The sequence below is a fragment of the Danaus plexippus genome, chromosome Z (assembly GCF_018135715.1).
Source record: "Danaus plexippus chromosome Z, MEX_DaPlex, whole genome shotgun sequence".
NCBI lineage: Eukaryota > Metazoa > Arthropoda > Insecta > Lepidoptera > Nymphalidae > Danaus > Danaus plexippus.
In genome coordinates, this window is record NC_083559.1 from 5,152,982 (window position 1) to 5,689,913 (window position 536,932).

The window sequence follows — 536,932 nt, forward strand, 5'->3', positions numbered from 1 at the left end:
GCCCTTATATAGGGTTTTCCAATAGGGACGCTTGAACTTTGACAGCTGATTGCGGCCATGTTGTTTGAGTGACAGCTGTCAAATGCAGTGTGTTATATTCATTCCGTCCTCCCAAACCACCATGGCAGGTTACAGTGTCGAGCAGCACGTGCAAATCATAAAATTGTTTTATGAAAATGGGTCTTCAGTTCGAGCAACGTTCCGCGCACTTCGCCCGTTTTACGGTCGCGATGATCGTCCTGCCGAGTCGACTATCCGTCGATTGGTGGACAAATTCGAGTCAACCGGGTCAGTTAACAATCAGCCGGTTCCCGTGCGTCAACGTAACGCGAGATCTGCCGAGAATATCGCCGCTGTGCGCGACAGTGTCCTCGAAAACCCGCGGCAGTCAATTCCGCGTCGCGCACAGGAACTCGGCCTTTCGCAGACGACAACTTGGCGAATTTTGCGTTGTGACTTGAGCCTGCACCCGTACAAGATCCAGCTGACCCAAGAGCTCAAGGTTAATGACCATAGACAGCGCCGTGTGTTCGCTGACTGGGCATTAGAGCAGTTGGAAGTTGACGCCGATTTTGGCAAAAAAATCATCTTCAGCGACGAGGCGCATTTTTGGATGAATGGCTATGTCAACAAGCAAAATTGCCGTATTTGGGACGAGACCAATCCACACGAGGTTCACCAAGTGGCAATGCACCCGCAGAAAGTGACTGTTTGGTGCGGATTTTGGGCCGGAGGCGTGATTGGTCCGTATTTTTTCGAAAACGATAATGGTGTGGCCGTCACCGTCAATGGTGAGCGATACCGGTCGATGATAACCAACTTCTTTTGGCCTGAAATCGAGAATATGGATCTGGACAACATGTGGTTTCAACAGGACGGCGCTACGTGCCACACAGCACACGCTACGATGGAAGTTCTGCACGAGCAATTTCTGGACATGGTCATCTCGCGCGGAGGCGACGTGAACTGGCCACCGAGATCGTGCGATTTGACCCCGCTGGACTTTTTCTTGTGGGGTTTTCTTAAGTCGCAGGTCTATGCCAACAAGCCGCAAACCACCGATGTCCTCAAAGTCAACATACGCCACGCCATCGATCAAATACAGCCCGATTTGTGCGCCAGAGTCATCGAAAATTGGACCTTTCGTGTGCGCGCCACCAACCGAAGCCGTGGCGGTCATTTGAATGATGTCATATTCCATACATAATGGGGTCGATAGACCTTCCAAATAAAAAAAAAATTCGCAAATATCTTTCCTACATGTATTTTTTTTTGCATTTCAAAGATCAAGCGCCCTTAATGGAAAACCCTATATATACGCAAATTGTTTTTCAGAAGATGAATTGAACAGTAGCTCGCATTCAGTAACCTGAATAAAGAGAAAATGAAAAGAATGAAGAGACAACAGCAACTGGTCACCACAAGACAAGGCTTCTTCTACGGATGGAATATCAGACTAAGTATTTTAGGTATAATCATTAAAATATTTAAAGTTACTATTAATTTATATACTGCATATTTCAAATTACACTTGCTTTGATAATTGATATCATTTATCCCTCATTAAATGAATTGTTTGAATTCAGGGTTTCTTTCATAGCATTGCATTTAAGACAGTTAATCTGCATATTCCTAATGAAACCTTTGTTGACCTTTTTCTAGATGTCAATAGCATTGCAACATCTGGCTATACAATGAGCTAGCGTAAGTTTACAGTTTTTTCACCCTCACATAATATTTTTATTTTAAAATTAGTTATGATGCGAAAATTTAATTATGTATGTTTATCCAATTTCAATAAGTTTTCAAACAGTTATTTAAAAAACAAAATATTTTCTAAAAGTAAATGATAGTGTATTTCCAGTATATACAGGTTAAAAAAAGTTGTGTATGTCCATCAACATCCATACTTTGTTTGTTTGTTTGTTTCCTATTAATGATAAGTGTTTAACACCGCACCTTATTTTAGTGATCTATGAACGAAATATAAATATTCATGTACATAAGAGAATCTGGTTTAGGGGTTTTTACTATTCTTTATTGTTAAAACTTCTGAAGGGATTACATAGTAATATTAGCTACATAATAATCTTTAACGTGAATGGAGTCCGGACAAAAGAGTATATACACTGCCGGCCAAAAGTTTGAGACCACCTACATAAAAGTTGGAAATTGATGTAAAACCCAAAATAAAAAGCTGAACATGAAAGGATTTGTTGAAATATTTATTAGGTATGGCAAATGCGATGAAATATATACAAAAAATATTAAACACTTCGACAATTTAACTTAAAATATATGTTGACAAGCTAAACAGATTTTTCATCAAAAAACCCTCCCTTGCATTGAATCACTTTGTTGACAAGTCTTGGCATGCGGGCAATCAATTTGTCGATTGTTTCTTGTGAAATATTGTGAATGATGACTTCAGCGCGCGGTCCGCACGCGGCGCCCATTGATGTTTCTAGACAAAAGACCTTTGTACGATGATAACATAAAAATAAATAGAAATGATGGCTTCGAAAAGTAGTTAAAGTCCATTGTATACGCAGGTGGTAACTTAATTGTTTATCATACTATGTATTTATAACACATTTTATAAAGAAATAATATTTTAACTTGTGGTCTCAAACTTTTGGCATTTCTTAATAAATCAGATTGTTGTGATATAAGCCACTATAAAATCTTATTAATATTATAAATCGAAAAAAGTATTTCGGATGTCAGAATATTTTTATTTGTTAATTATTGATACAAAAACTACTGAACTGTTGACTGAAATTTCGTATTCAGTTTATTTTATATATATATTTCGTATTCAAGTCGCGCTAAAGGATATATGCACGCCCCAAAAACAACTGATCGGTACGTAGCAGAAAAATGATTATTTGCAAATTATACATAATTCTGACATTCTTGACTATTAATATATATAACTAGCTTAGTTGTGAAGTTTTATTGAGATTGGATATAACAATTCTTTTAATTTGGTTAATAGTACAAGCTATTAAAATTTTGGTTTTATAAAATACAGCTTTTTTGCAAAAATACAGCTTTTTTGCAAAAGTGCTATGCGAATGTCATTTAGAATGTTCAATGCGAATGTCATTTATAATGTGCAAACCGAATTTCAACTGGAATGTGCATTGCGACTGTCATTAACAATGTGCAATGCGAATGTCATTTAAAATGTGCTATGCGAATATTATTCCCAATGTGCGTTGCGAAAGTTATTTCAAACGTGCGTTGCGAATATTATTTTCAATGTGCAATGCGAATGTGATTTTATTGTGCAATTGTGTTTGACACTACAATTTTTGAAATTAATGTAATTTCGAACGCGAATATTAAAAGTATAATGTAACGAGAAAACAATTTTTACATAAGTTATATGTAATAAATTTTAGTGACAAACATTTATTTTCTGCAATTGTATTTTTGTTAAAATAATATAATGCAAAGCGATTAACATATTTTATTGAGATCTAGTTAACCGCTGTGTCGGCCTGGAAAATGCTTAGCGAAAGTACAGCAATAGAAAAGCGAATGTGAAAAATTTACGAGCGGTAAGTAAAGCTATGTTAGCTTTTAATGAATTTAATTTATTTTTTTCACCAATGCTTGTCTAAAAGAACTTCTGTTTTGGTTCTATGTTACATAGAAGTATATTATAATATATTGTAATCTTTCATTCTACTATGTGGTAAAATACAGGATTGAGACATAAAAATGACAAAAAGGGATTGTATCATTAAATATTATATAGTATTACTATATTATAACTAATCGAGAAATGGCATAGCTAGCCGGTGATAATGGTATTATTATATCAGTTATAATGTCGCAGCTCCGGAATAAGCTTTCGAATTTCGATGCCATCGGATGTTTCTTTTGTTCATTTTTTATTATACACTCATTGCGAACAGAAACTGAGGTATGCGAAGAATAAGCAGATAGAGGACGACGCTGACTTGACACGCAAACTAGATATTTGGTGACATATATATCTCTAGATTACGGAGTTTGAATACTTCTAAATTAATAATTAATTAACGGACTTTCTACGACATTTTAAACGATAAAAAAGATGCAGTGCTTCTCGAATACAACACATGCATAGGTTTTTGCACACACACATGCAAACATTTTCTCTTACATCACGAGATTTATAGATCGTCCTTGAGAATTTTTCTATGGAAAATAAGCACCGAGTAGTTGTGCCTACCGCCGCTCTAGCTGCATAGCGGCGCTAGCAGTTAGCAGGGGCCGATCGAAAATGTTTCGTTTTTACATTGTTTGATGGCTCTTAACAAATCGTGAATCAAATGTCATTTTAAATGTCTGTAAACATTTGTATTTCGTATTGTATGATTAAACAATTTAGGTTTAGTTGTTATATGTGTTATATGGGATATGCAGTGCTTATTTCCATCTGTGGTGTGCACGCCACTGAAGAGACCATATAGCGTTATTCTGAAGCTGTATAAATAAACCGAGGCATTATAATTCACAAAGTCAAATATTGCAAGTTTTCTGTCACTCAATTCACAAACACACAAATATGCTGTCCTATTTCTTAAAAAATAGATATTTGAGTATAATAAATAATCTAAGTCTAAACAATGTCACGACAAAAGACGTTCCTCTGACGTTACAGGATGATGGTTCACATTGACCTACCTGCTGCTCCAACTATGAAAAGGTCATTCATGTACCGGGGGTACTTTCTGGTCTTAAATCGCTTACAAAACGTCGATGGTTCTAGTGGATCTCTCGAGTCGATATTTCTAAAACTTGTAAAAACTCGAAAAAAACTATGGGGAAATTTGATCTAACCATGGAAATATATTTTTGTTTAGTGAAAAAAGAAATTGTAAGTTATTAAAGGTAAAACTCGCTGAGCTACTTAAGACAAATTTTGCCGTTGTTAGTATGTAAAGCGAAGCCAACATTCTATATCTAGAGTGCCCTTTTTACACTTGCATATTTTTAGTTTAGGTATTAAATATCAGTTACTTTATATATTAAATATCAGTTAAATTACTTTAGGTATTAAATAAAATCTAGGTGACAAAGATGTATTCGCACCCACTTACGGCCTTTGAGATTGTTGACATCTTATTAATTGTCATAGCTAACAAAAGTTGTTGAAAACATTATTTATAAAAAAATTTGATGTTTGACTCTGAAAAGCGATATTTAAACACTATTTTGTATGTAGGGTGGTTCGTAATGTAGTCAGATGTGAGTGGGTTAATTTATTGTAGTATCGTCTAATCCACTTGCAGATCACAGCAGATATATTATATACTATTTATTTCTTCTAGGTTCCGTGGAATAGTAATTATTATTTTTGCAAACCCAATTACGGAAAAAACTGCCACTGTCGTAAGTCTTTCGTTCAAGTCAAAAAGTGATAACACTGAAAAGCACATTTTTCATTTATCGTGCTTACTTTGTCGGACTCGACACACGACATATCGTCTGCATTTGAAACAAACAAACAACAACAAACTAACACATACCCTAAGATCACATAATAAACTCGTCCGGAACAACGAATGATGTAGGTCATGCCAAAAGTCTTGGGCAATAGGCTCGTTTTATTTATATCCTGACTATTAAAAATTTATGTATAAATGCCTTACTTATCGCCATCTCTAGCCGCTGCCGCTCCATCTTAAATCATTCAACATCTACAATATATACAAACTATTTTATTTTTGTGATATTGTTTTTACTGATAAAATCATTTTTTTAACTTAATATTTTAATTATTTCGCAAGTTGCTCAATATACTTATATCTCATTATTGACCGTTTCCTCATTGTCATATAAATGTCTCAAACCTGTATAATCCTTCTAAACAGGAGTGCTTAGGTTATTATTATGAACAAGAAGTATGGTGTGCTTTTATAAAACCACAATACAAGGGGAATGTTATTTCTTATATTATAAAAAGAAACGTATGTGTGGATGTATGTTACTCTTTCATATAAAACTACTGAAAGATTTCTAAGGAAAGTTTATTATAATATATGTATATGACTTATATAATAGAATAACACTAGTAGTTCCAGCGTGAGAGCAGCATAATCTTTGAATCGTCTTAAATCACGTGACTCAAATTGTCCGTCTAAATAGAAAAAAAAAATTGATGCTCATTTTTCTTATCTTTCAAACATTGCTATGAAGTCCGTTAGGATGAAGGCGTGTGGGAAACTAGAACATAATATATGTAAATAGTTCAGAAAAGTAAAAACTGAGCAAAAAATTCATTTAAATTACTGAAACATAAGTAACACGGGTCTTACTTTAGACGGTCAGCTGGTGCAAGTTATTGGCGCTGCGATAAATTATTGGGTACTCAAACATTTAATTTCATTTTACTGTCGCTTCGCAGCCTGCTTTGGTACGACATGCGAAATTTGAACGAAAATTTATAGCGAAGTAATAAAAAAATCATTTTAAATATAAATGCAAATACTGAAACTAGTGATATGATTCAAGCACTATATCTAATATTCGCGATACGTTACGTTGAACAGTTCCGTGTGGACAAGATCGACTCCAGCTGGGACGGTAGTCTGGCCATCGGTGGTGCAGGGTGCCTCCCCGACGGCGTGCCCGGGAGCGCCGTGAAATTCGACCCGCCCGTCTGGTTGCTGTCCAGCGATTTACGCTACGATGGAAATAATGTCAGTGCTATATGATTTTATATGGGGTGTAACTTTGTTTTTAGTATTTATAATACATATACTTATGTCTCATCTATATTTTTTTTACATTTCCAGAGTAATTAACAAAACTTTCAAGTCAAACGATACACTTGAAGAGTAGGTGCTAACGACGGAATACCTTGTTTTGCTGCCACCACTTTATAGGTAAATATTTATAACATAAATACTTATGAATTATTATGCAATAATTTGCTTTCTATGTAATACAAAATTAGTTGTTTGAAGTTCGTGATTTCCTATGTAGGTGGTATATTCATAGTAACATAATGTTTAAATATTTTATTTTTTAATTTTCAGGTATCTGTGAAACACTGGGGATTAAATGATTTAAGACCTGCCAATGGAGACAAGAGAGGACCTTAACTTCAAAGTTATTCTATCTACTGATATGCTTATCTTAACTGTGCCTTAATGAAAAGCTGAATAAGAATTTCAATAATATATGAACCAGGTATGTTGGAAAATCATTAACTCTCAAGAAATGAGTACATTATGTCTCCTATATTTTTATGACAAGCATATAGTTACGGATACGTAAAAATGAAAAAAAAAGAGCTATAACAACACAACTAAAATTACAAATAATAATTATGTAAATGTCATAGAATATATCTAATTAGTCATGGTGGCCTGGAGGTTATAGGCTTCTCATGCATGAGGGTGTGAGTTGGAAACCTGGCTATTAAAAATGTAATTATTACCAGTTATATGTACATTATAAGAGTATTTAGTCTGAGAGGCGGTGAAGGAAAACATCGTGAGGAAACCTGGAATTATAATTTCAATTTATTAGTTTGAAATCGCCAATCCGCTTCGAGCAAGTGTTGTGATTAACGCTCTAACCCTCTCCATGTGAAAAGAGACCTTTGCTCAGCAGTGGGCACCAATAGGCCTGATGATGGATATCTCATAAATATGAAAATGAGGATTGATATGTTAAATCAAAATGATCTTAAATAATGTGGAAAACGCAGTCAATCCAATAACCATCGGGAAAAACCTTTTGAATTCAATTTTCGTCCTTGTCAAGACATAATCTACATAAAATATTAAACAATAACATCAGATAATCCAGGCATTTCCAAATACGACGAGGAACTTACGTGGGAACATTATATTAAATTGAAAAGTGGTAAATTGAGTGACACTCTAGAAGTAATATAAAAGTAATCGTCATGCTGTTTCTTATTATTTAAACATTTCAAGAAGATCTGTTCGGAATTCTGACCTAGGATGTAAAATCAAAAAATGGAATACTCACCTACACAACGGGGACTTTGAACTTTTAAACTCAATATAAGTTTTTTAGTAAGACAAACATATTTAATATTTAAACAGAAAACTGCTTGTGATAAAAATAATTCAATAATAAGAGTGACTTACACAGTTAAATATCTTTATAATAAAATTTTGTATCACAGTTCTATGTTAAATAATTTTCATTACATTTATATATTCAATCAAATTTTATTCTGTAAGCATTATAGCATTAGATTTTGTATGAATTTGTTTAAATGTCAAAATTAATAAGTCACAGAAGTCATTAAAGGGTAATTATTATGTGAATGAGACACTGCCTTAATTTGTGTTTAGATGTGATATAACTGAAACTTGTACATTAGATCTTATATGATTGTATAACACTAGTTAACATAGAGTTTTTAGTCGTGAGTGAGTGAAATTTTTGTTTTGATAGCTAACTAAAGAAGGAAAAAATATTTTTATCTGATAAAGTTTGCTTTTGTAGGTACCGGGACAAAATTTAAAATTTTATAGAATAAGTACTATTGTTTAGTTTCAGAAATATTTAAAAGAAACAAATTTTGAATTATACATTTGTTTGTATAATTCAAAATTTGTGGTCGAGGCGGAGAAAAGATACAAAGCTAGGTTTTTGAGAGGTCGAGCTACGATTAAAAGATTCCAGAAGGAAGATATTGTAATAATAAAAATATAACCCCAGAAATCGGATATCCCTATATTTAAAATTTTGTGAACCATACAAAATCCAGAAAATAATTGAGAATGATAAATATCTTGTAAAGTGATTTTAGACCGTGGATGACTTCGAAATGTGGCTCATGACCAGCTACGAAAAGTCTCACAGCATCTGAGGGACGACACAGAATTACTAAGCAAGCAGTGAGGTGGACTGTTCGCCTACCTAATAGTTATGAAGAAAATGAACAAAATGAAATACGGTGAGCGTATTTCATTTTGTTCAAATTACTTCATTCAAACGCATTCCATAATTCGTAGCTAGTAATGTGATTGTCTAACACTTAGTTTGAGATATATTACTATAAAAGATGCATTTGACGTGCGGATCCGAACCATAACAAAAAAATATATATATTATAATAAAAAATAATGTTGTAGACGGGTGGGGACGTCCTATGACATATGTTATGAATGTTCAATGAAATAACTCAAGGCCGTCATCAATTATTATAACAACTTATTGGGCGTCGTTACTATTGTTAAAAGTAAAACGAAATCCAAGAGAATAGAACTATGTTTGAATTCTGGTATAAATATGACGTCTGGACGCACGACAGCGAACTGAAGAGTTCAGAGAGTGCGGATCATAAAGAATGTGATTATGAGGAACCTTCGAGAAATACAAGAACATTTAGAAGAATTGAAATTTCATTTTAAAATATCTGGAACGTACTGAAACAAGTGACTCAAAAAATTCTCCAAAATTTATTTTTCATATAAAAGTACAAAAGCAAACTTTATTTATAAGTAACGGAAAATCTGTTTAATTTAAGATGTATCCAATCAGAAAATATTAATTATATACAGTGAAACCTGGTTAAGTGGGACCTACAAGTTTGTTCACTTATAGATTTGTTCCACTCACCCAGTGTCCCAGATAATTAATATTTTTGCCTGGATATCTGCTTTGATTTATTTATGTTTTATAAAATGCACACCTCCGTTTCGTATCGCTTTTGTGTTGCAAAGTAACTGGAAGGCGATACTCCGGAGATGGAAGATTATAAACCTGTGCGGGTTCATGACTTTGCATTCTGTTTTTTCTAGGTTTAATATAAGCTCAACATTTCTTTAATGGTAAAAACAATAACACATGTCTTTTTGTATGAACAAAAGAAAATATGTGATATTGTACCATGAGGCATTAAAGATCTGTTCTTTCATTGTTATGGCAAGGTTTTCAGTTTCAGGGAATAAAATACCTACTTCGAGTCATTTCATATGTGGTTGTTCGTGTCAATGTGGTTGTTGTTCAAGTCATGGGTGTCGTCACTCTTGTCAAGGTCTTTCATCAAGGTTTGTAGTGGTATTGTGTTCCGAGTCATGTTGTTCGTGAAGGTTGCGTGGGGTGCGGTTGTAAACGATCGTATATGGGGTCTCATTCCTTTTAGAGGTTTGATGGTGAATATTTCTGTTGTTAATCTTAGGTGTTGATTGTTTTCTTTGGTAAACATGCTGTGTCTGGTTCGTTTAATTTGTTCTTTGTCTGGTATATAGGTCGGGTATAATTGATAGGTATTTTAAGCGTTGGTAAGGTACTTTGCGACTATTTGTGTTTTACATATTGCGGTAATTCTCTGTTTCTATTCTGTAATAAATAAAAATAATAAAATTCAGTGTGGGTAATATTTTTTGGATTTATTTTATACTTGGATCACGAATGAACTCCATCAAAAGCATTTTGTGATCTATGGGGTTACATTGTAAATTCTATCTATATTAGGATTTAGTCTATTATGAGAAGCCAAGTAATAGCATCTGTTCTGGGAAGGTTGTTAAGCATAATGAGACTTCGGTATATCCACCTTGGCAATTGTGGGGAAGACTAGATATGGGATTCAGTGTGGTAATTATATGTTTATTTTATATTTGGATCACGAATGGACGAAGGATTGTATCAAAGTTTTTTATTATCTATGTGGGTAGATTATACATTCTATAGATGTTAGGGGGCTAGTATATTGTGTAAGGCAAATAATTGGGAATATATTGGGAAAGATGTGAACATTTATTAATTTATTACTACTAGAATAACTTCTAGTAGTAATAAATTAATAAATGTTTTGATGGAAAGCGTAGGAATGTATTTGGTAATGTTGTAGTAATTATTTTGTGTTAGATGTATAATAAATTGTTCCAGTACTTGTATAATATATCAATTTCAGGTGATTTCCAATTATGTGTTGTTTGTGTAATTTTGTGAAGTTTTTGCGGTTTCTTTTGTGAATTTTTCCTTCTTGTAACACCTCAGCCTATGAATTTTTAATGCGAGCTTCTGATTTGAATTGTGTGGGAATTCTTCTTGGTTTCTGTCGTCCTTTTCATGGTGAACCTGCAGCCTTGATCTTTAATATTGTTTTGAATCTTTTAACTACTGTTAAATCTTTTGTTGAAATGTTATGTGTATTTAGCCGTAAGGTCACAGTTTTAATTTATATTTTTCGTGTGCTTTGACATTCTGGTTTAAATTCTATGGTACTATTTTCGATGTGTTCCTAACATCGAAAATAGTACCATAGTGTGTGTGTGATATTATATTATAAGGAGCTTATTATTATATTATATTACTTTATTATAATACACCTTAAAATAAGAAAAACATAATTAACAATTTTGTTTAAGTGTATGTTTGTGTTAGGCCTTGGTTTGTTGATATGTACATATTGGATCTATGTGACGATAAAAAAAATTCAATTGATGTGAAATTAAATTAAATTTCTCATCAACTGAATTTTTTTAATCGTATAATAAGAAATTCCCATATAACTGACTTCAGAATAATTATGTTTGTCTGCGACCTTCTCAATTGATGCATTGATGATAGGTTTTTTATTTTAAATAATCTCGTTCACTTCGGCTCTAGTATAATACATAAAGCTTTTATAAAGGTAAATCAATTTATAGTAAAATCACAAAATATATATTGTAATTTTATTTTCGTTTTATTAATAAATCTACTCCCTATATATCCCTATAATCCAGTGGCATGCACACCATAGATGCAAATAAGCACCTTCTTACCCTACTCATATAACAACTAAAAGTACATTGTTTAATTCTTACTACATACTTTTAATCGTACATTACGGAATATGAATGTTTAAGGTCAGTTTATGTCATTTGATTCACGATTTGGTAATATTGTTAAAAGTGCCATCTATCAACTTGAAAACTAACATTTTCGAGCGGCCGCTGCTAGCGGCTAGCGCCGCTTCCCGCACAAAGCGGCCGTATGCAGAACTACTCGGTGCATATATTCCATACAAATAAACTCAAGGACGATCAACAAATTTCATGTTGCATGCAGGAAATAGTTGCATGTGTGTGTGCAAAAACTATGTATGTGTTAGTGTTCGAGAGGCACTGCTTCCTTAATCCTACTCGTTTAAAACGCCATAGAAACTGAGTTGATTGTCAAATGAAATTTTATAAGGGACCTGTTTAATGGAAAAGTATTATGATAGTTATAATTAACTAGCAGGTTGTGTACAAACAAATAAGTTATTTTGTTATTCTTGTTTGTTGTTTTCAAATAATAATAATAAGAATGTTTGGATCTCCACTGGATATTCCGATTTCAATAACTTTCATAAAGCGATGATGAACAGATCGTAATCGTACTTTCGTGTCTCAGAGGAAGTTGATAGATTTATAAAATATATAGATGTTAGTTCTGATTGGACTGCTGTTAACTTATGCGTGAATATTATTAATGTTTTAAAGGAGGAAACTATGATGAGAAATTGTTTTTTTTTTTACACATATTCTGCTTAACCTAAAAAATTCTCTGTGCACGCTGTTGGGCCAATCATATCACCGCCGCTATAATTGCTACTTTGATCATTTAAAAATTCAATATGAAAAAATAAATACTTATATTAATATTTGTTAAATGTTACTATTAAACATAAATGAAAATTAAAAAAAACGTTCTTCGGAAATTTTGGTTTCTTTTCGGAATCTTATATTCGAAAACCAAAAAAGACCACGTTGGGCAACGTTTACCAAAGGTAAATTAAGGAAATACAATAAAATGTTTATTTTCCTGTTGGTATGGGAATGATCCGGCGTTCTTAATATTCCAGTTAATACAAGGTTTTGAATAAAACAATGATTACGATAAAAATCGTTTTATAATTGGTGTTTTCTTTTTACAACAATAAGATTGTATCCAAAAGTGTTACTTAACTAAAAACTTAATCTAAAATAAGATTATCACTATTTCCTTTTAAAAATAGATGTAGGCTCTACGGATTTATGACATTGAAATTGAAGTTCTAAAACACGATTTACTTCGGCTTTGACCCTTACCAGATGTGATAATATGGAGGGTGATATTACAGAGTAAAATCTCGTTCTATAAAATTACATTTACATTGTTACCATCATTTTATTAAGTTAACTAAGTATTTCCCATAGAATCCTTTAATCCGTTTTTAAAACGAAACAGCAAGAATTTTTCATTATAGCATTAGATCTATACACAAACTATATCTAATTCACGTCTAATTAACTATAAATAAATTCGAGCTCTTAGATTAATAACATTTAAATAAAAACTTGTACTTGTATAATATACAAGCTCTACTAATTGCCAAGCAAAATTTGTTTTGAGACATCATTTTAACAGTCAATATTCTCACTAATGCAGAATAATAATAAAAATTGATTGAGATATAAAATGCATCTAAAACACAGTGAGTTATATACAACATCAAAAATGACAAATATCCTACTTCCATCAATGCACTATTAGTGCCGGACCCGTATTCATTCTGAACCAACTTAGAGTTGTGATATTAAAGAAATTCAATTCAGTGCGCGGTGGTAGTTTTGTGGAGTCCGATTTCATCTATCGATGGGCAGAGAGGTCTTTCTTTATCGAGCTAATTTACCACACTTTGCACTTTTTGACTGGGTTCATCGGTGAACCGGCCGGGCACTTGAAGTCTGCCGCAAATTCTTCCATATTGGACATGGGGCCTATAACACGGAAGCGACCGGGCGCGTGGAAACCAGTAGTTATACGAAGTTTGATAGCCTCATTGCGGTAAACTGAACACCAAGTATTGGCTGCGCTCATCCAGAACAACTAGAAACAAAAAATCAATTCATACATATTTAATATAATAAAACAAAACAGAACCACATTTTTTATAAACATTGAATGGAAATAAATTTTAATTACATCATTTATAAAATTTTAATTTTGTTAAAAAAAAAAGAAAATATAATTTAATATTAAAATTAAAAAAGGTTTGCATTATTTGATACTGACACATAATTAAAAAATTTTAAGAATCTTGTCTTTTAGTCTCGTAGTTAATCCCACTTACAAACATCTATACAACTCGTCTATTGTCTACAATTCACTTACAGTTAACAGAAATAATTCGATAAAATAAATGCACCGAATAATGATATCCGAAGTTTTAAGCAAAAGACGGTAATATTGAGAATGGGCGTTATACTCTTTCAGATGCAAGACCTGCCTCTTGTCAATTGTAAGTACAGTAATGTCACGATGACGGTAAGGTTTCCGAGGTGTAAATAATATATTTTTTTTATAATAATTACTAGCCTTGCCCTGCCACGCTTCGCTGTGAACATCAAAAAACTATGTTTTATTGAAGTTTAGTTTTTCAATACTCGTGGGTATACAATATTTTTTTGTTTTCTCATTGTTTGTGTAGATATAGAGGCTAAGTGGGTTCCAACAGATATTATAGCTATAAATTTAATCAGATACATTGGTAATCAAATGAATATTTAATTGAGTTTTAAACAAAGAATTTTATATAATAAAGTTAAGGTTAAGAATCATTAATATTTTCATTTTGTATGAATGTATTTTGTATGTATTCTTTATCTTTTATTAAAAGATTATTTTTAGTTGTATTCTTTGTCAAGGAAAAGGGGATTATTGATAGTAATTTATTAAATCTTTGGTAGTCGTAAAACTTTGGTATAACTAAATCTTATTTGCCACACATCCATAGCTCAATTCACACCCTCACGGGTTATTTTAATATATATATAATAACTTTGTAATCTTAAAATCTCTAACATATTTATATCGTGTCAATAAAAAAAGAATAATGTAAGGTTATAAAGTCAGCATCTAAATTTACTATAGAGAGGATATAGAAACCATCGGTGTTATTGTGAAGGAGTCACAGGAGAAGAGACATACGAAGAAATAACTAACAAAACTTAGTGTGGAAACAATAAAAAAATACGCTATCCTACCCTAGACCTTTGTTTATGGAAGACAATTATATATTACACGTTTTATAATATATAATTTGACTGTAGACTGTGAAAACCAAAAGGTTTTAGAACAGTCGAGTCGCAAAGATAATAATAATCGCTTCTATAATTCATAATACCTATATAATTATTATTGATCTTATCTAAGTGTTTGTGTATATATTTTTTTAATAATGTAAGTAGCAGTCATACCTGGCGCGCACTATACTTTTCTAGACCTGGTAAACGCGCTTCTTCTCCGTGTCTTTGTGTCCAAGCTTGGTACGCATAATAGGCTTCTTTAATGCCCCCGTTATCAGCAATGTTTTCTCCTTGTGTGTTCACTCCGTTCAGCTGGTGATATTTTGACAATTTATAACACATTCTTTTGAAACATGAGGATTAGAAGAATTCGTGTCCTTACCTTCATATTCACTTCCTTTACAGTATAGTTGAAATACTGGTCTATAATACATTTTGCTTTTTCCAAATATTTTTGTTTGGTAGTTTCTTGCCACCAGTCTACCAAGTTGCCATTTTTGTCAAATTGACGGCCCTGAAAAAGTTTTCAGTATGTAACTAGAAAAAGTATATGTTATCCTATCTTTGATACGACTTTTCCATAAATATTTGGTATGCTGTTATGATTGTTGACAGTAAGTTAACAAAATGGTAATACCTGGTCATCAAATCCATGGGTTATTTCGTGTCCAATAACGAATCCAATAGCACCGTAATTCATATAAGCGGGACGGTTTGCAGAAAAGAACGCCCCTTGGAGAATACCGGCCGGGAACTCTGTTTATTACAAAAATACAATGATATGGGGAATATGCAAGGGGAGATAATCTTTATTGTGTACTTTTCAAAAACAAACTTACGAATACTGTTTTCTATAGAAGAATAGAAAGCATTAACGATGGCGGGTCGGCCGTGCGTCACCCAGTCGGTCTTGTTGACAGGCTCCCGAAGTTTACCAAACAAATATTCAGTTCCGAAGAGCGTGAGATTCAGAACCGACTCCATCAGCTTGTCGGACGACATCTCCAGCTGTGAATGAAATTATTATAAAATACTTGTCTTTTCGATTCTAAGAAATATCAATAAATTATTAAAAATTTTATTATCTTTCATTATCTACAAATATTTTAAGAATATTTTCTTGATTTAGATAGTTAATTTTAGACGCCTTATTTAAACTAGGCGTTCTTTATTTGGTAATAATTATTTGAAATATATAAGTTTAAATGACATACCCCAGAGTAGAATTCGGTGAGTTTATCGTTGTCAAGCATCTCACTGGGATAGGCGATGTGTGAAGCCATAGCGTCTGCTTTCTCTAAAGCTTCACGACGAGTCTTTTCATCCATCCAATCAACAGTCTCCAAAGTCTTTCGGAATTGTTGTCTGTATTACAAATTAAAAAATGTAAAATGTGTTGCATCTAAATGATTATATTTTTAATTGTTATAAAAAAATTCAGGACAAATGAGCTGGCCAGCATATAATACAGGTATGCAAGTGCAATCTTTGCCCTTTACAGAACCTTATGATAGTTTAGATTTTAGAATACGCATTATATTTATAGTTTTTAATATTTTCAGCAATGTAATATTCTCACCTGATGTCATTCACCATTTCTAAAGCGTTGGACTTGGAGTTTTCGTTGAAATATTTTCTTATGTACAAAGCTCCTACAGCGATGGACATACTGTAAATGAAATTAATAATCAATCTATGCGTTATATGTTATACATAATGGGTTGCTGTTTAAAATATTGCGATTATCTAACATATTATGCATCAATGAGTTAATAAAACATCATCTAACAATGAAATTAAAATCTAAATCCAATTTTAAAAATAAAACTTTAAATTAATTGCAATACATCCAATAACAGTATTTAGAGCCTCTATAATAGATTTGGATAGTTGTTACAATGTAATATAAACCATAAATATATATGTACCATATTTCAAAATATGTTTGTAAGGTGAAGTTCTTCCTTTATCAATGTACATTTATCATATTCGCCTTACCCCTTGTGTTACAAATGTCTATATTATGAGTATTTTTTGTGAATAAAGAAAAAACCGGCCCAAGTATTTCATCACATGTATTACGCATCTACATTCGACGTTAGATCTAAGAACCTAGAGCACCGTAATCTTTGTACCTTCTATGTATATTTTGTATTGTTTTAATTTTTAAAAGACACATATCTGCTACCTAACACTGGTCGTATCAGCACACTCCTTCCAACGGCTCTCTCTCTCAGTCTTCCCGGACAGCGCAGTGACGTAAGCTAGCTGCCTTCGACGCAGATCCTCCGTCAAGTAGGAGACCGATGCCCCGGCTACTCGCCACATCACGTAGTTCGCTTGCACACGCTTCGGAGTCTTCTCTAATAAGTCCTGTGAAACGTTAATGAATTATTTCACTTAAATTCATTTCAAAACATAACAATGCTTGCAATAGTTTTAAGTATTCAAGATTGTCTCCTTTAATAAAGATTTGTTTATATTAAAGATATATAACATAGTTTATTTCAACAACTGCCATATTAACCACGGTAAACAATAATCATATAACAAGCTGTGTTATATTTCACACGCTTCATTTGTTTATTAAAAATTATAAACGTATGATAAAGACCATAATATTTATATTTCACGGCGTTGTATGTATAGTCTAGGTAATATTACTTATTACAGTAACGCATTTAGTTACAAACGTATTTATAGTCCTATAATATATTAGGTATTGATCTAGATTATTTTTGGTAGGTAAATTAAATATCAACACACTTCCAGAAAATAGTATGGGTACATAATATTAAAGTTAATATAATAAGTACCTCAAGATCAGTTATATATTTAGGTACGTTCACGATGGTTACTTCATCTAAGCCCACTTGTACGTGTGGAGACAGGAGTCGGTTGATGTATGCCAGCCATGGGATCCTTGAAAAAACAGATTTTTACTTCATAACTTACTTCGTAGTACAGTAATTTGTCCATTTCCTTTATACGATCTAAGCATCTATTTTATGCTTGACTGCAACAGGAATAGTAATATATTTATGTTAATAGTCGTTCGTGGTATGATCACTCTGGGAAACATAGCCATACAAATATGTATAAAGAAATATTATTTATCGTTTGTGAATATTTTCGTAACTGTTTTAAATACTTTATTTTATAACGTTGATTGAATGAGTCAATACGTTTTTGAAATTCCCACTGATATCAATATTGAGACCACCATATCCGTAATCAATAATATAAATTTAATTCTGACTCCTTTTTATTGAGTGTACCTCGGAAACTTTTGCTGCAGCTCAGCAATAGTCATCGGATTGTAAAGACTGGTGGCGTTACGTCTCTTTTCCAATGGCAAGGATATCTGAAATAATTGATCAAGTAATAAAAATCCGTACACGTTCTTTAATGAAAATTTTTATATCGCTTTGTTTGACGGGCATTTGATGGGCTTCAAATTTAGATGTACTTATTACACATGTTATCTATTAAATTTAATTTGTGCGACATATAAATTGTTAATATTATTTAATGTTTTAAATTTAATTTTCTCCTAACGTTATAAATTATTTAAGAAAACCGGAACAAATATAAATTGACACACAACTAACACGGTTTGTAAATTTAATTATAGCTACTAACTTTTAAATAAATAAATTATGTATTATTTTTTTTTCTTAGTATTAAGATTCTTATTTTGAATTTCTACATCATAAGCAACTTAAAATTGCGGTTATTAAATTCTAATAAAATGGAGATTCTTAATTAAATTCAAATGCACATTGATTTGTTAAGGTTCAGAAACGATTAAACTAATCCTGGTTTTCATAAATAAGAACGGACGGTGTTCAGCATGTCTTTTATCTCGTAACAGTTATACTAAAAAAATGATACTTTTTTTCGCAATGCCAGAGACCGTAATAGTTTTACAACTAAGAGGTGTCATAAATTTATTTTTTGTGGGCCTATTAATACTGTAACTGTTACTGGGGCCCCTTTAGGTGTAGTCCAACTACTACATTTTTAGAAATACACTCCCGTTCAACTCCTCCCGCATGCGTAATACTTATCAGGCAGAAATAAATAGCCTACAGACATAAATACATATTGATGATAATGTGATATTGATAGTAATGATAGTAATTATTCGCATACATTAGCAAGTTTCATTTCAAACTGGAGAGATTCTTTAAGTTCAACTTCGGCCTTGGCTCGTTCAGCTCCTAATAGAGTGGCGATATCAACCATATATTCATAGTAGGCCTGCACTAGCTTATCGCTAAAACCGCGATTTAAGTATTCCCGGCTTAAGCCCAATGATGCTTGATCCAGCTGTAAGAAAATATTGAGTTCATAAAGTTAAACCGATTACATATTGAAGTTTAATGATTATATAACAAATAACAATGTTATTACAAAATTACATTGTTAAGTTACGAAAAAAATAAGTAAAATAATTCATAAGAGTTATTTTTAAAATAAGATTAGAATATAATATTTCTCAATATTTAAGGTAAGCATTGAAGTTGCATAGAAACCACTTGCATCAATGATTCGCTTGGTTGAGTTCTTCACATCAACGCTGATAGAGAAATCGAGAAAGTAGTCCACAGAGTAACCAGCTTCCCTGAAGCGGTATACGGATTCCTCCCAGGAGAATGAGCGCTCATTCCAGGTGTCACCTTGTAGAACTGGCCATCCTCCGAGTCGAAGAAGCATTTCGAGTAAAGGCTGGACTCCTCTGGCCTCAATAGCAGCTATGGATACATACAAAATTGAAAATGTTAATGTGAACATTATTACGATCAAATGCTTTAATTATAATCTTATTTATTTCTCACAGTGAAATTCATCAGCGTTAATCTAGCAGTGAATATTTAAACAATTATATACTAACAAGATCTTAGTATGAAATATAACTACTCTTTTCGATCTGCGATGCAGTCATGTCGAAAATAATTTGATACTTAACAAAAATATTTACAATTTTATATTTAGCATATTCTATTTTTGTAAAACCAACAATGTAAATGAGTTTTTTCATTCATCGTTAACGATTGATTAATTTTTTTATGTGGCGAATGTAACAAGTGGCTCTAGTAACATTGCTAACTTACATCACAAGTTGTGTAAACAACGGAAGTCAGGTTACTGGCTTACTTTCACCAGTGCAAAATTGATATGTTTAATAAAATGTTGGATTATATATATTATTATGAGACTATCAATGTCCACAGATTTAGTTTAATGTTTTCAGAAACTTAAAACCGACGGTTATTTGAAAAATTGTAAAGTAAAAATTGTCATGTACCTTTGATGGTAATGAGGTAGAAATTGTGAACAAGTTTTATTAATGAGAACTAAAATCAATATAGTTTTTAGTCATAATGTATTGGAAGTTGAATTAACTATTTCATTACTTTCAATAAAAAATAGTGTAGTGAAACTAAATCTTAAATTGGGCAGAATTTTGGTAAAATTCTACGTTCTTCATAACGTGGAATGATAATATATTTTTATATTCCTTTCAAATTTGAATTTTTTTCTGTGATCAATTTGCATGAATAAAATTTTGGTAATATAACAAATCCTACTTACTTCTGTTCATGCAAGCCTGGTACAAAGTTTTTGCTAGAACGAATGGCCGTGGTTCATTTTCAGAGATCGGTTCATCTAGTAAGGCCCGTATTTGTTCCTGAAGCTGATCTGTGATGATGGAGAAGGTATTCACCGAAGTCTTGTCGTCAGGAATCCTCGTATTCTTTACGAATGAACCGCAGGCAAAGTCGTAGAAATCGTCGCAAGGATCCGTTTTGTCGTCCATATTGATTAGTAGCTTAGATGCTGTGTGCAAAATTGTGCATCATAATTTTGTCCCATAGGAAATATACAATATTTTTTTTACCTAACTATTGTGAATTCCCCCGCTCCAATACCCCTCAATAATTTATTATAGAAGCCAGTGATCACCTTCGTTTGGAAACGAAATGATCCATTATAACAATAAGGTTTAACAATTTTTTGTACACTTAGTTCAACTATTTAAGAATAGCTTCATATTTCGTTTTCTTGTTTATTAATCATAAGGATTATTGTGTAAAATGCGATTGGTAACCACAATTACATTTACGTCTGTTAGATGGCTACAATTGCATATAAACAAAGAACATTTAAAACACACAATAGCTGTTAGAATTGCCGTGTTTAACGAGTTTAAGACTAATATGTGATGAAGTTGACGTTTGGTTAAATAATGAGTCATTGTTTTCTTGGGAGTTAAATTTTAACAAGAGCTCTTTCGATGTATTTTTTTTTGTATTATATGTTAATAATTAATTAACAATTAAAGTCAGTATCAAGGATTAAGATAAGATTCGCACACTTATCAAAGTAACAAATTTTTTTTCAAAGTATAATTGCTGTATTTTTGGATATAAATTGCCGTGACTATTACTAAAATATATTCAAAACATTTAAATGGAGCTGATTAATTTATGCGAACAATCATGCACATGTAGAAGAAGCATATTTCGCTTTGTTTAAAGCGAGGTCAAATATCTCACCTGTATGGATGCAGCCAGGAGAAGTACATAAATTGTAGTCCTTTGAGATGACTGCGGGTGGCATGGACGGTGAAAGTCGCAATTCGCTAGTCTGTGGCATGTCTAAAAGCGGACAAGCGGGTAAGAGCGACGAAAACAGGACAAAACACGGCTATAAAGTGACGTGTACCCAATGAACCTAAATTATATCTTTAACTATTTTTTAACACTCCTACACAATTTTCTTATCCAGATAAACTAATGTATGTATATACATATATATATATTTTTAATCAAATCTGTAATTAAAATGAAACCTGTTATATGTTAACAATAAATATTATTTATTATTTCGAAATATTTGTTATGTAACCCGAGTTGTAATCAATAGCACAGCTTCAGTGTCCCCATTTAATAGTTAACCGGGAGTTTTCTGATGAGAACCTTCTTTTTATGTAACTTTTTATATTTATATGAAATATTATTTTGCAACAGATAAAAGATGAGACACACAACATATCAATAAACGTAATGTTCCAAGATCTGCAACGGCGTAACCTAAAATAAAGGAAGAGAAAGCACATGCATGGAACACAGTAAGCAATGTCTCGATAAAATCCAACTTTATGTTATGAATAAAGACGACGAAGACTATAAAGTATTATATAAATCATACTGTTACTTAATTCTCACCATTAACTACGTTAGATTTTGTATACGGGCAAATTAAGTACCACAACATAAACAAATAGTTATGAAATTCACATTGATATTGTATATGATAATAATTAATTAGCATAATTGAAGGATTATTTATTGGTAACTTGTTTACAAATATCAAATTACAGCGTTGGGTTTACCTTAGCTGAATATATTTATAAATGTGTTATAAAAATTATTAACATTTAAACTTATATGGCGTTCAGTGTAATCTAATATATAATTCTCCTTTTTAAATTAAGAGTATCTGTGTAGGTCATATGAACGTACAAAAATTTTATTCAATCGGTGTATATTATGTTCCATTAAGAGTTACCAAGTCTTGTTAAAAATATTTAGTAAAGGTTGAATTCAAAATTGGTAAAAAACTCCGTAAAAATATTATACAGACCGAGTTTGTTTTATGTGGTTAAAGAAAATAAACAATTTTTTTTAAACAACAATCAACATTTTTTTTATTGGAATTTAAAATCATAGATGGTTTACTAAGTAATAACAGTCTCGCTCGTATTGTTTTTTATTTACTTTAAAAGTTTCAGACTGATAGGTAGATTAGATTTTTATTGTCGGTATAATTACTTTTCCATAAAATATTCATATGTGATACCTATTAGATTTCACACAGAAAATATTAAAAAATACACCTAAGTAATCTAATACACGAGTTAAACGAGAGCAATATATATGTTTTTGTGAATTATTTTTGTTATTTTTTTATTAAGCTATCATAATCATTCGTAGTTATTATAAACCAAATCGTTCGTTGTTAAAAATATGCAAATTAAATCCTTTTCGCAAACAAAACGACGATCGGTTGGTATTGATATTGACCTCATTTTACATTGTGAACTTGGTAATATTTTTAAAAGTTTTCCTGATAAAACAAATGTTGACATCGTCCCCAATGACTTTTATCGTCTTGACATATTTACATACAATAAGCTGAATGATTTATATAAAGTTTATTTCGACCGGATCATATTCAACTTATGTAAGATGTTTCTGTATAATATACAGACAAAATTTTAGATTGCAACTAACAATGAATCCCCACAGCCCAAAGTAGGACGTCTGTCTGTCATTCTAATGAATATGAGCAACTTTATACGTATGTTTACTAAAATTTTAATTGAATTGAGCACATAACTTTTAATTGAACTAAGGTTCGTTAAAAGTTTTACTCGTGAAATAAGCATATTTAAAATGTATGTATGATTCTATATATCTGACATAACCAGCGCAAGTAAACATTTTGCAAAATGAACCGTAGTTTATAGAAACATATCACGAGTAAAAGTTACAAAATATGACCATGCATAACAATAGATTTACTCAACGCTGTTATTGTGAGTGAAAATGAAAATAGACCGTGTTGCAGACTATTTGTAAGCATAATTTGTCACCATGAATCGTGCCTGAAATTTGTAAATTGTACGTGATCTAATATTCGGTGGTATTAATTTAAACTGGAACATAGTTACTAAAATATTTGCGTCATGCAACAATAGTGATTCATTACCGATACAGTGGGGAAACACCTTAACAATTTCGATGATAGATTTCTTGAAGAAACGATTGTTACGGCAGTGTCGTAATTAAATACTCGTTCGTCTTGTTATTCGTGAGTTTAAGATTAAGTCTCACAAAGATTATGAAAACAATCTTTAAGTGTTTTATTTATTATTGTGTTTTGATTTTTGTCACATATATTTATTTTTTTATAAGATCACAAACGCTTGAAGTGTTATTCATAAGATATTATTTAGAAATAGATCCTATTAATACAATAAATACAAATTACTAAAATATAATTTTATTATAAGATAAAACTATTTTTGTTTTGATTATTCGGGTTATAATTTTGCTGTATGCAGCATGGACAAATATTGTTCTCTTTGTCATTGTTTGTAGGTTCACACGTATGCAGAGTTGGCAATTCGGTTAGTTGATATAAATTGTGCGAAAGTATCATTTTATACATATGTACATATACATATGTAAACAAAACCTCCTCTGAAATATATTGTCAGTTTTTCAACCACTAATTGACACAAATACATATGCATGCACTCGTGTGAATCATTGAAATTTTCTCCTTCTTTGTATTCAGTCCATGTTTTGAACAATTGAATTATACTTGGCCTAACCACATACAATTTGAGGCTTCGGAAATATAAAGAAAATATAAGTGTGAGAGTCGGTCTTCAATAGCTATTTCTTAATTTAAAAATAGAAACATTTATTTATTAAGTCGATAGTAATATTAAACTGCGTCGTTATTAGATAGCTTTTTGTTTATTTTTGCAAATAAATTTGTCCAAATAATAATGTTTTTGTTTTAATTTACAACTTAATGCCATGTAACTTATGTTATGTTAAAACTCACCATTAACATCAGTCGATGTCTTCATTAGGGCGGTGGCGAGGAATGCTGCGAGAAAAGCTACAGCTAGGACAGATATCACGCCCAGACATAGTAAAAGCCTCTTCTCGAGCCTACTTCTCTGCGCCCAAAATGATGGCCTGTTGACAAGCATAAAATCATAAAATATATTCGTGGCCCCATTTTTGAGGAGGTTTTTCATTATTTATTTGGGTAAATTGATATTGATTTTAACTATATTTACAAGTACCAATTACAACACGGATAAATTAAAACTTAAAGCAAAGCCAACCGAATCATAGATTTAAGTAGCACAATGCTTTTGTAAAAAGTGAAAAAATGGTAAACGGTTTTTGAAGGAGAATATTGCCACGAAATTTTCAATTTGTTTGGCTTACACAATTTACTTGGCCGCAATTTTCCTTGGTGTCAAACGAAGGGATCGGGGGAAAGCAGATCCCTTTTTATAACTTATTAAAAGGAAACTTATTGAGGCATCTCTGAATAAGCGGCTTAGAAAATCTAAATAATATGAAAAGGAGTCTTGCTTAGACATTGAGATGTAAAATCAAAAATGAATTGTTTTTAATATAGCCTTCATTTTATTTCACATCGTAAACTTTAAAAAATACATTATCATATCCGAAAAAAAAAATACAAACACTTCATAAATGTTGCTAAATATAACACAACACTAAAAATAATTTCTATAAAAACAATGATATAAGGCTCAATTTTTTTTAAATAATTCGGTTTACAGTAAATATCTTTAAATTTAAGGACAATTATTTGTGATCCTTAAACGAATATAATTCTCATTTCGAATTAGCTTAGTTTAGTTCTTGTATCTTGATGTTATTATGTATTAGATTACGCTAAACTAACATTTCATAATAAGAGATAGTTAACAAATTCTTAGAGCAATTCGCTTTGCTTGTTCACTTGTTATACGTTCTTTATTGTATGTGATAACTTTTATCAACGGTACGTTATAGTCACGTGCTTTTAATTAAACGATTTAATAGTGTGACAGTTTCATTTACAGATACCTTTTTAATTGTATCACGAGACACACTATATTGGGATTAAATTAGAAAACAACAAAACTGTTTTTATTGAGAAATTATATTTTTTAGAACCTCTTTTCACAGCAAGACAACGTGAAAAGGCTGATGGTGGATGACAAATTGAAATTATGAATATTTTATGTTAATAATAATATTAATATAATAAATAACTACAAATAAAAAATTTAGAGTGTCAAAATCGACACATGCCCAGCTAGACCTGGTCTTAGTTATCTTAATAGTCCTTTTATACTTTTACTTTTTCTAGAATTTAGTTAATTAAGTTGAATATTTTCTTGATTTTATGGTCTAATTATTGGCTACCATGTGTTAAATTTTTTATTTATTTGTATAAGGGAATTTTAAAAGAGACTTGAAGGGTGACAAAGATTATCAAAACCAAATCTTTTAGATAATGACACATGGAAGGTCAGAGAATATAAGGCTCAAATAGCACATAAAATTGAGATTGTAAGATTGATACAGCATTTAAAATAACTACATGTCGTTTTCCTTGATGAATAAAACAGTTGTGTCCAAAATGTTTGGAATAGGTTCGATTAATTACATTTTAAGCCTTAAAAGTTTGCATGCCTTTGCGGGAAGAATTAATTTTTTAAATAAAAACTTACATTTGTCAAAGTATGATCTTTCATTTATGATAGATTTAATAATCACAAGTTATTAGCATTTATCATCATACTTGAAAGTGAAATCTTTTGTATACCTTTCTGCTTATTTTACGTTGATATAAATGTTGGTACCTGTATTGAAAAAATATAGGTTGCACTGACTAAAGAAATGTTATGTAAGTAATAATAATTAATGCTTGAGAAACGAAATTTCCAAAGTAAAATTGCCAGCATTATGAAAATGTGAGAAAATCTATTGTCTGTTTGTTTTCGATTTAATTTTCTTTCCGGTATTGAAGTTCAAGATCTGAAAGTCATTACAAAAGATGAGCCTCATAGAGCCTCATATTTATACAACTTACTACTACTAATTCATATAAGTATATTCAGTAATAATTTTACAAAAAGTCTTTTATAAATACTCAACCTCCAAAGTAAAAAATAATTTTCCCGGATTATTCGACTGTATCTTTAATTGCTGATACAATATCGTAACATGTAAGACAATGTGTAAACTATATAAAATATTAAATAAAACATTATATTTTCTCTTCATAATTTTTTTTTGGAAATGATATAAAAATAAATTATATAAATTAAAATAACTTTTAATAAAATTAGAAAGATTTCTTGTTATTAATGGTTTTCTATTTAAACACTCCCTGTTTCTCATAATAAAGCAGTGACATATCTAGTCATTCATTGTTCAGTGCTTCTAGCCGGGTTAATCTGCGTATACAATATAGGCTAACTTCAAAATGTACTATGATAATATTAAAAACCCACCATATTAAATGAAATGATAAATGTTATTAAAATCTATAAAAAATTATGCAACGTCTCTATTATAATAGTGACAGATTTTAAATGCGGACCGGCGTGACCTAAGTTCAATGTCTTTGAGGTCAACGAACTTTTTTGACCAACTAAGTTTCCAAACAACTCTCATGCATTTAACTTTTAAATTTTATAGTGCCTATTAAACTAAACCAGTATCCAATCTATAATAATAATTTTATATATCAGTCTCTATAAAACTGATAGTCCTGTATTCAAAGATATCTTCAGTGTTAAAGGCTAACTGTAAATTCAAATAACGGTTACTTTTAAATAACATAAAAATGTTATCTAAGAATCGCTGTATTATAATAATATAATAGATAACATATAGCTAATAGAAATGATGTTAAATAAACATTAAATATTTACGTGAAGCCTTTAATAGTTTGAGGACTACGACTGGTTGTGAGTGCGCCGGCGCAGGATTTGCACTTGTTATCTGGTTCTACCGTTACTATGCACTTATGTGTTGAAGTTTAATAACCTCATATCGTATATACTACAACCTATACAATGATATCAATACGGTTACAGAATAAATGTATTGTTATTTAAAATATTTAAACTAACAGCTCATATTTTACATCTACAAATAGTTTTTACCGTGACTCTTACGTAATACTTTTGATAAATAACCGTTTCCGAATTTTTTTTAAGGTGATCCCATCTGTAATTAAAATTGAAAATATACTAACAAGAAGAACTTTTGCAAATAACGTGTTTGTATGAATTCACATTAAAATGGCATGACGTAAGAAAATAATCATCAAACTAAAATTTATCCAATTTATAAAGTATTAAAACAAGTCTCAGTTTTGTACGTAATAATAACTTGAGCTCATAACTTTAGCTACAGATGTTAAAGGAAAACAACTCCAACGTTGTATTATGACGTAATATTTGGATTTCTTATAAAATCTGTTAACATGCCACGAAGTATAAGAGACTTAGGTTTCTTGGATACTTTACAATTATTTGGTTTCTTTTTAAAGGTTTTTTTTTTAATATCAACATAATATGTATGTGTTATTGTTACGTATTTATGCAACTATAAGTTAATCAAATGTTACATGTTTTGAATTTAAAAAATACTAGATATAAGTTATTGATTTTTTTATAAACTGTACACTTTTAATTGCCACTTAAAGGAAAATTTTATATATTGATTTTAAAATTAATAACTTGAGAAAAATCACCTTTGCCGGCAGAGCGTTCAGATCAAAATATATCGTTAATGTATTTAGAAGAAATAAATATGTCGCTAAAGCATGACCGAACACATTATTCTAATCCGAGTAATATTAAATAAGAACATAAAACGACATCAAACGCTGTGTCAGATGAAAAAATGTAAATGGGTTTAAATTTTAAATTTGAAGAAGGCAGTTTTTGGGTTTTCAAATGCAATTCGTATTTTCTTAAAGGAAACTTTTAAGTTAATAATTTACTGAAGAGTATTGTTTTGGAATGATATAATAATATTTAGGTTTTCTTATTGTATAATTCAGAATATATAATATATAAGTAATGTTAATTGATACATATTTTCTATGGAACTTTACGTGGACGTGCTCTGACGTTATCAGTGTAGAACACGTAGCATCGCAAAACTTCAATCTCAGATATCGATAACGCTTGATTAAAATATTTAATGGTTACAAGTTATAGATTCATTAAACATTTTTTTGGTTCATAGTCATTTGAAGAGATCAAATAATTTATATTTAATAAATAAAAATATATGCAGTTTTATAAAATATCTGTGTTGCTTGTTCCTAATAATCTCGAAAATTGTTTGTCTAAATGGTAGTGCTGTTGTGAAGGAAAATCTTATGTTTCAATAATAAAATTTCTGTAGCAGAATCGCTATAAACATTGCAAACGCTGTATGACGTGTAAAAGGAGGCCGCATGGTATAATTGTAAAGTTACTCACTTGGAATTATTCCTCATGTTGTAGTTACTCGTGATGTACTCAGCGTCTCCACTGAAAATAAATTCATGTATTAATTTCAATAAAAAAAATCTTAAAATTAATATATGTCAATAAAAAGAACGTAAATCATGAATTACACTTTTTATGTTGATGAATAAGTTTTTATATAACATAATGAAAAAAAGACTTCATGCAGCATCTCATTTGTTTTCATTATTAAAACAAAAAGGATTCTAGTCTTATTTATATAAAAATTATAAAACTAAACTAGTTTGTATGAAATAAAAAAAAACGAGACGAGTTTTTGTGTTTCGTTTATTGGCTATAAATTGGTATCTTTCAAGAATAAAATCTCTTATTTTACATAAAAAAATTCTTCACAGTTAGCAACAAATAAATTCAAATAGCGACTTATAAGTTATTTTACTTCGATGTTTTTAACGAGCGACGAAATACGATTGATATTTCGTTTTTATTATTATATGTTTATTTAAAAAACTTTTTGAATATTCGTTATATTTGAGTTTAGTTAGTACTTTAAGTTATTTGGAGTTCGAACGAATTCTGTGAATGGAGTCTCTAGGCTTTAGGGGGCCGTGGTCTGTAAGTGTGTGTTCAATCTATTATGTCGGAAATAGAATTCATGTCTTCCACCAGCTATTCCAGCCACTATATTGACGTTCCGCGTGACCCGTCTATAGCTTCCGTATCAGCTGTCAGTTAGGTTTAAAGTTCGCTGTTAAAGTTTTCAACTTATATGTCTGCTTCTCATATTGAATTTGTACTCTAGAATTGTTTATTTAGTTTTATTTACCCATTTCTTGGGGGCACGTCACGTTTTATAAACATAACTATCGTAATAATACCAACTTTAGGTATGGGTGAACCGCTTTCAATAAGGGCGATGTTCGTTGCTTGTGAGAGATACTTATACTGCATCTTATAATATTAAAATCTGTATTACGATGAAGTGCTTTACTTTAATCATATATTCAATACTGAAAATTCACTATTAAAAATTATAAATTAGCATTCTATTCATATTTTTAACAACCGCAACTTGACGTATACGTATATTTATATTTAATTTTCTTGTGTCCAAGAACAATGAACAGCCGTTTACCGTTAAAGTAAAAGATAAACATTTTATTAATGTTTAAGCAATAAAATCATTATTCATGACCCAAATTAAGGTAGCTATGAACGCTGCTACGATTACAGAGCGGTGTTGCAAAAAATCACATACATCACATGTTTATAACTATATGTAGATGTACATTGATTATAAAAATAATATTTTATAAATATATTAAAAAGGTGATTCATATTAATTATCTTGACAGTTTCGTGATTCCAACATCTGGCTATTACGTACCGTACTGGTGACATGGCTTAATCTCATCATTTGCGATGTAATAAGTATTTCCTGCTTAACAGCCGTCGCAATATTCACGGAAATCTTGTTAAATGCAGCTATGTGTGTTAAAATATGCGCTAGGTACATACATCTGGTGTATAGAAATACGTTGTAAGAAACTAGAGATTTCATTATACGTTCTTGATGCAGTAAATGGCATTTTAACAACACGGTACGTGTTTAAGAAAGTTCATCTGGATTTATAAATGGTCCTGGTTGAGACATACCGGTTGTGCCGGCTAGAGCGAGCTACTTTCTATTGATAAATGTGTTGAATTATCCGATATTACGCCCTGTACTATCAGAAACTCACGCATTTTACCACATTCACTTACAATATAGAATATAATTCTATACGACTTTCTAACATTAACAAATAAATGGTTTTATTATACGATCTTTGATAATAATTATTAATTTATTATTAGAGGTAATCTGTTTGATGAATTGTATGATTAAGCTGATTTTATCAAATCGAGTGTGCGTGGATGACTCAGCATGAAATTAATCAATGAACTTGACAAATGAAATATAAAACCGTTAAACGGATGTCGTTTTCCCGCCGTTCAAATAGCTGTAACTTACATATGCATAGTAAATCTTACCTTCTCTATAATTGTGAGATCTTTTTTTGATTTAATAGTAGTTTCTTGAAAGTACTCTTGACCTCATCCCTTTAAACTTTTCGTATAGTTTTTGTATTATTTCTTTTGTGTACAAATATATTAATATATGGCTGATCAGCCGAATAAGTTACACTTGCGTTAACTAGTTGTTAACTAAGTTTATTTTGTTCAGAAACAAATTAAAATCGATACAATTTTAAATTATAATATGTATATTTATTTCTATTAAACATTATTTTTAAATTATATTATACATATAAATATTATATTATACATTTCTAAACTGGAACTCATTATCTTACTTATTTCTTAATAAGTGATATGTTTTAATTTTTTGGTTTCAAAGGAACCAACGTTTGTACATGTCATTAATTGTATATATAAAAATAAAAAATAATATTTTCAAAACCGGAATCAGTTATTATATTCTGTTACTATACAGTCATGTTATATAGTTCATTTGAAACGTATGTATATGTTTTTATTTAACATTTTGGTAATTATATCCAAAAACAAAATTTACATTTCTAAGTATATGCAAAGTAAAATTAGATTTTTTTTTACAAAAACTGCATAATTGCAGGCCACATACAAGCATGCAATTATATTTCATCGCATTAAAATTTACACATGTAACCGATATATTTTCTTGAAGGCTATGGTATGTAAAATACCTAACCAACTCATCGTATATGATAGTACCAACGTACACATACGAATGATAATCAGGCAACTACAAGAGCACCGACATCTTAAAACTCATTAAACACATTCTTCGATGCTTTTTGATTTAAAATTATAAATAGTTAATATCAATATAAATTATGTAGACGTTAAACGCTTTGTGATACGATTATCCATAAGATAAGCATTCAAAATATAGTTGAGCGTATTAAGAAGGAATTTTGACAAAGTAATTTCATAAAGAAGCTCTAAAGCATACTCATCTTGGCTACTGAAACTAGGTATAAAATACGAAGAAAATAGTCTTAGAAGCATTTGTTATTTATTCAAATTGTTACGACTGAAATCAATCGGAATTGCGACCTTAATAGCGCCTGACATGCTACGGAGAGTTAGCTGCTTAGTAAGATAAAGCATGTTTTGTGAGAATTTATGCCTCAGGTTATCTATTATGTTTGAAATTACCTACAGATAATGATGCCTTTCAACATAAAAACAATTCATTCTCTATAATGTTGCTAATTTGATTCTTATCTCTTAAATAAGATGACGGATTATAAAAGTGAATAATATGTTTAAAAAATCTTCTTAATCGCCCATTTTTATACTTCCACTGTAATGATGTATGTATGAATACATTTATATTAGTTTTGCTACCGACTTTTAAAAAACAATAAAAATTATAGACAAAATATCATGAATCACGTCCCAGTAAAAGAAAGCTTTTCCACCAATAGATCATGTCTAAAATCCTTTGATAGAGCATTGATGAATAACTTATTAATAGTTCCAAACAGAATTGTATATTATAAATTTATTATTAAAGCTTTTCTCAGCAATCGGGTTAGAATACGAATTTCCTATATAAATATGGATATTTGTCACCAAAACGACAACCATCTCATGCGTATACATGAGGGTTAAAAATTATATCCAAATGGAAAAATCATCCGTGAACATATTGATAACCTTTATTCGTATTAAGATTGTTGAAATACCTGAGCATAAGAAATTGATGAATACATTAAGTGCCCACTGTTATTAAAGAAAGGGTTTAAACCCCAGTTTTAAGTTTTCAAAAATAATTCAACAGGGAAATATAAAAGGGCAATGTTTTCGATATCTTTATTTTTGAGACTCATGTGTTCCTCACAGAATAAGATTTACTCGTTTTGGCAATAATAAAAAATCTAGAACTTGTACATAAACATTGATATGTTATTAGAGCGTACCTCAGTATCTCCAACTTACATACATTGAATAACCGAATTTCCAACAACTTAAATCCCCCTAACGCGAAATTCGGCACGTATTGTACAACGGCAGGAGTGATACGATATTTAGCGGGTAATAGAAAAATATGTATACAACATAAAACGTGATCGAATTTTACATAAGATAAGGTTTTTCTAACATGAAATACGTTAGAATTTTAGTAATATTATTAAGATCGTTGTAAGGCATTGTCATCGAGTTTTTAAATATCATGTTGTTCTAAGGTAAACCATGTTACGTAGGAGTTCTGCGGATCGAAAAACCCCAGAATAACCTGTTTTAGTTACACATGGAAATTGTTGACGTAGATAGAGACGAATAAAAAAAAGCCTTAATATAACAATGGCAGTAGACCATCATTGCGGTTACACTGAAGACTTGTTTGTCCACATTTATATATTTCTTATTTTTAATATTATTTCAATTGTCACAATAAATTTTTCTTTATTATTGGAAATTATTTACACATATGAACGACACTGTACAATATGTTACAAAGTTCAAATTGCTTCATATAAGTATCGTTACCAAAATAACCGAAAAGATAAAAAGCTTTTTGGCAGACATATTTAGCACAAGAGTACTATACCGATGTTTGATCATCGTAGCTGTGGATCCAGTCTCAATAAATCAATAAAATCGAACACTGATCGTTATAGTGTAATTGTGTGTGTCTGTGTTATAAATGAATGACGCAGATCTGTTACCAATTGACTGCTTATTAAAAATGCTAACAATAAATACGAAATTTTTGTTTTTTTTTTTTAGTACACACGAGCGTCAATGCTCTTGGCATATTCAAACACAACCCATTCGGAAAATTTACTATAGAAAATATAATAATTATAAAAATATAAATAATTATAATTATTATGTTCAATTAAGTAGAAACGCAATATTTATTAATACGATTATAATAAAAACTTTGCATTTCATTTTCTCTCTAACCGTGCGCAATTATGTCCAACTTGTTTGCACATTTGCGTTAAAAACTGCGACACAAAAATTCCAGTGCTATGATCAATCCTCGTGGCTTTAATAAGCATCCATTAATGAAATTAGCTCTACCATTTATTATTCATTAATTAACATTAAATGAATATATAGCTTAAAGTCAGACACAAAGAATTATTAGAAATTAAAATTACACCGAAAATTTCCGATAGAAATATTCTAAAATTTTATACATATTGTAGACAAATTAAAAGGAAAAGGTATAAGTGTACAGGACTACTCGACTTCAAACACGCTTTAAAGGTATTTGTATAATAAATTAATTTATTCACATTAGACCTCATCCTTATTTTAACAACATATGCTGTATAAATAATTATCTTTTTATGTAAAACATAATCCAACGCTCGTATTATAATCGATTAAAATGCTTTTAAGTATCAAGTGAAGCTTAGAATTTTGTAAGATGTTCTTAAAGTTGGGTTTAAGTTTAGGTGAACGCGGAAAAAACCTACTATTCTATACAAATATCAAAAAAATCTAAATGGCATCTGTCCTTGTATCTTTTCGAGTTATATGAGAGAATTCTGTTATACATTTTTCTAAGTAATATTTATATAATAATAACCTCGATCAAATCGATTAAGCGAGTTTTATATAATAAAATAATTAAGGTGTTCGAAATACGAAGAAAGACTATTTACTCGTAGCTTAACTTTATTTTTTATGTGCTTCTAAAAAGCTTCACTTAAAATAAAACAAAGTGCGATATGAAAACTTTAAACGATAACATAACGCGAAAGTAATTCTATGAATATTTATACACGTAAAAAATAACAGTGGTTTGTTTTGAGTAGGTATGTATTCAAAAATAAAGCTGCGATTTTCTGTATGTAGTCCAATTCCATTGTAAGTAATTTAAACAAATGATATCTTTAATTATATCGCTCACCGCAGTGTCAAATTGATAAAAATGAGCGTAATGCACTGATGGTGTACCGATGTTTTTACTACCGCTCTCATTTTACGATAATGGAATGGATCGTTCTCTGAAAATATAGACATTTTTATGATCAAATAATGTTATAAGACAGCAGATGACGCAGTCGACGCAACGTACTCGAAATAAATAGATTTTAAAGTTGTGCGTTGATAAGTGAATAGAAACCTTTACAGTAAAAGTTCTGTTATAAATAGTTCTGTGAACGCCAAAATCTCAAGAGGTTTGGTAGGATTTTGTTCGGAATACTATTGGGAAACAACGACGAGATATATTATGACGATTAAGTAAATTTTAACAGAAATCATCAGACACATATACATTAAAACCCGCGCGTGAGGATTTTTGTCAACTAGTTTTATAGTGTTTTTTATTTATACTTGCGTTGACTTCGACAGTCTTATTTAAACATTTGTCAAAAGTCTATTATATGCGTGGGATGAACGAGTATTTTTATTATTTTGGATGGAAGTAAAAGTTTTATTATCATGATAGAAAATGTAGCCAACAACATCAAATACTTTTGAAAACAATTTAAAAGTCGAAATAAATCAGGTGACATCTGCAATTATTGTATTTAGAAAAAGTTTATCAACGAATCGTATATGTTAGAATTGTATGTAATTACGAAAGTATTGATATACATAAAATAAAATTGGATTACAAATAAAACAAGGTAACCTTGAAGGACAGAAGAAAAATAAAACGATCTAAATTTCAATTGTACACTCATTTTGCTTGTTTCCTCAAATACGAGGCCTCTATGTATCCCCGGAGATAAGAATATGGAACATAATTTTTTTTCATTTCTTAGAAATTCTTAATGCAAGAAATGTAAAAAAAAATACTTTATAACATCCTTTTGCAGGTTTCCTATCTACATATAATTTGGTCGAGAATTATTTAACTTGTGGTATAACCGCTGATTACTCAGTTTTTATTGATCCTATAAGGATATTCCACTTATTGATTGATGTTAAGCACCAACAGTTAAAAGAAGTGGGTTTCATAATATTTCTCGAATGAATTTCATAATATTTTTTGTCTTTGTTTGTTTTAAACTAACTAACGCTTTCTAAGAGATTTTTTAATGAAAATGTATTATGAAGTTTAACTACTATATAAACTGTGACGATGATTGAATTAAACAATTTAAAATATATTATGTAATTATTGTAAATAACTTATAAAGAGTATTACTCCAACATGGTGTTTTTTTAAGCAATGGCGTTTTATGCGTAACAATGTTTAACGAGTTCGTATTGATGCAAGTTCTCTTCGTGATAATTAATTTGAATAAAACGTATCATATTAAACATTACATGCGAATAATACGTATAAAGTTACTTTGCGATAAAAATTGTTAGATCACTTAGTTCCTTGGGATGGAATCGTGACCAGCATGTTAGGGACCGACGGATAAATAAACTTCGTTGGTCGTATGTCCTGAATAATGAATATATAAACAATAAAAAATTCGGCCGAAAGGGTCGATATATTAAAAAAATGACTTTGCAATTTTTACATTTAAAACTTCTTGTGACTGATGAGAGTTATTTTTTTTTGTTACAATCAAAATATAATTTATTCAAAGTGACATAGCATTTGAATCGTCATGACATTGTGGCATCGAAGGAAGTTAGCCCCAGCTTGGAATGCAGTTTAGTTGAGAAGAGCTGCCGATAAAAAGTAACAGGGGTATCCATAGATACATACTTAGTAATTGAAGATTCATTATCTCAAAGAATATTATAAATTCAAGAAAAATTGGTGTAGGTAATTTTTTCATGCAAGTTCTTGGATACATTTAGAAGTTAAAGTTTTCGACACTACCAGAACTGTAACGGAGAGCTCTATAAAAAATTTATCTTACTTAAAAAATACTATTATTATATTATATAGGATGAGGGTTAATTATGTTTTTCTTTTCGGTAGATAGAAGGAACTAAATAATTATGATTAAAATAAACTTAACGTCAGAGCAGTCATGAACCACCGAAGATAAACGTTGAAATTTTATAAGATTTGGTAAAATTACCAATGCAACTGATTAAGTGATTTTTTGATACATTGTATTCTTGATAATTGAAAATTGAAAATATATATAACAATTTCTTGTTTTATTTAAATATTTAAAGTGTCGTTAAGTGAATGTTGGACATCTGCAATTTGAATAAATGTACTCAATTCAGTTCAAATGTTTCGTTAGAAGAATACTTATATCAATGGAACAAAAACAACTTGTGATTTGTATGAAATATTAAAGACTTTTGAAGCCATCACGCCACTATAATAACCACAGCTAAGTGTTTCAAATGTCAGAAGTCGAGATGTACTGAATCATCTTCAATATTTCCATATGTTATGTTAGTCTATCTTTAGTACTGCAACACAAACAAAAAACTCTTTCGCCTAACATAATTATATCATTTATTAGCAGCTTCATTTACTGATAAATGTAATATTTAAACCATCAATTCCTGGGTACATTTAATTTAAATGCATAACAAACGCCGACATACATTTACTTATATAAAATTGAAAAGCAAATAAATTAGTATTGCTCTTTGGTTGATTATTAATATATTTAATGTTATTACAATAATCTTCAACGGTAGAAGATTGTTACAATTTTATTATTAGCATAGCTTGTTCGTTATTTGTACAAAAGGTAATTTCTATCGGTTTTTCAATTACGTATCTAGATGTTATATTCAATGTGATGTAGCAATCAAAGGTAAATACCTTTGATTTCCGAGATTCACATATTGTATCCTGCAGTGAATATAGTTCGTATTTTCATTTATTGTTCTCAATTATAGAACCTTCAGTATTTTATAAAAGAAATATACCCAATCAAATCTTATTAGGAGCTTCCTCCGTCGTAAATAATTTGTTTACATAAATAAATGATGAATATTTTACATCTAAGAAATATTCTTTTTAAAGATAATTGATAAGATTGTATTTATTTTTATAATTGAAATCAATCTTTTCGAGTAAGAGTTTTGTTTTTGAATAAAATTTAAAAGATAATTATTATTTGATAAAATGTCTAGTTCTTTCTAGAATAATTTTATTTCTAATATCACGTCCGTATGTTATTTTCTATGAATTTCTTGAGTTTTGTTTTATCAACAGAAATAAAATATTTACTGGCTAAACAATATTGAAGAATTTGCACTAAGAACAATTTTAAATCTAATTTGCTTTTATTGAAAATTAAGTTAACCTTGAAGTATTTGTTACACAAGTTATAATTTACTTATGAATTTGTAAATCGGTTTTGCATATGAGTTGAATAGCATATTCAATTAAAGATATTTTTATTATAATCATGGAAGATTTACGTGCGTATTGCATAAATTAAGTCCTAAAAAGCCCTTATTTATAAAAAAATACCAAGATTGTCTCAAACAAACAGAAATTATATTTATAATGAATCCAGAAATCTTTTCAATGGGTCTTAAAATAAGTTAAAATTAAAATTTTATGTATAATATGAAGGAACCTTTTACGCTTTTGAACTTACTTAAAAAAGGTTCTGCTAATCGTTAATGTTAGCGAAGCGGAAAAAAATCTTGAACGTTAGAAGTAGCTAAACATTATATTAGAAACTTATATTTGAAATGTTGTTTGTATGTTTAACATATATTGTATTCAAAAGTAATAACAATAACGGAAATTGACATAATTGAATAATGAATAACATATTATACTGAAATAAATACAATATATTGTGTTATCATTAAAGAATATCTTTCGCATTGTATTCTGTATTTGTTATTAAAAAACTCGTTACAAGGGTCAAAGTTTCAAAGAGACTTGTTGCATCACGAAATAAAAGTTTGCTTTCACATACTACAAGTACACAAAGTACGAATCACAGATTACACAGTCCAAAGCCTTATACGATACATAAATATTTAGAACTACCAAACTTCTGAAAACATATATGCGTTACATACATAAATATAAATAAATTAAGTAATTAAAAAATCAATCGCGTGGCGGGGAAATAAACGTCTTACCTCATGGAGACGGGACTCGTTCTTCCGGATAAAGCAACGGAGGCTGTAGGGCTGTGCCTAATTTGTGCTCGTGTTTTCTCGGCACCTCACCTTGCGTCGCGTGACTTGTGACTGCCGTTCGTCAGCCGCGGTGCGACTGACTGTGTACTGAGCCCGGCGCTCGCCTCGCATTCACTTTTATACATTCCCCCTTCTCACTGTTTTTCTTGTATAACAACCCTATATATTTTACGACTCAAAAACGGAATATTTTCTATTACGATTTACTCTTGGTTAAAATGTTTGTATCCATATGATATCGCACCGGCGCGGCGTGGATTTTATTAATAGGACTTGTAATACTTATTGGGAAATCTGATTTGCTGTCCCGTAATGGAATATGTTAAAGATTGTTTTTATGGAGTCAATTGAGAAATATTTTAATATCTCGAAGTAATAAATGTCTAAAAATAATAAATTAAAATAATAGACAGTTTGTACATGTTCGGTTATAGTTCATTTTTGTATGTGGTATCCTTGCCGTTGAAAGTAAATTGTTTTTTAAGATATATAGATTGTATATAACGTTCAGGATTATGGTATCATTGATTTCACAGATACAAACTTGGAAGGGGATGCTAGAGTGACTTTACATTCTGAACCGCGTATCTGTCAAATGTTTTCGAGAAAAGGTAATTTATATCTACAGATCAATTCCAATTTTAGAGTAATTCCTCTATTGTAGTTGTTTTAGAGTTATTTATCCTTATATATGGTACGTCTGTCTGTAAATTTGTTTTTAAAATGTTTTTAATTTACCAACAAGTATAGTTGTATAAAAAATGTTTTGTGTTACGCTTATACGGCCTTGTTTTAATCCGAATATGTTGTTTGTTCTTAGTCACAGGTGACATCGATATGAAACGAGGAATAGGTTACGTTTAAAGAATATTACTTGTGTCACCTCATTTTAACAAGTGTTCAAATAAACAACATTACAATACAAGCCATCTCAATAATTTTGTGATGTGAAAATATAATTAATTATAAATGAGGTTAACGCATTTATTACGCGTGATCAAATTAAAATAATCAGACATTAGATTTGTTTCTAATTGTAGAACTTGTAACAAAATATGTCTACTTATTTAACTTATATATTCAAGTCTCGACTGCAAACCTAGCACACACGGAAATTATCTACTGGCCTCATTCCAGGACTGTCAGGCTTTGTGTCGTCTTAAAAAATAACAAAAGATATAATTTAGTACAGGATTTTTTCTTTATATAAATAAAAATGTAACGATACTTACTTAAAAATATGTATTCACAGTTCTGGTTTAAGAAATATTGTTAATTTAGATACATGTCTAATGTGCTTAATTTATGTTGGGAAATTAAAGAAACTGTATAAGTAAATTTTTTATTATTTCTTTTCACCTTGTCGCTCGAAGTATGTTTGGTGTCGCAAATTGAAATATGAGAAAAATTGTTATTAATTATCGGAATCTGTGAATTGTTTTGAAAGTTGAATAAGTTATTTTAATACTACAATTGGGGAAATGTAACTGAAATTCTACGAAATGTCATAATTTGTTTCGTTTCGTGAGAGTTGAAAAATGTTGAAGAGTCCCAAACAGTCGAATATTTTTAAATTTTTACTAAAACTAAAAAATTCTTTAAATAATTGATTGTTATTCTAACTGAATAGGAGTAAGGAAATATTTCATTAAAAAAAGGGGTTCCCTCTGTTAAATAAAATCAAATATTTTCAACACAGTAAGGCAAAAACAAACAATGTAGGTAATCAACAAATGTATTGATTATAACCTAAAGTACCATTATAGTTTATATTACATAAAAAGTTCATTCCAAATTCTGAAAGTGAGGTTTATATTCTGACATGATGTGTTAATAACTTAAATTAAAAAATAACTATTATTAAACGGAACAGAAAATTGTCAAAATGATTATATTTTGTATAATTTTATGAACGACTGCTTATTTCTAAGAAAAATTTAAGTTAAGAAAAAATATAATAATATTTATTAGTAAATGTCCTTCCATTTCTAAGGGACACATGAAACAGGAAATTTAAATACCCATTTTTATAAAGCCATAAAGCATTCTCACAACTGTTAACAATTTAATTTTAAAGCCATGACCCTTCAAGAGGTTTATTGTCGCTGTATCTAAGGGCTCGTATAAAACGAGATTGTTTGCAAAGTTTACGACTAAATTTAAATATAGATCGAAGTGGCCACCTGTGATTGTCACTGAGAAACCCAAATAGTTCTCATAAGTAGAAGAAGGTAGACAGATTAGATGGTGTTCAGAAAATAAGAAGGTTATTGTAAATATTTTTTAGGGAAACAGATAGATATCTCTTCATTTTGTTTTGGAGTTTTAAAATATCATATGGACATAATGCATGTATTAATATATGAACATTGTGTTTAAATTTATTCACACTTCTCTAAAATCGGTATGGGTATATAATTTAGATTAAGCAATTAAAAATTATGATAAGGGAGACAAATATTTGACTGTCTCTAAATCTTCTTCGGATATTTTGTTTCACAAAGATATGAAGGATGAACCTGAGATTAAATAATATGACTAAATATCAAAATTAATATAGTCTAAATAATGCTGGATTCTCATTCCAGAATACTAGGAGTTTAAATAGAAATTTTGTTGACATCTTACCAACTAAGTAACAGTAAAGCAGCCAAATATTTAATGACATATTTGAAGAGAACATTATAATAGAAATATAAAAGTACGGTATTGAAGTATTTGCAAGACTCGGACAATGTCAACACTAAAATGTTTTTTCTTATAACTAGAAAGCTGTTTGAACTTGTAAATTTGGTGTACGTGTTACTCGGCTCCTGATTATGGATATTTTCAGAAAGAATATTATTCTAATTTCCGATAGATAAGACATGTCTTGTCCACACAATATTCGTTGTAGTATTGTTTAAATTGGTTTATTTTTGGTTTTGTAAATTATATATAGGATTTAATGAAATGATAGTGGGAGAAAAATTGCAGGAAATTAAACATTGTCCTTCTATTGTTGTGGATTTAAAAAGTATTATATATTTGTATATATATATAGTTAAGTTACAAGACATATACGAATCCACTTATATATAAATTTTAAATATTTTTTATTGGGAAATAGTTTTGAGAACTCGCTTAAAGGCAAGAATAAATAATATATAGGATATATAACTTAAAATTCGGTTTAATATTTCCATAAAAAAAAATTAAGAATGTTTAGTAGAATAAGAAAAAATTTAAACGTCAGAAAGGTTTTGTTTTCGGTTAGGACTTTGTGGTCATTTTGTATAAAGTACTAGTTTTAGGGTAAATGAACTTTTATTAAATATCTTAAATAATTTATGTACAACATAAAGGTCAAAAACCTTTGCATGGAGCTGTCATTCGAGTATTAAAGCTCAATTTGAATGGTGCACCGTTATTAATGCTAATCTTTAGCGGTGTAAATATGCGTGTAACGGAGCCATTGTCAACCTCTCCAGGCCAAACACTCGATTGCGAAACAAAAAACAGCCAAACTATATTACATAAAACAAAATTATCGCTCTCTATATGTGGATGACAATATAGAGAATGGTATCAAATAAAACTTTGTTTCTGTAACTCTTTAAACCGACTTTCACCACAAACGCACGCAACACACTATACCTACACTACAATACTTAACCTATATTATAATTTTAATTTATTAATAAATTTTTTGCTATGTTAGTAATCATATTATTGACCTTGATTTTAACCTAAACTGGAAGTGTTTTTATAATGTATTCGTGTAAATAACTGAATAAGGTAAAAATAATCTTGGAAAAAGACTAATTATAAGTTTACAATTTTCTATTCTAGAAATTCCTGTTTTGTTTTTCCACTATTAATAAAAATTTGCGAAACTGAGTTTAATTGGAGTCTTTTATTATATACACCACCAGTTGCGGACCAAAATATATTTATTAACTTACAAAGACGGTGATTTGGATTTAATTGATTATGGCCTGTTCTTCCATAACATATTTTATTTCTGTGATCTTTTCTGAGTCATATGTACTTTCTCAGAGTATTTAAGACAGCAATGACAGACGGTGAAGAAAAACATCGTGAGGAAACCTGGTCTTATAATTTCAAATTATAAGATTGTAATCGCCAACCCGCCTTGAGCAAGCGCGGTGATTAATGCTCTAACCTTCTCCATGTGAGAAGAGGCCTTTGCTCATCAGTGGGCTCTGATAGGCTGATGATGATGATTTTATTTTATACCGCCAAGTAGTTATTTAATACTGAGTATAATATAAATACTTAGAATGGAATATATATTATAAACATGTTTCAAGACGTTACTTATCACATGTAAATACACAATGGATGTCTTACTTTCAATAGTCTTTTGAAAAATAAAAACAAAAGATCTCTTAAGTTTTATCAATTGAAATGTTTATAACAGAAATACGTGTGAGTCTGTTTCTATATCTGTTGTTGGCCGTTTCGTTATAATATAAGATAAATATAAATAAAAAAATAAGACGAACACACTAATATTACATATATTCTCAAATTCGATTAAAAAGGATAATGTTTTATGATACAATAAACCGTATATATTTATTAATAAGCATAAATAGAAATATTAATTCAAAACAAATATAATATATAATTCTATAGAACATTGCAATTTCATATTGTAATGAACGGTCGTAAAGTAATTTATTGTGCAACGTTTTTATTGAAAACCGTATCTGAAGGTAACACGTTTTAAGGCAACGAATAAAAAGTTTTTCTTTAAAATTGATACAGGCTAAAAGATTGGTATGATACTTGCTTGAACTTTGTCTCGGTTATGAAGGAAGAGAAAGAAGATTTAAAAGACCGGATTTTGATCTTGTCATTTTTACGAAACCAGTAGGTTTATGTATATGTGTACCTACAATTACCTTAATTCCTTTTTAGATTTTTCTAACTAAAATATTTTAAATAAAGTTTTACCTTAGCTCTACGAGGAATGCATAAACAAAAGACAATTATTACTACACTTGTTTCTCTCGATATAAAAATAGACACCTTAGGGACATGGGTGAGGTCTTAGAAAACCACCATAGCATCTTAATGAATCCATGCTTCCGTAAAAGCCTTCCAAGTTTACCTTATTGACGTGCAGCATATTTTATTGAGCGCGGAATTACTTTCATTGTACACTTTGACGGATCTGTTGTTTATTCATGTACAATCTTAGAGTGTAGGTTATAGATTCGAATATGAAGAATAGTTTTTTTAAATACGTTCTTAGTATTCGAGTAATGTCCCAAATCATATTTTAAATTATATTTAAACAAATGAACTGATTAGTTCATTTAAATTTTTTCATTATCCATTGTGTACTATTTTTTCTTTAACATTATTTTTATATAATTATGTTATAGTTGTACTTATATCCTTATTTATCATGCAATAAATCAATAGGCTACATGTAGTTAATACGAAGAAAACTATAAAAAGTACAAAGTGAAAAACAGAAGTAACAGCTAAACACTGTTATTAGAGGCGTGTACTAAACGCCAAACGTCGTTTTATAATTGAAGAGTTAGCGAAACGTAATAATGACATAGATAAGCTTCGGTTGATGACGTCAAAGGAGTTCATTACATACGCTCACAAAATACTACCGTATGCTTCATCTAAGTTTGCTTCAAAAATTGCCCGTTTCACATCCAATAATCTACGTTAATTCTTTAATATGCGAAAATTTATGAATGTTATACTAACAACGCTCCGTGTGCAGAGTAATGAAGCTGAGAGTGGTACTCTTTGGATGATATAAGTTTAATTTTATTAATCACATTTATCTAACATAATGTTTATGCATTGATCTTATTTTGCGTTTTACGGTTAGGTCAAGTACTAATTTTTTAAATGTTTTCCGGATGTTTCGCAATAGCGGATGCGGCCATTGTCTAATTGACACCGAAATGGTTTTGTAGAAACATCCTCTGTCTATGCACAACAAATAAACTTCCGTCCTCGTACTACTAAGTTATACCAAACGGCAAAGGTCTATTCTCAAGGTTAGTGATCAATAATCTTTTTATGATATACCAATTTCTTAAAACACTCGTAGGTATGTGAAATAGAATAGGAAAGACCCTTATTTTGCAACGTCAAATTTTTGCTATTACTTATAAATTTTCATATTATTTATGGTTTATTGTTTGTCAATATGACCTCAGTCACTATTTTTCTATTAAAAATATCGTTACTGTTTTGTGATAATATGCTAATATTACTCTTATAGTACTTCTTCGTTTTAATAATCATACAGCTACATGAAAATAAATTATGTAGTATTTATGCAGTTAAGAAAGAATATTTTCAAACACTGCCACCTGCTTTATATAAATACTATCTTTTTCCTCGAGCAACATTGCTTAGCTGTTACAGTAGATTTAAATAGATGTCGTTTCACAGATGTACAGTTTAGCTCAAAATATTAGTTCGACTCACTAGATGGCGCTTTCTTTTAGAGATCTATATAATAGATGTCGCTAGAAGTAAATTTCAATGCGCAGAAATCACAGGACATTATACCCATTTCCGCCTACACAAGTTTAGCTATACTCCGAGTACAGTGACTCCAAAGAGTACCACCTCCGCAGTTGAAGAATAGTCGACAATCGAGTTGCGTTTCGTGTGTTATGCCGTCAAACGAAATGAGCATCGGCAAATATTATAAGCAGCGTATCAATTAGTGAATAAAAAACTGCATCCGGGCAGCCGTTTATTTGTTTGTGTCAAAAGACTGTTACGGAGTCGTAAGTCGTATTATTATCTGGGACAAAGTGCCGGCGTTGTTTTGTAAGTGTTTAATTATTTCTGACAATATCACGAATTTAATATGATTTAAAATTTATATATAGCATTCCGCTCGTATGCCGCGTCTGTAATGTCAATGTTAATTAATGAAGACTGTTTGTCTTTCCACACTCTTTGAGTTCTCGAGCCTATTAAGCTTGGTATTGTATATTACGAATTGATTATTTATTATTGCACAGCTTTTAAGTATTAATTTAATTTAATATTTAAAAGTATATTGAATAGTATATAAGCTTTCATTTTAGTTAAGAATATTTTAAAGTAAATATTAAAATTGTACTTAAAACCAAATTGTAATACAGAATCGACCCCAACACACAATAAGGTATAAATTAATAGCAGCATCTCCAGATGTCTCTATTATATTATAATATTAATAAATTTGTAATAAATTCTAAAGAATTTAGCTGAGATAACGCTTGAACCATTAGGTTGTTTAAATATTACTATCGCATATATGAAAGTGCGTACACAGATATAGTTTTGAGGCATAACAGAAGTAAGGCGCAAACCGTTATCACATGTGAAGATTCTAGACCTTTAATATAATTGTTGGTACAGATAAAAACATAAACGTATTAAGAAATCTGTCTTGTTTTTTTGGTTTTGTTTAATCAATAAAAGGCCTTTTTATCATCTTCAGAAAGAGAGGTGCCGTTATAAACCACTGCCTGTTGGTTCAAGTAGTTTTATCTATTCGAAAATTTATTTAAAACTACTGGTCTAAATTGGATAGTTTAAAATGTTGAACTCTATCGTTCGGATTTTTTCAACATGTATGAACAACGAAGCATAAATTTTTTTCTTCATGCAGAAAATGCTTTTGCGTTTGCTATCAAACGTGTTTTACAAAACAATTCCTCTGCTATTTGTTCCTCGCTAGCTGTCTGAAACATACGTTTGCTTAATAAACAACTGTCACAGGAGAGATTGAAATATTTGAACATTTTGAAATAATTGATAATCCGTTTATTATAAAGCCGGGGGCACATGAAGTATTTAAAATGGAAATTATATTACATATTTTATTCATGTCTTAATGTTCTAAAGAATTATATGCTATTTTCAATGTGCCTAAGTATGTATATTTTTTTGGACTAAAGATTCTTTTATTACGTATTTAAGTTTTCTATTAACAATTTTTCTCCTACGCAGTTCATATATATTAATAATGGTTTTGGCATACAAAATTTATTTATTATCTACTTTAATTTATGCAAGCACAAACAAGTAGAATGAAAATAATCATCAAATGAGTACAAACTGGGTTTAGAATGGAGTTTTGTAAATATAACACAAGCTCTATTAGCTAATTTCCACGGTAAACCTCTATTAGACAAAATTTCAAAAACCTAAACATAGCAACTGTAATTTATCTATCGTGATCTCTGTGATCTGAATGGCCTTGTTTAAACCATCTACACTTCGAAGGCATTGTTCTCATTGTGATAATTAAAAAATTAATTTATCAATATTATCTGAAAGTTGAATTATAGTAAATTCTTGTTATGTTATTGTACTATTATTTTATCAGGTACTGGAGTTTTAGAGCCTTCGGCTGAAAATCTTGCATTTTCAATATCTCAATAGTATAATATACTGTAAATTGTTAATTATACTATGAGATTTAAATGAAACTAGTATTATTCGGATTTACTACGCGGATTTTATTATTTAAAAACTACATAATCCCGACGTTTCGGTTACTTTGCAGCAACCGTGATCACGGGCAGACGAGGTGTTTGATCACGGTTGCTGCAAAGTAACCGAAACGTCGGGATTATGTAGTTTTTAAATAATAAAATCCGCGTAGTAAATCCGAATAATACTAGTTTCATTTAAATGAATACTCGCGAACATCTTAGATCTCATTATACTATGAGATGTTTTGAAATTCAAATGAAATTTTTCCATAAATTATTCTAAATTTTCAACATTTTATGACAATAACTTCAATAAGGTGCATGCTTAAAAAAACTAACGTATACTTTCTAGTTTGACTTCTGTGATACCTAAAGAAATTAATTCATATTTTTAAAATATTTACTATAAATCGGGTGCGAGATATGAAGTATCAGATCTGAAGGGAGTTGCCTTGATTTGACGCTTGTTCCATTTTAGGTCGTTATTATTACTATAGACACTGAATCATTAAGTGGCATTTACCATGATAAGTACATAATGTTATTGCCTCGTTTTCGCTCTAACTAATAAGGAACCCAGTTCTTTATTCTAAAAACTAAACATTATAAACAAATACGAATACATCCACCCATTTCAAAGCACACATACATGGTCACATGAAAATGATTATTGTAACTATAGCTTCAGTGTGATATCCGTTTATAAAAAATGGATACAATGCCGTTGTATGGCTTCTAATAGTGCAGAAGAAATTTGATCTAAGAAACTCTGCTTATTGAAATTGCTCTTTGTATAGTTTGAGTTAACATTCGAAGCAAATCGAATGAAAACTTGACTTGACTATTCAAATAATACATTAATTTGAAAGGTAAGGCATATTATTATAACATATGCTACACGCTGTTCTGGGTCCTCATTATAAAGTATCCTACCTTATTTATTATCAAAAGATCTCACATAAATTGTGAAGATACTATAAAACCTTCAACAATAAAATAAGATGTTTCTCGACTGAATAAAATGAAATAGAATACGGAAAAATTGAGAAAGGCTTATAGAATCTGAGCCTTTAAAGACTTGAAGATATCGATACAGGAAAATGAATGGAAAAAATTTCTATGAAACGTTATCCTGGTATATCTTTACCAGGTTAAAAATTTTTGTTACAGTGTACTCTTTTCTAACTACGATTAAAATACAGAATTTATTCTTAGTTTGTCAAATAGAATATATGGATTCAGGAAATCGTTTTTGAGGGTTTCAAGTTTCAATATTCTAGTTTGCATAACAAAAAAATGGATATATAACGACGCCACCTAATATCTGTATATAAAATACTGTTAAAAATATTTAAAGCACATAAAGAATTTAATTGCGTTTTTTTTTACCAGGAGAGCTACATAGGCTACTTTGAATTAGCTCGATTGGGCGTGATGTGATCTTTTTCGTGTTTCATGATATCGTGTTTTTTTTATTGTTTAATTTCTGAATGAAACATTAAATTCTAAGTACAAAATATATATTCCGAAGATACATTGTTCTACGTTAAACAAGCCACAAAATTAAATGGTACCAATATTTAAAAAAAAATCATTAAGGAAACAAATAGAAGTAAGAAGAAAAAATAAAATCGCTTGAATAATTTGTTGATAGAAATAGTAACACAGAACTAGAGTACCCTATTGGAACTTTCCTATATCATGTACATATGTTAAGGATATTCACTTTTTCGCCTCATTCATGGAAGGAGTGTAAGCAAACTTGCAGCTTAATTTCAGGGGTGTTACCCTAAGTCGAAAACAAAGAAAGGATTAGTAAGACTGGAAGCGTAAAGTAGATTACAAAGAACACATAAAAATCATAACAGCAGAAACGCAGCAACGTTCTTAAATAAAATAATAAAATATTTTTTTCAATAGACTATTATCGAGTACCGAAAACCTAATCGAATTGTAAACAAATGATAGGAAACAAATTTAACAGAATAACAAGTATTGTGATGGGGTCAGTTGAGTACACACAGTGTGACGGTTTATGCAGATTTATTGTAGCGAAAATTAAACTTTGTCGACTAAAGCACTACAAAGCTTATCCGATTGAACTTGCATAGTTCCGTTCACAATTGTTTATGTTTACGCACGATATACGTACCAAACATTGTTTTAGTTGGTTATATTTTTATTATTTTAATGAACCAAATGAATTTTTAAGCCGTACTCCACTCATACATCTTACTTTTTCTGTTGCGTATTTTTCCGTCCTCAAAGTAGGTCTGATGTTACAAAGGAGACATTTCACGCCGCAAAGATTCACAAAAGAGCCGTTTTGTTGTGCTCATTTCGGTAAGGTTTAGGGTTTCGCCTTTCTTTTTTTGATGACTTTTTCAAATTTTTTTAATTGACATAATCTCCCATGGCCTTAAATCTCATAGAATTTTATGAATTTTTTTTAATTAAATTGAATAATCCATATAAATTATATAAAAGTATTTATTCTAAATTAACTAAATTAATAAATGTGTATGTATATTAAAAGGAATGCCTTTTAATATCTGAAACGATATATTAGTATAGAATATTTATAAAATGGGTTACATGAAAGGAGTTATACACATTAGTTTCGCCAATTTTAAACCTCGATTAGTCAGTGGTGCAAAAGTGAATCGCGTGTGTAATTCCCCTTACAATATATCATTTGGCAGTGTCTAGGTATACAGACACCCTTAGCATGTCAGCTGGTATGGATGAGTCACGAAGGAGGGTCAACCCTCGGTAACTGAATTTTTAGCACACAAAATTGACCCTTACGACTAGAAAATACAATTCATATTAACTTAACCAAAAAACTTCACCAAAAAATAAAGGATACAAATACAAATTACAAGTCGAAAATATAATTTTAAATAATGATGGAGGATATATTTTCTTAGTAAAGGGATTACTTTAAAAACAAACTCTTACACAAACATTACGCTTTATATTTTAAAGAAACTTTTGCATGTTTCTATATAAACGTAAAAGATTAATTTAGAAAAAGCTAAGCTGAAATCTCACAATAATCACACACAACTAACCTCGCGGTGTGTTTCAAGTTATTGTACATGCAAAATGTTACAGCTCTCAAAGCAATGTTGAATGTTATCACATTTTGTTTTAACGCGCGAAACGTTACATATTGTTGCATTTATTAAATTAGTTATTAATATTCATTTCTTGTTGTCAAATTCACTGAATTAAATCTTAAAGATCCCGTCTGTACGAATACTTATTAAAAATATTAAGCATAAACGTATATTAAATTACTGGCTAAAGTTTTTTTCTAAATCCGTATAACATCTTTTTCTGAGAAGTTACTCTTCACTACCCTCTACAATTTTCCAAACATTTACAATATTAAAGCAATACTAAGAATCTTCTAGATATTTTTTAAATTATAAATTTTCAATAAACTATTTGAAATATCTCTAATATGAATTTATGTACTTATGCTATATTTGTTTCCGTATAGCTTATGTTGGTCCTATTAAGAGTAAAGCCACGCCGCTGCTAAGCCTGTATATACACTCGCTTCATCATTTTCCGGTTACTAGTTACACAAGGCTACATTTCCATCCCTTGCCTTTATAATTTAAATTTGAATATGCCTGAATTAAATTCTCAATTAAATTTCATGTATGCACGTATTTGGTGCTTGCCATTTTATAATTACAGGATAAGGTTACAGGAAAGTTTATTAAATAATGCATCAAAGCTAGGTCAATCTAAAATCAATTGGATTGAACAGTGTGCGTACCAATACTTACCTTTGAAGATAGGAGTAATAGTAAAAGTTGAAGATACTATTTGTCAAGCTGCATAAATCTGTGAAAATAAATAATTATTATGATAATTTTACATAAAAAACCATAAGCAAGAGCAATTCACATTCATTTAAGAGTGCATTCTTAGGATTTATACCAGTATTCTAAATGTGCATATTGTTTTAAATTAGATAAAGTTAAAGTACCCGACAAAAAATTATAATAATTAAACAAATTGCAGTTTTTACTCTTAATATTATTCGTATCTTTACTTATAATGGTAAAATGGATGTCTTTAAAAGATCCGAACATATTTTAATATTACCTCGGGTAAAATGTCAGGAAGAGTTTTTAATTTGCAACATCTCTGCAGATGACAATCGTGTTGTACAACTTCATTTATACATAAAAGAAGGGAAATAGTTAATTTGTCTAAGCATGTAGGAGAGACATATTTTTTCCTCGTGAAATTATTTAACATTAGTTGCTTATATAGTAATAAAATATATTCCGGGGACATATTAATTTTAAATATATATGGTCTGATATAGTTATGGTGACATCGATCCTGTTGGAAACAATTAGAATTATTTTGATAACTAAATTAACATTTGAAAATTCATGCACAACAAAAATTATGTTTAAAACGATCTGCTTGTATATTTTCATATAAAATGAGAAAGGAACTGAGGGAACTGAAGTAGTAATTACAAAACACTATTGGTTCCGTATGATCTATATATTCTATTCGTTTTAATTATGGGGTATATAGGAATTCAAAAGAGAGGTAATATCATATCTCGCATCGGCTAGACGATGTAAACTACTTGTAAATTTAGGAGGTTCTGGTAGTGAAGTGATCGCTTACACTAAATCCTATTTTCTCACAGAGTTTCTGCTAACACCAGCTTTGGCAAAATGATACCCAACCAATTACACCTAGAACGTATACAGTGCGGTAACTTGAGGGATATTGTTTCTAGGAGCTGTGCAAATCATTTGATATGTTCGAAACGCTTACCGATAATTTTACAGTGGGGATTTTCGAACCTCCAGATTTTTTCCTTATACCTAGTATATATTTTTTGAAATAGCAAACTCTATTTTATTATCAGCAAATGACATTAAAAATCAACCTATATCATCATTTTACTTTCCTGTTCAATACATGTGATTGTTAGGTAGACATTCAAATAGAATATTCAACAATGTTAAACTAGCGCCACTTAATCCGACTTTTTGAATATTTTATTAGGAATAAATAATAAGCAAAAGAATATTATTTATATTATTTTTATTTTTTCTCCACACTCTTTATCTGTAATTTTTTATACAATAAAACCTACAATGTGACTAGCATAATTTAAACGATGATTATACATCAGGAATAGATAAATTAAATGTACTTTATATTCATTGTCACAAGTATCAAACAAATTAAGACCCAACTGTTTCACGACCATCGTAACATAACATTACTCTGATTTAACCTAAGAATATTAAACAATATTCAGTTATTTCAAGTAAAAGAGTGCTTTGAAAACGAAGCGGAATAGTATCGTGTTGATTTTAAATTACGTCATCATAGGCGTTATACCAATCAAAACGTGATCTTGATAAATAGAATGCATCATAGCGTACTTCGTGCTCTCAAGTAACTCAAGGAAATATCAATATAGCCTTATTTATATATAAATTTGCTTTTGACCCCGTAAGAGTTAATAGAGGCTAACTGTGCACTAGGTTCTTGCTTGAATCACTTTATATAATAAAATCAATAACTCCCTCGTATGCAAAATGTGTTCTTCTAATTTAAGAATATATTGTTCCACGACTTTATTATGCATGGTTGAACTTTACTATCATTCTTTATTATTTAAAATAATTTTGGTACCGAAATATTTTATGATTATACCGATTGACAATCACTATGATAAATAAAGAACATGAGAAAAACTATTTCAATATAGTTTTAATATTGAAAGAACTTTGTTCTCGTTGATATCATACTGAAATAAACAATCTGTAATTAGTAAATACTCATAATAAGTGTCTGTTGCTTTTCAAATTATATCAACACCTATTTTAATGAAGAATCGAGAGCGAATATAATATTTACAATCCAATTTCGGATGCTCGTTCATGTACGTTTGATGTTTATTGCAATGCGCAGCAATCATATGTAAGGCTGATATAAAAAAACTGATACGATATAATCTAGAAACAAAAAACAATCCAAAACTGAAACAACTTTAATAATACACTATTAATTAACAACCCATAAGGCATAATCTTAATGGTAATACAGAAGACTCTAAGGACGAAAGCTTATCAGGAAATTGTAAATATTTGGAACGCCTCTTTTGGGCTAGAATTGAAGCCATTTTCAAAATTATTTTGAATTGATCTTTACGAGTAGTGAAGTGGGCACTCCTGTCATTGAATGAGAACGAGAACGCGAACCAAGCAAAGAAATGAGAACAGTCGAGAGCGGAAATCACAAAGAATATTATTAGTCTAAAGCAAGTGTCACTTAGTAATTTACATACTTACATTCTTAGATATAATCTTTTTAGATCTATGGCTATAAAATATTCTAATATTGTTTAATTAAACGCGACGACGCCTTATAATAATGTTTTTAGAATACCTACATATAAAAAATATTATTAAGCAATAACGTTGTTATAGATTCAAGTCTGATTGTTTAAAGTTTTAACAGATGCAAATAGTAACTACAACTTAAAAATAAAAATCGTATGATATTTATTTTCTGTGTCTTTTTTTTGCTATATGTAAGTCATCTCATGATTTAGTTTTAAAAGTTCCATGCTACTAATCAACTTTACTGTAATATTCTTCTTCTCTCTGTCTAAACTGTTGCGATGTGAAGCACATTTTAGTTCAAAAATGGCTTTTTAATATATTTTTAATATGTATGTAATTTTTTGGGTCACGTTGTTTGTCTTTTGATTAACAAATAATATATAATTTAATTGACTGATTTGCAGTCATATAAATATTATAAACATGGGAAAGTTTCTTGTAATCTTTGAGATTTCTAAGTACATTATATTGAATCTTTTCTGTATAAAATATATGTATAGTAGCTTAGACGTCAGAATCTCGAAAATGGTAAATTTTATTCAACCCAAAATTCCGTGTAGTTCCCTTAAGGAAATGTCCTCACAATTGACTTTTGCATGTGACGTGACACAGACTAAAGATGGCGTTAAGAGAGGGTTGCCACATCTATTTTTAAGCGTTATTAGTTTATTTCTCATTTCGATTCCGAAGTCCACGCGGGCAACGTCGCGGGAAAAACTAGTTTAATATAAATACTTATATATTCACGTTTCTTTATAATAACTACAAATAGATTGAGTTCTGAAGTTTTTTCTAACTCTGACTAGCCTCTAGGACGGAAAAACTGGAAATAGCGCTATTCCTATTAAAAGTCATTCAACAAAATAATTTCTTTGCCTGCCTCTGAGCTGTACTTCTATTTAAAGTCGGTTATTTATTTAACTTTGCGTAATTGAGTAAAAATTTTCTTTCTCATTTTGTCCTCTTGCTCATTTCGTAAACATACCTACTACATTGAAATAAACATATTTTGTAACTAAAGTGTAGTGTTGTGTCTTCGCTTGGCAAAATAACCAACTACACATGGACAAATTTCCAAAATAATTATTTAATTCCTTCAAATTTCCAACGGCTCGTCACAAGCACGAGCAATATAGCAAATATGCAAAAAATGTGAACCCCAATGAAACAAATGTTCTAAGAAATAACTCTATTTATAAAACTGGCTATTTTTAAACAACGCGATCGTTTTCTTCGTCATTTGGAAGCTTTATTATAAATAACTCAGTGTGTCATAATACTTAAATTCGTGAAATATTTCAATAAAACGTATTAATAAACATGATAAAACGGCTAAACCACGCGCGGCAAAGCCGTATAAGGTAATTTTAATAATATCATATAATTACGAAACATCAATCTTACGTTTTGAACGTATTTTAATCCGCAATTTTCTAATTTTGACTTCGTATTTATGATGCTGTTGAAATTTTATTTATTAAAATTTAAAATTAGAGAACTTTTCTGCATTATTTTAAACTAGATATGAAAGAAGATTTAATTTTAATAGTACGTAAAAATACATTTTTTCTCCCTAAATATTAAGTTAAATACTAAAACGCCATTGTTTTATTATATATAATTATATGCTAACAGAATTAATTAGACTTAATAATATATAATATAAAAAGGAATATCGTCATAATTCTTTCAGTGGTAAAGTTGTTAGGAAGAGCTGTTTGATTACTTTGATACAGTTCCAATATTATTATGAACAAGAATTTATTAACGAATTACTAGTATGAGTTGTCGTGGTAATACACTGCGGTTCCTTTAAGCCTATGAAATTCTGACCCCACAAGTCCACTTTCACTTGTGATCACATAAGTAACTATGCTTAATGCCTGACACAATTTACGATGATCACGAATCAATTTTAATGGTACTATAGAAACATTGAAATAAAAGATGTCTTCTAAGGATTTCTACTATTTAGATATGAATCAAGTAAATAATTAGTTTACTGAATAGAAATCAAAAGACAAGAAATTACAGAACAGAACTTACACATTCATTCATAATTAATTTCTTTAACAAATTAACTTTAGCCATTAACCTATCAATGGGAAAAATCATCATTGGAATAAGTGAATTTCATTTATACAAATGAAAAATCGTTACGAACTCAATTTGCAAGTTTCAGCGAAGTAGACCGGGACCGGCAACGTTTTTCACTTTTGCTTCTCCGACGATATAGCGATACTGTCTATCCGAGCACGTATTCAGACAATGGAAATGAAAACTTTTTGCTGTCTGTTCAGAAACTAGACTGAAACGTGTACGTATTTAACATAAACCAAGCTACACTTCGCCTTCAATCAAATATTATATTACCAAGTACTGAAATGTCGATAAACATATCAAAATTTCTATACTTGGTGTATCCAAAAATCTAAAAAAAAATATTGAAGACAATATTCTACCGTTAGACACAAACTGATAGGTTCACCAGGTTCTTTAATAGGTTTGTAGTAGAGTATAAAGCTGGAATAACGGAACTCGAACGCTATTAAAAACTTTACTAATTTTGGAGGGTGATTGGGAACATGTTTATACGAAATGGGTCATCAAACTGCATCAGGCGAGTTCAAATCCCGACCAGGTCCGCCCACGTTCTGCCCACCGTACGACATAGCAGCACGTTTACGATTGTGCCTTATTTGACTACCTTTCATACACTTACTTAATTATTATTATTTTTTAAATTTATCGTGGCTGTGGAGTTTATATCATTAAAGATGAATAGAATGGCCATTCTAATATTAGAATAACCACACTGTTTGATTCTTAAATATATGTAAGCGTCAGTATTCATTACCATAAATGCCAATTAAATTAATTTTATTTCAAGCACTAATAATGGTATATAAATTTACATATTGAACGTCTGCATTTTCATGCAAATAATATGTTTTATGTACAAATGGAACAGCGGATGTGCTCCGCTTTTATATTTTAAACAGCTAAGGGCGCAGAGAATATTTAAACTTATTTTAATTGTCCTGACTTAAATAGGGAAACAAGATTTTCATATGTAACGAATGATTTACATATATTAAAATAAGCATCTCAGGTTGACATTGATGTTTGTAGCACATCCTCTCTTTTCATTAGCTTTGCGATATTTGAAAATGTGGCTCACCGTTTTAAGTTTAAATAAAAACTCAAGTACATTTTTTTTTCAATAGCATTTTAATTTCTTTCAGGATAAGTTTTGACTAAAAAAAACTGAACGTGTCACACCTCCCCGTAATACACGTAGGTAGTACAAGTTTACCACTTGAGACTTGTTCGAAGCGTGCCTTATCATATTATCTGGTAACTGAGACGTAATCTCCAGGGACAATCTAATAAGCTATAATGTATAGTAAAACATCGACATACTCATAGAAATTTCCTAACCCAGAAACCATGATAATATTGTATATATTACGGCTTTATGCTAAGTAAACTTACCATTAGATACAAGGATATGAGTAAATAATAGTAATATTCTATGGTTGAAAGTGAAATAATATATCACGACGAGATTACTCAACTGAAAAGTGCCGTAATCGTTGGTATAGTCACGATTATACAGAGTACGCTGAATAACTAAGATTATAAACAGATAATTGTGACAGCATTACGTAATAGTCTCAATATGATTATGTAACGAAATCTGTCCTGAACGAAATTGCAAATGTTAGTTTCTATATAAATTAACTGAACCGAGTAAAATTTTCAATGTCAAATATCCGAAACCATGTTAGTTTAAAGGATTAAAAAATAACACAAAGCTTATGCAGGAGAACATCAATAAAATTGTTGTTTTCGTACGTTTTTTTCGTTCTACCGGGCGAAGAGTAAAGTGATTGTAAATAAATTCATCGTAGCTTCACTCTTACACAAATAACGCCGGTGAATACACCGTTTAAAATTCTTTTCTATAAATAATACACTGTTAAGTAAACAATACAACAGTTTCAGACATACAGTTATTCTTGAACATGTTATTATATTTTTTCAACTCTTTGCGCCTCATCTTAGGCATAAAATAAACTTATAAAGACAAATTGATATTGAAAACATAGTCTTGCTTAGTGTAATTTCTTTTTTTCGTGTAAGTAATTTTAATATGAAACCAAAATTAAATTATTCAAATTCATTTTAAACCAATTGGCTTCAGCTGTTCTTAAGGGTCTCGACTATAAATGAAGATCTTTATAAAGCACTTACCGAAATTAAAATACAAAACTATAGGTGATACTAACCATCCAACAGTAGATATGCTTAATCCAAGTTTCCATCGGCAAACTACGTTAACATACGTCAACATTACAACGTGCGAAGATTTAAGGATGAAAAGCTGTTAATTCCACGTATGATGCCAATTTGAACTAAGAATTATAGATTTCATTTGTTAGTGCACTGAAAACAATTAAAAAATGTAATATGCAATGTTGTGTTCTGTATCAATACGTGCAAAAAATCTGATCTTTTTGTTTTCCTCGTACTTGGAGGCAGTGTGGAAGCTGTATCGAATTATCCGCTGCGAAATTTTTAACAGCAAATAACCAAATTACGTCCATAGTTCTGAGCTCAGACAGTAAAGTCGGATTTTTATTTTCAATATTGAATAACTTAGTAAAATATTCCTTTGACGCTTCTCTTTAAAAGAAATAAATATGGAAGATTTTATATTTTAACTACATCGCAAAATTATAACATATAATAAAAAAATTTTTTATTAAGAAAGGGGAGGAAATAATATTTTTTTTTTTTTGAGTAATTTATACATATACATGAAAATCATAAAACATATTGCCAACATTGGCAGCAAATTGTAATAAAATGCGGTAACGTAGATATTTAATTTCATTGCACAATGCACACAGATGACCTTTCGTATCAGTAATAAGACATGTTATTGCCATTCGCCTGTGACATTGAAATAAATATACGTAATTTATTAAAACAGATAGACATCGACTCAAATATAATTTATGCAGTTCGGCTATTTAGAAAGGCTTACATTGTTTTAATGAATATAAACGCCGTAACGATCTAAGGCTTATTGCTTTCTAATTGCTATTGAAATATAAACATTGATTTTTATACTTTATTAAAATAATGAGATCTAAGATTTTCGCGAGTATTCATTTAAATGAAACTAGTATTATTCGGATTTACTACGCGGATTTTTATTATTTAAAAACTACATAATCCCGACGTTTCGGTTACTTTGCAGCAACCGTGATCACGGGCAGACGAGGTGTGAATGTCTGTCAGTTGGTCCTTGTTATTGTTAGACAAATATATACCGAGATTAATTCGCGAGGCTATTGAAATTAAAAAACATCCTAATTTCAATAGAGAAGATGGCTGGAATCTATCAAACACCTGGGACCCCGTTCTTAAAAATATAAAATCCCATGTCCGTAACCACACCGCAGGACCTCAAGACACCGTGAGCGCATTCTGCCGGCATCCAGAGCGGTACGCCAGAAAATTAAGAAATCGATGGCGGTAGATGATAAATAACAAGGACCAACTGACAGACATTCACACCTCGTCTGCCCGTGATCACGGTTGCTGCAAAGTAACCGAAACGTCGGGATTATGTAGTTTTTAAATAATAAAAATCCGCGTAGTAAATCCGAATAATACTAGCTTTATTAAAATTTTTAACAGCTAGAACTTTCTATGTTTATTTTATTATCTGTAACGCAAATCCTATCCAGTATAAAATAATCGACTTGTTAGTGTCGAACGTGAGTCAAAGAGGATGTGCGTCAAAGTACAAGTATGATTACATAACATCTGTATCGTGTGGAATGATTGTAACAAAGAGTTGTGCAATTTGTATGCGATGATTAAATAAATAAGGTAAAAGTTATTACATTCCCAACAGCTTATTAATTACAAAATCAAACATTTGCTTTCCTTTAAGATATACTCATTATTCATTGATAGAAGAAGTGTAATTTTCAGTTGCCGTTTATTTCATAATCATATCTGTTCCATATTTTTATGTGTTGGATATGTAGTCGACTAAGGATGTGCTTTACAGCTTTTTATTTTTCTTATGTACAAATATTATCAATAAAAAAAAACATAAAACAAAAATAGTGATTAAATATTAACGTTAAATCTTTACCCGTAAGTTAATATTTAAAATCAAACGACAACGTTATTTTTTTTATTTATTTTAGAGGTGTCGCAACCCTAAGATAGTTCTTAGTGGTAATTTGATAAGTCGACTGTTTATAGGTCAAGCTTAGTGATAAGTGAAATAAACATGGTTCCTGTAAGAGTGTACCTGAAAAATTATATCATAGTTGCAGTGCAAATAACATTTATACTGGTTCAAATTTGTCTTTTTGTTATCAAAATAAACAAAGAATTGACTTAATAATCCTAAATAAAACAAAACTTGTGTTTAATTTTTTGCTTTTGCTTATATAAAAATTATTACTCTCCTTGAGAGACGCTGGTGTGAGATTTTTAGAAATATTGATTCTTGTGATACATTATTCATTCCCAATAACCATTAATAATTTTCAAATTTTTAATAGAAATATAGTCATAGGTACACGAACATTTATTTCATTTTCTTCATACAGAAGCTTCACGTAATAAGACTAAGCATGTTACCAGTTTGTTGGAGCATAAACGGCATGCTTCTTAGGAAAATGTCATATTAAATAAATAAGAAATTCAATCTTGCGACTTCGCTTTGCTTATTAGAAAATGCGGAAGAAAACATTAAATTTATATTTTGAAATATCATAATACTGTTCAGTTTGTATACAACGCAAAAATAAATCTAAGTCGAAAATAACTTAGAACAGAAAATTAGGACCACAGCTGGAACGACTGCATAAGATCTTTGAGGTTTGACGCCATGAGTATTGTATTTGATTAATCTGACGCATTAATTACGTTACACGAAACAGCACTTGCATTGACAGGCCTACAGGGTGGTAAAAGTATTTCTGATAGATTTTGACTTAAATTTTAACTGATGGATACGTATAAAATTAAAATATCATAACTATATTGCGAATGAATATACAGTGTGTCATTGATAATTCCTTAGAAAAATTGTCACACAACTGATAAGTAGTTTAGGAAATTCAGTGACTCGCGATTAGACTAAAATGTTTGCAAGATAAGGAATAAGTTAACGGAATTATTTTTGAATAAATATTCATGTATCTTTTTTAATATTATTAAGCGAATAAATATTGAAAAGGCTACTTTCATCCTTGGATACATTTATCTCCTTAAGTTTTTAATTAGTATCTAATAAAATCATTTGTGATGTTTTCAAAAGAACACTTTTAATGATAACAAATAACAGACTTCCATTGAGCAAATGAAAGAAGAAACTAACGTCTTATGTTTGAAACAATTTCAACAAAACGTAAAAGTGTCGTCTTGAAATATTATTAGGGGAATGTTTTTTAAGTAATAAGTATTAATAAGATTCTTAATAAAATTAAATGAAAGTCATCTACATCATATACTTATAACTGTCTTGTTATATTATAATACTTATCAAAAGACAGTAAGGAGTTATCTATCCCATATAAGCGTTAATAATTTGAAATTTTAAAAGAGACACTGTTATATTTCTATCTCTTTCGAAGATTTCTACGTATAACTTTAAAACATTCATATTAAAATCTGAGAAACAGTAAGTACTTTTACGTTTAAATTAACACATATTACAACTAATATTGTTATGTAAGAAAAATATGCATAAATTATTTTTATCTTTAGGTAAGTTTTTAAACGCGGATGAGGAAGTCACCTCAGCTATCCGTCGCCCATCGTGGTGCAACAATATAATATTCGAATCAGAGACTGTACATCCTTCCGCCGCTTTCGGTTGAATCGGTTGTGACGTGCTTCGGTTTTAATAGAGCGCATTAACAGACCATGGCTTTGGAAGCAAATATTGCTGTTTGCGAAAAATGTTTGCAATGGTCAATGACCCCCGGCTCTCACGAAAATATCCTTGATATAAATCTTAAATGTATCATTTTTAGGGACCTAAAAAATTCCATCGTTTTTAAATATGATATCATAATTTATTTCATAGTTAAACTTAACTACTTTACTTTGATATTCTTTGAAAATTGCTGTTCTTCGAATAACAAAGAGGCAATTTATTTTATACATCATTCTGATATAATAATATAATATTACCTTTTTGATTATTCCCGATTAACTAAGATATATCTCACATTAAGGAATTTCTTATAGGCACTATCTTTCTATCAAGTTTGTAATGAATGATTAAAAAGATATTAGTTTGTTTTTTAAAAATATATACATACGTATACTCACATTGACTACATTACTGACATACCCGAATTCTTTAAGTAATCCATTCGTACAGCCAAAGCGTCGTTAACTTCATATAATATAATAAATTAAAGTCAACGTAGATATAACATATATTTAACATTTCTGATAAAGATGCCATAAGGCATTGTAGGCGCATCTCATAGTGGGTGGCAATACCGTGTAGGCGACAGCGTCCACGGATTATGAACGGTCATGACCTATTCAACTGCACACCACTTGCCACCACCAGATACAGAACTTTATTTACAGTAATTTTTAATAATCCTTTTCAACAAGTATGTTATAGTTGTACAAAAATTTTATAGCATTTTACCTCAACATCGTTCTGATGTAGTAATAAATATGTAAACTGAATAAGTATTTTAATAAAAATAGTTTTAATGACAAATCAGTTTCACATTTAAAGTTCATAGCTAAATTTCCTGTCCAAAAAGTCCCAAACTTCATCCTTCTAGAGCGTTCCGAAGTTGTAACAACTTATGAATGTTGAAGATTCCTTTTGTCCTTCAACGAGAAAATTTCCAAATACTCAAGTTAGTTTTCATAGTTTTACGACGTTATGACAAGTTCTCCAGACATAGCACCGCTAGATTCATTTCGTTCTTAGAATTCTTTAAATAAACTTCATATATCTGAATTATATAACGTCATTTACATTTGATTTTTTTTTTACTTTTTATAGTCACACTACCTTTGTTTTTATATGCAGTATTAATAAACAGTAAGGAAAATATAGCGTCAATATAATAAAAAAAAATTAATCTTGAGTAAATGAAAAAAAGCACTACATCTTTTCTGTTAAATAAGGTACACCAAATTTTTTATAGTTATAAAAAAGTGAACATATATTTTCAAATGTGTTTGATATAAAACAGTTTCTAAATCGTGCCGGTGTTGTAACAATAGCTTTATTTATGATCTGAATGTCAGTGTTTTACGCCTTTAACGCGCGGGCGCAGGTGTGGGACCGGCATTTCCGTTTTGAATAGTAACTCCTTTAAACCTTTGCCTGTCCAAAAACGCCTTCATATTTAAATTATTTAATGGAATTTTATTAAAGAATTAATAGGAATTTTGATAGCATTAGATTAAATGAATAAAAGTTTGCTTTTTGTTCGTGCTAGTTAAATTGCCTGTTATAGACAATTTTATTCCAACTTACGTAAAGTCCTTACAAGATCTAATAGCGCTCGCTCGAACCTTTTAGTCATGCAAAATGTCTCCAGGCTTTTAAAATTTTCATAAATATTAAACACAAGTTTAGTGCAAACTAACGAGTATAAAGTAGGTACTTCAAATTACAAGTCTTTCAGCCTTGGTATGCATTTATATTATAAATCTTCCATATAATCGTAACAGGTAATCTACTAATAAACTACCAATACAATTTTGTAAATCTTAAAACAGTCTTTTATTTTCAAAACACAAATAAATAATCTGACGACAATGTCTAACTCCTATTAATAGGTATAAAACCTGATATAGCTTCCATGAGGAATGATTAAGGTGGCAAGATGTAACAGGACTATATACAACGTTTAGAACGCGTTAGTATAAATTATGTTTTGAAAAATAAGAATATGATATATTTAAAAGTATTTGTCGAGTTATATAAATGTATACTTGAACTGACAATGCGCGGCGCTATGAGACAAGAATGGCAAGTGGTCTTACCATAACAAGACGATGTACAATGATAATGTAATGGTTTACTATATATAGTATACGTCTGATTGATTCCAGACGCATTCCCATCGATGTTTTATCCGAGCACTATCATAACATCGATACTAACAACTCGATTCGATGAGAATCGTTGTGTTTAACAATCATATTTATCTAAACTTTCTTTTGTTTCAGTTATTTTGTGATGTCTGAATAAACATCGCCGGGGTAAGTTCAACAACTTCATTTTAAATTAATGTTTTGTTTGTAATATCTTCTGTCTTGTTTTACATGTTATAGTTATTATTGGGTATTTCTGATATGACAATGATTATTATACACGAGATAATTCACAAAGAACACATAACCAAACGTTTTCAAACGTTTAGATAGGAAAGTGTTCTATTTATTGCAAACTACGCTCTTAAAACATCGTTAGCAACTAGCAAAAGTGAAAAGGTCGTGTAAAGATTACTCCAGACTTCTTCTAAAGCTGTAAGTACGTTACGTTAAGAGTCCCCAAAGGGCTGGCAATTACATAACTCAGTACAAAGACATTTCCTTAGCAACAAAAATGTAATTAAAATTACATTTTTTTTTAATTAATTATTATAATTATAGATTGTAGTTTAGACTTTCATTTAACATCCTACGCTTAGTACTTTATCAATCAAGTCACACGTGCTCATGGAAAAAAATAATTTTTTCTATTAAACATAATAGTTAAGGGCGATAACAATAAAGGGTATTGATTCAAATAATAGTTCTAAGCTTTGTTTGAATATTCTCCCGTCTCCATCGTGTGAAAAAAAAAAACCTTTTAAAATCTAAACCTTTAAGAACAAAAAGCTCCAACAGGAATATTATATATTAAAAAAATAAACTGCTTTTATTCGTGATATGATGTTTTCCCATGTAGTAAATCTGATCTCATAATGCTTTCTTTTAAATTCAACATATAAAATATCTTAGTATAGAACGGAAATAATAAGACATTTTCTTGAAGACATCGTTATCTAGGTTGCGTTTTGTTGAAAAAGGTAATTAGTCGCATTGTCGTTCCTGTTACGGATTATTGGATTAATGATATCGAAGCTTCGAGGAAATTTAATTAAGAGCAAGGAAAATAAGAAAATATTTCTATTGAAATATCTTTAGAGAGGAAATCAGAAGGCTAAGAAGATTACATTCCATTTTAATTTTACATTTCAAACCATAAAGTTTAATCTATATTTTTATGGACATATTTTGAATATAAATACAAGAGCCGATTTTAAGATCACGCAAGGCAAAATATTATATACTCTAAGCATTTCAGCTTCAGGTTTCCACTCGTACTATAAAAGGAAGAATGCGAGTACTTTGGAAATCTTTTATAGAAATAGCGCAAAGTCTAGAATATCCCTTGAAGATATTTAACAAAGATAAACTTTATATGGCACGGTATTATCGATACAGTTTGTTTAGCTTAAAAGTTTTAATAAATTTTAACAATTCGATATAAATTCAAGAAATTCACGTGAGGATTAGAAAACAATATTTTTCTTTAAATTAATATTTATTCTAATGCGCGGAGAATATATTAAGATAAGATGAATATCTCGCAACTTTTTTTTATCATGATAATTAAGGTCTAAGTAAATATATTACAATATTTAAATACTACTATATATTATTTCAGATGACATATCATATAGAAAACCTTACAAAAAAAATACGGCACCCAAAAAAGTGAATCACGTATGTTATGAACATAGCTTATTAAAGCTGTTTATTAATAAAAATATGATTTAAATTCAGTTGTTCGCAAAAAGTCATAAAGACCCCAGAAGATTTACAGCAATCTTGCAATTTATTTTATTCTAATTGTCAGCTCTATTAATCCTGGGACTTTACCGAGTCTTTTTAAATCATAATATACGTACGACATACTAGATAAAAGCTAAGATGCAAGTGAATATCTCCGAACGGGTTTACGGAGACGCCGTAGGAAGGAATCCTTTTACTTTCTGCCTGACGCCGTCGTTTACTTGTAGTCTAAACGGTGAAATTACGATGCATGGATGTGTTTTAATGTGCTTTCATTCCTACAGATCCGTGATGATGCTACTTATAATTTATATGGTAAATTGGTTCAAGAGCGTTAATAGCTAGTAGTATAGTTACAAAGTACTTTCTGGAAATAACGTACAATCCGTGCTGGCAAAATACATGAGAGAGATTCTTTGAAAGGCTGGAGAGAAATTTATAGTGATTACAAAATTTGTCTGTTATTAAAACAACTCTTAAGAAAAGGACTAGAAAAATTCAAATTAATAAAATTTCACTTATTTCATTTAAATTTCAAAACATTATATCTCCAACAATTATGCATTCCATTTGAAACATCGCCGTCTGAAAGCTACGTTTTAAACGTGCCACAGCGAATAATGTTACATTAAATAAAAACACAATAAGTTTTTATACACAACTTTATTCGAGAAATGTTATTATACAAACATTTATAAAGTAACATATCATTCTACATAACATATTAAAATAAATATTAAATACAAGGCTCAATGTCCTTTTTTAACGATAACTCCAAATATTTCATGAAAATTAATCATTAATACACAACAATACATGTATGTGGTCAGATAATATTCAGTATTTAATATTGTCAAAGGGCTACTCTATAGACAGGTATTTCCAAATTAAATACCTATTAGATATTTGTTCAATTTCAACGTCCAATGTAAGGCTCTCTACTGTTGATGACGTTATAATAACGTTCTGAATAAAACATAATACGCTTAGGCTTTGCAAACATTTCTAGATTTCACATAACAAATTACATATCACTAAAAGATATATTTATTAATAAATAAACATATTTTAAAAGATTCTCTTTAGCTCTTATATAATAAAACGTACATTAGGTTTTAATTAATGTAAATATAAAATAACAATATTACTTTAAAAATGGTAACTATGGATTTTATAAGGTGAGAACTAAACAAAGTCTTCGAGGAGCCTTAGAAGTTCACTGGCTCTTGTTAACTGAACAAATGACTCGTTTGCATTTTACTACACTTGTATAACGGCATTTCATCCTTTTTTGGAATGAAACGACGACTGTTTGATTTATGATCACTATAGTTAACTACCATAGTGTACCAGTGTACCATTTAAGTGCTGTTCGAGATTAGTGGTTTAAAATTAGTGCAATGGGAATGATTATTTTACATTGTTCCATACAGAACTACATTAGAAAAATTTTATAATAGAAGTTATACACTTATGTCAAAATAAAACTGACAAGAGTTCGTACAAATTAATTATATTTGAATATTAAGCAAATGAAGTGACAGCGTTTACAATAAAACATTTCCGAAAAGAATGTTTGTATTTTAAGCATTATTAAGTCAGCAGCAGTAATTAAAATGCGACAAAATTTAATTTATAAACTTTGACAATCATAAATATATAATTGAGACCAACACAGCATATTGTTCAACAACTGATTCAAAAGCCATTAAATTATTCCCATATTAAGCTTCAATCGAACAAACACAGGATCAAGATAATATCGTTTCATGAAAAATATACACCACGTGTGGACGAAATAGAGTATAAAATAAAAGAAATTATAAGTATCTTCGTTCATAAGAAATTTTCATTTCCGCAGTTATATTTATATTTACTTTGATATACACATCAAATATTTTACATAATATGGAACTTCGGTATGTTGACTTTATCGGGATTTGTTTTATTTTGCCGTCTGATACTTGCCTAAACTATATCTCACAGCCAAATAAAATGTGGCAGTTCGAATACTTCCATCTCGTATCATTCCACTTGTTTTTATTTACTCACAAATAATATCATAGAGTCACAAGTCTAGCATTAAATTATATAAATACAGGTGTGAAAGATAACTTTAAACGTAATTATTTTATTTTACTATTGTTTCAAGTGTATTGATGCAACTTTGGTTAAAAAATGAATTCGTTTCAAAAAATATATTATTTAATATGAAAATGTCTATCCAATCGTACATACATACAACCTGAAAGGCTGTAAATAGCATCGCGTTATCAAAACAACTACGTGACGGAAGGGATTGTATGCATTATCTGTACATTTGACGTTAATGCAGCATTTACGTTATTAAATTATCCATGCCTTATTTATCTGTGATCGGTTCCAGAAAAACTAGTTAATACCTAGCGCTAGACAGCACTAGGAATTCGATGCATAAACTCTATCGGCACTGGTCCATATATAACTCATCGGCGCCGACGAGGCGACACTTTTATTATTTATTTACTATATTGTAAGCAGACTTTCATTTGCATACATTTGATCGATATTCTCTCTTACAGTTAACCAAACTATTATAGTTAGGACTTTCAACGCTTGTTAAAATGTAATCAAACACGATTCTCCAATATATTCTCAATATCATAAATTCGAACTTTTAAAGCCTTTATAATTAATATTTTGTAGTTTAATATAAACGATTTTTTTACAGTCAATTTTCGGCATCACTGACGTTTTTCGCCTCGGTCATATTCAGCATACCAAACACGAAATTTTCACTTATTGAATTAAATAAATTGATTGTGATTTTATATGCTTTTTTTTTTGTTTGACATGATAAATTACGAATATTTTAGTGATATCCCATATATAATACGTGTTTATTTTGAAACGGGTAAGTTAGAACGACAAACGATGGGCTAGTAGGGTTCATTATACAATTTGGGCTTGCAAAAGGGACATCATCCTACCCGCCTTTCGATCTAAATATAACCTGCATTAGAAAGAGACGGCAATGAGTACAACGACCCGACCCAGACCTTGCACGGCCGGAAGGAAAAGCTAATTTTGCGAAATATTAACGGATTAATCAAATAGTTGTATATTATTTCTTATAAAATATAAAAAGAAAACTTTACTACGTTTATTGTAACCAAATATTTATTAGAAGTTTCAATGTAATATATATTTATTAGGATAAAAAAAAATTACATAAATTATTATTTAATGAGTTTTGCAAGGGAAAAAGTTATGAAGTAATTATTAACTATTAATGAAAAGGTAAACATTATATAATGTGACTGTTATATATTAATTGCAAATGTATCTAAGGGAAGAACATTTAATTATAATAGCCAAACATATTGTTTTTATATGTATGTATGGGCAGTGTCTTGTTTGAAATGCATGAAACTCTAAAAGATGATTATAGATAAGCTTAAGAATGTTTTGTTATAAACACGATTAAACTTACTCTAATTTGTTGACGGTAAAGTTTATACTAATTAAAAACCATCAATTCTACATATTTATAAGCTGTCTGTACTTTCAAACAGCTCCAGCTGTAATCGGAACTACCTACTCCAATTTTAATAGTCTAGACGATCTCCGATGTTTTTTAATTTTTAAAGGCTTGAGCACATTTGCTTTTTTTTTTTTAAATATAAAACATCTTGTTTATTGTAGACGACATTTCTAATTTAATTATGTTGTATTTTAGAAATTGGTCTCCAGCCATAACTCGTTGACTTTTATAACTAAAAATAATGTGGCGCCTAGAAGATGAATAAAAATTAAATTTACATTTTCTCTTTTATAACAAGAGAATATTAAAATCTCTCTTAATAAATCAATAAAATACTAACGTAACTTTCAGACCAGTAACTATAATAAATATTACTAGATAGCTTTTACCATATGATTAAGGTTTATGTAGTGAAATACTATTTACTATATCAAATGACTTTCCCGTCAATTGAAAATTAGTGAATTAGCATGTTATTGTTAAATTATATAAGCAATATGTTTATTATTTTTATGTTATTCTGATAAATCAAAAGACATAAAAGAATAAATATTTAGGTCTAACATCTACAAAGTTCTTTTCTATGAATCTTTCAAATTTATGACAAAAAAGGGCATAATTATAATTCGTTATAATTTGCCAAACCATAAACTATTATAATAATTGATATTATTTTAAGTGATATCATTTATTGAAATTTTATCTAGTATTTTGAATAATCATTCAGACTTTTTATTAAATTGCGAACTGTCCTCAACTTTGTCAGTGGAGTGTTCAAGCAGGAAATTACTCTATCCAGCCACTCTTATCTTTTGAAAGCTTTCATGATATATTAAATCATTCTGAGCACAGACAGACTAAGTGCACCACAGTGTCAACCTATTTTAGGGGACTGCAATCACACTGCCATGCTCTATCACCCTCACACTGCATGCATAAAAATAAGACGTGATCGTCAATGAATTTAAGTCAAACTAACGTTAGTACATCGAACAACAGAGCAGAATGTTTGAGCGAATTCAAAAATAAAACATGAACTTCATTTAAATATTAACAATGAAATCTGGAAACGTTATAAATGTATGGTTTGATAAAACCTCGATATTTGTTAATTTATAGTGTGTTTGTGAGTGAATTTAACATCAATGGTTTTTTAAATTATCATAACGGATTATTTTGATGGTGAAATTGTTTTACTCAGATAACATTGATCCAGTGAACTCAATACGTTGTTAAGGGTGAGTTCAATAACGTCGGGTTCTCGGCCTCCAAGCTTCCCCCTTTTAGCGTTAAGTCTGTACGACAATTATGGAAAGTTCAGAAAATTTCACTTAATAGGAGGATCTGTTACGATAAGCTTTTCAACATTAATGAAGGTAAATTAAAATTTATATTTAAAAAAGTCAAATATACATTCCTATACTATTTTTAATGATTTTAAATGTGATATGTGTGTCTTACGTGACGTAAGAAAACTGCATTTAGTACACTCACTGCATCAACTAATATCATGATATTGTATAAGCATAATAGATTATCAACAACCTTATATATAATTTATATTTTTACTGGAACAAGTAAACGAGATCAATATCGAAGACGTCAATTGTGTTTGACTTACTTCGTTTGGAATTCATAGCTTGAAATATCTGCGCTCGGAGTTAGTCGGGCTATTGAAGTGATCATCTCGTTTATTTTGATTAGCATCGTTATACTACAAAAATATAGGAAAATAACATTTTCTTATAATAATTTAAGTATTACATATGAGACATATTCTATGTTAGATTAGTGATCATATTGTTATATAATTTATTTTAAAGAATCCCTTGCAGAGAAAATTTCGTTAAAAAAGAAAATACAGACAAAAGGTAGATACTTACTGTTCTTGTCTAAAAATTGTTTTCTACCATTTATAGGAAAAACAACTTTTAAACAATATAGTACATTGCAAGAATAATGAATAACAAAAAGAAAGAAATTCAAAATATATTACTTATAAGTTTTGTGAAGATGTAGAAACATCTCTACATAAAACTCTCCGGATTTTGCTTTCGCTTTAAATATTACATGATAAAACGTTTCAATTACATTCTCAGAACGCGTCATCAAATTACTGCCTTTGCAATAAATAATAATAAAAGTTTCATTTTTCAGAGATGAAGAACTTGAAACGCGAAAGTACCTACAAGTTAAAAGTTCATGTAAGCTACAGAGTAATATAAAAACAGTTAAGTTTCTTACTGGATGAAATGAAATTACGCGTGACGTCACTCTAAGTCTAAAGCCGATATTGTAGTTTTCAATTTCCTAGTCTTAACAGTATGGCCTATATAACTGCTTCGTTATTAATTGCAAAGAGTAACGACAAAAATAGTATACTTCTACCTTCCACATACAGCAGTTACAAGTATCATGGCGTTTAAACGTCGGACTTTATGGGAGAGGGGAAAATTGTCTCAAATATTTTACATCGTTTATTTATTCCTTAAATTATCACATGTGAGAAAGATACTTATCTTTATATGATAAATAAATAAAAAAAATGTTTAACAGCAGTATAGAGTAGTACGTTTTAAAACATCTTTTACGAACTTTTTTTCGTAATATGAGATACCAAGAATGAAAAAATCCGACAGTGAATAAACTTAATGGTGACATTCATTTATTTTGCATTACAGAGGAAGAACATGATATTTCTATTCTGTGATCTATTTTCCAACTAGCACTTCCTTTCTCCTATTTCGTACTTCAATGGAAGCTGATATTCGAAATACAAACATTGGTCGAATAAAGCTGCTTTTTGGATAATTATAAGTTGAAATTGTGCAGCAATACATTTCAAGATCGTCTATATTATAGATATATTCATATTAATTTTGATAAATTATCGCAGACAAACGGTTGCAGTCTTGCAACCAATGATAGCAATGCGAGAGCAGATTGCAATAATTTATGGTAATAATTATAATATCCGGCTGACATTATTGAAGATTATAAAATTTATAAATAAGCTTGCGATATCACAACCTACGTTGTGAGAGTGACTGAATAAATCATATTGCTAAACGGACGCTTTTCACTCATTCTTATTAAAATCTTGTCCTAATGTAAATTATTCTAAAAAAGTTGTAAAATTTTTATAACACTGTTGTTTTTTTTATTTCATATCAAAAATAAGGATACATTTAATTTCTGCTTTTAATCTGAAGGAAGTACCGCTGGAACGTAGAAACCATTTAAATTATTTTTATTACAAATTTAATAACGCTTTTAGCTCTGTCTATAATGTTTATTGTTTCGGTCATAGAATTCTTATTTAGTATTACTTCGTACACCGAATTGAATAGGGTAATGCGTGTCCAATTCTGTAAAAAAATTCCATATCGATTATGGCTGTGAGTAAAATAGACGAGTCATTTCAGTATTGTCTGGCAATTCAGCTGGTTAATACGAAATACTAAAAATATTGTTATGTTTCATTTCATTCACACAAAAAGTTTCTAATGTTTTAAGTACGAGATAGTTTTGAACGAACGAAATATTGCTGAACTGTTAAAGTACTTCAGAATTTTCGGGAATCACTACTTCTTCACTTTATTTTGTTGTAAAAACGATATGATACATCTACTCTGTATTCGTTCTCTAGATGAAATAAGGAGCGCTTACCTAAATGATACTTATAGAAATAAAAAAATACAGACGAACGGAACAAAATATGAATTTCAGGATTAGAAAAGCTGACAAAAGATTTAATTTTATTTTAACTTTGTGATATTACTGTTTTAATAATGTTTTCACAATAATATTAGCAACTTTTTTGGTCTTCTGATTGACATTGTTAATGTCGAAATTGCTAAACAGATTTTGATTTGACTATCACGCTGTTGGAAAACAATATAAGTCACGAAGAACCGTTGCATTAAATAACGGAATCCGCAAAAAGATATTTACAGGTTGTCATAGCGACATCATGATAAGCCTAAGAATGATATAATTAACGTGCCTCGCATGTTTCATTGAAAATTAATTTCGAATATGAAATGATATAAGACGCGCACTTTCTAGGTTTTAATAATATTAGCAAGGAAATCTCCTAGCCAAGTATTAAGGGGGAGTCTAATTTAGTAGACTTCAAGATAATTAATGACGTGTAATGTATACATTTTGCTTAAAGAAAATGCTACACAAATATTGACATTGTCTGACAAATTAATGCCATTATTGAGGCAATGAACCAGTGTAGTTTTACTTAAGTACTTAAATGTAGTTTCGCTTTTTGAATTCAAATCAATTAATATTGAGGAATTTGTACCACGACGGTCAAACTTACTCATAACGGGAATAGTTTCAGTCAAAATAATGGACGTTGTGATGGGCGATAAAGGCCCACGTAACTATTACCTACTAACTCCCCACCTCCTTTGCCAATTGATATTGGGCAAAAAAAACAAGGTTTCTGACACAAGAATAAATAATTCTTCAAATTTGTTGATTATAAATCAAAAATTAGAATGATATGACGATCAGGTACAGCGATCAGTTTCGATCATTACAAAAGAATTATACAATAATAATATCATAAAGGATATCATAAAACGAGATGCCTTCGACCGAATTTAAACTGTATCTGTGCATGCATGCATGCTTAATAGGCATCATAGCGATCACGACGGCGCGGCGTGTCAGGATAAACCAGTTATACCTAAACTATAAAGGGATATTTTGGAAACATACCGACAAGGTACATTTAGGCATTTTTCATGAAAGACAAATTTTAAGAATTGAAATAATAAAATATATTTATTTGACGTTTTCTAAACTATTATTACAGTAATTTTCTGAAATCATTGTACTAATATTGAAGCCAAATAAACTGTGTAGTGGTATTAAAAAGTTTGGAAACCTCTGTGGTTTCTATGATGTTCCCCGTAGGATAATCAAATGTAACGAGAGAGCAACAATGGTATGTAACAGAATATTCCATACCAAGTCGTTCATAATTTCGTTGAATCAATTATTCAATATGCCTGCACATTCGCACGGATTTAACTCAAACATACTCGTACGTTTAAACTAATTTAGAAAGCTGTAAGATTTTCATTAAGATAACTATAATTCTCTTATAATACTTTGAAATAATTTCAATACTGATTTTCGAATTACTAAAAAGAATAAGCTTTTGAAAGAGGTTTTTACGCTTTTTAATAAAAAAACCTTTAATTTGAAGAGCTTTTTTTCTATTTAGAATTATAGTACAGTTACATAAAGAGATGAACCAAAAAGAAATGTGTGATTCCATTTAAAATATTATATATTTTTATATTACGACCAATACTTATTTTTATTTTAAAAACTTTATCCGCAGATAAAATTATTCTTCGTATTTATATTGAATTCACACTATGCGTTATCGGAAATTTAAAATGAAATAAACGGTGTCCCTGCACCCCTTTAATCCGATTAAGGTATGTTATATTAACAAAAAATATGATAAAAATATTCGACATTGCCTCGTAGTAGTGAAATGAACTTTCGTTAATACTATTTTAGATTAACATAGGAAATGGAATAAGTGAACACGGAAGGAAACTATTAATATTCAAATCTAATCTAAGATAAAACTAAATTACTAACTGGATGTTTCTTAAATTTAAATATGATTGAAATAAAAGTACAACTAGTCCCTTTTAATAATCACAAGTCAGTAAGTATATCCATTCAATGAACTCGGAAAGAGAGTCGAACAAATTGCTGCTTTGCATGTTACAAAGCTCTTTTACACAGAAATGAAGTAAACATTTTTCATTTGAGATTTAGTCGTTATGTCAAAAATATATATTTTTTATTCGCCACAAGCAGCGCCATCTTGCAGTAGTTTATGGCACCGATTTTTTTAATACATTAAACTTAATAATAGACCTTCAAAAAGCAATTTACCACTTCTTCAAACATAACACCTATGTAAAGTAAATTTCTGTTTAAACATATTATTTGAAAAATAAACATATATATTTTTTTTATTATCAAAAAATGTAGTTATGAAATAATGAATTGGAAATGTCTTGTTGAAACTACGATACTATCGTAACACGTTGTGGCGGTACTGGAAAGCACAAAGGTTCCAATATTCGAATTTCGGATAGAAGCTGCACCGTCAGGTAGTGCAGGCGTGCCGATCAATACCCTCCCTCCCTGCCCTGACTACCCCTCCCTACCCCCGACTACCCTACACCCCCACAGCCCCACAACCGCCCCATACCCGTCACCGAACGAATAAAATACCACGATAACGCTCTCTGCTTTTCATTTCTAGGGTTCCGTGGTCAACAATGGTGGCAGCCTTTTTTGCCTTTTCGTACTGTCTGACTGTCAAACAAATATATTTAAAAATTAAAGAGATTTAAATTAATTAATTCCAATTAGTAATAAATGGTAATCATACTTTATCTCATGAGGTTTTTTATTCAAAATATCACCAATTATGAAGTCCTTTCTGTTATATAATATAATGATCATCGTCAGTAGTTGACAATGTATCTTTAATTTTCTTCTTGCTCAGAGAGTGTCGCCTGCAATACGATACACTACGGGAGGACTTAAGGGAGAGCTATGGGATCATAATATTTAAAGAATTGTTCATGCGTATAATGTTGTTTTATACAAGAATTCATGACAATGAGGTTATTACTCGTAGGTTTTAAATTACAAATGTTCAATATTATTTATTTATAAAGACGTTTCCTCTTTTCATTTATTTCATATGGAGATTGATATATGCAGAGAACGTGTGGATAATCCAAATAACTTAGTATTTTTAAATAAAGTTACATTTATTAAATGAAAGAAACAGATCTTCCATTGTACCAAAATAAGCCTTGCGATTGGGAAAATAGGTGTTTCCCAAATCACGAACAGGTTGGCCTCATGATTGCGGAAATGTACAAAGAAACGTTATGCGGGCCCGGCAAATAAACAGTCAACCATAACATTTTATTCATGATCGTATTCATAACTCCTACTTTAAAATCAAAGAGACTCCAAATGGGTTAAGTTCAAACCATTTTGATAGACTAACTAGACAATTAGCATTCTCAATATATTCTGAATTGCCACTTCCTAAGTTAGTTTTTGGATAGGAGTTCCTAACTTGCTTTGTTAGCGACTCATCAAAAGTCAGAGGAGTCAAGCGATAAACTAATATTTGTTATTGTGCCGAGCATAACTTAAGATTTATACTGTCAACACAAACATATATAACCCTAAATAAATTAAATCATTTATGTATGCAAAATATTATGTTATATAATATAAGTAGCCAATTTACCTAAGAATGATTAGGTTTTAGGTGACCGAGTATTAAAGCAGCCATATCTATTTTATTCATTACAATCAATTTCCAAAGACAGTAAGAAAGTCAAACAATTAATTTCGCCAATTATGTTTCATTTTTAATGAGTGAATTTCTTTGCTCCTTTGAAGTAAATATTGTCTTACTGAAATTATTTATATTTTTTATTAAAAGAATTATCTATACGTAATACTAAACTAAAATTTTAGAAACATTAATTAGTTTAGAAATTTAACAAAAAAAATGTATAAGATCAATAGGTTAAGTCCGAAGCTAATCCAAAATTTATTAGCTTCGGACCTATTTAACTCAACCTCCAAACAACATATATTTGCACAATATTCAAAGAACAATAGGCAAGGTCCTTATTATATTGCGATTATAAATTTAATCCTTCAAAATTTCGAATTCAATTGTTTCTCTTTAAAAATTTTGACTCTTAAATAATTCCGTCAAAATTTATAACTAAATTTATTTTTTCTGGTGTTTATAATAGAGGATACTCTCAATTTACCCTAACACAGCGTTAAGATGGAAAAATTGAATTTAAAAAAGTTTGTCTTAATTTAATTTAATTATATAATGTATTTTATATGTATACATAATAGATTTAAAATGCAATAATTTCGTAATGTAATATATTAATTAATTTTACATCACAAAATTATCTTTAAGATATCCGGTATATGTGAAGAAACCAAACAAAGGTTTCTCTTTATGCTGAAAATTAAGTGGGGAATAATTATTACGTAGTCAGAGACGCTGCAATGAATGCTCAACCGCATGCCTGGTTCAATCTGGAGTATTATGCAATGTGTATACACCTGAGGAAGACAGATTTGTACTGAATACATATCGTCTTGTTACCGAGTATTGAAACATACTTACTTTGGTTAATTAGTAACGTATACGTGATACGCTTAAATCGTTCAGATTTTACATACCTGCATAAACATTGCCCTAAATATTTTTATAAGTATATCACACACGTGGGAATAAAATACAAGAAATAAAAATCTTCTTAGAATTGTTCTGGTTTTATTTCATACACGCATCATAGAGGCTTTGGCGGCATTAAAATATGCGACGACACGCATCGCTGCCTCCGCCGCGTGACGCCGCTGCGTGCAAACACGTCACGTGGCTCTCTTATGTATTTGCGTGACAAATATTTTACAAGTAAACTAAGTGTACATATATGGATATGACATAGTCAAATATTCAAAATAATCAATTTGAAATGTGAAACATACAGTTTACAAAACACATAAAACATGGAACGGTTCGTGCATTTATTTAGTATTTTCAAATCCAGACGATGTTTGTTGTCACGTTGTAAAACGATATGCAATAAATGTTCAATTTCTTTGATATATCCGTGTTCACAAAGAAAGATAATAATGCCTTTGACATCCTATCCAATGTCGGAAAATATAACGATGATCTAGCTTTTAAAACTTTTATAAAGGAATGCTTATTAATTTTTGCAGTAAATAAAATAAGTCAAAAAAACACATAGAAGTTTCTCTGAGTGATTTTACTTATGTTAATATAATTTAAGCAAATTCATTATCAAGTTGTTAAAATTATTTTTTTTAAGCTAAGAATGAAATGGTATGAGTATACAACTTATTCAATTATCGATTTTGATATTGTTTAATGCATAAAACGCAAATAGTATATTCATGAAAAGATTTCAAATTAATGGAATTCACGTCATTGTATAGTGCTTTATAATGTCGTTTGATATTAGAATAGCTCCCTATGACATAGAATATAAGTGATTCTGGTTTGTCAAAACACGCTGTACAGCTCTCTCTATACAGCTCAAGAGCTATTTTTTATTGCGAAAGGTATTAAATAATGTTATTATATTTATAATATAAGCTAAAAAAATCCAACTAAATGTTTATCGTGTCGAAGTGTCTAAGAAACATACCTTGGTTATGCAAGCCATTTACATCATTAAAAAAACAATGCCGGATACACTGCATAAATTAATAACTTGATAAAGCTTTTATAAATTAAAGATAACGGTTCGCCAGATTGAATTTTTATAAGGTAAATATTTACGGACGGTTTTCTCTAAAACAGTTATTATAGCTATGCATTGTGACATGTGATACACTTTTCTGGAATCATTTTTCATTGTAAATTGCATATTTATGCGGGACCTTTAAAACGTTTTGATATTGTTACAGGAGGCTAATACGTGTCTGAAAATATATTGTTTCCCCTTACCATTTCATAAAAGGTGTACTAATTTTGTATTTATTTTTAGAGAAAGGTTTTGCACCTGAGGGTTTTCTCCGACTAAATTCCTTTTTTATGGCAGACCCTTGCTGTTTTTTTTTTAATTCTATTCATAGTTTATAAATAAATTACATTCGTAACAGTTCTCAAAAGACTTTGGTTTCCCAAATCAGTATATAACTCGATTGTCTGTGGTGTCAGTGTCAGCTTTTGCAATTAAATGATCTGGTTAAGAGAATGCTTAATCAAATGACAAAATATATTCTTAAAACGCCAATATTTCTTTAAAAAATTACATGAATATTTTAATTATGTGAGCGTTTTCTTGTACCTATAAATAAATAACAATTAGGTACATATAATAAATATCTACTACAAACAAAAATATGTTTGATGGGCGTTATAATAACTAATATTTTATTAATACACCTCATCGCTTGAAATAGAAACATGTTCATGTAAATAGGAAAAGAGAGGATGAACTGAAATCACTGTATTGAGTGATGTCGATGACATTGCACCTGTAATACGTGTAGCCTCTTCATATAAACCTACATATTGAGTTAAGGTAATAACTTATAGAACTAAATTACTTAAGTAAAACCAAATTAGCGAAATTATTAGACACAAGAATATAATAGTACTGTTGTTTCGTATATTTCCTATACTAACATACCTAATAATATAAATTTATAAGATGAGTTCCCATAATGACGGGGACTAATGAAACTTAAAAAATAATACGTATATTTGAGCTTTAAACACTCCAGCTCATTACAGTTTATTGCCGCAAGGCTAACTATAATTACTACTTACATAATCTCTGAAATAACACATACAAAAGTGAAAGTTTCAAAGTTTAGTTCCTAGCATCCGTCTCCGTAACAACCAATTTAAATAAAACACCATTGACATTGACATATGTATAGTATAATAGATTGAAATTCACAATAAAAGGAATGAAGCTTACGAGCTCAAAACTTCCGTCGGTAATAATGAATCTACACGAAAATAACTTCATATTGGTATTGCAATTTCATCTGGACGTTATACTAGCGACAGGTTTACCATTTATATCGCCCGGATTAACGGATTTACTTCCAAATATTAATTGAATTTCCTAATACATACTGTAAACATAAATTGTATTGTACTCACTTAATTGAATTTAAGACGAACTTTTAATCATTTAGAGTTTTAAATGTTTTTTTCCATAGACTCGGATGGAATTACTAATTTTGACTATATTGATGTTTTAATACGCAAATAGCATTTTTATTCTCATGAAGTTCATTCTACATAATTGATATTAATGGATAATGTTTGTTTAAATGATTAGAACCTCTGTTGATAATTGAAACCTCGGTACAATAATTGGAATTTAATTACATACGTTCGTTGTTAAGATCAAGCAAAATGTAATATATTCGTATTTATCATGCTTTATTTAAATTCTCGGCTTAGAATTAAATTTGAATATCTGAGGGTATCAATAAAATACATACACGAAAATTTTCATATCATCAAATCAACTAAAATAAAAATAACTGGTCTTTCTACTTTATTAAGGCTAGGTACAGTAACAACTTTTAGGAGCCCTGGCTGTAAAACAAATAATTTGATGTCGTTCAGTAAACTTTACTAGTGCATGTTAGGAAAATACTTTAATACGAATTCGTTACCGGATATAACTTTTAATTTAAAGCTGTTTCCCAGTGATCCTTACATTATGTGATGCAATGTTAAAAAAACATTAAAGTAGACACATAAGTTAAAAACGTAAAAATTTCTGCTATATTAGATTAATTTATTTCTCTAATTAAACGGTAAAATTTTAGTGCTAACCAAGTATTGGTTTTGTATAATACTCTAAACATATCATTTTCGAGTTAAATTAGCTGATTTTGTATATAAAAGCTCTTCTATTTCTACCAAAACAGTTCTCATAAGCTACTCGTTAAAATTTATATTATACTATGCAATGAATGTGGTATCATTTGAATAAATCACTATTATCATGTCATACTTTGCTATTTATAAATAATCCGTACACTTAAGCTCAATTTACAGATTTTTTCCATTCAGACGATGAGCAGCAAAAATAATTTTACAGTACAATTGTAAAGAAATGTATTAATAATTTTCTTTTCTTAAGTTACATGTTTATGACACTACACAAGACGTCTCCGGCGGACCCTTATCCTAAGTCAGGTACTCTAGAACTGCGCTACGTTAGACGGAAACACCACAGATAATAGCACTGATTGCGTTCATCAATATCTATTGTCTATTTCCAAGTTGCTTCCACACCTAGAGAGAATCCCCAACTAGACATTAATAGTTAATCAATATTGTGCAATTCAATGCAGAGATGTAACGTGAAACCTCCACTCTAATTGCGTGATACATGAATAGAATAATTGGCATGCAATATTCATACAACATTTGCTTTAGAGTTTGTAACACTTACTAGAGATTTTATGCGCAGAAACATTTATTATAAATGGGGAGATTAAATTGTAAAGTATAAGGACATTATGAAAATTTTTAAAACATTAAATAAACTAGGCTTATCCTCATTGGTAGCCACGCAAACCAGACGTAATCCCCAACCGGTGTTGTTCCTGATATCCGCTGTGGCGTTAACCTGATTATCAGAATATTTGCGCTGTCTTATTATAAACACGCTTATTTACGCTTACACGCGCGATTAACGATATTTATAAGCTTATAAAAACCGTGTTATATAAAATAGTCACGTTTCTATAGACTATATTTACGCACTATAATTGAAATCGTATTTTGAATTTAACTGTATCTCGATTTGAAATTCATTGGATACTTATTCGAATGGAAATCAGAAAACAAAGTTGAATAAAGTAATTGCTGGCAATAGAAAAAATAAAAAAATATATATTTTTTTAAAAACTAAACCTCTTTCGGTACGTATATAACCATTCAGACTAGGCACCCACAATTAACAACTATCTCGCGTATCAGTCGCGAGTTAACCGGCGAATAGCGTTCATCCGTCATTCATAGTCGCATCGCAGTCGCTCGCTAACGTTCCGTGCACTTGGTATTGCATGCAGTGATTGATGAAGCAAGGACTTGTAATTTAAATTTATATACTTGCTGCCGTACAATCCTCAATGCATATAGTGTCGTGGGATGTGAAGTGGCTGGCATTGTCGCGTTAAAATGTTGATAGCTGCAGAATTATGGTGTTAAACGCTTTGTTGGTGATTCTATTATGTGAATGACAACTTTTTGATAAATAGGAACTGAACTTGCAATTTTCTCGGTAAGATTTTAATATGTGAAATTATTCATCGTGAAAAACATTTAAAAATAATAAACTTATTAATATTTAAATGACTACAATTACAATATTTTTATAAGTTCTTCTGTCGATGTCTTTACTTTTTATATATATATTCATTTAGTTCATTAAATATATAATGTTGGAATATGCAGCAGCAGAATTAAAGTTTGAATAAAAAAATAATCATATTTTTATTAAAATAGTCAATTATTTTGAAATCTATTTAATTATACATACTCGTAGCTTCCGCATGTCGTTTTAAGATTATTCATAATTTGTCGATGAGTCAATCTAACGACGATGACAGCATTATTCTAAGAGAAACTGGTTGATATATATTTTGATGTTAGCAATAATAAAAACATTCGTTTTTATGACAACAGACATGTAAAGTCTAGTTTCATCACGCATTTTATGTATCTACATGAGAAAATGATTTCTGTATATACATCTTGAACCCAACTTAAAAATGTTAAATACAAAAAACATTAGTAACATATTATTTTTAAAGTATAAAATAATAAAACGCTTTTTCTAAGTTAGAATCTCAACCATCCTGAAAATGCAACAAATATTAAAAAAATATATATTCATTTTCGAATACTTTTTAGAGTTATTTCACTTTATTCATAGCAAATTAACATTGAATTTTCTACATTCTATTACTGAAAAATTTGTTTACGAAGTTGGATTTTTTTTCTTTTAATGTTTAATTTCAATGTACATTTAAATATATTTTATTCCATGAAATGACGAACTTGGTCTCATCGAGATTTTTTCAATTGTTTAAATCTTATTGAAATAGTCGTAATTTATTACGTGGCGCTTCAAAGCAGTGATTCTATTGTATATTTAGCTTCTCATTTGAATGTATTTATGTCATGTAATACATTTCTTAGATGAAATTATATGTATCTTATTGTTAGTCGTTCCTTGAAACGTTTGTCGGTCGGATGTGTCATACTATAAGATTACCTGTATAGTAAGCTGACGAATGTTGCTTACACATTAAAATGATAAAAAAAATAGGTATTCAGATGATTTGCTGCACAGTAAATTATGTAGGCAAAAAAACTAATATTGTTTCCTAATTAACCTTAAGAAAGTGGAAGCTAGATTGCTTTGAAACATTCCTTTAAGATTTTCTTAAATGTTTCTCACTATGGTCTGATTCAATAAAATCTATAATCGTTATGATGAAATAAAAAATAAAATTCATTGAAGATGTAGGTATGCATTTATATCATAAATAAAACATATGCCATTGGAATTGCCGGCTGATTACTAACTAAAGTTGTTATCAAAGGAATTATGTTCTACCACTTGTTTGTACATCCTGCTACATATATTTATTTTCATGATGTAAATATTCCTTTATATCAGAGCTGTTTTAAATTTTTTTTATAACGTAAATCTTCTGCAGTGTTTGAAATCTAGACGAGAGATAAAACAGGTAACCCAAATCACGAACTAATTCTAGATCTCCTTGTTAAAATATACACAACAATAAATCTCAATGCTGCCTTGTTATGTCAGATTAATTTTAAGTAACGGAAATATATTTTTGAGTGGATTTCTATAATACACGAAACATTTGCTTGTTAAAGGAAGCTCAAATTTTGTGACCTAAGCGCGTTCCTCAGTCCGCAGCTGATAATAAACTCTGAAATATATTCAAATTTATTCCATATCCCTTCGATGATAAACCGAGTACAAATACTGTGAACACCAATATGAGACGATGAACGTATAAGAAGCGCTATCTCAGACAGCCGTGTATATATATACAAAATTTAAAGTCTTAAATACTCGCTAGTACATACTTAAATAAACTATTTTTGCGAAACCATTGGTAAAAGGCAGAGTAATGAAATACGCTAAGTAATCCGATTAACAAGGTTTTAATCTGCAAAATACGGAATTATAAAATGTGACTGAAGATGACTTTGTAGAGAAAAAAAATAATGTGATGGTTTAAATATAGAACACAAGTACAGATTTATAGTTTTAAAATTAATCTTATAAGAGTGTTAAACACAAATGTTTTGATAACATTAAAATTAGGTTTACTATTTAAAGCTCATTGTCCTATACAAATTGGTTGTTTTTTTAACAATTCATATGTAGCTAACACCAAACAATTAGCCTCCAAATTTATTTAAAATTTCATCAAAACATTATTTTGCTTTAATACAAATCAATAATGTTACAAAACTAAATAGATTCATCTGTCCGTTTATAATGTTTAAAAGATTGCTAAATTTGAAAACGAATGTTCAACAACCACATTAGCAAGGCACCGAACATTAATTCTCACTGATCTAATAACACCGATTCAATGTGATTGTTTCTTTATTTAATACATAATTAACTTTTTTAACATTAAATCGTCAGTTTAGTCTTCAAGCGTTCTCCAAATCAAGTCGAGTCAGCATATCGAGAAAATGTTATTACAATTAATTATCATATTCATTAACATTGGTCAAGGATATTTCGTTTCAATAGAAATGAAAGCACTGTGGATTAATTATTTTCGTCAAAATTGCAACATTTCGAAAAGCCATATAAAACGAGATTAATTTTAATCCCCGTCTTACTTATTTTGCCTTCATAATGATATTTTTGTTGTGTAAATGAAAACTTGTCATTATAACTATGTTTAAAACTTTAATATTAATATGCGTTTTACATTTCGCGTATATACAATAAAAAGGGTAAATAACTTTTGCTCTTAGAGTACGTGTAATAAAAAATAATTATAAAATAAGAATTTAGCCATAAATAATTTGGTAGGTACTCGCTATTCCAGAATGTTATCTCACAATAGTAACTCGCCCGCATCAGTATCTTTTTTAATTAAACGAAGTAGTTTGTAGTCATTGATTATATTCAGTTTATTGCGTAACAAAACAAACCAAGACCTCAAATTAACTTAGAAAAAATTAATAGCTTCAATGATATTTAAAAAATATGTATGAAAAAATCTTATTAGATAAATGACATTCATTACCAACGAACAACAAATAGGAAGAAATAAATAGTGTTCGACTCAAAATTAAAACAATTACTAGCTGTTTAGAATTTAGAAATAAAAAAGTGAATATGAAGTCCTAGAAAACTAATGGATACAAAGAAAATCTAATTCATTTGATTCCAACAGAAAGCGGATTGATCCGGAGTCGGTGGCCACAATATTATACGTCGAGAGCCCGCATACTATTCAATGTAGCGAGTAGTCTTCGCCAATAGTTTCCCATATCAATTGTATAAAATCTATTTAGCGTTTCAGTGTTATGTACTATACATTATTTAAGTCTTTACTGCAAAAACGTGCTCGTCATGACATTCTAACTTCTACATGCAAAGCTTTTGTTACGGAAACGTTGGTCACAATCTATTTTTTATTTGTAGTTTTCAACATGTTCTCTACATAAAAGTAACGTTTTTTTTTTAATTATATTTTTTATTAAATTTCGGAGAAATAGGTATTGTTCAACAATTGAGATTATGTTTTTGTTCAATTGCTTGTTGAACGCAATTCTCTGGTGTTATTTAACAATAATTGCGACGTTAACTGGAAATATTCTTCTTTTTGTAACAGCTTCGGTTGTTGTGGTGATAACCACAATTGCACATAAAAAAATAGGGATATATCATATTAACTATTCAACAGCAAGACTAAAATAGTTACACTGTTACTTCACCGTAAAAACCATACAATATATAATGATCTTCTCTTGTATGAATCTAAGACACTTATAATGTAATATGAAGAGCTAAATAATAAAATTTACTTGTTAAATTATGATAATAATAATCAAAAACTACATACAACACATAAAGTGTTAAAGTCTCTTAATAACTCGTCTGTGCCGGATAAAGTGTTTTATTGCCACCGCTTAACGGCAATGGAATGTCACATTTAAAGCTGCTTTGACAATAACATTTCGTTCAGGTCTCAATACGCATCTAACGAAAATTTGGAAACGGCTTAGGAATTAAATTTTATTTATAATTTTTTTAAACCTTTACCACTGTTTTTATTTGCTTTATGAAATGTTATGATACGTATATTTCTTCAGTACACTAAAATAATAAGTTTTATAACAAATCCTCCTATTTTTATTACGGTTTTATCCACGAAAACGTGTAAGAGTAATTGTTTTATACTGTCTCTATCTCTGTTAAATGCGGTCAAGAGCCAGCTACATATTTAACAACCTCGCCTGTTTCAATTGCATTTTCCCAACTTATAATTGTACCATGCAAGTATTCTCATGGTTGTAGTAACATATGAAAGTGAAAGCATAGTAAAATATTCCTATTAATGTTAACATTGACCTCATCAAATAGTGATATGATATAAATATATGTAATAGATAGGAATATTTTAATTTTATACAAGTTTTTCCCTTTAAAAACGCATTGTAATGATTACTATAATAGCTTTCTACATTTTTAAAATTTCCACAATCTCTATAAATTTGCTTCTAAGGAACCTACCTAGTACCTGTATATTGAAATACGTTTTAGCTGTATCCAAATATTCAATTAGAATTATTTCGTATGCTTATGTTTAAGTTACATACGTCATACATGGTTCATCCCATGTTTGTTTTGTCAGGTGTATTTTGCATGCAAACTTACATCACTTGTGTTACTAACATTTTAATTAATTTAAAATTATTTAAATATTCACGACAACGTTAACATAGCTGATAAAATTTATATTCGATTGAGCAATACGAATATAAAAAAAACCGTTCAAAAATACACAAGCTGATGCGAGATATTTGAATTTATACTTAAATCTTAAGTAGAAGCACGCATTATCGCTCCGTTTTAATTCTTTCTATTGACAGAAAAGCCAGCTGCAACTTTTTTTGGCACGAGGATTCAAGCCGTCTTTTTTTTTCAATGAACCCACAAACCATTATGGTAGTACTGTAGACTAAAAATAACATATAATTTGAACCGTTCCGTATGTCCGCACGTGTTATATAATGTCGGCGTCACAAATAGTATGACCATTTCATTAGCTTTTTTTTTCAAACAATGATTTGCCAATCCATTATTATTTAATGCACAAAAAAATAATTGAATCAATAAGGAAAAATTAAGTACCTAATTTTAATGACTTATACTTTTCATAGTTAATGCGTGTTCTCTTATATTTATAACAGTCTTTGAACTTACATTGTTCTATTTTTGGCTCACAGATGGCGCTGGTGGAAGAAACTGGCGCTGGGGCCGGCGCTGACGACCCCGAAGCACTTCTGAACGAGTGGCTCGGAGAATTAACTGTGCTTACTGCGGTATGTATTAAAACACAATGTAACATACAAATTAATATCATTTACACATAAAGTAATATAAACTAAGGCTTGTCTTAATAAATAACGGATAAACGAAGAATAAAAGATTTCAGAAATAATGTCTTCAAATAGCATCAGATTAAAATTAAGTTATTATATCGAGGTAAACACGACCTCAAAAAAAAGCATTCTGTTAAAGCATCGTAGAAAAACCGTGAATCGTAAATATATAGCAATTAATAAAACAAATGTTATGTATCGCAAAGATTGATGAGTGCACGTGTGTCTGTTCGGACGCAGCCGTCGCGACAGGTGCGCGAGCATATGTCTCACTAGCCGAATGCATCTTGGCATTATAAAAAAGGCTCCACAAACGGTTTGCTTGGCAATATATTTATGAATCCAAGCCTGCTTCCTTTTTTCGTGCCAGTCACTATTATCGAAATACTTCAACCGTAATGGAGAGATTAAAATATATTGTAACAACTCGAAATAAACACAAAAGCGATTAAAACAATTTAGGTTTAATGATATTTAACAAAAACAATTCCCGTTCCGTAGCAACCTCTTTGTGAATCTCATGAACTTCGATGATCAAGGCAGCACATTAAGCCGAAGACAAAGGATATTCATCTAAATGAGAGAATGAACGCCCATGGAATCTACAATATTCTTAGCTATTATTATTGCTTACGTTATTGTTAAGTAATATGAATGCACGTACAATTTATTTCACACCATACATAAAAGTGTCCCTATATTCTGACTTATTGTATTTGTTTATGCGAAATACAAAGTAATTTCGAATAACATTAGATAATGGACAATCTATTTTTTATTTAGTTTTAAGTTGGTTTCTAAAAATTCATATAAAATATTTAATGTAAAAGAACGCTTAGAACGCTTTAAACTATAATAGAAAATTTATTCCAGATAGAAAATTGTAAATATTTAAATAATTCGTACCAAAAAATACTTTATAGACGGATAAACTTTGGAACTGAAACCAATAAAGTTTGCTTTGGGCGTGCATCTCCATGTACAAAGAAGATGCAGATTTTGTTACGCCTTAGACTAAGCGTAGTCATGGATTATATGCTAATCCGATTCCGGTCCATCCTGTTTCGTTAATATTCGGAGTGAATAACAAACCTTCTTTGTTATTTTTACCAGACGTCGTTAAACCAAAAAAGGAAGGGTGGTGGTTTTTAGCATGTCACAATAACAGTGTGATGAAATATTTCCGCCTATCAACACTTAGTGTTTAGCGCCCATTATATTTAAATATTATCTAAACATTATTTTTAAATGCTGATAGCTGAAGTTTTTCATAATCCGTAACCCAATTGCGATAAATAAAATTGAAAATTATTCTTATTCCTAGCATCTTTAACTATATTAAATTATATTAAAAATAAAAATAAAATCCCGAGTTTTACACTTTTATTTATTCTCATATATTAGTTAGATATCAAAGTAAGATTTTTTCAATTTATCGATATATATATGGAATGGACAAATATTATGATTGACTGCTAATTCTGTTTAATTTTACATTACACATGTAAATATAATAGGTGCTTCCCAATAAAAGGTTTTTTGAAAGTTTTCTTACTTTTGATCTCATAATTTATAATCATACTTTTTTTTATATGTCCATTAATTAATTTAAGGGTAAATACAATTGTATATTCTATTCATATGAAAACTTTAAAATTTGTCACGTGGCAATACCATTTCATTCCCCACGGCTTTATAATAAAACCTTTTTAATTAGGTTAATATCTAATTCGCAAATACAATTACAAATAACATAACAATGACCTACTTTTTACCTCCATAGAGGCTAGGCAGCCACAGCCATTTTAGTTCAACAATAAAAACAGACAACAGCAACGTAAATCTAAGGATACCAGAAAAATAACTTATTGTGTACATTTACATATATCAGTGTGAATATTTTTATGATAATTTTAAACTGACGGCAGCGGAATTATATCGAAAAAAAATAATTAAATGAATCATTATTTAAATTAAATAAACAATATTCGTTTCTTGTTTTATTCAGTTACCGTGGGGAATGTATTACATTTTCTGTAACTATGCTAATTATATAACTATGCCTTTCAGAATAGTGTTCAGAATTTTAGGCCTTCTTATAATTCTATAATTGTTTTAGGTGCTATTGGATAGACATGAACGTTGCATTAAGAGCATATCTATATTTGCGGGTGTAAGCTAAAAATGATTAGATAAATTTTTTATATTTATCAAATTATAAGTTACATATGAATCTCTACATTTTGAGTATTGTCTAGACTCTACTGCAACAACAGCACGATATTTATGTTAACTGCTACAAACGCAAATAAAGGACAATTTAAAATAAATTACGAAAACTCCGACTAACTAAAAACGTTCGTTATCACTGACAAGGAAGTAAAGAATTATGATTTAATATAAATGTCCCGGATGTTTGCTAATACAGACTTATCAATAACCAAATATAAAACAGAATTTGTTAAATATATTCCATATCAAAGATGATGAATAGCAAATATGAAGTGGAAATATATATTTTTTTATTAATAATAGCAAAGCAAGTTGCGTATAATAGCAACAATTGTTAAGGTTTATGCTCGAGATTGGGTTATTAAAAAATATGAAAATAATTCCTTACATTTAAATAATGTTGAAAACGAGATTCCAGATTGATAATGCAGGCTTAGCTGAGGAAACTTTTAAAATTTCAGAGTGGAATTGTTTTCTTCAAGAGTTTGACCCAGTTAAAAAATAAAAATATATTGAGTTATTTAAGTTTTTATTTCCTAAACTTTTCCATTAATTTTTGTTTTATATACGTGTATAGTAAAATTTAATATGATTTTTTTCAAATCATCATCATTAATCAGGATCATTATGTATTTTATATAAAAATGCGTACAATAGGATTATTATTAAATAAAGGGACCCAAAGATACCACGTGCGGAACGCATTAAGGCGTAAACAGTGTAATTGTGAGCGCGATTGGCTTGTTTCGTGACTCGCCGCTTTTGTTAAACATCTGCAAGTGATATTAATCTTAACTAAATCTTTTCAAAGCATGCTTAGAAAGTTACGCTTAGGCAGTCGTTTCTGCTTGTAACGATTCTTGGGAATTGATGTCGTAGTTATTCAATAATAGCAAATTTCTGATTAATACTTCATTAATATATTAAAGAAATTACGCGAGTTGTATAAAATATATTTTAACTACACTCGACATGATGTTTCTATAACAATAACAGTATCTCGTGGTACCTACCGAAGTCACATTTAATGTCCCCGTTTATGACTACCGACTATATTTGTTGTTTTACCTGATCTTCTTAAGATTTAAACCGTAGTCTTTGTTTTTTTTTTTGTTTGTTGAAATCGCAATTTTTATAAAAACATGTTTTGACGGACTCAAAATTTTTTGGCACGCTTTCAAAATATCAAAAATAGTATTCACCAAACGATACAAACGCATTTAAAATATTTAATGTAAGTTTTTATACTATTATTGAACTATTTGAACAAAGGTTTTTCAATTCGTCTATTAGGAACAAACTGACAAATTGAAAAAGTTACGTTAAAAAAATTGTGTGATAGGGATATCTAAAATTTCGGTGACGTTACTACCTAAAACCGTTAAGTTGTTAACTAAATGCAATTTGAGTACGCGAAGGGGCCATTGTAAAAAGGCCAATTGGCAGTCGTACTGATAATGTGTGACATAACCCTTCACGTCAGAATTGATTTGTTTCCATCGCAGCCAGAACTCGACGTGAAATAACCCTTAAATGTAGCCTTTATATCTTTGTTTTAAATAAGTATTAAGCGCAATAATCCTGTTTATAATATATTTTAAATGGATGCAAATAATAGACAGATTTTTACTGTTTAAATGTAAAAAGCCATTGAACAAATAATACACCCGAGTCATTTAAGAAAAATATTTGTATCAAAAGTACTGTTATGATGATGCCTCATTAATATAATAAATCAGTGTTAAGTGTACTAAATTGTAAAACGATAATTACTATTATTTAAATAGTGTCAATTTATAGGCCTGGGTCTGAACCATCTGTCAGCTCTGGCAGGTGCATGCACTAGCCACCTGTCTACCATTTTTTGCTCATTTTCTTATTCGAAGCCCGTAGTATAACAACGGAAGTACTCTCGAATATAAGATAACCAGTTTGCATAAATATAATCACACTTTATTTTTATTATGAATATATAAAATATTACGATGACAGGAACTGCTTGTTTTTAAAGATTATAAAAATAACTACAGATAATAATAATTCAATTCAAAACAAGTCTATTAAATTAAATACAAAAACAACTAAATTACATAAAGTTTACTGTTAAGAACTTCATTTAAAAATTTTAATTACCATTTAATACCTTTAGCAATTTTTTTTGACCGACATGGTACCTTATGTAACAGGAGTCCAAACGCCAACGTGGAAAAGAGGTTGAGATCGGAAACCCGCAATTTCATTGAGTAAAATATTTAAACCATGGAACTTACTTTATTACATTACTTTTCGACTTAAAGTGTATAGATAGGTATGGAATATGCATTATTGTAGGTGATATATTAATAGAAGTTGGTTTTTTAGATGGTAAGTTTTTCAGATTGTAATGAGTGTGATATCGTAATAAATGACAGAAACTTACGGGAATATAAAATAAGAAAAAAATGTCTAAAAGGCTGATTTTAGACATTTTTTTTCCGATAATAATGGTACGGGCACATTTTAATTTGTAATCACTATTTATATTTATATGAGGAAGTTGAGAAAGTAAAATAAGTATGTATTTTTTCCTTTAATAATTACTTAGCTGGTCTTAAAATAAGTAATATTTTTAAGTCTTACCTCAATTCCTCTTTAACTTTAATATTTTATACGACATCAAAAATATACTCAGAGCCTTCCAAAGGTTATTAATCTTTATACGTCTGTTCTTAATAAAACCCACAGAAAATTAATTAAATTAAGTTTAAATCATCAATACTTTTAAAGAATGCTAGTGAATTATTAGTATGAAGTAATTAAGATTACGTAAAAGTATACGTAAATGACATTGACTCAGAATACCACTGAAAAGTTCGAACGCGCTTTAAGTGAGCTCAAAAACTTGTTTTGCAACAGTTTAGCACAAAAATAAGTGTTTCAAGGTTAATCATTAATAAACTTTAAGACATGGGAACTCAGACGAAATAATAAAGTTGATAAGGTTGAGATGAAGTACATTAAAAATATTTATTTCTTTATATATAAATTTCCATATTTAACATTTTTTTGCATAGTATTTGTGGTGCAAATATGGGTTAGTTGACTGGCCTTTTTGTATGTCTTCGATCACACCGGTTACCTATAGTATCCGATTAAACTAACATGCTTTCTATGTCACATATCCGTATCAGAGCATGGTGTACGATTACAATGCCCATCCCAACTAGATGAATATATATATATATATACATATATCTCTGAAGTTACTTAATGATTTACTTTATAACATATTTACTAGGTTGACAGGAGTTAAAAATAATAACGTACCAAATCTTAATAAAACTTATAAAATTTTAATATGCAGTCAAAGATAAATGTTTTATGCTCTTAACATGAAATTATAAAAATGTATATTATTTAATTATTTAAATGATTTCAAAATGCGTAATTATTACTAGCCATTTTGAAACGCAATGCGTAACTCATCGCTTCTTCCGAATCCCGATTTCCACCCTAAATTGTTTAAGTGTCATTTGGGTGCGCCAAACGCGGGGGCGAGAGATCCCGGGAAGGGCCGCGGCACACGCACACTGCCTTGTCATTCTTATCAATCAAAAAACGTAGCGGGCCGCGACTCACACGTGCACCAAAACGAGTTCCGCAGTTTCCCCATACTGGCTCGACAGCGGCACAGTAGCAAACGCTCGCCCGCAGCCCGCCGACAACGAGTCGCCAACTTCCCTCACTTCATACTTACCGCACCGTCCCCCCTCTACTAACCCGTCCCGCCGCTTAGCGCTCGTTTTGTAATGCAACTTTACTCTAGTAGTGTTTGAGACTGCGCTCGACGCATGTGTGTTAATATACTAACGTGTACTCTTTGTTCTGTTATATTTAAATTATAATGTGAACAAAAGTTTTGAAGTTATATATTTAGACATATTGTGAATGGGCGAGGTCATCAGGACTGTTTTTACGATTTACGGGAAAGCTAAACGCGCAGACTCCAACTTCATTGGGGGAGTTGGAATCAAATAAATCGCGTGGATAACAAACTCAAGATTACGTTGCCAAGCTGCGAACGCTAACTTGTAAATTGACTTCCTTCCGTTGATTGTGATTGTATGCTAAGAAGAATGATTATGTGTGGATTTTAATATACTTTATGCAAAGCCGGCTTTTGCTTAACTTTACTAGTGAGTGCGTGGTTATTCGGTGAGTCACTTTGGTGAGATGTAAGCGGGCGAGGAATGATGGACGTGCAACTAAGCGAGCCGACCAAGTGGCACCGTGGAGGCTTCCTCTCCACTCTCAACAGAAGTTTCCGTCTGGCCACCAAATCAAAAAGCGCTAACAATTCACCAATTGAAAACAAATCTTTTGAACAAAGTTTAAAAATGACTGACACGGTATGTTCTAAAGAAATATTAAAATTTATTGAAAGTATGGTATAAAACATAGAAATTTATTTTAATCTCAATTAGATCACTCAACAACTACATCCTAATATCTAAAAATATTATTAGAACAGGGAACTAATTAAACATGTGGCAATGTTAGGATACTTCTATATTTACGCCATAAAGTATGAGTACAAGCTTCGTTAAAAATATATATTCTTTAAACTTGTTCTTTTATAAGTCATGCTTTATGCATAATTAAACAGAACTACCGAGTTCATTGTTCCAAAGACAATACTATCCCAGCCCATGTTTTGGGATGTTGACTTTTACGTTCGTGGGTATGTAATTAATTCATCACGAAGGACTTTGTGACAATCATCTTTAGACGTTATATTGCTATCCGTCTTAGGTTCCCTGAGGCCCGTCAGAGGGTATCTAACGATGCCATTTGTTTATTATATGTAAGTAGCACGCTTGATTCTACACTGTCAGTCATATGGATACTAAACTTAGATGCGCGGTACTTCCGCAGCGGACTGACTGGTATTCCAGTAATTGTAATGTACGGGAATTATAAATCGCCACCGAAAAAATAAAAAAAAACTTCTATTTTGAAACCCGCGAAGTGTTTATTTGTTAACTAGCAACTTGTTTTTACCCAAAACATTCACTTAAAATTATGTAAATAAGTAAAAAATATATATTTTAATAAATAATTTAATAACGTTGGATGCGCACTCGACACGCAAGTTTTTTTTAAATAAAAATATTATAATTGGTTTCTAGAAATATATTTGTTTTATTGGTCTTATCAAAACATCGTGACAATTTAAAACTTTTGTATCGACCATACATTTAAAATCAGATGTGTTATCATTTCGTTACAAAATATGTTGACTTTTTATATCTTTTATATTAACTTAAATTTGAATACCTAAATAAAAATAAACAGTTTTACTGTTGCCTCAAATTTATGTACATATTATTATGCACTATTTATACTTAATAGTAATTTTGAAAAACAACAGGGTTTGATTACTAAATTAAATGCTTATAAAAACTCACTCTTATTGTTAGCGTTTAATATTAACTTAACTCGCTCTTAAGATCCAATACATATGTGTCAATGGTAATACATATGTACATATTACACAAATTTTAACATATTATCTTCGTATCATTTATAATTTTCTCTGCGTGGCTATTATCCATAAAGAAGTACCTTTAAGAGGTTGCTTTAATTTATTTTGTAGTGGCCATTATTATTCATTATAATTATACACAGAACAGAATGGTTTGTTTTATTTATATAATATGTAAAACGATTTAGAGCTCATTACGAAAGAGTATAGACTAAAACAAATTGTTATTAGAAGTTTAAAATATATATAAATTGCAGGGTTTAAATTCATCAAGCGATGCTACAGCAGCGCTGAGGCCGCTGGAAATTGTGGCGCCCCGCATCGATTCCTACAGATTTTCTATGGCAAATCTAGAAGAAACACAAGACGCTGATTTAGACGCGATATTAGGGGAGTTGTGTGCGCTCGATTCTGAATACGATGAAGAAATTTCCCGAGTATCCACTGGTAACTTATATAAAAAAAAGCTACTACTATATTCGTGTTGTAGTGAGGCGTTATTATGAACTAAATTAATTTTCTAGATTATTCTCAATCCAAAGAAAGAGAAGAGGGCGAGAGTTCTCAGCGACAAGAGAACAAGGAGGGCGATGGTGCACCAACCATCGCAAGAACTGATTCACCTGACAATGACTCTGCCTTTAGTGACACGGTTAGTTTTCATTTTATATTTTTTTCTTTACAACTAATTTGTACTGAACAATAAACTAATTTATATTTTTACAGGTATCGATGCTCTCTAGCGAGTCGTCAGCCTCGAGTAGTGCAAGTTCTAAATGTAAACCGATGAAACTCAGTCTGCATCCAAATCAAAAGGTATTTTTTTAGATTGCAATTTATATTATTTGCCTTTTTATTTAACAATCGGCTCAAATTTAATATTTTCCTTTAAATGCGTTATGCAAACAAACTATATAAATTTTTAATCAAAAAAAGCAAACATCTCAAATGGGTTTATAATTAAATTTCCGTGGTATAATATACTTATGCTTTTAGTTTAAGCTTGTTTTCTATTTTGTTTTCTTAGAAACTAAAAATACGTTCACAGGATGCAATTTTTCAACAGAAAGCAGATAAAATTAAACTGGCATTGGAACGTATGAGAGAGGCGAATGTAAAGAAGCTCTTTATTAAAGCTTTCTCTATGGACGGATCATCAAAGAGTCTCCTAGTCGACGAAAAGATGACGTGTGGCTACGTCACACGGTTACTGGCTGACAAAAATCATGTCACTATGGAACCTAAATGGGCCATAGTTGAACACTTACCAGATTTGCATATGGGTAAGTAAAATTTTATCCTATACAGCTGTTATTGATTTGCTACCAGACTGCAAGTATTTATCACATATATAAAAAATTTGAATTCTATCAGTCTTAGAAAATCCTAAATCAAAAAACTGCTGAATTTCGTGAAATATTCTTTGATTTGTCGGTTATGTCAGTTTAATACTAATTGTAATTTTAATTTTAGAACGAGTGTACGAAGATCACGAGATGTTGGTGGACAACCTCATGTTGTGGACGCGAGAATCCAAAAACAAAATACTGTTTGCCGAAAGGCCAGACAAGATATCGCTCTTCCAAACACCCGAGAAATTTCTCCTAACTGAAGATGAAAGAGGTATATACAAAGACAATGTTGAAGTGAAGATTTTTTATTATTTATAATGTTTCATTGACCCCAATTACAAACCTTATTGAAATGATATAAAATAACATTTGTATTTAAATTTTTTGTAAAATATTTGCACTAATTAACTATTTGTTATACATTTTATGTCCTTAACAATATATATTTTAAAATAAACTTAGATAAGAATTTTGAGAAAAAAAATAATATTAACTTAAATAAAGAATGTCCATAACATTTGAATTCAAGGACAAGTTATGGAATTTCATCGTTTGCATAACCAGATCATCACTTCCTCCTGATTGTCTATGACCTAACCACTTGCTCTGACGGCCTCAATTACATTAACTAGTCAACCTAAACAATATATGACCTAATAAACCGCTTCTTGAAGTTCTTTCTTATCTTGAATATTCCAAGGAAAGAAATTTAATCATCATATAGAAGTCCTACAATTTTGATTAGAAAAATAAACTACCACGCGGCGAAAACAAACCGACGCTTCTATTTTTAAAATATCTCTAATAACAACATGCAATGATAAGTGATGTGTAAATTAAATATGATATATAATCGAACCATATTTAAAATATCAAACTACGAACCATCGGATGTGATCTGAACTTATTAGGTCACAAGGATGATGTTTCGTCAATAGCTCTACTCTGTATTATAATAAAAGACTTGGAATTTTTATTTTTCCTTAATATTTTAAAATGTTATTTCTTTATAAATATATGATTTTGATTTTATGTAATTTTTAATAGGAATTAGTGAATACGACGAGCATTTACGTCAGGTGGTCATAGAAGAATTCTTCGGTCAAAGCGGAGCCTCTACAATTCCCTCCGTCTCCGGTCATCAAGTCCCAGCCATGGAAGGACCTCTCTATCTTAAAAGTGACGCTAAAAAGGGCTGGAAGAAATACTACTTCGTCCTGAGACCTTCCGGTTAGTAAAACGTTTATTTATAAAAGCGACGCGAATGTGTGGCCACACTATGAATGTTACTATTGCGAATTTATACACATTATACAATTGACACTTATGTTAGATGTAGCAATTAAATTTATTGGGTTTTTCTATTAGGACTGTACTATTTACCGAAAGATAAAGTGAAGACCTTAAAGGAGCTGGTGTGTTTGGCGACTTTCGACACTAACGAAGTATATTTAGGAGTCAATTGGAAGAAAAAGTACAAGTCTCCAACTGACTTTTGCTTTGCTATCAAGCATCCACGGCTTCAACAGCCGAAGAGCGTCAAGTTTATTAAATTTCTATGCGCCGATGATCAAAGGACTCTCGAGAGATGGGTCACCGCCATGCGTATAGCGAAGGTAAAGAAAAATAATAATGATTAATATATGAATGACATGATTTCTTACGACTATGTAAATTACTAATTTAGTATATTATTACTGATTATTTTAACTAATTATATTTAAAATTATTATTACGTCATACAGCACGGCAAACAATTACTAGAAAATCACCGCACCCTCGTCGAAGAGCTGACCCAGGAAGATTTGGACCATTTGGCCCACGCCCGCTCATGCTCCGTAAGTATATATAACCTATCGAGATAATACGATCACTTTTAATAACTAAAAAGTGTCCTAATCTGTAACGACACATAGTGTTCTTAGTTGAAACAACAAAGAAAGTTATTGATGTGTATAAGTACCTAGAATTGATCATAAAATAAATTCATGATAACCTTGCAGATAACATCGATCCCTACAAAGACTAATGGCACGGCGCCAGGCCTGCCCGCGCCCGTTTCCAGCAACGTCAGTGTTGCCAACTCTGACATCAGCAGCGGCAGGTTGGTATTGCAATATTCTAACCATAATTAAAATATTCATTGTCCTTTACGTGATTGCGAAAATATTGTTTGTTATGTGCCGTTATTATTTGCGAATGTTTTTTACATGCAAGCATGTTTATATTTGTATGTTGAACGTAAAGTAAATTTATTTATTTTTTAATGATATATGCTATGTATATATATATTTAAGCTATTATTTAAAATTTAATATTTTGTAGGTATATTATACGTGTGTAAATTTTCTACCAAACGCCTTGCATCAAAACACAAATGAATGACTACGATTGTACTTAGAATTTGTAGAAAAACGACCTGTTTTTATTGTTATATAAATATGATTGCATAATGTTGAATCTTGTTTTATTCAGACATTCTCGAGCATCATCTTCAAGTTCAAGCGGTTGTCTCTCAGATGGCGGTACCGCCTCGGAAAGTGCGTTCGATTGCGAATTTCCTATGGGTTAGTATCATTATTATTGTAATTCAAACATTAAAATTTTCAAAAATTAAACAATAAAACTTTTGTTTATTTGATATAGGTACAATAAAACGAAAACCATCCATGAAGCCAAATATACCTTTGACCTGGATGACGCGGCAACTTAAAGAAATGGTAGAAAATGAAGGTGACGCAGAAGTAGGTGATTCTGGAACGCTCACAAGACGACCGCGCACTCGAGACGATTCAACTCTCAAACGCCACCACTCAACTGCTACAGGTTAAATGTCTTTATGAACTTTAAGAAGAACTCTATACATAATATTTTCTAGTTGCCTTCGTCACAATAAGGAATAATTTTAAATCAGTTCTTAAATTTTCAGAATCTTCGGAGCCCACTATTTACAGTACCAGCAGCATTACATCTAGCAGTCCAGTGAGAGATCCGTCATCTCCAACCTATGGCCACTATGAAACTATTACTCACGAACCATATAGAGCAAGCGTAGACACGGCATCCTCGCTATACGGGTACACGATTTATGACAGTTCACAATCACAATCAGAACCTACTGTTGAGGATCTTCCTCTTCCACCACCTCCAACTGATATTCCAGATGGCATGTTTAGTTCAACTCTCAGCCTAGATTCATTGCCACCGCCGCCACCACCTGTGGCCTATCCTATAGAGGATTTGAATGGATCCCAGCTGAGTCTACCACCACCTCCGCCTGAACACACTATTGAAACTCACACTGGACGAGTTCAAGATATAGTTAGCCAGCTAACCGCTCAGCAAATAGAGCAAACATCGAGAGCCGGCCAGAGAAGCAGTTTGAGAAGCTCTGAGAGCAACCGATCATTCCCCCGACAACCCTCGCTCGATAGTGTCAATTCGGAAGCTTCGAAGACGTCTTCTTTACAATCCGACAAAAGTATTTACGCTCATACGCAACAAAATGTTGCATATGGTGCTTGTCTTGTAGAGCTACAGAACAAAAAAATAAGCAACGGCAGTCCAGCCATACAGAAGAAGACAATGGAACCTGTAAAAGAAAGAGCTGGTTCCATTAAGAAAGTTAACTTTGCAGATGACCTTCCAAGTAATACTGACAAGAAAGCCAAAAAAATTTCTTTTAATTTGACGGACGCTCCACTTTCACCAAGAAAGCCTCCTCCGCCGAAACGCAATGAGAGCACTCGTCTCTCGTCCCCTAAAAAGCTAGCTGATTCAAACAGCAATCCTCCAAAAGACTTTCTAAAAGATCTTCAAAGAGTTATGAGGAAGAAATGGCAGGTCGCTCAAAAATGCAAACTTGAACCGGCAACTACGCCACATGAGGTACTTGGTTTCAGAGAATACCCTTTGTCAGATGACTACAAAGAGACTAGCGTGTCCATGTGGGTGCAAGAACATTATGGAGGAGGTTCAGGCGTAGAGGATCCCTTCTACGAGAATGTGTTCGGAAGAGAAGCTCAGCCACGGCGAGAAGAGCCCAAACCAATAAAGAAGCGTCCACCGCCTGCCCCTCCTCGCCGTAGCGACTCGACGCACTTGAGCACACTCCCTGGCATCCCCCCGCCCTCGCATCCATCGCCCGTTCAACCGACCGCTTGAAACCGTCTCAACATATCGCTCGCTTTCTGCGGACTCACGTGTCGTTCCTGCTCACGTGACTCCCACTAAGTTTCTCGGACCTTCGGGCACTTGAAACTTTGCGGGCGATAGTTGCATGAACTTTGATATTTAATCATATAGCGGGAATTTAAGTAGTTGCAGTCCACGTAGTCCATGATTTCGTACTTAGTGTTCTCATGTAGCAGTGGCTTACATATAATAATTCATAATCATTGACCATCAAAGTGACTTTATGGGTGTGACCACGTAGTTTAATATGTGTCTAAAGTTATTGGACCCTTTGCTCTTAGTATGTGCTAAAATGTGACCAATGGTAATGTTGAAGGTTTATGGAAGTTTGGAGCAAGTATAAATTGTATGGCGGTGCTATTATGAAATGGTAAAATAAGGTATGATAGGTTGACTCTCGCGAGTACATTTGAAACTTCATCTTATTTTCTGAATTAAAATAATTTTTAAGGAAAGATAACGGATTTCAAAAACAGTTTTTAAATATAATATGACGACATTTATGGATAAAACTTTAATGGTGCTAAGATAACGTTGTTTCAAATGAATTGAGCGAGATCGTATTTATTAAACGATTTGGAATTATTTCAATTTTAATATATGTTCCTGATTTTAATGGCCAGCTTTCGGACGCCAAATTGTTTGAGTTATAACGATCTAACAATATTACTACGTCTTAACAATTGCATGGAAAACGTTACATCTCGTGTAACGATTAATCAAACTTGTCTGGGCACAATGGCTTGTGTACCGTGATTTTTATATTATTTATAGATTTGAAATCATTTTTTTCGTCTGCATTCACCACAGACGTTCTCATCAATTCCTATTTTGTGCCATAGAAATACTTTAACAAGTATAATATAAAATACCAAGTTTTTTAAGGAACATTTAGGATAAGTCTAAATACGCACTGCGATAATGTTTGTACGAAGCTGATGGGAATACCTGAAACAAAAAACAAATATGTAATCACAATGACGAGTTACTAGCTCCAATTGAATGATTGTGTTTTACAAACGCGTAATTTTTAGTATTCTAACCCATTTTGGGCCGTAAAAGATATAAATTTTATCGTTTGTGCGTATGAAAAACATTTAACTTGTATTAACGTATTCGCGGTGGTTTCGCAGGTCGACGCCGAAGGATATGTTAGAATTAAAAACTTCTCTTTCAAGACCAATCCAAAATGTATCTGATCTCAATTCTTACTTTATAGTTAATTTGTCGTCTGTGATCTTTCGACTTACCAGAACCATAAAACGCTGATAAAACACCTAACTCGGATTTAAAAAACAATATCCCGTAATTCTGCCGTTATAATATATCAAAAATCCTTTTATTAAACATTTACACAAAATGAACCCGACCGTCCCTTATTATAGGTAGGTTTTAAAAAAAATGTTTTTTATACCGTGTCATCATCACGCCGGATCGAAGACTACGCGCAAATTTATAAAACAAATATGAGGCTAAATTTACATATATCTTGTATTTAGTAAGTTTGTATGAATTTTTTTTAGTTGAACATCGTACGTAGATCGACTTTATGCCAAATATTGAAAATAAATTATTAGTTTAATGGAATTTTACAAATTTACAAAAGAATCTTTAATTGTTTAACACAATAAATTCTCTTTTCAATGGTTATTATAAGTTAACATTCCTAAAATTATAAAAGTAACCTAATGTGATACTTTAATGTATTTGCTTTTTTACGTATATTCTATAGCAATTTTCAGACAATAGGTTTAATAACGGACTGATTAACTTTAGCAAAATTTATCATAATTGTGGAATTTGAAACGAATTCTGATCGCTTCTATTACAAACCATCGGTTTAAATATGTATTGAAAAAAAAAATTGTATAACTTCCACCCAATAATATTTCGAAATCAATCAGGAATAATTATCAGTTTTTTAAGACTGAAAAGATTATCTGATTCTGACAATAAAGTTGCGTCCAAATGTATGTTCCGTATAAATATTTAGTCAACAATTTTTAACGGTTATATATAGATTACAATTTTATGTTGAACCACTTCATACCTAAATAGTTATAATACAACTACCAACTGTACACGACCAGTTTCTGTAATTTGACTAATAAAAATTGGTTAAGACAACTTTCAAGGTCTGGATTCATTGCTCTAAAGATGACAAGGACTAAATAGTTGAAATAACTGTACAGACGAACACTTGAAGGTTAACAAATAAGTTTTCATTAAAAAAATCAATGTTCAAGTCATTGATGAGTACGTTATTTCTTTCAATACGAGATCAACAAACATGTCATATGTTTAAACCCATACCTGTTACGGCGGCTACTGCACTTTCGACAGCTCGAATTTATTCTGAAAATTTACCATAAACATACTTAGCTTTTTTGTATAGTTTAAGTTCTTATAGCTTTAGATTTCTGTATTCTTGTATACATGGTATTGTCGTTCGTGCACCGCCTTGGAGTGTTATAAATGTAATCGTCTCAAGGATGTTGTATTTGTATTCTATCTTGTAGTTGGTATCGACAGCTTACTTATTACATATTTCATGACGTACATTTTATTAGAGAAAATACAATTGTTAATTCAATTTATATAGACCCTTTAACCATGCTAGTTTAACCAGTAATAAGGGAAATTTTTAGATAATATGTATGAATATATTTAATTAAGACAGGTTTCAAATTATAGATGTTGTGTCCCAGGGATTGATGACTCAAAAGTCACTTAAACCTGCATGAAGGTATACTATGTATGTTAGTTAATAATTAATATTGTAAATATTAATAACTGTCTTAGAGAATAAACGATTAAAATTGAGTTACACGTTTGATACGGGTTAAATTATCTCAATCAATCGGCAACTATTCTGTTTATGTTTGAGAATATTATGTTTAACCACTTTTATGTAACGCATTTATTAGTATTTCTAATTGTTTAATTGTACAGATAATAAAAATAATTAATTATTCTTTGTATATTTTCAAATATAACAATATGCCAAGTAACTTATTTACTATTTTTATTTCATATCCTCACTTCTCGTTGCTAGAAAATATATATTATTGTTCAAAATTTTTTTGTCCAAGTAATCAACTTTAATATGTGTAAATAAAAAATAAAAGTATTTTAATTATTTGGATGGCTACGGTGTTTGATGTTTCCAGTGGTTTCCTTTTACCAAAAACAATATTATACGATTGGAAAATTTTATTAATTTTAATCTGTTGATATTTCATATATCGAGTAACAATTTGTCAGTTTCTAAACTACCTATTTCTTGTTTATTTGTCACTTGTGATTTGTGTTTTGTATGAATTTTAAATTTCGTAAAAATTTATTTTATTTTTTAAACACTTTATTGTTGTAATAGTGATTTATTTATAATGAAAGACGAATGTAAGTACGTGTATTAAATATCTACTTGACTAAGCACAAATGTTTACTAAAATAATTATTTAAAACCTTTTATTTTAGAAGAGTAAGGACATAAAATTGAGATTTCTATGATAAAGTGTATGTAGCATTTACATTTTTATTTTTATTTTGCCTCCAGATGATTGCAAATGCATTAAAATTGTGGGACACCTCGAAGCGGTGAAATGGCTTCTATCGCCTAGAATATACAAACCTAGCACTGGGCCGCTTGCATTAGAAGATTGGAAAGAAAATCCTCATATTTGGTTGTATTATGTTGAGAGCGCAGATGGTTTACTGTTGGAAGATGACGTGCTTAGGTAAAATCACCAGGAATAAGCTGCCGTTCTTCGCAATTATGAATTTTATTGAAAGAGCTTATTAAAGTACAGGTCTAACAAGAAAGTTAATTAAGTGTCTCGACTGACGGGTTAAAATAGCCATTCTGATTTTTTTTTTCCGCATATGTGCTATTTTTTCGGTAAATTTAACATACGGCCTTGGGTTAGAATGAGATTTTGTTTGATATTCGCATCTGGGTTAACACGGGTTAGGGGCAGCGTCTCGTTTATAAGTTCCGTGAAAAATGATTCAAATCGGGGTCTTTGCATAATTGTTGGTTAAATTACTGCTGTGTACTATTAAATGCTGTTACACAACTTACAGCCTTCTGATGAACCGCTCTTATAGTTAAAAGTATGACATAGTATCGTCAACTTCTACACAGACGAAGTCATGGGTAATATATTATTATGATATGAATTCATTAGCTAGGACTCCAGATCCACAGATACCCGTTATTGGTCCATTCATGATGTGCAGCGTTACTTCCTCGGCGAATTGCACTGTGATCAAGTCCTGTTCACATATCAGTATCCAAGTCTAAAATTACCCACTCACCTTGGTACTTACTTGTGGAAAGCAAATACAGCTCTTAAAATACCACCAAAACTGTTTATGAAGGAATTGCATATGTCCATAGAAGAAACATTAAAGGTGAATTTTAATATTCGCTATGCATTATAATATGTACTTATCTAATGCACATATTATTACAGAAGTAAGATAAAGTTAATACCAAAGAGCGACTTACCATATTTAGTCTTAAAGCTTTGAGTTATATTACAGCTGTATGTTTGCTCCTATGAATGTACATATATATTTATAATCACATCACTTAAACCCTATAATCTCCAAAACAAATCATTGTGACATGCGACCAAATCATCTTATATCATCGTTTTAACAGAAAATGGAAATAAAAAAACTTCAAATGGATAGACTTCTTGTATCGGATCAGTTAATTAGACTTCATCGACTGGACTACTTTAAACGGAAGACTTTTTTTAGAATCCTGCAGAATATTATTGGGTAATATCGTCTTTTTAGACATTAAAATTGATATTCTTTCACATAATGACATTCATTGCCCGAATAATAGTAATTTTAATTGTGATACATAAAAAAATGTCAACACTAGTCTTTTATTTCGTTAGGTTTACGAATCCGTTGTTAATAGTAAACGTTTAAATTTGTATAGAAATATTTTTAGACAGCCCATACATTTGACGAATGCTAAAGCATTGCTAATCCTATTTATCAAAACAGCCACAATTTACCGGATTGCATCATTCAAAACAACTTTAAGTAACTAACATGTTCCTGTAGCTTCCAGGACAACTTACAATTAGTTTCGTTTGAAAACCTATGTTGTACACGTCTAGAGGGCGTGCGACTTATCCAACAACTGGCCTGCTTCGCAGCAAAAACGCTCAAATATCTTTTCCTCTGGCGTTTTGTTTTACCAAATGAAAATCCTTTGCTGATCAACTACAGCTACATATCGGGTTAGTATATAACAGTGTTTAAGTTATATAAGTTATTTAAAATGTATTACAGATATTGTAAAATAAATACTTAGTTATAATACCACAACCGTTTCATCATAGTCTGTGGTGATGCTTGTTTCAACCAATTTTTCAAGTGTTCATATTTCCGAGGCTCTCATATTAATTTAAAACTATATACTAGAATTTAACTCACATATATGGAATCAATGAAGTTTCTATTGTTAATAAAATCAAAAATATAATTTGACTAGTTTTTACCTGCAAGTTCACCCGCGTGGTATTAATTACACTCAGAGAGAGAGTAGAGTTAAAACAATTGATATGCTAGCCAACACAGGGTCATTTAGTCTGCATAAAGTGACGTCATAAATAATACAACTGGTATGCCCTAATTGTGGGGTAGCGACACTGAGTATTGAAATTAGTTATAAATGAGGTCCTATACTGATTTTAATCTATATTACTGTACAGTGTCATCATCATCAAAATCTGTTAAGTTGTTGTTGCACGAACGAGTTTTGTTTATTAACTTGCATTATCATTTTATTAGTAAAATTAAAATTAATTATATAGTACCTTCTTAAACGTGCTAAATTTTAATATTTTATGCAAAACTCACTCCTTCCAACCTCCTTTAAGAATATGAGATAAATAAAAAAAACAGAAAATGACGTTTGAATTTTATTATTTTTTATTTAATCTTTCAAAATAATTTACAAAAAATTTAAATAATAAAAGTCATAAAAATTGCAAAATCTTGATTATAATTAAATAAAAGAACCAGGAACTTCAAAAAAATGCTTATTCCTTGTGCTCCCGGATTACTTGTGTTATATCCAAGTATAAAGTTGGTGTGTTTCCTTCTGCCATGTGCTGCGTTTCTCACCATGATGGGTGTTTATCTTGGAGGATTATCGACGTATTACATTAATGTAGCATCTATTAAGCTGAACGCTTTAGTGAACAGTACATCAATTTGATCTATTGTCTCACAATATCTGAAATGGTCAAGTAAGCTCGGTATATATATATAAGGTTGTGAGAATAAAAAACAAATATGTATTAAATGTGGAATTTACCTCGCAAAGTTTTTTTTAAACATCTGTCGTCGACCTTGGTGACGTCGAAGTTGCTATGACAATAACAATAGCTGCATTGAAAATGACTACCGACGAAGAGAAATGCAAAATAGCAAAATTATTACAAGGAATTGAGGTTCCAGAAATTAAAACATCGGAAAGGAGTCTCGGGCTGGTCAAGGAGTTTCAAGAGAAATATAGTAAAGAAATAGAGGAAGAGGTTTTGGAAAGCGAAACATATGACAATCCGTACATCCCCGATAAACAGCTATTAGAAGAAAATGAAAGAAAACTGAAGGCACTATTAGCAGAGAGCAAACGGTTGTAGAAAAATCCATGTCAATACACAACACTTCCTTTATCTACACAGACTATTTATTTCTATGTAAAATTATTATATGTATGGTAAATTTAACGAGCACTAATTTTATTTTAGCGCAAAAAAGGAAATGAAGTTAGAGAATATTATATCCACGGTCGCGGACCCTAAGAGACCCTGGCGGATCCATACAAATAAAGAGAAGCTGTTGCGTATTGATAACGAATTGAAACAACACAAAGAGAAGTCCACAATTGCTATCACACCATTGGAAGAGAATGTCATGAGGGACTTAATCAAGAAATGTCAGGAAGAATCACTTACCGCACCTTGCGTGGGTCCAGATAAGTTGAGAGAAACTGTTGACGAAGCACGAAGATGTTTACCGAATTTTCAATATAAAAAGATTGAAAATTCCACAGCGACCGCCATTCTACCCGAAGCACATTCAAGTGTAACAACACCAATCAATGCCGTGGAATATTAACGTTTACTAAATTTATTTTCTTTTTCACATTCCTTATTAAAATATAATTTTTAATTGTGTAGTTTGTTTTTAATATTCAATTCACATAATTACTTCATTTACTTCAACAATCGTCTTTTCGAGGGTGAACTCAAAAATACATTACTTGCTTTAAATTAAATTTGTATTGTACCTAAATAGCAAAAACATTTCGTAAAATTTATGGTACATGTAGGAATGAATAGGGTGCATACTTTATATGAAGACGTGTGTTTAAATATTTGCTTCGAATTCCCGGACCGATTCGTAAAACACACAGATTTTGATTGAAAATGTCTCATGTGATGTAGTTATTCCAAAGGTATAATAAAAATTGTGTTATGATTGTTTAAAACTCTCGAGAACATTCTGAATTTATTTTTTCCTTCTACCTTTTTTCGTAGCTCATAGTCAATTTATATTTTATATTAAGGTTACGTTCGGATCGATGCAACCTTTGGTAAATAAATATACTATGTTTAACTTTTATAATTTAACTATAGGTTACATATTACACAGGTAATTTAATCCATTCAATAACTCATTGAAAAGAAAATTATCAAAAAGTTTTTTTTTTATTAACTCATTTAAAACAAAAGAATTCTTTAAGTAAAATGGAAATCCGTTTTGCAAATAAAAGATCTGTTAAAAACTTGTTAATTGTGGTATTCCAAAAATTAGAATTAGATATTTATTTTTTGCAATAACAGAAACCCATTATTAGTGCCATTGGTGTAGGTAGTGGCCAATATATACCGCGTCCAGAGACTAGAAAGTGCTTTTTGAGGAGTTTGGGAGAACTTCGAAATCTTCGTGTTTTGGCCCTGGAGTACTCTCACATAGCTGACGGAACCGGAAATGCTCTTCTATCACTTCTGCCAGTGATGAGACGACCACACTTCCGGCTACAGGTTTTTTTCATATTGAAACCTAAAATCGAATTTATTTGTTAAATTTTAAACATTCTGATTTTAGAACCATTTGATTACTTTAAACTTCAGTATCTATAAATTTTAAGGTAAAGAATTACAAAAAAAATTTTTTCTTTGTATTTTAATTTCCAACTAAAAGTTTTGCTTATTTATTTTGTGTTATTTACTGTAATATTTCCAAAAGTACTAGATAATTCCCCAGTGCTTTGAATCTTATAAAAAAGTTAATTATCATTTTATTCTACAGATAATCTGTCGCGAAAATCAAACCCCAGGGAAAAGAGATGCATCTCGCGGTTGCGGAGGCTACGACGTCCCTGATACTGCTTGGCGACGTGTGACTATATCTTGCCCCGATCTGTACCTTTTTATGGCTTTCTGTTAGTTAATAATAATACACTTAACACTAAACATCATCATAAAACAGACCAATAACATTTAACAAAGATCTTATAGTTAAAAACGATCTCTGACAGACAAACCAAATGTTATGGAAACAGGCTTACACAGAAATGAAAATGATTTTTAATAAGGTTAATGTAATACATTTATATTTTGGTTAGTTCGAATCCGTGACTATGATAATGTGAGAAGATTTTTGACACCAAGTCTGCCCCTGCGTGAAGTGCATCTGCAACTCGGTATCGACTTGAAGGTCACTCAACGTCAGGACTCTGATCTCAGTTGTTTTATGCGCCTCCTTGGTTTTTATTACGCAAATTCATTGGGTGAGATAAATTAACTATTTGTTAGAAAGTAGATGCTTTATTGTATTATCGATAAATTTTCCACCTTTAACAAAGGTTCTGGGCCAAATGTCCGTTAAAATTCCTTGACATTTTATTTAGTTACTTAGTCAATAGCTTTTGAATTTTGTAACTACTGATTATTACTACATAGTTTATTCTATAGTGACGCTAAGTATCCATCAGTGGCGGTCTCCGGAACTTCCTCTGCGGTGCGTTCTGGAGTTCATTCCGTCACTGACTCGTTTGCTGTATACGGGTCGCTGTCGCGAAAAAGATCTGCGAGATGCCCTTCATATTATATCGTGCGGAGTATGCCACAGTATGCCTTCAAATTCCATTTTATGATTTATTTGAATGCACAATAGACGTGCACACATTATTTATTTCTATGTAAATTGATTTTAAAATAACTTCCGCGAGATTCCTTTCCTTGATTTGGTTCCTATATTTATCCGGTGTCATATGAGGTTATATCACTTACTTACTTCAGAAAATTATAATGATCCAAATGTTAAAATCAAAAAAAGAATAAAAATGAAGGAAAGAATTTAAATGATAAAATAAAAACATCCATATGAACAGTACATATTGTGGTAGTGTTTTCAGTGCCCGAAGTTTTTAAGCTTTAGCCACCAGACGGACAAAAACATTAAATATACAGTTCGCAGACTGAGACAATGTTGGTACCTAAATGAACCAGAACGTCTAAAAATTAACACATTTTAAAGCGGCATCTGATTTGATGTTCTTGTTTTTTTTTTTTGCCTCTCACATTAACACATATATAAAAAACATACCATTAACAAGTTCAATTTGGTACGAAATAAATAAATTTAAGAAATAATATAGTATATTAATCTAACAAAATCTATTAAGCATATAACATTCCATACAGAACCTTCAAGCAGAGTTCTTTAAAGTGTTACAGGAATAACAGGAAAATTAAAAATAAAGTCATATCTTATGTGCAGAACTAAAGCAAGTCCAGATACAGATACAAGATGAAGAATCCAAAAGAAATTACTGGAGCAAGACTGTAGAAGTTCTCAGAGATCAATTTAAAGACATAATGCAGCTCTTTGATATAAATTTTAGTCTTGAAATTTACAAATGCTAACAAAAATAATTACATTTTCGTTTTCCAAATACAAATGTGTGATATTTCAATTTAAAAAAATATGGAGTTACTTACTATTACTAATAACTCGTTACAATATATTTTACAAGAACATCAAAATGTTGTTACACATTGTAAACTCGCCTTATAGCCCTTCATAAATAAAAATGTATTCTTTATATAAAGTTTATTTACATAACATACATTAACTTGACAAGATAATCCATAATAATAAACTCAGTAGTGAAAAGTAAAAAGTAGAAACGGGGCTTGCAGTTTCATCACCACGGATTTTTGAGACATTGGGTTCAGCTAACTGAGACATTATAATAAAATAATTATATTTAAATTTAAAAACATAAAAATAAAAATAATTAAAAAGAATGATCTACGACACTACTTGCGTGCAGTCGGAGGCTTAGTGACAGGGAATAATCAAATATCTAAAAGAAAGCAAAATAATTATAATAATAATAATATATATTAAAAGAAAAAAAAAATGACCTCACGACAGGACCGGGCCCACGGCTCGCCGCCGGCCGCGCGGCCGTATCCTGAATAACGTTATATCATTTCTATTTCTTATATATTATACCTGTGGATGTTTGCGATTACTTTTTAATTTACCTACATGTGAACTTCATTCAGTAGTACACAGGTCGATGGGCTATCGACTACATGATTTGGTGTTATAATTTTCAGTTCAAAACGGTACATAATTGTATCATAACGACGTGAATATCCATCTAAAAAAACTGAAAACACCACGTAACTGAAAATATTCACTATGTTTTGTATACGCAAAATCTCTATTTTTTTTTTTATACATTAAACATACTATATCAGTTCAAAAAGTAGCTGTCTATATCTATATAATTGAAAACAAAATAATATACAAACATTAAATATAATATTATAATCTGTAAACACCTCTCATTGAACCTACGTTGGAGCAGTATCCTACTAGCCGATGCGACGGAGCGTTCAGCAATACGCCATTTCCACCCCCTATATGAATTCCTCACTTATTTTAATTATATAAGACTATTTGTTTATATAAGGATTAATATTAATTAGCTATTTCGTTTCATAAATCTATACGGTTTATTAATATGGGTCCGTTATAGTCATCATTGGTGTCTGATTTACGGCCAGTCCGATCGAAAGATTGGTTTTTTTGTATATATTTTTAACAATAATTAATGTGTTAATCGATATCAAAATAAATTATAACTTAATTATTTATGTCCTTATTTAATATTATTTCAAACGGATGCAGCGCACGGCGGTTTTCGCGTATCCGTTAATGAGCAAAAATGTACAGAGCTCTTTATGATAAAGACATAACTATGTAAATATTATAAAACTATAAATTATTTTACATTTGCATGTATAAAATCGTTATAGCTGAATATATAAATATATATCATATATATAATGTAATACAAACAACCTATTATTTCGAATAAAGTCGGCAATATTAGTTCAGACAGTATCATAAATTTTCATGCGGACTCAAATCGCTGGCTTGGCGACAGAGCTACGCTCTCGACCTTCGCTCAATATCTTGAACCCGAGTTGAAATGTTGATTGTCAAACAGGAATGGGCACATACAGAATACTTCACCTCGAAGTAAAATCATTGGAGATTATAACCTTTCAAAATAATAGAACTTTACTCGTACACTTATTATAACGTGTACAATTACTTGAATGTAACCTCAATCCGTAGTGGTGCCCATTCCTGTTTATAATAAATCACTATATTTAATATATTACCATAAAACTACACGAATAATGGGCCTTAGTATTTTCACCTGGAATCAAGATATTGCACGGCCACATCGTAATCATCATTCACAAAATTTTACCTTAAATCAACATTCTAGCGACCAATTACATACTTTGAAGTTTAATTTAAGTCCTCTTTATAAATAATCTACGAATAACAAATATACAACTTTTTCTAGCATCGGTTAAGTAAAGCATTAAAATATAAATATATCTATGAGTGTTGGAACCATGGGCACCTAAGTCTAATATATAAAAATATAGAAGACGCTGGGTCGGGGGGGTGTAGTTTGGGGATCCAGTGCGGTAGGGGAGTTGGGAGTACCGGAAGTGTCGGGTGTATAGGTGGTGTCAGTGGTGTCAGGGGTGTCAGTAGTGTCTGTAGTATCAGAAGTATCAGTTGTATCGGGGGTGTTGGTCGCGGCGGCACGCAAGGCGCGCGCTGCCAGGGCGGTGCGTCATTCCTCGCTACCAGATTCCTCGTTGTCGGCCTCCGCCTCCTTAATATTAGTGAAGAATGACGTGAGTGCCTTAAGCATCACCGCTGTGAATAAAAAGTAATCGTGAATTAAAATTATACATATATTCCTTATAGCACAGTGTGTCTAATAGGTCATATTAATACACACCCTTGCCTTCCGGCTCCATCTCAGATTCTTCCCATGCAATAAACCCTTCTACAGATATTATATATTGTTCGTGTAAATATTGGAATATATCTAAAGTTAGCCCTGAAAAAGACAAAGATTAATTATTAAACAATGTTCGTAAAACAATAAAACAGTTTTTTCATATGTGTCGAGTTCTTACCTTGAGGGTGTTCCAGTCTATGTATAAATTGCTGTATTCCGAATAAACAGTAAAGTTCACGTTGATCACGCGATTCACCGAACTCGCTTATGAGCGGAACGTATTTATTCATACGTTCATGGCTAAAGTGCGGTACATCACGTCCTTCAGTTCCGTATAATGCGTACTCGCAAATTGGTTGTATTAAAGCACGCATAAACCAGTCTTCATTAGCTGACGCACCCAGATTATCCTGTTTAAAAATATAAATTAGCCTAATTTCAAATTTTTGTCATTATGACGTATAATCGTTGGGTAGTATTACAAACCTGAACCCATCCTCGTATGCAATCACAGTTCTCGTCGTTATTTATGAGCTGCAGTAATTTGCTTTGCGTTTCTTGTGGCGTAAGAATCTTTTTCGTCTCTTCACTGGACTTACCACCCTCCAAGAATTCAAATTTATTATCTTCTAGCCATTTTGGTATCTAAAAATATAGTTATTATTTAATGAGGGATAATTTATTACTTTTAAAAATAAAACACAATATTCCGGATTATGGATAATAGAATATTAAGTATTAACCTGATCTTCACTCATCCATTGCTTCAGTTCAAGACCAGATTCTTGCCATTTCGTTTTTACGAAAGAAGGTCCCATGCTATCCTTTAAGTCTTTTATTATTGCTTTTAAGAACAAGTGGCCGTGCTTGGATTGTATTATGTTTTCAGATAATCTAAATGTTTGTACAAATGTGATATGCTGTAAAATAATAAATAAATTAACATTAAATTATTTTGTCAACCAGAGGATTATATATTTCTGTACTAGCATATGAAAATAAAGTTCAAGCTTCGAATGTCTCAAACGATTAGTCAATCTAACATGTCATGGATATTATACCTTCTTTTCAATTTGTGGTACTATAATCTTCCCTAAGTACTCGTATAACATCGGTATATCAATGTAAAGATCGGATGCGAATTCCATAATCTCGCTGATTCCAGTCACGAAGTTCTCAGCTGATATAAATCCAGTCGAAACCAAATGGAGTAGTGTTTTAGAAATAATCTGAATCTCCTTTGCTGATCTGTCGGGGAAAGGCCATAGCATTATGAAACAGAAAACCCAAGTAAAACCAAAAACTACATGTGTCTAGTTAGTTTTAGTCTTTAAACTAGGGAGGAGTGTTATTTACTTTTCTAGTGCAATATTCAGGGTCTCCGTGACCAAAGCGGCGTGATACTGCGGCGCGACGGTTTGTTTGATCTCCGACACCAAATCATCGTCGTTGGGATTGACAAATCTGTCCATGATGAGCATTTTGAATGCCTTCTTTTTAGCTTCGGGTAGAGGTTCCTGTGGGACAGGAGCTGCTGGTGTATTCTCTTGTGGCGGCGCAGGCGTGGCCGGGCCTCGGCTGCTAGAGTTAGATCTTGTGACTCCAACTGATCCGGAACGACTGTTACTGCCATTTCCTGAAAAATTTCCAGTCCATTTTTATTGTAAGCTGCCGCTGTCTCTTGATTGGGTGTTAATAAAGAATTAAAATTTTGTGGATTTAATAGACAAAGTTTTACTACGATTTTGAATGTAATTGTGTAGATTTATATAAGCAAGTTTCAGTTTTGACAACTAGTGCAAAATGCTAAGAGAATGTTACTTACCTTGTCCGATAATGGTTAAGTCTGGGCAATATTGCAATAAAAAAGTACGAGTAAATATATATTTAATGAATCATAATATCTGATAAAGATACTATTTCATTCTTACAAATTACACTACAAAAAGCACAGTAACACATAGTATTCAAAGACAAAACACTTAATTTCTAATGACTTAAAGTAATTTTAGCACAAGGTTAGTATTTATAGATTATTATTAGCTCATAAATTCACCTCTGGAATTGAAGGTTGATCGCTCGATGGACTTTGAATGTTGATAACCAGGAGAGAGATCTTTTGCTAGAGAAACAATAGTTTTGATTATAAGATGCCCAAAAAGTGATTTAAAATCATATAGGATTTTGAATATAACAAATTTTACAATCTTACTTCTGAGTGATGTAGGATCTGCTTGCACATTTTCAAGCATGCTGTACATATTTTTGGACAGACTAATCATAGAGTTACTACTAGCTTGAGCTGTATTCTTTGTTCCAGATCCATGGTTCCAAGCAGAGTTATGTGGAGCCAGTTTAATATCAGTAAGATTCTATTAAATATAAAAAGTAAATTAGTTCTGTACACAGGTTTTACTAGAAAATTATTCTTAGCTATTATTTAAATACTGTATATCACCTTTTGTGTTACCGCCTTAAATTTAGAGGTATCAACAGTGTAGTTGGTGCGATTGTAGTTGGTTGAGGCTTTCCACTGGTTATCCAGGAATGAATTGGAGCCTTGACGACCGCCACGTTTATTGCGGCCTCCGTCCTCACGACGGAATCCACCGCCCATTGGAGCAGCGTTCATTAACTGAAGAAATAATATTCATTGAATATGATTTAATAACTGAAATCTTTGGATTTGATTGAAGTAGTAACAGAGAGAGGCGAAAAGTTTATATAAATATAATAATGAATGAAACAGAATATATTCATAAAATTATTTTGTTACATTATTAGGCTTTTCAATAATTAAAATTTATACAAACATAAAAAAACATTAATGTAAGTTATTTAATCATTTGTATGATAAAATTTTGTTGATGCCATCAGGTATATAAAAGAAAAAAACAAGAAAATCTAGAATAAGCATTTTAAACTTTTAGTTGCCCCACAATTGGCATTAAAAATTATAGCAAAATAATGATAGTTCACATAATCATATGTACCTCAATATGCCGTTGTTGCTGTTCAGCTTCCTTCTGAATCTGATCCATCATCTTGGGCTGCAAGTCTACAACATTCTTAGCAAACCATCTTCGTTTTCTAAGCTCAATCACATCTTGAATCATGAATCGCACTCTGCTGCTTATTTTATTTGATTTACGATCAACAATATCCTGCATCTTCTTGAAGACACTTTCTAGTTGCTCTTTTACTTCACTTTCTACTTGTTCACCAATGGTAGTGAGGAGTTTGCAAAGACATTCCAATTTCTCTTCTTCCAGTTTGTCAATTAAGTAAGTCATGCAGTAGACCATAATCTTGGATGTAAGCATTTTTAGTTTATACAGTTCACCTGTAACAAAAAGAAAGCTTTGGATATTTTCTATTCTCTTTGTAATATGTATCACTTTATAAATTAATAAAAATAAATATTCGCATTGTCATATATATTTATGTGTTCCAAAAATATAAAAATAAAACAAAACATAAGGCACTGAAATTAAAAATAGAGAACATTATTCTTAGAATAAGAAATAAGTACATGCAAAAATAACTTCCACATTAGTCCCTCATTTTTTTAATAATCAAAAAGAAAAATAAATAAAAACTTGTTATGCAAAGACTAGAAATAAATTTAACCTTGTTTCAGAAGAAAACTAAATTTATAGTGTATATTTAATACAACACAAACAAACTAACTTCGTTGAAGTATGACATTAACCAAATATCTCTGAATAAGTGAAGAGTGAGGGACTTAAACGAAAACATTTTTTAAAACAAATGGCATATCAAATATATGCAAACATATTGCATGCATTGCTTTTGTGGCAAAAACAATATAATAAATTTACAGAAAATATAGTTATACAAAGCATGTTTAATACGCGCTTGCATGATATCACCACTTCAGGTCGCCATGTTAAGGCCATAAAATCAGAATAAAACAATTGTACAACTGCTAAACTGCATAATAATTCGCTCTGCTTTGATACACTTAAGTCTATGAATTAATTAAAAAAAGGGTATTTATATAAAAAAGCATTTGTTTTGTTAAATAAATTTTAGGTATTTAAATACTTGGAAAAAGAATATTGTTGAAAATCTCGCTAAGCAGTTTTTGATTTTTAGCAAAGAGGTACAAAGATTTAGCAGTTAATGAGAACTTTTTTGTTTCGCAAGAAGCTAGAGTGTAATGAAAAATATTATGAGTCAATCAATATTAAATCATTAAAATATTTATAAATATATTTTTTTCAATAGGTAATTAATGTTATAATTATAGTAATTGTTTAACTAACCTATAAATCTGACATTTCCCACTGATCTCATTCTGACACGCCTGTTTTCTTCTTCAAGTTGAAGTTGCAATTCTTTTTTCTTGGTCTGTAACATAAGAAATTAACATTAATGGCATGAAATATGTTTTAACTTCCTATAATCTCGTAATGTTCTGCTACTTACAGGGTCAGTGCATTCACTGATCTCTTTCTCTATTTTGAGTACTTGTTCATCCACTTTATCCGTAACAAATTGGTTCTGACATCTTGTGACAATCAGTGCTCGGAAGTTGACACATTGCTCAGGAGCATTGTTGGAAGGTACCTGGAGAAATCATAAAATACTTGGAACCCATATTTTTATGTTAATATAGTTTAATTAACTATTTGTATACCTTTAACATGGAAAGTTTACTGCACATAGCAGCATAAGCTTCAGAGAAATTCGGTTCATCAATGGCTTTTTCGAAAACCAAATCAATAACACCTTCGAGACGAGCTTGTGTATTGATTTCAAGGGACTTGACTCTGTCCAGCAATGTATCAAATTTTTGTGGAGTGAGTTTGTTAAGAATACCACGGAACTTCTTGTATAGGTCCTAGAACACATTTAGAGATTATAAATTATGAAAAAAAAGTAATTTTTAGTGTCTTATACAATTATGAGATTGTACAAACTTAATTTTGTTTTTATTTTATAAGTCTTTGTTTAGGATGAAATATTTGGTTTGTTGTAAATAAAATTATTAGTTTTTTATTACTGTACCTGTGTCTTGGCCTCCTCCTCAGAAAGATTTTCTTTCTTGAACCTTGTAGGTCTCCAGGCATCCTTAGTTTGGTTAAGCTTCACCTCCTCACGCAGCGAGAGTGACACATGTATAACAGGTTTGTGACCACTGCTTCCACTACCTGATGGTGTCAATTTAACGCTGCTCTTACCTTTGTGTAGATTAAAATCCAATTTGCATTGTATTGAAAATAAAATCAAAGTAAAACAATAAAATAACAAAAGTAAAAGAATAAAAAAATTAAAATAAAAAAAATGTAAATCTTAACAAAACTTTCCCAAAATGTTTTAGGATATCTACAAAAACCAAATATTGAAAACAGAACTGTTTAAACATATTAGGGCTTCTTCAACATTTAGTACATTAATCAAATTTACCACTCTGAGGCAAGTTTCGGCCATCTTTTTTGTGTTCCCTCGGAGCGTTGTTTCTGTTACCAACACTAGAATTCTTAAGGAAGTTGGGGAATAACACTGCATCGTTCATTGGTCTTGAAATTGCATTAAATGACATTGGCTCTTGAATTGGCGCAGTCTGAAAAAAGTTTTAATGTAAACTAATGAATAAAAATTAATATCATTATCATTAAGGTGTCAAATAGCTTACCCGCATCACATTGCATGCCTCTAACAAGGGAGCATTGGGTTTGTTCTTGCATAGAGGATCATCTTTTATTTGCATAAGTAAACCTATGTCATAAGTCTTTTTACCAGACTTGTTTAGGGGAGACCATTGATCTAAAAACAAAGAAATTTATGAATTTTGTGTCAAAAATTATTTATCAAGAAATTAAATATTCATTGATAACTTTTTACCATCAGAGTATTTATATTTAGGAACAAAAACAGCTGGTGCAGGTGCTGAAACTGGTGCAGGTGTTGGAGCTTCTGGAACTGCAGTTGGTGCAGAGTTTTCAGCCATTTCAGTTGATTCTTCTTCCGGAGTTACAACTTTCTCTTGTTTGCTTGTAATTTTTTCAATCTCTTCTTTACCATTTTCATATGCTTCTGTTTCTTTTGGAGCAACTTCAGAATTTGAATTTTTATTAGACTTTTTGTTATTATTTTTAGAATTCTTTACAGCTTTTTCATTTTTGTTTCCTTCATCTTTCACTGCTTCCATCTTAGTAGCTTCAGTGGAATTTCCATTAGCAGTATCAGGATCTAAAACAATTGTATTGTTATTATTACCATCCTTATTACACACAATACATTTTAAAATATATTATTTTATAAAATTATAATTAAACAAACCTGTCTTATTATTCAGATTAATATCTTTCATTTTAGATTCAGTTTGATTCCGTGCAGCACTTGCTATACTTTGAGTTAGTTTGGCTTGGGCTTGGATTGTAATGGATTCTTCTTTTTTAGGTGACACTTCAGGCACTACTTGTGGTTGCTCTTTGGCAACCTTTTCAATACTAGCAGACAACAATTCAGTGGCAGTGGGGGTAGGTTTGACGGGGAATGTAGGCTCTCTGTTAATCACAACCTCAGGTTTCTTATCGCTTGTTTTCTCAGTCTCTAATTCTGGTTGCTTTTTTGGTATATCTGCTTCCAGGTTTTGATTTACTTGACTAGTTAGAGGTTTGATAGTATTTCGTATACTATCAACTGAACTAATCTCTGAAAAATTTTATAAATTTCTTTTAAAATAAGCTTGTAGGTTAATAAACGACTTATAATTCATTCTACCATATGATCTTAGTAAATTTTAATCATAGAACAGGTTACTTTCACTTTCATTATATATCTTCACACTTTTATACAATACCTAAAAATATACACTACACTATCCTTTGTACTAAATGTCTAATCACTGTCCTGCATCCTAAAGACGTAACTGTATTAATGTAGGTATGTAGTATATCACCATGTCCTAATACACGCGAAAGTAATTGCCAATGACCAAAAGTAACATAACGACGACATTAAGGAGTGACACTTATTTAGAAATCTACACTGAATTTATTTAAATAATAAATAATTAGATAACAAGACGGTTGTCACCTAGAAAAGCTATCAGAGCTTTACAAAATGGCAGGGCTCTCGTTAACTAAATTCCAGATTTGACGATAGTAACAGCGCTCGTAAAATAGAACAAAATTAGTAATGGCACATTTTAATTGCACACAATATCAGTTTTCAGTGCAGTAATGATATCGCCTATTGCTTTTTGTGAACCAAGTTCGAAGTCTATAAATAGAGACGTAAGGTATTTCCACGTGGGAGTTCTATCTTGTACTATACCTGAGAAATTTATTTCATATAGTATAAAGTGGCACTGATTGCTTTAATATATCACAGTTAGCGAATCCTTTTATTCTGGAGTATCCTTCAGGAGGTGCAATTTTTGAATTACCGTAGCAATATGGTAAAAGAAAGTCTATTCAAAAGGTCACTCAAGGATTTAGAATGACTTTTAGCACTCGTTTCACTTTAATCACTTTACTTATTTTTTAACTTAGGTAAAAATTTACTAAACTAAAAATGCTGAATTATAATCATCAACTTGTAAAAAAGATTAAAATTAATAAAGTTTAAAAATATTTAAAACGCAGCCAAACTCCAAGTGACTATGAAGTAAAAGCCGCCATATTGAATCGTTCCATGCGGACAGTCGACCGAGTAGAACTAGTGTTGTGCGCAAGTACGAAATCGATCGACGCTAGGTTCTCAGGTTTTAGCGATTATTTAAAAACCGATTTAGAATATAGGAGTCCTTGATATCTATGTTGTCTATATAAATATGACAGTCACCAAATGGTTTTTATAATTTAATTACATAATATTTAAAGGTAGAAAAATAAAATTTTCTTTAGTAATTTGTGTAGCTCTTAAATCAAAACACACAATTTTTATATTTCGTGTTTCGTGTACGAAGTTTAATCTTAGCTAAAAAACAAATGTTGAGTATGTTAATTTATTTTCATGAACTATTATTCTATCATGTTTTATAGTGCATATTAATAGAATAAATAATAAAAATATTCAATGATAAAGAACAACCCTACTTATTACGTCACACAGATATGATTATCTGTGACATTTGCTATGTTGCCATTGTAAAAAATAGATACGGAATTTTTACCAGCTGATACTGAAGGTAATGTTTACTGTTAAAAATATAATTCTAATGACATAACAGAAAAGCAGAATGATTTAGTTATGTTAGAGGTTAAATATTCCAGAATAAAAATTAATGAATTACACTTCACCGTACGATAAACGTCATTGTTACTGTAGCTATAGAAATAAAATTTTCATAATCAGGAAAATCGGTATTCGCATTATTTTTTTAAAACACTGGATCGAAAGACGGAATGAGCATATTGTACATTTTCTCGTATTCAATGTTTTACAGACATCCATGAAAATTTAACAATAGTTAGAAGCTTACGAGACTTCTTATTCTAACAATAATGAACACTGTTATTATTATAAAATATAAGATTTGATTTTTTGGTTGTTTTACCTGTTAAAATTTTTGTCACATTAAATAACTTAAAAAGTATAGTTTGCTATTTAGGCGATTAGTATAGAACAATGTAGTGTCTTGTTATAAGTCTAGTCCAAATTATTATTGTAAAACAGTGTAAAACATTAAGTTAATGTAAAAAAAAAAAAATGGGTGTAAAACAGTGTAAAAATTTAATAGTGTAGTTTTAGGCTTGAAATAAATTATGGAAAATCCATCTATATCAAACTTGAAATGTCTTTTTTGTATTAATTAAAAAATACTTACCAACCGAAACAGGACCGTTTGCTTTGGATGTATCTTTATCTTGCTCCTTAGATTTAGTTGTCTGTTTTTCTTTATCTTCTGATCTGTTTCGATCTCGGGGCTCTCTTATTCTCTGTGGCTGTGGTGGTGCAGGCGTCAGAGAAGAGAGAGCTGACCCCATTGACGGCACCGGCACCGGCACCGGCACTGATTGCGCTACTTCTGGCACTGGTGCAGGCACCGCCGGCGACACCGGAGTGTCGCTCGGAGGAGAAACGGAATTAACCGCTTCAGAAGGCGCTTGTATAATAATACCTTGAACGCTTTGAGGAACTATAGAATTCACTATTTCTGATTGCTTTTCTATTTCATCTTGAGGCACAACTGGTTTGATCTTGTTTTGTTTTTGTGGCTTACTATTCGGTATAATCTTACTATTATCTATGGTTAAAGGCAGATTCTGTTCACTATTCTTTTGGAGTTGTTTAGTATTCACAGTCATTTTAGGCACTACAACGGGACTATCCGATATTGCCGATACAACCGGCGTTTCGTTGGACTCTATAATTTCAGATCCTACATTTTTACTTTCATTAACAATTAATATTTCAGACTTTATATTATTACTATTAATAGTACTTATTGCGTTTGTATGAGGTTGATTGGAGCTTGCGTTTGTGGCAGGCACTTCGACATTCTTAGAAACAAAGTTCGATTTACTAGCACTTTCACTAGCTGATGGCTGATTCGCTACTTCATTAACCATTCTTAGAAACTCCTCAGCGGCACTATGTGTTGGTTGCTGTTCCTGTTGTATAAGAATGTTTCATTAATTTTAACAAAATATTTTATGTATCGATTATTTATTTCAAAAACTTACTGGTTGAGGAGTTTGCCGATCACTTGAATCACCACTAATAAATTGGCTATCATTATTACATTGTTCCGAAAATATATCTTGTTCTGCAAATATAAAAATCATTTTATAATATTGTTTTATACTTAAATAATAAAGGTATATAAATATCTCTTAATAATATTATTATTCCAAGAAAATCTTTAGTTAATCGTGTATATGTAAAACATATATTAACACATATATATAATATGTAACATATGTATTCAGAACATTCTTTGCCTGATGTTGATTGAGTATAATAATATTTATTTAGTTTGACTATTTTCATTCTGGTCTTCAGAAATATTTTTTTTGTCTAATATTGCACAATAGTTATTTTCGATTATGCAAAATTTTTTTTTGTTCTGAAACCTTGATCTTTATCTCCAATATTACGAAATATAACCAACGTGATGCGTATTAATAAATATGCAAACTCTATATTATATTATGTTAAAAATATTGCCAACTCACTCGTTAAGGGATTAATAATTGCAAGTCTATGGGATGTACGTTTTGGAGGGACCGTACGTATACCTGAAACCAAACAACAATTACCCGGTAACAATCATTATTCCGTTAAACAAAAGCATACCAGTTCCTTTTCAAAAACAAAATTCACGTAAAGTCTTTTTAAATATTAAGCAAGACACTCAATAGAACAATAAAATATTTCAAATAGTACAAGACTACTTTAGTTACAGGAATCGTATAAATGGAAAGACGGCAATGAATACAATGGCGCTATTTTCTTAAAAGTTAAAACTATTGCTTTTGTTAAAATTAGTGATAACTAAACAAAAAATATTAAAGGAATATAATTTTTGTGTATTAGTGAAGGCGTAAGTGGATCTCGTTTGTACATTTAAATGTAGCAATGTAACCCAAACATGTCCAATAAACCATGTATTAACTACACATTCATCGGTATCAATATATAATTCTACTAAATGTTAAACGAAAGTGCAAAATATAACTTTGAAATGGATCGCAGACAAATATTTCAGAGAATTTCAATTACATACACGGTCCTTGCTTTTGATTGAATAAATATTAATATCTTATAATATTTTTTAAATCAGAGTAAAGTTAAATAGTTTACATGTGGTGTTTATAATAATACAAAGGTAATATTTTACCAAATTGATATTATTTTGAGGATTTTTTAAATGTAATATTACTTTTTTAATGATTTTTCTTTTATTTTATATCCATACCATTTGAGCGCACAAACAAAGGATATTGTATTTGTTAGTAGGAAATTATGATATACATTGCACTGAAAGCCAAAGTAAGAAGTATGCAAAATTGCAATTCAATTGTTAGAAGTTATAGAAGCAAATGTCAAACTTTGTAGTAGCCATATACATATTATAGAAACAGCACAAGTAAAATAAAAGCCTATCAAACAAATGACTGTTACGGAATGATGTTTTCAATATCGTCTAATAGAAAATCACTAACTGTTGTATATGTTTGTTTGTGTACCGGGAATGGTGGCGTGTAAGAGGGGTTGCTGCTGTGGGTGCTGCAGCGAGGGAGCAGCCGGCGCGGCGCCCTGCGGCGGTACCAACGAGCCAGGGTTAGTACGACCACCGTTACCACCGACACTGCCCGCCGCCAACTGCTGCCCGTTGGTTGGATAATAATCTGGCAATGAAAAATACACATTTTAGTTTAAACTATACTTTTAAAATCAAACGCTCCATATGGTCTTAAAATTATATTGTATAAATGAATGATTTAAAAATAGTTTTCAGTATAGTTAACAGCCAACAATGGAGCTAATGAAACTTTTTATTTAATTATCTACAATAGTTTTGTCTATTAAAATCTTATAATAATAAGTGAGCAAGACACCTCATAGATGTGTTCTGATACATAAAATTATAACCTTACGGTTGTTATTGTGAACTATTACGGCATAGTACAAGTATGGATTAGCTTTAACTGATAGAGGTATATAATGTTATGTAATTATACTCACAGGGTGGAGTGTGACCGGCGGGAGTGGTATAACTTATATAAGGCGCCACATATTGATAGTACCTGGAAACGTATTACATAAACAATGCGCGTACATAGAAAAAAATATTATATACAACAGTAATTTAATAGAATTATTACATATAACCTGTTTTAAAAATGACCATGCACGTCTAAAACAAAAGTATTACCCGTGATCCATATATTGTGACTTTCTGTAGACAGCATCAAATTGCGGCATGAAAGAATTGTGGTACAAAGTTGAATTAGAGTTTCGTAATTAATGTATCAAAATTCTACGATTGCTAGAACAGTACGATTGTCAATACGAAAATGACGTGGTTTGTTAAGCTCGGATTACGTAACGACATTGACAATATATCAATACAATGTATGCTCACCGTATCTTTTAAAGAATGAACCTGTATGTACCCTTAGCAGTAATTCACAACGTCAAACGATACTATCCTGTTCAAGACAAGTGAATCAAAATCTTCTGGCGTTACACATTCATAGTCAGAGGGTATTGATAATAGTAAATAATTAGAAATTTTATAAATATACGTATTATATTTTTTATTACGCTCTGTTATTTATATTCATTTTACGGAATAAATTCAATGTTCACAAAAAAAAACAACATGGCGAATGTTAACTTTTAAGGACTCGAGACAATCTACAAATTTATACCTACAATGATTTTTATTTATGAGGAAGTAAATGATAAAATAACATTTTAATGTACACAATAATTTATATATATATATATCGGAACGTTCAGGGCGACGACGTGGTCGTTGCCAATAGTACAAGGTCAAAAGAATATTTACACGGATCGGATTGTCATGTGAATTAACAATTATATAGCTATTATGAATCTTTTATATGCGAGTTTTCTGTAATTCATTTTGTTCTGTAATAATAATAGTCATAGTAAAAGACGTTTCTAACGTTTTCTGTTTGCTGGGTGTGCTTCATACATTCGTTTCAATGACAAAGCTTTGACGTCACCGAGGGAATAATTGGAGTACATAAAATTCGTAAGTCGCTTTTAATATTGTTATATACCGAAATAACTTGAGTTTTTGTTTCTTTTTAAATTTAAATAATGTTTTGTTTTTTGGGCACCAACAGAAAGACAAACAAACAAAAAATAATACAAAATAAATCTGGTACAGTGTGAAAGTGATCTCGTATTTAAAAATATTTTAAATGAAAAACAGCTTGCCCAAAATTCCTGTGTATTATTGTGTGTGGCAATACTAACCCAGGTGTACTCGAGCGCGGCTGCGGGTAGCTTTGTGGGATGCCCATGTGTGTTGGCGGGAACACTAAGGCATGGTGATACATAACGGGACCAGCCGTTGTTGCACCCGCGCTTCCCATGTACTGCTGTTGTTGTCTACATATAGAAAATACGATACATACATTAATCGATAATATTAAAGGATCTTTACATACACACTTATGCAAAAAATACAGTGTGCTATTCACGATTCTCCTAAATGCATATATATTTGTAAAAGGTGTTCATGTCGGCCTAAATTAGTAAGAATGACTAAAATATGCAAAGGGTTGACAACCCTCAGAGTAAAGTATATGACAATATAAGTGTGCCACTATAGAAATGGAGCTTATTATAATATGTGAAAACAAAATATATAATAACACCACACTGTTACATTTAATAATAATAAAATATGTAAATGTAAGAATAGACACTAGGTTGTTTATCAGATTTACATAACTATTAGTGTTAGTATTGATTGTTGATACAAAAAAAAAAGGAATCGTAAATTTTCAATGATTTCAATTAATGTTAATATTCAAAAGTTTATCAACTAGAGTATATGGTTCAGTTTATTAGTTAAATTTAACATGAGATGAACTTGTTGCACAGAATCGATGTAAACAATCGATTACTGTACGAGTTTCCAAACCAATGACTTGTCGCGACGGCACCCCACACATCTTACTAGGGTTCATTAACAACGGGTCTATTAAAAGTATAACACTGACCTAGACGTAACTTTACATCTCGTGCTGTAGTTAAGCAGACTTATTATTCATGATTACTGTTTCTAAGGCTATTCGCTGCCTATTATATGTTTTTTTTTTATCAACTTCTAAGAATTATTAACGGACTAGATTTCGTTCTGTTCATTTCGTTTCGCAGATTACAATTACTTAGGATTTTATAAATTTAAATCGAATATCAGATATATAATCATGAGAAAATGTATTATGGTTATGGTTGTTATCTTTACCTAGGGTGCGAATTAGGCCTGTTGGCGTGTTGGGAAGCTCTGTAGGGGAAGTTTGGATACTGGGGCCGCGACGGCGGAGTTTGGGTTTGAGGTGACACGTACGTGGAACCAGCCTGTAAATAATTAATATTTTCATTATAATACAATTTATTATTAACATTTACATTACAAACACTTACATTTTGTTATTTGTTACTTAAAACCAAAACATAATCTACTCCGTTGTATTGGACATGCTATCAAAATTACAGGTGTTAAGAAAGCCATGATATAAGATTAGAATGTATGCAATCGTAACTAAAATACCATGTTACGACCATGTGTCGATAATCCCTTTAGTGAGTACTTAAATTAATTCTATTAGGAGAATACAACGCCAGTGGCTACTGGCTACACGATATAGTAGATATTTCAATAATAATGAAGGCTTTATATTAACTACATATGTTTTAATGAGTATAACCGTGATAAAGGTTTTTGAATGAGATTTTACTTATAATGTCTTATTACCATGGTTGTCTTGGACATGTCCTGCTGAGGCGCCGGCGGTGCTGACGGCTGTGAGGGCTGACCTCGCATGTTTTGAGTCTGGGTGGACATATATGCTCCGTTACCCGTCGACGGATGGTAACATTCCGGTCCTGAAGCGGGCACTTGCGTTATGTTGTTGTAATGATCTAATAACACTATCGAACGAAAAATATTCATCAGTATACAGTCGTTATTTGGTGATTTCTTTAGAAATTTCTGTTTTGCTATATATTAAATGGAAACTAGGAGAAAGCGATAAGTATAAAAAGTCGATCTTCACTATTAAAGCATAATCAGACGTAATGTCATAATTTTTCTAGTATTGACGAAAATCCTTGTTTTAAACATTTTTTTCTAAACAATATTTAAACCATTAATGGGGCATATGTATGGGTGTTATTCATATAAATATTGCTAATATTTGGTAAGTAGCTTCGTGGCTGACTTCAAACTCACTGTGTGGTGTTGACGCCCGAGGATAACTGAAAATAATGCTAAGGAAATTTACTGCAAAACAATTACGATAAGCGTATAGCATACAATCGTCAATTCACGGTGCATTACCCATATTACAACGAGCATAATAATTTGAAGTACGTACATTTTATGGTATTATTATTTTTTTATTATTGCAGTAACAATGGCACATCGAAATAATACACGGAATTATACCAAGAATCAAACAAGCGCCCGTATGCCGTGAGCGTGTAGTGACATAGGCCACTTACTAGATTGCGTCAACCGTCTGTAGTGGTGCGATTGCAGCATGCAGTTGGAACTAGAATAGCGCGTATTCTGCTCGTGCTTGAGCGAGGCTGCATTCTGTTGCGGCATCAGCACCGACACGTTACTCAGCGATGGTATGTTCAACTGGTTTCCGTGGCCGTGGTTCGTATGGCTGCCGTGGTTCGAGTGATTGCCATGGCTGGCGTGATTTAAATGGCTAGTGTGATGGCCAACCGCATGCGACGCAGTCCCGAGTTGCATTCCAAGCGATGTTTGTAAACGATGTGTCAAATCCAGGGCATTTTGTTGTCCACCGTGAATCCCGCAGCCGTGCGTCACAGTGCTCAATGAACTGTTACCACCTCTCAGAGCGACCATCTTAATTTCATAATATAAATTCTTCAAAAATTGTATTAGCCAGATATTGAACCATTCCCAGAACAATGGAGACACGGTCACCGGCATGTGGCGATCTCTACATTATATTCTCATACTATTATAAATATAACATGTATATAATTATTATTGCTTCAGGTTGACATTTCAAAAAGTGCTATAAAATGTTTCTTGTGTATTTCGAGGTGAGGAAATAAGCACCATAAAATATTAAAAACACTAAACTATAATCGTGGTTTTCTCTGACACCCGTAAATGTAAGGCATAATGTTAAAATACTTCTAATCCGCATTCACAATTTAAATAGTAATTTAATGCAGCATAGCGAAAATCGATAAGGAAACGGCGCGGCACATGGCTAACCGTTCGCGCTGAAATTATTACAACCAAAACACTTTCACGTTTTTAACTCTTATTATAACTAACTTGTGCGCACTGATATACTACTATTTACTTATTAAAAATTATATTTTATTCGTGATATAGACTAAGGAATGGAAAATGGCGTGATCAGTATAGAGCCCGTTGAACATCTCATTTCGTGACATGCGAAGGGCTGAGAGCGCATGAAAGAGACAAAGGTATATAGTAATCCGTAGTTTCGAATTGGGGGCGTTACCGAAAGCAGACTTGCCACCCTCATGCGAGTCTGTCGTGAAAATAATCGAATGAAAGCTACTGTGATATCGATACACAATGCAGCAAGCTTTCCTCTAACCATTGAAATTATTGAGTTCTAAATCAGTTTTTAATATGTGTAGCATCAAAATTAAAAAAACTCGAACTATTGTTTATGACCAAAGTAAATCTTCTTTTAAACTGACATCGAAATGTCGATTCGATAACTCGTTACTAGAGACGTGTTCCAACTCTAGCTGGAAAGGCTTAGTTGTTTATTATCATTTATTATTTTTATTGCAACATAAATTTAATACATTTAACTATGAAAAAAGCTATAATTCTAAAATCTCCCTAATGACATTTGCATAAAAAGTGTAAGGGTAGTGGTACGAGTACGTACGAGTTTGCCACAATTAAAGGAAAGCTCTAGAAGCGAATTGGGACATTGATTGACGATCAAGGAATATTTATATTGAATCGGACAACAACACTCAATATGAATTTATTCAAATATATTGGGCTTAAGCATGAGCATCGAAACCAAAAAGGTAACAGTTCTAAATTTCCTCGCGCCAGACTTAGATAATATGTAATTATTCAATTTATCTTTGAAAATATCATTATGATAATATGTCGGTTTTAAGAATTTATATTTTTTTTTTGTGCTAGTAACTAATAAGAGAACATTATTTTTTGTTTTTAAATATTTTCACTGCCCTAAACAAGTTGTGATTCAAGTGCTCAACAGGGCATGCCAAATGGATAGTCATAAGTGTATATTTTATACCAGGCCAGCCTAAGCAAATTATATAATCTCGTGTTTTCATATCTAACAATGAATACATTTATTCCAAATGTGACAATATCAGGATGTCTTAGAAGTCAAATGAAATGTTACTGTAACTCATAAGACTTTTACTAATGCATGATATGTTTATTGTTTGAAACATTAACCTGTGAAATATTATGTCTAATTTGGTGGATACTTATGACTTTTCATTTGGAATGCTGTCAACTTATGCTGCCTCAGAAATAAATGTGAATTAATGAGGAATTCTTTATAAATTTTTTTTAGTTCGACCAATATAACTTGATACAAACATTTTAAATTATTAAAATAGCCAATTCGATAACTTCTTTCAATTTATGTCCGTCATCCATGTTATGAAAAAAGTTTCCATTTAATAATTCATTCAAATTGTATTCCAATTATTTTGTTAAGTTTCACTATTGCTATATGTTTAAAAAAAATTAACAGGATGTGGGGGCAATAACTAAAAAAAAATTATTAAGTAAATACAAAATGCATACTACTAGACTTCAGTACTTGTAATTATTTTTTTAATGTATTTCTGCCAATATACATTTGTACTGTTGTTTAGTTTCGTAAATATTGTTTATTTAAAATGAAATTATAAAAACTCAAACATAAAAAAATAAATTCTGAGGCAGAAAAATCAATTAGCAATCTGCATTTTCATTTTGTATATTTAATAACTTAGTACATTGGCTTAATGACTTTGTTTTCTTTTTTGTCACATTCCTTAACATTTGACATTTGTAAACATACCATTAAATACAATAAATATTATTTAGTTTACATAAATTTCACAGAACAACAGATATCTTATCTGACGGTGTTTGAAAGCATTGGAAAATAACATTTTTTATTATTATTCACGACTTTGAACAAAGATGGCTTTAATGTTCAATATTGGATACTTCCAATCAATATCTAACAAGACAAATTTAAGGTGTCCATAAAATAAGTCTAGTATACAATATAACAAACACATTCAGCACCATACACTAAAAAATTGTATAGACTATCATCATGTACAAGAAAATAACCGATGTTGTTTATTATAGCTGACAATGGTTCATACAGTTATTACTGTATCATTAAAATACAAGTTGTGTCGACAATTTACCACAGAGCACAGAACTCCTACAATGAAGTTTTCTTATTATGAAATTGATACATATCATTAATTTCAATAGTATTAGGCAATCTTGTAAACAAAGCAATTGACCACAATTACTTCATTCTTATGTACAACTCTGAACTTAATCCTATTGAACTTGTTTGGGAATAAGTAAAATCATATGTAGGAAAAAACAAAACAAATCATTCAAACTACCAAAAACGAAAAATTTGGTTACAGAAGGGTCGGCAAGGATTGGAGCAGAACAATGGATGAAATACGTTAGCCACGTCTTAAAGGAAGAAAAGTTGGATGGCATCTTAAAAAGTGCTCACATCAGTAGTGGCATAGACAAGTCTCTGTCATTATCAGCTGATCATGTTTGTTTACAAGATTGTTCATTTCTATGGAAATGAACTATATACATATTATGTTTCACTACCATAAATAGATAACTTTAAGTGTAGTATCATACATTTGAACATACTGTTACCAATTACTCAAAAGTAACTTCTGTAGTTAACAGTTACTGTTTTTAGTTAAACAAAGACATCATTTTGAATGAAGAAAGTTATTATATATTTTGATATAATTATTTTAAACAATACTTATATGTCTGCATAAAAAATAACAATTTTTTTTACTTTGTAACCAGAGACAAGAAAAGTTTGCAATAGACAAAGTTGACATTATAGAAAGCAATTAGCTTTTGATGTATACTGTACTTGTTTCTGATTACCCTATTAATGAAATTATTTCACTAACTATGTCAATTAATAATCACATCTGAACAAAGATAAGGAATCCATTTACATATTTCTTTATAATCAGGGGTCAACACATTATGTAAAGACTAAATAAGTACTCCTATGAAACTACTAGTATATTTGACATATAACTTGTATTAAAATAATAAGTAAGAAAAGAAAATATTGAAAAACTTATGTTCATTTTAAATATATCATGTTCATAAAGTAATCATGAAATAATAGAAAAATGATTATCAATAATTGTTTTAGTCACTATAAAGGCTCAACCACTAAACTATTAGCAAATATAATCCATCGCAATCAGTAATAAAAATAACATCGCTTTAGCTTCTTTATTCTAAGTTGACATGAATGTCTTAACTACAATGAATAAAAATGGACATTCAACAAAAGTACCTACAACTCAAAAAGTAAATTTTTTTTTTTATTTCATTGTACTTACCAATTAGATAGATGTTTATAATTGCAGGGGACTTACCTGGATTAACATAAGCAGCTTGAACTGCACGCTGAAAGAAGCACACAGGTATAAAAGAGAAGCAATAGTAACACATTATGAACTACAATGTAATGAAGCACACTTCTGGCGAACAGATACCTTAATGCAAGCTATATACAAATCTACCTTCAAAATGTTTTTACATTTTGTAACTTCAAAATATTATGTTCGTGAAATAGGGTGACGGTTAATAAAGTTTGCAACTTTGCAAATTGATTACACTAAATAACATAACGTTATAAATTCGCTAATGCGGCACGATCAGAAGCTGAAATAGATAATATTACGTAAATAATAATACTTTTAAATTAGTATAAACAAAATTTGAAAAAGGATACGATCCAGGCCCGCGCTGACTTGGCGCCAGCGGCACCTGATTGCCGTTGCCACTCATATTCTCGGCAGCATAGGTCTCGCAACACGTACACCACTCTAGGTGGCACGTTAAATAGCCCTAACCGATTGTAGGACACATCCGGCAATACGTAAAGTTAAACCGACGTCAGTTTGACAACTAGCACGAGATCAAATTAAAACACTGAAAAGCAACGTTTCTAGCAAAAACATTGTACACCACATGCAAAGTCACAATATGTTTGGAGAAATGTATAGCATCACTAGGAAAGAGAGCCAGTCACTAAACAAACGACAGTACAAAATGGCGGATGTTAACCAATAAACAAACGGAATTGTCACTATTAGACTCTGGAATACTCTTTTCAACACTTAATTTATCAGTATTTATAATAAATTGTTACTATGTAATATTAATAAAAATTTGTAAAAATATTTAATCTGCAACAACAATATGTGTATGAGAATATATTTTTTAAATCTTTAAAAGTGTCATTCGATTGTTCACGTCTACTACTCACGTCACGCATGCAATGCTTCGCATGTCAATTTTTTTTCGTTGGACATAGCCAAGAGACTATGACTAGATGCATAGAGCTCGAAAACAAGTAATTATCTATGGTTCTGAAAATTAAAAATGAGATATTACACTCTCTATAAAATCATATTTTCTTTAAATAAAGTTTTCGTTTTTCCTTTTAAAATGAGTAAATACTAAATTAATAATATATCGATCCTTGCAGCTTTATGTTAATATGGCAATAATGCTTTAGAAATACGTGTGATTTCTCGTCACCTGATAATAGCGATTGATAATTTACAAAATTTATCAAGTCATCTGGTATTATTATTTTCAAATAAAAAAATATTTTTCTTTTTATGGGACTAATATGGTAAAATTAAGATATAATAATTTTTTTTATAAATTATGAATTTGAGACTTTTATTACAACCCTTTAAATAATTTCGCTCATCTGTAACATATCGCATTGCAGAATTAATAATAAAGGGGGCATACCTAAAAAACTTTTAAAGGGTAACAATTTATTATAGCTTGGTATTCTGTATCTTTCGTGTTTTGCGATATTAAAGCTTGCCATAATCATATAAGTTTTGTACGCAACTATCACTATCGTTTATCAAATTGATAATTCAATAAAGAAGTGTATTGTTATCTTAAAAATATTGTTTTATTTCAATTTCCTATGATAACTCTTAGGAATTTTTTTTATTACTGCTGGGTGCTCAATAATTTTGCACATGGCGATGTTGCTGTAGAGTTAATAAAGATTTAATTTGTATATACAGAATAAACTTATTTCTCTTAAAACTAGAAAATATCTCTTATTATTCTTAATTTATAAGCTTTATATAAAAGTATGTATGCTTGTGGATTCCATATATTACATTATAAATTCAACGCAAGACTACGTTTTATACTAAGTTTCGGTACAAATTTCATATTAAATTAATTTATGTCAAATAACAATTAGTTAAAAATTTAATGTTTTAAACATATACCTTTTAAATTTAGAAGTTCTAAATACTATTTTTTATTTGGTTTTAATACCTTTTAGATAATACAACAGTACAAATAAATTGTTATTTTATTTAAATCTATCCAGGTTTTTGCGTGAAAGTGTCAGATCCATTCACACGTACATATAAACACCATCATTCATCCGTCTATCTTGAAATGTTTACCCTGTATGTGATATATTTGTAGGGCGCCTTTTTATATGTACAGTTTAAATATAAAACATATATTAAAAATAAATTAGAAACCTCACCATGCAATGGGAGGACCTGTTGCAATAGATATTCAGAAGAATTGCCAGCACAATGGTGACCTTCGAGGAAATATGTTCATATTATTTTATTTTATGTTTGTTATGGTTCATTATAATTTCGGGAATATGTTTTTTTTATTGAAGCTGTAAAAGATTATCAGTCTATTGGTATTTGCTTCCGTCGTCTTTGGATGGGATTGATATATAAGGAATTAAATACGCATAGTCAGAATTGATTCTGGTAGAGTTAATAGATATAGTTGTACAGACAACCATATAAAACTATTCCACATTGTAAACTTGTATAAAACAACGACTTTTCTTCTTCATCCAAAAATAAAACTAGTTTACCAATTACACAATACTTCGTGTCATTCCTATATAATACCATAAATAAAAGTACGCCATGTCAACCTCATTATAAATAAAAATAAAAATAAAGATAATGGGAAGATAAACGTCATCAAAATAAAAAACCTTTTTTTTGCATAAAAGTATTTTATAGTTATTATCAATTGAAACACAAGTTTTTAATACAACAGCATCACATGTTAAATATAAAATCGTATTAACTATATTTATAATATAACAATAAATAGAATAGTAATATTAACATCTTTTTTTACATCACAGTCAGTCGTGTCACAACGTCATAGAAAATAATATTTGTAAGTAAGTCATGTCATCAATGTTATAATAGTTTTAAAAAATACTTTCATAATCACAATATTATATCTATTTTGCTAGGTTTATTTCATTTTGGAGCGTTGGAGGCAATAATAGGTTTATGTTTTAAAACCTTCATTTTCTAATATATGGTAACTGACAATGAATTTACTAAATTTATATTTATTCTAAAATAATTAGTTAATAATAAGGGCTTTAAAATACAAGGTTAATCTCATATTAAAAGTTAAATAAAATTTCACTTTTATACAAAGATTTCTGTTTTCCTGTGAGTCATTTTTAAAAATTATAGTTAGTTGGTTCAATAACATCTTGGACACCAAATGTTTTGTATAGTTTAAAGGAAACAAAATTTATTAAATTAAAGTGTATGAGAAAATTATTGATAATATCCAATTATTTTCTGTTATAAATATCATGAAAGTAAATTCGCTATTCACGAAAAAATCATTATTTTAATATATTACTCGTAGTCACTGGCGAATCGTAATGTTGTCTCCTTCGAATGTAGGATTTGTATTACCTTGTAAGTCCCGTAACTTTGATGACTCTTTATTTATATTCTTCTGTAAAATAAATTAATTAATTAATTCATATGTTACGCTTATAATGTTTTGTTGATATTATAACAATGAATACATATGCACCTTTGAGCGATAGACTTCATTTGTCAATTTTTTTATTCCAGCAAAGTGATTCTCAATATCATATAACTTTTTGCCCTCCGTCTCCGGTAATATAAAGTAAAACACAACGCATCCAGTGAGACTGTAAAAAATAAAACATATAACATGATTTTTTCAAATAAAACGATAATTTTTTAATGTCGCGTAATTAATCCATTTTTTTTGTATATTTACCAAATAATGCCATAGAAGCCGTATGTCCCCCAAAAAGATAAAACATCCACCATGCTTATATACGTCTTGTTAGTTAGGAAACCAAATATATATCCCACAGCACTTGCAATTCCTGCTGCACCAGACCTCGTCTTGGCGCTGAATACCTTGTAGAAAAATAAATATAGTTTATGCTATATCAGTAATAATATATGTCTGTTACTGTGTTTTCAGCTAGCAAATAAAGTTCAAAGTCTATTAAAATACATATATACTTAAAAGTTAGGCAACCATAAATATGAACGATAACAGAAGTAAAAATTATCGTTAAAACTTCGTATTTTTTATTACCTACGGTAGCTATAAACGCGAATTATAGGACGATTCTCGTTCAAGAGAAATACCTATATTGTTCATCAATTTATGAGTTTTTTATATTCTCACTTAAGTTGACTTGATAAAGGCTTTTCTGCTATTAGCTATAACATGTTTCTCAAAACAATTATTAAAATCTTAATACTGAGTGTTAGTAACGTCTAATGAACGCTTTCCTTATCGATTTAGGTTGAATATAAAAGCAGTAAAATGTTATGTCAATCGATGTCTTTCATTCACAAATAATCAATTATATTCGTAACACAGACAATCTTTGAACAATAAGATTGTTAGTATTAACTTAAGTATGCAAATTTGTACTAAAATACATGTTGATATAACTCATATGTTCATAAATCTTTTCCCCTAATGTTTTTTTTTTCCAATGTACTAGGTACAATCATCATACTCGCTCAATTCATATTTAAATTTTCCTTAAAATATATATATTTTTTTATTTTTTACCTCGCCAATAAGAATCCATGGCAAAAGCCTTATTCCTGTGTGCGTTAATAGAGCCAGCAACATCAGAAGTGTTGTTGGTATCCACGAATACCCATTTTGCTGGAAAACAAAAACAAACATGATACAGGAAAAATTCTTAAATATGTACATAATATGTGATAAATTATTTTTTAATAAACATACCAAATCACCATTTATGATTCCAGATGTAGTGTTGCTAGTATTCATCGGAAGTGACGAGTTGCCAAATACATCTTGCTGTAAAAATATATTACAAAATTTATTCGACGTTTTGTTCTTTAATAAAACTTGTTTTTAGTGATAGGAGTGTTGGTTTAACTTAAAATAAAGTAAGACTTACAGTTTTGATATAGCCTTCATAGCCAGCAACTAGCAAGCAACATATACCAGCACTGAAGGTGGAGAAGAAAGTCAAGATCCTCTTTCCGGTATAGTGAACCAGCATCACACAGGTACCACAGCCGATGATTTGTAGTAGACCAAGTATAAGCGTCGCGTAATATTTATCAATGGGCGCCTCTAACGTCTGAAATATTGACACCGCATACGTCTGCAGTGCGAGTTGTGTTAGTTTAATACTTGCCCACCGGAATTTAGGTTAACCATATTCAAGAGTATGAAATTTAATTTATAAGATCAAATTATTCCATAGTTTTTTACTAAAAACTTTAAAATTAAAATAATTTATAAACGGTCAAACCTGCAAGGTGGTCATGCCGCTAAAATGACCAACGAAGAATGCGTAAGACACTAAGAAGAATGGCACCAGAAAGCTCTTGTCAAGATAATATGACAACTTTTCCATAAAAGTTTCTTCTTGACCCGTTTCAGCTAAATGACGAATAAGAAGCAAGGTAAATAACATGCAATTTAACAAAAATGTATAATATCTCCTACTATTTAAGAAGCTTTTTTCACATTTGATTTTGTTGTGCACTTGAGTGTGTTTTGTGTATTACTCAACAATCACAAACAAAAACAATTAAATATATAACTACTCGTATGGTAAAAACATATAACTGTAAATTTTATTTCTACAAGGTATTTAACGCCAAGACGAGGTCTGTTGCAGATGGATGATCAGGTGAGATACACCTTTGGTTTCCTAAACCTACAAAACTAATTTTATTGTATTACGACAGCTCTAGTACTGGATTTCTTTTGTTTAATAAAACTTAAAAATTGAATAATATTAGAAAGGAGCCAGAGAAATCAATATTAAAGTCTTGATTTAGAAAGAATTCTACACTATAAATTAGATATTTGTGTAAAAAGAACTTTGGTATCAATGTTTTGGTTTGTTCAATTAAATTATTTGAACGTTTAAAAGCTACAATCGCTGAGAAGTGGTCCTCTTCGTTATTTAAATATTTGATATGCAGATTGTCTTTAAATTAGGCGAATTTTTGTATGATTTTAGAGGAATACTTTAAAAATAGCGGTTATTCTCTTAAAAATCAAATATTTCTTTTTTGCATTACTTTCTGGTTCTTCAGGATTGATATGTAGTGTGTATTATTTACGAGAGCATATATTTTATGAACTTAGTTTTACTATTTATATTTTGGACTAATTCATTTACTGTTTCTATCAGTATAATATTTTTATAAGGTTACCTTTTTTTCGTTTAAACAAAGCTTGAATATCCTTTAGTTCTAGTTCAACGTCCTGTGCTGTCGTCCAACCTCTCAGCCACTGTAAGCTCTGTTTATCATATTAAAAATAGATGTACTAAGTTATTAAGTCACTTTGAAAAGATAATTTTCTATTAAAAATCTCACCTTTCTAGCGTCATCGTGCCTTTTTTTCATCACAAGCCAATGAGGAGATTCTGGTATAAAGAACAACGCCAGTATAGCGATGAGCTGAAATTTAAAATATGAAATAGTTATATATATATTATTTACAAATCAAATTATATACCATATTCATGAATGCATATATTATTTTCAACTTCATGTATGAAAAGAGGTTTTTTTTTGCTTGCATTGTTATATAAGTTATATGATATAACTCAGACAAAACCGTACCAATAACGAACAATTTTATTATATCCATATTATTTTCTTCAAATGTTATGAAACAGTGAGCTGCTAAGAATGTGTTTTCATTCAACGGTATTTTGTATACATATCCCACATTATTCAGTTAAACTTCACGACTTTATTCAAACGACGTAATTTTTAAACAAAGTCACTTCAAAGGTGTTATTGCGTAATAGAATCTCAGCTACCAACATCTTTTTGATTTCTGTTTTTGCTTAGTTGGGTCCTTTTCTCAGTATTATATGGAATATTGATATTGAAATAAGTCTTGGAAATATATAAAATAAAAAGAAGTATTTTTTTTAACTAACCGCAAAGAAAATATTGACCAAGGCTACGGTCCTCCAATACATCAAGAGTCCGAACAGAAATTGAGTGAAGACCCCAATAATGATGCACATTGAGCTAGTTGCAGTCAAGGCCCCGCGCAGATGGGGCTGGGTGATTTCCGCTACATATGTTAGTACCTTTAAAGACATGCAGAGGATTAGTGTTTGTATGTCAGTAAAACTGTTCTAGAACTAAGTTTGTTGGTTATAAATGAGAAATGAAAACCATAAATAACATTCGTAAATAACCAATCATTAAACAATTATCCAACAATTATCCTATTGAATTTTTGTGTTGAATACGAAAACAGCATCAGAGAAGTAAGTTCCAATAAGGAGGCAAACAAGAAAGATTCGATCTGGTGTCATACTTATGATTCAATTGTGATTAAAATTCAATGACATTTCCGAAAGCTGCAACGAAATATTTTTTACTAAAACATAGATTGCAACGGAATTGAACAAAAACTAATATACAATTTTTTATAATATTGACATATTCGTTGTGTTTAACTATCCACTGATCTTAAAATAACGATAATATAAAAATAATAAGGTATTGGTTGTAAATGAAACTAGTATTATTCGGATTTACTACGCGGATTTTATTATTTAAAAACTACATAATCCCGACGTTTCGGTTACTTTGCAGCAACCGTGATCACGGGCAGACGAGATGTGTCTCACATAAGTAAATCCGAATAATACTAGTTTCATTTAAATGAATACTCGCGAAAATCTTAGATCTCATTAGGTATTGGTTGTATTGCTTAGTAGCATTTAATACAAAATTATTAAGGGAGAATATTTTTTTTCTTATTTATCGAGTAGCCTTTGAAAAAGTTTACATCTGAGTTGTGGAATATTTTGCCAATGTCACCGGCATGATTTCTATGTGACTATCAGAAAGTTATCTGCGTTGAGCAATATATTGGTTATGCTTTGAGAAGTGACGAAATCAAATGATGTATTTTCCGTTTAAAGGAATCAAAGCTAATATGAGGCTTACTGTTTATATGGAAACACAAAATTTTGCAGTATGTGATGGTCTCATATAATGATCTCACACTTTTTGCGGTTTGGTAAATAACCGTCGTCCTCTTTGATACTTAGGGACTACACCTTTCCTTTGATATATTAGTTAACTGAAAATATTTTTTTTATTTTAATTTGTTCATCAGTATCCGTATTCTAAACTTTCATAGTTATGAGATATACTACCATTGCTCGTTTTTTATTCTATGTATAGCCCACGTTAATACTATAATGCGCAAAATTTAAGTATGAAAAACTATTAACACTTAGGATATAATGGGACGATGGCACCTGATAAGCATACAGATAAAAATAATATTACAATCTAAAAACATCCTAAATAATAACTAACGTTTAATTTCTATTTAATCATATTGATAATTCATGGAAGCATTGCCAGTCAGCCTTGAAAACCCGAAGTAGGTATCCAATATGATCTGGATAAAAATCATTAAAACGCTTATATCGACGTTACCGTTCCAGCATAGTAATTATATTTATTTCTGACCCCTGACCCCGAAAGTAGGCCAAAAGGTAATTTAAAAATGATGTAAAAAAATATGTTCTTTAAAACGGGTTAACAAAAATTTATGTGTGCCGCTAACACCGCAAAAGAATTATAAAAGTCTTCAAAATCTTATTAAAAACTTACAGTATAGTCTATAGGTATTTTAAAATATGAGAATGAAATAATAAAGGAAAATTTATAGTTGATTTTTTTACACCACTACGGAAAGATACAATTAAAGCTGTATAAATAGAACCTTTATGAGAATAGTATAAAATGTGTATTTAATCTGTTACTAGCGACTTTTATCAGTCTCAAGATAATTATTATATTAACCCGCTAACAAATATTACTAATGTACTTGTTAAAACCGCACATGTTATGTCATATAAGTTTTTGCCATCTAACATCTATGGATGAAATCGTTTTAAACAAAAACAATAGAAATCAGACAGAAAACTAAAAAGTAAAAGATAAATTTACCTACCACAAAACAATAGGTAGTTTGGTTTAATTAATGAGATTTTTTTTTAATTTTTTAATAACGTAATTAGTATAACTTAATTTGATTTATCTAATTTTATAAAGATAAGGCTGTATTGCCATTTACTTGGCACAGACTTTAAAATTATAAAAAATTAATCATTTAATAATTTCTGATTAAGCAAAGTAAAATACTAATGACTTTTGCAGTAAGTTAATTTATTTTTCATATTTTAGTTCCCTGTCAATTATGTTTTAGAAAAAAAATAATTATAAGTGACGGGTTACTGCGAGGATCATTTTCGAATTACGAGAAAACGGCTACTTAACACGAAATAGCTAATAATCTACTAGACCGATTTGGATAATATTTGATATGGATATAGTTTTTTTCAGGAATTGATATAGGATAGTTATTTTGTGTAAATTCTACGTGAACACGAATTACACAATTACCTACAATAACGTATTATAATGAGATCTAAGATTTTCGCGAGTATTCATTTAAATGAAATTAGTATTATTCGGATTTACTACGCGGATTTTATTATTTAAAAACTACATAATCCCGACGTTTCGGTTACTTTGCAGCAACCGTGATCACGGGCAGACGAGGTGTGAATTCACGTGCCCGTGATCACGGTTGCTGCAAAGTAACCGAAACGTCGGGATTATGTAGTTTTTAAATAATAAAATCCGCGTAGTAAATCCGAATAATACTAATTTCATTTAAATAACGTATTATTTCCAAATTATCTAATATTTTCTAACGTTCCCAACACTTTATTTTGGGTGGCGTCGTCAAATCCAAAATAAAAAACAGTGACCAAAAATGGTTCATAAAGGACAGCGTCCCCTTGAACAAAAATAATATACTATCGAATTGAGAAGCCTCTCTTTTCGAATTCATTCAAAGGAGGTAACAGGTATTACATATGTCTTCATATATTATTCAATATTTCTTGACAGTTCATGACTCACTTAAGTTTCCGCAAGCAATGTATTCTCAGAGCCAAATTTAAAATATAAGCAAATTTTTTTGTGTAAGAAAATATCTCATTACAATGTTATAATTAATATTAGTATCAAATCTTCCACTTGGATGAATGTGTGCAAAAGTAATCGATACTATTCTGCAATAATAATATAAAATATATTTGCTCTCGTTTGTAAACATATCTATCGGTAAATCTATAACCTTGATATTTGAACCGTTTCCCCTAAACATATACATTAATAGATTTCGGTGTGACTTCGGTAACTTGATGGATATCATTACAGATCATCATCAGTATTAAATTGAACTTACTTACAGGTGCCTCAAGTAGACCTCCAGCCAGGCCAGTGAGAAACAATGCTCCGTATAAATGGTTAGCGGTGGAAGAGTAATGGAAAATCAACCAGGCTATGAAAAACGGTATGTTAACCATCTGCATAGCTCGTCGGCGACCCATCGGAGTTGTGACTATTCCGGACAGCGCACAACCAAGTGGTACTATAATCAAATTTATTGAACCTGGAACAATTTTTTTCGTTACTTTTATTCATTACTTATAAAAAAGGTCTTTTATATCACATCTTACAATCAAATCAATAATATAATCAATCTTGTTTATTTTTTCCGAAATTGTGCTTATAACATTCATGAGTTATTTTAAATATGTTTACTTGGTCAAAACCAATTACAATAGCTTTTATCTGTGAAATTAATAATAATTGTCATCATCTATCTATACTATTAACTAATTATTAATTAATTATCACTATATCCAGAGCATTACTTAAAGTGCTGGTAACAATGTCGTCTTAAGTACATTTCTTATGCTTTTATCTGTGACTAATTCGCTGTGATTATAATTTCTTAGAAACGTTTTATAATGGTATTAATGGGTAATAATATTTTTGCCTTAATTAAATAATATTACCTAATAAGAAATATTTATAAGTATTTTGAAAAATAATTACTGATCCATGATATCTCGGAGTTATTGAGTTTCAATACTTCTACATCAATGGGATCTTTCACGGCAGGAATAAGGATCGTGGGGAATCCGAGTGTCATTCCATAACCTGTAAAAAAATATACATTACAATCAGGAAAACACGGAACTGAAAAAAAAAATTACCACTTAATAGAAAGTAAAATCGAATTTATTGTCAACAATAGTGAACCGACGAGTAAAAATTATAATATAATACCAAAAAAAGTGTAGGAATTGAATCGAACCGTCAAAATAAGTTCTCATAGAAATGTATGGTTTAAAACTCCTCGCAGCTTTTGAAGTAGAATTTCTTGTTATTGATATCATGTGAGTCATATAACGTGAATAATTTTATAACTGGATCTGTGTTAATCAAATCCTACACAAATTAGGAATATATCGATATACATACTAGAATTTCACTAATAATAATATAAAATACTTTTATGTAGCATTGTTCTAATTTTACTTATAAATTAATTTGAAGAGTTTTATGGGGGAAACAAAGAAAAGGTCACGTCTGTTTGTAATAGTAGTACCTACGTAAGTAGGTACTAATTAGTAATTTACTAATGTGGCGAAAAAAATATTCTAATTTAAATCGTATAAAGTCTTGTATCAGTACTTCAACCGCTTTACAGTACTTCAACAATCCTATAGTTCTGAACAACTTAAAAAGCAATGTCTCATGAGATTTACATACGTCCTATATGTAATATTTTTCTAGGTCTACATACTATTTTAAGTCTCTGTAATTAACACATTAATTAAAGTTATACTTTGACCCGTGAGAAAAAATATATATTTTTTGTTTTTCTAAAATAATTTGTCGGGGGAACAATTCCACACATTATTTAAAATTATAATATTTTAAGCAGCAAGAGAAAAAAATATTACGAAGTTACGTCATTCATAATGAATTAACATTGCCGTCTACCTTACATTTGAATAAACATTGCCGTCTGTATTATCACCAAGAGGGTGAAATTCATGCAATATTAATTTACAAGCAATAAAAGTGGCTATTACAAACATAAAATTTGTCATGCATATATTAAAAAGTCATTTAATTTATCAAATAGTCGTTCGCCTCTATTTTAAATATGCTGATAAAGAACCGGACTTCGCATTTTGCTTTCTGTCGTAAAGACGCAAATTCATTATCAAAGTACATACATTTTATAACAGTTTTGTGATGAAAAATTAATTCTATAACAATAACAAACATTTTACAAAATAGAGCCCGTTTTTAAAATATCTGTAAAATGGTGGCGATTAAAAAAACAATCCAAAATCAAAAAGAATCATTTTGAAAGAATCCAAAACATTACTTTCAGTTACAATTATTATTAAAATTTGCTCATTTCTCTTCTGGGAAAAGTTAGTTTTTAGCTATATCAACGGTTAGATTTTAATCAAATCTAAATTTAATGGAAGTGGTATCATTAATAAAGAATTGACGTGGTATTTGCAGTCTTTAACTCTTTAAAAAAATATATTAAAATATTATCAGAAGATAAATAAGAAATTACTTTAAATTACCTTTGAATTTAATGTGGGAAAAATGAGTATAGTACATTACATCTAAACCGTTACTTTGATTGAAATTTAAATGACGTTAAGACAACCCACATAAAAAAATATGGTAAATATATTATTTTTATTTTTATGCAATGATAATGGCAAACAGACGTACGGCGCACCCGATGATGAGCAGACATCGTAGCCTAAGGACGCCTGCAAGACCATGGGTGTTATTTGCGCATTGCTGACCATTACCTATTCACTCCTCTAAATTTATAAAACAATGCTTTCCTTGACATACATGCACAGTGGTCTATTATTCACACAATTTAATTACTTACTTAAAAGTACAAGATTCTTCACACTGACTGCCAGGAACTGGGGTAGGGCGACACGAAAATTTTTCCTGTAGCCGTAATGATGAGCGTCGTCTTTTACTGTGGGATCCTTCATATTTGCCGTCTGTAAATGTAGGATGACTTAACTATATGGACAATAATATGCTTTCGGAACACTGACATAAGCAAAAAAATCTCGTCAAATTTTAATGTCCATGACGTGCTGTAAGTATGCAACGAAGATTACAACTGTTTATTAATATGAAGGTAAAGGTTTTACGCAATCCCCTTCACTATAGCGTTTGCGAAACCACCCGTGATCGTTTATTAATGTTGTTGATATTTAAAATAAGTGTATTTGAATGACATTATATTATAATTGTAGTACTATAAAATAAATATACTTAGATTTTTTCTTCAATTAAAAAGGGTGAAATTAATTAAAAATCGTCATGGCTTTCTTTTCTATATTTGTGTTAAAAAGACTTAAGATGTAAAATGAAACATGAGTTACGTAAAATAAATTTGTTGACATAACATCCAACCCTTTTTATTTATGTAGCTTTTATTTTTACATATATAATAAATATTTCATATATTTTCATGTATACTCTATTGACATCAAGGTATGACAAAAAACTTACAGTATAAAATTTAGTAGCAGTATTTGAATTAGTATTTGTGACCCGTAGCTTCATAGATTATGTACTATCGAACCAAGGTAAAAGATATAAAGTGAGTTTATTTCTTTTATTGAGAAATGACATTTTTAATTTTAGTGTTATTGTTGAGTGTTCCCAGTATTTCTTGCGGAAGTGGCTTATTGTTTCTGTACCAACCAAAGGACATCACCAGCGAATGCGCTTTTTCGAGGCACCTACGCTTTGATATATCTTTTGGCATGGGCATGTCAGATACAATTACATTGGTAAAGTTTGTTTATTTTGGTGTATAAGAAACCACTTTACTTCAAAAATCGACGTGAATGGAACTTGACGTGACTTTTTAGGAAAATCTAATTATTTGAAACCTTAATTATTTGCTGAATTCACAAATAAAAGACAGCCTATTGTACTTAAAAAATGTGCAAAAATACATAGCCTTTTTTTAGTATTTTATCGTTTCTTTGATGCGAAACTTGTTTTTATTGACCTTAATGTTTCACAAGCGTAATCTGAGAAATCCGCTTCCCTATGTTTCTCAAACAGTTACAATGCAAGCCAAAGGCATTTATAGGCTCGTTTATGGACTTACAATCTGAGACAATTTTATGATCGGTTTTGTAAGGGCAGCCATCTTATATCCTTTTATTGTAAAAATCAATTCTTTCCAAAACAACATTACTCTTTATATAAACAGGTTTATTTATTCTAAATGAAAGTGTTAATACATTTTAAGGAAATCCTTCTGTGCTGTCTCTTAAGATAGCAGTTAGACAGTTGTCGTACTTATTGGTAAAACCAGTTTTCGTGTAGTTTTCACCTCATAAAAGACGCTTTGTGATTGGTATTTTTAATAATTTTCTGGGTTTCATTATTTGTAACATAAGGTCACGAAACTCGGAAGTTGTTTTAAATTTTATGATGTTCCAGATATTTCGTACCCTTAGAGATATAGAGTACGAGTGTCTAGTTGAAGTTGTAACATCGGGTCAGCAGTTCATGTTAGTTGTAGTACGGTACCCTAATGCACTCAGCGCCAATTGCGAAGTGAATAGAGACGCATTTACGGTACTTAAACGTAGGCGATGCGTAAGGCTTTGCGATCTATTATACAGAGAGGTCTATTCGAATTACTTTATATTCTCAGTCAAGGACCGTCTCAGATTCCTTTTCAAAAGCAACAGCAGTATTAACACAGATATAAATGTGAGTAAAAATTTGTATAACGTTTCTTATTTAAGTAGTGTGTTGCGAAAAAAAGTAAGTGAAAGTAGATTAAAACCTGTATTGGTCTGTGGATGCGATATACTTTTCAACTAATACTAAGGATTAATATAAATTCAATAAGCCGAGGCGTTGAAGCGACATTTCACAAATGTTGTGCGTGAGGCGTAAGCTGAGTTTTGCATTTGCGTGAGTGCACACAGATAGTGTAGGTGTGATGTCAAATTTTTACATGTCACGTGTTTTTCTAGGTTTGAACTGGTTTATACTGCTTTTACTCCGCTCAGCACCTTCCGCACTTCACGCTTTGTACTGATAGCAGCGTTACGTTATTTAGTACTTAATATTTACTTTATGTTTTTGTATCTACTAATTCCTGAAATGTAAATTTAAATAAGCAAGTAAAATAAATTTTATGTAATTTAAATAGTTATTTTAAAGGAATTAATGACAAAAAAATATAAAGTGAGGAAGAATTCGTATATTTTTTTTAACAATTCTAATTCATAAACTTTAACAAGCTTGGCTTATTTTATTTTATTTTATTTTAAATCTAGAATAGCTCTCCCACTTATGTTATGTCTCTAATTAAAAAAATAATAAAATTTAATTCTTAAAGTTTTTTGTCTGACTCTACTTTTACTTTCACTCACACAAATGCAAAGCTAAGCTTAAACTTCTCGGTCTAAACCAGTACTAAGTTACTGAGGATCATATGCTTGTTCTTGTATATTTATACATCTGGTTTTTTACAAAAGAATGAATATAAATACATACGTTGTATAAAGTAGCTATACATATGTTACGTTTAGAGATCGAAAACGCTCAATGAGTGAAATATGTTATGGTTCTAATGAAAATGCACGACGACGACGCCGCTTTTGGCGCAATCACAGAAAGACAAAAAAACGATATCCGTGTGTGAAAAATAAATATTTGATTGCTATTTATTTTTACAGGAACTATTGCTGCGGCATTGTGATTTGCATTTTCGTCAGCATTTTAGTCAGATACGAATATCGCTATGTGGTCTTCCTGTGATTGCCCCAACGCGTCGCCTGCATTTTCATTCGATCCATAAGACGAATTTAGCCGTATGGATGTTGTACTGTGACCACAACGCGTTGTGAGCTATTTTTCCGCTCACTGAGAGTTTTCGATCTTTGAGCGTCACATATACACAATAGACGAGCCGATGTTTTAATTTTAATAATTAAAATTATGATAATCACATTTGTTGTTAAGTGTGGTTTTATATATTTAAATATAATATGGGCAGACAAAATTATAGCTTTGAATATATTTTATGTCTATTAAAGGCAAATTTCTATCAAGTAACCATAACATCGGCCCGGATGGCACCGGTTACTGGATGCAATAAAAGAAACGAGACAATTTGCAATGTAGAGGATGAAAACTTTTGTTTTACCACCGGAGTTGTTTGCGATGGCATCAAAAATTGCGGAGTGGATGACTGGTAATGTAATTTTTTTCAAAATCACTAATATATATATGTGTGTGTGTGTATAGTCTATATATAGAAATTAGAACGAGCTAAACCATTTTTCTTTATAACTACTGTCAGATAAATAAATATTATCATCTATTCGATATTACCTTTGTGTCGTGTGTGCTTGGAACTAGACATATTATGTTTAGAGTGTTAAAAGTCTTGATATAAGACTGAAAAAGACTTATGATCCTGTATTGTTCCATTTTTTATATTAACTTCTCACAATAGACAAACTTTTGAGCATATAGCAAAATATCTCAAAAAACCAGAGATTAATGGAAAAAAATTACTTTGTAAGACCATCTGCGTTTGACCTCAACAATTTAATGATGTCGTTTATAGCCTCTTGGTTCTCTTATTTATACATTTATTTACAACATTTTTGCCTTTTCAACAAAACAAATATAAAAATTTTGTGGTGGATATAAAATTAAGCACGATGTATAACGGTCATGGCTACACGGTAATGATCGCATATCAAGGTAAAAGGATACAGTGTGGAATTACAATACGTACGAACGAGTTGAAACTATTTTGAGACTATTAAAATTTAATCAAATTGTATTAATTTTATTAATTTTCTTCATTTACGAAATAAAGCACATACCTCAGAAAGTATTTTATCTAAATAAAAAATCTCGGTATCCACAGTTCAGTCTAGTTCAGTATATACAAAAAATCGATAATCTCATTGACAGGACCTGAAGAACTACAGACAATGAAAGCCACTTACTTATTTATAACATTAATAATGAACTTATGTATTCGTGGCAATGGTTTGTCAATCATAAGTTTAGAATTTTTTAAGAAGTATGTACCTACCTTGAAATTACCGTCACCAAGTACTATCACATTATTGATTATATTACACAATTTTAGAAAAGACGACACGAGAAATTTATTTAAAAATACATACCCTTTTCTTTCGTAATGATTTTCTGTAGTTTAAAGTGTGTATCAAATTCCACAAAGTCAACGTTTGAAGCGCGAAGTTGTTATAAACTAACGATCACGTAACAAACTTTTTAAAGTTTAGTTAGCATTAGTCCACTTGAAATACGAGATAAAAGCGGCTCACATTTTCGAACTAGATATAATAGAAGATTATATTCATAATAAAACCATTCCTGATAAATATAATTTTAGCTGTTGCGAAACAAGAAACTAAGAGCATATTCTATCGGTATCAGAAAAACTTGATCTAAATCTGATAAGTTATTTTCTTGATTGATATTATAATATTACGTTGACACTCTTTTTCTATATTTAGAGATCGAGAATGCCATATGACAAATAATAGATATTTATTTAAATATATAAAATTGAGATTTACAAAATATTGCGAGTTTTTAAAGAGAACAGAGGTCGAAAAATTCATTATGTAAAGATGTCTCCCGTTATTGAATTATATCATAATATTCAGCTTATATTCATCTAAATCTAATAAAAATCTTAGGATATCAATGATAAATAGATCTTTAGAGCGTTAAAACAAGCTGATCAAGGTCCAAAAACCCCATGACAGTTTACCCTCAAAACAAGACTTCTCTTATACTGTATTATTTATCAATTAGACCTGTTTATGTGTGCTTGTTATATTTTTGTTATCTACTAGTTGAATCACATTTATTATTAAAAACGAGCTGTCAATGATCTTGATAAAACCCTTATTTTACAATTTAATAGATCTGATCCCATGATGTAAAAATAAGTATAGCCGTTATATAATAAATTTAAAAAAAAGTTACATATAAATTTTTTTTTTTAATTAAATAAATTTGCGTAATATCGGTATAATAAATAATATTAACCATTTATTTTCGTCAGTGTTTATTTGGATAAAAGCAGAAGTAGGTACACACTACATATAATAGTACAATATATGTATGCATACTATTTACCCTTTAAACGTCCGTGATTCGGTTCATAGCTGTACCCAATAGCCGTTGTGTATCAATTTGTTACCATGAATAGACCCAATGAACCATCGCAATAACAAAGCAGGTCATGGATTTTGCTCGTAAGAATAGCCATTTAATAATTAATTCAATCTGATGGTGTTGCCGGTTGTTATTAAAATTATTTTAACTTACGTATTGATTCTTTATATTGTAATAAGTAAAAAAATCTATATTCTAATATTAGAAGTTTGTAAACATCAAAATTAAGTGAGTAACCAGCGATTTTGTGAGTGATCTGGTTTAATATAAAATGTACCTTTAAAGCCAAAAACATCTTTTGATTCTTTCAATGACTTTGCAGTCACGCGCATGCAACGATCTAAACACTCGTAATTAAAAAACATCAGATGTATACATTGTTATTTACATAACAATAACACAAAATACCATAAACAGAACATAGCACAAACAATTAACAAACATAATTCTAGTCATGAACACACGATTAAAGTGAATACTTGTTCTAGTTTTTAGATAATCTCGTAATTAACCATTGATAGAAATGAAAGCAAAAATATTATAATTTTAAATGATAATTTCTTAATTGAACTTAATACGTTTAAGGTTCGACGAGAGAAAGTCTCTGTGTTCCTTACCAGTAGACAGGCTGGGTTATGCACCGGTGATAGCTGTAATGGCAGCATTGATTTGTGGTATAGTAGCCGGTGGACATGTCCTATTACGCTGTCTCCCAAGTTACGAAAAATCTTACTTCATATTCAATGAAAATGAAGACAACCGACTCTGTATAGATCCGCTTTTAATACCGCATGGAATCGGGGTCGATATCGAATGTGTGAAACGCTCCTCGATCATACCGGTAGCTTTTTTATCTTGTTTTGCTATTGTTAAAGTCCCTTTTTTGTATTAGCCATTAAGCATCGTATAGGTACTTATCTTACTTTTTGCCAATAAGTTCATTATTACCAACAAAACTTAAAGTTGCTTCTCATTCTGTAATCTTGCAGACCGAGCTGACCAAATAAAAGAATTATAGTCAAAATCGGGTTACACATAATAATAAAAAAGATATTAGAATGAGATCGGTATAAAACAATATTGTATGATAAGAATTGAGCCTTGGTAATAATGAAGTTGAATCCTATCCGTATCTATTAGATACCTTCCATCGAGGCAAGCAGGAATTTTCATATTATTAAAAAAAATTAATATGTATATACAGATGTGCTACCATCTGTCGTTTCATCATAGATAACAAATACTTTTTTAATGTCAATGAGATTAAAGGTATTTTTTATTTTTAGGTATCAAGCTCATCCACGCAGAATGACAGTATAACTAATGACGAGATTATAAAGTCTAGTGAAGGTCAAGATAAGACTCGTGGAAAGGGAATAAATTTTGAGAAAGACACTTCATCACAAAGTCCCCTGGTAAAATAATTAAAAATTAATTCTGGTCAGCTTTCTAAGTTTAACAGTTGGTTATCGGACAAAACTCCTATATGGTCAAAAGACATTTCAAGATTTCTATGCGCTTTAATGATTTAATTTGAGTATCAATAATTTTTTTTTTAATATAGAAAGATATATAAAAGTAATATAACAAATGACTGACAACTGAAAAGTATCATAATTATGTTTTTCCAACATTTATTTAAAGAGCAATCATTAGTAACATATTGAGCCTCTATTATCTTACTATCTGAGGAATGTGAAATTTCTTTTGTAGTTCTGTTTTAATTCATAAAAAAAATTGGACAGAAATAAAACAAGACGCGGAAAAAATAAATGATTAAAAATTTATCAATATTTACCAAAGTTGTACCGTTTTAGGGCAGTCCTGTGAGAAAACCAAAGAATAAAAAAAGTGCGACTCAAAGGTTCCATGATAAAATAAGATCCGTAACGAAGTATGCATTAAATGCTGGAGGCAAGAAACGTGGTGGTAGTGAAACAAATGTATAAATTCAGTTAATGTTATAACATACATCAGACATTCGAGGCAAAGCAAATTATTATAAAAAGACAATAAATTTGGTATGAAAAAACTGTGACTGAATTTATTTAAATTTAATATCATGAAACATTAGTACGGATTTACACTGCTTGTTCTTATTGCCTATTAGGTTCTTTAAATGTTAAAATATACCAATCCAATGAGATAAACAAATGTATATCGTACGTTTAATGTTATAAGGATGTATTTGAATATATAAAAAATATCTCTTATCATCAATAAACATTGTCAGCACATGGTAATTGTTCTACAAGTAAATCTTTTTATTCCTTTAGTACATACTAAGCACATGTTTGGTTTGTTTTAAATTATGTACATATTTACATGCGTTCTTACATTTATTATCAAATATAATTGTGTGAATTTGGATGAACCAGATGGATATCCATAATAATTATTAAAAATAATTAAATTAACGTTAATTATTTGCATATTTAGACGAATGTGTGAGGTTTTAATAACTATCCTACAATAAACATTAAATAAATGGCAAGTTGACTTGATCATTTATTATTACTACTATTAATACTACTTATTTATAATCTATACGGATATGATACTTGTTAAACGGAATGTTAAGGAAGTGAAGAAAAAACACATTGGCACAGCTAAGGCCAGAATGAACGAATCAAGGAGTTTTTCTTTCTGCTTTGCTTTAACTTACTTTACTATTCGTAGGATTTACAGCAAAGTATTGCTTGAGGGATATTGAACAGATTTTATTTAAAATACAGCAATTCTAACATATAGGAACCGTAAAAATATATACTTAGACAAATAAATAAATAATAAAATATATGTATATAATACCATGACTAAAGTTTTTAGAATAAATTGAAATTAATTTATAAATATATCATAAATGAATATTAATAATATATATGTACTTGTATTTATATTGAATATATATTTTTATAGGATTATTTATTAACAAGTGAGAGGTTCAAAGAAGAAAGAAAGAAATAAGCTCAAAGAAAAAAATATAAATTTTAAAATATTCTGATAGTAAAAATATAAGTATTAGGATGGAAAACTTTTTATATTTCAAAACATGAGAAAAGGTCTGTTAAAAACACCAATCAATTATTTTCAACGACGTAAAACGTTTAACTAATAAAAATGTACTCACTGCGGTTTACAGCAATTTTACAATAGAAGAACGAAGTAACTTTGTCTGAATACTGTGTTCGCCAAGCGTAATTTCTGTAGCAATGTTCGCACACGACTGACATCCACACTAAATGAAATGCATACGAAATATAACAGTTGACACGAGCAATGGATTTCACTTTAGTAAGGTGACAAAATATTTTTTAAACCAAGTCTACACTTGATAAAAATGTCCAGATTAAATAATAATATACCTTTCTTCCTTAATATAATGAATATAAATGTTACTCAATTGTTAACAGCAATCTTAAGTAGAAATTTATAAATAATATTTTAAACAGGACAAAAGAGACGACACGCGGTTATAAATGATTATGCAACTGAATCTTACCAAAACAAAACTTTCCAATTTTTGTTGCTGTTCTGAGAGTGTACGTATTAAATTAATGAATTTTTCAATATTCAGGATATTGTCTGTCTGTTTATCAAAGTAATTTTCCCAGAACATTCATTTGATAAAAGTATTTGGTATATAAAAATGCTTCTATCGTATAGGTAGTCTATTTAGTTTCACGTTCATAAAATTATTTTCAAAGGGTAATTAGTCGAACTAGCAAGGGAGAATTGAAAGTGTGATATAATCTATTTTTCTACATTACGGTAATGCTTTGGCATGAAATAATTTCCAATCAGATTGAAAAATGTACTACTTGTTTGAGTCCTTTAGATTCCTAACGTGTACAACTACTTTCTTGCTAGAGTTTTAAGAAATCCTAAATATAATTTAAAACCCGACAAAGGAATTTTAAATCACCGTTTATAAAGAAATAAATTTAAAACCTAAGACCTTTTATTTTGTAAGTATAATTTACAAATTTTATATTAAAAAAAATATTAGAACAAGCAACAAAAAAAAAGAATTAAGTCAAACTTTCTTATTGTTATAAGAAGTATAAAAAGTGTCTTATATTATAATCGAAATTACGACCACCTATTTACAACCATCAAACTGAAGAGGTGTTGAAATAAAAAAAATATATAAAATTATATGAGACGTATTTCTCAAATCCGATTAATTTCAAAGTAATTTGTAAAAATATTATTTATACCAATCGAGGGACGTTACATTCCGAACTGAACATACGGTTAAAAATGATAGTAAATATGATAATACTAGAATAAAAGAAGTCTCCTTAGTCCATGTTGGCATCATTACTCTAATCAGAACCTTCAACAGTTGAACATTCATAACTCTTCCTAATTCATAGTATTAACGAGGGTTATTGAATGAAAAACGGGAAACCATTCGTATGTAGTAGGACGATGTAAAATTGGACATTGCGTAGCAACTAACAATCACTAGCGGTTTTAACTCATAATGAAAATGAAACCATTTCGCATATCAAAACAAGATGTGTTCTAGCGTATTTAAATAAGAAATTACAAATGAAGAGCTATTGCAAAGCAGAGCAGCACCAGATTGTCAGAGGAAAGTCAAACCAAAATTGACTACGTCGATGACAAGAAAGAAAAATCAAAAACTTCAAAATAGACAAAGAATTGTGAAAGAATTACATAAGTATGTATTAATAAGTATTAAAATTAAAGATTTTGGAATGTTTTCCACAAAAAAAAAAAAGAATTTTTGCAATACTGTGTATTGCACAAAAAAAAACGACCTCAAGCAGTGAACTAAAAAGCAAGAAATAAATTTCCTTCGTACAAAGTAATACGTATTTTCATTTAGTTAAATAGAAAATAATATTAAATATAAATTTTATAATTTTGAAGTCGGTGCGAAGTAAATGCTAGAACAACCTTACTACAATATCAAATTAATAAGTACCTACAAACAATAATAATTGAATATATTAATTTAAGCAATTACAAAACAACAACAGTAAAGAAAAAATATATTAATCGCTACCTACTAATTATTATTAAACTAACTTTTAAATATTATCTAACTAAATACTGCCTTACTAACTACTAGTAATGAATTATAAAAGAACACTATTTACATAACAAATGTAAATACTCATAATGGAATGTGTATAACAAAAGAAGTGATCTTGAGTAAGCGACCCGAACGCGGACAGACGCCCAACTGACGTCATTGATGGTTGTGTCAAAATATATGTCGCTATAACGTTGTTTTTTCAGGTTTTCGTAAAATTAGGTTTCATTGGCAAGTTTAGATCAGATATTCGTATTACTTATATTGATTCCAAGTGATTTTGGTATCATACTTATTACTTATTTATTTTAATTTATCCATTCCATTGTTAGTATGACAACGGCTACTTGAGACGGAAAATAATAGAAGGACACGATTAGACAAAATTAAAGAAAAAGCTAATAAGAAGAGAAAAAATGAAAGGCCAGAGAAGCGCGGAAATAGATTGTTGGCTATGAGAGCTTATATATAAAATAGATTAACTTACGAAAGTCTAGGAGATCGTGACCATCGCTATTCTTTGATTCGTGAGCTATTATCAAATGAAACCCAAGAAGCCCGTGATCACCGGCTCAGTTTGAGCCGTGAGCGACTATCAAATGAAACTGAAGAAGCCCACGACCACCAACTCAGTTTGATTCGTGGCCGATTAGCAAATGAAACTGAAGAAGGCCGTGCTCACCGGCTTAGTTTGATTTGTGAGCGATGATCAAATGGATCTGCTATACAGCAATCTCAAAGATTAAGTTACTTACGCAATCTTGCCGCACAATGAAACTCCAGAAAAAGGGCTAGTCGACAAGACAAGTGTCAAGTCGTTTAAGAAATAATTGTATATTGGGACTTGAACGATTCCGAGCAGCGATTTATATTTTTGCAGATGTACTATGTGCTATATGTAATAAATTGCTTTATCCACAACTGCGTACTAATTTACACGGCGGGGCACGCCGCTGTAGCAGTGGTAAGGCCAGTTCTAAAGGAGTGGTTCAATAGGACCCACGGCGCCCTTGGCTTTCGGCTGACGCAGGTACTTACCGAACACGGGTGTTTTCGGAAATACCTATGTCGCATAGGCCAATAGCAGATGTCCAACTGCCATCATTGTGGTGACTGCCACAATGATACGGCGGTGCATACGTTGGCGGCGTGCCCAGCTTGGGCCGAGCAGCGCCGTGACTTAGTCGCGGCTGTAGGTGCTGCGGGAAACGTCTCGTTTGCGGCTGTTGTTTGTGCCATGGTAAGGAGTGAGTGGTATAATTTCTAATGACAAACGATTCCATAGAAACAATTACTTATTTTATGCGTTGTCAGTAGTTGAGTATTATCGAGAAAAGTCTAGCATTCTGTGTCATGTAGAATACGTCGAGCTCAGGGAGAACAAATTCCACAAGGGTTTGTTGTTAATATTCACCTGACAATGAAAATTATAAGAGGTTTAGCATCGTATTATAGAAAATGGTGTTCGGAGTTAATAGGTAAGAACTTTAGGGCCTCCTTCGTGGCTATTTACCTTTCTCATGTAATGATTTACACTGGCCTGATATGATTAAAATATTGCTTATTGCTGATAATCGATAAATTATGGAAAATGACCAACTTATATTTGAAGTTTAATTTAGTTCGGAAATATCTAATAGTAGTTAGAAGGCAGTTTTCAGTACGCATAAATGCGCTGATGCATTACCCTAAAGGGAATGATAACTGCTTTGGTGGTAAAGTTGTGGATTATTGGCATCGAATAGAATTTCAAAATCGAGGTAGCTAACGAAGATGGCGACGAGGAGTTGAGAGAAACGCATAATGCACCCACGCGTTTTATTAAATAAAGTGACAACATTCAACTTCCCATACGTACTAAGCATGTAGTTCTTCGCACCAGATACTACACTTTAAATAGTGACAAAGAAAGTTATTATTATGAATTACTTGTATGTCATCTCCCTTTTCGAGACGAATCTAGCCTCTTACTGGAAGATGAAACTGCAAGTTTGGTTTTTGAAGACGGCAAACTAAGTTACGAGCTCTGTAAGCTAATGTTAATCCCGAAGAATTTGCTCATCCCGAACAAATAATACATCAAGAATTAGCTCCAGCAGTTGCGTTAAATGCTGCTAGACAAACGCTCGCCACTGACAATGAAGGGTTACTACGTGCATATGAAAAGTTTTTAATAACATTAATAAAAATTGCGCTGGTAATGGTAAAAGAATAACATTCTTGTAATATTTCAGGGAACTAATGAATACGGAGATGTCGAGCGCCGAATGTTAAATTTAATTTTATGTTGGGCAGTTACGATTCACAAAGTAACTACACTAGAAAAAGCCGTCATTGATCTAGGCAAGAAAAATTTCACAAAAAACAGGTGCTTCTTGCTCTGAGTCTTATTAAAACCTCTAATGCTAAAGCGTTGTCTGACTTAGATGCAAATAAATTATTGAGTTGGCCACACGACGAAATAGCATTGCTAGAGATGACGCGATTAAGCAACTTAAATTCATAGATTGACTCATCAGTAGGTAGGACGAGTAGGTAATTTTTGTCCTGTGTTAATCTTTTGTGCTGCAAATCGTTGAGGAATTCCTTCGATGGTCTCCATCATCAGATTTACTGCAGACCTTCATTATAATACATATAGGTGCCAAATTCTCATCAATAAAGAATTAAGTCGAAACACAAGGTAACTATTGGAACCGGTTAAGGGGTTCAATCGACCGTCACTAATCTTCATCTTCCTCCTCAAATCTACCCCAGACCTTCCTCAAATGGTAGTGCTTTAAAATACTTAATGAAAACATTTACATGAAAATGTATTTAAAATACTTAAGAAAAACATTTACACGAAAATGTATTCTTATCCTTAAGTCCAATGCTATCAAACTTGAGGAACTTGAGCTTACTTTCCAGTTCTCAAACCAAAGTAAGCAATACGCAAATTCTATGCTTGTACAACTTTAGAAGTAAGAGGATATAGCTGCGATCGGGATCTATGCATATATATCAGTCAGTATTAGGACGAAATTATGAGAAAAGAACTAAATTTTTTTCTATTTATAATTTATAATTTCACATACACATATTTATAAGTCAACATACTATAAAAAGACAAAAGAATACTCAAACATTATATATATTTTATAAAGGCGCAGACTATTAATATTATGTGGTGAAAGGGATAATAATGACAAAAAAAAAACAGTAACCTGAGTTCTGGCATACCTTTATAAATTCAAAACTGCTCAGAAAAGAAGAGAGTAAGAGTCAAAGAATATTCCCTCGCCAAAAAACTTTTTAGCAGTCCTTGATTCTGTTTTCATATTCGTGGCTAGACATGCAAAATGTGTTTATATAATTTTTGAACGGAGAATTACTGAACTATAATGGTTTGAATTTCCTAAAACCGTAAAAGAAGGAAATATGCTTAATAGATCCTCGTAGTGATACCATTACTGAAATGAAAATTAAACTTTGATCTTCTTTTTGTTTAATATATAGATTCTTTTACTCTTAGGAGAAAAATCTGTACAAGAAACATTGTTAATTCTTCTGTTTCTGTCTATTTTATGAGATTTTCGAGATTTTTTGGTTTCAGGTGACAAGTATGAGTTAGGTAGAGTGTGTGCTCAAAGACTGCTTTTACAAAAATAAATATGCACTGTACATTTTGAATTTAATTTAATAAAATAAATGATTTATATATCATTTTAAGTTTTTAATCAACTATTATTTGTTAAAAACTTAAGAAGCATTTGAGATTGAACGACCCCAAGGTTCCACCACTGCTACTATTACACAGCAATAGCTAATGCCAGTTACGAACTTCTTAAATGTTAAATTTTACCAACAATCGTACATCAATTCAATGTGTCAAAATGTTTCAAAGGTTATTTACGTTATTAGTGTTAGATAGAAAAGTATCATACATTCAGAAAAGTAATAAAAGCAAAAATCAAAACGTTCCAAAATAGGTTAAGTTATAATAATAGGCACTAGGTACAAATATTTGATTCACTCGGTCGTCCCTAATTTTATGATGGCAACTTCTTTCATATTAGTAATAATATAATAGTTAACATACCATTGTAGACATCTCTTTTTTGGCTCTTATTTTATACCTGATTCGCATAAGGCATAACAAAAAAAAGTATATTACGACACATTTGGTGTTCACAAAATTCCTTTCGTCCTTCATCTCCTTTTAGTATATTATAAGCCTCTTTCTTTTTCTCCATTTTCTTATGGATGAGTTGGGGAAGCACGCTTAATACTATACGCTATGAAAAATCTGTTCTCAATCGCTTTAAGACAGCTATTTTTAAATTCCCTTGCAAGCTTTGACGTTAACTTATATTTTATTGATATGTATATATATATACTTTCGTTACTTCCATTCAGGCGGGGAGAGGTATTTTAAATTAGTTTTGTATTAATTTCTTTGAAATATGCATATTGAAATTAGAATAGTGAGGATTTAACACTTATGTTAATTAAGTGAGAAATTGTGTATTTCAAAAATAAAATAAATTTCACACAGGTAAAAAGAAGTTTATTTCTCTGAGTGTTGAAGTTACAAGTACATACTAATAATTTAAAAAAAAAAAATATGCACAAATAAAAAGTTGTAGAAGTAAGACAAAAATAAATCCACATGACATTAAAAATATAAAAACCTCTTGGGGCCTCGGAACCTGCATATCATTTCTCAATACAAATACATAAATATTATAATTTAAATTGCACAACATCTTATTTTAGAGGACATTTTATTATTTCGTAAGTATACCAATAATCGTCAAAAACCTTTTTTTAAATTCATTAAAACATTCAATTTCATGGCGAGAACGCGCGGCGACCTATAATATTTTATTAAATAGTAAAATATAATCTTGACACTATCGCTCGCCGCCCGGCGGCCTGATGTTTTACAACATATATAAAATAATAAAAATATCACATCTCTGATCCATGATACTATGCAGTTCCACTCGTGACACCCCCATAACATCCCTTCTAGACATAAAAATTGGTGTACAATGATTTGATCACCGATTGCAATGACGCAACGAAACACTCTTAGTTGAATAGATTGACAGTAAATTGTGATGGTGTGTGGCACGGCTGGAATTAACATGCACTACTAGAAGAGGCGTGCCACAACACTCGACCGGCTGCTTAGGCCTGGCTTTCATTGGTGGTGGTTTCAATTGTAGTGCCCGTGGGCTTGTTGTTGGGCTTGGCCTTGGGCTGAGCCGGTGCCGTGGAAGCAGATGCTTGAGCCTCTCCCTCCTGGCCATTCTGTCTCAGGGCCGGTTGTCCCTGGTTTTGAACTGGACCTTGGTTCTGGTTCTGGCCCGGCTGGTTGTTGCGCGGGCGCACATACCTGTACCCGCCACGGTACATCGGACGGGGACCGCCACCGCCACGTCTTCCGCCACGGAAGTTACGACGGAAGTAGCTAAATTAAACATTCAATGAATAATGTTATGTTATGCTAGTCATGAATATTAAATCTAACAATTAAATTTAATCAAGTTATACCTGCGTTGCGGTGGGCCTCCAGCAACTTCTTGGCCCTCATCTCCTTGCGCGCCCCCCTGTGTGGGCGGGGGCCCGCGACGTCCCATGCCACCTCTTCGTGGAGCCCCCTCGCCGCCACGTCCGCCTCCAGGCCGAGGAATGTAGAACCTACAAAACAATGAACATTTGTAATAAACATTTCCTTCAATTGACATATACAAATTTTAATAAAAAAAACAAAGTTGTCGTGAAAGGATCGCTAACCGAGACCTTTGGAATTGAAATTACTATGTCTTTCAGTTACTATGTCTGCGATAAATTTTAATAATTTTAGAGCAGAGCACTAACTGGCGTGGGAAGCCCCGACGTTTGTCAGCAGCGTAGGGCGAGCCCTTCACCGGCTCGCCGCCGGGGCCGGTCACTCCGGCTGCTTCATAGCCTTTCTCGCCGGCCACAACGGCGAACTCCACCGCCTCGCCGTCGCCAACCGAGCGCACAGCCTTACGTGGGTTATTACGGGCGATAGCTGTCTGGTGTACAAACACATCCTCCTTGGTGTCGTTTCTGTAGGTAAAAGGAAAAATTATGTTTCATAAAAATATTAAAACACTTAAGCAAACGTTTTATTTAAATATTAAATTGAATAAATACAACTGTTAATCATATTAATTAAACAATGACATCATTTTACTATCCCGTTATAATAAATGTTTTAAATTAAATTATATATTCTCAGAGTTTAGAATGAAGTACAGGAATTCAGAAAGTGAGACGAATCCTCTCAGTCAAAATTAAATCAAAATGAGTTATTCTGTATACCAGACTACTAATAAGAGTTTAATATTTGAAACCAAGTTGACAAAAATGTCCTCGGAGCTGTATGAACGCTTCATTCAAATATATATTTACTCGAGTCGTCAGCCACATTTTTAAATGAAATGTAATAAATATTAGGTAAATGACATGTTAAGGCATGACTATAAACATTAATATGTTTATTGTGTACTTTGATGTCAACTTAAAAATTATTTTGCCACAAAAGGTTTATCAATTGCTATGCAACAAAGAAAACAGTAGCTGTGCTACCTATAAAATGTATATGTAGTCATTTCATATACCAAAACAAGCAAATATAAACTTGATAAAATCAAGATCTCCCGACTTAGTATCACTAGACACATCTAAACATATGAAACAACAAATTGTAATAAATAAAGCACCATAATTCAAGTGAATATGGTTAATATTAAGTGTAAATATTAATATGTATTACAATGACAATTAACCAAAGTTTATAATCCCATTTTATAATTAGGAGTTGATATGAAAATAATCTTATTGTATACATATTTATTATGCTATGGTAATGAGAGATTAGAGGTAAGCAGATTACTTTACAAATATTTTTCTATACCATTCAAATAGTAAATCAAACAGTTTTATTACCTGTTGATGAAGCCATATCCACTCTTGACGTTAAACCATTTTACAGTGCCCGAAACTTTTTCAGCTGCAAAACAAAAAAAATATATGCAATTACCACCGCAAAACTCAAACGATTTATAAAATTTTAGAATCACGCGTCAATAATTTCATTAAATTTAACTTTGTTATCTATGAAAATTTTTCGAAACTTATTATTTATTATTGCGCGGTAATTATTAAAACGCGGTGTCTATAAATAGATTCTTAGTTTTATTTCAGAATTCCAAAGTTGCAGCATCCAGAATAGCATACGGTAAACTGAAAACGAAATGGCGGCATCAAACACGTGGACATGAAATGCATAAAATGCATAAAAAATCGGCACAATGCAGCTAGTTTGTCAAATTTGAGAGTTCGATGACCTAATTAGAATTTAAGATCAATCATTTAAATCGAGATCTAATATTTATAGATATTGTGGCTAGTTGAAACATACTTAAAACAAATTCGCCCTAAGTATTGATTGTTAGGTTCGACTCTTAAGCGTGATGCTTACTGCGAAGGCGGTTTAAAATGCCGGGGTCATAAAACGATCGATATTAACGATTCACATAGATATAAACCATGACAAATAAAATATATACGTAGACTGCAACAAAATAATTTGAAAACATATAATTCGCACGAAAAAGCACATTAATCATATTAAATTACTCATAGAAAAACCATGTGCTTTTGATGTATCAAGGCATACAAAACTAAGATGGCGTAGCGGCACTTACCAATAACCTGCTTTTTTTGTTTAACTTGTTGAGGTTGGGGTTGTTGTTCAGGTTGCTGCTGCTGCTGCTGCTGGGGCTGCGGCTGCGGCGCCTTTTCGGTATCAGCCATGGTGTAATTGGCGAACGGCGATGGTGGCTAGATGGTAAATTTCTCCACGACCTCTCCTCGATGTTCACCGCTCCTTGATCGTTACAAGTGGACTGACAAGATGACAATTTAACAATATGTTTATCCACAATGATTATGTTGGTAGCTGCACTTCCGGTTTAACGTTTAGAAATTGTTTGTATCTTTGTTATAACAATTATTAAGAATTTTAAACATAATAATCAATATATATGTTGTAATAATAGATTTTTTTATGTGTTAATTTTAATATACTGCTTTTTTGTGTAGCAAATTTGACTTTTTGTCACTAGGCTTGTCCAGAAGTAGAAATTTTAATTTTTGATACAGTTTGTAAAAAATGTTTTCATAAAAAATATTTCATTTTTCGAACTGATTGTCATAAGTAGATTTAAAATATATGTATATAATTTTTTTTTAAAACATTTTAAGGTATTACAGCCACATTGTTCAACAATTCCTTTTAAAATAATAAAATAAAAATGTTCTTTTAGTGCCATCATTCTTCATATTGACATTTTTGTGAAACAAGGCTCCTAATTACTCTACGTCGTCAAGATGTAACATAATGTGATTAAACATGGTATTTTTTTTTCATTAAAGACATTGTTTTTGCCATGACGAAGACATGATTTGATATGGAACATTTTTGTATCGATATTGTAGTGTTTTGGACATAAGAGGGATCATGCATTTTAATAAAAAATGTTCTTTGGAGCAGGCGAATCTCAAGTATCAACGCTACCGTCTAAATATTGTATTCATCATGGAACCAGTTAACAATGTTTTTAGTATGCAGAAAAGAGGACCTTCGTTGTGGCTAAACTAATATTGTCTAAATCCTCTTTAACTTTTACAGAACAGAATGAAAGCTTTATTTTTTATAGAAACGTCTATGAAATGGATTTCTGAAGAAGTTTAATTGATTTACATGAATAGTGTACAGTTTATTTACTTAAATTTCAAGTTTTGCGTTTTTACTACAAAGACCTCCTGAACGAATTTAGTTTCAACATTCCACGGCATCAGCAAAACTATTGTTTTTATGAGGCAATATTAAAGAAATGCGTTTAACTTTGAAACAATCCCTAATTGTTCCTAATAGGAGTAAAAGTCACAAAAAAGATGAATTGGACACCAAACTTAAAAACTAATGGAAATGAATAAAAACATGTTTATAATTTAAGGTACACCTAAATTAAAATATAAAAAATTTTACTCTTCCGTAATCGTGACACCAATTCTGTTTTATTTCCATGAACTCTCCTTTACTTCAGCTGTTTTGGACAAACGCGACCATTGACTAAATATAATATTTCATGTGGGATTTTATCTATATGAAAATATTTTTACCCTGATTTGTGGAGTTATGCAGTCTACCTATTTTAATGGAAGTAAATTTTTGTGGCTTACATCCTTTCGTTTCTTAAATTACGAATTTGACATCTAGAAACCTACGCGTAAACTTTTTATTTTTATATAGATAAGACACGATCTTAAACAACAGCATCTAAAGCCCATGTAATTGTTCATCTCCTTAAAATTTGATTATAGAAAAAAAAATATTTACTCATTTGTATTCATAGATTCAATATGACAAAGTAAATAGAAAGGATTAAATTTTTTTTGTTTGTCATCTCTCATACCAAAAAAATTTCAAACCAATCCCAAAATTTCACTTAATTTGAAATTGCACTAAATGTCATGGTATACGTTTTTCTTCGTATATAATGTAGAGCCTGTTGGTAATACTAGTCAGTGGAACATCAAACAAATTTTGCTCTTCAAAATCATAAGGTGTTGATTTCGCAGCGTTATTTTTAGGCGATACTTCTGTTTGTAAAGTTATGTCGTCAATGTCGTTTCTCGATAATATTTCGGTTCCATTTATGAAACTTAAAACTGTTCCATTAGAAAGCTCTTGCGTAATTAACTTTATGATATATGATCTGCTTTCATCATACTTTTGTCTTTGCGGTATATTGTTTAAAATGGAAGTGTTCTTAAAATTCACGGCTTGGCTCCCTTCTTTTCCTGTAGCTAGATAATTAGATGAAATAATACTTTTATTTGTAGTTGCTTCAGTGGAAATTTTGACATTTGTTGAGTTTTTAGTATGTTCAGTTTTTGTAAGTTGCGTTTTGTTTTTGTCAGATTTTTTAAATGTTATATTACTTTCTTTATTTGATAATGAGGGTGATCCCACTGTACTGCCTTTTTGAATCGTATTTTCCTCTGATAAATTTAATTCCTTTGAGTTGTCCTTTATTAATTCCATGTATTCAGTTGTTGTGATAAAATTACTATAATTAATCGCTTCATATGTAGAATCCACAGCAATAGTAGGGTTTCTGTAATCGCTTGGAGTTTGGTGAGAGACGATACTTCTTGCTGTTTGAGGTTCTTTATTATCATCCAATTTATTTATTTTCCTTTCAGGTTTTAAGTTGCTTTTTATTTCAGTAATACTGTTTTGTATAATCGTGCTAATCTGATCACAATTTTTTGCAATTGCTCTGTGTATTTCGTCAACATCTATGTATTCAGGATCTTTTTTGAAGTCGCTTGATGGTAAATCGTTTCTAATTTTATTTAGATTTTCAAGCAGAATATGTAAATCAATACATACTGATAAATTATCTGCATTTATATAAAAGTTATTATCAAAATTATGGGCATCATTATTTTGCTCCCCTAATGGAGTTCGTTTTATTTTACCATTTTTTATTTTCTTTTCAATGTTGTTTTTTTGGGGAAAACAGTAGCAATTCGTCCAGGTTATATGCCATCCAGAATGTCTAAAAATAGAAAATAAATTAAATTTAAATATTTTTCTATGGTAATTCTTGAAGTATACCAAAATATAGTACTTGTACACTTACAATAAATTGCAATAATTAGTACATAGTGATGTCCGAACCGGTTTCGCGATTACTTGCAATGAATATAGATGTAGGACTATAATCAGCATCCAGAGTATTTTCATAATGAACGCATTATAAACAGCAGCAATGAAGTTCATTAGTGCTATATGCTGGCTACGGTTTTATGCAATCCGTCACAACAATAAATGACCGAGTAATACATATTATCACTGCTTAAGCAATTTAAATGTGTGCAAAAGTTATGGGTGTGCATTTTGTAATTTATTCCAATATCGACGAATTATTATATATTTTTTTTGTTGTAAGGGTATAAATGTTGTTTATTTTATATTAAAAAGGTTAAGCTAAATTTTGTTGGTGTTGCCTTCATCATACTTTTGAATTCTTCACATCTAGGGACATTGTTGTCTGAATTTTTTTGGGATTAATTTGAGTTCGTGTATCAAAAGATGAGACAAGGTATCTAGTTTAATAACGTTTTTCTGAAATAAATCCGATTCATAAAACAAATTTATTTTGAAAAAAGTTTAAGGCAACCATAAGACTTGTACGTAGGTGATATGAAACAGCTTAGAATATTGAAAGTAAATTACTAAATCTCGATTGTAGTATTTTTTTTCTTTCTTTGATTAATCGTGTTTGGCCACATTCATTGAATTACGTCTTAGTTAAAAACTTTCTATGATAAGTATACAATAATATATTTTAGTGATAATATAAATGTTATTTTCAAAAAGATTTATATATATAATACAAAAATACAATTGATATCAACACAACACTAAGTTCAGAGATTTCACAATGTATCATTGTTCATTGAAATCATTGTAACTACTAATGTTATTAAAGGGTCGATGACACCATTAGGTGTGTGTTAATTTAATTACAGAATTAATAAATTTACTTAAATATTTGTTATATTGAAACAGAAGGCATTAGTAATATATAAATATCAAATTCAAAGTGAAAACCATCTCTATGTGTACAAGGATTTCGTTTTCCAGACATACCTACTAAATTAGATGTTCTTATTTTTGGTATAAATATTTTTGTGTTTATACTTTAGAATTTAGAAGCACCGTTGCGTTAAAAACTCATATATTACACGTTTAGGTTATAATTATAGTTATATTTAATAAGACGTATTTAATTTCGTGCAGTCTTGTATATTGTTCACAATTGCACCACCTTAAAATATGTACCTGTAGTGGCGATCAGGATATTACTTGTTAAATATATGTACATATGCAGTAAGACATATTTATTTACGGAGAAAAAAAAATTATAAAATGGATAATAATTATTTAGTGGAATGAGTAACGCGTCTTGCTTTAAAATTGCATCATCTGTTTTTGTCTGACATAAACTTTATGTTAAGTACATTTGATTAACAATAAAAACATGTAATATTCATTCACATATGTATATAATATATAAATTAGAAATATACAATAATACACATACATGCAACATTACTCAAAATTTAATAGCTATATTCTTTAAGAAGGTATATAGTTATAAGCAATTTAATACTTTATAACCATTTACCATTTGGATGGCAGTGGCATTGAGGTGGCAAAGTTGTAAAATTTCAGTTAAATTATAGTTAGGACTTAGGGTGACTTAAAACTATACAGGTAGTTTTGACACGATAAAATACTATTATCAATATAATCCTTGTTTTGATAATGACTTAAAAACTATTTAGTGGTACCTATTGAGAAGTTGTTGAAATAAATCCTAATAAAATATTGATTGCTGGACCTTGATCTGCATTGAGAATATATTTTATGTGATTGAAAAATTTGTTCGTAGTATTAAATATTTAGAAGTTGCAATCATGTAATTTAAAATCTATAAACATAGACTTCAATAAAATCCAAAATTGTTTGCGATAACTATCCATAATGTATAATACATTATAACTATGATGTGCAAGTAAATTTTTTTGTACCAGATTAATATTCACAGTCCATAATAAACATGAAATCAACGGACCGTTGCAAATGTTATCAAAAACTATTATTATCTTACTGAGAAACCATTCCATAACTAGAGAAGTACGTGTATTAGTTTATGATTGTAATGCATATTATTTTTATATTTAAATACTTAAAACTACTATTTTTTATGCTTAGAAAAGTTAACCCTGATTATAAAATTATTGAAGACTTCAAAACAACCAATTTCATCGAGATTGTCGTAGGATAAATACAGCAACTTAGGATTTACAAATGTTCTCGAACTTCCTATTTCAATTGTTTTTGGATCTAAAGCGTCTTAAATCATGGAAATCAATATCATTATATTTTTTTAATGACTAAATTACAGAAATTTATTGATAGATAAAGTTTTTTTTTATTCGAAATAAAACTAGATTTTCACTTGGGAGAACAGACTTTTTACGATGAACAAACATTGAAATGTAAAAAAAATGTTATTCATGCCATCTACTTTGTGGTTAAAAAAGCTAGTCATCTTTAACTTATATCAGTTATGTTCAATAGATGGCGTCCAAACGCAGACTGTTTGAGTAACTGATGTGCACACTCTGCAGACTTAGTTCGCATAAAATTAAAAACTAGTTTAATCGCTTAAGTAAAGGTCCGTATAAACAAGAAACCAATGTTATTTTTTTTTCACAATGGAATGTTAGATTTTAAATATGTAATATTAAATTTATCTCACATTTAATTGATCGAATATGTATTTACTAATTTATAGGTACATTAATTTAAAACGAACCAACGACATCAGTTGAAACCTTAGGATGGATAGATAAAACTAAGAACTTTTTTTTTAATTCTAACTTAATTTATTTTTACCGAATCTATAGCAAACTTTGTAGAATGCAAAAATAATGATTAATGTCAAGTCAGAACGAATACAGAGCTTATTGAAAAACTTCTGCTCTTTCTTGGAGTTTGTTCAAACTATTTAAATGTTATAGGTATTAAAATTCAAATTATATATTTTCATTTGATATAGTACGTATAGTTCAATTTACAGTAAATTATGTAAGGGTGATAGGTGAATACATATGGAAATTACACTTAGAATTTAACTTTCCAGACAATAGTCAATTAATAATAAGTTTAATACATTAATTTTGTGAACAATAGTAATCGAGTACTCAGTTAAAAAACTGAACAATAAACAAACATGACTGGCACTTATTATTTCCGTTGCCAAAGAAAGACTGAAAGCACACTAGTCTTAAATGGAGGTACATCATCCGTAAACTAACTTGTTCCGCTTAAGATAAATACGATCTGAATATCAACTAAAATATCTTAAACGTTAACTTACTTATTTCATATTTTGAGACATCCATGATTCATCTAGAAAATTAGGAATGTTTTGTTTTGCGAGCCCAAACTAATGAAAACACCTTATGAGACTGTCGTCAATAAGGTTATTTACATATATAGTTAATTTTTTTTTTCAAATAATTTTATTACCACAACGATATCGATGTCTCCCATTAAAATAACTATGTATAGAAACGTAGAAAAAATATCATATAATTTATCTTGCAAATCATTTACATAACAATTATTACAACAGTTTTTTAAACAAATTTTGAATATAAAATTTCAATGATATAAAAACATTAAACATAAGAAAACAGAGTTAAAATAATTGTTTATCTTAATTTCGATAACTGATAATATTTATATGACGCTTATGAACAATGTCATGAAAAACATTCTAGATAAGAGGAACTCATTTGTATTATATAACAATAAGTAATTTTATATATACATCGATTATTATGAAATTCTTTGAAGTCATAACTTTATTGTAATTTTTTTTTTAATGTTTTTATGTATTTTTAATAAATTCATTCTTTTTGTTGGAACCCTCTAATATGTAATATATGTGTTTATTTTCTCTATACATTTCTATGAACCTCTTGTGGAGAGTCTAATTTAATAGTTTCTTAATCCTATTGTAAACACGTTTGTATTTCTTCTATATTACAAAATATTTAAAATATATCTTCTTAAAGATGGCTCGCGTAAATTTTTTTAGAAAACATATTCCTTCTTGAATTCTTGAATGTGTAAGTTTGAACTACTTCCCCGACCGAATTCATCGTCTGAATGTGCTTCTGAATGGATTATATAAAAACATTTTCTTAACATGATAGCTGCACTCATGGGTCGAGATTATATTAAAACGTCAAAATTTTAAATTCATTCAAAGTATTTTGAAGGATCTGGTCATGAAAGGCACAATTTTTTTATGAACACCACTCAGTCATTGCAACCAATATTGTTTTAAACGTTGAGTTGGCACCCATGGCTGATGCAGCTTCGACACTTTCAAAACCAGAAAACTCAAAACCAACCCTAACAGTTCCTCCATAATATCGACAATCCTCGTAACCAAAACAATTAACTGCGCTTTCTAAAATTCTGAAACAAAGACCAATTTCTCCAAATTTATCTTAAGTACAGTTAATGATTCCCTACATAATACAGAATTCCTTCTAGATAGTAAAAATCTGTTACAAAATAGAGCTAAAAGAAAGATAAAATAGGGAAAGGCTAAAAACAAAGTAGACTAACAAACGGAAATTTAAAATAGTAGCAAAAGAATCAAGAATCCTTAAGAATTTACTCAATTATCAGGTCATAAAGAATGAAATTTGCCACGGCCTATAAATCGAGTCTATTCAGGGATGGATTTAAAGCTTGACTTGCGCTAAATCGCCGTATTGTGTGTTTCCAAAGCTGGAAGGTAACGATAACGGAAGCTCCATTCATATCAGGTCGGTTTGCGACAATAATGATGATTATATATTTAATACCCGGCTCCCCTTAAACAGTACGCTGTATTGCCCTATGGTTGAGACAAGATAAACAGATTGTGCTTGAGCTTCGAAGTCCATACTTCTAAGGACGATTTTTATATTCTTATTTCACTGATTTTGGTGAAAGAAAGAAAGACTGTGAATTTTCATCATAAAAGTAACAAAAACGAATGTACAAGTCCCCGTCTGTAGCTCTTTCCCGTGACTTCTCCCGTGACGTGAATGCTCAGTTATATAATAGAAATAATGATTATTTTTATAAATGTTATTAGATAAGACCACATTATGAAATATGTTTACTAAAATTTGGTTTTCAGTATAGACTTTTAGATTTTGAAGGTTATCTTCTACGTATTGGTACTAAATTGTCAACTTTACGGTCGAGTTCAAGTTCAGAAGTGCAAAGTTATCAAAAAACATAAAAGCAGTATCCAAAACAAGTATCATTAAAGATTTTAATATTTTTGAGAACATGTTTCGCAGAAAAAAAAAATTGTGGTGATAATAATAATGCGTTTATACTAGAGCACTGTGGTTTCTTTAAAAACGTCCGCATCCACAACGGGTCTGACCGTTCTAGTATAGATAAGAATATATAATCTAGTATAGATAAGAATATGTTAGTCGGCGAAATAGATTTTAGATCCTTGCGCTGAGTCACCTGCTTTATTGTAGTTAAATGCGATTAAAACTTATGTAAGAGTCGCATTAAGCTATTCAGAAGCTTGTACTGTGATTTCTATGCTAACTATATATGTTTTATGTATCATGCATGTCTTTGAAAATTCATAGCGTTTATTTAATTATTTTTTTTGCATTTTGTTTACTAATACGTATTTTACTAACAATAATTAAGGTCGAATAATTGGACTAACAAAAATATAAAGCATATCCTACATATATTTTGCTTCTCGAGATTGTGAGAGTATTGAATTCTAGGACTTTCATGAATGCTTATGTCTACTTAGGTATATGTACCTCTCAATTAATGAGTTTACCCTTTATGTTTAATTTTTTATTTTATTCCTCCCTTAATGTTTAAAAACCCCTTCAAATGACATTTTATAGGTAGTAGAGCCTAGCTGTGGTCAAATAACTACAGCTCAAACATGGGCTGGTTCGACCGGGGAAGTACCCACCCTCTCACAGAAGATCGGCGTGAAGTAGTCATTAATGACTACGTTTCGTCCGACGAGTGAGAGAGCCACTTGCCCTTTCCTTGTTCCACCCTTTCCTGTTATTTCCTTATATCCACCTCTCCCTTTTCCTCAACAACTAAGGTTGGCAACGCATCCGTAACATCTATTTTGCGGATATCCACGGATGACGGTGACTACTGCTCATCACGTACGCCCTCTGCTCGTTTGCCAACTATTACATAAAAAAATATATATATATGTTTCAGAGCTGTCAATATTACTTATTATTGAATGGCCTGATGTATCGTTTAATAACCTGAACTAAAAAAATAACAATAATTAGGACTTTAATAAATGCCTTACAGCAACCTTGTCACATTAATGTATTACAAATTTGAAATATTTAGTAGTATCGCAACTTAATAGATTATTTAATTCCTTTTTTTTTCAAATAAGAATAGCAGTTAAATTGTTAATCAGGAAACAAGAATTTTATGTCTTATTATAAAACAAATTCAGATATTTAAAGCATTTTTCCTTTCAGTTTACTACTACTTTCATAGGACAAATTATTATATGTGATAGACTATGTGAAATTAACTGTATATCAAAACGCATATGTATTTATACACATATATTTTTTGTCAGTGCACATGCGAACTTGCTTAGACCAGTCTCATTGACTATTTACTACCTTGACCCAAAGCGACTTGGATCTTGACAAGTAGATATACAACTGTGATCTCGATTTATGTATGGCACGAGAATGTTGTATGATACAATATAATTTTATGAAAGGCTTAAGTCCTTAACTAAAAGATTGAAGCAATGAATAAAAATAATGTTTGTGTTAAACATTACATAATTTTGTATTCGTTAAAGGTACGAGTTCTTGTCTTAACATTTTATGACCTGTGTGTAAATGCACTATGTTTTTTGGACTTCACTAGCGATTTTTTGTTATTTTCTTTTTGGCTTTCAAGACAACTCTTACTTATCTTACTCCTTCCTACAAATGAAGATCTTTAAGAAAAGAATGCATAGTTTTTTACTGAGATAATTCTTTTATCATCTAATTCTACATTCCTACTTACTTACCAACAGATGAGATGATAGCCAAGAAATATCCATTTTCAAAGACAAAAAATTAAAACCGCGAGTTAAATCCGATATACTTGGTTTTATTTAATTGTATATGTAATCACAAAAAAATTGTATCCTTAGATTTATGACGTCTGCACCCAAAGATAGGTATCCATATTTTTCGTTACTAAAAACTCCTTTTAAATATTGTAGTTATGATATATATTGCAAATGTAGTATATATCATGTAATTAATTACTAATGGGTTGTTATTATATAAATTTATCATAAAACGTGAATGTCTATCTAATCTCGCCATTAAAAGAACATATTTTTGTTATCATTCTTTTCTATCCATTACATATCAAACATTTAAATACTAAGACGGATTGTTAATTTATTAATTATCTTTTAAATAGTGTTAATTTTATCCACATTATAAGTAGGTACAGGTAAGTACAGGTACTCGGGAAGTAGTTTATTACGTAGTTATATAGTGCTGTATCAAACACCTAAACAATGTTTCCGTCTGTCTTAAACGTTTTATAGTTATCCGTTTTTTTTCCCACAGTCATATAATTATTAAGATATCACAATAAAACATGCAAATCATGTCCATGTAGTAAAAAATAGCATTAAGATTTATATAACAAAAGTTGTGAGTAAATAATAGTGTATGACACACTATTCTGATGAATACCTAAGGCATTTGTGGTTTAATTACCTCCCATCCTGTCCGGTGTATCGTATTTTCAATTGTTTACAATATAAAATCGTCTCACAATGCCTTTAAGAAACTTGATATAAAATATAAAGCATTTATTATAATTACATGTTGTTCCCAGTTCATAATAATTGTTTTAATGAGCGTCAACTAAGTGTAAAAATTACAAAATCTTTTGTCTCTTTCAGAACATGCAGTTTTGTATATTAATACTTATATCCTGCAGATAACCTTATAACAGTTTCATAACATTATTTTAATACTTTTGTGTTGTTAAATGCAGATGTTATATATATTACTTCACTACGAATTAAAAATAATTCACATAGTATACTTTAAAAAAGTTTAAAATATTTAACATAAATATATATATATATTTCCTGAAGTAATATAATATTTGAAGTTTCCTAATTATCAAGGTCGTACTACGTAGTCAAGATTTCAATTTGTGGTTTAAATTAGCGATTTTATGCTAACGTGTGTCGGTACATTTTACATATATAAATATAAAGCGGCGTAAATTAAAAAATACGCCTAATCATGACTGGTTGAAGTTTCAGTATATGTAGTAATTACTTTATGTGTAATATTTTTACCTACACACTTAAGTAAACATTTTTATGCTAATTATTAATCGACATTAGTAAAATCATGATGTAAATGAATTGTAACGGTTAGAGTATGTAGGACGATGTTAGGAAAACAAAATTTTTCCTTATACATTTTTTCCATAGATAATATTACAATTACTACATAACAAAAAATATTGTGCAACTGTCATTTGTTCTAGATTCTTCATTTGTTATCATCGAATTATTAGTATAATTAGTAAACGAGTACTTATTCTCTTAAGGTTGTCTTAGATGCTCTACATGGCAATAATATTTATAGAAAAAGTTTATTATAAAACAAATTGGAATACGCCAATATTTACTTAGGAATGACTTGCTTCATTTTTGCATTTATATAATTTGTGCATTAAAATGAATACCTAAGGTTTGGGGACCACATCTTTACTTGAAATACAGATCTTCTATACAACATAAAGTACTTCGTTAGTTGTCTGTTAGACTCTTTTTCTGAAAATGTTTTTTTTTTTGGAAATTCCATCTGAAGATAATGTAAAACACTCGGATCTGTCGCATCTGAGAGCGGTATAAATTCAAACCTTAGTCCTAATTTAAAGATACGTAATTTTATTTTCAATTTATTTCGCACATGTATGTACATATTTACAGGAAGGTAGAGCCTACCTGTGGTCAACTTACTACAGCTCGAACGTAGTCTGGCTCGATCGGGTATTAACCACCCTCTTACAGAAGATCAACTTGAAGTCTTTTATAGCTGTGCCATCTGCTGGTTTGCCACCTAACACATAAGAAAAACATACATTTTAACAAATTTTCAGGGAAATCGGCACAATTAATATTCAATTCAACTGTTAACATTCAGAACCTACCAGGTCCTTCTTAATACCTAGCCTTAATTTACTGTTCTAAACCTAAAAAATATTGTGTTCACGTACCTGCACACTAGCAGTATATTCGTAGGTAGTGATAATTACAGACAAATGTTTTCTATCATATATAATAAATCGTAAAATTATTTCTTTAAATTTATAAATAGGTACACTTTTTATCGATTCTGTTTTACGATTATTGTCTTTCTTCGAAATGTTGTTCATAATATGTTGACATTAAAATATTTCATATTTCATATTGCAATGTTATATAATTGCTCTGCATATTTAAGCTGTAGTGAACGAAATCACGTTTATTATTAAGTGCTACTTAATAATACATAGAATCTGAGTCTGTGGTAAATATAAGTACGAATAAAATTGTTCTGATATTGAAAATTGATATAACAATATTATTAAGATAAAATAATATTTTAAATAATTACAATGATTTAATAAATATGAGAGCAATACTTTATACGTAATAATTAATAAAGCTTTTTTTGAGTTAATTGATTAAATAGAACGCAATTCCACAAAACGGCCTTGATGATCTACAAACATAGTATACTTAATAAGAATTAAGAACACTGCTTGAGACTATGTTTAAGTTAGTTTAATGTACATTTACATTTAAAGAATATAAATAACTCAAAAGTTCTTTAACTAGACATATCTAGTTTATATAGAAATTTGACTTTCGTGTGTTGTCCTTTAAAGTATAAATTAATAATCTGACTCAGGCAATTTAAATAACTTATTGACTACAAGTGCTAATATACAATAAATATTTAAAACACTATACATATTTTTTATTTATGTTAAAGGACAACGCTTTTAACTTATAAACCTACTTTTATAAGTAATTGGGGCAGTGTTCTTTCGCTTAGTTTTTAACCATGTTTATTTGCCTGTCATGGTCGATGTTATCAATATACTTGGGACAATTTTGTATCGTCAAACGAAGCGTTTACCGTTTTTGATTCAATAACTCAAATTATACTATAATGTACTCTATATATCAATGAGAAACTGATAACGCTCTGTTTGTAGCGGGACGATTTGTAAAACGATCAAACTGGTACTAAGTATACAGAAATTAATTTCCCAATCGTTTCTTTTAGACTTGTATGGATATTCCTCCTTATTACTTAAACTTTTGTGAAGTAAGTTTGATTTAGTTCATTCGAGTTTGTTTGGTTACAGCAAAACTAAGGAATATAATATTTATTATCTTAAAAAATTACCTTTTATCTCATTCTCTTTGTCGATCAATAATCAGCTTTACGTAAATATACAATCAAATATCAATTATTATCATTGATTAAGGAATGTTGCTTTTGTATTGATAAAATTACAAATCCGTTATATTTTTTATTTTAACACAATCGTAACGTCTTCATATGGGGCACTGTGTGAACGATTTTATGTTATCGATCTAAAATTTATATCATCAAAGTATTGTGAGTTTACACTTTATCGGGTATTAACTTTTATCATTAGCTTCATGATTTTTTTCGACTTGTCTGTTGCTGTTAGCCCTAATGATTTTGACGTCACCTGGGAGGATGTGGCTTCCGAATGTAGCCACTTCTTGAAATTGGGGTGATGTATGCTCCTTCCAAAGATGCCTTTAGCAGTAATACTAGATTCATGAGGGATCAAAGTATCGTGATCGATTTAGATAAATTGTAAAGAGAAAGTAACAAGAATTATTCGAAAAAGAACCGATAAATTAAGAAAATATTTTTCTTCATTGGTTTATAACTACTAAAATGTGCTTTTTGTTTATTCAAACTGTTTAAAATATATATCCTCGATAGTTTATGATAAGTAAATGATAGATATAGGTATCTAATTATAGTGCCATATATGTATTCAGTTGAGTGTTATTACATTTTTATCTTATTGTCTTATTAAATCTGATGTGTTATCTGCAACAGGCAATTGCAGTTCCTTGAAACAGAGTTGTTCCATAATTACAACATTGTTTCAAGTAATGACATGGAATATAAGTATTCTTCCAAATAAATGCTACCTATTACGATTTGTTACCTACTTTTTCATCATATCATCTTTCTAAGATATCAGGCTTAATATTTATTGCTCTTGTATTAATTATAAACCGTACATTAAAAAAAAGTGGTTAAAATTTTGTTTTTAACAAAGCTAAATAATTATTATAAGAACATGTAACACTTAATTTATAATTTAAGATGTTCCTTAAAATATAATTTGAAGATAAGTAAATAAAACAAGAACTTACATATTTTAAGGATATGGATGGTCTATTTGACATTTGTTGAGGTCATTATAATAGTGTCATGAAAGCAGGCATAGCATTATAAAACATAACAAAAATAGTGTCATGATGTAGACAACCAACTGGTTTGGTACATAAGTCTTGATCGTTTTCATTCAACGAAATTACAAACAGTGTAAATTTAAGTATATCTCGAATATTCCATATTAAAGATTTGAAATCTACAAAGTAATCATAATATTTGATGTCAAGTATCAACGGCGTTCCTGGGCGACATGTTATTTTCGTCTTTATGAAATATTTACTTATACATATATACGAATTGAACTACCACTTAACATAAGGCCCGATAGTTGTTGTTTATCACTACGGACTCTATATAAGGCAGCGAGTGTGGTTTTACTTTAGTCTGTTTAATGGTGTGCGTCCAGTGAGTCGCTATCGCGCATAATATTAACAAAAACAAAATGGCTTCACGAGACGCTGCTTCCGACCAACTTGTAAACTTCAAGAAATCCGTTAAGGTAGTGTATAATCCCTATTATTTTATTGAATGTATAACTTGGTTCTAATTTAGCATAGGCTAAGGAGACCAGCTGAATCATAAAATGTGTGTATGTGTTTGTTATAAAAATGGGGTTCATCCACAGTATTTGTCTTTTAAAATATTACAATAGAAATAAAAAAATAACATATAAAACAGTTTGTTTATATTTGCATGTAGACAATACATTGAAACAATTTTTATTTGTATTATTTGTTCATAAGTTACTAACTATGACCAATTTGAACTTTGATACTCTCTATCATTAAGTATGTTGTAATTAGAATTTATAATAAACATTTGCAAAGCAAAAAATGGATTTGCGCTATTGATTGCAACCACAAATGATATCATGAATACTCTGTTATAAAACTATTTTTATTATAACTTGCTTTTGTATAATGTATATAGTGCACTGCGATATTTTTATTATATAGTTGAATCTAAAATTATACATGTCCTGTTTTAAAATCTTTATGTATTATTTTATGTTTAACATTTTCAGGATTCCCCTGGCTATATGACTACAAAATATGGTACACCAATTGGAGTCAAGACTGCTATTCAAACTGTTGGAAAAAATGGACCTGCTTTACTTCAAGATGCTCAGTTCCTAGATGAAATATCATCATTTGATAGAGAGCGCATTCCTGAAAGAGTAGTTCATGCCAAGGGAGCTGGAGCCTTTGGTTATTTTGAAGTTACCCATGATATTTCAAAATATTCTGCTGCCAAGGTTTTTGAGAACATTGGCAAGAAAACACCTATAGCAGTCAGATTCTCCACTGTAGGAGGTGAGAGTGGATCAGCGGACACTGTCAGAGATCCCCGTGGATTTGCTGTCAAATTCTACACTGACGATGGTATCTGGGACCTTGTTGGTAACAACACTCCAATTTTCTTCATTAGAGATCCAACTCTGTTCCCTAGCTTTATTCACACACAGAAGAGAAATCCTGCTACCCACTTAAAAGATGCCGATATGTTCTGGGACTTTATGACTTTAAGACCTGAAACCATGCACCAATTGGTGTATTTATTTGGTGACAGAGGTATTCCTGATGGTTATAGATTCATGAATGGTTATGGATCTCATACCTTTAAACTTGTAAATGCTCAAGGAGTTGCTCACTGGGTTAAATTCCACTACAAGTCTAACCAAGGAATCAAGAACTTGCCTGTGGATAAAGCTGCTGAATTAGCTTCCTCTGATCCTGACTACTCTATTAGAGATTTATACAATGCAATTGGTAAAGGAGAATTTCCAACATGGACTCTATACATTCAAGTCATGACAATGGCTCAAGGAGAAAACTGCAAATTCAATCCATTCGACCTAACTAAAGTCTGGCCCCATTCAGAATACCCACTCATTCCTGTGGGAAAACTGGTGCTTGATAGAAACCCTAAAAACTATTTTGCTGAAGTTGAACAAATTGCCTTCAGCCCATCCAATCTGGTACCAGGCATTGAACCATCTCCTGATAAAATGTTGCAGGGACGCTTGTTTGCCTACAGTGACACTCATCGTCACCGTCTTGGAGCCAACTTCCTCCAGATTCCTGTTAACTGCCCATACAGGGTCACTGTTGCAAACTATCAGCGAGATGGACCTCAGAACATGTGCAACCAGGATGGTGCTCCTAATTACTTCCCAAATTCATTCTCTGGACCCCAAGAATGCCCACGTTCTCAACGTCTACAACCCAGATACAATGTGAGTGGTGATGTTGACCGTTATGACAGTGGTCAGACCGAAGATAACTTCTCCCAGGCTACCTCTCTATACAAACAAGTCTTTAGTGATGATGAAAAAGCTCGTTGTGTTGCCAATATTGTTGGTAATTTGAAGGATGCTGCAGGATTTATTCAAGAACGTGCCATCAAATTGTTTGTTCAGATAAGCCCTGATTTGGGTAATAAAGTAGCTGCTGGTCTTGCTCCTTACAAAAAATACCATGCCAACTTGTAAATGCTATAATATCATTGAGACTGTTATGGGTGTAATTTTTTTTATATAGTGTGTAAGCATTGTTAACTTTTATAATAATTATGTTGGGAAATATATAAGTACACTTTTGTGAGCATATTTTTGGACATATATTGTTTATCATAGTAATAAAATTTTCTTTACAATAAGTTTGAGTTTTATTGTATATGGTTTTATTACATTAATGATATTCCTGATAAGTTTGACTCATATTAAATCAATATTTTATCAGATAGAAATAGGAGTTGACAACCATCTATTTTTATATTTGTTAAATCAACCCGAGTCATCACCGTGGAAGAGGTTTAATTTTAAATAGTATATGTAAATGTTTGCCATTATTACATAAAGTATATGAGAAGAGTATTTTTAATCGTTATATAACAAATTCATTATCTACTATGCGATTTCTTTATGGATAGTAATTAAAATATTTATAAATGGTGTAGGTCAAGGGAAATAATGTATAATAAAACATGATTACCTCGACGGTCTTACGGCAAAAGGAATAACCCTTGAATGTAGGTTGACAAATATTTTTTTAAGTTTTATTATTATCAGACCGATATTTACAGATTGTAATTAAGAGTATTTATAAAAGCATTTATAATGTCACCAGCTTTAATATAGCACAAATAGATAAAGATTAAGGATAGCACAAGAAGAATACTGAATGGCATATTACTTAAAAGGTATCCTAGGTCAAGTAAACTAATTATAGATAAATATCCTTAAAACTAATCTTAAGTGTTATATAAATAAAAAAAAGTTTCACATATTCACCGAATCCTGTAAACGACTTAAGTTTTCCGTTACATTGTTTAATATGAATGGAAGATTTGTAGGGTGATACCAGCTTCAGAAAGAAAGCTATTTCTAAAGATTTAGGAAGTACTTGACTAACCTTTAATTACAGTTTGTTTTTTTGCATTACATCCAAGAAAGTACTTGTTGAAAAAATAAATTTCTCGATGTCAAATATCAAAAAGTTAAACAAGTTACAATATAATTTTGACTGCTATCTAAATATTTTTTATTAATTTAGTCACCAAAAAAGGTTAGGATTTTAGTATTGCTTAATTTATACGAACTTCCAATAATAAATTTTGGTGACAATTTAAAAACTTCTACTACCGCCAGATAAATAGGGAATAATTATTAATTGTTAGAATTTGTCGTTGTATATAAAGTGGATGTTGGATAAAGACGAATATTGAATTCTGACATATAAAACATAACACTGTACATTTATGGAAAATAATGTCAGTGCCACCTATACTCTCGTGAAAAAAATGCAACAGATTTATAGCGGCAGCATTCTTCAGGTTGAAAAAAATTATCACTAGATGGCCCTTATTATAATTTTACCGTTTAAATTTTTGTGTGGAATATTTTTAGATTCTTTATTCAGAAAATTAAATCTATTCATAATTTTCAACTGCCAACTATCAGATTTGTAAAACCAGTTCACAAATAATTTTAAATAGCTATATTAATTATTGTAAATAAATTTTATTTTTTAGATCTAAGATATGACACCCTTAGATTTCATTAAAAAAGTATGGTTTAAAACCTACTTGCTTTTAAGAGATATTGTAAGTGTTGACACGTCTTGTAATAATGATGTTTGATTGATGTTTATACCGTTTATATTTTTATTGTTTATAATGATATATTTTTAGCGTAGATACAAAATCTTTGTTTTTGGCTTTCATGGTATAAAATTATTATACACACTGAATGAGGACAAATTTATTCTTTTGTTATGTCAGACTAAAGATAGTTCTGTATTTGAGTTAACTTTCACAACCAAAAGTAAGTCCTTATTAAAATGGTTTTGCTGTGGTATTATATACAAATAAAAATTATCTTAATCAGACGATCATTTCATCCTTTCAGTATGGTGTGTCAACGTTGTCAAAAATCTCTGCGTAGTAATGAAGGTGTTAAATGTGAAGAATGCGAGTCCCGATACCATGTTCGATGCGTTGACGAAAGAAACACCTTGGAAATGGAGAGTGGAGACAGACGATATCATTGGATATGTGCAACGTGTCAAACCCCGGCCAGCAAAACTAATCTTAAATTTGAGGAACCTCAAATAAATCAACGATCATTAATAAATGCTATAAATGCTTTAACAGAAAAGTTTGAATTAATGAATAAGATTCAAATACCAAAATTGAGTAATGACTTGTTACAAATAAGATGTGTTACAGAGAGAATTATTAAACAAAACGAGAGTTTAATCTTAAAAGTAGAAGAATTAAAGAGATGTCGTTGTGAACAGAGAAGTCAATTGAATAATTATCGTCGTAGAAATTTGAATCTCTCCCCGAGGCGCGTATTGAACGAGGAACAAATTCCGATTTTGGGCGGTGAAAAAATTCCTAGATACAGAACACGCAGGCGGTCATATCCGTTGTTAAAAATGTTATTGCAGTTTAACAGAAAACTTAGTAAATATCGAACGCCCAGGAAGAGATAATTTTATGAATAAAATCGTGGGTGTTTATTTTAATAAGTCTTTTTTTATTAGCCTTTGAAAATATATTATTTCAGTGGGTACTTCACGAATTTTAGTGCGTCTATGCTCTTCCGAAACATCTGTATTTTTGAGATTATTTGGATAAAATGTAATTTAGGTTGTTGTTCTTTATTGTAGGGAACAAATTTCATAACGTCACTAAATACTAATCGGATTTGGTTGTTTTTGTTTGATCAACAAACACATAACATTTGTTTCTACCACTATAGACAAAAATTTAATTAGGTTCCAGACTGCCAGGGAATATTTCCGTTTGTAGCTACTTATCGTAAGTACGTGAGGTGTTACCTAATTCGCTTTATTAGGAAAGTTGTAGTGTCCTATATACATTTTGCAAATAATTTAAATACCATACAGAATTCTCAGTCTCAAACAATTTGTAGTGTAACAAGTTGGAGTATAGTAATTTTGATAATGTTTTGAATTCCGCATAGAACACATGAGTTCCTAACAACGAAGTGCACTGCACTAGCAAGGCACATTGACATTCAGTCATGGTATATTGTAATCTAAATATTTAGCATATCTTTGTTATTAAGTAATATGAGATAGTAATAAGTAATATGTATTAGGAAGTCATCCATATTTTTACTAGTTCATGTTCATTGACTTTAAAATTTCTTTGTAGCCTTGTATTCAACAAAAATTACTTTTTAACTTTTTAATACATGGTATAAAATGATTTTCACAATATTTGGCATAATTATGGTCGTTTTAAGCAAAACGCTCATTCACAAAATAGAATTTTCTATATTGGCTTTTAAAAAAAAATTAGATATTAAACTCCTCTAGAGCATAAAACAAAAAGATTTAAGCTACAAGTCGGAGACAAAAAACATGTTACCGTACTCGAAAGACTATAAGTAGATTAGGAGAAAGAGTTGGAATGCTTTCTACATTACTGTTAAATTTCCATACAGTGTGGGAAATCTTAATTGGGAGTTTTATTCCCAAGAAAAAAATTCTGTTGTAAATATTCCCCTGAGTGAATAAATAATGAAAATACAGGTAAAGGTAAAGAAAATAATTTCTAATAGTCTGAGGAAAATTTAAAATTAGTGTTTATCGTAAGAATATGAATGAAGATCAATAAATCTCTTTGAGCTCTGTAATTACGCTATTTATTTGTATCCTTGGTTTTTCCTCGTTTTTATTGTATTGTTGTTCCTTTGCAGTATAAAATACAGTTATTAAAAAAACTACGCATGACGGTTGACTATGTAATGTAAGTAATAAAAAATTATATAATTTTTGGAAATATATCATCATCGGTATTAAAAAATATATTTTTATATATTAAAGACCAAATGATCCCTTGCATTGCCATGTGACATCAGGTTTAAAGCCGTTTGTTTAATATCCTTACTACAAGATTTCATCCCCAAACTATATACGAAGACTTTCCAATTACATTGATACAATCATGAATTAAGAACTGGAAACTATCTGTATTCAGTCTGGGGATGGGAACTTGTGGTAAGAAAAGTATAAATAAAGGAGCGAGCAATTGTCGGTGAAAACAATATTAATTATTACCATTAAATAATCTTAGGCTGAAGGAGAAATAGAGGTTATTCATTTTCAATTATACAGTTCAACAATCATAAATCATTGAAATAATACGACAAAGTAGGCTTCTCCAACAAAGTTTTTACATTTACATTCAAACAAATTGAACTAGAGAGTATATTGTATACAAATAAATATGCAGAGTCCGATTTATAATAAAATAAAGAATATATTTTATAGAAAATTAGATATTTTATATAAAATTGCATCAACATATTTGCCTACGTATAAATATCTCATAAATACTTCTCTATATCAATCAATCAATCAATATCAATGAATATTAAATTTTATATTAAATTATATAAAATAAGAAAACTAAGTCCCTCGCCGCGTCTGTCTGTCTGTCTGTCGGTTCGCAAAAATTGGAAAAATACTGGACTGATTATCAAACAGTTATCAACACTCGATAGCGTGATTCTCGTAAGTTTTAATTTATAATTTGTTAGGTTTTTGTATTTACTTGTGTATACATTAACGATATTTGTTGAAGATGTTGGGAAAATATGAGCCGTCTGAGAGCTTTTAACGAAAATGGTGCCTAAAGTCATTGAGATATAACAAAATAATATATGGTGGAATGGAGTATCTTATTTAGTTCTACAGAAAAGTCCGCGGTGGTATATGTCTATACCTTAAGGAAAACATATTATAAACATTTTACAACTTTTAAAAATTGGCATTCCTAAAGCGTTTATTGGAAAGCTATTTTATAAATACAGTATTAAGTCTTATCAAAATAAATTAATTCGTTTTCAAGCCTACATTAGTATCTGTGATTTTTTTTAATCATTTAGATCGGGCTTACCGTTTGAAAGTTAACATAATATAAGTTTAATAATTCTCAAAACTAAATAGGCTATTTTATATTACTTGTAATGAACCCGTGCGAAGCCGGGGCTGATATGTAGTATGTATATATAAGTGGAGATATTGGTAAATAAAATATATGTCTATTTGTTTACTACCAAGTATGAGATAGTTACCTCGTATAATGAATATATGCTTTTGATTATGCCCCCATGCACGTAGATTGTCAAGAAACGAATCAGAGTAGTTTTAAATGTCAAACGTAATAGTTATATTTTATATTAACGGATAATATATATTCAGACAAATATTATACGTATGTAATAAGCTAATAAATTACTTTAGACTGTCCTTAAAAATGGCAAATAGCATAAAGTCTAGTTTTTTTAAAGGCTTTCTAGTTTTTTAACATCAGATATAATGGTATTAAATAAGACGATTTGCTAAGAAAATTTGCAAATGAAAGTTAAGAAATATTTGTTAGCAACAAATTTAATCGTTATATTTTAATTAGTTATTTTTTAAGAGGTTTATTTATATAGAACGTTTTAAAACACGATTTTCGGTAAAAAAAAAAAAACTAACAAAAGGTACAATCATGTAGTCTTAATGTATTTATTTGAAGAAAGGTTCATTATTTTGTGTAAATACTGCACCTACCTGGCTATAAAGCATTAATTATTGGGTGAAGGATAAATAAATTCAAATTGTTGCAACAGGTATTTAGAGGCGAACATCTTATTCTTGTGAGTTCATAAAAAATTGTTTTGTGAGTCTACAAACGAAATTATTATATCCGTCGAGGTCGCCAACAATTCGATTACGTGATCCGTCGAAGGTCCTTCCTACATTATTTTTTTTTGCTAAAGCACAACGTAGCATCGGTAGGCCGGTTGAATATATTAAAGAATCTAAACGAGAACTACATTCGTCCAAGTACGTGTGTTTATTATAAAACGATTTGAATTTATAATTTTCTTATTACAGGTGTAATTAATGTTATATGTTTGTTTATTTGATTTGCTAAACAGTCTTTAGTTTTACATACCTATATTTTATTATCATAATATTTATAAAACAATACGTCTTTTTATTAGAATTCTATGATATCACAATTAAATAGTCATCCAATCGAGATCTTTATATTATAACACATGATATTGAAAGAAATAAACATTGTTGTTGCAACTCCGAAATGCAAATATTCTATTTTATAACCTTCCAATTTTATTAAGAAGGTCACAAAAGAATAATATCCAATTAGATTAAGGTTTTAAATATGAATAAAAAAAATAGGCGAATACATTAACATTGGCAGTCATACCTGTACTTAACAAGATATTTTAAAGTTTTAAGTTAGAAATTATTCCAAAAGAAGAATGACACGTAGCTAGACACCAGATAAATTAAGAGTTATTCGTAAGGATAGGTTTATTATATTGTTTATATTATAGCCAAATTTAAGTTATATTTAACTGAATTATTAATTAATTTGAGTAGAAATATATAAATGGTACTATCATCTTTTTACTTAAATTGAGTCTCACGAAGTAAATTAAGTTTATGGGTCCATGTTTGTTTAAAGAACACATCCAAATACAAATTTTATTTTCAATAAAATTTGTTATTGAGATAGACGATAATTTTGTTAGTGTCAAGAAATTAATAATGATTTTCTTAAAATAATTAAATGAAATTTATAGTGCACAGAATATGAAATTTTCTATTCTTATCTTTTTTTTTTATTAGGAAAATGAAAGTTTCTATAACAATAATAATGAAAATTATCCATGTAATAAAGTTATATTAATATCGTTTCTACTTTACATTAGCCTTGTTTCAAAACCTTTAAAATTTTCCTCCAACATTTTATTTGTTAAGAATCATCATATTATACACAGACTAGAAAACGAATGTAATGAGTTAAAAAAAAAAGTATTATATCGTATAATAAATTAAGTAAATTTAAATTCCTTTATATTATTAGAATCCATGTATAAATGTATAAATTCAAGTTTTTTTTTTAAATGAACAAAAAGGAATTTTATATTTGTAGAAGTACTAGTTTTTTCCCTCGACTTCGTCCGCGTAAATTTCAGAATTAGTAATATATAGCTTTTACCCGTGACTTCGTCCGCATCGGATAGTTTTTTTGTATAGTAGTATGAAAAAAACCTGAGCTGTACTTTTTTGTACGCATGTTTGAATTGTGCCCAGATGGGATGAGGCCATACTAAGTGTGATTGTAATAGGTTAGGTTAGGTTAATACATTTTAAGAAGAAGATAGGTTACTGCAATACATTTTTATATACGATGTATTTTGTTTTTCTTTCCTTGGCCAGAAAAGTAATTTTTCCCATGGGCATGCGTTGTTTTCCTGCGGTCAAAAGTAACTCATGTCCTTTCTTAAGTCTCAAACTATCTCCTTACCAAATTTCATTTAAATCTGTTCAGTAGTTTAGGCGTAAAAGCGATCGGCCCACCTGAATGCTCCCATGGGAATGCGTCATTTTCCCGGGGTGAAAAGTAGCCTATGTCCTTCCTCGAGTATCAAAATATCTCCATACCAAATTTCGTGCAAATTGTTTCAGTAGTTTAGGCGTGATGAGTAACAGATAGACAGACAGACAGATTCACTTTCGCATTTATAATATTAGTATGGATCATTTTAAATAAATGATGATTTATATGAAAGAAAAATCAGGAGTATATATAGTATTTATTTTTACTGCACGTAGGTAACACACCAAATATTAGAGTGCTCATAACTAAATAATACTTGTTGTTAACTAGTCACTGGATTCGAGGCAGAATATTCCAATAAAATAATAAAAGTTTTTTTAACTTGTGCTTAAGGCTAATAAAATAAAAATATAATTTCGTGCTCTTTTGTCTTAGATACTTAAAATCGTTATACACAATACAACACTTTTCAGTAATTAGCAACAACAGTTTGAACGATTAGTTTTGTAAATCATAAAAAATTTATTTATATAGTATGAAATGTGTATATATGTATATATATATATGATAATGTAATAAAAACGTAATTTTATTTTGCCACTGCGGTCTGAAGGTGGCAATAGAATTAGTAATAATTGACAGCTAAGCTTGTCGCTAACTTGAAAACACTTGCTTAGAGAATCGTCTATTCTCATTTAAAACCTCGAGCAAGTCTTACGTTTTCGTTAGCTAAACACTGGCGGTGTGAAATGTATGGGCGTCTATTATTTTTAGTGACTTTAATATTAGTAGTGTATGGTCGAGCTCAAAATGAACCGATACGAAAAACACAGTTTGGCTACATGCACGGTTATTACATGGAGACTAGGAAGGGCAGGAAAATATCTGCCTTTACTTCCATTCCATACGCTAAACCTCCGTTAGATGAATTAAGGTTCGAGGTGAGTATCTGAAATTCAATTGTACATTTTCGCTAAATGTTTTTGTGTTATTTAAAAAGTTTTCGTTGGCTTACATCTAAAAAAGCCAGAGTTGTGTTTTGCGTAATGTAAAATTATTAAAGAAATTTGTGTGTGAATTAAGCTAAGTTGTTTCCAAAAGTTTCGTAATAGGAAAAAAGAATTCTGCTTAAAACTATGTAATATATATATTGCTAAAATTTAAAAATTATGTAATCTTAAAAATTAATGAGTATTCATTTCAAGATAATTTTCGAAATTATTTAATATTTAGGAAATTATTATTTTTTAATGATGTTATCTATCTTATTTATATTGTGTTACAATTTGTATAATCAATTTATATTCACAGACCATTATGAGTTTGATATCGCCATGCTAATTTAATTTTCATAAGAAAATAACGATATGGTTATATATATCTTTATTACATTATTATTAAAAAAAAGAGTCTAAATCGATAGCAAACATCCCTTTACAGCCGCTAAAAATTTCACAGGACATTTAATGTTACTTAGCTTATTATATATGGTTATAAACATTTTAGAAGTAATTTATTAAAATTACAATTCATATAAATTCTAGGTTTCATGCAGGCGTAAACCTCTTAAAAAAACACTCTATTTTAGAATCATACTTCGTTAATGTCAAATATGTTACTGATCTCGTAACTGTTATGAGAAAGACCATCTAACAATAAATTTAATTGTTATGTCATAAGGATATCCCATTAAATTTTCAGGGATTCTGAGCTCCTTCGTTGCATCGTAGTTGTTCAGCTCTTTCTGAGTTTGTTGCCAATGTATATACAAACTAGGAGAAAACTTGTAAATCACGTATTTTGATACCTAATTATGTTTGGCAAAAATGTAATATACACATATATAAACATATGTATGTATGTATCAATATATTAGAACTACTAAATATTTAAACACAAAGACGTCAATTGAATTATTACAATTTTCCATAATATTATACATTGAATCATCGTTTACTTTGTAGCAGACATAATTTAATACTAACTGAGAAAAAACCTGTTTAATTTAGTTTTCCTCAACACCGAACACCACGTGTAAAACGAGTGTTAAGCCTGATACCATAATAAACCGCATCATTAACGATGACAAATAGAAAATAAATTTTATTTTGAGCAAAAAATATTACATTCATTAATAAAAATAAAAAAGTTATATAAAATAAATTACCAGGTTAACAAACTTATACCAACCAACACATGCCTTCAGAAACCCGATTTCCGATCATATATGTATATATTTAAATTTATCCTTACTTTTATTTTGTTTCGATACGACGGTATTTGTTTCTTATTCATGTATGTAATTAATATATATTATAATTTTAATTCCAAAATCAGAGGTCTATACGTAAGTGTAACCCTGTCACGAGAGTAATATAGTCAACATTAATTAAAAAAGACTATACGTGCAAAAAGGTAGACATAAGGAAATGTCGTTAACTAACTTAGTACAAATCAATCTTTATATAAAATATATTTTTAATTGACTTTAGTATTAGTGTTATTACACTACTTAAATTAATTTCCGTAAAATAAATGTGATTTCTAAACATTTCATGAAGAAATGGAATGTTAAATGACGTTAGAAAAAGAAATCAACTTATTTTTTATTAGCCGTTCACATTAGTTACAAACTTATAAATTAAGATTTTTAAAAGATTTTATTGTGACATTTTTTTTTGTATCTTAAAATTAATGACTGTTAATAAGATATTTATGGTCGTTGAATTTTCGAGCTATCTTATAAATTGGAAGTCCTATATCAAATATTATTCATATATTATTATATGGAGCTGCTCATTCTATTCAGAGGACGTACTCACCGTTGGAAATATGGCTGTCTATCGTTTGTTATTTCCCTCTTACAGTGAAATCCCCTCGTTCATACTTCAATTATTGTCAAGTATAGTTTTAAGAGACATTTTATCCTTATTTCAGTTGATTTAGTTATTCGACTAGTTTTATATATGGTTTAATAAGAATTTTCAAGTCTTTGTAACAGAAAAAGACATTACCAAATGTAAGGAGGTATCTCAAAATACTAGAACACTAATTCTGTAGCAGGTTTCACAAAAAAATAATTGATAATTATCAAACTTTTAATATTAGGTTAGAAACTTTTTTTGACATTGTCTGGATTCTGACTGTAATTAGCCGTAATCTTATCGTTTAAAATTATATGTATTTATTCACTAATTGTGATGCAGATATTTAATTCTAATAGATCAACGAGAAATAGAATATTAACAAATCTAATTGCCTTTTTTTGATGCATATAAGTTGTTTGATAGGGTGTTCTTTATTCTTATTTGTTGCAACTAAGAGAAGATAATAATTATTCAATTATAATATTAAATAATATATGTTATGAAATTTAATGAAGACACATTAACTTCAATTTATGATCGATGGCTATAATCGTAAAGCTTTCACTACACTACTACTAACTACTTAATTATTGTTAAAAATATTTACAACAGTATTTGAACAAATATATCCATACATCCATAACTCTCATACTCGAATATAAATGTACATCTACATACTATAATTTAAAATATACTTATATTAATTGTTAACTTATAATATACGTCTATAAAAATATTGTGATACTGTTTACATGTGATTACTTAGTTTGTGCCGTCAATCCAACATAGTATAATTTTTCTTCATTTTTTTTATCCTCCACGGTGTAATATATCACATGATATAAAAATTAAAAACTTGAAGACTTGTGGTGTTAAGTAAGATTATAATAAATAGTTCTGAGCGTAATGTATAATTATGTATTTACATTAAGTTGTTACTGACATACCTATTAAATAATTTAATCGTACGCCCTTTGCATATAAAGTTATCTTATAAACAAACTAAGTTTTTTGATATCTTGCTCCTTAAGTTTTTTGTAGCTTTCAGTCTTACAATAAAAGTACCCTTCACCTGGAAGTTGATAGTTTATTTGTACCTGCTGGTTTCACAATGTTATTAAAAGAAATACTAATTTACTTTAGCTATGAAGTATGAACGTGATTAAAATTATAGCACAGTATGATAATAAAGAAATAATTTCAATTAAAATACCATTATAAACTCATGGCATAACAGCAAAAGTATATCTGTAAATAATTGTTGGTATATCAATCAGTAACTGGTCTACGATTATCTTATAAGTACGATAACGTAGACACAAAAATTCAATGACAATATCATATAGTTGTGACTTACCTATAAAATATATATACTTTATAGATATATACACTACTACTTACTAGGTACCAGCCCCGGCTTCGCACGAGCTCTATACAAAAAATATAAAATAGCCTATTCAATTTTGACAATTATTAATATTATGATAACTTTTAAATGGTACGCCATATTTAAATCATTTAAAAAGTGATGTACAGATACTGATGTAGGCTTGAAAACGAAATAATTTATTTTGATAAGACTTAATACCGTATTTATGTAAACAGCTTTCCAATAAACGCTTTAGGAATGCCAATTTTAAAAAGTTGTAAAACGGATATAGTATGTTATCCTTAGGGTATAGACATATGACACCCCGGACTTTTCTGTACACCTCAATAAGATACACCGTATTATTTTGTTATATGTCAAAGACTTAAGGCAGCGTTTTCGTTAAAAGCTCTCAGACGGCTCATGTATTCCCGACATCTTCAACAAATATCGTTAATGTACACACAAGTAAATACAAAAACTTAACAAATTTTATACAAAAACCTTCCTCGAGAATCACGCTATCGAGTGGTTTTAATTGTTTGATAATAATCGGTGCAGTAGTTTTTTCCTTTATCGCTATTGATGATATTAGAAAAAATTACATACTTTTATTACAAACGAAACCAAATCTAATCTATAATATTTTAATTCCGAATAAAAACTTTTTTCAAATAGTTGCACTTAAGTAATAAAGGATATACTATTATTTTAAATATAAACGCACATATAACTTTAATAAGACATTATATTATATATATTATATGCGTATGAAATACATTTGTGGTTATTCATATTAGCAATGACAACCAGCAATTTCATATGTAAATAGATATTATGTAAAATCATATACTAGTATGTATATCAAACGCTACTAAAACAAGTTTTTAGTTCAGACAGAGTCGGATTAAGACTAATATTTAAAGAAAATTTTGAGATTTAAGGCATCCATTATTAATTAAAATTCATTAGACATTTACTTTAAACTGTAACATTGAACTAATCCTAGTTTTCGTTCCAAATTATTATATTATGTTAATTCTGTTTTAATGCTTAATTTTATGGAAAAGAACGTTATTTTATTGTTTTCCATAGCAGACTACAATCGAGAAACCTGTGGTAGCTTTACTGGGCCGCAAATGCAAACGCAAATTGCAGATTAAAAATGCCAGACAAAGCTTGTTTGAGTAAAGTATAATAAATATTATTCATGCTTGCTTTTCTTTGACACCTGTGAGTTATTGTATTTTTAGTTGGATATAGTTCTTTTGATAGATTAGTACTGAACTGTATTGCATTGTAGTTTAATACAATTATGAACATAATTGTACGATTAATTTTGCTGTGGTGCACGTATAAATATGTACATATAATATAAATACCTAAAAATCGTTTACTTATTAACAAACAAGTCTTTGTATAGTACTCAGTACCTATTATTCTAAAAGTTTTAGTATGTTACCTTTTGTAACATACGGAATTAAAAACAGATATACGTTCCAGTGGTGTCGGAAACATGAATCAATTTCGTAGTTTAAAAGTAATTGGCAGTAACTGTTATATCGAAATCTCTTCCGTTAAGTTTATTCTGTGTTTAATCATTCAATACAAGTGGGATAACATGTATCTGTGTTTCTAAAATTAAGAAAAAAACGATTTAGAGACGATTCATGTCTTGGTTCGTTTATAAATAATATATGTTTCATAGGTGAAAAATGTTTTGTAACACCAAATTGTACCTGTGCATATTTAAAACAAATAACCTTCAATACTGTTTTTTACTTTTTACTATTATATTACAAAGAGACGGTACAACAACTATACCCGTTATGTCTCTGCCTCGATTTGTTTAGATAAAAACATATTCACTTCAAGAACTGACTGTTTTCCTATTAAGTAATGTTTATAAAATTGCAATTGCTATATTACCGGGTTATTGGACTTTTACATTATATTTCCCGTAGCTGGTGCTGTGCAGTATATCTATTACGACTTTTCATCACAACTAAACATCAATAGTAATAATCTTATATATAAATCATGGAATGTAACAGATTTTATTCTAAGTGTTTTAATAGAAGACGTTTAATCGCTTTAGGAACGTTTTTAGGCATTAATAACTCTGATAGAATACAAAATCAATCACCTCCAAAGGTTTATTACATAATATATAGAAATAGTACAATCACATAATTTTTTAAATAATTTAAATTGTCTGAGGGAAATCTAAAGAATGAAGAAAACTAGTTAAAGAGATTTGGTAGGAAAAATACAGCTAAAAATAATATGAACTTTCATAATGTAGATAGATTAATCACTTTAATATGTTATTTAAAAGAAAAAAAATGTCTTCATTTAAAATTATAATTATTACTCGTTTTGTAATATCTCATACAACATTCCATAGGACATGATACGCTATAAAAGTTCTTATGTGTATATAAATGTACAAGCTATTTTATACATTTCAGGCCCCAATACCTATATCACCATGGGAAGGTACATTAAATGCTACAAAAGAAAGTCCAATATGTGTTCAAAGGAATCCTTACATTCGCCAAAAAGAGATTGTGGGTCAGGAAGATTGCCTCTATCTTAACATATACACCCCGTTTTTGGGAAATGTAAGTATTATTATATATATAATTACCTATAATGATATGTATTCATAAAGTAAAAGGACATTGCATAGCATTAGAATTTTCAGTTTTAATTAATTTTGATATTTTTTTATCATCACCAAGTGTCCCTTTTAATATATATTATATAATGTTAATAATTTAAGGCAAAAGTTATATTCTAAATAATATTTGTTACTTGAAAGTTTTTGTATTTGTAGAACGTTCTAGCAATCTTAAATGTCGCGAACTTTACGAACTCCATTTCCTTTCAATAAATTTGTTCTATAACTTTATAAGTCCATAACAAATAAAAATAATATCATATTTCTTTTCCTATAATGAATGTGGAAAAATTTTAAGTTAAATTTTGAACAACTAATTTTCTAAATTAACTAAAAAATTATTATGGCACGTTTCAGATAAATTAGGGTTTAAATTTAAACATAACGTAATTGACAATTTCATCATAAAATACGGGAATGAAGTTTCATACACTTGAGAAATATCTTCTTTTAATATGTACCTAAAGTTAGCCCCTTACAAAAGCTGATACAGCGTGTTAAAATTTTATATATTTTCAATTCTCTATCTGAAAAATAAACTCCTAAAATGATGTTCTTGATGCATTCGGATAGGAATCTTTTTGTTTAAAAAATCCTTTGTGGTTAGCTTATTCAAATGTAAAATCGTATTTCTTTTATAAGTAGTTTGAATCGTAACGGTAGTAAAAGTTGTTTGGTGAGTTACACATGTAAAAAATTGGTTTTTTGTCCAAATCTAAACTTGAATTGGATAAATTAGTTGTTCCGTATGCAAAATGACTTGTTTATTTGATTATACATACATTTATTTTCTTATATATAACATACATAATATATATAAATAGTGAAATGTGTATATAAAATTTTAATATTAATTATTTTATACTTTATACACCCCAATTCATTCCGTATTTCTCTTATTTTAAAATTTAGTACATAAATATATTAAACAGTTTGACAAAATAATGTAGATTCCTTTTCTTTCATTCATTCATTTAGGTCGAGATAATATAATTATTATTGCATCAAACAAATCTCCTGTCGAGATTACTTTTTAGACTTTTTAGTTAAAGGTTTTAGCCCCCATTGCATTATTGCACAACTGTTTTTTAACTTGTTTAATTAGTTTCAAGCGTCAATTCCGACTAGTTGTTGATAAACTTAGTTAAGAGTCGAGAGTGTCAAGTAATTGAATATTACTTGACACAATGCAATATGCTGTAGTGTGGAACGTCTTCATTTTTTTTTAAATGAATATAAATCCGTTAATTCATATAACCATAAAAGTACATAAATTCATATAAACATAAAAGTAAGTCGTGCCATAATAAGGGTACGACTTGAACAAAAAGCTGTAAAGATAATAAAATTATATTAATCTGACTTATTATTAGGATGAAGTGCCAGAAAAAGATTTACTTCCCGTTATGGTATTTATTCACGGAGGAGGCTGGATGTGTGGTGACGGAACAACTCACATGTATGGACCTCAGCACCTTCTCGACAGAGATGTGATCTTCGTCGCTATAAACTATAGACTAGGTACTTTAATTTATGTTTTTAAATGATATCTGTGCACTGCTTATTAAAATTCTTTGAAACTTATGAGTAGTAATAGGCACAGTAAAATTGAAAAAAAACATATTCAGTTAATTTTTGTATATATGTACATTTTTATAATTTTTGTCTTTTTTTGGAAAATTTTCAGGACCACTAGGTTTTCTATCAACACTTGATGAAGCGTGTCCGGGAAATAACGGTTTAAAAGACCAACAAGAGGCTTTGAGGTTCATTCAAAAGACAATTGCATCGTTCGGAGGAAATCCAAACTCAGTGACTATATTTGGAGAGAGCGCCGGAGGAGCTAGTGTTAATTATCATATGCTGTCAGAAACCAGCGCAGGTATTTATGGGCCCTATTATTACTTAAAATTATGAATAAATCTTTCTTTAATAAACGTTGTCTCAAAACTGATGTCAAAAAAAATCTTTGTTGACATATTAATTTATTTATGTTTAATAGTAGGACCGTTAATATCTTTAAAATTATAAGATATAAATATATATTTCAATGAAGTAGCCATATGAATTATGTGTCACGCAAGGCTACAGACTTACATATACATGTAACGAATGTTTGTAAAACGCATATTTTTTTGCATTTCAGGACTTTTTCATAAAGCGATATCTGAATCTGGCACAGCTTTAGTGCCGTGGGCCGAGGCACCACCTGGCGAAGCAAAAAGGAACGCATTCCGACTGGCTAAGTTTCTAGACTGTCCCCAGACACCTTCAGAGCTCATGATTAAATGCCTCCGCACCATACATAGCTACGATATCATTGAGACAGAATTTAAATTTTATGTACGTTATATTGTCTTATATAACTTATTTTCTAAGAGTGTCTATAATAATCCGTAACTCAATATAAAAATTTCATACTTAATTCTCTTGATAAAATTTTGATGTCGCTACGTATAATTGATTTTCGAGTTCAAAAATTTGTTACTCTTAGAATCATAAAAACTGTAATGAAAATAAGGGAATACCAATTATATTATACATTAAATAAAATATTATTCATTTAATAAAAAAATTGATTGAGTTGTTAGAAATGTATGTAAACCGTATTAAGTGAATATTATATATTGTTATATATTAAAGAATTTGTTCGTTAGGGTTTTTTTCGCTCGTTCAGGTTCTACTTATACTATTTAAAAAAATATTTCGGTGCAAAAGGGTAACTTTTGTGACTACATGCAATAAAGCTGTCATTAATAGAAGAATTTATAAAATATCTTTTTCGCGAGATTTTTTTTTTTCAGTATAATTTACCACACATATATACACCATCATAATGGTGCATACAGTTGTTTTATTTAAAGTTTTAAACTTCCTTTTTTTGTGATGATCGCAGGAAGTACTTAAAACAACTGTATAATGTAATATTTCAAACCTTTTACACCGGGTGAAGACATAAGCATATTCAGTCTATAATTATATATTTTGTTACCAGGCCTGGGACTATGAACCTATGACTACGTTCAAAGCCGTAATAGAACCTGATCTGCCCGGTGCATTCTTAACGAGGAGTCCTCGAAAGCCTCCACTCACCAAATTGGTCCCATGGCTCACTGGCTTAAACACAGACGAGGGGTGCTTAAAGTCTGTCTGTAAGTTTTCTTTATTACTTATTTTTAATTATGTTCAAATCAAATAAACTTCAAAATGTTTTATTTTATTGACAGCTATGTTGTGTTTATTCCATATTAAATAATACACTTTATGAGGTATACGCAATTTTATTTGTCTTTAGCTTTTTGTAGTAAAAAATAAAATGTTACTCAAACTAATATTTTATTAAAATGACAGGGATAACAGCTCACAAGGAACGTTTAAAGGAATTCGTTTCAGGATTTGATGCGATTGGACCCATTACTTTTTACTATGATAATTCACCATATTCAGAATTAATAACAGAAAAAGTAAAATCTTATTACTTTAAAGACGATGAAAATAGCATAAAAGATGGCATTTTAAAGGTACGTAGTTTTTCAAGATTGTTTGTAATTTTTTTTAAACAATTTTTTTTTCATTTTAATTTCGGTAAAACATTCAAACTATTTCAAGCATATTATATTGATTACCATTAGTCGATGCGGAATAATTGACGAAAAATATATATATTTTTTAATTAGTTACATATATAACAAAGAAAAACTTAAACAATGATATAATTAATATAGACGTAATAATTTAATAAATAAGAGAGTTTCCTGTAAATTGAAAGAGGAAAATTTAAGGCATTACGTAAAATCAATCAAGCACGCCAAACTGACCGCATACGATACCGTGATGTATCTTTATTTATCATATTGTTGCAACGTCACAGATGCATTAACTCTAATAAAGACGTATATGTGCTCACATTTCACCATAATCAAATCAATGGGCTCTAGAGAAACTTCTTATTGTTACCTCTTCTGATTTAAATATTACGAGTTTTTATATTTCCAGATATATTCGGATTCATATTTTGATTATCCTTTGGTGGAATCCGTTGAATACGCTTTAAATTATAGCAGGAATCCAGTTTTCCTCTACCAACTCTCCTATCGCGGAGTGAATAGTTTTTCCCAAATATTCGGTGATCCCGTGGGAAATTATGGTAAAAATTATAATTTTTAAGATCCCATGAATGATAATAATAACAATCATATCCATTATTGAGCCTCATTCGTAGGCTCTGCAGTAGAAGCGTTTTTATATATTACGTAGATTTACAGTTGTTTTATCTCTTAACACCAAACTTTTCTAAAATGTACCTATTTTACAATACAAAACAAAGATGTATTTTATTCTGTAATATTTTTTTTGCTTTTTTAATTGCTTATAATAAAAGACACAATTATAGGTTTCTCAATAAAAAGGTTGGACTGCTTTAGATACATATAACATTACTTCAATATTATAATTCGCCTTTTATATTATGTGTACATATATATAATTTAACAATGATGTTTCTAGGTGTTTGCCATGCAGATGAATTGATGTATCTATTTCCTATAGAGTTCTTGAAGTATCCTTTCACGAAAGAAGACATCGATATGCTGGAACTCATTATAACTATTTGGACAAACTTTGCTACAAGCGGGTACGTTTGGAAATATCATAATAAGTAGTAGTAGTAATATGATACAAAAATATATAAATGTATCTATGAAAATATGTAAACGTATACATATTTTTATTTCAGTCGTAAAATATTTTTCATAGAAGAGTTATGTAAAATAAAATTTACTTCACTATTTTAGTTTTTGAGTAGCAAAACAATTTTTTAAAAATTTATTTTATAGATCATAAGTTAAATTTAAAAATTACAGAAACCCCAATAAACCTCTGAAGTTGCCATTTGATTGGAAGCCTGCGACTAATAGTCAAAATATGGAGTATCTCGACATCGCCAAGACTCCAGAAATGAAACAAAATTTAGCTGAGAGGTCAAGATTCTGGTCAAATATGCCACTATGGCATAACGTTAAAACAAGAAGAATTATCGACGAGTTGTAGAAAACTGTAATACCGTTTACTGGCACAATTTATTTTAATAAAATTTTATACTGGGGCCAAATAACTGTTTAGTGAATAATTTTTTTATCAGTTCTTAACCCGTGATGTTAGAAAAAAAATTTAAAACCCACCTTTGAACATTTACGTGGCACCCAACTATAGATAGAATGTAGTATTAATTATTTTAATGTATACTAATATTATGAACATCTTGACAGTAAACATGCGGGGTCCACCAAATATTAAAATACTCAATAACAGTTTTCTTTTTCATAGATTCATGAGTGTTAAGAAATTCACAAAAGTTACAATACGCGTCAGTTTCGGACTTTTCGTGAGGGAAATGGTACGAGTAATATTTCTTCCACTTAAAATAAAGGAAATATGCTTCAGGATTATGTATTAGTTCATGCATTCTTTGCGCCAGCTTATGTGGTCCTAGCTCCAATGCGTTTAAATAAGATCCTTCAGGCATGAATCTGAAATTTATATAATTGAAGATGTAATTTTCTTGCTCATTATGATACAAAAAATTTAAAGACATAAAACAAAAAAAAAAATCTTTAAAATCAAATCTTAGGGCTTATTATCAAACCTCGTGTAATTGGCGCCTCCGAAAACTATAGGCACTGTATCATGACGAAGTGCATGCAAAATCTTTTCTGTTACATAATCTTCACTGAATGTATTTTCAAATGCTAGATAAAAGTAGTAATTCTTCTGCAACATCAATTCACAGCCTTTCATGTTAATTTGCGAACATTGAAGCTTTCCACAATCACCGTAAACATCTAGTTCCAAAGCGTAAACATGCATTTGTTCCTCGAGTTGCTTCACAAAGAGCTCGCGAAGACTCATAGTATTGCAATTCGATACAAACCAGGCTGCTGCTTTAGATTTGAGTCCTATGGTTGCCTAAAATATTACGATATTCATAAAAATATAAAATAAGTACATTTTTAGGTCTTGTTAAACACTAAATGTTTTAGGGAAGTGATTAAAAACATGCCATGACCGAGTATTAATATATTATAATTAATATACTACTATTATCCTCTTTTAACATTGTAACTTTTACTGGTAAATCGTTGCATAATTATATTGCATAGATAGTAAACGATTTTGCAACACATTATTTTTATAATTATTCATGTTAAAAAGTAATTTTTCTAATGATCGTTAGATGGCTTGAAAACCAAGAAAATAAAACGTCTCCGTTGGATAAAACAGTATTTAAAAGTGAACACGAGACAGTCTAAAAGCGTATCTGTAACTCTCTCTATGGAGACCCTTTCGTAGACGATTCAGAAGCTATTAGTTTTTTTTTTAATTATGAAATGCGGTATAAAAATATATACCACAACGTTTTAAATATCTCAAGCTTATTTATCCGATCTTTTGTGAAATTTAAAAAGTTGTTTAGCAATAAATTAGAAAATATGCAAAGCACTAGGATAGATTTAGCAGGAATTGGTAAGATTCTTAGTCATCTTAAAGAATCTATCGCACTAAAGAATCTTCTACTTAGGTCTTTTACTTAAAATGATAGTGAAACCCTGATAAATTTGAATTAAAAATTTGGGCATGCTAGTGCATCGTAAAATTTTTATTGCAGATGCCAATGCATCCTCAAATTTTTATTTGAAGCACGTTTGGGTGTGATTGATCCATCGTAAATAATTAAAGGAAAGTCTAGACGAATAATCCTAGCTAACATGCAGTCACTGCTAATAACTATAACCTGACATATAAATGAGGTTTTGAGACTAAATCGATCACTGCCTTTTAATAGTAATCAGGTCCTTATTGGCAGCTGCAATATGGGTTGGTTTATAGGGTACCAAAATGTTAATGATAAACTATTCAGAATATTATAATAAAAAAATGAGATTTTACTAATTTTACGAGAGCTAATTCACACAATCGGCATCTTGCCAAAGTTAAGCAAGGATCGTCTCTCTTGCTGCAATCTAACCACAAACTGGGCCAGGATTTTGGCAGAGTGCCGCTTGTGTGCAGTTAGTGTTAGTTGTTTGCAATAAGTGTTTTGTATCCTTTGATAGAACTGCACAAGCTGTCACGTCTATATTGTCATGATCTAACCAAGCAACAATTTATGACCAATAAATAACTTTACCCAGGAATGATTAATATTAGATTTTATTTTATATTAAATTGTTCTTGGCCCTGTCAAAAAAACTCGCAGTGTCACTATTAGAGATAGTTTAGTTTTGAAAGTCAATTTAGAATTTCAAATTGTGAAAAAATCTATATCTACAATTTTTTTTAAATATATTAAAATTAACTCTTATGCTTATGAAAATAAAAACGAAGAAAATTGCGTGAAAAGCATAAAATTTAAGATTTTTTTTATATTATCTTTATTATATTTATATTTTTTTATGTTTTGCTAAGCATATTTCAAATAATTGCCAGATTTGATTGTTGCCACTTAGTTGTTCAGATTGATATAGAAGGTTGTTTATAGATAGATTCAGACGGAAAGTGTGCGACTGGTTTATATTGATTACGAAAATCACATAATTCTAAAGTAACGTTGTTATATTTTTTTGCTTTAATTAGAGTTATACTAGTCAAAAATAAAGACTTTATTATTGAAAACCAGGGGGCTATGGTTATAAAAACAAACTATATTCTCACACAACATCCTGGAATGAATATATTTTTGATATGACAAGAAGGGTCTATCGGGTCTACTACTAAAATTTTAATATAGTATATAAACAATACTCCTTCTAATCATTAATGTTATATAAGGTTTTTTGGTGATATTGCATTTGAAAATATACTAAAGTGAGGAATATCTTTTTAATAGGAAACTTCAAGAATAAATTTAAATTTTACCTTCAAATCCTTATCTATGGGATCCATATCCGATATATTCATCCAATGAATATTCTTCTTTGGCCCAACTCTAATATTGTTGCTGTCCTCTATAATAAAATAAGGCCAAAATAACGTGGAATCAAGTCGATATGTCCATGTGGTGTTGAAAAAGTAGTTCCAAACTGAAGTACAAACCGGATAACTAGCAGCTGATTCCAGATTAGCATATATATATTTCTGTTTTGGATCTCGCCTTTTTGGTAAATCGTTTTTATATCGCAAAAGATACAATTGAGTTCCACCGAAAATTATGGCTTCAAATTCAGTGTAATCGCCGAGGAGATTTCTGTCGCCAGTTACGTTGCAGTTGTTCCATTCGCATTTTTTTTCAATGAAAACTGTCCTGCCTTCACCTAGATTAATTAACGGTTTAAGATTTTTTTCAGTCCAAATAAGTATGTGCTTAATAGACTCCGTTTTTTCGCTATCTGCACTCGATGTTTTTTCAGACATGGGCGTTTGAAACTTTTCTGGTGATGAAATATACAACGACTTTATTTCAATATTACTTTTGTAACTTCCAAAATTGCAATACACCGCGAAAAAAATTGTAAATAGTAAAATTATTGCAATTGCGTCATACTTTTTGTTTGTTTTTTTTGAAAAAAGTCTATACATATTTAAAATGTCTAGGCAATGGTTAAAATCAAGCTCAGCTGCTACAATAACAATGATGTTTCACAAGAGTATGAGTAGATTCAACAAACAGATATTTTGCTGTTTGTAAATAAAGATGTTTTCAAAATAGTCAACCATTATGAAGTTCTGATCATAAAAACAATTACGTTATGGTATGTTCTTCTTTCTATACACGTATGTGTTTTCAGTCATCGAGGGTTTAAAAAAAGTGATATTTTTTTATATAAAAGGTTTTAGTCTCTCAACTACATGTGATTGTTATTGTTTTGCTAAATATATTCTTTTAAAATGAAACGAGCTCCTCGATGACACTGTTATCTAACAAAAGTTGCCCTTAGATAGCATTTAAAATTAGAAAATTCTTGAAACTTAGTGTAACAAATCGTGGTATATCTAGTAAAATATTTTCTAAACACATTAATCAAACCTTTAAGTCTTTTCAAACTATTACGACATTATTTTAAAACATTTAATTTTTGGTTTCATATTACAATTTTGTTTTGAAATATATCTATGGAGCTGTTTATAAAAGAAGATGTATGTAGAAGAATAGAATACAGGAAAAAAGTTACCATTATATCTTTAAAAGTTGCCTTAATATCATTTTTATTATTTAAGCGTGTGTGTCTTGTGTAAATAGGACTGGGAGTTGAATTATTGATAAGATCATTACCTAACCACAGGCCGTGCACTAATCATTTTCTACAGCTAAAAATCGTAGAAGTCATTTGCTTTCGTTTTACTTCATACGTCTTGCATCTAAACGCCCTTATACAGTCTTATGTTATTCCAACATATTGATAAAAAGTAACGAATAGCATTTAACTGAGATAGTTAGATGCTCTTCGTCTATAGATCTTTTCATGCAATGTACATTTTAAGTGATTTCATATATATATCCAATAACTTTAAATTTCAATAAGTATTCTATATTATTATTTTCGAGTTTTGTTTTATTGTTAGCAAATATTATATTAAAGCTTTACGTTTGCTGTTGATTGTAAAGACTATTATATTACATTAGCTAATCAATAAACCAATGTTGCTGAAAGTCCAAGATAAACACGCTTTGAAGGAACAGTTTGTTTAGATAGATTAGAAATAGTCAAAGGGAATATTTATACTTGTTAATGTATTTATTGTGGTTTATGTATTTAATGTCATTTATATGATTTTTATTGAAAAGGGTTCTTATTATTATTGAAATAAAAAAGTGGGTACTTACAATTTTGGTTTTTGATATTTATTTCATTTAAGTATTTATAAATGAAAAGTATGTGATTTAAAAAAATGGAAAGTATTGGAAAATTAAGATCGTGACAGTAAAATTGAAATTGAGATTGGCCAAGGTGAAGAAGAGGATTTCATAAATTGGGGTGATGCGATTTTTGACTTTTTGTTTTGGGACCAACTAAGGATTACAAACAGCATAGTCCTCTAACATATAGAAAACAGACCTTTGGTTCTAGTTTGGTATTACGTTTATCAAAATATATATATATGAAGTTTTAAACAAAAATTTATATAGAAAAATAATTTTAATACACACTTCACACGATTTTATAGTAGCCGTAACGTATTATTATAAAAATATTAATTTATGAGTGTTATTAAATGAAACTCTGAAATGTGAAACAGACTACAATATAATTTATTATTTTATTTATAACAACATTGACGACAGGAAAACAAAAATATTTTGCATTTAAAAGATATCGGCTTTTATTATATATCAATGATTATTTGAAAATGTATTTCTTATTGCATAAACAAATATATTAAAATATAATTAACTATTTATTATTTATAATAATATATATTTATTACAGGCTTAATGATAAACTTGTCTCATATAGAAATAGGATATTAACATTAATCGTTCTACTTTTATGTTCGTCATGTATAAGTTACATTAAATAAACATTGAAAAAAGCTAACATAAACTATTGAAAAGGAGAACGTTATCTAGCCCCAGACTTTTACGCTCTGATCCCAGGAACAGCTGGCCAAAGCGATTCCACTAGGAGCCAGCGAAATTGAAGTTACTCTATTCTCGTGAGCATTTAGAGTACCTGTAAAAAAACCCAAATTCTCGTATAGTCGTTATAATTTTTTGCAAAATAATCCACATCAGGTTCTTAAATAAGTAAATTAAACAAGGGTGCGAAATTAATTTTACTTTCCTTTATAATGCGAATATTTAAATTATTTCAAATGGATTTGCACATTCGATAATATTTAATTCTCTTGACATTTTAATTATTTTACCCGTGTGAGCCACTTTGAGTGTGTCCCAGGAATGGACGGTATTGTCATCGGAGCCAGCCAGCAGATAACGACCACTCACAGAGAGACCTGAACAGCATAAATTCAAATTTAATCATCACGCGCTTTATAAAAATCAATAAAACGTTGCACGGTATAAAAGAACTTGTAAGAATATTATTTAAGACTTAGAATATCAAAAAAATCACAATTTATATAATTGTAAGCAAAGATAAGCAGAAAGACTTAATTACACAGATTGTTAACCTTGCTAATTATATAAATATTTTAGTTTATGAGATTGTGACTTCATACACCATTCATTGATGTTAAAGTTATTTCTGTTATTTTAAATATATTAATATAATTTCCAAAATAGATTTGTATTTATTTTAAAACAGAAATATTTTTTTTTGTGACGAACCCTGAAACGTTTATTAATTTAAAGCAATTTCTCATTTCGCATTACCACATATATTTTAATGACCCTTCAATTCAGTGAGAAATCCGTGGTCTAGATATAAATATTCATTTATTATTTGAAGTCCCCTTTGTGAAATCCAATGGTTTGTAAAATTGTTATTATATGTTTAAAGTAATTTTTAATGAGGCGATGAATGGATCAATCAATAACCGCAGCTAGTGAAGCCGCTGTTTCCTGGTGGTGTGTAATGTCCCATCTGCTGGTCACTGCGGAGATCGAACAGCCTCGCTGTCTTGTCTTCAGATGCTGTGGCAAACGCCTGACCGCTCGGATGATACTAAAATTATAGCAGCTAAAATTATTTATTATTCGTTTATGTAATATAACGACGAAGTGTTATAAATTTTCGGTTATATAATGAATAAAAATATAAATTCAAAAATATATACTTATTCCCTATTGTACACTATTATTTTGTTACATTATTCTAGCCAAACACAAATTATTTGTTTATCATATCAGAATAATATTCGAACACTAAAATAATTTTCAATTTTGGTTTACAAAATTCGGCGAATTATTAATTAGAGAGAGCCATGAGTCCATGAATTATATATTTGAAACTGTAAATTATTAACTATTCATTATAAAAATTATATCAATTAAATGAAACTCGCTGATAAAGAGCAAATTGAGGCTCGCTTTGGAAAATGAATTAATTAAATCATTTCGGTTCACTTGAGGCATGTGTCGTAAAAGAGAGATGCACACATGAAAGACAAGATTTTATACCAAATCTATAATTATTGGTTACGATAAAACGATAAATTCTCTTCCTGCATATTCGCAATTCAAAGACAATAATATTTTCTTTAATTTTATTTAATAAGACAATAAATATATCATTTATGTAAATAATTTTTCTGCATTGTCTCAAGGTATAGAGGAAGTTATCAATTCAAAACTCTATTGCTTATACATATTATCGATACAACGGGGGTCAATAAGAAACGTTTATCTTTTATCTCCTATTATAACTATTAAAATTTAATTTAGCCAATACTTTAATTCTTAATAAAACTTCAGTAGTTGTTTTAAAATATGTCAATTTCACTCGAATTGCTTACACAAACGCTATTGACATCGGCTTCGTGACCGAAAAACGTTTGCTTCGCTTTCTCGGAGCGCACATCCCAAAGCTTGCAAGTTCTGTCTACAGAGCCGGTGACGAATGTTTTCATATCTATGAAATTAATTAGCTCCAAAGTTAAATTGTATCAGAATTTAGAAAAACAATATATATTTAATAGGATATTTTAAAATAAATAACTTAATTTGGTTCATAACAACGTACCTGGTGCTAGCGAAATAGTTACCACATCCCCAGCGTGAGCGTTAAAATCCACTTCTCTTTTACCAACTTCCAAGTCCCAAACACATCTTAAAATTGTGGTGACAAAAGGGAATATTTTAATTTAATTAATTTTTTAAATTGTGCTTAAAGTATGAATAGATTCCTGATATTCTCTTTTAATAGTTCTATATCAGTTCAAAACTTTATCTAGGACGATGCCGAGAGATGAAACGAAAGTTATTTTCATTTAATCAATGATAGTCTATTGAAATTTTATTTGTGTGTATAAAAATTTAAATTTGATTTTATTAAAGGTAGAAAGTTTTCTAGGTACATCTTCATATCACCGGAGCCGGTGAGGATGTGGGTGTCATCCAAAAAGCGGCAGCTGCTCAGGAAGCCCTCATAGCCAGCCAGTTCACGCACCATTTTCGCGGACCCAGTAGCGTCACGATTGTTGACATCGTACACAGTACACATGTTGTCCATTCCTCCACAGGCTGTACATCAATTATAGCAACAGTATATTTAAATAACATTTTTATATGTCATAACAATATATAAAATTATTACCGACAAAGTTTCCGGAGGGTGCAAAAGCAACGCTCATTACCCAAGCCGACCTTAACGGTATAACTTGAACTTTGTTACCACTCCATGTATCCCAAATAATTAGTTTACCATCAAGCGATCCAGTAACGCAGTGTCTGAAGGGAAACGAAAAAGTATTCACTTAATATTATTATATAACGTAGACTTTATATTACATTGTAATTTTATTAGTTAAACGTCAGACAAATTGAGTTTATAAGCCTGTTAGGCGTATTGGTGAAACTGCTTTCTCATTGTTTTTACTACAAAGGCTTTGTTATATTTGAGTCTATCTTAAAATTGAATTGTATTATTAATTTCAAGCAATGCCTGATAAATGTACACATATCAACAACAAATAAATGTGCATTTCAAATATCTGTCAATATGTGTTTACAATTTCTGTTATCACTATGTTATTGAAAGCGAAATAAGCTGAAATACATGTATAAAATTGGATTTTCCGAGCTAAATTAATAGAACTGATGTGTTGTTGCAGAATATATTTCCAATAATATTAATGGAGTATTCGTGTGTATAAATAAAAAAAGGTTTAATTGGTATATTACCGTTCAATTAGAAATAATTACTACTTTATTAAGTTTCATAAAAATACTACACTTAAAAAAACTTAGTAACAACTCTTTTAAGACAAATCATCGATTACCTTAATACTCGAAATATTTTATGTTGTTAGGAGAATAGGTCAGAGTTTAGTTGATTTCTGAAGTATTAAAATTAACTCTTAACTGTATGCAACGATCATTATAATATTTTCCGATTAATTTTGTCATGTAATAAAAAGAATTAAGAAATTTTAAGAAAATATACAGTTTGAATTTAAGTTTCAAAATAACGTCTCTTTTCGATTGCTGTTTGACTAATAAAAATAATTGGTCTATGTTTTTCTAAGTTTATATAAATTCTGCTTTTCTTGATTTTTCATTTTACCGATATTTGAATTATTTAACTTAATAAAATAAATGTAAAAGTTCCTCTATAGAATCTGACTCGGAGCGTATAGAACTTCTCATTTTATTTAAGTAAGGCTTCAATGCATAGAAACTTTTCCTGTGAATTTTCACGTAAAGGTAAATCAATTTACTTTAGATTATTATTTCTAAATTATGTTCATATTTTTTTTATTAAACTTAAAACTTTTATTGATCTGTTAGAAACTTACTATATCATTGTGATAAGTACATTGCCTATTCTCTTTTTTAGACTTTTTGGTACAAGAAATATATAAGAAATTATATAAAATCATTACCTTGAATCCCCGCTGTAGTGCACGGAATTGACTTTATTAATATGTCCCTTCAAACTCTTCTTGACCAGTAGACGTATTTTTGGTACGTCGCCCATATCCCCACATTTTTCAGCGAGCTTCGCATCGGCACCTTTTTCTTGGTCCGCCTACGACAAATTTCTGTTTTTTATTTGTGTTTGCAAAGTATTTGAAATAAATGTTGATTATTAATAAGGGAGACAAATGTGTGTTTTAGGGTTCATAAAATTTATTCCTTTTTTTTATTCCTTTTCGTTCTCGCGGTTGCCAATTTTAGCCATTGTATGAAAAATATATATTTTTTTTATTATCAAAAAATTTTATATTTAAATAACCTAAAAAAATGCACGAGATCAATAGTGATACACGAGTCTTTTTAAAGACTTTGCCAAATTGGGATAGGTTATCAACAAAATTGGAAAACGAATATCTAAATTGCTACGAAATAGTAGTCTACTTTATAGGAGCAGTAACAAGAGGATGAAAAACAAAATGTTCTTATCTGCAGGAGGTACAGTCTGATTATGTGAAATACGAGAGCCAATCCTTTATTATATCTAATGTTCGCCGTAATGATGAAACTTAAACTGAATCTCGGTTGAAATTTGAATTATTACAAGATTAATAATACTAATTAAAAGTTAAATTCAAAAACTAACCTAAGAAAATATATATAACGTTTACAAAATAAACTGATTACAGTTTAAAGTTGATCATGATTAGTAAAATAAACTATTTAAATAAAAACATCTCCCATCCAATTGCTCATAGCAAAATATATTGCAGATTTTTATTTCTTTTACGAGACAGAGACGAAACCTCTCAGCATTCCATGGATTCACCGTGCGGGTGCCGAGTCCATCGCGTTGCAGGGAGAGGAGCTTCAACAGTGCCTGGGACTTGCGATCCAGGTGTAGGTTTAAGGGGCACCTATCTCTACCTAACCAATACCTCAATACCTCTCTGCCTAACCAAATTTGAAACGAGCCTGCTAGGTCTGCCTTCGACGCACGTTCCAAGAATGAACTGATGTTAGTTCTTGACAGGCCTAAGTCTTTTTGCAGGTTGTAGAGAGATTTTGCTGTTATACCTCTCGGTCCTACTTCTACGCGTACAAATTTACAACGAATATTTTCTTAGTGAGTTTGTTGGTGAGCTCGTAATAGTTGTTGACCTGGTCTTTGGGGATGTTGGTTTCCCAAGGAACCGTTAGCTCTATTAGTACAACCCGCTTTAAAATTCGCGAATATAAAAATATGTTCGGCCTGGAGGCCGACGCAAAAATATCCTCTGGGATTCTATATTGCTTCTCATACGTATCCATCATTATAGCCCAATCCAAAGCCGCTTTAATAATAGAGTAAGGCTTGATGTTTGATTTTTTAGCCCTAGTGCCTTCTCTCACAAAACCTATTGATCGTTGGTTTGTGGTTATTCCTTCTTTCGCTCTTGCTACCGATAGACTAACCGCTTTACGTATGATTTCTAAAACCCTATCGTGAAGACGCGAGTAATGAACGCTATCCAGGAGTATCCTACATCCCACCAGCAAATGCTTAGCAGTTCCAACTGCCTCCCAACAGATGTAGCAAGTTTTTTAGGTACCTTTGCCCCATTTTACTAAACTGATCTGGGAGAGTCATCTGGAACGCATTGAGATAAAATTTTAGCAGTGCTGGCGACCAATCATGAATTAAAGTGCGCCCTTTCAGTGCTAATGGGATGCAAAAATTTCCTATGTGTAGTCATTCCATTCTGCATTTCTAGGCTCATTGCATGGATCTTATATTAAGAATTCTCGTCTTGCCGAATAAAGCTCTTTAATATATCCGTATCTTTGGCCTTCCTACTTGATCCTAACCCAACTCTATTACATTGTACCCCTATCATAAACTGTTTGTGGAATTGAAGTCTCGATTCTAGGTCTAGCGCATCTTTGTCTTTTGGGAGTGATGTAATAACGTCATCCTGGGATTTCCCCAGGATATGTCTCTTGGAAACTTTTAAGTGTTTATAGAGTTCCGATGGCCTTTTTAGATTCATCCCAAAATTATTTCGATCCCTGAATAACGCTGACGAGTCAGCCGATAGTGCGAGCCCGAGTCACAAATTCACAACCTTTACGACGCTTGCATCTAGTTTTAACAGAAGGGTCTTACTAAAAATCTTAGTAAGACCCTTCTGTTCTTAGCTTTTTTGACGTTACTAATCGGTTGGTTATCGACCTTGTTAAGATCGTTCAAAAAGCTATCTACTATTCCTTCTAAAGATGGAGTACGACCTATATTATCTATATTACGACCGAGAAATTTAAAAGGCGCATTTTCCGTAACCGTAGAAACGCATTGAGCGCCTAACGATAATCCCGGATCGTATGAGGTATATTTTGTGTTTCGCCTACCGAGACACAGACAGGATTTATTTGTTTTGTACTCAATCAATCCGTCCACGAACAGAATTTATCCACCTCATCCAAACTTTGTCCAACTTAGAACGTAGAACTTGACAGTGTTTGAGTTACGTGTCAGTATTGCGAGATCGTCAGCGAAGGCTAAGATGGATTCTGTGTATTTGTCATTGAACTTGAACCGATACCCCCATTTTTCTCGTTGCTTATTAGTTTATCTACTAAAATATTAATTACAATATTAAATATTATTGGAGATAAACAGCAGCCCTGAAATAGTCGTACATTATATCTCAAAGTTTTTGAAACGCTTCTTTAGATATTATAGAAAACTTTAATTTTCAGTAATATGACGCGATCATATCACTAACTATTATTGGAAAGTGATACCATTTTAGCGCAAATAACATTAACTCGTGTTGTAACGACCCAAACACATTCTCTAAGTCTATCCAACAAACTGTTATTTGCCTCTCGCTTTTCTAGCGTCTTTTAAGCTCTCGGACAACAAAGTGTTGAGTTCTAGGCATCCAGAAATCCCCGGTAAAAAACCCTTCCGGTGATTGGCCTAAATTACCTGTTGTTAAACATGAATCGCGTCATTCTCGTTTGTAGGACTAAGAAAAAGATTTTAGCTGCGGTGTTTGTTAAGGCTATCGTTCTAGTATCTTTCGGATCAGTAACTCGATCGTTTTTGGGAATGAGGATATTATTTCTATTGAAAATATGTTAAACTTTTGGAATTTTTGGAATTTGTCATTTAACGTATAGATTTGTACTTTATCTTTTAATAATTAACAAACATGAATTTACAATAAATTTTACTGTAAAGGTAAACTGTTTAACAGTATGCATATAATATTTCACTGTGAATACTTTCATTAAAACAGCCTTTACGTTTATATAAATATTGAATACAGAGCTCTAATTAATTTAAGAGTAACGTAACATATTTATCTCAGTTTTATAATAAATGAAAGCAAAAATGTATTTATTTTCAAAGACTTTATACATTTTAATGTGTATAACGACTTATAAAATATATTTTATATTGTAAAAAAAATATAATATATTTGTTATGGAACAGTGTTCATAAAAAAATAATATAAAATAAAATGGTAATAATTTTAATGAAACTAATATTTTTCGGATATACTACGCGTGCTTTATTTTTGTAAAAAACTGCATCCTCCCGACGTTTCGGTTACTTTTTAGCAACCCTGATCACGAGATGTGAATGGGCACTAAATGAATAAGATTCGCGAAAGCCTTGGATCTCATTAAAATGGTAATAAGCAATAATTAAAATTTTATGCTTGTATCTTTCAACTAATTAACCAATTATTATTTTAGATAAATTTTAAATACAAAAGACAGACTGTAAAAAGGAACAAGACTGAAAATTCATTACGTATTCTACATAAGAGTTGAAGTTTTTTATCAAGAGAACTAATTCTTTATCGGATATCAAATATGGCTGTCAGATTAAAACCAAGTTTCACCAAACTCTGTTTGTTAAATCTTAAGGAGTCATTTACTAACGAACCTTCAAAAATATAATTGTCTGTCAAAATATTTACGTCCCGCGATGAAAAATTAACAAGGCATTTAAATGTCACGTTAAATGACCTACCATATTATTCGTTCTTGTTATAAGACGACCAAATTGAAGTTATAGCGTTTGGTACGACATGTTCGATCGTAAAAATCCGTCGATACGTCAATGGTTGGCAATGCGACCAAATTTTATATATCCTTGATTCCAAAGATTTGACATACAGAAACCTTTCTTTTCAGTTTACTAAGAGTAACGTGTCAAAACCGTGCTTTCAATAAATTGTGTGATATGTTATTGTGTTATAAATATGTATAGGCAGAAATTGTGTTTAAGTTATAAGTGATGAAACGAATCCCTAATTTGCAATATCATAGAAAAGTCGGGAACAAAATTTGTCATTATACGAAAAAGAAATTTGAATTCACCTTTTTAATAAATACAATTAAATAATCCAAAATGATAAAACGGATGCTGTTACTATGGCTATAAAAGATCAGGGGTGGGATTGGACATCCGACAGACGTTAGCCATTTGACGGACCTCTAGAGCAGGAATTAATATTATTAATGTCTTGTTGAGATATTTAAACAGACTATAGTGCGCGGTGGGACGCTCGATACATCTAACAGTCCATCAAACGCCTTAAAAAGAGGTTATTGATTTAACATTGATTGGTGACACTTGGTCTAAGTACTACAATACTACAATTAATAAAAACAACTTCATAATACCAGAGTTGATTTTCAAATATGTTGCATTACAATTTACATTTTTAGTCTTATAAATAATGTTAAAATATTTTCAAACGCGAATAAAATTTTACACTATACAATAAATCAGCGCACAGCCAAATAACGAATGACAAAATGATTAAAATTACCTTGCATTTTGCAATCAAGTCGTTTAGTTCCTTTTTGAGAGCTGTAGTCTCTGCATCGTCTTTGGGCATTTTAGAAACGTATCAAAACAAGTTTCCTGTCAGAGTGTACCTGAACGTTTGGACTGTAACGCTAGCAGACCACGTTTAATAAAATTAGTGTAATTGGATTGAAATTTAGCTGTGAAGCTCTATAGATGTTGTACCGCTTATTTACTTTGGTTTGTATAGCTATTTATTTTTAAGGTGGAATAATATAGAATGTTGTTATGATATTTGGATCATGTATTTAAATTTTCTGTGACATAGAACAATTCATATTCATGACGAATAAATAAAATATACTTGTTGCCAGACGAGCTATGCGTCACATTCGACATAAAGCTAACAAATTTTCGTTTTCTATTTCACCTCTTTGACATGTATAAAAATAGATATTCAAAGATAAGCGAAGATTTATTTCAAAACCTTTGAGTAAATTTCAATTTATGCATCTTTTAAAATATAACAATTCTTAGATATTCTCATAACATTTTCAAACATTTTCTGGCGTTGGCTTTTTAATATATAACGAAACCTGTTTTTTTTAAATTATATTTCATTACCAAAAAGCTAACTTTTGTATCAATCGGTCTAAATATGTTGATATAGACATGACGAAACAGTTATATTTATAAAATTTTTATAGATTATAATACACTCGACTGAACTTCACATATACTTGGTATATGGACCCACATATAAATATATGTTTTTATCTTTTCTAGAAAAAGTATAAAAAGTGTTTACTGAGTTGTTTTGTCCTTGTAATTATTTTAGGACCACGTGTATTTCAATATTCCAATTAGGACATTATTTCTTTGAAATAAAAATTCTATCCTATATGGTTAAAGACCTAGTATATACAAAAAAATGTGATCTTTTTAGTAGACATTTAAATTAAATTATAAATGTCAATTTTTATTCTTGACCAATTTTAATTATGGTATCACGTTGTTTACTGTATTCTGGGTACAAAACAATCCGTTTTAAACATATTATGTCTTAAGTGGCTTAAGATAATGCAATGGGAAGGTTGGAAGCTGATATAGAAATTGCGTCATTGTAACTAATAAAGGTCTATATCATTTAATTAATCCGAATCCGCTGGTTGAATCATCCTGCAGAGTAAAATTCAATATTAAATAAGTTAAATGTGTTGAAATTGTAGCAGCGTTATGAGTACCTGTAAAATACCTGAAGAGAAATGAGAATTAATTAAAAATATTTTCTCACTGTTGATAACGTAGAAAACTGCTTTAGTCATAGAATAAAATAATTTTCGAGAAACTAGATTAGAAATTACATATTGTGATAGGTCCTGATATTAAAAGTGTTTTAATATGAATTCTTTTCTTTTTTCCTTTTGTGATCTTAATTGGACAAGTCACATAAATCAAACAATCAAAGAACATCATAAAGACAATAACTAAAAATGTAACATTTTTAAAATATTTTCATTTAAATTAAATACTATGTTGGGTTTCGACACTGAGTCTTGATTTTATTAGCCGAAATTTTTGTTTCTGATAGGTCAGCATCTTTTGCGACGCTGAACTCCTAGAGATCGAGCTGTAATATGTAAAGCATGCTTTTATCACCAATCCGCCTGTATCTCATTTGTTACTTTATATTTTAAATAAGCGAACCACAAAGAAAACTGAGTCAATTTATGAAACCCATACATATTTTTTTTACAACAATCGTACATAAACTTGGTTGTGACTCCTATATCACATTTTGGACAAACGTAGAACAGAACTGGAACATATGCTATGGGGCATGAAAATGTGTTTGAAAATAAATTGGACAATACATCCGTTTTGACAAACCGCAATTCCTTTCTTGCGATAAAATATATATGCCACAAATAATCAACGAGGCTCATGAAATTAAATAAACATATAATCTCATCTTAAATGACTAGGAATTACGTAACACCTGAAAAACTTTAACGAAAAAATAAAATCCTATGTTCGTCCACATTACAAAACCATAAGACACGGTTAGCGCGATCTTCGTATATCGAGAACAGTACGTGACAAAATTAAGAAATCGTTGGCGGCACATGAAAAAACAACACAGACTTTCGTCTCGTCTTACCGTTGTCACGGTTGCTGTAGAGCAACGGAAATGTCGAATACAATAAAGAAAAATAAACGAGACTCCTATTTATATAGGATAAATTTATTTTATTTTATATTAAATTTAAAAACTTTTAGTAATAATTCGAAGAAAATCAAAAACTACAAATAATATAAAAGTATATTATATATTCAAAATTTCTTTTTAGCTCATTAATGATAGAGTATAAACAGATATTTAATCTTTAAAGATTCGTTTCGAATACTCTACAAATACCCTACAAAATACAACTTTCAAAATAAAAAACTAATTTGATTTTATTAAGAGATGTTTTCTGTATTATTACGTACGTCTAAAGAGACTTCTATAGTATTTCAAAGTTTCGAAATCACTAAGGAAGTTGCTTGAATAAATAGCGTTATAGCCTATCCGTTATCGGTTGAAACCAGGGCGCTATATAAGCTTTTAAGTCTGGGCTTGGAATTTAAGTAGATTGTCTCAATCAGTATCTGTCATAATATACAAAATATTTTATGTATTTATGTAGTTTCATAGTCGCTAAAGGTGATAAACTGCCTTAATAAAATAAAAAAAAATATTATAACATTTCCACTCTCTCCTGTAGAACGGAATCAAATAAATTAAACGTCTTAATAATTAAATTTCATAGCAGCCCTTGCACCTTGAAGGAATTCAATTTAAATGTCAGAATAATTGTAAAATCCTTAAGAGAATAACTGGAAAGTAAGATCCATTTGAAGTATCTCTGGCTCTTTTGCGATTTCTCTGAGCATAGCATACTAAAGCGACGACGTTAAAACATTTTTATTATCTAACTCACAAAATACCTGAGTTTTAGTCGAGTTTAAGTCAAATACAAAGGAATTCCTCGTTCTTAAGTTACAGCATTTCATAGAAATATGATGGACGTTCAAAGAAACAATACCACTTTGAGAAAAAATGTTCATGAATTTCCGATAATCCAAGCTAACGATACAAGTCTTTAAAGGAAAGAAATTTTGAACAAGTTTTGAAGTCTAGATCATATTAAACAAAGAGAAGTTTACCTGGTCTGATTTTGTTTCGTTAATTTGAAACTAGAAATACTTTTATGATAATCGTTATTTTGAATATGAGATTATAACTATAGGTTAGTGAGTTGAATTCATAAAAAAAATATTATGTTACAGTAACACTCGTACCACACTACCAGTTTGTCTACCTGTAGATTCTTTTTAAACAAGCGGTCGTTGGAACAAGAAGTGTGTAATAAGGGATACTATTTAGGCTACATTAGAACATCAATAAATTTATAAACAATAACGACCACATCCACGGCCTCCTAGGTTTGTCATATTTTAAATCGTAAAACAGTTCAATAGACCCGCCGACAATGTAATACGATTGGTTTACTTGAACTAATAAATTTTCACTCGAGCGTATCGTTCGACAAACTACCTTTCACTCAATCAAATTTCAATTTCCTCACTTTTTAATAAAAGATTTGTGTGGACTGGTTTTACAGTGACGATATATTATGGAATTAAATTTAAATTGACTATTAATGTATCGACTATTACATAATTGCTTAATAAAAAAAAAATGTTTTCTAACAAACATAAACGCCCTGATTGAATTAACACTTGATGGTCAAATGGTAGTAGTTGTTAACTATATCAATACAAGCATTAATTAGACACGCATTGGCAAATTCCTGGCCTGTATTAGCTTTGATAAGGTATAGCAGCGTCCATATTACGCAGCAAACATAAGTCACATACCAAACCTGCATCATCAACACGTTATTAGATATTCAGTATAGACATTGAGTATTCTGCTAACCAATCCATTGTCAATTATTGTTTGATTTATAAAATCTTTGTGCTGAAGGATTGATGGTGGAAATTGGCAAAGTTTACATTTAGAGTGCCTTTATTATTATTATGACCAATTATTTTTATAATTAGTTTTCCTCAGCCTCAATTTGATACTCACTAACGGTTTAAATCTTTATTGTCGTCTTATATTTCTAATGGCAGGTTTTTGTCAAACTTTCATTTAAAGGCTACCTTTTTATCGCAATGTTAATCGCTTTCACCTCCTAACAATAGTCAATGTTATTGCCAACGTCGGTTAAGTGACCAGTCTTACCAAGAACTGTCAAAAAGTAAGATGCTTGGCCCTCGTTGCGTCTTCTTTATTCAAACCCTTTTGATAATTTTACAACCGATTGCTGCTATATTTGAAAATAATTGTGTCAACAAAAATAATCAAGAGCAGTACTGCATGAAAGGAGAGAACAACAAAAGAGGTAAAAAGTAATTACAGACTTTTCTTATATACCGTTTATATGATATATATAATGTATTTCGCTTTCATGTATTTGGGTTAGTTTAATACTTAAACTTGATCAAAAAACATTGATCAAGAAGTATTAATGATGTAAAAGAATGTTTTACAATTTTGTTATATGTCATTTAAGTGAAGCGAAAATGACATATCTTTAATATATTAACAAAGCAAAACAAGATACTTAAATATGTTGTACAAAACCATATATTCTTAGTGAATATAAAGTGATATTGCAACAGTTACGTCAACAAATTTTGTATATTTTAAGTTCCTTTGTGGCAGTCTCATTAAATCAAAATCAATAATGCATTAAGGGTTACACGTCGTGTATGTTCTTATACTGTAAGACAATAACAATCTTTCGTATTTATTGATAAATACGTTATAACACTATAGTGTCCTTTGATGCCATTATGTTACTTACTTTTGTTTGTTCTATTTTCCTTTGCTGTCACATATTACGGGGAAAAATAGATACATTAGGTATTGTTTAACGTCGCCGGTTTTGTATTGATTACAATATGAAACGGTATGTTCAGAGAAGATTTAAGGTTTTCGAAGGCTTTATATACAATAATATTAAATAAGCACTGTTCTCGAATACATATGAATGAAAATTCCAAAAGCTATTCTTGTTTTTCTCATACAATTTGAATTTTTTCTTAAGAAATAAGTCTAAATAGGGATTTATAGAGAATGTTTCTGGACTAGTAATCAGAACTCCTTCTTGCAAAATAAAAAGAAAATCATTAAATTTCTCGTTAACATTAAAGAAAACAGGTTATGCATACTTTCTAATGTTTTAAATTTAAGAGAACATAGCTGTTTTCTTCTTCAGAGCTTAGGCACTGAACATTAAAATTATCACAATATATGTTCAGGCTCATATAAGGACGTATATTGTGTTGAGAGTCAGTGGAAAATTATCTTATAGAAATAGTGAATCTCCAAGGAATCCTCCATTTAAAGTAACTATAAGTAATAACACAATGCTTTTTAAGTAATGGAGTTTAAGTCTAAAAAGGTAACATAACCTATTATAGAGGATACAGAAAATTTCCAACTTTCTTATTTCTGTCCTTGCTTAAGTCCTATTCTTGAGTTTGAAATCGGCTTACCAACGGTACTTTCTGTTGATAGAAATTTTAATTCCCACAAATTAAATTCTTTAAAATGATAGCGTATTGATATAAAAATTATTTTATATTAAACTTTCGTTATTTTAGATATTGTTAAAGTTTTGTCTGGATTAAAAAAAAATTGGAAACTCATAAACGTGTTCTTAAATGAGTTATTTAGGTAGCGTATATGTTTATTGATAACTTTATTTTATACTTATGTTTCATATTTTTGAAAGCCTAAAAAACTTTACGTAAAACAAGATTACTTCCTAAAACCATATGTTTTTCCAATATTTTCATGGTTTTATTTCACTTAAAACTTTTCGCTAAATGAGAAATTGACGATATAATTTTCAATTATTTAAAAATTTAAACATGGAGCCAATTACTTTATTACTTTTCCTAATTAATTTTAAATTTTGATTAGGTTTTTTAAAATAAACATATTACATTACACACAAAAAAGTGACATGAAATACTGTTACTTTAAATGCCTATTAAAACTTAATAGATTCTTTCATAAGAATTTATAGATTTAAATTCTTTTCAAAAATAAAACAAGGTTATTATGAAATACTGTATTAGATAGGTATAATAAATAATTTATTTAAATATTGTACGGAGCTGGAAGTGGGAATTTTATTGTTATTTTATTTTAATTATAAATTTAAAAAAACTATAAATTGTACCAAATTTTATCACCACATTTTATATATCATTTGGCTTGCTTTGTGAGTGGGGTTCTATAGATTTAGATTTTTCAAAACAGGGACAGAATAAATTAATTCACCCCAGAGAAGAATTATCTTTACTAATAAAAAAAAAATATAAGCTTTCTAGATTTATTTTAGAAATTAAATAATATTTAACAATCAAAACGTGATATAATTATTCACCAACATAAACAGGATTTGTACAAGGAAGCTTGCGGAATATCGCAGATCAGTTGTTTTGTTAATTTACCTATTCTGCCCTATATAAGTTTCATATCTGTTATTGATTCCAAAAACAGATTTTACTAAATTTTAGTATAAATTACTACAGCGTTACGAGTCTGAAAAAATAAAAATGTTTTCCTTCCTCTTCCTTCTTTCCTTGTAGAGCTATGAAAAAGAATTTAACGATTAAAATTTTTTAATTCATTGAATAATTTCTAAGAATGTTACATTATCGCTTACTAGTTAAAAATAATTTTATTTCAAAATAAAAATTATGAACGAGTAGTAAGCCTGTATAATTTCCTAAAAACTTACTATCATCTAAAAAAAAAAATCGGCCATTTCATCAATTGATTGATTGAATTACTTAATAAATCTATTTTATTTTAAATACCTTACCCTCCTCTTCCATTTGCTAATTGTATTCGTCTGTTTTTTAATCCCCAACTTTTCATTCCATCTTATAATGCGCCTCAATCTTAATAAATGTACAATTTCTTGCGTTAGAATTGTGTTTAATAAAAAGAAAATTATGACCGTATACTATCAAATAGGGCAATTAGATATCGTTCATTATTAAGAACTAGTACAACTGAACAGAGTTTAATGTTAAAACTGTTAAGTGTCTAGAAAACAATATTTATACGCCCATCAGGTACGTCGTGGAAGATACACCCTCACATATTAATGTTGTAAACAGACAGAATTTCTCCCAATAATTACGAGAAATATTTAAGATGTTCCAAGGACATACATTGAATAATTTTGAGTACATTCCTATTTCACCATTGTAATATTTAAAGAAAAGAAGTTCTTTTATTATCTGTAAGGTTCTTAATTATATGTGAATTTTTAATTCGTTCAGTGTTACTCTCTTGTTGATTATATCTTATTTTTGATTAAAAAGGCTTGGTAACCGTAAATCAAGTTCAATGTACAACATACTAACTAAAAATCACTAAGTGATTTCGACTGATGTTTAATTTTTTTTTTATTAGTTAATTTACAAATATTTTTTTATACGTCAAATAGAAAAAGAATGTAGTAATAATTTAATCAATCTAATATATGTGATTTTTATCTTCAGCCCAAATCTGTTCAGTGCTAAATGTAGGCCCCTTTTGTAATTTCAGTTTTAAAAACAATGTTACAAAAGCAAAAAATAATAATTGAAATTAACAAATTAACAAAACGTTTTATATATCTCAAGGTAGTAAATATGTCCATATACTATATTGATCCGATCCTATTTTAAAATATGACAATAAATAAACATAACGTTAGTACATACAAAGTGCGATATGCGCACAAGACAACTTAGTGCTTAAAATCAGTCCGTCAGTCGCTAGCCTCGGGGGTCTAGTACTAGGGCTTGCAGTCGAACGATAGTCATCCGGCCGGCAAGATGTTGCGACTGCAGCTCATGATGCCCATTATGAACTTTTGTTGGGCTTTAGCCATCACCGTTATCCTTCAAATGCACAATATCAGCTCCGAGAAATACTACGTAGAATACAGCAACAGGTACTGCGTAGAACGCAACGTCTTCGATGAAGGTAAGTTCAAATTTTTAGCGCCCTAATTCTACATTCTTTTTAAACTTTATTCTTGTTTGACGCGATGCAATTGCATTTAAATTCATATTCTTAAATAACAATTTTGAAAAACTTTACAAGGGAATTTTTTGTATATTAATTACAAAATAGATATTTTATTCGGATTTTCTTACTTATTTTTTTATTGGTTTGTATTTTGACACTTCTCTTATATTTGTTTAAAGATTATTTTTTTACCATACAAATTTTATTAACTGTTTTTTTTTTTTAAATAACAACCTTTAATTATTGTTCAATAAATCAGTCACACTCCTTTAGTAGGATTTTTTAATTTCATAACAACATTATAGCTTTCCCTGCTTGCATTTTAAATATAAAAATGAGTTTGTAAAATGGCAATAAAAATGACTGCACAAAAGCGAATTCAGTTGATTCAAATATTTTTTGCTTTATTATTTAAAAAAAATAAAATCCATTATGAGTTTATTCATATGGTGCGGACTGTATAGAAAAGTTGTTTTTAATTTAAAAGTTACAATTTTTAAGCGATTAAAATTTTGAAGGTAAACGATACGAGAAATCAAAAACTCATTTTCAAACTAGCAGTCCACTTTTCTTTACATTGGTCTTTCTTTTGAAAATTTAATATTCTTAAGCAGGTTGAATGAAGGTATTGAATTTTCAAATTATCTTAGATACAGTTAGGTTCTTAAAATCGTAAAAATCAATTGGTTTAATATCCGACAAAATCGATTTTTTCGTTTAATCTCTAAAGTGCGAACACATTTGAAGTTACCTAATGTATAGATTCGCGAACACACTATACACTGACTATTTTGAATCGGTCAGCTTAAAAAAGATTGCTATCAATATCCAATATCGAGAATTATAAAAATATATTTTGATTAGTTCTTGAAAAAGGTATCTATTCAGCGTATTATTATAATGATATAAAAGTAATTATAATTACATTATTTTAGAAACACAATCATTTACTTTCCTAAATGTACATTAAAGAAAAAAAATATTTTAATATATGTTTCCTTATTTCTGTAACATTGTATAATATTATTAGACATTAGTGTATTCGATGATTCTGAACAAAAAAAAAAAATTAATGTATTAACCGTAGTTAATAATTTGGAATGCACAAATCATTGGTCTCCTTTACAACGCTGTATATCAAAGTAATTAACAATTTATTGTTTTGCCCAAAACCACTGTCATTACATACTTTATAATGGGTCATATAGTAGTATCAAGTATTACTAGAATAGTTTTCACAGCCGAGCATATTAAATTATAGACGTTCCACTTTAACGCAGTTTCCGATAGACCAGTCTTAATCTACGAAGTGTCTATTAACTCCTCTCAAAGCGTATAATGCTCGTTTACTTTATAAAAAGTATATTCACCAACACACTGAGGCGGTAGAAATAAAAGAATATATATCTACCAACTAAATGAATACTTAAAAACTTATAATTGCTTCCCGTAATTTTGTATAATTTTACTAAAATATTTTCGATCATAGAAACTGAAAGCTCTATATATAAAAAATATATAAATAAAATTAAAAACTAGAAGTGGATTTAAAAAAATATACATGGCAAAAAAACTAGAAAAGAATATGATTTAAACCTTAATCATAATAATAGTGTCTTAAGCACTTTAGGATTAAATATCGAAAAAGTCCTACAATAATTTCATTTTCATTGCTTTTCATATTTTTTTGGAACTTAGTATTAGTTTATAGAAATTATATAAAATAAGAAATCTCTCATATAGATATATTATTTGTGTGTACAGGTGTACATAAATATATTAAGGAATATTGAAATTTAATTATTATTTTAATGGAATCATAGTAGATTTATAATTAATATGTTATGAGCTCACCGTTGGCATGTGCGCTTACCTATATTATTTAGTTTAACTAAACCATTTGAAGGATTACGATCAAATTTACCTCATGGATAGATTGAATCCCGTCATAATTTGTTATATGAATTTAATACAAGATGTATAAAGATGTACAGCGAGATGAAATATTTAGTCGCGTCCATTTCGTCAAAGGAAACGTAGTAATCACATCTATGTAATACCTTTGAAGATTTAGTTTGATAGGTAATCCACATTGGTCAAAGGAGTTAACTTGAAGTCTATAAGATTTCTCTTTTTTTTAATTTAAAATTTAAGTTATTAATTCTAAAAAAATTCGAATCATCATTGGGTATTTGGATTCGTTTTTGCGAATTGAATTTGAGGTGCGGCTACGTTGGATTGTTTAAATAAATACGACTTTTGCCTTAGACAAAATTAAGTGAAGCATCACTGTAATCAACTAATTATAATAAAGCAGTGTTCGTAGTTTATCTTTTGTTCCTGAATATCTGGACCATAAACATTTTTCTTAGCATTTTCACTTAATGTTACTATGTCGTATTACGTGAATGCTTTGTTAGATTAGTATTAGAATATTAATTAAATAAAAAATTAACCCTTTTATTACAAAAACAAATAAACGCAAAATCAAAAAACTACTTATGGGTACGACATAAAATTAATGGCTGCATAAAATAAAATTCTAAGTGTATAATTTATGTGAAGACCACTACACCCATATTAAGAGAGCTTGTCAAATACAATAATGTAAATTGAAAACGGTAAACCGGTGGTCTAATGCCGTAAGCATTTCCATTTCATTTTCCCAGCTGCCTATTAATTTTTCTCATTTTCCATCCAACTATCCTACCTATTACATAAAGTGAATTTATATTTCATTGTCTATTGATTAGCGATTGCATATCTAAATTTAGCATTTTATGACCTAAATAAACGCATCAGGTGGAACATAACTATGAACGTTTGTTTAACAACATACATTCTGCACATTGATGGATGTAATTGTTTAAATTCTATACTGAGGCAAAGGATTTGAATTCGATTTAATGGTTTTTGAAAAGTTGTTATAATAAAGAAAGCATTAAATGAAACAACTTATAACGCAATGGTAAACGGTGACGTGATTGGGCTTTTTTTAGACTTGTGTTATGTTCATACATATTTAACAGATCCCCAACTGAAATGATAGGGAAGTGAATTAAGTAATGACTTAGTGCGAGAATTTAATCATTTGTATTAATTGGATGCATCAAAAAAGCACCTAGAACGTAAGCAATATTAGTATATTTATAAAATCGATTTCTTATCCCTAAATCATACAATTTGTATAAAAAATGTAAACATAACACGGACCTCATTAAAAATTTGCATTGAAATTTACTTTCGTACGTATCTATTGTTATGCATCTAAGAATCTTGTATTTTGTTAAAAAATAGGTAGTTAACTCAGGGCTTATTTCCTCAAATACAGGGCACAAGAATTCTTGTGCCCTGTATAATTATAACTAATGATATATTTTTTTAAATAAATCACATAATCTGTGTCGGTTTCCGAGGTTACATATAGAAATAGAATTGCAAAACAAGATTATAATTTTTTTTTGGCGAATAAAATATATATTTTTTTTGTTTAATTGCATTGCATTATATAAATTAATTATACTAACATGGATAATGAATAGAAACTATTCCCTAAATCCGTACGCGAGTCTGAATAGATTTCGTGCGATATTGAAAACGTAACGAATAGGCTTACGCTAGCCAGATAGCTTTCAGATTAGGGGAGCGTTCGAAATGCATTACATAAATAGTATTAACTCGTTTATGTTATTACAGAGATGAAACAGAGACTACTCTATATTATACATTGAGTATAAAATGGTGGTTATTGTTTCATACGTTTGAGCACAAGGAATAAATATCATATATTTTAATGATCTCATAAAATTGGTTGGTTTTACTTAAACATAATAGACGCGAGTTAATTTTGGTCCATAAATATGCTTGTTTATTTAGTAACTCCTTTAATTAGCGCCTTTGTAAATTGACTAAAGACTGCTGATATAATATTTCAAAACGGAGGTAATTTTTTGTGAATTTATCATTATAACCAAATCTAAACGTTTTAAGTTTTAAGATTTATCACTACTATTATAATAAATGAAATGATTATGTGCGAGCAATGTTGAATAAAATCGTATTTGCGAATAAATGTGCAATGATTTTCAGATTAAACATAAATCTTAAATAATTATCGAGTGACCTACATTGTTATTCAATAAAATTATAAAATATGGAATCCATTTTACTCTGTATTCTATTTTAAGCTGACTTATTATTTTCATAAGAAATTAAATAATGTTTTCTATATTTATGCATATAGTAGTATGTATTAGCTGCGTTTCGTCCGGTAAGTGAGAGAGCAGGTTGCCCCTTTCCTTTTTCCACCCATTCCTGCCCTTTCCCTTTTCGTACCTTATAGCACCCTATCCCTCTTCCTAACCTTTCCCCTCCTTTTACAGTCAAAGTCGGCAACGTATGTCCATGGGCGACGGTGACCTCCTTCCATCGTGTAGGCCGTCCGCTCGTTTGCCACCTGAGTATTAAAAAAAATCCGAGAGAAGGTTTTCTTATTTTGTGTCGCAAATAATCATCGATTTTTTTTTAAACTTAGTAGAGAAAAATAATTTGCACAAGCTATACAATATTAATAATGAAAAGAAATATGTAAATATTTCATTGTTTCCATTTCGCATTCCTGATTAAATAATAAAAGTGAGTAGTGATTCACAACTCGTCTGCCCGTGATCACGGTTGCTGAAAAGTAACCGAAACGTCGGGAGTACGTAGTTTTTTGACATAAATAAAACACGCGTAGAGTATCCGAATAATATTCGTTTCATTTAAATGAATAAAACTCGCGAAAGTCTTAGAACTCTATAATATTTCCCCAGTAACGGTAACAAGCGTCCCTATAATTTTTTTAAACAGACAGGGGGTCATTAGGTAAACTTTAATATAAATAAATAGATACTGTGTATATACTTATTTATACACGATAAATGTAATTAAATTGCTCTTCGCGAAGACATGACGTCTGCATCTCTTAATACAATTTCCTAACGACATTTCAAGAAAACTTCGCAAGCATAAGACTGCCTACATTTATTCACTAGAGTCTCTTAATAATTTAGTTTGAATCGGATCGATTGTTTCAAATAGGGGATGACAAATAATGGAGCATATTAAAATAGGAATAAAATATCCAATTTATTTTTTAGACAAAAATTTTATTGCTAAGTTCAGATTTTAGTTTTTATAATATTTATCTTTGGTAACATATAAAATTTTCTTTCTGTTATTTTTTTTTTTGTTAAGGCGTGTGAAAAAATTGTATTTAGGGAGTACAGTAACACTTCCGTTTATGCTTCAATTTTAGAATTAGGTCTTTCACGTAGCATTACTTCGTTCATCTACTTTCCTTAGTTCAGAGTAACGTACTTTATTGTTAGTTACATGAAATAAATAATATTTCATTTTTTTTTTAAACATAAAATAAAACTGTTAGTGATGTCAACCGTTTTCATTTACAGTTTTATAAAATAACGAATAATTAATTCATCAATTAATTAAAATACGAGTGTCAGGCATTTCGATATTGCAAAGTTAATCCGATTCCGCAAAATCAAAATGGATAGCTCTCATTGCTGTCAAAACTAAGTACCGACAAACGTATTTCAATTTCAGTTTGATTTTACAATTGAAATGAGTCCTTATACTTAATTATTTTTTAGATTAATTTAACCATGTTTTTAATATAAATGCTATACTTCCAAAGCGTGTTAGAATAATATACTTTACGACACTGGAATCAACTACTAAATAGAATTACAAAATCTTAGTACTTTCAACACATGAGAAGATGACTTTGAATAAGGATTAATAAGAGTTGAAACGGATAATATTTAGAAATTACGTAAATAGAAATAATTTAACTTTATGAAACGTCTTACAAATCTGTCATCAAAAGTTACTTCAGAAAAATAAAACTTTGATAAAGTTGAAGAAAAATCCAAAAGCACTTTTACAATTTCAGGAGCTAGGAGTTGTCTAAAATAAAAAATAAATGTTTCAAATGTAATCCTATTTGTTTCACGAAGATCTGGAATAGTTTTTATATTTCAAGAATTTAATTTACCAAAATATTCTCTTTTTGTAAAGAATTTTAAAAATAGCCACTAAATGTATTGTACCTAAGACAATATTTAGTTTTAAATAAAACCTATAGGCTACTTTATAACCTTAAGTATTGAGGCATCAAAAGGTTACTAAGATATCTAAAATTCGCGAGTATCCATTTGAATAAAACTGAGATTTTCGGATAAACTACAATTTTGTTGTTATTTTAAAAACTATGTACATACTCCCGACGTTTCATTCCTTGCAGCAACCGTGATCGCGGGCAGACAAGATGTTAATGTCTGTCAATTAGTGGCGCGTAGTATATCCGAAAATCTTAGTTTGATTTGGGCAACTACGAATTAACTATAATAAAACTTATTAAAATCTCGGATATCAAGGAAATAAGTAAGCCACAAAAAATTCGGTTAACTGAAAATGTTTTGTATAATGAATCTTAAACATATATTTAATATTAAATAAAGCGAAGTTTTTATTTACTGCCTCAAGTTAAAAAACCTATTTTATCATACAATACTTCTTAGCTTCAATTTGAAGTTTAACAAAATCTGACGGTAAAACTTTAGGAAACTCTACTTAGGTATTTTACTTTACATCATAGATGACTTTAATTAAAATCTGACCCAGCAAATTCACAGACATGGACTATCAGTTTTAATTCACTACCATGTTAATGGTAGACATCAAATCTACTATACACATTTTCAGGGAGACTGTAGACAATCCTAGTTATAGAACTTTTGAACCGTCAATTAAGAGTACTTATCGGGTTTGTATTGTCAGTACGTTAGGAAGCTGCCATCAACGGTTAGCGGATCTGTTGAGAAGTGTCAGAGTCACAATCAAAACTTCTTTGCTCATAGTTTTATCAAACAGTATTAAATAAAGCGATATTTATTTGAAGATTTTAAATAGATAGAATTAATATGATATAAAATACATTTATGTCAGAGAGGTATAGGAATATTTTAAAGATTGCAACGATGCTCAGTGTCGCAAAAAAAATCTTTAAGTATGTATTTAGACAAACAACTTACTGCTATCTTTTTGATATGTTTTTCATACCAAAACCTAATAACTTACGTCTATGTATTGGTATTACTTTACTTACTTACTTTACTTCTATTAAATAGAACGCAATAAATCTAAAACTGCAGTATCAATACTGCAGTGTCAGATTTTTGTCAACAAAAAGCTGCTAAAGTGTGATTTTATATAAACTACAGAACTCTTCTTCCATTACTTAGTATCCTTATATCTTAGACCAGCAACCTTCAATAAATCCTAACGTAATATATACACGATACACAAATTACGATCAACACGAAGTGTGTTTCTGCATATATTTAAACTTAACTTTCCGAAACAGCTTTTGTGGCAGGAAATGCCAACCACTTATAGCTTAACTTTGTTTGTTGCTTGTGGAGTATATTCAGCTTGTGTACCAATTGCATTCAGTCTTAATTTTTAAGAAATAATCTGCCTCATAGGTCGAGCAATAAAGTAACCTAAAAAAACTCATATTTTAAAAATATGGTACTAACTTATCAATTAGTTGTTAAATAAATAATTTGCAATTAATTTTTATATGTTATATATACCATTGAAGATCTTCAGCAATGAAGTTTAATTTAAAGTTGTTTGTCTATATTTCTTTTCAAAACTATAAAGGTTATTATAGTTTTTTGTTTTGTCAATAGTTAGATCTGGATATATTATTTTGTTATTGGAATCATTAAGCTAGAAATTATTCTATTACTTTATTACTAATAACGGATAAGTTTTACCATCAAGATTGTTTTTATTATATAGTATTATAAAATAACTGAAACAAAATTGTCTAGTATATATCATATTAATTTCTTGGCCCTATTGAGGAGGATGGGAGAACCTTGGTTTTTTTTTTACCAGCTCTTAATTATGGAGGGTAAAGAGCTTCATAAACATGTAAACTGTTGGCCTCCACGAACGGCTGCTTGCTAATTGTGTAACATATTCCAGGATGGCTCAATCCTACCGATTGTCGACATGTCGAGAGGACCATATGTGTTCTCTGGGGGCTTTAGGCATTCCTGCACTCATTATATCAAGCCCGAACTCTAAAATCCAGTCTGGTTTTGTTGTTGGTTTATTAATATACTTTCATTGTCTGTTTCAACTTCCATTCTCTATAATAACTATCATTCTCCGTAAGGAAAAATATTCTACAGTGGCATTTCCTTTCATAACTCTCCTCACTCAGTTGATTGCATTCTAATTTCTTACCAGTCCACCATCACTGAACTTTTTTGAACTAAGAGGTTTTCAATTTCCTACAGCGGCGGCGTACCTTAAATGCCGAGGCTAGGATTTCCAACATTTTGAATACTCTACGAGTGATCGCTGATCCTTTAAACTTCTTCAGAGGTTTAGCTCCTTTTTAACTTTATTTTTACTGTAAATTAGGTAAGTGATATTATCGGGTCCTTTTGGTGAATCCAAGTATAGCACAGTTTTGAAGTCGTATTTATCCATCCCATAAGCCAAGCGCTATAAAATGGAGTAGGAAACAGGCCAAAATAGAACGTGTTAATTTGACACGTCGGACAGTTACTGAGTGAGGTGATATCTATCTTGTTTGGGTGATAACTATCTTGTCGTGTATTTATTGGCGCTCATAAAATTCAATCTTTTTCTTGTTTTTTCGTATGGAGTGTCTCCTTTTGTATAGAGCTTTCAAAAGCTTTCAAAAGTCTTTGGTTCCTTGTAGGTACAATTTGGAAGTCTTCGAGGCGTGGGTGAATAAATAATTTCTGAATTGTGCGATTAACATCTAGGACTCTTTTTCTACTTCTTATTATCATATGGCTAGTCAAGTACATCCAGTTGATGTTGAAAGGGGATAATAATTATATTTCTTAGTTAGATGATAATTTTAAAAGTGGGAACCATATAAATCTTTGATAAATCTAATTATAAATTATCGTTCCAACATGAAAGGTTATTGAGTGTTATTTATTTGAACATTAAAATAAAAGTTTAAAATAGAAAATATTGTTTGTCAGATTTAATTCTTACAATATTTCGAATAAATAGTTTTATAAGGATCAAAATAATTACGGGTTATACATTTTACATCTACACTATTACAAATTATTTAAGTTGAAACTAGATGTCCTTCATTTAAAGTTTTGTTTACTGTGTTGACATGACAGCACAATGACAATTCTCATACAAGTTCTATGATAATATTCAAAGCAAAACAATCCTTATTCCAACGCAAGAGGCAATCCATTATTTTTATGTATTAAATAAAGTATAAAACATATGTGATGAGCTCATGCAGTAGCAGTAGCGGCAATACAGTCTCTGTAATCAGTAATCGGTAGTTCGCTTGTGGGAGGAAGCATCTGTTATCTTAGTGACGTTTTTCCAACCTATCCAGTACACAGTCGGATTTTATCGCCTCGGAAGCGGTAACGTTTATGTGGGACATTATAATTCGGTTTAGTATTTCAAACGGCTCCATATTTTGAGAGTTTGCGTCAGTCCAATGAACTTTTGCTGATTACTACATAAAAATGACCGGCCTCCTGCAATTATTCTGTCTTTTTCTTCTATTTACTAGTAAAACTGCAGGAACTACAAAAAGTAAAAGCCAACGTAAGTTTTTTTTTAATTTTATATCTGCTATGCGTATTTACATTTCGATATTTAAATATATTAACCAAACATATTCTCAAAGATATAGTAAAGGTATAAGTAATTTTATTTTTTTATGAATATTTAAAATTTTGTTTTTAGAAGTGTTTTATTTTCAAAACATTATTGAATTCCATATAGAAGGTTGATTTGGTAAAGCTTGTTTCTTAACATAAATTGTAGAAACAATAAATTTACAAATAACCTGTACTATTGTTTCATTTAAATTGGTCACATTATTCTATATTTTAAGCGACAATCTTTAAATTGATGCATTTTATAAATTGGAAGTGTGTTAATGAGATCAGTAGTTCAGTTGTTATAATTCATATTTCATGTTTGTACTGCCTTTTTAACACCTTATTTATTAACAATGAACCATTGATGTTTGTAGTAAATTATCATTTCCATTTTCACTGTAACTTTTAGTATTAAACTTATACATAAATTTCTACTAAAATAAGTATCTAGTAACATGATAAGTTCGCAGAAAATAGTGGTTTAAATCTATTAATTTCCTTTAGTATCCAAAAACTGGCACTCTTGATGTAATTACATTTATTGTCTTGAAGCTGTGTTGCGATTGATGCAAAAATATTTTTGTTTGAAAATTGTGGAGAATGATTTTGTTTTACTAATCTGTATGGTATATTTATTTTTTTATATCTCATTTTCATACGTTCAATTTTATTTAAGCCGAATAATATATTCAGTCACTTTTCATTCCTTTTTTAATCTTTTTTTAATTTTATTCTTAAATAATAATTTGTGTTAATTGATTGGTTGCTAATAGAACTAGTATTCTGCAGTTATTTAAATATCCATTTTGTAGTATAAAAGTAATCCTTTGGACTTTTAATTTTTTTGTAAATTTAGCCGAAGTACCTACAATGCTGTTACAATTGTATAATATGGACAATGTTAATTTTAAAGTTATATGAAACTTAACAATTTTGATACATTGAACACTCATATTATATCAAGCCTGTAAATAAATTTTGGTAAAAAAAGTTAATTATGAGTTCTTAATGTTAAAATTTTAAATTACAATATAATTCAAATAAGTAACTTAAGTTTCTGATCAATGAGTTGTTTGTTTTGAGATAAAATCAAAAAGTATCAAAGAGATGCAAGTGCGAATTATGATTAATCATTTTCTACATTTATGAACTGCCAGCTGATAAAAAGAATCTTCTGTATAGTATTACTCTTTTAATAGCAATAGCAATTGTAGTAAGACTTCTGATGGCTCCCAAGATTATACACACTTCAAACATGTGGTTATTTAACTCAATTATAGCAGTTACCTGAAGTGTTTAAATTACTGTAAAGTTCTTTTTCCTACAGAACCCGATGTAAAGGTGTTAACGGTGGCTACTGAGAAGAACCATGGCTTGGAAAGATTCCTCCGCTCGGCCAGGGTATACAATATTAATGTGGAAGTTCTCGGTGAAGGCAAGAAGTGGGAGGGAGGGGATATGAAGCATGAGGGCGGTGGTCACAAAGTTAACCTGCTCAAAGATAAGCTGAGTTCAATGAAAATACCTGAAGATAGAGATCAGATTATTCTATTCACTGACAGGTAGGAAACATCCAATGTATTGCTTAGTTGTAGCACATTGCAAGCAACCTGATTAGTATCAGAATGATATGACACCTGATATTATATGGTATATCACTTATACATGACAAACCATTGGTACATTTTGTAACATTTTGACTCAATGTTACTTCCATATAAACGGAACAAATTTAAAATTTATTTTGAAGGATAAGAAAATGGTATTTGTAATTATTATGCACATGTATTCTATTCTGGGAAAAGTAAAATCGATTAAAGCTTAAAAAAAATTCCACAACGACACTATCTATAATATAAGCGGAGGTCAAAATGTCAGTATTAAAAAATATTTCTTATCAAGCTCACGGTTATTGCTTTAAAATTAATACGCTTGTATATTCATAGTTTTGAATTGTTGATATAACAACTTAGAGATTGCAGCTTATTACGACAGATTTCTAGTGTACAATGACTGTCAATTGAGGACAATGAATGAGTGCTTCAACTTTATAAAGATAAATTAATGAAAGTCATCTCTTTATCGATATTCTAATGAGATTTTATGTGTTTTAGTTTTATTCTTACTTTTTTTTTAAATATGGCTTCATTCGCACTTTAATCGTGGAATATTTTGACAATAACAACGTTTTTATTTGTTGGACGAATGATAATCTTCTATTCTTACTTTTATATATTGATTACTTTTACTCAAACAAATCTCCGGTTCCATATCATAATTTGACAATATGCATTAAAAATCCTCGCTGTTGGCTTCAAACGATATATAATATATATGTATTATTTATTGCAAATGACTTTATTACATTTAATTCTGATTGGAAGCGTTATAAAGTATAAAATAAAATAATTCTTATTTATAAGTAAAGATAAATAATAGCAGTATTGTATCGTTGTACTAATGTTTTTAACAAGTGGAGTACAAACAGAATGATTAAAATTAAGACTGAAGTTGAAATGCAAAGCAATCAAAATTTCTTACAAGAATTGACCTTGTTGTATGAAGATATGGTCCTATATGTTTGACCTAGATGTGTTATGCTCTAGCTTAAAACCGGGAGACGAACATAGGATACTTTTTATAGTCTCCCCAAAAGTTAAACAATCTAAGTAAATTCCAAAATTTGATTATTTAAGGCGACTCAGGCGGGACAGAGTTCGCCCGCTTAGTTGTACATGTTGCACAAGTGGCGGGCAAAACCTAGTGATCATTAAATTTATTTCAATATATATATATATATATGTTTGAATTGTTTATGTACGTAAAGAATATGGATTCATTTCGCTTTTTTATATAATAATAAATTATTTGTAGTTTTGACCGTTATCGTAATAATTGTATTGTGATATTTTAGCTACGATGTGATGTTCCTGGGATCGCTCGATGAGATAGTACAGAAGTTTCTCGCAATGTCCGTACGCGTGTTGTTCTCTGCGGAACCTTTCTGTTGGCCAGATTCCTCTCTCGCGTCGCAGTATCCCGACAGCCAGCAATTGAACCCGTTCCTTAATTCGGGCGGATTTATAGGTACATCTTAATATAGTTACCGATTATTACACATACATTTCAACGTTATTCAATTCATCTCTTTCCAAACTATTCGGTTTGTTATAACAATATAACTTTTTTCCCATATGATTGTTTTTATAATTTATTTTAATAATGATTCATTGTTAATTAAACCAGTTTACAAACATTGATCTAAATGCTCAAATTCGATTGTCTTATCTCCCAATACGATTACATCATGTACATTTGTTTTCGTTTTAGAATATAATCAATAAGAGTATTTTATTGTATTGTATTATTTTTATTTTATTTTCTGTTTCGGGAAATTTTTAAATGATTTAAAATAAGGCTGTATAAATAAAGTTAGGAAGTAAATATTTGCTACGTCAAACAAATTTCCCCTGTATGCATTGATGAAATTTATGTCATCTCCCTGTATGAATTGATAAAATTTATGTCATCTCCCTGTATGAATTGATGAAATTTATGAATAATACGACTCCAAAGCGGGCGATTTATATTTTTCTCTTTAAAACAGGATATTTACCGGAACTTTTGAAGATCTTGAACTATGAGACAGTGGGCAATAAAGATGACGATCAGCTCTTCTACACCAAAGTGTACTTGGATGAGGATTATAGAGAAAGTCTAAGAATTTCCCTTGACCACAAATCGGCCATATTCCAAAACCTCCATGGTGCCTTGTGTAAGTATTTTACCGAAATATACGAAACAAAATTCTAATTTTTTCGAGAACGAGTTTCAACATGCGATAAACTTTTGTAAGTTTATAAATATCACAAAACTGGACCGAGATCGTTAAATTTATAGGAATGGGAACTGAGGTTAACAGCTCGCCCAATTCTAGCCATTGATGTTAATTTACAGCGGATGTGCAACTCGTCGCTAACTCCACTGATGAATGGCCGTATCTTGTCAACGTGGTGACCAAGCAGAGGCCTCTGATCGTTCACGGAAACGGGCCCGCAAAATTGACCTTGAACAATTTGTCCAACTATTTGGCCAAGTCCTGGTCTGTCAGTGAGGGATGCGTTCTGTGCGATGAGAAGAGGATTGTGCTGGATGTAAGTAATGATATATAATGAAAATAAATTTGTTTAACAATTTGGTAATTCATCGAAGATTATAGCATTCACTGCCAATGACATGCCTCCAAACAAAATAACAACAGCCTTTGGAGATAATCTACCACTTTTGTGGGTTATATAGTCATTTATATACTTTGTAGGAGGACAAGCTGCCGAAGGTGATGCTCTCCGTATTCATAGAAGTCGCGACACCGTTTATAGAGGAATTTTTCCAAAGTATTCTGGCCATTGATTATCCCAAGCAGAAAATACATCTCTTTATCCGCAACGGTGTCGAGTATCATGAGTCGGAGGTGGAGAATTTCTATCAGGCTCACAGTAGCGAATATTTTACCGCCAAACGGATCAAATCCACTGACCTTGTGGGGGAGGCTGAAGCGAGGAACATTGCTAAGTAAGTAGACATGTTATAGAATTAACCATAAGATATAACAAAATATAAAATTCATATCATTTTGTTTCAGGGACCGCTGTATCGGCAGCGACTGTGATTATCTCTTCTGCCTGGACAGCCACGCCCGTGTTGAACCTGATACACTTCATTACTTGCTCTCTACCGGATATGACGTCGTCGCCCCCTTACTAGTACGCAGTGGACAAGCTTGGTCAAACTTTTGGGGTGCTATTAACTCTGTTGGTTTCTATTCCCGTTCAGCTGATTATATGGATATTGTCAACCGCAGCATTGAGTGAGTATGGTTACAGTTACCTCTTTTAAGCTGGTATTCTCTAGGTACATGCATTTCTGTTAATTCTTTCTAGCAATTTACAAAAGGGTAAAATAATGTTAACTCTTAACAAGTTAAAATTTAAAAAAGACGACCGTTTTGCATATACAACAAGTAAATTTTATTCAAGACAAAAAATAAAAACATTAATAATAAACATGCCAAATGAAATATTTAATTTCAATATCGATTGATATCAGTCGAAGGCGATAGAGAAGTCTGTTTTGAAGGATCTCCTGTCTATAGAGTACATGTTGTCCGCGGTGCACTCGTACACGCCCGCGTCCATCTGGGTCGCTGGATCTATTTCCAATTTGGATTTGACTCGGTCATCCTCGATCATCCATTCGTGGATCTAAAAGTCACATAACATCAACATCGGTTACCAGAATGCATCGACGCACTACAAACACGGTTTCAATTTATTTTTCATGAATCTTCGTATATAATTATGATTGCATAATTTAAAGCGCTTAGTATGTAGCGTGACGATACTCATAAGTGATTTGTGGTAACTTTATCGCTTAACAGCAACTTTAATGATAAGTATTTTAAACAGGAGTAACGTTTAAGGAAAAATGCTGTTTGTTCACCGGTACGTGGTGCTAAAGGGGCTGCAAGAAATATAAAATAATATTTTTGTTTACTAAGTGACAAAAATCAAATGCACAATTTCTATTTGCAAAACCATATATTCAATCACGCACCTCGTCCACTGCTAGTTTCAGGATAATTGTAAAATAATATAATATAATATACTTTAGGCGGGTAAATGGCATGGAAAAATTTTTGAATGGCTGGTATAGTTCTGAAAATAGTCCATGAAAGTCAATCACATACGTGTAGGTAGTGATGTGCAAATATTTCTGTTCCGTCTTTGAACCAAGTAATGTGAGGTCGCGGGGTTCCCTTGGCGGTACATAGGAAGGCGATTTTGTGCCCAAGTACGTACTCCAGGTCAAAGTGCGATGCTAACAGAATTTTGGCGCCCTGTTGTATAGAAAAAAAATACAACAGATTTTATTTTAATAAGCGTGTAGTGTAGATAGACGTATAAAAATGTTATTATGCCTATGTTTTTCGCTAAAAGTTAAACAATCAAAATAGGAAGTTCGCAATTAGCATTACTCACATCGTTGTTGTTGTAGTACTGGTCAGACTCGGGATCCCTGTATTTTCCGGTGATGGGAAGGCCTATTTGCACCTAAGAAAGAATAGCGTTAACATACCTTCTAGAAGTTTCTGTGCCATACCTTGTAACCTTACAGACCTTAGACTTGGTCCTTGGTCTAGGTCGAGCACGCCTCGCTTCTGTTTGCAACACTAGGAGTATTAGTGTTGCGACCAGAGCGCATTTCAGCAACATTTGTGTGTCAATCGATACAGCAAGGTGAGGTGTTAACTTGGCGAGATTCCCTGTACAACTGTGGTGGCCGTAGATTGACTAATGGCATAAATAATCGGGACCCTTGTCTCCCCTTTTGTACCGCCATTTCCTTTGCGATTTGTACGCCGTGTTCTGAATTGGTCGTGGGGTCACTGGTAAAGGACTCATAACACTATACACAATTAAAATAACATACCTATTTTAATAAGTACTATCGACTTTTCTGGATTTTAAAAGAAATACGGTATTTCAAACTTTTTCAACACTTAGGACAAAATAAGCCAAACAAAATAATTGATTTTATAAAATAACCAGGAGTTATACTTTGAGTATTACCTAGTCCCCATTGATCACGGTTGCTGTAAAGGAACAGACATCGGGATTATGTAGTTATAAAATAGTAAAAAACCCATAGAATCCGAAATCCGTAGTTAATTATCAAGAGTGATTGAATTATCTTTTTCATCTCGTTATTATAAAAGACAGTTTTTCACATTTCTTTTATGACAACGATATAAATCAAGAAATGTTATGAACTGTATAAACATAATTATCACGTGATATAAATGATCAAACGTTACTATAATGAAGCTTTAGTTTAGGATCCGACTTTTTAGCCATTTTAATATTTGCCGTGTTGAAATAATGATCTTTTAATTTTTTAGCTTGACTAATAAAATATAACTGAAAGTTTATTACATAACGTAATTCGCTATTACCTTTAAAATTGTTATTTATCAATTAATGAGGAGTCACATTAATAATGCACAATAATTCCACGTTTTTATATAAAGGTCAAGCTTATAATAATTAAAATAATAAAAAGAGTCCTCGCTTTTCAGAGGTATCTGGAACGTCCCGTTCATCAACAACTGCTACCTTATGAACATTTCCCTGTTCCGCAAACCGTCTGCCAAACATGTTAGCTATTTGAAAGAGGACACCGACCCTGATATGGCTTTCTGCGCTTCACTCAGATCTGCTGTAAGTTTGCAGAGCTCGTCTTAATAAAAGCATAAAAGTTGGCTATATAGTGTATACCACATCATTTAAATCGCCACATACTTATTCCAGGGTATCATGATGTACGTGAGCAATGAAAAGGAATTCGGTCATCTCGTTAATTCTGAAACGTTTGACGTGAGCCGCACTAACCCTGACATTTACCAAGTGATTGATAACAAGCTTGATTGGGAACAACGTTACCTCCACCCCAAGTACCATGAAATCTTCGCCAACAAAGAAAAGCAACTCATGGTATGCAATAACATAAGGGCGTCAAAAAACTAATAATTAATTTCAACGCAACATCACTATACATTATCATTTACTTTACAGCCCTGCCCCGACGTCTATTGGTTCCCACTGATGTCGATGCGCTTCTGTAAGGAATGGATCGAAGTCATGGAGGCCTTTGGACAATGGAGCGATGGATCTAACAATGTAATACTTATCTAGTTTTGGTTCTAAAGTCATTATTTCAAAATGTGTAAACGTAATTATAATTTCAGGACAAACGTCTAGAGAGTGGTTACGAAGCTGTTCCAACTCGTGATATTCACATGAACCAGGTCGGACTTGACATTCAATGGCTCCGAATCCTCAAGGATTACGTTCGTCCGCTGCAGGAGTTAGTTTTCACTGGATACTACCATAACGTGAGTTAAGAAATTTTTTATGTAATGATAAAAAAAATACTATTGATACATAATAAAGTTAAAAATCACAATGTAGCATGGTAATTGTTAAAAGCTTAATATTTAAAATTTTGTTTCCAGATATATTTGAGTAAAGAGCAGTTTTCTTACCGTGTTTAACGTAAAAAATAAATATTTTGTTATACATACTATTTCCAGCCCCCCGTGTCCGTCATGAACTTCGTGGTCCGTTATCGTCCTGATGAACAGCCCTCTCTACGGCCGCACCACGACTCCTCAACTTACACCATCAACCTGGCTCTGAATACTCCCCGTACGTTTCCTTTATTGCTATTAGTATTTTTTCTTACAATAACAAAAAACTTTATTCATATTTACATCACATTTTCTTGTTCTTGTTTTTGGTGGTCTATCAAATATAAATTTATATATGATATTTAATAACCATGAAAAACTATACATAATTTTTAAGCTAATGTTAATTTTACCTAGACTTGGATTACGAGGGTGGTGGTTGTCGGTTCATCCGCTACAACTGTTCGGTGAAGGACACCAAGCCCGGTTGGCTTTTGATGCACCCTGGCCGTCTGACCCACTTCCACGAGGGTCTCCTCGTCACCAAGGGCACACGTTACATTATGATCTCATTCGTGGACCCGTAAATTTATCGCTTAACGCTTCAATCTATCAATTTTATCGTCGTAGTGGAAATATTAATCATAGGCTAAGGTAATGCGGACAACTCATCTGATATTGTTTATTCAGATTGTTGATTTCTTAGGATTAATTTACTACATTAATTTTTTATTAAGATTAAATTTAGGTTTAGTTCATTATCAATGCCGTTACGTTACGTATGGTTCCTTTTAATGATATATATATATTTTTTTATGTTAATTTCTGATGTAAGACTTTTTTATTGTGACTTGTCTGCTAATTAGATAATAATCAGTATCTCTCTATTTAACTTCACTCTAACTTTGCCAAAGATATATAATCGTACATGCATTTAATCCAATAAACTTGTAGTAGTTGCAATTTGTGTTTTATTACATCTAGATTAAACCCAGTATTCATATAATACTTTTGGACAAACATTTCCACATAAATAAATTTTAAAGAGGTATCACCATATTCAAATTGCCTTTAAAACTCATTGGTGTCTTGATCAATACTTTACTCCATCGATCAAAGATAATGAGCATTCCCAACGGTTAGAAGCCGCGCTATTGGAATACTCTACAACTGGGCCCCCGAACCAATTCGGCCAAGTGATTTCGCGAAAGAGTTGAAATATTTAAATTTCAAAGAAGCTTTACTTAATTTTTTTATTTTTCATTGGGCTACTGATGCAGTGGTGCCATTTATTGGCGACAAAACAATATACATCAATTTCAGAAAATGTCATTCTTTCACTGTGGGTAATTTCAACAAAGTTGTCTCAAGGATTGATGAAAAGTTGTCATGTCCAGGACACGAGGAAGCAGATACGAACATAGTTATATCATGCATGTAACATCAACTATCCAGCAGAAATAGTAATAAGTGCTGATACCGATATTGCGGCTATAGTGCTTGGTAACATAAAACACCTTAAAAGTAATTCGGTTGTTTGGATGCTTACCGGCACTGGCAATAATTTAAGGTATGTGGACCTAACTAAAATAAATGCAGAGTTAGGACTGTTAATTTGTCAGAGTTTACCTAGATTTCATGACATAATAGGTTGTGATTTTAATCCTGCGCTCTTCAGAAAAGGAAAATTAAAACCATACAAGATATAAAAAAAAAATCCAGAGTACCAGGAAGCTTTCAAGAACTTCGGCAACAAAGACTTAATTGAAAATTTAAATCATAACTTCTTTAATATTATTCAGAGATATATTTGCGCTGTTTATGTCTCTAAGGTATTTGATGTTGATGCCGCTAGACTTCAAATATTCATCGACTCGTACACAGTCTCCGATGTAAACGAAGTTTTTGACCCAAAGAAGTTGCGAAATTTTGACGCTAGCAACCTACCACCTTGGAAAAGCGAGCGACTGCAGCAATATCTGCGAGCAAATTATATATGTACCATTTGGAATAATGCTCATTTTAAAAATCCAACAACATATCAACCAGACAATAACGGCTGGGTATTAAAAGATGACCAAATAACAGTTCAAATGGTTTGAAAGGGGATCAACTGCCGAGTTATGTTAGTGATTCGCTCAAAACTCAATCTCAGGAATATAATTTTTATGACAAATTATGATACATAATTTTTTATTTATTTATAATTGTATAAACTTGCTTATTTTTTTTGGAAACTGAAAATCTTTAAGGAGAATTTTGCACGAACATATGACCGTTCTGTTATGGCCACTCAGAGGGCCTTCAGACTGCACTTCAATATTCCAGTTAGGGGTGATGTCCCCGGAGGTAATGCAATTAGACGTTGGCCGAGGGCATTAGAGAACACTGGTTTAACATTAACTCCTTCAGCAATTGGAAGACCCAGGACGGTAAGATCCCCTGAAAATGTTACTCTGGTAAGAAATGCTATTGAACAGTCTCCCAGGCGCTCAGCCCGTAGGCATGCAGTTGCTTTGAGTATGTCTAGCAGATCTTTAAGGAGAATTTTGCACAAAGATTTACAATTTCACCCTTACAAAATGGTTGTGATTCAAGAGCTGATTCCTCGTGACTTCGAAAATCGTTTAAACTGCTGCCACGAAATGTTGGGGAGAACTCCAGCAAATTCCAACATTTTTCAGCAGTGACGAGGCCCATTTCCACCTGTGTGGAGCTGTTAATAAGCAGAATTTTCGATATTGGGCTAATAAAAAAACCCAATAAAAATTCACCAGAGGCCACTTCATTCCCCTAAAGTGACTGTATGGTGCGCAGTATCCCAGTTCGGCATTATTGGTCCTTATTTTTTGGAGGAAAATGGGGGAACCACCACTGTCACTGCTGATCATTATGTGACAATGTTAAAAGAGTTTTTTGAACCTCAGCTTGAAGAATTAAATGAAGTAACTAATCTGGGGGACATTTGGTTCCAACAAGACGGGGCATCATCCCACACTGCTAGGATTTCGATGGAGAAATTGAGGCAAATGTTCCCCCTGAGCCTCGTCTCCGCGAGAGGTAACGTAGAGTGGCCTGCGCGCTCACCAGATTTGAGCATTTGTGACTTTTTCCTTTGGGGATACCTAAAAGAAAAGGTTTTCAAACATCGTCCACATACCCTGGAAGAACTTAAGGACAGAATCAGAGAAGTTACGGCAATACCCATCGAAATGTGCAGAAGAGCTGTCGAAAACTTCAGAAATCGCCTTCAAGAGTGTGTTGCTGTTAACGGCCATCATCTTTCAGATACCATATTTAAAACTTAGTGTAAAAAACTAGTTTATGTACTGATTTATTAATTACAAAGATAATTTTGGTAATTTAAGTTGTTTTTGTATTACATCCTTTTTAAACCCGGTATATATGATTATATCACGCTTTGGTGTCCCACATGGCAAATTTTGCATATAGTGGCTGTTTCACCTGCTTTGGACGTCTCTATATCGGACGTCAAATGCGAGCATCATTTTGATGGTCTCGGCTTGTGTTGCTGATTACATAAAAGTATAACATACAAAAAAAAAGTTGGACGTCAATTAGCTTCCAATCTTACTCTACGGAGTATTCTTTTAGTTAATTTAGCTAGGTTACGTCACAAAAATTTGCAGCGCTGTCATAGTTACTCTAAATATTCATTGCTGACCGTATGTGACAACCGATGAAAAGCGACGTTCCGTCTTCGTGCATTCAAAACTAACGAACTTACAATTTTGTTTATCGTTTATTATACTTGTAATTTGCGAGTAATTATATGTCTTCATTTCATATTGCATGTTGCGTAATTTTTAAAAGCAAAATGTCGGGGAAAAATTATCGTAGTGAAAAGTTACTCAAATTAATTCCTGGACTTGAAGGTAAGATTGTTGAATATATTTTTATTTATATAAAAAGATGGGCACCTGCTATTCCTTATATGTATTCAAGTATAGTATTTAACCGTTTATATTTAAATGACATTTAAATCTTTCTACTTTTAAAAATATCTATACTTTTATCAGCTAAACTTAAGTTATTATTTCAGTTTCAAATTTGTCTCGCAACTAAAAGAAACATGAAATACTGTTATGACGACAAATATTCATTGGTGAGTATTTCATTAATCTATATTTATACTAATATTATAAAGAGGAAAGGTTTGATTTTTTGTTTGTTTGTTTGAAATGAATAGGCTCCGAAACTACTGGACCGATTTAAAAAATTCTTTCACCGTTGGCAAGCTACACTATTCCCGAGTGACATAGGCTATGTTTCATTCTGAAAATACATTGTGTGGATATAAAGTATTGGAGAAGTGCGCTAATGCCAATGGAGCTAAAAATCCTAAAGCAATAACATCAAATAAGCTACGAAAGATTTGACGACACTCACACAAGTGTTAAATTTGAACGAAACATATTGAGCACTGACCAATAGCATGGATAGTTTACAGGCTGTGCATCGGAAAAACTACAGATTAGCTGTTTTATTCACATCATTAGGTAAACTATCCAAACTCTTACTGCTAATGTAAAGTGGTGAAGCTGATTCTTACAAAGGCAAATCCTTGAACGATATTGTATTAGATTTAGAACGGGACTTATTAAAAGATACAACTGAATACAATTATGATCTAAGTAAAACGATAAATGCAGAATATGTACAGTTACTCCACCAAAATCGACTCAACTGAGTGATATAACGAACGCTAATGAGACTATAACAAAGAAAAAACAAAATCTGGTTCCTCGGACTTCAAAACAAAAAAATATTGTCACAAAGTTTTTTAGCAAACACATAAATAATAAACAACCACCGAAACGTTATGAATGTAAAGAACTGCGAGATCTGCATCCTGACATTTTTCATAACAAGAATTGGTTGAAAATTAAGGTTTATGTCCAAAATACTTAAAAAAAAACAGCAAATAGTCCTGCTTATGTCTTCCACAGATCAGACAAGTAGGTAGCTAGGAAATTTTTGTTCTAGAGCTTTATTTATTTCGTTTTATGTTAGAATGAATATTCTTTTCAAATAAGAACCTAACAGTGGAATTTTTTTTCTAATTTCAATTTTTATTTTTCGTTATTTTAGTTACTTTTTATTTTTTCCTTATTGTTTTTATATTTTGTATGTAATCCACTTTTGAGTTTTTAAGTTATTTAGATATTCACACAAATATACGGACGTGACATTATCCCAAAATTTTCAGAATATTTCTCATTTGACGTCCAGGGTGTCACATGATAAATGGTTTGAAGCATTTAGAATATTTCAACGTCCGTATACTTTATTTTAGCTCTGAATTTAATTTATTGTAGCTCTGAATACCTCTAATATAACCCCAAGTGTTTACGAAACAGTGACTTTTTTTCTCAAGTGTTTACTTGATTTTTGTTATTTCTTATTACTTCCTTATTGTTTGGTACAGTTTTACATACCCATTGACATGACCCACAATGTTTGTTTTGAATTTATTTTAGATGAATTTGTTATTACTTATGAGGGTATATATGTTCCAACCGAAGTAATTTTGTGATTTAAAAAAAAATGTTTCTTTTAAATAAAAATACAACTGTTTGTGATAAATAAATGAATGTGATCTCAGAATTGGTTTTATTTTAATAATTTTGAAGTTCGGTTTCTAGTACACCAATAGGTGTACTGTACAGAAGAGGGACAACGAAGCATTTGGTAAAGGAGTTTGGATAAATTGGAGAACGTAAATTAATTTTTGTATATCATGGGAAGTCAAAAAAGTGAAAATATGGGAGGAAGTCTTTATTGATTTCACTATGCCCGCTAATATACATATATTTGTATATTAACATGTGTCATAATTTTAGAAAAATAACTTGTAGACTAGTTTTTACAAGGCTTTAGCGACTAATAGTCGCTGTAATAGTTCAAATATATTAAGTTGAACCGGTGGACGCTACAGTAATGCAAAATAAAAGGTTGCCAAATATAAAGCAAAGCCAAATAAATATATAGCTCCGTACAAGTCTGTCATGTAATAAATTACATGAAGAACAAAAATATGGCTCTACCCAATCAAACACTGACTGGTTTGACCTGCAATATAAACGATGTCTTGGCGGATTGCGGAGCTATTATCCAATTGCAATTGACAAGAACAACTTTTTTAAGATCGAACAGAACAACTGAACGCTTGGAGCACGCTTATAATAATATCAGTGAACCTATGACACCGACAAATCCCAACAAATATTTTGTTACCTTTATCGACAATTACAGCAGATATGGCCATATCATTTTGTAAAGCTTTATAAAAGTCAAAATCAAAAACATGGAATAAGTAATAATAACTGGTCAGAGTACATAAACGAAAAGATTTGTGCGTTCCTTAAGGAAAAAGGAAAGTTAAAAACGCATCTTATACACCACATTCACATAACTTACTCCAATGGAGAAATAGAAACATCACGTGAGAAAGCCAGAGTTTTGCTAATTGATGGCAAATCCACCAACGTTCTTTTGGGGCAGAAATAATGAACTGAAAATTACCCTTTCAACAAAAGCGGGAATAGTGCCATATAAAATAGGCCACCATATGGAAAAGTACTTAAAGCTAGAAAGATGTGACACGTCTCCAATCCTTTTGGATTCAAAACTTTTGTACTAATGAGGGGTCCTAGAACAATAAAAGGAGTCATAGCCGCCGAGTTATGTTGCGACTAAACCAGAAGCAATAGAAAATTTACAGTACAGACAAGTCCAAACAATCAAGTTGCTGAAACTGACCAGAAAAAATGTATTACAAAATATCAGGATGGAGTATAATTTAGGCAGTGGAGTGGAATCCAATTCCAAGTATATTCACAACAATCTACTGAACAAATCTCATTTAAGAGGGTCTCAGCGGTATTAACACTGTTATGGTAGCAGTGGCCGAAGTCACTACCATAATTCCCAGGAGTTATGAAACCGCCCTTGATTGTCCCTACACACAAAAAGGGCTGGAAGGAATTGAGAACAAATTGAACTTATTACAGTAAAACCAAATTTGTGATTTTCTTAATCTCCCAAAAGAAAAGTATTTATCCTAGAAGTGGGTTTACAAACAAAAATGAATACTGGCAGCATCATACACAAATAAAAACCTAGGGTAGTAGGTAAAAGTCTATTACAGTACCAAGCGTTAGTGCAATTGCTCAAGTGTGGTTCAATCAAGCATAATCAGCTTTTATACTATAACGAAAGTAAAATTATAATTTATTAAAATTTATGGATGTCTGGCAGGAGGGGGTAGCAACCGTCATAAGTGTCCGGCGATAGATGCCGAGATTCCTAAAGATAACCCGAAGAAAATATAAAAAAGAAGCTTTATATTTTGATGACAGTAGCATCTTATTTTAGACACTTTTATTACCTGCCTAAATAACCACATCCCAAACTCTATAGTCGCTGATCGTTCTTATCTGTATAAGAGACACGTATAGAGAAACGTTCAAACGTTATTTTATAAAATACTGAGGGTTTGGCCGTCCAGAGTTCTTGGGCTATTAGTTATAGATTATTTACAGCAAAAAATGGATGATACGGTAATTGCAATTAAACTTCTTTTTATCACATTTATATGTCAGAAATAATTTTTTGTCAGAGATAGAAAGTAGACTGAGTGAATAAAGGAATCTGATTATGGACGTTTTATAAAAATAATATGCGAAAATAGTTATTGAAATTATTTTAATTTATAGCGTTTCTTATAACACTATCCATAAAAAGTATAATCGTGTCATTAATTTTCACTACTTATACAGCTACGATGCTGAAGAGTCTATTACTTCTACAGTTTCTTGAGTCTCTTGAGACTTAAAATTGTTAAAAATTCTTGTAGGATAACGGTAGTGTTTGCCAAAAGCTGATTCGGCATATTTTTTAAACTTTCTAAATTCTTTCTCTTCCCTTAACCATTCTTCTTCTTTAACATAAGGTAATATATATTTCAACCATTTAGGCATAAACTCGTCCATGTAAAAGAAACGACGACGCCACACTTTATGTGTATCACAGTAGCTCCCAGTTCCTCCTATCCAAAGAGGAACTCTAAAATATGAATAAAATTTAAAGTAACGTTTAATTCAGTTGAATCTATACCAATCGAAATAACATTGGACATACAGACTCAAATGCCGAAGAGCCCAACGATATACGTTTGTGTAAAAGAACGCTGACACTGGACTGAGATGGGGATATTGTTTTGAACTTGATAGACCTGCAGCTAGTGCTACAACGGTTATACCCACTTGATATCCGTCTATTAGAACAGCTAAACCCTCCTTTATATTTTCCGCATTAGGCAAATGAACATGAATGCTAACCTCTGTAATATAAATGCATTTTTAAAGGCTCTTATTTATTAACCATATTAGATAGTTACAATATAAAAGCTTTGACAAACCGGTTGTCGGGATCGCAAGATCGAGTCCCAAGCGAGGTCGCCAAAAAAAGGTTCCTGGCACCGCGCCCTGGAGTGATGATTCAAATTCAACTTTTCCGTTTTTTTATCTTTACACTACTTAAAACGCTAACATAACACGATTTCGTCAAATGTCTCTAAGTAATTTGACCGATTAGTTGACAGCTGAGAGCACTCTTATCTTAAAGAATTTTTTTAAACTTGCTTTAAATTTGACAATTAAATATGAAATAAAAAAGATGATGATATTTAGGTTTTACCTTTGAAAAAATTCAGAGTACATTCTTTTATTTTTCGTATTTTCGTGGTGCGTGAAGAATTTTAGTTGGTAACCATATTAAAGATGACAAAGCTAACATTCTATGATTATCTTACATACATTCATACGAATACCCTTACCCTAATATGATTATCTTAATTTGTAGTTAACTGTCGGATTCAAGAATTGTTACAATTTTCAAGTAAAATTTTCGATACCTACTAATAAAATGTGTAGTAATTTTTATATTTCAAAAATGATTAAACTTAAATCATTCTTCATTCGATTACGGTGTTTTTTTCACGTCCTTACGTTTTGTTTATAAACAAATTTTGATTAAAAAAGTATGAGAAACTATCGTAGGAAAATATTTTAAATACATAACATTTTTTAAGAAGTACAATATTTAATATATATTTTATATTTTAAGATTGACATTTTTTTGTTATTATTTTGTTTACTTTCTTAGGAGTTATAACATTTTTAAATTTTAAATTTTGGATTTGGCATGTTTCAATTACTTTATGATTGATTTACATGAACCTAATTACAAGACTTATTTAGCAATTATGTGTTTTTGCTTTTTAGCATTTTATATTAAACTAGATATAAACCGAAAATAATGGTAATATAACAAAAAAATCGATTACTTTTACGAGATACTCATTAGATAGTTACATACCTTTGTCATCGGAATAACTACAAATAGTAGACTCAATAATATATTATTATCCATCTTGAAGAATTACACGGGGTTCTGATACTTTTGTGCAGGAAAAATGTAATAATGCCTCGTCGTTCACAGCGTTGCAATATAAAATGCTATTTGCGACTATTGTTATGAACGTATTGCATTCTTGATGCCAGGAAGTTTCTTTAAAAACAGGACGTAATTCGCATTCATGAACGTATTTTTTCTTTATTTTCAATTTATTTCAAAGCTACAATCGGTGAAACTTCGTAAAAAATTGCACTTTCAGTTCGAAGGTTATTATACAAAAAATATTTTAAGTAGCGGGTATTTAAGATGCTTACAAGTTTTAAGTTGCCTAAAAATCTAAACTTCAAAACAGAAACCATGAGTATGGTCACGTTTTTGTGTCATCGAGTACCCCCATATTCAATATACGAGTATGAACGTGTCTTAATCAGTTTGGTTTTTAATAGTAAATAACGCTCAGCAAAGAGAGCGCGGTGGAGACATGTCAATCGAACTTTTCAATCTTCGACCACCGACGGGTCAGTTACACCATTTAATTGTTCGCGCTAGTTGGTTCCTAGCGCACATAATATATACATATATAGTGTGATGGGTTCACTATAAATGAAAAATATTTTTACAATTGTTTTTTTCCAACCATAACTGTCAAAAACAGTTTAGACCACGTACATGACAAGAAAAAAATAAATAATACGATCGACATGCAACTGGTAACATGAACATAATGTTTGATATACGTCTGACAACAAAAAGGTGGTTTTATATCTTATTAATAGAAGTGAGACAGAAAAATTTATAAGTACCATTAACATTTCATCGTTAAAGGATGTAGTAAAGATTGTCTTCGTCTTCCATCGTAGCATCCCGAAATTAACCTCGCGGATCTTTAGTGAAGAATTCATTTAACTTCATATAATTTCCTTATCGACCACAAAAATTTAATTATCAAAAGATAGTTTTCGGAATTAGAATATCAAACAAGGAAAAAGTGGGACAACTACGTTATAAAAACTGGGCAAGCTAATACCAGGACAAGATTTTTTGTAATGTGAAAGAAAAGAGATGATTAGTAATTAAAAAGAAGGGGATTAATTAACTATTGTACATTTTTTTCTAAGACTTTCAAAATTTTCTTAGACATTCAAAAATGCTTAATTTTTAATATTTAGGCCAAAATTTAAAATACAACTTGAGATTACATTAATTAAAACAGATTCCAACTTGGTTATCGGTTGATTTAGATTTTTACTTGTTTTCAAATATTTTATATGCGTTCCACCCAGATTTCCAAATAGAGATTGGATTTGAAATTGTTATTATATGTATCATTAGAATACAATAAAAGAATATATATTTACATACATCTTTGTGGACATTAAGTATTTAAAAAAAATTACAACTCGTGTAGTCTTTACAGCTTTAGGTGTTTTGATTAATTATTATTTATAACAAATATACACGTAACAATGTTTTAGTAAAATCAGTTTATAATTTGGTCCTAAAATTTAATCTTTATAATGGTTTGCCCTTCACATTTCCAAAATATATTTCCATATTGTTTGAAATTTATTTCAAATATCAGACATGGGTATTCACCATCAGTCGCAAGAGAGCTTGTCATTCAATAGTACTTGTTTTCAAGTATCATCATGTCAATAGCGTCTTAACCTAGAATGGTGGACAACGCAAGTGTTTTTAAGTTTGAATATACAAAAGTATGTAGGTTACGTCTATTTAATTGCTAAAGTAATTTTTGTGCGCATGAAGTGTGGTACAATTTTAAAATAATAAAAGTGTTAAAATGATGAAAAGTTGTAAAATTCGCTGGACCAGATACATATGTAATACCCATAAATTTAATATGAAACAGCTATCATTTCAAAATAAAAGCACAATATTACCCAAGCAAGGACCGACGTTCCGTAGTTCATAAGAACTGAAGACTAGTCCTCATCCAGCTCAGCCCTGAACCCTTTACACTGGTTAGTTTTAGGACTGGTCTAAACGACACGGTAACGTTGAGTCTTAAAAAAAAGATGTTTTGAGCAAGCAGTGGCAAAATTTCCCATTAATACAGGGCGCAAATCCATATATTTGTGACCAAACACTTTAAAGGCCTATATAAAAGGCAGAGGTGGCAATATCAAAAAGAAAAATTTATTTTTTGATGAGACTTATTAGTCACAAAAATGAATTTTAACTTTTAACAGAACTTATAGCCGAAGTAACTTATTTTCGTTTTAGTTATAAACCTCAAAAATTGCAAATTTATTCGGCCTAAATCTTTCACTAAAAGTCAAGTTAAAAGTTAAGAATTGAAGATGGTCGTGGAAAGGGCAACCTTGCTCACAATGTCATTAGTAACAATGTACTTTTATTGAGTGGTAAAATAATTTCATTTCATTTCGATCTTTGAAAATCATAAGAGAGCGCAAAGAGGCAAGCCAAAAAAATCCATACCAGCGAAGTAGCGTAACATTTTATCCAGAGCAATCTGTAGAAATTTTTATTTGTTTTCGATCCTAGATTGCAACTGTTTGTTCCAGATCAGAAAATTTCATGAATCGTCTTACTTAAAAATAATTCAAAATTTTCGATGTTTGCGAAATAGACTAGATTACAATTTGTGATGTTTACAATTATTGTACTAAAGGCCAGAGCTAGTCAAAATCCACAAAACTTCAGTGATCGCCCTACCTCAAATACAATTCCAAGCTAATAATTGTTACAAAAAACTTAAATAAAACCTCTCAAATTCTTTAGAGAGAGTATGATTCTACCAAAAGTTTCAGTCAACAAACAAAGCTTTAAATATAATATGCTATTAGTTATAGTTAATGAATATCCTAGTAACTAGTTTAAAGAGTTTCAAGCTAAACGTGTAATGATTTAATTATTTCTTAAATTACTTATTTAACTTAACTCTTTCTTAAATTACCTACTTAATTACTTAAAAATTTGCAGAATTAAAATGAAAAAGACTTTACAGACGCTTCTACTTCTTCAACTAAATTAAATCTTAAATTAAAACAGGTTCTGATTGTTCAGACCTGAAACATTGTAAATGTATTTCGACCAAAACTTTCCCCTATACAAATACAGCATACTTCACGCAGAAAATCTTTGAATAGACTTATTGACGCTAGTTGTAGTTTTTACCAGTGTAACAGGTCTTACGTCTATACTCTATTGCTGGATTTAAAAAAAAAGATACAGCTTAATACTAATAAAGTGTTTTACCATTTCATGTGGAACATCTATTTCCTACCTCTAAAGGAGGGATGGTAGATAGATTTTTAGACAATTTTATCAAAATGTATCATAGCCACTTCTACCACAAAAATCACTATTTTCTATTTATAGTGAAATGATGTTACATGGATATTCGTTTATGTAACTTTGGATTAATCATAATTACTTTTTATTTTTTTGTAAAAGATAAATTATTAACAACAAATTTAGTTTATAGAAAAAAGAAATATTTTTTATTCGAGAAAGTTTCCTTGTTGACAGTTTTCATAGTAATGTATCGATTTATAAGATAATAAGATCATTCTGTCGTGGTAGCCTGGAGGTTAAAGGCCTGCCTCTCATACGTGAGGGCGCGGGTTCGAAACCTGGCAAGTACCAATGTGATCTTTTCCGAATCATATGTACTTTCTAAGAGTATTTAGACACCACTGACAAACGGTGAAGGAAAACGTCGTGAGGAAACCTGGTCTTATAATTTCAAATTATAAGATTGAAATCGCCAATCCGTCTTGAGCAAGCGTGGTGATTAATGCTCTAACCTTCTCCATGCGAGAAGAGGCCTGTGCTCAGCAGTGGGCTCATATAGGCTGATGATGATGATGATGATGATCATTCAATATGAAAGAAAACTAATGAAAAATAACCAACGTACGGATATTGGCCGACACCAGAATACACATTTTGGGTAAATGTCTAGAGGAAAAGGGAATTGCTAAGTATAAAAATAAATACTGGTAAAGAAGAGAGTCAAAGTCAATATTATGTGAAAAAATAAACGTCTCTAGACAAAGAGCTGAAATTTCGTTAAAAAAAAATCAAAAATGTCAAAAGATCTTAAATGTCAAAACAATCATTTTATTTCAAATAAAATTTGTTACACTTTATTCATAATATTCCATATTAAAGGCCAAGGCTGATCAAAATTTAAAAAACTTTAGTGATCACCCTACGTCACACACAATTCTAAGCTAACAATTGCAAATAACTAAAAAGTTCCTTCAAATTCTTCAGAGAGAGTATGATTCCACCAAAAGTTACAGTCAACCAAAAAATAATAATAAAAAGCGAACCTTCAATTTGTATGATGTCTAAGAAAAATTAACAACATAAAAAGCCAGACAGAACTCATCACAACCATCACCACCTCTATAAAGAAGAATTTTTAAAACCACACAATGTGTTAAAACTGGCAAGAGAAAAATTTATACACAAGCAAATTATAACATCGTCTCCAATATTTTTATTTTCAATTATTCTATTCTGAATAATTTCATAAGGCCTTGTCAAAAAGAAAGCGGCATATGGTTTTCATATAATGTGTTAGGAATAAGGTATTTACTAACCCTTCTGTAGTAAGATTTCTTTTAATTTACAATCTTTTAAGCAATCTTTTGGACTGCTGGAGGGAGATTAAGATTATTACCGATATGTTCCAGGGCCGTAACATGTAGGTACCTTAGAATTTGGTATTATTGATATTTTGACGACCTTAATATTTTCTTATGTAATTATGCTACCTAGTGTGGAAAAAAACGAGATGTAAGAAAAAAGCATTTTCTAACAAAGAGCACTCTAGGATCCTTCAAAGGCCATTTACTGTTCGCTTCAAGTATTAGGAAAAAGAGGAACAAAAACCTTACAAAATCCAGCTTGAAGTATGTTTAAAATAAAAAATACCAACAGTCTACCCAATTGTGTAGGAATACTTTTTCAAAAGACTTATATCCTCTATGTTACTTTGAGACCTATACAAAAACATTTATTACTTGAGTTTGTTTCGTTCTACTGCAATAATTTTAATATAATTTTATATAACTAATATTTTCATTATTATTGACGTGTTACGCCATTTTAACAAAAAGATTTACTGATTATATTTTTTGTGTTCTATTTTTCATAAAAATAATACTCAGATGTTTGTAGAAAATAAATAGGAAGCATCGTATAAGGCGTGCACAAAGGGTTTTTTATATATTCTTTTCTATTGCAAATTTCTAAACTCAGAAAGGCTTATCTTTTTTTAAACATTTAAACTGCTTATTTTATATGCAAATCTTGCAGTGGGGATTTGCATGTGGAATATTATTTCTCTCAACTGGAATGAAAAATTTTTACAGAAAATATGTATTTGAAAACAAGGAAGGTCTATAACATAGAAAACATTTAGTGAGACCAAATGTTTCTATTAAAAATGAATATTAACTTAATGTGTAAATGTAATAACACAAAAACAATGTAATAAGATTTGGTATTATTATTAAAACCTTTTTATTTATTTATTTCCGTTTTGTAATAATTATGTCTAGTGTTAAATAAATTTTTTATTAAATTAATCATTATCAATTAAAAAAATTTCTTCGATGTACTTATCGAGTTTCATGAGAGGAGATTTCGATGCCAAAGACAACTTATGTATATACAAGAATTTGATAACGTTAATGATATAAGAACTAGCACAACATTGAATTATGTTGTAATATTTTCAGTATTTTGTGAAAATTATTAATGACAAACATTCTAAAGGCATAAAATTTTTCACTTATTCATTACGTGTCTTTGGAACCCATATTAAAATTATAAAGCTTTTGACAAGTACCTTCAAATGAAAACTTGTTAAATAAAAAAAAGTCAACAATATTTTACAACATATCTATATTTGATGAATACGTTTAATATATTTGGCGGAATATATATTTGTTTGTAACAATTAAACCCCTAATATTGTTGTAAGGAAACAAACTTGACGAAGACATGAAAAATATCTGAAACAAATTCAATATTTTTACATTCGGTAAATTGAAATTAAATTCCTAACTCTTGCACAGACAACTGCAAAAGTAATTTTTCATGACTGGTAGAAAGAAAACTATCTCACAATCCGGAAGACCTCCAAACGCAGGATCAAAAGTAGTAGTGCTGCCCCCGCCGGATCTTTTCAATATAAACATATAGGGTTTTCCATTAAGGGCGCTTGATCTTTGAAATGCAAAAAAAAATACATGTAGGAAATATATTTGCAAAATTTTATTTTTATTTGGAAGGTCTATCGACCCCATTATGTATGGAATATGACATCATTCAAATGACCGCCACGGCTTCGGTTGGTGGCGCGCACACGAAAGGTCCAATTTTCGATGACTCTGGCGCACAAATCGGGCTGTATTTGATCGATGGCGTGGCGTATGTTGACTTTGAGGGCATCGGTGGTTTGCGGCTTGTTGGCATAGACCTGCGACTTAAGAAAACCCCACAAGAAAAAGTCCAGCGGGGTCAAATCGCACGATCTCGGTGGCCAGTTCACGTCGCCTCCGCGCGAGATGACCATGTCCAGAAATTGCTCGTGCAGAACTTCCATCGTAGCGTGTGCTGTGTGGCACGTAGCGCCGTCCTGTTGAAACCACATGTTGTCCAGATCCATATTCTCGATTTCAGGCCAAAAGAAGTTGGTTATCATCGACCGGTATCGCTCACCATTGACGGTGACGGCCACACCATTATCGTTTTCGAAAAAATACGGACCAATCACGCCTCCGGCCCAAAATCCGCACCAAACAGTCACTTTCTGCGGGTGCATTGCCACTTGGTGAACCTCGTGTGGATTGGTCTCGTCCCAAATACGGCAATTTTGCTTGTTGACATAGCCATTCATCCAAAAATGCGCCTCGTCGCTGAAGATGATTTTTTTGCCAAAATCGGCGTCAACTTCCAACTGCTCTAATGCCCAGTCAGCGAACACACGGCGCTGTCTATGGTCATTAACCTTGAGCTCTTGGGTCAGCTGGATCTTGTACGGGTGCAGGCTCAAGTCACAACGCAAAATTCGCCAAGTTGTCGTCTGCGAAAGGCCGAGTTCCTGTGCGCGACGCTGAATTGACTGCCGCGGGTTTTCGAGGACACTGTCGCGCACAGCGGCGATATTCTCGGCAGATCTCGCGTTACGTTGACGTACGGGAACCGGCTGATTGTTAACTGACCCGGTTGACTCGAATTTGTCCACCAATCGACGGATAGTCGACTCGGCAGGACGATCATCGCGACCGTAAAACGGGCGAAGTGCGCGGAACGTTGCTCGAACTGAAGACCCATTTTCATAAAACAATTTTATGATTTGTACGTGCTGCTCGACACTGTAACCTGCCATGGTGGTTTGGGAGGACGGAATGAATATAACACATTGCATTTGACAGCTGTCACTCAAACAACATGGCCGCAATCAGCTGTCAAAGTTCAAGCGTCCCTATTGGAAAACCCTATATTATAATACTTTTAGAATAATTAAATGCACCTCGAATAAATATATCCAAACTCGAGCTAGTGTTCATAAATATGTCTTGGGGATATAGACTGAGAATAATCAACAATTGCAATTCTTAGGAACGATTTTCGATTAAGACTCAGTTTCACATAGCTTTGTTTGTTAAATCCAAACAAGGCATTTACTAACGAACTTTCAAAAATACAATTGTCTGTCAAAATTGATGTGCCAAGATGAAAAATTAACAAGGTATTTTTAAATGTGACGTTAAATGACCGGCTACCAAATTATTCGTTCTTGTTATAAGACGACCAAATTCAAGTTATAGCTTTTAATACGACATTTTTGCTACGATACGATATATCGTTGATTGCATAGATTTGGCATGCAAAAAGCTTGCCTCTCAGTCTACTAGGTGTAACCTATCAAAATCGTGTTGTCAATTTATTGGCATAAATTGTGTTCAAGTTATAAGTGATGAAAATAATACCTAACTTGTTGAAACTCTGGCTGGATGCATAAATGACGAGTGTCTACGCACTGAGTCAGTCACAATTCAAGTCATCTGGAGGAAATTCCAGTGTACCAACCATACCCCAAGACACCGAATTTTAATACCGGCTATACATATGAAGAATGCTTCGAATGGGATGGCAACAAGAGCTACGATCTCAACTACTGCCTCTACAGCTTCAGTTCCAACAGTCACGTTGGGAACTGTATATAGCAGTCATGCTCTTTAGAGTGCCGCATCATGTAACGTAATACGAAACAAATTTCAAAGAATGTTACCTACCTTTAAGCTTAACATATTTTATTAAATTGAACTAACTTCGTATCTTTAGTGTATTCTTAAGAGAACCATGAGATAACATAAGGCGGCCTTAGGAAGCCTTGGGTAGACAGACATGTACTCATTCCGGCAACACGGCTTAGTTTGTAATTGAATGTATGTAAATGTACTGTTTCACTTAAATATTTTACAGAAGTCTGGTCAACGACTCACATCAGTGCTGCTATAAATATCATGCTGGAACTCAATCGAAACCTTACTGACTCTAAATATAAATACACCGACTACGAGTACAGCTTAGCTTTGTTCTTTTATGCCAAGCCCAGTCATACGTTTGAATCGTGTTTTCGCCGGGAAAAGAGATCACCTAATATTAACTCAATATCAACTGGTAACTGACTCTAAATAAAATGCATGTTCGTATTGGTGAAATTAGCCTGTATTGCAGTATTTAACAGTGGCGCAAAGTGCTCCGTTATACGAAAAGCAATTGCAAATGGATTCTCTGACAGCAGAAAACAAATTGTAAAGTACTTACATGGATTGGGAACAGTCTCCGCTATTTCAACAACTATTTTGACAGCTAATTGTGTTATAAACGACGTTAATGTATAAATACTTTTCTATATATTTCCGGATTTTGTAACGCAACTGATATCTTAATTGGATCAGATTTATTTCATAAACTGGTCTAAGCGTACAAATTGACCCTAGTGATCATTTATTAGTGAAATTCACCGAAAAAAAGGCAAGATAAAATGTTAGACCTAGGCCTTATCGGTTGACTCTAGGTCGCTTGTTAAAAAATTTAAACCATTCTTTCAGAATGAATTGAAAATAACATAATTCGCCACAGTATATCTCCGCGTTTTCAAGCCCATTTATTTTATTAAAAAAGAAGAATGGAGATGCTAGGATATGCTTGGATTACAGAGAGTTGAACTCCAATACAGTGCTTGACCATTATCTATTTCCCTTGCTTGGCAATCATACCATTTACACATTACCTGACAATTCGAAAGTTCACAGTTGTCATAGACACGCACAAGGCGTCGGAAATCTGTTACCCTAAATACATCATTAGTGCTTGGTGGTCTTATCTACGAAATTTCGAATTCAACATTGAGTATAGAAAAGGTGAGCGTATGCAACACGCAGACATTTTCAGTCGTAATAAGAGACCTATTGAAGTAAACAGACAGAACTTAGAATGAGTTAAAGTGGAACAACATTGTGACCAGTAACTCGGATCAATGATATAGGGTCTCGGCAAGGGAGAAAAGATGCGTGATGGAAGACAAGAGCCAATTATAGAATACCTCGAACTTAATGTGATTCCCAGATCTTTTCAGTGAAGCTTGATAAATCATTTCCATACGTCTATAAAGCATTCAGGTTACGAGAAAACTTTAAGCAAAATAAAGGAGAAAATTGTTACAAGCGAATTTATTGAAAAGTGTGCCGTATGCAGAACATCCAAATAGTCTTCCGTGCAACGCAAATTGTGTACACCCTACACCCCATTTCAAAACCAACACATCCACTTGAGCTTATCCATCTTCCACTTAAGGTTATACTGATGGCTACGGTAAGTATACTTCGCTACACTAATAAAAGCAAGAGCCAGCAAAGCCCTCTAGGATCTTTAACCCTTAATCAGGCCCTATGTGCACTGGCATTACAACATTTTTAATTATGGTGTTATTAATTGATACCTGTACAATGTATACCTAAGATGTGTTTCTTAAAAAACATTAAAATTAAGACAAAAAAAAGTGGTCGTATTATATTATAGGTGGTAGAGCCCAGCTGTGGTCAAGTAACTACAACTCGAAAACATGGGCTGGTTCGACCGGGCTGGCTCTCACAGAAGTTTGGCGTGAAGTAGTCATTAATAACTGCGTTTCGTCCGATGAGTGAGAGAGCCGATTGCCTTTCCCCGTTCCCATCCTTTCCTGCCATTTCCTTATCCCCAGCCCTACCTTTCCCTCAACAACCAAGGTTGGCAACACATCCGCAATATCTCTGTTGAGGATATCCATGGGCGACGGTAACTACTACCCATCAAGTAGGTCATCTGCTCATTTGCCACCTTTCACTTAAAAAAAAAACTATGCCGAACTTTAACTATGCTCTCTGTCGTTTTAAATTTGTGTCCTATTTTTAATTAGGAACTGCATAGTTTAAACTTTGATCTGATAACCGGCAATTAAAACTGTTGTATATGTCACTGAACGAATATCGTTGAATTTTTATACTTAGATTTGCTTTTCTCTGGAAGTAACCTACAACATATAACAAAAAAAACACTGTTGGACGCTAGACTCAATTCGCTTATTAATTCGATCTCTCGAGATGAGAGACGAAAGTGTTTGTACGACTTATGATTGTGCTCGCTTCCAATGGAAATGTCTTCCATTTTTTTGTGATAAATTGATAAATTATCAATACAATGTACAATGACCTTATTAGTAACTACATATCATCTACAAATACGAAATGGGTAATGAAGAAAAAGAATCAACAAATAAATTAAAACAACTTTTGAAGACGAAAGTAACGACGACTTTCCTGTTTTTCCAAACCATCCCCTATGATATTAATTATGTATTAGAACATATACAATGTATTTGTACTGACGAGGATTTAGAAGATATACTTATTGGTACTGGAAATACTGAACCAAATGAATTGTCCAAAACAAACATGACCTTTACTAGTATGAATTTTGATGCAACAAATGAAGATCGTTAATTATCATGCTCTTGTAAGATTCAACATCCTAAAAAAATATAGTAGTAGAGCTGTACCATTGCAGAAAATAAATTTGACAACGAATAACAGTCATTTAAGAAGCAAACAAAAGTGAACCACAAGAATTTTTACAAAATAATTTTCCTCTTGAACTGTTAATTAATATGTATAACTCAGTGTTATACATATAAATATAGTATAGTATATATCAGTGCAATACAACAAAATGGTAATAATTATAAAGATATAACAAACAGAGACTATGTGTATTCCTAGGAATGAGTATAATGATAGGTTTTTGTCCTTTGCCAAATATTGAATTGATACCAACCACTGTTGATTTCTATAAACAAATAATTAGCCATATTATAACGTGCAAAAGATTAAAACAGATTCTTGAAATTTACATGTGTGTAATAATGACAATGTTATACCAAGGTATTTACCGCGACATGATTATTCAAAGGTTGTAGTACTCTTAAGCAGTATATGCCTGCTAAGTCTTTTAAACGGTGGTATAAAGTCTAGAATCGCTGTGATGCTAAAACAGGTTATTTGCCCAATGTATTTGCCCACGGCGAGTTAAAAATTAAAATTACTAACAAAACTCAAAAATATGGCACCAAGAAGTATTTACAATTATATTTTTATTTCAAAATCATCTCATGTATAATGGAAATAGTTTCCGTATCATACCACCGTCAGACAAATATAGGGCATATAATGACTACTTTCTTTGAATAATAATTTTTCCCAAAATTAATTTTTTATTAAAAAATGTTTAGCTTCATAGAAATAGAAATATTTGTAACCTAATAAACGTTTTATGACTAAAAAATGACAAAGTTCTCTATAAAACTCCAATTACCTGGGTGGTCGATAAAAATCGTACTATGGTTGATTAAGGGTTAAAGCAAGCCGCTCACTTATTGGATACGTCAAGACAAGTTGTAGCAGATGGTGGTCGAGAATCCTACTACTGAGAGAAGTTTGGTATCGTAATACACGCAATAGCCCTAGATACCAGTAGAGCAAATGGACAGATGAAACATGCGATGGCAACGCTAAAAACGAATTGGTTTATAAAATATTTACGTCGCATGATGAAAAGTTAACAAAGTATTATTAAATGTAACATTAATTGAAACACTACAAAATCATTCCTTATTTTTACAAAACAACCAAATTGAAGTATACAACGTTTAACACGATATATTTGATGCGATGCACCGTTTTATCCTTTGAGAGTAAAATAAGAAACTTATTGAATAACTAGCTGTTGCCCGCGGCTCCGCCCGCGTATTGGTCGCTTTTTGCATAACCATATATATGAACCTTAAAATAATAACATACAGAAAAGAGATGATAACAAATGATAGACAACCACAACCAACACACGACAATTAACTTTCGAACCGCATGGTAGTCATTACATAACGGAGAATTTTAACACCGCGATCTAGGTTGATGACGTATTTTATCAACGCCATCTATCGAGCACAGTGTCCAACACTTCAACCGCGCCACTGCGTTAGTTGTTATTTTTGTTACCTCAAATAAGTTTTAATATTAAGATTAACATATATTAGAACTTGTTTTTTTAGTAACTAATATATAATATGTACATAAGTAATCAATATTAAGTTGTAGTGTTTAAAATTTTTGAAGCAGTGCTTGAAGTAAATTTTCAATTGACCATAACTTCTTTTTCCCTTAACCGATTTTGACGAAACAAAGTTTTGACAATGCTCCTAATTATATGTAATCCAACTGTGAAAACCGCGTTGAAATCCTTTGAGTAGTTTTGAAGTTATAACGTACCAGACAGACAGACAGACCGACAGACAGACAGACAAACGGACAAAAATTCAAAAAAATTTTTTTTTGGTTTCTATGACTCTTCATTAATTGCCTCCTATCAATTTTTAGGAAAAATATTTAATGTACAGACATAGAATTTTACTGTCTTATTATATGTAAATATGAGACCAAATTTAATTTATTGTTCATTGCATAGATTTGGCACACTAAAGCTGTGTTCTCAGTTTACTAGGTGTAAAATTACTGTCAAAATCATGTTGTTAATTGAGACTTGTTTTGAAGAGAATTGTTATTACTAATCCTAATTCACCTTATTAATAAATTCTAATTCACCCTATTAATAAATACAAGAAAATAGTCGAAAATAAAAACAGATGCTGTTATTATGATATTAAAAAAACTGAGGTGGGAATTGACATTTTAGTTTTGACAATACAATAGATTCACAGTCTATCAGCTAATTATCGGACCTCTAGAGCAGGAAATAACATTAATGCCTTGTTAAGACATTTAATCAGACATTAGTGCGTGATGGGATGGGTGCATACATCTAACGTTCCATGCCTTAACATGCCTTATTTATTAAACATTGTTTGGTTTAACTTTGTCTTAAGCTATTAAATTTTGACAATCAGTCCAGTCAATCAGGGTGGTCGAGGCGGCGAGAAGAGACAAAATTAGATTTGAAAGAGGTCGAGCAACGAATAAAGGATTCCAAAAATAAGATTTCGTATAAATAAAATATACTCGTAATCTCACAAATCAGGCATCAGATTTGAATTTTAGGGAACCATATAAAATAAAGGTAATAATGGAGAATGATATACATCTTGTAAAGAACAAAAAACCGTAATAACCAGGGCACAAAAAACCTCACAGGAGGGATTCAGTCACGGCTTCCAACAAACCGTGTCGCTATTAAATACTCAAGAGAATGGAACTTTTGTTACATCATAACAGGATCCAATGGGCTACTAAACGAGCAGCAAGCTAGATATCATCGAGAATAAACCAAAATAGAGAAAAGTTCTAAGAAACTAACGATTATTCTTCAAATACCTAATAGTGGTTCGGTGATCGTTTTCATTTTGTTCAATTTACCTCCGTTCAAAGGAATATAGTTGTGACGGCCTGGAGGTTAAAGGCCCGCTTCTCACGCGTTAGGGCGCGGGTTCGAAACCTGGCAAGTACCAATGTGATCTTTTCATATGTACTTTCTGAGAGTATTTAGACACCACTGACAAACGGTGAAGGAAAACATCGTGAGGAAACTTGGTCTTATAATTTCAAATTATAAGATTGAAATCGCCAACCCGTCTCGAGCAAGCGTGGTGATTAATGTTCTAATCTTCTCCATGTGAGAAGAGGCCTTTGCTCAGCAGTGGGCTCCGATAGGCTGATGATGAAACGAATATAAATGGCTTCCATATTTCTTAGCTAATTAAATATGTTATTATCAAATACTATTATTACATATATTACTTTAAAATATGCATTTGGTGTGCGGGTACGAACCATAACAAAAGAAATGTTGTAGACGGGCGGTGACGTCCTATGATAATTATTATGTTATGAATGTTCGCGTGATGCTTCAATACCATAAGGTGATTCGTAATTTAAATACATGGACGTGACATTATGACTTTCTTGTCTCAAGATGACTTATATAAAAAAACGTCAGTGATACGATTGCAATTAATTCGATAACCATAACTGATAACAATATCAAGTTACTTAGGTTTACTGTGGAGGTACCTATACTTCATAAGTACATACCTTTATTGTCACAGAAGACAATGCAGAGCACACATCTTTTGTTATTATGACCATATCGGTGTTAGAGAAAATGACTTCAGATGATAAAGCATCAATCCTTGAATCTGGTCCATCTACACAGAGACACACGACTGATGCAAGAAAATAACGAACACCACCCAAGAGAGTACACATTATAAAACTGAAATGACCACTTACGCAGGTGCGAAGCTCGCACCGCCTGCCGGCATGGCCGTTTCGTTGCTATCGGCACTAATGACCTTATAATTATTAATAGCCGTCACTAATAATCCTGAACTGTACTGCGTTATCATATCGCTAACAAAGAAACTGAAGAATCCAAACATATTATATAGTATCCTTATAAACTTTTATATAAAAAGGCTACTGAGTATTGTATTTCTTTAAACAGTAATAATCTTTACAATTTTTCATTCATACATAGAAGTATGCAAAAAAGGTGATTATTTCAAAATAGAAATTATTACAACAAGAAATAATGGGCTAAGAAAACAATATATAACTTTGGTCAATCCGACATCTGTAGGCGTTGCTATCATAAAATAATCATATCAAGATAATGTAAATACAAATAGCTATTGATTATAATACAGTCTATATTTATAATTATTAATCATAATCTTATTATTTATGTTAGGCTGTATTTTGAAACTATAAAATACTGGCTTCTGCCAATTTGGACGGCATAGCAAAAATAAAAGCTGAGGATACATAAGTCAGATTCTGTATTGCATCGTAACACTTTAGAAATAGGATGGAGTGCTGCTACGGACCATATCTGCATGGTTTAAGGAAGAGGCGACCTACACATCAGCTCAAAACGTAAATATAATTGAAAAAGACAAGAAAGGTATTATGAAACAAAAGGAATATCTTCTTGGATGTTCAAATTATTACCAAATTTCATCCTCACAAGCGATCTTCAAAATAGTTAAGGTTGTCTTTATAAAATCAAGCAGACCAGTACAACTGGGAAGACAAAAAGTTGAGATGTAAGTTTCAACTCAGATCATGAAATAAAATAACGTGTTTTTGTTATAAATACCATAAACGAGACATACATATATAGCTATAGATAGGTACGTGATATTAATTGTATACCGATTGAAGCCATTGCCGATTTATATAAAAGATTAGCTCTTAACATTTCTCCACGTGCAAAAGATCTCGGTCTGTCGCATACTTTAATTTAGCGAATTTTGCGACGGGATTAAGGATATTTGTGCGTCAGCTTCTAGGTTTCGTCTCGTTTAAAACGACTGGCCGGAGAGTCGGGTTGACCCTGAAAAGACAGATGGCGCTGGTAAGATAGCCGAGGGCAGCGGCTGGGCAAGCCTAGCCCGGTATTTATGAAGCTAAAAGTCCAGCGGTCCTGTTAGACTTTCCTATCCCACAGCCCGTGAACTCAAGAGTCAGGTGTTTGGAGATCATATGAAATAAAACTATAGCCAACCAACAGTATAAGAAGGGACCCGCCGACGTAACGAAGGCTCCTTTGCAAGTGTGTGTTTTAGTTTTTAGGCGATCATTACAACCTCTAAGATATAGGAATATTAATATATTCTTAGAAACAAGATCAGAACTTTTTTTTTAATAATATGCGATACATTTTCACTATTAATTTGTTTAATTTACAGAAAAATTTATAAAATTAATAACTTAATCTCGTGAAAACAAATCTGAATATAACATTAACGAAAGATTTAAACACACTCCGAAAATCTACGATCTATCACAAATACGTGAACGAAAAAAGAGTTCGTATCCCCTTTGACAACTGCTTATATATAGTTCGTCCCTCACCTATCCTCTGGTAATCCTACAATATATATTATATATAAAGTATTTGCATTTTACTAACAGTTTGTTTTTATTCATAACTATAACTAATATTTTAATGCTATATAATGATAATTTGTTTGAGAAGTTAATATGCCCAGGACACTTTTCTATGCCCAGTTCAAATGGACACCCCGGTTTTTTTGCACCTTAATTTGGACAGGTATGAGAAGAAACTATCGTGCAGCTTGTTTTGTTAACTCGCCCACTGGCTCATCCCCTCCCCCTCCCCAAACAAGAGATTTTATTTTATTTCCTTTTTATTTTAATTCTTTCACATGATTTGTAACTTGAACAGATAGGTGGTGGAGCAAAGCGTTGTGGGCCAAATTATGCAGTGCGTATTTGGAGCCGTAATATCCGCTGCAACAAGCTGTTCTTCTGTTAAGCGTTAGCTTGATCTTAAGTTTCCAGGCGCTGATCTCGAACCCGTTAGCCCAAAGAGACAATATAATAATTCTCCCTTCAATCTTACTGCAGCCAATGAATAGTAGAAAGCTACCTCTAACGTTGGACTCTCAAGTGGGTAGATGAGACGTCAGTGAATTTTCCCAGGAGCTGCTTGACCCAGTTATCTCCGCCATTACATTCACATTCAGTATATTTGGTCAATCATCAATCCCGGTTTAAAAGACTGTCAGTTTCGATGTTATCAAGTGAGTTTGTTTCCTCACGGAATCAGTTTATTAAAATAGAGAGCTTGTGAGTGAAAAAGGTGACTCAACATTATCACAAGAAGCCTTTTTACGATCACTTTTCCACCTGAATCTATTTGTAATGCACAACGTTAAAAAAATATCCAATTGTAACCCAAGTTGAAGAATCTTGAATTTAACGGTATTCTTCTATCCAGCCTCTTCTTTCGGAATGTGCGTTGGTGACTATGGGCGTGAATTAAATGGTAAGGAAGACCCGTAATCGCAATATGAGAGGCATCCTAATAGAATCCCGGTATCTCTGGTGGAGTGATTGTTTTATTTATTACGTATTTTAAATTCGAATTCTATTTGAGAATCTTTTCACACTTAACAACCTCATGCAATTTTTATCTCCAGAATATTTTTAATTAACTACATATGACGTAACTTTAAGTTCCTCTCACACGTCTAACAAGCGGAAAAGACATGTGCGTAGATAAAAAAAAAACATAATAGTAAGTTTTGTTTATGTTTGCCCTCTTAAAGAATCGATATTACACTAAAATATGGTCATCCATTTCTATTCAGACATTAAATTATTTAGTAATTTAATTTTATGACTAAATCTAGAATTTTAAAACTTTTACTGTCCAAAACTTTATATACCTCTATAATTTCTATGCCTATAAGGGTGGAAAATTTGAGTTTATTAATTTGTATATATATTAAATTAATGAAATACAAATAAATCCATTAGTTTATTTCGCACTGCTATTTTTTTGTTATATTATCGACGGTTTTATAATTAGATTTTTAGATTTTCTAACTTTGTTTTAATTCTCATGTTCTATAACTCCCTAAACACACATTCAAAGTAGTAATGTACTGGTTTTAAGTTAGAAGTAGTTATAATTTTCTAACAATGTTGTAGGTGCCAGTTAACAGTTCTATTAAATGCTAAATTTGTATATAAAAATATATATGTATCAATAATAACAAATAGACTATTTTTAAACATATTAAGGTTTCCCAGTTTGATTTTGCTGCATTTTTAGGAACAATCACATTTATTAAACTTAAAAAAATGTCGATGAGGACAAAAGAGACAAATCAATTGATTTTCCTAAGTAGAAAAAAAAATTAAAGAAGTTGAAATTGCCTAAAAAGAATACATAAATTTTAAATGAAGTATGCAATGAGAACAATATTGATTTCTAACTGTAATCAAAAATTTATTTTGAATGCTGTTTTTATTTTGTTCTTTTTATTTTCATACTTAAAACGAGTCTCATGTAAATGAAAATTGACATGTAGTGGACCTTAAAAAACAGATTCGTGCTATAAGACAATTAAAATACAATTTCTCTCTCAAGGTATGCAACTTGAAAACAAAAAATGAATGTTGTACACTAACCAAACACATGTCATGGAAAAGATTAATTTACAAAATTTTGTTCAATTGGTATATATAAAATTAAAAGGAAAAGAGTTTCACAAATTTTACATTTATGAATTGATACTTGTAGCGGTAGAAAAAGTAAATACTGATTTTAAATTTTGGTGATTTATAAAGTTTATGTTATTAGTGTTTTCAACCTGTAAAATAGTATATTTATATATTTAAAAAATATACAAAGCTCTTACCATAAGGAATAAGAGTAAGTTCAAATTAGCTGTACGAGATGGCGTTAGGTGTTTCCTGAAACACGCTATTGGGTTCACAAAGGGAACTGTTATACGATCCTGGATTCTATGTTTGCGATGGGACCAATTCCATAATGCAAAATCTGTGGTATATTTAAATTTTTGAATGACGAACTGGTTTATTGACCAAGTTCGTCAATAATCTAGTATACACATTTTATCATAGAAAACACTCTGTTGTTTATAAATATGAAATAAAATCCAATAAAATTCTTAGTAATGATGTATTTCCAAAAATTAAATGGCTATCTTGTATAATTCTTTTTTAAATAAATGTCAGCAGATAATATTTTTTTTATATTATAACTAACATGTAAAATTCCGTCCGTCCGCTTAGAAAAATTGGAACAATTTAATATTGAAAAATACGATTACCACACAAATGTAAAAAAAAATTATGAAATTAAAAAAAGACCAACTTTCAAATAACTGATAAGCGTTACTTATCAAATGGCAATTGTGAAACCGTATTTGACTCATGATACTATTATACGCATTATTTAGGTATTTTCTTCCAAAATCAAAAATAAATAAGATAGAAATGATTATTTTTCAACCGTTAAGAGAATATTGGCAAATTTTTAATTAACTCTCCCTTAACTGTAATCCTCCCTATTATTAGGAACATTTATGTTTGTATGATAATTATCAGTCATTTGTTAGTTATGGAATCTTTGAACTTTGATTTTGACGTACATAAGTTACTACAGACACGTATCCATACCCTCCTATTCTTGTCGGATATTGATTGATGTCGTAAAGAAAATTTGAACATTTTAAATACAATTGATCACTTGTCGTGACACTGGCGGGCCCAACATAGGCTATTATTTCGCGTGCGTTAAGTAAAAACTAGGGTGAATAATTAAGTCCTATAACAATCAAGGTGGTCGATGGTATATTGAGTTACATTGACATGTGTTCAGATCCCTTAGAGCCTGCACGCAGCTTATATGCCTGTAATTCAGGAGAAGAGAAGAATAAGAACAAGAACTCTAGAACTCTAGAACCAAATTCAAGAACTCTAGTACACGTTCATGAATTTAATTTCGATTACTCAAAAAATACATCGTATTAGTAAATTTGAATGACCTGTTTGCAATATGAATATTCGCCCAACAAAACGGGAGAAAGCAATGTTCCAATTATCCATACTAGATGGCGCTAGGTGTTTCCTGAAACACGCTACCGCTTTCACAAAACGAAACCTTCTAGACTCCTTCATTTTATACGGAGGTCGGGATTGCATAATATTTGTGTTTGAAATATATTGTTATCAGACTTTACGTTAATTTTTGAACGACGAACTCATAAACCAGTTCGTCTATATACTGAAAACGATAAGGACAAGAAAATTCTGCATTCAGTTTAATTTACACCTGTTACTAATAAAGTTAAATTTGTTATGAAAATTAAAAAAAAAATAACTAAAGCACCCTAAACAATTTGCTTTGGGAAAATAACACTCTTTAAGAAGAAAAATAAATTTTTTGGTGAAATAAACCTCGAAATTGTATTTTGAAACTGAGAAAATATATGCAACTAAATTTCTTACAATTTCTTTTTATTCTCCGATCTTGTATTCGAATTATATATATACATATATATATATATGAAATTAAAAATATTGTTATTATACTAACAAGTTTTTTTTTACAGGTTACTAATTTCTGGTATTTTAAATTATAAACAGTTTTCTATTCTAGAAAAATTATTTCATTTACTTTTTTCAATTTTTAAACTTTTCTGTCTTACGTTTAACTTGACATTTTTTAACGAAAACAACGAAATATGGTATAATTGAGGACACTTGTCTGTAGTGTGAGATGCATTCAAATAAATCAATTAAAGTATAGCTTAAATTTTAAAAAGAAACTTCTTATAGTTCAATATTTTTGAATTACATATAATTTGTAGAGTAGTTTCAGAAATAAAATGATAGAGACTTATACTATTATTATTCAATATGTTTTGATATATGTTACTAAATTATATTTTTATCTCTTTCCACACGAGCATAGCTCGGTTTGTCTCTATACTGCCGCTCGGAATCCATCACAAAGTGGCATTATCAGAATCCTCATTAACAAATACTGTATCCCCCATTACTTTACTTACTATTGTTACTTTATGTTTTGCTGCTTGATTTTGTAATATGTGTATGTCGAAGAACCATGTCCAAGTTGATTATGTAAAAATTGCAATTAGTTAAAACCCCTTGGAAATTAATTTTCAAATTACTTTAAAAAGATTTTTTTCTGTTTATATGGAGCCATAAGGTAAGTATAAGTTATTTTCTAATATGAAGAAAACAATCACATTAAGTTACTTTTATAAATACAATTACCTTATCTTTAAGATTTAAGCTAGAAGCGTTGTGTTGTTGTAGCGAAAGTTAAATATGCGACCACTATATTTGTATAAACTACTTCACCTATTTTTTCTCAAAAATAAGGTTTTTTTCTATATATGTAGATTCATCAACTTCGCTAATGTAAATAATATCTTATATTTTTCATTGTTGTTGTTGTTGTTGTTCAGATTGTTCATACTAAATCTTCGGCGATGATATCATAAGATTCACATACAATGACTGAATTGTTATAAAAATCTTCAAACTCACGAGTTTGATTGTTCTGGGTGTAATTTATATTTGATATTATTATTTTTATTCTAGTATAAAAACCATCAAAAGGTAAAAAAGGGGGCAAACATTTCATCTGACCTGAACGAACCGGAGTGTACAGTCGCATCACAATACTCGAACTAGCGATATAATAATATTTTATTCAGTGTTTATTTTACACCTTTGAATCTACCGTAGTAAAAAACATCAATATTCCCAAATATTTAAGTCTTTAATACCATTACGTAAATATTTTTCAATCTGTATTTATATCGCTCATTTGTCGCTGTATAAAAACTAATATAATATTTTAAATTATGCATCTTCGTTAGTAAAATACTTTATAAAAGTCTGACTAAAGGACTTAAATGCACTAACCACATATAGTTCAATTTTATTCTCTAAATGACATTTTTTTAATGTAAATTTATTTTCCGCATTGTTAAATGAATCGAAAGCAATAGCCATTTATTGTTTTGGGTATTGATAAGTTTATGTTTACATATATAGTAGGGATAGAGGGTATTATAGCCAACCTTCTTACTAGTTCGAAGAAGTGGTTGCCATTACTTTGCTCTCCACATCTCAAGAAATTATTTAAAACCTAAATTTTTATACCGATACACAAAAACTTTCTTTTTCTTTACACAATCTTTTTCTTGAACTATTTCGGCTCCAATGGTTTTTACCAATACTAGCATTATTTTTTAAATCATATATTCTTTCGGCTAACATAATATATTGCTAGACTAGTCCTGGTTAAGAAAACTAATTTTGTAAACAAATATTGGCTAATTATTTTAAACCCTTCATTTCTCGGAATTCTCGGAATATTTCTAAGATCAACGTAGATCAAGAATTTACGATTTACAATTGTAAGAGCACATACGAAGTGCCTAAAAAAGTAGGACTCTATACGAATCCCAACGAACAAATACCTGGAATTACTCGTATTGATTTCCGCGGCACTCCACCACTGCAACTGTAGAGAAAATAAGTAAAGAAAAAATCGTCCAAATCTGCACCGGGACCGATGGTATCTCAAATATAGTCTTTAAAAAAATTCGGTTCGTAAACACCTCAAATATATACGGTAAATCTGTTCAAGGAGGCCAATCCCAGAGTGCTTCGAGAAAGCAATTTTTGACCTCATTTTCAAAAAAGATCGAGTTACTGATCCGAAAGATACTAGACCGACAGCCTTAACAAATACTATATCTAAATTCTTTTTCTGAGTTCTACAAACAAGAATAACGTAATTCATGCCCAGCAATAGGTATTTTATACCAAATCACCTGAAAAGGATTTCTGGATGCTTAGAACACAAGACTATGCTGTCGGAGAATTTCAAAGATGCTAGGCAAAGCGAGAGGAAAATTACAGTCTGAATTGAATTAATGCTATTCGCGTTAAGATGGTAAAACTTTCCATTAATACCATTAGTGATATGATCGCGTCGTATTACTCAAAATTATGTATAATAACTAAAGAAGGCCCCTCAAAAACTTAAATGTTCGAGGTTGTTGTTTACCTCCAATAGTATTTCTATATTTTAATTAATATCTTAGCAGATGAACTAATCAGTAATGAGAAAAAATGGGGGTATCGGTTCAAGTACAATAATAAATACACAGAATCCATTTAAGCCTTCGCTGACGATCACGCAATACTGACACGTAACCCCAAACACTGTCAGGTCCTATTAGGTATCTGTGTCTTGGCAGGCAGAATACAAGATATATCTCACACGATCCAGGATTATTGTGATTCGGTCAATGCAGTACGCTTACGGAAAATACACTATATAATATTTCTCGGTCGTAAGATTGATAATATAGGTCATACTCCATTTTTAGAAGGAATAGTAGATAGCATTTTAAATGATCTTATCAAGGCAGATAGCCAACAGATCAGTAACGTCAAAAAAGCTTAGATCTACCTAACTTCACGTTTAAATTGGGCTTTCCTCGTCTATGAGTTTAATAAAACCCTTGTGTCAAAATTAGATACAGGCGTCATAAAGTTGTTGAAGTTGTGGCTCGGGCTCGGGCTCGGGCTCGGGCTCGGGCTTGGGCTCGGGCTCGGGCTCGGGCTCGCGCTAACGCCTGATTCATCAGCTTTGTTCAGGGATCGCAATAGTTTTGGAATGGGTCTAAAAAGGCCATTGGAGTTCTATAAACACCTGAGAGTTTCCAAAAGATATTTCCTGGGGGAACCCCATTATAAAGTCGTTACATCGCTCCCAAAAGAGAAAGATGCCCCAGAGCTAGAGTCAAGACTTCATTTCCATTAGCAGTATATGAGAGGAGCACAAAGTAACACAGTAGAGTTAGGATCAAGTAAGAAGGCCAAAGATACGGATATTCTCGTATTAAAGTCTTTTATTCGGCAAGACGAGAATGAGAAATATAAGATCCCTGCAATGAGTTTACAGATGCAGAACGAGTGGTTATTAGACATTTTTTTTATTTTTGCACCTATTAGCACTAAATAGCGCACCTTAACTCATGATTGATCGCCAGCATTGCTAAAATTTTACTCTACCAGATCAGAGTAATTTAGTCAAATGGGTAAAGGTACCGAAAAATCTTGCTATATGTGTGAGAAGGCAGTTGGAACTGCTAAGCATTTGCTTGTGGGATATAGGGTACTCCTGGATAGCGGTCAATACTCGCGTCGTCACGATAGAGTTCTGGAAATCATACGTGAAGCAGTTATTCTTTCGGTAGCCAGAGCGCAAAGGGAAATAACCATAAACGAGCGATTAATGGGTTTTGTGAGAGAAGGCACTAGGGCTACAAAATCAAACGTCACGCCTTACTCTATCCTTGAAGTGGCTTCGGATTGAACTATAATGATGAATACGGATGAGAAACAATACAAAATCCCAGAGGACATTTGTGTGTCGTCCTCTAGACCAGACATATTTATGTATACGCGAATTTTAAAGCGCGTTGTGCTAATAGAGCTTACGGATCCTTGGGAAACCAACACCCCCAAAAACCATGCCATCAAGGTCAATAAATATTACGAGCTCACAAACGAACTCACTCGAAATAGGTCGTCGTGGAGTTGTACGCGGTAAACGTGGGAGCGAGAAGTATAACATCAAAATCTCTCTACAACCTACTAAAAGACTAGGGTCTGTCCAGAACTACTCGTAAAATCAATTAATTCTTGGAACGTACTTCAAAGGCAGCCCAAGTAGGTTTTTTTCAAATTTGGTTAGGTAGGTACAGGAGTTTGGACGGAGGAGGTGAGCGTTTAACGCGCGTTAGATAGGGGTCCCTTAAACGTACACCCGGGTCGTAAGTTCCAGGCACTGTTGAAGCTCATCTCCCTGCAACGGGATGGACCTGGCACCGCACGGAGATTCCATTAAATGCTAAGAGGTTTCGTCTAGTGTTTATCACAGTCGGATTTTTTAAATATATGTGTTGGCGAAAGTTAAAATTATAAATATCATAAATATTTATAATATATTTATCATGTTAAACCCTAACTTTTGAAAGACAAACAGACTTTGATGAGTAGAAAATTATCGTGTCAATTTGACAAATGCAATAAAATTTCCCGTCAAAATAATTTTATAAAATAAACATATATACACAGTTTTATACGTGTTTAATTACGAAAAGATTGTTAAAAACAGTGATGGGTTCATTTAGATGTAATTATGATCTGCACTGACATTCAATAGTACGTAAGAACGGAGCAATCGTGGTCAATTGCTTTGCTTACAAGATTGTCAAATTCTATTGCAATAAACTCGTAAAGTCTGGAGTACTATTACAATAAATAAAATGTTAAAGTGTACGCTCCTCGCAGTTCTTAAAAATCTGAAACATGGTCATCATCCTGCGTCAATGACGGTTTAGTGTGGCTTGTCCTATCTAGAAGTCACAAAACTACATTTTGGTGAAAAAGTATTAAAATAAAGATAAATCCTGGATCATGATGTGTAACCCGTTTAAAAAGTAATATTAAAATTTCACTTTTTTTGTATACGGTTGTTTCACTATACGGTGAAAATAACAGCAGGACTCTGCACTTCGCCGCAAGCTACGAATTACCCAAACAAGGTTTGAACGTTCCGGATTTCATAAGATCTGAAGACTGGCCTTCATCCAGCTCAACCCTCAACACCCTTAAGACTAAGTTATTGTCAAGATTTAGGGGGTATGGCCTACTTTAAACGACACGGTGGTACCGAATCTCTTAATCCTTTGGAGCAAACAGTGGAAAAATTTCCATTGAAAACCGTACGGAAGTCCATAGATTCGCAGCCAAACAGATTAAAGGCCTTTATAAAAGCCAAAGGTGGCCATTTCCAATAGAACATTTCTGTATTTTTTGCTGAGACAGACGTAATTAAATAGTTGGTATTTTAGTTTTTACAGATGCATTCACCTAAATTCTTTTCTGCTAAGGTAGTTAAAAGAGTAAGGTAAGCTCTATAGCAATAAAAAAAAATTAAAGCATATAATTTCTGTTTTCGGTAACCCACACAATATACACTGAGGGAGGTTTCGCACTTAGAAGCAGTTATTTCAAAGCATTTACGAGACAATAACACGTTTTCAATGATATTGTTTGCTGACGTTCAAATGTTCAGGTAGAATGCTTCAATCGTTCGATCATGAATGGCTCTAATAATCACTACTGAAATTGACGAAAAACTTTCGAATGTTATCTGCACAGGGACGAAAAACTTTTGAATGTTTGCATGAGAAATAAATAATTCTCATGCAATTACCGAAATTGCATCATTTATTGTAAAGATATGTAAGATTTCCGCGAGAGCACACTTAAAATAAAACTATCTTTTTCAGTTATACGACGAGGTTTTTATCATAAAAACGCCTAGCATTTGTGGAAAAGATTCTTTATATACTTAGTTTAATGTTCTGTCCCCAAAATACACTTTTTCCTTCTTAATTCTGTAGAAAGGTGGAAAAGTCCACGATAAAGTAGGAATCAGGATGTCTATACACTGGACCATATAAATCACTAAAGCTGTGCAAACAGTCGCCAGTTATACAATCAATAATATTTAAGGAATGAAAGGCTATAGAAAGCTTTGTGCCGTTGTATCCTTCGATTCACAAAGGTTTTATCTGATGTTAAGTAGATAGAAATGATCTAATTGGCTCTATTAGGGAGTCAAAGAATTACTAGAAATATTTATTTTTCTTATGTCTACACAAAAATAGAAAACGTGTGTAGAATAAAATATACATACATACATACATCCATACATTGACAGTTTCATTTTGTCGTTTTAGGTTTCAGCACCAAGTGAGAAGAAAGCCAAGTATCAAAGTGCGGCGAGTGTTACACTGTCCTGTCCGTACTACACTAGTTTCCTTTACAATTACCTACATGTTGATTATTATACCTTTATGAAGCTGTCGGCGTTGCCAGGATAAAATTATTGACACCAGATACTTAATTTAGAAATCGTGTAAATAAACACAAAATAGCTATTGATTATAATTATATTAATGTTAGATCTATGTTGATATTATACTTTGAACCTTTAGAAGTTATTCTGTATTTTGAAGCTGTAAACTACTGGCCTACTGCCGTTTTATATGAAATTGTTATTACACACCGAGCTTAGGTCAAGATTTTGAATTTGCATCGTAAAAAAATCGAACTCTAAATAAAAGGATATACCAAAATTAATACTAAATGGGAAACAAATATTAATTTCAAAAAATCTAAATATTAGAAATAAATTGAAAATTTAAACAGTTGTACAATGTGATTTGAAAGGGCCTCGTATCTTATTTCCATTATTACTGTGGGTTACTTCATTGTTACTATTTTAGGAATGTGACTAACTCCAGCGCAAGATAGGTAATGAAAGCATTTCAACGAATGGACAGATTACATAGACAAGTCACAAGGGCCGGAATGTTGTACCGTTTTTTTATTACGGTAAATATATAGAATACTAGCTACCATCACATTTAAAATTCGTAAAAATTATCCATGTAATTATGTTTTCTTTCTTTTTACATATACTTTTATTGATAAATGAAATGTTTTTACTTTAACACAATCCTACATTTCGTTTTAAATCAATCATGCACTCAGGCTTACATTTGGTCGCGTGTCTAGAAATATAGTTATTAAAAATTTAAATTACCTTCATATCTGAAACTACCTTTACACAATTGATATTTAATGATATTTTCTATTTTTAAACATTAGGAATAAGTGTTGTATTGACAACACTTATGTTGATTACTCATTACTATTTGATTAAGGTTTAAAACTTTTGTATTAAAAAAATATATTTTCTTTATTATGTAACAATACAAACTAGCTTGGCTACCCAATTTGACTTATTTCTGCTGAATTTTAAGGCTTTTCATTCATGACAAAGGACATTAAAATTACCTGGAGGTGACGCCAAATTTCAATTTGGATCAATGAACACAATATTGCTCATAATTATTGTAAGAATTAGTTAGTCAACGACAATTTATTCTAAAAGAAGGTCTATACAATGTTTATATCTTAATATTATAATAACTCGTTTGCTATTATTTATTTGTACTCATAGCCGGGGGTCACAGTGAAAAGGGTTCTTCACAAACAGAACATGGGCCTTGAAATAGAATTTTGGGACGGTTTCTTTGGTTTCAAGAGCGCTTCCTCACGAATGACGGCTAAATGGCGAACTACAGAACTAAGAGTGGTGACTCACATCGATCCGTATTTCGTCCCCACCCCTAGTTATCTGCGCGCACTTCATGTTTAACTTTCCTCGCTCACTTCAGGTCTTCACTCACTTCATGTATGAAACGTAGTATTTATACTCATTTTTGTTTAGCTAACCCCATTAACAAGGATCTGACAGTCGAAGGTCAGATTTTTTTTTTGTCAGTCTCTCCGCTTTTAAAGTTTCAATATCATTCTTCTCCGCGAGTTCGTTAATAAAATTAGTCGAAATCTGTGTCAATATTTACAATAAAAGATTGTGAACGCTCGTTTAATATATTGTTCCGTGTATTATATTGTTGTGAAAAGAAAAGGAAATATCTTTTACCGAATTCTTTTAAAGGATTCCTGTTTATGAAAGATCTGAATTATAGTCTAGAAATATACTCCCAGATAGCTGTGAAGTGAATTGAAATAGCGTTTCGCCGTCCTAGACCTTTTATTTTTATTCAACAACGCAAACCGAGCGGCACCACGTTTCGTCACAGCAAGCTGCGTTACTCAAATCACTTTCCATCACGAGGTTCTCCACTAAAGGGGCGCGAGCAGTCATTTAAAGCAGCGTCATTGAGTCGGATCGAAACAGGATCGCGGGCGGGCGCGGGCAGCGATTGTGGCGGTGGTGCGCCCGCCGGCGGCGACGTCCGCCCTGGTTACGGTTATGAAGCACTTTCAGCGACCAGCGACGGCAGTGATCAGGAAGCCGACGAGGTGCCAGAATACTCTCCCTTCGAGATGGAATTATCAGGTGGAGGAGAGTCTGTCGAGGGACCCTCGTCGAGAGGATCAGCAAAAGTTAATTTTCCACCTGACGTTGAAATGGAACGCAGGCCTACTGCTACTTTCGCTGGTGCTGCAGCTGCAGCGTTTCACCGTGGGCGAGGACGTTCTATGAGTGCTTGGAGTGATATAAGTCGATCCAGTATAAGATTTGAGGAACGGTGAGTAGAAATAATTTTAAGTGTTAACTTTTTAGCAATTTATAGATTTCAGAAAATGCGACAGAGTAGACCTAGCGTCAAGAATCATGCGTATACCTTCTCAATAGGAAGTGCTGTAAAGAGTTTGTGTAAAAGTAAGAACTAAAACGCCTTCGAGTCATTTAGGAAGAAGGGGTTTTAAATTTACGGGGTTCTACATTCACTTACCACATTTATATTAAGCGAAAAGTGCTCAATAAACATAAAGGGTGCATTGACGGCTCGCGATACGTAGGGCGTCAGGACATGCGCAGTAAAGCTCAATAGAATTCATAAATTTTCAAAATAATTAAGATATCTGCTACTACTAGAATTTCGTTTAGTTTAATTGCTTATAGATGAAATTTATAAAATACAATAATTCAGAACGTCTTGAAAACTCCATTATTTTTAATATCATATCCGTAACAACAGGCCCTAGTGCCCGAGTTCGATTGAAACAATAATGAAAGAATGTGAAACATAAGATTGTATTTGTAAAAAGATTTTTATACGTTTGTACTTGATAAATAACTGACCTTAGTCTTTAAACATTTACATATCGTAATACCAAAATGTATTTCTTTGTGTGTTATATTGACACATACAATAAGTAGCTTTTATTCACACTACATGATTTGGCCCTAGTTCGATATCTTTTTATTAAAGAAACGCCCATTTACTATTGCCAGCGTAGGAACTCAAAAGTCATAACGACTAGCATTATAAAAGCAGCCTTTGACAAACAAAAAGTTACATAATTAAACTAATGTATAAAAAGATTTATTGATAAAGATATTATAGAGGTAAATGCATATATATTTACTACGTTTCGCCAAATAACGTGACAATAAAAATATAAAATAATAACGTTATAATAAAATATGTTTACACTAATAAACATGCTTTTCGGAACTTCATCAGCGTAGATTCTGGGATTCTTTTCAGACAGAAATAAAACGGGATTAAAAAATATTATATCTTAACTGAATGACACCAAGACCGTGTCACGTCATTACGAAATAAAACTAATGATGTGTTCTCGCAGGAATCGTAGAATAATTCGCCACATATCCTTAGCCTTTACATATTCTTATGTACTAGTACTAGTGAAATAGTTAAGTAATAATCCATAAAATCCCATAATTAGTGTTTGTTTTAGGTACCGCACTCAAAACCCGTGTCCATTTTATAATATCAGTAAAAAGTAAAATTCCAAGATAAATAAAATTGTGTTAATTTATTGATTGTCAGCATATGTGATTAAAGACAATGAAAAACGGGCACAAAATAAAATTTTCCAAAAAAAAAGGAATGACTAGCTGCACCAAATAAAATTGTGGTTCTTCTGAGTGGTACAAGATTAATATCATTTTTCTAAACAAATGTCTTCCCAAAGTATGCGGATAAAAGAGTGATAGTCCTTTTTTATACCTTCCAAAGAAAAATGACGAAAACAATTACAACCAAAAGTGTTTCCTAGAGAAAGCTGAATGAGAGTATATATGATGTAACTAAGGGAAACGTTATTTACCAAATTGAGCAACATTATTTTTACAGGAAGTAAATATTAATATTCGACTTCAAGGTTACTGTCTCTTACTACATTCTATCTTAAATCGTAATCACTCAGCAGAACCTCTTTTTAATTCCGATAATATATAGGTTGGACGGATTGTTTTGATATTAAGTATTTGTATGGGGTTTTCCAATAGGGACGCTTGAACTTTGACAGCTGATTGCGGCCATGTTGTTTGAGTGACAGCTGTCAAATGCAGTGTGTTATATTCATTCCGTCCTCCCAAACCACCATGGCAGGTTACAGTGTCGAGCAGCACGTGCAAATCATAAAATTGTTTTATGAAAATGGGTCTTCAGTTCGAGCAACGTTCCGCGCACTTCGCCCGTTTTACGGTCGCGATGATCGTCCTGCCGAGTCGACTATCCGTCGATTGGTGGACAAATTCGAGTCAACCGGGTCAGTTAACAATCAGCCGGTTCCCGTGCGTCAACGTAACGCGAGATCTGCCGAGAATATCGCCGCTGTGCGCGACAGTGTCCTCGAAAACCCGCGGCAGTCAATTCCGCGTCGCGCACAGGAACTCGGCCTTTCACAGACGACAACTTGGCGAATTTTGCGTTGTGACTTGAGCCTGCACCCGTACAAGATCCAGCTGACCCAAGAGCTCAAGGTTAATGACCATAGACAGCGCCGTGTGTTCGCTGACTGGGCATTAGAGCAGTTGGAAGTTGACGCCGATTTTGGCAAAAAAATCATCTTCAGCGACGAGGCGCATTTTTGGATGAATGGCTATGTCAACAAGCAAAATTGCCGTATTTGGGACGAGACCAATCCACACGAGGTTCACCAAGTGGCAATGCACCCGCAGAAAGTGACTGTTTGGTGCGGATTTTGGGCCGGAGGCGTGATTGGTCCGTATTTTTTCGAAAACGATAATGGTGTGGCCGTCACCGTCAATGGTGAGCGATACCGGTCGATGATAACCAACTTCTTTTGGCCTGAAATCGAGAATATGGATCTGGACAACATGTGGTTTCAACAGGACGGCGCTACGTGCCACACAGCACACGCTACGATGGAAGTTCTGCACGAGCAATTTCTGGACATGGTCATCTCGCGCGGAGGCGACGTGAACTGGCCACCGAGATCGTGCGATTTGACCCCGCTGGACTTTTTCTTGTGGGGTTTTCTTAAGTCGCAGGTCTATGCCAACAAGCCGCAAACCACCGATGCCCTCAAAGTCAACATACGCCACGCCATCGATCAAATACAGCCCGATTTGTGCGCCAGAGTCATCGAAAATTGGACCTTTCGTGTGCGCGCCACCAACCGAAGCCGTGGCGGTCATTTGAATGATGTCATATTCCATACATAATGGGGTCGATAGACCTTCCAAATAAAAAAAAATTTGCAAATATCTTTCCTACATGTATTTTTTTTTTTGCATTTCAAAGATCAAGCGCCCTTAATGGAAAACCCTATATTAATAACTAGTGTTACAATTGGCGCTCTCCGTGCTGTATTTATTATAATATAATAAAATGCTTAAAATTATTTTTATCACTGATTACAATTAATTACAATACATTGAAATTTTGTAATGGCAATTTAAGTGTCAACCTGTATTTGAAAAAACTAAAAATACTAGCTTCAGCCATTTTATAAGACATTAAGTAACGCTAAACATTGAAAAACAAATCTGAAACTATGTCGAACACTAGCTGTCTAGACGAACTTTGTTCAAACTAATAAGGTTAAATAATATACTTGATTATTTTTTACGTTCTAAATTTAAATTCAAGTCGTCTTGAACGTATATATCATAAAACGCGCTCGTTTGTTTTATATTGACGTTGATAATATATGTCAACACCTTGACATCAAATTTTTATTTGAAACAAAAAGTGTTATTTTGCTATTGGTTTGTGTTTTTATTTTTTAAAGTGTATATATTTTTTTATTATTTTTTCCTTTTTTTTTAACAAAAACCTTTCGTGAGCCTTAAGGAACATAAAAAACATATAACCCAATTGGTCGAGCCAAATTCTAGTCATGTGCTTGCTTAGCAATATGTATTTTTATTCAAATATATTTATATAGATGACGACAGCTGTCAAAGGGTCGCGGATCACATTGTTTTATGGATAGAACTAAAAAAAATCACAGTATTTGCTTTACTTCTACTTGTCTAAAGTATAAATAGCCTTCTGACAATTAAATCTTAGTTCTATCAAATCATACTTCCAGGTGACTCCGTCAGCTGGGTGTTGCTGGACTATTCATATAATTAACTATTCACTTATATGCTAACAACCATGTTTGGAAATGATAAATTTGCTCTGAACTAGAACCAACGATCTTCATTATTTATAAGTTTCTTTATAGGTAACAAACTAAACCGGTAGAAATGAGAATCCAATGTAAATACTTCATTGTGTTAAAAAATAACTTAATGAGCACCTCAATCACAACCCCCCTTTTGTATAGAAATTCAGTAAAAGTGAGCTTATCAGTATCTCATTAAGATTCTTATGAGCAAGACAAATATCTCGTTGATATTTGTTTATACTTATGGGCAAAAAAGTATTTGATAGTTTTATCAAAAAGAGAATAATTAGGTATCAGGTTTTAAAAGCAAATTGACAAGATTAAATTTTCGCCACATATTTAATAAATTTTAAAAAATATTATTCCATTCAGTATATAAAATGAAAGGAAATCTTATAATAAAATATTAAACTATAATGAAATAAAATAAAAAGTGGTTTGAAACGAATATATTAAAACAATATGTAAACTTGCTAACACACATTATGCTGCTTTAATTTAACTTAAAATGTACCTAACCTTATAGCAATTCTGTACTTGATTGGAGTAAAATTTTGGAACAGATATTTCCAGCTGATGTTAAAATTTTGAATACAAGTTTAATTTGAATTACAAAACATGACTAAACACATAGATTTAATTTTTATTTTAATGTGGATTTAAATCAATAAGATGGCACATTCAGGATGGTGGAATAGTTTCACTGGTGTAGTAAAAACAAATAAAACGAAGAATCGTTTATTTTTAAATACAGTTTTAAAAGTTTATTAAATTAAAATTTACTTATTAATTATTTAATTATTTTTTTCTCTGTATTTTATGGAAGTGACCGACTCGACTATAGATAGTTAATAAGTCAGTTATTTGTTCCACAATTTATCTTTCTCAAATTATTATCATTACATGTTTTGTCAAAATCTTAATACTATGTAATGAAGACAAAACCGGAGACAACTCATCAAAATACAGATATAGGGTTTTCCATTAAGGGCGCTTGATCTTTGAAATGCAAAAAAAAATACATGTAGGAAAGATATTTGCAAAATTTTTTTTTATTTGGAAGGTCTATCGACCCCATTATGTATGGAATATGACATCATTCAAATGACCGCCACGGCTTCGGTTGGTGGCGCGCACACGAAAGGTCCAATTTTCGATGACTCTGGCGCACAAATCGGGCTGTATTTGATCGATGGCGTGGCGTATGTTGACTTTGAGGGCATCGGTGGTTTGCGGCTTGTTGGCATAGACCTGCGACTTAAGAAAACCCCACAAGAAAAAGTCCAGCGGGGTCAAATCGCACGATCTCGGTGGCCAGTTCACGTCGCCTCCGCGCGAGATGACCATGTCCAGAAATTGCTCGTGCAGAACTTCCATCGTAGCGTGTGCTGTGTGGCACGTAGCGCCGTCCTGTTGAAACCACATGTTGTCCAGATCCATATTCTCGATTTCAGGCCAAAAGAAGTTGGTTATCATCGACCGGTATCGCTCACCATTGACGGTGACGGCCACACCATTATCGTTTTCGAAAAAATACGGACCAATCACGCCTCCGGCCCAAAATCCGCACCAAACAGTCACTTTCTGCGGGTGCATTGCCACTTGGTGAACCTCGTGTGGATTGGTCTCGTCCCAAATACGGCAATTTTGCTTGTTGACATAGCCATTCATCCAAAAATGCGCCTCGTCGCTGAAGATGATTTTTTTGCCAAAATCGGCGTCAACTTCCAACTGCTCTAATGCCCAGTCAGCGAACACACGGCGCTGTCTATGGTCATTAACCTTGAGCTCTTGGGTCAGCTGGATCTTGTACGGGTGCAGGCTCAAGTCACAACGCAAAATTCGCCAAGTTGTCGTCTGTGAAAGGCCGAGTTCCTGTGCGCGACGCGGAATTGACTGCCGCGGGTTTTCGAGGACACTGTCGCGCACAGCGGCGATATTCTCGGCAGATCTCGCGTTACGTTGACGCACGGGAACCGGCTGATTGTTAACTGACCCGGTTGACTCGAATTTGTCCACCAATCGACGGATAGTCGACTCGGCAGGACGATCATCGCGACCGTAAAACGGGCGAAGTGCGCGGAACGTTGCTCGAACTGAAGACCCATTTTCATAAAACAATTTTATGATTTGCACGTGCTGCTCGACACTGTAACCTGCCATGGTGGTTTGGGAGGACGGAATGAATATAACACACTGCATTTGACAGCTGTCACTCAAACAACATGGCCGCAATCAGCTGTCAAAGTTCAAGCGTCCCTATTGGAAAACCCCATATAAGTACTAGAGGCTCGGATCGGCCTCCTTCGATACGACGTTCTGTAATTAGAACGCCAAGTGCTGGTTCGTAGTTCTGTTTGGTTAATATCGATCCAGCAGTGTAAGAATGTCAGCACCGTCAAAATTTTGTCAGGTACTTTTGACGAGTGGTTATCCGATTAAGTGCCACTACCATCTTGAAACGACAATGTATAGGGCTTAAACTAATTTTGGTATCTAATAATTCAATTGATGAATGCTGCTGTTATGTTCTTCAAATTTTTATAAAAAAAATAAGCAAGGGGTCGCTTGAAATACCTTGCTTTAACATACATACCTTGATAAAAAAGTTAGCAGAGCTGTTTGGTTTCACAATTACAAAACTGTCTAAAACTCGTCAGATTGTAGAGGAACAAAACCGCACCTCTGAAAAATCCGCTAGCTGTAAATATCGGTTGTAAGAACTAACAATTCAGCCATGTTCCCTTTTTTATTCCCTTGTGTGTTAAGGAGTATTAATAAAAATAATGGTTTTTACTAATGTTTTTAACGGAGAAGTGATGATTATAGGTACCTATTATATTATTCAATATACGTTATATTTCAAACTTTTGATATATAATGATAAGTTTCGAATTACAAGTCAAAATATAAAATGTTCTTAATTTTAAAAAGCTGTGTATAAAAAGAATAAATTCTCTGGAATTCTAATGAGCAATTGAAATGCAAATCCATACCACATTATCTCATTATTGATAGAAAATGGGAATGAACAACGAAAGCTCAAGGCTCTCCTCGATCTAATCTAAGCCCCAGTTGAGATTCTGTAACAAAGACATTGCCTTTCCTCATTCATTTGAGGGGCAATTTAATCAAAGATCTATTTTGTTTTATATACATTATATTAAGAGCTTATTACTATCATATATTGATATCAACTAGATCATGACATGATTAGTAAAATTGCCTTAACAACCTTCACCCACATTGTATTAAAAATCTATAATAACCAAATAAATGCTGCTAATTTCGTTAATATTTAATATATATCAACAAATATTTTTTTCACACATTTTTTGATACCATCGTTTTAATTTATTCTTCAATTTAATAGCCAAATTCGGAAATGAAAATTATTTCCTTTTGACTTCCCATCGAGATAAAACATTACGTTAGTATTTAACCACAGTAATTCGATGGTTTAATACTCCTATAATAATGTTTACATCTTTTTCACTTCCAAACATGTATAAATATGTATTTGTCGTAATACATATTCTCTTCCAGGCTTATTTAATTTTTTTTACATTCAACAGGGTACTACCAAAATTTGTGTTCACGAATCACTACTAAATATTTTGAAAAATCCTTCTCACAAAAATAATCATCAAAAATTTTCTTCAATCCAATCTTCCGGTAAAAATTTCAATTTCTTGACAGTCTGTTAATAAAATGTCAGACTTTAGTTGAAAATGTAGGGGTAAGAAATCTTCAATCGTTTTGATAATAAAACCTTCAGATTCTCATAATCAAAGCTAAACATAAGTCCCGAACCTCAAAAGTTAGTGTTGTTTCTTTTGTTAGTAAGCTTCTTATGAAACGACTGTAGTTTAACCTTTTAGAACTTTTTCATCAGACAGACGGCTCCACGTCAAAACTATTACATTACAATATCTACATTCGTCTCCAACGTTTCGACCATTACGATTCTTCCAATTAATTTTCGATCGAAGTAGGTCTCCGCGAGATGTAGGGATTGACGAATCACAAAATTAGAATTATCTTTAAAATAATTTTTTTCTAGAATTTTACTGTGTAATTTATTATTTATGTGTCAACCATACGATTTCAGATACATAATTTGTTACATAAACAAATTAAAAAGCAACTACTAAAGACATAAATAATGACAATACAATCAATTAATTATATATAATTAATTGAATTTTAAGCCATTCACGACATGGACTTTTTTAAATTTGTGAAAATTATGATACATTTTTCAATTGAAAGATTGGAGATGATCAAAATTTGTTGACGGAAAAGATCATAATAAAGTCATCTGCGATTAAGGATCAAGTTGCGACGAGATCAGCCCAGTGGAGGGGGTGAGAGACGGGGACGGGATGGGATGGGGGCGAGCAGTAGGAAACGGTGGGCCGGGGAGCGGCAGGCAGGGCATCTCGTGGCGACTAGCAAGCCGGCTCAAATCACGTTCGGCGTCGCTAGCGTGCTACGCATACGTCGCTCAACGCTAAGAGAAAAGCGTGGTAATTCGTGCCGGTATCGCGATCATGGTACATTAAATTCAGTGAAGTTAAACATGTACAAAATTTTTTATTTTTTTTGTCTTTTTCCCCAAAATCAATATTATTTTTGGTAATACGATCTGGATGGCGAGTTGCTGTTATGGACAAGGAATTAGACGACGATATTTTTTTATTTACGGACGCAGCGGGTTCGTATAGTAATAGTTTTATGTATTTAAAGTATTATATTGTAGATGATACACAATGTTAAAATTTAGATCAGTATAGAATTGACCCATATCTGAATTAAATTGCCGTACGTTTAAAAAATCATTTAAAATTCTGAAGCTTTCATAAGTGTAATGTTGTTTTTTTGCTTCTGAATATAACTTATAAAAATTATGAATCATTTTTATTTTATGATGTAAACCGTAACGAGGTCAACTATAAGACAAATACACCTCGGTAAGAATGTTCATACAACAGCGACACGCCATTCCAGACATATTCCACAAGTACTTTAATACTAAAATAATGTTTCACATTATCTCTTTTCTCATACTAGCCTGCTACACTTCAATAATAACATGATTAGCTTTAGATACAGTTTTTATTTTCATTTGACAACAACCGATTAATTATAAAGATACAAACTTACTGAGTCTATTTCAGGAATTGTGATATTAATAACCATTGTAACCTATAAGAACTATTTTGAATTAAAATAAAGGCAAGTAAAGTACAAAAATAACGAGCAAATCTTGACATTCTTTGTATATTGTACATACCATAAATGTCTCCCTTAGCATTGGAGATAAACCATATTCATCACATTTTACGACTAGTCCCAAATTCACTGTCGCTAATAACCATGAATCACGGTCTATAGAAGCCCTAGATACAAAACAAACTTTGGACACACACCAATGCAAATATAAACAAAATCTACAGAGTGTATTTTTTTACAAATAATGCAAAGAGACGTTTTGAAGCTATAATAGATTGTTTAAAAAGTTTCTCAGATCTATTTGATGTTTAAAAAAAATAATATTTAATTGTCAAAGTTGTTTTTATTAATGACTCTTACGAATCAAAAAAGTGATATTGAATTGGATATTAAAAAAAATAATAATAAATTTTTAAATTCAAAAATCTCAACCAAGGTTAATTGTGTTAAAATATATTCAAAAAAATACAGATATATAAGAAACTGAAGACTTAATTTAAGTTCCTATTGATTTTTTTATAACAGAATAAAAAGCCTCTCGTTTAATATAAGACATTTTAGTTTTACACATTACAGCCCTTGAGGGTCAAGAGCATCCTTGTTCAATATCGAGGGCATGTTATTTTTAAAGGTCTCGATTTCAGTCGCTGTCTTACAACATTATAAAGATAATAAAAACAAGTGAACACGTTTTGTTCATTGATGTATAAAATCCAATCAACACGAAATTTAAACTTACTTCAATAACTGCGTCACTAACTAGCTTCATAATTATTAATGTATGACTAAATATTTTTAATTATAAAAGGACGATAATAATTGTTTTCAAAATAAGAGTGATGCTCTTGTAATTAATATATAAATATTTTAAATTATTATTACGCCTACGTATAAAAAATATATTCTTTATAATAACTAACATCTTACTTAAATTTAGTATTTAAAAAAAATACATGTATCTTAAATTTCACAGTGATATAATTAATTAGATCAATATAACAATTAAAAATCCCGGACCCTCCACATGAGCAACATGAGTATTTATGATAGAGAAAATTTCAAAGCAAAAAGTTTTTTTTTTCATGCTACTGTTTTGAAAGGTTTTCGTTAATTTGATTGTTTTTAAAAAATAAAAAAAAGTAAAATATACAAAAATGTAAATGACAAGAAAATTTCAGCTACTAACTGACAAAAATATAAAAGAATAAAAATGACTTATTAAAACGATTTTTTTTTCTTCAAAATTTTTTTTTTTTACTAACGGACACAACTGTTGCTAATAGACGTGATAAAATGAAAACTAAACTAATGAAAATCATAAAAATCTTAATTTAAATTTCGCCATGAATACGTTAGAATGAATTAAAAATTAATCAGTTTATATATCTAATAAATCCCAAAAAATTTATAGTTATAAATGTTTATTCTGGCTAAATAAGCAATGGAACTAGAATTTGGACGATACAAACCATGTTTCTTCGAATATAATAATCAATGATAAAACATTACTATACTAATAATATAAACTTTTAAAAACCGGACATCTATGGCTTATAAGGAAATTGTAAACTTTAAAAATGACAGCATCCGGAGGACTATGATTATATCTAATAATTAATTTAGTATAATCACGTTCGCGTTAACAGCTATGGCATAAGACTTGCGTAAAAATAGCTCAAACATTAACATTTCTGTTTACGGAAATTACTTTTTGCATTATCTAGTACAGCTCAGTACTGATTATTGTTATAAATACAATTTGAAATAAACTCCTATTAGATTGGATGTAAAGAGTGAGTTATTTATAATTTAAGGTTGCATAAAGCTTGACCCGAATCTATAAAAAAGGAATAATTCTTATAGCCTCCGCGAAGACGAAATAGTTTAGGAACAATGCCGCTCATACTGGCTAGCTGCTAATGAGAAGTGACCTCGAGTGTAAAAATGTCTCAAGCCCTCGGTTCTTACTTACATTTTACCCAAACAAAAACAAAACTATCTTACCTTCACTTAGTCATCCATTATGTGTTTAACCCTTTCTGTTCGAGCTCTTCCAAACGAATCCTTCGATACTATAACTACACTCTATTACTAAATTTATCTTATTCTAGTGTATTACACAACACTTATATTCTTAGAAATTATTTATAAATAAAAAGCGTTTTAAAAATCATTCAACGAAATACACAAATGACGCTGTAAAAAATTAATCATTTGCTATGATTCTAAATTTAAAATTTTTATTATTATTTTTTTTTAATTCTGCACGTTTAATAATTTTAAGTGCGGAGGGTGTATATGTACTACTTATTTATTTTTTAAGTAAAAAAATCATTAAAATCATTAAAGCTTATGAGGTTAAAATTATTAAAAATGTATAATAAAAATACCACAAAGTATTTTTAAAAATAAAAGAAGTTTCAAATATTTTCCTTACTACAAGTTATCAATAAAACCAAACAAGCTATAAAATAAAAACTTTTTGCCTTAACATCTAATTATGATATAATAATAATAAAAACTTTGTTGATGGATTTAGGACGAAATAAAAAAGGAAACGCCATAAATTGAATTGGTCAACCATCCTCTCATCTGACCTTTTGATAACCTAAACTTATCACTATATACACAATAATGTACTTGTGAATATGATGAAGGCTCCTTACTATTAGACTATGTGCCAATAAACAACATTTATGTTGTTTATTTGTTTACAAAAGGTGTAACCAATACACAGAATAAATTAAATGTAAGGAGTTATCAAAATTTGCTATAAAATACATTTACATTAAGAAAAATTATTTCAAACAATATAATTTAAACATTAAAAAACAAAATTTTCTCAAGAAATCCCTTTCAGGATTACTATATTAAGGTAGACACTTTATCGTATGAAACACGTGTGCGTATTACGGAAATAAAATGAAATCGTGGTCATAAAATATTTACCGAAAATTCGTGCACCTGTAATATTATTAAGTCATGAAATATAATAAAAATTTTCAAACATATTTTATAATATTTAAGAAAACATAAAGCTCTTATATTTAATTATATTTAAAAACTTATTTAGTTGCTTTTATTTTTATTTTAATTTAGTTTAACATGAAATAAATGAAACTGTTTGATCCGTGAAAGTGCAGAAGTGAGCTGTATCGATGTGCGGGAAACTTCCCTAAAAATAAGGACTGTCAAGTATAATGTCGATATTTTTCTTTCGATTCCACAACTTACGACGCGCTGAGGAAAAGCGAAAGAAGTGCTGCAGAAATTCAAATAATACAAACATGAGTTCCGACACCCTGACCGCCCCTTCAAGACTGCTCGAGCGGCCACTCAACGAACCGGTTGACAGCCTGGATGAAATCGCTCTGCAGATACCAAGGTGCTCATACTTTAAATGTTCCTGCTCCCCTAAGTGCTTTGCCTTCTATTACAAAACTCTATAAGTGCCGGTAGCTACTAGACTTCCGGTAGATCGTCCGCTCATTGAAACGTTTTTGGAAAAAAAGTTTATAAACAAGATGTATCTAACTTCAATTTTTACTCATATCTTGTGCACTGCTCAATTGTTACCTTATTTTCCACGCATGTCTTACCCTATTTTTTAAATTTCTTATTTTATATTATTTCTCTAAGAATAATGGACGATGCAAATTTTTTTAGAGTTCCATATTGACATATAAACTGATTTATATAATTAACGTTTTTCATACAGCTAATTAACTTGAATTGCAATTTGCAGTGCTGTTCTCGTACCATTAAGTAAATTAAGACTATTCTATGAAATTATTCGTGAAACACAAGTTAGTTAATAAGGCTTTGATGAAAGCTTTGAAATAATTAATAATCTAGTACTTCTCAAGTACCTTAGAAATTATACTCAAGAAAAATATTAAAGGGCATCAAATAAATATTTTATTTTATATACATATATTATTAAAATTAAAATAAAACAATAAAACCAGACTCGGGATCTTCGTCATTAATAATTATGATGAATTTATAACTAATTACTAATTTCTTGACTGGAGTAGATAATTAACAATGTAAAAGTACTCCAAAAGACGGTGGCGGCATAACTTTAGCCCAAATCTTGCAGTAAACGAAATGTTGATCAAAAAATCTATTGATTCTACGTTTCCTAAATTTCTCTAATTAAATATTTACAACACATTACAAAATATTCTAAGAAGAGTAATGGTTACATTGTTAACGATAAAGATCAATGTTACAATAATCTTTTAAAATATACCATTTAGCTAAAGAAAAGTTGTTAGCTATGTATACTATATATTATATTGTATTAATTTCTTACTTGATATTAATTTATTTACCATTTCATTATCATATTGAGCTGCCCTTAATCTAAAATAAACAAACATTACCCTTACGTTTCGGTCGTAACATAAATACGCTCAGTATCTCTAGTAACGCCAGTACGATCATCTATTTTCAGGAATACGCCTCAATGATGTCAGACCAAATGAAAATATTTAATGAAGGGAAATTGTAGAGAATTTACTAGCAACATTCTAGACATATATCCTTACATTTGGTTGATATTAAATGAAACGGTAACTAATAACATGATTATTTTTAGGGTGATGTCTTAAAACTTGATATACAATGGAGATAAGATTCACAATTTTGTAATGTAATCCCGTTATATATAGAATTAAAAAAAATACCATACGGCAAGGTCTAATATAATAATGTACTGTATATAATGTAACTTAATATGTATAAATATACTACATTTGTCTCTTTAAAGTATCTATTTCTATATTTTCCGATGAACATGTTAATATTATAACATCTTCAAATATCAATTCTTTTTATGTACTGTTTATTTAAACATAGTGTTTCAATATCTATATTTGTATATGAAAATGTTAAATTGGTTTGTGTATGCTTCAAAAACTCAAAATGTTCTGCACCGATTCAGCTGAAGTTTTTGACACGATATGCAACACAGTTCAAGGATTGTTTTTATCTATTTTTCAAAATACTAACATACCTCCAAGTGAACCATTAACCGCCAGCCAAAACTCTACAACAATACGCGACTCGCAGTTAAAAAATTAATGAACAACATAGTTGAAGCAACGATTTTAACAGGGGCTTCCAAAGGTGAAAAAGCCTTCATTCTTCAAATTCCCATGATTCCAACCGATACACCATTTTAATATAAAAGATTGCAATTCCCAATTCGATTGGCGTTCGCAGTCACAATTAACAAAGCTCAAGGTCAATCTTTAGAAACGTGTGATCTAGATTTGGATGCGGACTTCTCACATGGAAAATTGTAAGTTGCGTGTTCCCGTGTTGAAAAATCAGATAGCCAGATAGCAAACAACGGGAAAAAAAATATTGTGTACCCACAAGTATTGAAAAAATAAACTTCAATAAAACATATGCTGTCTTTGTTGTTCATTTCTCGACCATGCAACCACTGTGAAGTGTGGCAGGGCACTGCTAGTATAATAAAAATCTTTATTTTATGATAACAAAAACAAATAACAATCAAATAGATTGTCATATGTAATTTCATTGTTAACTATACTGGCCTGACTTTTTATTCAACATTTTTTGATGTTTATAACACTCCGACGTTTAGTTCACAGTATAAAACTTTGTATTCAAACTTTAGTTTCGTGCACGTAAATGAAAAAAAAATCTATGAAAATTTCATAAAACAAAGACAGAAATTTCTAATTAAAAAAGTTCAAACGTTGCAATACAAATGCGAAACGGATAAAGTTGGTTCTTTTATCAAACGCAAACGACAGCATTTCCGTATAAGTAACTTGGAAACAAGTTCAAAGCTGCAGCAAATTGTTTATGAAGCGAGGGTATACAAAGCAAGTGATCATTTTTGCAAGATTTAAAAATTCTCTTTTGAATTTTATGTCGGTCTTATAGTTCAAGTTTTCTTTGAAACAAACTGATCTATGGAAGCATTGTTTTGGCTTAAAATAATATTCACTCAAGTATTCGCGATGATTCACTGTTACAAGGTAAGGACAATAATACTGGTTTCAGGCGTAAACACATATAAACTCCCAAGTAAAAATTGGTTTTAATAATAATAGAGCATAAAACTAACGCAATTTAACGTATAACAAATAGGGTATATTCGTATTAAAAAAATTACATATTATTCGTATTAAATATTATATATATTATTCGATATAAACATATATTAAAATTAAAAAAAATACATCGAAGCTCTTGTTACAAAGATCAAAACAAATCCGTAAATTTGCCAGTTTAAGTTGTAGCTCAAATTTTAAACATAACGTAACAAAATAAATATTAAATTAATATTTGTTTCAAACAACCAGCTTTACAAAACATTATATCTTAAGTATCTTGAGCTCACTTCATTCCAGAAATAAACCAAGAAATGTCAACTCCCTCATAATCTGTGGTTACGATTAGTAAGAACATTTGACATAATGATATAAATGTCAACCGCAGTCCGAAGCCAAAATATTATAAAATAAATAAAATCCAACAACTTGCATGGATTTGATAATTACTAAACTTTACAATGTAAATATAAAGTAAACAAGAAAATCTATTAATCATTTACCACAATTAATAATTAATTCGGCTGTTTGGTTCGTCAAAGTTCAGGAGTAATTTATTAATCTGAAAATTTCGTATAAAGACTTGGGAACAACGAAACCATTTAATATTTTCTAAGACATTATTACTCGAGGAGAGCGTTGTTGTAAATGTTTCTATTCAATATATTTGAGCCTATTAAATGAATTATAGATCTTTAATTTTATAAAGATACTTTAACAATTTTCTATGTTAACAACTTTTATAAAAGATAAACGCCATTACTCTGTTAAATGTAATAATATTTTCGAAAGGAAAAATTTACAAAAATAAATATACTTAGCGATAATAAATTATAAAAATAACTGATCTGGAAAAGGTAAGGTTAAATATTAATGCCACTCCCTCAACGACGGATAAAGTATAATTAGAAAATTAAAGCCCTTCAGAAAGATGCTCGTTTGCTTTTGGTTTTTTCATCTTTGCGGAATGTATTAAATAACTTTATTTACTTATCCATGAGCCCGAATTTCCCATACCACATAGGATATTATTAGATGAAAGATTTTGTTACTAAAATTCAATACTTTTGTTTGGAAGTCACAGTAGTATATTTGTTTAAAATTGTAGGACGGTCGACAAACGCCGCCGGTGTTGCTGATTACGTTAGGTTCGCCGTAATTAGCCACCGCTACGTCTGACACGTCATACCGATATTCCGTTGGAAAATGGAGAAATTCGCAAATTCTATTCGCTATTTTTGGGAAAATTTTAAAATAAATCCTAAATGACAAAATATAAATTATCTTTTAATTAATAGTGTAATTCAAATATTTGACGGTAATTTTTTATCATATATGTACAACACATATACACTTTACAACAAAATAAGAAAAAAGTGACCGAAATATGAAAGATATGAAAACATTGTCCTTCTTCATGATTCTTTTCTTCATCCAATATTAATGGAAATGAAAAGTTTTTTGCTTAATACTTTGATCGAGAAACTTGAACTGCACTATAAACTTGGTTTATTGTAATTTAATATTCGTTCATTTTCTAAAATAAATTCAAGCGGAATCACGGATAAATTTTTTATCAAGAAATAAGTACTTCAAACAACGAAAAGGGCATCAAAACCAGTATCATGAAATAAAATATGTTTTTACAACTCCGATTCGCCCAGATTTTTCGTTACCATTTTTGTATAATGAAATATATATGAGAACCTCTTCTTTATTTTTATTTTTTTAAATATTCGTTAAAAATTCAGTTGAGCCAGAATTTCTGGTTTACTGGAATATATTAACAACATTAACTTAGTGTCGAAATAAAAATCAGTTATATCTATTTATATATATACCTAATATTTTTATTTTTAAATAGTAAGGCAATTAAAATAAAAAAAAGCAAGGGATCCACGTTAATCATTTTTTAAAGTACTTCAGAAAAAATTATAATAGGGGATGTCTTGATCCAAACACTTCTGCTTTATAGTTGTATGTTTAAATATGAGGTTTATTGATGCAAACTTTATTATAAAGAAATCATTCTAATACATTCTAATGAGAATCTTCAGAGATTAGTAATGAAACTCTATTTGAAGTCGGTTACACTTATTTCCATCGAAATATAAAAAAAAATGTTATTGAGATGTGTTCAGCGTTCTCGTTTTACAAATAAAAACCCATAGACTTCAAACCATAGTGTGATGGACAAGTCTCTTAATTAAAGTACTAAGAGGATCAGAATGTCAGTAGGTTTATCTAGCAGTTGAAAGCTCTTTCCAATTTAACTGGAGTGATGGTGAATGTTGGTACTCGTCTCGATTACATCCACTGCATGAGTTGTAAGGCAAATCCTTTTTAAATTTTGCGACTTTGACTAATAGGGGAAATATGTTAAGTTAAACTACCGTGAAGTAGTGCTTTTAAACTAATGTACTGGTATAAAGTTATATGATAAGTACCTTTCCGACAAAAAAATTATTGAGTTCTCTATATATATTTATTTTTGGTTATAAAAGCGTGACAAATGTAATAAAAATGGTAAAATATATCCCTGAAGTATAACAGAATGTAAAATCTCTCAAAAGATACGGTTATAACCAGCAGGACATTTTCGTAGTATATGGTATTGTTGAAAAATGTTTTGCAAAATACTATTACTTGTAACTACACAATATTATGACATGCGGTTGGGATCAATATTAATTAATTTTGTTAATGACACTTGAAGGTCTTTTCGAAGCAAAAACAATTCATACAAAGTAATAAATGAATTACATAATTGGATGGGTGACATATAAAAGAAGCCGCAATGAAACCTAGGATGTATTAAATCTAGATATATCGTTGAAATTACATATATATTAAATTAAATTATAACTTTTCACTATTTTATTCTTCCAATGACTCTAATTTAATTAACACTAATTAAAAACCTGTAACATAAAGTGTAACGTAATCATGATCTCGGTTATATTTTATCAAATTCTTTCCAATCTTCTCTCAGTACATATTATTCTTATACAGACGTTATAATGAAAACAAAGCTGTACGGTTAATAAAAATATATATATTAATATTATTTGCGTTTTCACGCTTGTTATTCTACATTTATCCTGGGGCAAAACATAAGCCTTCGTTACTGTGTAACTTGGAAACTGTCCCAATTTTTTAGTGCAAAAAATATAACAATCCAAAGCTTCATCTAAGTAGAACAAACACATTCCTACAGCAAAGATATGAATAAAATATAATTTATTTCATTTTACAACAATTTGTGATATATTAAATGTAATGTTTTTTTATTTAAGTCATCTCGAATATGGTTTGACCTATATTTTACATTTTCAATCATTTAGTTTTTATAGTCTGTATTTTCTGGTTAATTATGGCTTTCAGTTAATTTTAACTGCACTTAAAACAACAAAAAATATAACACAGGTGGCATACGCTATTTAAAAGCGCTATATAAAATTAAATAGCTTAATCTAACAATATTTATAATAAGTTTTGGTTACCAATGCGAATGAACGTACACAATAATTTTCCTAGACAGAATAAACGTCACTATCTACAAGGTATGTCCATTGACAATGATAAACTTTTTAGGTCAAGTTAATATATCTCCTTAAATTACGTTAATACGTGAACCCTATGGAGTGGATATAGAAGGGTGAAACTTCCCACAAAACACTCAACCTATAAAGATCCTCTCGCTATACCAAGTGACTGACCCTATTCGCTCGCAACCCTATCGATTTTAATTCCGTGTAAGCAATAAGTACAACAATAAGTATAATTAAAGGCAATCGACTGTATGAAAACTAAATATCTGGTTTATTTATCCTATCGATTTCAGTTAACATATGAAAATATTGACTTTTTATCATATTTCAACTCTACGTTATAATCAATGTTATGGTAAGAACAATACTTTGATTTTGTATAGAAATTTCGAGTTTTATATTTAGCAACGGTGCACCCAACTCACAATAACGGGAACTAATTAAAAACAACCTGCATTGTTTGAGGGCCTCTTATCATGACACCGGAGTCAAAGAATAGTTGTGTACAAAACATCTTAACCACAAAATTTGGGATTCATTTGTCGCTTTTAACTTTCACAAGTGCCGTTCTGATATTTAGATATTTTTTCTTATATTAACTACATCTGTATTTTAAAGCAACGTACTATAAAAAGGAGGAAACTATTAAATCTTGTTTTTTAAATAATAAAATACCAAACTTGTTATGTAAAACACAATATTTACACATTAATGTATTCGATGTATACACATTATCATTTACGAAAAATAGATTTCTTTGTAATGAAATTGAAATAGATTTACAGAAAAGACGCTTCGGAGCTCAAAATAAGTTTTAAATTGTGTAAGCGAGATTCTCTAATTGAATTGTAGCGACGTAATACGTTTTTCATTTCGGATACTTTTCCACAAACTTTCTGCTCGTTTGATATCATCATAATCAGTATTTATCCCGTAAGAAGAATCAGACATATACAAATATATGTATCTAACAATTACAGTTACTTATTATATCTTAAAAGCCAAAATAGTTCTTCTAGGTTTGTTTACTTTTAAACTCTGTTGGAAAAAATTCATTTGAGAAACATTTGTAAAATTATATGCAACCTAGCTTTATGAACATTATTTTATTCTATCATAAAGGAAAAAAATCATGATTTGATGTTTTTTTTTACGAAATATCGACTCCCATTTTAGCAAAAGTGCATGCTTCCGCATATTACATTGATGACTTACTTATCGTGCAAAAATCTCTGATTTGGGATACTAATAATAATAACACTACCTAACCTTTTGTTTTTAGAAGCTGCAATGTGCGTTTACTTGCTTTGATTTAATAGAAATATAAAAACCAGGTCAGTTTTGAAAAATGACAAAGCAAAATGACATGAAAAATAATTTCGGACTGTAGGCATTAAGCTGAAAACTCTTAATATTCCTTTCATTACTTTAAAAGGATATAAAATTAAATATGAAACAAAATATGGACCCAATTCTCGACCCGGCTTCAGTGGCGTTTCTTTAACTAATAGTCCATTTGTTTAATGTCTGCGAGTTACCTGTGATTCAATACCATTAATGTAAAGAATAAAACTTTCTGTCTTGTATTGTTCTGGTGTTATTGGCGTTCACTATTGCTATTAAATATTTCTAAAGAAGGAACTTCTATAGTAGTAAAATATTGTGACAGTAGCAGCCAATTAATATCCCCACGACTTGAGAGGACACGGTCATTGAAGTTTTCGCGCTAGAGAGCGTGTTGTTTTCTTGATTGTGTGAAAATTGTCGCCATTTTGTTGTGAAAACGTGTTCATTTGTCTAGCCTAAATTTCTGGTCACAAGAGGTTCTTTACGATCTCGTTATAACTAATTTTATTCACAATAATTATTTATTGAAACTCATTTTCAAAACAATATGGTCGGATGAAACCTCACGTAACAAACACTTTTTGTATATGTATCGGCTTTTCAACAATCAGTCGTGGATTATTATCATTTACCCAATTGCTACAACTCTGCTTGCTTACGATTTCACTGAGGTAAAAATTTGGTCTATTGCTCAATATAATTTAGCTACTGCTCAATATGATAAAGCTCCAATTGACCTCAGTCTGCTAGAGCAAATTTTAGATATACTGATGATGCTTAGATTGTCAATAGACTTCAGCTTCTGAGTCCATTGGTAGAGGCAAAAAACTTGAAGTTCTCACTCACAATTAATTCCACATATAATTTAGTTGGAACACCTTTTGTATTCCTTAAATGATGTTAAAAAATGAGTAGGATATTTATTTCTATCATTTAGAACTTTAATAAATCTATCAATAACACTTTCAGCTAATGCGAGTTATTAATGTTAGCGTTGGATGTTCTGCTGAACACTTTCTACTTCGAGACTAATTGTAATATAACATGCTATATATTTCGGAAAAAAATTGAGACTATATAAAAAGTTTATCTTTAAAAGTAAGCAGTATAAAAAAAAGAAGAATTGAAATAAAAGAATTAAAATTTACAGTTTTAAATCTATGCTCAAAATAATAACATATTAATTTTTTTATTACTTGTATTAATGTTCTTTATATTAATTCTTTTTAAAAAGAATGTAATTTCAAAAACTATAATAGTTCCATAAATATCGCTGGCGTATTACGCCACTGACACTAATTCAAAAACTATAAAGAGACTCCCCCATAAATTTCATATCTCTCTACCATAACGCCTTGAGCGTAAACACTTGTTCTTGGTCACGGCTAGTTTTCCGAACTCTACATATTATAACTTTAAGAATTTGTTTGTTTTTTTTTACTTCAACTTACACAAAGGAAAATTATTTTATTGTAAGTTATAAAATATTATTTGAGAAATAATGTTTTACGAACTATTTATATCGTGCGAATTTCATACTAAACTCTACGTTTTCCCAGCTGTTTTCCAAATTCCAGCAAAAAGCAAATTAATTACGATATATTAAACCCTAGTCATTCTTGTTGCAGAATAATAAATATTTTTTTTATTTTATAAAGCGTATTGCTGAATATTATTTATTTAGAATTGCTTACAACTCCATCTTTTGTAAAGTAGATTTTACATTGCTATATCGTTAAGCAGTTGTAAGCAATTATTATTTGTCTTCAAACATGGTTTCCGCCTATGTGGCTTAATCGATGAGTCACTACTAACTCCCTGGGTACACAATTGCATGTATTAATTTATGGTTAAAAGGCATAATTTAAATAAATGTATCAAAAAATAATGTATCGGAAATTGTTTTAATATAAATAAATTTATTTAAAAATCAAAATATTATAAATTTATTTAAAAATCAAAATATTAGGATCAAACTTTATTCTGCGTTCTGCCTGTTACGATATAACTTCATTTTTTTTTAATTTGCAAGGGGTTATTTCAGTGTTTTATATTAATTCTAAGTCTAAGTTTGAACTCCCATACACCCTTTAAAAAGTTGTGATACAAATGCAGACAATTGACATAAGGATTTGATAAAAATTGTGTAAAAAAAAATTGTAATTTTTAAATGTAACGAGTAGGATTCCCGACACCAAAAGCTAACGAAATTTGCCTCGGGTGAAATTATTCAAGTCACTCCATGTCAAGGAAGCGAAGAAGGTTTTTGGTCATATGCGCCACCTCAGGGAGAGCTCCGGCACAAGTGTGCCGATTTACTTATTCGGGTAAACTGAGATCAGGATATCCCAGGAGGATGTAGGTTACTGTATCTGCCTCCTCTGTAACTAAGATGGACATTATTTTACAGACTGTAATAATCAAATATTACGCGTTGGAGTAAAACAATTTTTAATTTATTTGAAAACGCGGAGTTAAATTGATTATATTTACAAAGTTATACTACTTTCCCATCAAGCGTACGATATTTTCTAAATGAATTGTAAACTGTTTTGAAACCATAGTGAAGAAAAAAAAGTAAGAGGAGCCTTAAGAAATATAAATTATAAGTTTATCCATTACCTACGACCTGTTTTTTAATTCACGTTTAATTTTAATAATTACTTTGCAAGTTTAATAAAATTTTATGAAATTTATTAAGGCATCAATCTTTGCCAGATTCTAAATATGTGGAAGTTATATTCTTAATTTACCAAAGAAAAAAAAATATTTATTAAAAAAAATATCTTTTAATTTACTATGTACCACGTACTTAAAAAGTTTAGATATATGTAGATACATGCATTGTAAAATAACAATAGTTAAATCCTAATTTCTTTATTTGAAATACGAATTCTCCTAACATAAGCAAGTTAAGTACTCATCAATAAGTATTAATTAATTTTAAATAAAAGAAGCAATTAACCTTATATTTTCTCCATTCATATAATCGTAACAAAAAGTCTGAAGCTGAAATAATCGCAAACAGTCAACCTTTAGAACTTAATTCTATCAAGAGAATTTAACGCGTTTTACAGATTCTCGTAGGCGTGTCATAGTTTTATAATTTTTTCTTCCTGAATACATTTATAAGCTTGGACATAAGAATGAGATAGATCATATGCATCTTCATATCACCTTTATCACTCCAGTACCTTTTTTTAGAAATAGTCGCTGTTTTGTTTGCCTTGTTATATGTCTATACAAAAATAGAAAAATCGCTAATAAATGTGCCATTATTACACAGTTACAGTTAAGAATAAAACTATAAAAATTTCTTTCCGCGTCATAAAAGCCTCTTAAATTGAAAATCACGTTTATTTGGACCTTAATTTTTATATCAGAGAATAAGAGCATACGTTCTAAAATTTGCGAGTACCTTCAATTATTCAAATCCGACATGTAACTACATTAATTATGTATCTTGTACTTGTTAGTGATCTTACCTATTGAATTTTGAATGCTTAAAAAAGACGCTTCGCCTTTTGCTTCAACGAGAACATCACAAAACAATATTAATTATTTATATCTTTGTCAAAAAACCTTTCTAAAGCTTCTTGTAACTTACATTTATACATTTTATGACTTCAGCAACTCATGTAATATTGAATTAAAATAGCTTGTTGCCCACACTTAGAGTGCAATTTGTCATGAACGCTTAAATATTTAGTTTGTTGTTCTCAGTAATAATACGTAACTTTAGAAACCACACACATGGCTTTTCAAACAAACTCACAAAGTTGTTGACTCTCTACCACCTTCAATACTTGTCAACAAAACTAAGTGCAACAATTTATACAAATGAAATCAAATAAACATATTGATATTCTCCAAGTACATTATTGAAATATTTATTAATATAAACGAATTAAAATTGCATCAAGAAGTTAATCTTCTTACCTATAAAGCATGAAGGTTTGAAAAAATTACCATAAAACTGAAATATAAAAAACAGTTAAACTCTTTACAAAATTTTAAAATTCAACGCTTTTTAATTAATTTATTTATTTAATTTTAATCTCTTTATTATTAAAACAATCGCGTGAGAATCGGAACGACTATTTACGTAATACATTACTGTGTATATTATGAGGATCCAATTTAAAAATTATTTCTCTTTTTTTTCAACTCATTGAGATCTTATGACTTTAGGAATAATCATTGCTGGGTTATACTTTTATATTATATTGGTAAGAATAAGTAAGATCTGTTTGTCAACGCTCAACATAAATGCGGAACACTTTAGTAAAACAATTTTCCAATCATCATCATCATGTACCTTAGGTAAAACATACACATCCACAGAATACTGTGATTTTTTAAATATACTTATAATATTGTATAGCCTAAAGGCTTTCAAAACAAACACTAAGCTTAGCACATAAAATAATAATAATGAGATTGCCTTTGACTTTTAACACACACAAAGGATACCATGTAAGGATTAATAAAGTTTACAGAATCAAATGTTCGTGTATGTAAATAATTTAAAATATAAACAATACCAACAAGCAACGAGTGTATTTTAATAAGTCATACAAGTTACAACCGCTCCAGACACTTTTGCATACCATATCTGTTGATTAACTTCCAAGTGTATTTGTACCACTACGTCGGAGTTGGGTTCTATTTGAGTTCGAAAATTACCTAAATAAACTTACCTTTTGCTCATAATAGCTGTAACACAAATATCAAATTGGTGATTACGCGTGTGTATTATTTAATTTAAAAATTAATTTAATGATAAAATAAATTATAAATTAATGTATTTGAATATTTAGCCCTATATCTACAATTCAATCAACATTTATAATATAATCAACTCGTTTAAAAATTTCCAAAATTAAATACTATTTGTCTTTCTAATTTTTGTCAAGTATATTAGCAAATACAATAACACATACTTTTGCTTACATTTTGCTATCTTTTATATCTAAATTTATATTTTAGGAAAATTTACTATTTTATTATTTATTTAAATCGAAAGTTTAAAATATAGTCAACAATTTTAAATCAAATATGTTGTGGGTTTTAAATTCTAGGATATTATGTAATCGCTATCGAATATAATGTTGACTTTATCCCTAGATACGAAAAAATCCTTCGTCACGCTTACAGAGAGTCATTCAATGTTGTTAGTAAGCTTCCACAAGCCAGCTTTATAAGTCTTGTAAATCCAAAATACTTTACGAAATTTTTTACATCATATATCTTATTTAAATTACATTTTGACATTGGAGGAGTTCCGGCGATAAATTTCATAAAAAGAAATACATAATTAAAAATATTATTGTCGCTTTGGCCAAAAATAGTAACAACTTCATCAAATAGAGTGAGTCCATTGTCATTACCAGAAATGCTATAATCTGCCCTAACCTTTGTTCAGGTGCCTTCAGTCTAAATCTGTACATTCGATTCAAAGGCTAAGGTTATCGGTTTTCCATTGTATAGCTAGGAGTATCAAAGACAGAGAAACCTGGTTAGTCGGCACCCAAAATCGTTAGTAGATATCTCGTAGACACGGATTAAACTAAGGGTTTGATGAGTACACTAACAAAAAGATAATTTTCCATAGTAATTATTTACTTTCTGTACAAAAATAGTATTAAGCCACTCCCAGAATTTATTCCTTTTGTTTTTTCAAAGATTTTTCCTTATTCCAAAATAACTTAATGTCCCCTAATTTTTTATTCATTTCGCAACACTTCTGCTGACACGAAAATATTAAATAAAAAAGTCTAAAATATGTACTATTTAAAATCGTTAAATTCGATTGGATGAGATTTCATATTTTGTGGCATCGCCATTTTCTTTGACCCAACTTAAGACTATCTGTGGTATCATAAAGTCAAACTTGGAGAAATATTTTAAGGTCACGAAAATATGATAAAACTTTTTTATTATATTTTTTAATTAAAAATAATTAGAAGTAATTAACATGTTTATAAATTAATAGACAAAACTTAAAAAAATAGCGCTTCAGTTTGTACAATTAAACTGTCACCAACAGAATAATCAACGTTTTAAAATATTAGTGGAATTTATGGATCGCTTTTAGTTTTAAGCGCTTTTACATGTTTCACGATAATTGGCTGAAACATTATTAAGTAAAATTATATCCAGCTCAATTTCGAGATTAAAAGCTTTTTAGTTTTAATAATTACTAAAATACCATATATATAAGAATTTTAGAACGATATTGCGTCATTTTGAAAAAGAAACGCCTCAAGCATATAAAGTTCTTAAACCAAAACAAAATAAATTAAAAAGTTAATTGTTTTAACTAAATTTATATTTTTTTTTTTGTATAAAATTAATTTTAGGAAGTCACAAATTAAGACAAATTCGTCACATTTAAGTGTATATTTCACGAGTGAATAAAAGATCTTATAAAATATGTCTATTTTAACAAAAAATATTTTTATAAATAGCCTAAATCTTTAAAGGAAATTCATAAAACTACCATATTACCTACTTCCCACATTCACGTCTAAATATAATAAATGTTTTATAGCAAATATAACGATGAGTTTCTTTAGTGACGCCACAATAGGGGATACCACAAAACGGTACACAATGGTTAGTATAACTTTATAGTATTATATACATTTGTTTATCATATAACCGTTGCTCAAAGGATTTAAGCCTTCGTAAAATCTTCCTATTGATGACACTTAAGCAAAATAGTATAAACAAATCCTTATACGTTTTATGTTTATACTGTCTAAATTTAGATGTTTACTTACGCCTCTGTACACAGGCTTATATTATGATGCTCCGGTAGATGTACGGATTCTTTTCAATGCAAATATATCAGGTGTGGATTCCTTTATTCTAAGTTATAATATTGATGGTAATGATAACTTCAAAGACAATCTGATATCGTTTCACGATAAGTATTTTTATATGTAAATATAGCACGAGTATGAATTATTCATATGTGCCGAAAAATACCACAATATATCGGCTTACACATAGGTAAATACAGCGGAGATCCATTTTAGGTTTTAAAAAGAGAACTTGGAGGTTTAAATTTTAATTATAACCTGGATACCGCTTGAACTATTTTTATAACCGAAACTTTTCACTAAATACAGTCTGTGATCTACATCAAATAAACTCTCAAACTTTCAACAGCAAACGTATTTACGTAATTAATAAAAAATACTTTTTGTATTTGTATGTAAAAATTTAAAATACCTGGATATATTAAATTGGGTTATTACATACTAAATTGACTTGCTTACTTATACTAATGACAATGAGAAAGGAATATAATATAATGTGCTAAATTTAATTAATAAATTTGACATTACCTGAAAAACGTGTAAATTTATGAAGGGAGTAGAAAATTTTACATTTTCATTGCTATAAAATGTTTAACTATAAGGTGACATGTAAGTAAATATTTTGGACCTTAGTAAATTAGTTCAAATACTCTTCTACTGCGACGTACATATCAGATGTAGGCTTTTGAAATATTTCGATGTGAACATTTTCGTATAAGGATTTATTTAAAAGCAGTTTCAGGACTTTCTATTTATAAGAGTCACATTATAAACCTGTCCTGGATTTAAGTGATAAATTGAAATAATATATATTATATATGTAAATGTTTCATGTCTTTTATGATGAAAGAGGACAACTCTGATACCTTTTAGCTTTAATTTTATTTATGTTTATATCTAAGAGTCACATTTCGACGACTACATAATTCTCTCAAACAAGGTGTTAATGGATTGGTTACTTCTTTTCTAAATTCTTTGCAAAATTAATTCAACACTGTATTTCTATAAAACTCGGCTCGACTCGAATTCCATTTATTACGTGATTGTTCTTGTATGGCCCCGGTGTCCAATAATTTATGTATTCAACTCAAAGTATAAATAATCCGAAGAATCTTAATATTTTAACTCATATATTTCTTAAAATCTTTAATGAAATTTTATGAATGAATGAATCTTATAGACATTGCCAGCAAAACAGTGAAAATTATTATTTAAATTTTTGAATTTAAAAAAGATAATAGATTGACTTAACATTTATTCTAAATAGAATTTAATATTCCATTTTGTTGCAGTCACTTGTGGTCACAATAGCCATTGATATGCATAACTGCGTTGAGGTAAATAGGGAAATTTTGAAATAGGTTCTTTTGTCCAAACCCGCTTGAACATATAACTGGTCCATTGTTTGTTGAGTATATTTCAACTGAACTACAATCACTCGCCACTCACAGTTTGAATTTTTAACATGCACACAATTCTACCTATCGATTTTATAGAAAAGATCTTTAGAAATAATTAATCAGTCTACAATAAAGCAATCAATCATTTTATTTTCGTACGAATGTGGAACAAAAATCTTGCCCTAATTTTATTCCAAATATTTCTTATAATTTTGTATTGTAATATTTTGTGTTGTTACTTTTGCCAAGGACTTTTTCGATATCTGAACTGTAACTTGGTTATTAAAATAATTTTCTTACTATTAAGTATCTCGATCTCAAAGATCCAGTGCTTTGAGCCCATCGCAATCTTCGTTCTTATTTATGTTTTCAGCATTACAACATTTTTAAGTACTAGTTATTGTTGTAATTTTATTCAGTTGATCGATTTCGTATTTGTTGACTAGTGAACTGTTTAGCTATAATATAAATTATGACCGTGATATTCAGATGAAAAATATATTTGGATCAAATTTATTGTATTGTATATAATATTTCTTATTTTACTATCACAGCTTATTAATTTTTTTATTTTACTATATGAATATATAAATATAATGAATACCTAAAAGGACATTGTACTCGATTAAAAATGAAATCGTATTAATTAATAACGTCACCCAGTAATTGGTGTATTGCTGCATGTAATATAATAGCTAGGTACTAGAACTAATGCAATTTAAATAAATTGAGCATTAATTAGTCGTTGTTAAAATAATGAAGGTATTTTTGTGTATTATTTAATGTTAGGTACTTTTAAAATATAGGCCATGTGAAATATTAATATTATTAACCATAAATTATTAACAAAATGTATATATGTAAATTGACACAAACTATGGATATTTGTATATTATTTTAATCACACTAATTTATAAACATTTTCACCTTATGTTGATGTTAGAACCTGAAGCAAATAATTATCTTGTGTAAAATACGATACGGTTCTTTGAACATGGTTGTAAAAACTTATTAAAAAATTTAAATAGTTCCCTTGATATTTTTCTTTGTAGGATATACTAGATAATTATGTTATAGAAAATCACAAATTATATTGCATTAAAATGGTAGAGAAAACTTAAAAGATCTTCTTAAAATTCATGCTGCGCCCTTTTTAAATTACATTAACATCTTTGTATACAACATTATTAGAAACACTGTTGTGGCATCCTTTTCCATTTCTAAACTTAAAAGAAAATTAGTATGCAACTAGTGTTTTAAACAGCAAGTTTCTAGAATAAATAAATTTAACATCTTATTATAAAAAATATTTAACATCTGCTACTATACAAGGTGCATAAAGTGAAAGAAAGGCAGATACCAATTTAATAAGATTTAGTCCTTAATAAAGTACACAGGCGATTAAACTCATGTATTCTTCTGAATTATTAATAAAAACAGCAACTTTATCTTAAAAACGATATTACTCTGTGTTGTTTTCGTTTTCTATAATTGTACCTATTTTGTCACAATACACACACATAAGAATTTCTTTATTTGCTGTTAAATGATTATTGACCAAGTTACTATAAAAAAAATTCATGTCTGGGTCAAGGATTTAAAAAAAAAATCAAAAAGCCATCAGCATTAATTCTTCGAACAAATAAACCTATGAAAACGGAACGGAAAAAATGGAAATTAAAAATCAGATACAAATGATTGAACCGAAGAAATGTATAGTTTTATTTTATATGTTTTCGACATATGAGTGACAGGCAATCCAGTCATGTTCAACGTAAATTTTAAAGAAAGTAAAAGTAAGCAAGCATTTATTTCTACACTAAAGTACAGTGTTATATATTTAATGCGGAATAAAACATTATTTACCCTTCAACTGCACAGTGTCAAGTTATTAACATTAATGCTGCGAGCATAAAAGTGATATACGATATTTTCCTTAATAATAATATTTTCTATGCATTTTTCTGAGAAATTAATTTTTTTCATTTTACGTTTATTATAAAAAATAATTTCAATGTTAAGATAATAATTTTAAAAGATATTTTTAAGAAACTTTGTTTAATTTATATAAAATATTTTTAAGAATAAGAACAGCGTCACAACGTTATGAAGATCACTTATCTTTTTCAGGCCGATAGTTTTAGTATCTGATTAATAACTACACATACTGATATTGCAATCAACTAAGTTCTTATTTATAGAATATAATCTTCAAAAAGCCTTTGTAAATCACTTGTCATTACTTAAATGATTTATATAACTAAAAAAAAGAACCAAAAAGTAAAATGAGATTAAAATTATATATTTCAATACTTTTTAAATTAAGTTTATATATTTAACACTATTATTTCCATTTGTTTAATAAACAAATCTGCTATATGTTACGAATTATTCTTAATAAACATTCTTATATAAATTATCTTGAATTTTTCACAAATAAAAATTTCCGGAGACGTTTTTTTTGTTAACGGAATTCATACGATGAAGAAATACATTTATTGGCAACATCACGACATTTGGTGGTTAAACTTTTTATATTTGTTAAATATAAAAAAGTATAACATACATCAGAGCCTCAGACGCATTGAGGCATTCACAATCATCACAAGAAAATCCTAAAGGAAAATCATTTTACATTGAAAGACAGCAAAGCTTTCGTTAAGAAAAATTTAATATCCAAATACGAAAATATGTTAAAAAGTAAATATGAAAGGCTCTTTCAGTGAAGTTTAAAGTTATAAGTATAATAACAATAAAATTAATGAGCAAATTCATTAAGAAATTAATTGTTAAAGAAAAATTAAGCATCTCTCATAATCTATTTGGACTCGGAAAATAAACAACATTTTACTTATGACATCAATTTACATTAAATATGTACCCCTTATAGCTCGAAGCTATTAACGATAAAACAGAGCTTAAAATCACTAAACGATAACCTATTTATGAACGACTGTGAATAGATTTCGTTTTCATCTTTCATACTAAAGGCTATTGGGTCGACTTCTCTATCATCTACAGAAATAGTAAATAAATGTTTTCTTATTATAAACTCGAATGTTTAATACCCCTGTTAAATTAGTATCTAATTAATAATATACGATGTATGTAGTGGGTCAAAGGATGTGATTATACATCACGTCCTATCGTCACTATCGTCATGTGGCGCGGCGGGCGCGGCTAGAACTACAAATCAGTCGACGACGATCGAGCGTACAGACGCTCGCCTTTGTTAGCGCCTCGCTGATAACATACCGTGACTACAGCCAAATAAATATTCGTTGTATATAAAACTTTAAATTTTATATGTAAAAACTTACCAAAGCAACTTCAATGTGATTAAAAATTTGATAGTTCAATCATTTTAACTGAAATTATATAATGATAATAACTTTTCATTGAGACGAGTATAGAATTTTATTTTAATATTTTAAACTCCGCAACAAGTGAAATTAAGTTCGGACGGCAAACCTCGTCCATGTACTGTTAACACATTATTTGTTAATGTACATTCACATAAACAAAATAACACACACTGTCTTTTCATTCTACTATATTTAATTTGGCTAAAATAAAAATAAAACTCTTTGTAACTTTTAGTTTCAGAATTAATTTATATAAAATTGTTTAAAACTCAAGTTCTAGAGTAAACAAAAGAGCTGGTGACATATAATGGTATGTTAAGTTCAAACATGGCAGCCGTTAGCAGATACAGTTCGTATAACTGTTTGACTGGATGGGATAGCTACGACAAGATACCCAGGTAACTGAGATTACATACAGATCCAACTATCATTACAAACGGTACAAACACTATGATTACACTTTAATATCAATGGAAACTCTTGATAAAAACACCGAAAAGATATCATTAACAAAGTAACATCTTAAAAAGAAAGCGTTTTTTGTCGTTAAGTATTCATAAAATATATTGACACAATTATAATGTTTTCATGACCTATATTTATTCACAGCCTTAGATCTTTCTGGCTAAACCGCTGAAATTTTGATTGAGGCACGTATTTCATTAATATCTCCGGTCTTTTTTTTAAATAACGAAGCCTATTTTCAATAATGAATCAAAATCATGTTAAAACGATTCAATAGTGTATATAATACAGTCAGAGAAGTAGGAAATTACGACAAATGTATGCTTCCTTTGATTAGATACAATTAAAAACTTACTGCGTTAATAAGAGAGATACGTCGACTGAATCAAAAACATTGCCAGTAACATGAAACTGCTTATAATGAATCGCAAAATATTGAATGTCTTGAGACCATACTATAAATTTAGGTTCTCAAGCGATCGTATGTATCCATCAAACCTATTACACTAATCAACGCTCTTAATTACTGAATCTGTTTAATGTTTTTGGGTTTAAGGCCAACGAGTCTTGGTATTAGAGCAAATGTAACTTTAAGTTTTTTACATACCTCATTGATTACCTTAGCAACTAAGCTACATCCGAATTTTTTTTTAACTAGAGTTAAAGACACACCTTGGCCTTTTACCGGCATAACTTTACTCAAACCGGACAAATTTGCTCGGTTTCAAGCTCATCTTACATTTAATTCAATGTAATTTCAACTTAAAGCTTTTGTATCTAGTATTACTATTAATATATGTATACTTCAACATTAGCCTAAATTAACTTGTTGATTACACGAAAGCAGTAATTAAACGTCAATAATAAAAGTGCACTATGTACCGTCTCTTCTATAAAAAGCTAGTAATCATCTCTTATAATGGAGCAATAATAATAATGTATCTTGTTGGATCTAGTTCTCCTGAAACCTATCGATTAATGTGGTCATGTAATCGATTTTTTTATTTCATGTTTTGATATATAACCCTTCAAAGGAAAGATTAATCGTTTTGAAGTAACCATTTATGTATTTTTTAATATTTTAAAGGGTGTTTCGAGCACCTTCTCTCGCGCGCTACGAACTGTGATCTCATTAATTTATGTCAACGTGTATTATGTAAAGTATTGATACATTTTTTTCATAACTTTAATCTTTTAAATGGTGTTACACAAATTACAATATAAAATTATATTTTTAATAGCAAAATTGGACCCTAAATATACCTTTTCATGTTCCGCATCAAAATTTCACCTTTACCATTCTCAAATACAGGAATGCTCTCGGGAAAATTCCCTGACACTTTGACAGTTTTATCTTGACATCACGTATAATCAAATATAACGCATCACAGGACATAATATAAATTGATGATATACTTATCATAATATAAATTTTATACTGCATGAATGTTTAATTTTTATTTAAACTAGTCTCATTAAACTAGTCTCGTTTATACAATAAAGAAAACAGTCCATCGTTTTATATCAATTAATTACAAAAAAAAATATTGACAAATTCCTTTAAATAAATTTTTCTTTTGTTAAGTGTCTCGTGATTTTAAATAAGTCCTAAGAATTTTAATAGACCTCAAAACTTATTAACCATTTTGTGAATTGCAAGTTTTCTCTTTGTATTGTACCATAAGATATTAGATTCAAAATTTCTGAAATATGAGCTGTGAATGGGATGTACACAATGTTGTAAACCGATTGCGGATTGAATGGCAAGGGTCAAAAGCATACGATGATCCCTTCGTGAATGCTTGCTTTTAACACTAAACAAAATTAACTTAGCATTTAATCGTCATAATGAAAACTCGGCCCCATGGGTGCGTGCTTGTACCGACTGCACGCAACCATTGTCACACCATTTGGTATATCTGCAGATGAATTTCCAACATATATATATATATATATATATATATATATATATATATATATATATATATATATATGTGTGTATAGTGTTTTTATCGTTTTTTGATGTGCCAATTTAACATGATGTTTGTTTCTTTAATTATCCTATGAGGACGTTTATTGTGTATTCTACAAAACAATATAACATTATAAGTATGCGTTATAAGCTTTCAGCGCATATACCTTGAGAATATTTTCAATATAGTTATTTTATGCATACTTTAAAAATGTATATTTAAGGAGTTTATGGTCCTGACTTTGTCCTTCTGACTGGAATTGGTTACAGAGAGTATATATATGCTGAATGCTAAAAAATAGATATGTTAACCAACGGGTGGCGTTATTTGCTTTATTTCTCACGTAACTCATAAAAGTATAAACGCTTTGATGACTAGGTAGGAAGAAGAAAGAATTTTTATATAAATTATAGTCATCATTAATTTTTGTATAAAAAATAACAAATAAACTCAGAATTTTTTCCATTTATAGTAGAATATATAAATTACAAAATACAAGCTCTTATTACGCTTATAAAACACCCTTAAGTCTTGACATGATATATTAAAAACTACATTACACGTCACAAAGGAACATAAATTAACTCGTTTGTGTTGTATCAAACATATTTTCACACAGGTGTTTCTAAAGAATTTGATCCCATCCTCTTATTTTTTATTCCTTTTACTGTGCAAAGTGAATTTGTTTTTTTTTATTCAGATGTATTCGAAATTGTTACAATTATTATTATTCAACATTAACAAATATCATTTATAAATTATTTATTTTACTTTATTTTCTTCAACAAAAAATAATAAGTTAAAACTTTAAACTTACTAAGCATAAGTAAAAAGCTTCCATGTTTCTAAATATGTGTGTATATATGAATATAAATATATCGCTTTACCAAATATTTAAGGTTCTTACAATGTTCGGTGCCAATAAGCCTCTATATAATTGTCATCCTTCGAGGACGTCGACATTCCAATCTGAGAATCTTACCTTTCACTAATAATACATTTTCTTTTGCCATTCTTGCAAAGCTTCTTATAATAATAAATAGTAATATGGAGCTGTGTAATCTCACAAATAGAATAGAAAAAATACAAAAATATCTATAACTTTCTGTAAAGAAAGTAATACCAACTATTACTTCATGGATTTCATTTATTCATATATTAAAAACTGTTGTCATCAACGTTATAAAAATAACATTAAAAAAACCACCAATGATCCCAAACCAAACAATTAAAATTTATAAGAAAACTACGAGTAACTTAAATATAAAAAGATAGTAAGTAATATATGAAAATAAACACCTTTTTTCTAAGTACATATCAGAAAAGTGTGTGTGACATAAAATATTTTCTAATTGAGATTTGAAACTAGGTTAAAAAATGAAAGAAAAGTAAATATCACATCTATACAAATAAACATCATTGTTTTTTACAAAAAACAATATATACATAAAATATTATTTTTTTCTGAAATGAGTCGAGACCTTAATAGATTTTCAAAACTTTTCTATCAATAGATGAAAATTATATACTTCATTGTAGTCAATGTACATAATGAATATAAAGGCATAACAAAGTTATTGGTTTCGTTTCCAAGATGTAAGATTGTAGTGAATAAGTACATACTTCTCTAATTCTCCGGGGAAAGAGTAATAATTGAACGGACAGCCGTAAAAGCTGATACATATGTTGCATTTATGGGCTTAGGCGGATAAGGATTTGGACTTACGACTTTTCTATAGCATTAACTTTATTTACAATGGAAATGAATGAAATATTTGGAGTACGGATGAATAACATATCTCAAAGCTTGGAGATTTATGTTATTTTTTTTTCCATCTAGACTAAGATTTTTCATTAGTATTACTGAAAATAATTATTAAAAAGTGCATAAAAAATTCATTACAACTTTAAACCAAATACTAAACAGGGTCAATCCCGATACAGAATAGCCGTCTAGAAATAAATGAACATAAAGTTTAAGCCAATTTATGGGTAATTGGGTCATCTACGGAAGTTATGTCAAGATTTCAATATCATATTATTCTAACTCTGACAGTGATTTGGTTCAAGTTTTTGAAAAAGAGTTCGGCATTTCACTTTATTGCAACCATGTCATTTGCACCTAAATACAATTACGTCATTAAATTGTCAACTTTAATTGGGCTAAAATCATTAAAACAGTCATCAAGATCTAAAATGTTCTCTTGAAATGGGTTTCGCATCAAAACTAAAGCTCTTTGCTATAAACTTTGAGTACTTGAAAGGCTATAAAGGAAAGGAAACATTATTTTGCTGACTACACGTTTCAATTATAATAGACTGTACGCGATCGATCACTCATGTGGGAACCGTTTGGGAGGTATATAGGAGCAGGTAAAGGTATACCTAATGTTACAAGTCCATTTTATATAATGAATAAGACTTGTTTCGCTGAAAATAGATATTGAACGAGGACTGTATAATATGTGTGTTTATGCAAAGCATAATTCGCAGCAGAATAAGTAATCGGTTTTGTTGAAAGTCAACAGATGGCTGTAATAGCTACTAATAATGGTTGATGCTTTAATGATAAGACGTTCGTATAAGGTTTTCCCTGACATAATTCACTTACAATAAAAAAACAAATATGTACTAATATTCTAATAAATGCATATTGATAAATAAGATAATAATTCAGCTGTTTAAGAATAATATTCGCAATGTACTCGTTAATTCCTTTATGTTTTGAAAGTAAATAAAGATCTATATAAGGGCAATTACAACGAAAAATATTCATAGACGTACATATTCATGGAAGCTATGGTGTTGGCTATAAATTTTATACTTCAGCAAATTATATAGATCAATTAAATAAAAATTGTAGGGCAAAAATTAACGTGAATAACTTTTCAAACCCAAGACCTGACTCCGTCAGTCACATTACATTTATAATAATCAATTCCTTACATAGATTATTTATAATTTTACATTTAAACGAAGCTATAGCTAAGCGTGAATAGAAAATTATTAATATAGTAGTTTTTTTTTTTTGACAACCAACTAACGTAACCCTTCTATGGTTTCTATTATAAAGAATTTACATTGGTAACTGTACTAGACAAGTAAAATGTCCCAGAAAATATTCACTCTGTCAATAAAGACAACATACAAAATCCACACAATTTTTATGCGGATGAATGTTCACATGAACCAATTCAGATGGCGGAAAATTTGTTCAGGTGTTTTAAAGTTTCACTACACCATCGTCTATCCCGCAGATAACATATTCGTTGTATAAAAGAGTAAATTGAAAAATGTATCTTGTTTAAGGTTTCATCTTTTACGTTTGTGAGACTTTTCTCAAGTACATAGTGAACGTTGCTGGTTTATTACGGTTCCCGCCGTGCGACCCATGATTTCTATGCTAGTTTACAATTTTATATTTCTTAATGGCTTTTCTTATAAAGCTTCTTATTGAAACTTGTTCCATAAATTTTAACAACACATTTTGTTTCCTTTTTTAAACTGAAAGCCACGTTATTTTATTTTATTTTTTTAATTCTTTACTGTTTTTTATGAAAGTTATATTGTATTACTTGGTTAGCTAATTTTAAGTTGTATGCTGTATGTTAAACACTAATTAATTTACATCAAGTGAACCTTTTTTTAAAATATTAACCATATTTGTTGTTATTTCCTTAAGCCGAACTTACCCAATTGTCATCCCGGATTATTATTCGATTAATATATCCTAAGGTGAAGTTGGATTGCATCTTGAATACAAGTACTCAAATTTCTTTACATGACTCGAAGTATTTTGGTCTCACGGGATCAGATCTACTTTTCTAAGTATAAAACATATGTATTGAAGACACGGGTCGATGATTTAAGTCCGTTTCGTGTAAATTACTAAAAGGCCGGAAGGAATATTGGATCAACTTTTTTATCAAGAAAATACTGATTGGTATTTTTTTGTGAGATTTTAATGAGAAAAAACTTGAAATTACATATATGAAAGATACTGTAAGAATATAAATTAAATGAATAAAAAAAGTCAAGAATAAGCATATGTTATTGAGATACCAACTTTATTTGATACGACTTAGGCTTATACTGTACTCTTTACATATGGTTATCTTACAAGAAAAATCATGTGATTACAAACAGAATAACTATTATTGATGGAAGTATAGAATAGAGATATCATTAAAAACCAACACCTGGGACGCAATTTTGTAAGAATTTGCATTATGAAACTAACACCGACAGTATTATTGTGTTTAGGTGAAAAGCTATTTTAACAGAATTAAACATAAACGTTAAAAGTTGAATTGAAATTGCTTTATTTAAGTTAATTTTAAGAAATAGTGTATTGAAATTTGAGTCTTAGCATGTACTAAATTAGAGATATATGTAAATGTATTTAAATTCATTAGAAGTAAAGTAAACATATTTTTGAACATGTATAGAGATCATCAGCATATAATTATTTCTCGATTTGATTTAATTATACAGCGATAAGTACTCTTTGTTTACGAAAATCAAATTATTATTATTAATCCAGTCGAGTGACTCAGTTTGGCAGTGAGGACCATATATTGACAATATAGACGATAACTGACAAAAATAATTGTTAACTCTTAAATAGTATAACCAAAGCAATATATTTTTTTCTAACCTTCTTTTTTTTCCTTTTGTTTCAGAGTTCGAGTCGAATACTATGTAAACGAGAATACTTTCAAAGAGAGACTGCAACTGTATTTTATAAAAAATCAACGCTCGAGTGAGTTTGTTATCACACTTAGTATCTACGGTTCGTTTTAGATCGGGTCACGAAAACATCAGCTGATTATAGATTGCTGTATTTACCTTCTAACTTCAAACATACGTGTTTTAAAAATGTTTTTCATAAAAATATCACTTCATAGTTTTTTGTTTTAAACAAATTATGCTCGTATTTATCGAGAATAATACAAATCATGGATTATGAAGATATGGGAATATCGGTTCATGATAGTTGAATGTTAATATCTATGTCGTGTGAAAGTCGTAGAAGGTTTTTTACCCAACCCTTCTGTAATACTCAAAGTGAACATTTTAATAGTTGGATTAGTTCAAATGTCCCAAACAAACTAGAACCACTCTAGTGCGGACTTAAGATTTTAATGACCATTCAGTTTTGATAACGCCAAATTTTTATGATTAGTTTCACCTGGTTTTGTAAACGGGGAAAAACTTTTGATTATACGTACAGTTGCAAATAAAAAGGTATACCGTAGACGATCTACGCGGTTAAGAAATCTTTTAAAAATAAACAAACGAAGTTTATTTTTGTTATTATTGTATATACTGATATAGAAAGTGTACATATTGTACCAATCTTTCTGCAACTTCTTAAACATTTTTACGTCTATTATAAGCATAGCTGAAATAAATGCATTTTTTAAATTACTAGATGGAATATAATGTGTGTAATTAAAATGGTGTTTTTTCTATTTAAATAACAGAGTAATGTACATGTGTCTTTCATGTATCTGATTGGAGATATATTTTAATATGAAAACTATATTTATCTTTAAATCTTACGATTTTAATTTAATCATTGGAGCAGTAAAAATCTGATTGTTTTAGTTGTGTCTAATATAAAATTTTCGAATAACTTCTTTGCAATTATTATATATTTACAAAGTTCTTGATGATACCTCATGTTTTTAGGTTTACGCATTAGAATTGTCAACCTGTTCTTCAAGATTCTCGCTTGCTTGCTTTATATTTTCCGCGTCTGCGCCGATGGAGACCCTATTTCTGCTACTTGGTAAGTAATATTTTTGTAAGAAAACTATATATTTACACCACCAACAAAAGGATTAGCTTCATCAAGGTGAAGTCTCCTATTTCATCAAAATGGTATCATTGTTTTAGTGTAATAATTATTATTTAAAAACTGAACTATACAAATAAAACTATAAACGGATGCTAGTGTTATAAAAATTACCTTCAGTGAAACGTAAAATGTGCTACGTTGTCGTTTATATAGCTTATGACACTTGGTTAAGCAATCGTGGCACGTTTGTTATTGATTTATCATATAACGAGGGTTGATCGGGGAATTCTGACTCATAAAAAACTATCAACAATTAATAAAAAAAAAAAATAAACGCGTCTGATTTTAGATATTTTTATATAAGTATAGCAAAATTCAGGCCATGCAAGTTCATAATGAAGATCACAGTCACTAACCAAGTTATTCCTTCGATCACGCTGTTTCTAAACCTTGTTTTCTCTACCCTATTACCCTAAGCCCTGTAACTCAATCAGTCCCGGTCTACCCTTTACAAAATGGTTTATTTATTATCAGCAGAATGTAGGACAGCTAAATATTTTATGATTTGCAAGTAGGTTAAATACAAATAATTATTATGGAGGGCTACTGCAAATCGAGGGCACAGGTGCATTAAAATTAAATAGAATAAAATTATAGAAATTTAAAATGCTAGTAGTGGATAAAGAGAATATAAAAGTTAAATTGTTAACATTATAAATGTTAACAATTATATTTTACTTTAGATTTTATTAGATACACATCTGTAGAAACACCTATATCTTTAATATTTATGTTTAGCTAAGATTACAAATCTTATACATCTTAAGCACCTGAATTGGACGTTGAATTATCAAAGGTTATTTATTTAAAAACGTAATTGCAGTTATGGATGTAAACCGGGTAATAAAACTGAATTTGAGTTTTCGGCTAATCTCACGGAAGAGGAGTTTCAAGAGCATCCTATCATAAACTGGGACGGCATAGTATGGGTGAATCGACCGCTATACTTATGGGGAGTCCAAGTTGTATTGGCTATGATCTCTCTAGCGGAGGCTATACTTCTCGTTTATCTCGGATACAAGGTAAAACACATAAAAAATGCCATATCTATAGAATTCTTTTATCAATTTAACGTGTTTTATATTTCTTAATCATATACATTGTTTGTTTTAAGGGCAACATCTGGCAACAGATATTATCATTCCATTTTATCTTGGAAATGGTGAACACGGTCCCATTCGCACTGACTGTTAGTACATATAATTAAAAAAGTATTTTTTCACATCCACATTTAATTCTAAACTTATAAAATTACATTAATTAGTTATTAACCTTTTTAACTTTGCTGTACTCAGTTAATTACGGAACTCATTAAACATACATCATAACGCCGCTAGCTAAAGAATTTTTTTCAATGATTTTAAGTTAATTGAAGTACATATATTGCAAATCATACGAGTTGAAACATCTAAAATTCACGATAATAAGTTATAAAGTATTGATCATAATTAGTATGTCATATTAATACCATCACTAATAAATCCGTATTATAATAAATTACTTCCAGATACCGTTCCCTCCCTTAAGAAATCTTTTCATCCCGGTTTTCTTAAACTGCTGGCTTGCCAAGAGGTCTTTAGAAAATATGTTTGTAAGTAACTATGGAAGAAAAAGAGAATATATTTTAAAGATATAAATTGCTTAATATTACAAAAAAATATATAATATTTCATATACTGTTTTCCTATGCTTTCAATGTCCATGTTTATTCGCAGAACGATTTGCACCGCGCAATGCAGAAATCCCAGTCGGCACTCTCACAGCAACTTATGATATTATGCGTCACCCTACTCTGCCTTGTATTTACGAGGTAGGATATAATTAATACATTTCGAAAATATATTAAAACTGCTTTTTACTATAATGTTTGTCAAATTTATAATACACATGGCGAAAAATTACAATAATCGCACACGTATCCAGTGACTTTAATACAATTTTTTGATATAATTTTCTTATATAACATAATGAAAATAATACCGAGTCATCACATCCCAAGGCTTATAAAATTCACAAGCACTGGAGGGATCACTAAAACAAAATAGAAACAGATTATTTTTAAGTAAATATTGTCGACATTTCAATTTAAATATATATTTCAAAATATTGTAATTCTAAATATTCTGAAAGCACTCTGAAAATGTATTTCTAATCCGACCAAGTATTAATTGAAAGTTAAAAGCTTTTACATTTTCAACTTTTTATATTTTTAGTATACTCTTTAATTGTTCGAAATATAGTATTTGTTTTGGGTATCGTATTACATTGAAACACATTATTTTTGTTTAAACTAATACTTCTACTGAACACTCAAGACGATGAAAGAAATAAGCATAAACAGGGACATCTTACTGTAAATATATATCAAAAATTGCAGGAATTTGGTTCGGCAGAATTTTTTTTTTTATATTAACTGAAAATTCAAAGAATATATATATTTTTATATAGTGTTTGCGGAATCCAACATTTTCAACGTGCTGGTCACCGTCACTTGAACCTATTTCAAGCCACCTACTTCGTGGTAGTAACGTTTTCAACCGTCGGCTACGGAGACTTCGTACCAGATATCTGGCCATCTCAAATGTATATGGTCATTATGATTGGTGTTGCTCTCGTGGTCTTACCCACTCAAGTAAGTTATTTGTATAGTTTTTGTCTTACATGTAAACAAAAATTTCTTTACAGATTTCTCCACAATTATACACGTTTATGGCGAGAGCTTTTTTTACCTATATAAAGATACTATATGTAGACAAAAAATATATATTTTTTAAAAATAATCACTATTTTCAAAGGTTGTCACATAAAAATAACCAATATTGTGGTTATAATGTTTTATTATTGATAAGCACTCCTGAAAGACGTCGACAATATAATTGGGTCATGTAGTATTAATTAATCGAATATCCATCCTAATAGTATTCACGGCACGCTTAACTTATAATAGTTAAAACTAGAAACTGGAATTTAATCCACTTTACAATATAGGTAGATAATAACCGGGTGTAAAAATAGAAGTAACCTAATGTACTTGCAGGAATGATTTCTAATGATAATTGACCGCATTCAAGTTTTTATTAATATTTGTACCTATAGCTTCATTTGTTTTACTAAATTGAATTTTAAAATTATTATTTTAGGTTTTGATTATACGTTTCTAGACTAAATCTAATTTAATAGTCATATATGTGCTTAAAATTCCTAAAAAACAGGTTTAACTTAGAAATATATTAAACTTGATTTGTCTTATCAGTTTTTTATTTTTTAAACTAGGTATTAGGTACGGTACTAGGTACCCGACTGCGCACGGGCTCTTTAAAAAAATATAAAATAGCCTATTTCATTTTGAGAATTATTAAACTTATATTACGATAACTTTCAAATGGGACGCCCGATTTAAATGATTTAAAAAGTAATTTATAGATACTGATGCGAGCTTGAAAACGAAGTAATTTATTTTGATAAGACTTAATACCGTATTTATGTAAATAACATTCCAATAAACGCTTTAGGAACACATATTTTTTAAATTTGTAAAATGGATATAGTACGTTAACTTTAAGGTGTAGACATATACCAACGAAGACTTTTCTATAGACCTATATAAGGTACACAATTCCACCATATATTATTTTGTTATATCTCAAAGGCTTTAGGCAGCGTTTTCGTTAGAAGCTATCAGACAGCTCATGTTTTCCCGATATCTTCCACAAATATTGTTAATATACACACAAGTAAATACAAAAACTTAACCAATTATATAATAAAACCTTCCTCGAAAATCACGCTGTCGAGTTGTGATAACTATTTGATAATTAATCAGTACAGTAGTTTTTCCGTTTATCGCTAACAGACAGACAGACCGACGCGGCGAGGGACTTTGTTTTATAATATGTATGGATCGCTTCATGATTTATTCATATCATATTTTGAGAGTGGAATACAGGTTACATTGAATATGCTTTTAAAATAATTATTTAAATTATTTCCGTTTTATGCTTCAAAGGTGCTGTTCCGTAACTGCGAGTACACAAGTTTTAATAATTGTTGACCCAAAATAAACTAACAAACTTGCTAAGGCATTCACTAATACTAATAAACACAAGTCGGATATTAGTAGGGATTCATGAAGCCCCTTAAACAATGAAATAGTTTCTAATGGGTAATCATTTATATTCAGTTTGAACAACTCGCATTCACTTGGATGGAAAGGCAAAAGTTGGGTGGTTCTTATTCGTCCCACCGAGCTCAATCCGAAAAGCACGTGGTTGTTTGCTCGACTACTCTCCATGCAGATACTATTATGGATTTCCTAAATGAATTTTATGCCCACCCTCTTCTACAGGATTATTATGTTGTCCTTTTGTCACCGATGGAACTCGATACAACCATGAGGATGATATTACAGGTATAATCATTATATACTCAAAATGTGACAAAAAAATAAGCTGAATTATTGTTTTTAGGAACTAATTTCGTTAATATTATATAATTATATTAATATTCTATTTTTCTTTTTGTTGTATTATGAAGATTTGCACAGGTTGGAGCCATAACGATAGAACACATATCAATTGTATTGCAGGTTCCCATCTGGGCCCAGCGAGTTATTTACATCCAAGGATCATGTCTTAAAGACACAGACCTGATTCGTGCTCGCATGAACGAAGCCGAGGCTTGCTTTATACTGGCTGCTAGAAACTATGCCGATAAAACAGCAGCTGATGAACATACCATTCTAAGGTTAGTATTAATGGGATCACATCTCGTCTGCCCGTGATCACGGTTACTGAAAAGTAACCGAAACGTCGGGAGTATGTAGTTTTTTACAAAAATAAATCACGCGTAGCTCATCCGAAAATACTAGTTTCATTTAAATCTCATTAGTATTAATGGGCTATTATTCTGTATTATAAGAAAAAGTATGAAGGCATTTTAATATCTAAAACCCAACGCTGCTTTCAGGTCGTGGGCGGTTAAGGATTTTGCCCCAAATGTTCCACAATATGTTCAAATTTTCCGACCCGAGAATAAACTTCACGTGAAATTCGCGGAATTCGTTGTCTGTGAGGATGAATTTAAATATGCCTTGCTGGCTAACAACTGCACCTGTCCAGGAGCATCTACCCTAGTAACTCTACTGTTGCATACAAGCCGTGGCCAGTAAGTTTATATTTCTTACCAAATACAACATTACAATAGTAGAGAAATATATTTCTTAAAATAATTAACGTGGATTTTTATTTATTTAATAAAAATTAAAGGGAAGGACAACAATCTCCCGAAGAATGGCATAGACTATATGGCAAGTGTTCTGGAAACGAAATATATCACATTGTTTTGGGTGATAGCAGATTTTTTGGAGAATATGAAGGCAAGAGCTTCACTTATGCAAGCTTCCATTCCCATCGAAAGTATGTAATTTAATGTGTTAAGATTATTCGTGATTCTGTTATGTATTCAATATTTATATTTCTTTATTTACACCTCTTCAGATACGGTGTTGCCTTAGTAGGCGTCCGACCAGCTGAACTTCCTGAATTTTATGAAGAGACTATACTGTTAAACCCTGGACCACGGCACATTATGAAAAGCAGCGACACTTGTTATTACATGAGCATCACGAAGGAAGAGAATTCTGCTTTCGTTGTTTCCGATAAACAAACGGAATCAAAGCCCAACACTAATCCTAAAGACCAAACAGCTTGTAGCCTTCTCTCAAACGCAAAGAAAACCGGAGACGCAGAAGATGGCACAGCACCGCAGCAAAAAAGACCAGACGGTAGTAATGTGGCTCACTACGATCTCCCACAAGTGATTCTACAAGCTCCCGCGAGTTCCACACCAAATGTATCGCCATCACGCATCAAACCAGCTAAAACTGTTTCATCCGCTAATTTAACTGTTGCTGGCTGTGAGTGTCACAGTTAGATTAATGCATAAAGTAGACCGGATCAGATCGATTTTTTTTTTATATGTGTATGCGACCATTCGGTCTACTTTTCTGTTTTTGCTTAAGTTGCTCGATGTCTTCAAAATTTTCGTTTTTGTGTAAAATTTCAAACGCCTTCGGGATCAATTGGCTGGACTGGACAGAGACAACTCATTCATTTAAAGTTATTTGTTTTTATAACTCAGATCACAGTGAATAAATATATTCTCTAAAAAAACCCTAATAAGCCAATGTAAAGACGTAAATGAATTTAAATAAAGTACACGAAATGAATTTCTATTTTTAACCTTAAATTAATATTATTTTTCATTCACTTTGATCTGCAATGTATATACTAGTTGAACATAATTAAAATTATATTTAAAACAATCTATTTTGATCGCTGATTTCATTCAAGCAATAAATCAATATCGGCTGTAAATCGATATTATCGTTGATATTATATTGATTATATTATTTCGTGTATCTAATGGGTATATAAAACTTTGAAGTGCATGCCGAATTCCTGTTATGCTTCGATCAATATTACTCGTCTAATATTATTTAAAGACGACATAAACTGAATAGAATTGCTCTGCTAAATTATTTTTATGCTTAGTAATGTTACCAAGCTGCTCATATTTACTAACCGTATTTTGTCTAGAATTTCATTATTCGATATTAAATTAAAACGCCTCCATACCATAGCAGCACAGTTCCAAATAGAGTTCATTTTTCATAAAAGCCCACCATGTCATGTTCATGTTTTTCTCTCATGAACCAATTTATTAGTTTGGTATAAAGAAATGCTACTTACTATTAAGGCCTTAATATATTTTAAAAAAGAAGCTTCTTTTAGGAAACTTTGCGTTAAAGAACATCGTTAGACACATTTTTTGGACAAGTAAACAATAAAATTCAGTTAAAATATAATTATGATTCACTATAATCAGTGTAAGTTGTAACTTAAGTTGGTCTGTAGACCAAACATAAAGTTAGTTTTTTTTTAAACTTTTTTATAACAAAATATCTAGTTAAATAACAAATAATTTACAATGAATTAAAGCTATTATCAAAATTTAACTAACACTTTGGTTATTCTAACAAAAACTTAATGTATATAGCTCGACTTGGTGACGGAGCTTCAACTTCTGGATCGGATTCTCGAACATGTTTAAAAGAGTCCCCAGCCACAGATAGTGCGACTGACAGTCATCTACTACTGCCACGGCCTGACACTAACTTCTTAAGCCCCGACTCTCTTAGTTGCCGAAGAGGTAATAATGTAATATTTTCAGATATACCTACAATATTTCATGTTTTGCAAAATTAAAAAACTACGGGGCATAACACTGAAATAAAGTTACACACACAGCTTATATATATATAAGATGTGTTCTAAGAAATGCGAGTATCTACAGGACCGAAAATATGTTGTAATTTAAAAATAATTTTTTCAACAGGTAGCAGACGTCCGTCGATTTTGCCTGTACCCGACATGGTCACCAGCAGTCTCAATATAGCCTCAGATAACCAGGATGAAGAAGCAGAGGCTGATGAAAGTGAGGACGAACTTGAAGATGACGTGCCTTGGAGGTCGCCCTCTGAGAAGATTGCGTAAGACTCGATGGTTGCCAATTAGCGATCATGCACGCACGCATTTTATCATCTCTGTTTTTCAATTAAAATAGACCTAATTTGTAGATATTGTTTGTAATATTTTGGATACACTTGGTTCATAGTTAGCAAAACTGACATTATAAAACTCTGGCTTTGTACTGAATTTGCCAATAAGGTAATCTTTGAATAAAAACCGTAAAAGTTTTGCTAACATATTTGTTTGTCGTCAACATATTTCTGTTATTAGTAACCTAACGGCTTAGTATCTTGACGGCTTTTCAATTTTATTTCTTGTTGTTTTAGCGTGTACATTCAATCGTATAGATAAACAGATGGATCGCAACAGCATGCACTCTGCACAAGTACATCATTGTTCTACTTGTAAGTGTTTATCGAGCCTCAAAAATATCAGCTTGAAATCATCCGGTTGTAGGTATTTTATTGAATCTCCGACAATCAACCTAGAATTATATGTATATAATATTTACATAACAATTTTATCTATATTAATATTTGTTCTGAATTAATTGTTTTTATACGTATATACAAATTAATGACGAAACCAACAGGAGGACTTTTAAACAGATATCGGTTATAATTCATAAATCAATGTTAATTGTAAACTAATACACAAACTCTAATTAATTATTATTCTTTTTCTTCATACATTGATTTGTTTCATATCGTTTAAAAATTGTATATTAATGGACTGCAAATACAAGTTTTGCATCTTACATCTGATTAACTTGCACCGATATTCCACATTGCTAGTAAAATAATACCATAAATTATAATGCATATATGCATGAGCTATCCACCATCCATAAAGGAATTTGTTAATTCATATATTTTGCTAGAATTTACATTATAGTTAATACATTAGGTTTTATAAATTTAACAATATGCCTTTTTAGATTTTTAATATTGAATTCCACAAATACGTTATTAAAATATACGAGTATTACTAAAAAACATAGGACCAATGATGTGTACTTCGCTTCTTTATCATGACACTAGAGCACGATCCCTAAACTAAGTGTAGCTGGCACAGAATGTAACCCCTCAGTGTATAGATGATCCGAGTTTGCATTGTGTTTGTATTTGTAAAACCCTGAGCCCATATGTCCCTTGGCGTTGCTGGTGCAGAGACGACGCGACTACCACCTCGCTATCCTCACTGGACGCCAGCGAAAAGCATTCAGCATGGCGTAACGACTTCAGCAGGTAAGCTTTCTTCTTTCCTTGGGAAATCGATACACTTAATCCTCTTAAAAATACATTTATTATGACATAGTGACATAAATTATACCTTAAATCTTAAATCCTATACAAACTCTAGCATTAAATTTACCTGCCTGGTAATGAATGTTAGAATAATAACGCACAGTGTAACTATTTAGCACCAAAGATTTTACTAATACTTACATACAACGTAATTTCAATTTTGGAAACATAGTAAGTATATAACCGTTTTATATTTTTTTACTATATTTGTCTCTAAAACTAGCTTTGCTTTGCCTAAAATGTATAAAATTTTAAACAGTTTAATATTACAACGATTTTATATTAGTGTTTATAATTTACAGAATTGTTAAAGGGTTTCCACCAGTGTCACCTTTTATCGGCGTAAGTCCTACACTGTGCTACTTGCTTAAAGAGAAAAAGCCGCTATGTTGCCTACAGCTTGCACAAGTTTGCGAGCATTGTGCGTATCGAAACGCTAAAGAATACCAATGGCAGAATAAAACTATAATCCTGGCTGCCGATTATGCTTCGAATGGAATCTATAACTTTATAATTCCATTGCGGGCTCACTTTCGTTCTAAGACATCGCTTAATCCAATAATTCTGCTTTTGGAACGGAGACCTCACATCGCATTTTTAGATGCTATATCATACTTTCCATTGGTTTATTGGATGCTTGGTTCCATTGATTGGTAACTATTAAAATATTTTTTTACTATACTATTGAAAATTAAGTATTAAGTCATTGAAATCATTGTTACTTTTTAGTTTGGATGATCTCTTAAGAGCCGGTATAACTCTAGCAGAAAACGTGGTGGTTGTTAATAAGGAACTGTCGAATTCGGCTGAAGAAGATAGCCTTTCGGACTGTAACACCATAGTGGCTGTCCAAACAATGTTCAAGTAAAATCTTTCTATACAATTAGAATAATATTATTAGAATTAAAACTTTCAATGTTCAATTGTAGCACGGCGATTTTGTATGTTATTCCAGCGAATTGTTTTTAATTTCTTATGAAAAAAATGCATCTCAGCGACGTCTCAAAGCTGCAGCGAAATAAAAAATAACAAAGAGACTAAATATTAAACTTCTTTTTCAGATTCTTCCCTTCGATTAAATCAATAACAGAATTGTCTCAGTCTTCGAATATGCGATTCATGCAATTTCGAGCTCACGATAAATATGCTTTACATTTGTCTAAGATGGAAAAGGTTCGTTTTATGACATTTTTGTGCTATAAATATAAAACAAAGTAGTAAAACTATGTCTAATTTTCAACTTTTACTTCAGCGCGAAAAGGAGAGAGGATCTCATATATCATATATGTTCAGACTACCTTTCGCTGCTGGGTCTGTATTCTCAGCCTCCATGTTGGATACATTACTTTACCAGGCATTTGTAAAGGATTACGTCATAACATTTGTGAGGCTTTTACTCGGCGTAGACCAAGCACCAGGCTCGGGATTCCTAACATCAGTAAGTTCAGTTTCACGCTTCAGCGAAAATTGCCAGCGAAAATTAATTCTACAATATGTTCGATAAATTTACTGTATATAAGAATAGCAAAGCGAAATCATGATATTCTAAGTTTAAATACAATTGCGAGTTATAATGTATATATGCGATCGGTAAAGTAATAATTGATATTAATTATGTCTTGAAATAAACAGATGAAAATAACAAAGGAGGACATGTGGATCCGTACGTATGGGAGATTATATCAAAAGCTATGCTCAACAACCTGTGAAATTCCGATAGGCATCTATCGTACTCAGGATACAAGTCTGGCCGACCAGGCGCACCACGTGAGTATGTCGCCTCGCGGCCCGTCAGGGTGGTTCTGGCCAGGCTTCGCGGGGATGCGACCATCGCGCGCATCGGTGAGTCGACCTCCTGTATCCCACAAATAATTTCCCTTAAATACAGTCCTTCGCCATCGTCTACCGCCATCATTATTTACAGTACACTTTGAGTAATATATAATCTAAATTCTGTAAACACCGAGTAGTTCTCATCCTTGGACTGTATTTCGGGTAACCCTGTTTAAATGTTCTTCTTGAGATTTAACACAAAAATCATTATAATACATTTTTATAAGATATACACCTGTGACGTCTGTAAAACTTAGTTACCCATTTATTAAATTTTCTCTTTCTCTAACACTATACCAGCTCTTCTTACAACTTAAACTTCAACACGAGCTTAATTTATTCAACTGCAAATTGCTACAGCATAAAACTTCATTTTTGTGCTTTTGCGTACACACGGAACTGACTAAAGAGTGTTTTCAATAGCGGTGGCAATATTTTACACTTCTCTGGTGGTAACTCACATAATAGTATTGATATTGGTGATAACTCGATGATCGCAATCCCGCCTATGTTGTCTCTGTAGTGTGTTTTGCATGATTTGTTAGAAAAAAATAGGATATGGCTACAATATCATAACATCCAGGAATGGTCAATAAAAATTACCAGATACATCGCAAACACCTTTCATCAGTATCCAAAAACCTACCAGACCTGAAAAAAGTGCCTCGTGCCTTTCCATGACATGAACTGTGTGATATATTATAACAATAATACAACAGACTTATAGTCAAAAGTCGTGAAAGGCACACTATTGTCTACTGCCTTAGCTTTCTTCATTCTAATTTTTACTTAAGCTATCATAAGTATTGTTATAACTTATGCATACATTGATATTATTATTCTGCATGCATATCAAGTAGAAATCACATAGCATATTCCATATTTTTCGGCTCTCTCGATATAACCAGTGCAATATAAATGTTACAATTGAGACCTCAAATATAAAATAAACGTGGAAATGACTGGGTATGCGAGCGGGCATTAGATTAGAGTTTTGTAGGCGTAGCAGAAGTGTGATAGGAATATTGCAGCAGGCTTCGGGGAATGCGGGGGTGAACGGAGACAGTGGGTCCTCGGAGAGGGGAAGGACGCGATCGCGTCGCAGCCCCACCGGTTGCTTGAGCGGATGCTACGGAGAGCGTACGCCAGCGGTAAGCCTTAACAACACTCATCAACAACGATGGTGACTGATAAAACAAGATATTGTAGCAAGATCTCCATACCAAACAAGACTTATAAAACAGAAATAAGGTTGTTGTTATTCACCAGTAGAATTCTTTATGTAAACAGTCTGAGGCAAGATTGTACCATTTTAATTAGAACATTCAAAGTTACATATTCGTGATTTCCATCTTATAGATAAGTTGCTAATTGACAACTATAGTTAGCAAAAAATTAATTAGTTTTAGATTAGCTTAACTTTAGCAGCAAGCAGAGGATGTATCGATAGTGCGTAATTTGCACTTAGATAATATTTAGTTCGTGTGTTAAGTAGGTAAAATCAATGAATACATACAAGATAAATGATTCTTCTCTTTTCAATATTTACCAATTGAAACATATATCTTGTAACACATTCCATATGTTTGTGTTTAGCAAGACACGAAAATTTGTAAGTACTTAAAAATTCAAATAAATATAAAGCATCGGTTGCAATGGATATTCAAAAACATTCAATCGTATCAAGGCAAATGTTTAATGCTCGTAATTCCACAGTATTCAACCAGTTTGGCAGATGAAGCAAGAGATAATCATGCGCAACAAATCGAAAGAGCTGAAATTGCTAATCTTGTAAGATCTAGAATGGAATCTCTGAATTTAACTGGAATTGACTATGATGATGTTAGTGAGAAACGAAACAGCTTATCATACGTTATTATCAACCCAAGTTGTGATCTCAATTTACAGGAAGGCGATATTATGTAAGTTTATGTTAGGATGTATTTTAAATAAATTTTCGTCATTATTCAAAACTTTCAATTATCAGATAGGATGTCATTTTAACTGTTATGATAACTATTATGTCAATTCATTTCAGATATCTTGTACGTCCTTCACCTTTCTCTGCCCAAAAGACCTTTGAGAGACATAACAGCCGACGCAAGTCAAACATCAGTTTTTGCTCAGGAGCTCTTATTCAGGCTGCTGCCGGTAGCCGTCGTGGCTCCGCTCTAGCAGGGCTCACCAGCCTCTCCCCTAGGGCTCCGCCACTCACCTGCACAAAAGCCAATTCACTATCCCTACCTGATAGTCCTACAATCATTACCGATTTCCGAGGACGTTCTAATTCTTTGCGTGTCGTAGATGACATTTTGCTCCGCCGCTCAAACTCCTTGCGTCAAGGTCTTGGGACACCTGGTAATTCGCGACGTCGAAAGAGCAGTCTTGAAGAGATTGGAATTTCTCACTTTAATTCACTTTTACAACATCAACAACAACAACAGCAACAGAATGCAAATGCTATTAAGATAGCTCTGAATGGGAGTATTGGTCTTGAAGTGACACCACCAGATGAGGGACCTATGGATCGGATGGGAGGGCATCTAGGTGGATATCAAGATATGGCCGCCGCATTACCACCGACAGCATCGCAATCAGGATTGCCACCAGATTTTGCCGATCCGCAGCATTTGCAGGGGACAATCGTATGATACCATCTCATGTGGGGACGACGACTTAGTTCCGTAGTCAGAAATAAGTGGACCTAAGCTGGATGAAGCTAGATCAACTTATTTCGGAACCCATTTTCAACTCGTAGCGTCTCTACTATGCACGTACTCCTAGTGTTTCAACCTAAAAATTTCCAAAGAAACTTCAAAGTGAGTGAATGGATCGAAACAATACGCGGCAGTGAAATCTGTGTATTGTAAGCGGGATCAACTAGGTTTATGTAAAGGATATATGGCGTAAGGCTGTAAATAACGAGGCTTTCTTTGGTCTTAATACTTATCTTAACTGTAAATAAGAGTACGTCTAGCGATTAACTCTTACACTTTATATTTACAAACAATTTAATGCATTTATCATAAAAATATTTACCTGCAATTGTAGCAAATATATACTTTAGATTTAGTAGACATTATATCTATAATAAAAATTTTTGTTTAGATTCCGCATTCAAAGTATACACGTACCTGCATATGTTATAGTTACATATACTTATTACTATTATTATATCATGTAACTATTTAGATTTGTTGACAGTATCAAAATAACTCAAATAGAGAAAATTACAATCAATAAAGTCATTATGACCACACATTGTTGGTTTTATTTTAAACCTCCATAATAACGATGTCCTCAGAAACTTCACCAAATAAACAAACTGTAGATATACATAGAGAGATTTTTAAACATTCATAAGTAGTTTGATACAATACTTCTATCCTAGTTAACATTCGTGTGTAATACCATCTTACTAAAGAGCGTTAAATTAAAACTAATTAAATATTGACTTCATAGTAAATTAATTATGATGCGAAAAATTACTTTATATCTACGTCGAGGTTGAGACGACGTAAATAATTTTCCTTTCCAATAATGTTGGCTCTTTGTTATTTTAGTATTTCAACACTGGTAAGTATCATTTTTATAATACCTTGTAATAATAAAGTTTTTTTTTTTCAATATAACGCATTTTATATTTACTCTACAGATTATTTCGATTTACCTTATTGATTTTTCAATTTTACAACAATTGGACAAAGTAAGTTTCTTTCTATTTTGCTACAATAATTTTAAAAGGACCTGTTCGTATATAGGTTGACTAACTTTTTTTATTAATTAAAACAAAAAATACACGATCCCCCAATATTTTGGGAATGTTATACAAATAACATAATATGTCGTATCAGCAATAAGAGTGCCATCATAATGTCCTTCTTCATTTTCAGATGACCAGAAACTGTGAATCGAAGGTTTATAATATTTATATACATAAGTTTAATAATTAAAATAGGTCTTGATAAAACGCCTATCGTCTCAAGAACATTCATACATCTCTATATCTTCTTTAAGTTTTTGTTTAATGAATTGAATAACAGATTCAGTGATTCTAATATTTTGGCGTAATGTATAAAAATTACGTAAAATAGGATGTAAATTATACGCTGTTTTTTATCTAATATGGACGATAACAAAATTTCAGTGCAAAGGTAACGACTGTCAATCAAACGTGAGTATCAAAGAGTCCTAATTGGCTGAGTGTAAATTTTGAAGTTGGTAAATTCTTTAACGTTCAGTGAGGTCAGTTTAATATTGCATCGTCACATTACTTACGAAATATTACCAGTTTTTCATTCAATAATCTACGTTAATACTATAAAGTGTGAAGATTTATGAATAAAAAACCGGCTACGCTTCGTATGTAGAGTAACAATGCAAACTTGCACCTAGGTAACGGATCTATTGGGCCGATAATTGTACCTCTGTTTGGTGACATTAAATAAACACCCCTGATATCTTCTTCAACGTCGGTTTTCAGTGCCACGGAAGCATGGCGACAGCAATGGTATGCTTAAATCGTTTTCTTATTAATATTTTTTTGGCTTTTATTTTAGTTTTGTTTAAATACAATAAAACACTCTTTGCAGGACCAACTAAAAAACTGCTTCTGTGAACTTTTCTTATTCAAAATATACAAAACTAAATTATTATACAGTAAATTGTAATAATTTGTGATAAACATTTGTGATAAGTGAACTTCAGACAGTTCAAGCCTCTTTAATAAAATATATTATGATTTATGAAAGTAATAATTAGGTAAAGTAAAAGACAATAAACAAATAATTAGCATAAAGTGCGCCATTTTTATAAACTGGTATCTTTTACAGTCGTATTAAAGTCTCGATATTTTTGACACACTAAGGTAAAAATTTAAAATTCTAACCTTTTTCCAGGCAGTTGGTTTTAACTCTACCGCTGTGGTATGTTATTATTCGTAGAGATAAGCTAAATTATTATGTTTTATATGAAATACATTAAAACTAACTAACTGTCAGAAACCTATAGTATTAAATGACATTGTGATTGTATATAGTTAATTATTATAATTTAATTTATGTATAATCATTCAAAAATTAAATAATTCTTTTGTCATTATTATAATAAAATTTAGACGTATGGCGATCTTTCGACTGTTGAGGTTTGTTTGATTTAAATAAAATATTTATTTTTGTATAGGTACATCTATTCAATCTTTAACTTTGTTATTTAATTTAGTGTTATGGACCATTTTGTCAATCGATCGTAAGTTACAAGTTTTTCTCATTCATTAAATAATTTTAACGATTACAATAAACGCAATTGAATTTAAAATGAAATCTTAAATTAACAGCATTTATTTTCTGACAGTGCAATGGCGTTCTTAATATATGCATGTCGAAGGTACTCCGCATACGTCTTTTAATTTTATGATAAAGAACACTTCTCTTCTTATTCAACATGATGATATAAAAGTACTATTATATTTTTTTTTTTGGATAAAGTAAAGTAAAAAAATTAAGTCAATCTGAAAATTATACGAATATTATAACAGTATTAGAAGCATATTTCAAGAACTTTTGGCTTATAGAAAACAAAATGACGGTATGAAATTCAAATGATACAAAATAGTTATAAAATACTATACTGATTTTGTTTTTCCAGTGTTTTGGACGGGTTTGCCATTCGCAGGTACGAAGGAAAAAGTGATTTCTACGTAATCTAAACAAATGTTTTGAAGTACTAACCTTTCATGAAAAATTTATGAAAAGTTGAATTTTTGCAATTTATACAATAAAAGTTTTGCAATTTATACAATAACAGTATTTACAAGGAATTCTTTAAAAAAAATTGGATAATGTTTTTTAGTTTTAATATGTTTCATTTTCTAAATTAATGAAATTAACAAGTTGATATCTTTGCCATAAAAAACTAACTTTTGAGTTAATGTATCCTCACGACTTTAATAATTCATATTATTTAAAATGCGTGTGACTGATTACAAAACGATTTTATTAATTTTCATATCATAGAAAAACAGAAAGATTATATTTTTAAAGTCAATAGTCACAAATCGAAACATTCAGCCACTCATAGCCACAACTTTGAGTTCTCAACAAGTTGCTAGTCTAGTTTTATCTACAAAATGGCTTGTTGATTGCAGGAAAAATTAAATTAATGTAATTTTTTTTCGCCTGAACCCTTAATTTATTTCCTGTTTTTCTTATTGAATTATGGTGTATTTTACTATCTACACATTTATTTAAAGTTATATTCTTATTTCTCATAGTGATATTAAAATAAAAGATCAATTTAAAATCAAGATCCATCAATTGACTCTTCAATTGAAGCAATAAAATGTGATTGACCGTGATTGTCTGTAAACGATGCACGGTACTCGTGAGTGGAATCTTTTTCCATATAATATTAATTCAAATTTGATTTAGAATTATGTACTTTACAATTTTAATTCATCAAACGGAAAAAATAAAATCTGAAACAAGAGTTCCAATGTATTTGAGGTTGAAGCGAACATCTTTTTCCCTCAGTTTTAAGTAGATGTAAAAAACATTTTACCTACCCAAAACATATCCTAAGTTACTTAAAAAGTTGACTTAAGTTCATAAAATTGAACTGTCACTTATACAGAAATATTTTAGTTAGTATTTAAAAGTACTGTTTAATTCTAATTAAAAAAGTAACATTTTGAATTTAATTTCAATAATTAAAAAAATGATACATAACAATATTTACAACTTCAAACCTAAATGTTATATTTACTACTGTTCTAAATCATTAATAAATTTTTATACTACAGGCACAGGAACTGGTAAAGAACATTAATTTATTTGTTTTTATTGTTTTCAGTGTAAGGCTTCATCATGTTTGACTTTGGTATGGTTAAATATAATTATTAGCGTAGTTTTTAACTCCGGCCCCTACTCAATTTAACTGAGTTTAAAAAGAATTTTTAAAAGACTAATATTAAATAAATCCAGTGTAAATTCATCGACGTTCTTGCCAAAGAAAACTCGTCTTGGATACATAACATAACATATACATAAGCTTGTCAAAGATGCTTTACTAAGAAAATATTTCTTATATACATACATTAAAACGACACCTACGCTTAAGGTCAATTATAAATTAAAAAAAATGTTCTTAACTTTCATGGGACTGCGACTATCCTGCAATGAATTTAAAAAAAACTTTAGTTTTCCTTAGAAATACTCATGAAGAAAAGTATTTTTAAATATAATGGTCTGGTTATAATATTTACAATATCAGACTATGAACCAGATTATTTGTGAAGTACGATTAAAGATCCAACTGGTACGAATAGTCCTAAAATCTACGACCAATCTTCTAAAACATCTTCAGACAACTACGATGTTAATTGAAAGTCGTAACCTAATATTGAAATTAATTATATAACATTATTATTTAAATAAAAATGTATTTTTTTTCTATTCCAAAGGGCAGTGGAATTTCAGCCGTGGCCACGGTGGGATCATTTATCAAAATACTTGTTAAATAGCGCAGGTGAAAAAATTTTTACGTAACTTTTATTTTCTCATTAGTGTGACGGAGCGAAATGTCGATCGAACGTAAGTAATTAATTAAATAATTATCAATGTTTCGAAATAAAAAACGTGTGAGTTTTAAAATATCGCTTTAAAGTAATTTGCCTTGCGAAAATGTCTTTCTCTTCGACATATTATATATTATTATTATTCGACATAGTATCAGAAACATTTCCTATGGCCTGGAAATCAGCCTTCACTATCCCGCTACCTAAACTGCCTAACTCTAGTTTGCCATTTCACTTTCTTTCACACGCTATCTCTACTCTCGCTATGATATGATCTCTATGTAGATGATTTCCAGATCTAGAAACATGCCCCAATGAGGAGCTTAATTTTATACATAGATAAACGCAGATTTGTATTAACTAGCAGGCCATAAGGATTGCTAATTAACACAAATAAATCTTGAGCTATTATTATTGGAAGTAGGCAAATATATAGTAAAATTAAATTGGACACTTCACCCTGCATTGTATACAACGGGGTTACAATCCCTTTTCTAGATAAGATAAAACTTAAGTATATTGATGGATTGTCATTTGTCCTGGGCAGCTCAAGTAAATGAAGTTAGCAGAAGATTTCACTTTACTCTAAATTCTCTGAAACGTCTGCAAAATTAACTCCCTCCAAAATAAAATTTTTCTTATGCAATTACTCTCCTACAGTTATGTTTGTTACTTAGATGCCACTGATGAGCTGCTCGATAAATTAAATCGGCTTCAGAATTTATGCATCCGTATTATTCTCGGCTTGCACAAATACGACCACATTTCTGAATTCCTTCCCGAGTTAAAGTGGTTCCTAAAAACTTCCGAAATATGCGTGCTATATCGCTAATGTAAAATATTTTCAAACATTCTTGTTGCTCGTACCCACTTGAGCAATTCATATTATCTTCCCCTAGAATATTTCCTAATCGGTCTTGTGTTACACAAGCTCCTTTAGATATCCCTCCTTTAAAACAAAAATTTTTCGTAAATCCTTCTCCGTCCAAGTTGCGCATTTTTAAACTCAATCCCATATTAAGTATACAAAGAGAGTCTAAGTGCGCTTTCCTTAAAACATCGACTTAAACTCTCTCACTATTACCTTCTGGTATGTACTATTTCTAAGTATTTTGTATTTATGAATGAATGTTTTTTGTGTATATTTATGTTTATATCCTATGTAAATATTTATGTATGTATGTATAGTGTCTAAATTTCCTATTACTATATATTTATATGCTTATTTAAGTATATCTCTTTATTTTTCCTAATCTTTTTTCTGTACCGATTCACAATTTCTGCTCTTATTTCCTCCTTCAAAAAGGTTTCTGGCAGAGATACATAAATAAACATTTTGGTATATAAACAAATTTAAAAATAATTACATATGTCGGTAAATAACAAGCGATAGCAAATTTTATTTAACGTATTAATATAGAAATGGAAAACAATTTGTTTGGCAAATTAACTATATCATATTCGGATTCAACGGTTACTTGTAAAATGGACGTTAAAAATTACATACAACATATGCCAACATCGAAATTTTTCTGCCAACGTATTAGCATTTTAGTAAAATTTTATTTTTATATAAAAATAAAAAACAAAATGTGAAATTAATTAATAATGGACATCTTGTTTCTGTTTTCAGTGCACCGGTGACTTTTGCGTTTCACGTGTGAGTAGATTATTTTATAACCTGAATATCAAAACACCTATTATAATTCTTCACCCATTTATATATTTAACTGTAGTTTAAAATATGTTTTAATCTTTTGCCGTCATATTTCAGTGTTATGGAACAGGCTGTATTTCAGAGGTAAATTATACTGATTAATTATAGTATTAAAATTCTCTATTGTACACCCACCTTTATAAATATTACTTTCGAGTTAACTGTGTATTACTAGAATTAATTATTAAATTATCATAAAATGTAAATTGAATTGCAACTCCTCAGTCTTAATATCCGGTTTATATTTTACGGGTATTTATACTTGTATATATGTTTATAATTGTAGTTAAATTTTCATTACCATTTTCTTTTTCTTCGTTATAAAAGTAATAGGTTTATTATTTTTTAGTGTCACGCCAAAAAATGCGAATCGCATGTGAGTTCCTTATAACAAGTTCAAACTAATTTCTAAGAAATGAAGCCACAGCTTTAATTTAAAACAAAATTCGCTGACATACAAACATTAGATGAAAAATTAATTCAGCTATGATTTTTTCATTATACATATCTTAATCATATATATTATATATCTTATTATAATTAAATATTTATTATGCATTCAGTGCCATGGGTCGGCTTGTGTTTCTATGGTAAGTGTATTAAAGTGCAAAAAGCATCCATCGGGTAAGACATTAAAGTCTATTTTTCAACACATCGCATTTTGCACTAACCTTAAACCATGTCGTATTGTTTGAAACTAAAAAGCAAAAATAAAAATTTCCATTTCAGTGCTCAGGATATAATTGTCACAAGAGCGTGAATTAATAAATAATATAGGATCGTATGTATAGAAAAATGTATTACCACATGTATAAAAAAATCAGTATATTAAATAAAATCATTAAAAACACATAGAAACTATTGATTATTATTTTTTTTCATATTCAATATTATCAAGAAATAAAACACTATACAATATACATAAACTTTTTCTAAGTTAAAACTTTACAATTTAACAAACTCTGTTATCATCAAAATATGTTCATTTAAAAGACTTACAATGTCTATATTTACACACACGGACAATATTGCTGGCTATTAATAAAAAATGTCTAATACTCGAAAGGATATTCATATAATCTTATACTATTCTTATACGAAGACTTCAAACGGTCATATGTTTGTGGAGCATAAAATATTTTTTTTGTGATATTTGTAAAGACTGCTCAGTGGAGCATAAGCTGGTTATGAAATGAGAGTCTTCCATATATATTGCTATAAGTCGTGTGTATGTCCGTCTTATGTCTGCGTGATCGTCTGAACGGTGTACACTATAGGAGGCAACGGTTGGGTCGATGGCGGGAAGTGACCATGGGCGCGACGGTGATTATGAAGAGCTGTACCCTGGTTATAAAGAAAATAGGAAGTTACATTTTATTATACATATATAAATATGATCAATATGAAAGATTATTTTGTATGAATGTCGCATCGAGTCACCTGTATAAAGCGATCCCCACATAATTCACAGACGTAAGGTTTATCGCCCGTGTGTCGCCGGACGTGTAGCGTTAGATCGTTGCTCTGTGAGAACGCCTTCTCGCAATAAGAACACTTGTACGGCTTGACTCCCGTGTGTACACGCATGTGACGCGACAGCTTATTGCTCCGGGAGAAGGCTGGAGAAATACATTATCTTACTAATATTCTACATGTGAAAGACTGTAACAAAGTTTGTTGAGCTTTTAAAAAATGCTGAACGGATTTTGATGAAAGTTTCTATTGAAGCAACTCAGACATCTGAATAACATATATATATATATATATTATGTATCCCTTTAATTCCTTCCAGTTTTCAAGGAACCACATCAAAACAGTGGTATATATCATGAAGTCATATGTCACAAACGATAGATGTGACTGACGATTGGTTAATATTAAAAAACAATTTATCAATTTCACTATTAACACAATACCGAAGACAACGCGAATGAAGTCGCAGACTTGACTAGTATGTCAAATCGAATCATCAAATAAGAAAATTACAATATAATAAAAGCTCAGTGAGATTATTGTGGAATTTAACTTTGATAATAAGAAAAACATAAAAAAAGTTAACAGATAACGTCTAATACAGCTATTAGTAACTAAATAAACATTCATAACAATCATATTGATTGTAATCATCGATGTTGGGATCGTATTGTGTATATAGTACTTGTTAATTAAAAAGAAATTACAATGTTGTCATCTATAGTAATACCTTTTCCACACACTCCGCATATGCAAGGTTTCTCGCCGGTATGAGATCGTCGGTGACACTGGAGGTCAGACGAACGCGGGAACCCTGGAACAGGCAGAATCAACAGATGAAAATGCAATTTCTTCATTATTTCAAATGTAAATAATAATTTTCTAGAGTACCTTTCCCGCAGAAGTCGCACTTGTATGGCTTCTCACCGGTATGTCGACGCATATGAACTATGAGATTAGAGGAATTTGAGAAACTTCTGCCGCAGTAGAGACAGAGGCAGGCGCTTGAACCGGCTGACGAACTGGTGCCGTCGTGAATACGGACGTGGGCTCTGAAAACAGGTTGACCGGTGGAAGGACTTGTTGGTCGACTAGTTGGTCGATTAGTTTGGTTAATGGTGGTTAAATGGATTGTTTAGTAGCAGGTTTGATTAGGAAAACTCCTTCGTATATCCGCGTCCAGATTACAATACCAAATCTCGGCTATAACGCAAGTTTCTCACGATAAATTTCAATAGTTATGTAAAAGTGCTACGAGAATTATTTTATATATTACATGCTGTCAATATATTATGTCAGAAACAATCACAGCTTCGTGCGGCTTTGAGATGTCTGTCGATTAAGGGATGACAAAACACTATACTGGGAACCAGCTCTTCTGAACCAGCCAAGATAAGTCAGTCGAACGCATACAATCAATTCAATGCCTAACGTCCCTGATAATACGAAGGCGACTAGAACACCACGTGATGGAATCTTGAAGCCGAAACGGTCATTAGTAAACGCCCGTGATCACGGCTGATGCAAAGTAACCGAAACGTCGGGAGCATGTAGCTTACTTAAAATAATAAAAAAACACGTAGTACATAAGAAAACATTAGTTTTATTTCAATTAGTGAGTCCAAAAAACGCAAGTCGGTAATAAAAGTAAAACATGTCCAAAAAATGTCAAATTGGGCCATAACAGACGTTTTGCAGAAGTTTATATTCAAACAATGGCGACACAGTAACGTACATAAATAATTCATTTGTAATAAATTTAAGATAATACCTCTAGAAGTAAACAAGTAGAAGTAAATCCGTCAAGGCTAGAAATGAGAAATAAATTTTTGGTATTTTTATGCTCTGAATATGAAAATAACTTAGTTAGTTATCAATTCTAAATGGTTGCTATTGTCTATAACGAAGCCATCACAATAGATTAAAATACTGATAGAAGACATACCTTAGATTATCTCTTCTATGAAATTTCTTTTTGCAGACATCACATTCAAAAAATTTGTCAGAATTTTTATGTATCTTAGAATGCCTTGTTAGCAGATCTTTCCTGTAAATTAACATATTTTCCATTAGAGTAAACATTTCAAATATCTTGAGCTATTTACAATCTCGACACCAATATACGTTTATCATTGTTACTAACTACCATTATTCATCGTGATTTACAAGTTATCAGAACTATACATCCAAACAATGAAAAAACTAACAACTAAAGTACTGTTGAACACAAAAAGCATACATTATAAGATCAATATGAAAAAGCAAACAGCAAGTCGTGTTAGCGATGAAGATCACATACAGATATGTATGTACATATTTGTATGTGATCTTCATAAAATGTTAAAAGTTTATTGTATTTGGCAAATATTGAAGCAAGTCACCTCTGAAACCGTCTGTTGCACGTGTCACACTTGTATTGTGGTGGCGCTCCCCTGTCCATGAACCTGACTGACACGCTCTGACCGGCGTGAGCTCTCAGGATGTGTTTGTTGAGAGTAACCTCGTGCGCGAACCTCATGCCGCAAGAAGAACACGAGAAAAGACGCTCCACCAACGAACACGTGGATCGGTGCCGGCTCGCTGACTTCAAGGTTGCGAACACCTGCATACGTAATAATATAAACATAAACAAGTACCTCCACGGTCTTGGCGTTTAGAACACCTGAATTCTTGCAGTGAAACTTCTCATGCAACTTTCAACAAGGTTGCGTTAATCGTTTAACGCACTTGGGGGGAGGGGATAAATAGAGACAGTGTAAGGAGGAATGCGTGGCGCTCGAACGTATGCGGGCAATGAAATGTCTTGTAAGTAATGTTAACAAAATTTGTCCCGTAAAAAGAACACTAAAAACTCCTTAATAATCAATTTCTACCCCTTTCTGTTTACGTTCCAATATTACAAATTTTTACTTCTGCGCGGACGGACCCCCACGCAAAAGTTTCTGTTTAATAATAGATAATAATAAAAAATATTGTTATTACCAACTTTCAAAATAATATAGCTCTAGTCATTGTGATGATACAATAACAAAAATGGATACAACTCACAAATATTTTTTAAAAGATATTTCTAATTACAATCAGTAAAAACTATAACTTCAGTGATGCGACAGACTGTGTTACTATATGAAGTACCTTCTCACACATGTGACACCGCAGAGACAGTTCAGGGTGTTCCTGATCTCTATGTGTACTGATTTCCATGGCAGTGAAAACGCCACCACACGCCTCACACACTTCAACATTGCTAGGATTATCCTGGATGGAATATATATATATATAAATTAGATGGAATATAATATATGAATTAGTTTATGTATACATATAACCGAGACATACCACATAGTTTTTTAGATTCAGTTAAAAATTGTTATAATAAACAATTTGTTTCAAATGTACTTTAATTCTCTTATATATACAATGATTGTGAAACTGTAAATAGTAAATGTATATGATACGTTTGATAACTCACCGCATCACAATTTGTTAATAAGATCTCTTGAAGCATAATTTCAGTACATAATTTAAATTTCTCAACTGTAGTTTCTAGATGCTCTCCCTATAAAATTAAAAGAAAATTGTTTTATAAATAATTATACAAATGCAATAGCAAATAAAATGTTTCATCAAATATAGTTTCTGAAATTTATTTCTTTTATTGTGGTAAAAAATAAAAATAAAAAAAAATTGTGAATATATGTTTACATTTATCCCAAGTACGAATAGCAATAGAAAGTATTATAAATATAAAAATAGGGGTGTCTTTAAATTTGTTTACACAAATTTAATCTTCATACTCACTTGTTTAAAATTATTTATTTCTCCGTCCTGACCACAGTTGTGTACATCAAAATCTTTCTTTGTGAGGTAAATTTTTTTGCAAACCAGACATTTTAACAACTTAACATCTGAAATTAATGTATTTTAGAAAGGAAATGAAAAAATATCCTACAAATTTTTCACAATGACCACTCACCCCTGTGTTCGACCATATGCAACAACAAATCATCTTTAGCCTTAAAATCATCTTTACAAAAAGCACATTTGTGTTTTTGATGTGGGAGACTTTTTAAATTATAACCATTTTCTGATAATTTGCTTAAAATAGTCTAAAAAAAAATTTTTTTTTAAATAATCTCTGTATATATATTATTTAATATCAAATATATCTTATTTAATTAAAATATTTATTTGAATCTATTTCCATCTATAAATATTTTTATATACAAAGTTACATAATATTTCTTCATTAAAATTATAGCATTTTTTTTTTTGTAGTCAATGAAAATAAACTAATTTAATATTGTTTTCATATCAATAATGGTGCATTATATTTTTTATTTGGTGTTATAAGGATATAAAACCTACACTAGTCAGTAGTTTCTTGGGCCGACCCCGTTTTTTGGGTCCCATAAGATCAGCGTGTCTATCCCAAGCATGTTTTGTGAGGGCCACAGCATCTGAGAAACTAGTGCCACATATGGGACAATATGTGCTATCTTTATTATTGTCATCTGAAATTCACACCAACATATTTAATAGGAAATTTTATTTATATTACAAAATAGCGCTATGTGAAAGACTTAAAGACTAAGACTTAAAGACTTATTATTGAAATTCTATATTAATACAGAAATTTATTCAAAATACTCTGATACCTTCCGTTAAATTGTTGAGATCGGTGTCAGGATTCACAGTGCTATTTTCTTGTATGTCCTTAGGTCGGATGTCACTTTCATTTTTTACATCATCTAGAAATATGTAGTTGCAAGTTAGGCATTTGGTTAAAATGCTTTTTATAATACATTCAAGCAAGGGAAGTTTAAAGAGATGTGAATTTATATGTATCTATGGACACATGTTACTTCTTTATACAATAATTACTACAAAGATTGTTATGAAACCATATACATACGTGACTACCATATAAAATTACATTCAAAAGCTTTGTAATATCCTCACAAACAAACTACACCAACATTTGTTATTTCTGACTCAATAGAACCTGTTATAGGTATCCCAGATATTTATAATTTGTTATGTATTATCAAAGATTTTTTTTTTTATGTTTCTGGGAAATTATAAGAAATGTTTAGTAGATAACAAAGTTGTGCACATATAATCAAGTTTATTATAACTATAAGTCATACTCTGAATGTCAATTGTTCCCTGTTAACAACTAAATAATATGCCACCTTACATTTCTGACTCATGAGTCAAAATGAATCTTGTAAAATAAAATGAGCACATGTGCTTGATAATATTTAAGTTATAAAGCAATCACTAATTTTGAGAATATGTTTGTTGATTAAAATTTTTAACATTAAGTAGATCCTAATGCTTCAGTTTGAAATAAATAAAATCTTGACGACCTTACCCACATTATTATACTGTTCGTGATCAGTATTGAGAGCAGTGGAGAGATCCAAATCTATATAATTGTCATGACTGCTCTCATTATATTGCTCTGTTTTTACTTCAACAACTTTTGTCTGTAACCAAATATTTTTCTCATTATATTAGTAAAACAACATGTTTTAAGAACACATAAGGAAATTAGAATTGTAGGTGTACATTTAACTTCTATCGCTTAATAGAGAAAGAGTAAAACAAGATAGTTACAGATTTTGAATCACCTGGAGGTTAGAATGTTGATTTTTATTTCGATCAAATTTTTCTTTGTTTAACAAACCACATAACATCACATTAGCTTCCTCTGAACGTGTTCTAAAGTTGTAAGCACTAACTGCCTTGTCTTTGCAATCCTTGCATATTGTTGAAGGTAAACCATCCCCCACTTCAATCTACATTTAAAATAATATAGATATATTACACTCTTTTTGAGCAGCATTCTCAAAATTACTTAATAAGTTACTTATAATTTAGTAAAAGAATAATAATTTTTATTTATTGTTCACTGCTTCAACTTAACATTTCAACTTAACACTAACACTAACTAACACAAAAAATATATCTTGATAATAATATAAAGATTTCGCATAACGGACTTAAATGTAAAAAAATAGATTTCGCAATTGAGAATATTGTATAACGGTTGCATCGCGCTTAAATAATGTGTTTATATAGAACATAAGAATAATTATACCTTTATACCAGTAACGGAGGCAATAATACTATCGAATGAGATATTTCCGAGGCATACTTCAAAAACTGAAATTAAATCAATTTCTTTGGCCAAACAGGTACGACATAAATATTCAATTTTTATTTCAACGTTTTCGTGGGCCATCATCGCTACTTATTGTTTTGTAAAAAACAACATTCAAAATATTTTGCCAAACAACAATAGCGATTAAACTCTTGCATCGTACAAGTTACAAATATCATAATATGAAATAACAAAACTGACATAGACGTTTAAACACATACAGATAATAAGAAAATAGAAAATAAGGCTAGAAGTACAATTGTATAACATAACAAAATTCGGAATTTCTTTTGATATAAATTAAAAATAAAAAAAAGATAATAAAATGGTTACTTATATACAAATCGATATTTTTTATGTATATGGAACAGATTAGTTCCTGTGATGTGGCAATATATTTACAGCATAATAAGAAAAATTCAATGTCAAAAATGATATCAGGAGGTTGGATACATATTTGGGGCCTAAACGTAAATAGCGCTTATGTGGGTGGAAATTAATCGCCTACCTATAGTTTCCTAGTCAATCTTTTTTTAATCATTATTATTTTATATAGCAATAATGCCACACAAATTTCATCACCTTAATTTTTTTATTACCTGGTATTGACAAAGATCCTCACAACCCTGAATGAATTGTTCTTAAACTTTTAAATTAAAGTTTTTTAGAATAACTCTAACACTTTATACATTATTAGGAGCCAGGACTAAAATGATAAACAACATATATATTATAATTTAGCAATAGTTTATTTGGTATTCCTTACAATTTACAATCAATTCAGATAAAGATCAAAGATATAAATATGATTTTTGTTTCATTGTCCACAGTTTAAATACGAAATTAACTTGTCTCATGTAAAATGTTTCTATTGAAATATTTACAATTAAAGTCAATGTTATTCTAAAGATTGTAATAATTCACGTGTTATGACAAATTGTTGATATATGTCTATGAATAAATAATAAAATTGTTTCTAAATTGCTGATTTGTAAATAAATATATCAAATATGTATATTTAAATAAAAGCTTTATGCTGTTAAAAAATAAAAAGTACTCCTTCAATGAATATTTTATGTAAAAATAGTTTCAACTTTTATATAACTTTTTAAATTGACAGCTAGCGGCGATGGCCGGTGCATTAATTTTATTACATTCTTTATGACGCGTGGACTTTTTTGCATGTACCGAACTAAATTGAATGATATTTTTGTCTGTGAATCGAGATTTTTGTGGTATAACCATATTATATACGTATAAAGAATTTTTAGGCTCAAATGGTGTAAAAATAAATTAAACTCTCGTAAAAAATATTTTTGTAACAATTATTTGGCTTCATTATAATATTCCTTAATCTCCTATAATATATAAAGATGATGTAAATTTGAAGTCTAAGACAGGTATTAAAATACTACTAAGAAAAACAAAATGCTGCCAACTGAGGTGAATAGAAAAAATTTGGGGATTGATATAATAGAGGTAACATTGAAAAATTATAAACCATGGCCTATAAAATTACGCTTATATATGAAACTATAATTACAGTTTGTGTTGGAATTATTTAGTTGATATTAAGTTAGAAATATATTTTGAAAACAATTTATTGAAGCTGAGCGTTTGATTACCCTCTATTGAAGTGACATCAACTTTGTAAAATTGTTTGGATTTTGTTGCTACTTTTATATCAAAACAATTATTTGTGAGTACCTGTCTTGATTAGTCTGGAATCTGAATAAAATAACGTAACTATAATTGCAAGACAGTTTTATTATTTCAATAATTTTTATCATAACTAATCATTTACATCTTTAAAGATTTTTTGGAACACGTGCCTGTTTTTGTTTTTAGGTACGGCTGAGTTGCCAATAGGAACGGGATATTTAATAAATAGGTAGGATGTAGTATGTGAAGAGACAGTAAAAAGATAATAGAATTAGGGTGGTCCGTTCACAAAAAAAAAATAGAATATAAATAACTTAATTCCGACATAGTTTATAATATTTTGAACTATTGCCCCCGACACAAGAAGAAATATTTTAAAATTTCGGAGAAAGAATTTTTATTTAAATAAATTTTAGATTTAAGCTAAAGTATCGGTACTCACATACACCTAGAATAAATAAGTATTTCCTTGCTCTTTTAATGTAGTATACATACTATTCTAATGTATTATATTACTATATAACCATCTGTTTACGAAAACCGTTTCAGTCCTTACAATTTTAACCTAAAACGCAAATTACCGTCCTATTTTGTGTTTAAAAAAATGTACTTTAATAATTAAATGTTCTTGTCTTGTATTGAAGTGACTTATTTTATAACGGCTAAATCAAGTTCAAATAATATAACGTCTTCATTAAGGATAAATGTAGGTAACAGTAAATTCTGTACCGATTCACCCCGTTTGACGGTAATTTAACTGTCAATGTCATTCTGCACTTGCTATGCTAGCGCGCGCGCTGTTTTTATTAAGTCTGTCAAAACTCACTAAAGTATCATGAGTGTAGCATTGTAGGTGTGTCAGTGAGAGTGGTAGTTATTAAAGCAGGTAAGTGGAAACGATTCTATTTAAAATCTTGTATATCTTTAAACATGTCTAATTGTTGGTACATAGCACTGTTTAACAATATAATATATTGAGTTATGTGACAGCAAGTGCGTTATAATGTGTATTTTTCCTAAGTATTACGTGAGATAAGATTACTCTCAAGTGCGAAATGGAATTAAATATAAAATTAGGTCAACTACTCTTATTAACAAACGTCTTATATTGTTAATTATTAATAAGAGAGGAAAAGTTAGCATTTTTCATTTCCATTATTATAATATCGATTTAATAAAAATATATACATAATCATGCGCAGCGACTTTTGAGTTCTTGATTATATATTTTATGAAAGCAAGCTAACAACAAAGTTGGAATACTTTTCTGCATGTCCAGCGAAACTGCGACATCATTAAAAATATTGCCTATTATTTATAATTGGAAGTCATGTTACGAGTAATTGATCTATATTTTCGCTCAAAATGTCTTTTAAAAAAACTTTAAAGGTTTTAAAATTGATTTACACGATTATTATTGAATTCGGTGAAGTACAAATGATAGCTATATTAAACGACAGAAAGTTCGGCTTCGGAAAAAAATCTGGTTTCGTCCGAGCCTCCATTGCGACCAAAATTGTTGGAAACTTTCGCCCACACCGGCATTCGACATGAATTAGCGTCCCCCTATAGTTGCTAAATCGACTGCCACTTAAAGTACATCAAAGTGTAACTAAATTATGGCTTTTTGGAAAATGTTACTCTCGAAAATGGCTTATAGGCTAAAAATGTATGCACCATAAAGTGAAAGTATCATAAATTGCTTTAAAACATCGTCTAAATAGAATCTGGACGGACCTCTCACGGGAATCTAAGTATTTTTTTTATTTTTATTATTAAATCGATTGTGTTATTTATATAGACTATATAAATAATTTAACTCTGCTGTTGATTATAATGTTTCGTATAATGACTACATTTTATACGACGTGGAATATATTAATCGCTTTTAATTTAACTGGTAATTTAGGAAAAGTTTCGTTAAAAAGTAAGTAAAAAAGTACTTAATATATTTTTAATATATTTTATTTGATTTCAAAACGTTATTCCTACCGCTAAATATATTAATCACCAATGAAAATCTCAGTTTGTATAATTTTATGTGAGACTCAAACTAACGAACTAGTCCTGAAGTATAATAAAAACCTAACTGATATAAGCTGTTGCTTTTAGTTCATAACACTTTTAAATAATATATATGTGAATTAATAAGTTATTACTATTGTTTTAATAATACTATGTTACTCTTTAAGTTTTTCTCCTATCGATTGTATTCAAATATTAATATTTACCAGTGTTATTATAATTATGATAATATATAAAAATAATATATTTATATTAAAGCACACAAAAGATATTCGTTCAAAATTGCGTTCCGTCCGAAATTGTCTGCGCTCAAATTTTCCGTCTCGGTTTTCGTATCGACCAACAAATCTGTTCCGTATAATGATCAACTGTATGAAATAGATCTCAGTGGCGTGCAATTGGAGAGGCCTATGTCCGGCAGTGGACCAGTATAGGCTGATGATGATGATGATGATGATGATGATGATGAATGTGCACCATGTTTATTCGTACCAAAAACATAAATCCGATCTCGATATTCGATTCCGTTTATGACATTTGTTATAAAATAGTATAAATAAGAAGAAAACTGTTTTATATAATTAGATAAAGCAAATAAAATAAAAGCTGTGAAATAAATTACCATGAATATAAAAATGTCAAGTATCGAGAATATTACGTAGTTGAGAGGGGCGAGATTTTAATTTTTTTAGGACTGGCAAAAAAAAAAACAGAATGCAGTGTAAATAATATATAAATATATATATATATATTTTCGTTAGTTTGAGTCTCACATAAAATCATATAAATTAAGAGTTTCAAACGGTGGTTGATATTTAGCAGTAGGAATAACGTTTTGAAATATATATATATATATATATATATATATATATATATATATATATATATATATATATATATATATATATATATATATATATATATATTAAACGTATTTATATTGTCAAGTGTTATACATATAGTATATAGAGTTGAAGTCTTAGTGTGACCTACAAAGGCTATTAGCTCGTACCGGCTTATATAGTCTTACACTAAACATCGTCGAGAATGTTATTACGATTGTAAGGGCTGCTCTGTTTCGTGTTTAGTATATCATACAATAAAATATTAAACATCCTAAATTATAATATTTTATAAATTATATTTGTGAAACTAAAAAGACGAGCTAAGCTGCGATTTAATCTCGAATAAGGATGTATGTTTAATGAAGCAGTAATTACCAGTGCACATTTTAAAGCCAGTGACTAGTTTTTATCTAACCACATTAATATTAATAAAATCATCCTATATGAGAAATATTGAGAAATAAATAAAAAGACTTGAATAAATAGAAACATTGAAAATAATCTCCTGGCAGTATAATACAATATACATATGTATGTATGAGAGCAAAAGCTTTTATTTTACAATTTATTTTCATAACTTAGTATGAAGTGCCTAATCTTATTAGTGTATTGTTCGTTCAAAAAACATATTTTTAATATCCATTGTAAAACTACACTAAAATAGAGTTTTTTTTCCAATATATTGTTACAATACAGTTTGAAATCAAATACCCTTTCGAATGTCTGATATTCAATTAGTGATATAAATTTGTTGTTCTTTTTATAAATACTAAGTGTATTGACCAGACTGGATACATATCAAATAATATATTTTACATTTCACGTGTTCTTGTCACGTAACATAATCATTTTGGTGGTCAACAGTTAATTTTCCTTTTAATTACACATATAATAAGCTAACCACATAACCGAAATGTATAAATTAATTTGCTTTTATTTTATCAAAATCTATATACTCGTTAAAAATAATAATTTGTATTTTCCGTTGTCACAACTTAACCATTGATTACTTAATGTGTTTCATTATATTTTAGTTTTTAATACACCAACAAGTTGTTTCGGTTCTTAAGGAAACCAGCAGACAGTTATTTTTAATGTAATTATTTTATTATTATGATAATTTGTTAAACATCTGTTATGAATATATTTCTCTCTATGAAATAAGAAAAAATAATGAGGAATAATTTAAAAAAAAAAAACACGAAAAAAGCCGGCGAACAAAGAAACTACAACAAAGCGCTTTGTTGAAACGCATTCCAGCCTCTACGTTTGAATTATACTCAATATTCGTATAGCATCATACCATATATTGTATACGTGTTAAATATTAGTTATTAATTTATAATTACACTTAACTGGATAGTCCCTAACTTACCATTCCAATGAAATCCTGTTCACATTGTCTTTAATAACATTAATAGTACGCGCCAGGAAACAGACGCAAGCATATGAATTGATTGACTCAACAATCAAGCCGAAACTGTCACCTGTTTCTCTAATTTGAGTTTCATTTCGCATAAACTATGTGTAAATATTTGAATGAAATATAGAAAAACAAACAATCTGAAAGTGATGTTTGACACAATAATATATCGCTCACTTTTAACAGTACATTTAAGTGCCTTTGAGATTTGGAAACGTTCAGATAAATCGTGAACAGTTGTAAATATTATATTAGACAATAAAATCCAGCTCAATTATACGTAAGAACAAGAAGATATACGAAAAAAATAAATAAATTATTAACTAATTTAAGTGGATAAAAAATTTAAAAGATTAGAGGTCTTCTACATTTAGATAACAACCAACTTTACTATCATGATGCCTCTCTTGAGAGACAAGCATGAAATTTATTTTATATAAATAATAATTTTAAAAGCAATTTAATTAAGGATATTTTCCTAAGCTTTCCTTTGCAAAATGAAATGCATCTTTTTTCAAATAAACTAATGAGTTGAAAAAGAACTTAAATGTTATTAAATTTTTATGTTGACTTTTAGTGTAATATTTTCAAAGAAATTTTCTAACGGACTTCATTTTGTGATTGAAAAATTTTCTTTCAATAATAAAATGGAATCCACGAACGTGAACCGCTGCACGATATTGATTCAAGACATTTGTATGATTCTTAAAAGTTTTTGATTTTGCAACTTTCTTTGAAACATATTCACCAAGGATTCCAAGGAAGTTTTCTCTACAAAATATATTTCAAGATACCGCTTCTTTTGTGTAAATTATAGTATATAAGACAAAAAATTATAAAAAGGAAATTGTTCATAAGGACATTAAAGGTTCTTAATGAGGAGAACACAATTAATTAAGACTTTATGTCCGTTAATTTAAGTTGAAAGAATTGTCTATTAGTTAAAAAATAATGCTTTCATTCATGTTTTGTAATAACAAACATAAAAATAAAATTTCTAGACAAGCTAATCCTAATGGGTAGTCGGGCAGGTGTGTGATTGAACGGTGCATTCGCACCCTCCCACTCAGGAAATACAAAGGACAAAAACACTAAGTAAACCGTGCTTAAGTTATGGATGGCTTTTAAAGCAACAGTTTTTGATATTCAAGAATTAATAACCACCAAAATATTGCTGCTCGCGTCTATTAAGATGAGATTTTATAAGAAAAAGTAAGTGAAAAGTTCAATACAAGATCATGTAATACAAGATTTGTGACTTAACTCATGATTTCAATAATCATATATGAATATATAATTTTTTTTATTACTGTTTTCGTCCTACTTATATTTAAGTACATTATGAGAAACGAATGGTAGTAATCGACTGTTCCTCCAACAATCGGAGTCCCTTGGGTAAATATTTTCTAAGTATGTTTCATTCAATATTTATGGTTATAATAATATATAATAATTAAGAATATTTATTCGTTATTACAAAGCTAGCTTTTAAATAAGATGGGACATTTCATTAAGATTACAATAGGATATGTACAGTTATAGTTATGCCTAAAAATCATGCAACTACCGGCTTCAGTCTAGACATTAAACTTTTCCACTTTGACAAAGGATGTCTGATATTAAGTTCAAACCTTATGTATATTTTCCTTTTATTGAAATCCAATTTGAAGAATACGTACAACTAGGATATTGAAAGTAAATTCACGAATGCGTCACAATTTTATATCAGATTTAAACAAAATGGTTTTGAAACACCTTTGATATCGAAAGTAAATTCAATAAAACGTTACATTTCATATTCAATCTCAACCATAACACTTTTGAAATAAACATATGATATATATTTTTATATCGATCTATATTTACTTAAATAAAAATGCCATTTCGATTCTGTATTTCTCTTTGTCTCTGCCATTTTGGGAAACGTTATTTTCGTATAGATAGCAGCTTAAAAAGATAATAACGACAAAAATACAAAGCGATACGCGAGACGTTGGGTATATTAGGCAGATTTGAATTTAGATGAAAACGAAACGATTATTATTCTAAATCAAATAAATATATTTGTTTTTAAAAGTATTTACCTCGTTAACAAATTATTTCACGTTAAGTTTGGAAAATTTTTCAGACAGGGAACAGAAGAAGTTGATTTTCCTGATACCTCGTACAACTAACGACAGAGTCTTAGATAACAAACAAATAAAAATAAGACTGTTTGTAACTTATAAGTATATTTTCTTCTTAAATACTTTATATTGTACTGAGTATAAATATGAAGTATAAGTATAAAGTATAAGTATAAAGTATGAAAACTTAATAAAATGTAAAGCATTATCTTGTAATTAGTAATTAATATAACAGCTGATATTATTTATATTTACATTAATTTACGTTATATCGTTGATATTCCGTTGTAACGAGATGTAACGTAGTGAAAGTTAGTCACACGCGTCAATATGCAATTCACACTTTCTCCGGCTCGCGAACCTCCGAGTTAATGCCGGACCAACCTGTCCCGCACTAATAACCCCGTTAAAATTACAACTTATAACATATAACTTTATTTTTCTTATAAAATAACAGTACATACCTAAATTTATAACTACAGTGTGCATAAGTCTGTACCTAGTTTACTTTTTACAAAGCAAATCAAAGGTACGTTGAACAATATAATGTAATAATATATTATAATACCGAAAAATCAAATTTAAATCGTATTTTGGAAAATATTTAAATCAAAGTCTACGTTTAGATTCACAACAGAATTCATGCTGCTCCTGCTCTACCCTTTCTATTATATTTTACAATGAACTAATTGCATTGTCAGATTTGTAGATGGAACTTAAATGAGTACTGATTGTATTAGTAACTCAATGTATCAAACGCACTCAACTATTTCGGGGTTAAGTATAAATGTAAATTTGTATACAGAATTAATTTCAACCATGTTATTACGTTTAATGTTTTACTAGAAACGGCTTTTTAAACGTTATAACATACACTTTCATCTCGTTTCATTAAAAAAATGAAAAGGACGAAATGCTTCAGATTTATAATAAATAGTCTTTTAATAACGATTAACTATATCTTATAATATCCTCATAAAAATATTTGAATTTAGAAAGATGTTTATATATTGTTTTATTGAAATTAAATCGTACAGTCCAGTTGCGGGCTATTCAATTAGATTTATAAGTACCATGCGATAGATCTGATGGGTCTGTATTTGAAACTAACCCTTTGAAATTATTCACAAACCCATATGTGATTACGTCAAAATCTGGAATGAATCCTGTTACGAACATCTTTTGATACAAATATGAATCGTCTCTGAATTATCTACGTGGATATTGAAAATGTAAATATATATAGAGATCAGTTTATACTGCGGTTTGCGTACACAAAGCACGGAATTCAATGGGGCTTTGATTGAACTATCGATTTAGTGTACAGTTTGTGCAAATATTAATTATATGTTAGCACACAATTTTACGCGTCTTGTTGTTAAGACCTTAAACTGATTTAATTATATCGTAACAAAGTTTTATAATTGTTTTGTTTTATCAATTACTTCTAATAGAATAAATTGATCACAGTTTTCATTATAGTCATATGAAATTAAATCCGAGGAGTGATTCTGTTATAAGCCAATTAAATAAGACTATTCGTCTGAACCTGAAGTATTAATAGTATTAATTCTGATTGTTAGCAATTTAGTACGACCAAAATGGCTCAATTATTTGAAACTGAGAACGTTTTGATTACAACATCCCTGTATCGGTGCGCCGCCTAGTCCGCAACGGTATTTTAAATGCATTACATATATATCATATTGACCTGTAAATGTTTACAGTCGTGATAAATTATAATATAATTCTAGTGAAAACATATCAATATTACACGACTCACGAAACAGCCTTTGAACTAAAAATTTGTAATAAATTCCATGACAAATTTAATTCCAAAATTAAAAAAAAAATCTTTTCAACAAAAACGTTTGACATTTTCATTCACCAATATCTTTGTTTTTGGTGTCAATCAAGCTTTTCAAACATACAAATGCATTTTCCGCTTTGGTTAATAAAATGTTCGAGGTTTTTAATTTTTCTTCTGTAATGAACTTTGTTAACTAAAACTGACGGTCGTCTTTCGCTTAACATTCAAACGAAAATTTTAATTTACAAACTTCAACAAGAATTCTATTTGTAACTTCCTGACATGTCATTCTATTATTATTCAGAGTCTCATTTTTCATTAAAAATTATATCTGTAATACAGTAAAATTCATATTACGCCATTGCACGATAGATAAAAATAAAACCAAATTGTTTAAATCAGTTTAAAGTTGACAAAGGTTTTATCTCACCCAAATATTAGAATGCTACCGTGTACATAAGTTTATGAAGCTGAGTGTTATTTGATGTAATTATCACAACCTCCCAAAGTATTGCCTGCAATTTCATTTGAATCTCATCAAAGTGTGGGCACACTTTGATATCCTTTGTGCTGACTGACGCGCGCCTGTGCAATATGCCGATCATAACTTTACCCAAATACATGAATAGTGCACTTAATACACTAAGCTCTTCAGCGGTTAATTATAAGATGTCATCCCCTTAAACATTATCTATTCCATAAACATGTGACGTTTATAATGTTGTTAGATATGATAATTAATAATTTACCTAATTAGATATGATTTATTTACAAATATACAGTAAAAAAAAATATGGTACCTACTAAAATAAAACGAAATTTTAATAAGAAAAATTTATTAAACAATTATAATCTTAGAAAAGCTGCATATTAAACAAATGTATTAAAATTTATTTTCAAATAAGTTACCTTCTCATGAATATAAAAAAAACTCTTAGTAAACTAACTATTTCTTGAGCTCTCATGAACTAGTAATATTCATCTGATATAATGACATAACTTTGATAAAAGTTTATGAACGTATTGACTTCCCACTTCACAATTTTATACCCTTACTACAAGTTTTTGTTGCCAAACTATTTAAAGACAGTTTTAATTTTGTTATTAAATAATTATCACACATGACCATTAACTTAGATACATACACGCAACACAAATGTATAACTGTTTGTATTAAGTTCCGCGATACAGACACTTAGTAAGGGCAGTCTGCTCAGGAAGGTAGATATCCCAATACGAAGTTTAAATAACACTACGCTCGTCTAGATTTCTTTGTAATCCCTAGTGCTCCTTGTTGGGTAGAATGTTTCTTCGAATTGAAAGTTCCTGTTATAATCATAATTACTTCTCCAATGAACTGATTTGTTCCTGACTCGATTTATATTTCACCCATTAAGTACATATATTTACAGGATAAGTTTTAAAAATAAGATTTGTGTGTAACTTATTTATAACGAGACAATTAATTTTTTTATGAGGTTTTCATATTCTCTAACTAGAGTGACTTTAATGACTACAGGTCTCATTATGATTCAGTAATAATACGAATATTTATATACGAAGGGTAATCTACCAAAAATTCCTCCATCCTCCCTAAATATTAGTCGTGATGGGCGAGCTTGATTTATAGGATTTTGGATTATGCAAGTCTGTGCGAGCTACTGATGCATTCCGAAATAGTTTTATCGACGATGCGTTATTAAATTTAACGGACCCATTAGTGGTGTAAATAGAGTAGACAATTTGAATACTAGCGAGACATTAAATTAAGCACTATGGATTTTGTTACATTGTTTTATGAAAAAAAAATATTTTGTAGTTATAAAAGCAGGAATAAGGTGAACGTCTGTAGTTGATACTCATACACGTATGTGGATATTGAGATTTCTATACAATTTTTAATGAGTGACGGAGTTTTATTAAGTTAAGTATTTGTTATACGACGGACCATTTGACGATTCTTTATAATGTAATTAGGAAGGGATTTGAGAGTTAATACAAAATTGAATTAACTAACAAACATGAACCATTTTTTATATAAATAAATCATTATTATTCTACATAGCTTTATAATTCAGACTTCTTAGGTTCCATTATTTGAAAGATACGTATTATTATAAACGAAGAATTGTTACAAACAAAGATCATATTTACTTAAAACTACCAACACAAATATTATGAACAGTAAATATAAATTGTACTAAGTATATATTAAAAATGAGACTTTGATATGAAAAATCTTTAAAATTATGGCTTGGTTTCATCTTCACGTTCAATTGTTTATTTAATGTTAAAGAGCTAAGGTAAATCCGTAAGCTTAATGAGATATATGAGATTCGCTTCATTGAAGTTCTGATTCAATGGCCATTGTAAAATCGCTCCTCCTCTTACAGAGTCCAGGCCTTTAGCTAGAGAGCCACTATTGTAAACATGGTATCAATTTCATAGAAAGCGTCATAGTCTAGAGTTAGTAACTATAAAGATGCTTTAGTTAACTCAAAGTTGTTACAAACTTTGACATTCTGAATAGTTTTATTAAACGAGCTTATTATCGATTACAATTTATGATGTTCGTTTTCTATGCAAGCGGATGATAATGGTGTTCGTTTTATATAATTAAGTAATAGTGTTTCGATTTGTTAATTTAATTTTCCTCGCTTCGCTGTTAGTCCGCGCACATGTATTGTCAGTGATGCATCAAAGGGGACGAGGGATGTGGAGGTTTTAAGCCGTCGCAGAAATTAATGTGGATTTTATTACTTCCCCGCATCATTTTATTTGATCAATTTTACAATATTTTTAAAATTTTCAATCTCCTGTTACATTTGTAACTTAGTTTCAGTGATGACCTAAACGTACCTAATATTTAAACCAATACTGGTTTTATATATTTATAATATTAGCAACGTAACTATTATGATACTCAAATATCCAAGTATATTTTAAAGTCAATAAAACAAGTTCTAAAATCGATATATTTACTTCAATAATCGTATACAGAGATTTATCTTATTTTATATGTTGTAGTTAATCCTATATGCTCTTCGTAATAAGATTTAAATTACTAATAATTTCCAGACTAAGCTGTGTTTGCAGGCTGAAAATCGTAGGTAATCGGATCAGCATCGCTTATTTTAATTATTAGTAATATCTATGGCGAACAAATATTTACCTTAAATTTTAGCATGTTATTTATAGAACTAAATTAGATTAAAAAAACACTTCAGCTATAGCACAAAACTTCAATTCTCTCACATATCAATACAACCGTTGTTCTCTAAGAAATATTAATATTATTAATATATTAATTGAAAGAATTTAAATTGCTACATAAATTATAAAACTCCTCATAAAACAGACAAGGTCCCCGGACGTTTAAAAAATATTATTACCAAGGAAAGACGTATTTCAGAATATCTTATTCACTCATAATTTGCTATTAAGGACTTCACTTTAAATGCACAAGGTACTGACTTCTTTCCTTATTAAGAACTAATCCACAGCACGCAATACTTTTTGATATTTCAGCGAAATTGGATAAAAACGTTCCTAAAGACGTCGTTGAAAGATTCTTCAAACTTTGTAATTTACATTTTTCAATTTTCAATTTAATCTAATTGAATAAATCTAGGGTGTTATAAGGTTGGTGATAAAAGACTAACCACAAGGCTCTTTATGTAAAATAATCTCTTCTTGTACTTTTCACTAACATTAGAAGTTAATTATGAAACGTAAAAATTTTGACTTTATCGTACGTGTTTCAAATTGTAATAAAATTATGAAGCCTAAGTAAGACAATTTTAAAACATAAAAAAAATGAGTATTAATTTATAATTTAAGAAATGTTTAAAAGAAAAATAAGTTTCAAAACAGTTCTCTCGGAGTTTCTTATGTTCGGTTGTATTTAAGAGGTTTCAGTTGTGAAAATTTCACAATTTAAAAATTGTTAATGTTTTGTGTGATTTTATATTTTGTTATAATTCCTGGAACCGAATGGTTGTAGTGGGTGGGGTACAGGCGTGGTCTGGTTCAGGTCGCGGCAGGGTATAAGAAGCGCTGGCAACACTGCAAGAGCACTGATCACGCGGACGCCGGTACGAGCGGCAGCCTCCACAGCTAAAATTATTATTAATAAAAATTATAAAGTTTAAATTTTTTTACAATATGTTTTATGTGACAAGAATAGCGACGCGTCACGACGTGCTCGGCGAAGACGAGGTGAGTTTCTAAACTTATGGGGAATTCCCTTTAAGAAATAACTTTTGACGGTTGGGTTCGGAAATATTTCGGTAAAAATTATCCTCGTGATATATTAAATATTTTTAAATAAAACGCCGCCTGCATAATAGTGATAATAGTAATTTGCGATTTTTATATAATATTAAAATGCTTACCTTTTCAAAGATCTGTTTTTTTTTTTACAAGATATGCGAATTTATTACTCATAAATATATTGAAATATGTTTTGCGATTTCAAATACATTCTTCATGACTCGTCCTGGTTTAGGATAAACCTTTTCTATTTTGTGTAAATTTGAAATGCGCGCGTCTTAGTTTCATTTAAGCTTAAATTTTAATGTACATTTTATTTCATTGTGTTGTGTTTTCTAATGAATATAATAGTTTTATTTTTAAACATTAGTGTCATATTCAGTGAGTTAATTCATTAAAAATATTTTTTTACATACTTATTTCTTATAATAATTTTTAATATGTTTTACGCAATGTATGGTAAAATGTTTTTTTAATAAGCATGATTATAAGATCTAGTATATTTTTTTAAAATACATTGACTTCAATAATTTCTTGTGCAAGAATCTGATATATATATATCAGATTATATATATATATTTTTCCATTTAGAAGTTAATATCCAGACCCAAGAAAACCTTAAAGATTGTAAAAATCAGTCTTTCAAAATATTAAGTTTCTTTTCATATTGAGATAATAATCTGTACTAATTAAATATCCTACTAGTTTTAATTTGAACAAAAAAAAATATTACCAATAAAATATTTTAACTTAATTTTATATTTTTATCTACTTAAAATTAAAACATTTTTATTTGAGTTTACGCAATACGTATTATTATATACTTTTCAGTCTGAAAATATAAAATAACAAAGGTGAGAAAATAATAAGAATGAGCGATAATTTAGCGGTGTACTAGTTTAAGAGAGAAAAATTATGCTCGTATTATTAATTTTTAGTGTAGAGTCCAATAGACATAACTAAATTGGAAGTTTTTTTTTTTTTCAAAAATTACTCTGAACGCTTTAGTTCTCGAGATGAAGACGGTGACAGTGTGCTTCATCATAGCGATTCCCATTATTAGTATTTCATGAACTATGAAAAAAAAAGGGCGAGGCCTGTAAGGCCGCTTCCTCCTTCCTCATGCGCACACGAAATGAGTGTCTTCAAGATGAGAGTAAATAGTTTGTTACTGAGATATTGTGTTCACCTCCTACGGCTTCATTTCCACCTTTCAACAGTTCAAATAACATAACTAAGTCAAATACTATGAAGTCGAAAATTTTAAAATATATAGAAAGTTAAAGTTATAAAAGAGCAAAGGTAAACTCTTAAAAGCTAGCTAGCTTCTCTCAAAAAAATCTGTTAAAAGCTAGGTTTGAAAATGGTTTTATCAATAAGTTTACAAGTTTGCTCATTATGATATTCCGATTTTTAAACAGCGAAAATGGTTTATTCATTACATTACACACAAAAGCCTCATAATTAACGAAAAATAACAACTTGATCATAATTTAATTAATTACTTGCATCACCGACGCGTCTCTTCCCAATTTATAATAACTGTTTCACAAAACATTTTAAAGTTCGAATATTATTGAGCGCCACGAGTACTGTCGCGACGAAAATAGATAATTATATCATTATTAAAAATACATGTTGAATGGAATCGAATGTACTGCTCGGATTATTTTTAAGGCTGTGCATTTTTATTCAAGCAACAGGAAAAGACCTTAAGCATCCAATAATATAAAAATATACGTTTATATTTCTTTTGTTTCTAAATCTACTTATGTAACGTGTAGGCGAACGTTGCATCCGTCGGAAAAATACACTCAAATGGCAAATTAAATGCAACCACTTAACATTACTAAGAATTTTTTACATTGATAATTATTATTTAAAAATAATATTTTTTATTTCTTATAAATCAGATATCTAAAGAAACGAACGTATCGAAGCGCTTCATATATATTATATGACGACAACCAAATCCCTTTTGGGATTGCGAGATTTAAATCCCATATATGCTTTACAGTACAAACCTAACTACTGTTTGCGTACATTACAGTATAAAAATAGGTATTATCATATTTATGAGCTTACATTATAAATTGTGTACAATTTTCATTTAAATACCCTACATGCTATATAAATTTATGTGATCTTTAAAAATATCGCTCTAGTTATACGCCAAATATCTTTTTGCATATTTGTAACCCTCAACTCAATGTTGTTCACATCTTATACAGCGTAATTAAATTTTATTTTCGATGATTATTTTTTCAAACTAAGTGCAATTTTAATTTAATTAGTAACATAGATATAAGAGTGTTTGTCGAACTTTTTCATAATGGTTTGTCTGCACTCTATGTACATGTATGTAATGTCATCTATGCGGTTCTAGAATTTAAAAAAATATGTTAAATATGAAATAACATTTATTAACTGGCCGTAACAAGTCACTGCAACATTGGATGGATTATTATATATAAAACATTCCACATTAACTTAACACTACACATAAAGTGTTAACGGAATTAATTGAATTCGAGTTTTTTACCTTTTGCTAACAACATTATAAGAATGGATTCTTCAGCTAATGCATATTTGTTGTCGTTAAATATAAAATAAAAGCAAGCTTCCAAGAATCTGCCGAAAAGATTATGTCAAGTTAGAAATGTTTATTTTAACAAGCACCACACCAGCGACGGCTGTGCGCCATCAAAGAGTTAAAAGTTTAAAATGTAATGACGATTGACAATGTTTTAATACAGCTGGGGAATCCGATCGTGATGCCGGAGTTTGTGGCAGCAGCAAGGACGCCGCCCAGCACACCGATGGCTACGACCGAATTTATCCAAGAAAGAATGACGGGACCCACTGCTACAGAAGAACAATTACATGCAACTACCGCTCTGGGGATTACGGCGGAGACACAATTCAATACATCAAATGGCGAACCGCAACCCAGTACGTCAGGATACCAACCTCAACGTGGACCAAGGAACCGTGACCGACGGGACAGCTACTCTGGCATCGCTCCAAGAGCGGAACCGGAGGACACTGATAGTGATGAATTCTTTGAAGCGGTAAGTATTCCTAATGTACTATGTTAACATTAAACTTCCAGAAAATCAACATGTTTTTTATAGTTATGGAACAAAATTAAGACTAAAATTAATAAAGATTAAAAATTCTTTAAGCGTTTGAATTAAAATTAATAGCTAATAAAGAAACTTTGCGAGAGTTTTGGGATAATATAGAAAATCATGTTAGGCCGAAAGTTTCTTTGTCCGTGTCACAACTCTAAGTCCTCGCTAGTAGAGCCATTTAAAAACTATAGAGTAAATTATGTACTTAAACACTTGACCATTTCGTCGTACACTTTCTTACATTATAACATACAAAAGTATTGTATTCAAGTAATCTGAAATCACCGAGGCATCTGACTCTTAACTCTTTATAAAATAAAAATATTATCAACTGTAAATTATACAAAACGCCGCGCCGATAGAAAACTCACAGCAAACACGGGAAATGTGTGGTTCACTTTACACAAAATTTAATCTATACCTTATACCTACGTGATAAAATATAAATTCAATAACTTCCTAAAGCTTCAAATATTATATCAGCAAACTGTTAGTTTTCTATTACAATATTTTGTTTGAATAATTTTCGATAACATTTTGAGCGAGACATGCACTGGTTGAACTTAATTTACGGAACTAGCAGCGGGGCACTGCTAAATAAACAGCGTTGGTCAAAGGTGGATTTGATCGCTCGGCTATGATGTTTACACGAATTTGATAAGAAATTCAGTTCTAAGCGATTTTCATGTAATTCGCTTCTGGGCTTTTAATAACTGAATATATGTATGTGAACTAAAACTAACAGACGTGAAGTATTATATAGCTTTATCTTTCATACAATTTAATAATCACATACTAATGTAATGTAATCACTAGTGGCGATTTATGTAGGTCTAAACATTAGATTTTTTAGTACATTTATATTGTATATACATATATGTATATTAAAAGAAAATATATTTCTTCGTTATTTTAAACACTCAGTATGTACCAATTATAAAATACGCACTTGAAATAGGTATAAAAAAAATATTTTATCTGAGATAACTCCACATCACGGAAGGGTGGTTTTGAAATTCATTAAAATGATAGTTTTACTTCAATAAAATATATTTATATTTTTATTTAATATACATCCTAAAAATTATCATTGAAATGAAAACATTTATTAATATATCTTTGGTTTTTTTTTTAGCAATTAACAAGAAACTTTTTTTTAAATTATTTTCAAAGAGACAAATTTTGTATTCAATTAAATATTTTATTCAAATTTCTTTCACGGGCGCCGGTAAAGTCTTCGAAGGTTCTGTACTAAGTTTTAATCGTAATGTCTGATGCCACATATATATTCATATATTATTGCACGAATCTGTCGCTCTTCACTGATGCATCCCGTCATTTATCTTCGTAAAAATTTATCCCACAGCATTCTTCTATTTGTAAATATATGCAAGCCACGTTGCTTACCTACTTACAGCGCTGTGCGCGTTAGCTCTGTTTTAGTGCGAAATAAAATAATAATAATTCACTCAAATAATACTTCAATAAAATTGTATTCATTCACATTAAAAGTGTTATCGGAGATGTTGAAATAATAAAAACAGACGATTCATTTCATTCTAATCGATACAGAGGTACATAACGATCATATTTGTGGAAGGTACATTTAATTTTCATTGTTTTATTTTTAACCCTTAGATATTTAATATAAATAATAAAATGTCAAGCTCATCACACGGCATTCCAGCTATTCCATTAAATGCCTTGAAATAAAGTTATAAAGAATGTAGCCAGCTTTCATGAAATCACTTTTCTGCGCGACTTATTTTTAAACGTAGACATTAATAGAATGAACTATGTCGCAATAAAATATATATAGTTAGTTATAAAACAATTCAGTAGGTATTTATATCAACTGACATCGTTATACGTCTATACAATGAAGTAGAACACAGTAGGTGCAATAAAAGATGATCTCAAATACAATAAAGTGTAATACGTACATGCATATTTGATTTGTATTTATTTGCAGGAAGATCATGGGTCTTCACCACCGAGCAGTCCAATAGTTCCCTGCAACCCTTCAACAGCGTAAGTACTTTTATATTAAACCGTAGAACCAGAAAAAGAATTATAACTTAGTAGTAGTTTCTGTATCCGGATGACATACAAGTTCCACTTTTACTCCTAATAGGATTATTAAATTTCTCGTTTAAAATAAAACTCAGATGAAACTTCCAGGAATATAGTATTGACAAAAAAAAATATTGAAATAAATATGTATGTACTAAGTATCTCTATTAACTATATGCATATTTATTGGTGGTATTTATTATCTCTGGTTAAAGTTCTTATCAATTACGTATGTGCGTTAACAAAGACCTTATAGCTAATGAATTTCATCATCTAAAAGATTCCATATACGAATAAATTAATGCTTTTTGTTCTTAAAATTTTCCTCTTTCACATTTAATACACTTCAAAACAACTATCAAATATGACATTGCAATAACAGTATTCGATGTTTTGTTTTATACATTGAGTTCATCAATATGAATGAGACTGATTTTGTCCTACAGCAAACTCCCAAAAGACTAAGTTCATCAGACAAAAGTCTGGCTTTGTATGATATAATCCGCTTTAAGGATTAAACGAGGTAATTTAATGGAGTCGCCACTTTCGTACACGAACATTTTACAAAAAATTCTTTCATGTAGTAATCCCAGCTCACATATAACATTTAACCATTTCACATACTATTCAGCTCATTAACAATAGTTGAAAGTTATAACGTAGCTCCAAAACTAAAGTTTACAGTGAAATTTTATAAAGTTATTTAATACGTATTTAGGACATTTAAACGGACGACTTCCTACGAGCTGGTTATTTGTTACGCTCTCATTTATTACATACATTTTATGAATTCATATTTCGTATGTATTGCATAGTATTCAATACGTAATAATTTAAATATAGAATATCGACTGAGTTGACACTCTACTCGGCGCTGGGAGACTGTGAACGTGCTCTTCAGCTCTTCTTCAACAATAATCTTGACGGAGCCATATCCATTATGACCCCGTGGTAAGTAGAAGACGCGGGCTTGTGAAACGCATAAAATTTGCAATATTAAATTTTATCTGAACATCTGAACTTAAGTTGTATTTTAGGATACAAATACAAAGGATCTGAATGATAATTCAGCTCCTGACATATTAATGTTAACGAGATTCAATTGTAATCAGACAATAGGACCAAAACTGTATTTATTTCTTAACAGGAAAGACGTATCGCTATACCACGCTCACGGTGCTGCCATTTTCGAGTTCATACCGGCGATGCTAACCCTAGATCCGGTTCAAATACAAAAAGCAAACGACGCTTTGAGACATACTTTCGAACTGTGCTCACAACATCGCCGGAACTACAACTTTGTTCAGTCTATTGGAGCCATCATTAGGAGGGTAATCTTATTTAGTTTCTGGGCCCCACTTTATTGATTTACCGTTTAACTTCATCAGTTCCTTGAACATTTAATTTAGTCATCTTGAAAGTGAGAGATCAAATATTCTCAAATGAGATATATTCGTTGCTTCAAAGAAAGACGTTGTGTCATGATAGTGTAATAATTAAGTAACATTAAAGCCGTTTGAAATATGAATCAATGACCATCACCCGATTTATAAAACAATGCTCTTAACTGTTTTTAATTATAAAGTATACGCGATGGTGGTATACTCATCCTTTAATCTCGAAATCTTAGCCAAATTACGCGACTTATACTGAGGAAGAGGCACACGCTGAACTCATTCATGCTGAGGCAGTGATGCTACAGGCTTGTATCGGAGCCCTCGAGAACGAAGATGTAGCGGGCTTAGTGAAGGCCTCCTTCCGCATTAAATCGTCCTTTAACAGCTACAAGTACGTCATAACATATACGATACCAACATCAAAAAATGTTCACCCACCATGATCATATTAAGTTAAACATCAACACAATTCTACAGAATTTTAAAATCAAGCTTGGAATTATATTTCAACAATTTGTGAAACGAAGTTCCCGAAGCCAACTAAATACGTTAATGGATGGAACGTCAAATTAAAATAATTCAATATCAGCTATCAAGTGAAGCTAGTTTTGATTTTATTAAAATATATATTTAGAATTTCAATACATTTCAATTTTTACATGGAAAAAAAAAATATTGGTTACATTGCTGGCTTCTAAATCCTCAAAGCAATACTGTTCACGATCTATGTATTTGGACTTAATTATATATAATTGATGTCCACTTCGTGTTATCAATTTATAATAGCTATCAATTTTCATTTCTACCTTCGATAATACGTATATGAATTCCTAATGACACCGAATTCGATTTGGAAATTACGGATTGATTGACGCAATTAAATGATATTCGATAAATTCATAAGCGCGAGTTAAGCTTTAATTGTTTTTTTTTGTGTGTGTTAGGCAATGCGCTAAGATATTGTCGCGTAAGGAATGGGAGAGTGCTGAATGTAAGGCTCACTTTGAGAGCGGCGTCAGACTCGGCCTGGCGACCTTTGATGTCATGATATCACTGCTGCCCCCCCGCCTGATAACACTCTTGGAGTTTATAGGATTCAGCGCTAATAAGGTATTTTAATGGAACACGTCTTTAGGAATTGTGTTTAATTTAAAATATCATTACCATTATCTGCTATTGGTTTGTCGCTACGAATAAAATATGTCCATATTTAGAAGGTTCAGTTGTAAGAACCTCGTGACTAAATAAAAAGTTACCAAAAATGTTCTTTAATGAACTCGTATATTTTATTTCCAACAATAATCTGTTTACAAATTCAACGGCGACAACTCAATATACGTGAAATCCCGGTGCGGATTGCTTTTATATTGAAATCAAAACTAGATAGACAGACAGATTAATATTCGGAATCTATCAAATGAAATGAACGTGTGAAACAATTTTTAAAGTTTTTCGCTTTAATCCCCGCTTCGTTATTGCTGAAAACGTTAATGAAAAAAAAACAGTTGCTGATCCATTTATAACAGGTAATAATTACGAAGAGAAAAATATAATTCAATATTCCCTTGTTGATGTTTGTTAAGATTAAATGTACTTATATATATATATATATATATATATATATATATATATATATATATATATATATATATAGAACTTAAAGCGTCCATTGTATTTGATAGTGCCGGATTTATTTACGTGACTTATAACTTAACAATAAATGCGCTTTGCTGCAAGACTTTAATAAGGTTTCCTTTGTTAGGAAAAAGGCATAGAGGATCTGAAGATGGAGGCCAAATCCCCAGGATTACGGTCTGTGCTCTGTTCACTGACTCTCTTGATCTATTATCTAGTTATTGGACACTTTGCCGCTATTGTACCGGATTATTTTGCTACGGAACAAATGATTTCTAGAGGATTGGCGGTGAGTTGACGATAAGGCTTTTTATTTTATATTATTTTTAAAAAACTTCCTTATAAATTTAATAGCGTTTCATTTAGAATGTAAAACAAAAACATCCGTAAATAAAAATATATATTAGAATTAAATACTTATGTGTATCAATTAGAATTATTAAATGTTTTTTTGTTAATAAAAAAATTCTTGTTTACAACAGAGCGTCCAAGCGTTACGCTTCATGACTTGTATAACGATTGTTCCGACGTCACAACTCGCAATACTTATCGCACATTGAAGTTCACACAATACTTTTGTAATAGACATATTGTTCGGTTTCTCAGCGCATTGTTTTTTATTTTAAACATAAATTTCGTTTTGAAATATCATAAAGCGTTACTCGTGTGATTTGTTTAATAAGAAATCGGGATACGAGACTTGTCTGTTAAAAATTAGAAGTTGGAGTTAAAAGATTTCCTTCTTACTTACCAGCCGTACTTATTTATTACAGATGTCAAATTTTTTTTGCTCTTCACATTGCGCATTCGATTCCATCTTGTCCTGACTTGTCGGATTGTTTTATGACGTGTGCTTCATGATGATATATCTTAGTTTTTAAACAGAATATATTAAAGAATACTTTAAGTTTTTGTTGCAAAAGACCATTAGTTTTTAGAATTAAATGTTTTGCTATTTGGTTTTATTATGATATTTTTTTTAATATTTAAAACGGGTTCGGTCGTGTTCTGTAAAGAATAAAGAACTTGATTTAACCTTCGGTTACTGTTTGGATAATTATAGGCAGTAATTAAATAAAACAAAAATTTGTACGTAAAATATAGTTGTTGATGGGAAATGGGAATATCAGTTTATATTGGTACCGAATTTGACCACAGAAGCTAACAATTGGCTCCAGGGAAGACACGATATATCAAATTCTGGGTAACAATTTGTCGAGAATTCCGGCCAGCTCGTAAAGGTATTACGTGTCATGAAGCACACTGAGGTCATTCAAAACTATCCTTAATTAACGATATATTGATACGTGAATATATAAAAATATAGCTGTCAAATTAATTTAATTACGTTTTTAAAGCTCAACATTAATCTACAAAGGTTTACGTTACCGAAACTTACAAACTATGTATATTTATTGAAAAAAGAAATATGAATCTTTTTCTTGTGACGATAAACAATAAAAATATTGAAATTAAATTTTTCATAAAACAATATTATAATTAATATAGTTGTATATTTCACTTACGTTAAAAAATTCAAGTTAATCAATTTTAGAAGTGCTATGAACATAAAATTCTCAACTTGTAATGTAAACAGATTCTCGTGCTAGTTGTACGCACACTGTATATGTCCGTATTGCATCGTCGTTTCGTGTTCAATGAAATAACCTGAATGTATTTCGGTAACAGAGGTATCCGAACAGCGTGTGGTTTACGATGTTCAAAGCTCGGATGCTACTACTTCGGGGTATGATCAACGAAGCGGTGGAATCGTATCAGATGGCGACTCACACTGAGAATCTATGGCCGCAACTAAAACATCTATGTTACTGGGAAATGATATGGGCATACGGGTCAGTTATATGAGAGTTTCACCGACCACAACTACGTGGCATTACATTAACCTTTCAATTTTGTTTTTAATTTTTATATAGATTCAAAGTTTATTAATGACAGTGAACGGCCATGAATCGATTTTTATTTTAGATTTTCATTAGTTTATTTTATTTTTGATCTATTCTTAAATGTTCTTAGAATAATGATGGAATGGTCTCAAGCCGCGTGGTATGCGAGTAGACTAGGCGTGGAGAGTAAGTGGTCCCGCACTATATACATGTACACGGAGGCCGCCATGCACTTAGAGCGGGGGGACGGACTCACCACCGACCAGAGGCGACACTGTGAACTACTACTCAGGTAACAAATAGCTTCCACGCCGCTGAACTCGATCACTTCATTCCGCAATCAGTTATCATGCATGTGGCTCCGAAATCATTTATTACTGTGTAGAAATACAATATCATAAAAGTAATTTAAGCTCAAAAATCATACAAGACGAAATTATTTGTGAACCATATTGATGAAAATTATCAGATTTATTATGATTTTTACAATTTTCATAATAATTACTATAAAGGTTTTCTATCTTTAGACATACTGTCCACTATATATATACCCCAAAAGGCACGCCAGTGTCGTAATTGATGCCGACTGTGAACAATTACCAGAACGTCAATCAAAAGTAAAAGGTCACTTTACAGTGATACTAATAAAATGTTTATGAGCAACAGAGCGTAACACATTGTATACCTTACAATCACGTGTCTCCGCGATATAATTGGACATTTTTTTCTCGGATGACGAGAACTTTTTTTGTTCTAATTAAATAACATGACTATTAATTTTAATATAACATAATTTTTTATTACGAACTATTTCTGTTTAAAATATATATATTTTTAATATTTGTTGTTCTCATGTTTCGTATAATTTACGATAGAATTAAATTCCGCTTAAGTACTGGTAAAGAACGTCAGATAAGCTCCGAGTTAAAAATGCAAAGAAATAGTTGTATCGGAATTTCCCGTCCCTTGTTATCATGAATTTTATTAGTAGAACATTTTAAAAAGCTCTTGATAAAAGACTTTTATAACTAACGGCTTGTATTATTTCGCAGTTTCATAACAGATTCGCCTTCTAAACCTCTTTTTTTATATCCTTAGCTGGGATAATCTCTCAAGTTTATTTAAGATAAAATAATCAAGAATATTCTAGAATCTATATTAACTTCACATATTTATTTCATAAATCTAGCTTCGAGAGTTCATTAATTCACTAACATATTATATAATATTTTACATAAATGTCAAGGTTAGATTTATTAAAATAATTTTTTCTAAGTTAAACTAAAGTAAATTCTGTAGTCCTTATAAAACGAAATATTTTTCATCTATATAACTACAGAAATCCATCGTCACTTTAATACAGAACGTTTCAGTACATTTAGTCATCATACATACTCGTAGAGCTGAATTAGTTGTAGTGAAAATATTTAAATAATATATATATTACGAAACCGTATAGATGAATGTTTGTCACGCGGTTGTCATATATGTAGGAAGGCCACAAGCTACAAACAGAGACTCATGGGTCGTTCGCTGCCAATGGAGAAATTCGTTATCCGTCGCTGCGAGAGATGGCTTCGTCGCGGATACCTCACCCTGCCCGGCGTCGAGTTGATGTGTTTGTGGAACATGTTTCCATCACTCGCCGCCGAGCCTCACTACGCCGACAGAATGCTCAAAGTGAGATCCAATTTACTCGTACATGTACACTAACTACATACACACTACATCGTACACGGATAATACGCGCCGTTGCAATGTCCAAGTATTGACTCGCAGTGTTTATTCTGTCAGGATCGTGAGATGCTTGAGAGCTATATAATGAGTATTATTAAGTAATGCCGTTATTAAAGTTTAGATTTGAAAAAACTTATTTGTATCAACATAGAATTTTGTACTTTAGTTTTGCAGTTTATTAGCCGATTAATAAAACTTAGTAATTGAAGTGTTCCAATATTTCTTAATTCATACATTACTATCCAAATTATATAGAAGATAATATGTTTCAAGTTTAGATAGAATTCTTATTTGATATCTATTAGCTATTCAGTAGTCACATAAAAAATAGCTACACAATTATTTTTATACTATAAGTATTATATATGAACAGCACATCGAAAAATTATGCGACGAAGTTGAAACAACCCTGAGGAGCAGACGGAGCGACTCGTCCAGCGACACTCCGGACTATGATAAGGAGGACCTTGCCGTGGTCAAATATCTGAACGGCAGTCTATTGGCAGCGATGTCCTTGCCCAGGCTCGCGTTGAGACATCTCGAAGTGGTGCTGACGTAAGTACATGTAATATATATTTATATATATGTATATTTATATTATATTTAAACGTGTATGTATATCTTAGGATGAAAGACGAAATTAAGGACGGCACACATCTAGTACCTTTCACGGCTGTCGAGATAGCCATGTGCCACTACGCGCTCGGCGACTCGTACCAGGCCGTGGATATATTACATGACGCGAGGTAGATCATCAAAACAGTCAAAATACCTTAATATGCATATTTATATTGTAATATATTAAATATCTGTCATCAGGAAAAAATACGCTGGTTACTTACTAGAAGCCAGACTACAGTTCCGCATACATTCGAAGCTGGAGTTGATAAACGCGGGTGCAGCCAACACGGTTGTGGCTGGGACCACGGCTAGTGCTGTACCGATGGCCAGCGTCAACGTGCTCGCAGCTCGACCATCGACATCGACATCGTCATCCAGCAGACCAATCACTACATCCAGAGAGGTCGTCGAGAACAGATCAGGCAGGATGACGACCAGGGAAGTTCTGAACACGATAGCCGATTCAAGGGCAATAATGGCGGCCAGTTCGCATGTTAGAAACGAACCTGAAGAGATCGCTCTGCAAAGAGCGAACCCAGGGCACGCGCACGTGAACGCGAACGCGAACACGAACGCGAACACGAACGCGAACGCGAACTCGAACACGAATAGATGACGTCGTCGTTCGCGGGGCTGGAAGATAACCCTGCGAATTGCTAGATTCTTTATGTGCCCCTCCTTCTACCCTGGACACGGTGTGGAGAGATACGATCTGTAAGGAGAGGGCGGTTTCTAGTAGTTTGTTTTGTTATTATGTTTATTTAAATAAATTATGTTATTATTGCAATAGACTGACACTTGACGTTACTATGTGCTTGAAGATACATTTATAATACATATATAATATATAATAATAATAATGTTAGTACTCGGTCAGTCCGTGGTAATGTCGAGTTTGGCCTGCGCAGTCTAATGCAATGCATTATCTTGCCTTAACTTCATCTTTGACATTATTTTTGTACATACGTCCCATTAGTTGTTATTATTTCTTTAATATTTGTAAAGAATTTACGAGAATGTATAAATAATGTGAAAATTAAAATTTCCTAGATCCGAAGTTGTATAAATTATAATAAAAAATGTGATAATAATATGGACAATGGTTACGATGTATTATAAATTGTTTACAGGATTCTGTGTATGTTTGTTATATATGAAATATAATATTAATATAAACCTTGTTTTATTATAAAATAAAGGAAAATATTTTAATTTTAAATCGTACCTGGAACTATCGAAACCATATAATGGACAATGAATCGCATGAAGAGTTCGATGATCAAAACATATCAGTTTCATCGTTTTTTGAATGGCAAATATTTTATTAATTGATATTTATATGTAAAATTCTTTTTAAACTTCATTTAATAAAATTTTGCATGTTAAAATATAAATGTACTCAACGGTTCTAACTATTATATTTAAGTCTATAAGATAAATACTTAAAGTATATCAGAATTAAATAAAAGTATTCGATTGTTAATATCTCATAGTCTACTGAATAAAATATAAGAATAATAATAACTAAAAGTAAACTTAACTCGAAAATCTTATTGAGGGCTTCATACTTTGGCCACTTAGAACGTCTACGTCCTGTGGAGTTCCTCGTAGCTTCGTAGAGCTACGTCATAATGTCAAAACATAGCACCGTAGCAAAAGTGCCAGAGAGACAGACACTAATAAATACATATCAAATTGCATTTGTATGAAATGACCGTCATAAATGACACTGAGTATTGACAATGAGTATTTGACAACCCTAAACTTAATAATGTCAAATTTAAATTTCACACTATTCATAGAAAGTGGGAGTTATTTACGTGTGATTAAAATATAGCATTGAGAAGTAAGGTTATTTCGTCGATGCTCTGCGGTAGGGTTGTATTTTAACGTGGCGTTTGAACGAAATAATGACAATGTGACAACTAATCAAGACGAACTGTGCATTTAGTAATTTAGACCAAGTATCACCAAACTCTGTAAAATCTAAACGAGGCATGTAGTAATGAACCTTTAAATATATAATTCTCTGTCCAATTATTTATGTCCCACGTCGAAAAAATTTACAATGCATTATTGAATGTCACGTTTTATGACCGACTACCAAATTATTAGTTCTTGTTATAAGACGACCAAATTGAAGTATTCGCGTTTTACGCGGCATGTCTGCTACGATTCACCACTTTATCCCTTGATCGTATATATCCCTCAAAACGTTACTTGTTAGCTGATGTGACCTATTTTTTTATAAATCGTCGATTGCATAGATTTGGCACACAAACAACTTTCTTTTCAGTTTACGAGGTGTAAACAGTCAAAATCAGACATCTAACAGTCTATCAAATGCCTTAACAAGACATTATTTATTTAACATTATTTGGTGAAACTGGGTCTTAGTGTAAAAAAAAATTCCCAATAATCTGAGGAATATTTTCCACGTATTATAAAAGAAACATAATATTTTGTTGTCCCCCACATATCCGTTTAAGCGTAATTTTAATCATTGCAGCAACCGAGAATTTAATAACGCCACTGAAAAAAGACGTGAATTTTTCTACTGATGCAGAAATAATTTGATATTTTTACGGAATAAAAATAAAAACTATGCGACACAAAATTACATTACAGATTCAACCTACATGGGGAGTATTTTAGTCGCTTCAGAATATACCCACGATACAAACAACAAGTCAACGACCTTAAAAATCTTTATTATATTGGCGTCTGATTTTTATTTTAGTTTCTTGGAAATGTTCCGTGTTTGATATTGCAAGAAACATAATTTTAAGTCAGAACATTTTTATGAAATGTATTCCAATGAAAGGGCACATTCGGGAAATAGATTATATCGATACTTTTTCGAGTTTTCGGTGCAGAAAAAATTGACGTACCGAAAATAGTGTCTGTACGGATAATTGTCCTACAATGACTGGATCCGAAAACTATTTTTTTACGTTGCTTAAGAAAAAATATAAAGTAAGAAATAAAATATCTGTTCTCTGAATTATTTATAAAGAAAATTTAGCGGTACGTAGTGTAAATGAAAATTAGATCCCTTTACAAAAACAATCATGTCTCTTCTAAACATTTCAGCTCCATGCCTTATAAGAAAACAAGTTCCTGGAACAAAACAATTAAGTGTACCTTTCCTTTCAAAGTTTTCGATAGTGAAATCTTTTACCTTTCTATCTGGTATAATATAAAAACTCAATTTCTAAATCAGAATTTACAAGGTGAAAAATACATAGTTTCACATATGGTGGATAAACTCACCCACGGAATTTAATCAAAAAGAAGAGAAAATATTCTGAATGCAGAATTTTGGAGCATTATTGTACAAAATTATCCAAACGCTCAAAGGTGTAATCAAATCGTATTTTTGGAACCAAATTCACAGACTTTGATGTAGATGATGTTGTAAGGTTGGCGTGCAGCAACAAGCCAGAATTGATAACACATAGAAACTACTCTTAATTAACTTTCTTATCCTTATAAAAATTCTTTTCTTATTTAAAAAAGAAAATGTGTTCTAAAATTTAGAGATAATTTTTTTGTGGTAAATAGTGGGACGCCACGAACTTTTATGGCCTCTAAAAAATATTAAAAAAATAGTCATTTATATATATGTATATATATATATGTATATATATACATATATATATATATATATGTATATATATATATATATATATACGTATATGGTATAAAGTAACATACAAAATTAGTAAAATAGTCCAACATTATTAGATAATACCTATAAATGGGAAAAAACTTTAAAACTTACATAATAAACTATTCACAAAGTGCTCAAATTGCCGGAAGTGATCAGACCGGAACAAGAGCGCTGAACGAGGATGACAAACATAAGTCGTTTAGAGGGTGACAGCTGGATACCAGATAGTGGCTGAACTACAAACGAAACCGCCTCATTGAGATGGGCACATTGAAATAGGTTTTGAAATCTAATCTTAAAAATCTAATATGATATGTACGTATCGTTCATGATAAATTAGCACTATACAATGAATTTACATATGAAATTTAATGCATCCAAATGAAAGGGTATTAAAATCACTTAAATGATGGACATTTTTGGAAATTTCGACGAAGTGGAACAGAATAAGAGAAACCTTATAAGTAAATGATATTGTGTAATCAGCTTATCGCCACCCAGACCTCGGTCATTATAGAATTCACAGTAGGTAACCGCCGTAGTTATTTAAGTGATTTTATTACGTAAATATAAATTCAATATAATATTCTCATTTAAAATAATAAAATGGCCTGATGTTTTATTGGTAAACTAAAGAAGATAATAAAATATTTGATTTTACACTTGGGCATGGTTAAGTAAATTTCGTGACTTTCTATCAATTAAAATTAAATCTATTTCTTTTTGCCTTAAAGCTAAATCTCAGCTCATTAACTCTGTTATTACAAGACAATTATAATGTTAGTTAATATTTTAAACGAAACTAAATATGACGTACATTTTATTGTCTCTTCATAATTCATAGCAAAATGGAAGCGGCCACCTCATAATAGGTAGTTATGAAGCGAGTTTATACAGTTCAAGGGTTCGATTCCTTTTAGAACAATTTCTACGATCTGTCCCACCGACACAGTACAACATAACAAAAGTTTACATTTTGATTTTAAATGGATAAACATAAAAATAAATTTAAATAATAAAATAAGTTATTATATCTATATATATATATATATATATATATATATATATATATATATATATATATATATATATATATATATATATATGTAGATATATATTAATTATTATATTTATAGAATATAACAACCTCTGTCATTCTCGGTCAGAATCTATAAACCGCTGTCATTGACCTCTCCTAACTCAGTTAGGGTTCGTTCTTTTTCATGTTGATTTTTTATTTCATTATTTACTTTAAATTATTACCTACTAATGATTTTTTTATAAGACTATATATTCGATGTGTTTAATGCCAATAAGGTCAACGTCAAAGAAACGAACTTGCTTTTTTTTGAATTTTATGACGATCATAATGAAATATATTTTGCTATGTCAAATGACGTAGAAAATTTTCTAATCGAGATTTCCGCAGTGTTATAAATAAATTTTTTTAAAGAAAGCTTTTAAAATAGTATAAGGTAATTTTATTAACTCCAACCGAATCTGTACTTAGGGTATCGTAGTGGCGTTAACTGATAAGTAGGTATTTGAAACCGATTAATTTTCTGTCTTTCAACATTATTATCGATATTAAAGTTCATTCACTAAGCTTACACAAATTAATAATTCATAACAAACCGGACGGTCAAATTTATTATATAAATAGATTTATAGACCAGACGTCAATACTCTTAACTAGCTTATCATTTATTTAATATTCCACTTAAGTTTCGTCTATATTTAAGTCACATTAGTATGCTTATTTTAAGTTGGCTTCATAGCTTTAACAATTTTTCACTCATATATCTTCGTGAGTTATTGAATAATAAACTGGAAACGCTTTGTTTTGTAATTCAAACATAGAAAAGAATTGAGATCTCTTAAATATCTCCAACACTACTTTTATCACAAGCTAGAAAATCACAGATACGAACTCCTCCACTCTATTTAGGTATTATTCCAATCACACAGACATATTGTTTTATTGAACTGTGCTTTGGTAAAACCAGTTGACATTTTGGTTTTGTTCTATAAAAGTCAGGTCATTCTCCGTTTGGGCGGAAAAAACAAAGGACGGTAACTTAATTAAAATTGTTGTTCCCACTGCCAAACATTGCACTATAAAAAATACGTGACGTCCGTTTTTCAATTTTACTTATGCGGACTGCAGGTTGACTTTTAATTGAATATTTGCTTATAGTATTTTCTATACTTAATATTATCAAAAGTCTGTATTTGCCTACTTAATCTAAAATTGGAATCTCAATTGGCTTGAATTTCGATAACAGACTAAAATGTATAAATATAACGACTGGATATCGCGGAACGGTCGGTACTCGAACGCAGCTAATTGATCATATCACGTTCCATGGTAAAATAAAAATTTCATTATACTTACTTCACAATTCATGACAATACATACATTGAGGAAGCTCTAGGTATAAGTATATCCTAAATATCACTGAGGCATAACAGTTAACCCAATAATTAAAAGCAATATCAATAATCAACATCAATGATAACTAATAAGTATTATCTAATTACGTCGCTCTAAATGAGGGAGTGGTCATCGCACACCGCTGACCCGGCACCTATTCCTATATTCTAAGGAATTATACACGATACCTTTGTCGATGGCCGTCTTTGTAATAATTAAAATAAGGAAGCATTCTTGTAATAAGAAGACCCCCTCGGGTGGTATTAGTGTTAGCATGTTAATATTGTATTAATATCAAGTCAGTCTGTAAGAGGCAGCCTGAGTAATTGGATCTCTAATAAATAACCATTATATTTAAATAAAATCTATTTTTAAAAAGCCCTTCACCGTGCATAGCACTTGACTATCTAGAACATAACGGGTATTGTTCCCTTAAATTATTCTTATATTGTCATGACTATAAGCCTACATGGGAAAGTACGATGAAAAACGAACCGAGTTCACTACCTGACAGGTGGCGTGGAAATGTGTGCATACCATGTATAATGTGACTCCTACAATCGCGATATCTCACGAATGGTAACTCTTAGGGGAAAAAATTATAATTACCATTTTTGTAGAGAATTTTAAAATCCTTAACTTTGGTCGACAGGTTGTTCTTTTTTGATAAATTTCTGTTTCCGAAGAAATCCAAGAAATCTCAAATTTTTACCTTTGACCGCGAATAACTTTTGAAGCACACCTAGGAACGATGGGGACTTTTAAACTTTATTTGTAATGATGCACTCCAGCACTCCACTAATATTTGTATCTCCGGGATTTTTTTATTTTAAATGTCTATATTGACAGGAATATTAATTGTATTTCTAAAACATTTTATGACGTAATATAACTTAAATGGAAAAGAAGATTGTACTTTAAAATCGTTGACTGTGGTTCAAACCATGTTTATAATCCGTTGTCGCAGTACTCTTAAATACGGGTACAAGGTTTTCGCCTAGAGTATTAATATTATTACGACGCGATCATTTAAGCGCTGGAGCTTTAAAAACAAAGTTGAAAGTAGTGTATTTGCTTCAATTATAACAACGTAACCTTAGTGTAACGCTAATATAACAAACTATAAGCCTCAACGTTGTGCGAGTACCTGGTTACTGCATAGAACAAAGGTATGGTGTATGAAATAGATAATATGTTCTAAATAATTTATTACTATTCACTTTAAGTGGACTCAATTATATACCTATAATACCATATCGTTAAAATAATACTTGGAGTAGTATACAAAAAATAAGTCAATAAAGATTGAATAATTTCGTAATAGTGAATGTTATTAAAAATACTAAGTTTTAGTTATTTTATTTACCTTCATACAAACATGATTTATATCATTTTAATAAAAGTAATATCAATTATATAAAGGATATAAGTTATAATAATATATAATTTGTAGTGTACAGTCTATTTTATTGTTTGTAAAGAGATACACCTAAAGTTCAGGGAAACAAATTGTTCATACATGGTGAAATTCACCCATAACTTATAAGTAGTTTCAAAAAACGTTTGTATTCGAAAACCTTGTTTGTGGTTTTATCAAGTGCCATCTACAGTGTTCGCAAGAATTTGAAAATAATTGTATGCTACGCCATCTACAATTTCTTTAAGAAAGTATGCATCGTTGTAACTTGGTGCAACTTGCAGCATTGATATCAAACTTATTTTCAATAGATGTCACTCTCGGACTCCAAAAAATATTTTTCGTGTTGAATATTTCTTATTACTTATATATGATATATCACAAGCAAGAAAAAGTAATACCTATTATTAATCCTTTTTTACAATAGGTAGCATTCCAGAATATATTACATAACAAATTATTTCTTACCTGTACTTTTTTATAACAATGAAACTAAAGTAATATAATTATCTAATTAAATTGGTTATAATGATTTAAATAAATTAGTTTTTATTTAAATAAATGTTATATTATATCATTATTTATTAATTTATTTTTTAATAAAAAACGATAGTGAAACGCTCTTATGTAGTTTTACCAGTTAGGTTATTTTAATGACCAAGGCCGATCATATACGGCCACTGAGATAATAATCTTGTGAGATAATTTTATTGAATATTTTTTATTTATTAAGTTTGTATTTTAGACGTATCCTATCAAATATCAGCGGAGGTCATAAAAAATTCAGAACATTCAGAAAATGTTTATTCGTTATTTTAGTTTTTTTTTTGCGAAACCTTGTAGAGATATTGTCTATAAATATATAATTATTAATATTAAAGGGTATATTGACTATGTTTCTATCAAAATAAAATCTTTTAAAAAAATTACAGTAGATTTAGTAGATTGTTAAGAAACACGAATCATAATTACATTTTGTTAATATGATTTAAAACTTGTTTCATTACAAAAACTATTTATGTAAAATAATTAACAAAATGAATTTCTTTACAGTTTACATAATATTAAAAGGAATTTATATTTGGTTGTTAGGTAATAATGATAGCAAAAAAAAACGTAAAGGGCCGAAAGGAGGTAGCGAATTTTTCTGGCAGGGCTACAGCAAACAAAAAACTGCCAGACCGCGTTACTGCCGCAGGTAGTCTTAGCACAAAGCACTTTTGTGATGTCTATTTATTATAAAGGCCGTTAACCTTGAGAAACCATTGTCTTAGAATCATGGATGGATATTTGTCGAAAAAAGGTCTATCGCGGACGTTTTTCAAGCTTAGTAGCGATATTTCAGATCGTCGTGTCGATGTTTAAGTTTTGTCTAATATAATCAACGTCTTTTTAATACTATGCTAATAACCTTATTAATCGAAAATAATTTCCATATCATTATATATTCCCTTTGCTTTCACCCTGCCACTTATCAAAACTCAAGACCTTTTATAGTAAATAATTTGGAGTACCTAATACTATGAGATAATTGGAAAAGGAGTCGATTTTAATAGTTTCACTATTATTCATACAAAGTTAAGATTAAAATAACTAATCCAATGATAGTTAAATTGATATATGACCAGACATTTCCAACGATATGTAATCTAAAAGCATCCTATTACGGATTTCATATAAACGTAGCTATTTTTCATTCCAATATCCGATACATGTCATATTAAATTATTAAAGATGTATGAAATGAGATCATGCACTGTATTTAAAAACTTTATTTACGAGTTCATTTTATTATTTAAATAAAAAAATGGACAAATAAATATTGAAAAATATTTTTTTGAGATAATTTAATTTTATCTCAAAAAATATTCTTAAATAATGCAAAAAAGAACAGTCTAGCGAATTATTTTATTTGTTAAAATTATTCTTTTAGTAAAATTAATAAAGAGGCTGTTCGTATAGTTTTACAACTAAGTTCGATATGTTATGTACATATACTTAGGATTAAGAAGTTGTTAAAATGTTTTCATTTATTGAATATGTAGATGCAATTGAAATGATTTTTTATTTTATTTAAGAAACACATATAAATGTTAAGACTAAAGTTTAACAATACTATAAGTTTCCTAATAAAAGTCTAACCTTTGTAGACTTTGTATATAACAATACCGGCCGTACACAAATCATAGCCACTGTGACGTCGTCACAATTGACCCGTTCTAAATTCGTTCATACGTCAATGATATCTCAGAAGACAAAAGAAAACGGATTCCTCGGACGTCCCATTCAGTACACAACCTAGTAATCTGAGTTTTCCATAGTCAATAAAAAACTAAATAGCAAAAACAGGATGAACGACCAACTGAAAACAGTATCGGCTATGAACAAACTGTATATCGGCAACTTGCCGACAGAGGCTGATGAGGCGGCTGTAAGACAACTGTTCGCGGAGCACAACCTCACTGTAGCTGATATATCCGTAAAAAGAGGAGGTTACGCATTTGTCGACTTCCCTGACCAGTCGGCTGCAGATCGCGCCATTGATAAGCTGCATGGTAATAACTTTGTATTTACTTTAAATGACCCTATCACGTCAGATTTGGTGATCATTACCATGTTAAACATCCTACAACCCATACTCAACACACATAAAATATATAATTTAGTTTAGTGCATTTTTTTCTTCGCTTCGCTCTTCAAAATACCTACTATAAAAACTCTAGTATTACTTTCAGAAATCATTCAAAAGTTGAAACAATATTCAATTTGTATAATAATATTATAGAAAAAGTAACATTGATGAGGAATTGCTATTAGTTTTGGCGATTGGACTGACCATGAAAAACAATTGAATTTAAATATAGCATCCGAATGACATCTTCATTCCAGGTTATTCCTACTGCGGCCTACCGTTGATTGTGGAACCTTCAGTCGCAAATAAAAAAATGTAAGTATTTACTGGAATAAGTAAATCTGCAGAAAATTGTTTCATACACAACTTATTTATTACCATTAACATTTTTTTCGTGTAAAGATAGTAGCAAATCAGATTTTTATTTTTGGAATATATATAACTGTAGTAGTTACTTTTAAGTATTCTAGAATAAAATTATTACACGAGCACCACGCAAACAGTAAGCATTGTATCTAATTCTTCTTTATGACACATATTGATGATTCTAATTTTGTTTTTTTTTTATTATTATATTGTTTCTAATAAAGAATTATTATTTATTCAAACTTACAAAACTTCCATATTTCTGTTATTAAAGCAAGTAGTGTCATTCTCAATAAGGTACTTAACGTATTCTGTGTGAGACATGTCCTTTAAGTTTTATTTTTTAGTGTGTAATGAAAATTCCATTGAAATAAAATTGCAACGAGGGTCTAGACTGTTCTTTCGCCGGCATGTTGGTAACGTCCGTGATTTATTGGTTTACCGCAAAGTACGCCAGCTCGATCTTTCCACGTTTCTGTTTCGAATGCGAGTAGATTCTGCCGGTCTGTTTACCTGTTACGACTCATTGTGCGATCAAACAATGCATATCTGTTATATAGAACTTTCTAGATACGGTAGTCTAAACTTTTCAATAAAGATGCAAAACGTGGAACGTTCCGGCTAGTCATTACGGAACCGATAATAATCCGAAGGAAGATATCATACGCATATGTAATGTCTCATGATTGTGATTTTAAAAATAAAATTGAAAGAAATTACAGACTAAATTATCTTGCTTTCCGTCTTTTACAAGACACAAATAATTGCCCATTGACTAGTATGAATATGAGTGACTCATATCGGGGTAAAATTTATATTTAGGTCGTAATTAATCACGGATGAAAGTCGATCGGAATCAGAGAAACCTTAGAAATAATATGACTTGGTGGAGAAAGGTATGGTTTGAGGAAATGTTATTTTATTACAACACGCGGTCTGGCGCAATGGCTCTAATACCTCTGTGTTTGATACGAACCCCGAAATATGTCAGACATGTGCTCAAGTTGTGTGTTTGTTATTCAGGAGATAGTAGTTTATTTTAAATGAAACTTTGTCAGTTACTATACCTTTATTGTTACCTTTATCACTTAAACAAACCTTGTCCTACTATGACCTAGTTAGCTAGTTCTCATTCATTGTGTATCGAGTTCAGATTAAGTTTTCGCTGGTATACCTAATATAGAGATCGGAAGTATAATCTATAATCATTTAAAAAATTTTTACTCTCAGAATTTTTTTTAATAAATGTAATCTGAGAACGCGTTCTTATAGATTATTTTTCGATACAAAAATAAGAAAAAAGTAAATTATGAAGGATAATTATTTACTTATAAAAAACGCTTATAATTCCCTTTTCTCAAACCCCACGGGCAGCACACGAACGCTAACAAACGCACGCACGAACGCACACAACACATACGTTTCTCTAACTTTTGCAAGTTGATCCAACTTAGTTAACTTTAAGTCGGTTTAAATTTAAGTACGTAACTAGTACAAAGTCTGTTCTACTGTACTGGAAGTACAAAACATTGAATAGGAATAACAAGCTACATAAGTAGCTTGTTTGAAGATAGTTGAAGAATATTTATTCTTACATATGTTTCAATAACTCTAACATTAAAGTTTTCTTTAGAAATCTAGGTGTGCATACCTAATAGTTTAATTTGTTGAATGCATCTTGTATAAACAACGGTCATACGATTTTATAGACTTATTTTTTGTTCTGCTCATAGGAAATGACATGAGATGCTTGTATCGAATATCTTTACCGGCATATTCAAATGATGTATACCTTAAAAGAAGGAGTATATTTAAATGTAAAACAATTTCCACTTAGTCAAGCATAGGATAATAATAATACTACAAATAAGTTACGGGCAATAGCTAGCCACGATTAACTCTTTAACTAAAAACTCAAAAAGAACCCTATTAATAGCTGGTTTAAATGATCTAAAAAGATTAATTTTCCAGTGTGAACGTGACCACCTTGCAAAGCGCGAGTACCACCCAGCTGAAGGAGACCAGCACAACTGACTCGTCCAATACAGGAGGTGGAGGTGGAGGCTGGAGGTGAGTTTCATGTTACTATGTCTTGTATGCCCCTGTCATGTTGTCGTTATAAAATGGTATTATTGTTTCGTCGGTTTGTCTTTTTGTTGTTGGAAGTGATATTCGAATTTGGAAGCTGCGAAGATCAACTGGTGGCCGCGGCAATCGCTAGATGCGAGGTCGGTCAATTGGACCACTTGTTGCGCGCTCCCGATACTTGTTGCAGTGCAGTCTTTAGTCTTTGTTTCGTGCTATCCATTAGTAGTCGGAATTGGTACTTTTTATCTTCATCCCACTATTATGTCACTCACCACATGTTGCGGCAGTTGTCGTGTTAATTTTTATTATTGCTTGTTTGAAGGGGGCAGGTTGTTTAACTCGGTCATTACTTCTTACTTTTCAATTGGAATTCGCATATAATAATTATGTACCTGTGTGTTACGATAATAACATATTTAAAATAGGTTATAGAAGTATGGCATTGTAACATAATATATTATAAATGTTTATTTCAACATCATTGTCCGTTTTACAAATATTATTATATTTTTAAACAAAATTAAAACAATTAGATATGGCTTGTCAAAGAACTTAGAGCAACACGGAATATGAATGGGCAAATAATTCTATGGGATTCTCTAAAAGGAGCGGCACTAACTTTGTGGAAGGGGGATTGGCTACCTCTACACGTGTTCTCTTGGCGAGTGTTAAGTAATTGCAGATGTAATAGCCGTGTGTACACATACCTTGCCGACGGGCTCATATCTACGCCCTTTTCCGGTGTCCCCCCCCTCCCATCCCCCTCCCTGCCCTCTGTTGCCCCTCAGCCCTTCTCACTTCCCATCGACGCTTGCTTGGCGGGAACATTGCATAACATCTCGAATCAGGACCCCATCAGGGGTAGCTCTTTTGTCATCTTCCAACTGAATTTAATTTGAAAACGTTAGGACCGTTGCAAAGCGATCTCGGATTGCTCTTATTCTATTGTGCCGGTCGCCATTATCTAACGGCTATATTAATGTTTTAGATCTTTTTTTGTGAATGTATTTTGCACCTACCGTTTTGAGCATAATGAAAAATCTAACGTTCTCGCAGTCATATGTAGAGGGGGATTCGTTTGTTATTTTAATTGGTTTTATATTAAACAGCATTAGATTGAATCATATTATAATACGAAATTAGCCTACCTTGACCCAGATTGAGGTTTTGAGAGAGCGGTTTTCTGTGAGCCATGATCGCTAAAATGAAGGTTATGAAAGAATCGCGGCAGTTGTAAATTGCAAATACAATGTGACGTAGTGTACGTAGTAAAATCGTACAGGGTGGTAGAAGCAGCGGGTGATGCGGAGTGGGGGAGGTGAATGGGGTGTTTTAGGAGTATGTTAGAGAGTAAGGCGGATCGCACGGCCACGTGGCGCGATCGATGAGAACGGTCACGCGGGTCAGGCACCACCGCCACCACTCACCCGTACCCCCACTGCCCGCACCCACCACCTGCCACCCACCGGCGACGTTCGTCTCGCAGACAAACTAGCCGCTGGTTCTAACTTTTATTATATTTTAATTAGCGTTTTAACGAACTTGACACGTTGTATATTTTGATTTTGTCCTTAATTAATTTTTTTTTATTTTATAAAAATAAAATAGTTTTGTTTTTACTAAATGATTGATAACAGTATAAAGATAATAAATGTTACCTTCGGGATATTTTGTGAATGTAACTTGTCAGACGTAACAAGGACTTAAAACTGAATTTTTAAAAGGGTATATAGCGTCTCTGAAAGAAGTAATAAAAAACAAATTTAAAGTGTAACATTATTGGTACTTGAAATATCACATGTTATTCGTCAATCGCCAGATTCCATTTTTGTAGAGGCATACGCAGAGATATATTTGAAATTAGATTTCCCAGAATACATTTGAATTGAAATACAAATCAAATTAGCATTTATTACCATCATCATCGGCGCAAGAGTCTTTGCAGACTCGTCGTGGTCATCACGTATCAGTGAGCCATATACATGATGACTTTCATGAAAAGATCGTTACAGTAGTTTCCCCTTGCCTTCTGCACCAGAACTTTTTTTGGGGCTATTTAGACCCCAAGGCTTGCTGTCCCTTGTTCCAGCCAGTGGTGTCTAAATACTCTTAGAAAGTACATATGACTCGGAAAAGATCACATTGGTACTTGCCAGGTTTCGAACCCGCGCCCTCGCGTATGAGAGGCGGGCCTTTTAACCTCCAGGCCACCACGACTTACATTTATTATATTCCAGTCAAAATCTTTAAAGTTATAGCCTGGCGGTAAAACAGATATTTGATTATTGAGACATTATAAAAGTATCGAGAAAATTTATTTTTGTATGGTTTTTTCAGTCATTTATCAATTGGTTCAATAAAATTTCAATAAAGTAGAATCTTTTTAGTTCCTTTTTTTATCTTCTCATCAGTCAAGAAGTCTAATAACGGTTGCAATGGTAGATTTCAAGGTTTTATTTCAACTAGAAATTAATTTCCAATATTAATTCAGCATAATATGATTCTTCACAGTACAATATTTCCAACGAAGATTATTTTTTACTTTTTTCTGCTCATATCTTTGTTACTATCTAGGTAATAGGAAATTGACATTTAATTAAGTATTAAACATCTTTTGTTTATACTCTACTTTGTTTTAAGAATACTTTATGGACCGAACGTATTTTCTCGAAGATGCAATTAAGCAGCTTTGTTTGATGGAAAAAAAAATTAAATGTTTCCAATATTCATTAAGGAGGATTATTGATCTCGTTATGTTTAAGAACAGCAATACTTATGTTACTTCAAATTTAAAAAAAATTAAAGAAATCGTAAAAATGGTGAATAAAAAAATTGTTAATATGGTATAGTTATTTCTTTTGACTGAGTAAGCACAAAACTTGTAAGTAGATGTACATATGGACATAGAATGTTTAATTGTATTTTTTAATATATTTCATTCTCGTTCTTTCTTTATTATTTTTATATGATTAAACTCTAATCAAAACGGTCTGCAAAGTGTTACATTGCAATGGTTTTTTACAATTTTCCTCGATCTATAGACTATAACAATTGTCTATGAATTTATTATACTCCACTCCCCTTGAACGGTTCCACTTCAGAATGCAATATTCCAGTTATTAGTGAAACATCGTTTCACTTAACATGCAATTTGAAATATTAATCTTGCCCGTTTTGTATTTATTTGTATTTCAGATATTTCATGAGTGGATATTATTTGAATAGCGTTCAGTTTTTCTAAAGAACTTTTACATATTCTCTAGAATAAACATAAATGAGCCAACCTACCTGCGAGTTACATAAAATCTAAATACATTTTGCAGGTTTCTTTACTCATCCTTCGTCTCTTTAAAGCTATAAATAAAAAAAATTAAAGACACCAGGCACTGAATAAAAAGCAAATTATTCCTTTTGAATAAGCCATATAAAGGTTTTAGTGGCTGGAATATTCTATTTTGATTTTTTAAAACCGCCACAAAGCGTTTGAATTTTCCAATAATTAATATGCTCTTTTTAATATGGGGATCCATTTTTTACTCTTCTGAAGTAACAAGTAAAAAATCGTTATACCATTCGTTGCAAACAAAAAGTATGATAAAAAGATCGATGTATGTTTTTTATTCTTCAAGAAATATATTTTTATTAAAAGGAAAATTTGCTAAATTCCGCCGCTTTATTAAATTCCTTTAAATTATGATCATGTACCTACTTGTAAGACGATCGCAAAGCAGCAACGTTTATTACACAAATTCGTCATAATTGTATTTCATAAGCCACGATGTAGAGTGTAGACGATGTACCTGGTACATTACCTAAATAATTCAGTAAGTGATCTAGTTGAGTGCCTTTGAGCAAGTGTCTTCATAACTAGACATATTACGGTCGAGCCAAATTGAGTTGGAGCCGTGGACCGTGTGATACCATCAATTATAAGCACGGCATAGAAAAATTCCAAGCTTTAAATCTTTTTATTTGATATAACACCGACAATCAGTATAAACTGAAGAGCCGATACTTGAACTTCCCTCCTGAAGCCCGGAGCGCTGTACATTGCTAAATAACTCTGGTTGTCAATAAGTTCCAAGGTTGAATTAGTTGGTTAAACTTGGTCCTTATTAAGAAACCGACTGAACTATAAACCGGTAAAAGTTGGAAGCCCGCAGGGACCGGATTTTACAACTTTATGCCATGCTAACACCTAAGGTGCCGTATCAAATAACTAGACAACAAGTCTATAATAAAATTTGTAAAGAAAATTTTAAAGTAATTAAAATATATGGTTTAGCTCCAACTAATCCATATACCTACAAGTTCCAAGCTAGGAAAGTAAATCTAAAACCAAAAACGAATAATATGACATTTGTCGTACTTAAGTATTTGGTCGTTTATAATTTAAAAAGTTAATTATAATTGATTCGGTATTTAATTCTTTGTAATTGCTTTAAGGTTCTCGCAATAAAAGATATGTTAAATATTATTGGCCGTACATATTAAGTGATTAGTTTATTAGCGCGTCGTTCAAAGAGTGAGGGGATCTATTTGAACGACTAAAATGCGTTGTGTGGGGGAACTGTTGACTTTAGAAATAAATTTCCTATTTCAGAAAATCTGGCTCGCGAAACACCGTCTTTATTCTATAGAAACCATAAAACAAACATTCAATGCTTTTAAACAGTCGTATTATTACCAAAAAAACATTTGTTGTCCAGTAACAACTATTCTAAGAGTTTCCTGCTCTTTTCATCTTATAAAACATCAAAAACGTAAAAAAGTTTTTCATACAAGTGCATGATCTTTTTCATAAAAAGTAATTGAGAAAGTCGCGCTGATCGCGAAGCCTTTGATGTTTTTACAGAGGCTTAATTTGAATCTTCAGTGAGTATGATTTAAAAGGAAATATTTAATTTGTATACGTTTCCAATTTCGCGTTCAACCGATTGATAACTTAAGTACTACCCAGTTTATAAATAATCGTCGCAAGCTCGATATCTGCAAAAGGGATGTGGGTTCCCAGTATTAAATCTATTTAGTAGAACCTAACAGTATTTTAATGTGTTTATTGAATCGTTTAGATTACCATGTAATCCGTAGGGGGATGGAAACATGTTCCCGGTCCATAATATTGTTATTGAAAGAAGGATATTATTTGACTATGTATTATAATTTTGCAACAATTTACGCATACCGTCATTTAATCTCGGTCCACGTTAGTCATAACATATTTTAAAAGTGATAGTATCTATTAAAATTGTTTTAAATATCATAAATTAATGAAAAGGTTAATACAAGAGTTTATGCATATAGAAACGGGAGCCAAGGATTTAATCCGTGTCTGTGAAATTGGATGAAACGACGACATTATTTGTACAACATAAAAGGAAATATTAAAAATGTGGCGGCGAATGGTTTTCGCTTTTACGACAGCGGATTATCCTCCATTGCCTAACCGTTGAGCTCTGTTAATCTCGCCAGCCGAATTAAAAACAGAGAATTTGACGCGTCTGAAACAACATTTTAGAGAGAGAGAGAGAGAGGAGGGTTTGCTTTCTAATTAAGAGAATGAAAAGTGATCCTAAAAGATATGTATTTTCTTTTTGAGTAATATGCAATTAAAAACAGTAACGAATTATGTTGACCAAGTTTTTTGATTAACTTACTTTTATAATTGAACTCATTTATAATGATGTTAAATTATTTTAGAGTATGGCTCATCGGTCTTCAATAATTACAACGTAGTTATAGTACGTGGCGACCGTTAATTTCTAATCTACAGAATTTTATACAAGAAGATTATCTTCTGAATATTTAATAAGAAATACATTGAAGTTAACCTAGTTAAAGTTAAAACGAATATTTTTTTTTTGGTATAAGTTTTGTCACTAAAAAATTTATAGTTGTTTTTTTTTAGTTTCAAAGATTCAGGGTTAGTGATAAGCGTCTGCAAAGGGAATATTGTATTAATTAATTTATACGTCGGTACAAAAATATTTTATTTCGAGCACTTTCTTGAGTTTTTTCAAATTAAAAATTTATTAGCCTCGAATTTCGACCTTTTCGTGACAACTAGTTATTTTGTTACTCCTAGATTCTAACTGACTCGTAAAAATATTAGAAAATATTTTTGTAGTATTCACTTCATATTGTATTCTCTGAGCTCTGTATTTCTTTCCAATATATTTCATTTGTAGCCGGTATAGTTTTTAAATAAATCTCAGCCTTATCGTTCTGTAACTAACGTTTAAAACGACGAAAACCATTATTTTTTTTGTTATTAAACGTCGCAATATTGTTTGTATTTAATCAATGACAGAGGTAAAAGTTTCAGAAGGTCTGTTTACAAAGGTTTCTATATTTATTAGGAATGGTATTTTAGCCGACTGTTAAATCTAGTTTTCCGTTCCCCACTGAAAGTAGTGTAGTGGAAAGTTTTTTACTTTACACCTTAGTTACCAGAAGTTGATGGCGGGTAAGTAAGTGATGAAAATCAGCTAAGAGCAATCCTTTTAAATTTCTCGTTCCGTAAAAGCCTCGTGAAAGTACTTAGATCGCGAGTCGTGAGGATTGACCGAAATTGAAACGGGAATTGAGAGATATAAAAATAAGCGTTTTGCTGCTACGTATAGTCTTAAAATGCCGCCCATTATATAATGTCACTTTAGTATTTTATAAAAGTCGAAATGTTTGTAACTTGGAAAAAATTAACAAGATTTTTATTTGAAATTAATACTTTTCGAATTATTACGCGGATTTTATTATTTTTAAAACTACATACTCCCGACGTTTCGTTAACTTCGGCAGACGAGATGTTAGATCACAGGCATATTTAAATGAATACTTTATACTATTTTTATTTACCTGCCTCTTAAAACTCGAGAATCCAGTTTTTAGAACCTCAAAAGAGACACAACTTTTCTACCATTACTTTTATTTTATGCCTTAATATAGATTTTATACAAATTGAAATTCAAAATCTATATTACTCGGTATTGTTATTCTCATAGTGACATTTGACGTATCGTCTCTTGATGGAAACACAGGTAGTGAAACTTGAATAATTCATTGTAAAAACGTGCTCGGATTATGTTCTGCAGGTCGGGTTTTAGTCTGGCTCGTGAGATTTTAATAGATTGTTTGACCCTTTGAAAAGTCATAAAGGTTTTTTCATGCATATTAATCCGATTTTCTTGCATTCATGATTTCTGACCTCGTCTTATGTCGTTAATTTAATTCGTTTTTGCTTCAACAACCAACAAAGACGATACAAACAGAGCTTATTTATCCCACATAGTATCTACACATTATAATATAAATACTGTTATTTTAGCGAAGTACTTTTATCGTATTTTCACCTAAGTAAAATTCTTGAATTATAATATTTTTAAAAAATAAGGTAAGGTAACCAAGTCAAGTAGTATAAAATAACAATATTAACACATGTCATTTTAAAGTGCTTTAAGCTTATTGCACTACTTAAAATGTGCTCGAGCCACTCTGATTTACAGAGTGACCCTTGGTAGTAACCATCCGTACGGCGCGATACAGACGACCACTACAAATTTGTCGAAAATTGCGTACTAGCTGGGGAGTAAGTTTAATGATCGGAATGATTAAACTAAATTGTACGTCTTAATAGTTAGGAATTATTCATTTCTAAAATTCTGAATGCAATCCACATAAAAAACTTTAAAAAAATACGCAAACGAAAATTAGCTAATTCACACAAAAAAACTTGTTAAAAGGCAAAAAATTGGTTTTCATGCCTTCATTAAATACAAATAGAAATTTTGAAGGTAGTTATTTATGGCCGCAGAAAATATCGCCATATTTTTTATTTTTTTCCATTAACGTATTAGGTTACACATTAGTATATAGGTAAATAGCTTTTTAGTATTAATTTGATATGAACGGATATCCTTGCTCGTATGAATTTTAAAAATCTGATTAAATCCACATATTCTATTCTGCTTGTGCAATAATCTTAGAGATTATCTGAAATACTCTGCTGGTTTTAGTCAGTGGAATATACAGGTAAAGTAAAATATTAATTTGAAAATAACTTATTTTAAAATCCATATACATTAGTGAAAAAGTGTAAACAAATCATTGGAATTCGTTTTTAATTATAATATAGTAAATCTTATAAAACAACCTCGGTTTTGTAGACTATCATAAAAACTCATAAGGTTTATTTTGCCTGTCATTAGTTTAAAAAAAAGCACAGAGCTATTACGAAAAATAATCAACAGAAGTTTTACATTCTCTTTAATTAATAATACATTTCCGGTTTTTTTTTTCCAATTATGTATTTGTTTTTCTTTTACTTCCTCGTACGTCGCTCAACTTATTAATCCGCTCCACGGCTGTCGGCTTTTAAATAGCCACTCATTTTATTATCCTCGCTCTTTTGTCTTATAAGATTTTGTGCTTTTGTTCAAAGATATTAAAATATAAGTAATGGGATTTTAATTAAAATATCCAGTTAGCGTGTTTAATAATCACTAAGGTCCTTATTATCTAACTACTGGCACTAAATTTCTTAGCTGTAGATGCTTTGTGTCTTGGCGTTATGAGAATCGTTGTAGAAAGTATCTACATTTAATGTGAAGGTCCTCAATTACGGACTAAATAAAGAAAACAACATAAAAGATAAATTTATGACTCGTAAGGGGAATTTGTAGAGGTTAATATAAAAAAAATATAATTAAGAGCATATCTTATTTCGAAATTCTCTGATTTTCCGGTTGCAAAATTACTATTTCAATATTTGCATTATCACATAGTTCTTAAAAGCTAAGGTAATCCGACACAATTTTTCCTATTTAAGTTCGTACTTTTTACTCCCGAAACTAAATTATTATTTCCATAACTAGAGCATTTTTGCTTTGGCGGATTGGTAAAAATGTACGAAACAACGCGATTTACTTTTTATTTCAAAGGCTACTTTTTAGCCATTTTAGAAACTTAATTGAATGGGAACTTTTTCATACGCTTAAGCTTTTCACATTTGGAATAATGGGAATTAAATTTAAAAAATGTTTTTTTTTTCTATGGGTCTGAGCACGCAAAATTCAGTGTTTATTTCTCTAATGGCATTTTATTGATGTAAAGTTGAATAAATAATATAGTAATTAACATTATGCTTTAGCGGACAACGATGTTTACGAGCTTAGAATTTGCCTAAGGGAGGGTGAGTAACTGCGTAGGGCATTTAAAAATAAATTGTCCAAACGTAAGCCAGGTTAGAACGTTCAGTCGTCGCGTATTGAGAAACTTCAGATGCGATTGACGTTTAAAATATGGCAAAAACATCTTTTAGGGGCCGAAAATAATCCCTAGCGCGCGTGCATTTAAATGATCAAGCCTAAGGCTAGCAAAAAGCATACGTTTTCAAACGCCAAATGCACACTTTCTATCTTTTTTCCAAAAATACGAACCCAGCTTTTAAAATAGATTCTCATCCAGACATGTTTGAAATGCTATTTTGGTCGTTACATGACTCGTGTATGCGGACATGCATCTAATTAAACAATAGTATTAGATTTAAGAAGTAAAAGAAAAGAATAAGGTAATTTGAAAATATACGCTCACTTTAAGTGAAAATATTTAATTGTTGGATAGAGGTAGCTAGAAGTTGAATATCATTAAATGGTTTTCTATTTTGCTCTTTTGCCATTGCCCAAGACTGACTGTGAACAATCCTTTAGACTGAATCACAAAATAACAAATAGTTCTTTCAGCATTTCGATTATTTCAAATAATAATATATATTTCAAATATATACATTTCAATAATAATAAAAAAAAACTGTATCGTTTTTACGTATAAAATATAATATTTTATTTGGCAATCTTTGATTAACTTTTAGTAAATATTGAACTTCTCACAAACGTATTTATCAAAAAACATTTTTTTGTAAGACGTAGATATTCGATTGACGGTTGTTGATGCAACATTGAATACTGGTAGAATTTTAAAAAAGGAATTCCTCTTTTTTACCTTAATCTCGACAAATAAATCTATTTGATCTTTCTTAGTACAAGTATTTTATTCTTAATTTATTGAGATTTTTTTATCAATTAACTGTTAAAAAAAATTCGAAACAGGCACAATATGTACATACTTAAATAAATACAAACACCCGTAGTCAGAAAAATATTGCTATGTCAATGTGACATGCTATATTAGTACAATATGTTTGTTTAGAATATAAGAACGGTTCAAATTCAATAAAAATCTTACTAAAAAATAAAACGTTTCTTTTGGTTTTTTTGGTAGAAGTCCTAGAAAAGGTCAAATCGATATATTATTAATATTTTAGTATTACTAACCTCAAGAGGAAAATTTTGCATAAAAAATGTTGTTGCAAAATTTAAGTGATGGCAAGGACATCAGAAAGTTCATGCGTTTATAAAATTCAATGAAAGCTGGTAGTTATTGATCGACGGGCGGTTTTAGACACTGGGCTTACAGGGTGCGAAAATTAACATACTCACCCTCATAGCAAAATAAAAGTTTAATGTACCATCAACAAATAAATAAATATAAAAGCCAACCTGTAAAAAATTTAAAAGAAATAGTTTTACAGACGAGTTTTATACTAAGCAAAACTTTGGTGTAACGGTCCATAAGATCTCAGGTCTAACTACATTGTAGATTGTGATCTCAATCCTTTGTATAATTTTTATTCAACTTCTTAACTACAAGAAAACTCTAAAATAATTGTGTGCGAACAGAAAATTCTATGCCAATGATGCTGCAGTTAAGTCTATGATAGTTATACTATTTTGCAGTATCAGTTTGTTTTGTCTATGACAATTTATTAATTTCATTATGTACATTTAAACGACCTATTACAGCGCGTTATGCATCGAATGTCTATCTCAATAAGTAAGTTTTTCATCTAAGTAGAACCTGCTAAATATCGAAAAAAAATTTTTTAACTCAACAAATCTAAGCAAAATATATATCAAGGCAAGCCAATTTTAATATCAAATTCAAAGATAGCACACAGACAAGCTAAGAATTTAATAAAATAACTAAAGTTTATTTTTCACGCGATGTAACGCAACTCAAATTTAAGTAGCAATTTATGGAACGTGTTTATATAGAATAAGCGGAAATGTACATTTAATCCGACCCTCCGCGTAAATTGGAATAGCGCGGTTTCCTTTTCCCTCTCTGACGTATTTATTTGTATCTGTGTATGAAGATTTGAAAAGAGTCAACATTATTAAAATGTATAATTATTCTTTTAACTAATATTATGTATAAGTAGGTATTTATTTTTATTTCAACTCAATAAGTTAAAAAAAATTTGTGTATGAAATATGCTAAAATTATGAATGGAATCCTTTGAAATGTTACGATGGACTAAGTCTTTTATTTGTTCACTTTTCGGTTCCTTAAAATATTCGCGAATTGAACTTATCGTGCTTGACCTTTAGCATATGATCCCTCTTTTTTATTCGTTCCCAGCTCTCAAGTACACTCAGAGTTACAAATGTATTCTATAGTTATTTTTAATAATTATAAATGCCGGCGTGGAAAGGGCTGTCGGAAATGGGAGCAGCTTGATAGAGGGGTGTCTTAAAAAGAATGTTAGTCAAGAAGCTTTTCAAGGATGAGCAATTGACTGACCACGACTTATTTAAAACATATAAGAACATCAACAAAAAGATGATTCAACTTGTTAATTTCAATAAAAATAGCAAGTACATAGCTGTGACAAGAATGACGTGAAGTTCTTTTTTTTCTATACCAAACACAATCGTAGCAATAACTGGTTCGTCGATTCCGATTAGCAAATTACAAATGCATTGTTCCTGGAATAATGTTTGCCGACTTAAAATCCCTTTTAAAGCAGAGAAGAATTTAGTATTTTTTTTTATTAAAAAAGTTTTGGTATTGTTGCATTTTTTAAATTTAAATAGAAAAATTTTAAAGATAATAGAAGTAATTTACAGAATTTTTTTACCCTATTGTATAACGATTTGAAATTTTTAACCTAAAACCGTCGCTGCTACATAACGTTCTATAAAATTAAGAACGTTTAATTTTATCAATAAATTATTCTATACAGATGACAAGAACACAAAACATATTGATTTAATTAAAAATCAGGCTGGTAAAATACTACTTATAACTAACCACTCTATTAATGACTTTTATATTTTGTGTTTTTTTCACCTGTATAGTAAAGTTCCTTTTAATAATTATTCATGTAGGTATATATCTATTATATTCTGTTGTATAAACGATGTCTGAGCTGAAAAACCAACAATCGAACGTTTCCTCTTGAATTATATTTTCCAAAAACGTCAAGCTCACTTTGAAATTTACGGCAAGTAGGTTTTACATCTGAACTTGTTTTCTTTTAAATTGTTGCTGTAAGTAATGTATAACTTGTCAAATCGGTAAATAGACTGTTGATAATGGTTTATCTAAATTAAAAGTTAAAGTAATGGATTTCAACTGTACCTATCTAACATAACATCTATCTAATATTGACTACCATCAACATAATGAATATTAATAATAGTTAACATTTAAACATATTCTAATTACATATAGTTCATTTCAATAAAATTTGGCAATATTCTAAACAAAGCAATTGACCACGATTACTCCGTTCTTACGTACAATTGAATGTCAGTCCTGATAATAATTGCATCTCAAGGAACCCACCACTGTTTTTAACAATCTTTTCATCATCGAAAAACTGTGTATATATTTTATAAAATACTTTTGAACACGAAAATTTATTGCGTTTGTCAAATTGACACGATCATGTTTTACTCATCAAATTCTATTTGTCTTTAAAAAGTTGTACATGATCAATATACAATGAACTAGTTTCAAAGTTAGAAATGTATAGCTGACTGGTTGCACTCTGTTCCTCCTTAAGGCGGTAAATAAGATTTTGGATTTTTAAATTTTTTTTTTCGATCGTATGAAAAGTATCCTGTCCTTCACCTGGTTCCCAAAATCAGTCTTGTTCTTGCAAAAATGCAAAAACAAGACCAGGACTAAGACCAGGTGTATTAATGCAAAGACCAAGACAGACTGTGCAAGATTTAAGCAAGAACAAGACCAAGCCTGCAAGACTCTTGCGTCTTGCAGTTAAGACAGCGGGTCGTTTCAGGGAGTAAGTACAGGAGTTCGGGGTATACGCTTAAGGACTTTATGAGGCGCAAAAAGTATTTGTTTTTTTTTTTGGAGAATTGGACTTATGCGAATTACGAACACTAGATACCGTAAACAAACGTACAAAGCGAATGAAAATATCCATTCAAAGAAAAGAGCGCATCCCTAGTTTAGACTATCGGCATTGTGTGTGATATTGAGCGGTGCCTTGTCGGCATCATCAAAGGTCAAGTAGTGAACTCTCATATTTGCTGCTCTAATTTTGCAGCTATTCGGAAGTACAAGGTCAAGATACAGGTGCGGCGGCTTTTGTTGCGCATACAAACAATCATCGCCGCAGCGCCGCACGCACTATATTTGACACCGTTTGATTGCCACCACAGAGTAAAAGTGTTCCAAAGTAATCGAATAATATAGGAAGCGTGCAATAATATTTATGTACTGTTTAGGAGCAGGAATATAATAATATATGAGAGAACTGATTGAATATATATATATATATATATATATATATATATATATATATATATATATATATATATATATTTATATATATATTGATATATTGACTGTTGCATCACAATATATTATTTACTTGTAAAATACAATCAAGTTCTTTAAAATATGTCTATATTCAATGACATTAATTTTTGTTCTACATGTTTAAATCATGTTTTAGTACATTGAAAATTATTTAATTAAAACATTTATTAAGAAACAGACCTACTCCCGCAGGACACAGTTGATAACTCAGTTGGTTAGTTAGAGATCATCGGCACTTATTGCTTAGGTCGTGGGGTCAAACCCCAACCGGAGTCAGTTGATTTTTTTAATTTCTCTTAAAATGTTTAGACAATTATTAATTTGGTTGGTCTTTATCGCGCCTATATTAATTCAAGCTCAAAATGTACCTACTTTGTTGCGTTGTTCTAATATCTAAAGTAACATTTAATTAATAGCGACAGGCTAATAGGTAATTGCAAGACTTACAAGACTCTTGCTGCAAAACCTAGACCAAGACCAATACCAGGTGTATTAATGCAAGACCAAGACCAAGACCAAGACTGGCCAAGTCTCGTCTTTTTCTTGCATTTGGGCAACACTAGATCTTAACTATCTCTCCGCCAATTTTCAGCATAACCCGTAAAGCCGATCTTAAGTTATAAATAGTGTAATTAACACGATTTTCTTTTACATATAAAGATATTTATAATTATTATTATTTGAATTGTGACGACGCGAATATTGACCGCTATCCAAGAGTACCTTACATCCCACCAGTAAATACTTAGCAGTTCCAACTGCCTTCCCACAAACAGAGCACGTTTTTTCGTTTCTTTACTCCTTACTAATTTACTCTGATCTGGGAGTGTCGGTTGGAAGGCATTGAGATAAAATTTTAGCATTGCTGGCGACCTATCATTGAGTGCGCCGTTTTTGGTGCTATTGGGAAACAAAAATCTACTATTTGTAGCCACTCGTTTTGCATTTCTAAACACAATAAAAAAAGCCCACTAATAAAAAAAATGTATAAATATAAGTATTTATTATAATAACAAAGTATTTTTAATATAAATACTTTAATATAACAATTAAGATTAGTATCTTTCACATAACTAGGGGCATAGACAAGTCTCTGTCAATATCAGCTGATCACGTTTGTTTACAAGAATATAATTCTACAATAATGAACTATACTCAAGTTTTGTATGCCTAACCAAGTTGCATATTGATACTACATATAAAGCGCTGTTTTTGATTTATAATTCACATTATAGTATTAGCGTGGGCTATCGAATCAAAATCAAGAAAGTATTTGTATTAAATTATTCGCCTATTAATTATTTATTCAAAACGTGAATGTATAATGACTGACTTAGCTCCTAATTTTTAATTTAATTTTGTCACCGGAATAATGTGTTGTATCCTCGGATAAGTAGTATATAATTGTGTAATGTCATTTGCGATCGTAAATGGGGCATAGAAGGGTGTGAGGGGTGGTGGGGCTGTGATCTGAATTCTGATCCTAGTTGTTGCCCCTAGGCATTTACTATTAGTGCGTGAACAATCCCCTCCACGAAGCTATATACATATGCACCTCCTCTGCCCATATCCCCACATTCGCTTTTGAACACGGGCTTTCAAATACGTTTAGCAACTGATCATTTCTATTAGTTACTTCTTGGCTATTACAATATACATATATGAATAAATTGAATTAATAATTGTTGAATTACAAAAATGTATTCTATGGTTACAAAAAATGTCATGTTTTCTTTAGATTTGATCCAACATGAAATTCATGAAATACATCTTCTTGAAAATTAAATTTAGCGGTGCAGGTTTTGTAACAGAATCAAGTATATATTTTATTTGTAAAAGACCAACTGAAAGCCTGCATTTTTTGATATTGCTTAAACATTAACAAATTTTGCATAAAATAGATAATAATAAATTAATCAATACATATTATAAAACAAAGTCCCTCGCCGCGTCTGTCGGTCCGTTCGCGATAAACGGAAAAACTACTGCACCGATTATCAAACAGTTATCACCACTCGATAGCGTGATTCTCGAGGAAGGTTTTGGTATATAATTTGTTAAGGTTTTGCATTTACTTGTGTGTATATTAACGATATTTGTTGAAGATGTCGGGAAAACTTGACCCGTCTGAGAGCTTTTAACGAAAACGCTGCCTAAAGTCTTTGATATATAACAAAGTAATATATGGTGGAATTGTGTATCTTATATAGGTCTACAGAAAAGTCCCCGGTGGTATATGTCTATACCTTAAGGATAACATACTATATTCATTTTACAACCTTTAAAAATTGGCATTCCTAAAGCGTTTATTGGAAAGCTATTTACATAAATACGGTATTAAGTCTTGTCAAAATAAACTACTTTGTTTTCAAGCCTACATCAGTATCTGTAAATTACTTTTTAAATCATTTAGATCGGGAGTACCATTTCAAAGTTATCATAAAATAAGTTTAATAATTCTCAAAATTAATTATTCTATTTAATATTTTTTGCAAAGAGCCCCTTGCGAAGCCGGAGTAGGTACGTAGTATTTAATAAATACTAATCTAACATGTGATTAAATATTAAACCTCTCACAAAGTCATTGAATGTGCGGAGCTCTCAAATCCGGATAGTGCTTGGTTACATCAAATGAAACCTAAATGCAACGTAATAACGTAGTTATCTTTCATCTCGATTAAATCCTTTACGATCCGTTCGAGGAACGCATATATAAAAATAGCCGGACGGAGGATTTGTTATTATATGTTGTGTATAATTCAAAGTGCGTATTCCAAACATTGATTGGCATACAATCGGAACAAAATGAAAAACTGATAAAATAGAACCCACATTTATAGGGAAAAAATAATTGTTAATTTTTACAAAAATAACAAAAGTAAACTGTATTTATTTTTAACTATTCATAGGAGGCTACTGATTCCAGCTATATCAGATAAAGTTTAGTTTCTCGCTACTTTCCTTCGCTTCCTACAAAGTTGTATGCAATATTTGCGTCCCTTCTCGTCTACATCCTTTGCGACTTTAATCAGTTCAAACGTAGTCGGTTAGGTTGTAGGAAGCCAATTGGAATGCAATCTGATGGAGGAAAGGGGGAGGAGGAGAGTTTAAAAGTCTAACAATAGTGCATCAGATCTTAGTGGCTTGAGTTGTATTAGATAAAGGGATTCAGAGAAAAAATGAATGGATAGACCAATACAGACTGAATAAGAGAATCGAGGTAAAAGGAAATAGAAATAAAATTAAGACCAATAGAGTCTTGATATTTTTGATCGAAGCTCAACTTTCTATTTCAAATTAAATAAATATCGGAAGCCGTAAAGTAAAGTCTCTCGAGACATTTATGCAAGCCAATCTTTTCTGTATCTGGCTCTAAGGCTGATTGCATTTCTCAGAATTTCTTTCAGGCACCGCAAGGTTTCTCTTCATCAAAAGAATACAATAATTAAGGAAGCAAAAATAGATATGTTGACAATATCAATTGGGTTGATATTGATTGGGTACCCAGGAACTATTAATAATACCAGATATTTCCTAGAACTACGAATGAAATAATATTGAAAAAGCTTCGTGGAGTTGTATTTTTAGTTTATGCTTTTGACTGATATTAAAAAGTAGCTCTTGTTACCCTAAAACAACAATATCAACTGTTGAAGTAACTCACAGCGAAAATAAATTGTCTATTCTGTCATTTTTAACTTCAATTAACTATTAATCCCAACAGTGGGCCTACCACAATATATTTTAGTATTAATCCTTATATTTTAATAGGATTTCTTCATTCAAAGGACAGGATTATTAAATCGTTTATATAATGTCATATAGCTGATATATAGTTTTATGAAGCAAATTTTACAAAGAAGTAATAAACATCTGTGGATAATTAATAATTTACGGTAAAAATAATAATAGCCACCAGTGGATAAGATTATTGTTTAGTCATAACCTAGTTGTTTATTCAGTACAAAGCTATTTCCACCTTCAACTCAATTCGATTTACTATTTTCCAATCTCGCCTGTTCGTTTCCCTTCTGCATTACCTATGACCTAAAAAAAATTCTTAAAATTTTATCGTGTTATATATTGTTTTAAATTTAAATTAATGTTTATAATTTTTTGAAGATATATTACCAACGTTATAAAACAAGTGAAGGCCTTAAATTAAATTAATTGAAAAGAACCAATAATATAAAAACTGGGTTTTAGTAATAACAATGCATTATGTATGAGTTTTTCAAACTAAGGTTAAAGGTATTCTGCCTGAAACATTTTTTATGATGGAATCATTGGACATAAAACTTTATAATAGAAGAAGTTTTAAGGGTTTCTATTAGACGAATTTTACGCAACGGCCTGAAATTTCTACAATAACAATTATATTTTCTACATAATTATATGGTTTTGCTTTCAAAATTGTCGAGGCACAAAAATGTAACATTTTGTCATTTCTTTGTAATTTATCTAACCTCTTCTAGCATTGGTGTTTGTTGAAGAGCTTCAAAGTTGTCAGTTTAACACTTTAATTAATACCATTTCAGGCAACTTTTTTTATATTCTTTTCCTTGTTATATTCATTACTTGCTTATACAATAACAAACTATATAATGGCTACTTCGCAGCTTTACCCACGGGCATGTAGGAGTATAACATTTTGTCCGTCTGACATTTATGCTAAGAATAATTTTAACATAAAAATAAACTCCGTATCTTTAGTTTGTAAGATCAAATATAATTAACCATAAACCTTTTCATTTATAAAAACCTTAGACTTTCATCTTTATTTGAGAAATGGTTGATTGCAAAGTTGTTTTAAATGTGTGACTTCCTAAAATTGTAACATACGGATCTGGTAATAATATGTATAGGTGGGAGAGATCTAAATTATCCAAGCTATACATACATATATACCTACATATATTTAAAAGTCCCAAAAAATATCTAAATCGTCAATCAACGAAGATTTGTATTTTAAATTCCTTTTATCAACTCCACCTTTAATCTAAAATTCAGAGTTCAGACCTATAAAATTTTCTAGGATAAAACTATTATGGAAAAAGTTTAATAAAAATTGTAGGGTCGTCTTCTGATGAGGGATTTTGGAGAAATATCCTCAATTTTGAATGACTAACTTCACTTTAGTTGCATGATACATATATACAAGTTGGTACGATGTGCGTGTGACGCAGAGGCGCGGGCGGCCACGTGCGGCTGTAGCGTTGCTTGGCGACGTGCGGGCCCCGGGCCCCTGGTCGCGGGTCGCGGGCGCCGGGACGTTACATTCTTAGTCCGCCCGCGTCCCTCGCCCGCACCCATAGCCACGGACGCCGGCTACGTCTCTCGAGTACGACCAGTCCGCACGGAGCGCTCAACCGAACGTTGTGTACGGCGCTTTTTCTGCGCGCACTGACAGCCGCACTTGACGGCGTGTGCTCTTTTATCGCTAGCCGATCTCAATTAATTTAGGGTTTCCCAAAAGAAAAACCTATTTGACGAAATGGACGAGGATCTGTCTCAGAGTGCTTCCGGAGGCGCTTCTCCAACTTACGACGAAAGGTATGCAATACACTTCCCTTACTTTTAGTATTTAACATCCCGCTTTCCCCGTATGCTTCGGCGAATTCCGGCAACTTTTTAGTAACTTGTGTGTTAAAGACCTATAGTTTCTTGATCACCGCCTACGCTAACATTAAATTTACGTTCATAGTATCAAAACAAAACGGTACGGTAATTATTCAAATTACAACAAACTGTGAAATTAATATTTATTGTAGTTTTTTTTTTAACTTAAACATTTTGATAAATGACTAACCAAGATAACTGAAGTTAAGATAAGCTACTGGAATAAATCATTGTTATTATGACCTTTTTTGGTTGTTATGATTGTTTATATATAAGATATATAACATGTGCAATAACCTTAATTATATGTATATGGTTTTTACTACCTATATTTCTATAAAATTATGGCATAAATAAAATATTAAAGTTATGTTATGGACAATATTAAACTTTTTAATTTGCGAATTTTTAATCACAATTTTGTGCATATTTATCATGCCCTAGTCTAGATTGTTGTATGTAGTAATTGCTAAATAAATATGTATAAGCATGGTATTTGTACGATGCTAAATTATCTCGACGAATGAATTCTCGAGAGTTGTTTAAAAAAAAAATCTTATAAATATTTCATCTTTAAAAAATTAATATGATACAGTAAATTTCTTTTACCTTCTATCGTATTTGCAATCGATACTATTTAATCAATTAGGGTTAATTATTAATCCCTTTTTTTTTTCGAAGTACAATAATCTCCTCCAAAATTTATTAATGAGCTTTTGATGAATAGTAAAGGCAAAGCTTTACTCATGAATTTTAATTACACATTGAGCCACCTCTTCGTTCGTCCGTACGTAAAAAGATTGTAACTACTTCACTATATATGCTATCTTTTTCCACCGAACTTGTGAATTTTAATTTAGGCCAGGTATCTGAAAGTGGGCGAATTTTTCTTTCTCAATTAAAAATAAGAATTTTAAAGATAACGTGCTTTTAAAAATAAATATGGAATAGCCTCTCTGGGTACCCCATCAAGACATTATTTTTGATCTATTTATTATCAAATATTGCTTCTAAATTCTAACATAAAGTATTTTTTTGTATTTACATATTTCAATTCGTTGTATGGCCACAACAGCAGTAGTAATATAATAGAAAAAAATATTATATAATTATAAAGTTATCAAAAATAATAATAATTTAACTCGACATTTAAGGTATAGTGTTCTATCATATTTCAAAAAACGCAGACACAGTATTTTTGATTACATCAGTAATTTTAAACTGAGATATATAAAAAAAATACTTAAGATAAGCTGTGCCCGCGGTATCGTCTGCTCATCAAATTTATATTTTTTAATGGTAAGAATATAAAATATAAAAATTCCTAAAGTACTTAGCCAGCCTTTATGTCAGGGACAGTCCGTCAGACCAGCCGAAACAAACAAACAGACAAAAATCGTAGTAATGTTTTGGTATCCATGCGCAAAATATAGTTAAAAGCGGTGTTGTTAACATATTTAATAAACAGACAGGACAATAGTAAAATTGCTAACAGTATGAAAGAAATATATGTAAGAAATAATAAATGTTACCTTTTATGTTGTCTGGTTCATGGTTGTATGTTGGATTGTTTTCATATAACCGCACTCATCATTTGAAGTACAACTTATTTTGGAACTTTTCAATCTGCTTAATAAGGATTCCTCTTCTTGGTAACTCAACAAGCGGGTAAGGAAAACGAGGAAACAGCTAGCTCGTCGACGTTTTCATAAGAAGATGTCAAAGCGTCAAAAGCTGTCGAATCTGAAATGATTTCGTTTTAAATCTTTTTGTATACGTATTTTAAAGAAACCTGTTTCAATTTCCTCACTTAAATTATTTAAACATTATACAAGAGTAGAGAAATATATTTCGAGTATATGTTAATATAAAATATATATCAATACATATTATAAAACAAAGTCCCTCGCCGCGTCTGTCTGTTCGCGATAAACGGAAAAACTACTTCACCGATTATCAAACAGTTATCACCACTCGATAGCGTGATTCTCGAGGAAGGTTTTGGTATATAATTTAAGGTTTTGCATTTACTTGTGTGTATATTAACGATATTTGTTGAAGATGTCGGGAAAACTTGACCCGTCTGAGAGCTTGTAACGAAAACGCTGCCTAAAGTCTTTGATATATCACAAAGTAATATATAGTGGAATTGTGTATCTTATATAGGTCTACAGAAAAGTCCCCGGTGGTATATATCTATACCTTAAGGATAACAAACTATATTCATTTTACAACCTTTAAAAATTGGTATTCCTAAAGCGTTTATTGGAAAGCTATTTACATAAATAGGGTATTAAGTCTTGTCAAAATAAACTACTTCGTATTCAAGCCTACATCAGCATCTGTAAATTACTTTTTAAAACATTTAAATCGGGCGTACCATTTGAAAGTTATCATAAGTTTAATAATTCTCAAAATTAATTATTCTATTTTATATTTTTTGTAAAGAGCCTGTGCGAAACCGGGGTAGTAAGTTGTAAAGAGATTTAGCCGTTATACCTCTCGCTCCTACTTCTACCGCGTACAAATCCAAAACGAACCTATTTCTAGTGAGTTCGTTAGTGAGCTCGTTGGCCTTGATGGTTTGGTCTTTGGGGGATGTTGTTTTCTAAGGAACCGTAAGCTCTATTATCACAGTGCACTTTAAAATTCGCGAACAAAAAAATATGTCCGGTCTGGACGTCGAGGCACAAATATCCTCTGGGATTTTACATTGCTTCTCATACGTATCCATCATTACAGTCCAATCCGAAGCCGCTTTAATGATAGAGTAAGGCTTGACGTTTGATTTTGTAGCCCTAGTGCCTTCTCTCACAAAACTTGATCGCTGGTTTGTGGTTACTTTTTTCGCTGTTGCTACCGAAACAATAACCGCCTCACGTATGATTTCTAAAACCCTATCATTTGGAATACATTGCGATTAAATTTTTGCAGTGCTGGCGACAAATACAATCCAACCTACTTTGTTTGTGCTCCTATCATAAACTGTATATGGAATTGAAGTCTTGACTGTAGCTTTGGGACATATTTGTCATTTGGAAGTGATGTAACGACTTCACCTTGGGATTTCCCCAGGATGTGTCTCTTGGAAACTTGAGCTCCGATGGCATTTTTAGATTCATGCCAAAATTATTGCGTTCGACGAATCAGCCGATAACGCGAGCCCGAGCTACAACTTCAACACCTTTGAAGCTTGCATGTAACTTCGATAAAAGGGTTCTCTGTTTAATACCTCATATAATTTTATAAAATACCAAAAACTACATACACCAACAAATGCATACCCATACGAGTACACATAAGATTTGACAGGATATTGTTGATGAGCAAATTAAGAATATATACTTGAATTAAAGAAGTTGAACTTGAATAGCGACATAATAATAAAAAGAACTATTTAAAAATACCAACAGTTTTGGAGCAATAAATTTCCACCGAAATCAAAATTATAATTTTCACTGTTATCGTAAAATATATGCTATGGTAAATAGTTTTTGCCTGGGAAATAATCAATTTGTAGTAACTTTTGGAAGGTAAATTGAGTAAACCTATTTGAATCTTTAAAGTTAAGGTTCCCGCACTAGATGTAGGAGGACAACATTGATGGAGTTATAAATAAATAAATAAATAAATATATATATATATATATACATATATAAAGAAAAAATTACATTTCTTAGCAAGGCATGTTTGATTTTGTAGCCCTAGTGCCTTCTCTCACAAAACATATTTATTGCTTGTTTCTTTTTGCGCTCTGGCTGCCGAAAGACTAACCGCTTCACGTATGATTTGTAAAACGCTAATATTGACCGCTATCTAGTAGTACTCTACATCCCACCAGCAAATGCTTAGCAGTTCCAACTGCCGACGCGCAGATGCAAGTTTTTTCGGTACCTTTACCCCATCTTACTAAATTACTCTGATATGGGAGAGTCGTCTGGAACGTATTGAGATACAATTTTAGCAATGCTGGCGACCAATCATGAATTAAGGTGCGCCATTTTAGTGCTAATGGGATGCAAAAATCTCTACCATTCGTTCTGCATTTCTAAACTCATTGCATGGATCTTATATTTATCATTCTCGTCTTGCCGAATAAAAGACTTCAATACGAGAATATCCGTATCTTTGGCCTTCTTACTTGATCCTAACCCTCCTTTGTTACTTTGTGCTCCTATCATATACTGCTTATGGAAATGAAGTCTTGACTTAACTCTGGGGCATTTTTCTCTTTTGGGAGCGATGTTACCACGTCAAAATGGGATTTCCTCAGGATATATCTCTTGGAAACTGTCAGGTATTTATTGAGCTCCGATGGCCTTTTTAGACTCATCCCAAAACTATAGCGATCCCTGAATAAAGCTGACGAATATGCCGGAAGTGCGCACCAGAGCCACAACTTCAAAACTTTTGACGCTTGCATCTAACTTTGACAAAAAGGTTTTATTAAAATCATATCATAGATGAGGAAAGGCCAATTCAAACGTGATATTATGTAATTATCTTAGATCTAAGCTTTTTTGACGATACTTATTAGTTGGTTATCGATCTTGTTGAGATCGTCCAAAAAACTTTCTATTCTATCTTCTATTCCTTCTAAGGATGGGGTACGATCTATATTATCTATCTTACGACCGAGAAATTTAAAAGGAGCATTTTCGTAACCGTAGATCGTATGTGGTATATTTTGTATTTCGCCTACCGAGACACAGACAGTGACTTTTACTTTTTTTTATCCTCAATCCATCCAACTAGTCGCAGAATTTATCCACTTCATCCAATAATACCTGACAGTGTTTGGGTTTACGCGTCAGTATTGCGAGATCGTCAGCGAAGGCTAAAAATGGATTCTGTGTATTTATTGTTGAACTTGAACCGATACCCCCATTTTTTCTCGTTGCTTATTAGCTTATTTACTAAAATATTAATAACAATATTAAGTATTATTGGAGACAAACAACAACCTTGAAAGAATCCCACATTGTAACTCAAAATTTTTGAAACGCTTCTTTAGTTATTATAGAAAACTTTAATTTTGAATAATATGACACTATTAATATCACTAACTAGTGTTGGATAGTTATACCATTTTAGCATATAATAGCATTAATTCATGTTGTATCGACCCGAACGCATTCTCTAAGTCTATCGAACAAACTGTAATTAGCCTCTTGCTTTTACTAGCATCTTTCTTCCTTGACCAGATTTTACCTATACTTTTTTAAGATGTTTACGAACCGATGAACATTTTAAAGACTATATATGGGGTACCATCGGGTCCTGATGCAGATTTAGACGTTTTTCTCTTAATCTGATAACTTATTTCCTCTATCGTTTGTGGAATGCTGTGGAAGTCGACGTGAGTAAATTCAGGTTTTTGTCCGTCCGGATCTCTATATACTCTGAAACTTTTTGGTACTTCATATGTGCTTTTAAAATGGTCTCGTAAATTTGTTCCTTTGTCAAGAGAAGCTTTTCGCTTTCTTAAAAATGCTTTTCGAATACTCAAAAGGGTTTTTATCAAAATCTACTTCCTGTTTTGCCGGTCAAAATTATATTCCTTGATTTAACCTTAACGTCCTAGCTAGCCCTAGCCCTAGCTAGTTGATGACTAAGGTGATTGTCGCCTAGGCATTTGGCTATACGTTGATTTTTTGTTAATTGCAATTTTTTCCTCCTCATTTTAATCTTGAAAGAATTGTCTTTGTTTTTGCGAGAGAAACGATTTTGAGGTGGATATTGCTTATTAGGCAGTATTTTGGAAAGTATTTACTTGCGACTTCAATTCCTCTTTCATCGTCAACTTTTCAAGTCGATTGTTTTATATTTGGAATGCTAAGAGTTGTCCGGATTTCAATGGGCTCCTGGTACTTTCCAGTTAATGGTTCACCATGTGATACCTGAGGGTCAACTCTATCCAAAGTGAAAGATTGTTTTGCCCGGTCAAAATTATTATGATATTGTGCGTCTTGGGCCGATCTTCCTTGAATTAATTTTAGGATCGACCTTAACGCCCTAGCTAGCTGGTGAATTTTCGCCTAGGGTTTTGGCTATACGTAGATTTTTTATTAATTCCCGTTTTTTTCCTCAATTATTGTAAAAGAAAGAACAATAATCAAATCGACCACATTAAAGTTGTGATAACGTAATCTACTAAAAGTGAATGAGAAGTTAATTTATTGTCATAAATATAAAAGGTTTTAATCTCTTGACTCTTTATCTCTGCCACAAGCCCCGGTGACAAAAGGTGACACTCATTTAAGATAATACAAAATGTAGTGAAATTCAGACTAAAGATATAATAATAATAATATGTATTAAAATTGAATGTCGTTAACTTAAGTTTTGTAACAAAGAAAACAATAATAATAAGCAATAATCAAGCACTTTTGTTGCGGGGTTCCCTTTTAAACATTCTATTTTGACTTTGTTCCACGTTGTTCATACCTTGTTCAAACGGCGGGTCTACCTGATCGGTTTGCGATTTGTTTTGTACGATACCGCACCACCGCTTTGTGGGGTAAGGCGGGTTATTCAAAATTTATTCTTATTTTTGTTGCTACAAGGACAATAACTTGATAACTACGCTGCGTCTATAAACACTCAATGAATGAACACCCCATTCTCTGTAGGGTACTTATACATAGGTTATTTTTCATCTCCATTCGGTGAACTTTGGGACAAAAATCGGAAGGTATCTAAAATCTATTATTTTCAAGAAAGTTTTTTTTCTTAGTTAATTTTATAATTAAATTATATTAAAATTCGATTTTGTTTCCTTTTATTATTTCTTAAATGTACTATTTTGATTTGTTCAACATTATTTATTCACATATGAACACATTGACCACTTTGAGTTCACAAGCAAGCTTTCCGGTTACATGTGAGATTTGATGGGTAGAATTAGCGGCTGCAAAAATCAAAGAGGACGTCATCAAGGTGACATGACAACAACTGTATGGTTTACAATAGAATCGTCAAAACCGTATAGAACAACATCAAATACCTACAACATGCGGTTCCCAAAGTGAACAATAGTAGAGCTCTGAAAGGCGACAAGTAAGAATCAATCGGATTTCTTACAAAGTAAAGTCCAGTTTATTATTATCTCAGTTGAGCAGAGCGACTGTTTGTTCACCTGGCGTTGTATCACAAACATTCTTGATACTTTCTAAACATAAGATATAGGCACAGATTGCTTGAATTGAATCCAGGTTTTTTGTTGCGTTGAATGGAAATCGAAACATCAGATAACAAACGATAGCAGTGGGATATAATTGTTGTAATAATAACTGTTGACCAACAGTTACTAACTTTTGTGAACCCTACCTTGCCTTTATGAATAATAAAAAGGCAAGTAATGGGAATAGTATTGTGTTGAAAGGACAAATGATATAGAGTGTTCTCCTCGTTGTCAGTTAGATATTGAGCTTTAAAATATGGCGAAGCTTTCATTGTCTCTTATTACTTACCTACAAAGGATAAGAATCAAAAAACAAAAGTTGCTAAAGTTCTAAAATAGTAATAATAATAATCGCCGCTGTTGGTGTGTGAAGAAAGTTAGTTATATTTGAGCGGTATTTATAATAAAATTTCGTAAACTAATTTCCTTCAGAACAATCTAAATAAGAAAACCAAGATCAGTTCGGATTGCGAAATAGAAGACTAATATTTTTTTATAAATTATTGAAATTTTGCGTTTAAAAAATATATATAATCAATTGCACTTGATGAGAAAAGTACAGGTCTGCAAAATTGTCTGAATGTTACTTGAAAGCTTCCTAATGAGATCAATCAGCCGTGTGGGTGTTATGAATTGGTGTCATTAATTTGTTTGTTATTTGATTAGAAGCTTATTGTAAAAAAAAATAACCGTTGAATAGTGTAGTTTGTTTAGTGTGTTATTTTAGGAATGTGCATACATAGATTTCTCCAATCAGTTAGCCCTGCTCTACAGAAAATCATTCTTTTGTAATTAGCAAATGATTTCCAAAATATTTGAATATGTCACGTTAATGTTTTTCTTATATATACTACTAACATGTTCAGATTTCAATATTAAATAACGAATTCCATTGAATCTTAGAAAAATGTTTTAATGTTTAATAATAATCGACGATTAATAAACTTTATTAGAATAAATATTTCGAACGTGGACTGAAAGTAAAATTCAAATTCAATTTCTCTCCGCTTGAGGAACTGGATTGTATAACAGTTTATTCGGATTTTCAACGATAAATTCCAATATTTATCTAATCCCTTAACTTAATTAATTATGTGAGCTATATTTAGAGTTCATCATTTACTGTAAATAACGAAACATTCTCAAATTATTATTATAGTTTGTTTAATATTTCTAAGATTCTTTTCTTATTTCTTTTTTCAGATTCTCTATAAATATATAGTTGTGCTGTAAATCATATGCACACACCTAGTGTGATGAATACGCGATGTTATTGTTTCTACGAAATTTTTCATTAGAAAATTTGCTTATTTTCTTTAATATTGAGATCTTTTTAACTTAATATTCTTACATATCTTAATTGTTTTCCAATAAGTATGTTTTCAACATAATGGTGAAAACCCGTTCATGCGTTGTATTTACTGCATATTTCTCAACTTTTGAATAAGCTAATAGTGGTGTACTCACTGACTTAAAATTTTACAAACGTAGTTTGGTCTAGTTGTCTAGAAATATACAGATGAATCGTTTCTAAAGGGTGAAAACTGAAAAGCCAGCCATACAACAATTTTGTAGATTTGTTTATTTGTAATAGTGTTTTTAAATTTAAAGGAATGCGTTTCCTTGTAGATAATTATTTGTTTATTTCAATAATCACAAAAGCTTTTTGTACCAACACCTCACTCACTAAGGTCAAAGATTTCTTTGTCGAGATCATAAAAAAAATAATATGTACCCGATTATCACAAATGTGTTTACTTAGTTTTATATTTTTGAACTTAATGGAATAATAAATATTAAAAAAAATAAGCTTCCATTATTTCAGGCAGTTCGATCCAAATATTTACGAGTCACAGGCGATAAACAAAGTAATGTTTGCTAGTATATTCTGTAGGAATGTCCTTGATGCATGAATTGTAAATTTATTGTTGCTTACTTGAATAATGTACACTGTTACATATCAGTGTCAAAGATTATACAAGTATATGCAATTTGACTACCAATTGTATTAATACAATCGCTTCAACTATGATCAACACATTATTGTAAACAATGACATTTGTAAAACGCAATTGTCAATTCTATTAATCTCGTACAACCGTTGAGCGTTAAAAATTTATTATAAACCTATTGTTAAAATAATTATTGAATATTGAACTACCGTTCCACTATGGATTAGGTACTGTATGGCGCAAATGCAGGCGTATTCTAAAGAGCCTTTGCAACTGTTGCACTTTATGGAGTTCGTTGACATCGTTGTTAATATTGAAATTTTATAAGAGCATTGTAGTTGAATAATGCCTTTATACAAAATGATGATACCAATTTTACATTTATACAATAGACTATGGTGCTGTCTTTCCTATGTTGGGTATAAAACGTCTGAATTAGGTAATAATCTCTTTCGATGATGGTGTGTTATCCCTTCAACGCCAATTGATTTTAATAAATAATTGTAATTAATAAGGTACGTATTTAGGTGTACAGAAAACATGTCATGCTGTTAGTGTGTTCGTACAGCTTATTAATGGTTTGTATACAGATTTTTTTTTATGTGCCTCATGGACATCATATATTTGCTGGAGAATATTGAAAGAATAGTGTGTTAAAATTCAATCCCGTGTACGCTCTGTAACTGCGCATGATTTTGAGTAATACTGTTTCTTAAATGTATTCATATTACGAGTTGAGTTCAGTGAGATATGAAAGCACAATGGAAGGAAATCTATTCACGTATCTATATAGCTAGATGTCGATATACATGGTTGTGTTATGATAATTTTGTCTAGACAATGTTTGTTAGGCGTGTAACGATGTTTGACGTCAGGTGCCTTCTGCAAAAACGCAAATGCATGTGAGAATCTTGTGACTGGAAGATTAAATATTTGATAACATCTTAAGGGGTTAGTCTTTTTTTTCACCCCTTAATATAAGCCTAAGCAACGTAGCAACATTTAGAATAAATTATTATACAAGTTTTCGAAAGAAAGACAATGTTTTTGCTAATAGTAATGAGGAATGAGATAAAATTAATTCAAATCTGTTAACCCATCAAAATAGAAAAAGGTTATAATACATAACCATTAATTCAATAGTTTAAGGGCACTTTACTTTACTGGGACTAATAGAACCATTTTGTATCGAATAAAAATAGTTAAAAAAATTTAGTAGTTAGAAAATTATTTAAATTTAATGTAATCCACATTTGACGAAAATGCACAAAATTTGGAATAAAATAATGGTCTGGACGAGTATCAAGCATGGTTAATTCAGTTTTTGTGTAAATGTTCGGTAACTAACTTGATGCTAGTACCAAACCTTCGAAAAATTGGGATGGATGATTCAATTGGAATGTCAAACAATATTTTTGATTATGACAACCCATAGTGCAAAGACTCATAATGCTTCTCCAGAAGAACAAAGAATGTAATAAAGCTCCCACGGAGGGTTGCAATAACTATAATGAAATTTTCTTACAAATCTAATTTATAGAAATGTGTAGCCCCAGATGAAAGATTAAAACATCGACATTTATTGAGCATGTTTTAATTTAATTATTTAACAAATTTAATTTATGTAATCAGGGTTATCAATATCATAGTTCAAATGTTTACCACACATTATTTCCGGTCTATCAAAATATTGTCTTGCCTAAAAGAAAAGAATTTTTAGATAATATTGGTAGGACGGTGTAAGAGGAAAATTTCTATCGCGAAATGTATGCAACCTTTTTGTCTTTTTATTTTATGCACGCGTGAAATGGAAAAGCATTCGTAATCTTTTGCATTTTAAAATGTTTCCGAAGAAGCGGTTATTGAATTTCTTTAAATCAAAAAGCTGGAATGATAAATTTTATCATTTGAAGCAGGATATGTGTTTTGCAAAACGTTATTGCTTTTATATCTTATAAGACACAAATAAGAGAAATTTGTATTTTCATTATTATATCAATTTTAAATTTAAATGTTACATTTGAATATGCTCCCTGTGTAGAATAGATTCTTGGAATACAGCAGCTTTAAACGCTCCATAATAAGAATGAGAAATAATGATCCATTGACATAATGCCACCTGCTACATGGAAACTGCATGAGATCACATATACTCGTATTATGATTCGGGAGTAATAAATTGAAATCAAATTTGAAGTGAAAGCCACACACATTGCGGAAAAATTTCAATCAATGAATAGTTAATTAAAATCATCGGTAAAGCCTTAAGTGGATCATTATTTAAAATAAATAGATTCTTAAATATATTTAAATAGAAGATAGAGATTGATAGCTTATATTTTGTTAGAGACTTCGTAAAAAGGAAGTTCCCGATTGTTCGCAAATTTTCATGATTGATGGGCCTATTTTGATAGCTCTGATTTCCAAGTTTAGGTGTTTTGATGAAAATAGACACGTTAAACGAAAATATTTCCAGATTTGAGTTCCCTTTTCACTTTTTTTTTGTATTTTGTTGAAGATATTTGTAAAATTACAATTTTATATTTTGTTATTTGTACGAAACATCTTGGTTTTTATTTGGCACTAAAGTAAAGTACGTATATTTCGAAACACCGACAGTGGTCAATCAGTTATTTGAAATTTATCAAATCAAGACTTTGTTGTAAATTCAGTGTTTGATGTTTATAATGATGAAAACGAAAGCGATGGTAAGTCAGTGAACACGCGCCGTAAGCGAGCACGCGTCTCGCCCCTCACATATTGTAGCACGCTTTAGTCTGTATGGGTTTGTACTTTCTCCGAGAGCATTACATCTCACCGGTTACTTCGACCCTTCATTATAAACTACAATTATCACTGGTGCATAATGCTGGCACCGCGACCCTATAGTAACCGGTGGGCACGCGGACGATTTATATGTGGTTATTTTATAATTGATTTCTTATAAATAGGTCGCTTCGTTTCTTTGGGGTCTTCGAAACTAGTCACTAGATTACCTGTTGCACAGCCGTGCGTAGTATTTCGTAGCATCAATGCAAGTCATTCAGGTCTTTTTTCTTTCATTTAAGCCCATATGAAGTCAGTAATAATAAAATATCTTTTTTGTGTGATTTTAATTAAATAGTGTTAGTTATATTTAGATATTATTAAGCTGAATATTACATGAAAAATCTAAAAGATACTATCGAGTGACGTGAATACCTGAATGAGATTGTTTTTGTTAGGGTCTATACTGTTTCAAAAAGGAACAACCCCGAGTTTTGACTCCATTCAAGTGTTCATCAATTCAATTCGACATACAACAAATCTATTTAATGAAAAGACCCTCGGCCCATCTATTGTGAAATGGTGAAAGTTAATTCAGAAACCAAAGCGGGCGTATTCAAAACATCTCGCCAAAGTTTCAAGGCAGCAGAATGAACAGCACAGGAACACTTTAGGGGGTGGGGGAAGGGGGGAGCGAATGCATGTACTTCTGTTGGATGATATAACGATAATGGACTGAATTTAACCGAAACCAAAACCATCATAATACTTATCGGTAAACGGTACCTGTGGTAACCAAAACATGTCTATTCTTTGAAGACGATACTCGATATCTCGGCTAATATACTAACTATCGCAATACAATCTTCATGTTTAACTTTTATGCGCTCAGACATAACGCCATGAGCATTATAAAAACGGTGAAGTATCAATAATATAACGACAACGGTTAACGTAAGGGCCACGAGGAAAACAATTCTGACTTGATGTATTGATATATACGTACATATATGTAGGAGGTATATATATTTTAATAATCATTTTTCCCGGAAGTAGCCAACTTTTACAATTATTATTCTGTTTTAAAATTAATATATTTGTTGAAACGACACAAAACGAAAAGTTTTACTGTAATCACGCTACACGTAATAGCAAAACGTTTAAAAGCATAGACGGTTGAACTTTAGTTTCGTATTCATACGAAAGCTTGAAACGAAATTAGTCCGATAGCAGAATGCACATATCCTATATTAATATTAAATATTATAAACGAGAAAGTTTGTTTGTATGGACGTATGGCTGGATGGAAAGTTACTGAAATGTGTTTGGGGTATGCTTTTCCCCGAAATTTAATATACTTACTTCGTAAATAAGGCTTAACAATTTTATTCTGCATGACTCATGAGATATAACAATAGTTATAACAATTGATTACCTATTATTTTTTTAAGCAATAATTTATTATTCCTTTCTCTCTGTACCCAATCTTGAAGTCCTGGGCCAGATAGTATTCTACAGAAATGCGAATATTTTCGTATATATGTACAGAAAAAACAGCGTAGAATATTTACGATTAAACTTTGTAATATGATTTTATTGACCTACGGTAACGTTCAACAGTGTATACTCCTGTAATAGCAGTGTACCTAATTGCTAGAAACGCAATTTGATATAGATTGTTTTAGGACATGAATTACTTCGATAATGAAGCCCCCCTCCCCCCCTTCCTTAACATAATAAAAGTTTCATCGTCATCGTGAACGATCTCGGATGTCGAAACAAACCGGCAAACCGCCGAGACGTCGCCAGCTATTTGATAAAACTATTTAAAAAAAAAATGATTACACTATCACCGTCACATTCAATGCTGACATAATTTATTAATTTCTAGTACAAATTTTAAGTATAACGTCCTTTAGTATAAGCAAAATTAAAAATATATAGTTTTTGTTTCTACCTTAGAATTGGTACGAACGAGTTGTTTTGATTCGTAGCTCCGCAAACTGGGCCGTGACCTGTTACATGTTATTTTTCGTTATAGTGCTCTCGAGGCACACACATACTACGTTCTCTTCAAATTAATTGAAGTAAGTATCTATGGTCTAGACATCCATTTCCTCCGGGCGTTCATTGACACCAGCTACATCTCTCTCCCCCCCCCCCTCATCGCCCCCTCACTCCAGCCGATGACTCGTTCGCAACGATTGCCCGATGCCAACTGCCTACTGCGGAGCGCGGGCTCTGAACGTATCCGGAAGCTGCAGGGGCTAGTCACGCTCTCTGGTTTCCGTACTCGATTCGATGTCGTGTAGAGTTAGCTGTAAACACCATTTCCTTTTTAAAATTGTGGCTAGCAAAAGTCAAACAGATGTGAAGTTGTTATGACTTATAACTTTATTCATTATACAATTTCCTACTTGACTGTTCTCGTGTAAATTAAAAAAAAAATATATAAATTGTAACAGGTACTCCGTACTAGTACTAGATAGTTTGAAAGGTAGGTACGTTAATACGTAATTGAAACAGTTTAAAACAAAAACTTAACAAAAGTAGTAAATAAATAAACGAATTTAACGTATATAAAAAATCCATTTCTAGATTACAAAAAAACTAAGCTAGACTAAGTCCTTATAAGCTAGACTGGTTGGTTGCACAGTAAACCTTAGTATCATATTAACTATTTCAATAATAATATAAAAAGTTTGTCAGTACGTTGTTTGTGCGATTGTTTTGACTGTTGATAATATCATCATTTGTTTGTGTATATCTGTGCGATGATTTGAAAGGCGGAGTAGGTCGGGATGTCGGCGTCGCGGCGGCGCGCTGCAAGCGGGTGGGGTGCCTCGCCCATTGGACGCCTGGTACTATTGCAATGACAAATTCAACCCGCCTGCACTCCGCCCCTCAACAGCCTCTGTAAGGACACATGACACGTGCTTCGCAGTGGAGATGCTCTGACCTTAGTACTCTATACTTAATATGTCATAATTTAAAAAGCAAACTTCCGAACTAACGGCAAAACCGTTAAACTGACTTCATTCATGCCTATAAACATCTCAAGTATACGAATTCAGTCGTTACGATTCATTTATATTAATAAGTATTTTTAATCCCTTAAACGAGTTAGCCATTCGGGCTTTTATCGTTGTGAAAAATCTTGGCCTCTACTTCAATAACTCTCTAACCCTTCTTAGTAAAAGAATGGTATAAAAAAAACTATTTCATAAAACCAGATCGGCAATTAATTCATAATACTTGTCAAGGGGTTCTCTTTGGGAGCGGATGTCATCTAACGCTTATAAGATTTCAAGGATTGCAAGGTCAGCTCTCCCTGCTCATTCTAGTCCATAAACCCGTTTTTTTTTTAGAACGAGGCAGCAACTTCGTTCTTCTAAGTACCGTTTTTAAAATAACATTTGTTTTATACACGTTGTCGCTACAAATAATGTTATATCGTTAAAAATATACAATACCACTAAAATATGTATAGTATTTGCAAATTCTTCTATTAAATATATACCATACGTAATTTACTAACTTAAGTCACATTTAGGATTACTCGTTCTCTAAAAAAATTGTTTGTATAATAATAAATCTCGCTATCCTTTACTAGTGAATTCTAAAAGATGATTGCAATAATTATGAATGATAAATGGTCATTAGACAAATGAATGTGAACATTACGTTGTCGTCTTGATTTTATAGTAGATCTGTAGTGAGTTAGTGACGGCGGGCGGCGCGCGCGGTGCGTTTATGAATGGCATTGTGACGCAGCGCAGAGTTCCGTGCCGAGCAAGCGCGCGCGCTCGCGAGTCGCGGCCACACTCACTCCGCTGCTCTCGTTCGCTGCGCTCGAATGGTACGCTCTGTGCGCCATTAAAGCTTGCGTGTTTTCTTAACAGATATATTAAAGGTTTTGTTTTATATTGATAGGTTAAAAGTGATTGAATTGTGGTTTTCCTTTGCTTTCTTATAAGACCTCCTCACCTCCAGTGATTTTAGTATGATCAGGACCGTTGGAAGGGCGTTTTCTCCTTGAGCAGCGGCTGTCCCGTGTTGTTGTAGTTCTAAGATATAGCGGGATACGAAGCGGGTGACGCCTGTACCGGACGAAGTAGGCGGTATCGGGCGACCGCCCTCCGCGGGCCCCGGACGGGTGCCGTGGAAAAGACTGCGCGGGGCGCTGCCACACGGACCCACTAACGAATATACTTCACGAACTTTATCGTTAGTGAATAGCATGATCGACTTTATGATATCGACAAAAAATATTGGTTCATATTCAAGTTAAATTTTAACGTATTCTAATAATTGTTATCTTAACCAGGCTTCCTTTGTTACGAAATTGTTAATTCAGCTAATATTCTCGTTTTTTTTATATTATTTAGGTCTCACGTTTTGCATTTACGTATGAATCGAATAATAGTAATATTTTTTTTTTATTCTGAATAACGTTGTAAACTTAAAATGTTTTAATATTAAAAATACCAAAGTCGAATCGATACTAGCACCTCACTACAACGGCGCGCTCCCCGCGGGCCCCGATTCAGCCACGCCCAGCGCGCGCATTCTCAACAAAATATACAAAATGGATGCAAGGAGAACGGAGTCGCGTCGGTGTCGCTCGTAGCTCGCGCGGTTCAGTCACGCACGTCACATCAGTCAGTCGAGTACCGATCTCGATAGCCTGCGAACAGTACGCACAGCGCACACGTGCCCTTGCGCCCGGACCTAACCGCCGCACTCCGCGCGACCACTGCACCTCTTGCCAGCACCGTTCCGACCAGTGCCTCACTCGCTTTCGACCTATTATGTAATACGAAAATAAACACCGCGCCTTTAACAGCAAGCACGTGTGCGCACAGGCTGCCGTACTTCGCTGACCGCCGTCCACATCTTACCGCCATCATATTAAACATTAACATCACTGCCAAAGCGTAAACTTACCACCTTTCAATCAATCTTTTGCCGTGTCAAAGTTATTTGTTTCCAGTGTCGCGATTTGCAGGTTATACGTTAAAATATACTTCGGGTTGGAAGTGTTTTTCTGAATTGTTATACTTAAATTCCTACACAATTTATAGTGATTGTTTTAGTGGATTGTTTTATACATAACCCAGTGCAAAATGTCTAATTCTCTGGAACAACAATTTGGGGACCTTAACTTGTCACAGGAAGATCATGATCAAATTTTTGAACAAGAAGATCATCAAGATCAAAGGTTGGTTATCAAGAATTTACTTGATTTTACAATATTTACTTATAATATTAATTTTATTTTGATTTATAATTATATTTAACTCGTTTATATTTTTTACCAAATTGATGTTTGGTTTAATTTCGTCACTAAATGAACACGAGGTGGAAGTTACTCGTATATCAATCAATATCTAAGTTCTAATTATTATTTAGCTGAAATCACTTGATTATGATACGCAAACTACATAAACACCTACGGATTAGGAGCTTTAGTTTTGGATATTCCAAACAATCTTGTATTACTTTGTATACTGACTTGATTGTAACATCTTAAACGAGTAGTAAGATTTACAAAATTCAGATCAATCCAAGCCACATTATGGGTTTTATAATTTTATTATTCGAAATAAAGCCATAAACAAAACTGTTTCATTGACGTTTATTACCAGTATCGAATGTGCTCACACTTCATGCATTATTATTAAATAATACCTGTAATCCGGTTCTTTTTCTCTGCATACAACTTAACCGAGACATTCCTCGCGTAATTTTCTTTACGTAGGTACTTCTAACATATAACCACTAATAAAATTTGTAAACCGGTGAAAGGCTTTCTTATTATTGATTAAAACGTTAAGCTATAATTTAAATAATAATCATATCATAATTCTATCATAAGAAATGTCATAGGCCACTGTCAGAATGTATCCTCTCTGTCCCTCCCCCCTCTTCCCCCCTCGCCCCCTTCCCTCCCTCTATCCCTCGCTGGTCTAATGTTAATAAGGTTAAAAAATTGAGTAATTTTATAAATAAAATTTATTGCACATTACATTTACATAAGATAACGCTAACAATTGCACAGTATTTTGAGTTGTAGGGTATTTTGTAAATTTTAATTCATGAATTTTTTAATCTTATAACATTGAGGTGTTTAATTTATATATTTCTCCTCGTTGAAGAAATTTTTGATATGATCACTTTATTAGAATTCATGTGACAGAATTTTAAGACATATGTAGTTATATATGACAACCTTACAAATTATCGTCCCCTTCCCTCCATCACAATTACTAGGTTTATTAAATAAAACTGTAAATTTAACTTCATAAAAAAATCATTTTATGTTACATATACACAATATTGCTCACTATACTTAGTTATTCACTGCTTACAATACAATTTATTTTATTTCAAACCCCCAAAAGTAATATTACAATCTTGCTATTATCATACTACAGTAATACTTCCCGCCTTTTTTAAATATTTGTTCTTGGACACTTTTATGAAATGCAAAAGTTGGTAAAGGAGTTCAACTAACATAACATGGCCTTATAATTAATTAAAACTTACATAACTGCGTGGGCATCAATCATTATAAACATTATATTATATATAGGTCATTTCTATCGCCATTTTGTATTTAATTACTTAAGTTCGCAACTTCAGAAATGCGAAAATATAACCAAAACTAACAATATGAAATACGTAAAGTTGTATAATTTCGTAAATAACGCTGTCGTTATCTATATGGTAATTATCAGGTGCAATCCTATCCATTCGCTTTGACTACTTGTTTGCATGTAGTTATAACAAATATAAATAACTTTTTTAGTACATATATTCTCCTACTTCCATTTGTGGTTGTGTGCATTTTTATTTCGTCTAAAGAACACTGCTTGTTTTTTTTTTCGTCTAAAGTAATAAGTTTATAAACTATTTATATAGTTTAGTAAAAAAATAAATAATTCCAAATAAACAATTCTTTGATAATTATGATTTTCTGGTTATAAAAAACTATCGATTATTTTACAGTAATGACTAATTACTGACTGATCGAAACTTGGGTTACAGCCAAAAATTGGCTGCCACAAACATTTAAATATTTAATGAGTATATAGAGTTTGCGTGCTCTTAATAAATGTCTTTAAGAAGCTAAATAACGAGTAATTCGTTACGGAAACATGTTAAAATTAAAGTATTTAATAGCATAAAATATTATTTCCAATATTTTTTGGCTTACAATTTAAATATATATATATATATGTATATGTGTGTGTGTGTGTAATTCGACTTATCTTGTCTTAAACCAGTGTCTTAATAATTGTCTATAAACTTAAATGTTTACATATATATATCTATATATATTTTTTTCATGTTATTTAAAACCATTTAACTATTTGAACGTATGTACATTATATGCTTTTATCAATATGAAATATGCCGATACTATAACCGAAGCTCCATCGTTCGGTTTAAGGAAAATCGGTTTCGGTCGGATAAAAAAAAAAAACGTGGTGTTGTCTCCATAAAAGGTTTTAAAATGGTTCATAACTCAGTCGAGGTCGTTGCTAATATTAATATTATTGAATATAAAACAAGGAATTAGCAAATATTGATAATATATAAGGATTTACATTCAAATAGCCATTTTAAAATGGAATATCCCTAAATAATAATAGTACGAATTAAAATAGTAATTATTATAATGATAAATACAGGAAAATATATTTTTTGATCAGGAATTTTGAAAATAAAGTTTCTTAATCAACGGCAAAATATTTATAACAAATTTTAAGCCATATTTTACAATAATATAAAATTATGCGCTTGTGTTACACCACAAAATCATAGTTTCTACTTGTTTTTGAAAGACAGGATTTGGCCCTAATCGCTGGCGTAGGCGTCAATATCCAAGTCCACCGTTGACAGTTGAAAGAATTCTAATGCTCTACTAGTCTCGTGAAGGAAGAATCTTAATTGTCCTGTATTTATAATAACAATGAATATGGTTTTTGGAGGTAATCAAATAAATATGTCATATGAGAAAGGGGTGGAGAGGTATACGTGGAATTTATATTTATATCATTAAATGCATATGCGTGAAGCGACAGAAGCTTATACACCTGCCTACCGGCAGGTGGTGGTGGCAGCGCACGTGCGCTCGCAATCCGCCAGATTGCACTTGGTTTTTTATAACCATCAGCAGCATAACTAATGAATTTTCATAAATATCACTATCTTCACCGAAAAAATGCGATCTCAACACACCTCCCTTAGTTATTTGTCTGAAGTTATTATTATTATTTTAAAACATTCAGCTCGTATGATTTTTAACAGTGCAACATTGGAAAAAAATCTCTCTATTTCTAGTTACTAAGATTTTAATTTAAATAAGTAAATATTACTGTAAAAAAAGATTTTTATATATTGGGAGGAACAAACGACACGAAATAATATTACAATGTTATTTGTAGTGTAGAAACTGTTTTTGGAAGCATGTTTCACATTCATATGTCGTTTTCTGAACTATCTTATTTGTTTTTTTACCCCTCAGTACTCACAATTTCTGCAAAAGCTGCATTTATAAACTATATAGATTAGTTGTAAAGCAGCACACCTGTACTCGACTTGTATGTTGTTATGAGGTTACCTACGCGGGCAGGTGGTCCTGCAAGCTCTTTGTTTTCTTCAGCGACCCTTTATAGTCATTACGACTCAGTTTTTAATCTACGAAAAAGATATGCTAATGAAGAAGAATTATCGCCATTTTTTTTCGGTCATTAATCATAGCAGTAACGATGGATGCCTTAGGAATTTGATTTTCTGAAAGTATGTATTTATTAACTTAACGAAATATTTATTGAAATTTGTAACATAAATCGTTTATTGTATTAGATAGGTAATATGTATACACACACACAATACTATGTTATTGAGTTCAATATTGTGGTGATATGGGCGTTATATTTGGTCCGACTAATAATAGAATGGCTTAGTAAATTGCACTTTAGTATTGAGTTAATAGATGTTTATAGTGCACATAAAATTTTATGAATTTTGAAAAGGACTAGTACTTATTTATATTTTGTAAAGCAAGTCGAGTGTAGAGAAATTACGACTGAGTGGGGTGAATGGATTGTTAGTTTTGATCACAGGTAGATGGAGGGTGAGGTGTGCGGGTGGCGGGTGGCTACAGGAGTGGTCGTTTTGCATTGCACGTCCGTTGTGACCGAGGCCCGCGCCCGCACCTCGTACGTCCGTCGCATCGCACCGCGCGCGCTCAGTCATTCGGCGACGCTCGCGCTGGCGATACAGTGCGATTTCGTACTGACTCCCTAAGTGGGGCTTGAATATATTTTTTATTTACATACCGTTAGTGCCTTATAATATTTGTTTCTTATTGTTACCTATAATTATTTATTAACTTAGTTCGCCTTTATTCAAAATAACATTAATATTGCAACGTTCGTGCAACCGAATCTTGTCAACCGCGTCAGAAACGCAGTCTACATATGGACACTATGGCGAAATACCGCAGGTATGCTTACGCGAGGCGCCTAAGATTGTCCTAGCGGGGATTGGTATTAGCGGTAGTCACAAAGTCTAAGGGTCACTATTGAAACGTACACAACCACTTCCTATTAATCTTTATTGCTGTCCATTTATAAATTGTTAATATTACAATTGTTTAAAAAATGAATTGCTCTTGAGCACGTGGTGCGTAAAGTAAAATGGCGGCGCCGGCGGCGGCGCGACCGGATTCGCATGAGTCATTCTGCAAAACGCCAAGCGGCTTGCTGATAAAACAGAACTCCGTTATCTGAGCAAAGATCAACAATTGAATAATAATGCTCTTGATCTACTTAATCAAACCGTCCCATTCACTTTCAATCCTACTCAAATATATATATCATATTATTCAAGTACAAGTATTTTTATTGACATGCCGTTGTTTCCATAAAACATTGTTTTCCCATATATTTTAGATGAGAAAAAATCACAAGAAAAATCTGCGAACTAAAGAAAATCATTATAATAAATACTAGCCAAGAACACATATAACAACAAAAATTATATAATAACATTTCATGAGAAAATGGTTAATTAATATATGGTTATGGGAAATGTTTAAAATTATTTAGTTTTTGGTATAGCTAATTATTCAATTCACTTATTTATTATTTTAATGTAAAAATACTTTTTTATCAAAAACTAGAGGCACAGTGAGGTACATCATACAATATGACAATTTTATCCTTCCAGAGAACTATTGAATTACATAAATACATATTTGAAAAAGATTTTATCCTTTAGACATGTAGGAAAATACTTAAATGACGGCATTAAATTTACGCTGTGCAAAAAACAGCTTCCTCAAAATATCTATTTTATTTGTTAATATTTTCTGTAAGTAAAGAGCAGATATTTTGGTTTGAAATAACCGAATATAATATGATAATAACCAAGGTATAAAATCTATATTTTATTTTATTTCAACATGTGAAGATACTTTTTCTTTGTAAATTATGTATAGCAATTTTTTTATAGAGTCATATTAAGAGTAAAAAAACATTGCAATATCGCATAGTATTATAACATGCGAGGGGAAAATGCCAAGAATACGATAAGTTTTTAAATATAATATTACAAATAGCGTACTGTAGAACCTAATTTATTCTTTCTATAGAAACTAACCTACCATAAACTTCATACAATTCTATTTTTTTTACAAAATTAAATAGAAATACGAAAGGATATATCGAATATGACAATGTTAATTATGAATTACTTACATAGTGTTTATAAACATGCCGATATTTGCCCATGAACGTAGTGGTTTTACTAGGTAAATGTACTATAAGGGGTCATAAGATGGATGAGAGAATGCAATAGAACTACTTCTATTTATTTGTGAATGGTGTAGAGCGCATAAGGAGCGGGAGGGGGTCGGATTAGTATGCGCCGGATGATGTCATCTCCGCTCCGCCATTTTGTATTGAGGGTCGCTAACCGCTGTTATTACTACTGTCATAGAATATAGTGAAATACCGTTTTTGTTTATATTTTTGTTTTAATCTAATATCGTAACAAGATTATAAATTTAATATTTTATAAATTATAATTCTTGGTATAAAAGATTTTGTTATTACAATTAGTGAATTCGGTTATATCGATCTCACAGCCGGTCAAGGATTCTCATCAGTGGGCTATCAATGCACGCTCGCTTCGACACCATCGAGCCACTACTATCACAGTATGGCAACGTGCAACAATGCGACAAAATCAACTCACGCGATGCCAACACCCAAGCGGTGTACATTACATTCGAGACCCCGGAGCAGGCGCAGCAGTGAGTATCTCGTTAATTGGGATGTTGGTGACTCCTCGCTCTTTTTTTGAATGCAGATTTTTCTTCTTCTTCCTTTCACTTTCTTACTGCATGTTTTGATTTCTTTTCATAGAATTTTTTGTATTATCCAATATTTCCAGGATTTGACATTGCGCAGATTTTAAGATTTGCAATTTTATTTATTTATATTTGTCGTAGTCTCAACACTTCATGTGTTCTTTACATATATTTGTTACTTAAAAAAAAATCGCTTCAAATGATATATTTACAAAGAAAACATGCCACTTTTAATATCGAATTGTATGTTATTAAAGATATATTTTATTTCTCTTCACTGTTTGGTTAATATTTTATACTATTATCTCAACAGAGCCATCAACGGTCTGAACGGATGCGAAGTAGAGGGCGCGCGTATAAAGGTAGAGGCGGCGGATGGTATGGCGAGGGGTGGACGGCGTGGTCGACCAGGCGGCGGTCGCGGCGGTGGCGGCGCTCTCGGAGGCGGCTCGCGTCCTACTGATTTTCCTCTTCGCCTCCTTGTTCAGAGTGACATGGTTGGAGCTATCATAGGCCGTCAGGGAAGCACTATCCGCCTCATCACTCAGCAGAGCCGTGCCCGCGTTGACGTTCACCGTAAAGATAACGTTGGCTCCCTAGAGAAAGCTATCACCATATATGGCAATCCAGATAATTGTACGAATGCCTGCAAAAGGATACTTGAAGTTATGCAACAGGAAGCTAACAACACTAATAAGGGGTAGGCTATCATAATTGCTATGAAATTCTCGTATCAGTGATGATGTACATACACTAATGAATCTTTTTTCTACCCCAGTGAAATATGCCTTAAAATATTGGCTCATAATAACTTGATTGGTCGCATAATCGGCAAGGGTGGCAACACAATCAAGCGAATAATGCAGGAAACCGATACAAAGATTACTGTATCATCCATAAATGATATAAACAGTTTTAATTTGGAGCGAATCATAACTGTGAAAGGTACTATTGAGAACATGGCTAAAGCAGAGTCACAAATTTCGGCCAAACTGCGTCAAAGTTACGAAAACGATCTGCAGGTAATTTTTAATTGTTACTTCAAGAAAGATTTATATAGATTTTTTGTAAACTAAGAAATAGCGCATAAACTTTAGGGGCAATAAATTCAATTTCATAATTCAAATTTTAGGTACTGGCGCCGCAGAGTATAATGTTCCCTGGGTTACACCCAATGGCAATGATGTCGACGGGGCGCGGATTTTGTGGTGCGCCGCCTCCTTTCCCACCGCCTATATATGCGCCGCTGGCCGGCCAGGGCGGCGCGCAACAAGGTGCTGGCGACTCGCAAGAAACGACCTATCTTTATATTCCGAATAATGCTGTGGGTGCAATAATTGGCACAAAGGGATCACATATACGCAACATAATTAGATTCAGCAATGCATCTGTAAAGATTGCTCCTCTTGAGCAAGATAAGGTTATTGAAGGTGTGCCAGGCGCTGGTGCAGTTGCAGCTCCAGGCAGTGTGGCTGCACAACAGGAGAGGAAAGTGACTATCGTAGGAAGTCCTGAAGCACAGTGGAAGGTAAGATGTGTTTTTCAAGGAATATGAAGACATTAAATATATTAGGTACTGAAACAATTAAATATTTTTTTTTAAATAATTAATTGTCTACTGCATTACATATGCTGACATGAAATATTAATCAAGATTTTTATTGAAAAGTTTATATTTAAACCCCAATGTTCATATACAAATATTATGAATTACAGGCGCAGTATTTGATCTTCGAGAAGATGCGTGAGGAGGGATTCATGTCTGGCTCTGATGATGTGCGACTGACTGTGGCAATAGTGGTAGCATCGTCGCAGGTGGGCCGCATCATCGGGAAGGGTGGGCAGAATGTGCGTGAGCTACAGCGCGTCACCGGATCGCTTATTAAGCTTCCCGAGCAGCCGCAACCGCCGACCGCAGCTGGTAACGACCACGAGACTACTGTACACATCGTCGGCCACTTCTACAGTGTTCAGGTTTGTTGACATACATATAATCTTAATTATTAAGAAAATTAAAATCTTAACAAAAGCATGCAATTCAGGTAGTATCGTTCGATGTGATGGACGTAATATTAATAACCCCCGAAATAAAAACCTTTCGAGACGAAACCTCTCAGCATTCTATGGATTCATCGTGCGGGTGGAATCAGGTGTAGGTTTTAAGAGGCCCCTATCTAACGCGCGTCAAACTCTCACCTCCACCGTTCAAGCTCCTCTCTACGTAACCGAATTTGTAACCAACTACTAGGGCTGCCTTCGGCGCAAGTTCCAAGAATGAACTGATGTTCTTTCTTGACAGGCCCAAGTCTTTTAGTAGGTTGTAGAGAGATTTAGCCGTTATACCTCTTCCGTTCCACGACGAACCTATTTCGAGTGTGTTCGTTAGTGAGCTCGCAATACTTATTGACCTTGATGTCATGGTCTTTGGGGATGTTGGTTTCCCAAGGAACCGTGAGCTCTATTATCAAAACGCGTTTTAAAATTTATACTCTAATCCGCAGCCACTTTAATGATGAGTAATGCTTAAAGATTGATTTTGTAGACCCTAGGGCCTTCTCTCACAAAACCTATTGATCGCTCGCAGTATACGTTATTAATTTTTTAAATCATTATCATAATAAATATACACAATACGCGTAAATGATTTCATTTCACCGAGTGGTGAATAAAACATACATAAAATTACGTCCGGGAACTAATAAGTATTACTGAGATTAAAAAGTAAGTATTTCAAAAATAGGTAATAGTAAATCACCATAAAATACTAGAACAAACGTGTTAATAAATATTGGTATTTTAATGTCACCGGCATTATTTAATATTGCATATTAGGTCCACGATGATTATTTATTTTATTGTGCAAAATAACTACATTTTTAAAATGTTTACTTTTTATATTATTTTGGTTATTGTATCATTAAAAATAAAGAAAATTAAATAATAAAATCTAATAAGTCTTCCACACCTATAAAATACGTTTTGTTCGTTGGGCGTATTTCAACAAAGTATTACTATAATATATTAATTACATCTATAATCCTCACGCTAATTCTACTCAACTCTTGCGGTATGTGAACGGAGTGACGGGGGAGGAGGACAGGAGTTATTTAGGGGACATATACATCTCTCTTTAACTAAGTTAGAACCTGTTTTGATTAACGTAAAATGGGTTGGTAACTGTATTGGTAAATTGATTTGCTGAACAAAAGTAAATACACATTTAAAAGCATGGAAAAATATAACATATAGTTCTAGTATATCTATATACTACAATAATAATAATACAATTAATTACTGCGTCTTAAAATCTTGTTTCCTTCTCAGTATTGACTAATTTCCGATGTATTTATCATCTCGTCTATCATATTATAATGAAAACTATTGGTCCCAATATTGGTTTAATTTTTTTTGTACTTAAAACAATGTTCATTAAATTATTGTCGTGTAATGAAGACATTCTGTAATTTTAATATATATATGCGTGGGGTTAAGGCATGATACTGTGAAAAGCAAAGAAATATGATCTACATAAATCATTTAATCTTTTGTGTTCCATATTTTTGTCTATTTTATAGAAATCTTAAGTTAAAACTTTGTAAATATTATTTTCAATTGTGATATTGGCTAACGCATCACAGGATATTTTACCGCGTGCGTTAAGATACATGAGCGTATAAAATTAAATCACTCGTGCTCTAATTCTATTGATACGTGTGTTTACCTCCCCCATTCTTTCCAACACACATACGTACCTCAGGAGATATGACTAGCAATTAACACGAACTGTACCTAAATTTTCTTTTTTTAATAAGGATCTAAATATTCTTGTTTACATTCCAGTAATATTAACAATATCTAATAAATAATTAGAAATGATACTATATAGTGACTAAACACAACATTTCCTTTTATCGTCTGTGACTGACTCGTCGCATTTACAGTAATACAGATGGATATTCATACTCCTGCAAATTGAAAGGTTTTATCTTGATATAAGTTTTTTATGACCGCTATCTAGTAATGAATGACGGGGCCTTATATTATTAAATATTGACTTGTCGCATGAAACCTTTTTTCCTTCTATATAATTTGTCACTTTTTGAAAAAGAATAAATTTTAAATACTATTTCCGATATTGGTGTCTCAAAGTAACAATTAAGTGCGTTTATTTCGTTTATTAGTAGATGAATTAATGTTTAAGTTCAATAATAACACGATGACTTATATTCTTAATGTTTGTGTTTTCTGTTACTATTTTTTTTTATCTGTTACAATTTGTTTTTATTGCAAAGCGATGTTTTTGGTATTCGAGGAAAATATTCAGTGATAATTGTGTACCGTGTGTGAAAGGGAGAAGAGAAAGAGATGGATACATGTAGATGGTTTTCGTCATTAACTAATTCTATTAGTAATTAACATGGAATAGTTGTGTACATGTAGTTACAAGTTCAGTGTATCGTGGTTGCGGGTGTCGGAGAATCTGCTGTTTAAGATAAGTACTTCGTTTTTAAATAAATAGCTGCTGGCGCAATGCGATGGTTGATGAAGTTATTGGCGACTCACTGCGGCATAATAAATGTTTAAATGTTGTAGCGATCGCCCGAAGCGGGATGAGTGCATTATGGCGAACAACGTACAACTCTCGCAGCCTCTGTGTGCACAGAGAAAATATGCCAACTAGACGCTCACCATAGCGGCTCATATTATCTTAACTATTTGATAGGTGAGTTTTTTCTCTCTACTTATACCATCATCTGGCGAATGTTCAACGGCTGTAATGTATATATTTTTTTAATATAATATCTAGTTCATAAAATTATAAATTTTAAGGTGAACCTTATTTTTCGGTTGATTCCGGACGTTGTCATCTTGTAACTACATGTACACTGATATTCAAAGTATGTATTAAGTGACAATTTTATCGTGGGAAAAGTATGTTTAATTTGGAGGGGATAGTGTGACTGGTGACTTTTTTATGTTGTGTGTTATATAAATCTAGCGTAAGTAAAAAGCGTTTCTGTTCAAAATTTTTGGCGTGTGTTGGATTTATTTTTCGAATGCTCTGCTGGCTGAATTGTATTTGGTAAAAACTGAATGTGACGTGTGGGGTTGGTCTCGTTACAGTCCGCGCAGCGACGCATCCGCTCGATGGTAGCGCAGGCGTCGGCTCCGGGTCGCCACCGACGCGCTGCCCCGCCACCGCCACCGCCCGCGCAGCAGTAGGCTGTCACCTCGTCACCACCACCCGCCGCCACAACTCTGCCACCACCGCATCGTGTCACCTCGCCAACTGCCACCTGCCACCTGCCACTTCGCCGACCCTACCCCACCTCACCCCTGCTACGCCCCCCTGTCGTACGAATGGTACAGTTATATACGGTTCGGTACATTATTGTCGCCGCGACCGGCCCAGACCCAAAACCTGCTGTGCAACTTTGACCGCTTCGATTTGTTGGCAGCGTGTCTATGTTGTTGTTGAAGTATTATAGTAACGTAGTGAATTATAATAATTAAATACTATTGACGAATTTTATCCCAGGATTAATGTTGATGAATAATTAATTGGATATATATATATATATTATGTATTTTATATATTATTCATATACACTATTTTTTTTAACGATAGTGACAGTTATATGAATTAGCCGGAATATATTTAATTGTTATTGTTTTCAATTTTCATACCATGTTATATTTATGAAGCATTGTAAAGAGTTCACCTAAGGCAATAGTTAACGATTATGTTCTCATATACACATGTTAGTAGCAATAGGTTAGAAATACAGCACCATTATTATACAAACGAGATAATACATATTTTGTTTTGTTATGAAGTAATAGATTAATCTGTTAATACACAACAATACGCTGTTAATATTATTCAGTAGGGTGTGTGGGTTGCGAACACCGCTAAGAATGGAAAAAATACGACATCGCTTTATTGATGAGGCTCAACAAAAATGAATGGAAAGCTTTGCAACTTCGATGTAAGGAAATATACTAAAAACAAGACGGAAAGATGTGTGTAAGCCGATTAGCGCTCGGCTGACGTCGTCCGCGGGCTGCCGGCCCCCAGATGACTGAACACTAACACGAGACTGACCGACCATTCGACAGACTGACAGACTAGTCGACGTCGCCGGGCCGCCCGCGGCCGACGCACTACGCCGCGGCGCTCAATTGCTATTCACCAGCGAATGATATAAATATTTTTGATAGATAAGTCATCGTTGGTCAGTAAGGTCTTTAATGGTACGAGTTTTAATTTGTAAGTGACATTTGTTGATCGTTTTCTTTGTAATTTGTCTTTGTTAGCTTTATTACGGTTTTCCTGTATCGATGCGGCCGTGAGCGATCTCCACGGTAGCGACCTGCGCTGGCAGAGCTGGCGCATCGCGAAACGGCGGAGTCGTTCAGTTTCACGCCCCGATACAGTTTTATGCGTGTACGATTTGCGTTATAATTGTGCCAAGTGAGATATTTAAATATGATCTATTAAGAATAAGTGAAGAAAATATCAAAATTAATGAAGCTTAGATATTTATATTTATAATTGTGATAATAATATATGGAAGTTTTGGCAAAACAGGAATGTTTTACATTCTTATACCCTTATTTCGACAAGACTAGGTAAAATATAGTATGTCCGCTCCCGGGTGCATAAGATAATTATATAGCCATTGGCCCGACGCTGCTCCTTCGCCTACATCAGAGAGCGAAATATTTGCTTGCCGACACTGTCTGGATACTTCCACATATTATTGAAAATTATCTCGCTCTTGGCATTCAATTCACCGAATGTACCGTAACCGAAACTATATGTTAATAACAATGTATGCTTTGTAACATCTGAAACAATTGAGAAAGATTGAATGGAGTAAAAGACAGCAGATGCTAGAAAGATGTGCTGGTTCTAAGCACATGTTGTCCATAAATGTAATAAATGTATTGGGTAATATTTAAAAGCACTTTAAAATTGATGTTTAAATAAAAGATTCTTGTATCGATATTCCTACAAAAACAACTTAAATCGCAAAATACTGAAGCTTTAAAATTTTCGTGATGTTATATATGATGGATAGTTTGCTCTAAAATTACCGATGTACTTACTAACAACCAACTTTATACGTGTATACTTTATTATGTAAACATTTAAGGATAAGATAGAGAAAAGCAGTTTGTTTTTAGTACCACTGTTCGGTGTTCTATACTTACCTTATCTATGATAAGTAATTAAAAGCCATAATCTATGTGTATAGGTTAAGAATGAATAATTTAAATGTTGATCCTGAGAAATGAGAAAGTTAGAGCGAGTGCCAACTATCAATTTCAAAGTATTTAAGACAATGTCCGATTATCTTTTTCAAAGTGCGATTATGTATTTCCCCATATGTATTATTGTCTGATTACTGTACTTTTAAGTAAATGCATGAATGTACGTGTTCGCATGTATAAATGTATACAATAAGATACAATAAAGTTGTGAATGTATCATAATCTATCTATTGGAAATGAACCGCCAGTAGTCGAATACTGAAATATAACGTTTGCCATTCCATGACAATCGTGAACGACGAGCTATAACTGTAAAATATAATGTTTTACTTTAAATGGATCAGTGTTAAGTTGACACAAGTCATACTACAACTTAAGTGGTTAAAATTAACTCTTATTTGAATAGTACTTACAGAACGCTGTTTAAAAGAGCGCCCCCGCTTATCACGCTAATATCATTAATAGAGAAACTTAATTTGGATATTAAATGTATTATTACATTATTTAACTTTAACATTCCACGTTTAGAGTTAATTAAATTAAACTTGTCAGTGTCGCGATGATGTCGAATAGAACTATTTTAAAGAAAACAAAGTGTTGAATAATTGTTTAGGATTTGAAACTCAATGCGTGGGGCATGATAACTAATAAAATTATGATGGCACTAAATTGTGAGAATATGGTCATTTGATTACCTTAATGGTTTTTTATATAAATAACCTTTAGCTTTTAAGTATGCTTGTACACAGATGCTATATCATGTTAGTTTCTATACTATAGTTGTTTGGTTGAATAACCAAGTTACACGTGATATGGCGTCCCACTTTATTAGCTGCACGGTTACAGCATTTTTAAACTACTGTAACTGTGCGGCCAATAAAGCGAGTTTTACAAAATCACTGCTTACAAAGTCTCCTGCACAACAGATCTGTTGTAATGTTAAAAGCTAACCTCCGGTCAGTACTTTATTAAATTGTAGACATTTTAACTGATTAACAACTATGACTCCCATTGTATTTTAAAAATCGCTGTGCGAAGGCAAAGCATGAGCGTTTCTACCGTTCCTTTCAGTTTTTATTCGGTGTGAACGGTTGCTCGACTGCGACTGAAGGAGTGTACATAAAATATATAGGCATGTCGTTTATTCCTTCCAATTTTAAGCGAGAGTATCGTGATGTGGTTATCATTGCGACGTGTAACGTGTTGGGAAGCAGAAATTAATAGTTTTAGTTGATTATTGTATCGTTGTGAAGTAGGGTTAAGTTGAGGCAGGTTACGGGCACGCGGCCCGAGACTGAACTACATCGCCGCGTCGCCCGTGCCTCGCCGTCTACATGTCATTCTCGCTGATAATTTGTACTTTATCATTCTTGTTTGATGGTTCTACTGTTATAGATTACATTATAATATTCATTTCTCATGTGTGTAATCAATAATTTGTGTATTTGGCGTGTGATCGATTGAATTTTATCGATTTCATATTTGTGCATGGATTGTATTTTTAAATAGTTTCTAAATCATAAAAGGAATATTACGATTTAAATATTGAGTTATTTGGTTATTTTATAATTGAGAGCGCGGTCGAGCACACTGTATACGGCGCAGAGAGCGCAGTGCCCGAGGGTCATGTATTGAGGAGCTGTTGTTGTTGCTTCTCATCTGAACATATTAAGGTCCAATTTACATTTTACAAGGTTAATTTTTTATTCATTGTCTTTATGCTGAACATTCACATATTCCAACAAAATTTTCTTTCAATTATACTGTTAATTTTAGAACCATTTTATAATTGGTATAAGTTCAGAAACTAATAACTACCTCAATATTACTAAATGAATATGATAATTATCTTTGTGCATGTTTTTGGGAACTGAATTTAAAAGATTACAAAATTCAATATTGTATAAGAATGCTATTTTAAACAGTAATGAAATTGTCAAATTTAGGTTTCTTAACGTAATAAAATTGAAATTAAAATTGTTTTATTTCACTCTACAGCTATCCCCCCCCCCATACCCCGGTTATCATACCTTCGTCACCTTTGGTTTAAATAAAGTTCTGACACCATTTTTCATATTAAAATTATGAGAGACTAAGAAAAGTTGGTGAGACTAAGTTTTTGGTGTTGGTGCTGGTTAGATATTTTATCATTTTTATACTCCGCTACAGGTTTGCAGAAGATACATTTGTTTTTATGTGCAAGAGATTGGTAAAAGCTTAAAGAAAAGTCAATATTTTTCAATATAGTCTCCTATTTGTCAAATTGCCTTATGGAATTATGTGCCTGTAACTGGTTCCCAAATTCTTGTTTTATAGACTACTTAAACTTTTGCTGAATCCAGTGGACCTCTTGCAGAGCTACTACTAATTTCCAGATCTCGAAAAAAGGATATATTTAGATTTATCTATTGAAACCTGCGTTGTGACCTGTAACAAAAAGGTTAGAATTGATTGCATTTAACTATTTAATAATAAAATTAAACCAGTTGTCAATAAAAAAAATTTTAATTGCTATCAGTGGATGTTAAAAAAGTAGTTGTTCAATCAAAAAAGTCACCATTCAACTTTCTTTGAAATGTATAGTGACTCGCTGTGAAAGAAGCAATCAATTCTGACAAATATTGAGAACACTACATAAGGGCGCATTTTCATTGGTCGATTAGGCCCGCATTCGGGGTGCGGGAGATTTCTGTAACGCATGCCATAGGGCCCGCAAAGAGTTTATCGTTTTCACTGGTCGTCAGAGCCCGCATACGGGGTGCGGGTGATTTCTATAAAGGAGTGGAAAAAATAAATAGGTAGTGTATTTTCTTGTTATTTATTCAAATATAAATTATTACACAATTATTATTTTATAACTATCCTTTTTTTTACGAGGGGAGATCTTTCAAAGACTTCCGACCGCGGGGAACATTGCCGGGGCACCTGGGATTTTCACCCACTAAAACCCCTCGACGTTCTCGGCGCAGTGCGTAAGCTAGTGTAACGGGGACTGCCTGCTATTCATCCGTTCACTACGCACGAACCTCTAGGGACTCGGCCTTCGGTAGGAGAGGTGGGCCCCACCTACACCCTCCTTCTTTCTCCAAGAGCTGCCTGCCAGAAAGCAAGACATGCAGCTCTCCACTTGCCTGGAACATCGGGCATCGGATTTCCCCTCCGACACCCGCAGGCTCCTCTCCCTACGACCCAGCCTTCGTCGGCGCCGAGGCGGGATCGTCTTCCCTCCCCCTTTCGGCAGTCTTCTTCAGCAGATAACAACCTTATAGAAAGAGACCACCGCCGCCCAGACCCTCTCACTACCGACCATAGCCTGAACTACGGCCGGCATCAAAAGGTCCGCGCCAACCTCGGTGACTAGTTGGAGACGCTGGTGGCACAGATACCGCCCGAAGCTACCGTGCCCCGAAAGGATCTGCACCAACCGGAACATCAAGGTGCGCAACCCGGCCACTGGCTTAGAGTGCTGCCACCTCCATAGACGGAGTAACTCCTCGCGTGCGGAGCGTCGCCAACCATCCACCGAATCCCAGGGCGGATTCACACCCTGGGATCGTGTTCGTGCGCGCCACTGGTACACCTCCGCCAGAACCTGGGCGACCAAGTCCCAGGGAGCACGCAAATTTCATAACTATCCTTTTTTTTTTTTTTTTTTTTTGATGACGCAGGGAAACTCTTTTTACGAGCCGTCTCACCGGCCGTGGTGGGGCTAAAAATTATCAGTATTTGGCTTGAGTTTTGTAAAGAATAATTGCAAATCTCCCCATCGTGAGCCGGTACAGTTTCTTATTGGAAATTGGAAAGATTGTATGTGGTTGTATATAAAGGATAAAACTTTATGTGAGTGCAAACGCTTGTTTTAGATTCATAGTTGATAACTCAAAAATTATAAAAACTCGTGTTGAAGAATTTTCGTGCCCGGCTCACGAAGAAGTGGTCACGAAAATGATTTTCCATGTCTGCACCATTGATACTAATGCGAACGTGACAATTCGTTGTTCCGACACTGACCTGTTAATAATTATGTTAGCTAACATAGCTACATAATATATCGGAAAATATCCACATTTGCATAGAAGTTGGAATTGGAAAAGCCCAAAGATTTATTAACGTTATTCAATTATATAAATCTTTATGATCTGATTTGAGCGCATCTCTTCCGGCAAGTATGATGGGCTAATGGCCCTTCATACTTACCTGGCATACATAAACCTCGAGACTATTTAGAGGCGGGTGGTCCAGAGGGATGCAGTGGAGGGATCTTCTAAAATAAATGACAGTGCCTCCCCACCGCGGGGATGCCATGTCATTTCTTGCCATATTGTAGTTGGCAATTTTAGAATCCCTCTTACTGGGTTTTAGGAATGTTTCTTGTATGAGATGAATATCTACCTGGCGCTTGACTACGAAGTCACGCCTCTGATCGATTTGACGAACGAGACCGTTAGCGTTAAACGTAACGACAGTCAGAGAGCGGGGTTTTATCCTACACTATATCCATTTAAGATGACTTTGTGATGTTAGAGATGGCGTTGATGAGCGCCGCGTGTTCAACGAATGTGTTGAGTCTGGTTACGGGGGCGTTTCCGGACGCCTTCAATTGGGTACTGAATATAAGTAATTCGGGCGAGTCGAACTCCCCGAAAAACTTGTTTATGTCTTGGCTCGTCGCAGTCGCGGTCACAGACGCGGTCGGGGTAGCGGCTTTGTGCCTAAACCAGGCGTTCACCGTTGGAGCCTGTGGGGCCTTAGGGTCCTTTGGGGCAGAGGGCGAAGCACCAGAGGCTTGCGTAGCCATCGGCTGTTGCGAGGTTTTTTTTCCTCCTCGCCTTGATCTGCGAACGTGTATACTTTGACGTTCGTATTTATATTGTTGAAGAATCAAACAAGTTAATACAATATTGCAGGTACATAGTACTACTAGTCATATTACTTTGCACGTCTGAACAAGTGTTAACGGGCGGGACGGCGCAACGCAGCGGCCGTCGCGTCTTGGCAACGGCAAGTCTCGACGTGTTGTACTAAATATGGAAAATGCAAGTTTTTACAAGTAGCAGTCGCTGAACTTCTTAAAATAAGTTAAGAAAATATTTTAGTTATTCACTATCAAACCAAAGTTATTTTCACGGACACTCGCTTACAATAATTGTACTTACTTTGGAAATCACTGTTGCAAATCATGCTGTTCAGAAAACCTCAATTGTCATCGCGTTAAGAAGAAAAATATTCCCCAATATAAAAACATTGATCAACTGTCTCACAGGTGTAAAGTTGTAAAAAGGTGGAGGGAATTTTAATATCTATTGACATTGTTAATATTTTATGAACAACAAATATGAAGAATAGATATTTCCAACCTAATTGTTCTTTTTTATAGAACAACTAGTATTATAGTACAACTCACAAATATGTTGATAAGAAATAAAGTTTAACAGTCTTAGGATTTTTATTTAGACATTTCTGTTATTTCTCTTTTTACGTTAAATGCAGGTTTTAACGATCTAGAAAATGTTTACATACAACAAATCGGTAAATGACTTACAAAATATTTCTGCAGGGTTCCTACTTTCTGGTTACTAAATAAACATTAAAACCCTTTTTTCTTACATTTATACATTTAAATGTAACTTTAAAGTTTAATGCACTATGTACCTATTTCTTTTATTGTTCCTATATAGGTATGTTTCGCATTTTTATTGCAATATATGGATGCCGCAACAAAAAACTGTTTGTCCTTTGAGCAAAACCATTAACCGAGCTATTTTCTAACTTCTCCGAAATTAGCGTAGTGCTGCTCTGCAAGCGCGTGCCCCATCGATGCGAAAAGTTGATAGTCGGACAGGGCAACGAATTAAGAATACGAGGCGTGCAACAATATGTACTATCCAAGTGCTTTCAACGATTTCTTGATCGTTTTTACTCTATGAGACTGTGTTGTTAAATCACTTCACCATGACTTCGGACCCCTTCTGGACGCGTTTCGATCAATGAGTGGTTCAGTTGATCATTTGTTGTCGGTAGCGATTACTATTATCTTTTTCACCAGGTTTCAGCAGTTCGTAATATGTACACCATTTTCGTAATACAATAATTTATCGGTATACCAGGACGTTCCTTATCTTGTTCATTGTAAGTTTCTACCAGAAGACGATGACTTTCACTTTTTATTAAATAAGGAAAGTAATGGGTGCCACAAATGAGCATTTTCAGACACGAAACTAGACAATTTCAAAGAGGGATAAATCTAAGATGGTGCTAGTTTCGCAAAATAAGCCATGTATGGCTTTGAAGCTTCATGTCAGTAGAAAAAAATTTATGTTTCAATTCATAACATTGCATAGTTAAGACTAGCGACATCTGTTAGAAAAACCGGTAATGATTTTGCGGTACACCTGGTATGATTTATCTATCATACCAGGTGTACCAAATAGATAGACCGTATAGATCTAAGACTTTCGCGAGCATTCATTTAAATAAAACTAATATTTTTCGGATAATACTACGCGCATTTTATTATTATTTATAAAACCGTGCTAAGCGAAACGTCGGGATTATGGAGTTTTTTAAAATAGTAGTAGTATAATCCGAAACATATTCGTTTCATTTACAAATTGTTTTAATGAGAATGAATTCGTCGCACATTTCACGACATTTATTTGCATCTTCCCTTTTTCGAAATGCTGTTTTGGGCCAATGTGACAGACAACTTACTTCAACGCCTTCTTTATTCATATGACAGTAAACTATACCTTTGCCTAACAACTTTATTAGCTGGTAGACTTTTAATGTACATTCCAAAAGATTAGATCAGAGATAACAGCTCTGGGATCCTCGCCTCCTCCTCTTGTGGTTGTTCTTATAAGATGAAATTGAATTAATAACAATGAATATACAATGTCTGATGATTTTGTTATACTTTTAACCCTCTTAAAGTTCAATAAATTTTGAACAATTATAATTTAAAGACTACTGAACGGATTTCAATAAATTTTATATGGGGGTTTCTGATCACCTGATGCAACATTTAGGGTACCTTTTACCGCAGGAAAATGTCTCATTCCCATGGGAATATTTTTAAACTACTTTGAATCAAACTTATGTAAAGTTACTTGCTTTGAACACTTAATGGGTTTAATAATGACATGTTGTATTTAATTAATGTACGAATTTCCGAGGGACAAACCATGAGTTGTATCGGTGTAGATCTGCGTACGCCCTGTTTTTCTCATGGACAGTTATATGTAGCTCTATCTCGAGTGAGCAATGCAAGAAGCCTGTTTATACCCACTGAAATTGCTAATACGACTTCTAACATTGTTTATGAATAAATTTTGTAGTAAGGTACTTTTTCTACGCGAACAAAGTCGCGGGCACAGTTACTAGTATAAATATGCAGCAAATCGATACTATATTTTATAATGCTATCCGAAAATACCTATGGTTTTATTTAAATTGATGCCCATGAAAATTTTGAAAAATATAATATTATTTCCTATTACCTCACACCTTTCCCCCTTTGCAATTTGCAATTTGCATAGAAATCCCCGAATGAAATTACTTACATTGACTATTTCTCTACATTGTAAATAACAGTCCTTACGAGCGTGGTGATTAATTATTCGTTTATTAACCACTTTTTAACGTGTCATTTATTAGATTAAATTATATTATTTAGATTAGATTATTCAACATATTTTTTTGTCCTTATTAACAATGCAGTTATGATACTTATGATACGGTGGGGTTGATGTATACTGAAATTAAAATTAAAAATCCCGCATAATATTAAATAAAAGAGACTAACATTCTCACTGTTAACACTACATATTTTGTCTAAGGAGAGCCTTATGATCGTGTTTTAAAAAAAGGGCCTTAAAGGACATTTACTTTAATTTAAATAACGACTTTACAAGCTTTTAATTTACCAAGTGTGCTGTAACTAGGTGATGTAGAGCTAAATGTTTTTACATTATCCTATAAAATTGCATGTTTGTGTTATGTCATTAAGAAGACTATTCGTATAAAGTTAATTTGAGGGAACAGATAAGGCAAGATCAGAAACAACAATTCTCTGAATAAATATACGTTGTGTATTCTACAGTTAAAATACTCTATAAAATACCATTTCTAATAACTATATAATCAATCTATATTTGTACTTATAAAAAAATACTGTAATTATAACTGATTATTACATCATATGTAAAACACGATTTCAGTATGAGAACACAAATTCACATAATTATTTTATTTGCACCCCTAGGGAAAATAATATATATATATATATATATATATATATATATTTTAACAATAGTAAGAATATAATTCAAAATATAAATGTCAAATGTAGGGTTACAAAAATTAGAAGATACTTTCGTTTTTTTGTTCCTCTATTTTTCCTTTTATAGGGTTTTCCATTAAGGGCGCTTGATTGATGTTCCTTGAATTAATTTTAGGATTGACTTTAACGCCCTAGTTAGCTGATGACTTAGGTTATTTGTCCCTAGGGCTTTGGCTAACCGTAGATTTTTTATTAATTCCCGTTTTTTCCTCCTCATTTTTATCTTGAAAGAATTGTCTTTGTTTTTGGGAGTGTAACGATTGCTCGTTAAAGTAATTGTAAAGTTTGTACTCGCGAGTTCAATTCTTGCTTCGAAGAGCCCGGGTTTTCTAATAGGACCGTTTAATTATCGTCGTGAATTTTTCAAGTCGATTTATTTTTGGAATGCTAAGACGTGTCCGTATGTCAATGGACTCCTGGTAGTTTCCAGTTAATGGTTCACCATGGGAAACATGAGGGTTAACCAGCGTCAGCTGTCTTTTCCGCGTCAATTCGACTCTTCCGACAGTCGTTTTAAATGAGACGAAACCTCTTAGCATTCAATAGATTCACCGTGAGGATGCCGAGTCCATCGCGTTACAGTGCCTGGAACTTGCGACCCCGGTGTAGGTTTGAGCGGCCCCTATCTAACGCGCGTTAAACGCTCACTTCCACAGTTCAACCAACATAAATTCTAATAATACGTACTCTCAGGCAACCTTTGGATGAAGATTTGCGAAGTTATAAAAAGATAACAGTGCTTAAGATATTTCAGAATCTCATTACCTCTCCACTTTTATACCCAGTCTTCCATACTCCAAAACTTCTAATAGAATAAAAACTAATAGTATAAAAAATAAGGAAGTTATAAATATAATAATATTATTTCAATATTTTAATCTAGACCTAGCAAATAGAAGTAGAAAACTGTTTAGAATAATCATAAAATAGTTAATACTCTAAGTTGATTAAGATTTGAAAAAAGATGTTTATCTAGTAAACACAAAAATTAATCAGTGACCATACAGAAATTTTTAATAAAAATTATTGTTTTATTGGTAGCTCTTCTAAGCTCTAAAAATATTTACTCATTGACTAAAACTTTTTTGCTTTAATTTCTTCATCTAAAAAATTTTAGATGTCACTTTTACTTTACCGTCGTGGTATAGTCATATAGTCATATAGTCATATAGTCATGAGTTATATTAATGTATGTATGTATGTATGTCATTTATATGAAATATAATATTTTTTTATTAAATTCAATTATGAACATAATATTGGAATAATAGTATTTATACTAACAAAAACTGGAAGTCTCTTTACCTCCTGAATTTATGCAATAAACTGAAAAATTATAATTTATCTCGTATGTCCATCCAAATAAATTAATGAAGAGTATGTACGTAACCATCTTATCTTAAGAAAAGATTTGTTTCCTTAGTTGACTCCATGAACCTTGCTTACGTTTTGAGAGTCACCTCAGACTACTCTTAAAATTTCTGTCCATTTCTCTTCCTTTTATGCAAATTCCTTTTCAGTGAAATCATCCCAGCTCTAGAAATCCTTGCCTTTATCCGTAAGAAGTGCAACTTCTCCGGTATCGCTCAAGATCTAGACAAAGGAATATTATTTGACTCAAATTTGACAAGTTGTAAATTTAAAGTCTTTTTTTTTTGGTTAGGATTTCTTTTGCAGATTAGGCTAGAACTATTTTTTACTTAGTGTAGGTAATGTTTCTACTAAAGCTAAAAATAAAATCGTAAGCTCCACTCGAGATGGGTGTCAGTGTGTTAAGGCAACCGAACACTAACACAATAGATAAGTATATTGTAGTTGTCCAAATTTTTTTACACTTCAATGGAAATCCTAACCATGAAATATTAAGTTTTTTTATTACATTTAAACTTGTTTACGGTAATTTTTTACAATTATAAATAAAACAAACATTTTACTTTAGTGATAGCTTTAAACTGTCCATTTTACTATAATTAAGCTAGAAATATTTTATAACTACCTCCACTATACAAAAATTTTAAATGGGACCGTAAATAATTTAAACCATCTATCTAAATTCTAAGGCACCTTTTGTGCCACAAAATATTTCTAACCATTCGTTATTTACCATGTATATGAGTATTCTATAAATATTTGTTTTTTTTTTTCCGTAACTTTATCCTAAAGGATACCTAGATGAAACCTTCACAAGTGAAAAGGTCGCCTTTTGAGCTTCACTTTTTCTTACTATGAAATGAAATATTGAATATTTTTTATTTCATATTGTCTATCAAGGCATTATTCAAGCAAGAGCCGTAAGAGCCTCGTTAGAGAGCTTAAAATGTCAGTAACTTTGAGTGATGTTTACTACTCCCTTTATAATATTTGAAACCCTCGATATCTACGTTGATCTTAGAAATATTCCGAGAATTCCGAGAAATGAAGGGTTTAAAATAATTAGCCAATATTTGTTTACAAAATTAGTTTTCTTACCAGGACTAGTCTAGCAATATATTATGTTAGCCAAAAGAATATATGATTTAAAAAATAATGCTAGTATTGGTAAAAACCATTGGAGCCGAAATAGTTCAAGAAAAAGATTGTGTAAAGAAAAAGAAAGTTTTTGTGTATCGGTATAAAAATTTAGGTTTTAAATAATTTCTTGAGATGTGGAGAGCAAAGTAATGGCAACCACTTCTTCGAACTAGTAAGAAGGTTGGCTATAATACCCTCTATCCCTACTATATATGTAAACATAAACTTATCAATACCCAAAACAATAAATGGCTATTGCTTTCGATTCATTTAACAATGCGGAAAATAAATTTACATTAAAAAAATGTCATTTAGAGAATAAAATTGAACTATATGTGGTTAGTGCATTTAAGTCCTTTAGTCAGACTTTTATAAAGTATTTTACTAACGAAGATGCATAATTTAAAATATTATATTAGTTTTTATACAGCGACAAATGAGCGATATAAATACAGATTGAAAAATATTTACGTAATGGTATTAAAGACTTAAATATTTGGGAATATTGATGTTTTTTACTACGGTAGATTCAAAGGTGTAAAATAAACACTGAATAAAATATATTATATCGCTAGTTCGAGTATTGTGATGCGACTGTACACTCCGGTTCGTTCAGGTCAGATGAAATGTTTGCCCCCTTTTTTACCTTTTGATGGTTTTTATACTAGAATAAAAATAATAATATCAAATATAAATTACACCCAGAACAATCAAACTCGTGAGTTTGAAGATTTTTATAACAATTCAGTCATTGTATGTGAATCTTATGATATCATCGCCGAAGATTTAGTATGAACAATCTGAACAACAACAACAACAACAACAACAATGAAAAATATAAGATATTATTTACATTAGCGAAGTTGATGAATCTACATATATAGAAAAAAACCTTATTTTTGAGAAAAAATAGGTGAAGTAGTTTATACAAATATAGTGGTCGCATATTTAACTTTCGCTACAACAACACAACGCTTCTAGCTTAAATCTTAAAGATAAGGTAATTATTTATAAAAGTAACTTAATGTGATTGTTTTCTTCATATTAGAAAATAACTTATACTTACCTTATGGCTCCATATAAACAGAAAAAAAATCTTTTTAAAGTAATTTGAAAATTAATTTCCAAGGGGTTTTAACTAATTGCAATTTTTACATAATCAACTTGGACATGGTTCTTCGACATACACATATTACAAAATCAAGCAGCAAAACATAAAGTAACAATAGTAAGTAAAGTAATGGGGGATACAGTATTTGTTAATGAGGATTCTGGTAATGCCACTTTGTGATGGATTCCGAGCGGCAGTATAGAGACAAACCGAGCTATGCTCGTGTTGAAGGAGATAAAAATATAATTTAGTAACATATATCAAAATATATTGAATAATAATAGTATAAGTCTCTATCATTTTATTTCTGAAACTACTCTACAAATTATATGTAATTCAAAAATATTGAACTATAAGAAGTTTCTTTTTAAAATTTAAGCTATACTTTAATTGATTTATTTGAATGCATCTCACACTACAGACAAGTGTCCTCAATTATACCATATTTCGTTGTTTTCGTTAAAAACGTTAAAAAGTTAAAAAAAAAGTTAAACGTAAGACAGAAAAGTTTAAAAATTGAAAAAAAGTAAATGAAATAATTTTTCTAGAATAGAAAACTGTTTATAATTTAAAATACCAGAAATTAGTAACCTGTAAAAAAAACTTGTTAGTATAATAACAATATTTTTAATTTCATATATATATATATATGTATATATATAATTCGAATACAAGATCGGAGAATAAAAAGAAATTGTAAGAAATTTAGTTGCATATATTTTCTCAGTTTCAAAATACAATTTCGAGGTTTATTTCACCAAAAAATTTATTTTTCTTCTTAAAGAGTGTTATTTTCCCAAAGCAAATTGTTTAGGGTGCTTTAGTTATTTTTTTTTTAATTTTCATAACAAATTTAACTTTATTAGTAACAGGTGTAAATTAAACTGAATGCAGAATTTTCTTGTCCTTATCGTTTTCAGTATATAGACGAACTGGTTTATGAGTTCGTCGTTCAAAAATTAATGTTAACGCTGATAACAATAACCACTATTTCTAACACAAATATTGTACAACCCCGACCTCCGTATAAAATGAAGGAGTCTAGAAGGTTTCGTTTTGTGAAAGCGGTAGCGTGTTTCAGGAAACACCTAGCGCCATCTAGTATGGATAATTGGAACATTGCTTTCTCCCGTTTTGTTGGGCGAATATTCATATTGCAAACAGGTCATTCAAATTTACTAATACGATGTATTTTTTGAGTAATCGAAATTAAATTCATGAACGTGTACTAGAGTTCTTGAATTTGGTTCTAGAGTTCTAGAGTTCTTGTTCTTATTCTTCTCTTCTCCTGAATTACAGGCATATAAGCTGCGTGCAAGCTCTAAGGGATCTAAACACATGTCAATGTAACTCAATATACCATCGACCACCTTGATTGTTATAGGACTTAATTATTCACCCTAGTTTTTACTTAACGCACGCGAAATAATAGCCTATGTTGGGCCCGCCAGTGTCACGACAAGTGATCAATTGTATTTAAAATGTTCAAATTTTCTTTACGACATCAATCAATATCCGACGAGTATAGGAGGGTATGGATACGTGTCTGTAGTAACTTATGTACGTCAAAATCAAAGTTCAAAGATTCCATAACTAACAAATGACTGATAATTATCATACAAACATAAATGTTCCTAATAATAGGGAGGATTACAGTTAAGGGAGAGTTAATTAAAAATTTGCCAATATTCTCTTAACGGTTGAAAAATAATCATTTCTATCTTATTTATTTTTGATTTTGGAAGAAAACCCTAAATAATGCGTATAATAGTATCATGAGTCAAATACGGTTTAACAATTGCCATTTGATAAGTAACGCTTATCAGTTATTTGAAAGTTGGTCTTTTTTTAATTTCATAATTTTTTTTTACATTTGTGTGGTAATCGTATTTTTCAATATTAAATAGTTTCAATTTTTCTAAGCGGACTGACGGAATTTTACATGTTAGTTATAATATAAAAATAATATTATCTGCTGACATTTATTTAAAAAAGAATTATATAAGATAGCCATTTAATTTTTGGAAATACATCATTACTAAGAATTTTATTGGATTTTATTTCATATTTATAAACAACAGAGTAAATTCGTAAATCGTAAGAAGTTTATTTTCGAATGTAAAACGCTTTAAGCGATTGAATATGAAACGTGTATGTTATTTATGCCATGGTTTATCGTTTTTTCACACAGAATACGAAATCCTCTTAAGAGTGGACGCACAAACTTTTTATTTTTTATTTTTGGTGCATGTATTACAATACAATTCCTTTTACATGATTGCTTTTATAACAGAGAAATAAACTCAGGTGAGTTTGGCTACATTATTAATTATTTCTAGTATTAATTGTTATTTATTTAGATAATTGCTTTATACGTGACAATAATCAAAATGAACTTCAGAGAAAGGCTAACCAGAGTACGTTAATGAATCTAATAAAGTTACTTATGTAGATATAAAGATATGATCATGTAAATAAAATGAGCCCATAAAAATGTATATATTTAAAACATGGGAATAAGAAATTTCAAGCCATCGCTTACGTTAATGTTCCTGTAATATTATAGTTTCGGGTAGCTTCTAAACCTTAGTTTAACAATCTACAGCCCGAGATTATAAAATCGCCTAATTTATTAAACTCTACATAAAATTATTACAGAAATCAAATAATCACAAAACTTATAATAATGTGGGAATTAAAAAATCATCGTTGCTGTTTCTGAGAACATTGTTTATAGTACCTACCGTACGTGGAAAGACAGAATATCCCGCTGTTTTCTATGATAAAATGTGTATACTAGATTATTGACGAACTTGGTCAATAAACCAGTTCGTCATTCAAAAATTTAAATATACCACAGATATGCATTATGGAATTGGACCCATCGCAAACATAGAATCCAGGATCGTATAACAGTTCCCTTTGTGAACCCAATAGCGTGTTTCAGGAAACACCTAACGCCATCTCGTACAGCTAATTTGAACTTACTCTTATTCCTTATGGTAAGAGCTTTGTATATTTTTTAAATATATAAATATACTATTTTACAGGTTGAAAACACTAATAACATAAACTTTATAAATAACCAAAATTTAAAATCAGTATTTACTTTTTCTACCGCTACAAGTATCAATTCATAAATGTAAAATTTGTGAAACTCTTTTCCTTTTATTTTATATATACCATTGAACAAAATTTTGTAAATTAATCCTTTCCATGACATGTGTTTGGTTAGTGTACAACATTCATTTTTTGTTTTCAAGTTGCATACCTTGAGAGAGAAATTGTATTTTATTGTCTTATAGCACGAATCTGTTTTTTAAGGTCCACTACATGTCAATTTTCATTTACATGAGACTCGTTTTAAGTATGAAAATAAAAAGAACAAAATAAAAACAGCATTCAAAATAAATTTTTGATTACAGTTAGAAATCAATATTGTTCTCATTGCATACTTCATTTAAAATTTATGTATTCTTTTTAGGCAATTTCAACTTCTTTATTTTTTTTTCTACTTAGGAAAATCAATTGATTTGTCTCTTTTGTCCTCATCGACATTTTTTTAAGTTTAATAAATGTGATTGTTCCTAAAAATGCAGCAAAATCAAACTGGGAAACCTTAATATGTTAAAAATAGTCTATTTGTTATTATTGATACATATATATTTTTATATACAAATTTAGCATTTAATAGAACTGTTAACTGGCACCTACAACATTGTTAGAAATTATAACTACTTCTAACTTAAAACCAGTACATTACTACTTTGAATGTGTGTTTAGGGAGTTATAGAACATGAGAATTAAAACAAAGTTAGAAAATCTAAAAATCTAATTATAAAACCGTCGATAATATAACAAAAAAATAGCAGTGCGAAATAAACTAATGGATTTATTTGTATTTCATTATTTAATATATATACAATTAATAAACTCAAATTTTCCACCCTTATAGGCATAGAAATTATAGAGGTATATAAAGTTTTGGACAGTAAAAGTTTTAAAATTCTAGATTTAGTCATAAAATTAAATACTAAATAATTTAATGTCTGAATAGAAATGGATGACCATATTTTAGTGTAATATCGATTCTTTAAGAGGGCAAACATAAACAAAACTTACTATATGTTTTTTTTTTTATCTACGCACATGTCTTTTCCGCTTGTTAGACGTGTGAGAGGAACCTAAAGTTACGTTATATGTAGTTAATTAAAAATATTCTGGAGATAAAAATTGCATGAGGTTGTTAAGTGTGAAAAGATTCTCAAATAGAATTCGAATTTAAAATACGTAATAAATAAAACAATCACTCCACCAGAGATACCGGGATTCTATTAGGATGCCTCTCATATTGCGATTACGGGTCTTCCTTACCATTTAATTCACGCCCATAGTCACCAACGCACATTCCGAAAGAAGAGGCTGGATAGAAGGATACCGTTAAATTCAAGATTCTTCAACTTGGGTTACAATTGGATATTTTTTTAACGTTGTGCATTACAAATAGATTCAGGTGGAAAAGTGATCGTAAAAAGGCTTCTTGTGATAATGTTGAGTCACCTTTTTCACTCACAAGCTCTCTATTTTAATAAACTGATTCCGTGAGGAAACAAACTCACTTGATAACATCGAAACTGACAGTCTTTTAAACCGGATTGATGATTGACCAAATATACTGAATGTGAATGTAATGGCGGAGATAACTGGGTCAAGCAGCTCCTGGGAAAATTCACTGACGTCTCATCTACCCACTTGAGAGTCCAACGTTAGAGGTAGCTTTCTACTATTCATTGGCTGCAGTAAGATTGAAGGGAGAATTATTATATTGTCTCTTTGGGCTAACGGGTTCGAGATCAGCGCCTGGAAACTTAAGATCAATCTAACGCTTAACAGAAGAACAGCTTGTTGCAGCGGATATTACGGCTCCAAATACGCACTGCATAATTTGGCCCACAACGCTTTGCTCCACCACCTATCTGTTCAAGTTACAAATCATGTGAAAGAATTAAAATAAAAAGGAAATAAAATAAAATCTCTTGTTTGGGGAGGGGGAGGGGATGAGCCAGTGGGCGAGTTAACAAAACAAGCTGCACGATAGTTTCTTCTCATACCTGTCCAAATTAAGGTGCAAAAAAACCGGGATGTCCATTTGAACTGGGCATAGAAAAGTGTCCTGGGCATATTAACTTCTCAAACAAATTATCATTATATAAAGGGTTTTCCATTAAGGGCGCTTGATCTTTGAAATGCAAAAAAAATACATGTAGGAAAGATATTTGCGAAATTTTTTGGTCTATCGACCCCATTATGTATGGAATATGACATCATTCAAATGACCGCCACGGCTTCGGTTGGTGGCGCGCACACGAAAGGTCCAATTTTCGATGACTCTGGCGCACAAATCGGGCTGTATTTGATCGATGGCGTGGCGTATGTTGACTTTGAGGGCATCGGTGGTTTGCGGCTTGTTGGCATAGACCTGCGACTTAAGAAAACCCCACAAGAAAAAGTCCAGCGGGGTCAAATCGCACGATCTCGGTGGCCAGTTCACGTCGCCTCCGCGCGAGATGACCATGTCCAGAAATTGCTCGTGCAGAACTTCCATCGTAGCGTGTGCTGTGTGGCACGTAGCGCCGTCCTGTTGAAACCACATGTTGTCCAGATCCATATTCTCGATTTCAGGCCAAAAGAAGTTGGTTATCATCGACCGGTATCGCTCACCATTGACGGTGACGGCCACACCATTATCGTTTTCGAAAAAATACGGACCAATCACGCCTCCGGCCCAAAATCCGCACCAAACAGTCACTTTCTGCGGGTGCATTGCCACTTGGTGAACCTCGTGTGGATTGGTCTCGTCCCAAATACGGCAATTTTGCTTGTTGACATAGCCATTCATCCAAAAATGCGCCTCGTCGCTGAAGATGATTTTTTTGCCAAAATCGGCGTCAACTTCCAACTGCTCTAATGCCCAGTCAGCGAACACACGGCGCTGTCTATGGTCATTAACCTTGAGCTCTTGGGTCAGCTGGATCTTGTACGGGTGCAGGCTCAAGTCACAACGCAAAATTCGCCAAGTTGTCGTCTGCGAAAGGCCGAGTTCCTGTGCGCGACGCGGAATTGACTGCCGCGGGTTTTCGAGGACACTGTCGCGCACAGCGGCGATATTCTCGGCAGATCTCGCGTTACGTTGACGCACGGGAACCGGCTGATTGTTAACTGACCCGGTTGACTCGAATTTGTCCACCAATCGACGGATAGTCGACTCGGCATGACGATCATCGCGACCGTAAAACGGGCGAAGTGCGCGGAACGTTGCTCGAACTGAAGACCCATTTTCATAAAACAATTTTATGATTTGCACGTGCTGCTCGACACTGTAACCTGCCATGGTGATTTGGGAGGACGGAATGAATATAACACACTGCATTTGACAGCTGTCACTCAAACAACATGGCCGCAATCAGCTGTCAAAGTTCAAGCGTCCCTATTGGAAAACCCCATATTACCTAACACATCGCACAAAGGAAATAAGTCCAATAAGTAATTCAGTTTAAAAAGTTGCGAGAATAGCAATTTAAAATAAAAGTTATGGTTTTGCTATGGTATTCATTTTCGTTTCCTCTTTATTTTGTTTACTTTAAAAGAATATAATATAAATTCTTAATGTTTTTGAGATTTTTTTTGTTTTAATTAGAATGAAATTGGCACATATAACACGCAAACTACTGATTGTAATACGTTTAATGATTGTAAATATTTATTTAATTTAATACTTCCATATATGTTTTTTTTTATTTTATTTTATTTGATAAACGTGCGACACAAAGGGCTTTCAGGGTTGGTAAAACAGAAGGCGTGATTTACAGGTAGTGGTATAGGATATCGAGTGCTGCCGGCTAAATGTATTCTGGTGGTGGGCCGCCATGTTATATGCCACCGAGACGATGGTGATAATGAACTAGAGGAATATGCTATCTCAGATTCAAGTTCTTGTTCAAGTTCTGATACTACTTGTGCTTGTTCAGGATCGGTTATAGGAACTGGGCTTGTTATCACTTCTAAATTTAAGTGTAGTTTCTTTGGTTCTGACGCTTTAGTATCTAAAATTTTTTGTCATAATAATTATTTTACCTTGTATGTTTGCAAAATAAAAATAAAAGATAGTTTGATTGATAATAGATAATAGGAGTCACCTTTTTTTTTATATATCGTGAGTGCCTTTGTACTTTTCAACTTATTGTTAGTTCTAGATGTCAGTAAAATGGTTTTGTGGGTGGTAGGCGCCGCTGAAGATGGAGTCGTTGGGGGTGTTGGGGATGACACAGTATTCTGTTTTGCCGAGGTGGGGGGTTTTGAGGTGGATAGAGACTGCGAATCAAGTTCCTTGGTACTGGTGGATATAGAGCTTGGTAATGGTGTTGTCACGTTAATAGAAATATCAGGTTTTGTGGAACTGGAGACGGTTGAAGACTCAGCTTGTGAGACTGTAGTTTTTTCGGTGGCTTGTGAGGTAGAAGTAGTTGCGTTTGGTTGCGGTCCAAAAACGTTTTCGTAATCCATCCTGCGCCACATTTGAGGTGGGTTATAATTTCCTGCAATTCATTAAAATTATGCCAAAAAGCTTCTACAGACTTTATGTTTGAAACAAGTTAATATACCGTAATAGTCTCGATAGCCATTGAATCTTCTCCTTTGAATGTCTGCGAATAATTAACAGTGATTAAATAATAATTAGCTTACTTTGGCTATAAATAATATTATGACGTATAATAAAATATAATATCACACCCAGGCAATCTAGCTACGCTGATCTCGATTAATGGATTTTCTTTGGTGTGAACTTTATTATTGATTGAAGCATTTTAAAATAAGTTCTTATAAAATAATCTATATTAATTTAAGCGTATAAATACCGCAAAATATATTACCGCTGTTTTTCACTTTATTTATGTTAAAGTAAAATAAACAAGAACTTATAATGACAGCTATAGTTATTTTATAATTTTTTTCACATAATTTATTAAAGACAACCTAGACAAAAGTAAACATGTACGGTATTTTTAAAATATTCCTCTGCTTTAAAAAGAATGCTTGTAAGCAATTTTTAATAATAAATCAAACTTCATTAATATTTACTGAACTCTATAAATAACTAAATTACAAAATACGTATAGTTTTAAATGTACTAGATGCTTACAATTAGGATGAGATTGCAAAAATCCGTAGGCACTGAAAGGTTTTGGGCTGGAAAATTCTACCTAAAAAACATAAAGAAGAAATATAAATGTTAATTTTACAGAACTATATTAGTATATATAACTCGTGGTCTTCGTTTTTTGAGACCTTAGTTTATTATAACAATCAGTAATGTAACGACTTCATTTTAAATTATAAAATATTCATGACAATATCCGCCTTCCATTTATTATAGACACTAATGGTGGTCTGTTTTTTTAATAAACGTATTTGGATATTGTTATTGTAACTTATTTAAGATTTAACTCTGCGATTTTCCTTTTATTCATCTTAAAATCTATTTTGAAATCAACTAGGAATTATTGATCGACACCTACCATTCACCATCAAAACTATAGAATGCAATAAAATATCTGAATTTATATATTTTTATTTTAAAGATTGTAACAAGTTGTTGTAAAAAAAAATAACAAAAACTCTAATCAAACCTTAATGATACACACTTACCAATAAACAAATATTGAAATAGTCTTATTACAAACAATGTATCAAGTATTAAATTAAAGTTACTTTACGTCCTGCGTTTTCTGTCAGTGGAGACACTGCCTCCGTGGCGGTATTTGTCATAAATCTTGTTGCACACGTTTCAAGATTCTTTCCATCGACATCTATTTCAGGTTGGTTTCTTTCTCGTAGTATTTTAGAATATTCTTTTTTTTCCAGAATAAACGATTAACAATTTAATTATGTAAGTAACAAATATAGTTATTACACGATGCTAAACAATACCTGACTTTAAAAGTTCAACCAATAGTAGTGCTTCACGTAAAGCTGTCTCATCTGATTCCTTAGCATTTACAGATTTGGGTGTTTCCAAGTCATGATACGTAACAGCAAGTAAGGAAACTAAAAATTGCACAGCCTTAATTTCCATTTGGTTTTACAACGTTCTCATTTTCAATTACTTTTTGAAAGTAGCAAGTATGTAGCGCGTGTGTAAAATGTAACATATTATAATCTCCACATTTAAAAAATTAATATTCAGCAAATATAACACTTATCCAGTCGATTGTAATAAAAAGAAACATGTAAAAGCAAACTATAGTTTTTATTGGTTATGTGATAAGGAAAATCGTATACTTTTATAGGAAATATATAAAATTTTCTTTCGTATTTTTCATAGGTAAGTTAAGTGTGCCGTTAGTTCATATTATCAATGAAACGCTAACATGACATTTAATAAAGGAACTTTCATTTTTATTCGTAAAAAAATATGGATCTATAAAACGGACTTATAAAAGATTTGTATTAGATGATTAGCAAAATTTTCTATCCAGAAATTTACTTTATGATAGTTATAAAACACTCTTACAAATTGATCTATTCTTTTATAATAGTTACTAGACTTGTCATCTTCTTTGAATGTCTATCTAAATCTTTATATACATACATTTATATGAAAATTATCCACTGTTTTTCCTGGTCACTAGTCCTGACAATAATGTAGGCAGTAGTGTAGGTCTTTACTGAGAGCTTTTACACCTTGAATAAACGTGTCTTCTGAATAGGACCGACAGAGCCATTGGAACTAAAAATTAACTTCCAGCATTAATTTTGAGGAGTACGTCACATTTCAATAAATTTTCATATTTAAAATATCCTAATAAAAGATGATCAAATAACATACTGCAAGAATAGTACTGTAAAATTTAAATAGCTTTGTGTCATTAACGGATGCACTCTCTTGTTGCAGCATTCGCTAGATTTTTATTGCCATTTAGCTTTTCTACTACTTTAGATAAACGTAGTATCCTTAGTACAAATTTGCATCTTCAAAAGGAATATGGGGCATCTTCAGTTACCAATCATGGTTTTCACGTATAATATTTTAAGTTTATGGATAAAAACTTATAGCGCTCTGTATTCTGCAGTTTGAAATTTTGACCTTGCTGTACAGTTGTTTTATATAAATAACATCTGATTTATTATCATGGACACGAAAAACAGATATTTAGATAATATTAAGAACATGAAAATTACATACAAAATGAGTTCCAATTTTCCTTTAAAATAATATTTAAAATTAATTAAGAACTTAAAATACAGCCGATAAGACTTCGTAAGCACAGATTTGATTTAATTTTTTTTATCTTGGTGCGATTTATTCATGGTGGTCCTATGAGTTTTGAACACTATGTTATTATTTCCATAAATGACAGAGGCCGTCTCTTAGCAAAAAAATAACAAAAAAAATGTAATAAAATATAATAGACGCTATTTTTATGTCATAAAATCAAATGTTCATGCAATTGTTTGTGAATCTTTTCAAGCGTGTTTTAATATAAAGTAGTCTGAATGAGTAACTTTGAAACAATGACTTCGATTACCATAAAATTTAGACGACACTTACGTTAACCTAAACATAATCACAACAGTCATCTTAAATGCTATTTAAAACATATGCTAAAATAATTGTGATAATAACATAATTTCGCAAGTAGTACAACTTACTGTTTTATGAAAGACAGTACAGGACTCAGATAACTTTAATGTTCAGTGTCAAACGCAATTTTCTATGCAGGTGACGTAACGTAGTCCCAAGTAATTTGACATTTATCCTGATCAGATTGCATACCGGTCCACCATTTAATAATTATGATGTTTTGGGAGTAGTTAAGAAAGCTATGTACATCGATTTGTGCAATAGTTGTTCACGTTGGGTTAGCAATTGGATAAACTAAAAACTTTTGGTAATGGACAACAACACTGATTTACTATTACGTTTCTTGCACTCATATAAAGAGTGACATAAACGGTATTGTTAATTATTATCAACGTGGTAAATATTATACGTGTTATATATATTCATTTGACTACATAAAATAAACAATCAAAAAATGTCTTGGTATTTTTGGGGTAGAATTATATTTGCTACGTTATTGAACTAAAATATATTTTTAATCTAATATTAATTTGTCACTGTTGGTTCTGAGTTCAGATAAGATATCAATGAATATTTTCTATAATAAATGAAAACTTTTGAAGTGTTGAGTTTCCAAAGAGTTCAACAATATTTCGAATAGTCTATGTTTTTGTTTTGTTGATCTGAAATTAAGGTCCAATGAATTATATAATCTCACTTATCGAACTCATAAATAACTAATATAGATATAGGTACTTTCCAGTATTTAATTTAACAACGTAAATACCATCTTTTAGCTAAAATAAATACAAATATCGTTCTGTACTGAATCCGTTTTACATAGCGTCTCAGGAACATTGTTGTTACTTCGATTAATTATTAAATGAGAAAAAAGATAACGTACTTGTAGATAAGATATGTTGAGGGTATGTAAAAAAAGAAAAAATTTTGTATAATTTATATATATATATATTATTTACTTTAGTGGACGGGGTGGGGCTGATAGTTAGAAGAAGAGACATATTGCACGCCGAAAAGTCGGCCAAGTTCCATGTTACACATTTAGTTCACATCTGAGTTAAAGTTAGTTCCATGATCGATTATAATAATTTTAAGCCAAAACGAGTTAGATGTGAAATAAATTCGAGTAAGAGTGTCCGTTTTCAAGTATGTCTAGATTATATTTGGAAACATAAATTAGGTCGTATATGATTCAAAATAGTTTTATTATCTTTTGGCATAAGTATATATTCAATTGGACGAATAAGAAAAATTTAAGTATATTTAAATGTGTTTCGTTGTTAGTTATTAATATTAAAAAAATAAGAATGCATTTGGTTTGTCCATTTGAGGCAGTTAGTCTGTATGCCTACAGCAATGACACTAAACTTTCGTATTATTTCTATTCGAAAAATGGTTTTTAATCATAAACTTACATGGAAAACAAGTTTTCGGTAATTTTAGCAAATATTGTAATTTGTTCATAATGTCGATAACTAGAAAAAAAACTCGCGGTAAATTGTCACAAAATGTGGTTATTTGCAATTTTATATAAAACAGTAAACTTTATACAGTTTGATAAATAAAAGTTTTTATATTTTCTCTATGGGTCACCGTCTTTGACAAAACAAGGCAAAGAGGCGTAATCATACATATATTACTAACGTGTCCCAGCACTGTCCCACTTTCCCGGTGACGCTGTCAAAGCCGCAGGGCTAACAGCCATATTCATAAGAAAAAACTAATATTAGTACGTGTAGCGAAAACTACGATGACCTCAAAATTGGGTAGTCTGGATACATAGAAAAGAAAATGCTGAAAGCAATTTTTTTGGTTAAAATTAAATAGAAATATATTAAATTACTTTAAAAATACAACTATGACTTTGACAAATACATAATAATTATTCGGTAAGGATAACTCAATGTGTGTTGCCACTGTATCATGTATGGGAAACGTAAGCACATAATTTTCTAGCTAGTATTGAAGTAACTAGCACATCTTTTTCGAGTACTTTTCAAGTTCAAGTGTGGTTTTATTAGAACTTAAAAGTTGACCTACAGTAAATTAGAACCTACTTTAGACTTTACTCCTAACTGTATTGCGAAAACTACTAAATATACAATTTAGACATTTTATACACTTATGGAGTAAAAATATTGTTGCAAAAAGTTAGACTGTATTGGTCATCCTCTAAAATTTATCACTAACAGTTGAGTATTTGTTTAATCACTTTTGAACGTGGGAACATTCGAATCATTACTGTTGACTCAATTATTCGAATTATTCTATTAAAGCAATTTCTCAAAAACTAGGAAAAAAGAGAAAACATTAAAAAAGAACCCGTTAAATAGACAAACTCAAAAGAAGCGCGGAAACATATGTATATCATTAAACTCTTCAAGCTTATTGAATAGTTTTATTTCAAAAACTTTGCGGCTTAGAAAAAAACAGTGTTCAGTTACTTATTACAAATAATCCTTACATGAAACTTACTTTTCTGATTGAAACAGCGATAAAAAGCGTTTTGCGACCTTTGAACTAATTAAACTTTTATTACTTTTACTATTCCTATAGTCAACCGACATCTGTTTTTTATCACTTGTTAGACCTGAAGGAAATATCCTTTTTTGCTCTTCTCTATTAGACAAAAGATTTTCAGAAAACCTGTCCGATTTTATATGCAGATTGAACTTGATATATTTATTACATCCGCCATCTTTTAAACTTATAAAAATAGCTTAATTCTCATTTTAATTTTCAAATTTTATTTTTCCAAGCCTAAGCGAATAAATTATATTAATGACAGGTATGAAACTATTGTTTTTTATAAAAGTCTTTATTTTTGGCAATTAAAAATACTAGCTTCTGGTCTCAAACCTGGAGACTTTATTGAAAAACATTCACAACACTAAACCGTTTCATCAAATTGCTTTGTAGATGACTAACTAGACTTGAACCATCAAAAATTTACAACTATAAAATTCATCAACCAATTGTTAGATGGCTCTAGCTGCGTTGGAAGAAGAATCTGCCATTGTATAGTGCCATCTATTTCTCAATCGAGTAAACCTCTTTTGAACCCCACTTGAATCTCAAATGATTTCATAGAGGGCGTTCTTCACAATGCCATTACTTTTTACATATCATGTCAAGGTAACTAAAACGTTATTTAAAAGGAACTTTATTTTGATTATTTAATTTTACGTTTCACAATTTTCTTCATTGGTCATAATGGAACACAGATTTCTACTTTTTGTTTAGTTCAGTTCGCCCCAAGCTTACTTGTCACTCCGTCAAATAGGGGTCTGATGGAGCAGTTCTCTACAACTTTTGTAGAAAGGCATCACCGACAGAAAGTTTGATAGCTACGTAAACGTTTTAAACTTATCGCCTTGTATTTGTTTCATATGAAGATTAACTAATTTTTAATTATGATAAATTCTAACTGTCCATCCTATCCATAAGAAAAAACTCTTGTTCTACAAATTTAATTGGTTTTGCTCATGGATTTTTTATTTCCTTTTATATAATAAGAAAAAAGCATGGGACAAGCCGTGTAAGACTAGTTAATTTGCAACTTTTATTTTTCGATTTACATTTGGACGCCTTTTTATTTCTGACTTATTTGAATTTTTTCAACCATTATCCTTCTACTTTTGTATTTTTCTTTAATTTACTAAATGAAATAAATCATAAAAAAATTTTAAGCAGTTAAATATTACTTTAAATCTGCAGCATTGTAAATAATTCTTATTTTTGATTAATATCAAAAGACGAGATATGTGTAGATTTTTTTCTTATTAGGTAAAGTTTTTATTATAGTATTTTTATAATACTAATCGGTTTTATTTTGCAGAACTTAGGGATTGGTGGGTAGGAAAATTAAATACACCTCGAGTACAGTAGTGTTTATTTGTAAGAGAAAAAAATCAAAGCACTTAAATAAATCTACGTGTTATTACAATAATACATAAATTATTTCGAACTAATTTTAATTCAAACACCTTGTTGAAAACGTAATACTTAATGGGAAACGTAAATGTGGATGTAATTTTTTTTTAATATTGTCATCACTCATCAATATTCATCATTATCAAGAAAAATATATTATAAGTGTCACTGAATCACTGCCAGTATTGGATTTGAACAGGATAATTTTGGTTATATTACGCCATCAAGGAAAGTGTTTGTAAAAATCAGAATATTTGTGCATATACTTTAATAGTTCAGCAACGTTTTCATAATGTATTTCGCTACATGGTTGACTATATGTAGCGCATGGCCAAGCTTTTATGAAAATTAAACATGGTCTACAAGACTACGCATGGACCCTAGGTACTTAAAGTTATAATTGTTGGTGGTAATTCGATTAGTAGGAAACATAAATTATCTGAACATTGTTGTTGAAATATTCAAATGTTATTCTTTACAATCGGGGAAGTTTTACTCACATTAAATGTTAAAGTAATCTATTTAAACTATAGTAAACACGCTCCGGTAGTTTTGGTTCTTATCCATAAGGTACTGTTAACTAATCTTACTATATATATTATAATCCATGCAATTCACTTAATTTATAAATTAGTAGGTACATCAGGTATTAATAATTGATTATTAGGAAGGATTTAATTGAAAAAATTGACACACTACCATTGAAATTATCAAGATACTCTACAAGCTACGACAAAGAGGACTAGGATACAAATTGACATTAAAATAAACGTATTTATAATTAATAAGAAATAAGAAAATAACTTAACATAGCTAAAATTATTTGCTTATTTAATGTATTACATTAATTGAATGGTGAATGGAGTTCTGAGATTTATTATTTATCTGTTACTTTCTTGTATTAATACACTGAAAAAGACATGTTGCAATGAAGCTATTGCATATTATTGTACTTTTTTCTTAATGTAGATTATAATATTATTGATGCTAATGGACATTTGATGGTATTCTCATACTAGCGGTTTTTGTTTTGTTTCATATTTTTTGATGCTAGTTCAATCAAGCGGCTACATCGGTTGCCACAAGACAGTAGAATACAAAAAAAAAACCGCTAGTGTCAAAAGGTACTTATTTTTATTATTTGCGCAGACACGATATTTTTTTTTATATTTACAGTTACGGTTATTAAACAATTATGAACCGGTTATTAATTATCATATAAAATAAACTTAGTCGAAATTATTTTAGAATGCAAGCATTATGACATCACGGCAAATTTTATTAGCCTTATCGAGACTTTTACATTTAAAAGTTACAATTGATATAGGTGGAGGGTTTTGTAGCAAATGAATGGTCTAAATTTAATGATCTGTCTTATTAAAAAAAAAAACATATTAACTCCTTTCCATTACGAAAAAAATTTAAATCGTGCTTATATTTGTCTTATACTTCTAATCATATTCACATACTAATACGAATCACTTAAGTGACCGATACTAGAGCTATCGTTATGATGTCTCTATGATTGTAACTAATAGCAGCTGTTCTTCTCGATTTCAAATCTTTATTTATTAACATAAGGTGTTTTTTGTTCATCAATGTTACTGTCTTCACAACAATGCGTACTATTCAATCGAATATTATTAATTAATCGCCACATTTTATTATTTTAACACCTAATTGACATAACTGATGTCTTTTTATATAAATTTTTTTATTTTTTTTTTATATATAAATTCTAAATAATTATTATGAAAATAACCAGGTTATCAAAATAATACTGCATCGACGAAAAAACAAAATAATGTTTCGCGATAATTTATTTCATGGAATTTAATTTTTGTCTATATAATTAAATAAATTTCACCATCCCCCAAAGGGGCGAAATGATTCGTTGTCAACTTCGTTATTATTGCGCTCGTTGTTTTAATGCCTTACAAACTACGTAAATAATTAAATAAAATTTTAGCTCCTCTCCTAATTAATAAAGATCCGGTAAGTGATAGGTAATTACGATCGAAATCTTATTATAATATCAGATAATTAAGTATACAACCAAAGATGTCTTAACAAATGTTGTAGATGACACTAACTCGAACAAAAAATTTAAATTCAATTCAAAGAAAAAACAATTACAATCACGTAAATAATAATTATTATAAAAAATACATTTTGCAATAAAAATATCACCTTGCTAATGACCTTATGGGTTATAAATTACTGACATTAAAACAAGACCTAGACTATCTTAACATTGCTTTGTTATTTGACATTATACTAGACCTAGAGTTTTATTGCTATAGGTATTATTATTGCTTGAATATTGCTAATTTGGACAATCTTATTTTAAATATATCACTGTATGTGTTTACGCTAATAGATTAAAGTTACATTCGACAAGTTGTTCATCGCACAATCATATTTGTCGTATCGAAGTAAGAATGTTTTGTTATATTTATTACGTATCATTACTAATACAGTAATGGGAGACCACTGAGCTTTGCAGTTAAATTATTCTGATATCAAGAAATGGGGAATGTAGTACTTTTCAGTTTGACAAATGTTTTGATGAAATAAAATAAAAACATTCTGAGAAGCTAACGATTTGGCAGATCAATTATTTTATTCGATAATGTTATGATTATTTATGTTTTTCTAATATATTTTTTTTTAACATTGTCAGTAAGATTACCAAAGTTTCCGTCGTCACACTAGAAACTTAACAGTTTTTCATGTCCAAATTTTTACATATTATATTATACTCGTTGTTGATTGAATGAATGAGAAACGAGAACGCTTAGTATGTAGTGTGTAGACACAAACTTGTGGTAAACAGACTGATCGCTTTACATTAATCACTAAACCGCTACATTATTTCAATGTGTTTTATTTTAATTTAGCATTCATTGCGTTTCCACTTTACGACTTCAACTGTTTATTAGTAAACTCAAACTTCTACTTATAACTAAGATCTACTGAATACATCTACATCTACTAAGTTTGAGTAAACTTTATAGATAAGGCAATCTTGATGATTATTATTTCACTTTCATTTTTGTTTCAATTAAACGAACCTAAAGATACTTCGGAAGGGAATGTCACGTTCATTGCATATCGTATTTACAGAGTTATCAATGAATGTATCCTATTCGTCTCATTTGGTGAGAAAAATAATTTTAATAATCTTAATATTAATAACTACTATAAATAGTCGTAATACTACCGCTATTATTGTAAAGAAGGAAATTTGGTACACGATGAAATATTTACATTAAAATATTGGTATATATTTTTGTATATAAATTGGTTTCAATATTAATTGTTCGCTAATACTATCTTAAATGTAGACTTTCTACAACTACAATAACGTTAGTATAAATATTTGAATAAAATATCTGGATTAAGATTTTTTTTTTAAAAGCCAATACTTTTAGCATAATCTACAAAGACAAAAGAGGTGACTAGATAATATATGAAGGTACAGGGTACTTTGAAGGATTACGTTAAAGAGTTTAAAAACTATTCTACTAAATTGGCTTAGAGTTTCAACAGAAACGAGTACACGAAGGAGATGAGATATAGAAGAAGTAACTTAAGAAGACAATAAATAACATATAATAATAAAATTTTGAAAAACAATATCACATTTTTGTAATGTATTACAATATTCGATGTTAATTTCGATTTTTAGTTTTCGTATATAAAGTACATCAAAGCACCAAAAATATCTACCGAATATTTTTAAATAATGAATATAAACTAAGTTTCTATATTAATATTGCTTATACATTATCATTATATTGCTTTTGACGCGCCACCTTTGTCCGAAATCCTATAGTTAAGAAAAGTACCTATCTGACTATGAAGAAATATTAGTGAATAAAGTAGTGGCATTTCTGTTAAATTATTTTCTAATACGGATCGCTTTGGTATGTGTGACTATGTTTGGGAAGAAATACGAACCTTTAAACAACTGCTACTTGGATGTTTGTTAAAAATACAGGAACTTTTCTTTTAGAGGAATGTTATTTATAATTGACAGGATTAAATTAAAATCACGGGTAAACAATTGACTCGCAAGGCTTCTAATACTCTAATGTCAATCTCGGCTATGTAGAGAAACTCTATGTGTGGTCACCAAACCTACTGTGCATCTAAAAGATGTATTTCTGTTCAACCGCTACGTAGCCGGCGATCCTCTTCTACGAGACCTATGGAACACTACGGGGATAATATAAGTCTGCTGCGTCATTTCGACGGCGGTGCGCGACTTAATAACTACATTATTATTGCTTTTCGAATACCCATTTCTTCCGAGCACCTCGTGCTCCTCATTAACCTAACATTATTGCTATCTTAATCTAAACTAGTTTATTGCCAGTTACATTAGACTTGACCCTAATAACACACTCAATCTAAAGGCATGCTCGCTGAATGACGCGGCAAAGTCCGTCTCTGTCGCCGTCGTGTAACCTTCGCCGCCCGTCCATAACCATTTCTATCAATTTTATGAAATTTAAATTAATAATATCATATTCAACACATCATATGTTACCAGGAACAGCAAAATGAATTGCTTTGTAATGAATCAGATGTGCCAAGATGAAGAAGGAGCGTGATGTACGAAATTTATTAATAAAGAGAAAATGTGGATGAAATTTAGGGTATTGGAATGGGGAAGGGAAGTTAGGGGTGGGTGTGGAAAGGCGCAGATGGTGCGGCGCGTGGTCGCCGCTAAGGCACTGACGCGGGCGGCGTGCGAGCGACGGCTGTGAGGAGCTTCGGACGGAAAGTTTTGGCAAGTTCCTCACCGGGATGGACGACGCGGCGCCGACAACGGGTGCTCGGTCCACGTACTACGACGAGCTCGTGCGCGAGACTCTATTCAAGTTTCACCACATTTTTCCTTACTTTCTAAAACACTCTAACCTACATCGCGGTTTGTAAAAATCACCTACAAAAGATATTAGTTTCATCCGTATTTTATTAATTCTATGTATATAGGGGTATATTTTATCGACAATTATATACATAATTCAATGTTAACGTTAACAGGACGTTTGTCGCTATCTATCGCCTATCACCGCATCGCGGTACTACGGGGTCGTACATGATTCGTTGTTTGCGAAACGTTGCTCGATTGCAACACGACACGGAGCGGCCGGTCGTGCGCCTCTACCTATTTTAGAATTTTGTATATTTATAATAATTACGCTAATAAACTAAATTCATAATCATTAATACTTTAGGTTAATGTGTAAATCTTACAACACGAATACGGTCCCTGGTTGCATTCAGCTTTTCCGCGCGTTAGCCGATGGCTATGACGGAGGTGGTGATGGCGGGATCGGTGGTAGCTTCGGTGGTAGGTTCATTGGTGGGAGGCGAGCCTGAAAGAGACTCGGGTGGTGGTGATTCCCCGTCGCGCACACAGGCTGACTCCTGATGTTTGTTGAGATAGCTCTTGAGGGCAAAAGTTTTGTGGCATCGCAAACATTCGAAGTTCTTATCGGCAGAGTGCGTTTGCATGTGTGCACGTAAATTTGAACGGTCTGCAAATGCCTTGCCGCAGTGTGCGCACCCATAAGGCTTCTCGCCGGTATGAGAACGGAGGTGACCTTGCAACAACCATGGCCTAGAAAATAATTTTCCGCAAACACCGCACACGTGTGAGAGTTGATGAGTAAGCACGTGCATAGCGAGCGCTGGCATCGATACGTAAGCCTTGCCGCATTCTCCGCAGCGCTTGGCTGCGACCGAATCGAGGCTGCGATGAGTTTGCTTGTGTCTTGATAAGTTCGATGACGTGGCATAACGCTTGCCGCACTCGCTACAGGTGTATTTTGATTTTTGTTCAGGCTGCTGAGCACTTTCAACGGGAGCGTTCGCATAGTTTCGACGCTTAGATCGGCCGTCGCTTACGAAAAAAGCATCGTAGGTGTAAGCTACAGTCTCTTTGGGACGCTCTGTCGACTCCTGCTGTGGTTCGGGTGGTGGTGGTGGCGGTTGCTCGGGAGGTGCTTGGGGTTCGATGCGCGGTGGAGTTGTAAGGAAAACGGCGTGCTGGCTTAAATCAAGGATGGCGTGGGCTGCATTGAGGTCCTCCTCCGCTCGATGAAGGTATGCGCGTTCGCCGAGACAGTAGGGGCGGTAAATATCCTTCTTCTTCGGTGGTAGAGATAGAAGAGCGCCCGTGCTAGTATAGCACATGGAGTTGGATTTGCCGCTCGCCGGTGGCGGAGGAGGGGAGACAGGTGAAGACTGGAGTTGTACTTGGAGGAAAGGTGGATCTGTCGAGTCGGAGGAGAGGTGCAGAAGTGCGTAGGAGACAGGCTGAGGCGCCGGCTGAGAGGGGCCGGAGAGAGCCGGGCTCACCTCGCTCGGCAGCTGCGCGGTGAACTGCGTGGAAGGCTGCTCCTCAGTGTAGCCTGTATAAACAATACAAATTATTAGACAATAACTACAAAATATGTAAATGCAATAATTTTAGGAATGTTATATACATTCCTGTACATTAATAATAATATTTATTTATTTATGTACCCAAAAAAGATGTAATAATTACAATATTTTAAAAGAAATGTGATGTACCAAGAATAAATTAATAAAGGTCTCTCTCAGAAACCCTTGATTTAAAAGAAACACGTAAAGAAATTGCAGCGTAAGTTCATGTCAACAAAAGAAGAAAAAACAGAGATATAGTTATGTAAGGATACAAATAAATATATAAAATTAGAAAAATTTGTAATATATATGTACATACATGTATTGTATGTATGTACATACATGTATTAAATGTATTTATAACCACATACATATCAATTCCATGCCAAAAAGGAAGAAAAAATATAGATTTAGAAGACAATAGTGCGGGAAAATATTTCTTAAGTCGAAGTTTAAAGGATAGTGCACTTGTAAATAGAAAATGGGAGTGAGTTCTAAAGTTCCACACCTCGAACAGAGAAAGATTTATGAAAAAAAAAGTATTAAAGTAGGTAATATCTAGAAAATTTTATGCAACGTAAGAGCGTTCAGTAAGGATTCCTGGGAAGGAAAATTTAAAACGCTCAAGTGAGTATGAGGCAGAAGAATGTTGAATATATTGCATATTAGCGTTAGAACACACATATTCCGGCCAAAGCGGATGAGGAGCTACTTAAACTCACGAAGGAATTCAAAAATGTGGTCGTATTTACGCAAGCCGAAGATAAAGCGGATATATAAATTCTGAAGCTGATCTAATTTATCAAGCGGCTCATCAGTGACATCTAAGTAGCAAACATCGCCGTAGTCGAGTAAGTAAAGAAGAAGAGATTGCATAACAATAATTTATGTTTTGAAGGGAAGGAAGTTTGGCAGCCGTCGAAAAGAATGTAGGCTAATATAAAAATGGTCTACTTACTTCCTTCGCTTGACCTGTCTAAGACTAATGAAAAAGCATTAATAAACCAAATCTAGAAATGAAATTCTAACACCGTCGTATACCAAACAGGACAATGTGTCAAAATTAATTTCATTATGCCTTTTTTGCTTCCAATTATTATTGTTAAAGATTTATTTGGGTTATATTTTATTGCCCACTCATGGAAAGAATTAAGCTCTTCATCAATAGTCTCGATAGCTACCTTAACTTTAGATGGAGAGGCGTGCCTGCAGAGCTGCAATCATCTGCATAGGTAGGTAGAAAAAACACTTCTAAAATTATTATCAATTAATATAGAAGAGATTAAGAAAGACAGAACTCTGCCTTCTGTTATTCCGGCAGATGTGTCCATAAAATCACTGGAGCTCTCATCGGATTTCACCATCTGCCGATGACCAACGAGGAAAGATTTAAACCATTAAATAACAGTCGGAGATGTCGAGAGGGGAGAGAATTTCTAGTAAAATATCAACGTCAACCGATTATCTTTACCTCAAACAGTGTCAAGACTAAAAATTTGCATATTAATAAGCACAACAAAGTAATTTAAAGTTAGATGAATTTCCTATCAAACAAGAAAGAATGCATTAAAATAGAGAAATAGAAAAATAAAGACCGGAAAAGTTAAAACCGTAGCATCATTAACCGACAAGTGTGAAAAGGACGTTTGAAAATAATAGAGATGAAAGGTGTGTGCGGCTATCCGCATGTTAGTATTTAATTGCTTTGTTTGAAACAGATAGAAAAGGCGTATAAAAAATATATTTGATTTTTCTGTACTATATAAATATTTTGTTTATAAAAAGGACAAATGGAGACAAAGGTTTTGTTACAAAGCCTTTGTCACGTCCACAGGAAGTAAATTGAATAAACTGCTCTAAACGTTAAATTTGTATATTTTACTCATAACAATATAGACAAACTTGTGTCAATAGAACAATGAGCAGCCTTTGAGGCCAGTCGCAAAGTTATTTTGGTTTGTTAATAACTTATGCAGGCAACCTGTGGCTTTTGTAGATCGACCTGTACTATTTTATAACGTATAATTTAATGTAGATTTAAAATACGTATTCCAATTTTGTGGGGTGTTGGAAATTACAAAATATATGGAAATTATACGTTACTATTTGTTCATGCCTCGATATTGAAATATAATAACGATTGCAGCTGACACAGTGAGTAAGTTGTAGTTTTAGTAAACTATGATTTTTTTTTATTATTTAACACATTACAATGTTATTTTTATTTCACTACTTAGATAGTATAGAATAGAAAACATTTTTTTATTTAAAACACTTTATAGTTTACGAATCGGAGACCGAAACAGATATTATATAGTCATAAAAATTAATATATCAAATGCTATCATAGTTAACTATTATGAATAACGAATAAAAAGAAATCTTTAAAGAATATCATCCGTAGAATATATCGTAAAAAAAACTCATATGTAGGCCAATATGGTAAATGCCAAAAGAGATGACAGTATACGTTACGTAATATGACAAAACCGCTTTGTGGGCGAATTGGGTTCAGAGCAGAAACACACATGGAAATATATAAATAAACAGTGAAGCGGCGCAACATAAGCTTTGAGGATTGAAAGGCTTAACATTGGACAAGTGAAGTAAATGAAACTTGCGCCGAGACAGGATCAGCTTGCGAATACCAACTCGTACCTATCACATTAGGAGATATTATTATTACATTTGAGATACATTTAACGAAATCACTGTTTTGATACGGCAACATGGTTAAACGTGAAATTATTCCTTAAATTTTTAATACTTTTATGATGGATTGATTAAAATTCAGATTCATAAAAAGTTAGGGAACGGGCAGTAAAAAGGTAGAATTCATTGATTTTACTAAAATTAAGAATGTAGCGACTTCAAATTGCAACGATCATTTTGAACAGTGCTTTGAATAAAGAAATAAAAATAATAATATAAAAACTGCATTCAAAACTAAAATTAATACTCAACTGTATTTTGCTTTTAAAGCCACTTCAAAAAAGTGTTATTAAGCCGGAATCAACGCAGAAAGTTATAAAGAATTTAAAAATAAAATATTCTTGTAACTTTATTGGTTGTTCTAACTTGAGCAATCAATCAAGTTGTTATATGTACAAAACCTCTAACAAAGCCCGATCTATCACAGCTCTACCCGTCTCCTCTGTTATCCTGGTGATCTTACTAACATAATTCTCGGTTACAGATTGAAGCCAAAAGTAAAAATACCGCTTTTGAAATGGAAACTCTTATAGTGTTAAAAATATAACTAAAGGAAGCCTGTGATTATCTAATGCTTTTCTTTGTATATAGCTTTCAAGTGATATTTTTGGCCATAGTTTTATTTAAAGTTTTAAATACATTTGAACTATTAAGCGACCATATGTATTCTTAGAAACAAAATGTTATGTTTTATTTTTCTTTAGACATTCTTGATAGATGGTGCATTTGCTTTACTTTACATAAATACTGAATAATGTTGTGAACATTATTTTCAAATAAAAAATATTAATACTTTTAAAATTAAAGCTATTTTCACAATATCTATTGGAAATACAACTTAATAGTATAGAATAGAGATTTTAATATTATTTTAGGTTTTTAAAATATTGCTTAATGTTTTAAATAGTCGTTATCAATATAGTTTTATTATTGAAAAGCAATGAAAAGCACAACCGGCCGGCATTTGGGGCGATATCCACCAAATTGAAGTAGCATCATTCAATAAAACTTGACTGCTGGCATAGAGTATCTGCAGATAAATATACTGAATATCACAGCTCGGTTTTAATAAATCGAATAGTTACATAAAATCAAGTTTCACCACTCAATTTATTCAAGCGTCACACTACCAAGTTGCTGAATCGATTTTCCAACAAACAATCGTCAAATAGCCAGAGCAGCTCGTTTACAACAGCTCTGTTGTTTGTTTAATTTGTAAGGATCCTCGCAGCGTCGTTTACTTTGATTCCGGGATCTTGTCGGTTTAAATCAAAAGGTTAATGTAAGAGGTGGTCTGATACTATTTGAGTCGAAATCATGAATTTATATGGGGTTAGGAACAAGGAAATGTTAAAACTACGATAAACTTACTTATGCCGTCCCTACGTTAAACTTATTCTGTCCCATTGTAAATGTTCGTAACTTTATTTGATAAATTAAATGCGTAACTTTCATAAATGCGTCCGCAAACAAGATAGGAGAAGAGTAAGTTTATAAATTTATATGAAGAAGTTTCAGAATCTCAATTCTGTAAAGCCACTTTCTACAACGCAAAGTGAATGTCATGTAGAATTCTAAAGGATACGTAATGTATTTACATGGTTTAAAATATTACTACATAGCTACTTTTCTTAGGTCACGTAGTATCAAAACGTGGCTAAAGCGGATTAAGAGTTTCAATTCTGATTATTTACTAAGCACTTAAGGTTTTATTTATTTTTGTTTCATTCAAGTTATTTTTAAAGAACGAATATAAATATATTTCTTTAATCGAATGTATTTGAAACAAAATAGCTCTAAATGGAAAGATAAATACCTGATTAATGATAAATTACTTACAAAATAATACCACTTTCCCGTTTACGCGAAATCCTGGTTTTCTGATTAAAATGTGAATACCGTATAATTTTCTAGTAGTACACATGTTTCAATTTCCCTAACATTCTGTGCTTAATAAATGGATGACTGGTTTCACAAAATAATTGAGTCAGTTTGTTTGGGATGCTTTAATTGGTTTATTCGACTGTAAAATTTCACTAATCTGCTAATATGACAAATACACCAAGTATCCATCTAAACTAAATGTATATGATGATAAATAAACTATTATTTAAGTCTAAAGATTGTATTTTACTCACATATTGGTTGGTAGTTTTATACTGTTGGTAGATTGTCAGTAAGTTTTCATCCGTAAAATAAAATTGTAATAAAAAGTGTAAGAAGAAATTGACTATAAGGAAACTAATGTGACCCAATAATATCGAATAATTTAGAATATCTTCAACAATATCGGACTATTCAGTTTCCTTTATTTGGTTTAAATAAAGGAAATAATTTACAAAGATAAGTTCCATATATTTTATTCGACTATATTTCGTGTTATTTAAAACCGAATGTGTTACATGTGTAATGTTGCCAGCTATACAAAAGTTCTGAGATCATTCTCTCGTCTGCTGCCCCTGGCCGCCACAATGGCGCCAACCATTCTTTTCATTTTATAATATCGAAACAAATATTTTAAGAACCACTTACGTAATATTTATACACTTATCTATTAAGTTTATATGAGTTCAGTTCTCAGTAATCAGGTGATATTAATTTTTTTTATAAATGTATAACAACAGTTAAAAGTGTCGGTTGAAAATTACATAACACGAAGTGAAAGAATAGAGTATATTCATATTATGTAAATTGAAAAACATCGCGCAACTGCAATGCTGTGTTTATGCGATTTTTTCAATAGTCTACTTTATATAATAAAAAGTAATATGAAGCAATCATTAGAATTTATTGGGTTGTGACATAATATCTCTTATACACAGTTTGAACGTTGAGTTTCATCTTTCATTTATAAAAATAAATTGTTTTAGCAGAAATAGAGTTATTTGATAAATTTCACGTTAAAATCGTATTTCTGTTGCACAATAAGTGGTCAGTTGTTCGATTTAATCAATTCTGGAAGCATGAATGATTTAACAGCAATCCGTGCTCTCAGTTAACGTTTTGTCCTAATATTGGCTGAGCCAAACCCAATAACGTTATTTTCAAAGATTAATTTAAAGGTTTCATCCGCCGTTTATATTTTCGGTACATGTAATTTGTATCGAAAAAAATATAAAACAAATAATTAAAAAATATAAATAATTATGATTTACGCGAGTAGTATATTGAGATATTTAATAATAAGCCGTAGAATGCTAACCATGTAAAAGTTAGGTGTCAAAGTTTTCAAGAAGTAAAAATTCAAACAGAAATGTATTTTTCCGCCGGCATGCAAACAGTGAGAACTAAGAAATTAAATAAGAATTTTCATCGAATCACTTTTGGATTTTTAATTGAAAGAAATTGAAAAGAATCAAACGAAATGTAAACGGCTTTTGAGACAAGATTTGTTCATCGTAGACTTGTTATTTACACTCAATGAAATATCTTAATTACAGCAGGTACACTTATTAAAGCATCGCTACCAGCATAGCAAATAGAACAAATAAAACGATGGCATCTCGCCCTCATTTAAGGCGCTGATACAAAACAAACGCAACAAAATCAACGCTTAGCGTGCCAACTGAGTGCCGCAGATACAATGGCAAAAACTAACCCGGACAGTGGGATGAGCGAGGGGTTCGCCGCATTGCACCAGTTGAATCTCGACCCCTTGAACGCCCTAAGGGTGCAAAACTCCCTCCACCCTCCCCGCGCAACCCTCCCCCGCACTCAATTCAGGAGGGAGCACAATATACTTGTTGACGCACGTTCATGCAAGATCGGGATGCTCACAGGATTGATTTTGAAGAAAACTCTAGTGGAAAAATCGACGTCTAGTGACATAAGCTCAATTTAGTCGATAATGTTTTGTCTACAAATAATTATTCTCTCAGGGAGTGTTTACGTATATTTTTTTTATAACAATTACTATTATTATGGAACATCTTCAAATTAAAACTATGATAACATGTCATTAAACAAAACTTAAACAATAACTGTCGTCTCAAATGTAAATTACGCATCTATGTTATGGTTTACCTAGTAAGTTAATGAATTAATAATATTAATAAACGTTCTGTTTTAATTGAATCTTTAAAGAATCTCTTGTTCTAAATTAATACTGATAATAAATAAAAATTTAAGCAAAGAAAAATTTGTACTAAAAATAGGGTCCATTTATTTGCCGTCGTAAGGTGCTCTTTCCTGTATTTAACTGATAGGTTTTTAATGTCCGCTTTTTCCAGACCCTTCCTTTTCTAAAGAACTTATAAGGGATTGCCGTCTTGCCTCTTGTTGACTTACTAATTAGCCTGTAATAAAATGTCGAGACCATTACTAAAATTTTCACAGCAGAAGCTCTTTGAAGTGATCACGTCTTGATGGCTAATTATATATTTTAAGTGTTCAAACTCATGCTATGCATTAAATTAGTATGATATGATTATAAAGGTATATTCAATGGCTTTGCCATATAATAGTAACGTGACAAAGAAACAAGTTTTATTTTGATAATGTTTTTAGTATAAGAGTTGAGCCGCAGTGACCTGTCATAAAATAATTGTAGTGGTGGAAGTGTTCTCGGCTACAGTTTCTTTGGATGTTAAGTAGTTTTATAATTCCTTAGTTATATTTAAACGAAATCTAAAAAATCTTGATGATGGCTATTAATCGCCAGCGTTCAATTTAATGTTACTAAAGTGTCATGTTATATTGCTATAGTGACTATTTGGCTGGAGTTAAATAGACCGGGCTAGACATTGACTGGTTTAATATCGACGACATAGATGGTACGCAGCTGTCTCTAACCTCAATGTTCTCACGAATTCACTCTGGTTTCATGTTACTAACAGACCGTATATTTTGCTTTACTTCAACATAAACAAAAGCCTTTAATACTCCTTTAATATATCCCCATTAAAATATAAAATAAAACGGAATAACCTTTTTATTTTATAAATTAAATGCATTAAAGTAGAGCATTACTTTGAGTTTTATGCTCGTCGAGTCACTCGGCTACTGCGTTTCATAGACGCTGTATTTATTTAAAGCGCTGCGGTAATTTAAATCACAATAAAATGCAACTGAAGCAATAAAAGCTAGATCCAAGCTGTTAAGTAATAGCTTAAGCTTAGTAGGTTTTATTCGAAACAAGCCAGACAGAATGGTTCCGTCCAGCAGTGAACACTATATGTGAAAGATATATTGAATGTAAAAAATAGAAACAATGAGTAGATTAATTCCAGTTGCCTTACTTATATTTTATGTCAAGAGAAAAAACATTGCTTTTATTTTTCCTACACGCTTTCGAAGGGCTTGGCTTTAGTTTTCTAGGTCAACGGGTAGCGAACAAATATACCGTTACTATAAGCCGGCGTGCCAGACGCCTCGCCTTAGTATTTGTTCTGAAAAATATTAAAGGTTTCTTGAATTCTTGGAGTGTGAAGTTAAAATTATTTTGTTTGTGATATTAATTCTTGCATAAGTTTTATTTTGATGACCGCACAATAAGGATTATAAATAGCGAACACAGAAGAATTGTTATTTCACCTTGTACGAATGTTCGCTGTAAAAGTGCCACTATAAAAAACGAAGGCTTTTAAGGACTGTATAGTTACGTAAGTTGGATAGCAACAGTGGCTAAGCGTAATGTACTGTGGCCCCGTTTGAAAGTAATGGATTTTCAATTAGTTCAAACACATTGACGGAAAGTACATAGCTTCTCTTTGGTTATAAATTACTCACAATCTGGAAATTATACAAATCATATCTGTAAGTTTTTTGTATGAAAAATATATCAAAAGGAACAGATATCGAACCATATTAGAGAATTAGTTGGTACTTAGACTAGGAACATAATTCCACTAAAGAAGTACGACACTGTTTATAAAATAGCAGCGTTTCTAAAAATGTATTTAAAATGAAAACAAGGTCGCGTAATTATTTTTTGCTGAGACGGGCGAGGGACCACTGTCGGATATTAAACTGCGGCTAGATGCCCAACACACGGAATTTTCTTTCGTCTATTTGGTATAAAATTTTAATATACACCCTTATTAATTTATACAGTAAACATATTTGTCTTTTAAAATGATAATTTACTTTATAGTTAAACTTGTTGTTTTATTGTTCTTATATTTCTCATACATTTGCAAAAACTTTCAATAAAGGTTAATATTTAAGAGATTTGCATAATATAATTATTTTAACTAAACAAGCCTTTAAGCTTTTTACAGCTTATGTTTTTTTTAAAGCGACGTCTAAAGCGGATGAGAAATTTTAATGCCTCTCCCTAGTGTGGCAAGAAAAGTTTTGTCTGGCTAATACAACATTAAAAAGTTTTAACAGTAAGTCAGTAGACCAACAACTGTATAGTTGTGTATCCAAAAAAAGGCTGGTGCAAAAATAAATAACCTTATTAGGAAATTATTTTAAAAATCAGTTTAAGACTTTAAGAAAAATTGTCATTTCACTTTTCTTTGCTATCTAAAATGTTGAAGGTGTAAAATAACAGTCGCTCTATGCTACGAACCGTTTACTAAAGCTGTCAAAATATAACTTTTTCAGGCTACTAAAAATAATCGATTGTCACATATATTTTCAATGAGGCTAGACGAAATAATAACAAAAAACAAAACTAGTAAAATTTTGAATGAATCCTTTTCACGGTAAATGGCAAACCTTTCTATCCCCGAAGCCGGGAGCCCCTATCAAAGCAGACATGTGAAAGCAATTTGTTTTTTTACGAGTGCATGTTGCTTTTCAACATTTTCATTATAACGCCTATTTTTGTTAGCTTTCGTTTTTAATGTGTGCAATAGGTTTGATAAACATTTACATTAAAAAATTAACCATTTCTGCAACAAAAATGTTTATACAAACTTATATATTATTTATATTGTATCGACTTTCTATTGAAAAACTTAAAGCAAGTTATGTTGTTTATTAAAAATATAACTATTTTAGAAACAAGTAAACGAAATAAAAATAAACGCATAAAAGTGATAAACTTCGAGGTGATGAAATAAATAATGAAAATCAACATTTCAGTTATACAACAGAGAAAAGTTGTATGAAAAATTTTCTCTATTACAAAATTACTTAAACTTATTCTCTTAATTTACACTGCATTTAGGTTATAGTTAATTTTAAAAACTGCACCCAATATGAAATTTCTAGGTATTGTGTTTTAAATGCTGTTGGCAAAAAGGAAACTTGGAATTTTTTAACTAACTACTTCCATCCGGTTATCAAAGTTCTTTAAACATTAAAAATAATCGTTTGAAATAAAGTGTGATATTTATTGGTTAGAAAATAAGTTGAGTAAATTGTGATAATAAATGTCGAAAGAAATTAATGAAAATTATCGAAATCTATACTTTTTTTATACATATGTAAATTGTTATATCAACAAAAAAAGAATGTATTTACTATTAATTCTTTTTACTTCTAAGCTAAGCTACGTTTTAAGAACAGAAAGTAACCATCAAAGGATTTGCGTCGCTGACATCAGTCCGTCAAGTTACTCTTCTTAGAAGATGAAGTATCATTTCATTCTTGATGTTTCATTTAAACGTCAAAGTCATCGAACTTCTCAATGAAGACAACAGATAAATAATATTTGTTTAAAATATTTCAGATATTTCTTGCTGTTAAAGTTACGTGTCATGAAAAAGAATGAAAATTAAAGCCAATATTTTTTTGGTTCAAAAACAAACGTTTGAGTTTGGAATGTTGGCTGTTTAAAATATTTTACAGACTTGTTTTTGCGTATTCGTTTTTCAAACCGTTAACCCTATGTCCGGCTCTTCTATAGTTCATGAAATACAAATTCCAAAAGACAAAACATTTCAGTGCTATTTTCCCAACCATCTGTCAATCAGGATATTTTTTTTTTATTTAGGTATTGGGCTTTAGTTTTAGCCGTAAATATTGGTAGAATAAGAATTTTTTTTTGCTTATACCGCCAAACTTCGATTAGTTTGTTAAAGGTAGATTTTTTGCAGGAACTTGTTTGTTTGAACTAGTTATGCAGTTTTACTTAAGTATAAAAATTGTTACGCTTACTTTTATTCAATTTTATTCAATTGTAAAAATTGTATTTGGAAAAAAAGAATTAAAAAAAGAAATCATATAATATTTAACTTACATAAAATATATAGATTTTAATTAATCAGTTTCCTAACCTTATACTTATTTATAATTGTACGATATTTAAAATGGCATTACTTATACTTATATGTATAAGTGCTTCTTAAAATCAGACGAGTCTGTATATAAATAAAATATTTTGTGATGTTAGAGTTCTGAAACATAAGTCCTAATTAATCTATGTTTAATTTAACGTTATAATAAATAGTAATGTTTAAGAAAAAATAATATGAATACCGAAGGAACCCTTATATAAAACTCAATTAACTATAATAACTATATTGTATACTTGAGTAAAGTTTGCGTTCCCTCCCTCAGGATATTGAGAGGCTCTCAGCAGCTCTGCTTTGTGTGACGTTCGATATAAAGCTCGCCGCAGTCTCTACCGTTATTATCACGTCTTTCACTTAACATGACAGTTTTAAATTATATAATAACGAACTTGCTGCACCATCGCTGTCAAACGTGTAAATTGAAATGGCTTTTATTAACCTAGCTTAATTAGTTAAGCTGACGTTCTCTCGCTTGATAAATAACTGATTATAATATGAAGCGCCTGTTGTAAAAATTATCGCGTCTACTTTTATAATTGACAGTCGTTGTAGGAAAACAAAACTAGTCGAAATATTTTAATTTACAAATTCCATAAATATTTCGTAGATTTTATAAAACTATCTGCGCAAAAAAAATCTGTCAGGTGTTTTGACAGCTTTACTGATGTATTTTTAAAAAGCGATCACGCTAAATTGTGCTTTTGTTAAAATTCCTCATATTTGGGAGCTCGCTCGTGGTATTCGATAACATCGCAGAATGTTAAACTTTAAAGCTCCAGTATATTTTGCAAAAGAACATCTCTAAAATTTTGTTACGGTTTTTGTATACATTACTTAATTAATGAGATTTAAGACTTTCGCGAGCATTCATTTAAATGAAACTAATATTTTTTGTAATATCATTATTATTATCATTCACAATACTTTAATTACTTTAAGTACAAACAAGGTAAAGGAAAAAAATATCTTTTTGACTTGAAATCCAAATAGTCATATAAAACAATTTTTTTTTTTAATTAGGGAAAACTTTTGTAAACAGTGCGTGTATTTAGTGTACAGACTCCTAAAAGGACATTAAATTTAATTGTAAGTAAATGTACGCAACAAATAATTCACTAAACAATTAATGTTGAGCAAATACAGATTTTAAAATGGAATGTTGTAAACTTGGTTACTGCAAAGTCGAGGCAATTAAATGCTTGGCTGTGTTGTTTGACTTTCTTTATGTCATTTAAATTTTAAATGTGCCGCTATTAAAGCTCCACCATATAATGTCCAACATCAATATATCTATCGGACCGATAAATTATTTATTCTCTATCGAGTCATGGGTAAATTTTTCAAGGAACATAAGAGTTGTGATCACATTCCTGTATTAAATGATGAATAAAAAATAATATAGCCCTTTTATGAGTTTTAGAATGACTCATGGACACGATTTGTATTATATATGTATGTATACATAGATAGTTCTCGTAATGAAATGAAAAGTCGAAATATAATTATGACTCCGCCAGGCATGATCGCAGCGTAGAAAGGATAGCAAAATACAATTACGATGATAAATGCACCATGTTTACCAGAGAGCAAACATGTTATTTGGTTAGCTATTAACCAGGTTTATTTGCTGGTGTATTTCGTGAATATGTGGCTATTAATGAGATTTTTGATAACATTCTTTATCATTTATTTCTTTTAAAATACGATATCTAAAAATTTAATCAATAGTCATAAAACCAAGAAAATATGTAGGTATAAACATAATTGTCGCAAATTTTCATAAATAAAAAAATATTTTTCTTCTCTCCATTTTTCTATTTTTTAATCTTCGAATGAAAATTTTTAGGAAATATGTTGATTTATTACATATTGAAGCGTGGAATATATTATTGAAGTTATACAAAGTTCAATGAATTTAGGTAAGCCATAGAAAAAGATTCGTATTTCAAAATATTTTCGTCATTTTATGATTAATTATTTTGCAGATCCATGAAAAATCACTCTGGCATTGTAAAAACATCACTGGATATTTAGATGCTTTTAATGAAATTTTAAGAAAATATGCCATATTTTTTGTAATTTGCAAAAAATACTATAAAAAACCCATTAAAATAGTATAACATTAAATTCTTACAATAATGATACTATAAAATAGGTACACCTCAAAACTATCAGCTTCTATTTATTCCTCACCTCTTTATAGTTTTATTCTTATTTTCTGTCTCGGCTTCTACTTAAGTGAAAACGGAATGCAGCAAGGTCTCTTTTAGAATAGTTAGAAACTTTCCATTATTTCGGTACTAATTCAAGCTTTGTCGTTCATCCCCTTAAAGTGTGAACTGTACTTGTTAGTATAACTAGCAATAACCAGACGTTTTCCAACTTAGGGTTGGGTAAGTGTTGGAAACCTTAAAGCTGAGTTACTAAGTAAAATTGTGGATCACCGACATGGCACCTAACTTATATTTCATTTTTACTCTTAATGGTTAACAATTACTTGAATTCAGTTTTAGCACTTATATAAACAGTTATATCTTTAAAAATCACTAAATCAAAGTACTTTGAAATATATGAAAACTAGCAAAATAACCTCACTAGAAGCGTTTTAAAACTCTATAATTAAGGGAAAACTTATATGTAATTTTTGGAAATGTATATTTAATTAAAATCCAAGTATCTTAAGCAATTTATTTTTGAGTGATGATTTAATGTGGCACTGTATCGAAATCCAGAAAATTTTTCAGAAAGTGATTAGAAATTGAGATGAACCATTTGTCTTAGGACTAGTTGTGGAGTATCGTATTGTGATTCTGTTATGATTATCAAAAGAAAAAATCCTACGGTTTGATCAATTTATACTAGTGGATAATTTTGGATTTGTTATTTTGTTTTAATTAAGTCGATCGTGTTCTAATTAAGTGTAAATATAACGATCATTAGACGTTGAAGTCTTGATGATAGAAACTGAACACGTGTAATCCGAATTAAATTTCATTGAAATAATTTCAAAAGATACTTTTACAAAGAATAATAATTCTAAGGAAGTTTTTAAAGAAATTTCTTTGATATTTTACTCTAAGATGTCCGGGATATATTTGACTTCAAACCATAAGATTGATATGTATTAGTAGCAACTGGGAAAAGAGAAGAATTTACAAGTTTGGAGAAATACGTTTCAACTTGGAAGGTACAACTTTGGAGGGTAAATGACTTTCGAAATTACATTAATATATAAAATGTAACGAATTTATGGTAACGCAGATTATTGATGTTTAGACCCAGTTTCACCAAGCTCTGTTTGGTAAATCTAAACGAGGCATTTACTAACGAACCTTCAAAAATATAATTGTCTGTCAAAATATTTACGTCACACGATGAAAAATTAACAAGGCATTATTAAGTGACACGTTAAATGACCAGCTCCTAAATTATTCGTTCTTGTTATAAGACGACCAAATTTAAGTTATAGCTTTTAATACGACATGTTTGCTACGATGCCTCACTTTATCCCTTGATCGTATATATCCCCCGATACGTCACTTGTTAGCTAATGCGACCAAATTTTATATATCATTGATTATAGATTTGGCACACAAAAAGCTTTCTTTTGGGTTTACTAGATGTAACCTGTCAAAATCGAGTTGTCAATTTATTGGCATAAATATTCGTTATAAGTAATGAAAAGAGTACCTAATTTTCAATGTCATAGAAAAGATGGGGGCAAAATTTTTCATCATATGAAGAAATTTTAATTCACCTTTTTAATAAATACAATTCAATAGTCGGAAATGACAAAACAGATGCTGTTACTATGGCTACAAAAAATTAGGCATGGGATTGGACATTTGAGTTTTGACAATACAATACATTAACCAGTCAGTTAGCCATTTGACGGACTACTATAGCAGAAATTAATATTAATGCCTTGTTAAGACATTTAAACAGTGTGTGATAGGATACTCGATACATCCAACAATTCATCAAACGCCCTAACAAGACATTATTTATTTAACATTGATTGGTGAAACTGGGCCTAAATATGACATTACTGTATCAGTGTCGTTGTTTCAATGGTAGTAAGGCGTTACACTATTGACATATTAAATTGAGATGTGAGTTAGAAACTAAAATGTCCCTTCGTATGTAATTGGCTACAAACGGTGTATGAAACAGAAAATCAATAAGTGACCCTCGTTGTATGCTTCGCCGCCCGGGCGATTGCTTATCTGAACATTTACGAAACTACTTATTATATTTATTTTAAATTAATTTATAAACTGATTTCGATTATTTATATTTTTAATTACTAGCTTCCCGTGGTGTCATTATTTTATTAATAATATAATGATCAGTTTTGTTACGTGAGCAAACACATATTACTTATTACCAAAGATATGACACTATGCCTTTTTTTAACAACTTTCTAGTAGCTTAATATTAAACATGTGTTTGTTACGTATGTTACTTTTTATTTAAATTCCTTAATGTCGTTACCTAGTAGGGACACCCTTAAAAGAAGAGTAACTTGATATTGATTCATTTCCCCTTCATGCTATCAATTAACTTCTAAGTCTTGAATGATATGATCATTTCAGGTGTCTTTTACGAGCTATTTTAAGTTATGAATACGTTAACAATTTATAAGAAGTATTATTAGGTAACGCTAACAAATGAGGTTAACCGACGAGTCGCTTGGAGAACGTAATAGAATTTCTAATCTAATTGTCACCCGGTCTTGTTACGTTAAATTCTCGCTTCATAAACGAAACGGTGTTATATGAAATGGGTCATACATTTAGCTAAATGTATGCAATAGAATAAAAAAGAAAATTATAAATACTTTGTCTGTATTTTCTATTTGAGCAAACTGGAGTCATATATCACGCATCGAAGTTTATATAAGCGTGAAGACTGAAGAGCAAATGTCATTTTCACATTATTTGCGTCACAGCTCCTGTCAATGGGAATTGTTCGCTCGTGCCTACCTGTACGGCATAAAAATCCGCTTCACGAAGCACATGTGCAATGTTCCTTCAACCTTGACAATGTTACCAAGATAATTACATGGGAATTTCAATGCAAGGCAATTCAATTGCAGTTCAAAATCTGTAGAATAGAACAAGATTTCGAAATCATTTGCAAAAACTTTACCATTTACACTAATAAACTACAAATTAGATAATTTTATTTGGTTCGTATTCGACCGTGGGTAATTGGTATTAAATATTTAAAAAGTCGCAGAAAAAACTTATGAGATGTCTGTGAGTATGAAACATTGAAAATAGAAAAAAGATTGGTATTGGGCCTAACAGGCGTTTAATAATTTTGTATCAATTATGTGTACTAAAACGTTAATAATAATTATATAAAATAAGTCAGACCTTTGGAGTTCTTTAATAGAAACTCTTTTAATCGTTTTGTTCTTTATGACATTTTTTATTTAATTGAAGTGATTTATAAAAAAAAAATTAAATTAATAATATGCAAGATAAAGAATGATATAGTGCGACTATTATTTATGTTGAAGGGTCGTTTAAATAAAAACGAATTTTAAGATTAAGGAAGTAGCGGTATATTACTGCCATGGCAAGGTTTTTCAATACTCCTCACTAAGTAATTCACTCCTCTATGACACAAAGCCTAAATAACTTTTACCGTAATGCAATAATAGGATAGTAGTATCGCCCACGCAATCTATATAGAAATAGGATTTAAACACTTAGATTCGGAATGTGTCGATACTATCCAGCTAGTTTAATTTCCAATATTTCATTATAATTTTCAAATAGAAATTAAATTTTAAGATTGTGGTTTCCCACATGAATTGAATTGTGAAATTTGTATTGCTACTTTCTGAAGTCGTCTCCTTTGAAACGTTTATAACGTTTGAAATTTGTTCCTATTTCATTTCGTTCTTCGTATAAAATCCAAGAATGTAAATTGAATTCAGACGTAGAAAAGAAATGAGGGTGAACAATATAAGATCGTCAAACTATAAAAATTTGAAATGTTGTGAATATTTTTGTTTACTTTATAAAAAATAAACTCGTTTCTATTGTTTCCGATGTGTGGATGTATTGACAGTACATGTCAATTGGGAGTATTATGCGGTCAACTAGATTGTGTTAAAAATACAATTTATGTTGCATGAAAATTCATGAATCGATATCCAAAGCCTGATATTTCTTTTATAATAATATTTTAGATGCAACAAAGGTTGGCTGAGTTGCGTTTTCGTTCAACTGTTGTCTGCAATAATGTTAAATAAATGTAAAACAGATGTCACTCTCTTTTTAGTTAGACCTAGAAACTTGCCATTTAGCGATAGTTTATTACATTCAAACAAATCTTGTATGTAGTTAGGCCAATTACATCATTACACTCTGGTATTCTTATTTTTGCCATTGCTTATGAAAAATGAAAGTCTTAAATTTGCTACAATTAAAATAAAATCAAGTTGAATAAATAATGAGATAATAATTCCAAAAATGTGAATATTCATTTCAGATAGACACGAGGAGTGTCATTCGCTTTAAATAAATTTAGTGGCGATTGAGTATGGCGAAAGCTTTAAATTTCTGTCCCATTATTCCTAAGATCTTGAAACAAATTGTACTTTCATATTCATATAAAATCATTCTGAGAAAATTGGAGTCCTGGAAAATCTTATTTAAAATAAGGAGGCAAAATTATTTTCAGAGATAAACATTTTTCAAAGATGTGTTTGATACAAGTCTTAGTATCTTTAAGTAGGTTTTTCCGCCGCTTTGTTATTTATTTTAAATACAGTTCCATTCAATGTTTTTCAATGCCTTCCTCCAATTAAAATATGCACAGTTTATTCCGCCACCGGCGCTTATAATGGAGAACATTATATAATATTTTTTTTTATTAAATCATGATCATTTATTTTTATTTAAAAATGTTCATACTTGAAATAAAGTTATAATAATTTTTTTAACAAAATAACACTAAAATAAACTAGATAGAACTTTAATCCGGTTTTTGGTTTGTATATTCTTTCTTTATCTAACAAATAGCTGCGATTTAACTAGGAATATGATAACTTATGATTTTATATCAAAAGTCATGTATTTGAAGTGATTTTACGAATGTTAAGATTTTGTTATAGTAAACTATTGTGAGATGTAAATCTTATGCTTGATGATGACGACAGTCGCGTAATAAGTATCTATATAAATCTATATAAAATATTATATGAAAAGCATTTAAAGCATCCATAAATATGCAAAAAAAAAAGCATACTTGAGTGAATTTGGGATCAACAAACACATACTCACACATATTTTCATTTATAATAGCTTGTGTCAATGATCAGAAAAACATAGATACAATGTTAAGATATAAAAGTGTATTTGTTTGTTATACAGTCAACCAAAAACTACTAGCTTAAATTTTTGTATGTAGCGACAGTTCTGGAGCAACATTTACTCATGTCCTGATATTCCTCTGGGACCAGAAGCGAAGGGTAACAGCCACAAAATTTATATCTTCTTGATCTCGGGACAGATACCGTTCGCCGTTTTACTTAAGCTGAATCTCTTGAACTTTAAGTACGATGAATAAAAGACGAAAAATCATGTATATATATATATATATAATTACATTATATTTTCTACACTATAAATGTGTATTTTAAATAAGTATAGTGAATCTTTTGTCTTTACATTATATTTTATTAGCCCGTTTAATAGATTAACTCTTATATTAAAAAAAAGAATATTCTTCTAACTAAAAGAATAGAATATTATGTCACAGTCCTGTGCAGGTATATGGATTTCTATGAAATTCTTACGCTCAAGCATCGTCGACATATTTTTCAAATGTTGCAATACCACGAAAATCTCAGTTTCATTTTATTTATTTCATATCAAACCGGAACTTCAATTTTTATTAAAATTATTAAAATTTTTCTTAATATTTATGACAAAATCTATATAGAATAGTCTCTTTACATATTATGTTGTTCATTGTTCAAGTCCCGTGGCATATTTAAAAGTTTATTATGGGAAAAAATAATTTAAGGGTGTCACACGAAAAGCATATATACTTTTATTTTATTATTTATCATACTATCATTATTACTATTTCAATAAAATCTCTCTATTATTTATTTCAATGAAATCTCTATATTTAGATTCCTATTGACTTCTATGAAAAGTAGAAGATAATGTTAAACCACAAATTTTATACTAGGGAACATATCCTCGATTTATACAATTAACTTCATTTTTATAACCAATTCAATAAATGTCCATAAAATGAAATTGTTTCCCATAAAAAATATGTCCGCGCTATAACCGCGTTATGTGATAAATTATATTTTAATACAATATCGTTAATTTTACGGAGACGGCATAAACTTTTTATGAAGACTCGCGAACAATTCTTTTTACGAATGCTTAAAATTGTCATGGAATTATTGAAATTATTATTAGGTATTTGTTGAAGCAAAAATTCGTGTAAAATAGTGGCAATGGATAAAATTTTTACGAAAGTATTTTTCGATATGTATAGTCTAGTTTAGTCAATTAGTTTATGCATCATTTGAGTATGTCGCATGCGCATTAACAACAAAATATAATTATAAAAATTCGCGTAAAAAGCAATCGCAAATAGCAGCGCTACTACATTACATAGTGATGAGGTGATTCTGGCTGTAACTAATTACCTCTTGATACCTTACCGTCTCCACTGTGTTTTGTAGACTCTGTCACATAGAGTTTCACCGCTTACTGTTGTCTTTTATGTTGAAACGAGCCAAATGAAAAGTATTTGTAAAGTGAAAGTAAAAGTGCTTACCGTTGTAGAGTAGCGTGGGCTCGGGATCGCGGGGCGAAGGTCCCGGCGCGGTAGCAGCGGGCGCGGGGCTGCGGCCGCGCCCCTCACCGACCACGTCGATCTCCTCGTCGGAGTCGTCGGCCAGCTCAGTCGTCGGAGCCACCTTCCACTTCTTGGCCATGAGGCAGCGCGGCATGGCGGCGCCCGCATCGGCCTCAGCGCGGCCGCATCAGCGAGAAACAGACGAACAGAGAAAAAGAGAGAAAAGAGAAAGAGCGGCGCCCCGGGCGAGCGGCGTTGCGGGCGATCGCGCGCGTCCTCTTGCGTTGTGGCGCTCTGTCCGTCGACACTCGGTATATATTGGAGGCAGGGTGGTGCGCGCGCTGCCACTTCGATCGATGGGCGGCGGGTGCTCCACGCCGCACAAACTTTGCCTGCCAACTTGGAGCGATACTTACGAAGCTGATGCGGGTTGGAGCGACGAACCGCGACCTAACTTGCTACTAGCAATCAACCAGTGGAAATACTGCCGACCTTACGAGTCACGCACGCAACGGTTCTCTGTTTATAATTGACGGCCACCAACACGTAGGCTTGTAATTAGTTTCCTTTGTTGATAATAAAGTTTATTTTATAGTAAAACTAGATGTCTTCAATAACTATGAAAATTATTGTAATATTATTTAACTCGTTTTCATTGGTATCTTTTATACAATCAATACATCAGCAGTATGAAATGTGATCTTTACTATTAAGGTTCGCAGTGATGGCCACCCTCCGTTCTATGAGTCGCAAATTATATTTGTATTTGTCGATTGCACATTGCACAGCCTACGGCGAAGGCACGCATTCAATTAATGATTCCAATTAGCTTTGAGATTTAAATTTCATGTAAATCGAATACACAATCCGTCTTTTTTTAGCAATTTACTAAATAAAATGTACAGGGCTTAAATTTGATGTTTCGAAATTAAGGGTGGTGTGGGATGCAAAAGTAGCTTTCTTTTTTATGGCCCCTTAGTGAACCGTAAAGATACAGCGTCAGATGTACCATGAATAGAACTGAATACTTTCCATTTAGACTCACTTTCCTAACAAATAATGTACAAGTTTTCTTGTCTGCTTCTCTTGTTACAATTTATTTACTTCGGATTTTTTGTAACTTCAACATAAAGTCGCTATGTGAATGTTCCCGGTTAACTTCTAAAAATGAACGGAACTCAAACTTTAAAATACGCCCACTATTTCTTTACAATTCATCGGTCTGAAACGTCTTAAGAAATTAAGTTTGGAAGAGACAGTTTAAAATCCGGGACCGTCCCATTCACTATTGTGTAAGTTAGAAACTGCAAAAGACTTAAAGAAATAGTACGTTACCCATTACAATCACCGATTAAAAATTTCTTGTATATAATACTAGTAATCAAATACAATTAAGACGTTAGTGTAAAAAATCAAATATATAAGTTAATAAAAAAGGCTGTTTATTCGGAAGACTTCACTTTACTGTCGTTTTAATTTGTTTTGGTTCAATTTTGCATTTTTCCAAATTTTTCATGTTCGATAACAACCACAAAACTATTTCAAAGCCAACAATCTGGGATGCGTAATTACTTTTTATCTCCCCATCACAAAGCATCAAAATTCGCTCGCGAAAACATGGTTATGTCCTTTAAAATCATTTTTATTACAATCAATATAAGAATAATATTTTTAATACAATTAACAGTGCCTGTTACTGTGCTATTTTGTCTTTTGTCTTTGATTATATGTGGCTACGTTCATATGCGTTATTTTATGTCTCGAGATATATTCGGCCGTTTTCCTATAAATTGTCAATGAAAAATAATTATCATTACCTTTAATTTGTAGAAATGAATCTCGCAAATTTGTTTTTTACGATTATTAGTCGTATTTTAAGAAAAACAATCAACCTTAAGTCGTTTATTCGTGACTTTTAAAAGTCTGTTCTGATTAATGCTACTTCATGTGGTATAAGGAACATAAAAAAGTATTATATTTTATACTTGTTTTCAATGCAGCTAAAGATTACAAATTTATATTTTAAACTAAATATAAATGATAGATATTTCAACAAATACAAAAAAATTAAAAGGTTATATAAATGATATAACATTCAGATGACTACATTTATTTAATGATGTTCCTAGAATTAGCGATTATGGAGTTATTAAGCGAAAGACTATACAAACATTTTTTTTTTCGTATCTTAGCTTGGTTTACAATTTATAACCAAAATAACTTAGGTACATGATCCAAATTACACTACCTTTTGTGAACATTTTACATTAATTGATGTTAGGAATGTTTAAAGTTATGATTACAAGTTTTATTACGAAGATAGATAACTTCAAACATCTAATTCTAAACATATTTTTAGTTTATAGAAAATTTCCTATAACGCACAACAAGCCTTATTGATTCAAAATTACAGTAGAAGCATTTCACATACACATGTACATTGATGTTAAAGATATTTTAGGTTTAACAGAGGCTTTGAACCGTTTCGTTGTTGAACCGTTCGCCTCTAGCGATAAACTTATATAACTACGGAAAAGCACAAACTCGTCTGCAGACGAAATTATGTGCTTTGATCGCTAAATGCATTCTGCATAACGTCCTTGTTGCAGGGCTTTTTAATCTCCACTTTTCACGTTTATGCACTTAATACTATGAGAACGCTTGCTTGTACTACATTTGCATATCATATATGTTGCTCGTGTAGAGATATTGACGTCATTAACATCTTATATCTAAGTATATGTGACATAGGTATGACTAGGTAATGTACTTACATATCTATATTAAGTTCTATGAATGTGTAAATAATATAACTAAACATAACTTAAATCTAACAGGCTTACATTACATGATTACCTGAAACATAATTACCTGAAACACATCTAGATCAAAGACGAAAAACGTTATCGTTGTACAACGGTTTTTTTTTATTTATAATTACTTACAATACGTCACTATTAAATAGTCTGATAACTTTGGATATACGCTCAAATTTATTGTATTTAAGAGACTGAAAATTTACATTTACCTTACGTAATCACAAGGTGATTCCTTGTTTTACGTTTCTATATAATTGTTAATTAATTATTATATATTAAAGATCAATGTCGTTGTATTTCACCTGCTAGTATCCGCTGTATAGACAAACGGTAACTATAATTATTAATAAATATATTTTAAAATACTTGTATGGTGTATTGGAATTCGCAAAAATTCGTTGTAAATGTGTGCAATGTAAAAAGGTCTCATAATTTAATTTTCATTTATAATGAACAATCTTTTGTGTGTATTTTTTTTTTGTTGCCTTTCCACGTTTTTTTATCAGACTAAGAATAAACAAATAGGTGCTGTTTCAACAGTTGCGCTCGTTATACTTAAATTTAAAAAATAATATCATCAAAAAACCTTATACTCAAAATACATATAACTTTTCAAATGTATTTGCTAACATTCATGATTATATGTCAAGCTTATACATAATAGTACAGAAAATATACACTCAATTCGTCTACTCGCTAATTTGCATTATACAGGTTGCTTTTATATCGACCTTAGAAGCTTAGCCTTAGCATAGCGAAAAAAGTGGAGGTATAATTATTATAACAGAAAGACTATCTTTTAATAATTTACAAATATTCTTAAAAATTATATTCTTAAACATTCTTATCTTAAATATTATATTGAGTATATAAATTACTAAAAGCACTTATCTACTATCGAAAACCAAAATTCTTTTGTAAACATCAAATCTATGAATATTGAGTAAAGTGAGATTGTTCTAAACAACGTATTGCTTTGGTTAATTTTAGAATAATTATGTTTTGACTTATATATTCATTGTACAATTATACCCCGGAGATAGAATTAATACTCCCAATACATAGAAATTTGCAACTTGACAGTAACAATTTAGTTATACGTATGTGGCGCTTAAAAAGGGAAAATACAATTAATATATCAAGTAATTAAACTATAAATTGTTTTATATTCGTCTTTGGTTAATACTATACACGGTAATTGATAATTTACAAAGAAATCATTAGTAATATACATTAAATATTCAGACGGTTTAATACTTATTCACTTGTATTGTGGAATATTTTAATGAGTACATCATATGTATTGAACCTTAATGAACAAAGGATATACCAATTAAAATGGAATGATCGTAGAATGTTATAATATACAATAGAGAGAATCCTTACACCAGTCTTTTGACGTCTCTGTCACCGGTAAATACAATGTTCCAACCTTTGAATCAAAACTACTTACTGAAAAAGTGAGAGACGAAATTTCTGTAGCAACAGTATTTAACGTTTCAATTAAAAAGCCTCGAATCTTACTTTATTTTTATGTATAAATGCCAATGTTATATTGTTTTATAAAGAAAATGTTATGCTTAAGATTTTAAAATTGTAATTGACAGTAAGAATTTATTACGAAGAGTGATAAACTCGTATCAAGCAACTTCACAAATAGGCCGAGTGACTCTGAGCCGGTGAATCCTGTTGAACTGTGGTAAACTTGCCTTGTTTATTCCTGAATATAACCTTCCATATCTCGACTTATTTTTACCAACAACACAGCTATCAGTCTTTTCAAGCTTCGTTCCGAAACCGCACATTTATCTTACAATTATATGTTGTCTTTAACATTTAATTAACTGTTTTTAAATTGACATCATTCGAAACTTATAATTTAGGCAACACTAAATTTAAACAATTTATAAATTACTACGCTACAGTACTTAAGTAAAATTATTATAAAATATTTTATCCCAGAATTGACAAAGAGTAATAAAATTGACTGATGTTAACAACACAAATTTGTATACGACGCCTAACTTTATCTTTAAAAAAACATAACATGTAAGGGAAAACATTTCAATAAAATAGAAATAAAAAACTTAAAGAGTCACATAATAAAAAAATAATAGTTTAGTCAAAAAAAATTAAAAGTATCTTCAACAAATACTAATCAGTTCCTTTTATTTTGATTTAATTAAAAACTAATCACGTTACGTTACGTAACGCTCTGTATCTCTATTACAAATTCCTTTTTTTGTAATATTAAAAAAGCTTAAAATAATTATTCTGAATCTTAAAAATAATAATAGTAAATAACCCGTAACGCTGCTTTTCCCGTATTTGGTATTAATCATTTCATATCCTTCAACAATTCTTTGTAACATTCCTATTTCATGTATTTATTTTTCTACAAAGAACCATCCTTGGATCTCGTGTTAGAGCTGTGACTTATAATTTAGTATAATTTGACATGTGCCTAAAATATTACCAGTATAATTATGAACGTATAACTTTCCTAAGTCTCGAGAATAGAAATACAGATATCCGTCTATAATTATTAACCTTATAACTTCGATAAAATTGTAGAGACGCTTTTGAATAATGTTTTCTTTTTTCGCAATAAGTTTTCGACGTCTGCTGTTTTGTATTTCAAAACTAGGTTGCATTTCATTAATCCTTCTTTTTTTCTTTCATATATAATTTAAAAGCATTTTTTATTTTCACATTCTTTCATATTTTATGTTAATAAAAAATGACATTATTTCATTATGACTATTTTTATTTGAATTATTGTTATGTTTACGTTTTTATGTTTTTGTATTATGTGATCACTAAAGAGATTTTAAAATTGTTAAAATACAGTCTAACGATCATATAGAAAACGTATTTCAAAAATTTGTTTAGGAATTAAGTACATCGAATTCACTTAACAGCCAAATTTTTACTCTGAACTTGAGTAAAATAACTACAAGTATACATTTAAAATGTAATATATAGACATATATTGACGTCAGCTTATATTAAATTATTAAGTGATTAATATTTCCTTCTTTCTGTTCAGTTGTTTTTAAAAGTTAAAAGGATAACGTAAACTAGGTAAAGTCTTAAGATTTCGTCATTTCTTTCTTTAAAACAGAAACCAATAATAACTATTTAATTCATGACTGCTATCTTAATATTAACAATTTTAAATATTCCAAATACTGACTAGACACTCTTAGCTTGCTGCTATAAAAATATATTTTCAAAATTGCACTTTGTTGTGACTATCTCCAAAAAATTATTCAAGTAATAACGTGTAATAACTATTCTTACCTATATCCAATTATCATAATTTCAAATTACTTTTGTAAACTTATTCTATTATGGACTACAATCTATTTGCTTAAGATTTATAACTAAGCAAAGACGAATAATCTCAAATAACTATTTTATGATATTTAGATTAACTCAAAAAAGATCTCTGTTTTCCTTTGGTATAAAACAAACTGGAGGTTGTTATTTTATTTTGTATAATAAAATATTGATGTCGTTGTGTCAATATATATAAAATGTAAGTAATATATTACAGTATATTCTTGTTATAGGCATGTTAAAAGAATCGCATGTCGAAAGGTGGTAGTCGCAGGTGACAGTGATTCAATTTATGATTAATAGCGAGATAGTGGCAAAAGTGGCAACAATTTGGTCCTTCCACAGCGGGTCGCTAATTACTACACATTGCACGCTACTCGTGCGCCTACCCTTTTCTTTTATTCACATTACTTTATTGCTCTCTTTGTACCACAGCTCGACGGTTTCATTAAGTCTCTACGTATCACTGTATCTACTAATCTAATCGTCACATGAACGCTCCTGGCGTCATGTAACATTAATTAAATTACTACGTATAATTAATTACAATACCTTTAAAACATAGCGGGCTCCTGTCATAAATTGACATAATTATATCCGTCCAAGCCGACTTATGTATTATTGACAAAAATACATTTCAAATTATTATTAGAAAGAGCCATATAATTATTAGGTACACAATTATTGCTTATCATGTTTCTTACGCCGCCGCCGTCGGAGTAATTAATTCTTACCAATATTTTATGGATTCCATATACAGATGTATAGAAGTTTATAGAGAAGATTTTCGTTGCAATTTTTCTCAGCTCTGATATTATTATTCCGCGAACACAGGCACCAGATTCATCGTATCGTATCGTATAATTTCTGGCTCGGGCAAAACGCAAGACGGATCAAAACGTATCACTGCTGGTTGCGGCGGATCTTCTAATTCCAGTGACAAAGGTTCCAAATCAGATCGTATACCGATGGGACGTAGAGGCTCATACCGTCTCACTGCTGTTTCCGCCTGGATACCTTCAGTCTGAGAATCAGTATACATAATTTGATCACTAATTTCTCTAGTCTCAAGCTGAATACAATCTGAGTCTATTCGAGCTTCATCTGCAAGCGGAGCCTGAATACGGGGAGAGTTTAGCTGGTTATGAGACGTCTCAGGCTGTTCAAATCCCACTGAGGGAGTATTAAGCTGCTCTGATGGCTTGTCAGACTGTATACTCGATGTTTCAGGTATTGTAGGTTGAATTAACTCCGGATCACAAGCAATCTCATCTCGAAAGCACACCGTTTCCTCATGCTTGGCCAAGTAACTTTTTAGAGCAAAAGTTTTGTGGCACTTTGAGCATTCAAATTTTTTGTCACCTGTATGAGTCTGCAGATGTGCACGTAAATTTGATCGATCCGCAAACGCCTTAGGGCATCCTTCGTATGGACAGTCATAAGGCTTCTCTCCCGTGTGGGAACGTAAGTGACCACGCAAAAGCCAGGGTCTTGAGAATTGTTTACCACATATACCGCAAACGTGGCCCATTCTATGAGTCAGAACGTGCATCGCAAGTGCTGGCATTGACACATATACTTTGCCACAATCCTCGCAGTGTTTCGCTGCAACTGAATCAAGGCTGCGATGTGTTTGCTTATGGCGTGACAGGTTTGAAGATGTAGCGTACCGCTTGCCACATTCTTTGCAGTCATATTTAGCATTTTTCCCTCTTGGAGCATTAATCGGTTTGATTTTTGGACGTTTGGGCTCCATTAAACAAGGGAGCCTGCTTGGTGGCTCCACTACATCAGTGACTCTGCTTGGTTCTGGTCGATTATTATTAGGTATTATTTCGGCTGCAGGGAGCAATATATGACCCACTGGCATGACCGCCTCCGGTACATGTTGATAAGCAAGATAGCTTAATTGAGGTTCAATTGTATATTCGATGCCACAAGGAATCGGTGTTATTGTTGGCACAGAGTTATTATACGTGGGGTCACGTGACTCTTCAGCTATTATATATATATTAGTAGGATGTATGGTATAGGTGTAAATTGGGACGACAGGTTCATTCGGTGGTAGCACGGAGACGAGAGGGACAGAAGGCAGTCCTGACAGCGATGACAGTGGTGATATTGATGGAAGTGACGACAGAGACGGCAGCGGAGGCAGCTGCGTCACCTGTGGCAGAGATGGCAGCGATGGGAACTGCGGCAACGCCGGCACGGTTGTTGCTGGTGTTAGGGGTGGGACTGGCGGCAGAGGTGGCAAGCTGTGCGCGAGAGACAATAATTCATGAGCCGCCTCTGTCTCTTCAGCAGTTCGTTCAGTAATGGGTGTGCTTCCTATCTCCTCATAGTTGACTGCTGATGATTCTGGTTCTGTAACAAGAAACAATTAAAAAATGTAAAAATAAAAATATTTTTTATTTTCCTATAAAGTAGTAGAAATACAAAATTTTTCAGCTATAATTGTGAGGTAAGCAAATTTATGTCTAGAAATTCAGCATGCTATGTGAATGTACTTCGGAAACAATTTGTAATTTCCCAAAGAAAAATTTGAAAGTCTTTCCATGTATCCTTTTAAATTAATGTTGTTTTTCCAATTACTATCAAGAGTTTATTTAAAAAAAGTTAACATTATTAAAATATGATGGGAAAAAATTATTTTATTAACTTCCATGAGTGTTGAAAATAAACACACAAAAACGTAGCAAAAGAATCATTATATTACTGGTAAAGTACACTTCAATTCTGAAAAGATGGAATAGGGAGTAAGCAAAACAAGACGTGACATAAATTTAACCGTGAAGTCAACTTAAAAAGGAGTCTCTAAGGCTTAACGATCTGTATACAAGGAGGACAGTCATCGTACGCTCCCACATTAATGATTAAAAATAAAAAAATAAAATCCATGTGTAACTGGAGCAACGTATTAATTATTAAATATTTATTTAAGCCTTCATTAATATATATATATATAATAATTATTAAAGTCAATATTTAAATCTCTGAAATATTAATAGCTATATTTTTTAAGCTTACTTTATAAATATACCAATATAATATATATGTTATAATTTGACTGTTTTGTGGTTAAATAAACGGTTCATTTTAAATTATTGGTACCTGTTTAAAACTTTGTCGTTCAATTTTAATTACATTATACGGTACACCAAAGCGGGCAAGCTTTCACTTCAATAAGTTGCAATTATCTCCTATGGTTGGACGTCCGTTAATTTTAATATAAATCGTGATCTGTTGAACGTTAATAGAGGTATGAGCAGCCTTTGCAGCAGAAAATCATCTATCTTTTCCTTTAATTGCCTCTCCAAGGTTTGTGGGTGTACTGATTACAGTCAAGTTCATTTTACACCTACTACATTTTCTAATGTTTTACTTCGTTATAAAGTTTACTTATAAACTGTATTTCATATAAACTAACATCATGCAGCTTCACTTTGACTTTATACATTATATCTCCCAGTTGGCATATTCATATGTAGCAAATAGCAATCATAACAACTAAACGAAATCTGTCAACGAATACAAATTTATTGTGTGCATTATTTATACTTAATGGATAATTTATTAAAAATGTATTGTTTATGTCCTCGTTCATATATATTTCTTTACAAAAGGGATGTTGTACCGTAATTCTGCTCAAGGAGCACGGTTTCAGACAGCACCTCTGACTCGTTGAACTGAAGAATTGCTATATAAAGTATGTCAATGGAATAAAATATTTTGAATCATATTTTATCAAAAAGTAAAGTTGACGCGAAAATGTTTCAAAGAAACCTAATTGAAACGTTGAAAAATTTTGTTCATCTATTTAATACTCGTATTATAGTAACGATAAGATGTTACAAATAACAATATCGTATCAAAATACGACAAAAAACAAATATAAATCGTACTTCAGTATTTCATAATGTCATTTGAACTTTAGAGATCCAGATTCCAGACAGAAAACAAGAGAAGGCATATATCTATATTTACTTTTTATAGGAGCTGACTCAAATACTAAAAGGACAATTGGTGTAATTTGTATTGAACGATTAACTTCCAGGATACATCAAGAGTAATAAAATGGAGTACTGAACTTGACAAATAAATAGGAAGCATTAATCGTAAGCTATTTAGTTTCCAAATAAATAAAGTAACATATTTACAAATATATTGTTTATTTAAGGTTTGGTGCATGCTATTAATTCAAACAATAAATAAGCCAACTTTACATTCAATAAACCTGGTATCCAATAAAATGACGTCAGTGTATTTGAAACATACACATTTTTTATTTAAATATCCTTGAACCGGTTTATATGCATAAAATACATTTATTATGGCACATAAATAAATCTATCTTCATTTGCTACGATGAACGTATGAAGATATGTACAATCGATGTAGCCAACGGCTGGGATGTCTACGGACGTAGCCATTGGCTACGACGGCCACATTATCTTTGAGAGTATTAAATCCTATAAATTTCACTAGTAGTCTGCGTCTAATATTTGAGAAATTGATTATTACAATCAAACAAATTTAAACTCTTTTCTTCTTTGAAGAATAAAATAATTTATTCCAGAAACTTTTATAAACAATCCTTTAATATACCTAACTTATTCAATTAAAAACATATTTTTCATTTTGTACCGACTAATATTCTGTTTTGTTACTTCTTAAAATAAAACCTTAACGAAGTATGATTTAAAACTATATTCTAATATTAATTTTAATAAATACATTTTAATAAATACACTTGTATCAATGTCAACCGAATAAACAGTATTTTTCTCAAAACAACATATAAATTAGACAATATTGTTCTTCTAATATTTCATAAAAGCAATTATATTATAAATTGAAAAGATTTTAATAACATTTTGAATGTATAATTCTGAATGTATATTTATTTTAAACGTGTGGCGTAATATTTTCGGTAGAGTTTATGCAAAACAAAATGGACTATTGAGGGCTTTGCATCGAAGGCTGCTGCTTTATTGTTTTAAAAGTGGAGGATTCTGTGTTTTTAATTTCGTTTTAAAATCATAGTTAAATTTAAGATAATAATAATTCAATTCTATAGTTTTAAACTCAGAAAACTTTCATAAAATATATATCTTTATATTAAGGAAATCATTTATGTACTAACATAATCATTTCAATCTATGCGTAAATGCCTTGATATTTCATTATTAAATCCTATCTCCCCTTTCCCCTCTCCACCACACCACAAACCAAAGTTCTAAGACGGATTTATTATCTATTCCGAACTGTATTGTCTCCGTTTGTACTGAAGTAACACAAATCTAATTATTCAATAATAGTTTATTATTCAAAACCACAATATAATAAGAAAATATTTTAATTAATGAACAGAATTACTAAACCTATGAGTACAAAGACATTGAACGAAAGCAATTTAATTTGAAAATTAAACATATCATTATTTTTTTAATATAGTCATTATTTATAGTCCACTTGAAATTGCAATCAAATTAGTTCCCTTTACTGAGAGTGAGTGACGTTATAATCTAAATAAGAGTATTAAGGTGAAGTTATTTGTAAGTAATCAACAGTCTACTACAAAGAAGCTCGCTGTTCTATTACTATCAGGAACACGCATCTTCTCATAATGACATTTTAACCCTAAACTTTGCACAAACACATTGTGTTAATGATTATGTCAGAGATATTTTGTTTAAATTTTATTCCCATGTGAATAATTACTTGACACGTTTCTAGAATGATAATATTAAATTTTGTCCAGCTTTTATGAATTATTTTAAAACATAAAATTTTGTTGATGACATAAATAACTTAATTTTGGTATAACATTAATACAATCTTTTAATGTACCTTTATGTATATACGAATCTGTACAAGCTACACATCTTCGTAACGAACTCAGAACAAAGAATATTAACTGTATGGTGCAGAGTGTTGTGCCGAAAATGAATTACCCTGAGTATTTTAAACCGATTTTCTCAGTCGGAAATATATCCAAGTTAGTAAAGTGGCCCACTGATATGAAAAGAGTTTTAAGACTTTCTTGTTATTATTCATCTAAGAAGTTTAAGTATATATTCAAATAAGTATTAAAATTATTTATGTCGTATAAAATTACAAGATACCGAAGATTAATATTGAATTGAATTGAATATTGAATATTGAATATTGAATTTTCGTTTTATAATAAATATTACGAATGTTTTTATTTTATTATATATGCCCAAAGTTCACGTTTTTTATTTATAAAAACGATAAAAGTGATTATAAAGGAAATGCTGCTGCAAATTTACAATATTTGAATAGAGAACGGTCACAGAATATGATTCTCTTCAACGTCCGAATATCAGGTTCATACGATGCAACCATGTGTAAAGTGTTCCCGTTAAAGGCTGTTAGTCAATGCATCTGAATTTCTCTTCAATTTTATTATATTCGTTCCGTATATTTATACTATATGAAACAAAAGCTATATTACAAATGATTTTATATTAAAATAGGTTATAGTTTAACAAGCTTAACAAGTGTATGAAAAAATATAAAATTCACCTAAATACTTACATAATATATAACGGCAAAGGACTAGTTCAATTTCCATAAAAATAAGAAGTATATGCGACGAATAATTTCAAATAAGACTTTCTGTTTTCTTAATAAAGGTATTATTATAACTAACACTATTGAATTGAATATAAATTTTATTATGTACTGTGGTACATAGGACGGTACTTTATAATGATACTTTATACATATTTTGTCAAAGGATAGAAGAATTAGAGCACTTCGCATGGATATTGCCTATCGCGGTACTCAGACACCCCGAACAGGTTTAGAGCCGGCATTGTGATAGGTTTAGGAAACTGAATGAGAAATGGGATAAGAAAATTGAGGAGAGGGATTATTGCGGCATCCAACTTTCAAAGTAATCGAACGAAATTCAGAGTGAGAGTGCTACCTGGCCCGACGGACAACTTTAGCCAAATTAAAACTATTACTTTAAGTTATGATATGATGGAAAAATATTTTGTGAACATGCTTTGATTTTAACTAGAACTATCTAAGCTATTCATTAATATTACTCATCCTGTAATTATTAAATTATTCAAGTTATTTTTGAAAACTGAATTTTCCATTGTAAATAACTATTACCCGACTCAAACTTCATGAACCTCAATAGATATTTGATTAAAACAACTTAACCGTATCTTGATTATACATATTAACAAACAAAATCTCATCACCAATAATATTGTTACAAATCCATTTACAATTTGTAGTTACTGTCTATAAGTACTCAGTTTAACTGTAATAACGTTTTGAAAGCAATGTTTGTATTGTATGGATATAGAATTTCAAATTTCAGGCAGCACAGAACGTAGAGGATTTGTCGGTCTTACAATTTCATGGAATATGCACATTTCATAGGTATGTAGACGTGTGAATGTGGGCGAAATATCTTTATACCAATAAACCTATGAGTACAGGTGTGAGTATATAATTATGTAGAGATTTTCCCGCCCCCAATAATTGACAACTCCCTAAGCCAGACAGAGCTTATAGACCGGCTTTAAGCCTTCCGTGCACATCAAGTTTTTATAATCATACTTGCTGTTATAAAACTATTGTCATGTTAAAATTTTATCATTCGGTAGCTTTTGTAAAGCTTGTATTGTATTCATAAAATTCTAAAAATATCTTCGTTGTAAATAATATCTAAATGGCTATTAAATTTAAATTCTGTGTAACTTAAAACTTAAAATTTATACAACATATTGCATTTCCTGCTAATTAAATCTAGATTATCTAAAAACCATCTTATAAGTTAATAATTGTTCCATATAATTCCATAACTTTATATATTGAAGAATCTCTTTTTTATTATTAGTGTCAGAATTACACGTTTTATTTTAAATTACGTGAGTGACAGTCTGAATGTCAATTTAAGAATATATTTTCCAATATATAAATTACAAATACATTTACTTTAGTCAGAAACGATAATGGTATAAATATTTTTGTAACTTTTACTACAAATACATTACAATCCTTTACACGTGATTTCGTCGGCATTTAATTTAACAAAAAAGTTATTTTGTCGTTGGTTGGCTCCCGTCGTGACGGTGTAGGGATGGTTTCCGCGTGAGCTGCGCTTGGTACGGAGCAGTACTGGGGCTATTACAACATTACTTTGTTTCATGATTTTATTTAATTAAGTTTCTTAAAAAATAAAGAGAATATATACGTATTATGTACTTCCTCCATGGGGAATAGTTATATTTTTTATATAATAAAAATAAAAAAAGTGATAAGATCTTTAAAAAAAACCTTTATATTAAGTTTATCTGAAGTATTTGTTTACAACGCATGACTGCGAAAATTGTTAAATACCTGCTTAATAGTAAATATTTCTCAAATTCAAATCGACAAATCATTTAATGAGTCTTTGTGTTTAGCTATTTAATTTTTTATCTAGATTCAAAGAAGAATCTTACTTTATTGTAAACAAAAATTTCAAGAAGTCAGTTACTAAAATTATTTAGTAATAATAAACTTATTTGCTTTTTAAAATTTATTCTTTTAAGTAGAAAACGTTTAATTTTTTAATTAACCAACGTTGACGAGTTTTAAATATATGGATCAATAGAGAACAATAAACGAAAGTAAAAAGAGATCAGAGTAACAGTCCGGTGTCGCTCAGAACCTCCATAGGTTTTTAGCGACCGAAAATACAACAGATAACACCGAAAATGTTTACTTGCGTCTTTACGCAGACAAAAATTTTAAGTAAATGAAATATTCATATCTGAATGTTATATATTTTTACAAAACTTACATATTATTAACAATACACTTATTTTTACTAGTAACAATATTTGTCACTGAAATTTCAATTTAAGACATAATAATGTTTTTCATAACTCTCGCTGCTATTAATTAAATACCGTAGTCCTTTGACAACAACACAGCTTGAAATTGTTGAGTTTTTTTTGTGAGAATGTTTAAATACGTAATTGAACAAATTGTTTCAGTAATAAAACACATACATCTTCACTGTTATTAGTTCATTCATTATGACATAATAAACTTTGTACCATTCTTTTAAAATTAAACCTTATAAAATATATAATGAAACAAGGCTATGTTCACTTCACGTTAAATTAAAAAATAATAGTACTGTGTCTTTTCTGCTAAATAGCATGTGTTTCTGCTGAAATATAAGTATGAGGCTAGTATGCCTGCTTACAAAACGTATGTGTTTTATAATGTGAGTCTAAAAAAAACCATTTAATCTATGTAGATATTCATGCACATTCCTGATTTCTTATTCAAAATGGCATAATATATATTAATCTTAGAATTCAAGTTTAATTTAAAATTATAAAGGGAAACATATATTCGAGAAATTAAATTCATCGAATAGTATTCCTTGGTTTCGTAAAAAATTAAGAAATAGAACGTAAACTAATCAAAAAACATATTATTCGAAATTTTGAAAAAGTCACTCATTTTAATTTATAATGCAAATGTTGGGCAATTGCTTTCATAAGCGAAGACTAATCTCAGATTATAACTTTTCATTTTTGATTGTAAGGACTTATCATAATACCTCGATTATTATAAAAAAGTGAGCGATGAAGTATTTATTCCTGGTATTATACTTTACATTTTGAATAACATTCAAGTATTTTATGGATGAAACGATTGAAAAGAATTTAAATCGAAACAACTCTAAGTGAAGCAATATTTTATCTGGATGATATTCAAAACGGATTATCGAAGAATCCATTTTGAACGCTGATTTTTATATAGATAGCAGATTGCAATGGAAAAAAATAACAAACATTTTGATTTTATAGCTGTAAATTTATTTTATGTTACATTCAATTAGCCAGATAGCCGGAGGCAGATTGTTTGTTCGCTTTATACTTGCATTTAATCATCTGGATATTGAAAGTCTGAAATGGTGTCTATGTGTGTTTTTTATTGCTTACTTATAAAATTACCTCTGTTCAACTTCCCTGGAGCTCTGATGTTATGTTTAACTGTTAGTACATTCATTTATTTCTTATTGAGTAAATTTTAAGTATGCAAACGTTTATTTTTTAATCAAAAGGTATATTTTTATACATTTAAATTTCTCAGAAATATAAAAATATCAATAGAATTACAGGTTTGAAGCAATAATTTTTTTTATGCGATACTTTACTGCTCCGACGTTCATAAGGCGAGTTTTTGTAGTTAGTATAATGAGGAAGCGTGGCAACTGCTTTAGATCGTTGACATTTTTTTATAATGTTTTAATTTTTATCAAACCACACGTTCACAATCCGCTCTAAGACAGTGTCGCCTTTAAAGTACGTATACTATTGTGACTTTCAACAGATTTTGATAAATCTGCAAAATTCTAATGTGTATGTTACGCAAAAACCTATTCAAAACAAATATTTAAAAACTGGAAAACCTTTTTATAATTTCTAAACATTAAAAATCCAATCGTGGCCCGTTCGGTTTATAAAAGTTAATTTTGATTCGGAATTACTCTATGTACTCATAAAACACACAGTGAAATTAAAAAGTAACAATGCTTAACAAATGTTGTTTTAAACTGAGTTTTTAGTGCGATTACCGCTTCAGTAATGATTTCTTTTTGCTTCTCCTGTAAACCAATAGACTGCTCGCAGTTTTATACGGAGATAATTAAATATCCTACTTAATCACAAGAGCAGTGGGACTGCGTCAATAATCTGTGGCTGCTCTATTTTTCTACATCTCAGTATATTTTACTGTTGCAATCAACTACACTTCAATTTTGTTTTAACTTATTGCTGGTTTAAAAATTTAAGGCAATATTTTATTAAAATTAATTACACTTTAAAAGAAAATATGTTGGTTAAGCCTTTGATGTTATAATAATATTTTGAAATTACATTAAACATTTTATTGCTACCAAATTTTTAGGATTTGAAAAAACAGTACTGTTGTAAGTATAAGAAGTAGTATTATACAACAAAAATCCTATTTCGATTGACACCTGTCGTTTAAAATGTGACAGCTAAATATTCGTTTTATTGCCCATACAGCTTACCAAAAGATTCACCTCTGGATACGAATTCAAACCAAATATTTAAGTTCTTTGTTCGCTCAATCTATATTTGTATCTGTCCCCTGTCACAAAATGTTCAACATTATTTTTATGATATTAGGACCTATTTTTATTTTAATATACACAACATTTCTAGACAATTCCGTAAATAAATTAAATACCATAAATTCTTTTCACTTGTTTTCGAGCTTTATGAAATAGCGATATATTAACTTATTATTTTCAGACGACGTTTCAGAAAAATTTTATTTTTTTGTATTTTTAAACTGACCTGTTTAGAGTTATAATAAAATTGTATAATTTTTACCTGTTTCAAGAAGAAAGGTACTTGAAAACACTATATAAAATTAGAAACTTGATCCAATAAACACTAAACTTATAGGAATTCATAAAAAATGTACTTTTCTAAATAAATATGTTTTCATTTGTCAGGGTAATGGAAATGCAATCTTACTTTTCAAAGAGACCTTCAACATTCAATTGGAAATTGGTAGTTAAAATATTATTTTTGTCTTATTTAAAACAAAGTTCTTGCTTTAATATTTTTAATTATTTACTCTCTTATAACTCTTTATAGAATTCACACTATTGTATAATATAATTAATTCAATTAAAGCTTTTTATTAAAAATAAATATGAATATCTGAAATTCAACTGCAAGTTAAATAAAAATTCGAAAGATTCTGAATGCTGTAATAAGAACTTACATAGATTTTTTGATAATCTTTAAATAAAAAAGGAGAGTCACTGAAAAGTCTCCATTATAGATGTCGTTTATAAAAGTTACTATATGCTCATCATCAAAGAAAGTAAGCTATGAAAGTTCTTTTGAGAAAACAAAACAGCAAACCGGTTAGCTAATTTATTTTTCGAACTTTAATGTTTATCGGGACGTGTAAAGATAAATATTAGCAAATCAGTGCTCTGCTTTGTAGAAAATATTCTTTCACTTCTTTGAAATATTGATGTTTGAAATTTATTCAGTTACATTTCTGTTTAATTACTAACGGCTTGGCTTATTATTTATGGTTAAAAAAGTCACATACTGTCTAAATAACAATGTTATATATTTAATCTTCAACGTTATTAAAGTTTTTTTTATATAAACGAACAACTTAAAATCATTAAATATTTATAAAAAAAAAGTTAGTGTGGAAATGAGCTTAAAAAAGGCTATATGATTAAGAGTTTAAATGTATTTGATAGTATGCGAATTCCAGTAATTATCCATTTTATGATAAATTATCGACACAACTATTGATTAAAATCATTGTGAATACAGATTTTGCATTTATAATTAAATTATATTTGAGGCTTTCCATTTGCATTATTATTAATTAATAAGTATGTGTTAGGTAGTTTTCAAACTTTTCCTGTCAGATATAATATGTTGATAGTACTAATAAAAGTCCTTAAGATAAAAGGCGCTATTATCATTGTTATATTAATATTTCTTTTTAATGAATTTTTTTTTTCTTATCTCTGTAAGAGATTGGTATCAAATGAGAGCTGTAATGAAGATTTAAGTCACAAAACATTATTTATATTTCATATAAACAAATTTTAAAACCAACAGCATCAGATATTAAGATTTGCAAGTTAATTAGGAATGTTAATTTCATTTTGAATGAAGGTATCCATTCCTATACTATTGGAAAATCCAATATGATTTGTAATTGTAGATATATATTTTTTTTGGCAACGCTTTAAATGAATTATTAAGGACGTAAAATAGGATTAAAATTTAATACGTTCACATCTTTAAATAAAAATAGAGTAAAGAATCTAAAACAAGGAATTAACAGACATCAATGTTGTAGGTATGGGTTTTAAGGTTGTTGTATAGGTCGATGAAGCCAGACAAAACCCTGCAGCAATATGCAGTTAGCTACATGTATCCGCCGCTCTGATTTGAGCCCCCACGGAAAACTGTTTCTCCGCCGCGGGCTTTACCATCAAAGGGCTAGCGTTCGATCGGCTTGTTAATGCGAAAATACAATTTAAATGAGAGGGTATTAATTAAAAATGTTATCGAATTACTTCCACATTACAAGCCGCAACTGTCGCTGTTCATTTACTCATCCTATCATGTTATTAAAAACTTTTTGTTACAAATATATATATTTTTTATTTTTTCTCCGCAAAAGAAGAAAAACTTAAACCGCCTCCACGTATGAATAACAAGGTTCAAGTAACTATTCAAAGGTGTAAAGCTTCTTAGAATAGAAGCATAATCTTATAAATAAGAACACATACATTTTATATATAAATGTTATACTTTGAATTATAACTATGTTGATACGCATATTTTATATGTCATAATGTAATTCAGTAACAAAAACACAGGTTTATTTTAGCCTTTAGGAATTAGTTAGCATTGTTATTCAGAGAGAAAATGCGGCTAGCGTTGCCGCTACTCCCAGCGGGCTTCACCTATTGAATAGCAACTGGTAAATTTTTATGTATCATAAAAGTTGCATTTTCTATTCCTTAGTTTTGAATAAATAGAGAACAACTTTTATTTGATAAATTGTGAAGGAAAGTACTCTTTTTAGCTAAAACATTTTATATTTACATATTCAAGTAAGTTGTATCTGAATGGGAAGTTAAAAGATAATTAATTATTTTAATAAGTAATATGTAGACCGTCTTTATAATTATTTTAATATACAACGTAATTGCAGAGACAATAAGCCTTGCCAATTGTTGGCCGCCTCGATTAATGGATTGGAAACCGCACACCAATTACATCGTCAATTTACGTATTGTCCCAAACTATAGTTATTCTGGTGACAGCCTAATACTCTTTCTATTAATTGATACAATTAATAAGCTGGAGAAAAAAATACAAATTTATACATGTATATATATTTGTGTCATAATAATTAGTTACTTTATTTCATTTATTATAATATAAATAAAACTTAAAATGTTTACTGTTAAATTAACCTATGCGCTTGCCTGATTATGCTGCAGCCAGCTGCGTAATTAATTTTCCCTTGTAATACATGTCCGTCAACATTTCGAGATATGTGCTCATAATATATAATACACCATTCGTGTGAAGTGAAACAGAATTTAATTAGTTAATTATGCGGAATTATTAAGAGATTTCATTCGTGATCCACTTTCGTATTTATTGAAAACCATATTGTGATAAAATATAATAATCCCCTTCAAAGCTGCTTTAAGATAGTTATTGTGGGACCCATTTCCCAAAATAGATTTCAGAATTTTCCACAAATGGATGATGCTCTGTGATGCAATATAAAACAATTTCTAGAGTCTTATGGTGAAATTCGATCCGCAAATAGTTTGTGTTATTCTTGTTGTTGGGAATGTTGTATTGTTTTCATGCCGGCCCTAACTTCATAATGTTAAAGGATTTTTAATTTTATTATTTAATAAATTACAGTTTTTATAAAAAGCTGTTGTTGAATTATTGTATTCATATTTTAGATTATTATGGTACTTTCAACTCTGAGGATGTGATTTTTTTTAATATCCAATACAAAGTCATTATGTATCATTTACTTCTTTTTATGTTGGACAAAAAATAAATGACACAGTTGAAGTTTTTCTAAATTTGGTTGCGTCTACATATCTAAGATAAAAAACATAAATTAATGTATTTTAAAACATTAGATATTAAACAAAATATCATAAATGTAGTTCTAATTTCACACTGTAATTAGTTGTTTGAAGTCTACGAGCTACAATCAATCGATGAGCTACCTATCCATATATATTTCTATAGCCTGTCCATAGATGCAGATCCATGGCTTTCAGGGTTTCAATCAGAACAGATTGAAAGCGACAGTAACTCGCATGTTCAAACACTTCAAACGCTCTAACATCCATTGAGTACTCCTGGAACTATAATTATATTGAATCTTATCTGCTTTACATTTTCCGTCTGCTGGCGATTTACTTCGCTATGACCAAAGCAATTTCCCATCAAATTGATAATAGAACTTAATTAATGATATGACGTTTCAAACAGATATATCTTTTGTCAAATATATTAATTAACATGCTTCAAATGATTCATTTCATAGAACGTTTCAAAAACCACAAATCTATTATTTATAAACGGCTTTTAATAGATACGATTATGGTTATTACATTTATTTATATCCGCCAATATCAATTTAACCGAGTTTTAATTTAAATATTATGATTTAGGTTGATCTTTTAGTAAACTGAATGCGCTTAGACATTGTTTAATTAAGTTATTGTACATGATGAACTCCATGACCGCAAATAAGGTTTTTGTAAACATTTTTGTATTTAGCTCTTGTTTCTAAGTTATAGATATATGTACCATGATTTTCTGATTGAAGCTTTTACGCATACCTGCATAATGAATGTTCTCATCTTCACGGTCTCAGTGTATAAATGTAAATTTCTGTTCAAAATAGGACTTGAAGAATTATTTATTTTATAGCACACCAGTCTCTATCAAATATCAATATTGGAATTCGTATTGATTAATTTCAATGAATTTGAATGTATTCATAAACTCAACTCAGTAATATTTACAAAAGCCTATAAATACTTCATGTTTACTCAGTGAGTATGTTAAATTTCGTACATTTATTTTTAAAATTGAAATAAATAATGGAATTTTTCAACCGCGACGGATAATTAAATACTAGGACGAAGAATTTACTGACATAAAAGAAAGTCAAAGGTTTTAAAGTAATTTTTAAACCTTTTCTTTTTTAAAGAAACAAGTCTAGAAAATATCTTCTAATTGGTAGAATGAGACCTCTGTGGTTATTTTTATTAAATAGTTTCATCTAAAGTATATTCGAAAAGACATTTTTGATAACTTTGTACATTTATATAATTTTAATATCACAAATTACTAAAATTGTTAAAGAGATTTTATTTTATAAATCATTCTGAATTTTATGCAATCAAATTTTTCGTCACTGATTTTTGGAAAACAATACCCTCTATCAATGTCAACTCGATCCCAACAAAGGAAAGAATGAATAATAAAATAAGACAAACGAAATCAGGTTGGTAAGCCAAAATTTATATTAAAATCCGTTTTCACATCACACTTTTATTACGCTTCATAATCTTTAGATGTTATTATTATTATTATTATTATTATTATTATTATTATTATTATTATTATTATTATTATTATTTATACCATTAGAAAGTAAATACATTACAGTTTTCTTTTATTCCAAATTGCGTGTACTATATTATTTATCTATATAATATATTATTATATTCTCTATTTACCTATTATAAGTTACTGGACTGCCAGTCGCTGTATTCCAGCTCCATAAACTTCAATAGAATCCGTTGAGGTATTGAAAGTATCGATAGCTTATAATTTGTCTTGAGTAATAATAAACTTCACCTGATATTAAGCCAGTACAAGCATGACCGTGTTGTTTAATTACACTAGTTTCATACTTACAAGCAATCATTAAAGTCTTGTTCTCAACAACTGTTTAAGCTATAGACTTAACAAGCACTCAAGTTATCAGTAAGTTTTGAATTAATGCCTGAATAGCTCATTATACATATCTCGTATTGTGCACCGCATTTTTAACACCTTCTCATAGTGATATCGGCAATATCTAACATATTATTTAATTATAACATGATTCAACTGTAAATGATTATATTCATTTTAATTAATTCAATAAAGGGTTGGCTTGATTAAAATAGTCAACACAAAATGAATTTAACTACGGAAACCCTCTGTTGACACTTTACATTTCATAATACTTTAATAATTTGCTGTAAATAAATTATTAGCTACAGCAAATAGTCACATTTGGATTGATCAAATATGTTATAATTTTGTCCCACAAAGCATGAGTTCGTATGTAAATTATGCCGTAAAGACATGTATTTTAACTAAAAAATATTTTTTTTTTTTAATTTTAAGTATTTAGTCTTGCAATAAATATATGCAGAAAACGAAAGCGCTACAATACAAACTTTTTTGGGTTTTTCTCTTTATTTCAGTTAAGTCCATGTGAAAAGGTTTAGGAATGTTAAAATCTTTACCTATGATCACGAGGTTGTCTGACGGGCTGTCTGCCCTGATCGGCGACTCGTCTCGGAAGCCAGGAGGACTGCTTGGCGGGTCATCGAATCGAAGGCCTTTCTTCACCATGTAACAGCGCGGCATCGCGGCCGACGCTGAGGGAGGCACACATTAATATTACATGATAATAATATTGCTTGCAATATGAACAGCTTCCACCCTTATCATACACATAAAAAGCATATTCCATGTCAGCGAACTAAAAAGTTACAAATTTCAAATAGGACTAGATTTCGAATGGACAAGAATATAAAGAAGAAACTGTCCTTTATATTTAAATTTAATAAAATAAATTATTATAATAAAGATTTCTACCTTATATTTAATATACTTATAGGAATAAAAGCCCAAGCCAGTAACTGTACACTCACAAAGCGCACTGCACAAGTCTGTTCATAAATACACAGTTCTTGTCGTGCAATTAATGTATTCGCTTAGCAATGCCTCTACTCTACTCTTTTATAAATATTTCTGAATTTCTAAAGAAAGTTTTAGGTGTAATCTCAAATATAATGAGAGATTTTTAAATCATAATTACTTAAAAAACTTGCATCAATAAATTATATTATTAAATTTATACAATAAAATTCACTTCATATCTTTTTTGGAAAAGCACTCATATAAAACCTTAGCACGTTTCATTTAATCCAGTCATTTGAAATATACTTCTGGTTGATTGGTAGTTGAATATATATATTATATATATTATTTTTACAAAAGGGCAGTAGCTAGTCGTCGGGCAACTGGGGAACGGGCAGTGAAATCGCACTCATTTTTTTACATACTCAATAAGGTTTTCATATTTTCAAACTAAAAAAAGTTTACAGCATAACCGGTACTTACTTTTTTGTAAAATATAAGGATAATTTGAATTTATTTTACTGATATTATATTTTATTTTAAAATTTTATAATAGTTATGAAAAGTGTGTGATCTGATCGCTTTAAACAGTAATTTTCCGTTGTATTTCATTTATATGACGACTACACTATCTTCTTGACATAGCTAATCTAGTATAAAAAGTTTAAAACAGTGCAGAGCATTGACTATCCTCAATATAATGAGAGACTTTATAAATGTATGATATATTTATACAAGCATAATTAGAAACCTTGTATTAGTTATATTTACTTCTTTGAAATTTTGGGTTATTAAAATATATTTTCTTTAAATAAGTGAAGCATATATTGTTGAATATAAATTAAAAAAGTATTTATATTATGATTGAAGTAAATTCTTAAATCTGATCTCCACTTAAATAACCGGATTAAATATTTTTCGCAATGCAAACATTTCGGTTATCGCCTTACCTTCTACCTAATCTAATTACTATCTCTTCACTTACAATTACTTAAAAGGTAAATATTAAAAAAGAACTAAGTTAATAATAAACTGCATTAACGACGAACAAGTTAAACTAACTAAAACACCTATTTATAAAACAAAATGTTCTGAATCTGAAATATATCCTAATGAAGTTTTCAGTTATTAATTAAAAGTTTTCCATGAAATTTCAGATATGAAATATTCCTGCAATCAACAGTGATAAATTTAAATGTGTAAAATAAATTCATTGAATCATACTATGTAGTAAAAAAACAATAATTGAAATTGAAATGTAATTTAAGCTACAAGGAACATTCATTTGCTTTTTCACAAAACAAGCAATAAAAGATTTTGTATCTTAATAAAACTCGGAATCTATTAAATGATTGCAAGTGGCTTTATCCTTTGACGTGGTATTGAACTAATTTCTGAGCGTATTCCTGAAATTAATTTACAAAGGAATAGCTGATTTAATGGAATAAATAAAATTAATTAGACAGATTGTCTGAATTTCACATAATTAAGAAGCATGTACATATATAACATGGTATGAAGGTAGATGAACCCTATTCTGAGTACGGATCATGCCGTTCAAGTTGATTTAACAGCTTGAATTAACTAACCGCACTCGGAGTCATACACAGCAGTTTCGAACAAATTAATTTCCAATAATAATAATTTGAGTGAAATTAACTTTACTCAAGTGAAGCTGGATTTCAATATTTATACAAAAATTCATTACACTTACATAACTTCTTTGGAAAATGTCTAAATATAAAATGCCCAGAAATATACCAAACAATGAAAGGTTTCATGTTTTATATTCCGGTTGGATCATATAATTAAGAAAAATTGCAACCATGGATTTGACTAACTCGTATATATTATGTTGGGTTAAGTGTCTTAATTTAAGTCTTTATTTATTCCATATTGAATGGTAGTGAAGGTCCACTACTTCAATAAATATAATAAATATTTGATTTTAAATGCAGCTGTTATAATTGCGTGACAAAAACACTAAAGTTTGATTTTTAAAATATTGTACTAAAAAACATTTGAATACATCTTGTATTGTTTCCAGAAAGAAAAATTGTTATGAACGTACATGTCATATAACAGCAATATTTTCTTTTTACACTATGTCTATGTTTCTGAACTTGAATGCTCTTTGCCAAACCTACAAGTATATCTTAAATTTAATTTTATTCAAGACATGATTCTTTTACCGAGATCCTATTGTCAAGTACTGAAATAACTCATAATTTTTCTACGTTAATATAATAAGTAAAATGGAAAGAACTATCAGCTGTAAAACATCTGTCATGCCAATGTCATTTTAATAGTCACTTAATTATTGTGAAAAAATGGCAGGATTCTGTTGCTCATATTACGGACAAAATTTTGGAACATACATTGTAGAAATTAAATCGATAATCTCATGTTTCAAAGCCGATAGATAAGACATGGACGTAGCCTATCTGGCGGCTTTGTAGTATTGAGGGACCATTACAATAAGTTTCGGAACGGTGGACTCACTCACAAGCTCGCATTGTCAAACAACATAGGTAGTATTTCCATATCTTCATTCATAAATCTGATACTGATGCTGTAGTCGCGAGTTTGGTCAAAGGGGTCGCCTGTCAATAGGATACTAATTTGTGTAAGGTGGTGACAGTAATCAAAAATCAAATAGTAATCCAGCAACGAACAAAGTCGTCGTTTTATATGTTTCTAAGAGTAAGCAATTAATAGAAAACTGTATTTTAAAAATATAAATTTGTTTTAAATCTTATCAAAAGTAAGTTAAGGACACAAACCCGACAAAAAGCTCTCACTTATAATTTATACAAATAGTGATAATTTATGTAATATAATATTTCATTTCGACTGTTATACTCAAAAAAAAATTAATATATCTTACCTTAATAAAAACTGTTTAATTAAATTGTTAAAATAAATAATGAAAATTATAAATCCTATCAACAAAAGTTTTAATTACAAAATACAATGACCGATATGAATCAAATTTATATCTGAAAAATATTAACTCAAGAACTCTTTATAAAGATATCCAAAAATATTATTTAATTGTTTCGATACAATATTGGTAGGAAAATGGAGCTCATGAGCTTTTTCGTATTTGCTTGAGAATTATACATCGAACAAGACTTTTTATGATACAAAATGAATTATACTTCAGGTACTACAGTTTTTTTAAATAAAACGAATTTATTTTTTATATATTCTGGTTCTTTATGCAAAAATGATCACGATTTTATCCCATATGATAAGTTTTATGAGGTACTTAATTTAACAAAATAAACGATTTACCACGGCTCTACTCTATTAACAAACCTTTAAATTTTTTCTTATTTCCCTTTATTTCTATCTGTTTAGTAAAATCATACGAACTCATCTCAATCTTATTTCAACTATACATTTCAATAGAAACGACCATATCACAAACAATAGATATTTACCTTTTTTGTTTGATATCATTGTAAAAGATCTTTAATGAAGTTTAAGATCTTGAAATAGCTTGAGGTTATTTAGACTTGTTTAATGAACTTTCTTAAACCTTAAGTTTTATCGCAACACCACTTAGACATATTTATAAAACGAACAGTGTTAAAAGAAAAACTTTTGTAATGAAAGTACAAATTCAGTTAAGTCTTAAGTTTGCTGATATTTTTGAAAATTCTATAAGTTTACATCATTTGCAAACGATTTTGATAAAATTAATATAAACTTTTACTATAATTATAACTTCACTTAGGTACTGAGTTACAAGATACGAGTTTAAAATATTTGTACCTACCCATACATTTTCTTAAATAAAATTATACACCTAGTTATACGTGTATTATTATTAAACGCACTGTTAAATTGTTATATAAATATATATAATGACAAATTCCAAAGAGAAACAATAAAACTCGATCACCTGTAGCGAGTGACATCTGACAAATAGTATAAACAATAACTTATTCTCTATAGATATGTCAACCCTCATAATCAAACAATTTAAAGCATTTAAATGGAATCCAGTAGGTTTACCAACATACCGTGACCTCAAATAACAGAGGCTGGATATCAATTTACCGCAACCAAATTCATGATCTATAACAAAAAATATGTGTATTGGCGAGCTTGATGGGACATATGTATTTATATATAATTATGCCTATCAATTGCTTTTGGAATGATATATCGGACTGCGTACCTCGCAGACTGGTTAGCAATGAATGGTTTGATGGTCGCGTTGACATATTAACAACCTACTAGAATGGTTTATGATTGGAAATTCCTATATCCTATCGTATATCGAGATCCCAGCGCTCCGCTGAAGGGCTGTTTGTTCAAAAGTGTCGATAATATTGTAAATACATTTTATAGACAACCATGACTCTTTGAAATCAATTTTTTGTGTAGTCTAAGAGTTTTACACTCAGCTACGGTTTTTACTTTTGTAAACGGGGTGTCGGTAATATTTTTTGAGGCTGATATTGCACTTGTACATCAAAGACAAGCGTGCATCGGGGACGTCAGTTACATAAACCTCTACCCCAAAGGGACTGTAATTACATTCCGTACAGGGGTGTCATTTCAAAAGGTTTTTTTTTAAATTGCAGGTAGTTTATAATGCAATTATGGAATCCAAACCGAAAATGAGAGCTTTTTGTTGTTTTGACCATTAAAACTATTACTGTCATGTTCCATTAAAATTGTTACTTATTACTGTTTAAAATTAATTGTACTTTAAAATCGATGCTTCTGGAACGTGCTTACCATTTGACTATTTATCAACTACAAACACACCCCTGTTTTGGTAATTGAAAATTATGCGTTGAATTGCGTGCATGCATGCATGCGTACACGAATTCCAAACTTGATTTCTATTGTAGTGGAGTCCAGTTTTGTAAAGTTGAAACAGGTTTTTCAATTACCTTTTGACTGACTAATTTTTTAGATTGATCTCGCCAATTATTTTGATCAGAATGTAGTTAACATATCTGATTGAAACAATATATAAATTTTCTCTTTGTTATTTTAATTATAGGGAAATTTACCACATACCTACCTGCTAACATTTCAAAATGGTTAGGAATTATTCAAAATGAATTCTGCCCTCCGTGTCAACAAGCTGTCAGAAAGTTATGTTTACCACATTTGGCGTATCGACAAACAGAAATATTTGGAATATTAAAAAATATTTTATCAACATGGTTGAGAGAGAAAATTTATAAAAATATTACACTTACAAAATTTTAAAATTTAAACTGCAATTATTATATTGTTTTAATCATCCTATATTTGTAATAAGTCGTTTTTAAAGCATGCGATAGATTTACTTGATGTTTTAAATAATATTGCTTATTGCTTTTTAACTATAAAGTATTCAAAATTAATAAAAAACAAAAAATCTGTTTAACATTTTATGAGTGACCAAAAAGAAATATTTAATGTGATTGCGGTTTTTTGGTTTCGAGAAATCCTCCATAATGTTTAGTTCTTATTGATTTGATAAGTTTTTATTAATCATTAATATTCATAAATTAATAAGTAGCGTCACAAATTGTCTTTAATAAAATTGTCTTAGAAACATAATTGTATTACAGACATTTACATTAAAAGATTTAAAGTAACTCCCGATTTTGCAAAACAGACTGTATTTATATCTAAATAATTTTAAAAAAATACTTTAATATATGAAATTTCAGGCACAACTTTAATGACAAATAATCACAAGAAACTCTTTTTATTTCAAATTCACATTATTTTCAGAAAAAAGTAGATTTATCAAAGGATTAACGTTTGCTTAAGTATTTCTGATAATAAACTTTTGATTACAAATAGAACATTCATTGTATTGTATTCTACTTTCACAAAACATAAAAACAGGTCCAGGATTAAGAAAAAATAAACTTTGGCCTGTTGCTTTGTAAATGAAACTAAAGTTCATTATTCTGTAAAATAAAAAATAAGAATTTAAGCAAAAAAATATTAAACTATCTACAAAACTGATGTTCATTAGCCTATGTAATATATTGTATTTTTATTCCCTAACACTGCCATCCGGTACACTTAGCGGCGGCATATCCTAAAGCACGACTTAAGGTTGTAACTTAAAAAAAAATACTACAGCAATAAAAAAATTAGAAGCTTCCTATAAATTTTACTATCATCACAAACAAAACAAGTAAAACTATAACATACATATGTACGTACCAAATATTCGTTTGCTAACAAAAAATTATATCTTATAGCTAATGAATTCAAATGTCGCATTGAAAAATATACGGATCAATCACGCGTGAATAATAAAATCGCCCTGCAAAATAAAAAGAAAATTCTATAGATCTATCAAACACGAACACAAATTGGTTTTTAATGAAAAAATGTATATATGTCTGTATATACATATATATACGTTCTTAACATCCAATGATGCTACATAGAATGTACAATGTACATCCTTGTGGGTAAAAATTCTATCAAAGCTTTAATATTCTCTTTTTAAGAAATCTGGCTTCAGAACTTCGGCAATATAATCACGACGAGACATCACCCTCACCTTTCGTACCTCTAGTATTCATTTCCAGCTAGAAATTGATATTAAAGTCAAACCTGTAACATTTTTTCTTATTGTGTAAATTTTCAAAGAAATCACACTTTTTACTTTGTAAATTATTACGTTATTTTCAAATCTTTTTAGTACTTTTAATAATTATGTACATAATAATTCAGTGCCATGGACCTATATTATTATAGATACTATATTGCGCGTTGGTGGTATATTTATCTATAATTTCTTGGAAAACAAAGTATCCAAACATAATTTATATCTACTACAATTTTAGCGAAGTTAAATCGTCCAGTATGTTTTCCACAATCGTGGTTTGATTTAATTTTCTTTATAACATATTTATAACGTCACATTTGCTTATTTTTAAGACAACGGAAAATGTTTTGATTTTCAACAAAAAAATCATTATTAGTGCTGTGGAATAACAAATGTATAAAGTTAATAAATAATAATCCGAGCATCACTTTAAAACTGCTTCCAAAGAATATAAATGAGTAAATTAACGTAAGGTTTTGTTTTTGAGCTAGTTTTTTAGCACACAAGAGTAGCGTACCGCCGCTACCCTGAGGTTGACGTTAAGGTTCAGCTTTCCTTTTCCAAAAAGCAAACTAACACCTTTTTTATTTCGTACTATACGAATTCAAAACTATTTGGTTATTTTATTAAATTCTATCTATAAGCGGTTCAGAGAAACTTACATTATTTTTCTAATACACATATATATATATTCTAACAAAAGAAACACTATTTTTCCTGTTTTAATATGCTATCAATCATTTACTGAACGCTTAAAATATATTCTATACTTGCGTCTTGCTTCATAATCATAATTGAGATTTTTTTATGTCTTCTCCCCTTAAAAGCTTTTCTTTGATACGAATGATCAGGTGAGACCCAAGAAATAACTGATTGCTACCATTAAAAATCTTTCATTTTGTATCCATTCCATCCTCTTTAGGTAACTCAGTTAATTTGCTGTCACACAAATTATCTTATGGAACTTATTAAATTTATCCCATATACATACATATATCCATACTCCTATATCTTGCTGAATTGGTACTAGGGCGCGGTTTGCTAAAGCTATAATTAAAAAAACGGTTTTAAATTGATCAACCCGTTTTAAATATTAATATGAATGTTGGCACACGTACGAAGAAGCAATCGAAAATCTTCTCACCCTCATCCCACCATAAATAAATAATATCTAATGCGTACCGTCGGACACAATAATTTAGAAAAAAAATATTATACTATTGATTCACAAGAAGTGTTCGTTTAGTTTTGCTATGATGACACTCTTTTTATGCAATTATAGGGATGTATTTATGTTTTTATTCAGCTAATATTAATTACTACTATAAAACTTTTAATAATCCTTTTAAAAAAATATTTTTCCTTTCAAATCGTATTCAGAAATTGACAAGTTTAATAAAACATAAAATGAGACAGGTATTCGCTATTGCAATGAAGAAAAGTATTTGAATCTACTTACAACAAATTCTATCAAAGGTAATAATTTCATTTGCAATATAATCAGCTTAAAAGTATTCACAGCACTGAAAAGTTATCTTTTCAATTAATTGAATGTTCGCATAATTTTAATAAATAGAAATAAAATAAGAAGTTATCAGCTACAAGTCATATCACAAAAAAATATCATAACACAGCATATAAAGCGTCGAAAGATAGAAAATAGAACGAAATGTTTTGCAGAAACAATTAATTTTTTTTACATAACATTTGTTTTATTTTCTAAATTTTATATTTTTTCTATACATTCTTATCATTTATACGTACCTTGTTAAACTTCGAAAAAGGAAACTATTGCCAAATTTAGACAAGACTCTTATAGTTTTCGTACAAAATAATGTTTTGCACTTTTACAAAGAAAATAAATGTATTCTCTTCCTCTTGCTTTGGTAAATAAGAAACGAGATCTCGTTCTACGCTATTCAACTCTAAGGGAAAGCGAGCGTTTAATTTTAGATAAGGTAAACAAACTTCAATATCCTGTTTCTTGTTCAAATTTCTTTTACTGAAATTCAGGAGGCGACCGTATCGCTAATCCGAAATTTTAATGTCCGACGGAAAGTTCAGGTTTTTATTGCAAATAAAAATGAGAACTAATCATACGGGAACTGGGTATAAAAGTATCTGAATAAAGAAAATTTAATCAACAAGTAGCAAGAATAACCGACAGTTAACCGAACAATTCTACACGCAAATTATTTATAATACACCTGTAGATTGCTCTATCGCGGAGTCGCGGGACGTCCGTTACCATCGGCGCCACAGTGCACTCTAAAAGCAGTGCAGAACTGAGTGCCTCCTACATATCTCTCCTGTTAGACCACCTCTGTTCGGACTAAGTAGGGAATTAAATTCACGGATTTTCAGAGCACACGGTATAAACCTAAACAATACCAATGTACTCACAAACAAAACAATAGATTTATAAAATTACCTACAACTTTGCTGAAATACCTGAATTTGTATTGTATAATCGAATTTATTTGTCGTATAAATTGTAATATGTGATACTATTACAACACTTTATATATTTTATTTTTTACTAAAGAAATATGATGCAATGATACGGATTCGTTACCAATAATGAGGCACGAACGAAGCATCTAAGCAACATGTGCCACGTCATAGTAAGAGAGGCGTCGGCTCAGGGGCGGAATGAATGTACGCGCCTGTTGAATACTGCCAACAAGCAACAATTGTACGAAGGATTACACGTGGCCTTTTTATTATAATTGGAAACAGTAGAAAAGTACTCATACTTTACACCATTTCAGAATCCCTACTAACAACTTTGTTACTTAGGAACCTACGAAGCCGCTGAAGTCCTTAAGGTTTTATTGTTTCATTATTTGTAAAGAAATATTGTTTGTTAGTTTTGTTGAATTCACTGTGAAAAAGCTTATAACAATTCTAGAAATTATTTTTCGCTAGAAGAAGTTATTCTTAATTTCCTGCATTCCTTTATGGAAGAATGAGTAATTTAATATATACATATGTTGTTTGAATACGACGACAATCAGATTTTTAAGAACTTTCAAGAATGAAATATCTTGTGCAATCTTCGTTTCGATTGAAATTAAAATTTTACCCTTCCATTTGTGTCAAGAAAATTGCTCGGAAGTTCAATTTGGACATAAACCGTTTTCTATTAATGATATTTAATATTTTACAACTATTTTAATATAAAAGGTGTAGTATGTATTAAATTTACTTATATCTGTCATCTATATAATAGATCAAATCATTCATTGGATTAATCACGAGGCTATGACGCTAACCATATGAAATTTGCCTCACAAAGGCATGTATACGTGATTTGCCCCGTAAGGTGCTTTCAAAGGAACCTTAGTGGAAAATTTCAAGTAGACGTAAGATCGCTTTCTTATTAGTTACAACTTCCACTGAATGATATCTGTAAATTTATTCCCAGAAATAGAAATAGAGGTTAGTGATTTCACATTATATGATAAGTATTTTTCGATTGATTCCACGATAAATTGTCACTAATACGAAAAAAAGTATTTCAGTTACGAACATTATTCCTCTAGACTATTCACATTTTTTTTTTTAAATCTAAAAAAAATACCCCTGATTGAATAATTATTTTAAGATCATTTTTTTTTTATTTCAACATTCTTTCAGGAACCGATTAAGAGTTAACCGACGAAGAATTTAGTATTGAAACAATGTAAAATAAATAACTATCTTTAAACAATTATTTTATGATTAAAGTTTAAAATTATATTTGCAGAACCACAAAAACTAAGATTTACCTGTAATATATAAATAAAAGCTCGGTAACTCACATCACATCACCTTTGAAATGACATGCCTTATCTTATTGCATTCTTGACCTTTTTGAGATGAAAATACTAGAATTTAATATGGAGAAACCTTAAAGCAATATTAAACTATTATGGGTTTGAAATAGTGACTCATTTTTTAAAACAGTGGATGATGAACAAGGTAACAACAAATTTTTTAAGTTTTTCAACAAAATTATTTAGAATATATACATTTTTATATTTTCTGACAGCAGCGGTCCTAAAAATTTAGACTCATTGACGTTAGAAGTTGTTGTTCTTCTTTTTTAATCATACCTTAATAAAGACATTTTAATGTCACATATGTTATAACCATAGGAACTTTAATAGTATCTTTAAAGAACAATTTAAAAATAAATAGCAAATTACATGTGTGAAAAACAAACTTTTAGTCCACAAGATTAAATATGAAATCGTACAAGTGGATAGTCGTATCATTGTGAGTGTTATTCTTACTTACTTTATATTGCTTACTTTATATTGCTTACTTTATATTGCTTTATATTAACTGCTTTATATTAGTTTTACTGCCAAATGATTTCCATGATTAGTTCCAATTGCTATTGCAATTTTTTAATGAGTAGACCAAATGAGAAATATTTATGAAAAAAGCACTTAGTAAGGTAATGAAATTCCTAGTAGGTTTATGAATGAAAATTTAACCTTATGTACTTTACACGAAAACGTTAAAATATAGTTTAATCAAGCTTTACACGGCAAATATTACCTTTTCTTGTTAAATCATAAATCATGGCTAAGGCAAGATAATGAAACAGAAATATAATCTAATTATAGAATAATAGAATTGGACACAGTTTTTGTTTTTGGTGAATTATTAATGTCTGCTGGTGACCTATAAGTATGTGATGATGAAATTAAAGGATTTGTTACAGTCTACCTAAACACACGCACAAACAATATCCGATCTTCAATACCGTTCTGATATCCGTCACGTTTACATTACACGTTTTTGTTTTACATTTTTATTTGTTATCACACGGACGGTTTTTCGTGACAATTTTTAATTGAATTGTGATCGATTTTTGTTTCACTTTGCAAAAAATCAACACAGCCATATTCATAAACTTGTCACGGAGCTTTTGAAATTTATGCATAAAACGTACGTTGTAATTAGATATCAAGTGGAGACTAATTCATTTCAATGGGCTTAATTATATGAGAGTAGGTTCATTTAAACACGTATATCACTCTTGTTTATATTTTTACAAAAATAGAAAAATAAGTTTGTCGACTGTTAATTTTTATTGTTTAAAAATGAATAACATCTGCTTTTATTATTGTGTAAACACATTAAAAAATATATATACACTACTAAATGAGGTCATATCAATTAATTAGCATACAAAAATAGAACATATGAAAGCCCCTGTAGTCAAGTTTGTTGCTATCATCTTAATCCATCTCAGAGTTTAAAAGAATCGTAAATTGCTTGGTGGAAACTCTTGGTGAAAAATCTTTCAAATAATCCTAGCAGTTATTTTATATATTGGATACCTGAGGAATTTCCTGCAATAATCACGCTGAGAGTTTCTGATCTTTTTTTTTTTCAGTGTGTCATCCGTTAACATGAATAACACTTACTACGCCAACTTATTAAGGAAATGGCCCTGCAGAGTATAAATTCTTTATACACCGTACGACGGAGCTTCAGAAGATCTTGCGTATTTGTTTTTTCAATTAATAACTCTATACTATTAACAGGTATTGATTGCAGGGAAGTCAAATTTTACATGATAAATACTACGTAGTCAAAGAGCTGAATATGAACAAGAACATTATTAAAATTTGTTTAATGACAAAATCAGTTATTTAGTTATTAGCAAATACTTTAAAAAAATACAGTCTTTATTTTTTATTTAGAGCTAATTATTGCATTGAATGAATAAGAGATTCACTAGCAAAGAGAATCTTGGTAAGCTTGAAGCACTTCATAATAATTGCCTATGAGCTATATCAATGGAAATCTGTTGCGTTTCCATAATTTAATACTATGGTATTATAGAATATTAATATTCCTCGCCAAATGAAAAAACTGCTAGTAGGATTATACTTTTTTAGCCAACATGGATAATTGTATGTAATAATTTACCTCTCCAGTGCTTTTAATACGATTAGAGTTAAGAGGTTCCTTTTGTAACTATTAAATTTACTCCGCTTGTTGTTGCAAGTTTGTTTTTTTTTTAGAATATTTCATCAAAAATATTAAATGAGAAATAATTAATCAAGCCGAATTACTAAATAAAAAATACTATTATATGAAATATAGATGCATTTTCAACATGGTAAATAACTTAAAATTAAAATTGATCCTCAAGCAATAGCACGTTTTTAGATAGAACCGAAAATTTTAAAAAATCTTTAATGTAAATTTTCTTCAACTGCCACTTCTATTTAGTTTGTTAAAAGACTACAAATATGTTTGTTTCGTCGATACGCTGTTCTTTATTCTATTTAAAATAAATGACTTTGTTGTTACTAAACACTAAAGTCCTCGTTTTAGTCAATATTATGTTGTTAATTAGAAGTTTAATACTGTTAAGTATTAAAGTGTGTTCTCAAAATAATTTGTATATTTATTTTAAATAAAACAATGCAAATTTCTTAAGTGAAAAATGGAAGTAGAAAAATCAATCACATGACACATTTCAATGATATTAAATATAAACCGGTACTTAAAACGCAAAGTTTAGAAATATACATATATGAGTCTTTATACCTAGAAAGTTTGTAAAATGTGGTATCTTTTTTTGACAAGATATCTGTGGGTTTTACATTTCTTTGCTCAGTTGGATGTACATCTTCATGTTGCAGGGATGGATGTTTGATTTATATAGCTTTTGCCCTCGAGTCCGTCAGCGCGAATATCAGTGTTGGTACACTACCACTACAGCCACTGAACCTGGACTGCACTTCATGGTTCCACTTGTGCAGTTTGGGATCGGGGACGGGACCGGAATTGGGATCGGGATAAAAGTAAAAAAAAAACATTACGGCCACTAGATCCGAACTGAGCTTCAGGGTTGCAATCGGGATAGGGACGGCGCTTGGGATCGGGCTCGAGATCGTAATGAAATAATTTATAAGCTGACGGTAGGTATCACGATTCAAAAATGGGGTGCGCAATTTAAACGGCGTAATTTCGGGATCAGGATAAAAAGTAGTCTATGTCCTTCTCCAGGATTCCATATGTCTCTATATCAAAATTAATCAAAATCGATTTTGCGTTTTAGATGCGAAACGGTTACAGACAGACAGAGTTACTTTCACATTCATTATATTAGTAGGGATATGCATTGAAAAAGTTCAATTTGTAGATGAATCATTATGTAAAGCTTTATGAAACGAAATGGTAAATATGAAAAATATTATATTTGAAGTAAAGTATTTTAAACTTTGATTGAAAATATGCTAAGATTAGAACCAGTTTTGTAATAAAATAATGCACAAAATACTGTTTGGTTGTTGTTATAAATATTATTATGATTGAATATTATCAACTAAAATGTAAATTTGTAAATGTACCAACATAATAAAATACCAAAGTTAATAATTTTATCATAACGAACAAACGAATCTCATTGAATGTCTGCAGGTAAACTGAGCTGTCACCATTAATTTTATGCTATTGACGTTTTAAAAAAGAAAAATTTAAAAATAAGTGGACGGAATACAAAGTGGAAAAAAAATAAAACTTGCACTGTTCGTAGTTAACAGTAAAAAGAATAGCATAAATATTTATTCGTATTACCATACTTTGTTATACCTTACATATTTTATATACAAGAAAAATATAATTTTATTTCTGAGTAACTTTTTTGGGTTCGATTAACCGGAAGGAGCGTTCTATAATATTGAAATAAATTTCTGAACTAGTTCAACTTCCTAATTTAAATACATCTACATATTATATTGATTATTGCTCAGTTTCAATCGTGATAGCAAAACACTACGAAAGAACAATCTTTTTATGGGTAATAGCAAAAAAAGACTTGAAAAGTGGAAAGCAAATGGACGTACATGCGGAGGCTAAGTATCGGATGACTGAAAATGATGGGCGATTATTCACGGTTCTAATATGGTATCAGAAACGAAAACAATTAGAGAAGAAAAATTTAAATTACAATAAGCCAATTTTAAAGACGCAGATTTGATGTACCATTACAAAAGAAACAAGTGTCTAGATATGACACTATTATAATAAAAGTATTTAAAAAATATATGCTAACCATACCAAATAAAACGTATTAATGAAATTTCGATAAAACTGTAAGTTTACGTATAACACATAATGGCAATATTGTTTTATAGCTTTCTAGGTCTAATATGAACAAACTTGGGCTCCGGCCGCTTGCTTGTTTAAAACTAATGATCTCTTGAAGAGTGTACAGTGTATAGTTATGTTTGTACATCATAAACTTCATCGCAACCTACTTGGTTAATCTAGATCGAAATTGATTTGATGTCTAAGAAATTGATAGACAGTTGTAATAGTGATAATAAATAAATATTAAATATCACTTTTTTCAGATTTTGATACAATATTACGTAAATAAATACATTTTAGATAAATTTTAAACTGTATAAATATTTAACTACTGGTAATTAATTGTAAGTTTTTATAAAATAGCATTGTTAATATATGGAATTCCTCATAGACTGTTACGCTATTCATAAATGTCTTATCAAATTACAATTTTTATCGATTTCTTTACTACGAATATATTTAAAATTTTAACCAAATTATCTACTAAAGTAAAGACCAAATATCATAAGGAAAATCTAATTTCATTTATAGAAATAAAATCTCTCGTCAAAATAATAATAAAGTGATAATGAATTAATTAATTAATTAATTAATGTTTTTTTTTATTTTACGTCTATATACTTGAGTAATTTTTTCGTCTGAATGTCTTTTTGATTATATAAATATTAATTTGTGTGTCTGATAAACTGACATGTATTATTACTATTAATAAATCTCAAATAGGTAAATATAAAATTGTAATAGAAGTTATAAGTTCCGGAAGAAATATCAGCAATAGCTTATTAAAGTTAAATAGCTATCACTAAAAACAGCAACTTTCCTCATCAGCTGACAAACTTTAAATTTCTTTAAACACTTTAACTATAGTTGCCTTTTCTCAGATAATCAGTTAAAAGGAGTGGAAATTAAATCTTACAACTTTTTTTTATATATTTATCATATGAAAACATTAGAAAATATTATTAAATTTTCCTATAACAGCAATATTTTGTTTACGTATAAATTATTTTTTGTGATTTAAATATTATTTATAAAATACATTGCATTCTGTGATTGAAATGAAAAAAAATTTATAGAAATAAAAAACTCTATATAAACTTTATATAAAACATTTTTGTTCATCTTATTGCCAGATGTCTTGTTAAGTTATAAATTTAGTCTTATTATAAGCAGATAAAAGCTTTTAAACGAGATAGTCTACCGTTGAAATACCTTCTAGTTTTGCAAAACGAACGATCTTTTCATATAATCTTGATAGTAAGTTTTCACTGCAATGCAGAAACGCTACGACTTGACGCCATTCAGTAATTTGAGACTGAATATATTTTTTCTTTATTTTTGTTAGATCTATCTATGCTTGGTAAAAAAAATAAGAGTTTTAATTTAAAAAGTCGAAACAAATATTAAAGACTATCAAATGTGACTTTTTGACGGCAAGTAGTAAAATTCTGAATTCTTATCTTAAAAAAATACTTTGCGTTTAGAAGATTTTAAGTTTCTCTTTAATTTATTTTTTCTGATAAAAACGACTCGTGGAAGTGATAATATTTAGAAATTCTGCAAACATTTGATTTGTTTTTATCTAAAATACTGTCTTTGTGGCTGAGTACACGTACAAGGAATTTCGTAATTATAGTCTTCACGGGCCTAGACTTATAATTTAATGAGTCCCGTGCCTCCGTGGGCAAAGTAACATAAGTATTATATTGAAATATAGCTCAAAAGTATTTTTTGTATTTTACTTTTAAAAAAAGTGTATTTACACGTTTAAAAAACCTTAAAAGGGACTTAAGCACCTGACTTGGCTTACCTACAAAAAAATGCAATAATTGCCATCGAAACTTTTCTTATTTACCCAACGTACAAAAATTAATTATTAACCTATAATAGATCTTTATTTTATATAATTTTCAATAAAAATAAGATCAGTGTGAAAGTCTATAAATTTTATATTAAGTTTGTTGACATTTCGAAGCAGGAAAATTGTAATGTTACATTTTATAATTTTATATACAGGTAGGGACTATTTCTCGGCCTGGCAGTTTGGATAAAATATATTTTGTCCTGATGTCTGTTTACATATTAATATAACAAATATTCAAATTCTTTAAACCAATAAACCAAAACCAGCAAAAAATCGTCAGTCAATAATTTTAGTAAAAACTTTCAGTAAAAGATTTTCTTCAATATGACATAATATGTATTTTAATTACAGGACTTATGTTTGTTGTCTGAAAAATATGACATATCCAATACAAAGTTATTTTAACAGCGAAATTTTAAGTCATTTCCCCTCGGTCACATTTTTAGCTATAACAATAATAATGTAAGAGAAAGACTTAATTTTTGATAGTTTCGTAATTACGCTACATTCAAGAGCCTATGCAGAGCACAAACACTATCGAACGGTAATCTAGTCAGGTGCCTAATCAGCAGCAACTCTATATGCGAGTCTGAATCCTAATTCAACTCCATTTACTTGTCAAAACTCGGAATATTGTGTCTATATTATATACATTATATAATATATATTACTCAAAACAAGATTCGATAATATTAACTTAGTAAGCATTGTAAATTTTTTAAGATGACTTAACAATCAAATTTCTTATTTAAACCTAGTTAGTGACGAAAATATCTGTGAGCGCCTGTGAAGGAAATGTTTATTTAGGAATATTTCAACTGTGCATGAAACAATACCTTAAAAATATAAAAGAAATAAATATAAAAATACAAAATATATCATTATTGTAATCTTGACAAGCACTGAAACGTATACTTAAAGGAGCGTGCTTAATAACAGATTCATAAAAAGAAAATATATATAAAAATAATAGGAATATTATATTATATTGTGTATTATAAAAAAAGATTATAGAAGATGTAAGTTATTTTGTTAATATGGTCCTTAAAAACCGATAAAAACAAACTAGACCTCAAAAATCACTTTGTTATAGTGAAATTATTAAAAACGGGGATTTATTGCTTACGAATATGACGGAAACTAACATTATTATCTCCTGCGTCACCCTTAAATGATTGCAGCAAGTAGTTTTAATTATTACGGGCACCCAGACGTCTCAACTCTTAACAGCCGTATTAATATTAATATTAACATGAATTGTAAACTACTTATAAACTTTATAACTAATTACTCAAACACTTAAACATGCTTATCATTAAAACGAAACATTCATATTTTATACTGCTAGTATAAAACTTAATTAAAAAATGAACTCTGTAATGGTCCCTTTAAATAGTCGCTTCTAAAATCATGTCCTCTAAAACAGTTAGTAGGAAGGGCTATAATCTGTCAAATAATAACAAACAATATTGGCACGAACAGAATCCTTTCATTAAAATGGGGTTATTAAAAAAGGGTCCGTAATTTACCCTTGAAATTTAATCTTCGTATCGATCCCTAGAATACCATACCATGTGAAATATGTAATGGAAAATACGAAATAATAAATTCAATACGATTTCGGAAACTGTATATTATCTAGAAATCACTAACAACCATTTCAAAACACTTAAATATTAATGGTGGGATCGTGGAAATTAAGAAAATGCACACCTAAATAATTGTAGTTTTAAGGTAACTTTATATTTTTATCTCTTCTACTTCTATCTTACTACTAACAAAAGAAATCGTTATATAATACTCAAAGTAGGTCATGACTTGGCAGCCATTAAAATATGTACTTATATTTAAAGTCATCTGAAATATATTTACATTATTTAAAACATTACCTGTCTCTTAATTTAGGCCAATCGACTCGAATTCTACATAAGCTAACAATAGTGTTGATCAGTCCTGTTTCCATCTTGATTAGCTGTTTTAACTAAGGTAGTAACATTCCACTAACATCAGCAAAATTACTAGACCTCTACTGCTTCTTGTTAAATTATAAAACTTAATTCGCTTATTGTGTCTATAACTACATTGTTATTGTCGTTCAGATTTTATTGACAAAAAAAAAACGTATTCATAGTTAATTTTAAAATTGTCTACAATGAGTAACAATAGATCATTTAATAAAAATTTAAAATTTTTGTTACAATTTTACAACTTCCAATTAAAAGATACATAAAATTAAAAGTTCCCCTGCATCAAACACGAAAAACACAAACGAAGGAAAACTTTCCATAAAAATAATAAAAGCTAATACAATACTACGATATAAATAGGCTTAATTTACAACCTCCATAAACTCTGAGGACTATAAAACTTTTTTGAAGTTATAGCGCGAATCTCTATAATTCAAAAGTAAACTTCGAACTTTGTAACACGTGGGACATGTGCCGAATAGGCGGGATTTTAAAAAAAATATGCTGAAATTCGCAGCAGCTGCGCATAATAAAAGGTATCGGACTCACCTTAAATTCACGGCGCCTCCATGTGTTAACAGGTGGGCTTCGCAACAAGTCCGTCCTCCTACGGGTCGGGGGCGTGCGTCGACGGCGGCGGTCCGGCGGCGACACGCGGATAAAGCACGAGGGACGCACGCGCGCGGCATCTACTCCCCCCATCGATTTTCGATGTACGCTGCCTAAGGCGCATTATTTACTAATACAGAAGACCGATCCCCTTTCTTAGATTTTCCCCAAATAAAGCCCCCCATACAATATCCGTGAACGGCAAATCATAATGTGTCCTTAAAGTTGTCGCAAAATGTCACTCGAAAACGTGTTTGTTCAACTTGAGTTTTGTGTAAAGGTAAGAGACGGTTTGAAGTGTATTACTTAACAAAGTGTAGCGATATTGACTTTTTAAACAATAATTAATTTATAATCTACAATAAAACTTAAATCATTGTATACAATGACGCGATTTTTATCAGTTTTATTTTCCCAAGAGGGGGACAAGTGAACACGTAGCAACCCAATTATTCATATTTATTATAAAAGCATTTCACTATCCAGAATTTAGAGCCTATTATTTTTTTATGATGTGTCTATTATTACTATATACAGCTGATTTTGAATGTTTCTATAATTAAAAAATACAATATGTAGCAAAATACTTAAATATCGTAGCGGTGCTACGACATGGGATTTTGCAAAGTTTTGAAGCTCTGAAAATCAGTTTTTCATTATTTTATTATTACAACAATATTATGTTTTTTGCAACATTGATATACCTAATCTCTTTGTGTGGTTCTTATAATTAACAGTTATTTTGACTTATTTCTTACAAAAAATTATTGACTGAAAATTTAGACAAAACTATTGAAAATCTTATTTTGTACTTACATTAGTTATTTAAATCAGAATTTTTTTTTTACATTTTGGATTCCAAAACTACCTACCACCTACCATTATAATTATATATCACAATTATACGATTTATTATTAAATTATTACAATCCGAACAATGACAATATGTTTATTAAATATTGCTTTTGTTTAAATGTATTAAGGGTTAAATTTTCTCTTGTATCATTGATCCATCTTGTCATAATATTATTTCATATCAACTGTTACAGGTTCTCCAATGTTTATTAAATAGGATTCAAACAAATTCTTCAATGTATTTTCTATTAAACTCTCATATATTTCTAGAAAATTTCAGTTATGATGCGAATAGAAATGATTTGGAAATTATATATGAAATCAAAAGTCTCTAGGTGTGAACACAACTTTGTTATTCATTAATTGAGTTTACTAAAAGTGATAATAAAAAAAATAAAAATGTTTTTAAAATACTTATTTTAATAATCATAGCTCGAAAAGACTATGAAAGGATACTACTTTTTACACCATGTAAAATTTTTATTTGTTCATAATCCTATTAACAATTTTTTTTTTCATTCATAAAAACATTTGCAAGACAATATTACTGGTATTCTTAAGCTATTTCATATCCTTATTAAGAATATATGCAAATAAATTCGTGCAAATATTTTGTTGTTGACTAATTGTTTAAATTAATTAACATTGAAACTCTTTGGTTATACTGTTTAAAAATGTTTGTTTAGTGGGCCCTTGTCAATATTAAATCAATCAAACTTTCAGTTATTAAACGCAATATTTATTAATTTTTGTATAATTCATATTAATTAATGGCGTACTTATAAGTTAAAATTGTCTTTGCAGGGAAAATGGCTAAACCAAAAGAGGCAGTACCATTCGGTAGCAAAGTGCAACGGTTTGGAAAAATTACTGTTCACCCCAATTTGGATCCAAGTGGCCTATACACAATAAGGGCAGACGGTTGTGACCCTTGTCTTTACCACCCGCAAGACATTAATGAAATTTTTAAAATAAATAGAAAAAGGAAGACTGAAAAAGATCCCTGGCGTTACAAAAAAGAATTAGAAGAATGGGCGAGAAATTTAGGATACAGAAATCAAAAAGTGCTCGAACGTAGGAAATGGTTCAATTCCATTTTGGGTCCAGCGTGGCATGACGTACCAGAAAGAAAAAAATACGAGCCTGCTTGTAAAAACTTGAGCTTTGGAAGAAAGGCTAGATTTGGTTCTTCAAAAAATTACCTTCCAGGTCCTGGAACTTATTATAAAACTGTTCCTTTTAAAGCACCGTATGGTCCACACTCATCTAGACCTACATTTGAAAGGGAAGAAGCTTGTCGATTCAAAGATACTTCTTTGAAATGGTCATTGGCACCTGATCGTTATAAAATTCTAGATAAGCAATCCATAGAAAATAAATCAAAAAAAATAGTATCCATACGCGGTCCCTACGATCTCTTTACAGGGAAACGTGACGGAAGCACAATAAAAAATCATTTTAGCGCTTCACAGAAATGTTCTGCTGCCACTTGGCCTATTGCATTGAAAGGTACATTAGACAAATATGAGAAATCTCATTTTGGGGTGATGAATAAAACAAATCGCAGTCTTTCCTATAGAGGTCGTAACGCTTTAGTAGATATATCCATGTGCTTAAAAAAACCAACAGATCCTGGTCCAGCTCATTACAATACGGATAAACCAAAAACGTTTAAGCAAAACAAGTGTGGCTTTAACAGTAGTTACGATAAACCACCTGGATACAAGCGTGTTATAGTGTGGCCTGCGGTCGGCAGATACAGAGCTCAGAGTATCAGTTGCGGTATATTGGGTCAAGGCCATCGACATGTGTTTCTTAGTAAACAAGAACGTACAATAGGAGCTATCATACCGGAGCCTATGAACTCTTTCTGATTTTATTTAGAACATCTACACATAATTGTTCTGTTACAAATTTAATATTTATAAACAATAAGTTGAGTTAAAAGAAAATCATATACATATGTTTCTTTAGAGATTCCAACTTCAATAAAATTCTAATGTAGATAAGTTTATCTATAACAATTTCTTTAACTTACTTATATATATATATATATATATATATATATATATATATTATGCAACCAACCAACATTATGCATTTACATCTAAATCCATTCAAATTATTTAAATATGTTCCTCAACCACTAATATACATGCCGTTTCCTTTATATTGCAAAATAAAAAATATTAATTTAATATAGAGTCCTATACCTAATAACAATCAATTCTTTCCGATAAATTTTATTTTAGTTCCTTACAAAATATGGACATGTTAATGAATTATTATGGGTATTATTTATTGTAAACAAAATTAAAGGTCAATTTAACAAAAATAATCAGACAATAATTTGTAAGGCCTTGCCTAGACATATATCCATTATTATGACAATAATAAGAAATTCCTAACTAAATCAATCAAATATGTCGACTCCCAGTGGTCAACGTCGACTTTCAAGAGGCCTGTATGAATAAAAACTAGAGACTGTGGATAAATGGGGACACAATAGTCTAAATGATTTTATTAGTTTACGATTTTAGCTTATACTTTGTAAAATATTTTTCATTGATTGGATGGATGAGATTTGCCTATTCCGCCAGCATGGAATTGACAAAATATTACAACAAAAAAATAAGAATAATTATTACCTCTACATATACATGCTTCGTGTTAAGGAAATAGAATGATAATTTGCATTTTTATATAACATTCTTACCATTCCAGGAATAAGAACCTTCTCACGAAAAACAATTCATACTTATAACGGCTTATATAAATGGTAAAAATTAAAATGATATCTAACAAATCCTTAAATGACTGATAAGTCGGGAAACCAGTCTAGCGAAGTCTGTATTTCCGAAAGAAAACATGTGGCACATGGTTAAACTGGGGTTCTCATTTGCCATTCAATTGCTTTTATGCATGTTCCGTCAAATCAAAATATAACGTATTATACGTCCTGTTCCGTTAACCTACATAAAGAACAATTGAAACAGAGCATGCAACCTCAAGTATCTTATTAGTGTCTAATTAAAAAAGCTATTATTTTCCATTTTTTGAAAAGAAATATGATTAGGCTAGCAAGGTAAGTGGTCCAGGATATTGATGGTCAGAGGGGAAAATTACTTTCTCTTTTTAGAGGCAAAGTGAAATAAAGGCTAGAAAATCCTCATTCATGTGTATTTACTTTGAAAAAAAGCCTTTTTTTATTTTATTATCATAAAAAAGAGGGATGTTACTAAAAGTGCATTAAAGTGCTAGTTTCTTTTAACATATTCTTTAATGACCCAAATAGATTTTTACTAAAAAGCTAAGGTATTACATTATATTTAAAACCTTTACTACTAATGGTAAAATTCTAAAACAAACCAGAAGTTAATTTATCCAAATACTGATTAGATTCATCTTAACATTGAACGTGTATCGTGTAAGCTATGTGTGAAACTATAAAACAGTACGAAAAAAAAATCTTTTAATTATTATTATTATTGAATCTAATAAGGCAGACATAACTATCTGCTAACCAGAAGTCTGCTTCGTCACTATACATAAGGAACGTTTTTATTCTTATAATTTAAACGTAAGATTTGATGTCTTTATTTATTTATTTTTTCGTTTATTAACTGTAGAAGTAACAAAAATTAATTATTATATTTTTAAATACTGCTTTCCCGATCCTTATATTATATAATGCAGACTGATTCGCCACTAAGAGAATAATTACATCTGATAAATCCGTTAGACTATCGGTAATTTCAAAGCAGCAGGCATATTTCTAACTTTGTTAAGATGGGACTCCAAACAATATATGAAATGACTAGCCCATATTATAAGACCATGCTGTGTAACCCGATATACCCGCAAAGGTTATGAGATGTCAGGGTAACGCTAACAGGGACTACACCATTGTCAAATTTTTCACATCTATCAGTCCTAAGTTACTTCTTCAATAAATGTCTTACACTCTCTGTTCTGGAAACTTCCAAATCGTCAGAGGTGCAGCTCCATGCAGCCGTAAGCAGGGATGAAAAACTTTTACAGTCAAATGCCTTATTAGCATCTTGTGCACTTTTGTAATTTCGACGGAAACGAAATGGACCCGTTTGTCAAGCTGGATTACCGACGTCATAGTTTAGGGTGTAATAGGAATTGCAGAAAAAACAAGCGAAAGAGAATAACTTAAGACGATCATTAAGTAGATTTCGGATGTGTAACTAGCCTACGCCTGGTGTTGTTAAAATTATATTAATAAAATTTTGACATTATTTTTTTAGGCATTTACGCTTGCTTGTTAAATTTTACATCCCAAAGGAAAATAATAAATACAGCACAGACTAAAAATATAACATATTAATTCTTTTAAAAAAGACCTATTCAGTTTCTTTTTAAATACAATTTTAAATTTGCAAGTGTTTTGTCATCTACAAATTATGTCTCATTTATTCGCTTGTATAGATTAAATTAATGAAATCTATTTTAAAAAATCCTTAAATTTTACGTCATTGGTAATTTAAAAATTCATAACTTTTACAAATACTCAAACACTCCCAATATCATGTACTTTAAATTTATCGAAAATATATATGTAGTTTCTTACAAAGAATAAATCTATAGTTATTTATGTAGCCTAAGGGAAAATTAAAGTAAAGTATTAAAAAATATACTTACTACATTTTGAAGATTTCATCTAAATTAATAACAGCATAGGCATGTTAAGTGTCTTCCTTTAAGCAGACGATAATTCAAATCTTTTCACACGCA

General features: G+C 30.9%; 26 protein-coding genes and 2 long non-coding RNA genes across 54 annotated transcripts; 14 read left to right on the plus strand and 14 right to left on the minus strand.

The window, feature by feature from the left end:
- Positions 1-12,855: 12,855 nt before the first annotated feature.
- Positions 12,856-39,297, minus strand: LOC116777334 (neprilysin-2). The gene is made up of 17 exons (XM_032670828.2): positions 39,139-39,297; positions 29,152-29,202; positions 24,681-24,817; positions 21,596-21,697; positions 20,631-20,876; positions 19,578-19,789; positions 19,188-19,364; positions 18,311-18,396; positions 17,849-17,954; positions 17,221-17,405; positions 16,612-16,701; positions 16,247-16,397; positions 15,872-16,040; positions 15,670-15,788; positions 15,415-15,546; positions 15,204-15,344; positions 12,856-13,833 (listed from the first exon to the last, which is right to left on the minus strand). Exons 1-17 carry the CDS (start codon positions 39,141-39,143, stop codon positions 13,633-13,635), a joined length of 2,310 nt encoding a protein of 769 aa, XP_032526719.1. The 5' UTR covers positions 39,144-39,297; the 3' UTR covers positions 12,856-13,632.
- Positions 39,298-45,803: 6,506 nt separating this feature from the next.
- On the plus strand, positions 45,804-104,106 carry LOC116777100 (amyloid beta A4 precursor protein-binding family B member 1-interacting protein). 4 transcript variants are annotated; one of them, XM_032670457.2, is made up of 15 exons: positions 45,804-46,023; positions 64,349-64,381; positions 87,634-87,729; positions 95,803-95,992; positions 96,070-96,197; positions 96,272-96,361; positions 96,594-96,828; positions 97,019-97,168; positions 97,945-98,127; positions 98,266-98,513; positions 98,643-98,735; positions 98,901-99,001; positions 99,373-99,464; positions 99,544-99,723; positions 99,827-104,106. In XM_032670457.2, exons 3-15 carry the CDS (start codon positions 87,634-87,636, stop codon positions 101,059-101,061), a joined length of 3,021 nt encoding a protein of 1,006 aa, XP_032526348.2. In that variant the 5' UTR covers positions 45,804-46,023; positions 64,349-64,381; the 3' UTR covers positions 101,062-104,106. The 4 variants fall into 4 exon arrangements, with proteins under 4 accessions (XP_032526348.2, XP_032526347.2, XP_032526345.2 ...); XM_032670456.2 differs by lacking the exons at positions 45,804-46,023; positions 64,349-64,381 and adding an exon at positions 82,131-82,393; XM_032670454.2 differs by lacking the exons at positions 45,804-46,023; positions 64,349-64,381; positions 87,634-87,729 and adding an exon at positions 93,818-94,409.
- Positions 104,107-104,374: 268 nt separating this feature from the next.
- Positions 104,375-111,123, plus strand: LOC116777910 (uncharacterized). The gene is made up of 10 exons (XM_032671702.2): positions 104,375-104,493; positions 104,651-104,831; positions 105,294-105,507; positions 105,761-105,882; positions 106,180-106,358; positions 109,003-109,175; positions 109,444-109,576; positions 109,760-109,924; positions 110,109-110,264; positions 110,917-111,123. Exons 1-10 carry the CDS (start codon positions 104,481-104,483, stop codon positions 111,060-111,062), a joined length of 1,482 nt encoding a protein of 493 aa, XP_032527593.2. The 5' UTR covers positions 104,375-104,480; the 3' UTR covers positions 111,063-111,123.
- Positions 107,008-108,305, plus strand: LOC116777222 (uncharacterized). The gene is made up of 2 exons (XM_032670643.2): positions 107,008-107,761; positions 107,877-108,305. Exons 1-2 carry the CDS (start codon positions 107,496-107,498, stop codon positions 108,244-108,246), a joined length of 636 nt encoding a protein of 211 aa, XP_032526534.2. The 5' UTR covers positions 107,008-107,495; the 3' UTR covers positions 108,247-108,305.
- A 111-nt stretch (positions 111,124-111,234) lies between the features above and the next one.
- On the minus strand, positions 111,235-133,367 carry LOC116777220 (eukaryotic translation initiation factor 4 gamma 3-like). Of its 7 annotated transcripts, none has more exons than XM_061526256.1 (29): positions 133,225-133,367; positions 128,406-128,431; positions 127,929-128,059; positions 127,419-127,531; positions 126,419-126,553; positions 125,153-125,214; positions 124,630-124,815; positions 123,640-123,702; positions 123,148-123,230; positions 122,289-123,075; positions 119,795-120,169; positions 119,357-119,704; positions 119,148-119,278; positions 118,919-119,075; positions 118,520-118,692; positions 118,149-118,352; positions 117,938-118,078; positions 117,775-117,859; positions 116,479-116,828; positions 115,944-116,120; positions 115,698-115,857; positions 115,542-115,607; positions 114,842-115,121; positions 114,547-114,733; positions 114,229-114,405; positions 113,972-114,130; positions 113,664-113,895; positions 113,483-113,584; positions 111,235-113,397 (listed from the first exon to the last, which is right to left on the minus strand). In XM_061526256.1, the coding sequence occupies exons 1-29, from the start codon at positions 133,278-133,280 to the stop codon at positions 113,312-113,314; spliced, it is 5,232 nt and encodes a 1,743-aa protein (XP_061382240.1). In that variant the 5' UTR covers positions 133,281-133,367; the 3' UTR covers positions 111,235-113,311. The 7 variants fall into 7 exon arrangements, with proteins under 7 accessions (XP_061382240.1, XP_061382239.1, XP_061382238.1 ...); XM_061526255.1 differs by having other exon boundaries at positions 127,929-128,104; XM_061526254.1 differs by lacking the exons at positions 128,406-128,431; positions 133,225-133,367 and adding an exon at positions 128,678-129,140 and having other exon boundaries at positions 122,289-122,828; positions 122,907-123,075; positions 127,929-128,104.
- On the plus strand, positions 125,926-131,927 carry LOC116777226 (uncharacterized). 2 transcript variants are annotated; one of them, XR_009753391.1, is made up of 3 exons: positions 125,930-126,191; positions 128,585-130,240; positions 131,858-131,927. It is a non-coding gene; the product is annotated as an uncharacterized LOC116777226 (long non-coding RNA). The 2 variants fall into 2 exon arrangements; XR_009753390.1 differs by lacking the exon at positions 128,585-130,240 and having other exon boundaries at positions 125,926-126,191.
- Positions 133,368-135,519: 2,152 nt separating the features above from the next.
- LOC116777601 (facilitated trehalose transporter Tret1-like) lies at positions 135,520-154,263 on the minus strand. Its single transcript, XM_032671237.2, has 14 exons — positions 154,131-154,263; positions 145,665-145,785; positions 143,783-143,887; positions 143,131-143,333; positions 139,774-139,929; positions 139,199-139,282; positions 139,034-139,121; positions 138,118-138,248; positions 137,758-137,967; positions 137,580-137,654; positions 137,397-137,495; positions 136,578-136,723; positions 136,365-136,485; positions 135,520-136,283 (listed from the first exon to the last, which is right to left on the minus strand). Exons 2-14 carry the CDS (start codon positions 145,774-145,776, stop codon positions 136,191-136,193), a joined length of 1,623 nt encoding a protein of 540 aa, XP_032527128.1. The 5' UTR covers positions 145,777-145,785; positions 154,131-154,263; the 3' UTR covers positions 135,520-136,190.
- On the plus strand, positions 146,277-153,453 carry LOC116777899 (uncharacterized). Of its 2 annotated transcripts, XM_061526287.1 has the most exons (7): positions 146,277-146,382; positions 146,463-146,589; positions 147,254-147,529; positions 148,867-149,024; positions 151,586-151,841; positions 152,287-152,415; positions 152,818-153,450. In XM_061526287.1, exons 2-7 carry the CDS (start codon positions 146,563-146,565, stop codon positions 152,947-152,949), a joined length of 978 nt encoding a protein of 325 aa, XP_061382271.1. In that variant the 5' UTR covers positions 146,277-146,382; positions 146,463-146,562; the 3' UTR covers positions 152,950-153,450. The 2 variants fall into 2 exon arrangements, with proteins under 2 accessions (XP_061382271.1, XP_032527582.2); XM_032671691.2 differs by lacking the exon at positions 146,277-146,382 and having other exon boundaries at positions 146,389-146,589; positions 152,818-153,453.
- Positions 154,264-160,595: 6,332 nt separating the features above from the next.
- Positions 160,596-164,008, minus strand: LOC116777435 (Y-box factor homolog). The gene is made up of 5 exons (XM_032670974.2): positions 163,796-164,008; positions 163,035-163,098; positions 161,937-162,152; positions 161,610-161,756; positions 160,596-161,526 (listed from the first exon to the last, which is right to left on the minus strand). The coding sequence occupies exons 1-5, from the start codon at positions 163,902-163,904 to the stop codon at positions 161,244-161,246; spliced, it is 819 nt and encodes a 272-aa protein (XP_032526865.2). The 5' UTR covers positions 163,905-164,008; the 3' UTR covers positions 160,596-161,243.
- An 815-nt stretch (positions 164,009-164,823) lies between these two features.
- Positions 164,824-166,962, minus strand: LOC116778157 (uncharacterized). The gene is made up of 2 exons (XM_032672071.2): positions 166,805-166,962; positions 164,824-166,720 (listed from the first exon to the last, which is right to left on the minus strand). The coding sequence occupies exons 1-2, from the start codon at positions 166,942-166,944 to the stop codon at positions 165,625-165,627; spliced, it is 1,236 nt and encodes a 411-aa protein (XP_032527962.2). The 5' UTR covers positions 166,945-166,962; the 3' UTR covers positions 164,824-165,624.
- Positions 166,963-178,657: 11,695 nt separating this feature from the next.
- On the plus strand, positions 178,658-180,977 carry LOC116777466 (catalase). Its single transcript, XM_032671021.2, has 2 exons — positions 178,658-178,818; positions 179,344-180,977. Exons 1-2 carry the CDS (start codon positions 178,762-178,764, stop codon positions 180,808-180,810), a joined length of 1,524 nt encoding a protein of 507 aa, XP_032526912.1. The 5' UTR covers positions 178,658-178,761; the 3' UTR covers positions 180,811-180,977.
- A 7,915-nt stretch (positions 180,978-188,892) lies between these two features.
- On the plus strand, positions 188,893-200,251 carry LOC116777781 (juvenile hormone esterase-like). Its single transcript, XM_032671489.2, has 10 exons — positions 188,893-189,160; positions 194,927-195,079; positions 196,512-196,659; positions 196,826-197,020; positions 197,285-197,481; positions 198,134-198,290; positions 198,490-198,659; positions 199,135-199,285; positions 199,645-199,771; positions 200,001-200,251. Exons 1-10 carry the CDS (start codon positions 188,969-188,971, stop codon positions 200,185-200,187), a joined length of 1,677 nt encoding a protein of 558 aa, XP_032527380.2. The 5' UTR covers positions 188,893-188,968; the 3' UTR covers positions 200,188-200,251.
- A 120-nt stretch (positions 200,252-200,371) lies between these two features.
- Positions 200,372-203,575, minus strand: LOC116777895 (alpha-(1,3)-fucosyltransferase C-like). The gene is made up of 3 exons (XM_061526450.1): positions 203,029-203,575; positions 200,783-201,102; positions 200,372-200,666 (listed from the first exon to the last, which is right to left on the minus strand). The coding sequence occupies exons 1-3, from the start codon at positions 203,545-203,547 to the stop codon at positions 200,372-200,374; spliced, it is 1,134 nt and encodes a 377-aa protein (XP_061382434.1). The 5' UTR covers positions 203,548-203,575.
- Positions 203,576-205,564: 1,989 nt separating this feature from the next.
- Positions 205,565-214,689, minus strand: LOC116777844 (guanine nucleotide-binding protein subunit beta-2). The gene is made up of 9 exons (XM_032671594.2): positions 214,501-214,689; positions 209,638-209,783; positions 208,350-208,483; positions 208,111-208,276; positions 207,777-207,862; positions 207,550-207,665; positions 206,633-206,759; positions 206,002-206,088; positions 205,565-205,805 (listed from the first exon to the last, which is right to left on the minus strand). Exons 1-9 carry the CDS (start codon positions 214,567-214,569, stop codon positions 205,699-205,701), a joined length of 1,038 nt encoding a protein of 345 aa, XP_032527485.1. The 5' UTR covers positions 214,570-214,689; the 3' UTR covers positions 205,565-205,698.
- A 4,066-nt stretch (positions 214,690-218,755) lies between these two features.
- Positions 218,756-241,383, plus strand: LOC116777337 (procollagen-lysine,2-oxoglutarate 5-dioxygenase). 3 transcript variants are annotated; one of them, XM_032670835.1, is made up of 13 exons: positions 218,756-218,932; positions 233,722-233,956; positions 235,309-235,481; positions 236,002-236,169; positions 236,352-236,548; positions 236,713-236,966; positions 237,037-237,261; positions 239,530-239,671; positions 239,762-239,944; positions 240,026-240,130; positions 240,199-240,345; positions 240,544-240,658; positions 240,838-241,383. In XM_032670835.1, exons 1-13 carry the CDS (start codon positions 218,794-218,796, stop codon positions 241,005-241,007), a joined length of 2,253 nt encoding a protein of 750 aa, XP_032526726.1. In that variant the 5' UTR covers positions 218,756-218,793; the 3' UTR covers positions 241,008-241,383. The 3 variants fall into 3 exon arrangements, with proteins under 3 accessions (XP_032526726.1, XP_032526725.1, XP_032526727.1); XM_032670834.2 differs by lacking the exon at positions 218,756-218,932 and adding an exon at positions 222,423-222,588; XM_032670836.2 differs by lacking the exon at positions 218,756-218,932 and adding an exon at positions 231,966-232,335.
- LOC116777341 (immunoglobulin domain-containing protein oig-4-like) lies at positions 237,392-290,326 on the minus strand. 2 transcript variants are annotated; one of them, XM_032670840.2, is made up of 5 exons: positions 290,121-290,326; positions 238,571-238,819; positions 238,433-238,504; positions 238,141-238,290; positions 237,392-237,655 (listed from the first exon to the last, which is right to left on the minus strand). In XM_032670840.2, exons 2-5 carry the CDS (start codon positions 238,664-238,666, stop codon positions 237,497-237,499), a joined length of 477 nt encoding a protein of 158 aa, XP_032526731.1. In that variant the 5' UTR covers positions 238,667-238,819; positions 290,121-290,326; the 3' UTR covers positions 237,392-237,496. The 2 variants fall into 2 exon arrangements, with proteins under 2 accessions (XP_032526731.1, XP_061382588.1); XM_061526604.1 differs by having other exon boundaries at positions 238,571-238,839.
- Positions 248,132-250,046, minus strand: LOC116777338 (uncharacterized). The gene is made up of 4 exons (XM_032670837.2): positions 249,823-250,046; positions 248,864-248,930; positions 248,584-248,785; positions 248,132-248,508 (listed from the first exon to the last, which is right to left on the minus strand). The coding sequence occupies exons 1-4, from the start codon at positions 249,874-249,876 to the stop codon at positions 248,223-248,225; spliced, it is 609 nt and encodes a 202-aa protein (XP_032526728.1). The 5' UTR covers positions 249,877-250,046; the 3' UTR covers positions 248,132-248,222.
- On the plus strand, positions 278,229-332,932 carry LOC116777335 (potassium channel subfamily T member 2). Of its 3 annotated transcripts, XM_061526592.1 has the most exons (25): positions 310,543-310,619; positions 310,937-311,099; positions 317,822-317,901; positions 318,834-318,933; positions 319,826-320,024; positions 320,117-320,191; positions 320,510-320,593; positions 320,718-320,812; positions 321,451-321,634; positions 323,183-323,410; positions 323,588-323,745; positions 323,968-324,165; positions 324,267-324,416; positions 324,498-324,916; positions 326,059-326,211; positions 326,398-326,551; positions 327,701-327,778; positions 328,141-328,491; positions 328,568-328,702; positions 328,900-329,011; positions 329,091-329,276; positions 329,471-329,680; positions 330,703-330,822; positions 331,388-331,593; positions 331,710-332,932. In XM_061526592.1, the coding sequence occupies exons 2-25, from the start codon at positions 311,014-311,016 to the stop codon at positions 332,320-332,322; spliced, it is 4,374 nt and encodes a 1,457-aa protein (XP_061382576.1). In that variant the 5' UTR covers positions 310,543-310,619; positions 310,937-311,013; the 3' UTR covers positions 332,323-332,932. The 3 variants fall into 3 exon arrangements, with proteins under 3 accessions (XP_032526721.1, XP_061382577.1, XP_061382576.1); XM_032670830.2 differs by lacking the exons at positions 310,543-310,619; positions 310,937-311,099 and adding an exon at positions 278,229-279,013; XM_061526593.1 differs by lacking the exons at positions 310,543-310,619; positions 310,937-311,099; positions 327,701-327,778; positions 330,703-330,822 and adding an exon at positions 278,230-279,013.
- A 223-nt stretch (positions 332,933-333,155) lies between these two features.
- On the plus strand, positions 333,156-339,777 carry LOC116777339 (keratin-associated protein 9-2-like). Its single transcript, XM_032670838.2, has 18 exons — positions 333,156-333,247; positions 333,327-333,377; positions 333,565-333,588; positions 333,819-333,845; positions 334,155-334,181; positions 334,570-334,596; positions 334,788-334,814; positions 334,892-334,918; positions 335,024-335,056; positions 335,318-335,344; positions 336,521-336,547; positions 337,131-337,157; positions 337,234-337,260; positions 338,878-338,904; positions 339,019-339,045; positions 339,311-339,337; positions 339,525-339,551; positions 339,691-339,777. Exons 1-18 carry the CDS (start codon positions 333,212-333,214, stop codon positions 339,724-339,726), a joined length of 531 nt encoding a protein of 176 aa, XP_032526729.1. The 5' UTR covers positions 333,156-333,211; the 3' UTR covers positions 339,727-339,777.
- On the minus strand, positions 339,511-421,244 carry LOC116777766 (zinc finger protein ZFP2-like). 5 transcript variants are annotated; one of them, XM_061526595.1, is made up of 19 exons: positions 421,071-421,244; positions 420,768-420,977; positions 419,796-419,997; positions 419,041-419,401; positions 406,715-406,925; positions 346,071-346,238; positions 345,812-345,926; positions 345,093-345,185; positions 344,803-344,948; positions 344,411-344,543; positions 344,236-344,342; positions 343,907-343,993; positions 343,570-343,692; positions 342,816-343,036; positions 342,380-342,481; positions 341,326-341,486; positions 341,165-341,248; positions 340,402-340,580; positions 339,511-340,305 (listed from the first exon to the last, which is right to left on the minus strand). In XM_061526595.1, exons 6-19 carry the CDS (start codon positions 346,134-346,136, stop codon positions 340,201-340,203), a joined length of 1,722 nt encoding a protein of 573 aa, XP_061382579.1. In that variant the 5' UTR covers positions 346,137-346,238; positions 406,715-406,925; positions 419,041-419,401; positions 419,796-419,997; positions 420,768-420,977; positions 421,071-421,244; the 3' UTR covers positions 339,511-340,200. The 5 variants fall into 5 exon arrangements, with proteins under 5 accessions (XP_061382579.1, XP_061382582.1, XP_061382580.1 ...); XM_061526598.1 differs by lacking the exon at positions 419,796-419,997; XM_061526596.1 differs by lacking the exons at positions 419,796-419,997; positions 420,768-420,977.
- On the plus strand, positions 349,039-374,443 carry LOC116777381 (tetratricopeptide repeat protein 39B-like). Its single transcript, XM_032670895.2, has 14 exons — positions 349,039-349,151; positions 363,523-363,837; positions 365,873-365,931; positions 366,817-366,924; positions 367,121-367,304; positions 367,604-367,761; positions 368,315-368,480; positions 369,133-369,294; positions 370,695-370,858; positions 371,040-371,201; positions 372,403-372,589; positions 373,020-373,201; positions 373,273-373,392; positions 373,466-374,443. The coding sequence occupies exons 2-14, from the start codon at positions 363,541-363,543 to the stop codon at positions 373,881-373,883; spliced, it is 2,367 nt and encodes a 788-aa protein (XP_032526786.2). The 5' UTR covers positions 349,039-349,151; positions 363,523-363,540; the 3' UTR covers positions 373,884-374,443.
- Positions 383,048-386,176, plus strand: LOC116777824 (uncharacterized). Its single transcript, XM_032671561.2, has 4 exons — positions 383,048-383,346; positions 383,681-383,738; positions 385,761-385,859; positions 385,975-386,176. Exons 1-4 carry the CDS (start codon positions 383,142-383,144, stop codon positions 386,174-386,176), a joined length of 564 nt encoding a protein of 187 aa, XP_032527452.2. The 5' UTR covers positions 383,048-383,141.
- On the plus strand, positions 404,921-435,963 carry LOC116777823 (insulin-like growth factor 2 mRNA-binding protein 1). Of its 7 annotated transcripts, none has more exons than XM_061526599.1 (8): positions 420,875-420,996; positions 422,077-422,304; positions 428,245-428,412; positions 428,783-429,169; positions 429,248-429,491; positions 429,602-429,997; positions 430,186-430,443; positions 433,594-435,963. In XM_061526599.1, exons 2-8 carry the CDS (start codon positions 422,210-422,212, stop codon positions 433,690-433,692), a joined length of 1,647 nt encoding a protein of 548 aa, XP_061382583.1. In that variant the 5' UTR covers positions 420,875-420,996; positions 422,077-422,209; the 3' UTR covers positions 433,693-435,963. The 7 variants fall into 7 exon arrangements, 6 of the variants coding, with proteins under 6 accessions (XP_032527450.1, XP_061382583.1, XP_061382587.1 ...); XM_061526603.1 differs by having other exon boundaries at positions 420,882-420,996; positions 422,092-422,304; XM_061526600.1 differs by having other exon boundaries at positions 420,926-420,942.
- On the minus strand, positions 426,693-428,298 carry LOC133320025 (uncharacterized). Its single transcript, XR_009753492.1, has 2 exons — positions 427,856-428,298; positions 426,693-426,837 (listed from the first exon to the last, which is right to left on the minus strand). It is a non-coding gene; the product is annotated as an uncharacterized LOC133320025 (long non-coding RNA).
- An 18,456-nt stretch (positions 435,964-454,419) lies between the features above and the next one.
- LOC116777575 (mucin-5AC-like) lies at positions 454,420-457,003 on the minus strand. Its single transcript, XM_032671199.2, has 6 exons — positions 456,699-457,003; positions 456,480-456,619; positions 455,911-455,971; positions 455,372-455,413; positions 454,907-455,305; positions 454,420-454,813 (listed from the first exon to the last, which is right to left on the minus strand). Exons 1-6 carry the CDS (start codon positions 456,841-456,843, stop codon positions 454,515-454,517), a joined length of 1,086 nt encoding a protein of 361 aa, XP_032527090.2. The 5' UTR covers positions 456,844-457,003; the 3' UTR covers positions 454,420-454,514.
- Positions 457,004-462,229: 5,226 nt separating this feature from the next.
- LOC116777094 (zinc finger protein 628-like) lies at positions 462,230-488,739 on the minus strand. Its single transcript, XM_032670448.2, has 2 exons — positions 488,451-488,739; positions 462,230-468,713 (listed from the first exon to the last, which is right to left on the minus strand). The coding sequence occupies exons 1-2, from the start codon at positions 488,623-488,625 to the stop codon at positions 467,596-467,598; spliced, it is 1,293 nt and encodes a 430-aa protein (XP_032526339.1). The 5' UTR covers positions 488,626-488,739; the 3' UTR covers positions 462,230-467,595.
- Positions 488,740-494,395: 5,656 nt separating this feature from the next.
- On the minus strand, positions 494,396-531,346 carry LOC116777093 (zinc finger protein 362-like). Its single transcript, XM_032670447.2, has 3 exons — positions 531,257-531,346; positions 511,782-511,916; positions 494,396-496,999 (listed from the first exon to the last, which is right to left on the minus strand). The coding sequence occupies exons 2-3, from the start codon at positions 511,903-511,905 to the stop codon at positions 495,450-495,452; spliced, it is 1,674 nt and encodes a 557-aa protein (XP_032526338.1). The 5' UTR covers positions 511,906-511,916; positions 531,257-531,346; the 3' UTR covers positions 494,396-495,449.
- A 74-nt stretch (positions 531,347-531,420) lies between these two features.
- Positions 531,421-534,227, plus strand: LOC116777931 (ciliary microtubule-associated protein 2-like). The gene is made up of 2 exons (XM_032671744.2): positions 531,421-531,596; positions 532,976-534,227. Exon 2 carries the CDS (start codon positions 532,981-532,983, stop codon positions 534,043-534,045), a length of 1,065 nt encoding a protein of 354 aa, XP_032527635.2. The 5' UTR covers positions 531,421-531,596; positions 532,976-532,980; the 3' UTR covers positions 534,046-534,227.
- The last annotated feature ends 2,705 nt before the right edge of the window (positions 534,228-536,932 follow it).

What these genes read in the sequence shown, in the direction of transcription:
- LOC116777899 (XM_032671691.2), top strand. Translation starts at nt 146,422, where the DNA reads ATGACATTTTTAATTTTAGTGTTATTGTTGAGTGTTCCCAGTATTTCT. An exon ending in TGTCAGATACAATTACATTG is followed by an intron (nt 146,590 to 147,253) that starts GTAAAGTTTGTT and finishes ATGATGTTCCAG; the next exon opens with ATATTTCGTACCCTTAGAGA. An exon ending in AATTGCGGAGTGGATGACTG is followed by an intron (nt 149,025 to 151,585) that starts GTAATGTAATTT and finishes AATACGTTTAAG; the next exon opens with GTTCGACGAGAGAAAGTCTC.
- LOC116777337 (XM_032670834.2), top strand. Translation starts at nt 222,438, where the DNA reads ATGTTGCGACTGCAGCTCATGATGCCCATTATGAACTTTTGTTGGGCT. An exon ending in AAACCTCCATGGTGCCTTGT is followed by an intron (nt 236,170 to 236,351) that starts GTAAGTATTTTA and finishes GTTAATTTACAG; the next exon opens with CGGATGTGCAACTCGTCGCT. An exon ending in AGAAGAGGATTGTGCTGGAT is followed by an intron (nt 236,549 to 236,712) that starts GTAAGTAATGAT and finishes TATACTTTGTAG; the next exon opens with GAGGACAAGCTGCCGAAGGT.
- LOC116777341 (XM_032670840.2), bottom strand. Translation starts at nt 238,666, where the DNA reads ATGTTGCTGAAATGCGCTCTGGTCGCAACACTAATACTCCTAGTGTTG. An exon ending in AGTACTACAACAACAACGAT is followed by an intron (nt 238,291 to 238,432) that starts GTGAGTAATGCT and finishes TCTATACAACAG; the next exon opens with GGCGCCAAAATTCTGTTAGC. An exon ending in TTGCACATCACTACCTACAC is followed by an intron (nt 237,656 to 238,140) that starts GTATGTGATTGA and finishes TGTGACTTTTAG; the next exon opens with ATCCACGAATGGATGATCGA.
- LOC116777910 (XM_032671702.2), top strand. An exon ending in TTGGAAGATGACGTGCTTAG is followed by an intron (nt 104,832 to 105,293) that starts GTAAAATCACCA and finishes CTAGGACTCCAG; the next exon opens with ATCCACAGATACCCGTTATT. An exon ending in TTATTACGCAAATTCATTGG is followed by an intron (nt 109,925 to 110,108) that starts GTGAGATAAATT and finishes TTTATTCTATAG; the next exon opens with TGACGCTAAGTATCCATCAG.
- LOC116777824 (XM_032671561.2), top strand. Translation starts at nt 383,142, where the DNA reads ATGAACGACCAACTGAAAACAGTATCGGCTATGAACAAACTGTATATC. An exon ending in CGCCATTGATAAGCTGCATG is followed by an intron (nt 383,347 to 383,680) that starts GTAATAACTTTG and finishes TCTTCATTCCAG; the next exon opens with GTTATTCCTACTGCGGCCTA. An exon ending in GGTGGAGGTGGAGGCTGGAG is followed by an intron (nt 385,860 to 385,974) that starts GTGAGTTTCATG and finishes CGAATTTGGAAG; the next exon opens with CTGCGAAGATCAACTGGTGG.
- LOC116777823 (XM_061526599.1), top strand. Translation starts at nt 422,210, where the DNA reads ATGTCTAATTCTCTGGAACAACAATTTGGGGACCTTAACTTGTCACAG. An exon ending in ACCCCGGAGCAGGCGCAGCA is followed by an intron (nt 428,413 to 428,782) that starts GTGAGTATCTCG and finishes TTATCTCAACAG; the next exon opens with AGCCATCAACGGTCTGAACG. An exon ending in GCTAACAACACTAATAAGGG is followed by an intron (nt 429,170 to 429,247) that starts GTAGGCTATCAT and finishes TTTCTACCCCAG; the next exon opens with TGAAATATGCCTTAAAATAT.
- LOC116777338 (XM_032670837.2), bottom strand. Translation starts at nt 249,876, where the DNA reads ATGGATAATAATATATTATTGAGTCTACTATTTGTAGTTATTCCGATG. An exon ending in TAGTTATTCCGATGACAAAG is followed by an intron (nt 248,931 to 249,822) that starts GTATGTAACTAT and finishes TCATCACTCCAG; the next exon opens with GGCGCGGTGCCAGGAACCTT. An exon ending in GCTCTTCGGCATTTGAGTCT is followed by an intron (nt 248,509 to 248,583) that starts GTATGTCCAATG and finishes TTCATATTTTAG; the next exon opens with AGTTCCTCTTTGGATAGGAG.
- LOC116777220 (XM_061526249.1), bottom strand. Translation starts at nt 129,140, where the DNA reads ATGCCGGTGACCGTGTCTCCATTGTTCTGGGAATGGTTCAATATCTGG. An exon ending in AAACGGTCCTGTTTCGGTTG is followed by an intron (nt 120,170 to 122,288) that starts GTAAGTATTTTT and finishes AAAATTTTTCAG; the next exon opens with AGATTAGTTCAGTTGATAGT. An exon ending in TAAATATAAATACTCTGATG is followed by an intron (nt 119,279 to 119,356) that starts GTAAAAAGTTAT and finishes CTTTGTTTTTAG; the next exon opens with ATCAATGGTCTCCCCTAAAC.
- LOC116777100 (XM_032670454.2), top strand. Translation starts at nt 94,251, where the DNA reads ATGATGGACGTGCAACTAAGCGAGCCGACCAAGTGGCACCGTGGAGGC. An exon ending in CTTACCAGATTTGCATATGG is followed by an intron (nt 96,829 to 97,018) that starts GTAAGTAAAATT and finishes TTTTAATTTTAG; the next exon opens with AACGAGTGTACGAAGATCAC. An exon ending in CCCACGCCCGCTCATGCTCC is followed by an intron (nt 98,736 to 98,900) that starts GTAAGTATATAT and finishes ATAACCTTGCAG; the next exon opens with ATAACATCGATCCCTACAAA.
- LOC116777435 (XM_032670974.2), bottom strand. Translation starts at nt 163,904, where the DNA reads ATGGCTGATACCGAAAAGGCGCCGCAGCCGCAGCCCCAGCAGCAGCAG. An exon ending in CGTCGGGGCTTCCCACGCCA is followed by an intron (nt 161,757 to 161,936) that starts GTTAGTGCTCTG and finishes ATTGTTTTGTAG; the next exon opens with GTTCTACATTCCTCGGCCTG. An exon ending in GGAGGCCCACCGCAACGCAG is followed by an intron (nt 161,527 to 161,609) that starts GTATAACTTGAT and finishes TGTTTAATTTAG; the next exon opens with CTACTTCCGTCGTAACTTCC.
- LOC116777094 (XM_032670448.2), bottom strand. Translation starts at nt 488,625, where the DNA reads ATGCCGCGCTGCCTCATGGCCAAGAAGTGGAAGGTGGCTCCGACGACT. An exon ending in GCCCACGCTACTCTACAACG is followed by an intron (nt 468,714 to 488,450) that starts GTAAGCACTTTT and finishes TTGTTTATACAG; the next exon opens with GCTACACTGAGGAGCAGCCT.
- LOC116777222 (XM_032670643.2), top strand. Translation starts at nt 107,496, where the DNA reads ATGACAATAACAATAGCTGCATTGAAAATGACTACCGACGAAGAGAAA. An exon ending in CTATTAGCAGAGAGCAAACG is followed by an intron (nt 107,762 to 107,876) that starts GTTGTAGAAAAA and finishes ATTTTATTTTAG; the next exon opens with CGCAAAAAAGGAAATGAAGT.
- LOC116777381 (XM_032670895.2), top strand. Translation starts at nt 363,541, where the DNA reads ATGCCGGAGTTTGTGGCAGCAGCAAGGACGCCGCCCAGCACACCGATG. An exon ending in TCGTCCTTTAACAGCTACAA is followed by an intron (nt 367,762 to 368,314) that starts GTACGTCATAAC and finishes TGTGTGTGTTAG; the next exon opens with GCAATGCGCTAAGATATTGT. An exon ending in GATATATTACATGACGCGAG is followed by an intron (nt 373,393 to 373,465) that starts GTAGATCATCAA and finishes ATCTGTCATCAG; the next exon opens with GAAAAAATACGCTGGTTACT.
- LOC116778157 (XM_032672071.2), bottom strand. Translation starts at nt 166,944, where the DNA reads ATGAACTTCATTGCTGCTGTTTATAATGCGTTCATTATGAAAATACTC. An exon ending in ACTAATTATTGCAATTTATT is followed by an intron (nt 166,721 to 166,804) that starts GTAAGTGTACAA and finishes TTCTATTTTTAG; the next exon opens with ACATTCTGGATGGCATATAA.
- LOC116777766 (XM_032671474.2), bottom strand. Translation starts at nt 346,687, where the DNA reads ATGATGGCCCACGAAAACGTTGAAATAAAAATTGAATATTTATGTCGT. An exon ending in CCAAGAAACTACTGACTAGT is followed by an intron (nt 344,544 to 344,802) that starts GTAGGTTTTATA and finishes ATTTTTTTTTAG; the next exon opens with ACTATTTTAAGCAAATTATC. An exon ending in GTGCGACTTCTGCGGGAAAG is followed by an intron (nt 341,249 to 341,325) that starts GTACTCTAGAAA and finishes TGCCTGTTCCAG; the next exon opens with GGTTCCCGCGTTCGTCTGAC.
- LOC116777844 (XM_032671594.2), bottom strand. Translation starts at nt 214,569, where the DNA reads ATGCCCAAAGACGATGCAGAGACTACAGCTCTCAAAAAGGAACTAAAC. An exon ending in GGCTCCGGTGATATGAAGAT is followed by an intron (nt 207,863 to 208,110) that starts GTACCTAGAAAA and finishes CACAATTTTAAG; the next exon opens with ATGTGTTTGGGACTTGGAAG. An exon ending in CCGATGTCAATAGCGTTTGT is followed by an intron (nt 206,760 to 207,549) that starts GTAAGCAATTCG and finishes CTATAATTTTAG; the next exon opens with TATCATCCGAGCGGTCAGGC.
- LOC116777334 (XM_032670828.2), bottom strand. An exon ending in TCACCGAATTCTACTCTGGG is followed by an intron (nt 16,041 to 16,246) that starts GTATGTCATTTA and finishes TTTCATTCACAG; the next exon opens with CTGGAGATGTCGTCCGACAA. An exon ending in TTCTATAGAAAACAGTATTC is followed by an intron (nt 15,789 to 15,871) that starts GTAAGTTTGTTT and finishes TGTAATAAACAG; the next exon opens with AGTTCCCGGCCGGTATTCTC.
- LOC116777931 (XM_032671744.2), top strand. Translation starts at nt 532,981, where the DNA reads ATGGCTAAACCAAAAGAGGCAGTACCATTCGGTAGCAAAGTGCAACGG.
- LOC116777466 (XM_032671021.2), top strand. Translation starts at nt 178,762, where the DNA reads ATGGCTTCACGAGACGCTGCTTCCGACCAACTTGTAAACTTCAAGAAA. An exon ending in ACTTCAAGAAATCCGTTAAG is followed by an intron (nt 178,819 to 179,343) that starts GTAGTGTATAAT and finishes TAACATTTTCAG; the next exon opens with GATTCCCCTGGCTATATGAC.
- LOC116777339 (XM_032670838.2), top strand. Translation starts at nt 333,212, where the DNA reads ATGTTGGCTCTTTGTTATTTTAGTATTTCAACACTG. An exon ending in GTTTTAACTCTACCGCTGTG is followed by an intron (nt 334,597 to 334,787) that starts GTATGTTATTAT and finishes AATAAAATTTAG; the next exon opens with ACGTATGGCGATCTTTCGAC. An exon ending in GACCATTTTGTCAATCGATC is followed by an intron (nt 334,919 to 335,023) that starts GTAAGTTACAAG and finishes ATTTTCTGACAG; the next exon opens with TGCAATGGCGTTCTTAATAT.
- LOC116777575 (XM_032671199.2), bottom strand. Translation starts at nt 456,843, where the DNA reads ATGGAAATTAAGGCTGTGCAATTTTTAGTTTCCTTACTTGCTGTTACG. An exon ending in TGGCTATCGAGACTATTACG is followed by an intron (nt 455,306 to 455,371) that starts GTATATTAACTT and finishes AATGAATTGCAG; the next exon opens with GAAATTATAACCCACCTCAA. An exon ending in CACGATATATAAAAAAAAAG is followed by an intron (nt 454,814 to 454,906) that starts GTGACTCCTATT and finishes AAAAAATTTTAG; the next exon opens with ATACTAAAGCGTCAGAACCA.
- LOC116777093 (XM_032670447.2), bottom strand. Translation starts at nt 511,905, where the DNA reads ATGCCGCGCTGTTACATGGTGAAGAAAGGCCTTCGATTCGATGACCCG. An exon ending in AGACAACCTCGTGATCATAG is followed by an intron (nt 497,000 to 511,781) that starts GTAAAGATTTTA and finishes TTCTTGTTACAG; the next exon opens with AACCAGAATCATCAGCAGTC.
- LOC116777895 (XM_061526450.1), bottom strand. Translation starts at nt 203,547, where the DNA reads ATGTCTGAAAAAACATCGAGTGCAGATAGCGAAAAAACGGAGTCTATT. An exon ending in AATTTAAATTTATTCTTGAA is followed by an intron (nt 201,103 to 203,028) that starts GTTTCCTATTAA and finishes GTAATATTTTAG; the next exon opens with GCAACCATAGGACTCAAATC. An exon ending in GGAGGCGCCAATTACACGAG is followed by an intron (nt 200,667 to 200,782) that starts GTTTGATAATAA and finishes TATAAATTTCAG; the next exon opens with ATTCATGCCTGAAGGATCTT.
- LOC116777335 (XM_032670830.2), top strand. Translation starts at nt 278,808, where the DNA reads ATGGAATTATCAGGTGGAGGAGAGTCTGTCGAGGGACCCTCGTCGAGA. An exon ending in TGCGACCATCGCGCGCATCG is followed by an intron (nt 329,681 to 330,702) that starts GTGAGTCGACCT and finishes GGAATATTGCAG; the next exon opens with CAGGCTTCGGGGAATGCGGG. An exon ending in ACGGAGAGCGTACGCCAGCG is followed by an intron (nt 330,823 to 331,387) that starts GTAAGCCTTAAC and finishes GTAATTCCACAG; the next exon opens with TATTCAACCAGTTTGGCAGA.
- LOC116777781 (XM_032671489.2), top strand. Translation starts at nt 188,969, where the DNA reads ATGTATGGGCGTCTATTATTTTTAGTGACTTTAATATTAGTAGTGTAT. An exon ending in CGCTATAAACTATAGACTAG is followed by an intron (nt 196,660 to 196,825) that starts GTACTTTAATTT and finishes GAAAATTTTCAG; the next exon opens with GACCACTAGGTTTTCTATCA. An exon ending in GGGGTGCTTAAAGTCTGTCT is followed by an intron (nt 198,291 to 198,489) that starts GTAAGTTTTCTT and finishes TTAAAATGACAG; the next exon opens with GGATAACAGCTCACAAGGAA.
- LOC116777601 (XM_032671237.2), bottom strand. Translation starts at nt 145,776, where the DNA reads ATGAAGGATCCCACAGTAAAAGACGACGCTCATCATTACGGCTACAGG. An exon ending in GAAGAATCTTGTACTTTTAA is followed by an intron (nt 143,888 to 145,664) that starts GTAAGTAATTAA and finishes ATTTTTTTACAG; the next exon opens with GTTATGGAATGACACTCGGA. An exon ending in TTTGTTTAAACGAAAAAAAG is followed by an intron (nt 138,249 to 139,033) that starts GTAACCTTATAA and finishes TTCGTCATTTAG; the next exon opens with CTGAAACGGGTCAAGAAGAA.